This window comes from the organism of the source record quoted next, unplaced genomic scaffold, assembly GCF_019419815.1.
Source record: "Pyrus x bretschneideri cultivar Hongxiangsu unplaced genomic scaffold, Pyrus_bretschneideri_v1 Contig32, whole genome shotgun sequence".
In the NCBI taxonomy this organism is placed as follows: domain Eukaryota; kingdom Viridiplantae; phylum Streptophyta; class Magnoliopsida; order Rosales; family Rosaceae; genus Pyrus; species Pyrus x bretschneideri.
The window spans coordinates 4,754,959-5,313,075 of record NW_025999635.1 but is presented as its reverse complement, the minus strand read 5'-3'; the positions used below and the strand labels follow the sequence as shown (position 1 = coordinate 5,313,075).

The 558,117-nt window shown below is 37.5% G+C and overlaps 77 protein-coding genes, 1 long non-coding RNA gene and 6 pseudogenes across 108 annotated transcripts; 50 read left to right on the top strand and 34 right to left on the bottom strand.

Annotated features, from left to right (window-relative positions):
• Window positions 1-8,485: 8,485 nt before the first annotated feature.
• On the top strand, window positions 8,486-10,833 carry LOC103932659 (F-box protein At5g51380-like). The gene is made up of 2 exons (XM_009342291.3): window positions 8,486-9,845; window positions 10,246-10,833. The coding sequence occupies exons 1-2, from the start codon at window positions 8,623-8,625 to the stop codon at window positions 10,526-10,528; spliced, it is 1,506 nt and encodes a 501-aa protein (XP_009340566.2). The 5' UTR covers window positions 8,486-8,622; the 3' UTR covers window positions 10,529-10,833.
• A 1,915-nt stretch (window positions 10,834-12,748) lies between these two features.
• On the top strand, window positions 12,749-17,799 carry LOC103932660. 5 transcript variants are annotated; one of them, XR_007260600.1, is made up of 17 exons: window positions 12,749-13,059; window positions 13,164-13,247; window positions 13,359-13,432; window positions 13,540-13,573; window positions 13,662-13,720; window positions 13,842-13,956; window positions 14,078-14,115; window positions 14,288-14,385; window positions 14,514-14,569; window positions 15,246-15,510; window positions 15,635-15,750; window positions 16,183-16,239; window positions 16,480-16,545; window positions 16,640-16,714; window positions 16,925-17,015; window positions 17,190-17,222; window positions 17,360-17,799. XR_007260600.1 is itself a non-coding variant. In XM_048590748.1 (16 exons), exons 1-15 carry the CDS (start codon window positions 12,868-12,870, stop codon window positions 16,985-16,987), a joined length of 1,392 nt encoding a protein of 463 aa, XP_048446705.1. In that variant the 5' UTR covers window positions 12,749-12,867; the 3' UTR covers window positions 16,988-17,015; window positions 17,360-17,799. The 5 variants fall into 5 exon arrangements, 3 of the variants coding, with proteins under 3 accessions (XP_048446705.1, XP_018499356.1, XP_048446704.1); XR_665038.3 differs by having other exon boundaries at window positions 17,324-17,799; XM_048590748.1 differs by lacking the exon at window positions 17,190-17,222.
• Window positions 17,800-18,261: 462 nt separating this feature from the next.
• Window positions 18,262-20,813, top strand: LOC103932692 (annotated as a pseudogene).
• Window positions 20,814-23,110: 2,297 nt separating this feature from the next.
• LOC103932661 (structural maintenance of chromosomes protein 2-1-like) lies at window positions 23,111-29,930 on the bottom strand. The gene is given in 23 exon segments (XM_009342294.3): window positions 23,111-23,339; window positions 23,418-23,568; window positions 23,796-23,870; window positions 23,998-24,223; window positions 24,340-24,428; window positions 24,501-24,594; window positions 24,746-24,930; window positions 25,005-25,172; window positions 25,244-25,384; window positions 25,479-25,697; window positions 25,806-25,922; window positions 26,105-26,201; window positions 26,455-26,546; window positions 26,727-26,789; window positions 27,017-27,076; window positions 27,173-27,337; window positions 27,417-27,602; window positions 27,683-27,784; window positions 27,786-27,974; window positions 28,110-28,220; window positions 28,222-28,254; window positions 28,382-29,062; window positions 29,466-29,930. Coding segments are annotated over 22 exon segments (3,672 nt in total). The 5' UTR covers window positions 29,928-29,930; the 3' UTR covers window positions 23,111-23,339; window positions 23,418-23,451.
• A 316-nt stretch (window positions 29,931-30,246) lies between these two features.
• On the bottom strand, window positions 30,247-31,884 carry LOC103963452 (probable aquaporin TIP5-1). The gene is made up of 3 exons (XM_009376280.2): window positions 31,752-31,884; window positions 31,244-31,497; window positions 30,247-30,985 (listed from the first exon to the last, which is right to left on the bottom strand). Exons 1-3 carry the CDS (start codon window positions 31,879-31,881, stop codon window positions 30,590-30,592), a joined length of 780 nt encoding a protein of 259 aa, XP_009374555.1. The 5' UTR covers window positions 31,882-31,884; the 3' UTR covers window positions 30,247-30,589.
• Window positions 31,885-37,568: 5,684 nt separating this feature from the next.
• LOC103932662 (cell number regulator 6-like) lies at window positions 37,569-39,969 on the bottom strand. The gene is made up of 4 exons (XM_009342295.2): window positions 39,691-39,969; window positions 38,993-39,107; window positions 38,120-38,385; window positions 37,569-38,021 (listed from the first exon to the last, which is right to left on the bottom strand). The coding sequence occupies exons 1-4, from the start codon at window positions 39,796-39,798 to the stop codon at window positions 37,791-37,793; spliced, it is 720 nt and encodes a 239-aa protein (XP_009340570.1). The 5' UTR covers window positions 39,799-39,969; the 3' UTR covers window positions 37,569-37,790.
• A 620-nt stretch (window positions 39,970-40,589) lies between these two features.
• Window positions 40,590-41,581, bottom strand: LOC103963390 (peroxisomal membrane protein 11B-like). Its single transcript, XM_009376198.3, has one exon. It carries the CDS (start codon window positions 41,574-41,576, stop codon window positions 40,716-40,718), a length of 861 nt encoding a protein of 286 aa, XP_009374473.2. The 5' UTR covers window positions 41,577-41,581; the 3' UTR covers window positions 40,590-40,715.
• A 684-nt stretch (window positions 41,582-42,265) lies between these two features.
• Window positions 42,266-45,534, top strand: LOC103963391 (luc7-like protein 3). The gene is given in 8 exon segments (XM_018651441.2): window positions 42,266-42,580; window positions 42,770-42,898; window positions 43,079-43,118; window positions 44,146-44,175; window positions 44,177-44,219; window positions 44,306-44,506; window positions 44,598-44,810; window positions 44,902-45,534. Coding segments are annotated over 8 exon segments (1,062 nt in total). The 5' UTR covers window positions 42,266-42,537; the 3' UTR covers window positions 45,265-45,534.
• Window positions 45,535-48,185: 2,651 nt separating this feature from the next.
• LOC103932665 (conserved oligomeric Golgi complex subunit 7) lies at window positions 48,186-52,544 on the bottom strand. The gene is given in 10 exon segments (XM_009342300.3): window positions 48,186-48,550; window positions 48,667-48,999; window positions 49,124-49,802; window positions 49,978-50,176; window positions 50,490-50,635; window positions 51,269-51,453; window positions 51,455-51,553; window positions 51,692-51,793; window positions 51,920-52,129; window positions 52,260-52,544. Coding segments are annotated over 10 exon segments (2,514 nt in total). The 3' UTR covers window positions 48,186-48,274.
• Window positions 52,545-53,260: 716 nt separating this feature from the next.
• LOC103963453 (heat shock 22 kDa protein, mitochondrial-like) lies at window positions 53,261-53,692 on the top strand. The gene has a single exon (XM_009376281.2). The coding sequence runs from the start codon at window positions 53,261-53,263 to the stop codon at window positions 53,690-53,692; it is 432 nt and encodes a 143-aa protein (XP_009374556.2).
• A 1,496-nt stretch (window positions 53,693-55,188) lies between these two features.
• On the top strand, window positions 55,189-67,026 carry LOC103963455 (F-box/kelch-repeat protein At1g57790-like). Of its 11 annotated transcripts, XM_048590404.1 has the most exons (18): window positions 55,189-55,350; window positions 55,470-55,532; window positions 55,720-55,920; window positions 56,039-56,124; window positions 56,280-56,527; window positions 56,626-56,719; window positions 56,838-56,922; window positions 57,023-57,051; window positions 57,591-57,661; window positions 57,776-57,942; window positions 58,074-58,139; window positions 58,297-58,344; window positions 59,642-59,693; window positions 60,379-60,470; window positions 60,590-60,658; window positions 61,042-61,231; window positions 61,468-61,673; window positions 66,061-67,026. In XM_048590404.1, the coding sequence occupies exons 16-18, from the start codon at window positions 61,222-61,224 to the stop codon at window positions 66,961-66,963; spliced, it is 1,119 nt and encodes a 372-aa protein (XP_048446361.1). In that variant the 5' UTR covers window positions 55,189-55,350; window positions 55,470-55,532; window positions 55,720-55,920; window positions 56,039-56,124; window positions 56,280-56,527; window positions 56,626-56,719; window positions 56,838-56,922; window positions 57,023-57,051; window positions 57,591-57,661; window positions 57,776-57,942; window positions 58,074-58,139; window positions 58,297-58,344; window positions 59,642-59,693; window positions 60,379-60,470; window positions 60,590-60,658; window positions 61,042-61,221; the 3' UTR covers window positions 66,964-67,026. The 11 variants fall into 11 exon arrangements, 1 of the variants encoding a protein (XP_048446361.1); XR_007260510.1 differs by lacking the exons at window positions 61,042-61,231; window positions 61,468-61,673; window positions 66,061-67,026 and adding an exon at window positions 60,108-60,160 and having other exon boundaries at window positions 60,590-60,967; XR_007260513.1 differs by lacking the exons at window positions 61,042-61,231; window positions 61,468-61,673; window positions 66,061-67,026 and adding an exon at window positions 60,108-60,160 and having other exon boundaries at window positions 60,578-60,967.
• Window positions 67,027-67,472: 446 nt separating this feature from the next.
• LOC103963454 lies at window positions 67,473-69,988 on the top strand (annotated as a pseudogene).
• Window positions 69,989-80,138: 10,150 nt separating this feature from the next.
• LOC103963394 (putative glycerol-3-phosphate transporter 1) lies at window positions 80,139-83,132 on the top strand. Its single transcript, XM_009376203.3, has 3 exons — window positions 80,139-80,276; window positions 81,149-82,193; window positions 82,323-83,132. Exons 2-3 carry the CDS (start codon window positions 81,200-81,202, stop codon window positions 82,883-82,885), a joined length of 1,557 nt encoding a protein of 518 aa, XP_009374478.2. The 5' UTR covers window positions 80,139-80,276; window positions 81,149-81,199; the 3' UTR covers window positions 82,886-83,132.
• Window positions 83,133-86,242: 3,110 nt separating this feature from the next.
• LOC103932668 (short transmembrane mitochondrial protein 1-like) lies at window positions 86,243-86,854 on the bottom strand. The gene has a single exon (XM_009342302.3). The coding sequence runs from the start codon at window positions 86,644-86,646 to the stop codon at window positions 86,476-86,478; it is 171 nt and encodes a 56-aa protein (XP_009340577.1). The 5' UTR covers window positions 86,647-86,854; the 3' UTR covers window positions 86,243-86,475.
• Window positions 86,855-87,168: 314 nt separating this feature from the next.
• Window positions 87,169-92,089, top strand: LOC103932670 (E3 ubiquitin protein ligase RIN2). The gene is made up of 13 exons (XM_018643837.2): window positions 87,169-87,322; window positions 87,796-88,236; window positions 88,604-88,681; window positions 88,853-88,939; window positions 89,035-89,156; window positions 89,569-89,665; window positions 89,768-89,873; window positions 90,049-90,206; window positions 90,308-90,445; window positions 90,524-90,591; window positions 90,696-90,926; window positions 91,292-91,673; window positions 91,805-92,089. The coding sequence occupies exons 2-13, from the start codon at window positions 87,997-87,999 to the stop codon at window positions 91,859-91,861; spliced, it is 1,764 nt and encodes a 587-aa protein (XP_018499353.2). The 5' UTR covers window positions 87,169-87,322; window positions 87,796-87,996; the 3' UTR covers window positions 91,862-92,089.
• Window positions 92,090-94,105: 2,016 nt separating this feature from the next.
• Window positions 94,106-96,093, top strand: LOC103932669. The gene is made up of 4 exons (XM_009342303.3): window positions 94,106-94,253; window positions 94,585-94,789; window positions 95,226-95,311; window positions 95,757-96,093. The coding sequence occupies exons 1-4, from the start codon at window positions 94,128-94,130 to the stop codon at window positions 95,889-95,891; spliced, it is 552 nt and encodes a 183-aa protein (XP_009340578.3). The 5' UTR covers window positions 94,106-94,127; the 3' UTR covers window positions 95,892-96,093.
• A 2,806-nt stretch (window positions 96,094-98,899) lies between these two features.
• On the top strand, window positions 98,900-101,595 carry LOC103932671 (BAG family molecular chaperone regulator 7). Its single transcript, XM_009342310.3, has 3 exons — window positions 98,900-99,695; window positions 100,137-100,427; window positions 101,070-101,595. The coding sequence occupies exons 1-3, from the start codon at window positions 99,000-99,002 to the stop codon at window positions 101,304-101,306; spliced, it is 1,224 nt and encodes a 407-aa protein (XP_009340585.2). The 5' UTR covers window positions 98,900-98,999; the 3' UTR covers window positions 101,307-101,595.
• Window positions 101,596-110,894: 9,299 nt separating this feature from the next.
• Window positions 110,895-115,568, top strand: LOC103963400 (trehalose-phosphate phosphatase A-like). Of its 4 annotated transcripts, none has more exons than XM_048590857.1 (13): window positions 110,895-111,124; window positions 111,364-111,429; window positions 112,203-112,280; window positions 112,992-113,374; window positions 113,469-113,609; window positions 113,694-113,765; window positions 113,885-114,010; window positions 114,121-114,177; window positions 114,296-114,397; window positions 114,559-114,636; window positions 114,742-114,811; window positions 114,918-114,988; window positions 115,078-115,568. In XM_048590857.1, the coding sequence occupies exons 4-13, from the start codon at window positions 113,078-113,080 to the stop codon at window positions 115,222-115,224; spliced, it is 1,161 nt and encodes a 386-aa protein (XP_048446814.1). In that variant the 5' UTR covers window positions 110,895-111,124; window positions 111,364-111,429; window positions 112,203-112,280; window positions 112,992-113,077; the 3' UTR covers window positions 115,225-115,568. The 4 variants fall into 4 exon arrangements, with proteins under 4 accessions (XP_048446814.1, XP_048446815.1, XP_009374487.1 ...); XM_048590858.1 differs by having other exon boundaries at window positions 111,351-111,429; XM_009376212.3 differs by lacking the exon at window positions 112,203-112,280 and having other exon boundaries at window positions 110,896-111,124; window positions 111,351-111,429.
• A 7,603-nt stretch (window positions 115,569-123,171) lies between these two features.
• LOC103932673 (acid beta-fructofuranosidase 1, vacuolar) lies at window positions 123,172-127,694 on the top strand. The gene is given in 10 exon segments (XM_009342313.3): window positions 123,172-123,761; window positions 123,950-123,958; window positions 125,409-125,741; window positions 125,744-126,061; window positions 126,064-126,263; window positions 126,354-126,515; window positions 126,681-126,890; window positions 126,892-126,902; window positions 127,002-127,089; window positions 127,240-127,694. Coding segments are annotated over 10 exon segments (1,932 nt in total). The 5' UTR covers window positions 123,172-123,361; the 3' UTR covers window positions 127,441-127,694.
• A 4,401-nt stretch (window positions 127,695-132,095) lies between these two features.
• Window positions 132,096-136,386, top strand: LOC103963402 (monocopper oxidase-like protein SKS1). Its single transcript, XM_009376215.3, is given in 10 exon segments — window positions 132,096-132,329; window positions 132,332-132,375; window positions 133,006-133,115; window positions 133,192-133,462; window positions 133,557-133,695; window positions 134,113-134,479; window positions 134,825-135,190; window positions 135,276-135,354; window positions 135,689-135,888; window positions 135,971-136,386. Coding segments are annotated over 10 exon segments (1,785 nt in total). The 5' UTR covers window positions 132,096-132,223; the 3' UTR covers window positions 136,074-136,386.
• Window positions 136,387-139,164: 2,778 nt separating this feature from the next.
• On the bottom strand, window positions 139,165-142,583 carry LOC103963404 (NAC domain-containing protein 7). Of its 2 annotated transcripts, none has more exons than XM_009376217.3 (4): window positions 141,966-142,583; window positions 140,825-141,065; window positions 140,454-140,725; window positions 139,165-140,258 (listed from the first exon to the last, which is right to left on the bottom strand). In XM_009376217.3, the coding sequence occupies exons 2-4, from the start codon at window positions 140,982-140,984 to the stop codon at window positions 139,725-139,727; spliced, it is 966 nt and encodes a 321-aa protein (XP_009374492.2). In that variant the 5' UTR covers window positions 140,985-141,065; window positions 141,966-142,583; the 3' UTR covers window positions 139,165-139,724. The 2 variants fall into 2 exon arrangements, with proteins under 2 accessions (XP_009374492.2, XP_009374491.2); XM_009376216.3 differs by having other exon boundaries at window positions 139,171-140,258; window positions 140,825-141,009.
• Window positions 142,584-147,257: 4,674 nt separating this feature from the next.
• Window positions 147,258-149,619, bottom strand: LOC103963405 (pectinesterase 2-like). The gene is made up of 2 exons (XM_009376218.2): window positions 148,700-149,619; window positions 147,258-148,094 (listed from the first exon to the last, which is right to left on the bottom strand). Exons 1-2 carry the CDS (start codon window positions 149,562-149,564, stop codon window positions 147,403-147,405), a joined length of 1,557 nt encoding a protein of 518 aa, XP_009374493.2. The 5' UTR covers window positions 149,565-149,619; the 3' UTR covers window positions 147,258-147,402.
• A 2,793-nt stretch (window positions 149,620-152,412) lies between these two features.
• On the bottom strand, window positions 152,413-154,570 carry LOC103963406 (probable pectinesterase/pectinesterase inhibitor 33). The gene is given in 4 exon segments (XM_009376220.3): window positions 152,413-152,501; window positions 152,503-153,119; window positions 153,660-154,251; window positions 154,253-154,570. Coding segments are annotated over 4 exon segments (1,605 nt in total). The 3' UTR covers window positions 152,413-152,423.
• A 1,616-nt stretch (window positions 154,571-156,186) lies between these two features.
• LOC103963407 (probable pectinesterase/pectinesterase inhibitor 59) lies at window positions 156,187-158,208 on the bottom strand. Its single transcript, XM_009376221.3, is given in 4 exon segments — window positions 156,187-156,350; window positions 156,352-156,998; window positions 157,289-157,614; window positions 157,616-158,208. Coding segments are annotated over 4 exon segments (1,596 nt in total). The 5' UTR covers window positions 158,191-158,208; the 3' UTR covers window positions 156,187-156,302.
• A 5,331-nt stretch (window positions 158,209-163,539) lies between these two features.
• Window positions 163,540-166,555, top strand: LOC103932681 (endoglucanase 4-like). 3 transcript variants are annotated; one of them, XM_009342324.3, is made up of 8 exons: window positions 163,564-163,734; window positions 164,229-164,636; window positions 164,724-164,816; window positions 164,947-165,055; window positions 165,086-165,143; window positions 165,234-165,340; window positions 165,423-165,586; window positions 166,229-166,555. In XM_009342324.3, exons 1-8 carry the CDS (start codon window positions 163,564-163,566, stop codon window positions 166,553-166,555), a joined length of 1,437 nt encoding a protein of 478 aa, XP_009340599.3. The 3 variants fall into 3 exon arrangements, with proteins under 3 accessions (XP_009340597.2, XP_009340599.3, XP_048446784.1); XM_009342322.2 differs by having other exon boundaries at window positions 163,540-163,734; window positions 164,947-165,135; window positions 165,229-165,340; XM_048590827.1 differs by having other exon boundaries at window positions 164,947-165,183; window positions 165,256-165,340.
• A 983-nt stretch (window positions 166,556-167,538) lies between these two features.
• Window positions 167,539-169,960, top strand: LOC103963456 (annotated as a pseudogene).
• Window positions 169,961-170,660: 700 nt separating this feature from the next.
• LOC103963409 (protein jagunal homolog 1-like) lies at window positions 170,661-172,558 on the top strand. Its single transcript, XM_048590434.1, has 6 exons — window positions 170,661-170,782; window positions 170,933-170,988; window positions 171,727-171,850; window positions 171,925-172,031; window positions 172,157-172,226; window positions 172,308-172,558. Exons 1-6 carry the CDS (start codon window positions 170,701-170,703, stop codon window positions 172,385-172,387), a joined length of 519 nt encoding a protein of 172 aa, XP_048446391.1. The 5' UTR covers window positions 170,661-170,700; the 3' UTR covers window positions 172,388-172,558.
• Window positions 172,559-181,526: 8,968 nt separating this feature from the next.
• On the top strand, window positions 181,527-185,075 carry LOC103932685 (probable LRR receptor-like serine/threonine-protein kinase At3g47570). The gene is made up of 2 exons (XM_009342325.3): window positions 181,527-184,314; window positions 184,420-185,075. The coding sequence occupies exons 1-2, from the start codon at window positions 181,632-181,634 to the stop codon at window positions 184,803-184,805; spliced, it is 3,069 nt and encodes a 1,022-aa protein (XP_009340600.3). The 5' UTR covers window positions 181,527-181,631; the 3' UTR covers window positions 184,806-185,075.
• Window positions 185,076-186,457: 1,382 nt separating this feature from the next.
• On the top strand, window positions 186,458-188,653 carry LOC125480214 (putative receptor-like protein kinase At3g47110). The gene is made up of 5 exons (XM_048590797.1): window positions 186,458-186,749; window positions 187,153-187,586; window positions 187,707-187,896; window positions 188,003-188,380; window positions 188,595-188,653. The coding sequence occupies exons 1-5, from the start codon at window positions 186,458-186,460 to the stop codon at window positions 188,651-188,653; spliced, it is 1,353 nt and encodes a 450-aa protein (XP_048446754.1).
• LOC103932686 (probable LRR receptor-like serine/threonine-protein kinase At3g47570) lies at window positions 188,574-189,840 on the top strand. Its single transcript, XM_009342326.3, has 2 exons — window positions 188,574-189,143; window positions 189,235-189,840. Exons 1-2 carry the CDS (start codon window positions 188,816-188,818, stop codon window positions 189,603-189,605), a joined length of 699 nt encoding a protein of 232 aa, XP_009340601.2. The 5' UTR covers window positions 188,574-188,815; the 3' UTR covers window positions 189,606-189,840.
• Window positions 189,841-191,415: 1,575 nt separating this feature from the next.
• LOC103963413 lies at window positions 191,416-192,024 on the bottom strand (annotated as a pseudogene).
• Window positions 192,025-199,505: 7,481 nt separating this feature from the next.
• Window positions 199,506-200,364, bottom strand: LOC103963414 (21 kDa protein-like). Its single transcript, XM_009376228.3, has one exon. It carries the CDS (start codon window positions 200,307-200,309, stop codon window positions 199,701-199,703), a length of 609 nt encoding a protein of 202 aa, XP_009374503.2. The 5' UTR covers window positions 200,310-200,364; the 3' UTR covers window positions 199,506-199,700.
• Window positions 200,365-203,140: 2,776 nt separating this feature from the next.
• LOC125480110 lies at window positions 203,141-206,700 on the bottom strand. Its single transcript, XR_007260497.1, has 2 exons — window positions 203,919-206,700; window positions 203,141-203,743 (listed from the first exon to the last, which is right to left on the bottom strand). It is a non-coding gene; the product is annotated as an uncharacterized LOC125480110 (long non-coding RNA).
• Window positions 206,701-207,671: 971 nt separating this feature from the next.
• On the top strand, window positions 207,672-208,538 carry LOC103959872 (pectinesterase inhibitor 4). Its single transcript, XM_009372243.3, has one exon. The coding sequence runs from the start codon at window positions 207,692-207,694 to the stop codon at window positions 208,316-208,318; it is 627 nt and encodes a 208-aa protein (XP_009370518.2). The 5' UTR covers window positions 207,672-207,691; the 3' UTR covers window positions 208,319-208,538.
• A 4,630-nt stretch (window positions 208,539-213,168) lies between these two features.
• Window positions 213,169-216,840, top strand: LOC125480212. Its single transcript, XM_048590796.1, has 5 exons — window positions 213,169-213,883; window positions 213,966-214,174; window positions 214,234-215,631; window positions 215,740-216,210; window positions 216,622-216,840. Exons 1-5 carry the CDS (start codon window positions 213,169-213,171, stop codon window positions 216,838-216,840), a joined length of 3,012 nt encoding a protein of 1,003 aa, XP_048446753.1.
• Window positions 216,841-224,860: 8,020 nt separating this feature from the next.
• LOC103963415 (21 kDa protein) lies at window positions 224,861-225,675 on the bottom strand. Its single transcript, XM_048590453.1, has one exon. It carries the CDS (start codon window positions 225,633-225,635, stop codon window positions 225,048-225,050), a length of 588 nt encoding a protein of 195 aa, XP_048446410.1. The 5' UTR covers window positions 225,636-225,675; the 3' UTR covers window positions 224,861-225,047.
• Window positions 225,676-230,084: 4,409 nt separating this feature from the next.
• On the bottom strand, window positions 230,085-231,808 carry LOC125480165 (pentatricopeptide repeat-containing protein At4g25270, chloroplastic-like). The gene has a single exon (XM_048590644.1). It carries the CDS (start codon window positions 231,158-231,160, stop codon window positions 230,291-230,293), a length of 870 nt encoding a protein of 289 aa, XP_048446601.1. The 5' UTR covers window positions 231,161-231,808; the 3' UTR covers window positions 230,085-230,290.
• Window positions 230,085-231,823, bottom strand: LOC103963458 (pentatricopeptide repeat-containing protein At4g25270, chloroplastic-like). Its single transcript, XM_048590645.1, has one exon. It carries the CDS (start codon window positions 231,821-231,823, stop codon window positions 231,275-231,277), a length of 549 nt encoding a protein of 182 aa, XP_048446602.1. The 3' UTR covers window positions 230,085-231,274.
• A 1,514-nt stretch (window positions 231,824-233,337) lies between these two features.
• Window positions 233,338-236,442, top strand: LOC103963417 (pentatricopeptide repeat-containing protein At4g25270, chloroplastic). The gene is made up of 2 exons (XM_009376233.3): window positions 233,338-233,596; window positions 234,572-236,442. Exon 2 carries the CDS (start codon window positions 234,573-234,575, stop codon window positions 236,097-236,099), a length of 1,527 nt encoding a protein of 508 aa, XP_009374508.2. The 5' UTR covers window positions 233,338-233,596; window position 234,572; the 3' UTR covers window positions 236,100-236,442.
• A 3,151-nt stretch (window positions 236,443-239,593) lies between these two features.
• Window positions 239,594-242,011, bottom strand: LOC103963416 (UMP-CMP kinase). The gene is made up of 9 exons (XM_009376231.3): window positions 241,818-242,011; window positions 241,652-241,711; window positions 241,500-241,533; window positions 241,293-241,410; window positions 241,044-241,200; window positions 240,747-240,827; window positions 240,564-240,671; window positions 240,232-240,296; window positions 239,594-240,011 (listed from the first exon to the last, which is right to left on the bottom strand). The coding sequence occupies exons 1-9, from the start codon at window positions 241,881-241,883 to the stop codon at window positions 240,005-240,007; spliced, it is 696 nt and encodes a 231-aa protein (XP_009374506.2). The 5' UTR covers window positions 241,884-242,011; the 3' UTR covers window positions 239,594-240,004.
• Window positions 242,012-247,088: 5,077 nt separating this feature from the next.
• On the top strand, window positions 247,089-248,482 carry LOC103963418 (MYB-like transcription factor ODO1). The gene is made up of 2 exons (XM_009376234.3): window positions 247,089-247,527; window positions 247,754-248,482. The coding sequence occupies exons 1-2, from the start codon at window positions 247,265-247,267 to the stop codon at window positions 248,244-248,246; spliced, it is 756 nt and encodes a 251-aa protein (XP_009374509.2). The 5' UTR covers window positions 247,089-247,264; the 3' UTR covers window positions 248,247-248,482.
• A 4,119-nt stretch (window positions 248,483-252,601) lies between these two features.
• On the bottom strand, window positions 252,602-259,527 carry LOC103963419 (probable serine/threonine protein kinase IRE). The gene is made up of 16 exons (XM_018651455.2): window positions 258,935-259,527; window positions 258,740-258,807; window positions 258,401-258,577; window positions 256,997-258,319; window positions 256,621-256,793; window positions 256,163-256,412; window positions 255,913-256,005; window positions 255,688-255,828; window positions 255,462-255,554; window positions 254,977-255,264; window positions 254,159-254,247; window positions 253,973-254,024; window positions 253,836-253,892; window positions 253,589-253,747; window positions 253,257-253,337; window positions 252,602-253,159 (listed from the first exon to the last, which is right to left on the bottom strand). Exons 1-16 carry the CDS (start codon window positions 259,347-259,349, stop codon window positions 253,070-253,072), a joined length of 3,549 nt encoding a protein of 1,182 aa, XP_018506971.2. The 5' UTR covers window positions 259,350-259,527; the 3' UTR covers window positions 252,602-253,069.
• A 3,358-nt stretch (window positions 259,528-262,885) lies between these two features.
• LOC103963420 lies at window positions 262,886-267,362 on the bottom strand. Its single transcript, XM_048590883.1, has 14 exons — window positions 266,866-267,362; window positions 266,639-266,772; window positions 266,277-266,420; window positions 266,059-266,170; window positions 265,624-265,936; window positions 265,306-265,519; window positions 265,073-265,162; window positions 264,682-264,937; window positions 264,404-264,516; window positions 264,226-264,324; window positions 264,093-264,140; window positions 263,860-263,970; window positions 263,666-263,756; window positions 262,886-263,578 (listed from the first exon to the last, which is right to left on the bottom strand). Exons 1-14 carry the CDS (start codon window positions 267,116-267,118, stop codon window positions 263,478-263,480), a joined length of 2,079 nt encoding a protein of 692 aa, XP_048446840.1. The 5' UTR covers window positions 267,119-267,362; the 3' UTR covers window positions 262,886-263,477.
• Window positions 267,363-267,924: 562 nt separating this feature from the next.
• Window positions 267,925-269,617, top strand: LOC103963421 (protein LPA2). The gene is made up of 2 exons (XM_009376237.3): window positions 267,925-268,363; window positions 269,325-269,617. Exons 1-2 carry the CDS (start codon window positions 267,940-267,942, stop codon window positions 269,468-269,470), a joined length of 570 nt encoding a protein of 189 aa, XP_009374512.2. The 5' UTR covers window positions 267,925-267,939; the 3' UTR covers window positions 269,471-269,617.
• A 5,997-nt stretch (window positions 269,618-275,614) lies between these two features.
• LOC103963459 (protein EXORDIUM-like 3) lies at window positions 275,615-276,958 on the bottom strand. Its single transcript, XM_009376285.3, has one exon. It carries the CDS (start codon window positions 276,883-276,885, stop codon window positions 275,836-275,838), a length of 1,050 nt encoding a protein of 349 aa, XP_009374560.3. The 5' UTR covers window positions 276,886-276,958; the 3' UTR covers window positions 275,615-275,835.
• Window positions 276,959-289,398: 12,440 nt separating this feature from the next.
• Window positions 289,399-290,899, bottom strand: LOC103963423 (40S ribosomal protein S20-2). Its single transcript, XM_048590753.1, has 4 exons — window positions 290,741-290,899; window positions 290,413-290,551; window positions 289,865-289,978; window positions 289,399-289,718 (listed from the first exon to the last, which is right to left on the bottom strand). The coding sequence occupies exons 2-4, from the start codon at window positions 290,522-290,524 to the stop codon at window positions 289,576-289,578; spliced, it is 369 nt and encodes a 122-aa protein (XP_048446710.1). The 5' UTR covers window positions 290,525-290,551; window positions 290,741-290,899; the 3' UTR covers window positions 289,399-289,575.
• Window positions 290,900-291,385: 486 nt separating this feature from the next.
• LOC103963424 (chloride conductance regulatory protein ICln) lies at window positions 291,386-293,908 on the bottom strand. Of its 2 annotated transcripts, none has more exons than XM_009376239.2 (8): window positions 293,759-293,908; window positions 293,092-293,286; window positions 292,837-292,960; window positions 292,286-292,400; window positions 292,147-292,206; window positions 291,972-292,031; window positions 291,771-291,862; window positions 291,386-291,692 (listed from the first exon to the last, which is right to left on the bottom strand). In XM_009376239.2, the coding sequence occupies exons 2-8, from the start codon at window positions 293,259-293,261 to the stop codon at window positions 291,621-291,623; spliced, it is 693 nt and encodes a 230-aa protein (XP_009374514.2). In that variant the 5' UTR covers window positions 293,262-293,286; window positions 293,759-293,908; the 3' UTR covers window positions 291,386-291,620. The 2 variants fall into 2 exon arrangements, with proteins under 2 accessions (XP_009374514.2, XP_009374515.2); XM_009376240.2 differs by having other exon boundaries at window positions 293,092-293,291; window positions 293,759-293,904.
• Window positions 293,909-300,439: 6,531 nt separating this feature from the next.
• On the top strand, window positions 300,440-303,690 carry LOC103963425 (leucine-rich repeat receptor-like serine/threonine-protein kinase At1g17230). The gene is made up of 4 exons (XM_009376242.3): window positions 300,440-301,035; window positions 301,660-301,920; window positions 302,029-302,904; window positions 302,987-303,690. The coding sequence occupies exons 1-4, from the start codon at window positions 300,612-300,614 to the stop codon at window positions 303,466-303,468; spliced, it is 2,043 nt and encodes a 680-aa protein (XP_009374517.2). The 5' UTR covers window positions 300,440-300,611; the 3' UTR covers window positions 303,469-303,690.
• Window positions 303,691-305,709: 2,019 nt separating this feature from the next.
• Window positions 305,710-306,721, bottom strand: LOC103963426. The gene is made up of 2 exons (XM_009376243.3): window positions 306,563-306,721; window positions 305,710-306,439 (listed from the first exon to the last, which is right to left on the bottom strand). The coding sequence occupies exons 1-2, from the start codon at window positions 306,617-306,619 to the stop codon at window positions 305,840-305,842; spliced, it is 657 nt and encodes a 218-aa protein (XP_009374518.2). The 5' UTR covers window positions 306,620-306,721; the 3' UTR covers window positions 305,710-305,839.
• A 2,863-nt stretch (window positions 306,722-309,584) lies between these two features.
• LOC103963427 (hypersensitive-induced response protein 4) lies at window positions 309,585-311,812 on the top strand. The gene is given in 6 exon segments (XM_009376244.3): window positions 309,585-309,879; window positions 309,991-310,111; window positions 310,199-310,290; window positions 310,557-310,653; window positions 311,207-311,236; window positions 311,239-311,812. Coding segments are annotated over 6 exon segments (873 nt in total). The 5' UTR covers window positions 309,585-309,684; the 3' UTR covers window positions 311,577-311,812.
• Window positions 311,813-314,774: 2,962 nt separating this feature from the next.
• Window positions 314,775-326,727, bottom strand: LOC103963428. 5 transcript variants are annotated; one of them, XM_048590565.1, is made up of 5 exons: window positions 323,647-326,727; window positions 321,671-321,895; window positions 321,259-321,440; window positions 320,787-321,088; window positions 314,775-315,233 (listed from the first exon to the last, which is right to left on the bottom strand). In XM_048590565.1, exons 1-2 carry the CDS (start codon window positions 325,968-325,970, stop codon window positions 321,865-321,867), a joined length of 2,355 nt encoding a protein of 784 aa, XP_048446522.1. In that variant the 5' UTR covers window positions 325,971-326,727; the 3' UTR covers window positions 314,775-315,233; window positions 320,787-321,088; window positions 321,259-321,440; window positions 321,671-321,864. The 5 variants fall into 5 exon arrangements, with proteins under 5 accessions (XP_048446522.1, XP_048446523.1, XP_048446524.1 ...); XM_048590566.1 differs by having other exon boundaries at window positions 314,775-315,227; XM_048590567.1 differs by lacking the exon at window positions 314,775-315,233 and having other exon boundaries at window positions 320,630-321,088; window positions 321,623-321,895.
• On the top strand, window positions 319,136-320,422 carry LOC125480156 (uncharacterized mitochondrial protein AtMg00810-like). Its single transcript, XM_048590568.1, has one exon. The coding sequence runs from the start codon at window positions 319,228-319,230 to the stop codon at window positions 320,242-320,244; it is 1,017 nt and encodes a 338-aa protein (XP_048446525.1). The 5' UTR covers window positions 319,136-319,227; the 3' UTR covers window positions 320,245-320,422.
• Window positions 326,728-331,851: 5,124 nt separating the features above from the next.
• Window positions 331,852-335,489, top strand: LOC103963429 (peptidyl-prolyl cis-trans isomerase FKBP53). Its single transcript, XM_009376251.3, has 11 exons — window positions 331,852-331,979; window positions 332,255-332,328; window positions 332,487-332,722; window positions 332,817-332,950; window positions 333,365-333,710; window positions 333,904-334,029; window positions 334,346-334,610; window positions 334,687-334,771; window positions 334,855-334,896; window positions 334,992-335,040; window positions 335,126-335,489. The coding sequence occupies exons 1-11, from the start codon at window positions 331,967-331,969 to the stop codon at window positions 335,202-335,204; spliced, it is 1,449 nt and encodes a 482-aa protein (XP_009374526.2). The 5' UTR covers window positions 331,852-331,966; the 3' UTR covers window positions 335,205-335,489.
• A 663-nt stretch (window positions 335,490-336,152) lies between these two features.
• On the bottom strand, window positions 336,153-341,136 carry LOC103963431 (enolase). Its single transcript, XM_009376252.3, has 14 exons — window positions 340,979-341,136; window positions 340,713-340,776; window positions 338,797-338,861; window positions 338,448-338,663; window positions 338,250-338,351; window positions 338,088-338,168; window positions 337,927-338,001; window positions 337,659-337,802; window positions 337,365-337,559; window positions 337,216-337,266; window positions 336,996-337,084; window positions 336,858-336,909; window positions 336,615-336,671; window positions 336,153-336,528 (listed from the first exon to the last, which is right to left on the bottom strand). Exons 1-14 carry the CDS (start codon window positions 341,042-341,044, stop codon window positions 336,448-336,450), a joined length of 1,338 nt encoding a protein of 445 aa, XP_009374527.2. The 5' UTR covers window positions 341,045-341,136; the 3' UTR covers window positions 336,153-336,447.
• Window positions 341,137-342,593: 1,457 nt separating this feature from the next.
• LOC103963432 (probable rRNA-processing protein EBP2 homolog) lies at window positions 342,594-343,678 on the top strand. Its single transcript, XM_009376253.3, is given in 2 exon segments — window positions 342,594-342,704; window positions 342,706-343,678. Coding segments are annotated over 2 exon segments (894 nt in total). The 3' UTR covers window positions 343,489-343,678.
• Window positions 343,679-347,352: 3,674 nt separating this feature from the next.
• LOC125480106 lies at window positions 347,353-348,215 on the top strand. Its single transcript, XM_048590373.1, has one exon. The coding sequence runs from the start codon at window positions 347,690-347,692 to the stop codon at window positions 348,128-348,130; it is 441 nt and encodes a 146-aa protein (XP_048446330.1). The 5' UTR covers window positions 347,353-347,689; the 3' UTR covers window positions 348,131-348,215.
• A 2,090-nt stretch (window positions 348,216-350,305) lies between these two features.
• Window positions 350,306-354,203, bottom strand: LOC103963433 (AT-hook motif nuclear-localized protein 6). Its single transcript, XM_009376256.3, has 5 exons — window positions 353,233-354,203; window positions 352,037-352,104; window positions 351,607-351,738; window positions 351,122-351,283; window positions 350,306-350,956 (listed from the first exon to the last, which is right to left on the bottom strand). The coding sequence occupies exons 1-5, from the start codon at window positions 353,600-353,602 to the stop codon at window positions 350,660-350,662; spliced, it is 1,029 nt and encodes a 342-aa protein (XP_009374531.2). The 5' UTR covers window positions 353,603-354,203; the 3' UTR covers window positions 350,306-350,659.
• A 540-nt stretch (window positions 354,204-354,743) lies between these two features.
• Window positions 354,744-359,299, bottom strand: LOC103963434 (65-kDa microtubule-associated protein 3). Its single transcript, XM_009376257.3, has 13 exons — window positions 359,034-359,299; window positions 358,477-358,564; window positions 358,151-358,357; window positions 357,769-358,020; window positions 357,448-357,657; window positions 357,200-357,355; window positions 356,946-357,105; window positions 356,702-356,853; window positions 356,532-356,619; window positions 356,267-356,340; window positions 356,072-356,146; window positions 355,720-355,987; window positions 354,744-355,368 (listed from the first exon to the last, which is right to left on the bottom strand). Exons 2-13 carry the CDS (start codon window positions 358,546-358,548, stop codon window positions 354,953-354,955), a joined length of 2,130 nt encoding a protein of 709 aa, XP_009374532.2. The 5' UTR covers window positions 358,549-358,564; window positions 359,034-359,299; the 3' UTR covers window positions 354,744-354,952.
• Window positions 359,300-362,466: 3,167 nt separating this feature from the next.
• On the bottom strand, window positions 362,467-365,878 carry LOC103963435 (protein YLS7). Its single transcript, XM_009376260.3, is given in 6 exon segments — window positions 362,467-363,491; window positions 363,760-364,034; window positions 364,257-364,409; window positions 364,412-364,643; window positions 364,646-365,363; window positions 365,551-365,878. Coding segments are annotated over 5 exon segments (2,022 nt in total). The 5' UTR covers window positions 365,195-365,363; window positions 365,551-365,878; the 3' UTR covers window positions 362,467-362,678.
• Window positions 365,879-368,513: 2,635 nt separating this feature from the next.
• LOC103963436 (cleavage and polyadenylation specificity factor subunit 1) lies at window positions 368,514-380,582 on the top strand. 2 transcript variants are annotated; one of them, XM_009376262.3, is made up of 27 exons: window positions 368,514-369,011; window positions 369,161-369,307; window positions 369,702-369,855; window positions 370,407-370,542; window positions 370,945-371,090; window positions 371,422-371,517; window positions 371,593-371,645; window positions 371,798-371,929; window positions 372,348-372,399; window positions 372,525-372,644; window positions 372,870-373,004; window positions 373,533-373,661; window positions 373,965-374,042; window positions 374,249-374,386; window positions 375,028-375,122; window positions 375,344-375,537; window positions 375,681-376,468; window positions 376,834-376,914; window positions 377,013-377,078; window positions 377,203-377,280; window positions 377,546-377,776; window positions 377,966-378,088; window positions 378,248-378,424; window positions 378,662-378,847; window positions 379,334-379,707; window positions 379,991-380,101; window positions 380,229-380,582. In XM_009376262.3, exons 1-27 carry the CDS (start codon window positions 368,683-368,685, stop codon window positions 380,230-380,232), a joined length of 4,353 nt encoding a protein of 1,450 aa, XP_009374537.2. In that variant the 5' UTR covers window positions 368,514-368,682; the 3' UTR covers window positions 380,233-380,582. The 2 variants fall into 2 exon arrangements, with proteins under 2 accessions (XP_009374537.2, XP_048446464.1); XM_048590507.1 differs by lacking the exons at window positions 368,514-369,011; window positions 369,161-369,307; window positions 380,229-380,582 and having other exon boundaries at window positions 369,702-369,800; window positions 379,991-380,133.
• Window positions 380,583-389,479: 8,897 nt separating this feature from the next.
• LOC103963437 lies at window positions 389,480-391,451 on the top strand. Its single transcript, XM_009376263.3, has one exon. It carries the CDS (start codon window positions 389,689-389,691, stop codon window positions 391,246-391,248), a length of 1,560 nt encoding a protein of 519 aa, XP_009374538.2. The 5' UTR covers window positions 389,480-389,688; the 3' UTR covers window positions 391,249-391,451.
• Window positions 391,452-393,504: 2,053 nt separating this feature from the next.
• LOC103963460 (zinc finger A20 and AN1 domain-containing stress-associated protein 5-like) lies at window positions 393,505-393,936 on the bottom strand. Its single transcript, XM_009376287.3, has one exon. The coding sequence runs from the start codon at window positions 393,934-393,936 to the stop codon at window positions 393,505-393,507; it is 432 nt and encodes a 143-aa protein (XP_009374562.2).
• An 850-nt stretch (window positions 393,937-394,786) lies between these two features.
• LOC103963442 lies at window positions 394,787-396,474 on the top strand. The gene is given in 2 exon segments (XM_048590424.1): window positions 394,787-395,685; window positions 395,687-396,474. Coding segments are annotated over 2 exon segments (888 nt in total). The 5' UTR covers window positions 394,787-395,148; the 3' UTR covers window positions 396,038-396,474.
• LOC103963441 (probable aminotransferase ACS12) lies at window positions 396,399-398,987 on the bottom strand. Its single transcript, XM_009376269.3, has 4 exons — window positions 398,389-398,987; window positions 398,164-398,298; window positions 397,550-397,710; window positions 396,399-397,427 (listed from the first exon to the last, which is right to left on the bottom strand). Exons 1-4 carry the CDS (start codon window positions 398,755-398,757, stop codon window positions 396,572-396,574), a joined length of 1,521 nt encoding a protein of 506 aa, XP_009374544.2. The 5' UTR covers window positions 398,758-398,987; the 3' UTR covers window positions 396,399-396,571.
• A 6,401-nt stretch (window positions 398,988-405,388) lies between these two features.
• Window positions 405,389-408,558, top strand: LOC125480116 (disease resistance protein RPM1-like). Its single transcript, XM_048590420.1, has one exon. The coding sequence runs from the start codon at window positions 405,517-405,519 to the stop codon at window positions 408,361-408,363; it is 2,847 nt and encodes a 948-aa protein (XP_048446377.1). The 5' UTR covers window positions 405,389-405,516; the 3' UTR covers window positions 408,364-408,558.
• Window positions 408,559-409,080: 522 nt separating this feature from the next.
• Window positions 409,081-410,291, bottom strand: LOC125480121. The gene is made up of 2 exons (XM_048590425.1): window positions 409,534-410,291; window positions 409,081-409,442 (listed from the first exon to the last, which is right to left on the bottom strand). The coding sequence occupies exons 1-2, from the start codon at window positions 410,130-410,132 to the stop codon at window positions 409,427-409,429; spliced, it is 615 nt and encodes a 204-aa protein (XP_048446382.1). The 5' UTR covers window positions 410,133-410,291; the 3' UTR covers window positions 409,081-409,426.
• Window positions 410,292-423,385: 13,094 nt separating this feature from the next.
• On the top strand, window positions 423,386-426,585 carry LOC103935480 (annotated as a pseudogene).
• Window positions 426,586-432,317: 5,732 nt separating this feature from the next.
• Window positions 432,318-437,400, top strand: LOC103963440 (disease resistance protein RPM1). The gene is made up of 2 exons (XM_048590428.1): window positions 432,318-432,693; window positions 434,804-437,400. Exons 1-2 carry the CDS (start codon window positions 432,395-432,397, stop codon window positions 437,334-437,336), a joined length of 2,832 nt encoding a protein of 943 aa, XP_048446385.1. The 5' UTR covers window positions 432,318-432,394; the 3' UTR covers window positions 437,337-437,400.
• A 9,172-nt stretch (window positions 437,401-446,572) lies between these two features.
• Window positions 446,573-449,998, top strand: LOC125480118 (disease resistance protein RPM1-like). The gene is made up of 2 exons (XM_048590422.1): window positions 446,573-446,702; window positions 446,804-449,998. The coding sequence occupies exon 2, from the start codon at window positions 446,914-446,916 to the stop codon at window positions 449,746-449,748; it is 2,835 nt and encodes a 944-aa protein (XP_048446379.1). The 5' UTR covers window positions 446,573-446,702; window positions 446,804-446,913; the 3' UTR covers window positions 449,749-449,998.
• A 5,835-nt stretch (window positions 449,999-455,833) lies between these two features.
• LOC125480120 (disease resistance protein RPM1-like) lies at window positions 455,834-458,949 on the top strand. Its single transcript, XM_048590423.1, has one exon. The coding sequence runs from the start codon at window positions 455,939-455,941 to the stop codon at window positions 458,768-458,770; it is 2,832 nt and encodes a 943-aa protein (XP_048446380.1). The 5' UTR covers window positions 455,834-455,938; the 3' UTR covers window positions 458,771-458,949.
• Window positions 458,950-463,676: 4,727 nt separating this feature from the next.
• Window positions 463,677-466,867, top strand: LOC125480117 (disease resistance protein RPM1-like). Its single transcript, XM_048590421.1, has one exon. It carries the CDS (start codon window positions 463,816-463,818, stop codon window positions 466,657-466,659), a length of 2,844 nt encoding a protein of 947 aa, XP_048446378.1. The 5' UTR covers window positions 463,677-463,815; the 3' UTR covers window positions 466,660-466,867.
• A 2,614-nt stretch (window positions 466,868-469,481) lies between these two features.
• On the top strand, window positions 469,482-469,762 carry LOC125480210 (protein phosphatase 1 regulatory subunit INH3-like; the record flags this gene model as incomplete). The annotated part of the gene is made up of 1 exon (XM_048590795.1): window positions 469,482-469,762. A coding segment is annotated over one exon (237 nt), but the record flags the coding sequence as incomplete, so codon positions are not given.
• A 112-nt stretch (window positions 469,763-469,874) lies between these two features.
• Window positions 469,875-471,914, bottom strand: LOC103963439 (probable aminotransferase ACS12). 2 transcript variants are annotated; one of them, XM_048590426.1, is made up of 3 exons: window positions 471,396-471,914; window positions 471,171-471,305; window positions 469,875-470,346 (listed from the first exon to the last, which is right to left on the bottom strand). In XM_048590426.1, the coding sequence occupies exons 1-3, from the start codon at window positions 471,546-471,548 to the stop codon at window positions 470,224-470,226; spliced, it is 411 nt and encodes a 136-aa protein (XP_048446383.1). In that variant the 5' UTR covers window positions 471,549-471,914; the 3' UTR covers window positions 469,875-470,223. The 2 variants fall into 2 exon arrangements, with proteins under 2 accessions (XP_048446383.1, XP_048446384.1); XM_048590427.1 differs by lacking the exon at window positions 469,875-470,346 and adding an exon at window positions 470,950-471,063 and having other exon boundaries at window positions 471,396-471,913.
• Window positions 471,915-476,693: 4,779 nt separating this feature from the next.
• On the top strand, window positions 476,694-479,895 carry LOC103941254 (disease resistance protein RPM1-like). The gene has a single exon (XM_009351448.3). The coding sequence runs from the start codon at window positions 476,833-476,835 to the stop codon at window positions 479,686-479,688; it is 2,856 nt and encodes a 951-aa protein (XP_009349723.1). The 5' UTR covers window positions 476,694-476,832; the 3' UTR covers window positions 479,689-479,895.
• A 3,418-nt stretch (window positions 479,896-483,313) lies between these two features.
• On the top strand, window positions 483,314-486,626 carry LOC103935479. The gene is made up of 13 exons (XM_048590794.1): window positions 483,314-483,473; window positions 483,751-483,903; window positions 484,082-484,232; window positions 484,354-484,447; window positions 484,648-484,701; window positions 484,799-484,881; window positions 484,971-485,007; window positions 485,121-485,183; window positions 485,412-485,465; window positions 485,553-485,611; window positions 485,866-485,944; window positions 486,031-486,093; window positions 486,561-486,626. Exons 1-13 carry the CDS (start codon window positions 483,314-483,316, stop codon window positions 486,624-486,626), a joined length of 1,116 nt encoding a protein of 371 aa, XP_048446751.1.
• A 1,066-nt stretch (window positions 486,627-487,692) lies between these two features.
• LOC103935464 (cysteine and histidine-rich domain-containing protein RAR1) lies at window positions 487,693-490,344 on the bottom strand. The gene is made up of 6 exons (XM_009345232.3): window positions 490,075-490,344; window positions 489,726-489,728; window positions 489,544-489,626; window positions 489,184-489,338; window positions 488,111-488,346; window positions 487,693-488,027 (listed from the first exon to the last, which is right to left on the bottom strand). The coding sequence occupies exons 1-6, from the start codon at window positions 490,177-490,179 to the stop codon at window positions 487,932-487,934; spliced, it is 678 nt and encodes a 225-aa protein (XP_009343507.2). The 5' UTR covers window positions 490,180-490,344; the 3' UTR covers window positions 487,693-487,931.
• A 643-nt stretch (window positions 490,345-490,987) lies between these two features.
• LOC103941247 (K(+) efflux antiporter 5) lies at window positions 490,988-496,363 on the bottom strand. 2 transcript variants are annotated; one of them, XM_009351440.3, is made up of 20 exons: window positions 496,141-496,363; window positions 495,984-496,027; window positions 495,734-495,801; window positions 495,523-495,607; window positions 495,334-495,395; window positions 495,141-495,216; window positions 494,897-494,971; window positions 494,261-494,332; window positions 494,035-494,118; window positions 493,869-493,937; window positions 493,684-493,761; window positions 493,480-493,568; window positions 493,175-493,271; window positions 493,025-493,078; window positions 492,601-492,696; window positions 492,196-492,384; window positions 492,022-492,099; window positions 491,721-491,765; window positions 491,524-491,619; window positions 490,988-491,355 (listed from the first exon to the last, which is right to left on the bottom strand). In XM_009351440.3, the coding sequence occupies exons 1-20, from the start codon at window positions 496,361-496,363 to the stop codon at window positions 491,311-491,313; spliced, it is 1,725 nt and encodes a 574-aa protein (XP_009349715.1). In that variant the 3' UTR covers window positions 490,988-491,310. The 2 variants fall into 2 exon arrangements, with proteins under 2 accessions (XP_009349715.1, XP_048446563.1); XM_048590606.1 differs by having other exon boundaries at window positions 490,988-491,365; window positions 491,525-491,619.
• A 6,727-nt stretch (window positions 496,364-503,090) lies between these two features.
• On the top strand, window positions 503,091-505,127 carry LOC103941248 (CDGSH iron-sulfur domain-containing protein NEET). Its single transcript, XM_009351442.3, has 2 exons — window positions 503,091-503,374; window positions 504,837-505,127. The coding sequence occupies exons 1-2, from the start codon at window positions 503,106-503,108 to the stop codon at window positions 504,937-504,939; spliced, it is 372 nt and encodes a 123-aa protein (XP_009349717.1). The 5' UTR covers window positions 503,091-503,105; the 3' UTR covers window positions 504,940-505,127.
• A 3,966-nt stretch (window positions 505,128-509,093) lies between these two features.
• LOC103935458 (xyloglucan galactosyltransferase XLT2) lies at window positions 509,094-511,141 on the top strand. The gene has a single exon (XM_009345226.3). It carries the CDS (start codon window positions 509,430-509,432, stop codon window positions 510,894-510,896), a length of 1,467 nt encoding a protein of 488 aa, XP_009343501.2. The 5' UTR covers window positions 509,094-509,429; the 3' UTR covers window positions 510,897-511,141.
• Window positions 511,142-514,079: 2,938 nt separating this feature from the next.
• Window positions 514,080-515,995, top strand: LOC103941250 (embryo-specific protein ATS3B-like). The gene is made up of 3 exons (XM_009351444.3): window positions 514,080-514,298; window positions 514,390-514,497; window positions 515,532-515,995. The coding sequence occupies exons 1-3, from the start codon at window positions 514,095-514,097 to the stop codon at window positions 515,853-515,855; spliced, it is 636 nt and encodes a 211-aa protein (XP_009349719.1). The 5' UTR covers window positions 514,080-514,094; the 3' UTR covers window positions 515,856-515,995.
• Window positions 515,996-517,310: 1,315 nt separating this feature from the next.
• On the top strand, window positions 517,311-522,012 carry LOC103935461 (DEAD-box ATP-dependent RNA helicase 7). The gene is made up of 14 exons (XM_009345228.3): window positions 517,311-517,938; window positions 518,118-518,252; window positions 518,335-518,475; window positions 518,572-518,683; window positions 519,149-519,219; window positions 519,355-519,509; window positions 519,620-519,731; window positions 519,895-519,996; window positions 520,073-520,133; window positions 520,237-520,405; window positions 520,504-520,600; window positions 520,689-520,783; window positions 521,063-521,196; window positions 521,337-522,012. The coding sequence occupies exons 1-14, from the start codon at window positions 517,468-517,470 to the stop codon at window positions 521,531-521,533; spliced, it is 2,052 nt and encodes a 683-aa protein (XP_009343503.2). The 5' UTR covers window positions 517,311-517,467; the 3' UTR covers window positions 521,534-522,012.
• Window positions 522,013-522,440: 428 nt separating this feature from the next.
• On the top strand, window positions 522,441-525,504 carry LOC103935457. Of its 2 annotated transcripts, XM_009345225.2 has the most exons (4): window positions 522,441-523,477; window positions 523,558-523,706; window positions 524,840-525,100; window positions 525,189-525,504. In XM_009345225.2, exons 1-3 carry the CDS (start codon window positions 522,536-522,538, stop codon window positions 525,090-525,092), a joined length of 1,344 nt encoding a protein of 447 aa, XP_009343500.2. In that variant the 5' UTR covers window positions 522,441-522,535; the 3' UTR covers window positions 525,093-525,100; window positions 525,189-525,504. The 2 variants fall into 2 exon arrangements, with proteins under 2 accessions (XP_009343500.2, XP_009343499.2); XM_009345224.2 differs by having other exon boundaries at window positions 524,840-525,504.
• Window positions 525,505-532,215: 6,711 nt separating this feature from the next.
• Window positions 532,216-534,670, top strand: LOC103935478 (annotated as a pseudogene).
• Window positions 534,671-542,320: 7,650 nt separating this feature from the next.
• LOC103941257 (cytochrome P450 704C1-like) lies at window positions 542,321-544,973 on the top strand. 2 transcript variants are annotated; one of them, XM_048590754.1, is made up of 6 exons: window positions 542,324-542,912; window positions 543,048-543,263; window positions 543,361-543,660; window positions 543,737-544,057; window positions 544,299-544,502; window positions 544,611-544,973. In XM_048590754.1, exons 1-6 carry the CDS (start codon window positions 542,631-542,633, stop codon window positions 544,800-544,802), a joined length of 1,515 nt encoding a protein of 504 aa, XP_048446711.1. In that variant the 5' UTR covers window positions 542,324-542,630; the 3' UTR covers window positions 544,803-544,973. The 2 variants fall into 2 exon arrangements, with proteins under 2 accessions (XP_048446712.1, XP_048446711.1); XM_048590755.1 differs by lacking the exon at window positions 543,361-543,660 and having other exon boundaries at window positions 542,321-542,912.
• The last annotated feature ends 13,144 nt before the right edge of the window (window positions 544,974-558,117 follow it).

Below are 558,117 nucleotides of genomic sequence, written 5' to 3'. Positions count from 1 at the left end.
GTTTGCACGTGCTTGCAAATAACTATTCGTCGGGCATGAAGAGGAAGCTTGATGAGATGCAAGAATCTCAAGGTCGCATTCAAAGTGACCGTCAAAGGCTTGCGTCTTTCTTCCAGAGGCACATTTTTCCGGCGTCATCAAGCGTTCCGCCAAGTATTGAGGCCTCGAATGCTCTATCTCCGATGCCTCTTGCTCCGATGCCTTCTGCTCCGATGCCTCCTACTCTGAGAGTGTTGCCACGTAGTGGGGCTTCACGTACACATCCTTTGTGAAAGCTTCATCTCTTTTTTTTTCTTTTTTTTTTTTTTTTTTTTTTTTTTTTTTTTTTGTACAAACTTGTAATTTCTGGAAAATCAATGAACATGTTTTATTTTATTTAGTGTATTGTGCTAAATACAGAGAAAACATGTACATCACCGTCCATCATCATTTTTTTATTCTTTCCTTTGCTTTCGGTGGCGCTGATCCACCGTTCATTTATATATATATATTTCAGATGGTGCCAGAAGCACCACCATTGTTTTTTCTTTCTTTTTATTATATATATATATATATTTTTTTCTTTTTGCACATGGCTCCAGAAGCACCATCATTTTTTTCTTTTTAATTTTTTTATTATTCTTTTAAAAGATGCTTCCCAGCATCATAATTACTACTTTTTTTTTTATTTTTTTTTTTTTGAAATATGCTTCCCGGCATAATCATTGCTACTTTTTTTTTTTTTTTTTTTTTTTCTTTATAAGGCCATCTGCAAGGCTGAGTTCGTGGGTGAAAACCCAGGCCGAGTCCGAGAGAAGACGGAGGAGATCTTTGGGTGTGAGTTGACAAACTTTGATTTTGTCAATCACATTCAAAGGCAGCAGCAGAGGCAAGCAGACGGACGAGATCTTTGGGTGTGAGTTGACAAACTTTGATTTTGTTGAGCACATTCAAAGGCAGCAGCCATGGCGGAGGTGCAGAAGCAAGGCGTCGAGCTTCACGATCGGCTAGTTGTTTGACAGCAGTCACTGAAGTTTCTTCGCCGATTTTGATCATGGTGGCCAGGGTGACGAGCTCAAAGTAGTGCACGGCGTCAAGCCTGAAGTGGAGGAATTGCAGCAAATGGTGGCGATCCTCGTCGGTCTCGCGGGGAGGTTCAAGTCCACGCCTAGTTGCTACCAGCCTTCTGGGATCTGCTGCATGCACAGAAGAGGGAGTTCCTAGAGTGACATGTGGTTGAAGACGCGGGAGTTGTGAAGTTTGGACGGAGAGCACGAAGGCTTTGGGCGAGCCGGAGCTGCTGTTTGGAGGTAGTACAAAGCGTCGATCCTCTCGACCAGATATGTTTTCAAACTTCTGCTTTTTCTTTGCAGCAGGCTGAGATTGTGAAGCATCTTCCACTGCTATATTGGAGACCACAAGACTGCCATGCTTAGATGTAGTCTCCCTGCTCCCGATGTGTTTTCCAAGAACTTCAGTGCCCTTGTACGCATCATTTGTCATATGAATTCCAGAATGTGACCTGTTATCCATATTAGAAGCCGAACTCATGAAAGGCTCTTCTGTAATGTTTTTGTTTCCAGCTGCCATATCATGTGAAACATCTTTACCGGTAGTAGTTTTCTTTCCAATAGTCACATCACATAGAACATCTCTACTCTGATTGCCTAATGAATTTTCAGGTGGAATAATATCTGGCTGCGACTGTTCTTTACCAAATCCAAGAACTGAAGCACCGTCTTCTTTTAACTGCACTAGTTTTTCATTTCTCTGCTTAGTCTTGCGTTGTCTTTTCTTTTCAGCAGGCGGAGCTTTTTCTGAAGAGACGTCGCATTGGACATCAATTTCTTTCCTCGAGCCATCTTCCCTGCAATCTTGTGTTTTGGGAACTCTGTACCCCTTGCTATGTAGGCTGTAGTCCTCCTGTATTTCAGGGTCCAGCCGATTCCCCTCAAGTAACAATGGCATTGAATCATTAAAATTGGACAATCTTTTCCCCCGAACATCTTTAGCATCGGCAGAAACAAACCAGTTATTGTTGACCCTTTAGAGCTTCAACTTCGATTTTTTTTTTCCGCCCTCGTAAAGCACAATAGATGTTCATGTTCTATTTTCCTTTTGAGTGCAGAAACGGTGTCGTTGGGGTCGATGGTGACGGCGATGTGGGTGCCGAGGCTGGTGTCGATGGGTTGCAGAGGAATTTGATGATGGTGACCTTGGTGAGGTCAGGCGAGGGAGATTGCAGCGGAGGAGAAGGCTCAGAGAGGTTTTGATCCGTTGAAACAGCGGAGCAGCAGCACCGGCACTGGTGGAGCCGGGGAAGAGGATCTCAACAATCAGACGGTGGAAGATGCCGTAGAGAGTCTCCTCTCGGTTGGTGTGGATCTTGCCGTCGTTGTCGGTAACGTCCACGTGGACTCCGCCATTGGGGGACTTAACGGACGGTTGAGTGAGCAAGGACTGAGCAAATCTGATTTTCAGATTAGCGGAAGAGGCTGCTCTGTCGTATTCCTCAATGAGATTAACGAGATCCTCATCGGACTTGATGGATACGAGGGCGTCGAGATCCTCGGTGGACAGTTGACAGCGCAGACTGACGACGACGACAATGAAAGTGTTTGCCTCCGAGCAGTGAAGACGGTAGCCGCATCCAATCTGGTGGTTGCAGCTCCAGCCCAGAACGCCCGCTTCAGCTGCTGAGGAGGAAGAATCGCACAACTGGCGGCTGGAAGTTTGAGCATGGTCGCCATTGTAGCGGAGGCTTCAGAGGACGTCGCCATCGGGTGATGGCTTGTGATCTCTGCTGCTGCCGTTTCCCATTTTTGGGAACTTTTTGCTGGCTTGTATCTCCTCCATTTTAGAGAGAGAAAGAGGGGGAGGACTGGAGCACACGCAGATTGGGCTTTGAGAGCCGGGCCCGGGCCTGGCGGGAGAAGAAGCAGAGCTCCTTGCACAGCAAGCTCAAAACAATTGTGGGTTTGAGAAAAGATGGGCCTGGCATTTGGGTATATGGGCCTTCGTCCTCAACACAACAATCCAGCTCACCATTTTGGGCTTGTCGACATTTTGCTTTCTTTTTTTTTTTCTTTTTTTTTTTTTTTTTTTTTTTTCTTTTTTTTTTTTTTTTTTTTTCTTTTTTTTTGTTTTTTTTTTTTTTTTTTTTTTTTTTTTTCTTTTCTTTTGTAATAAAATTGACTTTCTTTAATGAAACATTTATTTATTTGTTTTGATGTGACTGTACTTGAAGTTTTGAAGTTTCAAGTTGCCTACGTACTCTTCCAAAGAAGAGATCAAGTCATAACGTAGTTCAAACGAGTGATGATTTTGATGATGATTTTGCCGTACACAGTTTATGCTCTTGCGGGCCAGGAGCGTCTTGGTGCCGTTTGCATTTTCAGCTCATGCAGGCAAGGAGCGTTTGTTGTCGCCTTTTATGCTCGTGCGGACAAGGAGCTTTGGTTGTCGCCTTTTAGGCTCGTGCGAACGAGGAGCTTTGGTTGTCACCTTTTAGGCTCGTGCGAACGAGGAGCTTTGGTTGTCACCTTTTAGGCTCGTGCGAACGAGGAGCTTTGTTGTCACCTTTTAGGCTCGTGCGAACGAGGAGCTTTGGCTGTCGCCTTTTAGGCTCGTGCGAACGAGGAGCTTTTTTTTTTTTTGAATTTGTCAAACGATCTTAGAGGGGCATTCCTTGCAATCTTCATAGCAAGAAGTCTTGACTGAGTGATTGAAGAAGTCTTTGGGGAAGAAATCGCGCATTGTGATGGCAACGGACGATCTTTGTGTCATAACTTCATCATCCTCAACACTTTCATGTAGCTTTGAAGGTTGACGGTAGCTGCTTTGCCCCATTTCCGATTGGTGAACTTGTGGAAGAGACCTATGTTTCTTGTGCATTTTCTTTGGAGTGACATAAGTCCATCCTTCAACTTCACTTGACTTGACTGACATGGTTTTGGAGCATGCCCCCAGCGGTTGAGGTGAAGATTTTGAGTTCAAAGAGCCAGAAGTGACAGTGGTATAGTTTGACTTCACCACATCATTAAGATCTAGCTCGATGATCCCTTTCTGAGCCAACTTCATGATGAGATCTTTTAGCACAAAGCACTTTTCCGTCGGATGACTAATGAAGCGGTGGAATTTGCAGTACCTTGGACTGTCAGTACGGTTCATCTCTTCTGGCCGTTTGCACTCAGGTAGGTTGATCACCTTTTTGTCAAGCAAGTCTTTCAACATGGCAACCACGTCAGAGTCGGGGAATGGATAAGTCTTCTCTTCAAGCTCCTTCAAAGTGCGTCTACGTATCTCTTGATCACGAAAAGCTTCGGTTTGAATCGCCTTGCTTCGTGTAGGGATTTTGACTGGAGTTGTGTTGACCGTCATTGCTTCCTTGGTGGGTTTCCACGTAGCCTTATCCACCTTTGGCCCCAAAACTTTGTCATTCTTGTAGTCGGCGGTCTGTTCTTTCTTCCCATGACGGTTGATGCTTAACTCCATATCATGGGCGCGGGTGGCTAACTCCTCAAATGTTCGTGGTTTGATGCCTTGAAGGATGTAATGTAGTCCCCACTGCATGCCTTGAACGCACATCTCAATGGAAGAGGTTTCAGAAAGCCGATCTTTGCAATCCAGACTTAAAGAACGCCATCTATTTATGTAGTCGACGACAGGTTCATCTTTCCACTGTTTCGTGCTGGTCAGCTCTAGCATGCTTACAGTACGACGAGTGCTGTAGAAGCGGTTGAGGAATTCCCTTTCTAGCTGGTCCCAACTGTTGATAGACTCAGGTTCGAGGTCAGTGTACCAGTCAAAAGCGTTACTTTTCAGCGAACGCACGAACTGTTTGACGAGGTAGTCTCCCTCTGTCCCAGCATTGTTGCAAGTTTCAATGAAATGGGCGACATGTTGCTTCGGGTTGCCTTTTCCATCGAACTGCATGAATTTTGGGGGCTGATAACCCCTTGGCATCTTCAAAGCATCAATCTTCTTGGAGTAAGGCTTTGAGTACAGTACGGAGTCATGCGAGCTTCCTTCGTACTGTGTCTTGATAGTGCTTGCAATCATCTCCTGTAGTTGCTGGATAGAGAGAGATCCCATGGACGCCGTTGCTTGGCCTAGTTTCAGCTTCTCTTCGACTTTCTCTGCTGGAGGCTCCTCTTCTTCGTCGCCTTCTTTCTTTAATAGGCCAACAATTGGGTCGACTTTCACGTCGAGCTGCGCATCTAGTTGGTTGACGAGTGCGGCAATCTGCAAGTCCTTCTCTTCCACAGTCCGTGTGAGCTTTGCAATTGCTTCATTCATCTGAGCTAGCTGCTCCTCGATTGAAGTTGCTCCAGTGGTCATGACTTGCATGGTTGTACTGCCGCTTGAATCAGCGTCGGAGAGTAGGGACTCTGAGTATTTCCTTGGGCTCTCCCCTTTTGATGCCCTTAGCGAGGCTAGGGTGATCACAGGCTCGTACCTCAGGTGCTCTTGTTCCTTTGACAGAGTTAATGCAGGGGCGGAAGCCGCGGCAAAAAGATCTCTTGCCTTACTTCGGGTTATGATGCCCGAAATATCACCACTTGCGGCGATGATGTTCTTGTTCTTTGCTTTGATTGCAGGAACAGCTTGATCCTTTCTTGATGCCATTTGCGTTTTTGATGATTTGAGGATAGAGATGAGAGGTAGAGATAATCCCACCGGGCGTGCCAAATTTGTAAACACGAGAAATTCCTGAAACAAGCGACAAGAATACGTGTACAAAATATATATTTTGTATTAATGATTTTGGGGTTACAATCTCTTTGTAATTTGGTCCTCTGATTCTATCTTCGAAGGGTGTACGTTTGTGGATGAATTGTTGATCCAAAGGGCCGTCGGGGCTTGATCTAAGGATGAACAGTTGATGAATGATGAACACTTTCTTCAAGGGGCCGTCGGGGCTTGATCTTGAGTTGGTGGAAGTTCTTCAAAGGCCGTTGGGCTTGATCTTGAAGGTTGGTGGATGAGCGGATCTTCAAGGGCTTTTGGGCTTGATCTTGAAGGTTGGTTGGATGTGTGGATTTGTTGAGGTTGTTGATCCAAAGTGGCCGTTGGGGCTTGACCTTAGGATGAACGGATGATGATCGATGAACACTTTCTTCAAGGGCCGTCGGGGCTTGATCTTGAGTTGGTGGAAGTTCTTCAAGGGCCGTCGGGGCTTGATCTTGAAGGTGGATTTGACGAAGAACGAAGATTGCTTTCTTGATCCTTCGGGATTTGCTTGAGAGCTTTAGAGTTTCAAGGCTTCTTTCTTTCTTCCTTCCTTCTTTTCTTCTTTTCCTTTCTCCTTCTCCTTCCTTCTTTTCCAAAATGAATGCCTTGGCCTCCTATTTATAGAATTCCAAAACTTGATTTTTGGATTTAAATAATCAGATGAAATAAATCATTTCTGCCAGGTATTGACACGTGTCATATTTGATGACTTTTCCAATTTATTTCGATTTTTCGTTGAATCACACGCTTCATGTAAAATTTATGTGACACGTGAACGTTGAAATTTTAATTATTGGCCAACATTCATTTCACCGAAATTTTGATGTCTACATTATTCATACCATATTTTTGTACCACATTTTCATACTACTTTAGGTGACATTTGATGTGGATAGCCACATCATTTGAATTAATCAAAATTTTAAATTTAGTTCATTATTTAATAAATTAATAATTAAGAAAAATTAGTTAATTAAATAATGATTGTGATATATAAGGAGTCTTTCTCCTTCATTTATTTGGGGTTTTCAAAAATTTCAAATGATATGATATAAAAACATGATATGAATAACTTTCTCTTGTTTACGAAGAGAGTCGACCGACACAAGGAAAGGGTATAAACTAATTCATTTTCGTTTCCTTGCCCACTGTTTTTCTTTTCTTTTGGATCCTACCTAAAAGAGAAATTTGAATTAAACGGCTATTTAACAGTATTATTTGATGAGTGGACAACTGAGGCTAACTCCTTTTGCCCACTTTTGGCTGGAAAATTATTCCACATTATTATTTTTAATTGGCTGGTGAATTTTAAACATACCTAAACCATTTTGCTGATATAAAATTATAACTAGATGTAAGGTTCTAAAAAATGTTAGGTGCTGGATGGTTAGGCGGGTGTCTAGGCTGATTTAGGTAAATTTCTTGTATATCTTGTAAATAAGTGCATATTGACACTTACAAAAAATTATACTTGTATGAAATTTATAGATAAGATAATAAAAGAATGATAAAATGCAAAAAATTATCCAACAAGTCCGAAATTTAAAAATGCATTGAGCATATATATGTCATATAATCATAGTGAGGAGTATTGTAATGTACGATGACACATGTATAATAAGTTCACAATTTAAAACAATATAAAATGTAAAATAGGAGGAAAATAAGGAAATATAGTAAAGTATGAAACTTAGAACTTAAGTTTTTTATTTTTTATTTTTAAAATTAAAAAAAAAATTCCGCCCAACGGCCTAGCCCGCCTAGAACCACCCCGATTTTTCTAGCTATTTTGCACGAAATCGTCTCTGTTCTAACCCGTTTAGCACCTAGGCGCCGCCTTGGTCCTTTTTAAGAACATTGACTAGATGTGATCGTGTGCCATTCCTTGCATTAAAAGTTGAATCTTCACCCCAAATATCACCTTAAAAATATTAGATCCACACTTGACACTTAATGGAAAAGAAAAGAGGAGAAGATTTACATTTGGCCAAGAAAAAGCAGAAAGTTCACTTTGGCCACAAATGGAAAAGAATTTGGGTGGAAAAATATCAAAACATTTTGCTAACTTACAATTTCAATTAGATGTGACAATGTGCCTCTCCTTACGTTAAAATTCGAATAACTTCCTCAGATATCACCTTAAAATTTCCTAGATACACGCTTCATCGAAAAAGAAGAAAAGGAAAGAAATTTACATTTGGCCAAGAAAAAGAAAGAAATTTACATTTGGCCACAAATAGAAAATAAAATTTAGGTAGACCGAAAGGGTAAAAGGAAATCAATTTTTACACAAAGACTAAATAAAAGTCCAAAAGATAATACTAAGAAGACTAAAATTTTTAAACTTAAGAGAGTAATATTATTCATACCATATTTTTATACCACATTTCTATACCACCTTAGGTGGCATCTGATGTCGACAGCTATATCGTTTGAAAAATTTGCAAAACCCAAGGAAATGAATAAGAAATACTCCTCGTATACCACAATCATCATTTAATTAACTAGTTTTTCTTAATTATTAATTTATTAAATAATGAACTAAATTTAAAAATCTGATTAATTCAAATGATGTGACTGTCTACGTCAAATGTCATATAAAGTGATATAAAAATATGGTACAAAAATATAGTATGAATAACATTATTCTAAACTTAATTTGCTAATCAAATAATATGATTGTTAATGATTGAATTATTAATTAACCATTAATTAAAAATTTGATATTCTAAAAAACCTGCGAGTAAAAACAAAAAGCGAAGCGCCACACGCCCTTTCATTCAAAACTCGCAAAAAGTTTAGAGAGAGAAGATCTAGCGGTTCATAGATACTGAGAAAATCTAGAGAGAGAAATTTGATGCGGACATTGTAGAGAAGAAGAACTGAAACAAGCTGAAAGAGGAGACAAAAATGGGATACAGAGTGACAGCGGAAGACGACCCCGAAACCATGTCGTTACAGGCAGTGAAAGCGAACCCAAAGACCAGCCCTTTACCGTCGTCGAAGCGGCGGACAGCCAGCTGGTCAGACATCGGGCTCAAGAGGAACAGCACCCCTCTCAAGAACCTGATGTTCGCTATGCAGCTGGCTTCCCCCAAATCGAACCCCTCCCACGAGACCCTTATCCCCCCTTGCGAAAACATTGATCGGACTTCCGTGTTATCCGATGAAATTTTCCTCAAGATCCTCGCCAAGCTGCCGGAGTCGCAGCGGAAGCCTAGCTCCGTCGTCTGCAAGCGGTGGCTCAACCTTCACGGCCGCCTTGTACGGTCAATCAAGGTCTTGGACTGGAACTTTCTCCAATCTGGTCGGTTAATTTCTCGGTTTCCCGATCTGAATCAGGTGGACCTGCTAGCTGGGTCGTTGATTTCGGACCAAAATTCTGGAATTTTGTTGAGTTGTGGGATGTTTCCGGTGCGTACCGGTTCCGGGTTTTCACCGAATCAGCGAGTTCTGGAATCGAGTTTGCTTCCAGCTGAAGTTGTTGATAGAGGGCTTGACGGGTTGGCGACTGGGTGCCCCAACTTGCGGAAGCTTGTGGTGATTGGCGCTAGTGAATTGGGGCTGCTGAGTGTAGCAGAGGAGTGCCCCACATTGCAAGAACTGGAATTGCACAAGTGCAGCGACAATGTGCTGCGTGGGATTGCGGCGTGTGAGAATTTGCAGGTGTTGAAGCTGGTTGCAAATGTAGAGGAACTTTACAGTTCAGTGGTTTCAGATATCGGATTGACGATTTTAGCTCAAGGGTGTACTAGATTGGTAAAGCTGGAGCTTTGGGGATGTGAGGGAAGCTTTGATGGGATTAAGGCAATTGGGCAGTGTTGCCAAATGCTGGAGGAGCTGACTTTCTGCGATCATAGGATGGATGGTGGGTGGGTGGCCGCCCTTTCGTACTGCGAAAATTTGAAGACTTTGAGGTTTCAGTCGTGTAAGAGGATTGAAACTGTTCCGGGGCCGGACGAGTATTTGGATGCTTGTCCGGCTCTGGAAAGGTTGCATTTGGAGAAATGTCAGCTGAGGGACAAGAAGGGTGTGGGAGCTTTGTTTATGGTGTGTGGAGCCGCCAGGGAGATTGTTTTACAGGACTGTTGGGGATTGGAGAATGATATGTTCAGGCTAGCGAGCACTTGCAGGTATATTGGTTCTTTTCTCTCTGTTGTTGCCTGAGATTTATATTGCATTGGCATGTATAAACTTCATCCTTATACTAATGATTAGTTATCTCATATCGATCCACGAATGTTCATAACGTTATGAATAGGCTTGGTAGAACAAAAGTTAAAATCTTTTCTGAGATTGGGTGAACTGTAGTATGATTGTAATGAACTGTAGATGCTTTGATTTGCTCGAATTGTCGAAAGTTCATGTATATCATTCAGTAGCTCTTATTGTTTGAGTTGCTAAGATTTTTGATCGTCGAATTCTACTTGAGAAAGCGGATACCCAGGGAAATACAATTAGTAATTACTAGTCCTCTAGACTGGATTGATATTCTTGAATTGGGATTTTCATGAGTGTTTGGTGTTGTCACAGGAGAGTGAGGTTCCTATCACTAGAAGGCTGCTCGGTGCTAACAACAGAGGGTCTGGAGTCTGTAATTCTTCCCTGGAAGGAGCTCGAATGTCTTCGAGTAGTGTCGTGCAAGAACTTAAAGGACAACGAGATATCTCCTGCACTAGTAACCTTATTTTCTACTCTCAAAGAGCTGCAATGGAGACCGGAAACCAAATCTCTTCTCCCGTCAAGCATTATCGGAACCATCATAGGAAAGAAAGGCAGTAGATTTTTCAGGAAGAGTCGAAGACACGAGATTTGAAGATGCTGTTCATCGATCAGAATCCGCCCCTCGAATTTATACACAGCTGAGATGGTCTCTTGTATGAAGAATGTATGAGGATAGTATAGTTAGCTGTACTCGTTTGTTGTCCATTCGGATGGTTAAGAACACAGATGTTGACACAGAGGAGGATTGTTGTTAGTTTTAATCTTCCACAATGAGGAAACAGCCCAGATTGTACAATTATATTACAGTTTGCCCGACCCACTTCTCCCCTGGTGAATGTTGGGCAAACCCTTTTCTCCATAACGTTGATTTTATGGTACAAATATTTTAGTTCTTTATTCTTGAAAGGTAAGGGTAAGACAGCGTATAATAGATATTTTTCCCGACTCTTGCAAAGCGGGGAGCTTTGTTGGCTTGGAGTCATCCTTTTTATTCTTATTTGCTCCTTCGTCACATTATAGGAAGTATCTAAAACGCTAGATCTTCTTTAATGTTTAGAAAGTTGTTACCCTCTAAACTTAGGACTTCTTTCAAATTAGTTTTGAGCCCTGTGTCCATTTTAATGCGTAAAATCTCCCTACCTTTAACTTTGTCAATTGTTCTGTCAAGTTGAGGGTAACTGTCATTTGAGGACATTGCTTACAAAAAAGAACTACTTTGGTCTGATTATTTTATCCATAAAATACCTCTAAAAAAAACACAAGACTCAGCGTATTTTAATCTCATCTCGTTAGAGCAACTCCACCCCTACAAAATGTTCTGGCACCTAGTCTAAAAATGCGCTGGCACAAACGATCTCCACCCCTACAAAATGCGCTGGCACCCAGTCCATTTAAAATATTAAATAATTTTTTATAAAATAATAAAAAAAATAGTTTTAATTTCGGATAGGATTTTTAACCAATCTCGTCACGCCACGTGTCATTATCCGAACGTACTATTTTTTTAATAGATTTCCGCTAAGATTTTCAACCAATCCCGACAACCCACGTGTCACTTCCTGTTTACAATAATTTAGGCAAGATTTCGATAAGATTTTTAACCAATCTCGTCACGCCACGTGTCATTATCCGAACGTACTATTTTTTGAATAGATTTCAGCTAAGATTCTTTTTTTTTTAAATTTTTGGTGAAATAAACGTGGACCGTTGATCTGTGATCGGACGGTCCAATTTAAAAGTGAAATTTAAATTTTTTTTACCGTTGGAAATCCAACGGCCTACAAAAACTAGCCGTTGGAAATCCAACGGCTCTGAGGAGGGCCACGTAGCCCTTTGACAGACTCAGTCCACTTGCCCTGCACTGCGGGCCCCACTGCCTGCAGACGCTGTCGGCTACTCGCCATCTCCACCGCGTGTTGTGCACGCGCCAAGAAACGGACCGGCCTCTGGGTCTGTCCATTTTGGGCTGGCCTCTTGATTGGCACGAGCTGGGTGCCAGCCTGTTTTCCGGGCTGGAGCTTCTTCACTCAGTGCCGGGCCATTTTTTTCACTTGGTGCCGGGCCCTTTACCACGGGCTGGAGTTGCTCTTATACAATGGACAAATAATCTCACCGTGAATTGCCCAAATCGGAGTCTAACCCAAGCTTGTGATCATTGCATTCAAAGGCAACATTGGAGAATCCCTTTGATGGGTGCTGTGATCAAATCCTAGATTCCTACGTGTGTGTAGAAATTCCAAAAAAAAGAAACAAAAACAAAAAAACCTCAATGTATAAGGAACAACTTCACAATTTACATAACTCGGAATATAACTATATGGAACTGTGTAAACGGAATAAAGACATGTAACGAAAACGCACTAATGTTTTTATTTTATTAGATGCAAGCGTCATCAACAGTGTATAGGGTACGCATCATATGAGTTCTTTTTCCTAGATAATACTTAAGTATTATAAAATACAACTTTTTAATTTTTTTTTAATACATTAATATTTTTACACTAAGAGAGTGAGAGTTCAGGTAAGCTACCCAATGGGTAACCTAATTTGGTATCGAATTTATCATCCACGAGATTCAAACCTAAGACCTTTTAGTATTGAATTCGTCATCCACGAGATTCGAACCTAAGACCTCTCACTTCCAAGTGATAATGAATATCACAAAACCAAAGTACTCAATAACTGACTTTTTTAATTTAATCCAATAAAAAAATTCCACAAATTTCTTATTTTTATAATCAAGAAAAACTAAATAATGTCTATTATTTAATAAAATACGTGTCAAAATAAAAAGTGAGTGGTGACGTTATTGACATAGCCTTGGAAAAATTTTCATTCATTCTCTCCCCCTCCCATCCACGCAACTCTCTTTCTCTGCAACTCCACTCTCCAACTGCAACAACGGTGGGATTCCACCCAGACACCCAGAAGATGAACAACAACAAAGGCAAAGCAGTCGCCGTCCCAAGCCCCAACGTCAACGACATCGACGACGACGACGACGGCAACGGTAACATCAGCGAAGACGAATTGGACGACGACAGCAACAGAAGCAGTGGCGTCTCTTCGACTTCCATCAGATTCTCGTCCCGCAACACCTCCTCCAAATACGACTTCGTCAAGGTTCTTCATTTTATTCTGACCCAAATAACAAAGATTCTTCATTTCTGTTTGGTTCCCGAGAAAATGATTCAGAAATCGAATTTCTTTTCTGTTTTGGTCATCAGGTGAAGGTCTGGCTGGGTGATAATGCAGACCACTACTACGTTCTGTCCAGATTTTTGCTCAGTCGAATGTTGACTGTCACTAAGGTATCGGTTTCAGTCGACCCAATTCAGTATTTTGATTCAACCGTTTGTTTTTGTAAATTTTAATGGTTGATCATGTTATTTAGTGTGAATTTTTGGTGTGGTGATTTGCAGATCCCGAATTATGTAGCGATTAAAATAGCGCTGGAGCTCAAGAAGTTGCTGATTGACAACAGTCTGCTAGATGTGTATGCTGTCTCCACATTGATTATGTTTTGTTATTATGATGTTTCTTGTTGTTTTGATTGGATTTTTATAAATGGGTTCGCTTTTGGGTTCGCCTGATGTGTTGCAGTTCGCAGTCCGATTTGGAAGTGAATTTGTTTAAGGTAATGTCATATGCTTGTGTATTTGTCGGAAAAGTAGTGCACTTTGCAAACTTTCTACATGCTGAATGAGTTCATGCTGAATGTGTAGCTTATGGAACGAAGGGGTTATGGGGAAGAGTACATAAATCGGTACAAGATGATGACCAGGTCAGTCTAAAATCTATGTACTCTTAGGAAGTGCCTAGAAACCAAATAAACAAAAGATCGTAAATTTTACTAAATTAATACTGATACCAGTTTTTTTCTTTGGTGGGACAAATTCTTACAGATTTCACCATCAACGAGTGCCATTAGTTATTCTTGTATGTGGAACTGCCTGTGTTGGAAAGTCAACCATTGCTACCCAACTCGCACAAAGATTAAATTTGCCTAATGTCTTGCAGGTTCTAATATTTATCATCTCTCTCTCTCTCTCTCTCTCTCTCTCCCAACCTTTTTTCAAGGTGCGCAGAGATGTCTTTGATATTTTCAATTGATCCTCTGTTTCCTGTGTAACTCTTACAGACGGATATGGTATATGAATTGTTGCGCACGGCAACAGAGTATGTCCCAATTTCACACATTTCCTTTGTTTTTCATTTGAATGTACACAAAAAAATAGTATGCAAAAGAATAGCGTGTCCTATGTTAATCTGATTAGTTATGATTGTGTGTAAGTCTTTTGTTTTGATGAACGATATTAGAATGCTTATTCTCTCCTTTTATCCAATTCAGTGCACCGTTGACATCTACTCCTGTATGGGCACGAGATTTCAGCTCCTCTGAGGAATTAATTACTGAATTTTGTAGGGAATGCAGGATTGTCCGTAAAGGTAATGTCTTTATGAATCCATCTGCTGAGATGTGCCAGATGACTATTTTTGAAGTTATAACCTTGACAAATCAGAAATATCTCTTTGGCTAGTGTATTGATCAAAGTTCTGAAACATGTGTTTACCAGGATTGGGTGGTGATATGAAGAAAGCCATGAAAGATGGAAAGCCAATAATAATAGAGGTGTGTTTATTATTAATATTCATGGATGACAATAGCATTGTAACTTACTTTTGTCCTCTCAAAGTTTTTCCTCTCTCTCTCTCTCTTCCTTTTCATTTCTTTTTTTTTTATCATCGAAAGGATCTGTTTCAAATATTAAGCATGAAAAAGCTCGTACAGATTTGACGCTCCAATACTTTTGTTCTCTCCTTGCTTAGTTTTTTTGGAGATTCTGCACAAGTCACGATTATCTTGTTATGTACCTGAATCTTGTCTTGAAGTGAGAATCAATCATATGAACTTTTATTACTCTATTTGCTTAGGTTGGTAATTTTCAGTAAGAAGTGTCAGAACAAATTTTATTGTTTCTACTTTTAACAAAGGGTTGGGTGTGTATGTATATCATATGGCTTAAGAATCTTTCCTCATTGAATTCCAGTTTGGGTGCTACATTCATGCTTATGTTAAAAAATCCATGATATTTGCTGCAATCCATGTTGCAGACGGGACTTTCTAGTTTACTAGAGGGATAGAGAGAGAATGCTTATCATGGCACTGCATGGACTATTGAGTTTTGTAATGCTGAACAATAAAGAGGGACTCCAAATTATCGATGACAATGTCATAAGCTTTAGCAAGCCTCTGTCCACTTAGTTTGTCTCGTTGGATGATTTCATTTGTATGATGATAATGGCAGGGAATACATTTGGACCCAAGCATTTATTTAATGGAAGATGATAATAAAACACATGAACAAGAGAAAACTCAGGAGGCAGACCCCGTTGCAGTAGATGGTTCCAACACACAGATGGAAAACAATTCTCCAAGTGGAAGTTCATCTGAAGTTTGCAACAGTACTGCACATGTCAGCTGCAAAGAAGGGACACCAACTAACAAGGTGGACAAAGTCTCGAATCACCTGGAAGCTATTGGTCTAGCCAGAAGTGTTTCTGAGGAAAAAGGTTGATCCCGGCTGTGGATAATTCTCAGATTGTTTATATTCTGTTCAAACACTCTTAATTTTGGTCTGAAACATATTAGGCACAGTGCAGACGTCAGTTCTCTAACTACTTTTGTGCGATGCAGGTGAAAGTGTTACTGATCCAGAGTTGAGTAAAAGTACTTCTGTTAAGAAAGAGAAGTCTGGTACTAAACCAATTATTATACCTATAGTTTTGAATATGGCTGAATTTGATCATAAGGTGCGGTCACATTCTCTTTCACTTATGTAGTTTATTGTGGTACAAACTCTTTTTCCCAGTGTCCTCATTTTCTTTGTGAGTGCATTTGGCCTTGATTGGTTTTGGTTTCGTTTCACAAGTAACTTGGCATTTATGCCAAGAAGTAGTAGTGACTGCTATGCTTGTGGATGCACATTTATTAGTGCTGTCTTCGCTCTCCTCTCTTAATCATAGTCCTCTAAATCCTGAATTGGTATCATTTGGAAATTAGAATACACATAGTTTTCGTAGAAAAGTGAATATAGATTCTTGTGCTTTTATTCTTGGCTCTTGGTAAAGAATTTCTTGAGTTTTTTATGTTGGTGATGTAACTGCAAATTTTTCATTGTTTGTGTTATATTCTGAATCGTTGCGTTATTTTGTAATTTGTGTACCTATACTTCGCATTTGCAGGCATTACTAGAAGAGGAGATCTCGACTTGTACATTTAGTGATAAATCTATAGCCCAGGTACAAAATAATTTTTTGCTATCCATGAAGAATGCTTAAATGGACTGTTTTGCCAATTTATTAATCTCAAATTACAATAGAGTTCATGTGATGCTTGGTAGTTTTGGCCTTTTGGTATTCTGAACCTTTTTGTCTTTTCTCTTCTCATTCCCTTTTGTTCTTAAATGTTAGTTAAATGAGGAGTTTCCCGTCGGATAAGTTAGAAAAATTCCCTCAAACATTCGTAATTATCATTTCCAGGATAAAGATAAGCTAATACGCAACTTAAAGACCATCCAGGACTATCTTTGTTCATTCAATTCGCAGGTAAGTTCTTTCATGTGTTGTAACTCCTTTTATCTGTGGGCTAGCTGATTGTTTATTATTGGTTGTCTTATTCGATCATCTTTGATTCAAATAGGGATTGAGAGTCGTCAATATATCAGCAACCACATTTCCGCAAACACTGGATTGGCTGCATGGTTATCTTCTTGAGGTACTTCTGATGCACTCTTTTGAATTTGTTCTGTCCTGGCCTCTATAGTGCTGCTAAAACCTGAAAATTTTGGATGTTTAATGCCCAACTGATGGCCCCAAATGATACCATCATGTTATACCTTCACCAATACAAGATTACATAAATAACTGCCACGGTGGCCGAAATATGAGAAAAATACATTAACCGGTTCCTTGTTTCTTTATACAGTGTATAGAGCACGGTATTTCATCAGTGTCCAATGAAAATAGTAGGCAGCCTGCGGAAAGTTAGACTGCATTGCAATGTTAGCTGACGGCTGGTATGAGTTGGACTTCCATTGTTTTGATCTTATTTTTTTGAATCTATATGATACATAGATTCGTATTCATTGTTTTTTCTTTAAACGTAATCATTACATGGTAAATTCAATGAAATTTATCTTTAAGAAAGAGTTGCATCTTATCAGTCTGATTCTGAACTGTTTTGCTTATAGATATTGTAAAAGGGGGAAATGATGATGGTAGAGGTAAAACAAACACGAAAAATACTATGCTCGTCACCAACTTTACATTCATTTGTTTGTTCTTAAATTCATTCCTTGATGATATCTGCTTGTGGTTCACATAGAGCTGGAGAAAAGAACCAGTAACAGTTTTGAAACAGTGATCGGCTGGATGATATAGATCAAATGTCGGGAAACAAAACAGAGAACAAATACTTATACGCACCCTTGCAGCAGCAGCCGCAGCAGCTTGCAAAACAAATTTCTACTTGCATTATTTGTTCTTCGGTACGAGATGCCAGACTTCAACTAAATGCAGCCTCTTTAACGCATCCAAGACTACTCCAAAATTCAATTTTTCGATACTAAATTTCGGGCTTGGGAGAAACTTGCTGGCAGGCAAAATCAGTCAATAAGTTGTCTTTGTAGTGTTCGTATGTATAACTTAAGAGATCCTGTATTTAAGACAATGATGTTCTTAACCACTTGTTCGACGGTCGACACATTATTTGGACTGCTTCAGTTGTATGTGCATCTTCTTTGCCTTTTCTCTGTATATGTGAACAAAGAAACGCAATAAATTGTCTATCGATTAATGCTAGGGATACCACACATTTGTAGCACATTTTGATACCGCATGACGTGGCATGATGTATTCAAAGGAATGCCAATGGTTACCTCGTATTAATACCGTATGATATGGTGTGTGATGTATTCATATCCCGTGATTTTATCGACGTGACTGTTACACTGCATATCGACGTTAAAGTACGGTATAAAAATGTAATAAGCCTATCATTATTGTTTACTATAACTTCGATATCACCTGCTACTACTTTTTCCGTCTTGCAAATTTTTCAGTGCTCTCTTATTATAACACATAAAATGATCTACTATACGATTTATTATCTCAAAATCAACAAAAACCAGTGAGTTATAAATAAAATAAAAAATCAACGAGCTGCATGGATCATTAAAATCTTAGGTCATTTTGACTAGAGATTAAATCCAAGAATCGAAGATACATGCAATCTGCATTTTGTAATATACAAATTTGCAGGAGATGGGTCCTAGAACCATAACTGCTTCCTCCAAGTACGACTTTGTCAAGGTTAGTTTTCTTTTTCTTGATCATTCTTTCTGTTTGGTTCCTGAGAAAATTGAAGTGGTAAAGTTTGTTGTTTTGTAACCAGGTGAAGGTGTGGTTGGGTGAGCATGCCGAGCACTACTACGTGTTTTCGAGGCTTTTGCTGTTAGCTGTCACCAAGGTGGTTTCAATTCAATCTGCATTTCCTTAACAATGCTTCGTTTGGCTGATCACAATTCGATCATCTAATTCTTAGCGCGAAATCTGATGACGAAATTATAATTCTGTTTATTAGATCCCAAATCACACAGCTATTAAAATCGCTCTTGAGCTCAAGAAGCTGCTTGTAGACAACAGCCTTCTAGATGTCTATGTCGTGTCGTTGCTTTTTCAATTTCTTGTTTAGATTTTCACCAATGGATTAACTTTGCAGTGTGTTACTGCATCGCAGGTCGCAGTCCGATTTGGAAGCTAATATGTTCAAGGTAATGGCACGCATTTGTCGTTGTACCATACAAGTTGAAGCTGTGAACTTATGCGAAATTTCACCATCTCGAATTTGATCAGCTTCACATTTCTGTATAATGTGCAGCTAATGGAGCAAAGAGGCTATGGGGAAGAGTACCTAAATCGTTGCAAGATGATGACGAGGTCAGTCCATGGTAAATTTTTCGCTGCATTATATGGCGATTCATTATTTTTTAAGAAACAATTTGGTGGGGGTTACATTTCTTTCAGATTCCACCATCAAAGAGTACCATTGATCATTCTTTTATGTGGAACTGCCTGCGTTGGAAAGTCGACGATTGCAAAATTGCACAGAGGTTGAATTTGCCTAATGTCATGCAGACAGATGTGGTATACGAATTGCTGCGCACATCAACTGAGTAGGTCTTGATTTTATTTAGTTTCTTACATTTGAAGAGAGGAATGAATGGTTCCTATGTTAAAACTTTGATTCTTGTTGCTCAAGTTAAGTTTTTCTGTTCTATATCGAAGTTTTTATTCTGTCGTTTAATCCAATTCAGTGCACCATTGGCATCCACTCCTGTATGGGCGCGAGACTTCAGCTCCGCAGAGGAGTTAATTACCGAGTTTTGTAGGGAATGCAGGATTGTTCGTAAAGGTAGTCGCTTTATAAGATAATCAGAACAGTTTCAAGTCTGTAAGAGAATGTTTTGCAGATTATGTCTCTCTTTATTCATATGCTTCGTCTGCTTTGTTCGCTAGGATTGGCGGGTGATTTGAAGAAAGCCGTGAAAGATGGGAAGCCAATAATAATCGAAGTATGATAATTGTAAACATCTCACTGTAATTAGTTTGGTTTCCTGTATTTCTCAGCATGGATGATCTCGACAGGGAATGCATATCGATCCAAATATTTATCTAATGGCGGAGGAAAATAAAACACCGTACGAATCCAGAACACACATGGAAAATGTACATGTCAGCTCAGAAGAAGGGACACCAACAGCTAACAACGCAAACAATGTAGGTTACCTGGAAGCTATTGGCCTATCAGGAGGTTTCACTGTGATCAGTAACAAAGGTTAACCCTAATGTGGATGTGATTGCAAAGTTTATGGTGAAGAGAATTGAAGGGTTGAACCATTTAACATGTTAGTTCTCTAACAGCTTTCACGGCGGTGGTGCAGGTGAAAGTGAGAAAGGTTCGGAGGAGGTTAAAAGTATTTCTGTTTCGAAAGAGAAGTGTGGTCCTGGACCGATTATCATACCTCTAGTAATGAAGATGGCTGAATTCGATCACAATGTGTGGTCAAGTCCTGTGTCACATTATTTAGTTTTAAGATTACAGCATTTCTCTAGTTTTAATTCTTCAAATTTCACCTCATTGCTCCTGTTCTTTTCGCAATCTGCAGGCGTTACTAGAGGAATGGTTCTCAACTTGCACGTTCAATGATAAACTAGTCAAGGTATTCACTATCAACCATCTTATATTTTCTGTTAATTACGATGAAATTATAGGCTTATCGTTCGTTGATTAATCGAAAACTAAACAGTCTAATTGTTTGTTAGAACAGTCTCCTGATCTTCTTTTTACCTTTCTAGGACAAAGATAAGCTAGCAAGAAACTTAAAGACCATTCAGGGCTATCTTTGTTCATTCAATTCCAAGGTAAGCGCGTTTCTTTTGAATTTCGGTTACTAACTTTAAATTGGCAGATTGTTTATCTTTGGCTAATCTGATTCAAACAGGGATTGAAAGTACTCAACCTATCAGCAAACACATTCAACCCGACGTTGGACTGGCTGCACGGATATCTTCTCGAGGTACTTCTTCCGAGTTATGATCAAACATTTTCAAATTTGCGCATTCCTGCGTGCTTCTTTAATCTGCAAAACTTGGATGTCTATGTCCAACTCAATATTATGTGTTACTTATCTTACTCAACCAGCTCATCGTTATATGGCGTATCGACCAAGGAATTTCGCCCGCATCCAATGGAAACAGTAGGCAGCTTCAGGAAAATTAGACTGCATTCATATGTTAGCTCAAGGCAGGTGTGATTTGGGCTATCATATGCAATTTTTTTTTTTTTTTCCTTTCAGCAATGTATGTAAATCTGTTACCTATTCAACCGAATTTAGTTCATTTTCGTGTTTTGGGTTCAGAATCGGAGAAAAGAACCAGCAATCTAAGGGTTCTAAAGCAGCAAACCGGTTTGGATGGCGAAGATCAAGTGACAAGTTCGAGTTTTGTGTGTATATTTTAATGATGTTTATGCATTTTTGTGGCGAAATTTATGATTAACTGAAGATTAAAGGTTAAATTACATACTAAATACAACAATGTGAGATGAATTTAAATCTCATCATCCCATAAATCTTGAATTGTTTTGTATGGCCTTGTGGTTTCATTGACTAGAAACTCTCCCCTCATGATCTTCCTTTCCTCCAACTTGTCTATCTCCATGAAATCTTGACCGTCCAATTTCACATCCCATTAATCCTTTCTGATTTAAAGCCTTACACAATCATGCTTGATCCCTTTGATAATCCCCATCTTAGAGCAACCTACATCAAGTAAATGAATTTAATTAGTATCTAACGTTTGCAGATATCAGTCACATTGGTTATAACGGATGTGATTTCCTTATCCATATTGCGTTCAAATTTCCAACCTACAACTTATTGTCGTTTAAAATAGAATATTGCTTATATTAGAAAAAAAATAAGCATATATTATGTTTCAATTTTTTCAAAAAATGTAAATAAGTTTGCTATTGGGTTTGTTATTTGATGGGTTTACCTGGGCTGGAGTTGCTTTGCGATTGTGGGCAATGGACCGGATCATTGGGCTGTCCACCACAAGGGTTGATTCCCACGAATTCTCAGGCCCACCAAGTGGTGAGTAAGCACTTACATGGATATTGTGGTCCCCACAGAAACCTTGAAGTTCTCTTTGCCTCCACCTCGGATGCATTTCCACCTGTTCGCATATATAATTTCTCGGTATCTAACATTATAAAATATTTTGTGCCAAAAATATAAGATGGTAGAGAAGTGGGTATAGAGTCTTACTTTTGAAAAACTTCTCTAAACATTTCTTATGATGACAATATCTATATTAGAGGAAAATCTTGAACGAACTAATTACGTGTAATGTTCAAGTAAATAAAATTTCATTACTTCGTAATCTAATTTTCCACGAGTACTTTAAACGAACACATTGACACAATATATCAACAACTATATAATTGATTACGTGTATTGGTCTAGCAGGAAGTTTCATTATATTATTTTTGAAAAATATTTTTTGCAAAAGTCAATTAATATATGTTTGTGTGTCACCATTAAAGCAACAGTTGCTTCTATGAACAACAGGTGTTACCTCCTCCAACCTTCTCTCAATCTCTCATCCTTTCCCGCAAGGCAACGAGGGTTAGTTAAGTGGTAAAGACGTGTTTTTAGTGAACCCTTAATTCAAGTTCAATTTCAATTGTCAACCGTTCTTCTAAGTACGCGATTTGTAAATTCCTATAAATTCATATCAGTGGTAGCTAGTAGTTAAGTGGCACACGTAATTTTTTCTAACCTAAAGTTGTAAGTCTATATTGACGCTAGTGGTGAGAGTTACTAATCACATCCTAAACTTTTCGTTACCCGAAAAAAAAAAAAAAAAAAAAAAAAGGGGAAAATGCTTGAGCAGTGCAAAAAGTTAAATCATTTTTTTTTGTTGGGTTTGTTGACGCTAAACCATAATTAAATAAATTAATCAAGTAATTTGGTATTTGACATGTAACTTTGTCAAGGAATCAAGTCAATCGACATTTTTGAAAATCAACTAATTTATATTAGCATTATTCTTCCTTAGTCTTGCACAATGCACGCTCATAGTCGACATTGCTCTAAAGTCAAATACAAGTACATTTGGACGGTTCTACTTTTAGTTTTTAACTTTTTAAGAAGATTGGAAGATCGTAAGTATGAAATTGTTGCTTAATCTTATGGCTTAAGCTACAACCCTAAACATATAACTTGTTGGAAATTATAATACAGTTATTTAATTAATCGTCAATCAAACTCAACACCTGCTAATCTTTAAATATTATCCCAAAAATCAATTTTTTTTTAGAGAACAATAGCATTAATAAGAAGCTTCGGGAACATCCTAGGCCTGGAGGATCATGCAAAAGCACATTTCCGGCTTGATGCAGAATACAACCGTTCCAAATCTAAAGATTGTTAAATTATGACCTAGTAAAGTTATAGCATCCGTCGTGAAATTTGTCTCCCAATAAACATGGTTCCATTTTACCCCATTAAAAAAAAAAACAAAAAACAAAAAAACCAGCCACTTGATATCTTCCCAAAATCAATTGATTTTATTTATCTTTAGTCAAACTCAAGACCGGCTAATCTTTAATTATATCACTAAACCAACAAGTTACAAAGTAAATATAAATGCGTTAGTTTCATGTTTAAATTTACAGTTTGACAGTTTTACACGTGCGGTCAAACAAGAAGTTTCCGTACACATGTTGCAGGGTAAATAACCTTCACCGGCAGAGCTCCCGATCTGAAACACACCATCTGAACCAAAACAAAAGGATTAACCACCGAAGAAAATTCAGTAGAAAAGACTGGTAAGGAAGGCGGGTGGAGAGGTACCTTGGTTTGCAAGAGTCTCCAAAAGCAACCAAAATCACTTGTGCTTGGCTGCAACAGTCCTTTGAACAGTCGAAACTCCATCCACGAATTTCGTTCGGAAAAGAACGTTGGCATTGTTGAACATGCCTTCTTTCAGCGAAACCACGATAAACTGCAAAATGTGAAAACCGAGAGAAAGATCAAGTTTCAACGGATGTTTTATCAATCAGAAAGCGATGCATGCCGTGCAAGGCTGTTGGTATGAAGTTTCGAAGATCTGAGAACCCTAGATACTTATTAGCCTGCATTTGACGCATACCTTTGGAATTTTGAATCATGTCGAATATGTATAAGTTGCGAAAATATGCTCTACTAAAGACACAAGCGAAACCACCAAACCTGGGAGTGGGGGAAATGAGTTTTGATCATTCTTCCAATGTTCTGCGTGTGGCTTAGATCAAGAGCCGCATCAACCTGTAAGTTAAATGACATCCCAACAACCACTTCATGTAAGCAGAATAGCAAATCGAGAACAACGAACATTGGAGGAGTTAGGTAAAGTGGAGAAGCTGGTTTTTGATACAGGAAAAGTTAGGCGTACCTCATCCAGTATATAAAGTGGGGCGGGTTTGAAGAGAAGCAATGCCAAGATCAGAGATAGTGCAAGCAGAGATCGCTGACCTCCACTCAGTTCTGACAAGGACTGTTTCCAAACACCCCCAAATGCAACACGAACCTCAAGTCCATCTAAGAAGCTGCACCCATCAGGAGGTTCAAGCTTTCCCATTGTGCCGGGCAAAAGGGTCGAAAAGATAGATCCAAAGTCACTGAAGAAAGAAAATATGAAATTGTAATTGTGGGATAAAGAACCAAGAACATTACAAACGTAGAGAACTTATTAGCTAATTGTAAAGCCGCCTATCGATTTGAGAAGAAGACTCACCTGTTAACTTTTACCCAAGTAACTTTCAGTGTTTCCTTCTTTTTCTCATCCAGCTCTTCAATCACCTTCTTGATCTTAGACTTATCATTCTACGAAAGCCAAAATTAGAGTAAGTAAAAGAAAGCAATAACACGTATGTGGACAGAAGAATAGTAAACAACCTCAATGATGTTCTTCTTAGACATTAGGTCATTGTACTCATCTTCTGCTTTCTCGAACATGGCCATAACTTTCTTATTCACCCTTTTCTCAAGGCTGCAAAAGAAGGAGAAAGTCACCTTCTTGGCACCATGCAAGATAATGGCATAACTTCAGAAGTTTAGAGCATCAAATTGAAAATTCTTCTGTCTAAGAAGCAGGCGATAAAAACCAAAAATGAAGAGAAAGAGAATTCCAAGTCACGAACCCAGACTGTTGGGCCTGTAGTCTCTCAAGTTCTTCCCTTGCATTACGAGGATCCCGCATCGAAAAATCATAATCAGTCCCACTTTTCCCAAATAACTGCTTCTCGGATGCAATCCAGGCATGTTTCTCTACCAATCTATCAACTTTGGTAGAGCAATCTTTCTGCTCCATTTCCATTCGTTTTACCTAGAAAAAATTGAAAAGGGGGTAAGTTAGCATGTAATGGTATGGAGAATGTTATAAATATAGAGGGTAATTACCTCATTTTCCATTTTCTTCCTTTCAAGATTTGTCTCACTAAGTTTATGCTGAAGTGTTTGTTGCTCCTTAAGAATGCCACTAATTTGCGAATCACAATCCTTCATCTTCATACGACATGAGTTAAGCTCAGATAGGGCACTATCATGAATATTTCTTGTAGAACCCACCTGCAAAGGAGATGCATGCACCATGAAACTTGTATTCAAAAGGTCTAGCCAAATCAAATATCAGTGTTTACCTTTGCTCTCTGTTCTTCCACTTCTGAAATTAGGTTGTTAATTTGTGTTCTCAAAGAAGCTAATTGAGTCTCTGAAGATGCAAGTTCCTTTATAACAGCTTCCTTTTCCATAATCAGCTTCTCTTTTTCATTCTCATGCCCCTAGCAGTGAATAAAATCATGTCACACAAAACTTAACTGGGCTACTTCAAAATCCAACAACTCACATAAAACCACAAAGCTAATCATAACGTACCTTGAGATTCTTTGAAGCTGATTGCATTTGAGCTTTTGTTTCTTTAATCTTCTTTTCAAAATCTTTGAGCCTTCCCTCCCGACTATTGTCATTCTCTTTGATTGATTTCTCAAGTAATGAAACTTTATTCACACAATCTTCATACAAAAGCTGTTTTTCTTTTGCTGCAAATTGTGCTTCTAGAAGTTCCTGCTCGATCCTTTTTATTAATTCGCCAAGCTAGTAACACCAAGAAATCATACCATGTCATCATATCAACCAGTAAAGGAAGTTGCAAAATAAAGCGTGTGGTTGGTATGCCAAGAGAAAGAGAGGACTGGACAAAACCTTATGATGCTCATTTTGCTCAGCCCTGCCCTGGAATAATGAAAGGTCATAGGATTTAAGTTCTAACTGTGCTTTAAGTTCCATGAACTTCTTCTGAAGGGGCAGAAGCTCTGTAATCTGCAATTTAAGAAGTTGACAAAATATATAACCCGTGTAAATGCTTCCAATTCGCAAAGAAATGCAAAACATCCCCAAAAATTCTGTATTTAAGATATGCAAACAAGAGGGGTCCTAACTATCACAAAATTCATCTCATTCGTTCTTATTTAAAGAAAGACAACAAGATTCTTATGGTCAACCTTAGCTTCAAGTTCGGTCAATCTTATCTGATGCACGGAAAGTTTTTGTTCAGTCTCTGCCAGCTCGTGAAGTTGCCTTAACAAATCACCCCCACCCCTGTGACAGAGTGAATGGTTTCTTTAATAGGCTGACAGGCTAGATGTAGACAAAAGCAATTAAAACAACTTTTAGAGAAATGTAAGATTTTAGTTACTCAGTGCAGCATGCATATTACGAAGAAGACAATAACTAGTTTGGAGCATTCACTAGGAAAATGTTAACAACAAGAAGAATTTGAAAGGCAGGGACAAAAGCAACAGATATATGGCTATTCCAATTTGAACTGAGGAGAAAAACAACAATGACTTACTTGCGGCTTCCACCAGTCAAAAGGCCACTAGGCTGAAAGATATCACCTTCAAGAGTGACACTTGGGGTGCGAATTTCCTTGTTAAAAGCAACCTAGAAAACATTCAAGGAGATGCAATTTGTGTCATGCAGCCTTCTAAATATAGAATTCATTTTCATAGAAGTACAATATTACAGAATCATTCTACACCAAATCAAACATAATCAAGATGAGAAGGATATGCACTGTTAAAGAAATTTTATACATGAACAAATTAGCAAAGTTTGGCCTACCTCCTTTGCAGCATCTACAGTTTTGCAAACAAAGGTTGAACCAAAAACGAATTCCATAGCACTCTGCAATAAAAATTGAAATTCAAAAAGAGCAGAATATAAAATTCCAAAATCCATTGTTCGCGTCTGCATAATATCCCAAAGAAGAAAGAAAGAAGCCTACAACAAACTTAAAGTATTAATAATTGTCTCAAGTATAGAAAACACACATCAAAGAACTCTACACTCTATAGTATATGTACAAAAAATAATATCAGGTTTAGTTTTATATGGGGCTGCTTGATGCATACCTTCAATTCATTATCATACCTAACCAAAGAAAGTGCAAGCTCTGCATTCTCCTTGCCAACCTGAAATTGAAGCCAAGTTTCAGCAAATAAGCTACACAACTGAGAGAACAAGGGTGGCGCGAAAGGGGGGTGGGTTCTATTGGTAGAGAAACTAACCAATTTAGAAGCAGCTTGTTGAACCCTATGATGAACAGTATACGGTTGTATTTTGTTCAAAGGTATAATTGTTACTCTTCTTCGAAGGTTGCCATTCTGAAGAAGTTGTTTTCCTGTACTTTCTGTGTCTACAACAACATTAAACAACTTTCCACCAGCAGTAACCTGCGAAATGAATCAATCTAAGAATTAATACATTATCTAACTCATGAAATAAAATTCTTAGTTACAAATTCATTCTGACCTCTAAGGCAGTCATGGTGGAGTTATCCTTCACTTTGATAAGTTTTGCGACTACACCCTTGACCTTGGACCTATCGAAGTTATTCACAGGATCCCGATAGGTGAACTCAACATTCAATAATTGAGCTGAAAGATTTCGCATTTTATCCCTCAACTTCTGCACCTCCCCTAACTCAGACACACGATCCTGAAGAAATATTCATAGAGCTAAACTGAGATTGAACTATTTAAGTGCAGAGAAAATGATCAAATATAAATCATGTTTACCTTTTGTAATGCTTCCATCTGGCCCTCTTTATATGGAACAAACTTCAGTGCATTTTCAAGATTTTCCAGATCTCTTTTTCTAGCAGTAAGTTCACCCTTTACCTGCATCAGCTTCTTCACGTTTTGACATTAGTTGATTATTTTTCTCTTTTAACTCCCTTTGACAATGACTTATTTTTGTGTTCAGCTGTTTTAGTTCTGTTTCAGCATTGCCAACAGCTACTTTGGCATCACCCAGTTGATCTTCGAGGCATTTCTCCTCATTTCCACTGCTCTTGCCGGCTAGTACACCCTAAACATAGTTTATTTTTAAAACATTAGTCGCCTCAATCATAGTGATTATAATTTATAATAAATAATATGGCTTGCATGCACATTGATCATTGACAATATAAAGTAGAAAACCAACATATGGATACACATTTACCTGGTAATCCTTTTCATACTCATTCAGTGTCTGAGAAAGTTCCTCTGCTCTCTTTTTCAAATCAGCTGCTCCTTCTTCAGCCTTTCTTATAGCGAAGTCCGTCTCTTTTACATGACTGCTTCATGTCTTCAATATTGTTAACAATCTGCCAACATCAAGGATGTCATAATCTAATTGTTAAACTGAGGAATATAAGGAATAACAATAGAACAAACTTGAAAGCGCCTGACAGCATTAGAAGAATCTAGCGAGTCATAGACTACAACATTTACCTTTTCAGCATTTTTATTTTCAATACCAAGAGTGTCCTCTTTATTACTCAACACAGACACTTCCTTCACAAGATCTTGAGAAAGCGCATCTACCTTGTCAGACAAAGTTTTTACTTCTCCACCCATTCTAGCCTCCTTTTCAGCAGTCAACTTCGACACTTGTGTCTCCATTTCCTGTATTTCTCCCTTCATCTTTCTCATATCATCATCAACCTCGGAAATCCTGGCCTTCACTTGTTCCAGCTCAGACGCTGCACTGTCTCTAATTCTCTCTGCTTGAACATATTCATGCGCAATGCAAAACCTTTTCAGGCGATCCAAGTCAGCGTTTCCATTAGCCCATTGCATGTATTGGGCCCTTTCTCTCCTCAACTTGTCCAAGGCAGGCAGTATCTCCTGGTCAAGAAGCTTATTGATCTCATCAACTTTACTCTGCTTCTTCTCAAGTGTCTTCAAAGCGGCCTCTTTCTTGGTCTCATACATTCTCGTCCCAGCAGCCTCCTCAAGCATAGAGAGAATCTCGGGTGGTTTCATATTCAAAACCTTGGTGATGCGCCCTTGCATTATCAGAAAATGCGGGTTGTTAACATTGAGCTGCACTGAATGAAAAAGGTTCTGGACCTGACTAGGCTGTGCAAGTTTCCCATTGATCAAATACTTGTTCCTTCCACCAACCACAATCTGTAAAGCAAACAAATAGCTTCTCATCAACCACTTAGCACTCGCTTTGTTTGAGCCCAACAACAAAAAATTTAGCATGCAATTCAATACCATGGAAGTTATTAGCCCTCACCAGATTTTCACCAAAATCAAGATACTCTAAGAAATACAAAAAAATCCGAAGTTGAACTAATAAAGGATCAGCAAATCTCATCACACACTTAACAACAGTTAGTTCATTTCTACTCAAAATTCTAAAATATGGAAAGAATTAGACAATCCAATTAAAGGGGACTTACAAGCAAAACAAAATTGAACACCAAAACCGGACCCCATTGACAAAACCCAGCAAAATTCAAGATTATGTAAGCGAAATTGAACAGTAAAACGAGACCCAATGGTGAAAACCCGGGAAACGAAATACCTGACGGGTGACGGTGATTTCGGAAAGTGCCTCGTATCCGAGAGGACTACGGGCGCGGTCTGAATTGTCGAAGACGATGGAGACGGTGGCCTTGGTGATTCCGGCCTGGCCCTGCTTGTAGACGAGTTCCTGGAGGTTGGCGGCGCGGACCTGCTGCAAATTTGTTATGCCCAAGACGAAGCAGATGGAGTCGAGGATGTTGGACTTGCCCGACCCGTTCAGACCCGTTATGGCGTTGAAATAGGGGTCGAACCCCGGCACCACCGTCCTGGTCGCGTAGGACTTGAAGCCCTCCAGGCATACCTCCTTGATGTACATTCTCTGCCGAGAACCGAGAGTTTTCGATTTCAATGGAGGGTGTACGGACAGTGAGAGATTTGAAAACCGTAGAACGAAGAGCTTTCTCTGCTTGTGCTTCTCTTTCCTCTCTGAAGTCGAAAGTTTTCGAATTTTCAATCTCATCACGCGGGACGTGCAAGGCGGGAACTTGGCTCTGTCGATTCAACAATGAGGAACCGGACGACGTCGTTTGGAGTTCTATTGGACCGGTTTGTTAAAAGGTCAGGTTTGGGCCTTAAAACACACTAACAAATGTCAGAATGGACTCTAAATAAACCACTATGGAGTGGCTCGGTAATTGAAAATGAATTCTAAATCCGTATTTTATGCGGTACGTTCTGAGTTTAATTCTTGTCATTAGTGAATCACATGATGGTTCTAGGCCCGTATTTCAATCTATTCTAATTATTCAGTGTTTTAATATAAAAAATTGTTATTTAGTACTACAGTGTAGTGATATTCCTCTTCATTTGTAAGTGAAAGGTCTTAGGCTCAGTTCTTGTCAAAGGTAATTTGAACCACATTATTATGGCTGGCTCGTTGTGAGACTTAACCCACTTCCCCCAACCTTTAACGTGGATTTGTTAAAAAAAAAAAAATTTTTTAAATTAGGATAAATATTACTCCCCCACAAATAACAAAGGGTAAAACAAAGTACATGAATTGATTAGTACTAATTAAAAATTAAAGCAAAAAGAGTAGTCTTGGGTTAACTACAAATGCTACACCAATAACAACTGAAAAATGTTATAAAACAAACAAAGATTAATGCCTAATACAAATATCTAAGAAACATTAATTGAAGAAAATCCCGTAGAAATCCCCGTAAGAGAATCCGGACATTGGGTAGGGTACACCACATTATCATACAGTACTCCAGCAACCGCCGCGCCAATCAGAGGCCCCACCCAATAAACCGCCTGGTTCCTGAAACTGCCGGCAACGACTGCCGACCCGAATGCACAAGCCGGGTTCATGGACCCACCAGAGAACGGCCCGGTTGCTAAAACGCTTGCTCCGGCCATGAACCCAACTGCCAGGGGTCCAATGCCCCCAAATGCACCATGCCTTCGGTCACCGGCAATATAAACAGTGTACACCAGCCCAAATGTCAGCACGCCCTCCAAAACCGACGCCCCGAAACCCGTCATCTCTTCGGTGATTCCGTAGGTCGGAACATGCTGCGCAGTCCCCTAAAAAAGTTTGTCGCTAGGGTGTGAGATTAGGGTTAATATTAGTTCAGTTTGAAATCCTTTTGAAAAGGCGACTCCAAACCAGGCAAGATTCTCCGCTTTGCGAGAATCGAAGAAAGGTCTATTGTACGCAAGTTGAAATCGGTTTAATATAAAACGTATGAGATTCATTGAAAAAATACTAGCTTGCATTGAGGTCCAAAAACTTACAATGAAAAATAGTTATAGAGAAAAGGTTTTTTTTACCTGTCCAACGGTAGTGACTTTCAAGAGAAGGCATGCCATGATAGAAGCCACCATCTGAGAAATCCAGTAGCAGATGGCATTGAGGACACTAATGTGTCCTCCGACCGCCATGCCGAAGGTGACTGCCGGGTTGATGTGGCCGCCGGAGACGTTGGCTGCAATGTACATAGCCGAGGACAATGCGAAGGCGTTGGCAACGGCAACCATCACCAAACCTGCTGGATCTGATGATGCAGCATCCGGCATCAACTTCCCTGCCACATTATAACACAACCAAGTACTTAAAGTGACGATATTTTTGTCTCAGTGTAACGGACACAACATACACAATAAATTAAATTTTATTTTCAAAACTTACATTACACTAAAACTGGAACAAAAACTTTAAGTTTAAATTATGATTTGCTCCTTTTTCACACGTCGCGTGAGAAAGAAACGTATACATTTTGGGATAGGAAGGTATTTCTGCTAACACGAAAAGTGAAAACTAATGGAAAGAAAGACTCACTTGACGACATCATGGAGCCAACAACAGTGAACACGAAGAAGAAGGTTGATATGAACTCTGCAAGATAAGATCGGAGGGCGTTGGGAGTGATTGCTTTCTGAAGTCGAGCGGTCAATGCAATCCTAGCCATTGATCCAAATCAAAACACGATGTTGAAGAATGAATTGAGTCCTCAAGGTAATTTTAGAGGAGAGTTTTGGTGTAAATGAGAGTGAAAAAACAGCGGTGAAATCGAACAGTTAACGCTACATTTGTTCTGTAAAGGAGTTACTTAAATATTTGAGCAAGTAAAAAATGGCAACGTTTTGGTGAAGAGTTGTGAAGGAGAGATTTTTTAATATGATTAGAACACGGGGTGTTACACCACGTGTTATTATACAAATGATAGATATATGTATGAAAAAAGTTAATAACTTAAAAAGTAAAATTTCTCACAACTTATATAAAAACAAATGATGTATTACTCATATTTCGGTTACAATGAAAATTTTCTCATGAAGGTTGATGGACTTTCGAAAAATGGTTAAACGCCAAGCCACGTGGCAAAGTACACGTTCGCGTGATTGGGAGAACATGGGTGATTGGTGGATTCTCTTTCCTCAATATTTCCTCCCCTCTTCTTTAAATAGTTTTCGATTAAGCTATGTTAATATTGATTTTTTATAGAGAGACAAAAATAAAATGTGAGAAGAATGAAAAGAAATGGAATGAATTAAGAAGAAAGAGAATCATACTCCTGTAATTATACCGTTACACAACTTTCTTCAAAACACAAACATGTTTCCTTTGTTTGATATGAAATTATCGTGAGAGTAACAAAATTGTGAAATATTTATAAAATTCAAATTGTGCTTCTCTCGTTAGGGGTTTCAAAAAATAAATAAATAAATTTTGCAATCGTGATTGCTAGGGGACGTAATTAATAACAACTCCCATTTTATTTGCTTTTTTTATTTGCTACATTTCAGGGCCTTATTAACATATTTTTGACGTAATTAGTATGATTTTGGATCGAAATTTCGTTAAAGTGAACAATACCATAAGCTTTTTGTTAAAGTTTACAATAACAACACCCTCATTCAATCTTATTTGGCATTCAAATTATTTTTCGTACAAAACTACGGAGAGGGATCCTCTCCGGATCCCTTCCACCTAATCATCTTCATCAAACAATCCGAACACTTGAAATTTAATCCAATAGCTACAAATAGGAGTCCACTCTAAAAGTTATAATAACTTTAGCCGTTGGATCAAATTTCAAGGGCCCGGATTGTTTGATGAGGAAGATTAGGTGGAAGAGATCCGGAGAATATCCCTTCCCAAAACTAGTACTACTACCAATACTGTTAACATGTGATCGAGCATAGACCTCAGGTGCAAGACAGGAGAAGTGATCGCTTAAGCTACAAGTCATTCATTCAACATATTTCTTTTACCATATACCAACAAATAAAACATCATCTCATAACGAAAGTTTGTTGTATCGTCGAATTATAAAATATGACAAAAATCTTAAAACATATTGCAAATTAAATACATTACAATACATGAAACAAAAAAGGAACCAATTGATTAACCCTATGATCTAAACTCAATATATTAATTAAAATTTGAGGCAGAAAATAGTCTTCAAGAACTCCAAACAACCAGCAAGCGAGGCATGTCTCTTTATTTTAGCCCTGTATATTACCGCACTCTTCATGTACTTCTCCAGGTCATCTTCTCCCTGCATAAACTTCCTCCTCGTGTGCTTCTCCAGGTCATCTTCTCTGTACAGAAAATCGCCCACGTCGTTTGTACCATAAAGGACATCTCCCACCCCCGTCTCCGCCGCTGCACTGCCGGATTTAATAGAACAATCCAGGGACAACATCGAAAGTCCATAACAAGGTGGTGGGTTTTCCGTCGCGTGCTTTTGCTCAGCGTACCCACCACCACGACCGAGAGAAAATTCACGGTGCATGATGGAAGAAGCGAAAAACATATATTCTTTCTTGTGGGAATTTAATTTAGTGAAGAGTCCCATATATATATATATATATATATATATATGTAGTTTTTTTCTGCAAGGCAAATATGTATTGTAATCAGCGTAGGAGAGGAATGATTACTCTGTTTTTATATCCCTAAACCTATTAGAACTTGGCAACTTAGTCCTTTTAGTATAAGAAGTCCTTTTATATTAATGTGTTAATTGGACTTTAATTAGAATTAATTAAGGGAAGTGTTATTAGCACTCCAAAAATCTCATTCTAAACTCCTCACAAATGTATTTTTCTTTCCTAATACAGAAAGCTTAGAGTGTAAAATAAAATTTTTAAAGTGCTATAATAACAATTCCCTTTATTAATATGTGACTAATCTACGAGAACTTAATTAAAACTAATTTATATGCATGTGATTATCCACTTTTGTTATGAATCATATGGCAGCTTTTTTTCTTTTTCGATCGAAAACGTTGGCTTTCATTCCCAAACAGAAATATTACATACTATATTAACCAACAAAAGGAGAGTTATATTGGTTTTCAAGGGGTTATTGCTGATCTCTTCATCGAACTTGCTACCGCTCAAGACAAACTTACGTACAATTAGGACCACTAGGGTGATATATCAAACTAATAATGTATAAATACCTGTCTTATGTGTAATGCATGTTTGATTTTAGATGCCACCACTACAATTCAAGAAAACATGAAATAAAATCAGCTAAGGTGGTTTAGATATATATGTGAACCGAAGACTTATATTAGAAGACTCAGGGCAAAAAGATAGAGAAAGATCTAGAAATTTTTGGAAAAAGACTTTTAAGTAAATATATGGAGTACTTGAGTTAACAAAATACTTAACGCAAAACTGAGGCCAGTGCCGTTCTAGGATTCATACACCGACCCCACTTAGTAAGATAAGATTTGATTGTTGTTGTTGTATGACCTTGCAAAACTGAGAGCAGTTAGGGCAACATTTGTTCTATGAAGGAGTTACTTATATATTTGAGCAATTAAAAATTGGCATAGTTTTGGTGATGGGTTGTGAAGGTTGATGAAGTTTTTTATCCGAAATGGTTCATGAGATTTGTATAACTTTTCATTTTGATCTCTGAAATTTAAAATCAATAGAATTGGTCCCTGAGTTGTCCACCATCAATCATTTTAGTCATTCGGTGAAAAATCTTCATTAAATAAGGATGAAATGACAAAAATACCCTTAATTTTTTGTCAAATCATTTTGGCCCATTGTTTATTAAATTGAAGGTAGTTTTGTCATTTTAATCTTTATTTAACATAACTATTCACAGAATGACTAAAATAATTGATGGTGAATAATCTCAAATACCACTTGTATTGATTTTAAATCTTAGGGACCAAGGTGAGAAGTTATGTAAATCTCAATCACCATTTTAGTTTAAAAAAAAACTTCAAAAAATGGTTAAACGTCAAGCCACGTGGCAATGTACATGTTCGCATGATTGGGAGGACATGGTTGATTGGCAGATTATCTCCCCTTTTAATCTCCTTCATCTTTCCTCTCCTTATCTTTAAACGGTTACGATTAAGTTACGTCAGTATCTTGTGTTGATTTTTTTTATATAAAAAGAGACAAAAAAAAAAGTATGCAAGGGGAGAAGAGAGAACCCTACTCATATTATTACCGTTATGCAACTTTCTTCGAAATACAAATGAGTTTCCTTTGTTTGGCATGGAATTATCGTGAGACTAACAAAATGGGACAACATTTATAATATTTTCAAATTGGGATTTTCTCGCTAGGGATTTAAAAAATTAAATAAATAAATAATTCACAAAAAACCTCACGTAGTGAGACAGTGGTTTGTTAGTAAATTTATTATTTTTCACAACATATTTTAGTAAAAAACATAAAATAAAATAAAAAAGAGTATATTGTCTTTTACAAACTCCTAGCCTTTCAACAACTGGTAATTAATAACAAAAAAAAAACAACTCCTATTTTATTTGCTTTTCTGATTTGCTATATTTCTAGCCCATATTAAGATCGACGATTTTTGTAATTAGTATTATTTTGGATCGGTATAACAACACTATAATTCTGTCTTATCTGCCACTCAACTTCTTTTTCCTACAAAACTACACCGTTACATGTGTTCGAGCATAGACCTCGGGTGCAAGGCTGAAGAACTGATCACTTAAGTTACAAGTCATTTATTGAACATATTTCTTTTATTATATACCAACAAATAAAACATTATCTCATAACGCAAGTACATTGTTCATCGAATTATAAAAAATGACAAAGATCTTAAAACATATTGAGCAAATTAAAAACATTACAATACATGAAACAAAAAAAGAACCAAATTGACTAACCCTATGACCTAAACTCGAGCTATTAAAATTTGAGGCAGAAAATAGTCGTCAAGAACTCCAAACAACCAGCAAGCGAGGCACGTCTCTTTCTTTTAGCCCTATATATTACCGCACTCTTCATGTACTTCTCCAGGTTATCTTCTCTCTGCATAAACTTCTTCGTCCTGTGCTTCTCCACATCTTGTCTGTAAATAAAATCCCTCACGTCCTTTTTACTATAAAGGACATCTCCCACCCCCGTGTACGTATAATCCCTCACGTCCTTTTTACTATAAGGGACATCTTCCACCCCCGTCTCCACCGCAGCACTGCCGGATTTAGTAGAACAAGCTAGGGACAACATCGAAAGTCCATAACAAGGTGGTGGGTTTTCTGTCGCATGCTTTTGCTCAGCGTACCCACCACCACGACCGGGAGAAAATTCACTGTGCATGATGGAAGAAGCGAAAAACATATGTTCAATTTTTTCTTGTGGGAATTTAATTTAGTGAAGAGTCCCATACATTTTATATATATACAGTTTTTTTCTGTGAGGCGTATATGTATTTTAATTAGCGTAGGAGGAGGAATGATTATTCTGTTTTTATATCCTAAACCTGTTAGAACTTGGCTACTAAAATGTAATTAGCCCTTTTAGGATAAGAAGTCCTTGTATGTTTATGTTTTTTACTTGGCAATTGCCAGCTAAAAGAGAGATTAATCCACGTGGACTTAATTAAAATTAATTAATATGTATTCACTTTGTTATGAATCATATGGCAGGTTCATTTTGAAAACGTTGGATTTCATCCCCAAACCCCAAACAGAAAGATTACAAACTCGTTTGGAAGTTATTCTAAAGTGGCAGGAAAACGTTTTTGGTGAAAATATTTATGGAACCAGTCCTTAATAATAAAAATGCAAATGAATCCTGAAATAACATTAAAGGAACCACTTTAAGTGATTTTAGAATTTAAAAATATTTTCTTTAAAGATGATTTCACTTATTCTAAAAGAACTTCCAAACGAACCTCACATACTATGTCAACCAACAAAAGAGAGAGAGCCGGAAGGCAAGCTTGGACCTCTAAAAAACCCTCCGCCTTGAAAACCCTCGAATTGAGAGTTATGTTAGTTCACTTATGTACAACAGGGACCATTACAGTCATATCTCAAACTAATAATGTACAAACAAGTGTTTTAAGTGCAGTGCATGATTGATATGAGAATCCACCATGGTGACATTCCTATTGCATAAAAGTCCTTCACGTGATCCTCGCATCAATTGAAAAAATCGAATAGAAAGAGAGAAAAATACACTAAAAACCTTTCTAGTCCATCTGTCAGCAATTCCTCTTAATGGGCGATTTGTAAAAACCAAAAAAATAGACTAAGACACCTTAGTATGTCCTCTAAGGCTTGTGGTATGCCCTGCCCTCAGGGGGGAGGCTCCCCTTCCCCCTCAACTTTAAAAAAACAAGCACACAACAATGTATCCAATTAGAAGTGAAATCTTTCAAAATTAAAATGTCTCCAATCCTCACTGCAATGGAAAAGGATAAGACTCTATATAGATTGAGGTTTATACAGAATCACAGATTAATATTAAGCAACTGTATAGACGATTTCCCTTGTATGTGACATCAAACCATTTTACAACAATGGCGGCAGCTCACACACATTAAACCCTAGTGAAATGACGCTTAGCTTAAATCCTACAACGCCTGCATCTCCATATTGGTGTGGCCATTATTGCTGGTAGAGGATGGTGCAGCAGAGTCCTGGTTGTCGTCAGCAGACTTCATCTGTTGAACTTGGGGTGGGTTGACGACAGTCATTGGCATCACAGCATTGTCCGAGAGGCGTCCCTTCATCTCCCGGTGCTCTTGGCACAAGGCGCACCAGTGCAAGCAGCAGTGTGTCAAGCATGGGTCACACGGCGAGTTCTGCAGTCAACAACGCAATTAAGCATCCAGCAAGCTTCAGTTAGGAAAAATATATTCCACATGACATAAACTTGAGATACGGACAAACAAAAGGTTACCTTTAGATGATACTTCTTCTGCAAGGATTGCCGGACAAGACCTGTATATATCCCACACATCCACCAAGAAAATAACAGACCCTCGCAAATAAGAAATGAAGTCCTTGGGTCAATGCCATGGAAGATTGCAGTTAATGCTGCCAGAGCCATACCACCTTCAATGCAAACGGCATGACAAATGCAAGGTCTGTTCCAAGGGGTGTCGTCTCTTAGGCTCTCAACATTGCGCCCAAACAGAACACATGGACAAAATAACCCTGTCAAGCCTGAAGAGGTAACAAAAGGCAGTGTTATCAGTAGACCATCTTTTTATATTACAGAAATGAATTACTGGAACTAGAGTCTAGATGCACAGCACAGTAGTACGAGCAAAGACGTTCATGCTTATCAATCACAGGACTATGGTCAACCAATTGAATGGGCAGAAACATCCTACTTGATAAAGTTAGAGGCAGCATTCAGAGCATAAGACGAATAAACTGTAATAAAAGAATATGAAACAGGGCAATGCTAGAGTTATAAATTTCAAACTTTGAACGGCAAGCATGATAGCTTGTTCCGAGCATTCAATATTCCAGAGACAAACTCCAATAGACGAAATATACCCCAGAAAAATCGAAAGGAAGAAGGCATCTTATCAAATGTAGCCATAAGCATCATAGAATTTAACGCATGCACTGCTATAGTTGCACATTTGTGAAAAAAAAAACCCTATTGCAAGGGCTTTGCGCTTTGTTTATGAGGCAAGCTCAGTGGGACACCAAATCCCCCGCAAAAGCAAAAGATCAAAATAAAAGGAAATCAAAGGTAAGCGTAAACTTCATACTGCGTCGCTGTACAAGAAATGAAAAGCTAGTTCCCATATCAACTTACAACTTTCTCTATCTTCAGCACAGCCAAAAATTCCGGTTGTCCAAGGCTCATCTGCAGGGGCCTGATAGCTGTCGGGTAAAGGCTGTCCACATTCGTTACACCTGTGAACATTCAACTGGCCCGTAACACACAAGATCAGTTGCCGAATCACATTCTCATCCGATCCAACGACTTAAAATTATAACCCTCCAATGCAAACGAACTCACATGTGAAATTCACAAATTCATCAACATCTACCCCATAAACCTACAACATAAATGTAGTTGATCAACCATATTCAAGTTGTAGCCAAAACCAACTAGTCGTCCTCTTTCGAAAACTACGAAAATTCTAGATCTGAACAATTCCTTGATGTACCAATACGACTTCAAAAATCTGATTTAAATCTTATCCCAGAAATGGCATTATACAAATTACAAAGCACCAATTTTTTTACTATAAATTTCTTCAATCCCCCCAAAAACCTTCTAATCAGAAAATACATACAAAAAGTAGAAAAATTTAACAATCCAAACCAAATCCCACCAACACAAGTTTTAACGAAATGCAATTCATACAAAATCATACAGGAAAACAAATGGGATATTAGCAATGGAGTTTCCAGAGCAAACCCATGTCAAATTAACAAAAAATACGACGAATTGGTCTAGAGAGAGAGAGAGAGAGAGAGAGAGAGAGAGAGCGTGGGGTGAGAAACCTGAGGAACTTCGATGGGCTGATTGAGCTCGCCGGGATTAATGTCCTCTGCCGGCGCTTGTTCTTTCGTCAGCTTCACATACCGCGAGTGCGCAGTCCCATCCGCCATCCGATCTGCTCTGCTCTCTCCGGCACCGCTTTGGGAAAACCCGGGACTAATTAGTGAGGGAGGATCCGGACTGGGACTAGATTTACGTGGGTCAACTTTTGTCTTCTTAACGCTTATTTAAAAACTCGTCTTTGCGAGTCTCGCTCTTCCGCTTCGGCCTTCGGATTTGTTTGGATTGTAGTCTTCTTTCCCGTCGTTCGGTGTAATACGACTTGTCGATGTCCCCGACAAATGTTGTTGTATACGATGTCGTTTCAAGAGGACTGGATCATTTTTTTTTTTTTTTTTTTTTTTTTTTTTAGGAAACTAGGAACTTCATTCCAGGCTAAGAAGCCAAAAGGTACACGAAAGCCTACCGAGAGGCGAAAACAACGTGTCGTTTTTTTGGTGAATATTTAGATTTCTAATCAATCAATTGTATTTCAATATCTCTTTCATCATATGATTAATCTGCATACTTATGAGATCATCCCAAATCTTTTAGTAAGGGTCGTCTCTAACACAAAACCTTCTAAATCTTTTGGTTGAAGTACATCCCTTGTGTATATGATAATTTAGAATTTTGAGTTTACAATGCTCCTTAAAGACGACTAGACTCAAAACCCAAAATTTAATTTAACACTCCACTTCATTTCCTCTTTGTTGTAGGACACAAATATGTAATATTTGAGTTTCCAGTTAAAAAGAAACGTAAACTTTAGTACATTATTTAAAAATATGTAATATTGGAATACGATCATGTTATATAATTACTTCACGTGTTAAGATAAAGCAAATTGCAACAAAGCAAGTTTAGGTGGCATTGGTTTAATAACTTCAAATTAAACATATATATATATATATATGTATAACGATGCAGTAGATATACTGAATTTACAAACTTCAGCTCTAAACACAATTAACAAGAGCTCAATCACTTATGAAGGCCAGTTTCTGTACCAACCGGACCATGCAGATACCAAACCACTAATCCCAAGAGTGACGGCATGATTACAGAACGGATTAGGCTCGATATCCGCGATTCCGATGATCAAATCCGCAACATTAGCCGCCACTGCCATTAATCTCATCACTCTATCAGCCCTAATCTTTCTCAAACTCTCGCTCTTCGTCTCCGCAGACTTGTCCTCCAAGGCAGCAACCTTTTTCTCCGCCTCCGCGCCCTCTTTCAACGCAATGAAATCCAAAACGATGAAGAAAACATACCCAAACGACTCACCAAACGCCGATATAAAGCTCATCTTTCGCGCCAGGTTCGGGTTCAGAGTCCCGATTCTGGACAGCCAGAGAAAATGGTCGAAAAAGAAGTAGACCATCTCCCCTGCATTAGCAAGAACGGCTAGGAACCGAAGCGTAGGGTTGGAGCCGGGGCTTCTTCTCAGCGCATTGAATCCCGTGAGAAACCGCCCCGTTCGAAAGGCCTTCCGGCTAAGCCCGGATGCAACTTCCCACTGCTTGGCTCGCTGCGCAACTTCGGGGTTCTTGGCCTCGGCATGCCAGTGCGCAATCTTGGAGACGTATTGGAAGGTTTTGACAAGCTTGTCAATGCCGTCCCTCTTTGCCAGGAAGATAACAAGTTTGTCTACTGTGTCGTTCATGATTGAAAATGTACGCAGCAGATGTTTTGGTTGTGATTGGCGATGAAGTATGAATCGCGCTAGCTCGATGGGAGGATTTGGGGTTGGATTAGTAGAAGAAACGAGAGATAAAGAGCACCACAGAAGTTGCAGGATTTTGGATAATAGCATACTAGCTTCTGTGGTTGGACTGCATGCCATGCAACTCGCTAACGGTAGCAGGCTTTCTTGTCTTTAGTCGACAACAGTCCAAGCTTGTTATCTCCACAAAACTAGACTTCAAATTTAACCTCTGCCAAAAATTCATTTAGGTCACGATACGTCACATGTTCGAATATCCTTCGCCAATATCACTTGTATTTTCTACTTGTTTTTAGACTTGGTTTCAACATATTGGATGCGTAATTCGTTGTATCTTATGGAAAATTTGTATAAGTTATCTATTATCTCCAAGCCAGGGTGGATGTACTATTGAGACCAAAGTAGTTCCAGGACTATTAAGAAGTTGAAAAACAAGCATGGAAAGGTCTTCGAATTTGTCAAGTGTCAAGTGTTATTGATAGTATTTGTTAAGCGTGTCAACGCAATATGCTGATGTCAAGATATGCCTAATAGGTTTACATCAAATACTTTGTGGGCATAAAAAGGACCTGATTAAACATTCGAAGAATCTAACCTTTACATGTATATTTTCCCGCCTTTGATTGGTTTTGAGACCACCTTGATCCCAATGTACATCCATCACTGATCACGGATTGTTGCTAATTCACATATTACAAGATCGATGAGCTATAGAGTTGGTATTTCACATTTATGCGGTAAACAATACGAAATTGGGATTTTCCGCAATTTAGATGAACTTAATATAATTAACCTATAATTTTGTTAAAAAAAAAGTTCAATTCCGGTGACCAAGAGCGGCTCGCACGGAAACGGACAAGACCAGGCCCGGTTCGCCTCTTTTCTCTTCTTCTCATATTGTCTCTCTGAGATTCTAGTCCTTGGAGAGCAAAACCCTAGAAGCCATTGATACCTATTCCACTGCTCAATCCTCACTGGTTCCTCCGCTACAAACCCTTCTGGATTTCTTCTCTCCAAAAGCACAAATCGGTTTCTTTTTGTTGTTCCCCTTCCCAATCCCAAATCATCACTTGACACAGCCATGGATGCTCAGAGAGCTCTGCTGGACGAACTTATGGGCTCAGGTTCAAACCCTAATTGATCGCCCCTCTGTTTAGAAACGATAGTTGCTGATTATGAGTTGGGGACTTTGGATTTGTTTAGAAAAGATAATGGCTTTAATGGGTTCTAATTTGTTTGATGTTTTTCTTGGTTGATTTTGGTTTGAATTGGTTTGAATTTGGTTTTGAATACTGGTTTGTGGTGAATTCCAGCTCGTAATTTGACAGAGGAGGAGAGAAAGGGGTACAAGGAAATTACTTGGGATGATAAGGAGGTTTGTGGAGCCTATATGGTTCGATTTTGTCCCCACGATCTCTTCGTTAACACTCGAAGCGATCTAGGTGAGTTGCGGTTGGAAATTGTATTGATGTTCAATTGTTTAACACCAAGTTTCTTGCTGAGGAATAAGATCAAATGCTTGAATCATGGTTAGGGATATCAGTTTTTCGTATCAGATGCTTAAATTTGCTTTTGTGGAGTGCACGCTTTCATTGACTGTAAATTTTTTGTTTTTGTATCAGGACCTTGCTCTAAAATACATGACCCAAAGTTGAAAGAAAGGTGATAGACTGAACATTTATAGAGTTGAGAGTTTTTATTTTTTGGCAATGTGAACCTATCACAATGTTATCTAATGTTTTCTCGTTCTGCTATGTACGGAGTTTATATTTGCAATCAAAAGAGGGTCCTTTGTGCTTGTTTGGAATTGTTTTGTCACGAATTCTATAAAAAAAACGATATGATTTTTGAAAAAGTTTAGCTTGCTAACCCGTAAGACTTTTTGATCATTTATATGCTTCTGTTGTAAGAATGTTGTTTCTCTTGTCTTCGTACAAACAAGTTTTCTGCTTCTTATGTGTGGTGTAGGGTGTAGGATGAAACTTTGACATGCCTTACATGGTATTCTAAGCAGTAGCTGGGTTTTTCTTTTTGTGGTAACTTATTTACGCATTTGAACAGATCTTTCCACGTAGGGGAGAATCGTTTATCAATTCCAAGTCAGCAGTAGCTAAACAGTTGCTCATAGTGATGCACTGCTGCATGAGACATCCAATAAAATGTCCGCTGCATGAATCGTCTATCAATTATTTATTTTGGCAGTTAATTATGCATGGTCTACTCTCTTTTGTATTCAGTAGGGGTTCGGTTCTAGGTTATTTGCCCCTTTTCAGATTAATTATTTAATTTTTCTTATCTATGCATTGTTGATGTACAGATGTTTTGCACAGATTACCAGGGAAGTGATATATAATTGCTATATTTATGTTTATAAGATGAGTATCTAGAAGGTTTTGCAAAAATTAAACTTTTATTTTTGACCTTGGGTGATGACCAGAGGTCATTTCATACACTCTCCCTTTTCATAAGTACTCCAGGTATATTTTAGTTTTGATATCACAATTCAATGCACGAGACCAAACCAAAGATTATCCATATCAATCTTTTTTGTTTTCGCTTTTCTGGTTTTGTTCTCTAGCTCAAAACTCGCTGCTTTTTGCTTTGTTTTAATATTTCTGTTGTTTTCTGTTCCAAAGTTGTCATTATATTATGTAGTTCCAATTTTGATTCTTTATGTTATTGATTTTAGTTTTGAAGAGTCCCCACGGCATGATGCTTATACCCAAGTTTGAAGCTGAACTTGCTCACTTTTGTGAGAAATTGGTATGTTTTGCATGTCTCCTCATTTCTCTTCGTGATGTATGATTTTTCACCTATATTTCTTTGTCTTATTATAATTTGCTTTTCAGGTGATGGATTTAGATAGAAGAGTAAAGCGTGGGCGAGAACGCCTTGCTCAGGAGGTGGAACCTGCCCCAGCTCCTCCACTGTCAGCTGAAAAGTCTGAACAGCTATCTGTTCTGGAGGAAAAGATAAAGAACTTACTGGAACAAGTGGAGGCCCTAGGTGAAGCTGGAAAGGTCGATGAAGCTGAAGCACTCATGAGAAAGGTGCTGATGTTTGGGATTTTTAATTATTACTGTGGAGTATACTGCTACATGAAATTTGACCACTTGATTTCTTTATCCTTTCATTTGGTAGGTGGATATGCTTAATTCTAAAAAGACAGCCTTGGCTCAGCCGCCCCAGAATGATAAAGTGTTGATGCTGGCACAGGAGAAAAAAATGGCACTCTGTGAGATCTGTGGTTCATTTCTTGTGGCCAATGATGCTGTAGAGAGAACTCAGTCTCATGTTACAGGGAAGCAGCATATTGGTTATGGCATGGTTCGGGATTTTATCGCTGAGTTCAAGGTGAGTCTCTCTGTTGATTAATGAAGTATTGAAGTCAAGGAAAAACATGATTTCTTGCTCAGGGACTACAAACGTGGACCTTATTTTTCAGGAATCTAAGGAGAAGGCAAGGGAAGAAGAAAGGTTAGCGAGGGAGAAAGAAGAAGAAGAACGGAGGAAACAAAGGGAGAAGGAACAGGAGGATAGAAGGAGAAGTAATTCAAGTGATAGGGACAGGTATCGTGATAGAGATCGTGACAGGGAGCGGGACAGATATCGGGAACGAGACTCAGATTATGAAAGGTCAAGGGAGTGGAATGGCAGAGGTAGTCGGGATGGAGGGAGAGGGGTGGACTATAGGTCCAGAAATGGAAGAGATGGAGGAAGGGATAGGTACCGTGATCAAAGCAGGTCACGTTCCCCTGTTAGGCACAGTCACAGGAGGTCACCTAGAAGTCCAGTTCGCCCGTATTGATGAATCGTGTAGAATGATGTCTGAGCTTTGAAATTTAATGAGGTAGTTTCCATATCTCATATCTTTGTTGAGACTACCATCTACCCATTCATCAGTATTATTAGCGGAGAAAATGGTTGAGGTAGGTATAATTTTATTATTGTAACTCATTTTTACATTTCATTTTAGACTTGGGATGAGGCAAATTTCCTTTTGCTGTATGAAACTTGTGTGTTTACACATATTAAGATATGAAAACACCGCAGCCGGCGACATGATGATTGTTAATCATTTTTGAGGTAACACATTTATCGCATATTTACCAGTCACCAACCCATGGAATATTTCCTTCTTTCCATAGGTACACTTTTCCCTTTCTTTTCCATCCTCCTGTATCTGGTTTTTAGTTTTAACCACTCTGTTGCTGGTGCTGCTTGTTTAACCGGGATGGGGATCCGAAGAAACCAGTCGTCAAATGCGTGGATTGTGTGCTACATGTTCATTCCTCTTGAGGTATTTAGGTTACTTTCCATGCATCTAGAAATAATTGGTCTGGTTTTTACACTTGTAATGGTTAGATCGGTGCAAGCATTCTTTTCGGTGAGAGAATAAAGACCAGTCATGACTGGGGATAATCTGAAAGACTACCCTGTCATGTGAAATAGGTAGTTTTGGAGTTCAAATTTCTGTCTCGGTCACCATTCGGTCTCTGAGGAGCTGCTTTTGAGCATAACTGTTGTATCCATGGGCATGGACATCTACTTGACCAGACTGGGATGCGATATAAGATTTGCCGTCAACGGTGAATGGAGGTAACTGCCAATCATAACTCTGCAGATTAGTGCATTTCTTTTGAAGTTTTGCAGGAAGGGCAAGATAAAATCCGGCAAACCTCGACGATTAGACTCGCTACGGGTCAAATATCTCTCATGGCTAGCAATGGTTTGCGGAGGGCGTCCCTGTTCATCTTGCAGTACTAATTTAAGAGTAGGGATTATTGAGTTACCAAATGGAACTGAAATGATTGAATATGATCGGTATCACTTTTGACATTGTCGCATAATCGATGTCTTGTAAAGTTGTATGATCTTCAAACTTGTAGACACCATAGTCACCGATGGGAAAATGAAATACGATCATAATCCAGTAATCCACTCAGCACTTGCTGAAGCTAACTTCGAATGCGCTAAACCAAACCAATATTTCCATGGTTAGTTTTAAGTATAAAATATTCACGAAATTATTGATAATCTAGTCAAAACATCCAAAACATTAAGGATTGATATGAAAGTGGAGTGAAATGCAAACTTCACACTATATCGACAAGATATAGGAAAACAATGGATATTGATGATATTTACTGTGGGTGAGCTTTGATGCAACAGAAATGTTGCTCCTTTGTGATCTAAAGGTCATGCGTTCGAGTGATGGAAATAGCTTCTTTTCAAAGTAAGGGTAAGGTTGCGTACGATAGATATTTCCCCTCCCCAAAAACCCTAGCGTGTCAAAGTTGTTAGAAAATGCATGTCAAGATTTGTCTTGACACGTTAACTCTCGCATCGTGGCACGTCAGAACATCACTATTGGCTACGACATGACAAGCGTTGTGAATTGTTGGCAGAATGCATGTCATGACACACCATGCATTCTGTCGACAATTCATGAGGCTTGTTATGGCATGCCACGATGCGAGGGTTAGAGTGTTAAGACAAGTCATTACACGCCATGTACTTTTCTAACACTTTGCCTAATATTTCAGAATAATTTTTTAAAAAAGAATCTAATAAATATATGAAGCGTTCTTACCGGTAAATGTAAGAACCTTCGAAAATATTCAGTTCAAATAATGAATGTATTCTTACAGGTAAGAATATGTGTAAATATTCAACTCAGATATTGAACGTGTTCTTACCGGTAAGAAGCTGTGCAAATAAAAGATGTATGTCATGACTTGTCTTGATACGCAAACCCAAAGCATCCGGAACATGAGCTGGTACTTGGAAATATTTATCGCTAATTGGAAACATTTCTCGCTAAAGGCTTTTCCGTTAGAAGATGTAAAATGTCTTGAAATCCGCCTTATACAATTCGAGGAGAGAATATTGATCACAATCTCAAATAAATGCCTCAGCCGGTTGGTCTTTCTTTGTGACGATGGAGTCGATCGACTTGTTCTCTCTTGCTCGAGTAAACCTTGTATCAACGAAGGAAGGGCTTGAAAAACTCCGGTCTGCGATGTTGTACACACCATAATCTTCAGGTCCACGAGGTTCCAGGTAGCCTTGAACACAATCATCCCGGCGGAAGTATATGCAATTTGGTTGACATCCCAACTCTGAAAAACAAACAGACATTGAAGAGAGACATCACCCAGGAAAAGAGCAACATCATCAGTCCTCTCGTGGTTCATCCATCTGCCGTAGCGACCACTTGAAATCTGAAGATACTTTGTTACCATCAATAGTTTTCTCTTATCAGAAACCACAAGATGTATCCTCAAGTTGCGGACCTTGTCTCGATCAATGCCGAACAATCATTCAAGCCGGTTGCAACCGCATTTACATCCGAGCACTCTCTCAGAATTCGGACGTCATATGCACAAATTTTAAGTAATTTCACTGTTTTCGTTCAAAGCTTTACAACCAGGTAACCATATCTCTTGAGCAAAATAAACTTTTACTGACAAAATAGTTATCAAGAAACAGTTGCTAAAGATAAAAACAGCCCCTTTAGCGACGAAAAATGGTTTGAAGGTCGTGATAAAAAAGCTTTAGCACCAATTTATGTTCTCTCTTTGTAAATTTTATTTTAAAAATCTTAATAAGCACATGCAAAGCATGTATACGATTGCTAGTATTTCAAAATTTTACATACTCGTATTTGCTAAAGCACATGATAACTCCATTAACTGCAAAATGTTGAAACATCGGACCGATGGCTAATTCAAACACAAAAACAACCCGACCTTTTGTATAAATTAAAGAATGTTTTGCACATCTTTCAAATAATTTCGTCCACGATGAAATTATGACTAGTCTAGACTCAAACGCCGGATCTTACATACAAGGTTTGCAGTTGGAAGGTCCAGATTTCCTGCGTCCGACTTCACAAGGTCCTTGAGCTGGTCTCTTGGGGTAGAAAGACAGGTGTGGAATGTGGCAAGGACAGGAGGAATTGGCATTGATAAGGCAGAAAGCACATTGCTTAGATACTCTATGTCGACAGATAGCTGTTGCGCTCCACGATCTGTGATGTACTGAATTCCTCGCAGTTGCTCCATGTAAAGAGCTGTGGCACCCTCTGCAACCTTCAGTACAGAAACACAGCATTGTCAAAATGGAAGAGTGTCGTTGAATCATCTATCACGCAATTATGATAAGATTCACAAAGTTACTACAAAATATTGCAGATGTAAGTTGGTACCTTGAACATCCATTCTGTTGCAAAAATCTGGGCTTCATCATTGTTGGCATCACTGTTCGAAATGCCCTCCGCAAGTGGCTCTAACTGCTGAGGTAAAGTAAGAAGATATTCACCGATACTAGTCACATAGGCCTGCGGGTAAGCACTGAAGGTTGGGAGATGATATGCACTTTGTTCTTCAACTGAGGACCATATTGGTAATCGAGAAACATCACTGAGGCGTTGCCGTACTTTGGAGATGAGAACATCGTATACAAGTTCATTAACTGTGTCAGCAAATGCTGCAACTCTCTGAGATGCGAGGGGAAGTGCATGAAACCGAGGATCTTTAGACTGCATTGCACCAAAAGGTGATGTCAATTTATATTTCGACCCACAAAATAATGCTATCATTTAAACTGAAGGGAGAGGAAGTGGAAGAGAGAACAGCAAGGGTGAAACATTAATCTAGTCATACCTGACTTAAAAGGTTAAAGAGTTTTCGAGCCTTCTCAGGAACATCAATGAGCTGCACAGCCGCCACATCCAGGGCAGCCCTTCCGCCCATAGATGAACCCTTTCCATCATCACTAGCAAGATGAGATAGGTTTTGGTCCACACTTGAACCAAACACAGAAACTGAGAGTGTGGTGCTCAATCTCGCAAGAGTAGCTCTCAAGGAAGCTTCAAATACAGAGGACCTGCTAGTTAGACAATCGGCAACCGTGAGGATTTGTAAAGCACCTTGCACGATGGACCACTCCTCCTCATTCGAAATCGAATCAACCTTGCGTGCGCTTTGGATGTCCTTCTTATCCAACCCCATCTCCTTCTTTGAACCAACACCGTCACCACCATGATCCACTCCACAGACAACTCTTAACGATTTCAGGGTTTCTTGCAAGGTAGAAATATACTGTAACATTATGTCATCAATTGCAAGAATTAACTCATCTGCCTCAGAACCTCCAGTCAAGCTGATGCATCTTTCAACAGCTGCTTCAAGAAGTACAATAACTTGGGGAATTGATTCCTCCATTCTGCGAACTGTTTCACTAAGTTCGATTCCTTGAGCTCCCACACCACGGGTAACAGCTCCTCTTAGATCCACTCCAGCAATCTCAGCAGAAAGTATAGCACGCTCCATCTGTCCATACCTACCACATGTTTCGCCATAATATATCAACCAATAAAAAAACAAACAAATAAAAGACAGCACCATATCGAGTATATCAAAAAGAAGGAAATCAAGCGCCAATCCAAACTGAACCAAATGCAAGTAAGAAAAGAAAACCAGGCCTGAATGAAAATTCAAACCCTGATCTTTCGTACCTTTGCTTAAATGATTCATATGGAAGATAGACTGCCTTTAGCGTATCCATTAAAACACGTAGATCAGATTCCGAAAACAAATGCTGAATATTCCTTGCAAAGGTCTGGGTCATATTGTGTAATTCAATCAAAGCCTCCAGATGCTTCGTCTGGATCTTGATACCCTTTGGCATGTCACCAGAAAGAATATCTAATATACCTAAAGTTTAAAAATAAGAAATTTGAGATATGATGATAATAAAGAATTAATCATCAGAAAAATATCGAAATGGTGAAAGGTGTGAGAGGTGGGAAAAAGACTTTGTATATCCATCCAGCACACAGAATCAGAATATCAACCCTCTAATGGGTAGCAATGTATCATTTCACACCACCTAATACCAATGCAATACCTAAGTCATTCGGATCAGTACAAGTTTTAAGAGAAGAAAGATGGTAAAATAGAACAAGTCTCAGATCATAATCATTTAAAACATCATCTAATAATAACAGAACATAAATTCACATCCAACCTTTTGCCAATGATTTTGTTTCAGGAACAACATCTCCGGTTGCAAGGTTGATACGGGAAACAAAACTTGCCCCAACAGCTACCATCGTCTCAACCAGCAGTTTTGGGACAAGAGACTTATAATCCTCAGGAAAGGCAACCATGCACCTATACACAACAGTTGAAGCTAATTTTGATAGTCCATGACTTTAGAATAAAATTCTGTAACTTCCTAAACCTTTCCCGAATATTTATTTTTTCTTCTTTAAAGGGATATAAATTCAAATTTTTCTTAACATTATGGAAGATAATAATAGTGAACATGAATATGCAAAAGCCTCAAAAATATGTCTTGTCCCCATTTTCTGTTGTAAAACCAGATAAAGAACATAAGCAAAGGACAGTTTACATTGCAAGTTATAAACAAATGCAATATCTCATGGTAAAACACTAAGGGCTCATTTGGAGAGTAGGATTGGAATGGAATGGATAACTTTCTAATCTCAAGGCATGTTTTGAGGGGAGACATGAAAAAATAAATAACAGGGTAGAAGATTTACTCACGAAGGAAACATATCTATTCCAATCCTCTCCAAAATGGTAGGATTAGAAGAAATGAGTTTTCTTCATGTCTACTCCGCTTCTCCGTAATCCGCTCTAAATGAAACATCATTCACTTCTACCATCAATTGGCCTTGAAACTGAGAGTTATTCATTCCAATCCAATTCTACTTACCAAACGAGGCCTAAGAATAAGAATAAAATAGAAAAATGTCTGGGAATCAAAGAGTAAGAATGTACCACTTCCATTCTTGTTCAAGATAGAGTAGCAATTCATCATAGAAATTTGGAAGCCAAGTGGAGAATAGAATTGTGGGAGCAGCTGACTGAGATTCATTAGTAGCGGATGGTCTGTCAAATTGAGACTTCTCAGTTGCAAGCTTATTAGGCGGTGGTTGTTTTGCGTCAAAATCTTCCCATAGCATGCTTTATGGGCTTTAGGTGAACTTTTGTATAATGCAACTCCATGGACTTGAACCTCCCAATTCGAATAAGAATCCCACGCAAATCTTGAGCAATTTCAACCTGTTAAGACGTATAAATCGTCATCTAGAGTCTAGCCACAAAAAAAGGCTGTTGGTCTATAATAGAAAGGAAGCAATTTGCTGTTGGACTATAATAGAAAGGAAGCAATTCAATAAGAAAAATGTTAGGAATTGTGACCTTGCGATTGGATATTGCGTCGGTAAGACGTGGTTGCACCATTGAATCAAGTCTATCCTCTAAGACCTCAAGTTGCTTCCTCACATTAGCAAATTCCGCAACCTAAAATCACGGGGTTGATCATCGATATGCCTTCATTATGACCAAATACATACCAAAAATGCACTATGGTACTGAATCAACTCAAAAATATATATCTTTAAAAACATAATATGCAGCTTCCATTACCTCCCCAACAGCAGACAAGCAATGCCTCATGTTGGCTAAAGTTTCGGCCACGCGAGGAAGATCACCGCTTGCAAAAACATCCTCGACTGTCGCACTCAGTTGAGTTAACCCAGCAGCATCTTGCAATGTCTCGTATGCAGCTTCCATTCTCTGCTTCACAATATCGACTTTTGCAAGCGCGGCTATAGATTCAGCTGAAGATCCCTCTGCCTGCACAATGCATATTATTGATTGATTGTTCAATTCCCAAATATCCCAAATCCCAATTCAATTATCCCACATTTTCTCAGCAACCAAACAAGAGTATAACAGACAGAAGAAGCTGGTAACGGTAACCTACCTTCTTGAGCTTGTCGAGAATGGAGGACACGGCGGAGCGGAGCGATACGGCATCATCGCGGAGGCGGACGACGTCACGTGTGGCACGAGGAACGCGGAGGAGGGCGGAGGCGCTCTGCTCCTCGAGCGAAGCTGCGATCTCCTCAGAGACCATCTGGATCTTCATCTCGAGATCCACCATGTGCTTGTCTACCGAGTCCTGCGGGTGCCGGGCCTGGCACGCCGAGTTCACCCACTTCTTCGGGTCGAAGTTCGGGTCCGAGAACGGACCCAGATCCAGCATCATTGCTTCCCGCGCTCACTGACTCGGTTCCGAATCGGACGGGTCGACTCGCTTTTTCGATTCGGTACCAAACTGCCAACTGCCAAGTTTCAAGCTTTTTCTTTTTTTGGGCAAAAAGTTTCTGGCTTTGGGAGTTACTTCTCTACTGATCTCGCCGAGGAGATGATGAAGAAAGGAGAAGAAGGACCAATTGGCAATACTTTCCAATACGACACCAGATTTTTGGGTCAGATTGTGAATAAGGATAAATATGTAATGACGGTTTTGCCCTTGTTGGACATCTATCTTACATTGTTGTTTTATTTTTGTGTTTTAGTCGTTTTATAATTAGTTTGAGAAATGTTTTTAAATACTGTTAACGTTTTTAGAAAAAAATATATTTTTAAAATTCTAGAAAAATACTTAAAATATTTTCTATAAAAAGCGTGTAACTAGTATTTTCTTTTGAAATTCAAAAATATTTTCTTTAAAAACAATTTCAACGACCCTATCGAATCTTTATTCATACAAATTTTTAATCACGTTAACATATGGCTAACCCTTGTGAAGTAATGGTAAAAGTAGAGGTAAAATCCAAATTGGCTTGTTTGCTTGCTCTCCACACTTTTGCCCCCTTATTTAAATACGTCCCTACAATTTGGGTGCGAGATTTGCTCTCGAAATTAAATCAGGTTTTGTTTTCGTGCTCTTCAAGCTATTTTTATATCTTTGGAGTTCCGATGGCATCCTCGCTTGCCCTCAGGCGACTTTTCCCCAACTTCAAGTTCCTCGCCGCGGATATCTCCCTCATTCGCCCAAATCCAATCGCTGCAGCCACCCGCTCGGGCTTTGCTGCCTCCCGGAGGTACTTCTCTAACCCCGGAGGAGTTGATGGAGACGAGGATTGGTACGTGCGCGAGACGGATGAGGGTTATTACGTGCGAATGGAGATGGAGGGGCTTGATAAAGAGGACGTAAAGGTGTGGGTGAATGTGGAGGAGAACACTCTCAGCATCAAAGGCGAGGGCGGGTTCTGCAGCTTCCATCACCTGCCGGAGTTATGCAAGACTGACGGCGTGAAGGCGGAGCTGAAGAACGGCGTGCTCAAGGTGGTTGTTCCGAAGGTCCACGAACAGGACAGGGCTGAGTTGATTCATGTCAAGGTTGAGTAGTTTTGTAGAAACATATATACTTATTGGCAAATTGATTGCTTGCTCTTTTTTAATACGTACACGTACTTATTGGTTTCTTTGACGTTTGAGATTGGATGAATGCTCATGGTTTGAGATTAAGGTCAGGAATTAATTACGATTTGGGTTGGCTTATAATCGCGTAGCCGAAACTAAACAAGATCAAGCTGCTGCCTTGTACAACATTTAGGTGAATCATGAGGCGCCGGTGGAGAAAAGAATCATAGGCCAAAGCATTTGAGTGAATCATGAGGCGCCGGTGGAGAAAAGAATCATAGGCCAAAGCAACCTCAAGCTTCTGGTCGGATGTTATTTCTTTCACATGACCCAAACCAGCAGCTGCTGCATGAACAAGGACCGTGTGCCCGGGTTCAACCTGTATATCAACACTAAAGTTAAGAGAAAATGTTTGAAATTCTTAACAATTTATAACATTAAAAATAGGAAATAGGAAATTGGAGAGAACTTTGTTATATTCGTGTCGTTTTCATGACATATATCGATATCTTAATGGATCGTTATGTGTCAAATCCGTTAAATTAAACGGGTAATATGACTCGACCCGAACTCGACATTGGCCAACGTTAGGGATGCAATTGTAACTGTAGAACGATGACATGTATATCACTCCTAATATACATGGGTTACATTAAAATGTTAAAATTAAACAGAAAAAGCAACGAAAAGGCCGGCTGGCAACCGACGGATTACATGAAGCAGATGGGCCAAAATCAGAAAAACAAAACGAGAACAACCGAGGTCCAATTTAAGCCTTGGAAATTACTTTAGTCTAAAGAAGCTGGCAAAATTGCACTGTAGAAATGAACAGTGTTTTGCACCACATTTCAGTTTATTTACCGGATTGCCACCCGGTTGCTTTTAACACACTTTCGTTTTATTTACACAATTACCACTACGGCTTAAGAATTGATTTTCAACCATTCGCTGCATTTTAGCTTTTGACTCGGGGAGAGAGGGGAGGGGGATATCACGGCTGACAGATTGGAGAGAGACGATGACTCCCATTTTTGACTCGGAGACAGCTCGGTGTCGCTGTGTCGAGCGGAGAGAGGGGGATAGAGCGACTACAGAGCAGGGAGACACAGGGCCTGCATTTCAGCTTTGACTCGGGGAGAGAGAAGGGAAGGGGACATCACGGTTGACGAATTTGAGAGAGACAATGGCTCCCATTTTTACTCGGAGACAGTTGGGTGTCGTTGTGGTGAGCAGAGAGAGGGGGACAGAGCAGCTACAGAGGAGGGAGACACAGGGCCTGACAGATTGGAGACGGATGGGAGCTACTGATTTGGACTGAGTGAGAGAAAGATTTTGCTAGCTCCTCTGCCAGGATCTATGGGATTTTCTCCCATTTTAGAGAGAGAGATGGACAGGGAGAGAGATACAGAGTGGAAAGCATGAGTGTGTGTATTCTTTAGGGTTGACAGGTTACGCACATAGTCGGTGAGGAGGGGATGCCTCAGGGACGAATGGCAGGGTCTGGCCTTCATTTCTGTAGCTCGAGAACTTCGGTGAGATGAAGGAGAGGAGCAGGGAGATGAGCTCGAGTCGGCAAACGGCCGAAGAGATCTTCAGGGATTACAGTGGTCGGAGAACTGACGCTGTCCACGATTTAACTAACGGTACTCCGATCTCTCTCTCTCTCTCTCTCTCACTCTCCTCCGTTTCTCTCTCTTAATTTCCTTTTGGTTTTGGAAATCTCTGACCTTTTGGGTGATGTTGTTTTCTCATGTGGACAAAGAGAGAGGTCGAGCAAGGTTTCGTCCATTTTGGTCAACTTGGGCTACCCCCAACGTTCGGTAAGGTATCAATCTCTTCCTGGTTTTCGCTTTGATTTTTTTTATGGAAGGTATGAGATTTCTTTAATCATACAATCAGCTTGCCCTTAATTATTCTTTCACTATATTTGACTGTTGTAGTCCTCTTTCAGCTACTCAAATGACACAATAAAAATCCCAAGAAAAATTTTCTCACTCTGTAATTTCCCTCAGATCCCTCGCCGATCTCTTCTCTCGCCTATGTTGTCTTACTCCATCGTTCACGTCAGGAAGGCCCGTGCGTGGTTTTTTGGGTGGGGATTTCAGATTTCAAGGGGGAAAGAGGCTGTGCTTCTTTTCAATCGGGCCAAGCCTCTATCTGCAAATCGAGGCCCCGGTGAAGCATAAGCGTTACAGGCCTGCAGTAAATTCTAGGTCACCTCCTCCGTCTCCGATAAGCTCTCTTATATACATAAGTATTAAAAGAACAATTTCCAATATTTAATTTCACCATTTTCTCACACTTCCAGTTGATTGTCCCTCGAATTTGCAGGGAAAGAAAAATGAAGGAAATGCCGCGAGGTACGTCACCAGGTCACAAGCTGTCAAGCAGCTTCAAGTCAGTCTTCCCCTCTTCAGGTCTGTCTCTGGTATTCAAGTTGTAATTTCTGTATTTTCACATGATTTATGTAATTTATGTTAATCTAGGGTTTAGGGTTTGTGCATTATTCGGATTTATCGGTTGAATTATTGCATGATTGCTTAATATATGTGCATGCTGTTGGAAATTATAGGAAATTGTGTATTCTAAAGGGCGTGTTCCCTTGGGAGCTGAAGGAAAAGGTGAAAGAAATCACCATACCTATTATCACTTGAAGGATGTTTCTTTCATTCAGCATGAACCACTACTTGAGCAGTTGAGAGAGATAAGAGCATACGAAAGAAAAGTAAAGAGAGCCGATGCGAAGAAGAACAAGGAACGAGCTTCTCTCCTGACAGAAAGAAGACCCACTTACAAATTAGATAGAATTATTTTGCAGAGGTTTGTTGGGTTTTTCTTACTGTTAAAAAATTAGTTGTGTGTCTGTTATTGTATGTAGGGCCTCTGACAGTTGTTGTTTCGTATGTTTGGAACTGCAGATATCCAAAATTCGTTGACGCACTTAGAGATATAGACGACTGCCTCAGCTATTGAGGACAGAATTGATGTCAAACGCATTCATAACTGTTGAAGGTATATTTGAATTTTTCTAAAAAAAGGAGTTCTGAAGTATGAAATCATGCTTAGTTACTTCTAGGAGTTAATCGTTTCGTGGAATCTTCCCTTAATATTGGTGTTGCTTTCGTACCAGGTTGAGTCATGAATGGCAAGCTTACATATCTTGGACTCATAAATTGCGTAAAGTCTTTGTATCTGTCAAAGGCATATATTATCAGGTTTGGTTATGTACTGTACATTGCTTATCAAATCTTCAACTGTGCATTTTATGTTATTGTGTTATTTGGGTATGAATTCTTCCGTTGTTTGTCCATGCAGGCAGAGGCTAAGGGGAAAAAAGTCAGATGGTTGACCCCTCACCCTTTGCACCAAGTTTTGACTGATGATATTGATTATATTTCGTACTTTGTATTTCTTTTTGTCCGTTATCAACCTCTGTTCGATTCCGGAGTGGGAGTTTGATAAAGAATGTGACTTTGAGATGACAGAGTTTTTGAAATTGTGTTGTGGCCATGTGTGAAGCTAAATGATGCAACCTTTGATCTCTCCCATCTGAATAAAGCTAAATTTTTGTATTAAAATGTTATAATATTCAAATGTATACTAAGTTTCTCAGTAGCCAAAACAAACCCTTTACATGATTTTGTCTAGAATTCGTTTAAAGATTTAAAATTTCTCTTCACTCTGTTAATGGGTTTGATTTTTCCCCATCTGTTTTCCAGTTTGAGTCTACTGAGTTCTGCGGATTCACTCAATTGCAATCATCTCTTCTGCAACTAATCTCTACCTTCATTATTATTCGCATATGAATGTTAGGTTTTATTTAGATGTATTAATACTTGGAATGTGCTTCATCATATTGCCAGTGTTTGCTTATTTTTTACAGCACTTGCACCGTGAAGTCAATGAAGTCGGGTTCCATTTGTCCAGTTTATAAAATTCCATATCGACGCAAAGGTATGAATCATGACAATTTTATGTGTGCAATGATCAATTGGCGATGATATATCAATCTTTTGTGTTTCAGTTTCTTTTGTGTTTGTGTAACTGATCCTGGGATGTTTGTTGCAGGCACTGGGAAGACGACTCTGTCTACGGATCATAATCGGTATCTAATTGGATTTGATGAGCACTGCTGGAGCAACAATAGTGTCAAACATTGAAGGTGGTTGCTATGCCAAATGCATTGATTTGTCAAAGAACTGGGAACCAAATATTTGGAATGCAATTTGGGACTGGTACTTAACATCATGATTTAATTGAACATTCTACTTTAAAAATGACAGGTAGTGCGAAATGTTTATGTTCTGTGTCATGATTGGAGTGATATTTCAACTTCTTATCAAATATGGTTGCATGTGTTTGGCAGTTTTGGAGAATGTTGTGTTCGATGACCATAATCGAGAAGTTGATTACTCAGAGAAATCTGTTACTGGTAAGTAATTTAAATTCTGGGGTATTCAGTTGAAAGTTTTAATTTATAGTTTAGTTTAGTTTTTTATTTATTTATAATTTTGGTATTTTGTTTGTGTTTGATTATATTGAATTCGGATTTTAGTGAACTTATGTTTGGGCTTGATATTTTCCAACAGGTTGTGATTGAGGGAGCTTGAAATGGTAGTTGGATTTCATCGTCGTTGGTAAGGAAGACCTTCTCCCTCTCTCATTTCCATGCTAATCATTCCAATTTTCATTTTTGTGTCGAATTCTAAATTTTAGAATCAGGGTTTAGATAAGAACCATGTGTTACGCATTTGGGATTTTGAGTACAGTTGGTATTTCATATTTTCCCTCTTTTTTTTTTTTTCAGAGATAATCAACTGTTATTAAGCTGTTTTGGTAGTGATTAGAACTTCCTTTAGAAATAATGAATCAAGTGATAGAGAGATAAGCTAATCGAAACAGTTCAAATATGAAGGAAAAATGGTTTTGCTTTTTTAAGGTTTCAATTTTTTTGAAGTTTGGAGGCTTATGTCAGTCTATAACAATTGTTTGAATGGTTGTATCTAAGTATGCATTATACATTCAATTGAGCCGATGATGTATGTGTGCCAACGAATTTTGAAGAGTTCAGCTTGGTTTTCTCTATTTGGTCTTTAACATGAAAGGTGAGGCACTGTTCATTGACTAATTTAGTCCCTTCTCCAAGTTTTTAGTTTAGATTGGGTCGTTGTAATTTGCTTTTATGAGCACATCTGTGACTAAAGAAAATTTAAGCTGTCAAGTTCCCAAAATGTCTTAAGGATATATCAAGTTTAACAAGTCACGAACTCTGATCAATCAAAATGCAGTGTAAAAGGATATATCAAGTTTAACAAGTCACGAACTGTGATCAATCGAAATGTAGTGAAATTAGGGATTTTACACTAAAAAACGCAGTTAACTTTAGACCATAGGATTAGCATTTTGCACATGTGAGTATCATTAACCTGCTCATTTTATTTTTCTGGATAAGAAACAAACTGTCATTGAAGGGAGAAGACACTGTACAAAAACAAAGTTTATGTAAGATTTATATACGTGAGATCTTTGCTGCCATAGTTTTTACTTGCTATATATATTGGGTCATAGTGGATAGCTGGGATAACCTGACAATAAGTATGTATTCTTCTTCTGTATAATCAATTCTATAGCTGTTGTTTTTTCCTGATCCATATTTGCATTCTACATGTTATCTTTGTGACTGGCTTATCAAGTCACTAAGCAGCAAGCGGATGTGCTGTTTTTAATTTTAGTCAAATGGAACAAACTAATGGTCTAAGAGATTGCCTAAATGGATCCTAGAATAGTAAAAAATGCATAAAAGTTTGAAATAAATTGAGATCCAATATTATGAGTTGATTATCAGTACCATACATAAAACAAGGGAGTTCTTGATTCAAAGGTGAACCATTCCATGAAATTATGATATTCTGAACAATGAATTTGTGTTTTCAGTTAAACAAGAAGCTAAAGCGTAATCAAAGGATTTGTTGACCTATTGTGGAAGGTGAGATGCCAACTTTGTTTCCCAATGCCTATCTTTTATGGAAATTTTAATATTTTATATTTTGAAACTCTAAACTGATTGTCCTTCACGTGTTTTATGTACATAGTGACACATCTATGCACAAATGATTACAACCAGTTCATCGAAATCTTGGTTATTTAAATTGCCTATGTTGATTTGTGATTTTGTTGCCCTATGTTTTACTTTGTTGGTTGGCAAGAAGCATGTTCAATTGATTCAATTTATTCTTTTACTTTCTATGACAAATCAATCCTTTGCAGTCCTTTGGTATCAAGGGATTTTTTTTTTTTTTTTAATCTGGTGCGCTACATGCAATTACATGTGTGAGAGACTTTTTAAATTAGATGCACTACACGCTTCTTACGGATTTTATAACGTCAAATTCTCATTCAGTTGCTGTTTTAAATTTGGGCTTCCGTTTGGTTAAGCATCCTTTTCTCCAAAAGGTAACATTGTTTCTAATGCCTAATCAAATTTTGATTTCTTGGGTCATTACAATTTATGTAGTTTTGTAAAGAGAAATTTTTTACAAGTGCAAACAACTGCCAGATTTTATTTTGAATTCTGAATATGCCAATAGAACCATATAATTATAATAGTTGGGCAGTTACCGTAAATCTTTTTGTGACGTTTTTTAATGGATATATTATTCCATTGTTTTCAGGGGATGGACAGAAGTCCCCGGCAGCAATCTCTTTGTGATCATTGCTGGGATAATATCGTGGTCATTTTGAGTTCAGATTCAGCTAGCATGTGGTAAGCGTTTCTTTTCCGATTACTTTCATTTGTTTATTTGTGAATCAATAACTTTTTTAGGAATAATGAATGTCAAAATTGCTGATAAATTGATACTTTGTTCGGAGCTTGAATTGTAGATCTGTGCAAGCTATCCATATATGGATCAATGCTATGAACTCTTCTCAACCTATGGACCTCAAATTTCAGTGCGTCTTCCATTGTTTATCCTACCTGACTATGTATAGAGCTATTACATTTGCAATCATATTAATTCCTTGAAAACAATATTTATATTTATCTGTAAACTGCTAATTTTTCCTTGCTGGTACATTAAAATGAAAATATGAAAAGTAGTCTCAATCTTTCGAGGGAGAGAGGTGTTGGGTGTCTGAGACAAGGGGTTTCAGGTTAGGGAACCAAAATGTTCAGTTTCGTCCCATTCATTGTACAATGTCTTTTCATGTCAGCTCAGTTGAATGCATATAAAAACGAAGCTGCATATCTTACCAACTTCATTCACTCATCTATCCCTGTCTGCATTTATGATTGTATTGAATTTATTCAGGTAAAATGTATCTTATTCATGCAGTTCAAGGTGATGCATTCAAGTCCCGCAGCAACGCGCGGGCACATTTTCTAGTTGGAATCCTATTCCCTTTGGAAGTATAATATTTTGTGTATGAATAGGGGATGGAGGAGGCAGATCTCTCTTCCTGTCAAATAAAACCCTAACAGCAACTCCTGCCCTACCCAAGTGCCAAGGGAATCTATGGATCCAGGTCCGTTTTCTTATTGAAACTATTGATTTGATTGCATAAATTTTTTGTTTAGTTTGTGTTCAATTACCGTTTTTTAATTCTATATATTCTGTGATTAGGAGATAAAATACTTTGTATTTGCATATTTGTTTAGTTAGTGAAGTGGTATACGCTGATCAAAGAATATAGGAACGTCGGTCTAATTCTTCATCATCAGCTGAGCTGACTAGTGTTTTTTATCTTTTGGTTCATGTCAGATTGGGCTGCGTTGTCTAGAGAGCTTTTAAATTTAGTTGTAGAGAGACTGGAGACGCCAAAAGAATTTAGCTTGGTTTGCAAGTCGTGGCGTTCGGCTGCAAAGGATATACAGACCCATTGTGCTGTCACAACAACCCCAATGATCTTGATTTCTTCTCCTACAGACAAAGATAAGTGGAATTTATACAATCCCTTGGATGACAAGGTTCTTAAAACCGATATCAATTTGGGAAGACATGAACGAATTTGTGGGTCTTCAAAAGGATGGTTATTTGCTGTCAATGGACATCGAACTGTATCATGCACTAATAAATCCTTTCCTTACCACTGAAAAGTGGATAGTTCGCCTTCCTCCATTGAACCCTCCAAAGTTGGGTCAGTTTCAACATGAAATTTATTACGTCCACCAGGCTAGAATTTCAGCGGATCCAATATTAGATGCCGACAACTGCATTATTATGGTCAGGTGTGAGATGTACAGTGCTTTTATTCGACTGAACAAAGACAGTGGCTTTTTGTTTCTCTTGGTTTTCTTGGATATATTTGATATATGGATTTGGAACAATATGGTTTTAATGTCATTTGCAAAAATTATTATTTATCAACTAAACTTTCATTTCATGGTTCAGATTACAATCATCTCATAAATAAAATCAGGTAAAATGTTGCATCACGTGTTACTTAACGACCAACAACAGTAATTATATAATAAAAAATTTCATTTGCTGTTATGGATGCGGAGCTCCATTGCAGACTTCAGAGCCGGCTGCTCCGGGTTGTTTGATTTTTTAAACAAGAAAAGCGCCTTAATTTTGAGTCCGAAAGTGATGAAGTGATTTTGTTGACGCTCCATAGATGAAAGAATTTTTGCTTTTCCTTACAAAATTTGAATGTGCAGAAGAAGAAATACCGCCAACTCGAATTTAGTTTCTTACGACTATATGATTTCATAACTTTATTAAACTTATTTTTGAGATCACCTTTTTCATATTGAAATAGGATCCTCTCTTGATCTATTCCATTCGGATTCTCCAAGTCCTCAATTCTGGAGCTTTAGAATATTCTTGGATCACAAATTTTGTAGAGAGAAATAGATAGATGGAGATGGAGAACAAAAGACTAAGGAGGTCGAGAGGAAAGAGAGAGAAGAGGAAAGAAGATGAACATGAGAAGGTGAAGGTAAAATTTTTATTATTGATCTTAGGCCGATTTTCATGTGAACAAACAAGATTGAATGATTATGAGGATTCGGATGGAATGAATTTGGAAAGTGACACGCCCAGACCCCGATATTCCCCGAATACCAGGATAGGCACGTGCTGGCCGACACCCGAGGGTGACGAAAGCCATTTATTAAGTGCAAATGCTGAAAATAAAGGATAAATAAGGTTTATAAAAATAAAAGAATAATGAATATGCAAATAAGGACCGTGTTCAGAGCACACCTCTAATCTAAAACACTAAAAGAAAATAATATAAAATTGAATGAAACGAAGGAGTGGGTCCTACACCGAGAGGACTCGAAGATGCCGATGCTGAAGTGCCTGGACGTCGGGATTGTATGCCTCGATTCTAAGTCCTGAAAGGGGCGCAAAACAAACATGAGTGGACCAAGTTGATATACATATATATAATAAAATAGTTATCAACATACTAACCCCCAGGTTTTATGAAAACACTTATATATAATGATAAACATAGGTTTTCCGAAACCTAGCATGTCGTGCAATGTCTCAAATCATAAATCGCATAAATAATAAACACTAGTGAATGTCCGATATAACTCTCCAGGCCCCATGCCGGCTCCCCGTCTCTGAGCACACAGTCAGAGGAAAATGCACTTCAGGCCCCTTGCCGGCTCCCCGTCTCTGAGCAGACAGTCAGAGGAAAACACACTCCAGGCCCTATGCCAACACCAAACCGTCGCCCGGGACGGACCGGATCTATCCCTACGTCCCGTAGCGGAAAGGACCACTAGGTAAGTACAAAACCAGTGAACATACATATATTGAAAATCAACTTCATAGTATAAAGTCATCCATCATCTATACTATAAAGAGGTGTTCTAAACATGTTCTAAATATCATATCGTCATCCATCAGATATTCTACAAGAACATTGGTTATAGGAAAAATAGTAATAATTCAAATTAGCCTCAGTAAGCATATTATCTCGTAAAACGTTCATAAAACATAATCATCAAATCATGCTTTTCATGTATGCATTTCTACTATCAAAACATGCATTTTTAGAAGGGGTCCACTCACAGTACTTCGCCGTCGAAAAGCCACGTCACTAGCGAAGATGGAAACGCCACAATTAAACGCCCCTAAACACATAAACGGTACATTTAGTCAAACTCTACTCAAACGATTGAATTTGGGAAAACGGACATCGGAAACGGGTTCAGGACGTCGAAATTAGCCTAGGAGGGGTCCCGCACGAAACCGAAAAAGTCAACCCGAGGTCAAAGTCAACGTTGACCGTTGACCGGTCAAAGTCAACGTTGACCGTTGACCGGTCAAAGTCAACGCTGACCGTTGACCGGGTCAACGGTCAACGGGTCAGGGTCAACGGGTCAGGTCCGGGTCAGGGTCAACCCGGGTCACCCCGGTTTAGGGTTTGGGTAATGGATCCGGGTTTGGGCCTAAGGGTTTGGGTTAGGGTAATTGGGTTTAGGTTTTAGGGTTTTGGGTTAGGGTTTTGGGTTAGGTTTTTAAGTGGGTTGGGTTTGGGTAAAAAGGAAAATGGGTTTGGGTTTTGGGCTAACAGAAAATGGGTTTGGGCTGCAACCAAGGCCCTAAGGCCTTTGGGTTTGGTGGTCGCCGGAGTCCAAGGAAGGAGAAGGCCGGTTCTCGGCCGGAGAATTCCCAAGCTCCGTTGGAGCTCAAAACTCAACCAAAACATGTCATTCAATATACCAAATTGAAGCCCCGAAGGTAAGGAATCGAAATATATCCTTGGTTCCCATCATCGTGGTCGGAGTTGGCCGGAAAACAGCCTGGAAGCCACGGGTGTCCGCCGGAAACTGGGTAAGATTCAAATGAGAATAACTTCTTCAATACTCAATGAAATTAGGTGAAACAAAAAGGAAAGTTGTAGTACTCAGCGAGACGAAGAGATTGATACCTCGCACGCCGGCCAACTCGCCGTTGTTTGGCCGGAAATCGCCTCGAAAGGGGCGGTGCTCGCCGGAAAACTGAGAAATGTCTCCCGATGTGGTTTCTTCGTGGTTTGACGTCCAAAACACAACCACGGGTTAGAAAAGAGCTATAGGTGTGGGCATGGGTGTGTGTGTGTGTGTGTGTGTGTGGGTGTGTTTTGCTCGGAGAAAAGAGCACCGAGAGGAGGGGGGAAAGAGAGAACACGGAGGAAGAAAGAGAGAAGAGACTTTTCAGAAAAAAGGAAAAGGGAAAGGGATAGGGAACCGGGAACAAAACAGGGGGTGGGCCCCTTGGGCTCATCAATTAAGGCTCAAAAACAATTTTAAAAAGGAAGGTATCCCCCAACTTAGTGAAAATACAAAAATACTCATTTTCTTACGTAAATTCCGGGACGGGTTGTTACAGAAAGAATCCTAGATTAAATATTTTCCGAATAACTGAGATTTTCACCAAATCTTTTCTATGCAGACTCTCAGTATTAATTAAGACTGGCTGTTAATACAAGATCGTGCGGCTAGAATTGAATTTTAATTTTTTAACAATTTTTCCCGTGAAGCGAGCTAAGTATCACTCTAAATATACATGCCATTACACAGACGGAATATTTAAAGCAGATGGGCCAAAATCACAAGAAACAAAACGAGAACAACCGAGGCCCAATGTTATCCACGGAATCCTATTCCTTTGCGGGGTACAAATATTTTGTATATATTTTTTTATCAGGAAATATTTTGTATATAACTAGCGGATATATTTTTCTTCCTGTCAAATAAGAGCCAGACTTTGTGAGAGAAGATTTTGTTGTTGTTGTCGTCGTTAAAAATTAAAATAATAAAATTATTCTGTGGGCTAGAATCTATGGATCGAGGTATGTTTTCTTATTGAAACTGTTGATTTGATTACATAATTTTTTTTTTTTAATGTGTTTCGTTAAGTGTTTAAAATATTGGTATCAATGAAAATATCGATATAAAAATTTGTGAAAATATTGATAGATATATCGATATCGATTGCCTTAGATGAAAATTATGAAAATTTAAAATGAAACTTTAGAATGTCAAACACTGATTTAGACGAAACATAAAGGTTTTTCTTCCATTGTTAGCCGAGATGTCCGAAATTTCAAACACTGGTTTCATTAGGGTTTTTCAATTTTTCTTTTTTGTATTGGTCAAATTCTTCATCATCAGCTGACTTGTGTTTTTTATCTTTTGGTTCGAGTCAGATTGGGCTGCGTTGCCTAGAGAGCTTTTAAATTTAGTTGTAGAGAGAACGGAGTCGCCAAAAGAATTTAGCTTTGTTTGCAAGTCCTGGCGTTCGGCTGCGAAGGATACACAGAGCTATTGCGCCATGACGACAAACCCTTTGCTCATGATATCTTCTCAATCATATTACAAGTGGAGTTTATACAATCCGGTGGATGACAAGGTTCTTAAAACCCAATTAAATTTGGCAAGACAGCGATTTTGCGGGTCTTCAAAAGGATGGTTAATCGTTGTGGATAAGAATCGTCTTGTATCGCTAATAAATCCGTTCTTTAGTAACGATGAAAAGAAAATAATTCACCTTCCTCCACTGAGCCCGCCAAGTTTGATTCGGCTTCGACGTGAAAACTATTTTGTCTACAAGGCTACGATTTCAGCAGATCCAATACTAAATGCCGATAACTGCATTGTTACGGTGGTATATGAGGGCATCTGCCACTTGGCTTTTCTTCGACTCAACAAAGATAGTCAGTGGACTTATATCCTTGAAAAGGTTGACAGAGGATGGTGGCGCACGGTTGAAGAAGTTGTTCAATTTGAAGAAAGATTCTATGCTGTGGATTTGTATGGTAAAGTCTTTTCTTTTGACGTTACTACTCCGTCTGTCGCACCGGTGAAAGTGGTCGGACGTGAATGTGACGGGGAGAACTGTTATGTCACGAGATATTTTGTGGTTTGTAATGAGAAAACAGTACTGATGGTTCAAAGGTGCATGGTTGGTCTTGACGGTCACGAGACAAAAAGAATCACAGTCTTTGAACTAAATATCAGCAAGGGTGAGTGGACGGAGAAGAACACTTTAGGTGACGTTGCTTTGTTTGTGGGTGATAATTCTTCAATATCTGTTTGTGCTTCAAAGTCGGGATGTCGAGCAAATTGCATATACTTCATTCATGATAATGTTGGCGTTGAAGAAGGGTTTGGACCGCGCGGAGCTTATGATTATGGTGTCTACAACGTCGAGGAAAAGAGGTTTTTAGAAAATCCTTTCCATAGAGATGCTGGGATTCTGATGAGCAAGACCGTTGTATCTCCGATATGGATTGCACCAACTTATAATTTGTAGAACAATATTTTTTGTTCTTCTTGGTTTTCTTGGATATATTTGATGTACGGATTTGGAACATTATGGTTTTAACTTGTAACTGCACTATTGAATTGCTGTTTTTGTGTTTTGCAACTCTGTTGATGGGTTCTTTTGCATGGTCCTGCAAGCCTATGAATAGTACTATTATTTAGATATGAACCACCACCAATGTCGTAAAATTAAGGAGGGAACAGAATGCCATTCATCGATGGGTGTGTCCTCCGTCTGGCAGATTCAAGCTTAATGTGGACGGAGCTTGGGATCAAACAAACAGTGTTGGTGGAGTTGGCATTGCAGTGAGGAACTCTGAAGGAAGTTTTGTTGGTGAAGATTCATGGACGTGTTCTCTCCTATCCAGATAAGAGGCACTGGCCATGAGAGCTGGTCTTGAGCAGGTGGTAGGTTGGGATTTGAATATGATTAATGTTGAAAGTGATTCGCTTCTAATTGTCTTAGCAATGCATGAATTTTAGACGAAATTGTCTTCTATGGGGCCTATCATTGAGGATGCGGAATTCTTACGAACTTTGATCGCTAAAATTGTTGTAGCCCACATCCGCCGCCAAGCTAACTCGGTGGCCCATAGACTAGCTCGATTTTCCCTCCTTTGTGGAGATGATGGTACATGGTGCAATGAAACTCCTACTATAATTAGTGATTTGCTTGTGGAGGATATTGCTTCACCCTGTACAAATTAGCCTGTTCTCGGCTTTAATGAAATCTGTGTCGTCCCTTTTCAAATAAAAAATGGAGGAGGGAAATTCCAAATAAAAAATAAGACTGATCAACCTTCATGCTTAACATAATCTAAACGAAAATTTATTATTTATTTAATATAATTTGATGGTTTACATTGATCTCATAAATAACATAGGAGTAGATGTTACATCACGTGTAACTTACCAACAACGGTAATTTGAAAATGAATGGTGTCAATTTCTCTCACCCGCAATCTAAATGGTTCACGATCTATTCATTCCCACCTACACCAAGCGCAATATCATCACCCACAATCTCATGTATAACTTAACGACCAACAATGGTAGTTATTATTTATTTAGGGAATTGTTATTGGCACTCTAAAATTCTCATTTTGAAATTCATACTTTCTATAATTAAAACGAAAAAAATACTGAGTGCAAAATAAAGATTTTGGAGTGTCAAGAACAGTTCTTTTATATGGTAAAATTTCATTTGCTGTTATGGATACGGAGCTCCATTGCAGACATTGGAGCCGGCTGCCGGGTTATTCGGACCCTGAGATGTATGTGTGAACCTTGATTTTATCTTGAATTTTGTTCCTTTTTGATACTTGGGTATTTGGGTTGTCATTTGATTGTGTATTTGTTTGGAATATTTGATTTTTGAAGCAATAAAAAGCACTTTTGAATCTGAAGTGATTTTGTTGATGCTCCACAGATGTAAAATTTGTGTGCTTTGCTTAAAATTTTTGAATGTGCATGCAGAAGAAGCACCACCAGCTTAGAACGTTAAAACTTAAAAGCTTAATTGGATCATGCATCTAAGACGGTGCTTTTCTTTCCAGTGTTTTAAGTGTCCATCCGACAGAGTGCGAAGTCTTTGGTTGGAGTAGCTGGAGCTGCATCAGAGATCGAAAAGGAGAAGAAGGTTTTGTACTTGTCTATTTATGCTTGTGTTTGTGTGCATGTGTGAACCTTTGCTTGCCTGACAGAAGCTAGATATCAGTTAAATAAAATTTGGAGATTCTTTGTGCAGAAAGCTTTCCAACTTAGAATTGCAGAATTCGACCACTCAATTTAGTTTCACGAGCAAAGAATATAGGAACGTTGGTCTAATTCTTCATCATCATCTCAGCTGACTAGTGTTTTTTTTATCTTTTGGTTCAATCAGATTGGGCTGCGTTGTCTAGAGAGCTTTTAAATTTAGTTGTAGAGAGACTGGAGACGCCAAAAGAATTTAGCTTGGTTTGCAAGTCATGGCGTTCGGCTGCAAAGGATATACAGACCCTTTGTGCCGTCACGACAACCCCAATGATCTTGATTTCTCTCATACAGACAAAGATACGTGGCATTTATACAATCCCTTGGATGACAAGGTTCTTAAAACCGATATCAATTTGGGAAGACATGAACGAATTTGTGGTTCTTCAAAAGGATGGTTAATCGCTGTCAACGGACATCGAACTGTATCACTAATAAATCCTTTCCTTACCACTGAAAAGTCAATAGTTCGCCTTCCTCCATTGAACCCTCCAAAGTTGGGTCAGTTTCAACATGAAATTTATTATGTCTACCAGGCTACAATTTCAGCGGATCCCATATCGGATGCCGACAACTGCATTATTATGGTCATGTGTGAGATGTGCAGTGCTTTTCTTCGACTGAACAAAGACAGTAAGTGGAGTTATGCCCATGAAACGGTACGTTGACATAAAATGGTGGTGGTTGCTTCAAGATGTTGTTCAATTTGAAGACAGATTCTATGCTGTTGATGATTATGGTAAACCCTATTGCTTTGATGTTATTACTACTGATCAGTCCAACTCAAATATGAAAGTGGTTTTACGCGAATGTGGAAAGCAGCAGGATGGCTATCATGTCAAGATGTATCTTGTGGTTTGCAATGAGAAAACAATACTGATGGTTCAAATGTGCAGGGATGGTTTTGACGGCCATCGGAAACTAAAATTCAGAGTATTTGAACTAGATATCATCAAGGGTGAGTGGACGGAGAAGAACACTTTATGTGACGTTGCTTTGTTTGTGTTGCTTTGTTTGTGTGTTATAGCTCTTCAATATCTGTTTGTGCTTCAAAGTCGGGATATCGAGCAAATTGCGTATACTTCTTTAACGACGATGTTCGCGATGAAAGAGGCCTTAAACTGCCCGGAGCTTATGATTGTGGTGTTTACAACGTCGAAGAAACGAGGCTTTCGGAAAATCCTTTCCACGGAGATGCTGCGACTCTAATGAGGGAGACCGTTGTACCTCCGATATGGAGTGTACAAACTTATAACTTGTAAAACAGTAGCTTTTTGTTTCTCTTGGTTGTCTTGGATGTATTTGCTGTCATTTGGTTGAGTATTTGTTTGGAATGTTTTTTTTTTTTTTTAAGCAAGAAAAGCACTTTAATTTAAGTCCGAAGTGGTTTTGTTGACGCTCCAAAGATGTAAAGAATTTGTGCTTTTGCTTACAAAATTTGAATGTGCAGAAGAAGAAACACCACCAGCTTAAAAGCGTTAAACTCGGAAGCTTGAATATTAAGAAAAAATTCTGGAGCTTTTTTATTAGTTGACGAAACTTGAATTTAAGTTTCCTACGACTAAATGACTTCGTAACTTTATTAAATTTATTTTTTAGATCACCTTTTTCATATTGGAATAGGATCCTTTCTTGATCCGTTCCATTCGGATTCTCTAAGTCCTCAATTTTGGAGCTTTAGAATCTTCAAAAAATAAAAAAATAAAAATCATGGATCACGAATTTTGTAGAGAGAAATAGATTAATAGAGATGGAGAACAGAAGACTGAGGAGGTAATTTGAGGATGAACGGATATAATTTGAGAATCTTCAGGATCCTTATAAAAAGAATTCCCAGAAAGCTCACAAAGAGGATCTGAAGAAGATTCTCATTCCTCAAAATATACATGTCATTACACGGACGGACTATTTAAAGCAGATGGGCCAAAATCACAAAAACAAAACGAGAACAACAGAGGCCCAATGTAATCCTCGGAATCCTATTCCTTTAGGGAGTATAAATATTTTGTATAATTTTTATTATCAGAAAATATTTTGTATATAACTAGCGGATATAGGGGCAGATTTTTCTTTCTGTCAAATAAAACCCTAACTTGGTGAAAAAAAGTTTTGTTATTGTCGTTGTTAAAATATAAAATTTGTCTGTGGGTTAGAAACTACGGATCGAGATATGTTGTCTTATTGAAACTATTGATTTGATTATATATATTTTTTTTGTTTTTTATGCGTTCTATTAAGTGTTTAAAATATCAGTATCGATAAAAATATATGAAAATTTAAAATGAAGCTTGGAATGTCAAAACACTGGTTTAGACGAAACATAAGAATTTTTCTTCAATGTATAACCGATATGTCGGAAATAACGACAAATCTGTGGATTTTAGTTAAAATTTAAGAGTTCTCTCAATTTTGGATTTTTTTTTCACGAAAATATTGATAATATTGAAGAAAAGGTTCTTAGCATTTTTTAAATTTTGTGAATAGGAGTAAAACACGGTTTATTTTAATAATCGTCTAATTCTTTATCATCAGTTTTGTGTTTTTTAACTCTTGGTTGGAGTCAGATTGGGCTGCGTTGCCTAATATGATTAACGTTGAACATGATCGCTTTTGATCGTCTCAGCAATGCACAAATTTTCGACGAATTTGCCTCCTATGGGCCTATCATTGTGGATGCGGAATTCTTGTTGACTCTAATCGCTGAAGTTGTTGCCCACATTCGCCAAGCTAACTCGGTGGCCCATCTAGCTCGATTTGCCCTCCATTGTGGAGATGATGGTACTTCGGTGTAATGAACCTCCTACTGTAATTAGTGATGTGCTTGTGAAGGATGTTACTTCACACTGTACAAACTAGTCTGTTCTTGGCTTTAATGAAATCTATGTCATCCCTTTTCCAAAAAAAAAAAAAAAAAGAGGAGTGAAATTCCAAATAAATGAGAGGACTTATGAACCCTCATGCTTAACATAATTTTAAAAAAAAAAAAAAAAAAAAAAAAAGGAGGGAAATTCCAAATAAATGAGAGGACTGATGAACCCTCATGCTTAACATAATTTAACAAAAAGTTATTATTTAGTTAATAAAAAGTAATTTGATGGTTTACATTTATCTCATAAATAACATTATGAGTAAATGTTATATCTCGTGTAACTTACCAACAACGGTAATTAAAAAACGAATGGTGTCGATTTCCCTTACCTGCAATTTAAATGGTCAACGATTTATTCATTCCCAGGTACACCAAGCGCAATATCATCACCCACAATCTCATGTATAACTTAACGACCAACAACGGTAGTTATTATTTATTTATGGAATTGGTATTAACACTTTAAAATTCTTATTTTAAAATCCGTATTCTTTATATTTAGAAAGAAAAATACCGAGAGTGCAAAAATGAGACTTTTAGAGTGTCAATAATAGTTCCCTTTATTGATTAAAATTTTATTTGTTGTTATGGATGCGGAGCTCCAGTGCAAAATTCGGAGTGGGCTGCCGAGTTATTATGAACCTGAGACGTGTGTGTGAACCTTGTTTACTTGATAGAAGCTATCAATATCAGTTAATTAAAATGGGAACTTTAACGAAAAGCTACCAGTACTATTCACTTTAATGAAAAGTCAGATCTTGTTGGTAAAACGTCACCCGTTAACCATCAACTTTGCCACATCATTTAAATGTGCGTTGGCGATGTGCATTAACTTTTAAATAATAATTGCATCCACTAAGTGATACTTGCTTCCTTGAATGGGAGAATGAACATATTTACATGGTATTCTTCGTCATCTTATGTTTTGACACAAGAATTTGGTTATTTTTTCAATTAACAGAGGGTTTTAAGAGAAGAATCAAAATGATTGACTATAGACAATCTCAAAAACCACTTATTTCTACTTTAAATCTCATGCCAAAATGAGGAGTTATTCTAAGCTCAAAGACTATTTTAGCTAAACGTCTATGAATTTTTTTTGTTACAATAATATTTGTACGACCATTTTCAAAAGGATAATGCTAGGGAGTAATAAAGAAATTAGAAAGTTTGATTAGTTATTTCTTGGTTATATTACAATATCATTTGTTCTTGTTTAAATATATACTACCCGATGAGCACACACTGTGTGTGTGAACAATTTCATTTTGTTTTTTCTTTTTTTTTATTTATTAAGGAGTGTGATTAGTATTTAAATTTTTTTAAAAAAAAGTATGAAAAAATGATGGTAGGATAATTTCTCTTAATAAGCGCATATCTTATCTTAATATTACATAATTATTGTTTTTTGTCATCCTTATGTAAATATTGTGTATCAAAAATGAGGCTAAAATATGAAAAATAGGGATATGATTGTCATTTTGTCAAAATGTACAAATTTACTATTTTGCCCTCCTCGTGTAAATATTGTGTATTCAAAAGTGAGGGCAAAATTGGAAAAAGGGAAAAAAAGTTGACAAGGGCTATTCTCTTAATAGAATACACACACACACACACACACACACACACACACACACAAATCACTAGTTGGTCTCGATGGCAAAGAAGGGGCATCTTCGTCAAATCTTTCAGCTACATGGAATGCCCATAGTATGTTTATATTTTGTGATATATGCATCAAGGAGGTTAAGGTCGGACATCGTCTGGGCACTCACTTTAACAAAGAAGGATATGCAAATATTATAGCTAACTTCAAGGCAGAGACAGGGCATGATTATGAAAGAGTGCAACTGAAATAAGGAGAGATAAGGTAACTGAAGATTGTCATTGCTACAATAGCTCCTCATAATTACATACGGAGGTATTATGAACGTGATCGTCATTTTGATGATCCCAGGGACTTTTGTGAAGAGAGCGATAATAGTGATGATGATGATGATGAAGAATACCAATATTATCAAGTTGAAGGATCACATAAGATAGAAGCATTAAGAAATAGAATAGCAGCAAGTTTGATGAATGCATCTAATTAGACTACTTTCAAGTACATTAACAATATTGTACCAATGAATTCTAGCTATTCAATCTAAAATATTTCAATTGAAGTAATTTGTCATACTAATTAATATTTAAGATAAAGTGTATAAATATTTTTCTTTTAAAAATAAGTATATTTGGTAATTGACCTTTATTTGTTAAGAAAATTAAAATAATGACACATCTAGTATTATACCATTTTTGGTCATTTTATATAGTCACAGCTGTTTTACATAAAAGTTTACCAAACATTATCATACTACTTTTTTTTTTTTTTTTTCAAAATCATTTTTACAAAAAAAGTTTACCAAACACTCTGCTGCTTCATTTCACAGCTGCTTATTGTCACAGCACAACATAAGTAATTTTTTTTTCAAAGCACAGCAATACCAAACCAACATTCTCTAAAATTTGAAATCTCTTTATCTAATTTAAGTCGTAAGATTTAAAATTTTTAAATCGTAAACTAATCACCTTTTTGAGTCTTAAAAAAAATTGTTTTAAAAAATGTTCTTAATAAATGTTTTGATAAATGATAAAAAAATTTAAATATGATACCAAACAGGTCCTAATTTTTTCAAAATTTTGTTCATAACAATGTACGAAAGAGATTCACAATGTGAATAACATGTATAACTTATTTTTAATACATTGCTCATTCATTTGATACATTTCAATGTCAACGAGATATATTCGATAATAAAATTTATAGAATAAAATGAAGGTGCAATTATCAGTCATAAGTTGCGTGTTATAGTCTTTATGGGGCCGGAATTTCGGGGAGAGTATAAACGCAACACGTTAGGTATAATTCCATCTGGATATGCGAATATCCTTTTCATGATCCACATTCCGCATGCTGCAGCTCTATTTGTGTTGTCGTAGGACAGTGGGCTGACGATTGCAGCCCTTACTGAGTTGTTGGAATTACGTTTTTACCACCGTGTTTGGGGTGGTGACTTTTAATCAATTTAACGAAATTGCCCTTAGTTGATGAATGTCCGCCTTGGCTATGTTCATATTTTCTTTGTTTTGGGCAATGATTGGTTGCGTTCTCGACGACATTGATTTTTTAAGGTTAGAAAAAAAAAGTAAAACTAACGAAAAGTTCTCAAATTTGTTTAGTTTTAATAAACATGATATAATATTATTGTAAGTGAATAATATCATAAATGACTTTTCTTAGTAAAAATGTCATTAACGTTAAAAATGAATAGTACTATGAGGGCGTGTTTGTTTGCCCTCGTTAAAATTCACTGGATTGGACTACTTTGCTAAGACTATTGATCCCGTGTTTGGTGCAAGCTGGACTAAACTTAAATGGGATTAAGTCGAACTCGTTTCGACTAAGAGCTTCACTAAGTCGTCCTAGTGAGACCCCCCAAAAACCACGGGATTGCTAATCCCGTCTCCAACTTCGTTTGCACATCTTTGTCGTTTGCAACTCCTACTCCCTTACTCCTGTCCAGATCTAAAACCCACCCCCCACCCACTGCCTAAATCTCAAATTCCAACATCTAAAATTCCCCCAAAAGCACATGCAGACGAATCTCCTGAACAAATTCAAAACAAAAACCTCAAAATCCAACATCTAAAATTCCCCCAAAAGCACATGCAGACAAATCTCCCGAACAAATTCAAAACAAAAACGCAAAATCACTAGAAAATCCCGAGATTTTCCGAGAAAATCAGAGGAGGGATTGGGTGGTGAGCTCTGATGAATCCTCTGCATAAGGAAAAAAGGAAGAGGTTAGGAAGAGAGTGGACAGTGGAAAAGAGGGGATGGGAGGGAGATGGACAAATGAAAATATAGAGCTGTGTACGGAGAGTGGAAGAGAATTCTAGAAAATGGTGAACTAGATGAAAAGAGGGAGATGGGAGGGAGAGGGTAGCAGAGGAAAAAGGAATGGGTTAGAGTGATATGCTTGGAAAAAAAATACTAGCCATTAGATAGGTGTTTTTAGAAACATGTAAAATGATAGATTAATAAAAAAAATATTAATAAATAGAGATTAAATAATATAGTATCTAAATTTAATAGTTATTCTGCTTCTTAGTTCGACATTGCGCCAAACGCTTCATTAAGTCAGTCCAACTTAGGGGTGTATTTAATTGGGATTTTGAGGGATTTTAATTTTTTTTAATGAATCTAAGGGTATTCAATTGGGATTTTAAGTGATTATTTGAAAGTCAAGGTGTATTCAATTAGAATTTTAAGATAGTTTATTAAAATCCTTAGAAATCTGGGTGTATTCAATTAGGATTTTAAAGAAATTTATAACATTCCAGATGTATTCAATTAGAAATTGATTTTAAAGAATTTGAGAAAGTTGAGGAATTAGTGGGAATTGAAGAGATTTCATAGTGTATTTTAAGCATCCACAAATCTCACATCTCCCCATAAGATTTCGAGGGAATTGAATCAAAAATTTATATGAAATCTCTACAAATCAATTAAACTCCATAAAAATCCATGGATTTATAAATCCATTAAAGTCTCTCAATTTCTCAATTGAATACAACCCTCTTAGTCTAATCTAACCCAGTTCAGCTTAGTTCCTGAAGCTAGTCCAGTCCGAAATAGTCCGGTGCAACAAACGCATCCTAAGTGTTTCATTAAGACTCCCTTAAAAAAAAAGGCTGAGTAACTTTCTAAAAGTTGATTTGGAGTTGCTTAAATTTTTTTCAAAGCTTGGACGTTAATTTTGTTTGGCAGATAAAACAATTCTTTTTTTCCTTTTCAAAAGTATGGGTTCAAAATAGTAGAAAGTAGTTTTACGAATATTTCTCAAGAAACGTTTTTTTTTTATTATACGTAGGTGAATAATATCAATTAATGAAACTCTATATTAACAATCCTACCCATATCTTATTTTTTTTTGCTAAAAAGCACTTGTAGTACTATAGTTTACTAAACACTTGTTTTTTTTTTTTTTCACAGTTGTTTATTCTCATAACACAATGCAGAATCAATTTTGAAAAAAAAAAAAACATAGTAACTCCAAACTAGCCCTAAGTGTTTCAAAGGGTGGACACGGTTGCAATATGTGACTATCAATTGTAAAAAGTAATTTACTTACTATAAAACTTCGATTCGTTTGAAAAAATTGCAATGTGAAAATGAACGTGACGAGGATGAAAATGAAATCCAACATTCACTTTGTTTTATTTATGTTCTCATATTGTTTGTGTAAGACACAATCTAATTAAGAATTCTCAAGTGCGAATAATGTTTTTTAAAAAGTTACATTGCAAATTCACTTTATACTGTTAGAAAAGAAAAGGCTACTAATATTTTAAAGAATTAATGTCACACTATGATTTGAAATCTCGGATTGATGTGTGTATGTCATTATTGCTTTTATAGGTGAGCATGCAGAGAAGATATATTTTGAATTACGGTGTGTTATGTGTGATTTACATGTTTTAAATGTATTTATATGCGTAAATTGACAAAAGAAAAGTCAAATATTTGAAGTAAATGAATAATTTTAGATCATGCTAGAAGAAACCCCTCATAAACCAATTAAAGTAGTTGAATTTACATAATAAAATCAGTTTTTATAGAATTTACATTAAGAATAGAGAAAATAATATTTAATAAACAATTGATTGAATCACATTATTGTTAACCCATTATGAGACTAAGCTCACCTACTTCCGTAGATAATATCGTTTGTTAAAAAAAGAAAAAATCATTTGACAATTAATTTAATCATATTAATATTCGGATGCAAAATACCTTTTTTTATAAAGAAAATAATATTTAATAAACAACTGATTGAATCACATTATTGCTAGCTCATTGTAAGGCTAAATCCACCTTATTTCCTTTAGTGTAGATAATATCGTTTATTAAAAAAAAAACAATAATTTGATAACTTATTTAATCATATTATTATCTGTGTACAAAGATATTTTTTATAAATGGTATTACATGCTTTTTAAAATGTTTTAAACACAACATTCATGATTTTTCTTATTTTTTATTATATTTTTCTTTCCCCTTCACATGGGCACCATCAACTTTCACTCATCCTTCCATTTTTTTTATATTATTTTCTCTCTTCCCACTTATATTTATATTATATTTTATAATGATCAAATTACCAAATCACCCATGCATTATTTGATATATTATATTAGGCCCCTTTTGAATTTTTTTAGCTAAAGGGCAATTTTTCCCTATTGTTTTTTGTCGAAGCCGTGACCCCAAAGTGCGGCTCTGGCTTTATATATTATAGATTATTATTATTATTTAGTGGTTATGTGGTATATCTTAGATTCAATATTTAGTTTTTTATTTATAAATGATGTCTGTAGTTAAATTATAAAGAAAACTAATAAAAAGGGTTTAAAAATTTTGAGTTTTAACGATAAAGATAAAATAAAAGGTGAGGTGAATAGTACAAAGTTTGACTTTTTAGTGTAAAAATATAATTTTTCGTTAAAGTGAACAGTATCGCGAGTTTTTCATTAAAACTCCCTAAATTATATACTACTGACGCACAGAATCGACAATTGCAATTTCTTTCTGTATTATAAAATGATGACCGTAGCTAAATTATATACTACTCCTGCGCAGAATCAGTATTGAAATATCTTTCCTTAAGGGCCTTTGCTTTAAGAATAAGGCATAAAGAAAAGGAAGGGAATATAAAAGATGTTGCTCGATGATGTCTAGATGAATTTTGTCAAATTTTCACCGTAAAAAAATTTACCATATTATATTTCGGTGTATGACATAAATCATTACTTAAATCAGACAATGAAAGCTCAAAATATTTTCTTTGTTTATTTGATAAAATAGTTCAACGAATAAATATTAGAACAACGGTGTCGTTTGATGTGCTAGCCGTTGGACCAGTCTGGGGCTTGGAACCAGCGACTTTTATATTCCATCATGTGTTGCTTCTGCATGCATATTTGCATGTGTCATTTTAATAATTAAAAAAATCCAAAAACCGGAGGGATTTCTGGACCATGGAATTATAATCACGTGTCATTATACAAAGTAATGGGATATTTGTGTTAAAAAATTAACAACTTAAAAAGTAAAACTTTCTACCACTTATATAATAACACGTGGTATGCCACCCATGTTTCGAGACAATGAAAAATTTCTCCAAAAATTGTGTCTGTGTGTTAGCGTTTTTTCCAAAAGAGTAATGATATACTTATCACATATTTGTACCATCTCTATACTAGAAGTATGGCCAATAACACATGTAGATCTCATCTGTATAAATTAGAGAGATGGTACGACCGGACAAATATATGATAAGACTAACATTTTTGTTCACGAAACCAATGAATAACACTATACTTACCACATATTTGTACTATCTTTCTAATAGAAATAGAACATAATAACATATGTGGATTTTATTTCTAAAAATACAATACAATAATCGTATAAATATGTAATAAAAGTAGTATTTTTTTAAACGAATTTAGAGCCTCCTAAAGTCAAACGCATCCCATTTTGTGGCGTAGATTTCAACAGGCAAGACTCATACGTCCACCAGTTTTGACTTCACGAAACATTTTGTAAAAACGACAAGTTATTTACCTTACATGGCTGCAGAACCAATAAAGTAGTTGAAATAATCGAGATTAAATCTGAACAAGTGTACAAATGTATGGACCATCAGCATTTTTGATATAACTAGAGACAATAAATACAAAAAAATTAGATTATTTTTGGAAGTTTAAAACTATAAAAATATGTTACGTTTTCTAAAGAAAGCGAAATTGTACAAGGACTTTAACGTGCACGAATCAACTCTTTAAAACTTAAATTTATCTAATTATAACCTAGTCGTTCAAGAGTAATGCTAATTAGATTAAATTTACAAACTAAATGATGTGTTATTAATAAAAAATAAGAATGTTAATCAACATTTAAGCAATAATCTAATTATCAATTTTCTTCTCATTTAGTTTATAAAATTTAGTCTCCTTAGCATTTCTTATTTTTCAAACTATTCCCAATGTTAGTATTTTGCTTCACAAAACTAAAAAACATATGTTTTTTTTTTGTTAGAAAATCGATATTTTAATCTAATATGTGTAATAAAACAAAATTTACAAACTTAATGCAGAGATGAAGCTGATCGACTTAACAAAATTTACAAACTTAATGCAGAGATGAAGCTCATCGACTTAACAAAATTTACAAAACTTAATGCAGAGATGAAGCTCATCGACTTAACCAACTTTGCTACGCTCAAATTTGCAAAAGAATTTGCAATTAGTGGAGCCAAGAGATAGAGTTGTCTAGAGCGCCAAAACAAAAGGAGCCAACTTATCAACCCACACAGGGGTATTTTCGTCATCACAAACTCCAATCCGAAAATCCGAATACAGTGAAACAGTAACAAGAAGGGAAACCGAGGGCAAATTCGGGATTCAACAACATAATATAGTATTACCACCAAGCTCACGTTGCTTGCTTTCTTTGCGCGTTTTCTTTAAAAGAGCTCAAACTTCCACGGGATACAAAACAGAGCATTTGAAGGAGGAGAGACACTGCGAATTCAAATACACAGAACAGTTCCGGCGAAGCTCGGATCTACTGACTGGTATGCTCCTCAGCTGTGTATTTTCATCTGGGTGTTTGTTTTTTTTTTTTTTTTTTTTGAAATTTTATGACCGTTTTCTTCCTCTCAGTTATCTATTTATCCGCTTATCATTCTGAATTGTTTTTTAAATTTTGGGTTTCAGAATATTGACTTTAATTATATATAAGGAAGAAATTTGAGGAATGGGTTGTTGTTCAAATATCCATTTTTGTTGGGCAAAGGATAAAATTTTTGACCGTTTCGTTTCTCTTCTGTTCTTGTTGGTCAGAAGGTGGAAGGTTTTCAATTTTCCAGGAAACGTCTTTGAAAGGAGAAATTAATTAATGGGGTTTGATCTGATTGTTGAAAAGATTATTACTTTTTTTTTTTGTTTAAATTTTAATTTATAAACTTTTGTTTCCCCTGTAATTCCGTGTAGTTTAGGTGCAGATTGTTTTAGTACATCTGCCTCTTCAAGTTGGATTTAATTGGATTTTTTAAAGTTTTCTCAGGATTATTTATAAATCTGTTTTTTTACTGTTCCAATTATTTAAATTTCTACTGGAATTGTGGCTACTACTGAAGGTGTTTGACAAAAGTCTAGGGTTTGGGGATTTCCTGCTGAATGAAACTTTGTCAAGAATGTTTGGAAGTTGGGAATCATGGAATTGATAGATTTAAGCATGTTCCTCCCACTCAACATATGATGAAACTTTGAGCTATTTTATATGAATCTGTAGTTTATTAAATCATAGCAATTGGTAATTTCATTGGTTAAATTTCCTAATCTGAATATATTACTGGATTTTAGCATACTAATAGTTTGTAGTTGTTTTTTGGACTTACAAGTTTGTATGCTGCTTGACTCACTCTTTCTTGTTTTTTCTCTCTAGCTTGAAGGTTTTAGTGGATAAGAGGAGGTAGAAATCAATTACTTGGGTTCAATGTCAGAGCCGGAGCCTGAGAAAAGTTACAGCAAGCCCCCGGGAATTCGGTTAGTAGAGCACATAAAGAGATCACCCCTTTCCTACAAAACCCACCAAGCCATTGTTCTGGTTGTTACATTTGTAGCGTATGCTAGCTACCACGCTGCTCGAAAAACCACGAGCGTGGTCAAGAGTACTCTTGATCCCGAATCTTCGGTTACGAGCTTAAGGTCTTGGCCATGGAGGATGAGTTACTTAAGTAAGCCAGATGAAAGCAGAAGGTTTTCTTGGGTTCTTGGAGATGGATGGGCCCCATTTGATGGATCAGATGGCACAGCCTTGCTTGGTGAAGTAGACCTTGCTTTCCTGGCTGTGTATGCCATAGGAATGTACTTCTCCGGACACTTGGGTGATAGAACGAATTTACGAATCTTCCTAACAATCGGAATGGTGGGAGCAGGGGTGTTTACTGCAGCATTTGGAGTTGGATATTGGGCAAATATTCACACCTTCTATTACTTCCTCGGCGTTCAAATGCTTGCTGGTTTGTTCCAATCGACCGGATGGCCTTCAGTAGTTGCAGTTGTTGGTAATTGGTTTGGGAAGAAGAAGAGAGGGCTGATTATGGGTATATGGAATGCTCACACTTCTGTTGGGAACATTACAGGGTCTTTGGTTGCTTCAGCCCTACTGGGATACGGGTGGGGCTGGTCCTTTGTAGTTCCGGGTCTTATAATCGCTACTGTTGGTGTGGTGGTTTTTCTGTTCTTGCCTGTTAGTCCGGAGGATGTTGGAGCCAGTGAAGAAGATGAATTGCACTCTCCCAAGAAAATCGGGGAAGGAGTAACGGAACCATTGTTGGAACCAGAGGCAAAAGTGCAGGAGAGCGCTGTCGGGTTCATAGAAGCTTGGAAAATTCCCGGAGTTGCTCCTTTCGCTCTATGCCTCTTCTTTTCAAAATTGGTTGCTTATACATTTCTATACTGGCTTCCTTTCTACATTACTAACACAGGTACTTTACCTTGCTGTTTTGAATTTGTTGTTGTGTTAATTGCATTTCTCGATTTGCTTTTGTATATGTCATAGTTCTTCATATCGAGTCTTGTTATTGACTTGCATTACTTGTTTATACATGTTGCAGCTATCGACGGAAAGTATTTATCCAGTGAAGCAGCTGGTAACTTATCCACATTGTTCGATGTTGGAGGTGTTCTTGGGGGAATCCTTGCCGGCCATGTATCCGACCGCTTAGGTGCCAGAGCCATAACAGCTGCAAGTTTCATGTACTGTGCTATCCCTGCTCTCTTTTTCTACCGAAGCTATGGACACATATCCATAACTCTGAACATTGCACTCATGTTCATCACTGGCATGTTTGTGAACGGGCCATATGCTCTAATAACAACAGCCGTCTCAGCTGATCTTGGAACACACAGCTCATTGCGTGGGAACTCGAGGGCATTGGCGACCGTGACAGCAATCATAGATGGAACAGGGTCCGTTGGGGCTGCCATCGGACCGTTGCTGACTGGCTACATTTCAGCCATAAGCTGGAGTGCAGTTTTCACAATGCTGATGGGAGCAGCTCTGATTGCAGGGCTGCTTCTGACTAGGCTTGTTGTGGCCGAAGTTGCTGCAAAGATTGAAGAATCAAGATCGCGAGGGTCTGCATCACGGCCTCAACCTGCAGCAATCGTTGTGTGATAATAATAGAGGAGAAGAACCTGGTTTTTTAATGAAGAGGCGACGGTCCTCCATAGTCATAGGAAGTAGAGGTTTTATCCTAAACCTTCTCCCCAGTTGTACCTCAAATTGAAGGGGAAGGGGAAGAAGGAAGGGGTGTTGTGTCTTTGTATTACATGTTTGTACATTATTTGTACGTTTTGTGAATATAATTACTTCATGATTGGGGAGGATGACAAATTAAGTCATTCCGGAACCGAAAATTCCATTTGTTGGCTGCTTCGTTTTTGTGCTTGAAAAACTGGTTCAGGAAACGTCTTTGAAGTATCTGGTTGCTCAAACACTGAAACATCCACATGCAGGGCGACAATGGTAGGGAAATGTTCTTCTCTTAGAACCTAGAAGATAACCGGAAAATATCACTATGACGGAGTTTTCAAGCTAATCAAGGCAGTATGTCCAACTTTTTCATGTGCTATTGCATAATTAACTTAAGATATCATCACAGTAGTAGCGTCTGATTGCGGCCGCAGAAATTGACTGTACGGGAAGGAGCTTTAGATCCTGAGGAGTAATAAGGGCCACTGGAAGCTTGTGCTCCTTGCTGTGTGTGGGGGGACCAAAGACGCTTTTAGCATAGCTAAATGCTCACCACAACCACAAGAACCTGAAATCCTTTGGGTTTTGGGAAAGGGAATGGTAGGCAGGTAATCCATTTGCCATGCAACTACAAGAACGGTTGGAGGGAGATTATTGGTGCTAGTAAGTCTATATATTATAGGCCCTCCTTAAAATTCAGTCTTGACAACGACTTTGAAGAAAAAGATGATGCATTTTTCATCTAATTTGAGTGTTGCTATTTTCGGATTCAAATACGCTCCCTTATTTGTTTGATGACAGACTTTTATATATGGAGAAATCTTTGTGGATATCAAAGATCATGTTCTATAGTGTTCTTATTTCACATATTATAATATGTGTAAACGATATAGTTATTATGTCTCATTTCTAAAATTTAATAATAAAGAATATGTTTATACGTGTAGTGGAATACGCGGTAGTGTTTTGGGTATACGAATAAAGTATAATGTTGCACAACCCCAATTTCCCTTATGCTCCCCTAGCTAGTAATATACTAAATGATGGGGGTAGTTCGGAAGTTCTTCTGCGAAAAGCACATATGCTCACAAATGTTTTGTTTGAAGCGCTTTCATTAGAATCACATCAAAACTTCTATGCAAAGTTCAATTGTTCATGTGGAAATCATATATGCTTATAGGCATTTGAATACAAACTCAGCAAACCCTTATACAGAAAGCACTTCTCAAGTGAAAAGCGCTTTAGCCATTTGAAAAAAATACTGCCTGAAGGGATGGCTGACTTTAAAAGGAAAGAAAATTTATAAAAGTTTGGTGCGGAGTCCATCCGTGACAATTGCATCTCAATAATAGTGGTTTAGTGATGGCGACGGACAATTTGCCTTGGTATAGTGTTGTGTTTTGCTACGTTTTCTCTAACATGTTTGTTGCATCCCGAGGGATTTTTAAGTTTGTCGAGAACACTGTTCGTTACATCAAGTATTATAATACAAATAATTGGTACTTAAAAAATAATTCCAACTACTTATACTGTGATACGTAGTGTACCGAACTATATTCGTGACATACTGAAAAATCTGCCCTTGCCTCACCTAATAAACCACAAAAATCACATAATTAATTCCTCGATTAAACTTAATCAAATCCGATTCCACTTTCTTATCCACCACAAATAAGATAGTGTCATACTGATTTATCCGCAAATCGATTAAATATTCAAGCACTAAGATTAAATTAATAACCTTTTTAACCATTTACTAATCCGATTTATATGAAGTTCATGAACCACAAACTTAGTTGCACGATCATGTCACAATTCCAGCACTAAGATTAAATTAATAACCCTCTTTAAGTATTTACTAATGAGATTCAAAATGAATTAAACCACAAACGATATAGAAGCCGATCATTTCATAAGTATTTTCTGGCCTAACTTTATCCATCGCAATGGATAGTGATTTTCACACTTTCATTTTGTCAGTCTGCAAGAGTCGAGTAAACAAAAGCAACACGCGATCGGGGCCAATCAGATAAATCCATCAGCGGGCTGGGCCAACAAGGGTCATGTTGGTTTGGATGTTATACAGCCCGTTTAGGATGAAATACTACGGAAGGCCCAAGATTGCGGGAGCAACAAAAGAAATCTGCACCAGCAGGAAGAAAAACCACTAGCAGGAAGGATAAGAACAAGCAGAGAAACACAGCCAAACGAGGCAGAAAAAACATCACGGCTAGAAGGAGGAATTAACATGAGGAATTCAACACCGCCTAAGGCGGGAAACCTTCCTGAGAGTAGTCGACAGCCACGAGAGTAGTCGACAGCCACGAGAGTGACGAACGCTTGCAGTCCCTAATTGTTCCTACCCTACCAAAAAATTTCCAGCTCTGACATGCAGAAACGCTACTAATCCTACTGGCGTTTAAGCATCATTAAGACATTATATCATTAAGACATTATAACATAATCAATAGACCACAAAAGACACAGACAGTTTCCATCAGCCAACGTGATTCTAGGCAAAGCTAGACACGCAAAATGAATAATTGCAGCCAGCAACGAAACTATGCTGCACTGAAGGAAACATCGTACCAAATACAACTGTGAAAAGGAAGAACCTTCTCAACAGAATGCCAGACCAAGAGAAGAAATGTCAGAGGCTGATAATAAATCCTACGGACTGTTTGGGCGATCCAAAGGAAAAAACTACAATGAAATCAGAAAGACGTCTCAAGGAAGCATGTTACAAATTGACTTCAAAAAGTGAAAGCACTATGTTACGAAGATAAAAGAAGCCTACTCTACGATGGCACTTCGTATGACCTCGAATCATTATATATTCACTTCAAGATTTTCTAGATCACAACCCGGAATTGTGACTCAAACAACATAAAATTAACTTAATGATGGATCATGCCAAAGTGTACTAATTCTGCTCCCTAATGTTTCTAAAAATTGGACATCCACCTCACACGCAATAATTTTTGCTCAACGATAATCACCATTGAGCATCCATTATTATACGCATGTCTAAGCCATTAAATTGAGCTGCTAAAAGGGGCTGAATTCTAACAGCTGACTATTTTCAATAAGTGAACCTGCACACTCCCACTTGATACTCTGCACTAAATGCGTACTATCAACTATCGAGCGAAATCTCTAATTCTTCGATAAAATCATAATTACCCAACAATAACTTTTGCTCAAAAGCGATTCGACTGAAAAATCTTCGCATACAGCAATGTTTACACAAATGCAGGCACAGCAGTAAAGTGCATAAAATTGTAAAACTCCTTCAAGGCTTTTCATTTACTATAACAAAAAGAGTATACATTTTGCATTGAATCGAAACCCGAAGCCCGAAAGCAACGAGTTCATCACAAATTACCTGTAACATTTTCTCCAGCAAAAATTTCATAACCGTGCACTGATCACGTCAGTTAATATTAAAGCAGAAAATTTTCCCAAAACGAGAACCTGGGTCGGAAACCGCGTCGTTGAGGAAGCAAGCAATCCTAGTCGTCGTCTCGCTTTTTGGGCTTGCGGTACTTCTCCTCGTATTGCTTGGCGATGAAGACGGCCTTGTCGCCGAGCTTCTTGATGTTCGGAACGTCGTAGTTTTGGGCTATGTAGATCCCGGCGACCGTGCCCACTAGGAAGGAGAAGCTGCTCTTTATTATCCCCATCCGAATTTGCAGAACAACAATCGATTCAAATCGATTTCTAGGGCTTCCGATTTGAATTCGAGGGTATTTATGGGGAAGAAGACATTGGGGCCTCTCAGAAAATTCTCTGTTAAGACGGTGTCGTTTTGGGTGAGTTGACTTGAACCGGTCATCAACGTACAGGCGCCCAAGGAGCCAATTTATTTAATTTTTTTCAGGTCTTATTCTTTTATTTTTAAGAATTTTAACGAAAAATTTTCAGTACTATTTATTTTAAATGAAAATTATATTTTTACATTAAAAAAATAATTTTTATACTATTAATTTTATCTTTTATTTTATTTTTATTGTTAAAATTTAAAATTTTTAAATCTTTTTTATTAATCATTTTTTTTATTTTTCGATATATTTTTGTTTTAATCTTTTTTTAATTTATCGTTAGAATTTGGGATCTTGCTTTTTAACCTTTTGCTTTCCACTTCCCGCAAAAATTGACCCAGCCAATAAACTGTCTTTTAGTAAATAAATAAAAAAATAAATAATAAATAAACAGGCTTTTAATCAAAATATAAAAACCAAAAATCAAAATTAATAAAATTAAAATCCACCCCTCTCTCTCTCTCCTCTCTCCGACGCGGGTGAATTTGCAGAAACTCCCCACCGACGCAGCGGTCAGCGTCGTCGCAGCTCTAATCAGGTCCTTAATTTCTCAACCTCTGCTGATTTTTCATTTAATTACTCCCAAAGATCGAACCTTTCTGCTTTGATTTCGCTTAATCACCTTTGGTTTCGAGCTTTTTACTGTTTTACCCGCGTTTTCATGGCTTCGAATTATAGGGCTTCTCGATTTTATGCTTTGGCGGTTTCTGATAGCAATTACAGGAGAAAGCCGATTCCTTTTGATTGAATTTATATTTTTTCAGGCATCTATGCAACTTGATCATTCGGTGGCGTCCAATTTGTCACATTTTGTTGGCAATTATAGTTTCGATTGCGAAATTATTTCTATAATGATTGTAATTATCACTGATCTGGGTTTAAAGAGTTAATTTTTTATTAATTAGGAATTGTATAGCATTCTAACAGCTCGTTCTAGTCATTGTTGTTGATTGTAGTGTTATTCATTGTTGTTTTGAGAAACTGTTCATCAATGTTGCTTTTTCATGGCAGGTCGTACAGTTTCAATCTGAGAATTTACCATCGTATGTTGACGATTAATTCCCCGTCATTTTTGAAGCTAACTTGAGGTCTATGCCCCGATTTTTTACTCCAATGACAAGATATGGTCAAAATGAGGAAGGGATCTTGCTAGTTCAGTGGTGATGAGAATTTCGGAGTTGGGATTTAGTAAAGAGGTTGAATTTGTTACCAATGGGTTTGAGATATATAGCCATCTCTGCGGCATGTACAGCAATAAGCTTTGCGGGTCTCCAGTTGTGGACGGAAACTTCTTTAGTTAAACTAAAATCAGATGGACTGATTGCGGAGAATTTGATTAATGCGGCCAATTTTGGCCATGTATTTGATCTGCTTTTGGGTTCTTATACTACCGTCGGACTGCTGGCAAATTTTGTACTCAATGCATTTATTTTACTCGTTCTATGTCTCAAGGTAATATTCTACCTCATCTGGAAACTTCTGTTGTTGCACAACTGTAAGTTTGATGGATGCATGAACTAGTGCAGTGGGTTTATAAACTTTATATTACAGTGAATAGGAGATTTATTAGTTTGTGGGTCACAGTTGTTGCTATCGGTTCTAGTATTACTTTCATATGTCGTGCCAGTTTGATGAATTTTGGCAAGAAACAATTTTTCTACATTTCCTGCTAGAGATGGTCATACCAGATGCCATTATTGAAACATGCAATAAAAATCTTGGAGCTACTAAACTACTCATTGTCTGTTTTCCTTTATGTATGTGAAATTTGTTTGAGGAAGGTTGATTTGATCATCTGATGTCTGTTTCTAATCTGCAGACTATATTCTTTGTGGAGTTGTATCCTTCTGAAACTCGCAAATTAATTGAACGCCTTGTCAATTATGTTATTTACAAGGTGAATACTTTAACTTGCTGTCAGTTAATTCGCTTGCTACCAGTAGAATCACTACTTTAATGTGATAAACTTTCCTTTTTAATTGTTTTATAATACTTAGTGTTTAATAACTCCATCATGTATTAATACGTATTGTTCAATGATTTATGCTTATCAATGAATGTCAAACAGGGCACTTTTCTACCCCTGGTCATCCCTCCTACAATATATCATGCGGGCATGTGGTCAGTCTGGTTGATTGTTCTTTGTTCTTTAAAGGTATATAACATGATATTTATCAAGAACATGATGTTTATGGAAGTATAGAAGTAAGTGCATACCTTTTTACCTATCTTTTCTATGTACTTATATAGATGTTTCAAGCTTTGGCTCGAGATCGACTTGAACGGTTGAATGCATCCCCTTCTGCCACACCATGGACATATTTTCGTGTGTATTCAGTGTTATTGCTGGTGCTCACCGTTGACATTTTCTGGTATTGCTTTATCACTTTTCTTGGAGTACGAACTAGCTCTCTTGCATGTCACTTATCATGTCCATTTTGGGTGCATAACAGGATAACACCACAGGTTACAGGGTGAAATACTCTTTTATTTTACCTTTAAAAAAATTTCTGTGTATGTCTAGCAGTATTAAACCACTCCAATGCCACCTTTCTAGGCCAAGTTTTTCTTTTGCCTGGACTAGATCATCAATCAGCTTGGATTTTTTATTCCCAAAACCTGCCGAGAAAATACTTGTAGTGGATCAGTTGTTTAGTATTCCGAAATTATTTAATTGATTCATGAAGTCTTTGTTCACATAACTGTGTGTTGCTCCTCTCTCGTTGCATGAGTTTGTATTACTGAGAATTGGTTCATTCTGTATATTTTGCTCGGTGCTTGCAGGATAAGGCTGTGTGTGGTGATATATAAAACACTGGGTTTATCCATGTTTCTCCTGTTATTATTTGAGCCTTTCAGTATTGCATTTGAGACACTGCAGGTAATCTCCTGGGAATTTTGTCATGAAACGTTATCATGTTATCTGTCCAATTTTAAAAAGATAGTTGACAGTGTTGGTTGGCTTGTCACAATGCTTTTGTAGGCTATTTTGGTGCATGGATTTCAGTTACTTGATATATGGATCCATCATTCAGCATGGGACAGTTCAAATTGCGAGGGGTCTAAATTATTTGATACATCAGCAGCTGGTAGTTCTCCAAATTTATTTTTATTTTCTCACATCGTAAATGGGGTTGTTGGGGATGTTCCTATTCTCTATAGTACGTTGTATTGGTAACGGCTTACTTGAGTTTTCAGATCTAAATTGGGGGTTATATGTAGTCAGGTTATAGTAGTTACTATTTTCATTTTGTCTCACTGCAGGTTTATTGTTGGAATGGAAAGGCAGTCTTACTCGGAATTTGGGATTTGTTCTTGATATGGCAACATTGTTAATGGCCCTTGGTCACTACGTGCATATTTGGTGGCTTCATGGCATGGCATTCCATCTGGTGGATGCAATCCTTTTTCTAAACATACGTGTAAATATTTTCATTCTACTTTCTATTGGAACATCTGTTTTCTTTCTTACTTGATTCCCCAATATCATCTTATTCCTAATTAAGGATTCATTATTGAGCAGGCCTTGCTAAGTGCAATTTTAAAACGTATAAAGGGGTTCATCAAACTGAGGAAAGCCTTAGGTGCTCTTCATGCAGCACTTCCAGATGCAACATCTGAAGAACTACAAGCATATGATGATGAATGTGCAATTTGTAGGGTATGATTAGTTTTTCCCCGAAATTGGTTACTATTTCAGTTTTTTGTTGGCTCCCCAAACTTACTTGGAAAATGGCAGGAACCTATGGCTAAGGCCAAAAGACTACACTGCAGTCACCTTTTTCATCTTGCATGCTTGAGATCTTGGTATGGTTCATATTATTTGTTAAGTATACCCTTACATTTTCATATTTTTTAATTTTAAAGCATGTGGTGCCTAGGAAAATAATGAAAGTTATTAATAATTCCAGGTTGGATCAAGGTTTGAACGAGATATATTCATGTCCGACTTGTCGCAAGCCACTTTTTGTGGGCAGACCTGAAAATGAAATACATCCCCGCAGTGAAGAAACTTCGAATGATGAGCAGCTTGCTCGTCAAATAAGTTCAGGACTTGATCGACAAAATACTCCTGGACATGCAATACCTGCTGGTGTGTTTCCCAATCAGGCTCAGAACCCTGCAGAAGGCGATCCATGGAGGTACGAAACCTTATTAGGAAGTATTGTAGTTTCTCTTTGTAATAAATTCCATAGGGTGATTAGATTCCAGTTCATAAACAAGAAGACAAATACTCTGTATGGTTGCATAATCCTTAAAGAAGCATGCAAAACAGGCACTCCTCGTTGCTTTTTTTCTTAAACTGTTTGATTGCGAAGTAATAGAAAGCAAACAATTTCTTTCCCGTTGCTGTTTATTCCTTATACGCTCAGATGCTGTAAAAGAAATTAAATCTGTTAGAATAAAACCGCATCAGGTAAAGACTTCCATTAAAAAGAAAAAATAATTGTTTATTAGTTTATATAATACACAATATATATATCATGCTTCTCCTTATGGCCCATAGGGGTGCAGGACTGGATCCAGATTGGTTGCATACTTGGCCAAGTCAGGGAGTTGACGGGGCAGGTCCTTCTACAGCCATAGGATCTGTTGGACTGGGGAGAGTTCAGATGATGATGAGGCATCTTGCATCTGTAGGGGAGACGTATGCCCAAACGGCACTCGAAGATAGTGCGTGGAGCCTCTGGCCTATGAATGCCCCTCAGGTTGCTGCTACTGGTCCATCTATTCCTCCTGCTGATGATGGAAGAAACCATGGAGGAGCACGAAATTTACATACGAGGACCCCCTCACGTAATGTGAATGACAACCTAGCAAACATACTTGCCATGGCTGAGACGGTGAGGGAAGTTCTGCCTCATATGCCAGATGACCTAATTTTCCAGGTACAGTTTGTTTTTACGACACAATTATGCTTTTCGTACGAATATATTGTCAATTATCATTTTATAACAATTATATCGAAGCTTGTTTTTAAACTTTCATTTTACATTCCATAATGTATTACGTTTCACAGGATTTGCAGCGAACGAATTCAGTTACGGTTACTGTGAATAATCTTCTCCAAATGTGACGAGGCATTGTATCTTCTTTTGTTGTAATGTGTTCCCAAATACCCGAAACTAGTTCAAGGTTGTCCAAACACCACGATCGTCCTCTGTGAGACTGTTTTCCCACCCACTGTACATAAAGGCAGCTCACCGGATCACTTTTACCAATGGAAAGACGGAAAAGAGGCACAAGTATAGTTTCTTTATTTTGCAATTCCCCCATGAAAAATAAATTTTCGATGTGTATCGTTGATTGTTGTTTACTGTGGTTTGGAATTTGCCATTCGGCTGGCTCGGCCAGAAGAGTTGGTGCATACACGAAAATCTCCCCTGTGGTTCATAGCTTTGCAAGAAATATGAAATATGCAATACCCAATTGTGCGTGTATATCGAGTTTAGATGAAAGTAGTCAAAGGGCAAAACGCCGGCTGAACGACATGGGCGCTTAGATGACCAAGAAGTGCTGGGTTTGAGACGACATGAGTCGAGCTATTTCGTCAAAGCACAAACACCAATGGCTATTGTCTAACTAAAGCCGTTAACAAAACGAGAGGGGAGAGGGGGGGGGGGTGTGTTCTTCAAAATGTCAAAGTCAACAAGCCATTGTCTCTGCACGTGTCAAATTCTGGTTAAACTGACCCAAATTTCTGATTTTCTTCTGCTTTGACTTTCCTACTATGAAGAAAAGATGTCTACCATACGATTCTAATTATTAAGAAAAGAATAGGCAGCGATCTCTAGCTCAAGTGATAAGGAACACCCGACATCAAATATTATGTTCAATTTTGTTTTTTAAAATATTGTATGACATATAAAAGAGCGATCTTAAGCCAACAATGCTTCTCGCTTTGAGAGGGTTGAAGGAACGTCTTTCGTATGTTGTTTTACTCTTGCTGCAAAGAAGCTGTTTCTACAACCCATGAGAAACAACATTTCCGTCTTGATTCATTGCTAATCAATCTATATATTAACTTTGTCTTTTAATGGTCTCTTTTTCACCTGAATTTTGTGGGTATGGTTTTTAACTTCACATTGAGGGTCCTTTTCAAAATTCAATGGAGTTGTTAATGTTGTCTATGTTATTAGTGACAATTGCAGCTACTGTTTTACTGAGGTTCAACCATTTTTATGTCCCCTTGCACCCCTTTTTCTACTCCAAACAGTGCCTTCTGTCTCTCACCAGCTCTCGTCCTTCGGCAGCCACGAGAAGCTGGTCGTAGGCTGAGTTTCCTTATGTCATGGTAAATAATAATCCCACCAAATTAACCCACGATTAAGCATGTTAGGTTAATGTTTTAGGGTAAAGTTTTTGTGCAGGTACGGAAGTTCGAGCAAAAAAGCATGCATGCAACAGACACGGATCGACAACCATGAAAATCTGACGGAAAGAATTGAGGAGGTTTTCGATAGAAACAAATCAACGTGTATTTTCTATTGTGCCTTTCCACTTTTTGCCTCAACTTATTTACTTTTGGCCTCAGCACATTCCCCTTGGTTCTATATTTTTATATGAACGCCATCGACAACGATGCTTCGAAGTTCGAATTTACAAACTATATAGTCCAAAGGTTTAATTGTATTTTACTGATCTAATTGGGACCATTGGGACCATGAAACTATTTCTTGATGGGAAAGCAAGGTCTTAGTTCGATGTGAATGCAGGTGAACACTATCACGTGCTCGGGATTTTGAGGCGTGACTGAAAAACTAGCAATACATTGCGACTAATTTTTAAGTGCAGAACATATGAATTGACTAATCCCAGCTGCAACAAACCTACTTTTCTCTTTTTTGCACAAAGTACTAAATGTTGTAGTGTAAATTCATGAGAAGTGGAAAATTATGGTCTGTCCAAATCATCCTCCGCAACTGAAGGAAGCATGCATGCGTCCTTGTCTAATTATTTTTTTAATTCTTTACATTTGGTCATAATCCCGATTAAACTAGTTAACTTTAAACCGATTAAGTTGTGGCTTAATTCTCTCATGCATGTCCGGAGTCCATGAACATATATATATGTTTCTCTCAAAGCCTCAAAGTATAGCATATCTAATATATCTAGGAGTTACGGTTTCACTTTCCTTGGTGAGGGTTTAGGGTTAGGTCTTTATCTTGGGGCCCTTGTTTTAATTTCTAGTAAAATAGACAAGTCATGCAACCCACCACAACCTTCTTCTTTCTTCTTGCATAAGTCTCATCACTCACTCACTGTCTCTCCATCTTGTCACAACAAATCGAAATATCCTTATATAGTTGCTGCTGCTTCTTCTCCATCTCAAGATCGTCGTCATGTCGAGTATCATATATTCTGTTTTCTCGATCTTTCTTCTGTTTCTTTCCATGCATGAATGCCAGGCTCGCGATATCGTGCTTGTCCCTAAGGGTGTTGGAGCAACATTCCAACCTTCCAGCAAGGTTTGTTATTCTTGTGTTTCAATTAATAGGGGTCGTTTGAAAATAATTTCATTTTTAATTAGTTTTCACTTTGTTTGAAAACTGAAAACTTGTTTGGTAATGAAAACCAGAAATTGCAAATTACTTTTGTGAGTTCTCAAAAATTTGGCTTGAAATTGGTTCTGTTTTCAAATATTTGAAAAACTGAAACAGTTGTTTGCTGCAGTGAGTGCAATCACTAAACTAAAAACTAAAAATTGAAACTAAAATGGTTATCAAACGAGCTCTTAATATTTCCGCTAAGTTTATCTATGAAAGTTCATAAACTAATGCATGCACTGTTAAATTTCAGGGTTTGTTACTTGTGGAAAAGTTTAAAACACTTGGAATGGATTCCAGTAAAGGATTCGTTACGAAGGAAGATGATGAAGTTGAAAAGGTTCATGGTGGAGCAATCACTAGTACGACTACTCAAGACACAAATGAAACAAAGGACTCAAAGACTCCTCCTCCTCCTGTAAATGAAGTGAAGTACAATAGCAGAGGACAAAAATCAGGTGTTGTACCAGCTACTAAGCCTCTTGTTTCAGTTTCTTGGCCTGCACCGCGCAAGATTAATCGTGCCAAGAACCATGGAAAAACTAATCCCGGGATTTACTCAGATTATTCGAGACCAAGAACACGTCCTCCATCCCATAACTGAGCTTAAATTCTTTATGTAGTAACATTTTTTTTCCTTCTTCATCTATAAATATGAATATATCTTTATCTTTCATAAGAATATACATAAAGAAGGCGCTTAAAGTATCCTTGGAGTATACGATCTCTATATCTCCAAGGACTACTTTGTATCTAAATAGTACTCAGATCCAATTGAACATATTAATTATTCCTTGCTGAGATCTCCAGTTTTAATTGTAAACCTAGATATTAAGTATTAACTAATCAATGTATTATATATGATCGGTCGTCTTCTTGTCATTTCATTGATAGGGATGGAACATGCCGGAAGTGAGATTCTAGAGTCTCTTGGTCACATGGTGGGCTTGCTTAGAGCAACAAGTCCTACTACTAAAAAGGTAATCAAATTCACATAGGGGTCTAATCACTCCTTGAGTTGATCTTCATTTTCTAGCTAGATGGGACCTCATTAGGACCAATCTTTTTCAATATGTCGAAACCTTGAGTTGATCTTGTTTGTATGCCTGAATTGTTGAATATGCGAGTTGGAACAAATAAATTGGATGTCGATACTGGTAGTTGCAATGTTGAGGTTTTACTGTAAAATAAATTGGTTATATGAGGAGTAATTCAAATCCTTATAAGCACATGCAAAGTCTCTTAGTTATCCAATGTGAGATTCACACTCTCAACAACTATCTTATGGATGAAACCCACAGGAAAAATGATAGGAATAATTAAACCGTCGGCGAGATTTAAAAAATCAAAGTTCTATATAAGAGGATTAGTTGAGAATGTTAATAATTGATCAACGTGTTTCGTATGCATATGTTGTATGTGTAGGAAGCAAGGAGGAGAGCTCTATCTGGTAAAGAAGCAGTAAATTACAACACTGATGACAAAGTAGACGATAATGTGGTGCATACAGATTACAACCCACCACATTCGACACCACCCATTCACAACAGAAAAACTTGATTACGACCGATGTGATCTAGGGTTTATACAAGTAGAGCTATGGGCCTATGGCTACAAGTATATCTAGTGCAAACATATATCATACATAGAGACAACCATTTGGTTGCTAATCTGCTGTTATGTTTTCTCATATCAAAGGGTTCATCAGAGACTTCATCGGTTGTATTAATACAAAAGTAAGGACACTACCATATATCAATCAGGATAAATAAATATCAGAAGAATCAAGTAATTATCATCCACAACGCAAATTAAAGGAAGAAACGATTGGTTAATACGGCATAATTTCAATTGATATCCAGAAGGTAGGATGCACCACCAAAGCAGAAATAAAGAAACAAATGAAAAGGCTAATTAAGTAGGAGTAAGAAAATTCCCATATTGCTGTGATCCACATTGAAACAGAAAACCTCCAGGAGACAACCCCGCCACGACGGCAGAAACCATCCCAAGCAACCACCCTATCACCACCGCCCCACACATCATCCTCACCCCAACACCTCCGTTACTCCCACCACTCTTCCTCTCTCCTTCTGACGCCGATGATGAAGATCTCTTCACATCAACTAACTTAGCAACTACTCCTCCATCAGTCTCTTCCTTCTCCTCCACGATCACTTGACTACGATTCTCACGACCAAACAAAACCACCGGCAGTTCCTTGTACTCTTCTTCTTGTACGTCTTCCTTTTCTTCATAACATCCTTCTAGGTCTTGGTACCGATGCGGGGATGACAACCCATCGACTCCATCGTCTGCAGTGGCATCGCCGTCGTCATTCAAGCACGACTCGGTACAAGAACACGTCGAACCGACATCTTCATGATCATCACGCACGTGTTCACAATCCATGCCGGAAGAGGTTAATCCCAAACTGTCTACCCACTCGGAAAGTATCTTCCCGAGTTCCTTGAGCCTCCGGGACATGTGTTCCAAGTGCTTGGGCTTCGACGGGCTAGACGCTTTCTCCGCCGACAGCATTTTCTCGAGAAAACTCAGCCTTTGCGCCATATCTAGGAAGTGATGAAGTTGGCATTCTGCCGCCAACTCTTCCGGTGGAAGAGCTAACACGCTTTCGAGATACGACTCCAGTTCTTTCAGTTTCTTCCGCAAAATTCTGTATGTCTTCGTCATCGTTGGTCTTCTGTGTGATCTGGGAGGGTTGTGGTTGTAATGGGAGAGGGTGGCGGTTTCCTTGAAAGCGATTTGGGTTTTGGTTGGGATTATATCGTGGGATGTGGCGGTTGAGGTTTTGGAGAAATTTTTAATTGTGATTCGAACATAAGTGGTACATCACGTATTTTAATAGAAGTAGTGGGAAATTTTATTTTTTAAGTTATTAATTTTTTAACATATATATTTCACGATTTGTATAATGACACGTAGTATACTACTTCATACACCAGTCACATTAAAAAATCTCTTGAGGTTTTGGGTAATGACCCACGTAGTGTTTACCTATTTGCACTAGCCCCCAACCCCACGTCCTTATTTGACTACTTCTCCTTTTGCATTGACAGTTATACCTTTTTAAGTTTTTCCCCAAGCATTACAATTCAGCGATACTCTTCATTTACAAAAAGAAATTTATGTTTGTGAAATTTTGACACTAATTTATTATATTGACTTATAGTGTGGGTTAGGGCTAGTTTATTGATGTAAAAATTGTTTTTAATGTGCTTTAAGAATAATCAGTTATAAAATAAAACAGATAAACGTTTAATAACTTGTATTTTCAAAAATGTTGTAAGTATGAAAAAAGGTTGAAGTGTTTACTAAATTAATGTAAAAAGTGATATAATGTATTAATGACAAAAATGAACATGGTAATGAGAGTAATGATGACAACTGCGGTGGAGGTAGCGATAGGCGGTGGGGTGATGGTAGCGGCAATGGTAAGGGTGTGTTGGTAGCGTCAATAGTGGTTTGTGGTGGTTGAGGATGTAGAGGTAACAATTGTGGTAGGGCAACAATAGCCGTGGCAGTAAAAGTGGTGGTGGCAATAGTGGTGGTGTAAGGTTAATGTTTGTAGTAATAGATGGTGGCGATTACTTTGTTTAACAAGGAATAAAATGTATGTAAAAGGATAATAATGTCATTTTCTAAAAATTAGTTCCACCCGCTGTTCTCCCTTCTCTTTGGGCTTTTGCACTTAAAGGATAATAATGGCAAGGTACTGTTTCGATCTAAATAAAACTGTCTTAAAGCCCGGCCCAACTCTAAACCGGATCCAGTGCAAAAGTGTCACGTACGGCGCCGAAAGCCTCATCACGTGGGGTCAGAAACCGCACATGCCCACCTACAGTATTCGCCCACTCAAAGTCTGAAACCGACCCACGGAGCCAACAGTTCCCAGATTCTCATGTCCCCGTAAATTCGACATCTTACCATGCCCATTTACGTCCATTCATCACACTCCATTACGCGGCGAGTCCTCCTTTATAAATGAGGATCTTGATAGGATTCTTTTTGTGAGAATCTTAAAAATTTTTCAATTATATTCATTCATTGTAAATTATGCAGTTAGAAATATAAATAATATCTTATGAAAATTGATTGTAGGATAATAAACAGAAATGATTGAAGGATCCTGAGATCCTCACAAAACAAAATCCGAAAAAGATCTCATCTTCCTTTCTTTCAATCCAAGGGAGATTTTTCAATGTGACCGGCATACAAGATAGTACATCATGTCTCACTATACAAGATAGTACATCATGTCTCACTTTCAATCCAAGGGAGATTTTTCAATGTGACCGGCATACTTAATAATTTAAAAAATAAAAATTTCCACCGTTTACATAAAAATATGTGATCTACCATCCGTATTCTCGTCACATTAAAAATTTCACTATTCCAAGTCACCATATCCTCACACCAGCTGTTCTCGAACACGCGAAATTCCAGTTATACCCTTCCCATTATCCTCTTCCCTTTTCAGTTTTTACCCATACCTCGGACTCCTCATGAATTTGTCGCCTTCCTCTTTTCCTCATCTTTTAATCTGCGTCCCTCAACATCCACAGATCACAATCACATAGCAGATTGCGTCCAACTCGTTCGCTCCGACTCAGTGATTTTAGTACCGAGTTTACTCAATCGAACACTATGAGCTGGCTCAGGAGGATCGAGCTCATTGAGCCCTACTACCGCCCGCCGCCGCCGTCGGCGGTTATTCTCCGGGAGACCTCCATTTTCGCCGCTCCCAAAACCCTGCATTGCCCTTTCCCTTCGTTTTTCGAGGAGGTTGAGGAGGATTACGAGCTCGGATACGCGCTGGAGCTGTTGAGTCCGACCCCGATCAAAACGCCGTCGCTTCTTTCCTACGGGATGATTCGGCGAGTCGAGAGGCTCGGGGGTGAGCTGTTCCTGCAGAGCCTGAGCGACCGAGTCAGTGAGCTCGAGTCGCGGTTCGATCGGCTGGCGATGGTGAAATTGGGCGGGGATCGGAAGTACACTTGGACGGCGGAGATCAAGGGGCCGGAGAAGCACGGGCTCGAGCGGAAGTACAAGTTGACGACGGATATTAAGGAGGGGAAGCATAAGAACAAGGCGGCAGAGGAGGCGACTGCGAAGAAGTACAAATGGACGGCTGAGATTGAAGGGAAGGGAGAGATCTCGCGGAAGTACTCGTTCACAGCGTCGAATGGCGGTGATAGTGACAGTAGCGACACCAAGGAGAAGGAGAAGAAGAAGAAGACGAAGGGCAAGAATGGAAGCAAGAAGGAAAAGAAGGAAGAGAGTGACACGCGTCTGGTGGAGATTGAAGAGCTTGTTGATCATGGGGCTGTCGTTCTACGACAGGTAATTTGAAATTACACTTTAATCCATGCTTGAGCTGAATTTCTTACAGAAAAGTTTGATTTTTAATTTATTTTGTTCCATAAATTTCATCCTTTGAGCTTAAACATAGTTTAGCCGGTGGATTACTAGTAGTAATGTGAGATTACATTTTAAACCAGGGATTAGTTCTTGAGGTGATTCAGTTGAATTTACATCGATATCGATATTCAATTGTTTATCTTGGTTCAGTGGAATACCATGTTTAGTTTGGTTTAGTTGATTGGCAATGCTAATGTGAACTCACATTGCGAAACCCCGGATTTGTTCATGAGTTGATTCAGTTAAAATTACATTGATTTGATTTGATTAGCTTGTTTAAGAGAAACTTCAAAGTTTTAATTACAAATGGTTTAATGTTGTATTCCCGAATTGCTCTAGTATAATGAGGTGTTGTATTTGTAGGCTTTTGCAAAGAGAGCTGGAGGCAGCAGAAATGTGAAGGGCAAGAGGAAGGAGTTGTCTCCTCAAGATGCAGCAATGATGATACAGATGACTTTCAGAGCTTATCTGATCCGCAGATCACAGGCTCTTAGGGCCCTTCGGGATCTCGCTGTTGCCAAGTCCAAGTTGAAGGAGCTCAGGGCACTGTTTAATAACTTCTCTTACCGCCGCCGTGTTGCCCATGATGCAGCAGAGCGTCAGAGGTTCACTGAAAGAATCATCGTCCTCCTCCTCACTGTTGATGCCATTGAGGTAACTTTGGTGACATTTGTTTTGAATTTATATTTGTGACGCTCATGTTCGTGTATGATTCTCATAACTTGAATGTAAAATCGCTAGGCATTGTTGATACGTGTTGTGGGCATACAAACTCGTAATTTTAAACTAAATTTCGTTCTTGCTTGAATTTTGAAAGTAATGAAAATTTATCATATCAGGTTGATCCCTATTGCCACCACTTCTTTGAGAACTTCATTCAGTAATTGAACTTTTATTTGGTCCAAAGGAGTGTATCAATGTCGGTCGGTTCCTTAATACTAAATGCTGCCCTACAATAATCAAGGAAGGCATTACCTGACATGAAACTGATCTACAATATGTTCTCTTAAACGACGTCAATTGATTTTTACTCTAAATACGAGAACAAAGTGTTACGAAACATCCTTTGATCTTCAGATGAAAATAGATCATCAATTTCCGGAAGAGAGTACTATAGTTGACAGATCATGTTTCATGTTTTGCACAAATATGCACATTTGCACAGAAAGCTAAGAAAATTCTAATTTCGCTGACTGGCACACTAGGTTCCTTGTTTTCCCTTATTTTACTACCATGTCAAAGCAATCATAAAGTTAATGAATTAGCGGGTTTTTTGACAATTTGCATTGTATTTAGGGTGCTGATGTGATGGTGCGTTCAGCAAAGAGGTCAATGGTGGATGAACTTGAAGCGATGCTTGATGTGGTTGACCCTCAGCCTGCTGGTGCTGGAAAATCACTTTCCATGAAGAGGAGGACCTTCGATATGCCAGATGGTGTCATTCAGAGGGAAATCGCTGAAGGTGTGGCACAGGTTGTCCAAATGCTTGAACGCGAAGAGAACAGTTCTAATACCTTTGAGGCATGCTTGTGAGCGTATGGTAATACCACCGATCACCGCCATTTAGTGGTTTTTTCTTGTTGTAGCTCTTGCTAGAGATATGTAGCCTAGCTGGGGAGTTTGAAGGGCTTGCTTCTTCTCATGAGTATCAAGTTAAAACCTGCATGATATTCTCCCAGTAGCAAGATGGTAGTCTGGTTTGTCTGCATTGTGCTTAGACTTGTATCGTCAAATCGCTGCGTTATATATTCAGTTTTCTAAGTCTAGATAATCCTTGTTTTGTGAACTACCTTTAATAACATGTTTGACAGAGCTTTGAACATATTCTTGCATGAAGTCTTTCCTTTTGCTCAACTTATTTTTATCATTGATATGTGGAAATCAGTCCGTAGGTTGAGAGAAATTTTTTATTGTAACGGGAACACGAGTGGTACACCACAGATTTTTGTGCAAGTGATGAGAAATTTTATTTTTTAAGTTACTAATTTTTTAACACTCATATCCCACCATTTCTACAGTGACATGTGTGTGCCATTTTGTGTGCCTGTCACACTGAAAAATCTGTCGTATGTTGGAGCTTTCCTCACCCGCACATTTTTTAACACGTGTGAACGGTTGTGATTAACTAAATCTCGACCTAGTAGCATTTCAGAATAGTCGAATCTAAAGGCCTCCCAGTACGACTGGAGAGAAACGATTTTGAAGAAATATACTACGTGTGCTCCAAAGAATTACGTAGGGTGGCCAATGGCCATGGGGTTAAGATAAGCGCCGTCGGCAGAGAAATCGGGCTGTGATTCCGAATTCCTTCTGCTCCATGTAAAGCATAAGACCTCACACAATAAAGCATAACAACAAAGTGTCAGGAAGTATCTGTTGATCGATCTTCGGAGGAAAAAGGATCGTCACTTTCCGGAATGGAGTACTAAACGTCTTGACAACCATGTTTTACACAAGTATGCACATTCGCATAAACGGTAAGAAATTTAGGGTTTCACTGATTGACAAGTTAGAGCATATCTAATTTGTTGGGTAAGGGCTGGAGGCTAGAGGTGCAGTCTGGCTTCTCAAAACGATGATAATATTGCCTGCAGCCAGTATTGTTTCGGCTCTAGTGGTGAAGGGCTAGAGGCTAAGATTCTAAATGGTGAGTGAGACCCACGATGTACATCACTTGGGCTGGCGCTAGTTTGGCCTCACAAGGTGCCTAGGCTTCAATTTGACTAGGCAAATTTGTTGGGTTATAAGTTGTTTGTCAAAATTGGGGCAAGACTATCAGTTTGCTTAGGCCACAAGGCTCACATTAGGTTCCTTGTTTCTAATTTTATTTTACTAGCATGAAAAAACAACCATAAAGTTATTTGACAATTTGCATTGTATTAGGGTGCTCATGTAACGGTGCTCTCGGCAAAGAGGTCGACGTTTTTGATCCCCAGCCCGCTGGAAAATTAATCGCTATCCATGACGAAGAGAACCTTCGACATGCGGTCTCATTCAGAGGGAAATTGCTGAAGGTGTACGTAACACAGCTGCACAGGTTGTCCAAGCTTGACCGCGAAGAGAACAGTTCTAATACTTTTGACGCATGCTTGCCCAAATGTAAGTACTATCCTTTAATTTACGTCTCTTCACATGATAAGAGAGCGAGTATCGCGGGCACCAGTATCACCCTATCACGCAAGAAAAGAGGAAGAGTTTCATAAACTCATTGCACGTGAGTTTCTCGCCTTAGTTTGGGACCTTTGAGGGTACAGACAGGCATGCATGACCAAGCTAAAAGCATGTAGCGTAGAACACCACATTTGGATTGTTCCAATGGAATTCGGTGGTTTTGGTTTGGAATAAGATGGAAGTTTGAATTTTGTAGAGGAAATTAAATACGTGTGCTCCACATTGTGCACGGTAGGCAAGGTATGGAGCTAAGCCCCCAGTTTAGGCCTATAACTTTGACCCAACTTTGTCTCCAAATTCAAAAACGCTACCAATCTCATGAAGAAAACGGTGTCATAAACTCGTAGGCATTGACAGATGAGTCCGTGTTTTTTATACAATGATATATTGGTCGTGAACTCGTCATTTTCGACGTTTTAACATAAAATTCTTAACTTATAAGTAAAGAAAAATACATTCAGACAAAAAAATTTGGAGTTAGCATGGAAAATAAAACAACTTCACAAGGATAAAGTCGAGAATTGAAATTAACGTGAAGTCAAACTTTTGAGCACTTTACAAACTAGCTATTCGTATAATGATATTTCTCTTCTCAATATTGAAAGAGAATGGTCCTTACGTCGAATCCACCGCCCTTTTTGACCCAGAAACATTCGAGTATTTTGTAGTGTTGTACCTGTCCAAAGATGTTCCATTAATACTCATAAAAGGAAGCTTTAGATTGCAAATGACCTCGCCACATATTATACCAACCTTTTCTTGGAAAGCAATCGCCATGCCAATGTTGTAAACCAAACCCATTCATCAAAGTAACAAGACCAACCCTATTATTTTGATAGGGTGCAATTACTTGGATGTCACTCAACTGAAAGTAGATTATATTGTTAGGGTTTGTGAGGGTTATGTTGAGGGTTAGGTTGTAGGAGAGAGTATGGTTGACTTTGGTGTAATTGAATTGGCTAACGTCAGCACCAACGACGGTGAATTCAGAGAATTTGTTCAACTTCGAATGACTTCTATTCATTGCAAGAACAAACATACAAGTAAACAACACAAACAGAAACAACAGCACGCCACCGCCAAATTCGGGGACTTTGTACAACTCCGTATGCCTTCTACTCATCACAAGAACAAACATACCAGCAAACAACACGAACAGAAATAGCTGCACGCCACCACCGGTATTCTCGATGTCTGGGCTTTCAGTTTTAGACATGGCTAAGAAATTGTTAGTGAATGGAAGAAAGGTCACAAAAAGTTCTTGGGTTTAGGGTTTGTATGTACAATCTTAGGGTTTATATGGAAGAAAACCTACTTAAAAGAGAAATGAAATATATATTAACATGTCTGTTATTCTTCTAAATGATATGACCCAGTTTATCGACACACTCTAGCTCAAAAAGTGATGTTTCAAGCTTTTTTTTAATACTATCACATATTCTTAGAAAAACGTAACAGTGTTCATAAAAGTCTTTTTCCTAATTTAACCGTAACAGTGTTCATAAAAGTCTTTTTCCTAATTTAACCGTAGTGTCGATAGGAAGACTTTTCCCATGATCGTTCATGAAGAACATGGGCTCAGCAGAACATTTTAATATTTTTTTTAATATTTTTAGTTTGAATTTCTGAAAACCTAGCCTCTTGCGTGTTCACATTTCACAGTATCTCGTTCCTGCGGCAACATATACCAAAATTATACTGTTGTCTCGATTTTTGACCTCGATCTTGCAGTCGGTAACCAATCCACGCTTCGATATTGTTTTAGGTCAAATTTAAACGCGCGCACATACGAATGTACGTTCAAAATTATTCCATTCAACAAATCTGGTAAAAAAGATGAAATGAATGTTAACAGAGTACATTAATAGCATAAAATCTTTATATTCTATAACAAGCACTTTATATTTTGGGATAAATTGCGGTTTGATCCCCTAAACTATCATTCCAATTGAAATTGACCCTCTAATTTTTTTTGTTTTGGTAAATTAACCCATTGAACTATTTAAAATAAATTAACCCATTGAACTATTTAAAATCAGTTAATTAACCCTTTGCCGTTAGATTGCGGAATCAATTCTGTCAAATTCAAGGGTAAATTAGTCATTTCATCATTAATTGTTACTTGTCAGCTATAATCATCAATAAAATTTTGACATATGGACACAAAATAATTCAAAAATATATAGCATAATGAGAAAACATAAAAAATCAAACGTTTACATAATGGACCATCTCACATTGTCATTACACATTATAGTTGACAAGTAAGAATTGATGAAGGAAAGACTAATTTTCCTTTGAATTTGACGAAATAGTGGATGGAATCTACTAATAAGGGGTCAATTGGCTTATTTCAAATAGTTCAGGGGGTTAATTTACCAAAAAAATAGTTTAAGGATTCAATTTCAACTGGAGTAATAATTCAAGGAGTCAAATGACAGTTTACGCTTATATTTTGTCAGCATACTTTGTAAATTAAAATAAAATAGCTCCTCATCAAAAGTTGTGTAACTCATTGCCTGAGAAACCTTTAATTGTAACGGGAATAAAAGTGGTACACCACGTGTTTAATAGAAGTGGTGAGAAATTTTATTTTTTAAGTTATTAACTTTTTAGTACACATATCCTACCATTTGTATAGTGACATATGGTGTACCACTCCGTGTATTGGTAACATTGAAAAATCTCTCTATTGCCCAACTGATGTAATCATTGCATAAATGATTCTCATGATAATAGGGTATTTGGAAATTAAATTCCGTAGTAAAATAAAAAAATAAACGTTTGAGGTGAAATTTGTTAGACATTAAATTGAAATTGAAATTTTTGTTAAGTCTCCGTCAATATGCAAGACTAAACTGGTCATTTAACCTCTGTTAACCCATTTAAGATAATGAGGTCGCAGTTGCATCAGTACTCGCCCGACCTCCTGTCACGGAGCTTCATTGGAGTGCCGAGCATGTGGCGGTGGACTTGCAGTGGAATTAACTAGAAAAGTAATTGTAGGTAGACTAAATTCATAATCTAAATAATATGTCATCAATAATAAACTAGCATTTGCCTACATACTTTGTGTGTGTGAACTTATTTTTTTAGAGAAGAGAGAGAGAGAGAGAGAGAACGTGGGGAATGAGAGGTTTTTGTTTTTGGTTATTTTATTTTAATATTAGAGGTATTTTAACATTAATTATAAGTGAGACTTCAATAAAAAACAGTAAAATTTAGACTTGTGAAATGACATTTTTACCTATCAAAATTTTTTTTTTTGTGTGATAGAAGACTAATTTATTTTTTCATCCTCTTTTGGTTGACAAAGAAGATTTCATTAATTAGTAGAGATAAGTACGTTAACTAATACTTAAGTAATAATTCAATCATCAACTTCCATATTAATTAGTTTACAAATTTAGTTTCCACATTACTCTAACCGGAATGAGGCCGTCGTTGAGCAAAGATGAGCAGAAGAGGCGGAGGGCGATTATTCGACTCGTTTGTTGCATTTTGCCGGGAGTTGTGGACGAAAGCGCCATTTGGGGACATGTTTTGCACTTGTTTGGTGTACTTTACATGTAACCTTTCGTGCCATAAAAGGGCACCATATAGTTTCGAAAGATATTGTATATTTCTATCAAGTCACGCAATATGTTTTTAGTTAGTGTGACTTTCTAATGGACTTTATTGGTTTTAATTATTGGTTACAATTAGGGTTTCCCTTTTGTCAAACGCCATGCAATTTCAAACACCTTTTCATTGATTCTGGGTCACTGTTTGATCACCTTTCAACTTTCAACCAATTTCCAGGCAATATCACCATAATCATTACCAAATTACCAAATTTCAAGATTTAACGTCATACTAAACAACGTAAGCTAACACCATATGTATCTAAATACTTCATTTTCTCATATTGTGTTATAATATAATACTAACATTTGCCTACACATTTTGTGTGTATGAACATATTTTTTCAGTAAATGAGAAGGAGAGAGAGAGAACATTGGGAGAGTGGGCGGTTTTTGTTTTTGTTTTTAATTTTTTAATTTTTATATTGGATGTATTTTAACATCATCTATAGGTGAGACTTCAATAAAAAACAGTAAAATTTGGATCTGTGAAATTTTATTATTGCCCGTTATTTTTATTTTTTTTGTATGATAAAGATTAATTTATCTTTTCACCCTCTTTTGATTGATAAATAATGTTTTATCAATTAGTAGAGATAGAGAATCAAATCAAGCGTTTTCATAACTCAATTTAACATCTCATGATCTTATTTAGAACAAGAAAACAAAAAAAGAGACTACTAGTTTTGACTATGCCATATTTTTTTGTTTTTTTTATTAAATTGTAAATATTTCACCAAATGGAACAATTTTAATTTTTTTACCTGTGAAAAAATGGAACTTTAACGAAAATCTTTCGGTACCGTTCATTTAACAAAAAATCATATTTTTAGACTAAGTCAATCATAATACTATTCAATTTACCATTTATTTTGTTCTTATTATTAAAACTCAAAGTTTTCAAACCTTTTTTATTAGTTTTTCTGTAAAAAAAAAAAATAATAAAGGTCCATGCTGACAAAACAGAGAAAAATAAAACTACGTAGAAAACCTGGAGTCAAGAGTCTTTAAACCGCAACCGCAGCTCACGGCGTTGAAAATAAGATTCCGTCGTCGCTTGTCCGAGACCGCAAGTTCCCAACTGCCACTTGGGCCCCCACCATGCCCTAATCGAAGCATAAAATTACCTAATCTAATCAGAGTCCAGTCAAACCCTCTGGCTTTTTCCCACGAAATTGTTTTCCATTTTCCGGCAACCTTCCTCGTAACTTCTATTTTCCCCTTTCGGTTTCAGCTGTCCCTGTCTTTGACTGGTTAAACCAAGCAGGAGATGTGTCGCCAGCTCGGACGGGGCCCCGCCGGATCATCCCACACGTGTGCCAATAGTTAGTTCTTCATAGGATCATTGTACGGGTCTTGTTCCTTCTCTGTGCGGGGGGATTGGTGACGTGAGGAAATGAGGCTACTATTACTATATAGTCTATATGGTTGGGAAATAGATTGTTAAGGATATTTCAACCATGTTGTTCGCAGGCACTTGTTTATTAATCTCATTCGTTTGGAGGTGATTTTAAAATGATTGAAAACGTTTTTTGTGAGAATATTTTGTAAAACCAATACTTACAAAACATCAAAGTGAATCATGAAAACGCAATTTAAGTGCTTCCTGTAATAAGGTACTTCTTCCAAAAACACTTAAAGTACTTTTAGAAACCAAAATCAATTTCACCAAAAAAGTTTTCAGTTATTTTAAAGTACTTCCGAATGCGACTTATATTTGGTACCATTTGTTGCGAGAATTGTCTTAGTTAGACGATTATACTGAATATCTTATAGTGCATTATTATTTTGTGCGTTATAAGTATGAGTTACATAATTTTATTGGTTTAGCTGTGATTAAACAGTATAAATTTACTTTTCTTAGGCACCAATCCATACCGCTTTCTTGAGCAAATGTACAAAATTGTATCAATTTTGTCTTTTCTAGTAATTAATATGGAATAAAAACTACAAAAATAACATCTCTATAGGGCCAAGCTGACTATTGTTTGATTATAGTGAGAGTCATCTCATGCTGAAAAGAAAGCATCGTCTTAGTTGTTTAAATAATTTCGAAGTCTTCTCTGCCAATTAATTTTAAGTTGAATGTTCACATTTTAGTAGAGTTTTAAAACGAAATTTGCTATTTTGTACTGGTTTTTCCATTTTGCCAATGAACAACTATCAGTTGCGAACAAGACGATAAATGTCATTAAGCGAGATTAATAGTTGACGCTCTAATGTTCGTTCATCAGATCTTAGTTTATACTCTTAACTAAGCTAATGATGTGACTCATAAACTTGCTCATACTTACTTCTTTAAGTGTATATTCTATTTATGTTTAAATTAGAGAATTTTTTTTTTCCATATTTTCTTGCCCACAGATCAATCAAGTGGTAGTGAAGTAGATGGAAAGAGGCAAAACCAATTGCCAAATAGGTTTTTGTTTCATAGCACAAAAAGGGCACCTAAATAGGGAGTCAGATTGTCTACCTCCTGTTGCCCTTCTCATCCCTTTTTATTTTATACGATCACGGTTAAGGTTCGTCAACATTTTATATTAATTTTTTTATAGAGATAATAAGACAAAAAATAATAAGAATATAAAATATTAACATGACTTAACCGTAATTACATAAATAAAAAAGAATGAAAAAAGCATCAAAACAGGAGCGCAGACAACCGGTCTCCCTTGGATGGTTATATTTACTTTCCCTCTCAAACGCACATGCAGAAACGCATTAACGCAGTGTTGTTTTGCCATACACCATCGTCCACGTCTTTCTCACGTGTCGGGTCCATCGGCTGCCACGCAGTTCCATCGTGTGTCCAGAAACACGCGTGGGCCCCCACCATCCCTCTCATCGCCACGTGGGGCGAACGTCTTTTGGGTATTATTGTCAACACAGACCCACCCCCACTGATGACCACCAACTTGCCAATGAAAGCAACGACACGTCCAACATTTTGTGGTGGGCCCCATCCACAACGTGGCCATGTCAGCTCCCACTCGGACACAAGTGTCCTCACGCGCTTTTGCCCGCGAAACTCCCGCCGTACGCGTCCCGCCTTGGATCCTCTGGCCCCCACTACTTTCCCACTCTTTTTTATTATAATATTAATTTAACGTTTTAATTTTAAAATTAAACTGATTATGCAGTTACAAATGGAGATTGTTATTTTATTAAACCTGCCACCAAAGTCCACCATCCGAAGAGAAATTCTTAATTGTGACCAGAACACGGAAGGTATACCACGTGTTTTTATATAAGTGGTGAGAATTTTATTTTTTAAGTTATTAACTTTTTAGCACACATATCTCACAATTTGTATAATGACACGTAGTGTACCACATCATGTACCGATCTCACTAAAAAATTTCTCATCTTCGAACACCTCACGCGATTCTCCACAGCTTATTGTTAGGACTCGATGGGCTGAAATTAAGAAAAATAATACATTTTAAAGTGGTTTAAGATCTCTAAAGCTCTATTTACTTCAAACGTCAACTTTCGTAATAATGTTACTTGACGTTATGTGTAGATGATATAATACAATCTTGTATTAGTGACATGTACGAGACGCTATAATGATGGTTTAGTCATTTTGTGAAAGTCTTTCATGATTTGTACTATCAAATTTTACTCACATACTCCTAACAATTCGATCAAAATCTAATTACATTACTCAATTGTCACTTAAAGCCGTAAAAAGGCAATTTGTAAACCAAATTGATTAATATTATATAACAAACTTATTATTCACTCAATGAATAATGGTAGATGAGAGAAACTGCCTTTAGGGTAGAAAATGACTAGCAAACTGATTTCTACACTTTGATTTTTTTCCGCCTTACATGCCCATATACATTTTAACCCTTCGAATTAAGGATAAAAAAAGATAATAAAAGACAAAACAACTAAAGTGGGGTGTAAAAAGAAAAGACAAAAACTAAATTTCAAGCAAAGTGAACTTAGGGTTTATGATTGATTGAGTTAGTAACGATCGTTTTCTTCGTTATATCAAGATCGATGTTTGAGTTCCGCTGCAATCCTTCTTAATTTGTAAATTTTTTTTTTTTTTGAGTAAACTAGCTAAGACCCCTTCTGGAAGTCTTCAAATAGACTTGTGAATGCAGCCAACGGGGTAGCTTCTCCTTCTTCTAAACTTTTGGTTAAAAAAAAAAAAAAATTGTTAGGTATAGAACGATGATAAAATAATTAGAACCAACTAATCTAGAACACTACAAAGCTGCGCGTACACGCGCGAAACCGCGGTGCCGTTTGTGTCTTTTTCTTCGGAGGAAGGGCGTTGCCGGGTTGGATTGTGGAGCACGTTTCTCGTGGAATCCGAAACTTTCTATAAATGTAGAAGCTCTAAAATTGAGGCGTCTCTCTCTCTCTCTCTCTCCCTCTCTCTCTCGTTCGCTCATTTGCCGTTTCGTCGATTCCGATTTTATACGTTTCTTTCTTTTTTCCCCTCTTTTTTCTAATTGGCCGTTTCCTTGGCGATTCTCCGCCATAACTTTTCCCCTATTATTTTCGATTTCCTGCGCAGCTTGTTGCTTGCGGATTAAGGTGAGTGTTTAAAGCCTCTCCCTTATCTAAGTCTTGTGTTTGGCCGCCGAGAAAATAAGTCGTTTGTTTGAAGCGGCTGCTGCCGAATAATGTTCCTTTCCTTTTCGTTTTGCCCCTTTTGTTTTCCTCTGTTTTCTTGGCTGCCAAACAGAGCATTTCGGATTTTTCCATCCGCCTCACTGTTTTTATTTATTTTATTTTTTATCCGCTGCTGATTTTTCGATAGTTTGGTTTTGAAGGTTTCCTGAGTCCGCCCCTGCATTTCGTAGACTCCTGGCGTTTCGGATCAAAGTTTCCTCAACCTGGTACGTCGTCGTTTCATCTTCTTCTTTCAGTTTTGCACGTAATGCTACGCGAAATTCGAATTTCTGAGTGTATTTTTTGTTCCCTGGTAAGCAAAATGTGTAAACTTTTTAGCACTAGGTGATTAATTAAGAAAGTTTTGACCTTTGCCACCAATGAGAATTGGGTTCTGTTATTAATTAAGATTTATGAATATTAAATTGATTTAATTATGGTTGTTTACTTTCCTAATTAATTTTTTTTCCAACTGCAAAAACTGATCGTGTCAACATCGTCTCCCATTGGGCTGTTTTCGGCTGAGCTGATGTGATACTGTTATTTTGTTTCCATCCTTTGATTTTTCACCCCAATTTGTTAAATTTATTTTCTTTGCTTCGATGCAAATGCTTGGTCAAATGTCGAACCATGTCTCAGTCGCGTAGACTATTCAAAACCCCCCCGGGGGGGGGGGAATTAAAAAGAGAAGAAAAGTCTTAATCATTGAAGTCATTTACGCAAAATCTTGACCATAGACTTCGATTCTACTCTTGGGTTTGTCTCGGTCGTACTTTCGAGAATGGCCCAAGTGGCGTGTAGCTCACGTGGTTAAAAGTATTTACCCGAGTTGGGCTTTCAAATCCCCCTCCTCTCAAAAGTAAGATTGAGAAGTATATAGCCATATAGGCCTTTCCAACTTGTTTTCTTTTTTTAGGTGGTGTTGTTGGTTGTCACGCATTTTCTCACATCCAAATCTGTCCATTTCATGTGTTTTTAAGATCCGTATTTGTGTGTGTAGGGCCTCTTTTTGTGGTTGTGTGTGATTCATTTGATGTGTTTTCGTCGCCCGGTGTGTGGGACATAGGAGTTGTTAATGGTATGCAACTACCAGTCACATGTTTTCGGTTGAGCTGTATGTCCAAACGTTTTCATATCTTCTCTTGCAACATTCGTAGCCTGAGAATCTGTAATGTTTTTGTATTCCTCTGTGTTTCGTGTAGAATAATGTACGTTTTAGCACAGTCGATCGTGTACTGATTTAATTCTCAAAGTTCACACACACCATATGGTTATTCTGCAGAGTTTAGAGGAATGTTGTATTTGTGTAAATTTGTATAAGTAGTTTGGCAAACCTTGAGGTTCTACTTTTCCCCTTTAGCTATGGGCTGTGTATTCTCTCCTGTGTGCTTCGACTTTGGAAGCTGAGAAATTGGACTGAACATGTTGCTAGTACTTTTGAATGAAATGGCATAATCAGGAGCTAACGGATACTTGTTCTATGCATATATATAATTTGGCATGTCCTTGTGTTTCATGAAATTCGCGTAAAATATTGCATGATATTGTGCTTCCTATATTCACAGAACCCTCCTCTTAGGAATAGTCAGTAATCTCCGAAAAATAGAAGGCTTATGGAATTTTCTTTGTCTAACTCGTGCGTTTAACAGTTATTTAAGATGCAAATATTTTTGTTCAATTCTAATGATTGTTCACTTGTTCATTAGATATAAGGAGCCATGTACTTGAGGGATTGATTGTTAACCATCCGTTACAAGACACTGAAATGGTTGTTTTTCATTGATTACAGGGTCATCTGAAGAAGTTATAATAGATTTATACACTTGTTTATTGTGATAACGTTACTTCATACGACGTGCTACAAATCTGGATCCAATGGACCTGAAATCAAATCATGCTTCTCCTGTTCTTGCTGACCCTCCACCCTTGAGCAAGTCAAGACTTGGGGGCGTCCATAACAGCCTGTTACCATATGCAACTCCAGGAGCAGCTTTCCCGGCAAGTCTATTCCTAACAATCCCTAGGAGGAAGACTGGATTACTTGATGATGTTCGCTCTAGCTCTTGGCTCGATGCCATGAAATCTTCATCGCCTCCTCACAGAAAGATAACGAAGGGTGTTAACAATGAGTCCGGGGCAACAGATACTGATATTGCTTACCACTCATGGATGGTAATAATAAATCCTTTATGTTTTTTTACCTCCAACAGGCTTTGAATCTAAGTTATTTATGCAGTACTTAACATCTTTCTGTCTAATCTTGCAGGTCAAGTATCCATCAGCGCTTACATCTTTTGAGCAAATCTCTAATCATGCCAAAGGCAAGAGAATAGCACTGTTTCTTGATTATGACGGGACTCTTTCACCGATTGTAGATAACCCTGACTGTGCCTTTATGTCTGATGCCGTAAGAATATCTTATACTTGTATATTTTACATGCCAAACTTAAAACGCTCTGCTTGCTCATCAAAAATGTTTTAATCCTTTTAGATGCGTGCAGCCGTAAAAAGGGTAGCAAAACATTTCCCAACAGCAATTATTAGTGGAAGAAGCCATGACAAGGTAATTGCTAGTCGGGGCCTTAAATATTAGCATGACATACTCTTCAGAAATCATCTGTTTGTTTAACCATATTTTCTCGTGCTTGCTGATTTTGATTGTTCCATATCCTAATCTATCAGGTATACGAATTTGTAAAACTAAATGAACTCTATTATGCCGGTAGTCATGGAATGGACATAATGGCCCCTGTCATACAATCTATAAACGATGACCAGAGAAACTGTTTTAAATCAACTGACAAAAAGGTAATTGGCTACAAGCTCTCTCCTTGTGCAAAAAAAATACGTGTATGTATTGGGGTTTTGTTCCTGTTCGTTCTGTTCTTTTAACATCTTTTGGTTTCTGGTGAATTCAGGGTAAGGGGGTTAACTTGTTCCAGCCTGCAGCTGAATTTTTACCTATGATTAGAGAGGTTTGTAAATTTCTTCTCTGCAATCGTGTTCATCAACAATAAATAAGATGTTCCTATCTTTTCTGTTACGAATGACAATATAGCATTGTAGTGTTCTGATTTTTTATGCTCAAACCAGGTATTTAAATTGCTTGTTGAAAGTACGAAAGACATCCAAGGAGCTAAAGTTGAGGACAATAAGTTCTGTGTCTCTGTACATTACCGCAATGTAGATGAGAAGGTAGTCTCTTCTTAGAGTAATAAATTTTGATTAGCTACGAGTTTAAGATATTTTCTTTCCGGCAGAGGAAAAAAGAAACTAGGAGAGGCTGGAGGGAGCCTCTTTTTTGTTATGGATTTAATTTTTCTTTTGCATTTACTAATTATACACTTCGTCTTCAGAGTTGGCCTGCAGTTGCGCAATGTGTCCACGAAATTCTTAAGGACTACCCACGCTTGCGCTTGACTCATGGGCGAAAGGTATATTTAAAAGCCTAAATGCAAGCAGATCTACCTTAATGTGCTATCTTTGTGCTATGGTAGTTTTTATTCAAAATATTTTCGTTCTGTTTTCTTTATTTGTAGGTTTTGGAGGTTCGACCTACAATAAACTGGGATAAAGGGAAGGCCGTCACGTTTTTACTTGAATCTCTCGGTGAGTATTTCTTCTTCTACTCATCTCTCTTGCTGCTTTTAAGTAATCTTAAAGAATTCATTAAATTCCATCTTATACTCTCCCTACAACGAAATTTTTATATCAGGGCTAAGTAATTCCGAAGATGTGCTCCCGATATATATTGGTGACGATCGGACAGATGAAGATGCATTCAAGGTATAATTCGAAATATTCATCACCAAAGTTGTTTTGACTGTCTTCTATAAAACCGAGAGAATCGCTAACTTGATGGGTGACTGTAACAGGTCTTGAGGGAAGGAAACCGAGGCTATGGCATTCTAGTCTCGGCTGTGCCCAAGGACAGCAATGCATTTTACTCTCTAAGGGAACCCTTGGAGGTAATGGAGTTTCTCAAGTCACTGGTTTTATGGAGGAAGTCAAGTGCTCTATAAAAATTACTGCATAGATAATTATGTAGAAGATATAATCTTCACATGCTTATACAACGAAAACCAGCTGGACGACGTATTTTTTGGTTTCTCTAGATAAGTATACTTCAAGAGGTTTTTGGGGAGCGGGCTGGCATGGAAGAATGCTTGCCGGTCTGTGCTCTTCCCTTCTTGCCGTTTTTTTGGTCGTAAAAAGCTTTGTGCCTTAATTGTAAATGCTTTTGGTTAATTTATCTTCTGGTTTTACTAATTAAGGTGCCTTCATTCTTTCTTTCTCAATGTATTAATTATTTCATTCCATTTTGTTCTTGGATTTTGGTTGATCAAGTATAATATCTTACTCCTAAGGTCTCTATAGATAATCGAATGATGTTTATGCGTTGATTCTTTTAATTACGCGAAATATAAATGTGGTGTTGTATTCTTCTTCCCTTCTGATAATGCGATATACGAATCAACGCGGTCGGGAGATTTGAACTCGAAATTTAACGGGACGGGTGCATAGCTTTAAGGAAACAGAAAGGGTAAATTACATAAAACTACCTCTACTATTGGACCAATGATAGTTTCATACCCCATCTTTAAAAAAAATCAATGTCATACCTCGTTTTACGATTTTGTTACAATTTCATATATTCTATCAGTTTGTCTGTCAATCTTCCGTTAAATAGTGACGTGCCACTTTATATTAAAAAGTTAATAAAATATTAAAAAGTAAAAAAGTAAATCTTTTATTTTTTTTGCATGGGGGACCCACCCTTTATCCCCCCTCACACCTTTCTTCCCATCCACCCGTGTCCCTTCCCCCCAAATCTCTGCAACCTTCAACCCCCCACCCCTTAGCAATCTCTGCAACCGTCAACCCAAAATCACAGCAAGCTTTGAACTTGCTGAGTCTTGGAAATTAAAGCAGTCATTCCCTTCAACCTCCAACTCGCAACCCCTCCATCAAAACCCATAACTTCAAATTCTTTCGACGACTTCCCGACACCCAAATGCCTGCAGATCTGCAACGTTCTCAGCTCCCTCCACCACCAAAGTTCCTACCTGCAGCCACCCCTGCACAAACCTGTCTCTGCAACCCAGCTACAGCCACCCACCAACGACCTGCACAATCCCTGCTAAGCTGCAATCTCATAGAAAAATTTGCACTCCCTTCGAAAAGATTGCAGACCTGCGCTCTTAACCTGCTCGCGCTCCTCTGTGTCACAGCCCATTTGCGTGGGGGAGATGCAGAAGCTTTTTTTTTTTTTTTTTTCCTTTTCTCTCTCTCTTTGAAATAGGTGAATTCAAAATTTAGGGTTAGGGTTTGGGTGGAATTGGGGTATTTACAGGGATTAATTTGGTGAGGTGATGGGTATTGATGTATATTTAAACTAACATAAATAATAGATTAATTTAAACTAAATTAAACTCGCAAGCGCACGAATCAATTTTAGTAATATATGCAAATACGAGGTCGATCCCACAGGGATTGCTTTAACACCAATTTAACCAATTAATCACACTAGACTTAATTAAACAAACAAAGGATAGATTGAATTGAATAATTGAATAATTGATTAAAACTAAAATTAACAAGAAAAAGAAAAGACAATTAACTAAAATAAACACACGACACAAGAAGAAATTGAGAAACGGAAGTCTAAGTTTATGAATCCACCAATAACAATCCTATTTACTTTTCCTAGAGCCAATTACTATCCAATTACCATGCCAATGTTAAAGGTTGTTCTATCTAAGGTCTGAATTAATCCGTGGTCAAGCATCAACTCTTGTATCTCTACATGATAATTATATCCTATTGGTTAGGCATACAATTAAACACATAAAAACCCATTAAGTTTAGAAGAATCATGTCAACCAAGGAGGACTAGCTTGATATTGGTCATCCTCACTAGTTTGTCTACTCTTCTTAACCTTAGTTCCAATAAACCTAATTGATATTGGTCATCCTCATAGATTTATCTAAATCTCTAGATGCAAAATTCCTAAAGGTGATCAGTCATTAGAAACCCGAATTTAGAATAAAATACCCACAAAGATTAAAAATATAACATGGCATATAATCGGATAATAATTAACAAAGTACTTCGCAAATATTCATGTCATGGCTTCATCATAAACCTTACAAAATAACTTAGTTACACATAGAAATAAAAATAAAAGAAGGATAGAACCCGGGATCCATGGCAAAGCACGTCCCTAAGCTCTTATTCACAAATTATGGAGATGGTGAATGGTAGTATGGTGCAGTGGTGGATGGATGGATGATGGATGGATGGATGGATGAATGGATGGATTAAAGAGAGCTTAGGGCACCTTATTTATACTAAAAAAACCCTAAAAGGTCTGGGATAAACTCTCCTAAAATAAAACAAGCTCCTAAGCAATTAATGACACAAACTAGGAAAGAATCCTTCTTGGCTTGGGAAACACGTCATCTGTCTTGCACGCCATTTTTGGGGTCGATTTATCTTCTGAAAAATTCTGTAAAAATATGGAAAACGTAGCTTATCTCTTATCTTTTTAAGAATATATCGCATGCCACTAAGAAAAATCGGGAAAGCCTTCAAATCTTCATTCTCCCACAGCTGTGCAATTATGACGGGAAAGTTACTTCAGCGGAATTGACTTGTAAAACTGGAATGTTCGGCTTCATGGAGAATTATGAAATTTGAACACAACGATCTTCAGCCTCTTAGCTTCCTTCTCCAATTGGTATTACATCAAAACTCCTCTAGTAAGTCGAATTATCACCAGAAACGTCATAAGTGCAGATAATGGCTGAAATTGAGAAAAGGAAAGTAATAAGACTCTTTTATAATCAATTCCTTAACAAAACTAAGGGATAATTAATATGAAAATATGATAAATAATGCACCTCTCAAGTATGTAGGAGGAGGGGGAGGGGGAGGAGCGCCATGGGAGGGAGGTGGAGATGGAGGAAGAGAGGGCGGCAGGGAAGGGGTATTTGGTTTTGGCATTGAAGGTAGGTTGGGGGGAACACAGGTGGATGGGGAAGAAAGGGTAAGTGAGATAAGGGGAGGGTCCCCCATGAAAAAAAAAATGAAGATTTTATTTTTTTTAGTTTTTAATATTTTATTAATTTTTTAATAAAAAGTGGGCTACGTGTTAAGTCATATCACTATTTAACAAAAGATTGACAGACAAACTGACGGAATAAATGAAATTGTAACAAATTCGTAAGATGGGGTACGACATTGATATTTTTTAAAGATGAGGTACGAAACTGTCATTAGTCCAATAATTGAGGTAGTTTTATGTAATTTATCTAAACAAAAAAGAAAGTCATTAGAACTATCACATGCTGGAAACTGTTCGGTTCATCTAAAGTTTCTAGCATGCTCCACAGTCCACCAAATTCAAATTAAAAGAATTGTACTCACAAAAAATGTGACACAATTAATCATGAAGATTGCCAAACACAGGAATGAAAGCAAGTCCAGCACTTGGAAGTTGACGGAAGATTTGGACTTGAAACATTTTTTATGTTCTTTATTTTGCACCTAATTGAGTGGTTAGAGGAAGAAATCAAGTTTTGGTGACGGGAGAAGACCCCATCATCAGTCTTTATTCTGCTCATTTGACGACCATAAATCAGTAATGACCGTCCATCTTGATTTGTTTATTGGGTTTTCACGATATTTCTACAAACACACATGGACATAGCTAGAAATATTTTTTAGTGGAAGCAACTTCAAATGATAAAATACATGGCTCGTAAGGGTGAGAGAGTAAGTATAAAACATGAGAGAGTATCTTGAGTTGAGTGTTTGAACTGAGACTTCATTTCTAACTAAATATGTAATTCATAGTTTAATTGAAGCATATTTCATGACAAAAAAAAATTGAGTAGGGGCAGCTGCCCCCTGATGAACATATGAATTACACACTGGAATGAAAGCAAGTCCAGCACTCGGAAGTTGATGGAAAATTTGGACTTGAAACATTTTTTATGTTCTTTATTTTGCACCTAATTGAGTGGTTAGAGGAAGAAATCAAGTTTTGGTGACAGGAGGAGACCCCATCATCACCGTCTTTATGCTGTTCATTTGACGTCCGTAAATTAGTAATGACCGTCCATCTTGAATTGTTTATTGGGTTTTTCACGATATATCTACGAACACACATGGACGAAATCAGAAACATTTTTTAATGGGAGCAACTTCAAATGATTAAATACATGGCTGAAAAGGGTGAGAGAATAGAAAAAGTATAAAATATAAAAGGATATCTTGTGTTGAGTGTTGGAGCTAAGACTTTATCTCTAAATATATATGTATGAAAGAGTTAAGTGGGGGCAGCTGTTCCCCGATGAACATATGTTGGCTCCGTCCATGGGGACACAATACACTGGTGTATTATGTAAATTCGATCGTTCAATACACCCGTGTATAGGATGCAACGGGTAAATTTTTTTTATTTAGATTATTTACCATGATGCAATTGGTAAGAAATAATAAAAGGCAGCTTTAATAAAACGGCACTGACTATCTTTAAGGTAACAATAATTGGCAAAGCATGTTTAACATGTTTGTAGACCATATACTAGTTTCTGCATGGGAACTAATAATTAGGTTTATCATAACTTTTGGAAATACAAGGTGGAATGTGGGTCGGTTTCATCTTTAATTTGTTTCATATGGGCTGCTAGGTTTTCTTATACCAACCAAAATTAGATGAAAGCCGAGGGTCGGTTTCATCTTGACTCCAGTTTTTGGATTAATCTGACAAAAGTACAAAACTAATTTTTGGGTTAAGACTTAGATCCATTCATGATCGTTCAACTAAAGATACTTCAGACATGGTCGATTCAATAGGATATCTCTCACTCTCATATGAAGTGAGATCAACATGAGTTGAGGCATAACCAAAATACATAGAATTTCATTTTTTTTTTGTTGTCAAAAGTCCCAACAAATAATATGGTCAAAGATATCTAACTGAATTTTCCTCCTTTCCTAACAACTTATATAGGATTCGGCGTAGTTTAATACAATTTAGAAAGTGATTAAGTACTATATAATTGACAAATCTTGACTCCACTTTTTAATGATAGGTGAAGAATCTTAATAGCAAGTCGTAGGTTCATTTGAACCTACCATTCCTTCATTCCTCTTGCTGCTAATTTCAACAATTCCAGAAATCAAACCAACTAAGACTCTGAATGTTAGGTAATGCTAATCTTAATCATGTGAGATTTTAAAGCCAAAAGTGGGTTGGTATATGTTAACACATGAAGATCTATCCAATGTTAATTATATACTCGAGTGATGTGAGATTTGGAGCAAATTATTAGACATATCCACATGTTCGCTCGTATTTGATGGTGTTTCATGTTCCCTGTCGATCGATGTCGTTGTTTTCCATGCATATGCATGCACGTACCCAACGTTAATTACAATCCTATTAAATCACAAACATTAATATTGTTTATTTAATTTTGTATCGATTTTCTTCACAGGTCTCGTATGTAAATTCAAAATTTTGAGCTCACGTCATTTCATAATCGTCATCAACATGTATAGCTGCCCGGTTAATTACTTACTTCTTCTGAAAAAACATGTGAGAAAAAAAATTAGGCTTTTTATATTAGCACCTCACAAAATGTTGAATGCATCTCATATTAAAATTTAATATTAAATTATTTATTTACCCTACTAAACAATGGCAATTTTGACCTTATTAGGTTTTTTAAAAAAATAAAATCTAAATACACCCCAAATCACTTTTAACGTATTATTTATCTTCTTTAACTATCAAAATCCCTCTGACCCTTCATTGTTGAACAAACCTAACCAATCAAACTACAAACATGTCAATTGAGAGAAATTATTTTTGACAAATGAAACATGAAATCGATGTTTCGGAAGTTCCACATGAGGTAAGACTTCATATTCTTTATTGTTTTAGTGATTTTGATGACATTGATCATTATTTAATCTTGCTTTTGCTGTGTTATTCAAGCTTCTATGTTCGTAATCATCTTTTAGGGATCACATGGATTACATGAAGAATTAAACACCTAAAATTACCATCAAATATTAAAAACAGACGACACGGGTTTTAATGGGGAATTGAAAACAACTCACATATGCTTTAAATCTCAGACGACATCTTTAGTCAAAATTCCAATCGGCATTTTTTGTCCAAATTAAAAGCTTTATAAATTTGAGAAATGTGGGGTGTATAGAAAATATGGGGTGCATGTAGAAAATGTAAGTGTATATTGAGAATGTGAGGTGTGAGAGTATTATGAGGAAGTAAGTGGGGTGTATTAAGATAATTTTTTATTGAAAAAGCAAATGTGGGGTGTATTAAATATGTAAGGTTTATTCAACAATTTGTGAGATGCTAATATAATAAACCAAAAATTATATGAATATTGTTGTTAAAATTATAAACTATGTCTTTTCAATACGGTTAACTGCACTTTTCAAATACGATTACTTTTGTATTAGGTTTGCATCGTTGACATTCAACACCACCTAGTTCTTAGTAATGACGAAGAAAAAACCTTTACCTATATGCTATTAAAAATTTTCACGCATAAAAAACCTTCACTTACAAGGTGAAAGAGGAGCAAACTTAAAATTTATTTCCAACAAATCGTACCATGAAAAAGAATATTTTTATTTCTCTTTAAAACACTGCAATAATTACGTCGCTTATATTAAATTTCATGGCTAAATAGGAAGATAAATTCGGATTGTTTGTGGGACATACGCATATATACAGACAACCAAAATTGAATACCTCACGAGAAATTTATGGCTAATAAGATGATAAATTATGATGGTTTGTGGGACATACAGGTACACCAAGTTCTCACCACATTACACATGAATCACACGAGATCACTTCTGGTCTGGCAATTACCGTGTGATACTCTATGGTAGCCACGTCTTGACGTGGACCCTTCGACAACGTTTCTTTTAACTGTGGCAACCAAAGGTCTTTCTTATCATTCACCTTCTTTTTCCATTTACATTTCATCACTCGTTTTTTTAAAGTCCGTTTGATATCAATTTTATAACAATAAATTATTTTGGTCATTCACCATGCACAAGGATCCCCGCTAAGCATCCATGGCTGAATGGTTAAAGCGCCAAACTTATAATAGGCGAATTCGTAGGTTCAGTTCTTACTGGCATCTTAAATTCTGTTAGAGTAAAATATTCAACAAAGACATTCTAGTACGTTGTAGATTCTTGACACACAATATTTTTGTTAAGATGTATTCAAAGACTAATGGAGCAAACAGATCAAGTTTTGCCCACACCATATTGAAAATATACGCATATACACACATCATTTGTAATCGTGTCAAATTGGAAGAGCAATAATGGAGCAAACAGATCAAGTTTTGCCCACACCATGTCATGTGCTTCATCTGCACGTCTCTTGGCAAAAGGATCTTCTCAATCTCATGTCCACTTATTAAAATACACGAAACCAAATTTGAGAGGTTCGAGTTTTAGACACCTCCACAGTTCGAAGACTTAAAATATTAATAAAAGAACGGTTTAATTTACGTACGATTTTCATCTTTGATTTTTCTTGTCCATATGATCATATCACTAAAGATTACGGCATATCCGATTTGTATTAGGATTCTGAAGGAACTATCTATATTATGAGGTAAGTGATTTTTCTATCGTATTCACTTTGTATGGAATCCCAACTAATTAGTGTATTTTCACATGCCCAACTAATTTATCGAGTCCACATCTGAGGGTCATTCAAATTTTAACTTTTTGAAACGCGAGATTTTTCAGCATGTTGGGAAACACGTCTTGATACGTCTAGTATCATAATAAAAGTGATTAGAATTTTTTTTCTTCAAATATCCAATCACTTGTATCATAACACTTGTATATCGAATTGTGTTTCAGACACAATGATAAATTTCAGCATCCAAAGAGGCAAAGGACAATGAGGTCTCTCTCTCCTCTCTCCAATTAAATTGGACAACCACCAATCCACCCTTTACACTCCAATCTCCATGCGGATTCCTCACAATATCTCCCGCTATATAAACCCCATTTAATTTACTTCTCCCCACATTCACTCATCTCTCTCTCAATTTCCACCTGCAAAGAGAGTCTACTGCAACATGGACTCCAACAACACTTCCTACATTCCCTTGCCGGGAGAAGACCCCTCCGCCGCCGTCCCTCCGCCGACTCATCGCAGACCCTTTAAGGTTTTTGCCGTCACGTTCTCCTCGGTCATATTCCTCTTGTCATTGGTCACATTAATAATCCACCAAGGACCGGGAGCGCCACGAAAGACAGTGCCAGAACAACCAGATCACGACCACCGCCACCAGCAGCCGGCAGCTTCAACTAGTCCAGAACCGAGGTCGTTCTCAGTGCCTAGGGGAAAATTAGAAGGCGTATCGGCCAAATCGAATCCATATTTTTCAGAGGAAGCTTCGTATAACTGGACGAATGCTATGTTTTCTTGGCAAAGAACTGCCTTCCATTTCCAACCGGCAGACAATTGGATGAATGGTTGGTGCACTTACAGCTTTTATTTGTTATTTATTTAAATTTATTTTCGAGTAACAGCAATCCATGATTAACTTTCTTAATTGGACTTTCTTCTTTTGAATTTCAGTATTTAATTTTATGATTTTTAATTATATTGGACTAATCATGTTTGTTCTTTTGGTGGTGGATTCTGGTTTCTTCTACTTCAGATCCTAATGGTAAGTTCTCAAATCAAAACTCTTTTTTTTTCTTTTTGTTTTGTTTGTTTTTTTTTTTTTTGACATTTCCTTTTCTGTTCCTAATCATGTGATTAATTTATAATTTTTTTTCGCTTACACCACAATTAACCATGTTGTAGTGTTAGTACTTTTTGTTTCTACTTAATAGTTTATATGAAACAATATATGTTCTTTTGGAGGCCTTCTTTTGTGATTAGGTTAGTTCATCATTGCAGTGTATTTATTTTTTTATACTAAAGTTTAAATCTTTGTTTTTATAATTAGAATGATTTAGAGTGTACATTAACGTCTTGTCAAATACATGCATATATAAGGTTAGAATTGGAAGATGAGAAGTTTTATTGACACATATTTTTTTACTTCTTAAATATCCTTATTAATTTTGTTCATTGATTTTTCAATTCGTTCGATCAAATGATCGAAAATTGAGAACAATGTATTGATGATAAAAATAAAGGAAAACTAATGAAAATGATTTGAAAATTTTGAGTTTTAACGACAAAGACAAAATAAAGGGTAAAATAAATAGTATCAAGTTTGACTTTTTAGTGTAAAAATATAATTTTTTATTAAAATAAACAGTATCATTAACTTTCCGTTAAAACTTTCAAAAAAATAAATACGTGGATAATACTCTCTTCAAAAATTTGGTCCCAACTTTATCCAGGAGCCAACACTATATTATTTTTTAAGACTGTCCCAGCAAAGCGCTGATGCTTTGTGAGTTGTGGACCAGTCAATCAAGCTGGAAATTGGACTTGTCAGATAGGGCCTACCTCTACCAAGCTAATACCTAATCCAATTCAGCCATGCGACTCACATGTAATGTAACCACAAGTGGTTCCTTTTAGGAAACGAGATCCTCTTTGGATCATTTTCAGATTCTTTTTGTGATGATTTTAAGAATTTTTTAATTGTATTAGTTCATTGTATATTATGTGATTAATTTTCGTTAGTTATTATTTATATTCAATTTTAAAGAAAAAAATTTTAAATAATTTCTAATCGTACAATATACAATGAACGAACACGATTAAAAGATCTCTGAAATCCTTTCCTTTTTTGGGTATTTGTTGACGTAATTAGCCATGTGCCCATCTGCCGCCGCGGACCGTGGCAGATACGATCTACCCGCCATTCAAACTTCTTATTTTTTGGAAACTCCATTCAAACTTATGGATGATCAAATTTAGTGTTTGTGGTGGGACCCCGTGTTTCCCATGTCACATGATGTTCGTGATTTTTTTTTTCCCCTTAAAAAAGGGTCAAATCCATCATTTTCGAAGACATAAAAGATTTACAGATGCATTTCAGTTTTTCATAATCATAAGTTTGGCTTCCACACCAGCAGCTGGTGTTCGGGATTGATCTTATTCTAAATTGCTAATTTATTAATAATTTAATGAGTTAACATTCAAATGTTTTGTAGGTCCATTGTTTTACAAGGGATGGTATCACCTGTTCTACCAGTACAATCCGGACTCAGCCGTGTGGGGAAACATCACATGGGGCCATGCAGTATCAACGGACATGATTCACTGGCTCTACCTCCCGCTCGCCATGGTCCCCGATCGATGGTTCGATGCGAACGGGGTGTGGACCGGGTCCGCCACCATACTCCCTAACGGCGATATCATGATTCTGTACACCGGAAGCACCAACGATTCCGTGCAAGTACAAAACCTCGCCTACCCCGCCAACCTATCGGATCCCCTCCTCCTTGATTGGATCAAGTACGAGGGTAACCCGGTTTTGACTCCGCCATCGGAATCGGATCCACGGATTTTCGTGACCCCACAACCGCGTGGATCGGTCCCGATGGCAAATGGCGAATTACCATTGGATCAAAAATCAACACAACCGGCATTTCAATGGTGTACACCACAACTGATTTTGTAAACTATGAGCTCTATGATGGGGTCTTGCATGAGGTCCCGGGTACGGGCATGTGGGAGTGCGTGGACTTTTACCCGGTTTCTATAAACGGGACCAAGGGTTTGGAAACGTCCGTAAATAACGACGGAGTTAAGCACGTGCTAAAGGCTAGTTTGGATGACACAAAATTGGACCACTACGCAATTGGACTTACTTTATAGAGAATGAGACATGGGTACCCGATGACCCGACTATCGACGTCGGTATCGGGTTGAGGTACGACTATGGAAGGTACTATGCATCAAAGACATTTTACGATCAAAATAAGGAGAGAAGGATCTTGTGGGGTTGGATTAATGAAACTGATACTGAAACTGATGATTTGGAGAAAGGGTGGTCCTCGCTTCAGGTACGTGATCATATGACTTTTTTCGAGTGACAATAACTGTTTGGTTATGACATACGAGCAGTATTTAATTTATGTGCTCGCATTTTGCAGACCATTCCAAGGACTGTGTTGTTCGATAGCAAAACTGGAACCAATTTGCTTCAATGGCCAGTGGAGGAGATTGAAGACTTGAGATTAAACAGTACCGAATTTACTGATGTTTTGGTTGAAGCAGGAACAACCGTGCCACTTGATATTGGAACCGCTACACAAGTATGTCAAGCATTCGAAAATAGTCGCTTGAGGCTCCTTCGAGCGATCCTCGAGTGATTAAAATTCTAAATGTCGAAAAATTGGCTAAACGTCTTTAACATGCTCATATTATTTGTTTAAATTTTCCTACTTGCTAACGTTTTTCTTGCTTGAAAATGTGTACAGTTGGACATATTCGTCGACTTTGAAATTGAATTATTGGATACAGAGAGTGTGAATGGGAGTTCAGGGTGTGGTGATGGTGCTGCAGATAGGAGCACATTCGGACCCTTTGGCATTTTGACTCTTGCAGATGAAACTCTTTCCGAGTTAACCCCGGTTTATTTCCGAGTTACCAACTCGACCGATGGGGACGTCACAACTTACTTCTGCGCCTGACGAATCGAGGTTAACCTTGATCTTAATGAATGTTAATTAGTGCTGAGATGTCTCTAACTTTCAATATGTTAATGTAGCGGTTATCTTACACGGTTCTTGGTAATGCAGGTCCTCCGAGGCTCCTGAAGTCTTCAAACACGTTTATGGAGGCGAAGTTCCTGTGTTGGATGGTGAAACATATTCTGCTAGAGTATTGGTGAGACTTTCCTTCCTTGCCAAGTTGTATTATCTTTTGTAGCATAAAACTTCAAAGCACACGCTACTTATGTGCACGTGTCAAACTGTGAATAACAGAAGGACCTTGAGAATGGTGTTGAATCTAAATTGTTGGGTGTTGAATGTGCAGGTTGATCATTCGATTGTGGAAAGCTACGCGCAAGGGGGCAGGACGGTAATTTCATCGCGGGTTTACCCAACGGAAGCAATCTATGGAGCAGCAAGGCTATTTTTGTTCAATAATGCAACAGGAGTGAATGTCAAGGCTACCCTCAAGATCTGGCAGCTCAACTCAGCCTTCATTCATCCATTCCCATTAGACCAGGTTTAATCAGTGACATTACTTCAATTCTTGCAACACAAGCAAAAGCATCTCCTGCATCAGCAGCTGCCAGTCATCACTTGGCTACCAAGGAATCACAAACTTTCTGGCGAGCAAAATGTCAAAAATGTGTATCGATGGCGGTGTTATTACTCTTTTCTCAATGGGCTGCCATTCAGTTTGTATCTAAGGCTTGTCCTCGAGCGATATCTATCCATTTAGATTCCAAGAAAAATAAATTAATAAAGTAAAAATTTTGCCCATTGCTCCCTGATAGACGTTCTTCCCTGACACTTACAAAACGGAAAGTCTTGTTAGCTTGAGGTTGCCCTTTTTTATTCTCTACACTTTCTTTGCGCTATTAGCTCACTTAGCTAAAATTCATCTTTCTTCGATGTCCTACATGTTGTTATCCACTTTGTATTGTTGTTATTTAAAAATTAAAAGTGCTAACTGCTAAACGAAGAGTTAGTAATCCGAGTACTTAATCGTGTTTGTTTTTTGGCATGAAGTATTTGTGTTGGTTTATCGATCTTAATATTGTTTGTATAACAAAAATAAAAATAGTGCTAGATGTCCACTACCATATGATGTTCGTCATTTCGAGCTACATACTACTCAATATTTTTAACGAACGAGCTGTAGAGATATAACTAAATTTCTTTATTGCTGTATCAGAGCAAAGCTCGTAATCACTTTCCTCAAGCAATTGAATCTAATGATTTGGGCCCTAAAAGCCCAATTGTCTGATGCATGTTGGATTGGGCAAGAAAATTTGGGGCTGCAAGTAAAAGTGAGAGCCCACATGGAATTGAGCCATTAGGGTTTTTTAATAGAAAATTAATGAAAAGGGTTTGAAAATTTTAAATTTTAATAGTAAGGACAAAATAAATAGTAAATTGAATAGTACCAGGATTGACTTTTTAGTGTAAAAATGTGATTTTTCATTAAAATAAATAATACCGTGGTCATTTCGTTATAACTCCCTTTTTTTTCTTCTTGAACAACATGTGCTTTGCTCCTTACTTTAATTCTTTAATTCAATTTCCCCGTGTAACGTGACTGACTTGGTATTCGACCGTTAGGTCTTATTTTTTTTAAATTATAGTTTTTAAAATTGTGAAGCGCCATTTGACCTTTTATTTTCAGTTCTGAATCTTTTTGGCAGCATCAATGCATCCAATACCCATCCCAACAAAAGAAGATTTGAGCTTAATGGATCATGGCTAATCCTAATCATTTATTTATTTATTTTTCTAGGGTTTTGAATGGGTCATAAGCCAGCACACTGGCAATTAAGAGATATTAAAATATGATTAGCAAGTTAATTAAAAAATAACTAACTGATTAAATTTCCCCACCAACCATGTGCAAGTTAGTTGCTTCCATTTCCTGCCAATGCTCTCAGGATATATATTTATATATACACACCCTATGTAGGACAAACTTTTAGATCATCTTTTGCAAATTACATGATGTGACAGTTGAATATTTTAGAATGCAAGAAGAAATATTTAATTCCACACTTTTTGTGGAAGGATAATGTGAAAATTCAATGTTTATCATAGTTGCAAAGATAAACCACTAAAGCATTATTTATAAAATTATATATTACAAAAGTTTCCTTTTAGTTTGCAATTCTTCTTCAATGTATCTAGCACTAATAATTTTTCTGAAATAATATGAAAAACGAACGAATGAGATTGAAAATAGTAGATTAATAATTGCCGAAATCAAATCCAACCGCTAAATCATTTGTTATGTTGAAGCCACGTCCCTTATTTTGTATCATTCTTCTTGTGCCGCATACGTTGGGTGCACGTCTTCCATTGACGTTAGTAAGATTCTCATTAATCGTGACTAAGATACTATAAACTTCGACCAATAAGTAAAATATGGAAACGCAACCACCTCACGGTCGCCAATTTCCCTCAATTCCCACAATTTGTTCACTTGAAAGTTGTGACTTGCCACTACCACTTTTATCCACTCAATGCTAATATTTCACTTGAGATATTAAACTTCAACAATTGCTAAAATTTTACAATGTACTTACAGTGTCACAACAAAATCACATCATCATAATAAGGTTAACCACAATTATATATTATAATTATCATCTATATGAGTCGACCTTCAACTACTCTTCAACTAATTCATACAATTACCACTTCTAAATGCTAGCCAGGTGGTCACAATTATCGATTTTGTACACTATTCCTTATGCGGTTGGATACGACTCATTTCACTCGATAAATGAAGATTTAGATATCATTATTGTATCCTCACACGAATCTAGATGATAAACTCATAAATATATACAACTGATGATACAACAATTCATTTCGGACATTTGTTTTAAACAAAAACAAATAAACAAATGTCATATATATAAACTTAAAGCACAAGGTTTGTTGGATGGTACAAGCCGGCCATATAAATTTTGGATTCTATTGCACATGCTGCCACACAGACCTCAGCTCTCACGAAAACTCCCCAAAGCTGTACTTCACCAAATCCATACATATAATGGTAAATATTTGGCCAATAAAAATAACTATATTATTTAAATTTTACCAACAAAATAATATTATCTAGGTGAGACAATAGTAAAGTGAAAAACAAGTTTAGGGTACGCAAATTAATGCTCCTTACTTAACGTAATCATATTTTTAATCAGCTCCCTGATTGACAAGTCAACTAACCTTTTTTTTTTTATGACAATGGAAAATCCGACATTTTTAAACAGTTTAGCCGAAAAATTTACGGTATTTTGCCGTGTCTATATGTACACATTTTAACGGTTAAAAACTTTAAAATATTAATCCTTAATTTAGTAAGAAAATATATATTACCACCCACTAATTTTGTTAGAAAATCCATCAAAGGCACGCAACAGACAACGTGACGTGGCAACAGATTATGCCACCTCAGCAAAGAATCCCAAAAATTTAGTTGCCCAATGCATATGTTTTTTCTTTTCCATAAAACAAACTGTGGAATTAGTAAACCGTGTAACGTGCGTGTTCCAGAAAGAAAATAATCACCCAGAAAAATAAAAAAAAGGGGAAAATATTTATAAAAAATAAAAAACACAGTCAGCATGTTTGGGGTGGGGCCTGAAGCTGTGCATGTGGTTGCTTTTGCAGAGGATGAGAACGTTAGAAAATTTGAGCGAGCGCGAGGCGCCGAGACTTGTGCCTTTTGCGTTAGTGGGGGGCCTGGGGCAGTTGTGCGAGAAAATACCGGCAGCACCCGGTAAATCAGTCACGTATTATTTTTTTTGGTTTTTTTTAGTCAAAATGATTATTGAGATTGGTATACTCATCATCTTAATCTCTAAAATTGAAATCAATAAAAATGGTCATGAGTTTTTCCACCATTAATCATTTTAGTCATTTCATGAAAAATTATATTAAATAAAAATCAAAATAACAAAAATACCCCCGATTCATTAAACAATGGGTCAAGGATTTGATAAAAATTGAAGGTGTTTTTGTCATTTTAAAATTTGATGAGAAAAGTACTATTATAGCGTTTACAATATTGATACAAGTGAAAATATGGATATGCGAATTTATAAAAATGTAGATATATAATTTTTGATGATATATCGATGTTAATATCGTTATTGGTATCAGTTGACTTCGATGGAAACTACAGAAAATTCCAATAAGGTAAGGATCAACTTATTTCTAATTAGTCGAAATTAGAGAAAACTTTCTCAAAAAAATTGAAAGTTAGACATTTGCAATGAGTCTTGGCAAAAACCGTTGTAGTGAATCATATTCATTGATTTTTCTTTATCTCGCCGATATAGAGAAAAAGCTTGTGTGAGGTTTAACGTGCCACCACCCACTCAAAACTTACCATTTGTTAAACATTAATCTCCATCTACACACCTACTACCCACCCACTCTCAATTCATGGGTTTCTAGGTAAGGACTTTGATTAAATTTACAGAGAGCGGTGACATTTAAACCCTGACCCCAAAAAAACTCTCCTCTTTCTTTCTTTCTTTCTTTTATTTTTTATTTTTATCGAAAACTCTCCCCTTTATTTCTTAACAATTCTCAATTTGTAAAATAGAGTTTGATGATTAGAGGAAAACAAGAAATGTTTGTTGAATTGACAAATATGTATTTTTGGGCATGCATTGAACATTGACTAAATGAAGGGGTTGGGTTGGTGGGGACGGAAAGAAAGGAGAGAGGGAGGAGGTGGACTCGAGACTAATAAATCTTACATGTTTTTCGATTTTAGTTTATGCAGTAATTATTTTTTCAACTTTTAGATTAAATTTAATAAGAAGAATCTTATATTAATTTGGCTTAATACGTGGTAAGTTTGAGTGGCAGTGGAGTGCCGTTCAGTAAAGTTCAATAGCAAGTTTGCTTTCATCACTTATTTTTATATCGATCATTAATTTTTCAGATACTTATTATATGCGAAGAGAATAAAACTAGAAATCCAATCGGTTGAGGCAGTCACCTGCCGCACTCCTTAATATACGCGCGTTTAGCTAAAAATTTCGAGAAGCGGAAGTGGTTGTAGGGCAATACTGTCGTGACACGGAGCCTTCTTCATTCTCTCTTACACACTCTGAGAGCAGCTGAAGAAGAAGAACGAAACTTCCTCTCCTCTCTTCGTATTCACACTCTCGTAACCTCCGTTTCCGCTCTCTCCTCTCTTTCTCTCTACTTTCTCTCTCCTCCTCTGATATGTAAGGGAAACTCGCCGAATCCCAGAAACTTCGACTTTGATTTCGTAGACTTCGTAGTTAAGGATCCCCATGGCGGCTCTGTCGAGGTTCTCTCTGTTTACTCTGTTTTCTCTTACCTGCATTGCTCTGCTCTCAACTCTCTGTTCTGCTGGAGACCCCTACGTCTTCTACGACTTCGCGTCTCTTACATCACCGCCTCCCCTCTCGGCGTTTCTCAGCAGGTACGGTTTTCTCGTCTCCCTTTCATTTGGGTTTTACTCTGTTTATTTACTGCTGTATGATAGTGCGAGCGCTTGTTAACTTTTCTGTTTGGCTCTGGATCCATTGGAACTGCTATTGAATACATTTTTAATTCATGGGTTTTGTGTTTTGTGACTTATGTATTAAATCTGTGGTTTTTGCTGTTTGTGGGTTTATATCAGTGATAGTGAGGTAGATTGGGGTTTAAGAAGAGTATATATAGATCATTTCGATGTGGGTTTTTGTTTTTCCAGACATACTTGCTTGATTGTGCGTGCATTCATGGATTATTTCTGGTACTGTTAACGAGGGTTTTAGTGACTGTGAGATGGATTGAGGGGTTAAAAAGAGTATTTAGTGAGTCTTCGGTTTTTCAGCGATATTTGCTTGATTTTGCAGTACATATTATTTTTAGATTATTTGTGTCCTGGTTCTAAAACCCTTGTGCGGGAGGGGTTTTACCCCCTTTTCGTATAATTTACGAGTATATTTTCGTTTATGTTTGGGTGATTAATGTAGATCTTAGGCCATGTGTGCATCTTACATTGTTTGGAGTTTGAGCAATTTTCAAAGTGTATCATTACATGTTTTTATTGGAATTTTGATTGCAGGTTATAGCAGTTAATGGGAAGTTTCCAGGTCCTCCTATCAATGCTACTACAAATAACAATGTTGTTGTTAATGTACACAATGAATTGGACGAAAATCTCCTGATGACATGGTAAGGTTTTCGTACAAATTTCGTTGTATTTCTTGGATGGGATGTTTTTGAGATGTTTGTGAAATTTCTATGACAGGTCTGGGATTCAAATGCGGCGGAATTCATGGCAGGATGGTGTTCTTGGCACAAATTGTCCGATCCCTCCTTCATGGAATTGGACTTATCAGTTTCAAGTTAAGGACCAGATCGGGAGCTTCTTCTATTTCCCATCTCTTAATTTGCAGAGAGCATCTGGAGGTTTTGGCTCCTTTCATATTAATAACAGGGCAGAAATTAATGTTCCTTTTAATCTGCCTGCTGGTGATATCTTCATTACTATCGGTGACTGGTACACACAAAACCATACGGTCAGTATTTGTTGGTGTGTTAAGTCTTTACATGTGAACAATGAAGACTGAAGTTCAGGAATGACCTCCTCCCTTTCCTTTCCTTTGATTTTAGGCACTGAGAACTGCTCTTGATGCTGGAAAAGACCTTGGGATGCCAGATGGAGTTCTTATCAATGGAAAGGGACCTTATCAATACAATAATACTCTAGTACCTGATGGAATTCAGTATGAAACCATCAATGTTGATCCAGGTATATATTTTAAAGGCTTTTGCAACCATGATCCATCCTCCTTCCCAACACTCCATCCCTTTCAATCTTCACTTTGTTATCACAGGTTATCTCTGCTGAGACGACCATGAATATATAAATGTTGCATTTGTTCTTTTTCTGTTTTGCTTTGTCTTGTTTCATATTATTGTTGTTGTTATGAACATTTGTTGACAATTCCATTCTACTATCATCCTTTTATGCACTACCTGTCTAATTTTGATACATTGAAGCATATTTCTCCCTGGTAAAGATCACTAATGTCGATTAAGGAATTTGGATTTCCTAGTCTTCAGAATTGGAGACATAAAATGGTGAAACGTGTGGTGCGATATTATTATTTCTGTGATATATTTTATATTCTCTCGGATAATTGTTTCAAATTAATGTGTTTTGCAGGAAAGACATACAGAATACGAGTGCACAACGTTGGTATTTCAACAAGTTTGAACTTTAGAATTCAGAATCACAATCTGGTTTTAGCTGAAACAGAGGGATATTATACAATGCAACAAAACTATACGAACTTAGACATTCATGTTGGACAGTCATATTCATTTCTTATTACCATGGATCAGAATGCCAGTAGTGATTACTACATCGTTGCAAGTGCGAGGTTTGTAAATGAATCACTTTGGCAAAGAGTTACTGGTGTTGCTGTCTTGCACTATTCCAACTCTAAAGGACCAGCAAGTGGTCCTCTCCCTGACCCTCCCAACGATTTTTATGACAAGACATGGTCGATGAACCAGGCATTGTCTATCAGGTTTGTTTTTGAAGATTTATATTCCTTCAAGATGTTGATTTCTTGTAACATGTCTTGTGGTAGAAAGATGTTAAAAGTTTGCTATTGAGGAGCCATTATTTCTCTTATCTTAAATCAACTTGAACAGATGATCAGTTCTTGACTTAAATTTACAGAAATATTTAGATCATTGCCATAACAGATGATTCAGTTAGATGCTGTAAACTATGCCTTGTTTTTGTTCGTGCATATATTGGATTTGCGATTTCCTCATTTCTTCCCCTTAATTGTTCGGTTTTAGGTAAATTCTCAGAGTAGTTCATTACTAGTTCATTCGTCTGAAGTCTTTGGCTATCTTATTGCTAGGCAAAATGGATCTGCAAGTGGAGCTCGCCCTAATCCTCAGGGATCATTTCACTATGGTCAAATTAATGTCACTGATTTATACGTGATAAAGACTGTGCCACCACAGATAATTGGTGGGAAACTGCGAGCTACGCTGAATGGCATCTCATTTGCCAACCTTACTACACCAATTAGGCTTGCAGATAAGAACAATGTTAGAGGAGCCTATAAGCTTGATTTCCCCAATAAGCCACTTAATAGAACCCCCCGAACAGACATATCTGTCATCAATGCCACATATAAGGGTTTTATTGAAATCGTTTTCCAGAACAATAACACCGCAGTGCAGAGTTTTCATTTGGATGGATATTCCTTTTTTTTGGTTGGGTAAGTTTTATTTTCGTTTGTATCATTTTATATCAGCTACTTTGAAATTAGTTGGTGTTTAGAGAAAATGATTTGATGTGTGCAGGATGGGTTTTGGTGATTGGACTGAAAACAGCAGAAGTGCATATAATAAGTGGGATGCAATTACTCGAAGCACTACACAGGTTTGTCTTTGAACATCTGTTTTTCTTATTCTTTATGATACCTTTTGCTTTTCAGCCGGTTATTATGCCCTTTCTTAAAAATCTAGAGAAGAAACTAAATGGAAACTCTAGAAAAAAAGTCCTGATGGCCGTGTAGCAAATATTTCGTACATACATTCAAGTCAAATGCAAATGTGTAGATGTTGGATGATATATGCCTTAGCATGTGAATTCTGAAATGATTGCTTACATACTTATTGTCCAGTCTGTTCATGCATGGTATGAGGATGACTCTGGAATATGCTTGTTTTATGTCTTGCATGAAGTGTTTGTGTTTCTGTCTGTGATTGTCTAGGTTTTCCCAGGCGCATGGACAGCAGTGCTTGTCTCGCTTGACAATCCCGGAGTGTGGAATCTTAGAACTCAAAACCTTGATAGATGGTACCTTGGCCAAGAGACATATCTGAGAATCGTTAATCCAGAGGAGAGCGGTGAAACAGAGTTTGGTGTGCCCAATAATGTTCTGTATTGTGGTGCCTTAGCCAGCAGGCAGCAGTATGCTTAACAATTCTCACTCACTCACTCTCCCCTCTAGATGAAAATTATCGTTTTAATTTTCTTTCTTTGGCATCTTCAGGGAACAGAAGCATTCTTCTGCAACATCAATTTCCAGGGGAAGTTCGAGGCTGCTCATCTCTCTGCTGGTGGCATTCTTCACTTTGGTTTGTACTTTTAGATGATGAGTTAGTTAATGGTGACGGTTGATTCCGAGCAGTGGCGGCTTTTCGTGCTGAATTGCTGGGTTGGTTGAAATACAGATGGTAGTTTTAGGTGTGCAAATCAAAGTGTGATGGTGGTACATTTCGGGTTTTGGGTGGTTTTAGTGACAGAAGATAAATGCTTGTTTCTTCCTTTTTCTGTGGCGATACTTCCCATACCATAGCGTTGTAATAGGTCATTCTGTATCCAACATTCTTTTGTGCGTTCTTGAAATTATGTGTACTCATGAATTGAAGTCTCATGATGTATACCATTTGACTTCATTTTTCTCAAGTTTCCCATTTGTGTGTGTGTGTTTTTTTTTTAATTTTTTATTTGTCCTTCGAGAACGTGGGCCTTGACCGTCCCTCAAATTGTCAATGTGTTTTTTTTTATGATGATTTATGTCGGTCATTTTATGATTCATTCGGAAGCTATTGTCTTTGTCTCACCAACTATCTAATCAAATATGAGCCTCTCTTCGGGGGGATTCTTTATCTTGCTCCTCAGCCTAGGGGGTATTATCACCTGCTTCCAGCTGTTGTTCACTTGTTTTTTATTTTTTATTTTTTTTTTACAAATTCGTTTTTGACGAGAATCGAACCTAAAACTTTTTATTTATATGTGAAGAGAAATACTACTAGAGTTATAGTATTCAGTGATAGCTGTTGTTCACTTGTTTGAACCAAGTTTTAAACCAAACTTGTACTCAGAGGATAGATGGGGCAATTTAGTTGAGATTCAATGGGGCGATCAACTCTTCTATTCTTGTCATCTTACAAGAAAATCTTATTAGCATGTGAAAATTTTAATTAAAAATCACGTGCTTTTTGAAAAGCACTTGAAAAGTGCTTCCTAATCAACTAAATTAGTTTACGCTATAGCATTCGTTCGATCCTAACGAAATGGCGACTTCCTGAAACTGACGATAGGATCAAGGACTATGTGACCTAGAAAAGCAATGTTTAAGGGTAGGTCTAGGATGGGGACCCGATTCAGAAAGAGGTTAATTTGTGGGTTAATTGAAGAACATGATAGCAGTCACATGGACTAAGTATGATTACACTGGATATCATCCTTCTTTCACAAGCAAGAATTTCAGAAATATATAAAACTCTAATTACATATTTGCAATTAATTACCACCTTCTAAAGTCTTCTTCTGTTCATGTCGTGCGTGTGGGTAACATTTTCTTCTTACACTCATTAGTTCATTCTTTTTTCCTTTTTAAATTTTAAAACAAATGATATGATTAATATTTACGAAGATACTGTCATTAATTTATCCACAATAAGCTAGATTGGGTTAGAACGTAATATCTAAGTGATTATAAGATATATAATATTCTCGCATTCATCTAAATCGAACATAAAACCTTCTATAATAATCAAATCAAGTGGAAATTAGGTGCCGTTAAACCAACTGATCACTTGTTCACTCGACTTTTCTATCCTAGGATACCTCATTGACTTAATTAATTTCTTCTCTTGGTCTCTCTCGAACATGCCTAATGAGTAATGAGTATGTCGCAGTCGCACCAAAACTTTCATTGCTTGAAAGGGACTGTCGAGTTTGACTTGGCAACAAGTAAATAATGAAAAGATCTATCCAAATAAATAGGTAACCAATGTCCTCAAATTTCCTTGCAACCGTTTGTTCGTTTCTCTTGCATGAAAATGCTACAAAATTCAGAGGGCATCCTGCTGGAGCTCTCCAATCCCTACCATATATAACTGATATCTATATTTAGCAACTGGGTGTATTTTATGCTTTGGTGCAAATTGCCTCCAGCTTATCTTTCTCACACATCCACGAGCCCCATATATAGGTTAGTAGTTCATGTTCTTTTTTATGTTTTTTTTTTTCGAAAAAGTTCCAAGTTTAGTTGTAAGTTCAGCTTAAAATTTTCATCCGGGTCGGTTGCATGTTTCGTTTTCAAGTTAGAGATAGTTTTTCCTTTTCAGCTCCTCATGGTAGTGCCAAATACATAAGAGAAGAGTGGCATATAGAAAAAGTTGATGAAGTAATGCATTAATAGGCATTCTTCTCTCCCTTGATTTGCTAATAGCTAGCTTAGAATTTGAGCATTACAATAAAACTGTTTCGACGCACAAAACTGACACACTTATTGATTTGCTATTAGATGTGAATCTCACTAGTATTAAAAGTGTGTCGGCAAGTGTGTTATAATTTTGTGTGTCCAACTAGCATCACCCTTTAATTATGGTGAGAATAAAATGAAACTTCGCTATTGTCCACGTATGATAATATTACATTTACGTCACAAGTTGGGGAGACCACATTTTGTAAACTACATCTAAACCATCTCTCAAATAGAAGTAGGGTTCACAATACAAGTAGGTTCCATTTCTATTAGAAAGATGATTTTTATGTGATTTACAATAGGTGATCTCCGTAGCGCTTTCAATATTTTAATACATTGACATGATATATATCACATAACCTTATTCGAGTACCTAATAAAAAATATACCTTTCAGTAAAACACATTAACTTTTCAAAGTCATATACAATAACATTTCAAAGTCTATGACAACAAGCACCCAAAAATTAGCAATAGACCACTTCCAAACATCTGCCCTATCTAGTACTTACTAGAACATGGTAATTGATAAGAAATTTAATCTAAGCATACTCTGTCAGCGCTTAAAACCTACCTCTTGTGGTGCCGACTATATGGATACGTAGTTCTTGCTGGTTGATTGAATTACATACTTGCCTTCTACGATTTAAAAAGAAGAAAATGTACTATAACTGCATTTGCCAAGCTTTACATCAAAGCAAGTATTCATCATTCGTGTAATATATAACTTTATTATTCCGGCTCTCATATCAGATATCATGATATAGACAGTAACCAGAGCACTCGATCCTCTTTCCACTAATGTTTTGGGTGCTAAATTTGAGAACGGTCAAAGGAAGAAACAACCATTCTGGTGAGGCAGATACATTATTTAAAGGAACATTTTCTCTTTTTTAGAGGAGCAATAGAGGAATTTGAACTCAAAGTCTCAAGTGAAAGGGTGAATATTCTTAACCAACTGAGCTACACACTTCTTGCCTTATTGAAAAAAAATAAATACAAAGATATAGAACTCCAACTGTATATAGTAATATTAATATCATTCAGTTGACATACAAATTAAGTAACATTTCTAAAATCAATCGACCACCTGGTCGAGTTCGTTAACAGCTTACATGGCTGTTAGCTATAGGTAGCACATAATAAAGTCCCATGACATGCAAATACAATGCTTCATCAGCTTCATTTCTTCAAGCAAACTCAGCTCCATGAACAGTCCGCTTGCTAACTAGATGTAGAAATTTCAAAGTGATGACTAATTTGATGGGGTTAAATTACCACTCAAACAAACAGAAGTTTAGAGTTTAATTAAGTTACAATGTTGATGCAGTAGTTTTATTATGTACAAGGAAATGGTGAGATCAATATCCTCTCGATTTTCCCTAATGTACTTAAATCCTATGATCGGTATATATATATACTACTAAATGATTAATTTCATATGGTGTCACTTCCTTCCAAATGTTTGAGTATTAATCCATATTTGTCTAATACATACTATAGACATTTTATTAACAGGGCATGTAATATCATGAGTAGCTATTTCCCTTTGAGGCGTCATCCTGGCTGAGCTGTGAAGCTACAAACTTGTCCAGCGCTCGCCAATCAGTCATTTGATCTACTGTTCGCTGATGATCGTCATTACTACTGTTACCATAGACTACACCATGAAAATTTTGGTCTTGATCTGACGGCTGAAAAGTGCAAGCATGGTTAATGTCGATGCCATATGCATGAGGTGCCATGGAGTTGGAGCTGCTTACAGCTGTGGCTGATGATGATTGAAGAAGTTTTGGGCTTCCGAGAAGAGGAAGCTGGAAGAAGTGCTCGTGGGGAACCTGGAAGGGCAAGTGATCAAGCTCTTTCTTGCATGGATAACTAGGAAGGTGGTGGTATGGCACCATGTTCATGTTCATAGAGCTAGAGTTGTGCCCTGGTGAGTCTAAGTCTGGCATGAAGGAGACTTGGTCATCGTACCAACATGGTGACTCATGTTCACTCATCTTATTTCTCATGCTTGCAATTTTCTTCTTGAATACCCTACATACAACCCATCCTTCTTCCTGCTTTAATTGCACAAGAATCAAGTTTGAACACAATGTAATAAGGAAATACAAAATTTATTTTATCATCTTAATCGACCTTTAAGAGTGTACTATCTCTTGGTTAAAGTAGTATAATACATGATCAGTTAAGATGATACAAATACGGCGGCACGTACATAAAAAATTTAGAATATGTACAATTTAAATTCTTGCCTGTGGAGCTCCATTTTCATCAGTTTCAAGGCGGTATTCATGCATAATCCAATCGGACTTCTGACCATTTGGGGCTCGACCTTTATAAAACACTAAGGTCTTCCTCATGCCAATTAAGTCATGCTTTGAATAAATGGCTTTGTCTCTTCCTGTGGCTTTCCAAAACCCTGCAGCTGTGGCTCTGTTTGTTCGAGTTCCAGTAGGATACTTCTTATCTTTATGGCTGAAAAAGTACCAATCGTTTTGCTCTTCTGTCCCTATTCTGCATAGTTCTGTACTTACAGGTTTATGTAACTGATATTAGTTGTTGTCCAATTGATTAAATAAATTGAAGTGACTCCAATATCTTGATTGTGATAATGTTTATATACCTTGAAGATCCCATGGCTCAATTTTATAGAGGTCGACATCTTTAATAACATCAAGGTCAATCCTTCTTGAAGTAACCTTTTTCCTGAGGTAGTAATCAACAAGTTCTTCATCCGTCGGATGGAACCGGAAACCAGGGGGAACGTGTGAAAAAGTTTCCATATTGTCCAGCTTTTGGTCTTCGGTCCTGAAATTTATTTGTCATACTGATCATATAGGCATGCATGCATGCAAAGTTTTATCCTGAAACAATATTCAACCAACTGTAAATTGCCTTACACAACCCTAAGGAATCATCTCAATGGAATTTAATTTTCGTTAATTTTTGTGTACTTTAGCCCTAATCAAAGACATGTGTGCATGCCAAAAAAAGAGATGATTATCAGAATGAGCTCGATGTAACATATGCAACATTTTCTTTGTAAGTAATCAATGGTGACTGATTTTGTCTGATTTTTTAAACAAAATGAGCTCGGATGAGTGATGATTGAGGTTGTTTAACGCTTCCGCGCGAAATTATTGAACTACTTGCCTACTTAACTAAAAGTTCATTTGACCTAATGTGGGAAATTTATCCATTGTGAAGTTGATAATGAAAAGTGTCATGTAATCATGAATATTCAATTAGATGAATGAACTCGTGAAAAAAAAAGGGTTCTTTTTGGGGAGTTCATTGTCAATGCTATGTAATTCACACAGAATATTTAATCTGATACAGGAAATGATGCTTCAGATGAGAAATAACTTTTTCTGTATGGTAATCATAAATACTTCTGATAATCGATCTTGGTGCAGGCAAGAAAACATGAAAGAAATCAAAATAACAAAACTAATCATTCCAAATAAATTGTACTTTACTGTTATTGTTAATTGGATCAGAAGGTCGATGAGAACCCAGATCATGTAAAAAGGAAAGCCATATTTTTTTTTCTTGAGATACGGTTGATGAAGAACAAGTTTCTACCCTAGCAAACCCTCAAACTTCTTGTTCGAGCGGAAAATAACCGAAATTATAATATTGAAAAGCTAACCCACAAAGAATTCAACTCAAGAATACTTGGAGAACAAAGAAGTAGAATTTCATGGAGAGAGAGAGAGAGAGAGAGAGAGAGAGGAGGAGAGAGAGAGAGAGAGAAAGCTTACAGAAAAGAAAAATCTTTCGCTTTGCAGTCCACGGATCATGATCGGTTGTGTGTCAATCTTCCTTACGACTTCAAACTATAGAGGGAGCTGAACGGAGGTTACAGATATCAGGGAAGATACAAGGACAGCCGAGCAGAACATGTCAGTGATTGTAAGATTTAGATCAGTACTGCCCTCGGGAATTGAACACGAACTTATTTTCTGGTCCCCAAAAACTTTATTGTCGACTTTTCTGGATATTTGGATCCCTAGAAATTAAGAAAGACAAGCCAAGAAAATGGAAAAGTTGAGGAATGGAAGAATAGAGACCAAGTAGTGTTTAAATAAGAAGAAAAACCCTAAAAACAAAGTTATAGCTTCTGGTTAATGTCTTAGGTTTTCAATGTCTTGTCTCTCACTATTGATAAAAGCTAGATTGCGGGGAAAGATTAGGCGGGAAGAAAGGGTGGCGCAAAACTGGCTGATCAAACAGGAAGCAAAGCTCTTTCTCTACTGCCACCTCTACCCGCCACTGATAGTGATAGAGACCGAAACCTTAATCAACCCCATATATATATATATATATATTTCAATATTGTTTGTCTATCTGAGCTAGCTTGGTCTCTATGCCAGTGGCAAAGATTGTCAGAGAGAGAGAAATGTGGACTTAAAGTTCAAGAACAAGTAAGATATATGAGAGCTAGGGATATAATGATGACGTATTGGAACGGCCACCAGCCAAAAAGTTACAAACAAATGCGGCATCATCCTTCTAGTCCCTACCATTAATTACTTACATCCCTCGATCCCCCTTCTTTTTTAACTCTCAACTCCAATAAATTTACGATCATGATCATGGTGTTGTTGCTGTGTCCATATGAGTCGTGATCCATGGTTCTTGCATGTTCCACCACATTTTTCTGGGGTTTACCACACGTGGAATTGCTATAACTAGTAATTGGCTCTAGGGTTTTACTGATCTTTCTTAGTATTAAGTTTGTTTTCAGCTGTGTTAATTATATCTTCCATAATTAAAGTAGAAAATAAATGGGGCAAAGTAACAATCATGGATGATTAATTCAAAGTGTTGTTGAAGAAAGTATTAATTTGGTTCGGTAGATATGGTTCTAGCTCAAAACCAATTAAAACTAATTAACCATTATGTTTTCACAATAATTCTCCAGCATTGTTCTTAATTATTATGGTGTTGTTGATCACATATAAATTACAATAACGAATTCAGGTGTCTGATTACTTATTTCTAGGACATGATAAATTTTATAATTGTTGGCTGCTGATTTGTCAAAAAATTTTACAATGTGACGGTTAGAATTACATATATGAATTTTGGTAATCTTAATTTAACTGTTCAAATATTGGTGTTTCTCTCTACACCGATATATTATATATTATAGACAAACTCCAACTTAAAAAGTGAGACCTAAAAGTTGATGAAACCAATGGTGAAATTATAGCACTCCAATACGCTCTCTCTACAAACCCTAGTCCTATTACATATTCTATTGAGATCAACTCGTGACCTATACGCTTCCATTGTCATCATTATACGCGGTCTTAAAATATCTACCAACATGTTCTTTGTCAGCTGAGTCGACCGTAACGGAGCTCAAGCCCCGTTCTAACACCGTCCTCTCCTTCCCCGTTCCATCGAAAAAGGAAGGGCAGCACAGGTGGCAACTTTCTACTTAACTAACGTTGTCCTATATTCTTTAGTATTGACGGTGTTGTTAGTTAGGGTTTTTGCACGAGTGCTTTTCCAGAAGAAAAGTGGGACCCATTAACCGACGTTTAATATCAAGAAAGTGACAGTTCTCCAAATGGCTTTATCCTGAGGTGCTGGGCGGAGTTGGGCGGGCTGAGCTGAGCGGAGCCGAACGGACAGAGAGTGTTGAGGAAGGTTTTGGAGGGACAGTGATGAGTAAAGTAAAGGGCGGCAAGTGTGGTGGGATGTGGGACCCATAGAGGAGGAGAATGATGGCCTGGACGGCTTGGCAATCCGGCGTGGGCTAGCCACTATCATTGAGCTCGCAAGTTGAGGGAGGGACGACGGAGGGGTCGTGTATTTTTCTGAGTTGTGCCTGTGGGATCCGACTCGGTGGAGAGATATTTCAGTGTGATCGAAATACAGGATGGTACATAACGTATTACCATATAAACGATGTGATATGTTTGTTTGAAAGTTAATAATTTAAGATATAAAATTTTTCACTACTTATATAAAAATATGTGATATATCATTTGTGTTCTGAATACAATAAAAAAATATCTCCACTCGGTGGCCCCTTCCGTTGTGTACCAAAACAAAACAGGCTTTAGTGGGTCCTACCGTTGGGTTTTAGGAATGAGCACACCTTCTTCCCGCTAAGACTCAGGAGAGGCAGCCTGCTTCCCTCGCATTACAACCCAGAAGCATGGAAAAGATCAACCGCGTGCGCGCGTACATTAGCTAAGTTCAGTTAGGGTTAGTTAGTGTGGGAGAGGACAAACTTATCCATATAGTTATTTCAAGCTAATTGCCTAACTTACTTGAGAATGTTATTGTAACATTATTTAATATGAATAACATATTGATATATATATGGATATATATATATATCTATACTTTGTCATATGTATAACATAGTGTTCGGGCAAAATGTTTCAAATATTAATCCAAACACATAGATAAATAATTTAGCATACTGCTACAATAACATTTTGGTTCTTGAAAGATTTCCGGATGTAGCCTCATATACCTCTTTGATTTTTATGAATATATAAAAGTATATATTTATATTTTTCATAATGGATTCATATAATATGAATAACATATTGATATATATCTATACTTCTTCATATATATAACATAGTGTTCGGGCAAAGGTTTCAAATATTAACCCAAACACATAGATAAATAATTTAGCATACTGCTACAATAACATTTTGGTTCTTGAAAGATTTTCCGGTGTAGCCTCATATACCTCTTTGATTTTTATGAATATATAAAGTATATATTTATATTTTTCATAATAGATTCATATGCAAATGAAGATCACAAAGCGATCTGATACACGAGCTTTACAAATCGAACACTTGCTTAATCAAACAATCTCTCAAATTAATATAGAGCCTACCAATTCAAATAGATTCTAATTGTAATAAAAAGTGGTACAAATACAGTATGAAAAATATAATATGAATAAATTTTTTGTAATTAAAATGGAAATAGCTTGTATGAATTAGTGGTGAGATTTTGAGTATTCATGTAGGTCCCGTATTTTTCATGATGACGGATGAGAAACATCATTGTTTCCGTCCGAACGTTTTGGTGGACGGTAAGACTCCGTTGTTACATCGACGTGTCGTCATTTGGGTGGCTAAACTTCTCCGCAACCAATAAGGATGCGGCTTCCCTAATACTCTTAGGGCCCCACATCTAATCAAATGCCTACGTCTCAGGGTCCCACCCGTATAATCCCTGGATTCGGAAGGATGTTCTTAAGAAGAGATTTTTCAGTGTAACTGGTACACGGAGTGGTACATCACGTGCCAATATACAAATAGTGAGATATGTGTACTAAAAAGTTAATAACTTAAAAAATAAAATTTCTCACCGCTTTTATTAAAACACGTGATGTATCATTTGTATTTACTGTCACAACTAAAAATTTCTCGAAATAATCAATTTCTATCAAAGCTGGTCGGGTCTCGTTGTTGTTCTTGTTCTTAATTTAATTGGTCAAAGATAATATTGCCAAAATATCCATAAAGCTTCGATTTTTCAACTAAAGTTTTTCATTTTAATTTTATGACTTGTTGGTTATTACTAAGAATACGTTTAATGTTTTTTGACTACATGAAAATATTTTTCTTTACATTTTTAAGTGTCTTTTTACCATTATTATAGTTGCTTATTTAGCGTCGCGTTTATTACCGCAAATTTACAAACTTCTTTGTAAATGCTCTATCTCACATCGAAGCGTCAATGCCTTCGTATTTCAGTCCATTCAATAGCTTACAATATTCTCTTCTTTGACTAGCTGAATTGGAGTTGGTTTAGAGGTGATTTTTCTTTTTATCCGGTAAATAAAATATATATGTTTAATCCATGTTGTTTTGCCTCTTCCATACAAGCAAAGGTCATTCCCTATAAAATAATTCTATAAAATATTGTTGCAGGCAAGTTTCATCTAATTGTGAGGTTACTTCCTCTTGAAAAATGCGGATCACTTTCGTACTTGGTTGCAACGTGTGGACTGTGTGGTCCATATTTGGTTCCGTGTTCTGTATTCTCATATTTTGTCAAAATTTGTTTAAAAATAGTGATTTTATTCACACGTTTTTTTTTTAATTTTTGACCACCAAATCGAATAAAATGATTAAAATCGAATGAAATAATTAACAATAGATATGTAGAAAAAGTAAATTTGGTGTTTGTATAGCCCCACTCGTCTAAAAATTAGTAAGAAAAGCAAAGTTAAGCGGGCAAATTTGTGAATGTGACGCATGGTTGACAAGTTTTGGGCATACGCACGCACGAAGACACAAATTAGTGACGATTAAGTGGTTTATGATTATAATAATCCTGTTTTTAGTGTTTAGTTGTCACTTCATTGAAAAAGAAAATGCATAAGTCTTACCTAAAACAATTGGATAAGTACAAAACATGTGAATATATGATTGCATTTTGGTTTATATGTCACCTCGAAATTTGTACTGACTATTATTACCATGATTATGTGAATATGAAACCTGATCAACTAAAGCTAGAATAGTTAAAGCTCAAATGATTAAGACTATAGTCATGGTCGCTTACTACATATCCAAAATGACATTTTCATCACGTCACAAAGCAAATGCAAGAAGAAACACAAGTCGTGTGTGTATTATTTCACATGTTATAGTAAGCGTAGATGATATAATTAATATGTTTTATTTATAAAGTTTACTAATAAAAACAATTCCGTATCTTAATTTAAATAGAATAATATATTACGTGATTGTGTTCTAATTATTATAGATTTTAAGACATCTTACACTCTCCCTTAAATATCCAAATGATTGAGTATCTCACCAACTCATACCCAAATTGGTGTTACTTTTAGGTTTTTGCTGCATTTAGGTCTTTTCTCATTGTGAAGGGTGTTGATTTGATCACTCTTATTTTCTCCTTCTCGACTCAGTGTCATTTGATTGTTGCTTCGTTGCGGTGGGCTTTTGCTGCTTATGTAACCAAGAAAAAATAAAAGAAACTCAGAATCACATTTTAACTTTGCAAGAATGAATTTTATTTTTATTTTTTTTATATTTCCATTAAGCAAGAATGATTTTTTTTATATATTTCCATTATGTAATTTTTGATACAATAATTAAAAAACAAATTACTGTCAAATAAGTAACTTAAGGACATAATTATACAATGGCACAGTTCATGCAATGGTATGATCAGAGGTTATGATCAAAGGCCCGCAGCGAATGCTACATTTGTAGCAGGTAACCATGAGCTTCCAGCAATGAAATTATCCACAGTAAACTTCGATGCTTCCGATGAACTAGTTATAATTCGATAACCACCCCACTTGACCCTGCCAGTAGTAGGCGCACCCGGTCCAATGTTCTTGTATTCTCCATAATACAATGTCTTCAAAGCAAAATCACCGCTCCACTTGAGCCACCCAGCTGGGTCAACCAGGGTGTCTAGAAAAGATTGCATAAAAACTGTGCGTGAATACTCCTTCCATGGTCTACCCAAGAATGTCTTGACTGAGCCGACGGACGATTCGAAGTCCAGTGCGGCCATGACACGTGAGTCGTGGATAGAAATACCCGTGTTCTGGTTTGGGTCCGTTCGGCCTTGGGCTGTGATTGTGTTCTGTTGACCACTCAAGGGTTTTCTTGCGTAGATCATGCAGTTTTGGAAAACAACAGCAGCGTTGCCAAAGATAAAATCAACGGTGCCGTAGACATAGCATTCTCTGTAGAACTGTCGTTGGGAGTGGGTGTAGAGGGTATCTTGGTAGCCTTCGAATCCGCAGCGGTAGAAAACTGAGAGGTCGGCGCCTGATCTGAGGGCTACTGCTTGATGGTTCTCTGGGCCAGCTGTGTTGCGGAATGTTATGCCACGAGCAATGAAGCCTTCACCAGTTACTGCTGTAATTACACCCCCCAAAAAAATCAAGAATTAGAAAATATGAATTTTTAGTATTACTTTTTGGGTTCAAATCTTTTAAGATAAATTATGTATGTGCTTGTTTGGATGTGCTTTTAGAATGACTGAAAGTGCTTTTAGAAAAAATTGTTTTAGGTTTCAAAAGTACTTGAAGTGTTTTCTGCAAGAAGTGCCAGTTATGTGATTCTTCCAATAAGTATTTTAAATGGTTTTTTAGGATTCACTTGCATTTCTACTAAAGAATGGTTCTAAAAACATTTTTATCAAAAACATTTTCAGTCATTTTAAAAGCACATCCAAACAAACTCTATGTCGATCAAGGGGAACATGTATCTTGTAGTAGTTAAGTTCTAATTTTATATGTCTACTCGTAGAAGATTTTGTTTTTGACTTTGTTATTTTTTTTGTTCATATCATTGAATTATGCATAAATTAACCGTTATAAATTTAAAAAGTAAAAATTTATACTAATTAAAAATCAACAATTTACCGCACCTTTTGTGCTCTATTGTGACAATTTCAATGGCACATACATTTTGACATTTGAGAAGACTAGTGATTTGAGAGAGAGAGAGTCATGACTTACCAACAGTTGCAGACTTGAAAGTTGTAGAACCTCCAACAACACTACGGCTGCCGGTGATGATAGTATACCTTAGTCCATCACCCAGCAGATAAATGTTCTTCAACTTAATCTCAAGGTTTTCCTTATAAACCCCTCTCTTCACATGTATCACAAACCTCTTACTCCCACTCCTTGCGGCCGCAGCATCCAAAGCAGCTTTGATCGTCTTATAGTTCCCCGACCCGTCTTGAGCGACCACTACGTCCGCTGTAGGCGTCGACTGCAACAGTTTCCTATTCCCAGGGGAAACCCAACTAGGATAACCCTCTGTGTACATATTTGTCAAAGGTGAAACATTTGAGGAATTCCAAAGTGACAAAGTGTTACTAATCAGCTTGGACACATTGTTGGACATGAGTGGAAACACGAAGTCCGAAACCGCAAGCTCCACGAACCCAGCCCGACACGTGTCGAGGTTCGTGAGGGCAGTGCTGAGCCAAGTTTGCGTATCATAGTCGGTGCATTTTGTGGCAGGGTCTATGGTTTGGTTGAGGAGTTTGATGGTTTCCTCATAGAGGCTCATGCAGTCAGCCCATGCAGCTCTTTCTTTCTTGTTTCTACACTTTTCCCTTAGCCACTTGTTGTGACTTTGCGCCTTGAGTGCTCTTTCTAGAGTTACTTGGACTGCAAGTTTCTTGAAGTTGGATAGTTGTTTGGGGATAGAGAGAGATTTTTCGTCTTGGGTCATGGTGTATTTGCAAGTTTCAGGGTAGGGGGTTTTTTCGCACCATGAATCTATGCTGGTGTGAAGAATGTTTGAAAGGGCATGTGAGAAGAATAAAACAAAGGAGACACATAGGACGAATGAACTTAGATTTGTCGCCATTGATGAGCTCTTAGCTGGTTTGGTTGCTAGGGTTTGTGAGGGTTTTGTGTTTCGTGATAAGAAGTTGCTTATATATAGGGGCGATTGGAGAAATGAAAAATGGGGTGTAGTGGCGACAGCTGGTTTGGCTAGGGTACAGTTTGAACATGGAGGGATGATGGAGACAGTCAGATAATTTAAACCCAAAATAGTACGACGAATTGAAAGATTCTCAAACCTTGTCTTATTAAACTATGATACACTTGCGTAGCCAATGTTGAAATAATGTGATTAGAACAGGTATCATACATATAGTTCATTATTCAACATATCCGAGAAGAAGCTAGAACTCCTCAACACGACTGTATGTCACATATATAGTTCATTATTTAATTAGAAGCACCCGGCCGCGGCCTGCAATTTAATTTATGTACGTAACATTCTCTTCAACCAAACACACAGATTATGGATGATGGTGGTCATGGATCGTTTTAAGACGTGTCTTAGTACTTTTTAGTTAATTCACATAACTCATATTCTTCTGACCCGTTGACATAATTCACATTTGTAACATGCTTAATTAGTAACCAATCAATTGAGCGAATAATATATAATGAACGAACCTTATTATTAATTTTATAATATAAAACTTAATAATACATTGCTATTAAACTTGTCCTCTGGAGTATGGTGGAATACAATATGTATATCTGAAAATATTTTGTAATGAAACTAGTAGAAGCGTCCTAATGATTTCCTCTACTTCTCCTTTAAAATATGGTGGAATTCAACAATCAACCGCCACATAAAGTTGTTTACATAAAAATATAATCTTCCTAAGTTATTTCTTAGAAAATTATTAGGCTTCTAAAATTGACTTATTTCTAACTAATAATGATAGTACCCTGCCATTTGTTAATACATGGGCCATTGACAATTTGGCATGCAAATCTAGCTACAAATCTGACTATATTTTAGGTAGTTGACTTTAAGGTTTGAACAGTTTAAGCAGCACCAATTCAGAACGCGTTGCGCATATAAATAATGACCACTGTTTTTGTCCTTTGATTAGTTTTAATAAGTTTGATGGTTTCAACATTCACGATAACTCGTAGAGGATGTGTCCCTTCGATTAGTCTTAATAAGTTTGCGCCAAGACATTGTGTAATGAAATTTAATACTTGATGAATTGTGCGAGTGATTAATTTAAGACAGTGTTAATATAATTAGCAGAGGATGTGTCATTATCCGTTGCGTTGGTTTTATGTAGCAAAGGTTGACAGATGTCATCATCTGGTGTGATGAGCTATTCTAAATTTGTTAAGAGTTGTTAGTTTGTTATGTTGTTAAGTTTGATATATATAGCTGAAGGAAGAACTTTAGAATCATTTAATCATCAATCATATATTACAAAGAGCTTTCAAGTTTCTCTCTCTAGTTCTTCGTATTTTTTATCCTTTATTGTTCTTTAATTTTTAGCTAATAAAAGGTAACGAATTCAGGCAAATGAGTAATGCCTGCCGCTTTATGTTAGCTGGACAACAATGTTGGAAATTATATGTTTATTATTTTAATTTATAATATTATAATATATAATTTTTGTGTGAATGAAAATTTTAAATTCAATTACATGAGTTGCATCAATTCGTTGAAATTTTAGGCAACAATTACACTATTTCAAAAAGGGATGGCTTGAGTTCCATACAAACTCAAGCATCACACCCATCCAAATGAATTAAGAGAGGACTTTTCTCCAGTATCTTTTATTTTTTGCTAGTCAAATTCTGAGTCGTGTCTCAAGAGTACGAATATATAAAGTTTGTCAAAGTCCGAAGATTGCGGTGCTTTGACTTCAGATTGTAGATTGTTCACTTCTGGGAGACGGATTCTTACCTAACTACAAGCACAAGAGTAGGGCAAAATTTTATCTTTAGGCCATTGCACCGTTTTTTACTTTCTCTTTAATTGTTTAATTATATCAAGGTCCATTGTGCACACTATCTTCGGTTTGTACATATTCTTCGTTGCTTAATGAATATCGTACTTTCCTTCAAATTTTTTTTTATTTAATTATATAAATCTGGTACACAATTAATGTTGTGAGTTTTTATAATTATTGTTATTGTTAGAATACTTTTATTATTTTTATATTTTCTATTATCGCTCCAACAAGTAATTGTGTATATTGCTTTGTAATATTTTCTTAAGACTTTATAATGACTTTTCCAACTAATACCATTCTGTCTAATTAATTTATTCAACCGCCAGATGCATTCTCTCACATATTAATCTTACCATTTGAACAAACAGTTCGTTCCCAGGCAAATCTTGATTCATGGATAACGATATATATTATTTAAAATCTACACAGCTGGTGCTAAATGAATGAGGAACATCCATATATCGAATAATCAAATTGATTAAAATAAAATATTCACAACTAATGAAAATTATCCCAACTAAGCCATCATCTAGTACGGGGACAATCTTATGTTTTCTTGATGTGGCCGTATGGTTGGTACAACATACAGCACATACTAAAATCAGTATAGATAGTAGTAATGCAGGATTCTTCTAACATCTACCAATCGATAAATACCAGCTAAGGAATAGAAGCATGAATATGAAAGCTTCCATAAACATAAAGAAAATCAGTTGGTATTTATTAAAACAAGTCTTTGTTCATGAGCTTGGACAAAATAGATAACTCATATTTTATAAAGATCACACAAACTTTAACGTCATATTCTATATTTCGAACAATAATGTCACCTAGGCACACAGAAAGAATATTCAACTATAATCGAGGCCAAGTAATTCTATTCATTTTTATAATTTACGTGTTGACGTGATTATTTGGGTGATTAGAAAGGACATTGATCATAGACCCATTGTGAACGGCACACCGGTGGTGGGCAACCACGACCAACCAGCAATAAGGCTACCGGCGGTGAACATAGGACGCCACATTTGGACTAGTGATGGCATGAAAACCAGGCCACTTCACTCTATACCTAGTACAAGAGCCAGGTCCAAAGTTCTGATACTCCCCATAATACAAAGTACTAAGGGCAAAATTACTTCTTTGCCATCGCAGCCAGCCCGCTGGATTTACCAAATTGTCCAGATAACATTTCATAAAGACAACCCTAGAGTACTGCATCCACGGCCGCCCCAAATATGTTTTGTAAGAACTGGCCACGGGCTTTAGGTCAGCGGCTGCCCGTACCTGAGAATTGTGGATCGAAATTGCTGTGTTTTGAAACGGGTCGTTTCGACCTTGTGCCGTGATGACGTTGACTTGACCCCACAATGGCTTTCTCACATATATCATGCAATTTTGGAAAACTGCAGCTGCGTTACCAAATATGAAGTCTATGGTGCCAAAGATGTAGCATTCTCTGTAGAACTGGCGCTGGGAGTGGACCATGAGGGTGTCTTGGTAGCCCTGGAAGGCGCATCGGTAGAAGACTGAGAGGTCGGATGCCGATCGGAGCGCCACAGCTTGGCCTTTTAGTGGTCCGGCAGTGTTGATAAAGCTGATGCCACGAGCAACGAATCCTTGACCGTTTATGCCTAAAGAACATATTTTGTAATCACAAAACGATTAAAATAGTAAAACTTACACTTTTGGTCTTACAAATTTGGTGAAATTTCATTTTGATTCATGTAACTTTAATTGTGGCCACTTTGTAACTCTAAGATTACTTATTGTTCAATTCAAGGATAATGGTTTATATTAATGTTTTTACAACTTCAAAAAACGTAATGTGCGCGGACGCGGGCACACACTCATATATATTATCATTTATTTTAAATTTATTATTATTAAATGACAAGAGAGAGTTCGACAGCCAACACCTTTCTATTAAAACATGAGACCACATGCAAAAAAGATGATAAAATAACAGAATCAAGCTTGTTGATTTCAACAATTAATTATAAACGAGAGTTTAGATCGTGACAACGGAAATTAGACTGACCAAATTGGAACCTCGCAAAAGTACAATAACTACAATTTTATGAATTGGACAAAAATTAAGTGCTCAAACTTAAGAAACAATTAGATCAGATTAAGCAAATAATTAGAGATGGAGAGAAATTATATGTACATACCAGCAGTTGCAGAATTATAGGTTGTGTAACCTTCACTGACACTTCGGCTAGATGTGATTATTGTATATCTAATGCCAGCACCAACCAACATGATTTTACTGTTAATGTTGCTAACTTGAATGTTCTCCGTGTAGACACCTTTCTTCACATAGATTATAAACTTGCTCTTAACTCTTCTCCTCGCGGCTTCGTCTAAGGCGGCTTGGACGGTCGAAAAATGCCCCGATCCATCTTTAGCCACCAAAAGATTTGCCCTAATGTTTGAAGCTTGCAATAACCTCCGGTCATGCTTCGAAACCCAATTTGGAAACTTTTCACTCTCATTGTAACTTTCTTCCGTGCCTAAAAGTTGGGAACCAATTGCCAAACTGTTGCTAATGAGTTCCGACACATTGTTACTGGACCTGTAAATCGGCGTTATGAAGTCCGTAACGTTCAGTTCCAAAGACCCGACTCGGCACGTGTGAATGTTGGTGAGGGCAGCGCTGAGCCAAGTTTGCGCATCAAAATTGGAACACTTGCGTTTGTTGCCTAAGCCTTCAAGTGTAACGTTGAGCTGGTTGACGGTATTATCGAAAAGTTTCAAGCAATCAGGCCCACGCGGCTTTTTCGTTATCGTTTTGGCAGTTTTGGCCATACTGGGAGGTGTATGTTATGACATCGAGAGCTCTTTCTAAGGCCACTTCAACCAGCATTTTTCGAAACTCAGAGATGTGTTTCGGGCGGAAGCGGTGGATGCTATTCGCCATGCAATAGTTGCAAGACTCGGGGTGAGGGGTTTTTCTGCACCACATACGTATACGGCTAGAGTGGCGGTGGTGACTTCTGGCCAGGGTTGTGTGGAAGAACAAAGAGATGAATATGAGTAAGAAAAATAAAGAGAAGTGGGCAAATTTGTGAATGTGAAGCATGGTTGACAAGTTTTGGGCAAATACACGCACGAAGACACAAATTAGTGACAATTAAGTGGCTTATGATTCAAATAATTGTGTTTTTAGTGTTTAGTTATGATTTTATTTTAAAGAAAATGCGTAAGTCTTACCTAAAAAAATTTCGATAATTACAAAACAGGTGAATATATGATTGCATTTTGGTTTATAAGTCACCTCGAAAATTGTAATGACTATTATTACCATGATCACGTGAACATGAAGCCTGATCAAATAAAGCTGGAATGATTAAGAACATAGTCATAGTTACTTGCTACATATCCAAAATGGCATTTTCATCGCGTCACAAAGCTAACGTATCTAGAAACACAAGTTGTGTGTGTATTATTTCAAATAGAAAACTTCATTTTAATATTTAAAAAATATGAGTTTTAGATTATAATTTTGTGTAAGATTAAAATCCAATTTTAGTTCTTAGTACATTTAATTATATAATTTATTAGTTATATTTATCTTTTTATTTTTATTTTAATGTATTGGTTACATTTAAATTTAATTTTTATTTCATTCATCATAATTAAAGAACTAAACATGTGCATAGTAATAAAATTAAAATTTAATGTGGAGAGATTAAATAAAAATACACATTAAATAACAAAAATTGAATATAAATTTTGATAAAAGTACACTTCGAGAAATTTTTCAAGATGATGGGAACTCCTACTCATCAGTCATCACTGCCAGTTGGTCTTCCAAGCCAATGGTAATTTGACAACTGAATTTATTTATTTTTTCTTATTCAATTCATTCTCTTAAATGCTGAAACGTCACTCCGAAAACGTAAAAATCGACAGAGCTAACACGTCTATGAATAACCTTTCCGTTTCGTTTGGGTAATTATTGACAATGTTCGCTATCGGTTTGGGGTGGAGAGAATTGAAATAATTAAGAGGCCTTAGCCACAACCTCACCCTTCTTATATAAAATTGATTGAATTTGTATGACTTTTTTTTTTTTAACAAACGATATTATCTACAATAAAGGGGAGAGGGTGGGCTTAGTCTCACAATGGGTTACCAATAATTTGGTTCAAATTCGATCTTGGCGAGAATCGTGATGAAATTGATGTTCCATAAAACCAACTGGCCATATGGGAGTAGCCCAAGATCATATAAGCACATAACAAACCTTGTCCCTCACCAATGTGGGACAACTCTCAACACGCCCCCACACGTGTGGCGGATTTTCAAGCCTACATGTGGACAACAATTGGGTGACGTGGAGCGCGTATGGCCGTTGGGCTTCACACATGGATAACCTTGCTTTGATACCATGATGAAAGTGAGGTTCTACCATAAAACCAATTGGCCATATGGGGAGTAGCCAAAGATCATATAAGCACATAACAAACCTTGTCCCTCACCAATGTGGGACAACTCTCAACAAATCGAACCTAAGACCTCTCATTTACAAATGAAGAGAAATATCACTAGACTATAGTACTAAATGACAATTGATATTTTTCTGCCAGAGACACTAGACCATAGTATTAAATGACAATTGATATTTTTCTGCCAGAGACCTTTGTTAGCTTAGTTATATGAATTAAACTGATTAATCAGTAATATTCATTCCTTGTGAAAATGTATCATATGTACAAAAGTCCAAAACCAAATTACATTCAGTAAATGCAAATAATTTTCTTTTCCAAACAAACACAATAAGTTGACAAGTACAACATTATGGGCATTGATCATAGACCCGTCGTGAATGGCACACCGGTGGCGGGCAACCACGACCTGACCGGCAATAAGGTTACCGGCGGTGAACATAGACGCCACATTTGGACTGGTGATGGCATGAAAACCAGGCCATTTCACTCTATACCTAGTAGAAGAGGCAGGTCCAAAGTTCTTATACTCCCCATAATACAAAGTACTAAGGGCAAAATTACTTCTTTGCCACTGCAACCAGCCCGCCGGATTTATCAAACTGTCGAGATAACATTTCATAAAGACAACCCTAGAGTACTGCATCCACGGCCGGCCCAAATATGTTTTGTAAGAACTGGCCACGGGCTTTAGGTCAGCGGCTGCCCGTACCTGAGAATTGTGGATCGAAATTGCTGTGTTTTGAAACGGGTCGTTTCGACCTTGGGCTGTGATGACGTTCACTTGGCCCCACAATGGTTTTCTCACATAAATAATACAATTTTGGAAAACTGCAGCTGCGTTCCCAAATATGAAGTCTATGGTGCCAAAGATGTAGCATTCTCTGTAGAACTGGCGCTGGGAGTGGACCATGAGGGTGTCTTGGTAGCCCTGGAAGGCGCATCGGTAGAAGACTGAGAGGTCGGATGCCGACATGAGAGCCACGGCTTGGCCCTTTAGCGGTCCGGCGGTGTTTCTAAATGTGATGCCACGAGCAATGAATCCTGGACCATTTATACCTAAAGAAAATATTTTGTAATGAAAAACCAATTAAAAATATAAAAGTTTACCTTGGGTCCGTATAGTTTGAGAGAAATTTCATTTTAATTCATGTAATTTCAATTGTGGCCACTGTTTATCTCTTAAATTACTTAATGGACAGTGGAAATTAGACTGACCAAATTAGAACCTCGCAGAAGTACAAGAACCACAATTATAAATAGGCCAAAAGTTAAGTACTCAAACTTAAGAAAAAATTAGATCGAATTTAGCAGATAATTAGAGATGGAGAGAAATTATGTGTACACACCAGCGGTTGCAGAATTATAGGTTGTGTAACCTCCACTGACACTTCGGCTAGATGTGATTACTGTATATCTAATGCCAGCACCAACCAACATGATTTTACTGTTAGTGTTGCTAACTTGAATGTTCTCTGTGTAGACACCTTTCTTCACATAGATTATAAACTTGCTCTGAACTCTTCTCCTCGCGGCTGCATCTAAGGCGGCTTGGACGGTCCGAAAATTCCCCGATCCATCTTTGGCCACCACAAGATTTGCCCTAATGTTTGCACTTTGCAATAACCTCCGGTCATGCTTCGACACCCAATTTGGAAATTTTTCGCTCTCATTGTGAACTTTCTTCCGTGCCTAAAAGTTGGGAACCAATTGCCAAACTGTTGCTAATGAGCTCCGACACATTGTTATTCGACGTGTAAATCGGCGTTATGAAGTTCGTAACGTTCAGTTCCAAAGACCCGACTCGGCACGTTTCAATGTTGGTGAGAGCAGCGCTAAGCCAAGTTTGCGCATCAAAATTGGAACAATTGAGTTTGGTGCCTAAGCCTTCAAGTGTAACGTTGAGCTGGCTGACGGTGTTATGGAAAAGTTTCAAGCAATCGGCCCACGCGGCTTTTTCTTTATCGTTTTGGCAGTTTTGGCCATACTGGGAAGTGTATGTTATGGCACTGAGAGCTCTCTCCAAGGCTACTTGAACCAGCATTTTTCGGAACTCGGAGGTGTGTTTCGGACGGAAGTGGTGGCGGCTATTCGACATGCAGTAGTTGCATGGCTTGGGGTGAGGGGTTTTTTTACACCACGTACGTATACGGCTAGAGTGGCGGTGGTGACTTCTGGCTACGGTTGTGTGGAAGAACAAAGAGAAGAATATGAGTATTGAGAGAAGTGGTAGACTTACCTTCATGACCATGTTTGATGAGCAATGAGATTAACAAGGTGGGGTTGTTGAGGGTTGTGAGGGTCATATCTTTTAAGGTGTTCTCTTTTATGTAGGTAGGAGAAGAAAGAGACGGGGTAGAGACAGGCTGGCTTGTTTGACACATAAAAAAGATTGCAAGATGTGTGTAAATGCATCATGAGTAAGATCGCATCGCAAGGTATACCATGTTGACTTTACTTAGAATTGTGTGCAATTCACAATATAATACTCTTAATTTCTTTTAAATACTTCACGGATGATGTAACATGCATGTTAAGTACATATATAAAGTCATCAAAAAATAAATAAAATACATATATTGGATCTTAGCATTAATGAGAAGTATAGATATGTAAATATGTTTTGTTTATATGTACTTCTCATTAATGCTAAGATTTAATATATGTTATATATACACACACATATATACCTAAAAAACTAAAACCATAGCCGTCTAGGGAGAACCAAATAAAACCCTCATTTGTTGTTGGCTCCTGCCTTTGGTTTTGGGATCGGCGACAACCCTTGTACAAATCCTTCTTGGTCTCTTCTTTCGCTCTCCTTCCTCTTGTTTTTGTTTTTGGTGTTGAATTGTAAACATTATAGTTGTCAAGAAAATTGTCGTGATTTGCCTAACCACACAACGAACACGCGATTTTTGTTCCACATGGCACGTTAGATATGGATTTAGAGTTGCAAGATGCTAAAGCTGTCATATTGTGTCTGGTTAGCGTTTAGCCAGTACATAACTATGGATTTAGACAGTACGACACTGTGGCTCTCTTTGAGATGTCATGAGGATGTCGAGTGGCAACATTGTTTTGTCATTTTTAGTTTTGAATGTGTTTAATAATTTCCAAAAACTCACAAGGAGTTTGCTGCTTCCCTCTCCCCCAACCCCCACCCCCCCCCCCCCCCCGGCGCAAATAATAGGATAATCTACACTAAATTCATCTAAACTAGAGGGAGGGAAAATCAAACACAGGACCTCAGGTGCAAAGACGAATGCTTTAGCCAACTGAGCTACAAACCTATTTGTAGAGTTTTCTGGTTTTGATTTGTCTTTTCATGAAAGTTTCTTTATTTTCAATTTTCCTCTTGGTGTGTTGGCTCTCTTTCCAATCTGATCTATGTGTGAAGGGGTGGAGCAATTCGATTTGATAAATCTACCTCATCTGGTGTTAGAGGTTCATGATGGTGATTAGGTCGTACTCTCTATCCCACTACAATTTTAAGAGTTTTCTTGTTCTCACATGCTCTCGTGTAACATGATATTTAAAGATTCTATTATTTTTTTGTAATCTTGCGATTTTCGGTAAGCACAACTTTTGACTAAGTTCTTGAAGTCTATTTATGGCTTTACAACTGGTCATGCTATTGTAATATTTTTTAGATATAATTTGTCAGGACCTTTTGAGGCTAAATTCTTCATATATTTTGTATTTTGTTGAAATTTGGAGGATATATAATGCTTTTTTCTTTCTTATTTTTTAGAAAGTAATTATATTTGTATGAATGTTTTTCAAAACATTTCACATGGATTTTTCATTACGCTGAGTTTTATGAAAACTCATGCTTAATCAATAATTAAATTAAATTTTTTTTCAAAAAATAAAAAATAAAAAAACACATTACAACTTAATAGTGGAATGATATAATTAACATGTCAAATTATGAGGTAATATTTCTTGTATTTATAAGGAAAAGTTAGGCATGAAACAGAAAACGTGATTGGTCATGATTTGCTTAAATTCCTCAACTAATTATCAACGGTTTAGGAACTAGACCCAAGATGACTAAGAATATCAAATGTAGGTGTAGACTGTGTAAAAAATTATATGAAAATATGCCTAATTGGCGACATACTAGTGATCGATTGGTGTGACTTTTGCAAGTTCCCATTTGAGTCACCGATTGACAAGAATATATATAACATGCTTCGTACGGATTCCATGCAGCACAATATTAGATTAGATTAGATTATGATAGGTAATATATAATTATAGTTATACATGCATACATACCTACATACATATATATATATATATGGTTGAGTAAATTGATGCTTTCAGATAATGTACATCGAAAGTAACAGTTTCTTAAACGAAACGAGTCATGTTCTTGTTATACTCAATGTCCAAAGTCCTGCCCTTAAGTTTAGGGTAACCCCATGTGACATTTTAATTAGTTTCTGAATTAAGCATGCAAAACCATCTTCTTCTTTATTTTTCAATTAATTGTGTTTTCCCTTTTCTTAATCCATAACCCATTTTAAGACTTCTAAGCTTACATTTTACAGGGAAATATAACATCTGTTGAGTTATGTCTAATCTGTTTAACAATTTAACCATTAACGTTACTGTTTGTCAAAAAAAAAAAAAATTATGTCCAATCATAAGTCTCGAAGAGATATTGCATACTAAAGTTTGCATGATTGACTTGCATAATTTTATATTTCAAATTAAACTTAATAGTCCCCTTAGTTTATCTAGGGTTCACTTTCGTCCCCCTAGTTTGTCCTCGTAGTTTCATTTCGTTATCATCAATCATCATTAGTCCAATTTATCAAATGAGGCAAAATTCCTTCCAAGTTGAATTATTTTCAAATCATAAGATGTGCACAAAAATGTATAGGAAATCAACTTAACTAAGATATTGGACTTAAGTGAAAACTGAGTGAAACTATAAGGACGAAACACAAGTGAAAAAAAACCTACATGGACAAAAGTGACAATCTAAATAAATTGCAAGAACTATCACTACAATTTAACTATAAATGTTTGATCTTTGACATGAAAGCTCTTAGTGAAAAACACGTGAAGTGCAATATTTTAAGAACACTAGACTGACTTTATAATTAATGTGAGGAGGGCACTAAAAGAATTTTCACAACTAAGAATAAACTAGAGCATGCCAAATGATAAGATCTCTCTCTCTCTCTCTCTCTCTCTCTCTCCATACAAGCACTCAAAGTGTTTTTGTATAAAATTTACATGTTTTTTCAAATTCACGATAAGTTTTTAAGTTTGAATGTTCTTATCTAGTTGGGCTCTCTTTCAACTTGAGCAATTCATAAATGCTATAACAAAGTCGGCCCATTAGAACAAAGAGAAATTGGGCCAGACCCACCCCTTAGTGAAAGGGCTTGCCATTTGTTTGTTCAATTCATACGATGGTTTTCCCGTCAACACATCAATCAGTTTCATGCAAGATTGATAGAAATACAACATTGGCTTCAAACTTTAAGAAACAAACATTAATAGGAAACATACAGATCTAATAAAAATGGGTTAATTGGCATTGCAGTTTACACCATAAGGTTGGGGTTATATACAAAATAAGTCATGATGTTTCAACTTTCATTTTTTTACACCATATGGTTTTCGAATGTATTAACTTAACATCTTCGTCAATTTCGCTATCTAATTAGATGTTAAGTGCTCATATAACATAGACTTGACTCTCATTTTGAGAACTCGTTGACCGTCAATTTCAATGTCTAGTGTTTTATGAAATTGACAGACAATGGGTGCTTAAAATGTAGGCCTAGTATATGCCACATTAGCACCTAACGTCTAATTAGGCAGCAAAATTGACAAAAACGTTAAATTTGTGCAATTTAAAATTTATAATGCAAAAACTGAAATCTCTTGCCTCATATGGCAAATTGCCAAACTTTTTGGTATAAAATGCAGTTAACCTAAAAAAAAAAAAAAAAAAAAGAATAGAAGAACAAATTGTTCAAATAAGCACCAAGCAAATCATCTAATTAGGTACCCGAAACTAAAGTTTTATCGTATCCAAAGTAGAGTTCTATTAATATTTGTAAACAATACAAATACTGTACCTCAAACGGAGCCTAAATTAATTTAGCCAAATTGTAAGCACAAAGACTAAATTGACCAAACGAGTAAAACACATAGACTAGTGGTTGATTGTAGTTTAAGGTTTAATTTGTTTAAACCAAATGGGCGTATATTTACTACTCACTGAAGCAATCGTGCAGTCTCTAGTAGTGTTGCTGCCACCTTAAGTAAAGTGTGTTTACATATACGGTGGCTCAAAAATCATTTCCTGCAGGTTCATGCTTTTGGTTTTTGGGAAAGAAAAATTCTTTAATTCTTTCTTAAAAACCTTCATCTTCCCTTAAAATACGATTCCACAAAAGAAAATCTTAATTAGATTGTTAATTAATTAACTTCTTGGTTGGAACGTCATTAGATTACATGGATACAATGCTGCCTTAAATTACATGCCTACATGGAACGTTATTAATCAATATTAAGATAAGAACATAAATTTACTCCTATATAATAATAATTGGATTTCCTTAAAAACAATTTATGTCTCACATTGACATTGTCATCAATGAGGTTGCCATTCAAACTCTCTGGCATTTGAGTGTCCTTTTTCTTTTTTATTATTATTTATTATTATTATTATTATAGAAAAACTAATGAAAAGGACTTGAAAACTTTTAGTTTTAACGATAAGGACAAAATAAAGGGTAAAATGAATAGTACTAGGTTTGATTTTTTAGTGTAAAAATGTTCGTTAAAGTGAACAGTACCGTGGGCTTTTCGTTAAAACTTCTTTTTTTTTCCTTTTTTATTTATACAACATATATTGGGGAGGGGAAAATCGGACTTGAGGCTTCGGATGTAAATATAAATGTTCTTAACCATACAGTACAGGCACTTTGGTTGTGTACATATCCTTTTCATCTTCTTTTTTAACACAAACAATATTAAAGAAAAAAAATTCAAACATAGAAGTTGGAGTGACCGCTATGGACTTCATAGCAACAATCCCCTTTTGAGTGTGTGTGAAATGAAGTAAAAATGTATAAGAAACATTCCATATGGTCAAAGAAGTTAGAAGTATATATAATCCAAAGTGTAGGGATACAATACACAAATACACTGAAACTAACAAATATAATGCTACACAATCTACATGATTCATTCACCGCCTCAATCGGAGGCTGCGGAAGTGCCTCCCTTCGTTACATAGTTAAATTGTGTGATTTGTCAACTACCTCTCTCTCTCTCTCTCTCTCTCTGTGTGCAGTCATTCAAACTATTTTCTCCTTTTCCCCTTTAATTTCTTGGTAAGGGATAGAAAGTCACGCTTCCATCCCAAGTGATCGGCAGACATCGTACACTCTTGCTGTTTCTTCATTTATCTCTATCAATATTTTTATGCCCTAGATATTTTTCTCAACATATAAATATAGAGCGTGTCACAACTCACAAGTTACAAACTTGCGAGTACAAGGAAATAGTAGTGGGGTTTCGAAGAGACGGATATTGAAGAAAAAAAATGTCTGCGCTTCATAAGATGGTGGGCTTAGTGGGGGCGATTATGGTGGCGATGGTGATGACCGTGGCTTCTTCTTCTTCAGCTCATGACTATGGAGATGCTTTGACCAAGAGCATTTTGTTCTTTGAAGGTCAGCGGTCGGGCAAGTTACCTTCTTCTCAGAGAATGACTTGGAGGAAGGATTCCGCTCTTCGCGATGGCTTCGAGATTGGCGTAAGTCTCTCCACTCGATCTCTTTGAATTTGGATAGAACATGATATTGCTAATTAGACTTTACAGATTCTTAATTATTACCCAAATCATGATTAGGAAAAAAAAATTTGAAGTTGCTTTCATCAAAATTTTCTCTTTGCCTTTTCATGTGCGAGAATGGTTAAAGAACGAAAATTTGGCAAGATTCATGGTATTTATTTCAGCAATCACACGCTAATGGGAAAGAAGTTGAAACGGTACACTATTACGTACTTATGGGAGAAAAAGTATTTGACAAATGTGACTAACACTTCTGGAGAAAAAGAACTTGCATTGCTTCACATTTTCCCTTTATAAAACATGTGAATTATGAACTTAATTATGACCTCACAATTAGTAATTTTGGTTATTTAATCCATTTCTGTAGCAATTGGTGGAATGGCTTTCCTGACGTTTTTAGCTATCAAGGGCTTTTTTGTGTGTATGGACTAACCATTTGTTTTTTGTGTGATCAGGTAGATTTAGTAGGAGGTTACTACGACGCCGGAGACAACGTGAAGTTCAACTTTCCGATGGCATTCTCCACAACAATGCTGGCATGGAGTGTTTTAGAGTTCGGGAAGGACATGAGCTCGGACTTGCCGCATGCCCTCGACGCGATTCGATGGGCAACCGACTACTTCCTAAAAGCGACTAGCATTCCTGGCTTTGTCTTTGTCCAAGTTGGCGACCCTTATGGTGATCACAACTGCTGGGAGAGGCCGGAGGACATGGACACCCCGAGGACCCCCTTTGCCGTGAGCAAACAGTTCCCGGGGTCCGAAGTTTCCGCTGAGATTGCGGCAGCTCTTGCAGCTTCTTCCATGGTGTTTAGGCAGATTGATAGAGGGTACTCCGCCAGGCTTCTCAAAAGGGCTAAAATGGTACTAAATTTCACGAGATTAATAATTGTGATTAATTAATAATTATGTGAAACTTGATTGATACGTTATACTCTGTGCATGGGCTAGGTTTTTGATTTTGCAGATAAATATCAGGGCTCCTATAATGACAGCCTTGGACAGTGGGTCTGCCCGTTTTATTGCGATTTTAGTGGCTACGAGGTATGAAGAGAACAATAATTTGCTCCTTACATTCTAACTTAGTGGTATATTACAAACTGACACGTACTAAAATGAGGTTAAAAAAATATGCAGTTAAACTATGATTTGTTTGACAATCTCTAATGTTTAGGATGAATTGATATGGGGAGCAGCATGGTTGTTCAAGGCAACTAAGCAAAGCAACTACTGGAACTATGTGTTGCAAAACATGCCCAAGTTGGACAGCGGTAACACAAATGGTGTCTCATGGGTTGGTGGAAGGTTTGCAGAATTCGGATGGGATTCGAAGCATGCAGGCATCAACGTACTCGTTTCCCAGGTAATTAAGTACTTAAATTTCCCTCCTTCTCTTCTAATTAAACATATTGTCTAATACAAGAACGATTTGGTCCAATGCATGTTTTCGCGACAGTTAAGCATGTCTACCATCAGTGCGGAGTCTCTTCCTTTCATTTCAAATGCAGATAGGTTCATATGCACCTTGCTGCCTGAATCACCAACCCTGTCTGTCTCATATTCTCCAGGTAGCTACTTCTTTAATCAGTGAATATATAATCACCATTCATATTACTGTTGGTCATTAATGTGGATTAATTAATTAATTAGGTGGGCTTTTGTTTAAACCTGGAGGAAGCAATCTGCAGCATGCAACAACTCTGTCATTTCTTCTAGTTGTCTATGCTCGTTATTTGAATCAAGCCAAGAGAGCAGTCCGTTGTGGCGATGTTGTTGCCAGTCCTGCTAGACTTGTACAACTTGCTAAAGGCCAGGTACATATTTACTACATTGTCATCTTGGTATATATTTACTTTTTGATTAAGTTGTAGTTAAAGACTCTTGAATTATATATTTGCCCGAATCTCACTTTGGTTCTAAATTCAATATTTTTATTTTATATTTTTCACATTTTTTTACATCGTGTCACTTTAGTCGTTCCATCAAAATATGTTTAGTTTTTCTATCATTTGTAGGGGCAAAAATGTCTAAGCATATTATATATACTTACCAAGTCTCTCACCCTCCATTTTTCTTCCCTCATTGATTCAAAATTTAAGTCTTAACTTCAAATTGGGATGTAAATGTGCCATTGCAAATTTGCAATGGAATAGAAGAGAATAGGGAGTTGGAGGTTAGGGAAGCATTCATCATTTTATATACAATGTGGTTGGCCATATTTACACCTAAGTTTTGACAGATTAGCAAATGAACTTTTAATGACTAAAGTGACGCATGAATAAATCTTTAAAATCTATATAGAATCCAAAAAATAATAATTCGTAGACCAAAGCGAGAATCAATTAATAATTAAGGGACTATGATTTCAATTTAAGCTTTACTATATATTCAAAAGATTGTACAATTGGGATACTTGTTAATTTATATAAATTTGGACCGACGGATATTGGATGCAGGCTGATTACATATTGGGAAGTAATCCATTGAGCATGTCATATATGGTGGGATATGGTGAAAAATTCCCTCAAAACATTCACCATCGCGGGTCGTCTTTACCGTCACTTGATCAGCACCCAGAACAGATTGACTGCAAAGGTGGAAACCATTACCTTTACAGCGAGAACCCTAATCCGAATTTGCTAATTGGAGCTATTGTTGGAGGACCAGATATCAAAGACGCATATGCTGATTCTCGAGAGGATTTTGTACACTCCGAGCCAACCACATACATCAATGCACCTTTTGTCGGGGTCTTGGCTTACTTCAAATCTCAATCATCCTAGCTTAGTTAGCTTAATTATAGCTCGTAATTAATTTCTTCATCCTCTCTCTTACAAATTATTGATCTTATGTTTACATCTTGCAACTGCAAGGAAAAAGAAGAAGAGTTGATTAGAAATGTAAGACTTGTGCAAAAATGTGAAATATGTCACTAACCTTTTGGCCGGCGTCATTAACCCTAATTATATAACGAAAATTAACTTGAACTTTTCGATCGTTTGATCTGCATTTCATACAAAACTTCACGACATGTCACAAACTAGAAAATACTAATTGTTAGTACCATAATTTGGGCTCATTTTGCCCACATAAATACTAATTATACATGACTTGTGACGTTCTTGTATTTGTCTGGTTTTACAATCCTGTCCAACTTTGTGTATCAACATTAATTAAAGATAAAAACTCAATGATTGAGTTGCCAGACATTTACATGTTTACGTGGCCGGGAAAAAACAATCCCCGAAAAAAGGAACTCAGTTTTTTCCGTTGCAGAAAAAGAATTTATTCAGTATAATCAAAATTACGTGCATACCGGCAAAGGAAATAAAACAAATCCCTACTTGTTCTTGGCATAAACTTCCAGCCATATAGTGATATCCACCTCGGATTTTGGTAATTGTGGAATGCACTAAACGTGACTTAATTTAAACATTGGAATATGGACAAGGAATTCCTAATCAAGATTTACGTACGTTTTGTTTTTCGCTAAGCACTGCAGATTCCTTAATCACTTATTTGGACCTTGCTTGATTGTATGAATTTACCATTACCAACCCCTCTGTGCCTTTGATTAATTGACAGAATTTTAATTACACCAACTTAATCAGTTACCTATTGTGGAGAAGGGACAACGATTGACCACTATATATTTGTAGCGATATATTGAACCCTATTTAAACAGATAATTATAACCAAAAGAGATATGAGGAACATATTCGTGTCTAGTAATTCGCTTTTAATATTAGCATTAGGGAGTTTGGCAATGGTAACAGCTGCACATTTTGACTATGCTGATGCCTTGTCGAATATCATTTTATTCTTTGAAGGGCAGAGGTCCGGAAAGTTACCGTCTTCCCAACGAATGACTTGGAGGAAGGATTCTGGCCTACACGGTGGCTCTGATGTTCATGTGAGTCACCCAACCATGAAACTTCGTCCAGATTGGACAAGTTGCTGAATCGCAGCAATTTTATTTATAAACACCGTACCACCATCACATGTGTTACTAATTCATGTGTATAAAATAAGGCAATTATTTTGTTGTTGTCTTAGTTGTAACATTTTCCTCAACTCTTGCTTACCGCTTGTGCTAAACCCTATTTTCTTTGCGCATCACTTTTCAAAATTGTATCGTTAACAAAAATGTCCATAATTATTAATTAGTTGACTGGATATTCTAACACCGAGTTTCCCACAGATTGATCTGGTGGGGGGATACTATGATGCAGGCGACAACGTGAAGTTCAACTTTCCTATGGCCTTCACAACAACAATGTTGTCATGGAGTGTTCTAGAGTTCGGACAACTTATGGGGCCGGAGCTTCAACATACTTTGGAAGCCATAAGATGGGGGACTGATTATATGCTCAAGGTCACAAGTGTTCCTGATTCTGTAGCCGGCGTAGTTGGTGACCCCAATAGCGATCATAATTGTTGGGAAAGGCCTAAAGACATGGACACCCCTCGAACCTCTAACGTTGTGCATAAAGGAAAGCCTGGCTCAGAAGTTTCGGGCAAAATTGCACCTGCACTTGCAGCTTCTTCCATGGTGTTTAAAGATTTGGACAAAGCATACTCCGATTCACTTCTGGATAGAGCTACCCATGTATGCAACTGATGACCAGAAACATTTGGGTTAACAAATCTTTCTTTGTCGGATTAGGTTTTTGAATTTGCAGATAAGTACAAAGGATCTTACAATGATAGTATTGGAGAAGGAGCATGCCCTTTTTACTGCGATTACAGTGGCTACACCGTATATTACGTGTTACATCAATTGATATAAAAGTACAATTGGTACTCTTAGGATTGATGGCCTTAATTTCGTTTCTCTAGGATATGATTTATAATCCACGTACCCTTTTGTTTATTTTGTTTGACTATTTATATGTAAATGTGTGTGTGCGTTGCAGGATGAATTGATTTGGGGAGCTTCATGGTTATATAAGGCAACCAAGGATCCTAATTATTGGAACCATGTCAAAAACAACATAAACTCTTTGGAGTCCAATGTTGTAATTAGAAATGTGAATGGGAATCCTGTTGCATCTGTAGGTGGAAGTTTCTCAGGTAATTAACTTTTAATTTTTAGTTTTAACACATCTTCTCTGTAATTTGATTGCTAATTAGAAGTTTTCTTCTTTAATTATTTACTGTAGTGGGTAATGACTGATACCTCCAGTTCTAATCCCTTTATCCCCAAAGCTGATCAGTTTGTATGCTCCATTTTGCCCAAATCAACGGCTCCCAAATCAGTCTCATATATATTTACCAGGTAGTTTTCTTTTGAACAAGTTGAAACAATATAATAACGGTAAACGCTAGTCAATCAATATCTGACATGTTATTTTGACAAATGATGAGTCAAGATCACACATACAGAAAAATCATGAAGAATATGCGTATTGTTACTTTCGTGCACACACACACGCATATATCGTTATCTAACAACGAAAGTTCTTTTTTCTGTTTTTGGCATGGGGGGGGGGGGGGGGCGCTGATGTTTAAATCCTAAGGAAGTAGCCTACAACATGCAACGTCCATATCATTTCTTCTCATTGTTTATGCTCGCTATATGAAAGCTGCAAGCAAGGTTGTTGATTGTGGCAACAATATATGTTCATGTCACTCCAACTAGTCTAGTCAATTTTGCCAGAACACAGGTACGTAGAGAGTAAACTGCGGTTTTGATTCCTGATTATCTTGTGATTTTCAGTTTACATATTTAAATTTTGCAATGCAGGTTGATTATATACGAGGAAGCAACCCATCGGGGATGTCATACATGTTGGGATTTGGGCAAAACTATCCTAAGAAAATACACCACCGTGGTTCGGTGTTGCCAAGCATGGATCAGCACCCACAGCACATTGAATGCAACGCAGGATACTTATATTTCCATGGCAATGATCCCAATCAAAACGACCTAACTGGTGCTGTTGTGGGAGATCCTGGTGAGGATGACAAGTACGAAGACTCAAGATTTGATGCTACATCAACGCACCTTTTGCTGGTATATTGGCTTACTTCAAAGCTTTATACCGCTGAAAAAAAAAAGTAGAAATTGTAATCTTGTATTTCAACAAAGTCTTTGATTTCATAGCCCTCTTTTGGATCAAAGATTTCAGTTGCAACTCTTTATCATATGTTAAATAAAGTGGTACTAATGTTATATTCACTCAAACTCATCCAAATATAAAAAAGAAATGGATTTATATTTACTAGTAGGTGGCTTTTTTCTTTTCTCTCAAACAAAACATGTTATTTTAAAGGCGAGGGAAGGTTATTGCCTTGATTCGGCCATAATTTTTATAAGACATTTCTTGTGAGTATAGCTGGTATACAGACAAGCAGTTAATTTGACAATAATTCTCTAAATTAACGTGCATTTTGAATACACTTTAATGACTAATCTTTTCTAGTAAAATAAGATATATTAATGGAAGCATATGAATTTTAACCAATTTCTTAATCCAACCAAGATTTCTTTATATAAATAAATTAACACAAGGGATGTTATGAAAATTGCTCTCAGTCAACAAAAGTCAAACGATCCTAAGACTAATAAAAGATGATTTTAAAATGAATTTGGATCCTCCTGATCAAGGAGTGTGGGCTGTTGAATGAAAATTCAACTGCTATAATTATTATAACTATAAAGGGATCTCCTATTTATAACCATTGAAGTTTCATCCAACGGCCCACACTCCTTGATCAGGAGGATTCTCACCTTGGATTCAGAAAATGATCCAAATCCTTTAAAAATTTCTATTTCTTCCAAAATGGGCAAATTATTTCACCTCTGAAAATTAAAATGAAAAAATCAAGGAAATTACAGAGTGGGCCCCTTTATATTTCCAAAGGTTTTTAACGTCGGAAGTTCAAAACCTCTTCGAGTTCCAGATCGACGACGAAGAAGACAAAGATGCAGCAGAGAAGACCAGCATCAGGGAGGCCTACTGGAACGGACGGCTCAGATTTCAACTATCGCATGGTTGTTGACTCTCGTAAGCTCCAGAGAATCCGCTCCTCCTTTTCCTTCCTGTTACCTTTTATTTCTATCACTTTCTCGGCAACCAAACACATCTCCAGGTCCCTGAACTCTTTATAATAATGAAATTTTTTCTAATATTTGATGTGGGGTTATCGAATTTCAGGGTATCAGAAGGTAGCTAAAGGGAAATCTAGTCTCTACGCTCTTATTTTTACCCAGGTACTGAATTTCTCTCCCTCTCTCTCTGTTCCTCTTCAATGTTGTCTCTGTGATTTCTTGAAGCATTGGTTTTTTAAATAATAAATTATTGAAATTTCATTGCTCTAATTAAACGGGTTTGTGTTAGTTTCTGAAGTAGAAATCGTATTTAACTGGGTTAATGTGCATGAACTTTTCAAGTAATTTATTAGTGAATTTTGTTGTGTAAGAAAACCTAATTGTTGTTGGTAATAGAGTTAAATAGTTTGAGAATTTCAAGCAGAAATGAACAATCAATAGACAACACGAGGCAATTTATACGGTTCCGCTATTGTTCTATGTTCATATGCCAAAAAATGGCATAAGCTGATTGTTGTTGAACTGGATAGGTTGGTTTAGTGGATTTTTCTGTTCCTCAAAATGTAGCCGATGGTGCACAAAACCTTGCTATAGTTCGACTGGTAGTTACGCAGCAGAAACAAATCGGGTCACGTATCCTCTTATTTCGATTGTGTTAGACAGGTATCATCTGTATTTGGGGTCTCACAACAGATGCCTTGCAAAAGCAGGTTGAGTTCATACCGCCAACGCAAAACATTTTGGGTAGATTCTTTTGTGATGTACCTGACATGGTGAAGGTTATGTCATGACTAAACCGGTTTTGGTGACTAGGTTAACATTTAGTTATCCGGCAAATTGGATATGCGATGTATACTTGGATAAACTGATTCTCTTATGATAGCATTTGCTCTGCCGCAGGCCGTCATTCAATTGGTAGGAGTCCTACACACTTTTCTATTGACATCAGATGAGGACGGTCCAGATGTGATTGCTATCTCATCTGTTGCTATTGGTTCTGTTTCTTTGATAATTGGGGAGTTGGGTAGGTTCTTTTTCTTTCACGTTACATAAGTTTTTGCATCTGTTCATATACTACAACTTTCTGTTGTGCCAAAGGTCGAAAGCGCAGCCGAGTGTCTTTGTTGAAAGTGTACATGGTTGCATCATCTGTTGGAATACTTCTCTCCATTGCTTGTGTTGCTGAGGGAAGTTTAACACTAGCGGTAAGTCAGTTCTTCATTTTCAATTGTTGATTATCACTTAGGAATTTGAAACCTTCATGATTGTTCGCCCTTTCTTGTTATCGTCGGAATTTCCTGACTGTTGTACTGTACGGAATCACTGGTAGGTTTTGCAAAATTCAAGTAACTGGAAAACAAAGAAATTTGAACTTGTTGAGGCCACTCGCACTGTCATTGGTTAGTGTCTGTACTTTCTTCATGCGATGCAAGTAGAATTAAAATGGCGAAAGTCTAATATGTATGTTTCAAATTTGACAGCATTCCTGGTTCAAATATTTGCAATCAGCACAACGACTTCTCTCATCGGTAACATGTCTCCTCCAAAAAGAGCCTCGTAGCTGCTTCCTATAGCCACAATCATTCCAGTGATCTACAAGAATTTTTATTGTTCAGTTTCTTTCGGGGTTCAAATTTTGTAATTCGAGGAAATTATGTAGAAACAAAAACAGTGATCGTAGGGAATGTTATTTGATCCATCAATAGAAATTGGGTGACATTTAATCTCGGCAGGAATGATGATACATGTTTTTTGTATTTATGCCAAGTTCGGAATAATTTTTAAGCGTCGGCGTTGGAGGGAACCATGATACATATTTTAATCTCTCTCTGCTAAAATTTTTGCATGATCTTGCTGAACCAAGATGCCGGCCGGAACTTTGAAGGACATTAACAATGTTTGCTGAATTAACTGAGTCATTGACTCGCCATTGCCCGTGACTCGGACAAGGTCGTCGATCATATTCAAATTTTTGAAGAAACACAATTCAAATGGGGGTTTTGGTTGTGACATTGATTTTGATACTCTCACTTTTCAATGTGAATGTGTGCTGCTATAGCTCATTTTCTTTTTAAATTATCATTATTAAGGGGAGGGGAAGTGTTCGAAATTATCACAATAATTTAAGAAAAGAAAGAGTTTCGAATCCTGCTCAACACCATCTGATGGAATATTAGACCACATACGATTTGGAGTTGCGATCTGAATCTTCCACTTGTGTTTGGACTTATGATTCACACATAAGCCACTTTATATTATAGTTATATGCACTGTTCTAAAAATCTCCGCCTAGCACCGCCTAGGCACTAGGCGGTTGGTCACCGTCCCGATTAATACCTAGGTGTTTGAAAATTAAGAAATGGCGTCTGGAGCTGCTGAGGCCCCCGCCTAGCCCGTCTTGACCCGCCTAGGCTGCGACTCACTTAGACAGAAAATAGATAACTTTCATTTTGCATTTTATTTTTTTCAATAAATTGAAAGAGACTTGTTGAATGTTTAAATGAATACACATTATATGCATGTTCCCTAGGTTTTAATTATGTTATAATATTTCATAATATATATGTCATTCTACTTTGTAGTTTAGAATGAAATTATATATATATATATATATATATATATATTAAGTATAAACACACTTATTTACACAAAATATAATATATTTACTTAAATCCGTTTAGTTCACCTAGGTATCTGCCTAGTCCGCCTAGGTGCCCAGGCGCTAGGCCCCAGCTCGTCGTCCGACTACAGCCTAATGTCTTTTAGAACCTTGGTTATATGTAGAAAATATGTTCAACTATAAATAACTAATCCAGTATCAAATTATTACAGCGTATTTGTTAGTAGCTTCTCTAGCCTATAATCGACGGTAGCCGACCACCGACTTATACTTGGTGCCGACCTAACTTACTATATAATCCGCAAGTTTGTGATTTGTTCTACATTTAGCTGTAACCATCTACATTAATTGATAACTTTGAAGATATTTTTTTCAACTAGACTGGATCATAAATTGAAATGGCTGCCAAATGTCAACTCTGACGTTCCACACAGGTTCTTGGAGTTTTAAGTAGTCATCCATCCATCTCCATTGACTTTTAAGGTCCAAAATTGGCATATAATAATGCATGAATAGAGTCCAGGATCCCCGTCCAACAACAGTATCGCAAATAGTAATCCACATTGATCGTGTTATGAGTTATGATCCACATTGGCTGTCCAGCAGCGTTTCACATTACACTGGAGACCATGTTACACATACAAGACGTTTAAAAAAAAAACAAAACAAATAGTTAGTGGTTTCGTCACGGCAGTTCACCTTGTGGGAGCCAGAAAGACTCATAGAAGCATTTCAACCTCTTCTTGTCACCATTATACGATTCATCAGTGTCAGGGATCGAACACAGGACATGCCGTGAAGAATACAAGCTTGAATATGATGCTTGATTTTGTTTAACAGCTTGTATAAAATGAATGCACGTTCATTGTGATATTTCGTTTCCATAATGCATTTGATGTTTAAAGAATATTAAACAACCATTCAAAATGAAGGGGGCCAAAAATAATAAAGCTTAAGTAAGTGTATAGAAAACCAAATCTATATTTAGGTTTTTTTTTTTTTTTTTTTTACTCAATGCCCACTGCTGAGTCACAGACTCCATCTCAGTGGAGCTAGCTATTCTTATTGTGTCACTGATAAAGGTATTTATGGATATAAACACTGGATCCCGCACCATGTTCATAATCTGAAGCTAATTATCTCTTTTTATCCCACGCAATGTTCTCATACCACTGCATTTTGTTAAATTATTTTTGTCGCAATATGCTCTCTCCATCATTTCCTCAATGGAAGGGGATCGTTAATTGAGAAATCAAACTCTGCGACAACTTTTTCATGTAACATTTCTGGGGTTCAGTGCTAATAATTCCAACAACAAAAGAGTTACATGGGACAAATGGAAAGTGATAATTAAGTTCATAGTGGGAATAGGGGCTATACGCTTCTCTCCCTTCTTCTATCATGCCCATTGGCCTGGTTACCACTGGCAAGCCATGTGCAACTTAAAATAACAGCAATACAGAATTCAAAGTACAGTATTCCATTGGGTACGTACTAGGTTTACTTGATTCAAGTTTTAGTAAAAACTGTTAGCAGTAGTGCAGAGTGTTGGAAAATCAAATCAAAACAGGTTGTTAATGGTTAAAGCAAGCTGTTAGTTTCTTTCCAGGTTGTTTCCAGCAACTACAAAGATCATTGCTCCCTCCATCTGTTAGCCGAAAGCTGATTACAAGACAGCAGTGTGCTGCCATGTGATGTATTAGCCGAAAGAGTGTTGATTGCAAGCTGGAAAGATAGCTGCTTATGAGTGCTAGACTGTCCAAAGTTCCTGCATGTGTTTTAAAGGGTGTAAAGATGTTAAACACCCCATTCATTGCATGTGTTGTTGCATTGTTTATTAATTTCTGTTTTGTATAAATAGGCCATCTTGCTAAGCTTTAGATCATCCCATCCGAATCCCATTTCTCATTCATTTAATTTCAGCTTGTAAGCTATTGAGTTTGTAAACTCTCTTTTCATATATCTAAGTGCAAGTGTTTTACCAAAACTTGTTGCTTCCTTCCTTTCTCTATTTCTCTATTTCTTTCCTTGTCCAATTTTATTGAGAGTGAAAGTGAGAGGTGTGATAGAGTTTGTAAACTTATCACCCACATCTATTTTGGTATTGAGTTAGCAAACTCTTGTGAATACCAACAATTGGTATCAGAGCCAGAATACCATTCTGGCAGGTGCAACAGTTATGGCATCCAACTTAGTGCAGCTCCAAGTTCCCACATTGAAGAAAGAAAATTATGAAAGATGGTGCATCCAATTCAAAGCATTGTTTGGATCACAAGAGCTATGGGAAGTTGTCAGTAATGGGTATGTTGTACCCACTACCGAGCAAGAAGCCACATATACTGCAGATCAAAGGAACACTCTTAAGGATTTACGAAAGAAGGACCAGAAGGCGTTGTATCTTCTTTATCAAGGATTAGAAGATTCAACGTTCGAGAAGGTTGCAGAAGCAACAACGAGCAAGCAAGTATGGGACACACTCAGTACAATCTACAAAGGAGTAGATCGGGTCAAGAAAGTGAGATTACAGTCACTTCGAGCAGATTTTGAAACTGCTCACATGAATGAAGGAGAGAGCATCTCCGACTATCACTCAAGGCTCATTGTGATAGTAAATCAGATGAGGAGAAATGGCGAGAGACTCGATGAAGTACGAGTTGTGGAGAAGATACTCCGGTCACTCACATCTAAGTTTGAGCATGTGGTGACTGCCATTAAGGAATCCAAGGATTTGGAGGCGATGAGCACAGAGGAGCTACTAGGATCCCTCATAGTTCACGAGCAACGCATTCAGAAGAATGCAAGCCCCACAACGCTAGAGCAAGCTTTGGAGTCAAAGTTGAATATTGACAAACCAAATAAAGGTCGTGGGCAGTGGAACTCACGTCGTGGGAGTTCATCCAACCGTAGCCGAGGACGAGCCCAAGGAAGAGGTCGAGGCTATGCACAAAATCTAGGTCAGTCTCAAGAGTGGAGATCTACTCGAGGAAAGGCGCATATCCAGTGTCACAGTTGCAAGCAGTATGGACATTATGCAAATGAATGTTCATATAAAAATGGTGAGCATGTCAACATGGCAGAATCAAGTGGAAATGCTGGTGAAGAACTTACAGTCTTACTAGCACACCATGATATCAGTAGCCAACAAGATGTCTGGTATTTAGACTCTGGTGCAAGCAACCACATGTGTGGAAAGAAAGAGTTTTTTGCCGAACTCAAAGATGGGCCTTATGGATCTGTGAGTCTTGGTGACTCCTCAAAGTTGCCAGTTGAAGGCAAAGGAAAGATCAAAATCATCCAGAAGGATGGTAAAGAAGAATACATCTCCGATACCTACTACATACCAGGTATGAAGAGCAACATTTTGAGCATTGGTCAACTGCTCCAGAAAGGGTATGTTATACATATGGAGGATATGTTTCTCACTCTCAGGAATGCAAGAAGAAAGCTTATTGCACGTGTTCAAATGTCAAAAAACCGAATGTTCCCGTTGAAGTTGAACACAAAGATTGGGAGTTGCAACATCGGTGTAATGGAAGATGGGTCATGGAAATGGCATCTTCGGTATAGCCATCTTCATTTCAATGGCCTAAAGTTGCTGTCAAATGAAGGAATGGTTCGTGGTCTACCCCAGATTGAAGCCACACGCCAAGTATGTGAAGGTTGTGTGCTTGGCAAGCAAGCACGACTATCATTCCCTGTTGGTGATACATGGAGAGCAAGGGCACCACTGCAGTTGGTGCACACAGATATATGTGGTCCATTGGATCCCATGTCTTATGGAGGTAATAGGTATTTTATTACTTTCATTGATGATTTTAGTAGGAAGACTTGGGTTTACTTTCTCAAGGAGAAGTCGGCTGCCCTAAGAATCTTCAAGGAGTTCAAGGCACTCACAGAGGCTGAAAGCAACCACAAGCTTGTGGCTGTGAGATCAGATAGAGGTGGAGAGTACACCTCTATCTGTTAGTTTCTTTCCAGGTTGTTTCCAGCAACTACAAAGATCATTGCTCCCTCCATCTGTTAGCCGAAAGCTGATTACAAGACAGCAGTGTGCTGCCATGTGATGTATTAGCCGAAAGAGTGTTGATTGCAAGCTGGAAAGATAGCTGCATATAAGTGCTAGACTGTCCAAAGTTCCTGCATGTGTTTTAAAGGGTGTAAAGATGTTAAACACCCCATTCATTGCATGTGTTGTTGCATTGTTTATTAATTTCTGTTTTGTATAAATAAGCCATCTTGCTAAGCTTTAGATCATCCCATCCGAATCCCATTTCTCATTCATTTAATTTCAGCTTGTAAGCTATTGAGTTTGTAAACTCTCTTTTCATATATCTAAGTGCAAGTGTTTTACCAAAGCTTGTTGCTTCCCTCCTTTCTCTATTTCTCTATTTCTCTATTTCTTTCCTTGTCCAATTTTATTGAGAGTGAAAGTGAAAGGTGTGATAGAGTTTGTAAACTTATCACACACATCTATTTTGGTATTGAGTTAGCAAACTCTTGTGAATACCAACACAGAGAAGCACAAAAAAGTAGAAAGAGCATGTATTGAAGAAGAAAAGAGAAAAGAGAGAGAGGGAGAGAGAGAGAGTAATTGATTACATTGATATTGAATTGATGTATACAACTATGAGAATACAGTTTATATAGCCATCATGACTAGCTTGCAGCCTAAGCTATTTAACTAACTAATTTGATAACAACTCTAACAACCTTTCGGCATGTGGATATTGTCAACATCCCCCCTCAATCTCAACTGGGATTTCCCAGTTTAAGATTGAAGTAGACCATTCATCAATCAACTTCCTAAAGAATGTCAGCCCCTCAAATTGATTTCTACACCGATGTAGCTACTGTTTTCTTTGCGATAAGGTTTCCAATATTTCACAATCAACATTCCTAGAAGACCTTCAATTTTCACAGATTCCAACAACAAGCTTTACAATCACAGAAATCAAGAAACAAAACCTTCTTCGGTAATCGGCCTTAATGGAGTTACACACAATAACAACAAACAAAACTTGTCAAGAACGTTACTCCGGCTATCGGCCTTTAAGGAGTAACACACAATTTCTGAGACAGAACTTTTCACTCCGGCTATCGGCCTTATGGAGGAAACAAATTGCATTCAACACACTCTTGGCAATCGGCCTTATGGAGTGCACAAATCTCAAACAACCAAGAACTAATCACGCAACAAAAAAGAATGGCTATCGGCCTTTGTATTCCTTCAACACTATTGCAGAAAATGGCTATCGGCCTTAACAGATAAACTTGCATACAAGAAACCCTATCGAAGAAAACAAATATTCGCTACGGCATTTAAGCAAACAGATAGAGTGTAGAATTTAGTAGCAGAACACATACCAAACTCAAATCCAGAACCTCCGTAGAAATAGAGCACACTTTGGATTGCAATTCTTGGGCATCGAAGATGATGGTGGTAATGTTTCATTGAATCCCTTTTGAAATTTAATTGAATTGGGGGAGAGAAATGTCGAAGCTTTTTTAGAAGGTTGCTGGGTTCTTCACCAATCGGACTATGGTGGGAATGGACAAAGCTGGCAACCGTTACTTCGCCAGAAAATAGGAGGTCGATGGCAACGTAAATATATACCAAGGAACGAATCGAAGCTTCCCAACAAGATTACCAGGTTGTAACCTTCAATGGAAGACGATGGCACCAAGGACCGTCTGAGACGACCCATCAAACAGCTGGAGTGCACAGACCTTTTTCCTGTTGAAATACCCAGATTCGAGCACCAAGAACCTTCACCAAGAGCAGCAAATTGTCCCACACAAATAGAGCAACAACACACTACGCGGCGGAAGAACGAAGACGGAAAAATCACCAAGGATCGACCTAGGGCGATGATACCATGTTAACAGTAGTGCAGAAAAGCACAAAAAAGCAGAAATAGCATGTATTGAAGACGAAAAGAGAGAAAAAGAATAAGAGAGAGAGAGAGAGAGAGAGAGAGAGAGAGTAATTGATTACATTGATACTGAATTGATGTATACAACTATGAGAATATAGTTTATATAGCCATCATGACTAGCTTGCAGCCTAAACTATTTAACTAACTAATTTGATAACAACTCTAACAACCTTTCGGCATGTGGATATTGTCAACAAAAACTAGTCTTCTCTTCAACAAAAAATAAAATAATTCAAACCAAGGTAATCTGGCATTAAATCGTTAATTATGGATAATACTTGCATTCTATTCTTTCACTTGCAAATAATGTATTTTCATAATTGCAATCGTTCAATCTTTTAATCTTCATTTGAAGATCATTCTTGAAAAAATAATTTGAATCATCTAAACGTATCAAATAAATCAACGGTTCATTATGAATATGCTACTTAGTGCCTATAATGTTGATTTATTTAAAACATTTGGATGACTAAACAATGTTCATTTTGAATAATTTTTGGTAGACCAAACGGTTCCAATTATGATATTTTTTAATGATAAATATACATACACATAATTATGGAAATGAACTCATCCACGAGAGGGGATGCAAGCATTATCTGTTAATTAATCTCCTAATTCTTACTTGTCGAGTAATTTGTCTAACAATATTTGGTTCTTGTCCAATAAATGCTCTTAACTAACTAAGAAGTCCATTAAATTGGTGCATATATTATACATAGGATATTTATGCAAATATGATCTCTTAATTTCTTCATTTTCTTTCAAAAAATAAAATCCATTTTTCTTAATAAGCATTTTGGATTCTGTGAATGGATTAGGAAGTTTTTGGAATAGGAACCGTCATTGGATTACACAAATAAGAGAATGGTACAAAAGATGATAAAGTTTCAGGTCGAACATGATTTACCACCATCATCATTGAAGTTGTCTCTATTTAACCATTATCATTAGGTGTGGGGGTTTCTAACAAAAGACTTTGGTAATATTAGAAATGGAATATTCTATATATACGTCGTATAATATTTTGTCATATATATAATGTGTACTCTATTATCCAACATGCTCTCTCACGAGTGACTCTACATGAGATCACACAGAAAACAAATTCCCACACCGGAAACTATTATGGTCAAGTCATTATACTAGAGCTAACGTCAAATTTTTAAATGGCCAGTAGGTATTTAGTTACTGGAGTCAACAACAATCTTTTTGAACGGCCAAACATTAATAGTTTCAAATGTCTAACTTAAGAACGCAAATTTTCGAAAATCCTAAACTTTAAAACCTAAACTAAGCTAATAATTAACTTTAGAAATGATGGACTTTACAATAAGTCCGACTAGTTGTTGGCTTGTAGCTTGCTCTATAAAATAGTGGAAATTACAAACATTGAGAACACTTCCCATTATGGTTGATGGTACCCAACTTGCGCCACTGACTTACACTTGGTGCCGACCCAGTTGACTTACTACATAGCCACAAGTTTGTGGCATGTTCTAGATTTATATCCAACACATTGATATTTTTGAATATATTGGTCTAAATTTGTCCCACACTTGCTCACAAATCCGCATTAGTTGTCAACAGAATAAGATCATGAATTGAATAATGGCTGCCAAATCAAGGTCAACTTCTGAGCTCCATTCAGCTTCTTGGGTTTTTAAGAATACATATCCCCATTGTCATCTAATACTGGAGTTTAGTATTTATTTTCTTTCACGTGTAAATGAGGTCTTAGTTTTAAATCTTGTGAATGATAAGTTCGATTTCAATTTATTTTTCAACACTTTGTGTAACTAAATCTTTTATGAAGAAAAAAAAGTAATCATCCATATGAACCAATACAAAATATATATAAAAAAATAAAAATATTGCAAATAATAATGCATTAAGAAAGTCAAGGATGACTACCCCACAAACACAACAGTATCGCAAATAATATCACAAACAATAATCTCAACATTGATTGTTTTTTGACGCCATTCATTCATTTTCCAGCAACGTTTCACGCTACATTACTGTAGTCCATGCAGACTTTCATGCATGTGCCATGCTTACATGCGTGATGAACTTGGTCTTGTTTCAGCCTTAATAATACATAGCATTGATGGAAGAATAAAAAGAGCCGGGGGACACGGCCACCTCTGGCAGCGCCGTCACTTTAGACCTTGTCGACCACCAATACTATAAATTTACGTATTCCAACTTAACAGTTTCACCCTCGATCATTGCATACACAACTCAAGATGAAGGTTTTGGTTGTGAGTTTGATTTTCATACACTCAGTTTTCAATATGTTTGTCTGCTGCTTTAGCTCTTCGATCAATCTGATACCCCGTGGGAACGAAACTGATAGGATGGCGTTGCTCGCCATCAGAGCTCAAATAACGGAGGACCCCAATCAGTTCCTGAGTACATGGAGCGAATCGTCTCATGACTTCTGCCTATGGCGCGGCGTCACATGCAGTCGAAGGCATCGACAAAGGGTTACTAGGTTGGACCTAGGCGAACAAAACTTGGCGGGCTCCATATCCCCACACATAGGAAATATAAGCTTCCTAATGGAGCTGTATTTCCAGAACAACAGTTTGAGCGGCCAAATCCCACCAGAAATTGGGCGTTTGCGTAGATTGCAGGTACTACGTTTGAACGTCAATTCACTAAGTGGTTTTATTCCTGTCAATATATCCAATTGTCTCAACCTCGTTCTTCTTAGTTTCGGTTACAATCGGTTAGAGGGTATTATTCCTAGAGAGTTTGGATCCTTCCCAAAACTCGAAAGACTGGTTCTTCAGTATAATACCTTAGCAGGAGAGATCCCTGACTCATTGGGGAACCTTTCTTCTCTTGATATGCTTGCTTTCTCTGGAAATAACCTGTCGGGTAAAATCCCTAATTCCCTTGGTCAGTTGACAAAAATAACAATTTTCACATTAGGCTTAAATAATTTGTCTGGTATAATCCCTCCCTCCATTTCTAATCTGTCCAATCTAGTTATTTTTGACATACAACAAAATCAAATTCGAGGTTCTAATCCATTAGCCTTGACCAAAAGTTCTCCAAATCTCGAAAGCTTTTGCATTTCTTGGAATCACTTTACTGGATCCATTCCTGTGTCAATGTCCAACGCCACAAATTTAGTGGAGTTTCAAGTTCATGGAAACAAACTAACCGGAAAAGTGCCAAATTTACAGAAGCTTGTTAACCTTGAATTATTGACACTTTACGACAATCAACTCGGAACTGGTACTGATGGCGACATGAGTTTTGTCTCGGACTTGACCAATGCCACAGAGTTAAAGTGGTTAATTTTGTACCTGAACAACTTTGGAGGGACGTTGCCCGCATCCATATCCAATCTCTCAACCAAGCTTGAAATCTTTGGGGTTCAAGGAAACCATCTATATGGGAACATCCCAGCTGGGATAAGCAACCTTGTCAACTTGCAGTTATTAAGTTTTGGGTTGAACAACTTCACAGGTAACATCCCTACAGGCATTGGAAAGCTTACAAGGATTGACCAATTAATTTTTGAAAGCAACCAATTATCAGGGAGCATTCCAATCTCTCTTGAAAATTTAACAATGTTAAGCAAACTTGAGTTGCAAGGAAATAACCTTCGAGGAAATATCCCTTCAAGCCTAGGGAAATGCCGCATGTTATTGCACCTGGATCTTTCTCAAAATAACTTGAACGGCACAATACCTCAAGAAGTTGTAGGCCTCACCTCCTTATCAATTTCTTTGAACTTGTCTGGAAACCAGTTAACAGGCTCTCTTCCAATGGAGATGGGAAAGTTGATCAATTTAGGCAAATTAGATTTTTCTGATAACATGTTATCAGGAGAACTTCCAAGTAGTCTTGGTTCTTGTGTGAATTTAGAAGTCATGCAATTGCAAGGCAACTTGTTCAATGGGTCAATTCCTTCCGCGATGGTTTCATTGAGAGGGATTCAATATTTGGACCTTTCTCGCAACAATTTGTCTGGTGAAATTCCACAATTTTTAGAGGGATTTGCTATGAACGGTTTGAACCTATCTTTCAATGAGTTTTGGGGAGAGGTACCAATTGAAGGTGTTTTTAAAAATGCAAGTTCGATTTCGGTTGCCGGAAACGCCAGGTTATGCGGTGGTATTTCTAATCTCCAACTTCCGAAGTGCAATTCCAAGGTGTCCAAGAATGGCAGATTGTCCCCTAGATTGATATTAATAATCTCTTTAGTATCCGGGTTTGCATTTCTTGGAATAGTGATGGTTATTTCCTTTTTATTTGTTCGTTCATCAAGAAAGAAACACAAAGGAACTGCACCTAGCACTTTGGGAAACTCTTGTTTGCAAGTGTCTTATAATACTCTGCTCAAAGCAACTGATGGGTTCTCTCCAGCTAATTTGATTGGCGTGGGTGGTTTTGGATCTGTGTACAAAGGACTTCTTGACGACTATGAAGCTCAGCCTGTTGCTGTCAAGGTATTCAACATGTTACGCCAAGGAGCCTCTAAGAGTTTCATAGCTGAGTGTGAAGCAATGAGAAATATCAGGCACCGAAATCTTGTCAAGGTTATTACTGCATGTTCAAGTGTTGATTTTCGTGGTAATGATTTCAAGGCTTTGGTGTATGAGTTCATGGACAACGGGAGCTTAGAGGAGTGGTTGTACCCAACTACGGGAGCACCCAAGAATTTGAGTCTTGTTCAGAGGCTCGACATCGCCATTGATGTTGCCTTTGCATTGGATTATCTTCATAATCAATGTGAGACACCAATTGTTCATTGTGATCTCAAGCCCAGCAATGTTCTTTTGGGAAAAGAATTGACGGGACATGTTTCTGACTTTGGCCTGGTAAGATTTCTCACAAACCAAACCAGTAATGTTCTGGGAAATCAAACAAGTTCCCTTGGAATAAGAGGATCTATTGGCTACGCCGCTCCAGGTAAAATCTCCGTATGATTCTTTGCTTTGTCTTTTATTCTTTTTTTCACTTGGCCTGGAAATAATGAGTTCAATATGTCGCTCACTTGTGATTTTTGAATTGTAGAGTATGGTATGGGAAGTAAGGTTGCAACAAACGGGGACATCTACAGCTTTGGCATTCTCTTGTTAGAGATGTTCACGGCGAAGAGGCCCACTGACCACATGTTTAGTGATAGTTTCAACCTCCATAATTTTGTCAAGGTGGCTTTACCTCAGCAGATTACTGAGGTTGCAGATTCACTGCTTCTTCACGAAGGAGGAAACTCAGGCGCAAGCACTAGTACTGCCACTCCCAGTCAATTCAGAATGACTACTGAAAAAATCCAAGTGTGTTTGAGTTTAATATTTGGAATTGGAATCGCATGTTCTGTGGAGTCCCCAGGAGACCGAAAGGATATCAACGAAGCTATATCTGAATTGCTATCTGCAAGGGTTGTTCTTCTTGGATAGAAGATTTTGCCACTATCTTATGGTGCGAGTGTGGCGGTCAACTGTGCTTCTTCAGATAATGAAAATAAAGGGGCGCCTCCTGTTTAAGGCTGCCTCAATCCTTACTTTATTAATAATTTTGTCTTCTTCTTTTTCAATTTTCGTTTCCTGCCTCTTGCAGCAGTGAAGTTTTATCGCTGAAGCTGATCAAAAAATCGAAGTGTACACCAATGATGTACATTATTGTATATATTGTGTAAACCTTTATCTTTAGTCTCAAATTTCAAACACTTGATCCGAGTCGTATGACTAAGATATAAACTTGACAAACAAGACGGTAATTGAAGAACCAAACTGGATTCTGAGCCTCTACATTTACCATCCATGCATGCACTTAGAAATTTTGACACTTTGATCAGTCCAATAATATTACTTAGTGCACAATTTGAATTGTAGAGTACGGTATGGGAAGTGAGGCGTCAACAAATGGGAATGTGTACAGCTTTTGGCATTTTCTCTTGTTAGTGATGTTGTAATTCAACTGCAATCCATCAGGAACCTTCTTCTTGGCTAGAAGCTTTTTCTTATGTGCTTCCTCTTTTGATTGTTGCTATAAATTAAGGCTGACAAATTGCAAATAAGGATCACCAATGAGATACGTTGTGTGTAAACTGTAATGCAAGGTCATGTAAAATATATGGCACCTGAATTTAGTCTGATCACAGTTAACTATCGCATAACCATTGTTGTTTTCAACATATTCCAACTATCTTCGCTGAATTTTCAACAGCGTTTACTTGGGAGCGGCTGGGAAGCGACTCCGATGACCCCGTGACCTACTGGTTCGTGACCCTCCGGTGACCACAACCGGTTCGACAAAATGCTTGAACGGGCTGTCCAAACTAGGTGCGGCTTGCAGCGTTTTTAACTCTAAAATGCCTAAAAAGGTATATAAAAAATAAAACCCCCAAACCCAGACAACCAGGAGGCCAAGATATCCCCTAAACATTCAAATCCGATCCCTATTAATCTTTTGTCACCTAAGTTGTATAGTCACAACTACATACCATTCTAACCCACCAAATTCATGATAATCTTGATATGATAATTACTTGGCACACATAGCATCACTGAAAATCGTAATTAAGTTGGCATAAACTATGTACTACTAACTAGATAGGGGCATAGGGACGAGGAAGAAAACTATGAACTCGACTGAGTATGTATAGGTTGGTATAACGATAATGATAATAAACATTAACGTAATAAGGCTACACGTTTTTTTGGTCGAAATAAAATAATATATACTTATTTAAATGTTAAAATAAAATACTTTCACCTTCCTCTCCTACTTCTCTCCTTTCCCATTTTCACTCGCATGCATAGCATAGGATTGCATACGTAAGAATGACAAGTTGCTAGGGTATGAAGACTGACAAGTTGCTAAAGTGGGGTGTGATAAGCAAAACAACAGCAGCCGTTACTGTTGGAAGCCAGCAAATCGTGTTGGAAAAACTACTCAACTTGGTGCTGATCATATTTCAATTTTGTTTAAAAGTATAATATTTTATATGCAGTTAACATCTTCCCTCTTTCTATGATCCTATCCTTTCAGGCTATAAATTACTTCGTCATGCGGAAACTGAAACTTGCCAATTCAAAACTCATACGAAATGGGAATTTTGGTTATGAAATCCATCTTATCATACTCACTTTTCATTGCAATTTTCAGCTTTTCTTTAGGGTTGGGGTTGCAGCAGGAATGGAATGAGACTAATAGGTTTGCACTGCTACCCTTCAAAGCTCAGATAAACCAGGATCCTCATCAAGTCATGAGCTCCTGGAATGAATCCACTCACTTCTGCCAATGGCATGGTGTCACCTGTGGTCGGCGACATCGTCAGAGGGTCACTGCACTGGACCTACAATCCCAAAATTTGGGGGGTTCCATATCTCCACACATAGGTAATTTAACCTTCCATAGAAAGCTATTTCTCCAAAATAATAGCTTTGTTCATGAAATCCCTCCAGAAATCGGTCGTTTGCGTAGATTTCAGTTTTTTCTTCTTTTCGATAACTCGCTCAGTGGCTCTATCCCTGCCAACATTTCCACTTGCTTTAACCTCATCTTTCTCTATTTGGGTGGCACCAATCTAGTGGGTAAAATTCCTCGACAACTTGGCTTCTTATCGCAACTTTACGCATTTGCTTTAGACCAAAATAATTTTATAGGAGAGATCCCTTCTTCCCTGGGAAACCTTACAGCTCTCGATAGAATTTCTTTTCTCTATAATTACGTGGTAGGAAACATCCCTACTTCTCTAGGCCAATTGAAGCAATTAACATTCCTCTCAGCTGCTGCAAATAGGTTTTCTGGTCTCTTTACTCCTTCCATCTATCATCTCTGGTCTCCAAACTTTTGATGTAACGCAAAACCAACTTCAAGGAAGCGTTCCCTCAAACTTTGACAAAACACTTCCGAATCTCTTATACTTTAGCATCGGCGCCAACCAGTTCACTGGATCCATTCATCTCTCGATATCCAATGCTACAAGTCTAGTGGATTTCGTAGTTGCAGATAACAAACTGACCGGAGGGGTGCCAAATCTTCAAAAGCTTCACAACCTCCAAAAATTCAGCATTTTCCCGAACCAACTTGAAAGCAATGAACCGGGTGACTTGAGGTTTGTGTCAGACTTAACTAATGCCACGGAACTGATATGGTGCATTTTCAGTGATAACAATTTCGAAGGGACGTTGCCCGCTTCAATATCCAATCTGTCAAAACTTGAAATACTTCAGGTCGGTGGAAACAAACTACATGGAAGCATCCCTGCTGGGATAGGGAATCTGGTTAACTAGCAAGCACTAACTTTGGGAGCAAACTCCTTCACAGGTAGCATCCCCATTCAACTTGGGAAGCTTACAAAGCTTGGGGTATTGTATGGTCAAGACAATGAACTAACAGGGAGCATTCCTTTGTCTTTAGGAAATTTAACCAAGTTAACTGAACTCACATTGCAACGAAATAATCTTCAGGGAGGCATCCCTTTGAGCTTAGGGGAGTGCCACGGGCTTCTAGAATTAGATCTTTCTCAAAATAACCTTGATGGTGCAATACCTCTACAACTCCTAAATGGCCTCAAGATCTTTGAACTTGTCAAGAAACCAATTAACTGGTTCTCTTCCGATGGATCTTGGAAAGTTGAGCAGTTTAGGTAAACTAGACTTTTCTGATAACAGGTTATCAGGAAACCTTCCAAGTAGCCTTGGTAGTTGTGTGAGTTTAGAAGTCCTGCACTTGCAAGGTAACTTCTTCAATGGGACCATTCCATCATCTATGAGTTCACTAGGAGGGATTCAAGATTTAGACCTTTCTCGCAATAATTTGTCAGGTGAAATTCCACAGTTTTTAGAGGGCTTTCGCGGCTTGAAGAAATTGAATCTATCTTTCAATGAGTTTTGGGGAGCAGTACCAGTCGATGGAGTTTTCAAAAATGCAACTGCAACTTCGGTTGTTGGAAACAGTAGGCTTTGTGGCGGTATTGAGGATCTCCGGCTTTCCATATGCAACTCCAACGAGACTAAGGGAAGAGGTTTGTCTCCTCGATTCAAATTAACCATCTGTATGGTATGTGGGTTTCTTGGAATAGCTATGGTCCTGTCATTATTATTTCTTTGTTCGCTGATAAAGAAAAGAAAATCAATTGCACAAAGTACTTTGGCTAACTCTATTTTGCAAGTGTCATACAATACTTTCTTAAAGGCTACCAATGGGTTCTCTTCAACTAATTTGATTGGTGTGGGAAGCTTTGGGTCTGTGTACAAATGAGTTCTTGACAATGATAGAGCTCAACTTGTTGCTGTGAAGGTTTTTAACCTGTTACTCCGAGGAGCTTCAAAGAGTTTCTTAGCCGAATGTGAGGCAATGAGAAACATCAGGCATCGAAATCTTAACAAAACTTAATTTAACTGCATGTTCAAGAGTTAACTTTCGTGGAAATGATTTCAAGGCTCTAGTTTATAAATTCATGGGCAATGGGAGCTTGGAGGAGTGGATTCATCCAACCGATGGACCAGAAGAGGTAACTGATGCATCCAAGAAATTGAATCTTCTTCAGAGGCTAGGCATCGCCATTGATGTTTCTTGTGCACTAGACTATCTTCATAATCATTGTGAACCACCAATAGTTCATTGTGATCTCAAGCCAAGCAATGTTCTTTTGGACAACGAGTTGGTTGGGCATGTTACTGACTTTGGACTTGCAAGATTCCTCTCAAAACGAGCCATCAACGTCTCTACAAATGATCAAACAAGTTCCATTGGATTGAGAGGATCAATCGGTTATGTTGCTCCGGGTATTTTACTATATGCTCCATTTATTGTATTTTTTCTTCTTTTATTTTGCAATATTGTGACAATATGTTTTGATGTTTGAAACGTATGTAGAGTATGGTATGGGAAGTGAGGTTTCAACAAATGGGGATGTCCACAGCTTTGGCATTCTCTTGTTAGAGATGTTTACAGGGAAGAGACCCACTGACCGCATGTTTAGTGACGGCTTGAACCTTCGTAATTTTGTGAAGGCGAATTTTGGTGGACAAGTTACAGAAGTTGCAGATTCCATACTTGTTCAAGTAGGTATCCCTACCAACACCACCCCCAACCAATGCAGCGCAAGATCTGAAAAAGTGGAGGAGTGCTTGAGTTCGATGCTTCGAATTGGAGTCTCTTGGTCTGTTGAATCCCCAAGAGACCGAAAAGAGATAAGTGATTTTGTTAATGAATTGCAATCCATCAGGGTTATTCTTCTTGCGTAGAAAGTTATTAGCTTTTTTCGTTTACTTCAAAGCCCTTCGTTTCTTTTAAACTTTTTTTTTTTTTTTTAATTATGTACCTCCCTTTAATGACTGAGGATGTATGATAACTTAGCATACACCTTCATGCCATATCAGCTATAGTTAGTTACAAATCAGTTAGTTGGTTAAGTGAGCTAAAAGGAGAGAGAGTGAGTGCTGAGTCCTCATTTGTAAGCTGCTATATATAGCAACCTATATGTAATAGCTCATTACCGTTACAAGCAATAAAGATCATTCCTCTCTCTATCTTCTCTCTCTCTCTCTCTCTCTCTCTCTCTCTCTCTCTCTCTCTCTCTCTCTCTCTCTCTCTCTCTCTCTTCATCTTCTTCTTCATTGTTCTTCTATATTTTCTGATTTCTTTCTACTAAATTCATATGAAGTTTATGATTGTTAAGACCCTTGAAGTGTTATCACTGCTATAAATAAAAGGTTATGAATGGCAAGTAAATATTCACTAGTGAGATTGCATATATTCTCTAATCTCAAATCGTTTAAAATTTTATTTGATCAACTAAATCATATGAGAGAGGATGAGCCTTAACGCAACAGAAATGTTGCTTCTTTGTGACCAAAAGATCATAGGTTTAAGTCGTGAAAACAACATCTTTTGCAAAACAAAGGATAAGACTGCATACTATATATGTTCTCCCCGACCTTCGCAAAACAAGAAGCTTTATTGACTTGGGAACTGGATCATATGAGAGCCGCCAGAAACCAAGTTGATGAACCCGGCTTCACCTTGTGCTAGTTTGGACCACGTTTCAATTGCATGAAAACGACGTTATGAATGGCTGCCAAAGATGCTGTTTCCTTGTCGGTCCTAACCTTTGTAAATTATTGGAATTTTATCCAAATGCAATTAAAAGCTTTTTTGTATGATATATCTCACCTTGGCACAATTGGGTGTTCTTCTCACTATCTTTATACCATGGCAGAAAATGTGCTATGTCTAGCAAAAAAGTAGAACCATGAGCTGGGGACCTTGACCTACCAGACATACTCAATTTGACAAACTGATAAGCTTCCTGTCACCAACTCCCAAATCACAAATAAGTCCATAAGTATTCTGGTCTTTCTTTCCCTTCCATTCCTTAATTTCTCATTATCGAAAAGTTTCATATATCGAAATTTCTATCATATGAACATTATTTGAAGCCTTCGATAAACATAAGGGTTTGTATGACAAGCAATTCTCTTAATATATACCTCTACTTACTTAAAGAAACCCAAAAACAAACTGCGGGTCTAGTACATTAAAGACTTTTTGGTTCTTTGTATGTATAAAAAGAAAAAGGCTCCTAAGCTTTTTTGTTTAAGATTTTTATTTATTTATAAATATGAGCATCAATTGTGATTTGCTATGCACCTATCAGAAGTAGGTGTACCCTACTAACTCAAGTGTTCGGAGGGTGCTTTAATATAACCTTAATATTGAGATGATAATAAATCTCTTGCCCCCTTTACTTAATTTAGTGTTGGAACTCTCCCAAAATATTTTACTAAAAGTCTTTAATACATGTCAAAATTTGTCTACATTTCAAAACTTCCTTGTATTTTAGCATACGAAAATTTGCACCATCTAATAAAAATTGATTTATAAATAGATTTATACAACAAGACCAATTTCTCAACATTTGTAGAGATACGGATATTCACCCAAAAAAAATAAGAGACATGGTACAATTCAAATGTAGCAACTTATCATACAATATATACTGCTAGCATCTAATTCTTTAAAAATTTATCTAAGTATAGTAAACTAGTTGATAGTTTAACCATGAACTAAGGCGTATCTGTTGATCAGAGCCAATGCATTGTTAGTCAATTGTGCAATATTCACAACTCTACCCCTCACAACAGTCTTCAAATTACTGTTCATCCCATTTCCACCAAACCCATCGGAGCATGTTGTCTCATCCATCAAAGCAGCACTAACCTAAGTTTGCACATCACTTATCATGACCTGAAAATCCTAGCTCCTAAAGTTGCCCATCTCAGCTATGGACCTTTGAATGGCATCAACCAAATCACTTAACTCTTTGATGCAATCGCTCATGGCTCTGACTTCTCTCGGCTTCATGCCATGACTTTGGGAGAGCTTCAACATCATGGTAGAGGTTGATTTGGCGGAGGCAAGGGTCATGCTAAGGGTTGTGTTGGCCATAAGTTTAGGGATTGTTTGAATTGCACTTGAATGTCTTGAAAGAGAAGTAAGGCAAAGCTTTGGGTAGGTTGTTGCACTGCAAGATGCTTTCATGAATTCATTGTTGGTTTTTTGTGCAAGGTCTCTTGCTGCTGAGGTTGAAGAGAATATGTAGCAACTAATAAGAAGTTCTATGAGAAAAGATGTGACAAAATGGCTAGAAGATGAGAATGCCATCTCTTTTGTGTCTTTGATTTTGGAGGAAGTGGAGTAGCAGTGTAGAGAGTGTGAAGAGAGTGTAAAGCTATAGATAAGGAAGATCAATCCAATGGCTAAGAAGATGTCATCTATCAAGAGATTAAGTGATATGGTTGTGAGTTTGTTAAGGATTTGTTACTTGCTGTGCAAGTAGTGTAAAATGTATAAATAGGAACTTTTGTATTCATTCAGTAATAAAGTAAAAAGAAGCAATAACAGAAGTACAATTCTCTCTCTCTACATTCTGTGTTTACAATCTTTCTCTCTCTCTAAAACACCATTGATAATCTTCAAGCTCAAGGTAGTGAAATCAACATGGTATCATCGCTGGTGGTGACGTCTCTTCGATCCTGATCTTCTTTTCTGCTTCCGCATTCATCTCTGCGATTTCTGACTTTGCATTCCTCTTTGTGACTTTCTGGTATGCAATTCTTCTTCTGGAGTGCTATAGTGTATTTGCCTTCTCCTCTTGATTTCAAAGCTTGATTATTGCACATCAGGTGTTTGATGAAATGTGTATGTGAATTTTTCTCTATGATAATCTTCTCTGTGTAATTGAAATTGCTATTTGTCTTAAGCTTGATCAAGAACGGTCTTAAAACTCTAAATTCTTGCAGGAAATTTTGTTTGCTTATACGATTTGCGAAACGATGGTGACTGCTGCACAGCTCCAAATTGTGCAATCTCCAATTACGAATTTAATTCCTACTGTGTCCACATATGTGACTGTGAAACTAGATGATACAAATTACCTAGTTTGGCATTATCAAATGCAATTGCTTCTTGAAAGTCATGGAATTCCTAGCTTTGTGGATGGTTCTTGACAGTGTCCTACTAGGTTCATTGATAATCCTGATCTTTAAGGTGTTAAAACTGAAGCATATCAGATATGGAAGATGCATGATCATGCTTTAATGCAACTGATCATTGCAACTTTGTCTCCTACTGCCATGTCTTGTATAATTGGTTGTACCAATGCAAGTGAAATGTGGATGAGTCTTCGCAATAGGTTTTCCACTGTCACCAAAGCTAGTATATTTTAATTGAAAACTGAGCTTCAAAATATTAAGAAGGGAACTGAGTCAATTTCTCAGTACCTCCAAAGGGTAAAGGATGCCCATGATCATTTGGCTGCTGTTGGAGTATCATTTAATGATGATGATATTGTCATCATTGCTCTCAAAGGGTTACCTTCCGAGTACAATACCTTTAGAACAGTGATTTGAGGAAGAGACAATGTTATCTCACTAAAAGACTTTCGAGCTCAGTTGATTGCTGAGGAAGCTGTTCTTGAAAACTCTTCACTATCCAATTCTTTTGTTCCTACTATGCTAGCTCAAGGACATAGCTCTAAAAGGAAAGGATTACTACTTGCAGAGGATTCTTCTACAAATGGCAATCAGTCATCACAATATCAAACTGGATGTTCTTCTTCTTCCAATACTGGTGGACACAACTATAGTTCTAGAGGTTTTAACAATGGATGACAACAATATAGTTCTGGAAGCTATACTAGTGGTGGCAATAACTACAATTCTGGCGGTTTTAGAGGTTCTAATTTCAGAGGTCGATCTTGAGGTCGAAATCATTTTGGGAATCCAAGATTTTCTAGTAACAATTACAATAATGGTCTTGGTATTCTTGGTCCTGCAAGACCTCATGTTTCACTTGCTCTGAGCATGGCAATGATGTGCCCATTTGTCAGATTTGTACCAAAAGAGGTCACATTGCCTCTAATTGTTTTCAAATGCACTCTCTTCCATCAGTTTCGTCTTCACCCATCTAGTGCCAAATTTGCTGGAAATTTGGGCACTCTGCACTTCAATGCTATCACAGGGCAAACTTTTCTTATCAAGGAAGATCCCCACCATCCAATCTCACTGCCATGAATGCCACTTATCAACCTTCTGCACCACAAAAACGGTTTTGGGTGGCTGACACTGGAGCTACATCCCATATGACCTCTGAATTGGCAAACCTCAATCTTGCAACTCCTTTCACAGGCACTAATACTATCACCACAGCTAGTGGTTCAGGTTTGGAAATATCCCATATTGGTTCTTTAACTTTAAAAGCTCCTAAATATGCTTTTCATTTGAAAGAAATTTTACATGTTCCAAAACTATCACATCATCTGTTATCAGTATATTAGCTCTGTAAAGATAATCATTGCCGGTTTATATGTGATGAGTTTTGTTTCTAGATACAGGACAAGATCATAGGGATAATCCTTCTTCAGGGGCTGTGTAGAGCTAGATTGTACCTGATTCCTTTTCACATACCTCCATTCCTACTCAAGCAAGCATATCAAGCATCTCACCTACCTAAACACCAACATTGTCTCATTGGTCATCAAGTCAACACATCTCTTTGGCACAACAGATTAGGCCACCCTTAAAATCTTATTGCTGCAACAATGTTGAACCAATCTCAGGTTCCATTTGCATTAGACCAATCTAGGCATGTGTGTATCTCTTTTTTAGAGGGCAAAATAACTAAATTGCCTTTCACTTTTCCTGTCAATAAAATTGTACAACCCTTAGAAGTTATCCATATTGATGTCTGGGGGCCATCTCCTACATTGTCAATAGAAGGTTTCAGGTTTTATGTTACTTTTATTGATGAATGTACCAGATTTACCTGGATCTTTTCATTAATGAATAAAAGTGAGGTGTTTCAAACATTTGTGCAGTTTCATGCTTTCGTAGTCTACTCAGTTTTCCAGTGCAATAAAAATCTTTCAAAGTGATGGTGGTGGTGAATTTTCCAGTAACAAGTTCAAACAATTTTTACTCGACAAAGGCATAATACATCAAAAATCTTGCCCCTATACACCTCAACAGAATGGCCTTGCTGAGAGAAAGCATGGGCACATTGTTGAAACTGTCCTCACTCTTATGCATACCTCCAAATTACCTTCCCAGTTTTGGTTTCATGCTGTGCTACTGCAATTTATTTGATAAACAAAATGCCATGTACTACTTTGTTTATGAGATCTCCCTATTTTTGTCTATTTGGTAAATTTCCCATCTTAACCCATTTAAAAACATTTGGATGTAGTTGTTTTCCTTTATTGAGACCTTACAATACTACTAAACTTTAACCCAAAATTGCCCAATGTGTGTTTCTAGGTTATGCAGGATAATACAAGGGATACATTTGTTTTCAACCAAATACAGGTAAATTGTATGTGTCCAGGCATGTCATGTTTGATGAATACACTTTTCCTTACACAACTTTGGTGTCTAAAACTCCTCCTTTGGAGTGTGTTTCTAAATGTACTTCTTCTCAGTTTATTCCACTTCTCATAGACAATAACACAGTGGTTTCCTGTCCACCATCATCTTCATCATTAGCACTATCACAATTCATTCATTCATCATCATCTACATCATCTACATCCTTAACCCCTCGAGCTTCAGAGTCATTTGTTGAACCAACTCGTGCTTCAGAGCCTTTGAATGTACCTTTTTCAGCTCCATACTTGTTCACTACTATACCTGCATTTCCTACCTCTATCACAGCTACACAGTCCCAAATCCCTGATGATCTTGATTTTTAATCTAAAAATCTTACTGTTGTGCTTCCAGTTTCTTCAGTCAATCTTCATCCTATGCAAACTCGGTCAAAAAGTGGGATTGTTAAACGAAAAGCATACTCAGCTACTGTAACTTCATCTGAGCATTCTATGGTTGAGCCTACCACTTATAAATCTGTTAGTAAAATACCAGAATGGCAATCAGCTATGCAAGATGAGATCACTGCTCTACATTTGCAACAGACCTGGGATCTTGTTCTCCTTCCAAGTGGAAAAAATCTTGTTGGTTGCAAGTAGGTTTATCAACTCAAAAAGAATCCTAATGGGTCCATTTCCAGGTATAAGGCATGGTTAGTTGCCAAGGGTTATAGCCAATAGAAGGGAATAGACTATAGTGAGACCTTTAGTCCAGTGGTCAAACTAACTACAGTTCGATTAATTCTGGCTCTTGCTGCTCAGTTTCGTTGGGATTTGAGACAATTAGATTGTAAAAAATGCATTTTTGCATGGTGACTTAAATGAAGAGGTGTATATGGCTCAACCTCCGGGGTTTTTCAGTAATGATCATCCATCTCACTATGTTTGCAAGCTAAAAAAATCGTTATAGGGTTTAAAACAGGCTCCTCAAGCTTGGAATGAGAAGTTTACAAGTTTTCTTCTAGGTTTGGGTTTTCAACCTTCCCTTGCAGATCCCTCTCTCTTTGTCAAACAAACTGAGTGTGGTATTGTCGTGTTATTACTATATGTTGATGATATCATTATAACTGGTAGTAGTTCAAGTGACATTTCCACAGTGATCTTGGCTCTTACTCAACAGTTTGATATGAAGGACTTGGGCCAACTCAGTTATTTTCTTGGATTACAAATACAGTATCAGTCTGATGGTTTATTTATTTCCTAATCCAAATATATAAAGGATCTCTTGCAAAAGTTTGATATGCAAAATGCCAAAGCCTATGCTACTCCTTGTCTTCCTTCTCACAGGCTTCTTAAGGACGAAGGGCAGTCCTACCACAATCCCGAACAGTATTGTAGTGTAGTTGGTGCATTGCAATATCTGACATTTACTAGGCCCGACATTGCATTTGCAGTAAATCAATGTTGTCAATTTATGCATCATCTCATGGATTCTCATGTAGTTGCAGTCAAACGAATTCTTTGTTATCTCAGTGGTACGATGACTTATGGCATACATTTTAAACATAGTCAATTGTCTTTGCAAGCATATAGTGATGCTGATTGGGCTGGCGATCCAAACGACCGTCGTTCAACTTCAGGTTATATTGTCTATCTCGGTACCAGTCCAATTTCTTAGGCATCCAGGAAACAACACACTGTTTCTCGGTCGTCTACTAAGGTAGAATAAAGAGCTTTAGCTATAACTGCTGCTGAAATGGCTTGGATACGACAACTTCTATGTTATTTGCAGGTTCCTTTATATGCTCCTCCAACGCTATATTGTGACAATATCTCTACTATAGCACTGTCTTCTAATCCAGTTTTTCACTCTAGGGTGAAACATATTGAGATTGATTATCATTTCGTTCGTGAAAGAGTAGTTCGAGGAGATTTGGCTGTTCATCATGTGTCTTCAAAGGAGCAATTTGTCGATATCCTTACAAAGGGTCTGTCTATATCTTTGTTTCAACATCATTGTGCCAATCTCATGCTTGGTTGCACCACCCATGTGATTGAGGGGGATGTAAAGCTATAGATAAGGAAGATCAATCCAATGGCCAAGAAGATGCCATCTGTCAAGAGATTAAGTGATATGGTTGTGAGTTTGTTAAGGATTTGTTACTTGCTGTGCAAGTAGTGTAAAGTGTATAAATAGGAACTTTTGTATTCATTCAGTAAGAAAGTGAAAAGAAGCAATAACAAGAAGTACAATTCTCTCTCTCTCTACATTTTGTGTTTACAATCTTTCTCTCTCTCTAAAACACCATTGATAATCTTCAAGCTCAAGGTAGTGAAATCAACAGAGAGTAGGAAGGGAATGACACTAATTTATAGAACCAATTCTAAAAAGCACATGGAAAAGTCTTTTTTTGGTCCCAAAAGCTGGAGGCAGGTACATCTGTTTCCTAAACATAATTTCGAGTTGCAAGTTGGTTTTGTTGGTTTCTCACAACTTGCTGCAATTGGTTCAATTGGGGTCTAAACTCTAAAGCAATGTGAAACCAAAGAGCCTTACTCGAACTTGTCTAAATCATTGTAATCAATCGATCCCAACTTGATCGGTGAGTGAAGGCATTCAACTTGTGCGTAATTTGCATCCGTCTTCCTGCAGCTTGAGATTTTCAGTCGACATCTATACAAATAACTCTCTCTCCTTAAACGTAGCACTTGCGAAAGAGATTTAATGCATGGAAGGGTCCAGACTCCACAGGGATTTTTCGTAGATATATGGGTAATGTTAGGGAGACTACAATTAAGTTATTACTTAAATGTTGATTAACGTATTTATTTTTTATTAGTGACACATCACATAATTTATAAATATAGTCTAAAAAAATGATATACCTAACATTACTCTAGATATATATATCAAAATATCACAACTATCAATCGATAGATATCAAAATTAATCATGTGGGATGGTTGAGGGCAAAATACATATCAAAGTATAGGAGTGCAACCAAAACAAAAAGGTGGAGGTAGGAGTAAATGGGAACAAAAAAAGGAACTGGTGCATTTGATTCTTTTTTTTCCTTTTTTTGAGAAATGTTAAGGGGACTCTCTCTAAAGTGGAATTCTTCGTGGACTATCTGTTACCTCACAGTTTAACGTCAATTCTTGTGTCAACATAATAAAATGTTGTACCAAAAAAATGAGATGACTAAGAGTCTATGGCGAGTCACCCTATCCAAAAATTTATCGATGAGTAGACTCTTGTTCCCTATATCTAACTAAATAGGTGCAGCCACTTATTCCAATACAAATTTAGATTATGCAAAGTCCATCAAAAATTAATCATGCAATAAATAAAAGTTTATGAATTGCAAGTAAATACTCACCAATAAGATTGCATATAATTCTCTGATCTCAAATCATTAAAATTGATCAACTGAATCATATGAGAGCCTCCAGAAACCAAGTTGATGAACCCGACTTCACCTTGTGTTAGTTTGTACCACATTTCAATTTCATGAATAACGTTATAATTAAATGGCTCCAAAGCTGCATTTTCCTTGTTGGTCCTAACCTTTGTACATTATTGGAATTTTCTGTCCACTGTAGTTGACTGACAGCTCATCAATGGCGGCTCATCATAATTGTTAAGAAGGATTGGAATGCAATCATTGTAATAAGTTGAAGAGTTAGTTCAAGTTGGTTGAAAAAGCTTGTGAGCTAAGTAATGTGCTCAACTATATAAAACATTGCAAAACAGATTGTACAATTCATTCAGAAAGAGCAATACAAAAGTTATAATCATTATCCCTCTCCATTCTTCTCCTCTCTGTAAAGCTTCATTCCTTCTGCTTGTACGTGTTCGATCTTTCTCATTTTCTCATCACAATTGGGTGTTCTTGTTGCCTATCTTTTTACCATGACAGAAAATGGTCTTTCTTTCCTTTCCACTCCTTGGTTTCTCATTATCGGAAAGTTTTTTATTTATCCGAAATTCTATCATATGAACATTTTTTGAAACGTTAGATCAACATAAGGGTTTGTAGGCAAGCAATTCCCTTAATCTGTACAAGTACTTAATTAAAGAAACTGAAAAACTACCTGTTGGTTTATTACATTAAAGAATTTGTCAAATCCTACATGGAAATGCCATTGTGCAATGCATATTTGACATAAAAAATTACTGTACGAGCTCTCCCAAAACATTTTACTAAAAGTCTTTAATACATGTCCAAATTTGTCTACTTTTCAAAACTTCCTTGTATTTTAGCATATGCAAATTTGCACCATCTAATAAAAATTGAATCCATAAATTTATTTATACAATACAAGACAAATTTCTCTGCACTTGTAGAGATACGTATATTCACTCAAATAAAAAAATAAGTAACAAACACACGTACAAACCGAATGTAGCAACTTATCTTATCATACAGTATATACTTCTTTAAAAAATAATCCAAGTACAATAGACTAGTTGACTGGTTTAACCATGAACTGAGGCGTATCTGTTGATCAAAGCCAAGGCATTGCTAGTCAATTGTGCAATATTCACAACTCTGCCCCTCACAACAGTCTTCAAATTACTGTTCATACCATTTCCACCAAACCCATCGGAGCATGTTGTCTCATCCGTCAAAGCAGCACTAACCCAAGTTTGCACATCACTTATCATGAGCTGAAATTCCGAGCTCCTAAAGTTGCCCATCTCAGCTATGGACCTCTGAATCACATCGACTGAATCACTTAACTCTTCGATGCAGTCCCTCATGGCTCCAACTTCTCTAGGCTTCATGCCATGACGTTGGGAGAGCTTTGACATCACGGTAGAGGTTGATTTGGCGGAGGCAAGCGTCACGGTGAGGGCTGTGCTGGCCATAAGTTTAGGGCTTGTTTGGATTGCACTTGCATGGCTTGAAAGAGATGTAAGGCAAAGCTTTGGGTAGGTTGTTGCACTGCAAGATGTTTTCACGAATTCATTGTTGGTTTTTTGTGCAAGGTCTCTAACCGCTGAGGTTGAAGAGAATATGTAGCAACTAATAAAAAGTGCTACGAGAAAAGATGTGACAAAATGGCTAGAAGATGAGGATGACATCTCTTTTGTGTCTTTGAATTTTGGAGGCAGTGGAGTAGTAGTGAAGAGAGTAGGAATGGGAATGACACTAATTTATAGAACCAATTCTAAGAGGCACATGGAAAAGCTCTTCTTTTTTTTTTTTTGGGGGGGGGGGGGGGTGGTGGGGTGGGGTTGGTGTTGTGTCGGGTGGTGGCCCTGGTGGGGGTGTCCCAAAAGCTGGAGCTACATCTGTTTTTTATAATATCGAGTTGCAAGTTGGTTTTGTTGGTTTCTCATCAATAAGAGGCACATGGAAAAGCTCTTTTTTTTTTTTTTTTTGGGAGGGGGGGGGGGGTGGGGTGGTGGGGTGGTGGGGTTGGTGTTGTGTCGGGTGGTGGGGGTGTCCCAAAAGCTGGAGCTACATCTGTTTTTTATAATATCGAGTTGCAAGTTGGTTTTGTTGGTTTCTCATCAACTTGCTGCACCTTGGTCAATTGGGGTCTAAACTCCAAAGGAACGCGAAACCAAAAGAGCCTTACTCGAGCTTATCAAAATTATTGTAATCAGTTGATCCCAACCAACTTGATCAGTGAGTGAAGACATTCAACTTGTCCATAATTTGCATGTCTTCCCGCAACTTGAGACTTTCAGTCGACATGTATACAAATAAATCTCGCTCCTTAAACGTAGCACTTGCGATCAGGATTTAATGCATGGAAGGGTCCGGACTCCACAGGGATATCGAAAGGAAGATATTTCTTAGATATATAGGTAATGTTAGGGAGACTATCAATTTAAACCATATTATATAAGTCATATGGCATGGTTGTTGATAATTAAATTATTATTTAAATGTTGATTAACATATTTATTTTTCGTTAGTAACGCATCACATAATTTACAAATATAGTCTAATAAAATTGATATACTAAACATTACTCAAAATATCACAACTATCAATCGATAGATATCAAAATTAATCATGTGGGATGGTTGAGGGCAATACACATATCAAAGTGGAGATAGGAGTGCAACGAAAACAAAAAGGTGGAGGTAGGAGTAAATGGGGACAAAAGGAACTGGTACATATGATTCTTTTTTACAGAAATGCTAAGAGAATTCTTTCAAACATGAGACTCTTTATAAACTCTTTATCACTTTACAATTTAACATCAATTCCCGTACTAAGATTATAAAATGTTATATCAAAAACATGAGATGAAAGAGAATCTACGAAGAGTCGCCCTACCCAAAAAATTTATCTTTGAATAGACTCGCGTACCCAATATCTAACTTAATAAAAGGTGCAGTCTGTTATTCCAATACAAGTTTAGATTATGCAAAGTCCAGAAAAAATTAATCATGCAATAAATAAAAGGTTATGAATGGCAAGTAAAATATTCACTAATAAGGTTGCATATAATTCTCCAATCTCAAATCATTTAAAATTTTAATTGATCAACTGAATCATACGAGAGCCGCCAGAAACCAAGTTGATGAACCCGACTTCACGTGCTAGTTTGCGCCCAATTTGGCTTCCAGAGCTACCCTTTCCTTGTCAGTTGTCAGTCCTAATCTTTGTAAATTATTAGAACTTTATGATGACTATAGTTAGACTGACAGCTCATCAATGCCAGCTCATCAAAATCGTTAACAAGGATTGGATGATGTAATAAGTTGAATAGTTAGTTCGAAGAAATTTTTAGTTATGACGGGAACACGAGTGGTACATCTTGTGTTTTTATGTAAGTAGTGAGAAATTTTATTTTTTAAGTTATTAACTTTTTAACACACATATCTCACCATTTATATAGCGATATGTGGTGTACCATCCACTGTGATGGTCACACTGAAAAATCTCTTATTAGCTAGAGTTGGTTGAGAAAGCTTATGAGCCAAGGAATGTGCTCAACTACATAGACCACTGTAAAACTATGGTGAAGAGAGTAGGAAGGGAATGACACTAATTTATAGAACCAATTCTAAGAGGCACATGGAAAAGTCTTTTTTGGGCCCGAAAGCTAGAGATACATCTATTATTTAACATAATATCGAGTTACAAGTTGGTTTTGTTGGTTTCTAATAGGGATTTTACCACACGCTCAAAAGGGTTAAAAATTCTTATAATACTTGTAAGAATGACAAGGTTATTGTACTATAAACAGATCCCGCAAGATCGTTCTCCACAAGAATTATTAAATAATTTGAAGCAAACGAAATTCCAATTAATTATTGTAAAGTAGAAAGTTGAGATGATTGATTTTATGACCTAGTTAAATTAAAACGAATTTATTAATAAAAGTAAACTAATCTGCAATATTAAAGGTGAAGAAGGAGGAAACAGTTTTGTAGAAATCAAATTAAGAAAGCACTAGGATTCCGCCGTCACCTTAACAATCCTATATAGTTCTCTCAATTACTTATGACTTATACATGCATATTTCAAATGTTAGGTTTTCCTAATATATGCCTACTTGGACCCCCAACATAGAGCGTATATCAAACATGCAATCCGTCTGTGGTATTCAGATCAAATCTAAAAATGCATGACTTATTAAGTTATGTGAAATCTTTTGACAAACCATGCAACCCTCAAGATGTGGTATTCATCTGAAGTGAACTTGTACATATTAATCACAAGAAGCCTTCATCAATTTTAGGGACCGACCTCCGACCAAAATTACATCAAATTACTTGTCTAAACATCCTAATGGTGATCAAGCATCAAGACAATTAGATAGTTTAACCCAATGATTAATAATTCAAAAACTTGCATGCATATAATCATAAGCAAATTGAAGAGAAACTACATATTCTTGCCAATGCTCGTGCCCTCACCCTAGCAAAAGAGAATTAGTTACGCATAATCATAATAAAAATCATAGAGTTCTTTATTGAAATAATAAAAGATTGAAAACACCTAGAATGGAAGAAGTCTGAAAATCTCTACGCTTGGCCAAATTCCTCTCTTCAAGAACGCACAGAGAAGAAGTTTTTTAAAGAATGAAGCCGGCCAACCTTATTTAACCTAGCAGAAATTAAATCCTCCTAATAAAATGTCTTCCAATCCAACTAGGAAACTAAAAACTAAAATAAAATATGAAACATAACCCTAAATTAAATGGGAAAATTCGCCTAAAATCTGAATAGCCACGTTTTGGACCCCTAAACTAATCCAAAATCGGCCCAATACAAATGGATTTAAGGTTTGGAATATTTTGAACACTTTTCCAGAAAGCCACAAACCCATCAGAGGTCCTCTCAGGCTCCAAAAACGCAATTTAAGCCTAGAAACATTATTTTCCAGTACTACGCACTACTCCTTTATTCCGTCGCCAGAAAATAACTGCTTAGTAGAAAAATCCCAAATTTTGATACGAACACGCCAAGAGACACATGAACGTCCTCCAATTTGAATCACTCCAAAAATTCGTCCATTTGATCATGTTTTGCTCTAGAGGAAGTTCGATGTCCTATATTAAAAATATAAATCAAAGTATCAAAATTCTACCAAAATAATTACTAAAACATACTAAAAATAGGGTAAAATATATAATATGAAATTGACTCATCAGTTTCTCATCAACTTGCTGCAATTTGGTCAATTGGGGTCTAAACTCTAACGCAATGTGATCCGAAGAGACTTACTCGAACTTATCTAAATCATTGTAATCAATCGATCCCAACGTGCTTGGTGGGTGAAGGCATTCAACATGTGCGCTGTCTTCCCGCAACTTGAGATTTTGAGTCGACGTGTATACAGATAAATCTCTCTCCTTAAACGTAGCGCTTCTGAAAGAGATTTAATGCATGGAAGAGTCCAAACTCCACATGGATATAATAAGCAGCTGATATATGGATAATGTTGACGAGACCATGAATTTAAGCAATGTAAACTATGTTGTTGATGATTTGATTATTACTTAAGTATTGATTAATGTGCTTATTTTTTATTTGTGACATATCACATGGTTTACAAATGTGTCTAAGAAATGGTTTACCTAACATTACTCTGAATACATATTGGATAATGCTAGGGATAACAAATTTACAAACTAAATAATGTGTCACCAATAAGAAATGAGCATGTTAATCAACACTTGAGTAATAATCCAATCACCCACATCATCCAAATCTAGCATTACCCATATTGAAAGAGTAATGTTAGGGAGAATAATTTGTAGAAAAAATTTGCAAACTAAATTTTGTCTACAAATTTAGTTTCCCTCACATTACTCATAACAAAATATCACAACTTTCAATCGATACATATCAAAATTAATCATGCGGGAGGGGCACTGGATAAACAAACAATAAAGCTAAAATAAGGACATCTTTGAAACTAGCCATGGTTCGTACAAACTAATTAAAAAAAGATTTCAGATTGGATTCAAGTAAATATATAACAAAGAAAATATATATTCATAATGAATGAGTTTATACTTAGATGTGGCTCGCTTTGATTGAATTCTGTAGCTTTGTTGTGATTTTGTAAATGCATAGTAAAAAATGGACTGGTTAGTGGTTTCACTACAACAATCTACTTTTTAGAGACAGAAAATACTCATAGATGTTTTTCAGCTTATCCTGGTAACCATCGTGTGATTTAGAAATCAAACTTAAAAAATGTCCTCTAGAATACGGGTATGTAATAACTAACTAATAAAAGGTGCAGCCGCTTATTTCAATACAAATTTAGATTATGCAAAGTCCAAACACATGCAACGAACGAAATAAAGAAAATAATTTGTGGCCCAAATAAAGAAAATAGAGGTAATTAATTTAGGGATCTTCTTAATTGTGGCCCAAGTTCACTCAAAAACTATAGAAGTGACTCCAACTTCAAATCACCTGCATATAAAAAACAGCCTGATACCAAAGAAGGAGATTCGATCAGGATTTAACAAAACTCAAATAATAGAAAAGCAAAAAGAAGGTATAGCATTATAAATATATAAAAAAGACTTAAAATATAAATTATCTGAATAAGAAACCCGGACTTTATAAGTACAGTTGTTACTTGGAACAGAGGCTAAATAATTGGAATGGAAACACAAACACATGAATTGTGGAACTGGAATCTTAATTGTATGTTAATACTAATTCACTCGAAAATAATGGTGCTGCAAAGTGGGAATATTAATTTAATTATTTTTTGCCATCTTTGAAAAATGTCCAAGAAGCAACAATCACGGGAAATTTTCTGAAGACCATATTTTTCCAAGGCAGAAAGGTAAAATCATGAAAAATAAGAGGTAACCATGATATGTACAAAGTTGTCAGGGACCTGACCTCTATGTCAAGAACTCTCTGTTTGATTATTTTCTTGCACAGGATGCGGTAGGGGTTTTATGCTTTAATTTATTTTCCTTTATGTTTATTTTTGGCTGCATAAACTTCTTATCTTTTGTTTTTGTAACGATTAAAGGAATTGAACCATTACCCTAATCCTAATTAAAAAATTTATAATTAATGATGGTCATTACATTAATGGAAAAAAAAAACACATTGCTTAATTTCTTTCATAAATCATGTGAGGATAATACTTGCATCCTCTTTGGGGATAAGCGCATTCCTCCACTTGTAATAACATATCTTCAATATGAAATTTCATAATAAGAATTGATCAATCTCTCAATCTTCATTTAAAGATCATCCTTAAAAAATATCATTCAAATCGATGATCGTTTAGTCATTATCAAATTAATAAATCAATGTGTAGATACCAAGTACTACATTTATGATGAAATGTTGATTTTGTAGAGAATCCTTAAATGAAGATTAAAAGACTAAACAATTACTGATTTGAATAATTTTTTGTAAAAATAATTTTCAAATAAAGATTAAGAGACTAACTGATTTTGTTATGAAATTTTTACGTGGAAATACGCTATTTATAAGTAAGAGAATGAGAAATTAACATTAACTATCGATTGAGAAGTTAACATTACAAGAGGGATGCGCGCATTATCCTCATGTGATTGAGAAGTTAACATCAACAGGTAGACTTGATCGGTTGCTTTGCACGTTGATCGAGGTGAATGCTCCATATCCAGTTTTAATTGATCAGTTGCTTACGTAAATGACCACATCCACAGGTCCTCCACATCAACCGCCCAGGAAAATCGCCGGTCGTCCAGCTGAGGTTCGCGCTAGTTTACTATGCATTGCTTGCAGTCTGCAGACTCCATGTGTCATGCACGCACGTTCGTCTTTTTGTAGGGTTTTGACTCTGCATGCAGTATGCAGACCTCATACGATCCGTGTCCACATGCGATTGGGTAGGGTAGGCATCACATATCAGGATCCACATGTGGTTGGGCAGGGTTGGCATCACATATCGTAGCTCCACATAGCAACCTTCAACCTCACGCAAGCAGCGGCAAGTCCACCCTCATTTGGTTTAGAAGATTGATGAAGAGTCGGCGAAAATTTTCTGGTACTGTTTATTTTAACAAAAAATCACATTGTTACACTAAAAAATGAATCTTGATACTATTCATTTTACCCTTTATTTTGTCTTTATCGTTAAAACTCAAAGTTTTCAAGCTATTTTTATTAGTTTTCCTTAGAATTAAAGTTAAAAACAGAGTCGTTCTTTCGGATGATAGACTTTTCAGTGTGATCGGAATACGAAATGGTACACCGTATGTCATTATAAAAGTGAGACATGTGTGTTAAAAAGTTAGTAACTTAAAAAATAAAATTTCCCACAAATTACATAAAAACACATAGTATATTATTCGTTTTCGATCACAATAAAACATTTCTCCTCCCAGAGAAAAGGCTGATTAATTATATACCTTTTAATAAAAATTCATTTTCCCCCTCAACTCTTCTAAATAAAAAATTCCCGCTCAACATTTTCTCACATTTTTTTTGTCAGCTAAAGTGTCAAGTTCGTGGTCTTTCCGTTGGGTTGTTGATTGGTCATGGTTTGAACTTTGACATAATTCACGTGTTACCAATTCTCGCAGAACACTAACATAAGGCTTTTATTACGTGTATTAATTTGAGTTTTTAAAAAGACTAAACATGCTTTTAAATTACAAAAATGTCTCTAATCATGATTGAAATAAAATGTTTCTAAATTCGAAAAACATACTTGAACTAAATTGTGGAAGAATGATATGACATGGTATGAGCTTATATTTCCATTGTTTTCAGTCGTGTGTTTTTCATTATATTAGCTCTTTCATATTTCTATTATTTTAATGGGTCTACTGCAAGATCTAAAATGTACCCTCAAGCCAGCGAATGAAAATGTACCCTAATTTGGATTTATAAAATGGCTAGCGTGGACTTTATTTATTTTATTTAATTTTAAAAAACGCTTGGAGTTTCAAAGTCACCTGAGAGGTGCCTATAAATTTGTATTGGCATCCCATCACACATAAACCCATCAATCCAAGACAACAAAAATGGGTGCTCAAACTTTCACAACCCCAACTTCAAACTCACACCATGTTCTCACATTTCTTCTCCCAATTCTTCTACTCATCATCATGACAAACATGCAAACAACCGTCGCAACCTCCTCTTCCTCTCAAACCTACAAAACCTACGTCAAAACCGCCTGCAATTCAACCACATACCCACTCATTTGCTACCAATCCCTTTCCTCGTACGCTTCCAAAATCAAATCTAACCCTCGAAAGCTTTGCATCTATGCCCTCTCCGTGACCCTACAAGCATCGAAAAACGCCTCTTCTGCCGTGTCAAAACTGTCTAAGAGGGGAGGACTAACCCCAACGGAGAAAGGGGTCATTAACGATTGCTTAGAAAATATTAAGGAATCCATCGACGAGCTAAAAGATTCGGTCAGTTCAATGAACAATTTGGGGGTCAAGGGTGCTGATGTGCAAACTCAGTTAGATGATATTAAGACTTGGGCCAGTGCCGTCATCACAGACGACGTTACTTGCACTGATGGATTCGATGGTCTGAAGGTAAGCACGGCGGTTAAGACCCCCATCAACAATAGCATTGTGTATGTTGCTAGGTTAGCTAGCAATGCTCTGTCGCTCATCGACAGCCTCAGCTACTAGTGCAATTAATTAAAGCACCCCTGTAATTCCTTGACTCTATCTATTTTCTTTTTGGTATTTAACTTTTATATTGATGATAGTTTATAGATTGTTACAATTTCTGTTGTGGTTGTTTATGTAATTAAAAGCTGTTTGAAATGGTTTTGCTGTAATTTGCTGGAAGAGTGGTGTGTATAATACTATTATTATATGTAATATGTTAAGGGCGAGCGTTGAGAAATATAATTTTTTGAGCAACCAATAAGCTAAGCCGCACGTTGAAGATCCAATCTCATGACCCATAAGGCCATCATATCTCGATCGATAGAACTTGGATTTCCCCAGCTGTCTTGTACAATTTATTTCCGGTATACATACTTTCCATGCATGTGTATCACCAGAACAAAAAAAAAATGAACAGATTTAATTCCCATTCCAGTTCCCATGAGAGTTACAATGATGGTGACTAAGGAGAGACTAAAATGCCTCTGTGAGTCTTTCCGATCTTCGAAAAAGTAGACTAATGTAACAACACCACCAGATAGTCCATTTTTAAAATGATTTTCACAATGAAGAATGGATGAAGATTCCAAGCATGCCTTAATGCTTTGTTATAGTTTAAGGAAAAGATTTTCATACATATTTTTTTTAGCCTTTAATCAAATAAAACAAAGAAAAAATATAAATAAACAAAAATGTATGCAAGAAGAATAAGAGGGCAAAAATCATTTCTCTATTTCAATTATGGATCGCTCGTCGTGCCAATTGTTACAATGAACGGATAGTTATTACCCAATTTTAATTTCCTAATTTACCAATATTATATTAAAAGTCAAACATAACAAAGGAACACATGTTCGTTTTGTTTGGAGGTAGATATGGTTATGGAAGATGGAGAACATACACTAAGACGGGTTTGAAAGCAAGACTTCTTCATTTTTACGTATATTTTGTTCTATATTGGTTTGTATTCGGCAGTTTTGGGTTTTTTCTTCTGGTTATGTCCGCGAAATTTTAAATAAGCAATTTTTAATCTCTCTTGGAATTTTGACTAAGTAATATATTGCTTCTTTTATTGTTTTTATTCTTTGGCATCCTCCTTTGGATAACTGGATTAAAGTGATACAGATGGGCTTGCTAAGGGTAGCCCAGTAACTGCGACCTGTGAGGTGGTCTTTTATGGTTCTGCGGCATTTTTTTTTTTTTTTTTTGTGGTTCCTCTAAGACTGAGAGTTGGGGTTTCAAACTTTTTTCTATGCAGAGTTTTATGCTTCATCTTTGTTGTGGAGTTGGCCGCGGGGTTATGTAATTTGTGGTTCAAAAGTGACTCTTGCAGTGTGATCTCCTACTTTTCTTCGGTACTTTTTTCTCCTCCTTTGGCAGCTTTAGATTTGTTGAAAAAATTCTTCCCCTTTGCAAAACAAGGTTTTCCTTGTCTCATATTTTTGAAGAAGAAAATGAAGTTGTTGATAAATTAGCTAATTTAGGGTTGGATGCAAGTATGCATGTAATAATCTTGAAGGTTGGGGTGGAGCAAATCCCAACTAAAGTAGTTTATTACGTTTAGTCTATAGCTCGGTTGGAAGAACAATTAAACAGAAGGCGCACATGAATTATAATTATACACACAAACATAAGGTGTTGGGTTTCAAACCATGCGTTCCGCAGTCAAAACTTTTTTCTCTTCTAAATTATTGTAATAGTTTTGAATCATTCCTCCTCCCCTTAATAATAATAAAATTTAAAAATATATGAATAAAGTAGCTAGCTATATATACACATTTGATGACAAATGAATGTGATATTGATATCACATTTTTCTTTTAGTATTAATAGTCTAAATTTTCACCAAAGTTTAGGTTTAATCATAAATCAATTAATAATATATATGAAGGATAATTTAATTATTTAATTACAAGCACATGTATGATTTTTTTTCTTTTACATATGTGGCTCACACTCAATAAATTATCTCTTTTAGAGAAACTTTAGATTGATCACGCACTTCTCATTTTCCTTATATTTGATTCACTTGTAATTTATTCGATCTAGAAATTTATAAAAAAAATTAATGTAAAAAGTTACACATGTAGAAATAATAATGAGTGCGGAAATCGTCACTAATGTGGACATATACCTTATTGTTCAGATGGATTTGAAAATTGATACAATCTACAATAATACAGGTATGGGAGTGATCACATGGAGAGAATGTATGAGTAAGGTCATAATCTTAATTATTTCAAGTCCTTTCAACCTTGTGAAATTATTACTAATGGAGTTTAGAATCTGTTAAATGACTTTCGTGAAATTAATCAAAATCGTTTGATTTCATCAGCGCTACTGCCCACCCATGCATGCATCCTGCTGCCTGGTGCCTGCAGAACATCATTTTGGAAGTTTGGAAGCATGAAGAGCCAAACATCATTAATACAATATTCATGAATTTTTTTCACTCATTAATTTTGATAAAATTGGTATGTTAACTGTTACACCCGCCCCTGCTCATAAGGATAATTTTATAATTTTTCCGAAAAAATTTATAGAATTATCACTTAGTCCTCAATTTCTCATCCAATCAAGATCTAGAAAAATTAAGTGTTTACCCTATCCCTAGGCTGCAACATGGCAGCACACCAACCCACTTCCCTTTTTCTCTTTTGTCCCCCCCCCACCTGCCGTGACCCCCCTTTCTTTCTTTTCTTTCTTTTCTTTTGTTTTGTCTGCACCCTTTTCCTCTCTCTTTCGAAGACTCTCCCATTTCTCTCCCTCTTCTACACCGTGGCAATGCACACACACACCCACAGTTGCATCAGCTCAAGGAGAGTCACCAACGTCGCCATTAAGCTGCATCTCTCTCTCTATTTCTCTCTCTCTCTCTCCCCTGCTCGCATCGCCGGGAAGACGCCAAGCACCTCCGGCGAGTTTCGTTGTTTTCCGGTTGGGTAAGCCTTGTTTTTTTCCTTTTATTCATGTTAGACGTTGGTTATATGTGTTTACTGAGTTTGGGTTCAATAATTCCAAGGTTTTGGAGTGTTTTTGGCACGGGTGAAGGCACACCCAAATTTCCGGCGAGATTGTGGTTTCCGAGGGAATTTCCGGCCACCACAGGGCGTTTAACGGTGAACCAAAGGTATAAAACTACTCCTCTCGTCTAGTGCTTCATTTTGGAACCTAGATCGGGGTCTCGTTTGCGTGTTTGAAGTTGGTCGGAGCTATGGAAGCTCCGGTGTTCTTCTCCGATGTACCCAGGCCTTCAGGCCGTCTCCCATTCCCACAGACCTTAGGCCTGTTTTGGTCTTTGGCCCAAAACCCTAACCCTTTCCATTTTTATTTTAATTTTGTTTCTTTAAAAACCCAAAGGCCTTAGGGCCATGTTAGCAAAACCCAAAACCCTTTCCAATTGGGCCATTGGGCCGTGACGTTTCAAACCTAAACCCATTTTCTTTCAAACCCAAACCCAACCCACCTAAAACCTAAACCCATTTACCCTAACCCAAACCCTTAAACCCTGACCCGTTGACCGTTGACTGGGTCAACAGTTAGCGTTGACTTTTGACTTTGACTAGTTAACGTTGACTTTGACCGTTGACTTTTTGGGATTTCGTGCGGAACCCCTCCTAGGCTAATGTCGACGTTCTAAACCCGTTTCCGATGTCCGTTTTCCCAAATTAAATCGTTTGAGTAGAGTTTGACTGGAAATGCCAATTGTGTGTTTAGGTGCGATTCTTAGCAGTGTTTCCGTGATTCCTGTTTGGTACAGCTTGCACCATCGGTGTACGGTGAATGGACCCCTTCTAAAAATGCATGTTTTGATAGTAGAAATGCATACATGAAAAGCATGATTTGATGATTATGTTTTATGAAACGCTTTGAGATAACATACTTACTGAGGCTAGTTTGAATGATTACTATTTTTCCTATAACCCATGTTCTTATATAATATCTAATGGATGACGATATGATATTTAGAACATGTTTAGAACACCTCTTTATAGTATAGATGATGGATGATTTTATACTATGAAGTTGATTTTCAATATATGTATGTTCATTGATTTTGTACTTACCTAGTGGTCCTTTCCGCTACGGGACGTAGGGATAGATCCGGTCCGTCCCGGGCGACGGTTTGGTGTTGGCATAGGGCCTGGAGTGTGTTTTCCTCTGACTGTCTGCTCAGAAATGGGGAGCTAGCATGGGGCCTGAAGAGTTATATCGGACATTCACTAGCGTTTATTATTTATGCGATTTGTGATTTTGAAACCTTGCACGACATGCTAGGGTTCGGAAAACCTATATTTATCATTATATTTGTGTTTTCATAAAATCTGGGGTTAGTACGTTGATAACTGTTTTATTATATGTATATATCAACTTGGCCCACTCATGTTTGTTTTGCGTCCCCTTCAGGACCTATGAACGAGGAATACGACCTGAGCTAGGAGGCATTATCCTATCAGTGATATTGTGTTATATTCGCTCTGTTTCGCCATCTATTGTAGTAGCACTTCTCTATCTTAGTTCTCCTTGTACTCTGTGATAAACTTATGCTCTGGACGTGTTGTGTATTTACCTAATTTCAATACTTAGAAGTTGAACTTTTATTTGTGTATTTAGCCTTTATTGCGTACTTTAGTTTATTTCTCAGTTTTTGTTTAAATTAAATGGCTTTCGTCACTCCTCGGGTGTCGACCAGCACGTGACCATCTCGATGTCCCTAGGACCTCGGGGTCGGGCCGTGTCAGATTGGTATCAGAGCATGGTTAGTTTGGAGCATACTTTGGGATTTCATTCCACCATTTGGTAGTCATAATTTCCACTGCATTCTTAATCTCTAGTTGTTCTAAATCTTTCATGTCTTTTTCAGAATTATGGACCCCAGTGGTGGGAATGTGCCTCGTCGAACCCGTTCTGGTTTAGGGGGAGGAATCCAACAGCTGACTAATGCCATACGGAATGCTTTTACTAATAGATCGAATCGCACTTACATTGAGATTGCTCGTAGTCATGGTATTCCGGACCTTTATGCAGTTGGGGCTTGTCCGGAGGTTGAGGAATGGTTAGAACAGATGGAGGACACTTTGGAGAGTATGAGATGCCCGCCAAGTGAATGGGTGGATACTGTAACTTATTTTCTGAAAGAGGATGCTAGGCGTTGGTGGAAATCAGTGAAGCATGCTCGTCCACCTAATGATCCAATGAATTGGGTTGATTTCCGGAAGACTTTCAGCGATTATTTCTTGAGTCCCAGTTATCAGTTGAGGATGAGACAACAATTCCTAGAGTTTCGTCAAGGTGATCTGAGTATCACGGAGGTAGACAGTATTTTTCGGCGCCTGTCAAGACATCATGCAGGGACTTATGGAAACCCGGGTGAAAAGATGGTCCAGTTACTAATTTGCTTGAATCCTGAATATTGTGAACCAATGGCAGCAATAAAGCACAGGAGTTACGAGGAGATGATTGAGACTTGCTTGAGAATTGAACAGTCTAGGTGGGAGACTCAGCATCAGGCGCAAGCGCAGTTACAGTTTCAGGGACCGCCAAGATATCAAGACCGACCTCGGAACCAGAACCAGAGGGGTCGTGGGTTTCGATCTTGGAGCGTGAGAGAAGCTAATAGTTCATTTAATTATTCTGACCCTCGACATTCTCCTTCCTTCAAAAGTCAAGGCCAGAGTTCAGGTTCTTCTAGTGAAGGCTCAGGCAATGAATCTGGGAGACGATCCTTCAGTCACTTCAGATCACCGATCACGTGTCACAGGTGTGGAGGCACGGAACATATTGCCAGGTATTGCCCATCTGAATGACCTGCCAAAAGTTATGCATCTGCGCCGAGTTATAGTGGAGGGAGTAATCCGAGCTCCAGTTATGGCGGTAATTATACTCGAAGTGACAGTGGGAGTGGAAGCCAAAATACTCAATTTTCCACTCAGAGGCAGCCACAACAGTTTAGTACAGCATCAGGTAGCCACCCTCAAGGAAATCGAGCAGGCCGTAACAACCAAGGTTTTAGGGCTCGAGGTGGCCATAACGGTGTAGCAGGACATCAGTTGCATGGACGTATCAACGCCATGACTCAGCAGGAGGCTGATCAGGACCCTCAAGTTATTACCGGTACGTTACTTATTTGTGGTAATTGGGCGAGAATCCTAATCGATCCAGGCGCTACTTTTTCATTTGTGTCTTCCTCATTTGCACCGAATCTAAATTCGCAACCTACACCACTTGGCTATGATATGCTTGTACAAATGCCGCATGGAGATCTGTTTTGTGCACAGTGGGAGTATAGAGGTTGCCCGGTAATGGTGGAAGGGGAAACAATGGAGGCTAACCTGGTTCCCTTCAATCTGGTGGAGTTTGATGTTATCTTGAGAATGGATTGGCTCTCCAGGCACCGTGCGTATGACGCGTGTTGGGAGAAATCTGTGACGCTCAATCGGCCTGGACGACCGTCGATCACATTTCAGGGTGAGCGACGAATCCTTCCTAATAGTATTATTTCTACTATCCGCGCCTCTAAGTTGTTGTCTAATGGATGTATAGGGTTTCTAGCCCACGTAGTAACAAGGGGAAAACCTTCGTTGAGTCCTAAAGATGTACTAGTGGTGAAGAAATTCATCGATGTTTTTTCGGAAGATCTACCAGGGCTGCCACCTGCGAGGGAAATTGAATTCACCATCGATTTACTTCCAGGTACAGACCCTATTTCGTTACCACCTTATCGAATGGCACTAGCAGAGTTGAGGGAATTGAAGCTTCAACTTCAGGAGTTAGTGGATAAAGGTTATATCCAACCCAGCATGTCTCTTTGGGGTGTTTCTGTTCTTTTTGTTAAAAAGAAGGATGGTTCGATGAGACTTTGCATCGACTACCGGCAGCTGAACCGGGTGACAGTAAAGAATCGTTATCCTTTGCCTCGGATAGGTGGTATGTTTAACCAGCTGAAAGGCGCTCAGGTATTTTCTAAGATCGATCTTCGTTCAGGTTATCATCAGCTGCTAATTCAAGAGGAAGATGTACAGAAGACTGCTTTCCGTACTAGGTATGGACACTTTGAATTTCATGTCATGCCTTTCGGATTGACGAATGCTCCTGCAGCCTTCATGGATTTGATGAATAAAGTCTTCAGACCATATCTGGATCGGTTTGTGATTGTGTTCATCGATGACATTCTGATTTATTCCAAAAGTGTTGACGAGCACAGGAAACATTTAAGTTTGGTGTTGGAAAGGTTGAGAAGTCAACAGCTGTATGCTAAGTTCACCAAGTATCAGTTTTGGCTTAACCAGATCAGCTTTCTTGGACATGTGGTATCTGCTGAAGGAATTAGTGTAGATCCTTAGAAGGTGTCGGCAATAACTACATGGGAACAACCGAGGAATGTTACCGAGGTGAGGAGCTTCCTAGGTCTGGCTGGCTATTACCGACGTTTTGTGCAGGGTTTCTCAGCAATTGCCTTGCCATTGAATAAGTTGACTCGGAAGGAGGTTGAGTTTAAGTGGGATGAAGATTGTAAGCGGAGTTTTCAGAAGCTGAAACGACGTCTCACTCAAGCTCCCGTTCTTGTTCTTCTAGACGATAGCGGTGAGTTTGAAATCTACACGGATGCATCTAGTTCAGGTTTGGGTTGTGTACTCATGCAGCATGAGAGAGTCATTGCTTATGCTTCCAGACAGCTCAAGACCCACGAAAGAAACTACCCTACTCATGATTTGGAACTCGGTGCAGTTGTGTTCGCTCTGAAGATCTGGAGACATTATTTGTACTGTGAGAAGTGCTGCATCTTCACCGATCATAAGAGCCTCAAGTATATCATCACGCAGAAAGACTTGAATTTGAGGCAGAGAAGGTGGATGGAGCTCATCAGTGACTATAACTGCACGATCGAATATCATCCCGGACATGTCAATGTAGTAGCGGACGCACTCAGTCAGAAATATAATGGACAACTTACATCCCTTAGAACTATCCATGTTCCGCTACTATTTTCTCTTTAAGAAACGGGCGTTGCAGTGAACGTGGGTGATCAGAGAGCTTGGTTGGCATACTTCCAAGTTAGACCTGTTTTGGTGGACATGGTTATAAACGCTTAGAAACTTGATCCGGAGTGTGCTGTCATAAAGGGTTTGATTTCAGAGGGAAAAATGAAAGAATTCAGCATTCGAAAGGATGGAGCCTTGATGCTAGGAAACAGGCTGTACGTGCCTCAGGATAACGAAGCGGTGAAAAAAGAGATTCTTGATGAAGCGCACCTTTCAGCATATGCCATGCATCTAGGAAGTACCAAATTATATCGCATTATTTGTTCGTTCTATAACTAGGTTGGAATGAAGCGGGATGTGGCGGATTATGTGAGTAGATGCATCATTTGCCAGCAGGTAAAAGCTGCGACGCAAAGGCCTGGAAGACTAATGCAAAATCTTCCGATACCAGCTTGGAAGTGGGAAGACATCACCATGGATTTTGTGTATGGGTTGCCGAGGACACAAGCGAGATTGGACAGCATTTGGGTGATTGTGGATCGACTCACTGAGCGGTAGGCAAGAAATGAGCGATCTTAGTGAGTTGACTCACAATCACCCAAATGCCGTCCAATCTCGCATGTGTCCTCGGCAACCCATACACAAAATCCATGGTGATGTCTTCCCACTTCTAAGCTGGTATCAGAAGATTTTGCATTAGTCTTCCAGGCCTTTGCCTCTCAGTCTTTACATGCTGGCAAATGATGCATCTACTCACATAATCCCCACATCCCGCTTCATTCCTACCCAGTTATAGAACGGACGGATAGTGCGATATAATTTGGTACTTCCTGGATGCATGGCATATGCTGAAAGGTGCGCTTCATCAAGAATCTCTTTTTTCACCGCTTCGTTATCCTGAGGCACGTACAGCCTGTTTCCTAGCATCAAGGCTTCATCCTTCCGAATGCGGAATTCTTTCCTTTTTCCCTCTGAAATCAAACCCTTTATGACAGCACACTCCGGATCAAGTTTCTAAGCCTCTACAACCATGTTCACCAAAACAAGTCTAACTTGGAAGTGTGCCAACCAAGCTCTCTGATCACCCGCGTTCACTGCAAAGCCCGTTTCTCAAAAAGAAATTAGTAGCGGAACATGGATAGTTCTAAGGGATGTAAGTTGTCCATTATATTTCTGACTAAGTGCGTCCGCTACCACATTGGCATGTCCCGGATGATATTCGATCGTGCAGTTATAGTCACTGATGAGCTCCATGCACCTTCTTTGCCTTAAATTCAAGTCTTTTTGCATGAAGATATACTTGAGGCTCTTATGATCGGTGAAGATGCGGCACTTCTCACCGTACAAATAATGTATCCAAATCTTCAGAGCGAACACAACTGCACCGAGTTCCAAATCATGAGTAGGGTAGTTTCTTTCGTCGGTCTTGAGCTGTCTGGAAACATAAGCAATGACTCTCTCATGCTGCATCAGTACACAACCCAAACCTGAACTAAATGCATCCGTGTAGATTTCAAACTCACCGCTATCGTCTGGAAGAACAAGAACGGGAGCTTGAGTGAGACGTCGTTTCAGCTCCTGAAAACTCCGCTCATAATCTTCATCCCACTTAAAATCAACCTCCTTCCGAGTCAACTTACTCAATGGCAAAGCAATTGCTGAGAAACCCTGCACAACACGTTGGTGATAGCCAGCCAGACCTAGGAAGCTCCTCACCTCGGTAACATTCCTCGGTTGTTCCCATATAGTTATTGCCGACACCTTCTGAGGATCTACACTAATTCCTTCAGCAGATACCACATGTCCGAGAAAGCTGATCTGGTTAAGCCAAAACTGACACTTGGTGAACTTAGCATACAACTGCTGACTTCTCAACCTTTCCAGCACCAACCTTAAATGTTTCCTGTGCTCGTCAACACTTTTGGAATAAATTAGAATGTCATCGATGAACACAATCACAAACCGGTCCAGATATGGTCTGAAGACTTTGTTCATCAAATCCATGAATGCTGCAGGAGCATTCGTCAATCCGAAAGGCATGACATGAAATTCAAAATGTCCATACCTAGTACGGAAAGCAGTCTTCGGTACATCTTCCTCTCGAATTAGCAGCTGATGATAACCTGAACGAAGATCGATTTTAGAAAACACCTGAGCGTCTTTCAGCTGGTCAAACAGATCATCTATCCGAGGCAAAGGATAACGATTCTTTACCGTCACCCGGTTCAGCTGCCGGCAGTCGATGCAAAGTCTCATCGAACCATCCTTCTTTTTAACAAAAAGAACAGAAGCACCCCAAGGAGACATGCTGGGTTGGATATAACCTTTATCCACTAACTCCTGAAGTTGAAGCTTCAATTCCCTCAACTTTGCTAGTGTCATTCGATAAGGTGGTAACGAAATAGGGTCTGTACCTAGAAGTAAATCGATGGTGAATTCAATTTCCCTCGCAGGTGGCAACCCTGGTAGATCTTCCGAAAAAACATCGATGAATTTTTTCACCACTGGTATACCTTTAGGACTCAACGAAGGTTTACCCCTCGTCACTATGTGGGCTAGAAACCCTACACATCCCTTAGACAACAACTTAGAGGCGTGGATAGCAGAAATAATACTATTAGGAAGGATTCGTCGCTCACCCTGAAATGTGATCGACGGTCATCCAGGCCGATTAAACATCACAGATTTCTCCCAACATGCAACATACGCACGGTGCTTGGAGAGCCAATCCATTCCCAAGATAACATCGAACTCCACCAGATTGAAGGGAACCAGGTTAGCCTCCATTGTTTCCCCTTCCACCACTACCGGGCAACCTCTATACTCCCACTGTGCACAAAACAGATCTCCATGCGGCATTTGTACAAGCATATCATAGCCAAGCGGTGTAGGTTGCGAATTTAGATTCGGTGCAAATGAGGAAGACACAAATGAAAAAGTAGCTCCTGGATCGATTAGGATTCTCGCCCAATTACCACAAATAAGTAACGTACCGGTAATAACTTGAGGGTCCTGATCAGCCTCCTGCTGAGTCATGGCGTTGATACATCCATGCAACTGATGTCCTGCTACACCGTTACGGCCACCTCGAGTCCTAAAACATTGGTTGTTACGGCCTGCTCGATTTCCTTGAGGGCGGCTACCTGATGCTGTACTAAACTATTGTGGTTGCCTCTGAGTGGAAAATTGAGTATTTTGGCTTCCACTCCCACTGTCACTTCGAGTATAATTGCCGCCATAACTAGAGCTCGGGTTACTCCCTCCATTATAACTCGGCGCAAATGCATAACTTTCGGCAGGTCGTTCAGATGGGCAATACCTGGCAATATGTCCCGTGCCTCCACACCTGTGACACGTGATTGGGGATCTGAAGTGACTGAAGAATCGTCTCCCAGATTCATTACCTGAGCCTTCACTGGAAGAACATGAACCCTGGCCTTGACGTTTGAAGGAATGAGAATGTCGAGGGCCAGCATAATTAGATGAACTAGCAGCTTCTCTCACGCTCCGAGATCGAAACCCACGACCCCTCTAGTTCTGGTTCCGAGGTCGGTCTTGATATCTTGGGGGTCCCTGAAACTATAACTGCGCATACGCCTGATGCTGAGTCTCCCACCTAAACTGTTCAATTCTCAAGCAAGTCTCAATCATCTCCTCGTAACTCTTGTGCCTTATTGCTGCCACTGGTTCACGATATTCAGGATTCAAACAAATCAGTAACTAGACCATCTTTTCACCCGTGTTTCCATAAGTCCCTGCATAATGTCTTGACAGGCGCCGAAAAATACTGTCTACCTCCGTGATACTCAGATCGCCTTGGCGAAACTCTAGGAATCGTTGTCTTATCCTCAATTGATAACTGGGACTCAAGAAATAATCGCTGAAAGTCCTCCGGAAATCAACCCAATTCATTGGATCATTAGGTGGACGAGCATGTTTCACTGCTTCACTGATTTCCACCTACGCCTAGCATCCTCTTTCAGAAAATAAGTTGCAATATCCACCCATTCACCTGGCGGGCATCTCATACTCTCCAAAGTGTCCTCCACCTGTTCTAACCATTTCTCAGCCTCCGAACAAGCCCCAACTGCATAAAGGTCCGGAATACCATGACTACGAGCAATCTCAATGTAAGTGCGATTCGATCTATTAGTAAAAGCATTCCGTATGACATTAGTCAGCTATTGGATTCCTCCCCCTAAATCAGAACGGGTTCGACGAGGCACATTCCCACCAGTGGGGTCCATAATTCTGAAAAAGGCATGAAAGATTTAGAACAACTAGAGATTAAGAATGCAGTGGAAATTATGACTACCAAATGGTGGAATGAAATCCTAAGTATGCTCTGAACTAACCATGCTCTGATACCAATCTGACACGCCCCGACCCCGAGGCCCTAGGGACGTCGAGATGGTCACGTGCTGGCCGACACCCGAGGGGTGACGAAAGCCATTTAATTTAAACAAAAACTGAGAAATAAACTAAAGTGCGCAATAAAGGCTAAATACACAAATTAAAGTTCAACTTCTAAGTATTGAAATTAGGTAACTACACAACACGTCCAGAGCATAAGTCTATCACAGAGTACAAGCAGAACTAAGATAGAGAAGTGCTATTACAATAGATGGTGAAACGAAGCGAATATAACATAATATCACTGATAGGGGAATGCCTCGTAACTCAGGTCGTATTCCTCATTCATAGGCCCTGAAGGGGGCGCAAAACAAACATGAATGGACCAAGTTGATATATACATATAATAAAACAGTTATCAACGTATTAATCCTCATATTTTATGAAAACACAAATATAATGATAAATATAGGTTTTCCGAACCCTAGCATGTCGTGCAAGGTTTCAAAATCACAAATCGCATAAATAATAAACGCTAGTGAATGTCCGATATAACTCTTCAGGCCCCATGCCGACTCCCTGTCTTTGAGCAGACAGTCAGAGGAAAGTACACTTCAGGCCCCATGCCGGCTCCCCGTCTTTGAGCAGACAGTCAGAGGAAAACACACTCCCGACCCTATGCCAACACCAAACCATCGCCCGGGACGGACCGGATTTATCCCTACGTCCCGTAGCGGAAAGGACCACTAGGTAAGTACAAAACCAGTGAACATACATATATTGAAAATCAACTTCATAGTATAAAGTCATCCATCATCTATACTATAAAGAGGTGTTCTAAACATGTTCTAAATATCATATCGTCATCCATCAGATATTATATAAGAACATGGGTTTTAGGAAAAATAGTAATCATTCAAACTAGCCTCCGTAAGCATATTATCTCAAAGCGTTTCATAAAACATAATCATCAAATCATGCTTTTCATGTATGCATTTCTACTATCAAAACATGCATTTTCAGAAGGGGTCCACTCACCGTACACCGATGGTGCAAGCCGTACCAAACAGGAATCACGAAAACACTGCTAAGAATCGCACCTAAACACACAGTTGGCATTTCCAGTCAAACTCTACTCAAACGATTTAATTTGGAAAAACGGACATCGGAAATGGGTTTAGAACGTCGACATTAGCCTAGGAGGGGTCCCGCACGAAATCCCAAAAAGTCAACGGTCAAAGTCAACGTTGACCGTTGACTAGTCAAAAGTCAACGCTGACCGTTGACCCAGTCAACGGTCAACGGGTCAGGGTTTTAGGGTTTGGGTTAGGGTAAATGGGTTTAGGTTTTAGGTCGGTCGGGTTTGGGTTTGAAAGAAAATGGGTTTGGGTTTGAAAGAAAATGGGTTTAGGTTTGAAACCTCATAGCCCAATGGCCCAATTGGAAAGGGTTTTGGGTTTTGCTAACATGGGCCTAAGGCCTTTGGGTTTTTAAAGAAACAAAATAAAATAAAAATGGAAAGGGTTAGGGTTTTGGGCCAAAGACCAAAACAGGCCTAAGGCCCGTGGGAATGGGAGATGGCCTGAAGGCCTGGGTACACCGAAGAAGAACACCTGAGCTTCCATAGCTCCAGCCAACTTCAAACACGTAAACGAGACCCCGATCTAGGTACCAAAATGAAGCACTAGACGAGAGGAGTAGTTTTATACCTTTGGTTCGCCGTGAAACGGCCTGTGGTGGCCGAAAATTCCCTCGGAAACCACAATCTCCCCGGAAATTTGGGTGTGCCTTCACCTATGCCAAAAACACTCCAAAACGTTAGAATTATTGAACCCAAACTTAGTAAACACATCTAACCAACGTCTAACATGAATAAAAGGAAAGAAACAAGGCTTACCCAACCAGAAAACGACGAAACTCGCCGGAGGTGCTCGATGTCCTCCCGGCGACGCGAGCAGGAGAGAGAGAGAGAGAGAGAGAGAGAGAGAGAGATGCAGCTTAATGGCGACGTTAGTGACTCTCCCTGAGCTGGTGCAACTAGTGGGTGTGTGTGTGCACTGTCACGGTGTAGGAGAGGGAGAGAAATGAGAGAGTTTTCGAAAGAGAAAGGAAAAAGGTGCAGACAAAAAGAAAGAAAAGAAAGCAAGGGGGTCACGGCAGGTTGGGGGGGAGGGACCAAAAGAGAAAAAGGGAAGTGGGTTGGAGTGCTGCCACGTGGCAGCTTAAGGATAGGGTAAACACTTAATTTTTCCGGATAGAAATTGAGGACTAAGTGATAATTCTCTAAATTTTTAGGAAGAATTACAGAATTATCATTATAAGCAAGGACGGGTGTAACATTTCGTCACCTCTTGGGTGTTGGCCAGCACGTGACCATCTTGATGTCCCTAGGATCTCGAGGACGGGGCGTATCATTGACACTAAATGGTAGAAAAATAAATTAATATCAAAATTTCTATTTACAATATTCAATTTTAAAACCTTATCATACTTATAAACAAAAGAGTATCACAACTTCACAAGGCCATGGTTTAAGTAAATTTTTTTTTTTTCATTTGATTCCATCCAAACAGAAATATCTTACATGCCTGCAGTATCGCGTGGCGGTGTGGCCTGACTGAAGAGTGCCATGATAATTAACTGATAAGTTATGGGTGCCCATGCCATCGCGACTTGCGTAGGGTACCTGGACGAATAGATTACGGCTTCGAGAAGCAAACTGTTTTTTAGGAAAAGACTAAAGTCCAGAGATGCTGTTAGGGTAGCATCACACATAGATCCAATCCAAGAGTTAGTTTACCTGAATTTGTTTATTATTGTGTAGTAAAAGACTTGAACTAAATAATCCCTTCACTCATGGGAAGACGCTACAATAAAATTACACTGACAAATAATTTAAGAAAGGAAAAAAATGGTCCCCGAATCTTCATTGGTGGCTTCCCAACGCAATCGATATTATACAGTACGGAGTCAATTCGTGGGACAAATATCTGTGCTTAAACCATCCGATCGAATCGGCCAAAAAATTATAAGATTAAAAATAATTAAAAATAACACGAAAATAGTTTTCAACCAAAGTTTGGATCAAAGAGCTTGTGGGCCCCATCGGATTAAAACCATCAAATCAGACCAATGGGCTGGTCATTTCCACCAGCCAACCAGCCAGCCTGATGAGTCCAGCCTTTTTTTTTTTTTTTTTGGACGAATTTTTTTCATACGTTATTTCTCACATACTTTTCGTCATTACATACTATTTTATCTAGTTTTATTTTAATTATTTACATTCTGTTCTCTTCCAATAATCTTTTCCTTTAATTTTTTCAATAATTTTCAAATGATCACCTCTTTCAATAATTTTCTAATATATTCGAAAATTTTATTTTAATATGATAGTTTAATTTAATTAACTATATTACTTCAATTAAAATAATAAATTATGTTTGATTTATAATCTTTTAACCTATTCTGTTGAAATGGTATAAAATATGATATGACATTGTTTATTAAAATATAATTTCTTACATAAGTATAAGGCTAAACATGAGCTTTTACCTTCTTTAGAGATGGCCTCGTAGGCTTATAGTCCATGGTCAGGTAATCATCTTCTCGTTCACGTGGTCTTCAGTCATCAAAGGCCAACAAGAAACCTCGGCAGGCGCCGGTCGCCGCTCTCACCTGCCTGCGGTCTTACGCCCACTCACGTGCTCACCGCCACTGGCGAGTCCCGACAAACAACCCCACCGCCTCTCTCCCCCCACCACCGTCTGCTCCCTTTAACATTTTCACACTTATCCTATTTCATTTATTTTCCTACCCACTCTACTCAGTCCTCATCCAAACATATATATTGTTAATTATGGCCTTGCATCGCCGCCATGACTCACGACGAGTACAGGTATACAGGTACAAAATAAAAAGTAAAAATTAGTTGATATTTAGTAATAATAAATCCGTTATCTCCTTTAATCAAGGATCCCATTTGTCACTTAAAAATGAAATATTAAGCCGCTTCCGTTTTTTGACTTCTTTCCACCGTCAATCACGCAAAAAAGTTGATTTTAGTGTCTATCGGTCAATAAAAAGAACCCAACTTTTCCTGATACCTGCTTTTATTTTAAATTTCGGCTATGCCAAACTAAACTAGTACTAAGTTCAATTTATCCCTTCAATCAAGGATCTTATGGCTAGCTTGTCCAGAACAGGTTTAATTAAGTTATAAAAGATAGACACCAAAAGCAGCAGCCTGCATAGCTTCACATATGGAAGATCCAAAGCACTTGATCATATCTTACATATCTTTATATATATATATATATATATATTATAACATACTGAATATACCAAACTATACATTAAAACTAAACAACATCAACAGTTCTCAAAAAAAGAAAAAACAAAAACGCAGTAGCTCATCAGTGCTTGCCAGCAAGCCGGTTGCACAAGGCGAGTGCATTACTAGTGCACTGAGCAACGTTAAGCACCTGAGCTCTAACGGAGGATTTGATCTTGCCGTTCAAGGCCTTCCCGGAGAACCCATCAAGACACGTATTATCATCAGTCAAAGCAGCACTGACCCAAGTCTCCACATTGCTCATGTGCCACAAGAAATCCTGACCCTTGGATTTCCCCATGTCCTTCAGCTCCGTCACCGACTTGCTCAGCCTGTCCACGCTGTCCCCCATCTCCTCCAAGCAGTCCTTGATGGCTCCGTACTCTCTGGATTTTAGTCCCTTAAACTTGGCCAACTTGGTCACGAATGTTTTCGCGCTCTTTGCTCTTGTAAGGCTGACGGACAAGGAGGCCTGGGCCAGCTGGCGGGGGCTTTGCTGGATAGATGTGGCGTAGGAAGAGAGAGATTGGATGCAGACTTGTGGGTAGGTGGTTGCCCTGCATGAGGTTTCGATGAAGTTTGTAGTAGTTGTGGTGGATGCAGATTTGGCTGTGCCAACAAGGTAGAAGATGGGAAGAAGAAGAAGCAAGATAACTGAGGCTCTAGCCATTGAAGGAAAGTTGGGAATTTGGAGTGGGATTGGACTCGGAAAAGGTTGAGACTTGGAGAATGCGAAATGAGAGTGAAAGGATTGCGTATTTATAGAGGTGTGACACTATTTTTTTTAACACTACATTTCATCTTATACACGCTGCTCTTTATTTTAGTTTATTTATTTATTTTTATTTGTTTAGTCTAAAGATCATAAACAATAAAGTGTGACATGAAAGATCATAAATGTACGGAAATTAGTCGTTTACATATAAAATGTATAATTAGTTGGAAAAATCATTACTTTATGTTAGGTTGTACTAATTAGTTGACACCGTGTAACAATCTGTGTACTAGATTCATTCTTTGTAGTTTTATTTCTTTGGTGTTTCGAGATGTCAAAATTTCATTGGTAAAAAATTATTATAATTTTTAAAAAATCAAAACAAATAGGTTGTTAAATGAAATTTAAAAAACCCGAATTACTAGATCCGATGATCTCTTTTTATAAATAAAGGGCTTCTGATTTTATATACATCTTTGTCAACTTCATGGAAACTTAGGCACATGACCATTCGTACTTTTCAAACTCGTATGCATAAATTACCTAATGTTTTGTCGACCAACGTGACATAGTTTCTATTTTTTATGGGTACAAATCCAGTAAGCTTTGGAAGTTAAGTGGGATCCACATATTATCTAGAGGATGCGAGTTGATTCGGGCCAAAACTTGAAAGAAAATTAATGTCCCACATGCGATACGCAAAATCTAGACAAGAAAACGTGATTGGGGCATTGATTATGGAAAGGGATCCTCTCCGCGGATTCTTTCCATCAAATTCACACAATCAATTAATTAGGATTTTAGAAATTTAATTTAATGATTATAAATAGTGGATTCTTTTAAAAATTATAATAACTTTAACGATTGAATTAAATTTCAAAATACGTAAATTAAATAATTTGATGGATTTGATGGAAGGAATTCAGAAATGATCGCTTTCCATAGATTATTTGCACTTCCTTGAATTATGCAGCATGACTTAGGGAATTGTTTAAACATAAGCTGCCTAAGTGTGACACTAATGTCTAGTGAACTGCTGACTTTTCTATAATTTCTGCGCGTACTTCCTCTTCTTAGCCGATGCATGTTAAGCGGCAACTATTTGGGTTCCCTTTTTACCTAATTCAAAGTCATCAATGGAAATATAACAAACTAACAAACTAACTTCAAAGAAAAATTAAAAACAAACACATAAACAAAAAGAAAAAACCGATGAAAACTAAAGTGATAATTTTCTCCATTAGACGGTATTAGGTAATTCGACTCTGCACAATTGTGATTAAGGATACAACATATATCTTCTATACAATTGATATATTTAGTTGTGATGTAACTTTATTATGAATGTGTTAACGTGTTGTAATATTTTAATATCTTTTTGACGGCCCTATCGTTCATACGAGCAAAGAAGTTATAAACGGGAAAGCAAGCTATGTGAAATGAGAGGCCAATAGAACAAAGGCAGAAGAAGGGCAAAAAGTGACCAAAACACTAACAAATTAGCGAAAGAAACAAGAAAACAATGTAAAACGAGATGTGAAACTCACGATTATAATTGAAGGCAGTCCAAAGTAATGTGAAGGGAACATATGTACCTACCTAACTGCATGCATGGTATGATTTTTTCTTGTGTTTTTACCCATGAATTAATTTCATCGACGACCAAGAGAAAGAGAGAGGTTGCTACCCCCTTTTGCTCCAGTTCCTTGCCGACCTATTAATTTTTTAAGTCGCATAATATCAGAAGGCCAGAAACTAAGATTTAATCGATCTTAAGTGGCTTGTGATATTTGTTAACTTTCAAAATTTTGATTCAATTATGTATAAAATATTAGTTCTTCTGTTAGCGTTTTTATGTTAGATTATAAAATTAATTAATCTGAAAATTTTTCCCTAATTATTGCATGCGTTAGTTCATTCTTGCATGAAGCAATGCAGAGATTAATGGAATATGCTGCTGAATAGGTTAACTGTGCTTGTTCCTTTCACTGCAAAATGTCCCTACCAAACTGCATTATTGGCAAAACAATATGAGTCATGTGATTGTGACCAACAAATGAGCTATGAAGTAAATAATTCAAGCACAAGATTATGTCAATTTGCAGTCGACATACCCCTATCAAGGTTCTGGCTGGCTGAAAATGGGCATTGGTATTAATTTCCGTTTTTTAAGCTGAAAAAATGGGCAACTGTAACTCTCAGTGAAATCGAAAAACGAAGTTACACTTAGTAAAGGGTATTCAGCATGTAATGCAGATTTATTCGCAATAATGATTAAGCCCGAATAAGAAGAGATTACGAGCTATTTCTATTTGTATATTCTCGTGTGTATCTCTCTAAAATTACATAATGAGAAAATTAAACACAGAAAGATATATAATTAGTTGCGAGATATATATTATTTCCAAAATAAGATTGACGCTTTCGCTTTGTTTTGTTTTGTTTTTTTTTTTTTTGTTAATTGGAAATGCATTATCCGGACAAAGATGCCAAAAGGTTACATGAAGGCCTACAATAAGGCAAACAAATAGAAGAAAATACTAAAGAAGAGTAGTGCAAGAAGGTACAAGGAAACCATGATGCCGCATCTAATGCTAAAGTCTCACACTACACTAAAGAAGAGTAGTGCAAGAAGGTACAAGGAAACCATGATGCCGCATCTAATGCTAAAGTCTCACACTACCAAAAATATTTAAGGAGGGCATGGAAGTCCATTGTTGTACAAAACATGAACCAGGGAAGATGGGGGGTCCATCAACCCAAATATAATCACACTTACATTGCAGCGAAGCCAAATGGTCCGCAGCCGATTTGGCCAGTCTTGGGACCCAAGACCAGCGGCATGTTCTTGCCATGTTTAATGAGCAATTATTGGATTAAAAAGGTAACTACAGCCGTAATGATTATACCAATGAAAAGAGAATGTCTTAAACTAATCATGATTAACGAGGATCAATTATCAGTTGGGACGTAGGGATATTTCCGAATCATACTACTATTAGTCTATTACCTAAAGTTAAGAACTTTATGGATGATAGAGGCCGAAAGCAAAGAACAGTAAAAGGCTATCTAGAAGTACCTGTCGAAAAATAATGGAGTAGTACTAGCCAACTAGGCCAGGCTTCACAAGGGGCGGATTGATTTTAAATTCCTTTTAAAAAAGGAATTGTTACAGGCATTTTAAAAATTTTAATTTGTATTTCTTATAAGTGTATTTTTTTTTAAATATAAAAAATTTGAAATGTTAAATAGAAATTTTGAAGTGCTAATAGCAATTTTCTTAAAAAAAAAAAAAGAATTAATCATCACATGTGCAATTTGATTTACGAGAAAAAGTTTGATCCCTAAGATTGAGGAGGACCTCCTCTTTAAGGTGTTTTGTTCATGATTTACGAAACTCTGTGTTTAAGATTGGAATCGTCCATATAATAAATTACTTTGCAAATATCATCTCTGCAAAATATAAAAAATAAATAAAGTTTAAAATAAGGTCGTTTAATCAATCAATTGTAACAAATAAATAAATAGTTCGAAATGCTTTTAATCGTATCCGACCCTTTGTTTTTAAAGAGTTCGATGGCTAAACAATCTCAATTTTATTGGTTTTTTTGGCAGATATAATCTTTATGGTATATTTTATAATATAAACGATTCTGATCATAAGTATGATATTCTATAAATTTGTAACAAAGCAATCCCTTGTCTTTTCAGGAGCCAAGTTAATTAATTCCTTGACATATTGCATGGTAGAAGGGATTTAGGTTTGGGAGCTTAAGAACTGAATAATAATAGGGTTTTAAAGTATTGATCATCTATCCATAAATAGCAGTTTTGATCAATCTATGTTTAACACTACAAACTTTGAAAGCGGTATAAATTTTTTTTATTCATACACGCTTTTACTGAAAGCTCTTTTATTAAAAACACGTCAAACCCAATATGAAAGCACTACGAGCTTCTTCAATGTGCTTACAACTCATAAAGAGCTTTAGTTTTTTTAGTCAAATCTTGTCAAAAATACTTTTAATTATCCAAAAAATTTAGTCATTCGAAAAACATCTTCAAACAGGCATGCATCATATCGTTTTAACATAAAAAATAACAATAGCTCAAACATTAAAGAATTTTTAAGTGAACTGAGAAAGAATTGCATGCTTTTCATTTTTTGGAAAACTAATAAAAATGATTTGAAAATTTTGAGTTTTAACGATAAAGACAAAATAAAAGGTAAAGCGAATAGTACCAGGATTGACTTTTTATTATAAAAATATGGTTTTTTTGTTAAAATGAACAGTACTAAGAATTTTTCATTAAGGTTCCTTTATTTTTCTCTTATGTTCGACATGTACAAGTATTAGATATGAGTTGGATTAGGAACATGCCAGCTACCAGCTATGGCTGAACTGAACAGAACCATATTCTTAATCAGATTTCTTAGAAGCTTTTTGCAATTGCATGTGTCTTCTCTATCACAACGAAGACACGCAAAAAATGAACAGCTAGGGTTTCATGGCCCGAGCAAACCCACATTCACTTGTCTGAAATCCTTCAGTTTTGTATCAATGTTGAACCAGAATGACCAAAAGTCACAAGATCTTAATTTTGTGGGTCTATGAGTCCAATCCTCTATCCACCATCATCAATCTCACTCTCTCCACATCCTCCAACATACCCACATTGCCATAAATCTTCATCAAAAGCTTGAAATTATACTCGTTATCTGGCTTCAGATCAAAAAGCTTCTCTGCAGCAACCTCCCCGATATCAACATTGCCATAAAGGTAGCAAGCATACAGCAATGCACCCCATACCGTTGGACCAGCCTCGAACTCCATTCCATCTGTTATGATCCCATAAGCTTCTTTGATCCGACCTGACCTTCCGTAAAGATTCACCATGCAAGCATAATGCTCCATAATTGGACTAATTCTGTATCTATTTTTCATGACAGAATATAGCCTCTGGCCGTCCTTCACCAAACGTAAATTAGCGCAAGCCGATAAGATTGACACAAATGTGATACTGTCTGGCAAAGCACCATCTTTCTCCATCTGATCAAAATACAGCAAGGCTTCCCGGCTTTTAGAATGAGCTGAAATGATTGTATTCCATGTTACGACATCCCTCTCCGGCATATGACTAAATAACCATCGCGCTCGATTCAGCTCGTGATGTTTAGAATATGCAGAAATCAAGGCATTGGCGATGGACAAGTTCCACCCAACTCCTCTCCTAATTACCCATCCGTGTATTTGAACTACAAGCTGTAATGATTGAACGGCAGTGAGGATTGTGGATATAGATACAGAATCGGGCTGGTACCCTTCATCAAACATTTGGCGAAAGATGTCAAGCGCCTGCAGCAAAACCCCGTGGCGCATATAACTGGTGAGCATTGTGTTCCAAGAAACCTTGTCCCGACTAGAAATCTTATCAAACACTTTCCGAGCCTTCACAATGTCGCCACATTTGGCAAACATGTCCACCAGTGCATTAAGCACAAACCTATCATTCAACAAACCTGAACGCACAACATGCCGATGCACAGCCTCACCAATCTGAACGAACCCAATTCCCCCACAAGCTTTCAAAACTCAAGGGAACGCGAACCAGTCAGGTTCAACTTCCTCTTCCTCCATTTGAAAGTACAACGCCATAGCATCCTCGAACAAACCCAATTCTGCATACCCCGAGATAAGCGCATTCCAAGTGACAGCCGACACGTCCCTGTTAGGCATTTCATCAAACACCTTATGCGCCTCGTCCATAAGCCCACTTGCAGCATAAAGTCTAAGCAGCTTCGCCGAGAGGCCTACATTTCGACGCAAAAGGCTTCTGGGAATGAGCTTATGAACCCGGTGGCCATACTCCAATGCTTCTATCTGGTAGCATATTTCCAAAAGGGAAGCAAAGGTTTGCGTGTCGACGGATTCTTCGAGGTCCTTGACGACGGCGCCGAGGGCTTGGAGCTTGGTCTGGGCAGAGGGTTTATGGTAAATAATGAAGGGGGTTGGGGTTGATTTGGGGAAGGACAGGGAATTGGTGTTTTGGTTTTGGTGAAGTTGCTTTTGCTTCTTGTTCTTGCTTTTGAAGATGCTGAGTTTTGCTGTCTGGAAACTTAGCGGTTGAAATGTGGTCACCATTTTTTGAAATAACAAATTGTTTGAAAAACTTCTAGTTAAAGGGCCTATAATCTACTCGGCGATATAACCAACAGGACGGATGACATCAAATATTTACATAAAAAAATTCTTGACAATACTACGTATATAATTTATTGAACGTATGCATTGTTCTGACCAAGTGGCTTAACTCATGTTTGCACCGTAATTTAAAGTATTAATTTACATCGAAATACACAGTCAAGGATTAGCTTTTTCCAGCACAACAAAATTATAATCTGCACCAGTACAACAGTACATGCATCTTAAATATCAGATTAGATTATGGATTAACAGTAATGAGATCGGATTGACCTCTGTTACACATTTTTCACTTGCTTTTCCTTCCAGCTTAAGCGGGGTACATGCAACCATCAAAGTGACATATTCGGGGTAGATAAAAGTTAACGCGGTTGATAAGTAATCGATTTAGATATCCCCATGCTTCTTTTAGTACAAACTCCCACTCCTAGAGACGCTTGCGGACGGCAGGCTAATCTCTGGTATCTGGTGATCTTTGCCAGAGAGAAGAAAGCACGAAAATCTTACACGCTCTGCTATCTTTTACTCGAACGTTCATTTGCTGCAGAAATAAAAACAAGTTATTGAATCATTGGCCCTTCAGATCGAAAGAAAAAAAAAATAGATCGGTGGCCTTGAAAATGGGGACACACTGACTTCTGGTACAAAATTAAAATTCCTTTAGGCTGTTTCTTTACGTTTTCATGTCGTATAAAAACAGAACAGCACCTGGATTACCAATGACGGAATGTACCTCTGCGGAGCAAAAATTGGCCGACCTTTTTCAAATATGTCATCCACCGTGGATTTTTCAATTTATACTTCATGCAGTGTGTAAATTAGACCCGAATCAACATGGCACGCAACGGATGAAAGGGAAATTATCAGAAATCAATTTTGCATCCTAGAAAACTTCATACACACACAGGAACCTCGAAGTATCAAATGCCGCTTACAGTGTTCAAAAAATCTCCGTCTGGCCACCAATTCAATTAATCATTAGGCATTTGAAAATTAAGAAATGACGCTTAAACCTGCCTAGGCGCCCACCTAACCCACCTAGATCCGCCTAGGTTTTTGTGGATGCAAACATCCGCTGTCTCTTCCTTTGACGAAAAATACACTTATAATAACATATTTGATTAAGATCAAAAGTCTCACACCCCCACGATGAATGAGGGGCTTTCGCCAAAGAATCTCCAACGCCAAAGTTAGAATTATGAAAAGAATGTATTTTTAGGAATTTGTAGGTAGCAAATGACTTAGCATTTTAGTGAGATAAGTGAGATATTTATAGGAGGGTAGCCGACCCTTTAGGTGGAGAGTGGCCGGCCATATATGATGAAATTGTGTGAAATAACTCAAGATATTATGTGAAATAATATCTTGGAATTATTATGGCACTTATTCCAAATTAAATAGGAAATTTAATTTAAAGGGAAGATTACAAGTGAATATAAAAGGGAGAGGAGAGAGCACAACGAGTGCACCTCCTTAATCTAAAGCTTAGAAAGCATATAAATGGAGAACTCGGGATGCTCCTATATCCAGTAGAGACGACGTCGTTTTATAACCCTATACAAACCGTAAATTGTGGCTTCTGCAGTCCACTCTCCCCCCCCTCCCCTCCTCATCGGCGCTGTCTCACCGGCGCCGTTCTCTGCCTCACTCGACGTGGGTCTCCTCTTGGCTCTCCCGGTCTTAACACTCGACAGCCCACCTCGATTCGCCAAAGTAAGTCGTTTATGCTACTCTAAAATTGGTTAGGACTTTATTACTAAAATAAGTACGGGATCAATGGCTCGTGAAATTCATTTCTGGGTTCCTGGGTTTCTGCAGCAATGTATATTCTAATTTTAGATTTTTCTGGGTTTCTGCATCAATGGCTCGTGATATATGTGTTTGTGGTCATGAGAATTTGAGATTTTTCACTTTCAAATTTATGATTTTATCTTTTGGTGTTTTACGAAAAATTCAAATTTTAATCAAATTTGTATGTTAATGCTTTGGGTTCCATGTGTTTGGTGCACCGAATATTGATCTCTCTCATATAGATAAACGGTGAGGTTCCATGTGTTTGTGTGAGAGTAGAGTCCTAACCAACCTTACCGCTTGTTTATATTATGAGATTGTATTGGAAGAATTATAATCCCAGTAGGAGTCGTGTATGGCTGAACTACCTGTATCTATTCATACAACAACTCAAGGAATGAAAGATTATCACTTCCACAAATAGTTCAGACTTTTGTTATCTGTTTTCCTTCTTCACCGTGCCTCTGCAGCTGCACTTCTACAGTTTGGCTTCATGCTTTGGGTTGTCTGTGACTCTCTATAAAATATAAATCTCTGACCTGTTTATGTTTCTCTTGTTAGTTTGTCTCAGACGCAACTAGCTTATCAGAATTTTCTATTCCAATAATATTGAGATCAAGTGTTTGTCTTGGAATGATCAAGTTTTCGTAATTTGAATCTGTTGAACTTGAATGAATATGTTCCTAATTTCGTTTCGTCTCTTGACCAAAATGATCGGTCACGTGCAGTACTTGCTCAGTTTCAAACGGGCGAGGTTAGGTCCGGTTAAAACACCTGACCCGCCTGTTCCTGTTTTATTTACAAACGGACTGGATATGGTCGCTGCAATTTTGGTGCGGCCCGGGCTGTTTTATTTATAAATGTGTTGTAATTTGTTTCTAATTTTTGTTGTTACAGGATGATGCACGTTTGTGAGATTGGCACGGCCTCTTTTCCTTTGGTTAAGACTTTTGAGCGCCACCAAAACCAAAACACCAATTCCCTCTCCTTCCCCAAGTCAACCCCAACCCCCCTCATTATTTACCATAAACCCTCTGCCCGGACCAAGCTCCAAGCCCTCGATGCCGTCGTCAAGGACCTCGAAGCATCCATCGACAAAGGCGTAAATGTCGACACACAAACCTTTGCTTCCCTTTTGGAAATATGCTACCAGCTAGAAGCAATGGAGTATGGCCACCGGGTTCATAAGCTTATTCCCAGAAGCATTTTGCGTCGAAATGTAGGCCTCTCGTCGAAGCTGCTTAGACTTTATGCTGCAAGTGGGCGTATGGAGGAGGCGCACAAGGTGTTTGATGAAATGCCTAAGAGGGATGTGTCGGCTTTCGCATGGAATGCGCTTATTTCGGGTTATGCTGAATTGGGTTTGTACGAGGATGCTATGGCGTTGTACTTTCAAATGGAGGAAGAGGGAGTTGAACCCGACCGGTTCACGTTCCCTCGAGTTTTGAAAGCTTGTGGGGGAATTGGGTTCATTCAGATTGGTGAGGCTGTGCATCGGCATGTTGTGCGTTTGGGTTTGTTGAATGATAGGTTTGTGCTTAATGCACTGGTGGACATGTATGCCAAATGTGGCGACATTGTGAAGGCTCGGAAAGTGTTCGATAAGATTTCTGGTCGGGACAAGGTTTCTTGGAACACAATGCTCACCAGTTATATGCGTCATGGGCTTTTGCTGCAGGCGCTGGACATCTTTCGCCAAATGTTTGATGAAGGGTACCGACCGGATTCTGTTTCTGTATCCTCAATCCTTGCTGCGGTTCAATCATTACAGCTTGTAGTTCAAATACACGGATGGGTAATTAGGAGAGGAGTTGAGTGGAACTTGTCCATTGCCAATGCCTTGATTTCTGCATATTCTAAACATCACGAGTTGAATCGAGCGCGATGGTTATTTAGTCATATGCCAGAGAGGGATGTCGTAACATGGAATACAATCATTTCAGCTCATTCTAAAAGCCGGGAAGCCTTGCTGTATTTTGATCAGATGGAGAAGGATGGTGCTTTGCCAGACAGTATTACATTTGTGTCAATCTTATCAGCTTGCGCTAATTTATGTTTGGTGAAGGACGGCCAGAGGCTATATTATGTCATGAAAAATAGATACAGAATTACTCCAATTATGGAGCATTATGCTTGCATGGTGAATCTTTACGGAAGGTCAGGTCGGATCAAAGAAGCTTATGGGATCATAACAGATGGAATGGAGTTCGAGGCTGGTCCAACGGTATGGGGTGCATTGCTGTATGCTTGCTACCTTCACAACAATGCTGATGTCGGGGAGGTTGCTGCGGAGAAGCTCTTCGATTTGGAGCCGGATAATGAGTATAATTTCGAGCTTTTGATGAAGATTTATGGCAATGTGGGTAGGTTGGAGGATGTGGAGAGAGTGAGATTGATGATGGTGGATAGAGGATTGGACTCATAGACCCACATAATTGAAATCTTGTGGTTGTCTGGCCTCTAATTCTAGCTGGCCTTTTGGTCCATCTGGTTCAACATTGATACAAAGCTGAAGGATTGCAAACAAGTGGACGTGGGTTGCTCGTGGCTATGAAACCTAGTTGTTCATTTTTACTGTGTCTTCGTTGTGACAGAGAAGACACATGCAGTTGCAAAAAGCTTCTGAAGAAATCTTATTAAGAATGTTGTTCAGTTCAGTTCAGCCATAGCTGGGAGCTGGCATGTTCATAATCCACCTAATATCTAATATTTACTTGTACATGTCCAACTAAGAGAAAAATAAAAGCATTCAATTCTTTTTCACTTCACTTAAAAGTTTCTCAAAATGTTCAAGCAACTATTATTTGTTCCGTAAATGGATAAGATACATGCATGTTTAGAAATGCTTTTAGAATAACTAAATTTTTTTTTTTTATAATTAAAAGTACTTTCGACAAGATTTGACTAAATTTTTTTTTTTATATATATAATTAAAGATTTCGACGCAAAAGGCTTCTGGGAATGAGCTTATGAACCCGGTGGCCATACTCTATTGCTTCTAGCTGGTAGCATATTTCCAAAAGGGAAGCAAAGGTTTGCGTGTCGACATTTACGCCTTTGTCGACGGATGCTTCGAGGTCCTTGACGACGGCGTCGAGAGCTTGGTCTGGGCAGAGGGTTTATGGTAAATAATGAGGGAGGAGGGGGGTGGGTGGTGGGTTGGGTGGGGTTGGGGTTGATTTGGGTAAGGAGAGGGAATTGGTGTTTTGGTTTTGGTGAAGTTGTTTTTGCTTCTTGGTCTTCTTGCTTTTGGAAGAAGTGCAGATGCTCAGTTTTGCTGTGAGGAAACTTAGCGGTTGAAATGTGGTCACCATTTTTTGAAACTAACAAATTGTTTGAAAGATTTCTAGTTAAAGGGCCTATAATCTACCTGTCGTTTACACTGCTCTGACCAACTGGATGGACGACACCAAATATTTACATAAGAGCAATTCCACCTCTAAGGACTTTGTGCCCGCATCCAGCCCATTTATCCACTTCAGTGAACAGTAATATACTCCAATGAACAGTAATAGATCAAATCATCTCCACCTCTAAAAAAATGCAATGGCACCTAGCCAATTTAAAATATTATTAATTTTTTTTATAAAATAATGAATAAATAAAATTGTTTTAATTTCGGATAGGATTTTTAACCAATCTCGTCACGCTACGTGTCATTATCCGAACGTACTATTTTAAGTTTATGTAATTTTATTTAGTGTGTTTTTTTTAAAAGTTTATTTGGTGAGGTTATGTAAATTTAATTGGTGTTTTTTATTTTTAAGTTTATTTGGTGAGTTTATGTAATCTTATTTAGTGTGTTTTTTGGTGAGTTTATGTAATCTTATTTGATGTGCTTAAATAAAGTACAAAAAATAAATTTGAAATTGCATAAAGTTCTAAAAATAAAGACGAAATTACATAAAGTACTAATAATAAATAAGAAATTACATCTATTAATAAAAATAAAGTACTAAAAATAAAGATGAAATTACATAAAAATTACATAAGAAATTAAATAAAGTACTAAAAATAAATACGAAATTATAAAAAATCTCTGGAGCTAGGATATGTGGTGCTAGGATCTTCGTTGTAGGAAGGATTTGTGTAGCTAGAACCCCCTGACTTGTTTCCGCATCTCTTGCACGCCTCCTTTGCACGACCTCATTTTTTTCCCAATGTCCAAAAATATTTTGAATTGGGAGATAGTCCTACTAGAGGCTTGTTCATAGTGTCACGATCAGCTTGAGCCATCCTTTCTTCTCTAAGCATCTCATTTTCTCGATTAAGTGCTTCTCTAATCATCTCATTCTCTCGATTAACTTTTTCTCTTTGTCTCTCAGCCGTTGCATCACTTCTCTCAGTAGCTGCTAATATTGTTGCCATAACGGCAACTTTTTCCTCATCTCTTGCCTTTTCCTGCACCATCCTCAATTCACCCTGGTGAGCAAGTTCCTCCATATATTTAGTGTAGTCATTTTTGGAAGAATTACCTTTTTTCTTTGATGCCTTTTTACCTTGAGGCATGAGGGACTGACAAGTCAGTTAGGTCTCTGGCACTTCTTCAGGCATCCCTTCCGTCTCGCAAAATGTGTTGGTTTCATATTCGGTCGTGTCTGCTTCTGGTGAACTATGTAAACTCATACCGTGCATGACAACTTCTGGACCAATTGCCACAATTTTGTATCTGGAGCAATCTTTGACAATTTGCCAACATTCTCATTTGTTGAATGATTTGTTATGGTTCTTTGCATTGTAGAATGCTTGTGCTTGTAGTGTCTATATATGTGGGATAAGATAGTATTAAAAAATGTGAGTGTAACACACATAAATAAATTAAAATATTGATGCGGGTGGAATGCATATAAATAAATAAAATATTGTCACCTGATCCGCTAAACTTGTCCCATTACGCAGATTACCAAAAGCATGAGAGATGACGTTTTTCCAACAAGTAGATGATGCGTTGAGTTTTTTCGAACGACCTTGAAGACCTAAACTACTTATGGCATCTTTTCCATGTACATCGCAAAACGCTTTCGTAATTTTACTCCACATTTCTCGCTTATCCATTTCATTACCCGTAATCGGGTCATAAGTAGTGTGCACCCAACATTCACACAACGTAACATCTTCAATAAGCTTCCACAAAGTCTTTTTTTTTTTTTTCTCTCAAAGTGTAGAAAATATTGAAATGTTAAAAGTGTAAAAAAATATTGAAATATGGTGTAAGGTGGAAGATGAGGGTTAGGTATTTATAAATAAAAAAAAATATTTTAAAATTTTTTGTATTTTTTTATAATTTTTAATAAATTTTAATGTATTAATTTATCTAGACCGTTGGATTTGAAAAATATTCAAATCCAAGAGCCAAGGAGCTGTCACGTGGCCAACAGTCATAATTATGACCGTTGAGCTTTTTTATTTTTATTTTTATTTTTTAGGGGAAAAAATTGCGGACCATTGATTTGTGATCGAACGGTCCAGTTTAAAAGTAAAATTCAAATTTTTTTTACCATTGGAAATCCAACAGTCTAGAAAAACTAGCCGTTGAAAATCCAACGGCATAGAAAGGGCCACATCGCCTACTTTCGGGTGAAGAGCAAGTGGGCTGACAGCGGGTCCCGCTGCCTACACCCTTGTCCCCTACTCGCGCCCGCGCACGAGTGAGCTGCACGCGCCAGCCAAATAGGCCAATCCCTTGGTCAATCAAAAATGGGCTACTCTCTTGCTTGGCTTGGGCTAGGTGCTAGGCAGTTTTGTGGGCTGGAGTGGATTGACAAACCCCCAGTTTGTTTTTTTGACTGGGTGCTGGGCTATTCCACCTCCAGTGGAACTGCTTTAATTTAAAAAATATATATCTTGACAAGATGATATATATAAATTACTGGTTGGGTACACTGATCTGATTAACTAAGTTAACTCACATATGCAGCATAATTTAAAGTATTATTTTCTATTGAAATAACCCATTCAAGGGATTAGCTTTCTCTAGTACAACAAAATTATAGTCCGTTCCTGTACAACAGTACATGCATCTTAAATATCAGATTAGATTTTGGATTAACAGTAATGAGATCAGATTGACCTCAGTTATACATTTTTCACTTGCTGCATAGTTTTCCTTCCGGCTTAAACGGGGTAAACGCAACTATCAAAGTGACATATTCGGGGTAGATAAAATTAACCCGGTTGATAAGTAATCGATTTAGATTTCGCCATGCTTCTTTTAGTAGAAACTTTTACTCCTCGAGACGCTTCTGGACAGCAGACTAATCTCCGGTGATCTTTGCCAGAGAGACAAAAGCATGAAAATCTTCCAAGCACTGCTATCTTTTACTTGAGCGTTCATTTGCTGCAGAAAGACGAACAAGTTATTGCCTCATTGGCCCTTCAGACCAAAAGAAAAAAAGACAAGGTGGCCTTACAAATGGGCACAGACCAGCTTCTGGTACAAAATTAAAATTCTTTTAGGCTGTTTTTTCACATTTTCATGTCGTATAAAACAGAACAGCACCTGGATTATTAATGACAATGAACATTGAAAACCAGATATGGGGAATAACAGAATGTACCTCAGCGCAGCAAAAATTGGTCGAACTTTTTCAAATATGTCATCCACCGTTCCCACAGCATTGATCTGCACACATGGATTTATCAATTTATACTTCAGGAAATATACAAGTTAGACCCAAATCAAGATGGTACGCAACAAATTAACAAGAAAGACCCAAAGAAGAAGCAATTAACGATTAAGTTTATGTGTGTTAACACCAGATGAAAGGGAAATTATCAGAGATCAGTTTTGCATCCTAGAAAACTTCATACAGACACACAAGAAGCTCGAAGTATCAAATGCCACTAACTTAAAAAGGATGTTTGCACAAGCCCTGAACGTGCCATTTACCTTGTGAAGTTTTCTTGTCTTTGAATAGTGATTGATAACAGGCCAATTTAATTCATCAAATATTTCAAGACGTTTTTTTATTGTGTCAATGTTATCATCAACTCGGCCCTGCAATAAACATCATACATTAGATAAATACATGCACATAATCCAACCATATAGAAAAACACAACACATAAGCACCTGATTACGATTTAGCACTCGCTTCACCATCTCCTGTTCAGGGCAGTCAAAGAAAAGCACAACATTTGGTTCTCTGCCAATCTGCAAGTTTGATGAAGCTACGAATGAGGAATAATTTGGTCAAAAAGTTAAATGCTGCAGTAGATGTCACAGTTATATTCATGATATGATCTATTGACTTTTCTCAACATGAAGTTAATTCTTGCAGCAAGGTCAAACAAGATTTGAATTTTCTGAAGCATTAAACAGAGGCAACATTCCATATTGGCTCACAAGAATAGAAGGAAGGAAACTCACAATTTGTTCAAATGCCTCGCGGTTCTCCTCACTTCGAGGGAAGCCATCAATGAGAAACTTATCATTGTCACTTGATTCCATCTCCTTTCGAATGAGCTGCACTGTCACTTGAGAGGGAACAATTTTTCCTTCCCTAATTGTGCTAAGAATCACCGAGCTGAAATTGCAGTTGCAAACTCAATTGAACTATACCGCCAAATGCATCAAGTAGCTAACCCTGAACAAACAACGAGAATAAAGAATTATTACCCGTATGCACTATTGGAAGCTATTTCCCTCCTCAACAGATCCCCTGCACTGATATGAGTGAACCCAAATTCCTCGACTATCTTCGCACACTGAGTACCTTTTCCACTACCAGGACCACCTGAGATTCAGATTACCACATAATTACAATCACTACAGCTTTCCGAAAAATGCATCAAAATTCATAACATAAGCATCCCAAAATCTCACCTAGCACAAAAGTTATAAACGGAGTAACCTTTGGCTGCATCAAACAACATAATCAAATCAAATCAAACATGAAAAAGAAAATTGCATCTTTCTTACATTATAACATCTCATTCAACAATTCACAACTTGGGTTAAATCTACAATTTCCTTACCGGCGTTGGAATGTGGGATTCCGAGGAAAACGATTCCCAAACCTTGAATTTACATGCTTCCTGCGGTCAGCAATCAATTACATTTCATCAGGAAACGAATAAAAATATCGTAAATTGGTGAGTGCGATTGAATGCGAGCTGAGGGAGAGTGTAGAGTTGCATGTACCTGGCTAAGTTTTGAGGGTTTCGAGCGAGAAACCAGAGGAGAAAGTGAAGCCACGCGCCTCCACATGTCTCTGTAGCGTTGAGCTGCTCCGATTGGTTTAGCTTTTTGGTTGACGGTTTTCACTGAGGCATTACGTCGAACGGGTAGATTGCATGATTGCCTCCTTGGTGGGGTCCTCCGCACGAAAGATTTTTTAAAGTAATTAGTACACGGAGTGATATACCACGTGTCACTATACAAATGATAGGATATATGTGTTAAAAAGTTAATAATTTAAAAAATAAAATTTTTCAACACTTTTATAAAAACACGTGTACCGTCACAAAGAAAAATTTCTTCCACCGCACGTTGGTACGTCAATCCACCAATCCTGGTGGGGGTGCAGTGCACCGCATGTTTATGGGCTGTTAGAACTTCAATCCACCAAGTTCGTTTCAGATGTCAATTGGGCTCGAAGATAAATGGTTAAGCCCAAAATCTCAACTGAAAAGGACATGTCTTAAAATGTGGTTAGCCCACTAACTAAACAAGTTTTAAAGTAGCCCAACCCAACAGAAACAGAAGCCCACAATTCTTCTTTTTCTTCGTTATCATGGTTGTCATCATCATCACTAGGCACTCTTTTTAGGGGACTATAACAGCGTCCGCACTTGGACATTTGTTTGATGACCATGACTGTCTGCTTTCTACATCACTTTTTACTGACTGACTATTGCAAAAAAAACTCAATCATGTCAGAAATCGTTTAACTATTTGATTAATATTATGAAATTTTCAGTGTTTAAGTGAGAATCATGGTTCGTCTATTTATTGGATAACTGTTAAGTGACTAACTGATTTTAGATTTAGTTAATTTTTGCTACAAGTTCGAAGGCTAATGTGGAAATAGAGGATACAAAAATGTACTCCCATTTCAAGATGAGAAAAGGTAAAACAAGAAGATTATTATCATTGTTCCTCTTTCTATGAGCTAAGTTCACACACGTCAACTGATTCTGACTATTAATCGTGTGAGATTCACAATATATTAATGGTTAAAATCAATTAATCGCTCGTACGTGCAAATTAAGTCTCATCGTTCATTATATTATAAATAACCAGATAATCGCACATGCACAAAATTCACATATCAATTGCCTTGTTCTAATACCGTCCTTCAAAACCGACCCCGTGTCAGAAACAAATCAAGCGTTAACAAAGTCAAAAACACTCGACAACGATTTGGTAATTGGGAACTTATGATTTGATTTGAGACTTGAGATAAAGATGGCTTTGGTTAATGGTGGGTTTAACGTTTTGCACGCGAGGATGTGATTGTCTGTGCCCTTTTAGGCTTTTTTGAAAGAAAATCGTGGACCGCCCGGCCGAAGACAAACGGGATGCTTGCTGCCAAAACACTCAAAGTTTATGTAAATTGTGAGAGCAAACAACTCCAACCCCCCCACCACCACAACTCACCAACATTTTTGAAAAACTTAACACCACACCTACACCGGTTGAATTGATTGGACAAATGTCGAACTACTTGGAGAAAGTTGTGAAAGTTTAATTGTATTTAATTTGTGGCTTGATGACCAGGGATTACCTCACGCATTACATCACTAATTGGATAATGATATCATGGGTTTATGATAAAACAAGAACTCATTTTCCCTTTTTATATAGTTTTACTGTTTGTTGATCTTAACAATAACAAGGTGTTTTGATGCAAAAGTTGTGTGTTCAAATGCTCGTTGTTTGTAAAGAGTTTATAGTTAAGTTGTTTAAAAGCATTTATTCATTTTCTCTAATATTGCATGTAGTGTAAAAATTGTACTACTCATTGTTAGGTTCCAAGTAATCAAAATATAGTATCAAATTTTCTACTTTCACACGTCATGAATCGACAAGAACATTTATTTCCTAGTTTTTAATTCATTTGTTGTACAATAGTTTATCAAAGTTATAATAGTATGCATGTGATTCAATATCTTAGTAAATAAGGTGAAGGGTTTCCACTCATTGACAGTAGCAGAGCTAAGTCAAACACGAACACGCTAACTTGTCTTTGTCAAACACGAACACGCACAGGGTCTTCTAGTTCTCATGTGGGATGCCTCCGGCCCTCAGCACAAACGCCATATCCTCAATCCAAATTCCAAGTTTCTTCATTGTTCAAGTTCAATCAGGCACCTCCACGGCAATTGATTGTACTATTCTAGGAATCTCAAATTTCCAATCATCAATCATTGTTCTTATCTTAAATTATTGTGGTTTTTAGGCTTTCACTCAATTCCGATTTGAACGGAGGAAAGGAAGAAATCATACGGAGGCAACAGAACTCAGAATTTGATGGTCTGAGTGCCATCATCTCCATTTACAATATTGGGCATGAAAAAAGGTTCTTGAATGTATTATAATTTAGTCAAACTTAGATATTTTTTGGTGCATATGGTCATTTCAAGATTCTTTATTGCAATTTCACTTGTTAATTCCATAATTCATAATTATATATTAGTTAATTCGAAATTCCATTGGATTTATATAATTATATGTAGTAATTGGAAAATGGCTTTGTATGGTTTCTGATCATTCGGTTAGATAGTTTAAATATTTGTCTCTATGAGAATCTATATGATAACGAACTGAAGACTGAAAGTGCGGAATTAGGTTTTTTTTTTTTTTTTTTTTTTTTTTTTTTTTTTTTGCAACTGCGTCAATTGAAAGAGTTTTTTCGTTGATGAATATTTGAAGATCCACATCGTAATAGGATGAGAGTTCACTAGTTGAATAATAGTTTGGTTATATACATTGAGAAATATGTATTTGATTCTAGTGATAATGATGTTGTAATACAACGTTTTCAAAATATGAGAACACATAATGGACAATTATAAATAAAGTATGATCGATTTTTTAAAGCTATTTTTTTACTTGGTCCATCATTGTAATTTCTGGCTCTGCCACTACTCATGCGTCTTGAAACTCTCTCTTTCCCTGAATTATTGTAATAGTTTTGAACCTTCCTTCTCCCCCTCCCCTCCCCTTAACAATAATAATTAAAAATTAAAAATTATAGAAGGATTACTTTCTACTTAAAAAAATGACTTCTCTTTAATTTATCCGCAAGAAAGACACGATCATATCACAAAGATTGTGAAGCATGCATTACACATTTTTTTAAGGTTAGATCAAATAGTAGTGGGGCTGACGCTAAAGGTGATGGAGTGCTTAAGTAAGAGTGAGATCAGGGAGAGTGCTAAGGTGGAGCTTATTGTTTGGTTTCTGCATTTGGAATGGAAGAGCCCAGAACCGATATGGACAGTGGAATAAAATCAAAAGGAAATACATAGATCAATTACAGGTCCCATGCACTTTCTGCTTGCCCTGTGCTCACTCTTATTATTCCCTTTCACCAAGCAAGTGCGATCAAGCGTCACAAGAATTAACTAATCCTAGTAAGTGTTCATATGTACTTTAGGGTTAAGTAAGAATAATTACCCAATTTTTTAGAGTGATTCTAAAATTAGTTTCAATCTTTTAAAACGTTTTAAAAGTTAGACATTCGTTATGTTGCGGACACTAAATGATGATTTTACCAGTATTAAGTGATGATGTTTCTAGCATTAAATGATTTGGTAAACAAATTCTAAAGTTGGTCTCTACTAGTTGTTGTTTTTGGAGCTATAATTCCTCAAATTGATTCCTTTTAGGTAAGTTATCCATAAATTTGCTTAGCTAAACTGCGTCGATCTGAAAGATTCGAAGCTCTATCGATGACTTAAGAGTAAAATCCTGCTTTAATGATTGTCCTCTTCATAACTTAACATTAGTGAACCTTATAAATGTTCACTTTTCAAAATGTAGTTATTTAGAATGTTTTAAAAGGTTAGGACTAATTTGGAATCACCCCCTAAAAATTGGGTAGTTATCCAGACTTAATACTATTTTTAATTCAAACGATAGAAAGAGTAATTCGAACTTGAGTGCATCTGGAAGAGTAAACGGTTTTAGCCAGCATGACTAAGCCTAAATATGCTGAGTGATTATATATTTTATACAATTACAACATAATCTTTGGACTAATTAGGGTAAATTAGGCATGCAATTACAAAGTCATTTTCTTGTCATGAACTTATCCTCACAACGCAACTAGAATGATACCTTGGTAAGGACCTTTTTGGTGGGCTATGCATGCGCCACTGGGGCCTAAGTTTCACAAATTAAATATGTTTATCTATTTATTCATAAAGAGATAGATTCGTGTCATCATTTTTTTTACACAAGTTTTGTGGAGCCCACTTCACAATGTATTTCAACTATCCGAACTGTTTATCTTTTAGAACATTATTCATAGATCATCCTTGCAAAAAATTAAACAAATCCAAAACCATTAAGACATTATTTATAGTGAGAAAATAGACGAATACAGTTCTACAAAGAAATCCTAAACCTTAATCCAACATCATTTGGTTTCAAATTTGAGTGATTTTTAGTAGACATGATCTTTGAGGGAAGATCTAAAGTATAGATTGTTTGAATCGTTGAAATACATTATAAAGTAGGCCCTACAAAATTTTATGTCAAAAATTGTGTAAAAAAAATAAAAAATAAAAAGTACCTCTAATCCGCCTCATTCATAAATTTATATGACCGATACAGTAAATATATATTTTTTTTTCCAGTTATATAAGAGAATCACAGAAGGACTTTCTTTCTATGCTCTTATTACAGTCTTATGTGACGGTGCATGCTCACGAAAAGTGTGGATAACACTCCCTTTATGCAATATTTTTACATATCGAAAATGCTTCTTTTTTGGTTGAAGATGGCAAGAGGTAAAAAAGTAGGTTGGTAGTACATGCATTTCTTCAAAACCAAAAGTAGGGAAATATGTCAAACATGAAAGTACGGACATGACCACCGACAGTGCTTGAAAATTAAAAACTACGAATTTTTCTATGGGTTGGTTAAAGTTTTATTTTCCAATGTCTTTATGTGAGGATGGAAATGTATCAGTTTTATTTTCCAATGTCTTTATGTGAGGGTGGAGTCTGTCCACCGCAGTTTCATCTTCGTTATGCAAAAGAATCTTGTATATAACTAAGAATATACTTCTAAATATTTTACTTGTCATGAGTACATTCTCAGTTATGAAGTACATTTTTTCTTCGAACTCGATTGGTGTTACAAGAATTAGGGTTTTCCAATTGGTACCTCGATAAATATCAAAATATTTGCCAAAAAAATTGCTAAATTCGTGGTAACTATCAATTTTAATTTGTAGGCCAATAATTAGTTTTGGCGTACACGCATGTAAGTCAAGCTTGAGGCAAGTACATTTTTTGTTTTCTTTTTTGTTTTCTAATTTTTCCTAAAAGCATGGCAGTCACTACTCACTAGTATATAAAGGTGGGTGGAGCGGGGCTTTGGCTTAGGAATTGCCAAGTGACTAAAAGCACAAAGTGATGGGCAGGCAACCTTGTTGCGACAAGCTTGGAGTGAAGAAAGGGCCATGGACTGCCGAGGAGGACAAGAAATTGATGACTTTTCTCCTCACACATGGCCAATGTTGTTGGCGGGCCGTCCCCAAGCTCGCCGGCCTCCGCCGCTGTGGCAAGAGCTGCCGCCTCCGGTGGATTAATTACCTCCGCCCCGACTTGAAAAGAGGCCTCCTTAATGATGCTGAAGAACAAATTGTTATTGACCTCCACGCCCGCCTTGGCAATAGGTTTTGCTCTCTTTCTAAGTTTGTACTTTAATGAGCATGCACATTCAACTGTTCATGGGTGAATTTCTTTCTAAACTTTTTTCAAACGCGACGATATACTAAACTACTTTAATCTCCGGGAAGTATTAGAACTTGACTTTCAGAGACCATGCATAATGTTATGGCTAACTAGTCTGATCTACATCTTCTTTCTTAACTTACCAGGAAGAACTGTGATTTTGTGTAGGTGGTCGAAAATTGCAGCAAGTTTGCCGGGAAGAACTGACAATGAGATCAAGAATCACTGGAATACGCACATCAAGAAGAAGCTTGTCAAGATGGGGATTGATCCAATTACTCATGAGCCTCTCCACAAACAAGTCACCACCCCACAAGAAATGCCTCGTGAAGCAAGTAATCAACCTGCAAACTCAGACATGAATATTCAGCAGATCAATACAAACATCCCAGAACATGGAATCTGCACCAACAGAGACGGTAACTCTGCAAGTGAAAATTCCCCAAGCGATGACTCTGAGCCAGCTGAGCCAAACACTAATTGCAGTGAGGAAGATGACCCGTTGGTGAGTTTCATATTATCCGATACATTTCTTGAGGATTTAACATGGGATTTTTCGACCTCGTCAGAATACAGCTCAGCTGATAATCCAACGGAGGAGAATAGCTTAGCATGGTTCATGGACTGTAATGATTTTGGAGTTGAAGATTTCGAGCTTTGATTGTAGGGAAGAGAAGTGATTTTCACACATCCTTTTTCTTCTTTTGCACACTATGTTGATTTTTAGCCTTCTGATTGAATAGATCGAGGGTGAAAGAAAGAACAAATTAAACATATGTGCAAAAAAAGAAAATAGACGTACAAAAATCATTTCAATTTGTATGAATTAATAACACGTGGACATATATATATTCTCAGGACATAGCCAAAGTAACAAAAAAGTGACTCCTTGTGATGGAGACCGATCTGTTTATTATTCTATATGATAAATGATGGGGCAATGGAAACGAAGAAAATCAACAATTTGTTTAAGAAATTAGGTTATCATTGATCGTAATCATTATTTTATTCCCACCAACACTAATTCAAAAGTTTCACTAAAAAAAAAAAAACACTAATTCGAAAGTGTGGAGGACCTTGAACACGTTACCCAATTCCATCCAAAATATGGGTAGTTTGGTAGGGTGTCCTTTTGCTGCCAAGCCATTAACTTTTTAAGGTTTGTACTTTGTAGTATGATAAATTTACAAATTGACATGACCACAAAAGCTACCAAAAATTAAATCAAAATGACATGATTGGCCAAGGGACATACGGTCTCCGTTTGGTAGATAGTCACAAATTCAACTTACGCAATGCTAAGATGATATGTATTTGTATTTTGTTAAGTTGTGACATATTGTTGATCAAAGAAACACAAAACTGAAATGATTTATATATCACTTTTTAGTACAATTAGGATTGTTTTTCAAATAAAAATATAAGGAGAGAAGGTTAAGTGTGACACATCCCGACATATGCTGATACACGAGTTCATGCAGAGGTAATTTGACATGAATAGGAGTGGGTGTAATAATGATTTACGCTCTAGTACTACAATCACGTGAAGACTGACGATATGCGCATCACATACGAGTCCTAATTGCCTATAGCAAAATAGGACTGGACTGGCACCTACAATAGATCCAAAGTGAGCGTATGGTGCAATGTGAACATACACGTGAAAGATTGGCCCTGACCTGGGCGAGTACTAACACCGGTGCAGCAACGATGAGCAGATAACGTAAATAAAATCATACAGTGGTAAATTGATAATTCACGTCACCATGATACTATTCATGGCCATAAATATAATTAAGGCATCAATAATAATACACATACATGTGCATCCCGTAGGACATAGTATAACTTCATAATTTCTATCAATGCCCTAAATCTTATAAACATCACGCTAATCTAGGCGTATTGTAGAAAAACTATTTAAGAAACATATAAATGGAAACTAACAATTATATATATACTATATAAAAGAAAAGACGCACTCACAAATACTTGCAAGGTCATTGCCATTCGAACTAGGAAAGCCAGAGTCTCTGATAGTAATCAGACCTAAGCATAATATTGGAACCCATTAGTAAAACTCCACTAAGACAATTAAATTTGAAAAAAACGGAGTGCGAATTTGAAATCAAGGCATCGAAATACACTAAGGAGGGTCGCCGGAAAATTTTTGTAATCAACGAAAAAGTCAACCAAGACGCCCTAGTGTTCAACTACATTAAAACTTTAGAATTTCACTAAATAGATGCCAAAAATGGACTCAGGACGTCGAAATTAGCCTAAAAGAATTTTCGAGAAAATTTTGAAAAAATAACTAACAGTTAACTGTTAACTTTAACAAAATATTCCTTCGACAGGAGAAATATTCTGTTAAAGTTTACAGAATATTCTAAAAGAATATTCCCCTTCAATCTCTAAGTGGATCCGGCTCTGATCTCGCGGATCCCCTTCAATCTCTAAGGAATAATCTGTGACTATCATTTTTTTATGGGAGTTTTAACGAAAAGTTCGCAGTATTGTTCACTTTAATGAAAAATCACATTTTTACACTAAAAAGTCAATCCTGGTACTATTCACTTTACTCTTTATTTTGTCCTTCTTATTAAAACTCAAAATTTTCAAACATTTTCATTAGTTTTCTTTTTTTTTTTTTTTTACTCCCACTAACACTAATTCAAAAGTTTCATTCACCGAAAAAAAAAAAAAAAAAAAAAAAAAACTAATTCAAAAGTGTGGAGGACTTTTGAACACATTACCCAATTCCATCCAAAATATGAGTAGTTTGGTAGGGTGTCCTTTTACTGCAAAGCGTCTGTATCTGTATTTTGTTGAGCTGTGACGTATTGATGACCGAAAGAAAAACAAAACAGAAATAATTTATCACTTTTTAGTACAATTAGTATTGCTTTTCATGTAAAAATGTAAGGAGAGAAAGTGAAGTGAATCATGGTTATCCAAAGAATATATCGTACCCTACCCATTTTATATTAGCACCAAGTTGCATAAATAACAATTACATAACACTAGAATCAAGCATTTGATGTCAAAATCTTAGAAATTCTAAGGTGTCAAATGGGTGGAAAAATTTTAAGGACTCGTTTGAAGGTATTTTTTAAAATGCTGAAAACACTTTTGTTGTACACTTGAAGTATTTGAAGCAAACTTAAAAATATTTTCTGTAAAAGTGTTTTAATTTAAAAATTATTTCCAAACGAGCCATAATTTGCAACCGAATCTATATTCTCACATTAATATTTATCTCATCATGTAACAAATAAATGTGAGAAGATATGCCCTAATTACACCGAGAAATCCCTCGATGGGTGGGGAATTTCAAAATAAAGCTCTAATTTTTTTATAATAAAAGTAAAGGTTTGTTTTTTTATGGTAAATTATAGAGAACTTTAACGAAAAGTTTATAGTACTATTCACTTTAAGGAAAAACTATATTTTTACTCTAAAAAGTCAATCCTGATACTATTTACTTATAACACATTTTTGTTAAAACTCAAAGTTTTCAAACCATTTTCATTAATTTTCTTTAAATTATATGGTGAGTAATATTCCACTCTCAACATTTTAGTTTTCTTTTTCTTTTTTTTTTTTGGGGCCAATTGATAGGCTTTTTTTTTTTTTTTTTTTTTTTTTGTTCAAAGCCAACTGATAGGCATGGAACACAAAATATTCTTCGTTTTTAACTCTTCTGTCGACTAATTATATGTTAATTTAGAACTACATAACGTTATTTTTAAGAATAAAACAAACAAAAATAGCACTACATAAAAGAAGAGGATCGACCCCTCAAATGGTAGGTATTATTCATAAAAGTATGATTGAATAAGAGTAATAACGAAACTAAGGGATCATTTGGAAAATGCATTTAAAATAATTGAAAGCATTTTTGGTGTTAAGTGTTTTTAGATTTCAAAAGCACTTGAAGTGCTTCTTTCATGAAGCACCAACCGGAATTCACTTGTAATTTTATGCAAAATTGGTTCCAAAAATGCCACATCCCGGCCCGAAGCGGATCACTTCCCGAGCCCGCTCCACCACCGTAGCACGATATTATCCGCTTTGGGCTTACCATTTCCTCATGGTTTTGTTTTTGAGAACTCACGAGCAACTTCCCAGTGGGTCACCCATCATAAGATTGCTCTCGCGCACTACTCGCTTAACTTCGGAATTCCGATGGAACCCGAAGCCAGTGAGCTCCCAAAAGGCCTCGTGCTAGGTAAGGATGAGAATATACATTTAAGGATCACTCCCCTGGGTGATATGGGATGTCACAATCCACCCCCCTTAGGGGCCCGACATCCTCGTTGGCACACACGCGACCAGGGTTAGGCTCTGATACCAAATTGTCACATCCCGACCCGGGGCGGATCACTTCTCGAGCCCAATCCACCACCGTAGCACGATATTATCCACTTTGGGCTTACCATTCCCTCACGGTTTTGTTTTTGGGAACTCACAAGCAACTTCCCAGTGGATCACCCATCATAGGATTGCTCTCGCACGCTACTCACTTAACTTCGGAGTTCCGATGAAACCCGAAGCCAGTGAGCTCCCAAAAGACCTCGTGCTAGGTAAGGATGAGAATATACATTTAAGGATCACTCCCCTGAGCGATGTGGGATGTCACAAAAAACACCCTCATCAAAAGCGCTGTTAAGTATTTCAAAAACACTTCTAAACAAGCCTGAAACAAAAAAACATCAACGCATTACGCGTGTTTTACTTTTGGGTTTTATAAACACCAAATTATTGCATATCCCCACCAAAGCCAAAATAATGAGGGAGCTATTAACAATAATCCAAATGGGGATTCATAAATTGAAACCCTAATTTAAAACACATTCCAATAAACCACCGTTAGATGCATCCCTGCCGTTGTACTTCTCAGATGCAGAGGCTGATGATATCTATCGTATTCGGATTTACCTTTTTACATCTGCGTCGTGTTTGTTTTAACTCACAGATTGATCAACACGTACAATAACGTAAAAATAACAATACTACAATAAAATAGCTCATACTATTCATCATGATGTTAACTTCTTCCGTAATTCAAAGTGAAAAGAACCACATGATATGTTTTAATCTAAATCATCCAACTATCCAAGAGAACCATGAATCTAAGTCTGATTTTTTTACCCCGCCGATTTTGACAGCTCACTGATATTAGAGAAGGGTACAAAATTTTCTACTGAGAAAGATATGTACAAGAAACGCCATCACGCGATCAAGACCGAAACATCTAAAAAAAGTACCGAAACAGTTAAGTGAGAATAACTAAGCCTGATTCAATAGCAGCCTACCTCTGCATTCAGGAAGAACAACCGCTATTCGCTGAGTGGATGCCGCGCTTCCTGGACCATTCACGTTGAAGACTTCTATCCGAAAACCCACATATGAAGGGACAGTAAGCTTGGAGCAGTAGGCCAGTGCATAGATTTGTTGAGGGGTTAAAGAAAAACGGTCTTGTCACGGTACAGATGACTTGGAGGCATCCGGTGACTCCTTGGTGTTCTTCACGAGAAGATCATAATTGATTGAAGCAAGCTGCGATAAGTTCTGAGAACACAAATAACACATTAATAATGCTAATGATAACAGACTGCAGAATAACACAGTGAATCCAGAAAGAGCTGTGTAGGTTTTTAGGCCTTACCTTGAATGAAAAATTACTAAAAGAGTACTGCACGTCAAGGTTTGGCGCACTGAAGTCCGCCAAACTACCACATTCATCCCCCTGAATCACACACGTATACTAGTCAGGTAGCTAAGATAATAATCCCACTGGAATGAACCAGGGTCAAATTTGGATGAGATGGGTGATTGTGCCACTAAACATTTATGAATCAAAGTCAAATTGTTAGCGGCTTTCGGGTAGACTTCAGATCTTTGGTACATCCATATAATTCTATATCAACTTAGATGCAGTAAGAGTTATGGATGATCCTAACAGCTCTATGTGCATAAAGAAAAAAGGAGCATACATACATCTTCGTCTTGTATGTTGCTACATGAACCGCTGCTGCATGTTTCAGTCATGTCATCAAAGTCACTGGCACCATTAACATGATCATCTTCTGGATTCCATATGTATCGGCTCATGAAATAACTTGTATCGTGTGCATCGGTTGATGGTATGAACATAGCCTGCAGCCAATGATGGTACCCTCTTGTCTATCACATATACATGGCAAAAATCATTGAAAAACTTAAAACAAGTTTAACTTGAATTGACCTTCTGCCTCGCAAGAGTATCCCAGTTAATATCCTTGAAAAAAGGATGTTGCTTCACCTGCCAGAGGTCCCAACACTTAATTTTATCAGCATTGTAACTTGCAAATGAACTGTAGTCAAAGGTAGTCAGCAAATTACCTCCCTAGTACCTGTTGCTCCAAGTCTTTGAACTGGGTTGTCGGTCAGCAGTCTGACAAGGAGTGCGGAAGAAATATAAGATAAAGACTTCTCTTGAAATATAAAGGCACATTAACAAGTCCGGCATAAGAAAGAATTCAAAACAGCATTGTAACTAATACATCCAGAAAATGCAAACATTCTTACTTGTCAATCAAATCGTACGCTTCAGGGCTCATCTCCTCAGGTACCTTAGGCCAGGGGATATCTCTGTTTATTATATTGTTGAAAATTTGCTGCAATAAGTAGGATCTATAAGTTACAACATCAAACTGCTCACTCGTGACTATCATATGATATTTGAAATGATACCATTCACGGAAAAGGATCAAATAATCCATTCAGATGTTAAGGAAACTAAATCGCATAGAAGAAAAATTGCACCTTATCTCAGTTCCATGAAACAGTTGGACCGATGCTAAACATAATTACCCTATTGCAGAGAATATTCAAAGAAACGTACAACCAGAATAGAGACAAATTCAATACAATGTCAAGCAGAGTTGAACTTAATCCTTTCTGAACAATGAATAAATTCATGATCAACCCAAAAAGAACGACCCGAAAAACTTCAGGAACAAACTCTTATTAGAAAAAACTTTATATATGGATGATTGAGATGCACCGAAATATTCCCCACCATTGTACATCTTAGTTGTCCATATAAGTTTTAACTAATAAGAAACAGAACCTTGTTTAAGAACCCTAGGAGAGAAGACGTGTACACATATCGCATACACATGTATGCACGTCTGTATGTATATATTCTTGTTCTAGACATGAACACCTCATTTTCACAACAACAAGTGCTTCAGATGGAGTACATAAAATATTGGGGACAATTGAGATATGATGACAGAAAATGACTGCATTCAGTAAAGACGGAAGAAAAAAATCAGTCTTCTATTCTATGCAATTGTCCAAAACCTAGATAACTTTATGCCCGCCATAATTAGACTGCATACCTGTGGATGTTCTGCATTGAATGGTGGAATACCGACAAGCACCTCAAAAAGAATAACCCCCACAGACCACCAATCAGCAGTTGCACTATGCCCCATGCCAAGAAGTATTTCAGGTGCCAAATAATCAGGGGTCCCAACGATTGAATGTTTTTGGCGCTGCGCCCTTTCTGATGAAGACTCAGATTTTGGTTCATCATCTGGAACAAAACCAGTACCACTAACTGATGGACCTGATAAGTCATCAGTGCTGCTGATTAGACCAACCTTGGAGAGCCCAAAATCTGTCAACTGTAACATAAGGGATTAGACATTTGTGAGAAGTGACAAGTAAACTCCATATGGCAGAACCTACACAAATGATGCATAGAAAAATTAACAGCAGGTGCATGATATAATGCCAGAAGGCTTATACTATGCCCAAACTTATCTCCAACAGTATAAACAAAAAAACAAACATTAAAGAACCGAGACCGCAAAATATTGACCTTGATATGACCATCTTGACCAATCAACAGGTTGTCTGGTTTCAAGTCTCTATGGATAACATTTAATGAGTGCAAATACTCCAAAGCAAGAACCTTTAAGAAGAAAAAGAAAGAAAAAAAAAGATTACTTATGCTGTCATACCATCAATGAGAAACTTTTAGAGAGAGAAATGAGAAAGTGAATCCGGAGATTGGAAAAGAAAAGAAGAATTAGTAAATCCCTTACAACTTCTGCAATATATACGCGGGCCATATCTTCGTCCAAGCAGCCTAGATTTCTCAATAAAGAGTAAAGATCTCCACCATTTAAGTACTCCATGACCAGATAAAGATTTTCCCTGCATGTGAAAGAATAGAAAAATCGGACCTGTTCATCATCCGAAGTACATGTTAGAAAGTCTTTCGACATGCAATGCATTCTCAAAGTGAAAAAACATGGGGACCCACTCACCACAAAGGGATTGCGAACCAATATAAGGATGTTACGCTCTGCCAAAATACTCTCAACGGCATTTTTACGGATCATATCAGCCTTCTTTAATACCTGCAGAAAGTTACCACCATATCAGAATGTCTTGAAACATTAACTTGCAATCAAAAGATGGATTTCATGGCCATCATTTTGATCCATTTTTTTTCCACTTGAAGGTCCAAAAGGAACAATGTGCACTAATTCTCTTAAAACATGGAATCAAACAGACCTTTATAGCAAATAAGTCACCGGTCGCTCTTTTTCTGGCAAGAAAAACTCGTCCAAATGCACCCCTGCTTATTGGTTTTATTATCTCAAAATCTTCAATAGAAGTTCGATCCTTAGAACATGGATTGATGGGGCTGACACGCAGACTACGAACTGCTTCATCTTCCACTGAACTTTCTTCATCAGCCATACCATTTGATGAATCCAATTTTTCATCTTCTATCTGCCCACAAAGGTGTACATATTTTTCCCTGTAAATTTCAGAATTATAATTAATCAGAGATGCTTTGATTAGACTTTAAATAATTAACCAACCATTTGAAGAAATACGAAAAAAAAGACTTCCAGAGAAGCTAAAAATTATACAATTTTGTTGATGCTCAAATCAAGAAAATCTTTTGAGGGAATTCACGTGTACAAAGCACAAGATATCTGTAATAAAAATAGGCTTCCACTCACTGCAATAATTTTTCAATACGCCTTCCAAAAGTCTCTACAACGAGTGCATCCACCTTCCTGTCCTGGATAGCATATTTTAGGTCTTCCAGTCGTTCAAGCATATACTCCAATGCAGTGTAGTCACAATTGCTAACATTTGCGACAGAACGAGCGATGTCCAGTAGCTTGTGTATCTGTCCATCCATGGTCTAATTAAAATAAGAACATCAAAGGAGCAGGCATCTACAAATACCCAGTTCCCCCAGAAATGCATTCAACAGACTTTAAGTTGCAGAGCAACAATAGAAACTTACAACAAAGTATACGAACTTCACATTTAAGAGAAAAAGAAGTAAAAGCACAATTTCCGGTCAGAAGAAAAGTAGAAGTGGGACACCTGCTGAGAACTCTCAAGTTCCGGTATTGCTCTCCCTCCACTCAGCAGCATTTCAAGATGACTGGTTCTTGGTGTTTGTAATGGTGATCTTGGTGTCGAACTACCTGCTGACGAGGTTCTGGTGCCTTGTTCACGTATCAAAGCAGAATGTGCATCACATGAGATGTCAGGCAAAACATTCAGATCTTCCATAACAAAAGAGTTGTCAACATCAGGAATGCAATCAAGAATGCTTTCGGAGAACCGAGACAAGTCAATTCTCTTTGGTGACAACTCATCTGAATCCTCATGCATCTGTGATGGATACACTCTTGCAACATCAAAATGTCCTCGAGTTTCAATGCCTTTTGGTGTCCCAGATTCCATTATCCTTTCAAGAGCTTCAGCAACTCTTTCAAGTCGTTCATTCACAGTTAAACCCTTCAAGTCACACCTATCAGCAATTGTACATATTTGAGAGTGTTCCTCTACATGTACAGTTGGAATTTCGACCTCACATATGCGACAGATCATCAAATTTTCGTATGCAACATTCTGCTGGTCCATCCATATTCCCCAAGAAACGGTTTGTGCACTTGCAGGCACCTCTGAGTGTTCAAGATGGCATGATGAAGTATCCAGATGTTCAGTACTGTAGTCACCACAAGTTTTTGTGTCATCTTTGGCATGCAAACGATCTGACTTTTCCTTTGATGGTGTGTCAGCAACATCATTGCCTTTCTGATTTTTCTCAGCAGCAGAGGGAAGTTTTTTCCAAGATGACATCCTATAGCTGCCAGTAGATTCAACGCTTTTGGCAGTACCAACCTCCACCTCCTCAACTCCACAAATTTTTTCCTGCTCACGAGACTTCCTCACTTGCTTCTCATTCGCTTCCTTCCCACCCATTGAACCACTATAGCTCTGCTGTGTAGCCTCCACAACTTGTTCTGGATAAACTCCAAGATCACTGAGCTGATGAAGACTGAGAATGTGCTCTTCCTCATAGCCACTCTCTTTCTGGAACTGCACAAGCCGTGTGCACCGAGTGAGAATAAAAAGAAGACGGGTGTGGGCTTGTTTGAGGGCCCCCATTGGTATCTCTTGACGCCGGTCATCCAAATTCTGAACAATGCCTTCACACTTGACCCAAAATTCACCAGGAGACATCTTTGCACACCTCCGAGCAATAACCAACAAATCCTCAAAGTTCTCTTTCCATTCAGGATGAGACTGTGTCGACTTTTCAAGCATTCCAACCAAATCACCAGCAAATGCACCTAAATCAAAGTCAACCTCTTCCTTTAACTTCTCAAATCTTGCCTTGACCGCCACCATAATCTCCTAAAAGAATTTATAGTAGCCGGATAATTTATGAGACTGGCCAAACAAAAAATATAAGCCAGGGCAAGGCAATAGTATTACCTCCATATGCCCAAATGCACGAGACTTCCACACAGGAAATGGTCGAACTCCTTTGGAGTTGAGCTCATGAGAGAAACTCTTAATTTCAGGTACTCTCTTCTTTCTTCCACTCGTGACACGCAGTATTGCCTGAAAACGCGGTGACTGCATTTCCTTTGAAAAGGCTGCATGACTACCCTACAATGTATACATTACACACAAACAACAGCATTGTCAAGCTTGTGAGCTACCTACATTTCTCCAACGAACTAAGTGCGCATGTATATATACGTAATTTTATAATATATATATGTATATATATATACACACACACACATAATTCACTTAAAATTTCCTTACCTCCAACACTGGATTGAGCAGTGATGCATTTCTGAGCGATTTTGATTGATTCCACTGCACAGATTTAGCTATAAAGAAATCGCAAATTAAAACTTTAAACAATACACTTAAATGTATCTGATGAAACTCAATCAAGATTTCCCAAAAAATTAATATAAATTAAAAATATATACATATATATATATATATATGTACCTGGTTGTAAGGGCACGTGTTTAGGTTTTGGTTTGACGGTGTACTTCACCCTACTCGATTCATCGCCGAAATTCAACGGCGCGCAGACGGAGGAAGAGAATCGAAGAGGCGAGGGAGCCGATCGAGTCCGAATGTGATTGAGGCCGAGCGACGACGCCAATACGATCGGCGCGGCGTCTGCTCTGCCCTCCGCACGATAATCGTCCTCATCTTCCTCGTCGTCTTCGTATCCCTCTTCGAATTCTTTGTCTTCGTGGATCGTCTGACTAGGGCTTCGCCGAATCGGGATGGGAGGGATCTTAAGGAGATTGGCTCTGGAGGGAGAGGAGACAGACGACGTCGTTCCGAGGTGTGCTTTTTCGTCGGAGTTGGAAATCGGCGGCGGGTTTGAGGAAGGCGGAGGAGGGCTCGACATAGATACGACGGTTCGGGTTTGGATTCGGGTCCGGATTCGTCATGGGATTGTGAGAGACAGAGAGAGAGAGAGGGAGAGGTTGCTGTGTGGAGATTATCTCGCGGGAAGGAGAGAGAGGGCGTTAGAGATCGACACGAATCGGTTGCGGGGTTTGAAACGTGCTTCCCGCTAAACATGTATCTCGTGCGGGTTCGCCTGCGGTGAGGACTAGCGTAAGTAAGGATGTATATTCGCACGTATGGACGAAACGTCATATTCGCAGGTGGTATCAAGCGGATCGGGCCTGTTTAACAAAACATTATCCCAGCCCGTGGCCCTGCACATTAAAAACGTTATATTTGTTATAAATAAATAGGTCAAAGTTAGAGAAATAATCTTTTTAATGGTAGGTGCAAGGTAGATGTAAAATGTCACACTAAAAATATAGTACAAGAGGATAACAAATAAAGACAGAGGAATAGATGATGTTACTGATATTTTTCTCTTGTTCTCTTCTTCTTATATTTTTCTGTATCTTTGATTGCAGTCGAGTGCTCTATTTATAGAGCAACTCGTATTACTACATTTGAAATTTACAACACACTTTTTGACAAAATGATATCCTGAATTCCCAAAGTCAGTTTTCAAACTGTTATGGGAATTGACAATGTATATGTTTAGTCATAAACAATGCAAATGTTAAAAGCCAATCTGTGAGGGCATTGAAAAGCTCCACCAAAACACTGTGGGCATTCACTACCCATCAGCATTTTCAACAATATTTGGTGTATATATGTATTTATGGTTAAATTTTGTATAATATATTTATGATGTTATTGAGCCTAATATCTATTATTTTAATTTTTTTTGTGGTTTTAAAGAAGAGAATGTATCCATGTTTTGAGCTTGAAGAATCTACCAACCGTTTTATGGTACAATAAGTTATTGGTTAATTTGATGAAATGTCCTATATTTGTGTGTGTATGCGTGTGTGTAGACTAGGATCCGTCCAGACTCAAATATGTGTCATCGTTTTTGAAGACAAAAAAAACCACAACGTTGATTTTGATAAAACTAAAAAAATAAAAAAAATAAAAAAAGAGTAACAGCATCATTTGACCGAAATATAAAGGCAATGTCGTTTGACCAAAAAGTTGATGTCGTTTCCACCCTCCGCCATTGGGCCATTGCATATAATCGTCATTCCAACCACTTGATATTGAGTCTCATGAACTTTATCAAGCTTTCACGAAATGAACTTCATTCCGACCAACCAACTTGTTGAGGTAAATTTTGGAATTTGTACATTGAATGGTGGAATACCGACAAGTAACTATAGCGATTTTTCCATCTCATAGTCTTAAGATTCTTAAAACGAAAACTATGTCAAACCAAGGTATCAAGTGGGTCAGGCTGACCTAACCATTTAATAAAACATTAACCCAGCTTGTGGCCCTGCCAAGTTACAATCTTGTCCATCATCATCCTCAAAATATTTTATCTTCTTCCTCTTCATAGTCATCAAACACTTGGGTTTTTGATGATTTTCTTATGACTCACTCTGTGTCCGCCAAGCACTTGATAAGATTGAAATACTTTGTCACAAGTCTCGCACTTGTACTTCCCTTGAGTCCAGAACAGAGCTTGGGCCCGAAAACCATAACTGATGTTGTTGTCGGACTCATCCTCCTCCTCTTCCAAGGACTTAACCACCCCATGTTTTACTTTTATCTTTTTCTATTTATCCATCGAGAGCATGATAAGACACCTAACAACATCTTCAGTTGAAAAAGCATCAGAAATAGAACTCACCTACCAATGTACAATGTACCAATACACCTAGATGGTAAAAATGCAAGTAATGATGTAATAACGTAAGTTTTGATGATTTTCTTGTGACTCGCTTTGTGTCCGCCAAGCTCGTGATAAGATCAAAACACTTTGTCACAAGTTTTGCACTTGTACTCGCCCTAAGTCTGGACCAAGCTCGGACCCGAAAACCCTAACCGATGCTGTCGTTGGACTCATTCTCCTCCTCCTCCAAGCACTAATCCACCCCATTTTTACTTTTATCTTTTTCCATTTATCCATCGAGAGCATGATAAGACACCTGACAACATCTTCAATTGAAAAAGCATCAGAAACAGAACTCACCTGCCAATGTACAATGTACGATGTACGATGTACCAATCTACCTAGATGGTAAAAATGCAAGTAATAACGATAATAACGTAAGTTTTTTTTTTTTTTTCTTCTTATGACTTGCTTTGTGTCAGCCAAGCGCTTGATAAGATCAAAACACTTTGTCACAAGTCTCGCACTTGTACTTCCTTTGAGTCTGGACCAAGCTCGGGCCTGAAAACCCGAATCGACGTTGTCATCGAACTCACCTTCCTCCTCCTCCGCAGAATCATCCACCTCATTTTTACTTTTATTTTTTTCCATTTATCCATCGGAAGTATGATGAGACACCTAACAACATCTTTAGTTGAAAAAGCATCAGAAACAGAACTCACCTACCAATGTACAATTTACAATGTACCAATCTACCTAGATGGTAAAAATGCAAGTAATGATGGTAATAACATAAGTTTTGATGATGCTAATAAGCTATATCAATTTTCCATCTCATAATCTTAGGATTCTTACAACGAAAACTACATCAAACCTAGAGATGAAATGGGTCAAGCCTGCCTGACCCACTTAATAAAACATTATTGCAATCCAAACACATTAGAAAATGGCTATTATCATTTTGAATATTATCATGTCCAAAAAAAACCAAAACATATAACTTACTGGAAAATAAGGCGGGGTTTGCTTAAGGAATTTGAATTTTGATCACCTAATTTGTGCCCTTGATGTTGCAAAAGTGGTAATTGGAAGGCCAATTTAACATCCAACTAAATTGTACATTTGACCCTCACTATCCAAGTTTTGTTAGTTAACTTGTTACAACACATTAGAAGCTTTGAGGTCTAATACTCCCACCAACTTATAAGCATGATTCCTTCAACCTTCTCCTGTGAATTGTTTGTAGTACCTACACATTTGAAAACATTGTCACCCACAAAGACAGAGGTCATAAACCGCGGGAGCTCCGGCTAAAATGTGAACTTTGTGGGATCGATTATTTCATGAATATTCATCAACTGCGATTTAACTCTAGTTTGGTGCACAGGTTGTTGTTCTTGTCTGTTGTTTTTCTCCTTCGCACGATCCATCAACTGCAAGGCTAAGGTTTCATAAGTTTGGACACGCTCTCCATTCTTTGCTTTCAAGAACGGTACTCTAAGAATACCTTATGACATACAAGCTATATCACTTCCTCTTCCTTATCATAAATTCAAAATGCAACTTTTTTTTCTAATTTTCGGCAGGATTACCAACACTTTTGAGGGACGAGGGTATTTTTGATTTAGCTGAAAGACCTTCAAACCTTTTTGAGTATGTTATTTTCCTATCATCCGTTTTATACGATGACGTGGTTGAACTTGAATATATTTGACATGATGCTTTTAATGTAACCCCATTTGAACGTCGTTGAGCTTCAGAAGTACCTCAAATCAAGAATTTGAACATTATTAGTAATAGTACCCTTCGTATGGTGTACAAGTTTGTTTTCACAGCTTATAAGTGTACATTATTGCAGGTTATTATAGCTACTTGTACACCAGATGTTTTGCCGCAACGATATGGCAGAAGCTGTGTCATGAGGATCCAATGTCGTTAACGACAGGATCCGCTGTTGTTGAACAGTCTTGTGGGTGCTGGGATTTTGAGGGATTGTAATGGAAGAATAGTTCCTGATATCACCTGTCTTTGCGACAAAATGAAGTTGGGAGAGGAGGTATAGTGAACAGCTGCTGTCGTGAACATTGAGTTCTGAAGCAGCAACACAAGGAATGAAATTGAGGGAGCTGAAGTGCTTATGTTGTAGGAAACAATGTCAAGCGTAGCCGCCCTTACAGCCGTAGGGATTTTGCACTGGCGTTGCTCGGGCAATGTTGGAGCACCATGTTTTCTTATACATCAACATGGATTTTGTAGCATATAGAATAATCAACAAAGCCATTTGATTTCAAGAAACTTGCATTTGAATTTTGACATGGATGAAAAAGAACAAACGGTACAGATAATTTACGTAATCTACTTGAAGCTAACAGCCGGAAGTTTACTGCTCCGGTTCACTATCCATTCACAAATAATTGAATTCACTTCATCGGGCAGTTCGTCGTGCGGGCAATGACCTAATTTCAAGAACAATGAAAGGAATAAACTTGTATGAAACTTTTGAGCATAAACAGAGCATACAACAATGGAAATATTTTACACACCGGCATCCAACTCCTTGATGATGAACCCAGCACAATGCTCTTTAAGCATAGTCACTGTTGACTTGGAGTCCGATATTGGATCTCTCATCCCCTAACCGAGACAGACAGACAAAACAATAGGATTAAGGGGTTTTAAACAAAATCAAAAGAGAAGAGAGAGATTTCTCTCTGCTTGTTAAGACTTAATAATTTACCTGTATAATCATAACTTTGTCCTTGAATTCATCCAAGAGATAATTAAGAGGGATTGAGAGATTGAAGCTAAAAACGCTTTCAAGGACCACTACTACCCCGGGATCATATGACTTTCAAGTTATGTTAAGGAGACTTTTGACTAGTTACATGTTTTTTAATTTGTATAAGAAAAATCAACTGCGATTGCTAGTTCCTAGAGAAAAATAAATATACTTCACATGGAAGAGGATACTGCTCTTAGCATTTCATCAATAAGCCAATTGTCGACTCGCTCTGTTTTCTGCAGAGAAAGGGTAGTAAAACACACAAACGAAAACTAAGAAAGTGAACCATATTAAAAAAAAAAAGACAGTACAGATACTTACAGATGGGTAGCAATTCTTCACTATGTCCTTGAGTGTCAACCTTAAGTAGAACAAAAGGAATTTAGCACCTAGCCATGAAGCACCCGAAGTTCTTCTCTCCTGAAACAGAAAACTATATTATGAGACTGTCAAAATCGTTCGAAAGAAAGGGATCTTGCACATTTTTAATCAAGCTTACTTTGGCGAACAACACAGAGGAATATCCTGGAATAACATTCCCACCACTGTTGATAAGAACCACAGATTTGACCAAAGCAGGCCAAAGACGAGCGACAATTGCAATAATATAACCTGGAGACAGAAAATCGTAACAAATAACAATAAGATACACAACAGATATGCACACTGGAGAATAAAAGCTAAAAATTAAAGCAGATAAGCCACCAGAACTTTTTAGGTAAGTTGTAAGACATTGTTTAGGTAAGTTGATCATCTCGTTTCTAGTTTAAAACGTACCACCAATTGAGTTCCCAACCAGATGTGCTGATTCACCCACAACTTCAATAATGAAATCTCTAAGCATTTCAGCCCACATGAGTTCAGTGTATTCAATATTTGGCTTTTCCGATTTGCCAAATCCTAATAGTGTGATGGCCCATACTCGGTTTCCACCTTCAGCAATGGCGCGTATGTTGTCACGGTAATGCTCCAAGAAGGCTCCAAAACCATGAACCAGAAGAGTAGCAGGACCTTCTTCACCCACAACTGTATACTGACAAAAGGATAGTAGTATCGTAGTGAAAGAGTAGGTACCCCAATCTACAACATAAAGCTAGCCAAGTATTTATCCAGATTACAAGGCACAGAATATCTTTGAAATAGAAAATATCAGTTTCGAACAAAATACCTGAATTAGATAGCCTTTCCATCTCCAGATACGAATACAAAATCTTCTGTCATCACTTAACTGACTTTTTAGAGCAACAAGCAAATACCACTGTCACAAAACATAACTCAGTTGCTTACAAATATGTTATGCAATAAATAATGTTTTTTTGCAAAGAAAGCAACTTAGGTAAGTCTCCGAAAAGCCACTTCAATCAAAACATAAATACAATTTTCGCATAACTGGTACAGCACCTCCATTGAGCACACCGAATCAACAGTTGCGGCAATTGTTGCGGATGAATATCCAAAAGGAGACAGAAATCCAGAATCTTGTTCTTTCTTATACTTGAGAGCTTCAAAATATACTCTTCTTCTGGATAGGATGCCAAGAAAAAGGGCAGGACCAAAGAGTGTAGTAAATGAAGCTCCATCCCGACTTTCAGCACAGGGCATCTGTTCATGTATTCTGCAACAAGATTATCCCAAAAGAACCTTTTAGTTAATGCAGGAATGAAGTGGAAAGGAATATCTGATCATTAAGTTTTTGTACGGTAAAATATGACCGCATACTTCCACCAGTAGTGATCACGTTCTGTTCCCTCCAAATATCTCAAGTATGCAACCAAAGCTTTCAATGCGTTAATCGTCCCCCCTCCCAGAGAATTTCCCTTTGTAGTGACAAACATAGAATTCTTGCGCTTCTTTGATGGGAACTGGACATGTCTAGAACTCGAGTTGTTTAGATTTCTTTGCCCAGGCGTCAAAAACTCCTTCATCAAAATCGTTTCAGCGCACATCTCCTTCATTGAATTCCAACTCTCTTCCATTTTGCATGGATTTTCTTTGATAAATTGTTTCAAATCATTAAATGTGGGGATAGGACCTGAATCATAGTAAAGCGATTATGGCCACTACTACTTGCAAGATATATCTTTGACAAATTTAGTAGCGAAACTAATCAAGTAGAAGTATAAGCAGAAGAATTAACAATATGGGAACTCGTACCCCAATCCACTTCCATGTTTCCATCAGTTAATGTTGCGGCCGATAGTGGCAAAGTTACTGGCAATCTAAGTTTGGTAAATTCATCGTATGAATCTGGAATACCCTTCAAGCTCTACAAAATCACACTCATCCAACCAATCACTCAATAGTAACTAAGTGAATCACCAACCAGCACCTCAAAAACAAATAAAAAAACCAATCAAGACAACGACAACTACCTTCACATCATAAAATGGAGTCCGCCACAGCACAAAGTTGGGGGAAGACCGCATTGCCACCAAGGTGTCCCTGACACTATCAGTCATGTTCCTCAAGCCATACTCCACCTCCTCCTCGGCATATACAGTACTAACAAACTGAACCTGTTGCAATCCTCTCCAATGATGAGTGGTTCAACTAGTCTCTCATACAATAGAGAAACCTACCCACAGCTCGGATACTGATGTGGCGGAATTCCAATCCAATCCCGCATTTTGATGCATTTCTGCGTGATTATCTTCGAATTCCGCCACAATGGCATCCCCGTGGCAGGAAGTTGTTTCTCCTCATACACAATAAGCAAAGCTATTGATATAACAACCTCTTTTACAAGCTCTTGAATCACATTTTCGGCATTCCCCAACCGAATCATCAAGTTCGCACCTTTATCCTTCAACGAGCTTCTCAAATCTTGCAAAGCAATCAAAACCGTTTCTTGCATTTTCTCGGGAAAACCTGCCCAGTTTCCCTCCAATAAATCCACCTATAGATATAATCGTACATCACTATACACGTGTGTGTGTGTCAGAGTGTCAGTGTGTGACTTACGGGAGATGATGCGATGATCGAAGACATAGATTGGAACCACGGCGGAGTGGTTGGAGGCGGCGAGGAGGGCGGGGTGGTCGTCGATCCGGAGGTCGTGCTTTAGCCAAACGACGGCTACGCCGGCGGGCTTCTGAGTGACGTTGACTGAAATTTGATCTTTGAAATTGAGAGGGCACCGTTTTGGCGAGATGCAGAAGGTGTTTGGGGAGGAGGAAAGCGAAGGGAATTGCAGGAAAGTGACGAGCGAGGCCATGCGGAGTAGAGTGTGCAGTGTGAGAGTTTCATGTCCGTTTAAGGAAACCAGAAAGGGGAAAAGGCATTCGTTGAGGATAAAGCAGGAGACTTCGAGGATTTGGCATCTTTGGAATGCAGAGAAAGAATTCAAACTGTTTTTGTGGAGCAGAAAATTGAATCAAACACCTGAAATTTGAAAATTTGTTATTGTGGAGGAGAAGAACCCAATGCTAACAGAACTCAAATTTTTCACATTTTGCTCCACTTTGGGAGGTCAGCGTTTCGAATTAATAATATAATATTATGTTACATAAGGTGAGGTAGAAATAGAATCAGAATTTTAGTCCAAGAGAGGTTCAAAAGTTTTAATCTAAAACGTTCTTCTAATCTTATAAAAGTTATTATACTGTGTGATGAGCAATCAATTATCATCGTTTGGATCTGGTATGGTGTTGTTCTTTTCTTTAAACCTAAATCTTAAACCTTTTTGACTTCCTTCCTCTCTTCCTCCACTGACCTCCAGACTAGGGTCCTTCTCAAAGCTCACAAACAACGAATTGCCTGAACTTCATAAAAGTCATCAATCTCAAATCAAACCCGATAAAAAAATTTAAGTAAAAAGTAAAAATATTGAATTAGAACCCTAAATCTACTGAAAAACCTCGAAAATCGTAATGTGTAAAAATATTTCAATGGGGCTGAGACCATTGCTGTCCCTTCGTGCACTAAAACCTAATTGTTTGTTCGTCAAGAGTGAACGACGCGTCGTTTGCTTTGATAGCCAACACACACAAAAGGAGCAAAAATAAGCAAATTTTCTTCTAACGAACTAAACTGAAAATGGCGCTAATTCAGTGTCCCTCATCATCTCTCACCACCAAGCCCTATCATCATCACCTTCCTCACACTCCTCCGCTGCTTCACTTTTCAACCAGAACCCACTTCACAGTGAAGTCCCAGACCCCATCGGAGCCGTCAAAACCCGCCGCCGAGGCCACCCAGGTCCCACCCAAGAAACCCACCTCAGCCGGGACAGGCTTCGGCCCGCCTCCTCCTTCTTCGGCCAAGCCGAATTCCGCCGCTGATAAGAAGAAAGGGAGGGCGGCGGTGATTCGGAGGTCGCCGGTGGAAAAGCCCCTGCTTTATTCTGAAGAAGATCAGGCTAAGGCCAAAGAGATGGGAACAAATGAGAGCGCTTTTGTTCTCGCTTGGTTGGGGCTCGGCGGCGTCATCCTAGCCCAAGGCCTTCTTCTCGCCGCTTCGGGTAACCTTTCCGTTCATTGTGATTGAATTGATGTGAATCATGTGAAAATTTTGTAGGTATTTTGCAAAGATTGGATTTTTTTGTTAGCATTTGGTTGAAATTGTAGGAGTCAGAAAGTTTGAATCGTTTAAATTGTGGAATTGTTTGGTTTGATAGATTTCGAATTGTGATTTCCGTTAACTAGGATTGACTTGCTAGATTTATAAGCTTTGGCTTTGAGGATCTTATTAAATGTGACTCTGAATTCGGCCTTGCGGTTTTTGAGTCCTCCAACATGCTGGCAAGTTAGAACCCAATATTCATTGTTTAGAATCCAATTTAGTATCTTGAGTCATTTTCGGCTGTTCTCTTAGTATAATCTGTATAGCCACCCCTTGTTCATGTCCACTGTTAAGTGGTAAGACATATCAGCAGTGGATGCTGCATAAATTGTTTAGGTTTAAGAAAGTTTGTCCAAACGAGCGGCTGAAGTTTAAAATCGGAGTTGAATAATATTTCACTCTTACTGATCATCCTATGACTTAATTGGAAAAGCCAACAAGTTATTGAGAATATCATGTATTGGAAAGAGTTTGCATAGAAGGCCATTTTGATCCTCTTTGTCGAAGCTCAGCGCCAACTATAAACTATCAGTCACATAAGATATGGACCAGAACGGGCATAGCATGACAAATGACAAAACTTCTGGCTTCCAAACTTCCCAATTTGAGAATTCAACAACCTCATAAACACATTCCTTTTGGAGCATAACGTAACCAACTGAACCCCCTGATTAAAGGAGTATTATCGCATCCGTTCTTCACGTATCTGGAAACGCAGTTCATTGTCCATTATGATTGATTACTTGAACTTTAACAAAAGACTAGATAATAAAATCTTGGAAGTTATTTCTGTGATTGATTCGATAAGGTATGCTTTATGTTTTCTTCACATTGTGATAATTTGTTAACTTTCATTTCAGGGTTCCTGCCAGAAGAGTGGGACAAGTTCTTTGTGAAGTATTTATATCCATCTTTTACACCAACAGTCGGCTTGTTTGTTGCTGGAAGTGTTGTATATGGAGTGGTGAAGTATCTGCAGAATGAGGAACTTAAAGGTCAGAAATGATATTTACTTTGTATACATAGAAACTTTCAGGTAAATGAGGAAACATTTCAGTAGCTTTTAAGGCTGCACTTGTAGTGCTGTCATGGTTTATAGGACGATGAATCAGCTGAAAAAAAAAATGCAAACAGCTTCCATTTGTTCCTTGAATCACTTCTGTGCACCATCCCTTGATTCATTTTCTACAAGCTATACTTAAGACCATGCTTTTTTTAAAAGTCGTGTGGCATAAGATCGGTATCAGGCAGATCGTTGGATCACATGGGTTCTAGACCCTACTGAGGAGAACCCTCATGAGCAAACGGCCTCTTCTGTAACTGGACTGTCAGCTCAAGAGAGAAGCTGCCACAATCTTATGTCACAACCCAGTTTGACCCTGTGCTCTGGCCTTCCTATCATCCTCACGGTGCCTTTTACTTATATATCCAATACCATAGTAGTGTACTCATCGGTCATTGTTAGAATCAGAAAGGAGCAGATGATCTCATGCAACATTTAGTCTTGCGTCCTGCTATCCTTTGTTGTTAATGGTACTATAGCACGTTTATGATGGCTAGATTACTCGTTTGTGTTATGCTTCAAACTTTTTCTTTCTATACTCCCTCCTCTTCTTCCGTATTGCAGTGTTCCAGCCATTCTCCTGTCTCTTTCCCTCATCGAGGAGAACCCTCATGAGATAATCTGCACACAATCACATCTTACACACCAGTTTGGCCCTGTGCTCCTGGCCTTCCTATCATCTTGCCGTGCCTTTTACTTACATCGCTTATACCATACTTGTGCACCCTTCAGTCATTTTTAGAATTAGTAAAAGGTCGACTATCTTGGGAAAATTTCAGCCTTTCATCTTGTCATCCTCATGAAAGGATTACTTGTTTGTGTCGTGCTTTTAATTTTTAGTTTCTACGCTTCCTCCCCTGCTTCCATATTGCAGTGTTGTAGCCATTCCACTTATCTTTTACGCTCATCTTAGACATTCATTAAGTTGTTTGTAATACCTGGAAAGCACTTTTCCCACCAGTCAATTGTACTTCAGTGGAGAAAAAACTTCTTTATTCTCTTGTTGCATCCCCGTCTTTTGGTTCGATAGCGATAACATAGCGAACTGGACAGCGTATGTTTATGTAAACGATTTGGAAAGCGACGTACTCTGTACATCGCAGCCTTGCGCAAAAGCCATTGAGAATGAAATACGTCTTTTGAACTGTCTGAATTTATTTCACGTTTGCTTATATGATTGCTTGGTATAATCACTTGAGAAGGACCTCCGATCGTTGTTAACTGTTAAGTACCTTTTTTCTTCATTATTTGACTCTTGTGTGTAATCCACTTTAACTTTTCATGTTAAGGTTAAAAACCTTGCTATTAGGGTTCACATGTGGTCTCTCGAGCTCTCACGTCAAATAACTTAGTGATGATGACGTGATAAGAGAGATAAAGAGAGTGGATAATGAACCCAGGATAGCAAAATTTTCCTTGTTTCAGGGCGTGATTGCCCCAAGGAGCCTACAAGTTAGTTCCAAAATCACTTCTAGCCTTAATTAATCGAATATTTAGGGTCTGAGTGAATTTTTTTTGGGGGTGTCATCGTCTAGCCTTCTTGAGCCGTTTATACTACAGTAAACCTTATTCTCCTGCAAGTATTCTATGTATTTAGCCCTGGTTTTGCAGACGGAAAAAATCCTACCACTTAGTCCTCACACTTAATCCAATTTGTGTGAGAATTAGACGACATTGAGCTTTGAGGTCCCCCTCTTCAAATTATTCTTAATTAAATTCTAATCAATTTGGACAACTCAATCCTCTCCTCCTCTAGATGCATTCCCTCGTAATAACTAAAGAGAACCCAATTTGCAAAATCCGACTTGTTCATGAATCGATATTCTAAACTACTACTACCGATTGGAATAGAGATTCTAACCAGATGTAAGCAGAAAAGTACAATGATACGTCTAACTAACCATGTATATGAAACCATAAGATGAGAATACTGATGAAGGATAACAAAACAAAACAAAAGCATACAAAATACAAAAGGGGGACATATTTTATACCCAAAAACACTTCAACCAAAGTCAAAGATCATGTTTCAGGCGCCGCTGCCTCTTTAAAATCAATCATGTTTCAAATCTTGATTAAACTAATTAAAGTGAAAATCATCATATAATATTCTTCTATTTGCAGGTCAAATTTTTTAATTTGCAAGTCGATGTAAATAAGAGTGAGAGCCAGCTGGTTCTTCCCTTTACATCTAAATGCATGATTTTGACTGCTAAAACTTGGAAATGGTCTTTTCCACTTTTGATGGGGTAACCCTAATTGGCCAAACCATTTGAACTCTACAACCAAATGCTTGCACATGAAAGTCATTTGTATATACGTGTAGTATACTATTATGTGTTTGTTTTTGCCTACAGTAAAATCTCGAATACGTGTAATTATTTACAAGCTTCGCATTATGTTGTAAATTCGAGTAATTTTACTTTCATAAAGTTCAAACCTAGAACATCTGAATACATTGCATGCTTCATGGTAACGTTTTACTATTACATTACTTATATGGTTTATCATCGTTAGAATGTTAGATTGTTTGTGCATGAGCGAATGACTGATTTTTATTATGGGGGGCGCACATGCATCTGTAATTAAAAATCAACAACCCACACCTTAGAAATTAAACGTAGTAGCCTTTTTATAATATGAATACATCTCAAAATGCATCCAACACCAAGAATCAAGATAGTTATATCCTAAACTAATCATGTAACACAATATAAAAAATATATATATATTATCACGACATATATAATGATACATGATAAATTTGAAATATAACATTACCTTATCGATCTCGTTACATGTAATTTTCTCTGAACGTTAATTGCACAACAGCTGGTCCCCAATTCTTAGAAGTTTAAACAATAAACACAAATCGATTGGAGTTCCCTCCCCTGTCAAATTGGAGATCTTGGTGGACAAGTTAAGATTGTGGAAACACAAGACAGTACGTGGCCACTGATATCGTGCTTTTCGGCAGCAGCAGCTTTGGCCGATGGATCATGGATTGGTTCGTTCCAGTACGCAACAAGATGTGCCCCTTTTTATAAAGTAAAAACTTTCAAAAAGCATGCAATATTAAATGTTTCAAAAAACAAAAAAAACAAAAAGCAGTCATGCATCATAAGCCCAGGGGCTCAAATCCCTATAAAGTAAACCTAATAAAACTGAGGGGAGTAAAATAAAAAAGAGTGGTAAAAGGTAGGACCCGAAGGGGCATACGCGAAATTTCCGAAATACAGGGTCGAACATTAAATATTATCATATAATTTAAAAAAACAAAAATTTTTAAGTATTTTTTTAATTATATAATGATATATGATATTCCGAACATATTAAAAAATCTCTCAAGACAAAGATATAATGAGGCAAAAGTTTGTTGAAATTGAATAGTTGTGTGAGAATGACATGCATGCTTTAAACATGATCGCAAAAACATTATGAGTGCAACCGAATTTTCATTTCGTTCCCAAAATTATGAACCCGAGTCTCGTGGTGGATGGCAATGAAATCGATCTATACCAAATCAAGTGATACATTCGAGTTGGAGATTTTATTGTATGTTTTGTAGGGAATCCTTTAAATTTAATATCTAACATGTGCGTCGCGCGAGCGTTTTGATTATTTGTTTGTTAGTATGAGATTAGGTAGAGATTCTTTTAAGGTTATACGTTAATTGATTTAACAATTAGATATTTGGAGTTACCTATAGAATTCTTTCCACTATTCCCCACCTAGTGCCACCTAAGCCTAGCTTAGGCGCTAGACGGTTATTCATCGTCCCGATTAGTCCCTAGATGTTTGAAAATTAGAAAAGTGCACATAGACCCGCTTAGGCGTCTGCCTTGCTACATAAGTCGCTGCTTTCACTTAGACAAAAAATCTATAATTTTCATTTTACATTTCATTTTTTCAATAAAAATGTTAGAGACTTGAACACTTGGATGAAAACTCATTATATGCTTATTTCTCATATTTTCAATATATATTCATACTTTATAATCTATATGTTATTTTATTTTGCAATTTATGTGTACAATTATGTGTTTTTAACTATAAATAGGCACTTGCTTATACAATAATAAATTTACTTAAATCCGACTAATCCACCTAGCATCTAAATGGGACCCTACCTAGCCGTTTAAGTGCTAAATCCCAACACCGTTGCCCGATTAGCGCCTAGCATCTTTAAGAACGTTAATTCTTTCACAGTGCGGAATTTCATATGTTTCCTTTTATTGGTTTATTTGAGTAACTGTAAATATAAATAAATCAAACCGGTTTATTTGAGTAACTAAATATAAATAAATCAAGATGTAGGGTCTATTATCTTGTCTTTCCTAAGGTGACATCACCAAAGCTAGGGTAACAGAGGGAAAAAGTTCGATGTGTAGATTAAAAATGTGCACTTAACCTAGTTGTAATGATGAAAGTCGAAATAAAGAAAATGCAGATCGAAACAATAATTCGACATTAAAAAGTGGACCACAACCAAAGCAATACACACTCAATCGAGTACAAAAAAATATTTACTATTGTTGAAGTGCTTGCTTTACGTGATGTTCTGAAATTTGCAAAAATAAAAGATTATGTTTGTGTTGAACGTGACTTCAAGATTATTATTGATTTTATTTTGGATAAGTGCATGACGTATTGGCAGTAGAAGGTTATTACTAAGGACATCAGATTACTTGTACAATCTTATTCTTCAATATTTTGAGCTCATTTTTCTCCGAAGACGAATTTTCGTACTGGTCATTGCTAGCATTGGACACTTCATTCGTGATACTTTTATTTGGGATAGATCTTTACCCACTATTGCTATTTGCTAGAAATGTTTTTCTCTTCGATTCTACTAGAGCGGTTGTACTCGAAGTTTCTCTCTAAATAAAATTTTTTACCATAAAAAAAAACATATTAACTAGATGGTTTTCAATCGAAAATATTTTTGTCCACCGCTCTAAAGCAATGGTAATGTTCATCACCCCCATTAAATACCATTAGATAATAAGATTTAATCTATTTATTACACAAATTTCAAAATTTAAACTAATCAAATGGTAAGCATTACAACCACTTTTTCTTTTTTTTTTAAAAAAGACAAACTGGTGGCAATCCACGGTTAACCAACCATTTCATGGGCCAGAAAGACTCACCAGAGGTATTTCAACATTCCTCTAACCACATGTCTGACTTCCACACCACCTTAGAATGGTAAACAAAAATTAAAATACACTCGGTTTTCAGTCTCCCAATCAAATTTTCACACATAAAATCAATTTAAGAAGACCGGATTACGAAAACGAGTGGAAATAATTAATACGATTAAATTTTGGTAATGCAAGAAATTAATACTCCCCTTGTTGCTAGGGCAGCAGGCAGAAGTCGGACCAAAGTCTACCAAACGTAATAATCGCGAGTAATGAGCACTAAATACGTCGAGCGAGTACACAAATGCCATACTACTCCTCCTTTATTCCTCACCATACAATACATTTTGGTCTTTCACAATGCACCCATAATCATCAATGACTTACAATTTAGTATCGAATTTACGCTTTTGTATTATGTGTGACACAAATATAAGATTTTCTCCGATTCAATATTCGAATGCCGCTAAACTAGTTGGTCATTGTGATACTAGATAATACTTGGCCAATGAAACCTCTAGCTCGAACCAACCAATACCTTATACCTTTATCCAATTGAGAAGTAATATTACAACACATGTTATCTTCTTTGGAAGACATTCAAAGAGAAGAGTACATGTGTCGGGTTTTGGGTTTGTATTTGAAGGGTTTTATAGTCCGCTTCGAGATATTTTATACGTTAGAGTGTCGTAGAGTTTTGAACTCAAATATTGTCCCAAATTGTGAAGTCTACTTTTATAATGATTGAAAACGTTTTTAGTGAAAATATTTTTAGAATTAATTCTGAGAAGCACTTGAAATGTTTTTGGAATCTAAAAACATTTTCTCTAAAAACGATTTCGGTTATTTTAATAGCAGTTCTAAACAAACTCTATCTAATCGGTCTTTTTGACTTTTGCTATAATATCTAATTACTCACACACACGAATAAGACGGGAAGTACAGCTATTTGTATACACAACCAGTGTACCAAAAATATATAATATATCATTATTACAATAATTAACAAACTTAACTACCTTAACTAATCATGCACCAACAGCCCAGACCCAAAGACCCAAACCCGCCAAAACACCCAATAAAAACAACCCATGCAAACAACAAAAGGTAAAAAAGGAAATATAACAGTAAAAACCCGAAAGTTTTACTGACCCGAAAATTTTACTGATCGAGTGCATTAGGTCCGGTACAGTAATTTAAAATGTGACTCCAAACCCACTGAACCAAGAACTTCCGTCGGATCCCATTCATATTATACGTGGCACCATTGTGATCGTCCATCAGCTGGCCCGTGTACGACCCGCCCCCTCCCGTACCGTAGATTCCCTCGCAGAGATCAGCAATCTCGACCGGAAAACTCGGGTCCTGACCCGCGTACCAGGCGTTCACAAACGGGTTACTCGCCAGCTCAGCAATCTCGTGCGCGATAACGCTTATCATCCCTTCAACTCCCACGTCACCGTTAGGTGACTTTAACGGCTTTAACCCTGGGATATAATCGGGTACGGCGAACGGGTACGCGCACGTACCTGGACACAATTTGGCCGAGTTTCCAATCCACGCGTACGGCAGCGTGTATCCGACGAGGGAGGGGAAAGTAAAGTAGTGGAACCCACAGACCTGTTTGCAGAAATCCTGGACGTACACGTCATCAGATGTGAGCAGGAGGTAGAGCCCACTCTGTGGATTGACCGGTAACGGCCTCGTTTTGGCCGTTACGGCGCTTTTGATCACGGACTGTATCGAGAGGCGCGTCAGGGTTTTACCATGGGAGTAAAACCGGTCGTTTTTCTCGGCGCCACGCTGGACCGTGCGCGAGATGTTCGCGCCGGTCTGGTCGGTGTAAAGCTGTACGGTCCTCCACCAACCGGCGACGGAGGGGCGCTTGGAGCCGGCGGCGGAGATGGAGTTGATGAACTCGCGGATGATCTTCTTCTGGCGCGGCTGCCACGTGCCGTACCATATTGTGTGGACGGTTATGTTGGCGGTTAGTACAGGGCCCATGTGGTAGCGCAACTTGACGAAATCGGAGGAGCCTTCGAATTTTTTGTTGTCTCCGAAGCGGAGGTCGGAGGTGTTGTGTTTGAGGTGGGGCCAGGGCCGCCATGCAATGGCTGGGTTGGCGGAGAGGAAGAGGGTGAGTACCGTGAGGAGAAGGAGCACCGGAGCCGGTGGCTGAGGAAGCCAGCCGGTACAGCGGTGCTGGGGCATTTTTTGAATTTTACTGCAAGTGGGTGGAGTGAGTGTGAAATGAGAAGAAGTCACAAGTAGCTGGTTTTGTAGCTGTGAGGGCTTGAGGGATATATATAAGAATAATTAAATTATATTAATAATATTAATTAATTTGTTTTTTTTATTTTTCGAAAGGGAAGAAAAGTAAAATGTTGGGAGAGAAGGAGGAGAGGGGCATTGTTTGCGGGTAATGGAGGGAATTAGATCCGGTCCGGACTTTAGTGTTCGGAATCTAAAAATCAAATTATTTGGGCTGCTGATTAGTGTGTAAAAGAAATCAGAATCGTTAGTTTTATGTGATAAGTCAAGAAAATAAATTAATGAGGATCGTTGGATTGAATTTGTACAGTCCAGATGAATTAAACTCTAAATTCCAGACACTAAAGTTTGGAGCGGATCCAATTCCGAAACGGAGGACAGATGGATTCTTAAAGCCAAGACTTGGAGGGACGGTGGTGGGGCCCGGGTAAGTCAGACGTGGCACAGGGGCATCATCATGATCATCTTGGTTTATGTCGTTGTCTGATTAGATTTGATCTCCGCCCTTCATGCGTTCGTTCGTCGGTTTTATTTGCAAAGCGCGGGAAAATAACTCTAAACAGCTAAACTAAAATCGAGTTTCCTTCATCTTCATAATATTTGAAGGTCCTCGACTGATAAAATATTTCGAGTACGACTGGTATTATCAGAAAATTCATATTTTATATTGCACAAGACAGTTGAAAATTTACATGCATGTAAAATAAGCATCTAAATTAACGTGTAATTCTACAAATCGACAAACATGCTATACGTTTTAGCGTTGCAATTCACAAACGTCCAGTTTCAAGATTCCAAAAAGCGATCCAACGACCCACTAGGATTTTAACATTCTTTGACCCTATAACTTAGAGTTTTTAATCTATTTTGAACATAGTTTATTACATGTAAGATTAGGGTTTTTAATCTAGTAGATTAGTAGCAGCGGAGTAAAAATCTTGGAGGTAGTTGCGTACGTGGTACCAAATGGATGCCAACACAGTCGATATCACAAGTTATCCGAGCTGGTTCGTTGTCCTTTGCTCAGGCACTCACAGCCTTATCTGATTCCCTTCCCCACTCTTCTGTCCTACATCTTCCCACAATTTAAAACTTTCAACAGATTAATTATGCATGCAGTTCACGTAATCAACAAGTTTTAGACACCATGCAAATTGCTCATTTTTAATTAGTTTGAATGCTGGCCGGATTGTCTTGGTAGATGGAGTTTTCTCTTTAAACACAACGTCTTGAATTCAAACTCTCTCATCTCCTCTCCTCTTAGTCTAACTTCGAATAGTAACTGTAATTAAAAAGGATATTCATCTTGAAACTTTGACAAAAAGACCTTGAAATTTGTAGGAAAATTAGAATTATATATATATATATATATATGGTGACAGTGAGGTGAGCCATGAAATATCAAAGCTGGGTGGTCCTCCCTCTCTCTCTCTCTCTCTCTCTCTCTCTCTCTCTCTCTCTCTCTTTCTCTCTCTCTGCTTTCTATCTCTATCTGTGTCGTCGTCGTATGTAATGATGGATGTTGGTAATGTGAGATTAATTTGTACGAGATAGATAACGCAACAGAGTCTGAATTAGTTTGTTCTGAGCAAATAGTGGTAGTGTTAGCTAGTTGCTGCTGCTCTCTTTCAAGTGTCAGAAGGCTCTCAACACGCGGGCTAAGGCCCATACTGTTTGAACCAGCCGAAGGTGCGTACTCCGGTAAATTTTGATCGATACCCCTGTAATTATCTTCCATGTAATGTTCCTTTCAACACAGCAACCTGGCTATATATGTATGGAAACTCAGAGTTTGACTGTTATAAATTTTATGAACGTGGTTTAATAATAGGGTGCTGAGTTTGCATTCATATGTTATGAGTTCGGAACTTCCCAAATTTTTGTAACAGTTTGAACCCTCTCCCTGCTTTATAATAATATAGAACTTGAAAAAAAATGGATAGTTTAACTACGATTTCTGATCCCTAACTGTTGTAGACTCAAATTTTATGCATTTTAGGTTTTAGATTGAAGTCCCTCTCCACATAAATGACATAATATTAAAAGAGATGTAATAGTATCAATAAATACTCAAAAGTTATTTTTCTTTCATTTACACCACCAATTTAATTATTGAAATTTGCTTATGGGTTTCCACAACAAAAAATTGCTTATAGGTGCATTTTAGATTTATGTATTTATTTATTTTTATAATGTGAGTACACTTATGTAATAAAATTTTGGGTACATTTTACGTATAAAAAATTGGTACATTTATATAAAAATGTGGATACATTGCACATACAAAAAATTGGAACATTTTATACAAAACAAAATGGGCACATTTTATATATATATATAAAAAACAATGGGTATATCTTAGAAAAAAAATAAATAGATTTTACATTAAAAATGGATACATTTTACATAAAAGGAATGGTACTTACAAAACAAAAAAATTGGTACATTTTGCATGTAACAAAGTGATACATTTTTAAATAAAAATAGGTACGTTATAAATAAATTACGGGTAAAAATAAAAGGTTAAAAAAATCATGATTACAAATAAAAAGTTTTTAAAATATGAGCACAAAAAGAAATTAATATATGGATACAAATTGAAACTGAAAAGAAAATTGGTATAATTTAAAAAAAGGGTTGTAAATTAAAAATGGGTACAAACTAAAAATAGAAAAGGAATAAAATCTTAATCAATGGAGTAGAAAAAATAAGGATGATAACCTAATTTCTCCAACAAACAAATTGTTAGAAATTTTATGACTACTCAAATATATATTCTACGAGTCAAGACTTCACAAAGGTAGATGTCAAAGTTAGAACAAAAAGGCCTTCGAGATAAACGGTTTAGCGGATCAACCTTGATACCATCTCTAACTTATAATCACATGCACAGTTTAGCATGTGTAGAGTTTAATCATCAAAATCCTTGATTTTATTAGTACAAGTAATAATTTATTTAGTTAATTAGGTAACTCTATCATATGAAGTTGGAACTTATTTATTTGGAGCTACACTCTCATGACCGGTTAGGACCACGAGGGAGAAAGAGCCATCAAGGATCAAACAATGACCATGATCCTTTACAATATATGTATCAAACCACTAGGGCTTTTACCAAAGGCCAATCCTTTCGATTGGACTTTTCCTTCAAATTACGATAATACCCTTTCTCAGCCGACTAAACACACCACTAAATTCGGTAGACTTTGGACCCCTTTGATTCCATTCTTTTAGTAGTATGATATTTGAAAGGTGAAAACAATTCAACTTGTGGTTTTATCCTAAAATTCATTAGTAATGGAAACTTTATTTATGATTATGGGAAATTTCAAAATTTCTCAACATTCTGATATGAGACTTTTCTTTACGTCCTCGTAATTTATTTACATATGGTAAAATTTAAAATCTAACAGATAGACAATTTAACTAGCTAACATGACGAACGTGTGAACCAAAATGCTTCATACATAGATGAACTTACTCTAGTACTATAAAAAGAAGGTTGAGATTCTGTCTCAAACCAATTAGTAATAAAGGCAAAGAGCAACTCAACTTCTTCCAAGTCTGCGAAATTTCTTGCTTTCCGATGTGGGATACTTTTTCATGTCATTACATTAGGTACAATAATACACTCTGTATCACATTAGGTACAATAATACACACTCCTTTCCTTACAACTTTGAAAATTTCTAATATGTACTTTGTTGACAGTTAGATCCATAGATGCACATTCAATCCTCGCCTTTCATATTCGGTGCATAACATATGTATACATGGGAATATAATCGAATTTTTGTTCCAATTGACTTACAAAACCTCTTATTGTAGCGTAAGTTTAACAAACTAGTCAAAAAATTATAAGATCAACAAACCTCCGATTGTTGCAGAGGAAATATTGTGCAGCTCTCCTAGGTGGGCACAAGACGTGGTTGAAGAAAGTTGGGCTTCTACCATAAAATTAATTGGCTATATGAGGAATATCCAATTACTTACAAGCACATACAAATTCCATTCTTTCCCTGATGTGGGATTTATATACTCTCAACGGTGGTTTCTCCGTTGCGAGCGAAGTTGATCGCTGCAAGAATGGATGCCATGTGTGTAGAGGAGTTGTGAGCTGCTGAAGTAGAAGTTGAAGGAGATTCTATCCTTGCAATAGCAAGGCTATGATACATCTAATTTAGTGCCAATAACTAATGATATTCCCTCTTTCTTTCAAGCTTTCTCTTAATTCAAATTCAGTCAGTCACGTTAGACAAGCAGCAAATCAAGCAACACATAAGGTTGCAATTGAGGATAGTTTTATTAAGTGATTATATCTTTTTCTCTCTAACAGTGGTTTCTTCTTACTTGATTCCAATTTGAAAGTCCCAGCAGGTATTTTTAGAAGTTCAATTTTTTTTTTTTTTTTTAAATGTTCTATCATCATGTAAGTTGTATATATCAATCAACATTTTCATTAAAAAAAAAAAAAAAAAAAAAAAAAAAAAAAAAAAAAACCAACACAACTTGGAAGAGAGAGAAGGGAAAATAGGAACGAAATCACGGAGCAAATTGCGCGGCTCCTAATGATGAGTCAGACTCAATCGTACAGCTGAGACTGAGGGTCGGGAGGGCTGGGGCCCAGGAGATGCATGGGGGCCCAACCGTTGATTGTGATGGGACGCTCAGCTCAAAGAGGGCTTTGTTTAGCCAAAGCCAAACCAAACACACAGAAAGCGCGCATGCGCCGGGACCTTGTGTCTCTCACTCTGTCTATGCTCCCGCCACGCGCGTTTGCGGGGTTTTATTTACGCCGGAAGATGGGTTACTAGTGCGAGTTGTACTTTCGTCCAGGCACGTGGAACCAACGCGCTTTCCGATTTGGGCTTTAAGGTAAGTCTTTGGACTTTCTTCGAGGTGCATGCTGGCCCAATACCATGCGGTCGCACTCCATCCTTTTCTTTCCATCTTTTTCACCAACCTAACCTATCGTGTTGCCACTCGTGGGTGAAATGACCAGTTCCTTGTTGTATTTACCTCGTTTTCCTTTCAAGCAAAGTATCTCACGGTAAATTGGTAAATGACAAAATGTAAATTTACCTCATTCACGATGGATCGATAAGTTACGTGTCAACGACTGTGAATCGGTAATTTGATAAACCTTATGATATGAGATATTATGAAAGATCGTCAGTCCATATGCTTATCGACAAAATTTAAGATTTTCTCAATCCATAAATATTCATTTCCTTGCAGTTATTTTACACGCATGCATGCATGGAAGAAGTTGTGAAAGCGTGAAATCAAACACATTTGACGCTTAAGACAACTAGTAGTTTGTCACGTCAAAGCATGCATCATTTCACGTACGAAGCCATGGACCGCTAGCTAGATATAGATGTAGATATGCATGGCATTCTGACAGTATGTGTGTGTGTGTAGCATATTTAAAATCCAACAACAAGGCTAAGCCAGAGACAGAGAGAGAGAGGAGGATGTCTATGATTCTATGGGGTGGGTTAGGTGGGAGAACGTTACGAGTTTTCCTACAGTACAGTACTAGTGGATGGAATACATTGGTGCTTGAACGGTTAGATTTAATTCATCGGATAGATTGGTGCATTCCATACACTTTGCATTGTATAATTCAAAAAGTTACTTTGAAAGGGAACCTTTTATGCTGTCACAAAAAACGATGGGCTTGGCCTTAATACGATGAGAAGGACCTGAGACTGGTAAACTGGTAAGAGGATGGTTTTTATGCCAACCTTGGTGGTGGCACTGCATGGTTTGATGAGATATCAAACTGCTGTAAGAGGTTTGGAAGCATACGGGATTCGCATATATTTGTTGGTTGCACAGCTTTGTACTTTTCACGCCTCTTCCCGACAGCTTCTGGCTTTAGACATTGATCGCTGCCTTTGTAACTTTCTTGGTAAAAGGAAATGATAGGTTACATGTAAAAATACAGTCGACCCAGTTCCAAAGGTGGTTGCATTTCGTGTATGGAGACCAACAACCTTATTTTAATTGGTTTTGTATAATTATTTTTGTTTAGAAATTAAATATGCAGATGGTTAATATTATTAGGTGACACGAGAGTATGTGTATAAACATGAATTCGTTATGATATTATATGTAGAATATGAAATTTAGAAAATCGAATTCAAAATCAATTGATAATTTTTCGAGCGTGTTCATGGCGAAATATAAATATGAAGAGGAAAGGCAACAACTCAATTTGAAAGTGAGATATGCATGCTTTGTGTATGCCTAGCTTAGATTGGTGGTGGGTGAAATAAGTGAGAGGAAACAAATGCGAAAAGAAAGAGGGAAGCGAAATGTAAAGAGGTATTTATATATGTAACTTACTATGGTGGTTGAATTTCTTATTTGGTTTGAGAATTTCTCTGTTTCTTAACCTAACCAGGATCAACTGTATCGTGTCCAACCATGTCTGGAAATTCAATTGCTCTAGCACTTGAAAGTTATGGCCATGCTTCATGGTGGCTACCTCATTCAAGATATATAATTATAAGGGTTTTTATCACAAATGATCCTTGAAATTGACCAACACCATCAAATTGGTCACTGATATTGAAAATTAATCAATTTAGCTCCTGAAAATTGATGCCGCAAATTAATTGGTCATTTCGTTACAATTCTGTTAAATTTATGTTATGTGTTTATGTGTCACATAAATGGATCCCACAAGTCTAATTAAATATTACTATGAAATTAAATAATAAAAAAATAACTTGTTATGTAAAAATAAAAATAATTTTAAAAAAAAAAAAATTTCTCCTGTCGTCTTCGTCGAGCAGGCCTGGCTACCATGGCAGCCCTGCCCACCATGGCTCCATTTTTGGCACTCGATCCATTCATATATAATATACCACGATAGAAACCCAGTCGAACCAAACCATCTTCTTCGTTTTCGACTCCAGCGTTGCTGACACCCACCTTCTCCCCACCATGTCCTCTGATCTCCCGCCGCTCCCGAGGCCTAGGTTGACGGCCCCACACCAATCTTTCCGATGAGTAGCAGAAGATTTGGGCAAAAACCCTCCACACCTATGGAATTTTTTGCTTCGGTTGGTAGTGGGCAGGGCTGCCATGGCAGCCAAGCCTGCTCGAGGAAGACAACGGAAGAAAAAAAAAATATTTTTTTTAAATTTTTTATTTTGACATAAAAAAATATTATTTATTGTTATTTAAATATTTTTAATATAGATGGTAATATTTAATTAGATTTATGGGACTCACTTATGTGATACATAAGCGTACATAACAAAAATTTTAACGGAATGATCACATTGATTTACAACATCTATTTTCAGGGACTACATTAATTGATTTTTAATTTCAGGATCATTTATGATAAAATGCAAACTCATTACGAATCCGTTTGATAACTAAATAAAACTAAGAACCAAAAACTGAAAACCAGTTTTTGTTTTTATATTTACCTCTCAGCATTTGTTTTTAGAGTAATGTTAGGGAAATTTATTTTTGTAGACAAAATTTACAAACAAAATGATGTGTCACTAATAGGGATGAGCATAAACGTGTATCCACACTTAAGTCATAATTGAATAATCAACTTCCATGTCATTTAATTTACAAATTTAATCTTGCTAACATTACCCTTGTTTTTATCTTTACCATCATTTTCCATTCGTTATTTCTGTTAAAATTGCAAAGAGACGAGTCATGGTCCAATAACATCGATATTTCGTGAGCGTGAGAGAGGGATTGCGAGCGTGTTGGAGTGTTGTTTTAGGGCTGGCGTTGTGAGCCGCGTTGTAGCTTTTTTTTTTTACATTTGTGAGAGGCTCCTCCTAATCCGAAATGTTGGCTCCGGCACTGTTACTTTATGAAAAGATTAAATTCATCTTATGATGATTTAACAAAGCTCGTCGTGCAGAATGATGCTGTGGGCATGAATGACTAAAGTGACTACATTTTTTTCCATTGATCATGGAAAGATTAAAGAACCGAAAGAAGACACAGATGAAATGATGATCATGATGCATGGTTTCGATAAAACAAAAACACTTAATTCAGGATTCATAAATTGACAAATGTTGTTGGGCATGAATCATTAAGCGGTGAAGATCATGAGCACTAGATTTATAGGAAATTTATGTGATTGCAGATTATGTTAATTACTAGAATCACTGCTGTTTTAGTAGCTTTACGAGACACCTTAATTTCCTCAAATCATGTTTTTTCCTGCTTATTAATTAGGAAACTTTAACAAAAAGCTTTCGGTACTGTTTACTTTAACGAAAAACTATATTTTTACACTAAAAAGTTAATCATGGTACTATTCACTTTACTCTTTATTTTCTCTTTATCGTTAAAACTCAAAGTTTTCAAACCATTTTCATTAGTTTTTCTTATTAATTTTATATGATACATGATTAAGCATTGAAAGAAATCATGTGACGAGCTAGAAACACTAAGTATATGGATAATATATGCAGCTGAAAATAACTAAATAACCTCCGTGCAACTGGAAAATGACTTTTATGGTATAGTATACCGCTATAGTATCGTTATGTGTAAGTCTCTCTTTACATAAAACGTCACGATGACAATATATTCGTGTCATAGAAGTTACTCTCGTGCGTCATACTCATTATAATTGGAAAATCCAAAACAAATTTAGATTAACTGGTTCATGTTTTCGAAACATCAGTTGATGAGGTAAAAGAACCGAAAGCTAGGTTAACTAACACCAATATATTCGTTCTTAAAGGGAAGAACAGAAGTGATTGAAAGAGATCATATGAGATGAAAGAACCAAAATCAAAGAGCTGAAAGAACACCAGTAACCATGGTTTTATAGATTTGACATTATCTTGTTGCTTGTCGACCGATAAATTGGATGCTAATTAATCAGATTAAGACATATTAATGTTCTTGTTCATTGTTCGGCGGGGGAGTAAGACTAAAATTCTCTCCCCTCTTCCTTCCATCCCCTCCTCTTACATTTTCTTATTTTGTTTTTCTCTTGCTATAAAAAATTAATATAAGATATTGACGTAACTTAACCCGTTCAAATAAGAGAGGAGGGAAGGGGAAAGAATCCTACTCCGGAGAGTATGTAACCGTGTTTAACCTTACTGTCAAATGATGTGACATTGTCTGTACACATTTTCCTATAGGGATGTGATATCCACACACTCCATTTTACTTCTCACACATCTTTTTAATATTCGGCCGTCGGAAGAGATGAATTGAAGAAGATCAACGGACAGAAATTATCAAAGAGTGTGTGAGAAGTAAAATGAAATATGTGGATAGTACACCCATTTCCCATGATATCTTACCAAAAATATCTTCAACGGTTGGGAAGTTGTCGAGGGTGTGAACGTCGAAGTTCTGAACCACATTATGAATGTATAAATCCAGCAAAAGGTGTTTTAGGGTTTAGGGTTTACGTTCATCAGAACTGGGCTGGTTTCTTGATCGATTGCTGAAGCCCTTCTTGTGTCTGGTCTTAGCCCAACTAACACTAGTATTAGGGCCTTAGGTTATTAGGTAGAATCACTCAAGTAGAGCAATATAGGCCAATATTTGGAGAGATCAAATTATATCGTCCATCTAGCGGATCACCTCATTCTTACGACCGATATACAAACCAACTGATCCATCACGTGGTGCGAGCGTGCGTGACCAAGACTTACTCCAACGTTTAACCATTTGATAGCACAATTGGATACCAAGAACAAGAAGAGCAAACCAAATAGTTAATAACTTTAACCACATCAAGTGGTCCAGTGATAAGGACGCGGACTGCGGCTCCCTAATCAACTGATCCATCACGTGGTGAATAACCGTGGCTTGCCATCAGTTGTCCCCATTTTTCAGTGAAAAAAAAATGTTTATAACTTTATGTATGTGAAAGAAAAATGGGAGAGTAGTGTGGTTTGATTAACTTTCTTTTAGTAATTCTTGATTTTTCTTTCAGATTATATTCAAATTTTAAATGTTCAAAATCAATTATAAAAGGATCAAACATCCAACTTTGGCCAATTGATTTAATTCATATGTCATATCTGTCTTGTAAATCTCTAATGGTTGTTTAGACCAATCACGGAGGGCTTGTTCCTTACCTTATTTCCTAGCAAGCATTCCCATTCCTTCTAAAATTCTGTTTCTCTTTACTCCTCCACAGTTCCACTCTTTGTTTAATTAATTAATTAATTGGCGATTAACTATAATTAAACTCCTTTACCAGCCGTGTTCCCTCCAAAAACTTATGTTTCCCTCCCTCCACCCCTCTATCCCTGGCACACAGAAAACTTGACCTTTTCCATCACCATTTTCTCCATTCTCTTTTTTCCTGAAATTCTGTTGGATTCCCAGCACTTCACCCAAATAGCAACCAACACTTTTTATCTGGCTCCAACTCACCAACTCACTTCCAATCTCTCACAATTTTAAGCCCCAAAACCCGAAAATTAAAACCCATTAAAAAGTCCCAAACTTTCCCGGGAAAATTTCCCGCACAAACCCAGATTCCGCCTCCGGTGCTCCATCACCAAGCTCATCTTCTCCTGGATCGCAATCCTCCTCACCATCCTCTTCTTCTTCTTCTTCCTCAGAACCCCATCTTCCAACTCCACCGCCGTGTCCTCCCCAGCCTCCCCGCCTGGGAAAATGTTGTCGTCCAGTCTGCAAAACCCCTCGCCAACTCTACCACTGGCGCCACCGTGCTGATCTCCTCCGCTACAATGGGATCTTTGTGTTGGACGCAAATATAAACGACTCTGAGAAACTAGCGAAACTTTTCCGGTTGGTGAAATTCACCACCGTCGTCCACCTGGCTGCGCAGGTTGGCGTTCAGAAACGCAGCCTCGTACGTCCACAGCAACATCACCGGATTCTTGAAGGGTTTTTCGGTAGCGGCGGTCACGGCAGAGGAGCGCCAGTACCGGGGGAAGGTGGCGAGGCTGGCGCAGCTTAGGGTTTTCAACCTCAGGAACACGTTGTCTGTGCCGGTTAATGAGGTTGTGGGGATTTTGGAGAGGTTGCTTGGGGTGAAGGCAACGAAGATTGTGGTGCCGATGTCGAGAACTGGGGACGCTTTATTTACTCATATGCTAATGTAAGCTTGGCAAGGAGGAGCTAGACAAGAGTGCTTGATTAACCAGATGTTCGAAGATTAGATGTCTAATACAAAACCAAATCATCCAAAACTCCGAATGAGTACATTTATAAGTTCATGTGGAATATGTAATCAGGTAAATTATGCAGAGCTTATGTTTCCCTCCAAAAACTTATGTTTCCCTCCCTCCACCCCTCTATCCCTGGCACACAGAAAACTTGAGCTTTTCCATCACCATTTTCTCCAACCTCATAAGCAAACCCGAATTAAACCATGAAGTCAGGAGCCAAAAAGTCCCAAACTTTCCCGGTAAAATTTCCCGCACAAACCCAGATTCCGCCTCCGGTGCTCCATCACCAAGCTCATCTTCTCCTGGATCGCAATCCTCCTCACCATCCCCTTCTTCTTCCTCCTCAGAACCCCATCTTCCAACTCCAACCCCCGCGTCCTCCCCAGGCTCCCCGCCTGGGAAAACATCGTCGTCCAGTCCGCAAAACCCCTCGCCAACTCTACCACCGGCGCCGCCGTGCTGATCTCCTCCGCTACAATGGGATCTTTGTGTTGGACGCGAACATAAACGACTCCGAGAAACTCGCGAAACTTTTCCGGTTGGTGAAATTCACCACCGTCGTCCACCTGGCTGCGCAGGTTGGTGTTCAGAAACGCAGCCTCGTACGTCCACAGCAACATCACCGGATTCATGAAGGGTTTTTCAGCAGCAGCGGTCACGGCAGAGGAGCGCCGGTACCGGGGGAAGGTGGCGAGGCTGGCGCAGCTTAGGGTTTTCAACCTCAGGAACACGTTGTCTGTGCCGGTTAATGAGGTTGTGGGGATTTTGGAGAGGTTGCTTGGGGTGAAGGCAACGAAGATTGTGGTGCCGATGTCGAGAACTGGGGACGCTTTATTTACTCATATGCTAATGTAAGCTTGGCAAGGAGGAGCTAGACAAGAGTGCTTGATTAACCAGATGTTCGAAGATTAGATGTCTAATACAAAACCAAATCATCCAAAACTCCGAATGAGTACATTTATAAGTTCATGTGGAATATGTAATCAGGTAAATTATGCAGAGCTTATGATAATCTTGCTTCTTGGTAACGAGAACGAAGCGTGTCTTGATAATCTTGCTTCGTTCTCGCGACCAGAAAACGAGACTTGGATTATACAAATGGATAGACAAAGGAGGAACACAATGACACCCATTTGAAACACATTCGAACAGAATTGAGGCAAAATTTAGAAACAATTAGCATAAACACCAACCAAATTCAATTGAAGATTTCAATCTCTTAATTCTTTACCACCGCGTAATTGACATAAACATATAAATCGAAGGAAACAAAGCTCAAGCGTCTTGCAAAAAGTACTTCTATTAAATGATGAAATAGGCTCCGGTGTGCATATCCATACCAAAATCTCAGCTCAAGAAATTGCAAACGCTACAAAGTCTTTAAAACAAAAATTAAAATAGAACAGACAAGCTCATTATCCAAATAACTAGGAAAGCTACTCTGAAACGGGTAGACAGTTTAAGAGTCGGCGATAGTAACCTCCACTTCGACGCCAGGTTCAATTGTGATGGAAGTAATTTGCTTGACAACATCGGGTGAGCTGAACAGGTCGATAACCCTCTTGTGGACACGCAACTCAAATCTATCCCATGTGTTGGTACCTGAACATCACAAACCATAATTTGAAGTTAAACAAGCTGGAAAATGCAAATGAGAAAAACCATACTTCAAAAATGCAACATCCATAACGACATTATTCAACGATCCGTGAGTTAACTACAAATACAAATTTCAGACTGAAACATACCTTCACCGCAAGGGGACTTCCTGGTGGTAATGTTCAGAACCTTGGTTGGCATCCTAACGGGTCCCTTCACCCTCAGGCGCTTGTCCTTGGCACCACGAACCAGATCAGTGCAAACTGTAAATAAACTAGATGTCAAACCAACAGTCTAACAGGATACTCGGTATGCAAATCAAAACTCTTAATAGTCTAAACAAGCTTCAAACAGAAACAATGGATAAACCCATTTCTACGGCGTCGCACAACTAATCGATTCTAAATTGAAATTGAATAACCACTATGTTATGCTCAGAAAACCCAAAACATTCCGAGAAATTAAGCCGCCAATTCAGGCTGATCAACAAAGTATCGCACTGGTCACTCACGACACATACAAAATAAAATACCAAGCAACAAGCCAAAACTTTTCTATGAACTTCAATTTGCACTAATAAATTGGTTTTAGCTAGCAGAAATAAGGACAATTTCAAACGAACAATTACTCAAAAATTAATACGAAATACGACGAACTGGCAGAAATTAAATGCAAAACAATGAGCAAAAGGAGAGACCTTTCTCGAGATTCTTGACGTTCTTGGAGGAAAGAGTGATCCTGATCTTGTGGATCTGCTCCTGTGACTCCTCCAGTCCCGGCTTCGTTGGTTTCATCGCTGCGTACGCCATTTTTCTTCAATCTAACTCTTCGCTTTCCTACATAATCAAAACAATAACCAACAGATTAATAAAAAAATTTACAGCTAAATTATAAAAAAAATGGGGACTAAAAATTACTCGATTTCACTCACTCCTGCTGGAATGATTGAAACAAATAAACAGTGATAGTTAGAGAGAGAAATCAAGAGAGATAAAGCAAGATAGAGAGAGGAGAAGGGGGCGGACCTTGGTGGCTTCGGGGGTGAGGATGGCGCTGCGGGGCTGCGGGACGTCTCTCTGAGCGATGGGAGGAAGGAGGCAGTGTTTGTGAGAGATTATAAAGGGGGCATTAGGGTTTTTGCCATGTCTGACAGGAGGACGGGTCGGGTTGAAGACTTTTAAGGCGAGTGTCAAATCATATGAGATCGGCCCAAACTATATTTCTTGGTTGGCCCAAAGACATTTATAAAGGTTACCTAAAATAAAATGAGATATCATTTCATCGGTATATCAAGTTTGAAGAGTTTTCGTACTTCAATTATTATCTCGCCACTTGGTTTTAAAAGAAACTTACCTACAAGCAACACTCAAAGTCAATCTCGGACTTATGTGTTTTTTACTTTTTCACAACGTGACTGATTTAAGATATACCGCACTACATCCCTGGCGCATTAAGTTCTCGAGTTGAGCTCAAAGTGGCTTTAGTTTTGTTATGTTATTTTTAAATAAAAAACTTAGGGCTCTAAAAGTATGAGAAACAAGACATTTTAAATTGACAAAATCTACTTCAACAATGTCACTAGTTTAATCCCATGATTTATTAGATTTTTCTCAACTTGGCGTTTTATTTGACTTGGGTTTCTTAGAAAACCTGTAAATCAAGCGCAAAAATGTACCAAAGGAATCCATGGGTAATTTTCCATAAAGTTACCCCAAACACACACCAAAGAATACATAGAAGGGGATCAAGGTACTTTGTCACAAAATCCCTAGTCCTGTGATGTCACAGACTAACAGAGTTAGGACAATTTGTTTGCACATACAGCAAGATTCGAGCGCATAACAAGAAAGTGACACGGGTTAAGGCAGCACTTGAATGAGATGAAACTTGAAAGGAGAATGAATTTTAATGGCGGCCATTGTCGGTCTCATGCTCCATTTCTTCTGCATCCTCAAAGCGTTGATCGTTGATCTGAAGCTGCAACGGAGATGAAAATGCGATCAGTATAAAGGGACCAATTCTGTAGCAGTATTAACTGGATACTCAAAGGCTTACCTCAAGCACGGTACGAGCTAGGTCATGATCCCCGTTAGATTGACCAATTGAGTTTGAAGGATTTTGAAGAACAGGCCACTCAGAATCGTCCCCTGAAAATACCGCCACATTCAAAACAAAGACATCATACATAATAGAAGATTTTATATTAGATATATTGCCACATGACTTGAGATAAATGTTCCATGGTCCATTACATACCAACTGCCTCATCTTCCAACTGATCGGCACTAAAAATCCAATTATGCTCTTCTTCCCCTTCTGAAGATCAAAAGCATAACATTAGGGTGCAATGAAGCAAACATAACGAATATCATCCAAAAAAACAAAATAAGTAAAAGAAAAATAACCGGGGAATTGAAAAACCTGTACTAACCTTGAATTGGTTCTGGATTAAGCTCAGCACACTCGCAAAATACCTCAAACAGAGAATCCACTGCCACACAAAAAACAAGAAGCTAGTACCCTTCACCAGAGAAATTCTAACAAAATCAAGACAATAGAGAGAGAGATACACTGGTTAGGATCTGAAGGAACGAGCCTCATCTCTGTGACCTTGGATAAATCTAAGTCACCATTGCATTCTGAATCCGAACCATCAGACTCATCCTCGTCATCCTCAGTTTCAATCTATAATGTTCAAAACCTTAATCAGAAAACCAATGCACAAAAGAAACTGTGAAATTACATATTGAAGTTAATGACCGGTCAGGAGACATAGGGCCGATGTATGGTTAAAGACACAACCATGAATACAAAACTAAGCAAGCAAGTGATTCTTGTGTAATATATATCTCATTCGCACAATATGTAAAGAATGTTCTTAATGATTGCAGAATTGATCTCAGAACATCATTCTAAACTTATTCAGAGTTCATATAGCACAAGCAAAAAGAATTGATAAAGAAATCGAAAGAACAAATAAAGAGGTTAGTGTTCAGAGAACAAGATAAATTTCCCTTACAAACTGAGTTTCACACCACGCAAATAGGACGAAGTACACTTCCAACAAGATAAAAAGTCCATATTGCTGCTGGAGTGCATTGATAAATATGAAAACATGTACCTGAGTGTATAAACAAGGAGAGGTGTAGGCCTCTGGGTCTCTGGATACAGCGTGCAGTGATATAGACAAGAAGTCCACCGCATAACCTTTCGCCTTGTCAGTGTCACTCAACCAAATCACTTGCCTGCAGAATCCCAACTGTTCAAATGGATTCTAATTTATCTGTGGGAGCGGGGTGGGGGAATTTGACCAACCCTTTCAAATGGATTCAATCCCAGCAAACAGTTTAAATTAATGAAAGAGAAAATGACGTACTTGGTGGAGATATATAGAGTGCCAGGGAACTCAGAGGGCTGATTACCGAGGACAATAGAGACACCAGGCTGAACGTGCATCAGCTCCTCACCATTCACCGCATCCAGAACTGGTTCATCAACACCGTTTCTTTCAACTCGAGCAGTGAATTCTTTAATCCCTGCTACCATTTTGCTTGCTCACTCGGGTTTCTTCCTTTGCTTTTTCAAAACAAAAAATGATGTTCATAGACAGCACATGATCACTAAATTACTCCAATAAATTGTAATACACACACACACACACACACGCACGCACACATTGCATATATATTAACATCAATACTTACGAGCCACTAATTCATCACAAAGAAGCAATTAATCAACTTAAACAAACTAATCTGCAACCCATATGAGTCGTTCAAGTTAACCAATAAAATGGGAGCGCTCAAGCAAAGTAAAAAGGGGCAATTTGATTCTTATATTTTCCCACCAATTTTCTCAGAAACCAAACAGTAAAACTAACGGGAAAACCATCGAACCCCCAAGGATTGAATTTTATTCAAAATTATCGGAACAATGAACAATGAATGAACAGCAATACAAACCGATTTACAGAAATATAAAGCAAGATGAATTCAAAAAAAAAAAAAAAAAAACAAATCAGATGGGTGAGGATGATTTGGTACCTGGGAAGAGACACTGACTTCGGTTTCTTTGATTTTCTAGGGTTTTACTAATTTTTTTTCTTTCAGGGTTTAAAGCGCCAATTTTTTTTTCTCAACCCAAAAACCGCCACTTTTTCCACCGGTGCGGGCTTCTGGGTTCAAGCTGGTGTGTTGGACCGTTGAAAGCTGGCTCGGGCTAGTACTTATCGCGGCCCAACCCTTTTTTTGCTTCTGTTTTGTTTGATAATTCGGTCCTTTAATTTTTTTTTTTAATACATCGATATTTTTACACTTATGGAATGAGGAGTTCGGCTAAGCCATATAATGGTCAACCTAATTTGGTATCGAATTCTCCATCCACGAGATTCGAACCTAAAACGTCTCACTTCCAAGTAAAGAGGAATATCACCAGACCATAGTACTGAGTGACAATTCGGTCCTTTTATTAACTATATTTTATTTTCAACTAATATAAATTAGCACAAGTGAATTTGTAAAAAAAAAAAAACATGACTATCATACAATGTGTTAGATGTTGTCCAATATAATAGGTACAATTTCAACCTTTATAAGTTAACTACAAATCGATAAAAGACACTAACTCAAATTAATTGAAATAGTCAAGTTCAGGTTGAACTACGACGGGCTTCATTGCTTGGGTCATGTTTGTGTGGCAACAGGAAAGCTCATCATCTTCCTGGCATCTAACATGGAGGCTGGAGAGAACCGCTGGGGAAGGCGCACCAAATCAACAAAGCCGAAGGTATTGATACCTTGTTGGATAAAAAGAAGTCCAAAAAGTAAATTTAAGGGCCAGTTACGGCGATTAAAAAGCCACCCACGAATCGAAGCCATAAATTTTTTGTTGCAGAATTGTATGAAATTGTCATTCGGGTGTCTTAATTTTCACGTTTTCATGATTTGGGAAAATTGAATCATCTATCGTCAATTGAAACATATTTACAAAGAAGAATTATGTGGTAGATCAATTGACAAACTAGAGTTTTAATATGAATATTGACGTTCATGTGTTTGATAAGCCTCCTGCTTAGATTGGATCATCACTCATGGATGATATTGATAAAGTCTCTCAAACTCGTTTTGTTTCTTATTTTAAGTTAGCTTTGGATTGTATTCCCCGTTTATTTTCAAAAAAAAAAAAAAAAAAAAAATTATTATTATTATTATATCATCTGCCATCATTTAGCTTGTCTTACATAATTACAGAGAGACAAGAAATTGTGCTCAAAACTCATCATTTTTGTCTCCTTTTAAACAAAAGAATCATAACTCATTGAATCTGTATGCAGGTATCTAAAAGGCGACGACGCCATTTCAATTGAAAAATAATTGCAAGACAGAAATGGAATGAAAACTTCTTAGTTTAGTACCTTAACATAACTTTTTCTAAATAAATTTGAAAACTTTCCAATCTAATTTACCATCATCTCTATGACGGCATGAATTTGAAGCATATTATATTAGATTTAGAATAATAAAAGAAATTTTTTTGTGTTAATCTCTCGGTCGAGAATATGATGAATGTGAAACCTTTTTAAGATAAATTATGTATACACCGTCTTTATTCAAATGAATTCTTATTTTTTTGTAAAAATGAGAACTAGTTGTGGGGCTTATTATATATCAAACTTCAACGATCATAACTTTTTTTTTTATTCTTCATTCATAGATTGTCCTTGCTAAAAACTCAATTCAACATGAAACCATTTACTTATTTAATTGTCGTGATGAAATTTCAATATTTGTTAAAATATAGTGTTCGTCAATTTTTTGCACTTAATTAAATGCCTCAAATATTCTCAATTTGATTAATATATTGCAAATATAATCTATAAAGAACAACTTAAAAAATATAAAATAGACCGGAAAACTAATCTCTACTAATTAATAAAACACTCATTGTCAACCAAAATTATATGAAATTGCCAGTTTAACCCTCTAATTAAAACAAAACATGAATAAGAAATATGTAGTAGAAATGTAATTTCACACAACCAAATTTTATTGTTTTTTTTTTTCAAAGCCTCACCTGCATGTAATCGTAACATATCTCTAATTAAAAAAAAAAATTCTACTCACACATTTTATTTGTGCCCATATACTAGTTATTTTTTATATTTGCCTTGTTTATGGCCCTCTGGACGAAGAGTTGTGATTTAAATTTTTGAAAGTCGGGATACTATCATATAATATGTATATATATATATATATATATATATAGCTGGCTGGGCCATTGGCATATAAATGCCGTAAGAAAAACAGAAGCTCATCATTTCGACGTTGACCCATACATCTTCAAACATCCCGATTTCTTTGAAGTAACGTCCACACAAAGAAATGATTGACTTGATGAACAAACCCTAATCACCATTAAATAACCCTTTGCTGAATCCTTATGAATTTGATTAGGTATATAAGCTAAAGAAGATGGAGAAGTTGCATGCATGAATCAATATCGATACACGTCAAGACGCAAAACAAGTGCATCACTTAACCAAGTTTATATGACCGGAAGTCATAGGGACATTCTGTTGTATGGGTAAGTTTTTTTTTTGTGATTATATTGATTTAGCGTGAATTGTAGTGATTATATTGATTTAGCGTGAATTTGTATAAATACGAAAAGTAAAACTCTACACGGCTTCTACAGTCACAAGCATCATGTTATCTGTACACAAATTTGTTGTAAATATCACAAATGCAACAAGTCTACATGCGAGCATACACAGAAAGTACAACGCTATACGGCTATTATAATCACAAGCATCATGCTATCAGTACAAATTTGTTGTAAAGACTACAAACACAACAAGTTTACATGAAAACAAATAAAATTATCGCTAACAAGCTAACCACGTCAAAGCCATCACTTAACCAAGTAATGGTATGGGAATAGTCACTCCACAAATAGAAAAGAGATGAAAACTTGGCTTCTTGCATGCATGCTTAGTGCTTCCATGTATGAACTATTAAGAGATGCCTTGTCCCTCTGCAAAGGAACTTGGAAAAGTTTCATGATAAGGAGGATGATAAAAGTATAGTATATAGAGAAAGAGAATCAATCTTCCAAAGCACATTAAAAATAGCGCATTACTAAATAAATAAAAACAAATACTTCCCCCCCTTTACCATATGCATACATTGTCCACAAATTAATTTTTTTCGACAGCTCCAGCACCCCACTACTGCATCTGCATGCACCACACCAAGATTAATACCTAAAAAGCAGCACTGTAGAGATATTTTTTTGGTCGAAATCAGCACTGTGGGATGTATATAATAAGGAGAATGCATGCCGTGACAAACCTTCTTTTTTGGGTGAGTGTGTGCCGTGGCAGACCTTAATATATAGGGTTAAGATCCGGAAACACAGATAATTAATTTAATACATATTTTGACGTTTATTTTGTAAAACTAATTTCGTAATGTATTTAAAGAATCCGAACCGTCTCTTTTTCAATTTATCATTCATAGATCAATGACTATTATTTAATCCAACAATCTTTTAGATTCGGATTTATTTGATTTCTAGTATATATGATCTTAATTGAAGACCTAAAAAAAAAATCAAAATTAAATCAAGCCCGCAAAAAACAACTAAAATTACAGCAAACAAGATTAATTTTCTAACATGTGCCCCCCGATTCTGACCTATATATATATTATGTTGGGGTTTTCAAAATATTGGTTACTTATGCTAACTAAGGTAGCTAGTGTGGTCCTGTTTTCACAAACACCAATTGATCGGTTGCTTTCACCAAATTACAAGCAATGTGGTTTCTATTACAATCTCAAATATACATTGCCTTATTATCCAAGATATATCGTCCTCTCGTTTATTATGTGATTAGATTAAACGATAATTAGATATAATCACTTTAAAATATATTTTGTCCGCAAACAATTGAGGCTGGATTTTGTCATTAAACAAGTCTTTCCTTGCTGTTTGGTGTAGCTTTTCCACCGTTTAAAAAATCCATTTTTCATAGCAAAAGCAGTTCATGCGTACGTTTTTCCAAAAGAGCATTGTAGGGATTTTTCCAAGCCAATTTTGACTGTGCTAGTCTTAACAAAAGTGCTTTCGACTACTTTGGCAGAAGTTGAAATACAACTTTTAACCAAAGGGAACTAAAATTCCACCGATCTATGCTCGTTTAAATACCAAATATAATGCTAATTAACCAACTTAAGCATCTTAATTAGTTCTATAAGAACAAGTCCACCCGTTTTAAAAGGACAGAGACAAGGCAAGTGGAAAGGCATGTGAACTTTTCCAATGAGAAATGAGAAATGGTCCTTCCCTTCCACAGTACTGCATGGGGTGGCTTCTCCCTCTAGAATAAGGAGAGGAAACACACTATTATCACTCGATGAAGAGCAAACGAGAACCTTTCCTTTGGGGACCAATATATTATAGGGTACCCTATATCACATATTGGAGTTGGACCATCCTATTCCTATATATAATTTCCCTATGCCTCTCTTTTTTGGTACTATCATTCTCATATTATAACACTTTTAAGGGAAAAAAGGAGTTGGCGGTGAAGGCGTGAAAAGGAGCTTCAATGATAATGAAGCTCCGATCGCAAAAGCCATGGATTGCTGGTAGAGAAATGACAACGAGGATGATCGAAATAAAGGGCGGAGGAAAAGAACAAATTAGAGAGTTGAGTTAAAATGAGTGTCACTAAACTACAATACTAAGTGATAAATTTTTTATAGCATTAATCTTATAGTTAAACAAACTCTAATTTAGTTTATTTTTAAGAAAGTAGGTCTTTAAAGTGTGATGTATAAATTAGATGATTCTGATGGTCAAGCAAGCAACATCCACAATGAAAATGAGAGTTGTAAAAATAAAATGCAAAAAAATTCAAGTGAGAACTTCGCTATCCGAAAAACGTAAATGCGTTCGAAAATTCAAATGAAAAGGAAACAAATAAGAAAATAACAAAGGGCATACAAATTATTTTAGCTAAGACAAGAACTAATGGTCTTTGGACAGAAGACATGGCAGCAGTGTGGTGTCAGAATTTCTGGTACGGCAGGCACAGCCAAAGAGAGAAAGACAACCCTACCAAAAAAAAGAAGCAACCAATTATTCACTCTCCCAACCAACCCAGTCCCAGACATTAAATATGGCATTTTATTTGAATTTTGGGTATTCGTACACGGCTAGATCTATGAGCACCGGACACGTGGAGTTTCCAGGGTAGTTTGATAAGTTTGGACCAACTAGATTGGGGAAATTGCTGGGGGTTTACTATGCGGTTGCATGCAGTGGATTTTTACTATTTGAATTCGAACTGCGTACTTGGGCGAGGGAATCTCCGTTTCGAGTACGCCAGTCTCTTAACTGGTAAATCATGCCGTGGCTCACCACATATGGTCGACCGATTTCAGATCTCTTCCATCAAGACCATCCGATCAAGTGATCTAGATTTTTTAAATTTCATCAAATAGCAAAAAATTATTATAGTTTTCAAGAAGTTAAAACAGATGAGCCGTTGAAAGAAATTTGAAAGATCCGGATCACTTGATTTGGTAATTTTGATGAAAGAGATTCGAAAATGATCTCTTCTCGACTACGAACATACAACCCTAGTTATTTTACCCTTTTTTTCTTATATTTTTCACCCTTGATTAGGGTAAAATATATAAGAAAAAAGAGGTAAATGTTCAAGTGCAAGTTAGCGTCCAACAACAAAAAATAGCAATGTTGGTGTTCAATCTATAAATTTTAAGATCTATCAACATGTTATAACCCTATCATTTTCTGGGTTATTCGACATAATATTTAGAATTATGGTGTTAAATACAAATTTTGGAAGTGTTTTAGTTTTTTTAATAGTTGTAGTCCAACGTGTTTGGAAGTGTATTAGAGCAAGTTGACTCACGCATGAAGCTCACAACCATACGTGCTCCACATTATTCAGTTTGTATTGTCTATGTGTTAGACTTGAATGTTCTCACACGTGAGGGGCGTGTGAGAATACGAAGACAAATTCCTGCATTAGTGAAAGACCAAACTATGCAAAGGCTTATAGTCAATTGTTTTATGTAAAACCGCAACTTTCTTCAGACTAATGACCATGCCTTATGTGTAGTTCGATTCGCCTAATCCCTTATCATCCTTTTATTATTAAAAAAAGGTGATTTGCTATCCATCTATATTAGTGGTGGGATCTCTCGTACAATTTTGAGAGCATAAATGTGCTTAATTTGATCTCAACATAAAGAAATAATGAATTTTCACTCACTTAACACATTCATCATACAACTAATTATGTTAATGACTCACTTAGTTATAAATCCCCATTACTAAGCTCGATAAAGCATAAGTAATTTTGTCACTTTATTTTCTTCCCATGCACTTTTATTGTTTATTTATTTTTCTTTCTCTTAGTTTTGTGGTTCCTTGGTTCTCTAAAATCCATTTGCATAAGTTAAAACTTTGGGTTTTATGTCCCCAGATAAAAAATAAAGGGCAGGGTAGCTTTGTTAACTCTTCCCATGTCCTCTAAACCCAAAATGGTAATACTCCCATACAGCAACACCACACCGGCTCCTGTACTCCCTCAATCAACAAGTCAACCAATCCAACGGTCCAAACTAAGCCATTCTCTCTTCTATTTTCCTTTGTTTCTTATTCCTCTCACTCCTCACACAACTTTTAGCAGACTCCCGCTGAAGAAAGTTAACCACACCCTCTGTTACTTTTGACTCTTCTCACAGACAGTGATCACGTTCTCTTTGATATAGAGAGAGAAACTGAGGACAGAGAGAGAGAGGGAGAACTAGCTTGGTTCTTATAACAGAGAAGAAAACCACCATTTTCAACCCAAACCAAAACATGGGTTTTGCTGTTCTTCTCATCTCCTTCCTGATTTTCTTCACAAACCCCTTATGGGTTTGTGGAAACGCAGAGTTAAAAGCACTTTTGGACATGAAAGCGCTTTTGGACCCGCAAAGCTTGTATCTTTCTTCGTGGACCGTCAATGGCGACCCCTGCGGCGGGTCCTTTGAAGGAATAGGGTGCAATGAGGCGGGTCAAGTTGCTAACATTTCGCTGCAGGGAAAGGGGTTCACTGGGAAGCTATCTCCCTCCATTGCAGGGCTCAAGCATTTGACTGGCATTTACTTGCATTACAACTCTCTGCATGGAGAGATTCCCAGAGAGATTGCCAACTTGACGGAGCTGAGTGACTTATATTTGAATGTGAATAATCTCTCTGGAGTGATCCCTCCCGAGATCGGAAATATGAGCAACTTGCAAGGTTAGCTGAATTTTTTTCTGAAAAAGCTTTGATTTTTTTTGTGGGTTTTTGTTGTTTCATTTCAGTTAATCTGACTGATTTAGGGCTAGTTTTTGGACTGCCTCTGTAAGAATCACTTTTAGCAGAAGTACTTTTATTTTAAATATGGTGAAAATTTTATTGAAAATAAACACTAGGAAGTGCTTCCATGAAAAGCACTTGGATTGGAAGTGCTTCCTGGAAAAGAACTTGGAAGTGCTTCTTGAAGCTTGTCCAAAAAGTACTTTTACTACAACCCAGTTTCCATCAAATGTCATTGTAGGTGCTTTTTAGTTGTCAGAAAACAATTTTAGGTTTTCCAAGCAATCAATCCCAACAGACCTTTTAAGTACATAAATAGTGGGTCTGTTGAAAGATTTGAACTTTATTTTTGTATGTTTTGACTCTATTTTTGGTTATTCAAGTAGCTTTGATTTCATGTGATTCCTTATTTGCATAGATGAAAAAGCACTTATTGTGTTGGCTGATTTAAGTGCTTTCTGTTTCCCAAATGACTTGTTATTAAAGTTTCAAACTGTTAAATTTCCCCATTTGTATTGTATCAGTTGATGCTCTGCTTATTTAGGGTTTGTGTTTACTTTTCAGTTTTGCAACTTTGCTATAATCAGCTCACCGGAAGCATTCCCACGCAGCTGGGATCTTTGAAAAACCTGAGCGTTCTTGCTCTGCAATCTAACCACTTAACCGGCGCAATACCGGCAAGTTTGGGGGACTTAGAAATGTTGATGAGACTGGATTTGAGTGTCAATCATCTTTTCGGTTCTATTCCCACAAAACTTGCTGATGCCCCGGTGCTTGAAGTTCTAGACGTTCGGAATAATACTCTATCCGGCAATGTACCTCTTGGTAAGAACAGTCTAACATCTCAAATTCGACCTTTAGAAGAAGAAATTGCAGTAGCCATTACTCATGTTAAAATGTTGAAAAAGTAATAAAACCCTTGATCAATTTCAGCTTTGAAGAGACTTAATGAAGGATTCTCTTATGAAAACAATCTGGGATTATGTGGAGCTGGATTCATGTCCTTAACCGCCTGCACTACTTCCAGTCATCCCAACGCGAGTAGACCCGAACCCTTTGGAGCTGGCGTGCCAACAAGAGACTTCCCGGAAACTGCAAATGTGCCTTTGCCATGCAACCAAACTCATTGCTCCAATTTGTCAAAATCCCATCAAGCCTCTGTTGCTGTTGTTGTTGGTGTCATTGTAGTAACTATTGCATTATCAGGTGTGGTGTTTGTATTCTTTACCCAACACCGACGCAGGAAACAGAAGCTTGGTAACTCATTTGATATCGCTGATGGCCGTTTTAGTACTGACGAGGCCAAAGCCAATGGAGTTTACAGGAAGAATGGATCTCCTCTCATCAGCCTTGAGTATGCCAACGGCTGGGATCCTTTAGCTAATGGGAGGAATTTAAGTGCGTTTGCACAAGAAGTCTTCGGTGGCTTTAGATTCAATTTGGAAGAGGTGGAGACGGCTACTCAGTATTTCTCAGAGGTGAATTTATTGGGTAGGAGTAACTTCTCTGCAACATATAAAGGAATACTACGAGACGGGTCTGCTGTTGCCATTAAGAGCATTGGCAAATCATGCTGCAAGACCGAGGAATCTGAATTCTTGAAGGGATTGAACATGTTAACCTTGTTGAGGCACGAAAATTTGGTGAAGTTGAGAGGGTTTTGTTGCTCAAAGGGCCGGGGAGAATGCTTCCTCATTTATGACTTTGTTCCTAATGGAAATTTGCTGCAGTATCTTGATGTCAAGGACGGCGACAGCCATGTTCTTGAATGGACTACTAGGGTTTGTATTGTGAAGGGCATTGCTAAAGGTCAGTATATGTTCCCTTTTTAGCTGTTTTACATGGTGTCAATTTCTGATTTATCTGTACTGAGCTTTGTTCTGTTGGTCAGGTCTATCTTATTTACATGGATACAAGCCAAACAAACCTCCCCTTGTTCACCAAAACATCTCAGCTGAGAAGGTGCTGATCGACCAGCGATACAACCCCTTGCTTTCCGACTCTGGCCTGCACAAGCTTCTAACCAATGATGTTGTCTTCTCAGCACTCAAGGCCAGCGCTGCAATGGGATACCTAGCTCCCGAGTACACCACCACAGGACGGTTCACAGAGAAAAGTGACGTTTATGCATTTGGGGTGCTCATTCTCCAAATCCTATCAGGGAAGCGGAAAGTCACCAGTGCAATGCGCATTGGGGCTGAGTCAGGCAGGTTCCAAGATTTCATCGACCAAAACCTCAATGGAAGGTTCTTCGAATACGAAGCATCCAAGCTTGCAAAGACTGCTTTGCTTTGCACCCATGAGTCTGCGATTGAGAGACCTTCTATGGAAGAAGTTGTTCAGGAGTTGAGTAATTGTAGCAGTTGTGTCTGACTCCTGGGTGCTGTCTTTTTTGTTCAACCATTGCGTCAGGACTATTCAGATTGGTAATGGACGACTCATGGTTAGCTGAAAACTAACTGCTAACTTCGGATGTAATTCTAAGGATTTTTATGTTGTAATGTTGTGTCCTCTTTCTTGAGGACCAAGCTTCGTTGTGAATGTTGTTAGACCATTGTTTAATGTAGCCTACTACTGGCCTTTAGATGGTTTTTTATATTTCGACAACGTAAAATTCTAATCTAATCTTATTTTCGGGGAAGGGTATTTGAACTTGGGCGTAGCGGAGGGGGAGGCATACTACCCTTGCCAACTAGTTAAACCGGCATTTGTTGAGGTTGGATATTATGAGGGATTTTCTTATTAATCACATGTTTTTTAGTGCATATTTGTTTTTTGATTACTTTCATCGGCGGTGATCTATTGGCCTGCAAACCAAGACATCAGTTTGAAGGATCTCCTTGTCTCCAAATCATAGAGAAGTATGATTAGGCTTTTGTACTGATTAATTACCAGTTGTTCATAATTTAAGCTTTTGGTTCTCACCCTACACCCTGGTGTCTACAGAACTATATGGGCATCGGACAGAAGGTTGCTGTAGTTTTTGGGCTTGAAGAAGCTACCTAACCCATACAGTAATTCCACAGTTCAGCTCTCTTTTACTTGTAGGGGGAAGCCACCGAACCTTGTAGCATACGTGAGCATGTAACTAAGCAATCCATTAAATGATTGGTCGTAAAGAAGATAATTTAAATGGGTGAGAGATACATTATTGAATCTTGTGTTGAGGTCAAATTAAACACTCTCTAAGTTCTCATGTTATAAAAGAACATGAGTTGGCTAGCTGGGGGTGAAGTGAACGGCGAAACACGCCCTAAGTTCAATATTATGATTTCACCGTTCACTTCATGATCAAAAACCCTTTGACTACATAGTTAACATATATAAGTTAAAAACACTTGTAAAAATTTTAACGCGTTAATAATAAAATGCATTTCCAAAAAACTTTCACTTTCTAGAAAAGTAATCTGATCACTCTAAACATGTTTTCTCCGTAGTCTGTGAATGGTGAAAATTGACTTTTATGAAGTCTACTTGAGTTGGTTGTACTAGGCTAAGTCTATAAGCTTCTAAGTAACTAATTCGATAGATCACAATGTAAACAACAGAGCTTTCTCTCTCTAAATTTTCTTTTATACAGTGTCGTCCTTCATATGATTTCGTACCATCCTTGAGATTTTGAGAGTTCTATACGAAATTTATAAAAAGGCTTCTTCTTAAGATAGTTTAAAAAAAAGGTAAAACAATCTATTGACACTAGAAAACAGTCACTTAAATCAAAATAAAGTTTAGCACTCATTGATTGCAAGTTTTAAAATGTCATTATTAATAAGTAAAAAGAGCTACAAACATAACGTTCACTAAATAATCAAAAGCAGTTCAATCTTAAACAACCAAACATAAAAAAAAGAACTTCAAAACTTTAACTTTAATGTTTCACTTGAATAAATAACATTATTATAAATAAAATTGAAAAAAAAATTCCCTTTTTAAGGTGTTCACCTTATTATTGGCATCAAAATATCTCATTGTACTCCAAATTTTTATATTTAGAAAGGAAAAAGATTACGCTTATAAAGAGTGCATGATGATATTTTAAAGTGCTAATAAAAGCAATTTTTAAATATAGAACATCAATATACATAAATACTAGATGACAAAAATTTTGGGACCCCCTTCAAATTTAAGGCCTTGTGCGACTACAGGTTTTGCTCCTCCTCAACGCCCTCTCTGTGTGAATAGTTCAGAACTTCAAGAAATCAAATCGCAAAAATTGTTTATAAAATCAAAGTACTTGGTAGGCTGAATTACCGAATACAAACCTTATATTACGATAAACTTGTCACTTGCCAGGAGCTTTTTCTTTCAATTCTTCATAAACGTGACTCGATTCCGAGAAAACCATAAGATAATAAGGAGAACGTGCGACTAAGATTCGTAAGAATGTGATGAGAAATATGGATACACATGGAGGAAACAAAGTCTGCACGGGCTAACTGATAATTTCAAACTATTAATTCACGTGTTCAGAGAATGTGCTTTCTGCAGGTTCTGCACAACCTGCCTTAATTTTTCAAGATTTACAGCTTTAAATTTAATTAATCATCTTATATTTATAATCGTAATATATATAACTATTACATGTAACATCACTTGCTATACACATTTCAGATATTACATACATATAAGAACCTTCAAAACTCCAAAAATAACTAATAATATCTAATCTAATTTGCTTCATTTGGTTTTTAGAGAAGCAATATTAATAGAAGGAAACCTTAATTATCCTCTTAATTAATTAACCCTAAGCTGAAATCCCTTTCCCATGTGGAATCGATGATCTAACCCTAAACACATGCTCTTCACCGGTGCATTTATCAACCCTCACAACCCAATGACTCTTTTTTCCAATCATTTTTGCAGTATCATTTTCTGCTGCTATTCTTGTAACTAGCAACCCTCCTCCGATAGGCAAAAACTGAGTCCTCGATCCACCGGACCGCCACGATCCTTTTCCGAAAGCGTTATGCCCCACAACAGTAGCTCCGTTGTGCTTCCTCCCCACCTGTACCGCTCTAAGAACTGCCTCGTGGTTCTTGAGGTTGCAATCGATGAGCACGAAATCCGCCTCCTTGTAGTAATTTAAAAGAAGATTTTGAGCTTCTCCAATAACAAACTCAATGTGACAAACGTTGACGCCAAGGACTTTTTCAGACAAGTGTAATTCTTCGTCACTGCGAAGAATGCATACAACTCTGCCGCCAGTTTGCTGAGCAGCGGCAGCTAGGGCTAGGGTTTTGGAGTCGGCAGCTCCAGCGCATGCAACAACCATTAGCTGTGCGTTATTGCCTGCTGCTAGGGCTGAAATGAACTCGATCACATCTGGCTCGTTTGCCTTCTGACCCTGAATTAAAAACACAAGAAAAAACCAGTTAGAAGTGATGGTATTAAACAGAAAAATCTGACATAAAAGTTTTAAAAACTGTAGAAAAAAAGCGTTTGGAAAATAATGTAAAAGAAGACTCACCATTTTGAGGGTATTGAGGTAGGCTTTTGTGGCATTCTCAGCAGACCAGCAAGCCATGTTGCTCTTTGTATGTGTAGTTGTGAGTAAAGCTCTAGATCTTCTTTTCTCTCAAATCCCAACGTTTTAGCTTCAAGTTTGCTGGGGATAAAATATGGAAGGCTGACATATATATAGGGGGCACTGTGGCAATCCAACTGGCCATGTTCGAAAATGTTTATATAAAAAATTAACAAGTACCAACTAGGAAAGTAGGATTATATAATTATTGTCCTTTTAGTATTAGTTTGTCTGGAAAAACGATGGGCTAAACCGTGTTAGTTAAACCGTGTGTGTGTGTGTGTGTGTGTGTATGAGAGTGCTTATAACTTCACTGTAAGAGCTTGACTCTCATCGTTTTGTATAAACTTGATAAAAATTGTAGAATTTTCGAAATAAACTGTCAAATTTTCCTCTTGGTTAATAAATTGAAAGAGAGAAGAAAACTACTATTGCCTAAAGAAAGGGTGCTATTATTGACGGGAAAAAAGGAAATTATGAACAAGATATGAATAAGATTTTCCCCTTGGCTAATCTTCCCGTTGAAATATATAGAGCTAGCTTGCTTAGTTAATTAATGACTAATTCGATGAGTTTCCGGGAGGCAACTCATTAACGTGCAAACATCGTATATTTATTTTTTATAGCAAGTATCTTAATATTTGATGGCAAATATAAAATTAAACTGCACGATGCCAAATATTTTTCGCTCCAAATAATCATTGATTAGCTGTAATGCCTTATATTGTAGAGACAACATAAGTTGAATATTACATAATATAAATACTAGGAGAGCCCAATGTTACACGAGGCAAAAAACCAACAAACTTGGCAGTCCTCTATTTGTAAATTAAACTTTATATATTTTAGGGTTAAGCTCATATATATGAACTTCCCAATCTTTAGAAGTAAGTTCAAGTTGGTCACAATTTTTTTTAACATATTATATAACTACCTTGCGTTTTAAAAATTAGACATTCAGTTAGGTTATTCGCGTTTAACTTGCCTAAAATGGGTCTATTTGAGGATTCATAGCTCTAAAATGAAGTGTTAGTGAAAATTAATTAGCTTCAATACATACCATTCCCTAACATTACTGACATCACTAATTAACGACAGTGACATAATTAACTTGACTCCGGGGACCTAACAAGTGTTTATTTTTGTAAATGTTAAGTAGTTATTTGGAATGTTTTAAAATGTTGACACAATTTCGAATCACCTCTAAAAGTTTGATAGTTATTTGTACTTAACTCTATAATTTAATTAACATGTTTTAGCAACATACACACTACACAAAACACATGCAGTCTTCTTGCGTACAAGCTACTTAATTTATGCATATCACTTGATTTTCTTTGGTATTAGAAGCTGTTTGAAAATAAATTTTATAAACTTGATATTAACACATAGAATCCCTATAAACAACTATGTGGTTAATTAATCATAATTAAATATAGTGCAAGAGGTCTCGTCCTTGCCTCCAGAAATGACAACACATATCTGGATCCGATCAAGTTGTTTCCCTAACAAGCACATCATAACAAAGCAACACATTACATAAAGTCTCGTTGTCCATCTCTTGCAGTGTAAGTCAGTAAGATGCTCCATCCTCTGTCCAGTCCTGCTAGAGTGATCAGACGACAGAGAGACGATGAATGTATGAATGCGTTTGTGTGGTCGAACCAATTTGACCTAATATTTTAACTGCTCTCATCATTAATTATAATATGAGTGGATGATATCATGAATGATTGAATGGACGATATGATTAATATGTCTCAATCCTAGAAATATTAATACAAAACAAATATATATATAGTTATAACTTGATAAGTAGAATAATAATATCATGTAACGGTGTATCTGAAACACCGACAAATCTCTCTTGAGCTCGTGAAGAACACATTATGGAGCATAGGATGGGAGTACTGATCAGACAGTGATGGAAAATGGGGGAAGCATGATGGAAACAACGTGTGGGCCGAAGATTTTTTGGTTGGAGGTTGAGCAAGCTTGGAAGGGGACATTTATGTGCAACGCTACCCTTCAAAGTTGTACCATGTCTTCTTCCTTGTCTTTGATTCTTTGCTTTGCAATCTTAAAAGTTCGAAACAAGAGAAGAAAAAAAAAGAAAAAAAAATTCCAAGAACATGCTACCCACATAATGTTTTTTTCCGTTAATCTAGGCGTTGAACACTTTAAAAACATAAACTATCAGAAAAGTATAGACTAGGCTGTTCATAACAATGCTCAAAATATCATCCTACTAAAGATTGCCAATCCAAACAGGAAGTTCTTAAAGAATACAAAAATCCATATCAAGGTTGTAGCTCCAATACGCGTATAATGTTCAGTGTGCGTGCCATACATGTATCCAACACGTCTAAGGGACTGTGGAGTATGGATGGATCTTCTATGCCCATACAATGTTTTTCTCTTGTATGTTCATGTACAAGGAGTATGCATGCATATGGATTTCGGGTGCATGTCTGTGCGCTTTTTACTTTGGATAGAAGGGTCGATGCACGACGCAACAGAACAAGTGCCGGTTTTGCACTCAGGATTTCGCAGAATTATAATTATGATACCATGTTAAACAACTACCAGACTCCAAATGCTTAAAACTGTTAACAAATGAGCCATCAGTGCGTATCAAACTAACATGTATAATGTATGATGTGTGATTTTATAGTGTTATTTTACTAGTAAATAGCGAGTTAGTAACCATGAATTTTTTGTAGAGAATCATTTCCATCGACAATTATTTGTAGTCTCCATAAAAACACCTCTTCTTTATTTCTTAGAAGGCATCCCTAAAATCTCTTAAGATTTGAAGCCCACCAGAACTTCTGTTTAGATGCTTAAATCCAGCCCAAGGTACTATTTCCGGGCCTATTCCCAGTGGACTGTATACGGATAAGATTGCTATCCAAAAGCCCAATCGTCCAAATGTCGGTTTTTTCTCCCCGTAGCGTATAAATAGTTCTCGGCGGTCGGCGTCCATCGTCAGCCCCCGCTCGTATTTCCACAGTCCCCAAATTTCGCACCACAAACCTGAGAGAGTCCGGTCCAATCCAATCCAGATGGGCAATTCGTGCTGCTGCTGCTGCACCTGGGTAGACCAAGCGACGATAGGCGTCTTGGAGAGGTGGGGCCGGTTCGAGAGGCTCGCCGAACCCGGTTTCCACCTCCTGAACCCGTTGGCCGGTCAATGGGTCGCCGGTATCCTCTCCACCAGGATCGCCTCCCTCGACGTCCGCATCGAGACCAAAACCAAGGTAATTTGATCATCCCTACTCGAAATTCATACTGCAAAAGCAAGAATTTGGAGTAAATTGTGAATTTTTGTTGGTGTTTAGATTGAAATTTTTTTGTGTAATTTTGGACAGGATAATGTCTTCGTGCAATTGGTGTGCTCGATACAATACAGGGTAGTGAGAGAGAACGCCGATGATGCGTTTTATGAGCTGCAAAACCCCAAAGAGCAGATTCAAGCTTATGTCTTTGATGGTAATTTTACTATATTGGTTAATTGGGGTTTCAATTTTTACGCGGCGCGAATAATTGAATTGAATTAAATTGAATTGGTATGCGTAGTGGTTAGGGCTCTGGTGCCGAGAATGACGTTGGACGAGCTCTTTGAGCAGAAGGGTGAGGTTGCGAAAGCGGTGTTGGAGGAACTTGAGAAGGTAAAATTTAAAATGATGAGATGAAATGTTTACCGTATTCGTGATCGTTTTGCGGTGGAATGCATGATTGTTACTATTTTATCGTATCAATGCTTTGAATTGAATGAGTTTGAGTTCAATTGGATTGTTGTGATTGCTTCTCACCCGTTTGTTTTGAGCAAAATTTTGTTCATTATTGTTATGTTTCGTTCTCTCAGAAACTTGTTATGCAAGAAATGTTTTGTTTTACATGATTTCTTACATTGTATGCTGAAATTTCTGATCAGGTTATGAGAGAATATGGTTACAGCATAGAGCACATACTGATGGTTGACATTATACCTGATGCCTCTGTCCGCAAGGCAATGAACGAAATCAATGCAGGTCATTGTCCTTGATTTTTCTTTCCCTGATTTTACTCATGGACATAGTTTCTGCTTGTATGTGTGGTAGGAAGACACATGTTTTGGGAGTTAGTATATTGTAGGACTGGAAGTTTTGGTTAGCCCCAGGTTTTGAGAACAAACATTTTGGAATGGTTATGTGCTATGGTTTACTCAGTTGCGTCTCTTCGATTTTTGCACAGAAGTGTATGATACTCGTGACATTCTGACGAGATATTCTTATGACATATCTGGCCTCAAAATGTTTAGATTCTGCTGTTTATGTTAAGCTGTAATTAAATTTGAGTTTGCTTGATGAAATTACTTTATATGTTGGAGCAAACAAACGTTGCTTTTGTTAACTTTTGGAACATTATTTGCCTAGACACAAGGTCTTCTTAGAAGCTCAACTTATTTGTTTTATGTTCTTGGTTAGCTCGAAATGTTGAATTGTGCGCACTGGTCAGTATTTGCAGTTTTGATATATGGTAATGGCTTGTAATTAAACGCTTATTCTTGTTTATATACTGAAAAATGGAGCATCTGTACTGCAGCTCAAAGGCTCCAGCTTGCCAATGTATACAAGGAGAAGCAGAGAAGGTGCTTCAAGTGAAAAGAGCAGAAGCTGAAGCAGAGGCCAAGTACCTTGGCGGAGTTGGTGTTGCCAGGCAGAGGCAGGCAATCACCGATGGATTAAGAGAGAACATCTTGAATTTCTCAGGCAAGGTGGAAGGCACCTCGTCAAAGGAGGTGATGGATATGATCATGATCACACAGTACTTTGACACGATGAAAGACCTTGGGAACTCATCGAAAAACACTACAGTTTTTCTACCCCATGGTCCGGGTCACATTAGGGACATCGGTGATCAAATACGCAACGGCCTAATGGAGGCATCTAGTGCTCAGCTAAATGCCGAGTAAATATGACCTTTTGGGCACGAACGGGTTAAGGTTGTTACATAAGACATAGTTTATAACTTTATGTAATCCGATCGGCTTCGTTTAATTTTGTTTGCATTTCTTTTGGAGTGAAGATCATGGTATTCTTACACCATGACGATGATGTGTATATATAAAGAAGTCGTAATGCAGCCCGATATATGTATAGCTCTAAATGAAGTATTTATTTTGAATAAATTGTATTTTTTTGTTCTAAATTGTTGAGTTCCGGCATGTTTTATTCTGTGTCACGAGTTGACAAAGTGGGCTTCACCTGTTTAAAATAAGGCCCATGGAACAAGAGTCCATTGTATTCTGGACTAGTTCATTTGATTGGGTTGGGCCTCAAGTAGCACCGAAAGGCCCAAATCGAATATTTGTCATGAATTATTATTATTATTTTTTTTTGGAGATGTATATGATAAATTATTTAGTGTGATTCTCAAATTTTCACGTGGCGTTGCGGCGTTATGAATCCATGTGTTATAATATGTTGGACAATATTGATATATTATAGGTCATTATCGTACTTATAATGCGTGTAATAGCATAAATCAATTGGTATCATTACTTAACAGCGTGACGATTTTGCTGAAGCTCTCGTGACGTAGGAGCACAGAGGTGGCATAATTATCTTTTGTTCATCTTCAGGACTATGCTTATACCATGTCGATGATATACACAAAATTCAAAGAGGGAATTGTGTAGGACAAATGGGTGGCATACTAGCATTCCAATACGACCGCCCTAGTCTAGCTTGTAGACCTAACTCGACCTAAAACGTTTATTCGGCTCCACACAAATGTTGTGTCGTAGGCAGGCCATAAGCAAAGAAAAAGTAAACCTAAAGTTTATTACTTAATCAACCTACTAATTATAAAAGCGAATATTTTTGCTCATCACTATCATTTCATGCTGATATTCACAATCTAATTTATCACTTTTAAATACGTTTAAATTTCAATATTTGTGTAGCAAATAAACCAAAATCTCAAAAGTTAAATTCATCAAACATTGAAACATAGAGTAATGAACAATACTATTCTTTAAAGACGGTGAACAAAAATACACTTATTATAAAAAGCGTTAGGGTTAAACGTGGAGCAATTAGTAAAACCCTTTTGCCCAAAAAATAAAGTAGAATAATACGTTTAGGTGGCCAACTTTGAGTGGTACAGAGATGTAATCATAAAATTATAGGGAATATTTAGAGGAGGATTTTTTGTAATGATAATGTATGATGACTATCAGGGTGAGATTAGATAATTGGAGATATTGATTTGACGGGAGTGCACTTAATTAATTCGTTTTCTTCCTTTTTTTGGTATTTACTTAATGGCAAGAAATTATAATGACTAAGAGGTGAGATGGATTTTTCAGCCTTCTAGGGCTAAACGGGTGGAGTCATTATTTAGTATGCTCGGAATATAATTACGTGGCTTTATTATTTTATTTCTCTCAAGTTATAACACATGAATTATCACTTAGTAATGCGATTCAGTTATATTTTTTTTTACTTGTAAGTAAGATGTTTTAAGTTTGATTCTCGTCAAATGCGAATTTGAACCACATTCTTGTTAGTTTATTATGAGACTAAGCTCACCTCCCTCTCTCTTAGTGTAGATGATTTTTTTTTTATATTAATACACTCTAAAGTGAGACAAATTAACAGTATCGTTTACGTTTACCTTACCAAATCAACTTGTGTTTTCAGTACCCATAAAAATCTCTCAAAAGAAGCGAGAATCTTGGTTGTATGAATTGGGAAGTAAAAAGTGACCAATGTCAAAGAGATACAGAACTAGTTCTTGGTATGATTTATAATTTATCTGATGTTGGTTTGAACACCAACTTGTGTTTAGATTTTGGTTTTTCAAACAAGAAGAAAGAAAAAAAAAAAAGTTTTAATTAAAATTCTTTTTCCAATTTAGCCACTTGGTAGGAAAAACCTACTTACTAGAGAGATGCCATTTGTAACAAAGTCAAATGAAAAATTGCACAAATTAGCAATTTTCATTTTTGAGTGCTAGTATCAGTTGTTCACAGGCACGTCAGTGATTGTGAGTTGTTAATACATGAAATTTGATTTGCACACATCAACGATTCACAATCACATGATACTCGTTCATGCTACGCTCCAACAACTCATTGGCTCAAAGTCACCCGAAGGTAAGGTACGGTTTGGTGTTTTTCGCTACAATTGGCTACTCTAATAAAGTGTATAGGTAAGTCATTACAATCAAAACTCGAGGACCACAACTTTTAGGTGTGGGGTTAGTGGTTAGAGATACTAAAACTTTGTGAAAGAAATTGATTTGAGTACTATCTTTATCATTATAACACATCATACATATGGTTGAAGTTCATGTGAATGAAATCATAGAAAGACAGACACTTTAGAATACAAAAAAGAAAAAATAGCCTTATTAATTGAATTGCCCCTTGAAATTAGCATTTAATCTCAATTTGTCTTTGAAATTAGTTTTGTCTCATGAAACTGCCATTTTCAACTCTTTTGGTCTCATTTCACCTTATTTCGTTAAAGAAACGCTAAATTCTAACCTAGTAAATCATTAAATTCCTTTCTCTTTTGTCGTGAATTCTAATTTGTTTCACCAAGAAGATCAGTCAATTGAACTAAAGAGCATGATGGATGCAACACAAAGAGGTGTGTAAAAATGAAATATTCAAAATACCCTTGCATTTAACGTTTCTTCAACAAAATGAGGTGAATTGAGACCAAAAGAGTTGAAAATGACAGTTTCAAAATGCAAAGTGAAACAAAGTCAATTTCAAAAAATAAATTGAAACTAAATGATAGTTATATGGACAATTCAATTAAAAAAAAAAAAAACACACCAAAGCTGGTGGTACAGATATGTAATTCAATTCCCTGCCCCACCATCAGATACCCAATTTAACCTTTATTTTTACCAAGCATGTGCAAAAGAGTAGTTGGATTAAAAAATGATGTATTTCTGCATAAATCCATATCTAATCATTAATTATATATTATCATGACCAGTTTTTCACTTTTCTGTGTGGAACTTACTCAATTATTGGTGGAACAACAGTATGGAGTACAAAGAAATAATGTTTCCATTTTCCCTCATAAAACTAAAGTCACCAAAAAAAAGAGGCCACAGGCAATAAATACATACCAAAATTCATTTCATATCATATCATATCAATTTTACATAATTTTTTCAAGTACTTACATTCATTCGGTGTTGACATATTTAATCATCTAACAACTTAAATTGAGTGATCAAGGAATGATCAAATACATATCGACTCTAAATGTCTGTACGTACTCATGAAAAATGGTGGACATGGGGTTTCAAAATTCAAACACAATCAAGAAGAAAAAGAGGGAGGGGGAGAGATGATATAAAGGGAAGAAAGCTAATTATGGAGGAGCATTTGAAAGTGTGAAGATTCTTGTAGAAAAGAGTGTTGTCCTATACTAATCATCATATCTACTTTCCCTTTAACAAGGACTTGAGTGGAGAGTGAACAAATGAATTCATTCCTCCTATCCATACAAGGGTTAAAAAAAAGGCTTAGGCTTTCCCCTTTCCCTCCTGGTTGGTGAGCAGTCAGTACTTTGCCTCCCTTTGCCGACAGGAACCTCTGTGCCTTCACCAAATTCAGTAGCAAATGAAATCAAAGGTAGAAAGAGAGTAACAACATTTTACTCCGCCACTCACTACACTTAATTAAAAAGAGTTTTCTAGCCGAAATGATCTTTTGAGATTAACATAAAACTTTTCAATTTGGTCTTGAATTTAAAATTGGTAGAACTTGTTCTTGAGTTTGTACACTGTCAATTATTTTGGTTATTTCGTAAAAATCTTCATTAAATAAAGAGAAAATGACAAAAATACCTTCAAATTTTGTCAAATCATTTGGCCTATTTTATTAAATTGAGGGTATTTTTATCATTTTCTTCTTGTTTAAAGGGGATTTTTTATGAAATGACCAAAATGATTGACGGTGGACAAACTGAAGGATTAGTTCTACCGATTTTAAATCTCGAGGAGCAAAGTGAGAAGTTATGTTAATCCCCGAGACCATTTTAGCTAAAAATACCATTAAAAAGTGAGAACTTTCATTGATCGCAAGAGAAGTTTGATACAACTGTTTGACTAGGCAATTCTCTCACCTAACAGAAATTCACGCTTTTGTGAGAGGTGACCTGCAGATGACATAATCAGGCACCTCTACCCAAGTTTTTTACTTCGTTCACGTACCCACTTGTATTGGACGACAATATCGTCCCCTTGATATTAGGAGTAGATTTGATCCGTATGAATCAATGTAAATCATCTTTGTTTCCTTCCTAGAATAGACTTCCTTGTATTATATAAGTCTTGTATTATATAAGTCTTGTACTCAATTGTAAGTGAATAAGTATTATTCAAAGTTGATTCCCAGACTTCATATTTCTAAACCCTAGCCGAGTTACCTTTCAACATGGTATCAGAGCACCGTTTCTGGTGACTCTGAATACCCACACAGCTTCCGCAAATCCTAACAGACACAACATCACCTAAACCACCATGGGCGATCCAATACCTAAGGCGTCCATTGACACCCAAAAACCTATGGAGACATTCACAGATGTCTCGAATCCTTTTATTATACATCCCTCGGATCAACCTGGGAATATCTTGGTCTCCAAAACACTTCAAGGAGACAACTACAATACCTGGAGTCGTGCTATGCGAATTAGCTTGAGCGCGAAAAATAAACTTGGCATGGTTGATGGCACCATTAACCCTCCATCAGAGACTGACAAACAATTTGCATCATGGCAAAGATGCAATGATATGGTCCTTGCCTGGATTCTCAACTCAGTCCACGACGACATTGCGAGCAGCGTTTCTTATTACACAACAGCAGCCGATGTTTGGGCTGACCTGCGAGATCGTTTCTCACAAGGAAACGACTCACGTATTTATCAAATCAGGAGAGAGATCGTTGAACACAGACAGGAACAACAATCGATCCAGGTTTACTACACGAAACTGAAAGCGTTGTGGGATGAACTGGCATCCTACAATGAAACTCCGACTTGCACCTGTGGGGGATTGAAGAAGATGAATGATCGAGATGAGAAAGAAAGGGTGATGCAGTTCCTGATGGGTTTGAACGACTCTTATGCAGCAGTACGTGGACAGATACTATTGATGCAGCCACTACCAGACACTCGGAGGGCATATTCCCTTGTTCTCCAACAAGAGAAGCAAGTAGAGGTATCTCTAAATCGTAACAATATAAATATGCATGCTATGAATATAACCCGTAACAGGGAGACTGCTGCATCAAAAGGAAACACCATTCAATGCTCATATTGTGATCAAAAATACCATACCGTGGATCGATGCTTTTACCTGTATGGTTTCCCGCCTGGCCATAAGTATCATGGCAAATCAGTCAAGCCACCAAATAAAAGAAAACCTGCGGCAAACCAAGTCACGGTGGAGACCGAGACCACCAAGGGTGTAGACTCACGACACAAGGCGACGTCCAGTGACGGTCCAAAGTTCACCACAGAAGAATATAATCAACTTATGGCAATGCTCAAGAAGAGCAACATTGATGGTAATCCGCAGCATTTTGCAAATGCAACAGGTACAATCACACCTTCTTCTGACTTGTCAGAGAAAACTTTATATTGGATCATTGATAGTGGGGCAACAGACCATGTATCTCCTTCTCCTCATTTGCTTGACAAGAAGTCATTATCCATGCTGGATTCTGTACAATTGCCGAATGGAGGACATGCCTTAATAGACTCGATTGGTTCTATACAAGTTACCCCACACATTAAACTTGATGGCGTGCTCCATGTGCCTAACTTCCGAGTTCACTTATTATCTGTTAGCAAACTTACTGAAGCATTACGATGCATAGTGATTTTCTTCCCTGATTTCTGTGTGATACAGGACATGGATACGAGGAGGACGATTGGCCTGGGCAAGCGATATAATGGGCTTTACTACTTGGCGCCAGAACACAACCTTCGCCTTGCTCATCACATTAGCCGCAACTCCACCCTCTGGCACCAACGATTAGGGCACCCTTCTACCGGTCCTCTGCAAACTTTAACCAAACAAGTTCCATCAATAGTATTTGATTCCAGTCATACATGTGACGTTTGTCCTCTTGCTAAACAAACTCGGTTATCTTTTCCGTCCAGTTTTATTTCTTCTAAAGCACCTTTTGATTTGATACATTGTGATATTTGGGGACCTCACCGAGTCAATTCCCATTCAGGGGCTCGGTATTTTTTAACGATTGTTGATGATTATTCTCGCTATACTTGGATACATCTCATGCGTTTTAAATCCGAAACACAAGGATTGTTACGTTCCTTTATTGCTTGGGTCCAAACACAATTTCATTGCATGCTTAAAACACTTAGGGCTGATAATGGTGGTGAATTTACCTCTTTACGTTCCTTTTTTGATGACAAGGGTATCATATTCCAAACTTCTTGTCCGTCCACGCCTCAACAAAATGGGGTTGTTGAACGGAAACACCGTCATCTCCTCAATGTTGGTCGAGCTCTACGGTTTCAAGCCAATTTACCACAACATTTTTGGGGGGAAAGCATACAAACAGCGTGTTATTTAATTAATCGTTTACCTACACCTCTTCTTGGTCATAAAACTCCTTATGAGCTTTTGCATTGTCAAACTCCCGATTTTTCGCATCTTCGGGTTTTCGGTTGTTTGTGTTATGCTACCAACCTCCATCCTCACCATAAGTTTGACCAACGTGCTCAAAGATGTATTTTTGTTGGGTATCCATTAGGTCAGAAGGGCTATCGTGTTTATGACCTTACCACACACAAAATTTTTTCCACTCGTGACGTGATCTTCCATGAAACTATGTTCCCTTTTTCCTCTCAACCACTTGACCATCACCCTGCTCCACCTATCCTACCTATTCCCACCGACTCTCCATCTCATCCTCTTCCCACCGATTCTCCATCTCATCCTAATCCCACACCGCCACCGCCTGACACCCTTTTATCCACACCGACCGACACCCTTTTATTCACACCGACAGAAACTGCTCCTCTTACTCCCATCGAACCCTCTCTCTCCACCACACCTGCCCCACCTGCCCCTCGCCAATCTGGCCGCGCCCTCAAGCCCTCTGTCAGGCTTCAGGGATACCATTTATATCATGTGCAATCTCTTGCTCCCAGCGCCACGTCCTCCTCCATGTCAGGTACTCGCTATCCTTTATCTCACTATGTATCTTATGCTCATCTTTCACCATCGCATCGCTCTTTTGCTTGTGCTATTTCGACTCTTGTCGAACCCACCACTTTTGCACAGGCTAACGGTGATCCTCAATGGCGTGCTGCCATGGACTCTGAGCTTCTGGCCCTTGAACAAAACAACACATGGACTCTCACTACCTTACCTCCTGGTCATCGCGCCATCGGTTGCAAATGGGTCTACAAAATCAAGTACAACTCCGATGGTACCGTCGAGCGTTACAAAGCTCGTCTTGTGGCCGACTCAACAAGTCCCTTTATGGCCTTAAGCAAGCCTCTCGCAGCTGGTTCCATAAATTTTCCACTGCCATAAGTCAAGCCGGCTACCAGCAGTCAATGGCCGACTACTCCCTATTCACTAAGGTGCGTGGAAATTCGTTTACAGCCGTCTTGCTTTATGTTGACGACATGATTATCACAGGCAACGATGAGGTTGCCATCCATGACCTCAAGCAATTTCTTCAATCCCATTTTCGCATTAAGGACCTTGGACACTTAAAGTACTTCCTTGGTGTGGAGGTGGCTCGGTCTTCTCAAGGAATTGCCATCTCACAACGTAAATATACACTTGACATTATTGATGAGGCCGGCTTACTTGGTGCAAAGCCTGCAAAGTTCCCAATGGAAGAAAACTTGAGATTATCTCCAACGGAAGGGCAACTTCTCCATAATGCCTCGCAATACAGGAGGCTTGTTGGGAAACTTATTTATCTCACAATCACGAGGCCGGAGATTTCATACTCGGTCCATATACTCAGCCAATTTATGCAACAACCAAGAAAGCCTCATCTAGACGCGGTGCATCGTCTTCTACGATACTTAAAGGGGTCACCTGGACAAGGACTTCTTTTTCCTTCAAATGGGAGTTTGACGTTGAAGGGATATTGCGACGCCGATTGGGCTCGCTGTCCACTTACAAGAAGATCTGTCACAGGCTATTGTATTTTTCTTGGAGGTGCACTAGTTTCTTGGAAAACCAAGAAACAATCTACCGTTTCGAGATCCTCAGCTGAAGCGGAGTATCGTGCCATGGCTTCAGCTACATGTGAGCTTACGTGGATGAAGTACCTATTGGCTGATCTGCAAATTGATCACAAGGGTCCGGCAAAGTTACACTGTGACAACCAAGCTGCACTCCACATAGCTGCCAATCCCGTTTTTCACGAACGCACCAAACACATAGAGATCGACTGCCATGTTGTTCGTGAACGACTGCGCTCTGGGGTTATTTCGACAACCTATGTACCTACTGGACAGCAGCTTGCCGATATATTCACCAAGCCACTTGGACAGTCAGCATTCCGTTCTCTACTTGGCAAGATGGGTGTTCTTGACATTCACACTCCACCTTGAGGGGGAGTATTGGACGACAATATCGTCCCCTTGATATTAGGAGTAGATTTGATCCGTATGAATCAATGTAAATCATCTTTGTTTCCTTCCTAGAATAGACTTCCTTGTATTATATAAGTCTTGTATTATATAAGTCTTGTACTCAATTGTAAGTGAATAAGTATTATTCAAAGTTGATTCCCAGACTTCATATTTCTAAACCCTAGCCGAGTTACCTTTCAACAACTTGGTATTTTCACAGTGTACTGCTCAGTCGAGTTAGTACATTGGGTTTCTAATTTCTAGGGCAAGAGGATGTTACGATTGGTATCGTTTATTCCAAACTCAAACAAAGTACGATTTGAAGGTGCACCAGAAAGCGTAATAATTCTCCAAAACATGGAAGTTGGAACACTAGACACTAAAACCATGTCCAACTCAACTAATGACTTCATATGCCACTTTTGCCAGTGTTTTTCTGTTTCTTGGTCCCATTTTTCGTACTGTATCATTCTTGCAACAATACTTAACGGAAAAACGAGGATTAAATTTGAATGTATCACCTGCTCAAGCCACGAACGGAGTTTCCTGAAGAATCATATATACAGTGAATACCACGTACATGTTCTCCCATCTTAAAGCGATCGCCACAAGGCTATGGTCCTTCTAGCCAGTTAAACCACTAATGAAATCCATTGATGCGTGACGCACAACCCGTTTTAGTTCTCAACCTGCACAAAGAAAGGACCACATACATGTTCTCCCATCTTAAAGCGATCGCCACAAGGCTAAGGTCTTTCTAGCCAGTTAAACCACTAATGAAATCTATTGACGCGCGACACATAAACCCGTTTTAGTTCTCAGCCTGCACAAAGAAAGGTGTTGCACATAGGTTAGCTAGTGTAAATCCTCAAGTGTACTCAAGAATTTTTTAAAAGGTTGGGAATTTATGGTAAAACGTTGGCCCGGGTGGAGCCAATGTTGAAAGGGGGCTGGAGATTAAGTACGTGAATAACAAGTAAAAGAAACACCAACCTATTACTTATAGTCAACATTACTAGCCGAAATTACATGCAGATTTGGTTCAAGTTCGTTGCAATATCCCTTTCAGTCATATTATGCACATCCTCTTGGAGACAACCCTCCTTGCTTCCATTTTGCTCAACACTTTTTAGTAATCATGGCAGGCCTATCAGATAACTGTGCAGACCGTAAATCTTCATCGTTGAAAAACGAAGTTAGTAAGGGCCCAGTTGGAGACTAAAAATGTCACAAGATATAGAATGTTTAAAGCACAAGTTATCAAAGATGATGAGAAGTAATCTTAAGTTAAAAATTTAAAACATATCAATAAACACAAAAATAGAGAGAAAGAAAGATAAGAGACACACAGACATACAGCGGGAGATCGAGAGAGAGGAATGATGGGAAACAAGACCCCTTGTACCTTCCTTTTCGTTGACCATGACAACTAAAGCACTGAAATGGACTTCCACTTCGCATGGTGGGGGCTCTTCAATTTCAGAAACTGATATACCAGCAGATATGCCTAGTTCAATCAGTGAGAAGTGCGTCTTCGGTTACAAAGATTCGCTCTCGTGTTCTCACGAGGTTTGACCCATGCGACGACTCAAGCCTGGTTTACCATCCACCCAACCAGTTCAAGAAAACCCTGTCCTGCAGCAGAAAGAAAGTGTCAAACATTTCAAACAAATGCCATTTTAGTCTCCTTCGGTGATTTCGTTTCTCAAGAAAATATTACGAGTTCTATGCTTAAATTAGGGTGTACCACCACTCGTTCCAAACATTAAGCTTTGCCACATTTCATCAAAGGTCCGAACAGGTGTTCCATAAATTGCAAAAAACAAAAAAACCGGAGTCCTTCGTATGGTAGTTATACATTTCAGGTTATAGGAAAAACACAAACAGAATTAAGTTAAATGGGCAAAAGAGAAAAAACTAGATATGAGCTGTACTCAGATTGTGAATTGAAAACAACTAGAAAAGTCCTGTACAAGAAATCAAATCATGACAAGATACTGAGGCCATGCAGTGCTAATTTGAACAGGTTGTATAACAACATAGTCAATCTTGGTCATTAGCATCGATCCTATGTGTTCAATGTATGCGTACATGACTACATGTGAAAGTTATCTGATTCCGAGATCTTAGGACACCAGAAGTGGAACTGCCTGCATATCAACTTATCTAAACAGTATGGTGTTCAGCATGGCACAACACACTTAGCATAGAAGCCAATACTAACTGAGAGTGTGACTGCATATTCAACAGATATACAATGCCCTACGGATATCTTGTCCAATAAGAAGCGGCACATTGTCTTCTTATTTGCTTAGAATTACAGAAAATTAGCAGTGGTATGCATGTAAGTTTCATGACAGGTACTTCAACCAGAGCAGTTAGACTTTGGGTCCACCCGATTGTTAAGTTGAACTCGGGTGATGAAAAATAACGTATACAGAAATATAAGTTTTGAGGGACAGAAGAGGCTAGATGTAATGAGCCATCATGTGGCCAAAATTGGTTTGGTATTCATCTTTAATTGATTCAGAACGTTATTCCTCACGGTAGCTCTAGTCCACGTTAACACTGCAGCATCCAGGCACCACTTTAACAATGGAGATCCTATTTTGGTGTTCTACTAAAGACTCATATTCTTCTACCTCTTCTTTCCTCTTCTGAGACAATCTAACATGTCACTTTTCAATTTGTTTTCATGTCATTATGTTGGGCATTGAGCATGCTTAAACGCTAATACCACTATAAGCATCATTACTGCAGAAAAATAGCCCAAAATAATGGAAATGTAAATTTTTCACCAGTCATATGGCCACCAATTCATTATATTTTAGTTAAGAGCTGAACTTAGTGCAATGAAATGGAAGAAGATGTTACATAGGAGGACTTATCCAAATCAAATATCTCATACACAAGAAGAAAACAACAATCAATAACTGATATCAACAACGGAAACATGATAAACGCAATTTTGTTAATATAATGAAGAGAAATTGGATTTTGGAGGACACCATATTAAACGTAAAGAAACATATATCTCAAATTACTCTTGAAAGATGTTACAATTTATATTCAATCATCTTCCTGGACCACTTTTATGATTATAAAGATCAAAGGGCTTCTTCTTTACAACGTACAAACAGAAGAAACTCACAATCATTTTTTGGCAAGAGATTGACTATTTCATTAGAATCATGAAGATATGCCAGTTTCAGTAATACAATGTTCAAAATTCCTTCACATTAACCTTCCCTTCCAGCAATAACACTGAAATCTTTTAACTAGATGTGAAGTATAACTAGAAGAGAAAACAAAAAGAGAGGAAAGAATTCAATAAATCCTAGAGTTACAGAATCCTAGAGGAGTCAAAAAGAAAAACATTACACTGTGGGTGCACCGGAAAAGACCTCAGTCAGCATGTCATCCTCAATGTCTGCAGTCCCAAACAGCTCTGCTTCCTTTTCTTCCTCACTAGAAAGATCCCTTCTCTCAAGTTTGGCATGAGCTGCAATAAATATCATCTTCTGCACCTTTTCCAGGCCTACCCTTGAGTGCCTATGTACACGAATCCATTTCATGAAAGACCAATTGCACTTAAATCCACATGAGGTTGCATGGAGGAAGATAAGTCGCACTGCAACCCTCCCCAATGTCTTTAACTCACTTAGACAAGTTTCCCACACAAGTCTGCTGCTCTGCGGGTTTGCCATTTTCATCTTTCCAGTTACAGGATCTCGCTGTTTAACCTGAACTGCCTGAGCATACAGCGGGTCCATTCCTTCTGTTCTCCATTTCATGAGCTCCATCAACGCAACATGAGCTTCTTCCCTGGAAACCAACCTCGTAATGAGCTTATCTACATCCTTCTCCTGCTCGTGCGTCAAGCACTTGAATGGTGGAAGATACTTTCCACTAGTGTCCCTCATCAAGTATATCGGGTCAAGTATAAATGCAGCCGACCATGCTGGGTGGTAGTTCTTTCTGAATCGTTTGTCAACTATTTTCTCAACAGGACCTTCAACAATGTTGAATTTGGCACACCAATCCTTTACTTTTGTTCTCAATTCTTCCCAAAGGGGCAGGCATTGCCCAAGTAATGGCCTCTCAGCCTCAATCTCCTGAGTCGTCCCCCTGATCATCTTAACAAGTGAATAAACCGCCTCTAATTCATTCCAAAAACCTTCAGTTTGAATCATCCCTGCAACTTCCCTTGCAATTGGATCCTCCAGACATATCGCCTTATAGAAATCATCCAAGACAACCATTTGGAGTATGCGGGCACAGCTCAATATATCCTCCAGCATTGCATAGACAGGTGCAAAGTTCTTTGAGGTATCACATTTGGGCGAAGGAATTTGGATCAACCCAGCATATTCAAGCTCTTGCATCTTGTACTTCTCGAAAGCCTGCCTAACCTCAGAGGTGCTATCTACAAAATTCGCAACCTTTAAGCAATTTTCAATGACAACCCTGAACAATGGAAGCTCTTTGTTAAAATCCTTAATCAAAGACATGAACCCCTGAAGCTGACAGGAGACGTTCACCATCCAGTGGTTCTGAGTCTCCAAATTCCTCAGTGCCTTGGCCTTATACTTGTCCGCAACTATCCCCACGCAACGCTGCACAGCATTCCCACATATACCGGTAACTGAGTCCCACAACACCTCTTCTGCATATTTCGTTGGAACTGACCCGCCAGTAAACACTGCCTTCTGGAAAACACTAATCCCATTCGGAAGATTAACCGTGAACTTAACAACATTCTCCTCCCCACAAGAATCCCTGCTTTTCCACCCATCAGAAGCAACTTGAAAAAACATTGCATCTCTAATCCTAGCTTCAGACTCAGCTTTCACCTCATCAAACTTAGCATCAAGTCGAGCACCCGAAAGCTCGCGCTGCAACAATGCAGGCAAGCCCACCTGGCTAAGGAAAGCCCTGAACTTGGGATGCTCGAGGCTCGAAAACGAGACCGACCCACATGACTCATAGAACCACTCAGACAGTAATTCAAGTGCAGAATCAATCTGCTCCTTACTAAGAGTGGCACCAGGAGAAGCTTTGGGACTCTTAAGTTTCTTCACACTTTTTTCTAACATTGCCAAAGCACCCAAATCCTCCTTCCCACCGGATAACACCAAATGGTGCTGATCTAGCCCCGTACTTCTCGCAATCCCAACTGGGTTTGGAGACTGTGAGAAATTATGATCACCGCAGAAGCCGGAAGACTCGATCATAGCTAAAGAATGAACCTGAATCGAAGTAGGACTAGTAAGAGGAGGAGCTTGAGAAATAGGAGAAGGACTAATACCCATTTGCGAGCTCCGCTTTCTGTGATTGTGTGACGAGGGAGACGGCAAGGAAGATATGGGAACCGGCGAAGCCGCCACAGTTGAATTGGGTCTCAAAACAGAGGTAAAATTCGGGCAGGTACCCCGTTTGAGATGCTCCGAGGCGGTTCTGGAGGGGTTGGACGCGGAGAAGACGGCGTCGCAGAGGGAGCACTTGAGCTTGACGGCCTTGGGAAGGTTGGAGTTGGGGGCGCGAACGAGAATGGGCTCCAAGTGAGCCCAGTACCAAGCTCCTTTCCCCTTTATGGCCTTTGTTCGAACAGTCACCAGGCTTTCGAATCGCCGGTTGAGGGCCCTAGCGGCTATGTCGTCCGGCGAGAGAGATGGGTCGGTGGGGGTTGAGTTTGTAGAAGCCATTGAAGCAAACGAGTTGAAATTGGGGAGTGTGAGTGACACAGTGAGTGAGTGAAGTGGTCGGCTTTCAGTGAAAGAACCAAGCTTTTTGGTGAGGTTGGTCTCTCACGGAGGTAGGTTCCGGGCATTTAGCCGGAAAGTGAAGGCCGCGGCGAAATGGGATTTGGGTTCGGGTTCGGGTTCGGATTGAAGCGGAGGTCCATTTCCATGGCGATCTTGGGGAGTGAAAAGAGTGAAAAGAGTGAAAAGAGATGGAAGCTTGATGCTTTTCAATTGAGCTTTAATGGTGGGAGGTTTGTGAAATACTCAAGACTCAGCTGCAAAACTGCTCAACTGCACCTTCATCACACAACAGAAATGAGGGAGTACGGAGACATTCATATAGCGCAGACTCTGCAGACTCTAGAGAGAGAAAGTGAGAGAGTGACGAAACAGGGGAGAGAATTTTATTCGACATGATCAAAAAATATAAAGATCTTTTTCTATTTATTCTTCTGACCAACACATTTTTTTTCTATTTTTTTGTTTTTTATTTCCATTTTTTCTGCTCTGTGAGAATTTTTGTCAATGTCTAAAAGTGCTTGGAATTTCTTGGTGTTTGACAGAAATGGAAGAAATTGTGTTTCCTTTTTTCGGAATTTCAAAATTACCTTCTATGCTTCTTGATTGGAGATTTTCTTTAGCTTATAATGAAATTTTGTTGTGGTAAGTGCGAGACATTAATTGATTGAAACTTCATAATTTATATTGTACAGTTTTTACATTAACATTTGTAGTTCGGTAATCAATTTTTTTAAGGCTCATAATTCAATTATAGTATTCATCATTCACGTATAAAAAATAAACAAATAAATAAACATGAGTTTTGCACAAATATTTCTTAAATACGCAAGGCCGTAGATAATGGATTTTCATTATTTTTACTTGGGATTCTATATAAATACTTTCATTTCTCTCTTTTACTTTAGGATATTTTTGCTCATCACTATTAAGTGATGGTGATACTCACTGTCCTATTTATCACTATTAGATGAGTTTAAATTTTGAGAATGGTATGATCAATAGATATAAATCTTAAAATTTAAACTTATCCAACAGTAATAAATAAGATGTCATTTCCTTTCTATGTTATTGCTCCTTTCCGTTTTTGTGGAGATTGTAGTACTATATATTATATCCTTTTATACCATTATGCATTGTATATATATCCTATGGACGGATGCATAGTATTGTTTTTCTTTCCTCTTATTGTGTTTGTTACCATTCAAGTTCAGATTCCATTGTTAGAGGAATAAAATACATCGACATTGTTTACATATGTACATTGTCATGTGTATTGTTTTTATTTTAATTTTTGATAGATAGTTGGGAACTCTAATATGTATCATATGTTGGATTCTTGCATATTATACATGTTGATAGTGAATTCCATGTCGAGGAAATGAGAGACCTTATACATGCTTATAAGCTATTGATGCATAAAACCGATTTAACTTTAAAACAATGTAAAGTGTCAAGATGTGACCCTCTCTAGGTTGCTTCTATTACCTAGTGATGATAGTATGTAAAGAGATAAGAAACAAATGAAACAAACACAAGATATACATGGTTCACCTTAAGTTGGGCTACGTCCACCATGATGGAGGAACTTTCATTAATAATGTAGAGTTACATGATACAAGGGTTTAGACATAGTCATTATTTAGTGGGTACTAATAATAGATTCACTAAGTAGAATAAGATCATTAGGGATCAACTGGGGGGAGAATAATCTTCTTTCATAGTTGAGGAGAGTCCTTTTTTTTCGTCTGCGGTCAATCTGGGACTAGAAGATTTATTCTAAGTGTTAACATGTGTCGCGTTGTGATTGGTCTCCTGGTTGGAGAGAAATTCATGTGCTTTGGCATGGATGCTTTAGCATGACCTCTTTAGTAGGTCTTCGAATTTATAACGTTGACAAGTGCTCGGTAATTTCGAGATTAGTGAAGTATGGTGTGTGCAAACATAAGTAATTGGGCTACTCCCAATATTCTCAATTACTTTTATAGGTGGAACCTCAACTTTCTTCATGGTGTTAAAGCAAATTATTCCATGTGTAAAGCCCAACAGTAACACATGCTCCGCGTCATCTCGTTTGTGTTGTTCACGTGTAAGGCTTGAAAATTTGCCACAGGTGAGGGAACATGTTGATAGTGAATCTCACATCGAGAAACAGAGGAACCTTGCATATACTTATATGTAATTGAGTTACTCTCTATATAGTCAATTAGTTTGACGGTGAAACCCCAATTTTCTTAATATATTTACTTTAACCGTATAAAATTAAAAATTTAGCTAATCCAGTATGATTATATAGGGATCTATATATATGATGATCAAGACTTGAAATATTAAGCATCAAAGTGGAACCAGTTAACTATTTGATTGTGATAATGTGATATCGTTTGTCAAACAAGAAAAATTATTTGATTGTGGTAATGTGATCATCATACTTGAAAGTTTGGTGAAGTGGTTACAAGGGTGACCCATAAATATATCACTACTTTTTGTTTAATTATTTTTATTGGATGATTTCAAAATAATAAAAATAAAAAAGGGAAGAACAAATTGCAAGAAAATTTCCAAAAAAAAGAAAAGGAGAAGTTCATGAAGGCAGTGACATTTTTTATTGTACTTATAAAAGTGGTATTGATTTTATAAAAATAAAGAATATATATATATATATATAAGGGTCGTGCTATTTATACATTTTTATTTTTTATTTTTTATACACCCTCTTAAGTTTCGAGCCTCAGATTGAGTGAGTTGAAAATGATAAATGATAGAAATTAACAGTAATATGTGAGATAAAAACAAATGTATAAATAGCACCGTCTTTGTACGATTATGTTTAACTGCAGTAGGTATATGTGGTGTGGATGTGAAAAGTCAAAAAAGTATGCTTAATTATTTGAGTAAGAGGAGATGGCATCTTCACCTAAAGCATATGAGTGCTATGATCTATCCAACCTAAAGCTTTTTACATATGACATAATTTTAGATCCAAGGTCTATTTCAGGGTTGGAGAATGTTGAAAAAAGATGATATGGATCACAAATTGCATTTGAATTACAGATCCCAAGTTTCTGCATTTATTCATTTTGTCTTTGCATCATAAAAAAAAAGAAAAAGAAAAGAGGTTTCATTTTCAAAGGGTTTTGAGATAGAATCATGCTTTGATGTCGAAAGCAGAGCAGAAAATGCTGTTGAAACTTAATCACAAATGGACAGATATCAAATCATTGTTTTTAAGGAAAATTAATTAAAATGGTTTGAAAACTTTGAGTTTTAACGGTAAGGACAAAATAAAGGGTAAAATGAATAGTACCAGGATTGACTTTTTAGTGTAAAAATGTGGTTTTTCGTTAAAATGAACAGTACCATGAGCTTTTCGTTAAAACTCCTTTGTTTTTAATTTTAATCAATGAGACACGCATGCATTTGTTATTTGTTTTTCAGCAATACTTGCTATTCCTTTTTTAGCAGCGAAACATGATTCTGTAAGATATACTACTATATTAGTTTTGGATTTTTCTAGACTAGTAGAACGTATCACTGCATTCTGGTTCAAACACTTCCCTATCTTTTTAGGTTAGCGTTGAGTAAAAATATTGTTTGTAATCAAATCCCACCAATAATGTAGAGTTAACAATTTATTAATATTATAACACGTTGATTGATGGATCCATCCTAGAGGATGATCAAGTAGTTCATGCATATTATATGACGCAACACCAGCATAGTAAATGGGATACAAACATAAGTCCAAGAATCAGCAAGCTGGAATCCATCAGGTTATAGAGAAAACAGAGATGTTTATTTTTTTATTAGTTCATGAATGTTGATTACAATAGCAGCCATAAGGCTTAAATAGACTTAAGTCGACTCTTGAGAAAGTCAAGGGAGTCTCAGGATATGTTAAAAAGGTAAATCGAACATAAAACAAAAAGTTTGATTTTTATTACAAACTTTCAAGGGCGGTTTTGAAAGTCTAAACGACCTCAGACGACTTTAATTCATCATACATCTGGGCAAAATCGTGTGTTGAATTGGAACTCCGTACTCATTTCAGAAAGGTATTATATTATGTGTCCAAAACGGAGCTCGAATGCCAAATCTATAAATTCCCGCCACGCTCTTTTGTCTTTCTTCGGTTCATTTCGTCTTAATCCACTCAATCATCTGTTCTACATCACTAAAACACGTGAACTGATAATATTGTGTGACGATATTCCTATATTAACAACTTTTTCCAAACACTAGATAAGGAATATATATCGAGTTTATGAACTATAAAAGAAGTATATTCGTTGGTGGTAGGTTATTTTTCCCACAAAACAATATTAAAGTGTAGAGAATAAGAGTTCAAACTTGGAATCATAGGTCTTTACCAACATTTACATAAAAAATATAGAGAAAGTATTTTCAAGATTCCAATACACCACCCTTATAATTACTTCCCATTAAACTAATAATTAGGTTTCAGTTCATTATTTTCTTTCAAGCATTAATTTGTACACGAGTTTCATATGTCTTGGGTGGAACCCAACCCTAATCGTATGGAATAAGCTTTTTGATGAATTTAATAATTGGAATACCTTTTACTGTACGTTATTCGGCTCCTCTAAATTGTTTTCTTAATATCTTCAAAACATTGAATTACTCTCTATTTTTAACATTAATGATGTAGGACTAGGTCCCATTTGATATTGTTATTATTATTATTATTTTATCAAAACGGTTTCGTTTTAAAGTTAAGCAATAAAAAAATGTTTAATCAGTTTAAAATATCTAACTTTAATGACCTCCAGACGTTAGTTTTTAAAAACATCATGTAAGTTGCTTTTATAAGCTGTTTTATTAAAAAACGGAGTTGAAGTTTTGATGAATATTTTCAACTCTTGTAATACCTTCATTAATTTAAAAAATGACATTATTTATCATTCTAGCAACATTTTCAATTCTTGTATCACCACTTACAACTACAAAATCTAACCACTCATGCCATCTTTAAAATTTATCACGCTTTTACATTTTTTTTTTATATATACTTACAACACTTTTAAAAATGCAGTTTATTAAAAGCTCAATTGCTTTGTTTTACAGCAAATTATTCTTAAAGCACAACATAAGCAGTTTAAAAAAACAAGCACAACAATCCCAAACTGACCCTAAGTCAATTTTACTCACTGAATACTGGGATTTCAAACTAAGTCCCAAAATGAGTCATTCATAATAACTGGTTTTTGAACTTGCCATATAAATGAGTTAAATTTGATACTTCCCACTTATACGGATAGATAAATGTCGTTAGGCTGTAGTTTCCATTTTTTCCAAACTTAGGAGGCCGTAGTTCAAATAGTCAATTTCTTTCGAACTTACTACTTTTGTAATCTGAGTATGTGAATTAAGTTAATTGGTTAGGAGAATGTGCCTATCTCCTTACACAAGAGCTTAAATTCTCTCCTGTCATGTCAAAATAATTAAAAACATTGAATTATCAAGAAAAAAATCGAGTATACTTTCTAACTATATTATAACGCTTGAATTAATAACACTACGTAATCGTGTAATTGCGAGACAAAAAACAACATTAAGCTAACTCCACCAAATTGTACTGGATCACCAGCCCAAAAAGTCTGCAAATGGGTTGAGATGGAGCCCATTGAAGACCCCGCATATTTCGTCGGTTTTTGGAAAACTGGCCCACTTCTCAATTGATTACACCAACCTTTTTTTTTTTTTTTTTTTGGCGTGTTGGGGCTTAAATGTTAATTTCGCGCGTCAAGTCTCCTGACGCCACCTGTGCTTCCGTGAACCCTGTTGCATGTAATAACCGTGCTACCGCGGGTGACTCGAACACGAGGGTAGGATTAGGGTTTTAAGACCTGCGAGAGGGTTTTGCCAGGGTTTTAGAAAAAGTTCGTAGCGTCGCTGTGCGAGACAACAATTCAGGCACGATGGGATTTTGGGGTCAGTCCTCTTTCGGGTTTTTAATTATTTAATTTATTTATGTTTAGTGCTGTAATTTTTCGCAATATTTCTTGAAATCGGAAGAAAATAGAGCGAAAATTCTGTGATTTCTTAAAATCTCTGTTTTGCCGCTGAAAAATCGCAGGTGGAAAATTGAAAGTTGGAATCCAGTTTTAGGAACTTAGGATGGAATTGGGATTGTTTGATTTCTAAGTTTTAGTAGTTGAAAAAATAATTATTTATTTATTTATTTATGGTTGAATTTGAAATTCTAGGAATTGAAGTAAAACCAGGAAAATCGTACGAGCATCAATCGGATCAATTCGAAGGAAGGCTTCACATTTCTCAGGTAATTTTATTTAACTTCAGTTGCTCAAATTCATTGTGTAGTTTATTTCTTAAATATTTTTTATTGTTTAGAGCCCTCTCAATAATTTTTGGAAACCGCCGCGATTTGGGTGTGGTATGATGTTGAATTTTCTTGTTAACTTTGTGTTGATAAGTTAGGCGACTTTAGGCCTCGGTGAATCGAAGGGGAGGAGTATAGTTCAGTGTTCCATTGGAGATAAAAGTCCAATCTTTCTATGTTCTTTGTTACCAAATAAGAATGAATCTGTCCCCTTGGATCTTGATTTTGAGCCAATTGATGGTTTGGTGACCTTCTCGGTGATTGGAAAACGAAGTATCCACCTCTCTGGTTACCTTGTGGAGGAAGGCGAGGATGAAGGAGATGACTATGGATCGTAAGTGCTAATTCATTTTACTTTTTGTGAGTTTGTTTTGGTAAGATTTTTATCATTTTTAACGGTAATTTTTATTTCTCTGCAACATTTTAAGGGATTCTTCCGGGGAGGATATTGCGGACACCGAGTCAGAGTCTTCAGAGTATGATACCGATTATGATAATGTTGGATTTATTGACGATGAAGATTTTGACATGTACCCGCCTTCACCTGTTCCAAATAGTGGAGGTAAATTGGCCTATTGGATACCTATTGCTCACGTTTTTTTATTTATTTATGATGATTTGGCATAGATCTTTCATGAATTTCGTGACTGGTTTTGCGTATTAGATCTGATATTAGAGGAAGCATAAATATAGTTAATTTCCATGCAAAAGTTTGATTAACTTCAAGATGTTAAGTTTCAGCTAGATTTTAGTCTTCCTTAGTATTTTGGCGTACTCCAAAGTACCAAACCATAAATATGCTATTATTCGGCACTATGTTATACTTAATTATGGTCTTTTTGTATACATTGGGTTGTATTCTGCTGGTGAATGCCGCTTTGATTTATTGATGATTGTCACCATTTCAGCTGTGATTTGTTCATTATATGCTGTAATATAGTGCCTGACTCAATATTTTCTTTGGTTTAAATCTTAGTTGTAATTGAGGAGATAGAGGACGATGAGAAACCTACTAATGGAAACAGTCGGTCCAAACGACAAGTGAAAAAGAATCAATCAAATGACTCTGAAAAGATCACAAATTCTCAGCAACAAATTGTTGTCAAGGAAAATGCTGGTGACCCTGTTTTGGAGAGTGAAGATGAAGATGGTTTTCCAATATCCACTAAACAGAAAACCAACATTGAGAAGCATGAAGCAGCAACTGAACAGAAGGATAGCAAAATTACTGAGAAAACCAAGAAGAAGAAAGTGAATGATGGTGAAGCTGCTGGGTCCAAAAGGAAAGTCGAAGATGTTCAGCAAGACAGTCAGCCAGAAGGGTGAGTAATTAACCCATTTCACTGGTTAGATGTTTTCGGTTTTTAGGTGTGGTTTTTTTTTTTTTTTTTTTTTGAAGCCTTTAGTCGATAATCAACAATCGTTTAACAACTTTGTTTATATTGTCTTGTTCAGTGATGCACGCTAAATATTCAGTTTTCTAATTTATTGAAGTGTTATATGAAATGATGTCAGGGAAAAGAATAATAAGAAGAAGAAGAAATTGAAAGAGCAAGCTAAGGAGGGTAATGCTGATGACAATGAAAAGCAACCTGAGATTTTGAAGAGCCAAGAGCATGAGCAAAAGCTATCTAATAAGAAGTGAGTGAGATCTGCTGCATCATCTTTCCGTTATTTTACAGAGTACATTTATTGGCTTTATGAAAATTTTCTGTTCAAAACCCAAGCTTTTATTTATTTATTGATAAATTATAATTATATCTTATATGGCCAACTTAATATATATTTTACTAAGAATTTATGTCAGATTAGTAATTTGGAGCCAAGATGTTGAATAGTTGGCATGATAACACCCTCACTAATGGCTTGGATTTGCTATTCACTCTTATTTCTCATGTTTGTGCACAAATTTGCTTTGTTGTTTTTGCATTGAGTAAAATAGCATGTTCATGCACAGGAGATCTGACATCGAAAAGAATTCTATTCCTGGTGAAAATCTCACGGAGGGGAAAAAGAAGAAGAAAAAGAACAAGAAAGCCCAGGAGACTGAAACAAAAATTGACATGGATGAAATCGTTGACAACATGGAAGATCAGAACAAACCTGGTTTGGAGCAAACCATTGGCAAGCGATCCAAAGCGAAAACCTATCCAAATGGATTGGTTATCGAGGAGCTAGCTATGGGAAAACCTGATGGCAAGAAAGCTTCTTCGGGAAAAAAGGTTAAGGTTTAGCCTTTCGGCATGTTTACATTTACCTTTTAAAGGATTCATATTGCTAATATTTGTTGTTTTGCAGGTCAGTGTTCGCTACATTGGCAAGCTAAAGAATGGCAACATATTTGACTCCAACGTGGGAGGGCCACCTTTCAAATTCCGCCTAGGTACCATTAATGTCATTTAACAGCAATCAAGAAACAACTTAACTTCACCATGAGTGTGACCTCATTTTCCTTTGGTTGTGCAGGTCTAGGACAAGTTATACCAGGATGGGATGTCGGGGTTAACGGTAATTTTCTGAGCTGTTCAAATATTTCTTAAATCGGATCTTCAACTTTCCTAAGCAGTTGTTGCATCTTTTAATGCATATCTACCTTCCTCCAGGTATGCGTGTCGGGGATAAAAGAAGACTCACTATTCCACCAGAAATGGGGTATGTCACGATAGTAAGTTTGCCCATGATAGTAACTCTTTCTCCATTTCTGCAAAGCTTATTAATGTGTTTCCTTTGGATGCAGTTATGGACATAAACGTGCCGGTAAAATACCACCAAACTCATGGCTTGTGTTTGATGTTGAGCTGCTCGGTGTTAATTGATTCAGCTGCGGAGATGCTCCGTCTGCTTCCAATTTTGAAGTTCTTGTTCTGCTTGGAAAACCAGTTTTGAAAAATGCAAATGTACTCTGTTTCTGTCTCGCCCCTAACCGTCGGTTTCCAACTTGGTCCTAACAGCATATACTCGATTTATGTCGATGTTGAAATTGTTTATATGAGCATGTGTTGCGGCTGAGAACGTTTCTAGATTGTCTACCTACTTTTTCGGTATCCATTTTGGTGTTAATCATGTACTTTTTTGGTATCCAATTTGGTTATTTTTCCCTTATAAGAACCGAGTTTTGATTAAAACTTGAAATTAATTCGTTTGGTCACATGGAATATTGTGTCAATGACCCCTTAACATTAACCCAATTGGAGTGTTGATCCTTGAACTAAAAATTCATGATCATTCATCTTTTAACTCATCAAAACATGTAGCTATGTTATTTTCATCAACTTTGTGAGAATTTTCGTCAAAACGAGTCATAGTGGAATAACTATTGCTACAATTGGTTTAAAGTTGAAAAATTATTGCTCTAATTGGGTTAAAGTTAAGGTACTAGTGCTACAATTTTCTCATTTGGTTTTTCACATTTGCCTCATGATTCAGCTTCATGACTCATTTTGCCAAAAATCTTGACAGAGTTGATGAAAAGGAATATAGCTGCACATTTTAATAAGTTAAGAGACCAATGATTACAAACTTTTAGCCGAGGGACCAGGGACCATTCTCCAGTTTAGTTTAAGTTGAGAATCATTGCTGCAATTCCCTCAAAAATCTGATCGTGCATACCAAACTTTTTATTAAAAAAAAAAAAAAAAAAAAAAAACCCCTTCCAGAGAGTGCACAATTCGATTCAGATTTTAAAGTGCCAATAATAGTTATTAGATAAAAAAAAGAACTAATGAAATTTTGAAGGGATTGAACAAGAGATATGCAAACTAAGATTACGAAAAGGATTAAACTCTAATCTTAACAAGATATCGAGATTTTGTCTTAACCCACAAGCTTAAGTAATATTAGAGACATAACATGAACAAGCCCTCTGTGCATTACATCACCAGAAAAACAAGCTGAAACAGAAACAACTCTACAACTCTCTCATCAAATGGTTCCTGATCTCCTCACCAAGACCTTATTAGTAACTAGAACACATGTTTACTTATGCCGAATTACACGCTTCGTAATATCGAAAACTAAGAGGGCTTGTTTAACAACGGTTTTAAGATTCCAGCACTCGGATCAGTATGGTTCCACTGGGACTCTGAATTTTGCACCGGCATAGACTGCTGCGGATCCAAGCTCCTCCTCTATCCTAAGAAGCTGCAGAACACAAAGGAAGGCGCAAACACGCGGTTAGAGAGAACTTAGATGCGACTAAATAAGCAGACGTGCGTATGAAGTTTTACCTGGTTGTATTTAGCAAGTCGCTCTGATCTGCACGGAGCTCCGGTCTTAATCTGTCCCTGTTTAACCAAACAAGGATGCATAGATCAAATCAGTTTATGCAACAGCCTTAATCCGAAACTTGGACAATACACTTTCAGCATAATTCGAAGTCCCGAATTATAAAGTAACGAGGTGGAAAAGTTATCAATATGCATCAACAAGTAATGAAAGTAACAGCATCAAGGTAAGACCCCAACACTTACCGTTGACAGCCCAACAGAAAGGTCGGCAATGAAAGTATCCTCAGTTTCACCACTGGAAAATTAAACAAACAAAATTAGCAAAATATGATGCGTGGTGTGTGCGTGAAATGGGAAACGAAAACAGTGAAGATGGGATACCTTCGGTGACTTGCCATGACACCCCAGCCAGCACGCTTTGACATTTTCACAGCTTCAATACTTTCAGTAACTGAACCAATTTGATTCACCTACACAAACATAAAAATACAGAGTGCCATTACTACTCACTAATTATCCACAGGAATCTGTAAACTGTAACAATTCGGAAGTATACAGAGTAGCAGCATTAGCGCTACACGAAAGGAGCAGGGAGTACTACCTTCAAAAGAAGGGCATTGCAGGTCTTCTCATTGATTGCTTTCTCCACTCGCTGCAGCGGCATAATGAATAAAGAAACGTCAAGACATATTTTCTAACATTCATCACATAATTTGATACATAACAGTAATAATAGTAACATCTGCTTGCCTTTGGATTTGTGACGAGAAGATCATCGCCGACAATTTGGACTTGCTCACCAATTTCAGCAGTCATCTTTGCATAGTGTTCCCAATCATCCTGGTCAAACGGATCTTCAATTGACACAATTGGATACTCAGTAACAAATGACTTGTAAACATTCTTCAGACTGTCTCCAGATATCTTTTGTGATCCATCATTTTTCTGCAGTAGATAAAACTACGCAGTTCAGCCATCTAGCCATAAACCCATTAACTTCGTATATATATCCATATGTAGCCAGACGTATTCTAATTTAATTACCTCTTCCTTGAAGTTCAAGTCATAGGTCTTATCCTTGTCATCGTAGAATTCCGAGGCAGCAACATCCATCCCAATGACAACCTTTCCAGTATATCCAGCTTTAGCTATGGCTGTCTTTAGCAGTTCAAGACCCTCTTTGTTTTCCTATTAACGAAACATCAAAAGAATACAAGCATTCGAACAATAAAAAACGCTGCTTCCAAACCAAACATAACACAAAGCCACTTAAATTAATCTCGTCTTGTGAATATTTTATGTGTATACAGACCTGAATATTGGGGGCAAAGCCACCTTCGTCCCCAACATTTGTGGCATCTTGTCCATACTTCTTCTTAATTACAGCCTGCAGGCAAAACCAAGTGGAAACTTTAAAAAGCCTGAACAGAAGGTCATCTATTATCCAAAAGCCGCAAAAGATAATGGCAATACCTTCAGGTGATGATATACTTCAACACCCATCTTCATAGCTTCCTTGAAAGAAGATGCTCCGACAGGGAGGATCATAAATTCCTGTCATAGAAGAAACGGTAAGAATAACAATTGCAAGAGGTCCTAATTTCTCGAGAAAAATACTAACAGATAAATATTAACCTGCATTGCTAGTTTATTGCCTGCATGAGAACCTCCGTTAATGACATTAAATGCAGGTACGGGCAGCACCAAGGTCTTGTTTCCAGCAAGATTGGCTATATGCTGCAAAGTGTAAAGCAAATGCAATCTTAAGAGTAAACCTCAGACGCGCCTTTAGCGAAATAAAATGGTGGGGCACTACTCTCCCGAGAAACAAACCTTGTAAAGAGGGATCTTGTTCACAAGGGCACCGGCTTTGCAAACAGCTAGAGACACCGCCAATATAGCATTTGCTCCGAGCTTCTGTTTGCACCAACCCCATTCGTTGACAGTTCCATCGAGTTGCTGTACCATATAATTGTCGATTTTGGTCTGCTCTGTTGGGTCCTTTCCAATCAAAGCTGGTCCAATGATCGAATTCACATTCTCCACAGCCTAACCAACACAGAGATCAATATCGCCAACCAACTTTTTCTCCATTTTAAAAACCGAAATCAAAGCGATAGAGAGGTAACATTTTAAAGAAATCGCATAATCAAAATCCGTTAGCCAATAACAACCAACATACCTTGAGGACACCTTTTCCAAGATAATCCGATCCGCCATCTCTGAGTTCAAGGGCTTCATAGATACCTTTAAAATAACCAAACAATCGAACATCATCGAAAAGAACTATAATGCAAACCACGCTAATCGCAATGCACGAAAATAAGTTCAAATTCAACGTACTTCACAGCTTAATAGCAAAATGCAAAATTAATGTAGGGCAAACATATCACTAATGCTGCTTACACTATAGCAGCAAGGACGGCCATGAAGCCCGAAAATAAGGTCGTTACTGTGCGCCCAAGGGCCGACGCACTATCTTGGCGCCACTATTAAATCCTCTCCCGTGGAACACCACGCTTCCTCTTCCTCAGAGCACTTCCAGTGTGCTCTTTTGCCCTGTGGACAGGCTCCATTTGCAATCCAATCCTCTCCCAAACTAGCTCCAGCCCATTCGGGCAATTGGGCTAAGAGGGAGCTTGTGGGAGAGGGCAGGCAGGAGCCCACGGCCCGAGTGAGGAGTGATGCAAGGCTGACATCAGCATGATGCCAGCCACGCACGTGGAGGCGTGTCTCAAGCATATTTTCAGACGATGGAGCCCGCGTGTCCACCCCACTCAGTTACTGTGAATCTGGACCGTTTGATTTCCAGATCAACGGTTCAGTTTTATCGGCTTTAGAATTTTTTTTTGAAAAAGAAAAAAATTAGATATGTTTGGGTGGGCCACGTGTCTCATTCTGGACGGTTGAATTTCATTTTTTTTTGTAACCCAATGGTCCAGATTAATTAAGTTAATAATTTTTTTTAAACAACTTAAAAATCCAATTTTTTATTTTATTTTTATAAATACACACCATTTTCTCCCACCTTACACCACATTTCAATATTTCCAACAATTCTAAATAGGTAAGAACATGTTGCACGACGTAATTGGTTAAAAATCTGATAGAAATCTATTCACAAAAATTATATTTTCGGATAATGACACGTAACATTACGAAATCGGTTAAAAATCTTATTCGAAATTTAAATTTAAATTATTTTTTATTATTTTATAAAATAAAAAATATTAATATTTTATTACATATTGTCATGACAATTCAATTTAGAAGTGGAGAGACAAAAATAATTACGGTCCATTAAAGGTAATTACTATTCCCTAGAGATTCAATTGCCATGGGAGCCCTTACACATTGGAATTGCTCTCAAGAGGAAAGCGCTTAGCCTTGGGCGCTTCTTATTTTTTAGGGTAAAGTACAAAAAACTACCTCAATTATTAGGACCACGACAGTTTCATCCCTTATCTTTTAAAATAGACAATGTCATAACGCATCTTACGAATTTATGACAATGTCATACCTCGTCAATTTTTCTGTTGCTGACGTGGTAAGAGACTCGGACCATTTCTATTAAAAATTATTAAAAACTAAAAAAAAATTTATAATTTTTTAATATTAAAATAATAAATAAAAGTAAAATTAAAAATTAAAAATTAAAAAAAAACCCAGAAAAAGGAAGGAGAGAAGAGGGGGAAGGATCCCCGCACCCCCCAGGAAATTTTTTGTTCTTAATTTTTTTAATATTTAAATTTTTTTAATCTAACTGGATTAGTGAGTGGTCCTGTTTTTTGCCACGTCAGCACTTAATAACAAATTCGTATGGTACGGTATGACATTGTCAATTTTAGAAGATAAAGTATGAACTGTCGTGATCCTAATACATGAGACCCTAATAGTTGGAGTAATTTTTTGTATTTTATCCTATTTTTTAATTATTTTAAATATTTATTTGTACTTTCAGGTTAAATAAAATCTACAGACGTACATAAACACATAAGTTCAGTAACAATCCGAAAATAAATAGAGACAAATACATATATTCGTATGTATGCTTGATCGAAATCACAGAGATTAAAACAAACAACTATGTTTTTTTACCTGTGGAAGCCCCACTTGGAACAGCAGCTCTTGCGTAGGTTCCATCCGATAGCGTGACATCAACCTAAAAAAACACAAACATGTTCGGTCACTCAGAAATCCAACATTTCTGATTGGAGTTTCTTTATTTTCCCGGAGTTTCTCGCATTTTCTCAGAAACTAAACAGACAGTAAGGCCGGGAAAACCGTACAAAAACAAAAACGGAGATAGTAAAATAAAATGAAAATTTCGAAATATGGGACGGCGGGGATTGAACGGAACTTACTTCGACGGTGGGATTCCCACGGCTGTCGAAGATTTGACGGGCTTTAACAAGCTTGATCGTTGCCATTTTTCTCTCAGTCTGCTTTTTCACTCTCTGTATTTACCGAAGGCTTTTGTGGGAAACTGACGGAGGAGTTGCGGAAAATATATATAGAGGCGGGACAAGCGGGCGAGAAGCACGGGCAACGAAATCTCTGCCGTTGAGCTTCTAGAAAGTGCGATGATGTCAACGGTCGTGATTGCTTTTCTTGCCGATCACGGGGTGTCCGCTTGGCCTCCGTGGGCCCGGAGTGGCACATTGAAGTGGAATATGCGGTTCCTCGCTGCCCCTTGCCCAAGGAATTGAATTGGGCATTGGTTCTGTTGAAAAGGAAGGGTAAGTTTGGTATTTCGAGGTTCTTATTGTCGGGGGCGCACCCAGATTTGTTAAACAGTGGCCAGTTTTTCTAGTGCTTGTTTTATGGTTGCAGAAAAGTCGTGCAGGTAAAAGTAAAACTACTGTTTTAAAAATTCCTTTTTATCGTTTAGATCTTATTTAGGCGTTAGACGGTTGGTTATCATCTCGATTAATGTTTAAATGTTTAAAAATTAAGAAAGGAAGCTTAGACCTACTGAGGTGTCCGCCTAGCCCGTTCAGATCCTTCTAGGTTGCGACTCACTTAGACAGAAAATAAATAACTTTCATTTTGCATCTTATTTTTTTTTACAATAAATTATTAGGGACTTGTTGTATACTTAAATGAACACATATTATATATTTGTTCTTCATGTTTTCATTATGTTCTAATACTTCATAATATATATCACTCTAGTTTGTAGTTTATGATGAAATTATATATATTTTAAGTATAAACAGACACTTATATATACAAAATATAATAGATTTACTTAAATCCGTCTAATCTGCCTAACCGCCTAGGCACTAGACTCCAGTATATTACCCGACTAGCGTCTAAAGTATTTTAGAACCTTGGATAAAAGTGAAATTCACAGGCCCAAGCCCACCAATTATGAGCCCAAATTGTTAGTTGGGCCCAAAGCTTAAGCCCTATAAGGCAGGTCCTAAAACCTCCTTCTCTGCGTCGACCAACCTATTGGAAGAAGTAGGGTTTTATCGAGGTTTCAGAGGCCACAGAGGAAAGGTTAATTTTAGTACTCAGCCTCCCAATTTTCAATCTTAAAGTAAACTGATTTGAGCTCTACACTATCATACTTCCGATTTAGCTGTATTATTATCTGGGTTCTGAGTTTTGAGTTCTTCTTTTTCCCGTTTTCTGTTTGGTTGCCGAGAAAATTTGGGTAAGAAAAAGATATCCCATTTTTTGTTTTTGTTTTAGTTTTTTTAATTTTCCTGAAATCCCAACAGTATGTTTCTAGGGTTTGAATATGTTGGTCGTAGATTGCAGCGCGATATTTTGATATTTAGAATTTGACAAGAGTTTAGCTGTAAATAATTGAAGTATATTGGTATTTGGAATGCTTCTGTGTTTATTCAGATTAAGATATATGATGTTTTGAGGAAATTTTATGTGTTTTTTGGAATCCGTTGATTGCTTTTTTGTGCATTTTGCTCATTAGTATGTGGGATTTGTATTTCCTTTTAATAGGTTTACGAAATGGGTGTGTCCAATAAAGAGTCCCGGTTGATTAACGAGGATTCGATGGAAGAGGATGATTTCGAAGAGGTTGGGTCCGGGTCAGAATCGGAGGAAGACTCTGAAGAGGAGGGGAGATGTGAAGCTGGATGAGCCGTCGAAGAAGGCTGTATACAACAGAGACGGTATCATGGATAAACTTGGAGATATAAGCTGGCCGGAGAATGCAGGATGGGTGCACAAACTCGCTGTTGACATTGATCAAGAGCAAAAGGTGGACGTGAATGATGACCTGACTCGTGAGCTTGCCTTCTACACACAGGCTTTAGAGGGAACGAGGAAGGCATTTGAGAAGCTTCAGTCAATGGGGCTTCCGTTTCTGAGGCCTGAGGACTACTATGCAGAGATGGTGAAGTCAGATTCCCATATGGAGAGAGTGAAGAGCCGGCTTTTGGTAGAGAAGAAGAAGATCGAGGAGGCGGATGAGAGAAGGAAAGCTAGGGAGTCCAAGAAACTATCTAAGGAGATTCAGGCTCAGAAGTTGAAAGAGAGAGCTAAGCAGAAAAAGGAGGACATAGAATCTGTGAAGAAGTGGAGGAAGCAGAGGCAGCAAAGTGGGTTTGCCGGGGGTGACAAAGGCAGCGAGTTGGATTTGGCCTTCGAGGATGGGAAACCATTCGAGAGGTCAAGTAAGAAGAGGCCATTTGTGGCTCCAGGAGATCGGTCCGGAGGGAAAGCAAGACAAGGTGGGAAGCCGGCTGGGAAGAAACCGAAGAAGAGAGAAATCAAGGATTCCAAGTTTGGATATGGAGGAAGGAAAGGTTCCAAGAAGCAAAATGTGGCTGAAACGACTAATGATTTGAGGGGATTCAACAAAGATAGTCTCACATCAGGAAATAGGAAAAGGAAGAGGTGATAGCATCTTATGATTTTGGCTTTCGTTCTACTCTTTTGTTCGGTAAGGGCTTGCCTGTGTAGCCTATTTGTTGTGCTTTGCCTTGGTATCTTACGAAGTAATATTTGGCCCTCATGAAACCAAAACTCTTACGAATTTGTAGGCGTTTTTCATATGAAAAATTATGGTTTGCTAACAAGTTTTATAGTTATCGGATAGTTGTGTTCATCCAATTTGTAGTATTCATGCTACTTTCTATTCTACAAGATTAGCCATGTTTATATCAGCAGGTTGTCATTTAAATATATATATATATATATATACACACACATATAGTTTTTTAATTAAAATTGTTATTGAGATTGTTATAACTCATCACTCATTGAAATTGTTTACCGTTCATCATTTAGTTAAAAACTTCCGTTAAATTGAAGAAATCACCAATTCAGGAAATGAGTTGATTGACAAAAATACTCTTAATTTAACATATATTTCTCACAGAAGAACCTAAATTATTGACGATCACTTCTAGTGATTTTAAATTTTTGGGACTAAAGTAAAAAAATATGTCAATGTTGGGATCATTTTGGATAAAAAGCCTATACATTTTACATGCTAAAATGTCTAAAAGAGGTTAGGGTTCCTTGAAGTCACTTTTCGATGACATAGAGTAAACGAGAAAACTAAGGAAGTTCCATGTGAGGTTCTTGGGAGGTACGTGTGGACTTGGCCGAAGACATACAAAACTGGAAGTTGGGAAGTTTCATCCCAATTTACAATTGATTTTTTTTTTTTTAATGATTTTCTCAGTTAGCTTTCACACCACACCTCACCATCTGCTCCTCCAACATGTTCTCCTACAAAAAGCTTCTCTCACAGACACTTCTTTCAATCCCCACACCACTACACCAGTACTTATAAATACCCTCATTTCCTTCTTCTAACACCACCATAAACCCGTCTTCGCCTTGCTCGTGGTCAAAGGTTATCCAGTCCAATCCAATCCTACGAGTTGTTTGTTCAACCATGTTGGATTCTACATTGGACTTGCTCACTCAGGCCGCTTCCAACTCTCTTTACGTTTTCTGCTTCTGCAACTTGATCATAGTCATGATCCTCGTGGGATCGAAACCCGGCTCTTACTTTGATCAAGAAAGTGAAATTCCCGTCTCGGTTGTCACCAGCAGCTACAAAAACAGAAACACAAATGATCATAAGCAAGTTGAAGATGGTAAATGTGAGCAGGAGGAAGGTTCCATGATCAAATCACCAATTGTTTTCGGCCAAGTGGTGAATCCCGAGGTAGAACTTGCCGCTGCCGGAGATGACAAGGGCAGCAGTGATGATCACAATGAAAGCAAGGAGTGTGACAGTGAAGATGAGCTGAGGAGAAGAGCGGAGGAGTTCATTGAAAAAGTTAACAGAGGATGGAGGGCAGAGTTGCTGATAACCTCCCATTTAATCTAGCAGGCTTTATCAAGCTTGAAATTTTGTACATTTGTAAAAATGAGTTTATCTACTGAGGAAACTACAAAATATTTCGCTTCTTTTTTCATTCGACTCTCTAGTCTTAAGAATGTCGATTTTAAGAATGAGCGATTGTCCTTTTCCGACCCTAATTTTATTCATTCGGAATGACACATTCTTAGAATTGGTGGTCCTTACAGAAATGCCTATGATTCTCAAGTCACATGGATAAAGGGCATATTCTTTCGTAAGCTACATGATATAAGAAGGAATTAAGATCCTCTTTGAATCTTGTGGTCTGAAACTGACGGTTCGAGAAATTCAGACCACTCATTTTAAATCTTAGGGTCTTCGTTAACCTTTCTCAGTGGGTCATCTCACACAAACCAAACATTCGGATCCCTGTCCCTCTCTTGAATGGTCCAGATTTTTTGTTTTGTAGGCTCAGACTGCAAGATTCAAAGTCTGGACCAACTCTAAATTGTATAAGATGTTCAACTTTTCTTATCTTCGCTTTTGTATTTGGGGCCATCATACAACTTTTTATCACTTCCCAACTCAACAATAAACATTCTTATAAAGCGTTTATTGAGCTCTCTCTCAAAATCAATTGACAATAAGCGGAAATGTTCAAGGTGGGAGTACTTACGCTAGATTTCCATCTTTCGACGTGAGACAACTTCAACATTTTAAGATTTCAAATAATGTTGCCAGTTATAAGAAAGCTGTCGATTTGATAGCCAAGTCAATGCTATTGCCTGTCTTTGTATCTATGGCCCTTATTATATATGATTTAATTTAGACTATTCTTATTAGTCTCTTTCACATAATTACCTAATGTTGTAGTTTGTCAACATCTAGCTAGTTTAGTCAATTTTAGGTTGGGTAGGGCGGCAATTAAAAATCGATATAACACAACAACAAAGCATTATCCTATTAGTTGAGGGCTGTTTTATAAATTCTAGAATGTCATTGCACACAATTTTGTGTTAAGATTTTTGTTAGTTCCAAATACTCTGTGCTTTTTCTTCTTCTTCTCAAAATCTCTTTTCATTGGCTCTAATTAAACATTGATATAAATGTCTTATAATTTAATCAAGATCATGTACATGGGTGTAAAGGGCTAAAACAATTCGGGTTTTCCTTTTTCTTTTACAAAAGTAAATATTCCAAATTATGGGAATAGTTAGAGAGCGGGAATGCAAACTGGGGTACAAAGGGCAACATAATGTCCTGTGCAACTACCCTAACACACATATGCCAATTCATTCTTAGTTAAGTAATACTTTAACATTGAAAGAGATTCAAAATCCAAATTTTCCGTCTTCCGTTGATATAAGGAAAGAAAACAAGAAAGAAGAAGACAATTAAGTGCCATAAAACCAGGAATAGTGATGTGGATGTGCTGAGGCCTTTTCATTAAATTAATTAATGGAAAAATAGGCCCCATAATGATAATATGCTACATAAAGCTTCCCACCGCCACTCTTACCTCCATCCAAACCCACCCCTCTCTCTCTCTCACTCATCCTTCACAATGCTTGATTCTACACTACAATTAATCACTCAGGCAGCTTCCAACTCTGTGTTCATCTTCTGCTTCTGCAACTTGATCATAGTCATCATCCTCGTGGGATCGAGACCCGTCTCCAACAACGACGAACGGAGCATAATTCGCGTCACAACGGCCCCCAGCAAGAGTGCGGATGATGAACAAGGCACGAGGGCGAAACAAGCGTGGAAGGAGAAGAATGCCTTGATGCAGGTCAGTGAATTAGTGTCAAATGAACAGAATGCAGCAGCTGATGATGGTGAATTCAGCAGCACCGATGGAGATAGCGACGATGATGAAACTGACACTGACGATGAGCTGAGGACAAGAGTAGAAGAGTTTATAGAAAAGGTTAATAAGGCATGGAAAGCAGAAGTGCTGACAACTTCATGTGTATTCTAGGCAGCAATTTTGTGTTGCAGTAATGGAACTCAAGTTACTCAACTGTAGCAATGTAAAGAAAAATCATTCACAAAAATGCACAATAAGAAAGAAGCACTTATGTTCATAAGCGATTTTGAACGTTTAAAGCACTTAAAGTTCGTAAGCAAAGAGTCACAACATCCATTCATATTCCAACTTTCAGATAATAAGAACTTGAAGGGACAAATGACCAGTCATGTTTAAATCACCAATTTAGGAGATGGGTTGATTTGACAAAAATACTCTTAATTTAACATATATTTCTCACAGAAGAACCTAAATTATTGACGATCACTTCTAGTGATTTTAAATCTTTGGACTAAAGTAAAAAAATATGTCAATGTCGGGATTATTTTGGATAAAAAGCCTATACATTTTACATGCTAAAATGTCTAAAAGAGGTTAGGGTTCCTTGAAGTCACTTTTCGATGAGATAGAGTAAATGAGAAAACTAAGGAAGTTCCATGTGAGGTTGTTGGAAGGTACGTGTGGACTTGGCCGAAGACCTACAAAACTGCAAGTTGGGAAGTTTCATCCCAATTTACAATTGAATTTTTTTTAATGATTTTCTCAGTTAGCTTTCACACCACACCTCACCATCTTGTCTTCCAACATGTTCTCCTACAAAAAGCTTCTCACAGACACTTCTTTCAATCCCCACACCAGTACTTGTAAATACCCTCATTTCCTTCTTCTAACACCACCATAAACCCGTCTTCTCCTCGCTCGTGCTTGAAAGTTATCCAATCCAATCCAATCGTACGAGTTGTTTGTTCAACCATGTTGGATTCTACATTGGACTTGCTCACTCAGGCCGCTTCCAACTCTCTTTACGTTTTCTGCTTCTGCAACTTGATCATAGTCATGATCCTCGTGGGATCGAAACCCGGCTTTTACTTTGATCAAGAAAGTGAAATTCCCGTCTCGGTTGTCACCAGCAGCTACAAAAACAGAAACACAAATGATCATAAGCAAGTTGAAGATGGTAAATGTGAGCAGGAGGAAGGTTCCATGATCAAATCACCAGTTGTTTTCGGCCAAGTGGCGAATCCCGAGGTAGAACTTGCCGCTGCCGGAGATGACAACGGCAGCAGTGATGATCACAATGAAAGCAAGGAGTGTGACAGTGAAGATGAGCTGAGGAGAAGAGCGGAGGAGTTCATTGAAAAAGTTAACAGAGGATGGAGGGCAGAGTTGTTGATAACCTCCCATTTAATCTAGCAGGCTTTATCAAGCTTAAAATTTTGCACATTTGTAACAATGAGTTGATCTATTAAGGAAACTACAAAATTTCGCCTTTTTTTCATCCGACTCTCTGGTCTTAAGAATGCCGATTTTAAGAATGAACGATTGCCCTTTTCCGACCCTAATTTTAATCATTCGGAATGACACATTCTTAGAATTGGCAGTCCTTACAGAAATGCCTTTGATTCTCAAGTCACATGGATAAAGGAGTATAAAGTGTTTGAAAAGTTACAAAAGGGCATATTCTTTCGTAAGCTGCATGATATAAGAAGGAATCGAGATCCTCTCCAAATTTTGCAGCCTGAAATTAATGATCCGAGAAATTTAGACCACTCATTTTAAATCTTAGGATCCCATTTAACGTTTATCAGTGAGTCACCTCACACAAACCAAACATTCAAATCTCTGTCCCTTTCTTGAAAAGTCCAAATTTTTTGGTTTGTAGGCTCAGACTGCAAGATACGGAGTCTAGACCGAATCTGAATTGTATAAGATGTTCAACTTTTCTTATCTTCACTTTTGTATTTGGGGCCATCATACAACTTTTTATCACTTCCCAACTCAACAATAAACGTCCTTATAAAGCGTTTATCGATCACTTTCTCAAAATCAATTGACAATAAATGAAAAAGTTCAAGGTCGTGTACTTACGCTAGATTTCCAATCTTTCGACGTGAGACACCTTCAACGTTTTAAGATTCCAAATAATGTTGCCATTTATTAGAAAGCTGTCGATTGATAGCCAGGTCAATGCTATTGCCTGTCTTTGTACGTGTTGGTCTCCGCATCAATTTCCAAGCAAGTTTGTAATCAAAGGACCTTATTATATATGATTTAATTTAGACTATTCTTATTAGTCTGTCACATAATTACCTAATGTTGTAGTTTGTCAACATCTTGCTAATTTAGTCAATTTTAGGTGGGGGTGGGGCGGCAATTAAAAATCGATATAACATAACAACAACAAAGTATTACTTTATTAATTGAGGTCGGTTTTATGAATTCTAGAACATCATTGCACATAATTTTGTGTCAAGATTTCCGTTAGCTCCAAATACCCAGTGCTTTTTCTTCTTCTTCTTAAAATCTCTTTTCATTAGCTCTAATTAAAAATTGATATAAATGTCTTATAATTTAATCAATATCATGTACATGGGTGCAAAGGGCAAAAACAATTCGGGTTTTCCTTTTTCTTTTACAAAAGTAAATATTGCAAATTATGGGAATAGTTAGAGAGCGGGAATGCAAACTGGGATACAAGGGGCAACATAATGTCCTGTGCAACTGCCCTAACACGTATATGCCAACTCACTCTTAGTTAAGTAATACTTCAACGTTGAAAGATATTCAAAATTCAAATTTTCTGTTTCCCGTTAATATAAAAAAGGAAAATATGAAAGAAGAAGACAATTAAGTGCCATAAAACCAGAAATAGTGATATGGATGTGATGAGGCCTTTTCATTAAAGTAATTAATGTAAAAATAGGCCCCATAATGATAATATGGTTGATAATATGCTACATAAAGCTTCCCATCTCCACTCTTTCCTCCATCCAAACCCACCCCTCTCTCGCTCTCACTCATCCTTCACAATGCTTGATTCGACACTACAATTAATCACTCAGGCAGCTTCCAACTCTGTGTTCATCTTCTGCTTCTGCAACTTGATCGTAGTCATTATTCTCGTGGGATCGAAACCCGTCTCCAACAACGATGAACGGAGCATAACTCGCACCACAACGGCCCCCAGCAAGCATGCGGATGATGAACAAGGCACGAGGGTGAAACACGCGTGGAAGGAGAAGAATGCCTTGATGCAGGTCAGTGAATTAGTGTCAAATGAACAGAATGCGGCAGCTGATGATGGTGAATTCAGCAGCACCGATGGAGATGGTGACGATGATGAAACTGACACTGACGATGAGCTGAGGACAAGAGCAGAAGAGTTTATAGAAAAGGTTAATAAGGCATGGAAAGCAGAAGTGCTGACAACTTCATGTGTATTCTAGGCAGCAATTTTGTGTTGCAGTAATGGAACTCAAGTTACTCAACTGTAGCAATGTAAAGAAAAATCATTCACAAGAATGCACAATAAGAAAGAAGCACTTATGTTCATAAGCGCTTTTGAATGTTTAAAGCACTTTAGGTTCGTAAGCAAAGAGTCACAACATCCATTCATATTCCAACTTTCAGATAATAAGAACTTGAAGGGACAAATGACCAGTCATGTTTTTCATACATCTAAAAATGCTATATCATACAACACTAGAAAGTAGAAATACACGGATACAACAGCCACGTCCGTGGCGAGCCTGATCACGATCAAGAGACCAACCTAAAACCTAATACAAAAGACTACCGACTCGGGGTTAAAACCAACACGAGGTACGTTAAACCTAGTTTGTCCTTCAGAAAATAGTCAGACAGGTTTGATAGAGCCTAGATGTCACTCAGTCTGAACAAAACAATTAAGATACAACCGTCACACGAAAGGAGCAAGCATGATCAATAAGAAACTTCACAGTTTGCTTGACCAGAGCCTTTAGAATCCTCTTCCGACAACAATGATTTACTCTCAGAAGCTGAGTTCTTGAAGCTGTGCATGGGATTCGGAGAATTTGATTGGTCTCCGTGGAAGGAAGGAGCTGTCAGAATGGGCTTTACTCCGCCATAGACCTTCATTTCTTCACCAGACACAGCATTGACAATGATAGGGACAATTGACGATGATACAGGCTCGACTCTCTGCTTCTTTGGCTTCTGTTCCAGCTGGTGACCTTGCAGAAAACTGCCCACCACAACCTGATGCAGTCAAAACAGTTTGGAGGATAACATGAATTACAGAACTTGTTTTTAGAGAGTAAACTACATTACCACAACTAATTTCTGACATAATAGCAAAGTACTAGATTACTTGATCATAAAAATAACTTTTTAAACGCGTTTATAATCGTATAATGATGTTACCTGCACGGGGCCAGCAGCGATCAGCATACCAGCAAGTCCACCCCCAACCACTCTACCGTCTGGACCTGCCAAAGCAACACTCATGCCACCGGATCTGCTCTTTGTTCCTGCATTCTCAGTTGGTATATAAGATCCTGACAAGGAAAGTATCTCAAAGCGGCCCTGTAAAATCAACAAAAAGAACTTCAGATGTTCTCTCAAGTAAATAAATTCAATATGATGCAGGAACAATTTACTATTTTTTTTTGTTGCCCTGCAGAATCAATTAGCTATATAGCAAAATACATGTGCATCTGTATGCATATATAAAGAAAATATTAACTTAAGGTTATGTTCTTAAATATACAGCGATTAGAGACAAAACACAACACAATATTACACGAGAGTCACGAGACCTAGTATGTAAATAGCTTGCAGCTAGGAACTTACATTGATACAGTAATAACTAATAACAGACAATTTCAAAGACGGGCACACCACCATACCTCATATGTTAAAGTACCCCCCGAAGAGCTGGCCTGCCTAAGCGTAACATTTGAAATGGTACCATTTGCAGAAAGTATGCAAATAGCTCGAGCTCCTTGTTGAGAGAATGACATGATCTTCATTGTAACATCCTGCAAGAACCAGAAGTACTATCAGTAATATAGTAAAGTGCAACCTTAATCAAAGCAATAATACTGGAACAAGAAAACTCCTCTTTAACAAATCTCTAGATAAGGAATCTGAATCAACTTTCCAGTATGTAATTTTTGTTTGATGTTGTTTTTTGCTCGTAATTTAAACGTCTACAAGAATAATGACTGGTTTCAAAAATTATAAGATGAAAAACTTTCATTATAGATTAGAACAGTTGACACGACAGTTTTGTACTGACGCGAAAGTTTGTTTCACATATAACTTTCTGATGCATACCTCGCCCGAATGGACAGTGAGGATGTGAGGTGTAAAGTTCGCACCAACCGAGTATGCAATTTTGTCACCTACACAAAAAGATTAAAAACTGTCAGTGAAATCCCAAATCAAACCATTTTAAAATTGGAATTTGCATAATAAACACCCAGAAAGTATCCTAACTACAATTCAAAATGCTAGGTTTAATGATGTAATCACCACCAAAATGTAGAGCAATCAAAGAGACGAAACACTAACAAACAAGTGAAGTCTCATCTAAAGAACATAATACTCGTAAACCTGAAAACAGCAATGCAAGGAGATAATTAGGTGAACTAAAACATAGGGATCAAGATGAACAAAGCCCGGAAATTGTTGCCTAGTTCACAAGCAGACAGAAAAGAATCACCACAAAACAAAATGATTAACTAATCATACAAATTTTAAAACCCCATTTGTTTTATAACAAAGGTCATAGTTTACCCCTAAGGGCCACTCGAAAAACTGCTTGTAATCCTCAGGAGACGGGAGCTCTTTAACATAAGATGAGGTTCCAAGAGTGGAATGGTCATATTGAGGAGAGTGGTTAAGGTCAAAACTGACCCAAAACCAGGTGTTTAAACCCAAACTCTCTGCTTATGCTTTCTTCATTTTTATTCTCTTTTCTTTCTCATCTTGTGCAATTAGTCCAGAGTCAGCAGGTGATTAAGAGATAATCACCTAATTAGGCAAGTCTAATCCAGGCACGTCAGCCTAATTAGTGGACTCTACCTATTACCTATTGAACAAGCTGGCACTTCAATCATTCTCTCAATCTGTTTTCCTCACAGACAAGGCAAAGAGAGTACAATATAAATTTGTAGGCAGCAGAAAAACTCCGCATAACTGATAACATCAGCAAATCCAATAAATCACCATTTACTTCCAGATCTGACAAGGGAATCTGATCACAAAGGGTCCACTTGCAAACCAAATCCAAACATTCCCTTCAGATCTCACACAGCAGTAAACATGACACAATCTGTTGACGGGGATTTTTGGATCGGCATCATTAGGCTCAATAACATAACGCTGATCCAAAAATCCCCGTCAACAGCGTCAGAGCTACAACAAACCATGATCATTTCATCCCAAATGTAACAGTAAAAATGGTAACCAACATTAACTGAAAGTCAAAATTTTCAAAGCTTTTATTTAAAAGGGTCACGTTTCATTACCTGAGTTCTCAAACACGTCATGCTTGTGAGACTTCTTGATCGAGTCAACGGGCTTGCCTCTGCCCCTCTTCCAGGCGGAGAACTCGCCAGGGAGCAGAATCGACGACGAAATCGGCATCGGGGACAATGCCGACGACCGGACAGGCTTGTCGTCGGGTCCGTACTTCCTAGGCCTGCCCCTCTTCTTCTTCCCATCCGTACCGGTCCCAGTCAAGCTCATCGGCGACGCTGTCGGAGCTACCACCGTTGTGGGGCCCCCAGATGGGCTAGGGTTTTCGGTTCTGGGGGCAATTCTGTAATTCTCTGGAGCTTGTTCACCGCTCACTGCTACACCAGAAACCACCTTGTTGTCTTTCTCCTCCATTTGCATATCCAAATTTGCAGACACAAAAACCCTAAAAATCTTAAAACCCTACAAACTTTTCAAACCCTAGAATCTACCCATTAAAGTCTGCAACTTTAGGAAGCAAAAAAAAAAAAAAAACCCAGATAATAATTTAACTGCAAAGCAAGAACTTGAGCAGATTTCCGTAAAAGAAGGCTAGAAAGTTCCAAACTTTCAAAAAATTTGGAACCCAGAAACGACAAGTCGTCTCTAAATGCAGAAAGGTGAAGAACTCAGTGCTGCAACTCCTCCAGTTCTGATGTTTGCCTCCACCATTGCAGAGAAAGCACAGAGCTTCAATGGCAGAGACTGGAATTTCAGTAAAAAAATTTGTAAACCACTTCAAAGAAATTACAAGGAAACTAGACACGCTGATTTCAGAAACACTTCTGAGAAACGTGAATTTAGGGTTTTTACAGGAAAAGGAGGAGAAATAAATAAAGTATAAAAATTTGGTAAATTATAAATAAAAATGTAATTGTAATAATTAAATACTGATGAATTTAATTAAAAATTAATATTCTAATTGCAAATGCAAAGTATAAATTTTAGTTAAGAAAATGGTTCACGTCCGTCTTGGAAATTCAATAAAACTGAATTTAATAAATGGACAATGATACTAAACTTGAATATTAAAAAAAACAATCAAGTTTTGTTTGAGAAAAGAAAAGGGCTTTTCTATTTTTTATTACCATTTTATTAATTTAGATAAAGTTGTATAAATAAATAAATATTATATCAAAGCTGTAAAGCTAACGTTAGGGAGCTACACCAATTTTCCAACTACTGACAACTCCTTTGTCTTTTCAGAAAATTAAAGTTTGACTCGAAGATTTTAATTTGCTAAACGCCCTTTTAGTTTGGGGTATCTACTGTTAATGCCACTGTACACAAAATGCCCTTACAAAAAAAAAAAAAAAAGAAATTGATGAAGTTTGATCAACCAAAATTAAAATCTCGAGAAAAATTTGTATCAGGCAGTTATATTTCGTGTTCTCACATAATATAATTTTGGTATTTTTCTTGTCTTTTTCATTTGAAAACATTTTACTACAAATGAGAATAACTAATCAGACAACTCTATCGAAATTTCTCTCGAACAAACTACTGAATTGAAACAAAGAAATTAGAAACTTAATGATCACATTAATCAGGAGGGGAACAGGTTCAGACATTCTTAGTCCACGTTCACTGGTTGTAGACTATGTACATAAAAACCAGGAAAGCCAATTACAATTGACTTGAAATTCGAAAAAATCCAATACAAAAGGAAAAATAAATGCTAAAGCAACAATTTTAACTCAAGTTCTCACCAAAATGCAACTAATTAGCCTATCAAACTTGTATCATCGACTTGACATGTGTTTTTGGGAGCACAAAACCAGCTCTTCGTTCCTCAAATGAGTACTCAATCTCCTCAGGAATCTCTTGAACTAAGTTGGTAGCGAAAGGAACCGGTGGAGGAGGAGCTGGGGTCATAGCTGTCTGCATGGGAACTGACACTGTTGATGGTGTCGCTGGCATGAAGATTGGCATTACCTTGGGAGTCTTGTTCTCTTCGTCTGCAACAGTTCTAGGCTTCAGAGGAGTAGTGCCGAAAGCAACATTTTCGGATGGAATGGAAATGGGAACAGAAATGGGGGAGAAGGGTTTACGAATTGTTGGTGTCTCCACTTCAGAAGGATTTGGGGCACCAAAAGAGTGTTTTTTAACAGAAAGTCCAGCAACATCTAAGCCTAAGCCTCTTCTACCTGCATAAAAAAGACAGGATGAAAATATGTTAAAATTTGATTGTCAACATGTTTTCGTATAGTGTCTGTATAGGCATTTTTTTTTTTTCGAGACACTAGACAGCAACAGAGATATGGTGTTCCAGCGTCATGCCTCATGTTTTGTTTAAAATGAAATCAACAGAAGCTTCTGAAACACCGATGCAACGAAGAATAAAACAAACATGTTTTTAGGTACTACTACCAGAGTCAGAGTCCCCCCCTGCAAGGAAACAGATGGTGAATAACCTTCAAAGCAACTAAAATATATTTTTTTCAATATTCTCATTTGTCAACCATACACAAATGAGAACCGTTGGAGAAGAGATTAACCTGTGGACAAAGATGAAAAGCCATCATCCAGATGATTGTTTAATTGCTCATTTGGATTCACTCGGTCACTCTTTCTTGAACGCGGAGTACCTTTGATAGAGTGAAGTGGATCGGGTTTAGGAGCTTGCATTGAAAGTCTTCTATTGCTTGCACCTCCAGTTGACATTCTCGGAGCCTTCTTTACACTCTGAGGTTTTGAAGGACTTGGTTTTGACCCATAAAGTACCTCTTGCTCAGCTATCAACTGACCCTGAATCTTTTTCTGGTCCTGAAAATGGAAGATGAAGATTTGTCACACAGTTCACAGTAAGATCGTCAAAGAAATATGTCCAAGTGAAACTGCTGGCCATACCCGCTGTCTTCGACGTTCCTGCTCCTTCTCCTCCCGTAATATAGTATACTCTTCGAGCATGGAAAGAAGACGAATCTGAACAGAAGTGGTTAACAATAAAAATTGTTTCAGAAGTTGCATGTATGAAAACAAAAAATAAACTTCAACTGGAATAAATCTCCTAGAGACTGCACAAATACAAGGGAAGCAACTTACACCATCATATGTGAACTCAATGCCCCTCTCCTTCTCCCATGATATGGTTTTTGAAGCCAATGCATCCACCATTGCTGTATTAAAACCAGGATCCACGTAAAAACGCTTATTTAAACGCAAAAAAAAAAAAAGGAAAAAACTGAAACCAGCATAAACATAATCAAAATGATACTCTTGACCAAAGCACAGTTCTGTAACAGTTTTGTATATAGGATAGTCTACCATTATTAACCAAAGGTGCCATTTTTCAAAATTCGGACGATACCTGGAAGTTTATTAACCAAAGCACGTGCTTTCTCAGCACGCTTGAGAGTAAGATGAGCTCCTCTTCCAGCATTGTATCGGTTTTCATCCTACATGAACGCAAAAAGGAACAAGTAAGAAAAGGAGTTTCAATGTGGTGAAGTAATCGACATGGTGATGGAAACAACTAACCCTGTTATACTCTTCGAGCCAGCACTCCTCATCACAAGCAAACAACCACTTCTCAACTCTTTCAAGTATGTCTTTCCTGCTAAAAGCTTCCTCTTTAACCTTTGCAACCTGAAGCTCAATTTGATCGAGGACACAAGCAGGGTCCACATCTCCTGCACAAGTAAGAATGATGCACATGTTCAAGGACATTTATGTAGGAATTTTCTGTTACCCCATGATATGCTTTTAAGAATATAATATGGACCTGACTCTATAGCTGCAATTACGTAGTCAATTGCACTATCTGCTTCAAGGACCATATGTGTCTTTCTACAGATTTCCTCTAGCTCTGACCTCTTCTTAAGAACAAGCTCTTTCATTTTACTTGATTTCAACTCTTCCAACCGAGACACTTCTGCCTCAACCTGCACAATAGATTTAATCCCAGATGAAATCCTTGAAAAATATACTGATTCAAAAATCTGAAATAATACAGAATTACAATATAAAAAAACTCACACAATTGATGAAGTCCACAGAGAGTGTATTTGGTTCAGTTATCTCATGTTCTGAAGCAGCAATATTGCAGGTTATATTCTGAAACATCTGTTGCTCCTCAATTGGCGTATCCATCAAGTTCCACAGCTCTAACATGGTAGTTGCCAGATCTTGAAGCTGTCAGAGATTAGAAGGTTAATATGATTCAATTAAATGCGCAACTTTGACTAGAAACTAAGAAATGATAAAGAAGTAAGAACATTCTTTACCCTCTGCATTCTCTGTAATTTAACCTCCCGCAATTTTTGTATTGCAGCAGCCAACCGCTGAATTGTATCATTACTTATATTCTTGCTTCCTTCTGAATCAACTAAACTGGGATGAACCTCACTAATTGTCTGTTTGTAGTCCATACCAAGAACCGAGCAAAGTGAGTTCAATGTACACAGGTGGTCCTGTATGTGCTTAAGCCTATCACTCTGCAAAACAAGAATGAACAGATGAATAAGGAAATGAAGAGCACATAAGAATACAAAAGTTGATTACGATGATATGCAGACAGAGAGGAAATGTAAAAAAGAACTCCCAACCTTCTCAGTTTGGAGTCCATGTAGATGTCTGTGCAATTCTTCAAGCCTTCTCAATGATAAATCAGTTTCATCCACAGCCGGTATAGATGAACTGTAATCTGTGCTTCCATTAATCTCACTTGAAATTTTCTGTATCTCCTCTAGAACTTCCAGAAAGTTATTTTTCCTGTCGTATTTTCTTTTCTTCATCTCCTCCAACTGTGGAATTATTTTGCTGAGCTCTTCTTTCAAACTTCCGGCATTTTGATCAGACTGAAATGACACAGCAATTTGTAAACAGTTCTGATTTTAAACAATAGTAAGAACTTCAATGGAAACAGAATATTTAACCTATTTATCTATGAAAACAATCACAGTTATCTTCATTACAGTCGATCCTGACCTGCCTAATATGTACCGGTCGCTCCCCCATTGCAGAGCAGATTGCTGCAAGTTCTGCTTCGGAATCAGCAATTGCCTGCCGTAGCTGTGCCCTACACCGATTTGCCTTGTCAACTTTTCTTCTGTATACTTCTAGACACTCCTGCTCAAGCTCGAGCAACATCTTATCCCTATCTTTGTCAGACTCTCCGACTTCATTCCAAATTATCTGCATTTGTTGAATTAGACAAGAAAAAGAGTGAGTTTAGTACTTTTGTACAATCCAATTTCCGTAATTACCGAAAAGCTAGACAGGTTTTCTTTTCACATATCTAATTCATGTGATACCTGAAGTTCATACAGAAGTGATCCACATGTTGTTTCCATTTGCAGAAGCTGCTCACTTTGAAGATTAGACATATTGAAGCAATGCTACCTGCCACAAACAAACTCCACCATGAAACCCTAACTATATGCATTGCATAAATTGACCATAAAATTCTTAAAAATCTCTAAATAGCAACACAGTATATGGAAAAAGCTCTAAATAGCAACAAAACCCTAGATTCCTCGAAACCCAATTTCAGGTTTCTCCCAAAACTTTGGAGCAAAAAATATTACATCCCCAATTCTAGTCCAGATTAGGTCAAATTTCTATATGAACACCAAATTCTAAAATTCCATGCAATTTAGCTCAAAGAAATTAAAATTCAAAGCACCGTCCAGATCCCAGGCGACAAAATCAACTAGAAGAAGCCGAGGAACTGTTTCCAACAATTCACAAAATCAAATACCAAAAATTCAAAATTTTCAAATTTCAAATCTTGCTCGAGAACAAAACGGAGAATTGGGGAAAATTGAAGAAAAAGAAGGAAGACGGGAAGAGGAAGGATTCGTTGACAAACCTGAGAGATCAAATCAACGAACGTCAATTTTCTATCTGCTGTATGGATTTTCTTGCTACAGCTGCGGTCGTTGGCGACTGGAGGATTTTCCCGAGAAAATGTGGGTTTCGTTTCGTTTTTCTTTTCTTGGAAACTTTGGGGGAAAAAGGTAGAAATTGGGGTTTGAATTTTAATGGAGATGTGAGATGCGTAACTGAAATGTGAAATGTTTAGAGAGAGAGAGAGAGAGAGAGAGAGAGAGAAAGTAGCCGTTTGAAGGAGGAGAAAAGAGGACCGTTGAAGAAGGCAGAGAGCGCTTGTCAAGGATTTTGTACTTTAATGATTCTCCAGGACGACATTTGAATTTCAAATTTTCAGGAAATGACTCCGATTTGCTGTAGTAGATATATCGCCGCTCTCGTGCATGTGGCGAATGGAAATTTGCCACGTCAGCATAAAAAGTCAATGTGTTGATCCCTTTTGTTTTCTATTTTGGTAAATGACGAAAACGAACGCTCGACGGTGTATTAATTACGGCCGCATATCTCGTTTTCAAAAATAATCATATTTATACATTTTAATTCAACTTTGAACTTTGATCTTCATAATTTGTAATTTGGAGCAGAAGACTCTATTTTCCTAAGGTTGGATAAAACTCCAACAAAGTTTTAATCTTTTTATGAGAGCAGCTCCACCGGAGCTCTTTTTGCCCAGCACCCAGTCCAAATAACAGCCCGGCATGCTCCATATGTGCTCCAGCCCGCCAACTTGCCTGGCACCCAGCCCGTGCCAGTCAAGAGCCCAGCCCAAAATGGACAGACCCATTCCCCGGTCTGTTTCTGGTGCGTGCACAACACGCGGGGGGCGCGGTGCGTAGCCGACAGCTTTGCAGGCGCTGGGGCCCGCGTGCAGACCCACTTGCAGGCGTCCGGGTGAAGGAAACGTGGCCTCCTCAGAGCCGTTGGATTTCCAACGGTAAAAAAAATTTAAATTTAAATTTTAAATTGGACCGTCCGATCACAGATCAATGGTCCACGTTTATTTCACCAAAATTTTTTTTTAAAAAAAAAAAAAAAAGGCCCAACGGTCAGAAATTTGACCGTTGGCCACGTGGCGTAATGAGTGCTGTTGGATTTGATTATTTTTCAAATCCAACGGTCCCGATTAATTACAACATTAAAATTTATTAAAAATTAATTAAAAAATGTCAAAATTTTTTTAAAAAATACAGAAAAATTTTAAAAAATTAATTTTTTTTTCTATAAATACCTAACACTCATCTTCCACCTTACACCACATTTCAATATTTTCTACACTTTCTACATTTGAATATTTTGTACACTTTGAGAGAAAAAAATGACTTCGTGGAAGCTCAGTGAAGATGTTACGTTGTGTGAATGTTGGGTTCGCACTACTCATGACCCGATTACGGGTAATGAGATGGATAAGCGAGAAATGTGGAGTAAAATTACGAAATCGTTCAACGATGTACATGGAAAAGATGTACATGGAAAAGATGCCAGATCTAGTCAAGGTCTTCAAGGTCGTTGGAAAAAACTCAACGCATCCTTTACTTGTTGGAAAAACGCCCTCTCTCATGCTTCTGGTAATTTGCGTAGTGGGACAAGTTTAGCGGATGAGGTAACAATATTTTTATTTATTTATATGCATTCCACCCACATCAATATTTTAATTTTTTTAATTTCTTATATGTAATTTTTATGTAATATGCATTCCAAATACTTATGTAATTTTTATGTAATTTTTATATAATTTTTATGCATTCCACAATTCTTATTTAATTTCTTATGTAATTTTTATGTAATATGCATTCCAAATACTTATGTAATTTTTATGTAATTTTTATATAATTTTTATGCATTCCACAATTCTTATGTAATTTTTATAGACACTACAAGCACAAGCATTCTACAATGCAAAGAACCATAACAAATCATTCAACAAATGGGAATGTTGGCAAATTGTCAAAGATTGCCCTAGATACAAAATTGTGGCAACCGGTCCAGAAGTTGTCATGCACGGTATGGGTCTACACAGTTCGCCAGAAGCAGACACAGCCGAACAAGAAGCCAACACATTTGAAGACACGGAAGGGATGCCTGAACAAGTGCCAGAGACCCAACCGACTCGTCAGTCCCTCAGGCCTCAAGGTAAAAAGGCATCAAAGAAAAAAGGTAGTTCTTCAAAAAATGACTACACTAAATATATGGAGGAACTTACTCGTCAAGGTGAAATGAACATGGCATGGGAAAAGGCTAGAGATGAGGAAAAAGCTGCTGCTGTGGCAGCAATTATTGCAGCTACTGAGGCTCGTGATGCGGCGTCTGAGAGACAAAGAGAAATAGTTAATCGAGAGAACGAGATGATTAGAGAAGCACTTCATCGAGAGAATGAGATGCTTAGAGAAGAAAGGATGACTCAAACAGATCGTGACACTATGAACAAGTCTCTAGTAGGACTGTCTCCGAATTCAAAATATTTTTGGACATCAGAAAAAAGAGATGTCGTGCGAAGGAGGCGTGCAAGAGATGCCGAAACAAGTCAAGGGGGTTCCAGCTACAGAAATCCTAGCAACCAAGATCCTAGCACCACATATCCTAACTCCACAGACTTTATTTAATTTCTTATGTAATTTCTTATTTATTTTTAGAACTTTATTTAATTTCTTATGTAATTTCTTATGGCACTACGTGATTGGTTGAAAATCTTAGCGGAAATCTATTCAAAAAATAGTACGTTCGGATAATGACACGTGGCGTGACGAGATTGGTTAAAAATCTTATCGAAATCTTGCCTAAATTATTGTAAACAGGAAGTGACACGTGGGTTGTCGGGATTGGTTGAAAATCTTAGCGGAAATCTATTAAAAAAATATTACGTTCGGATAATGACACGTGGCGTGACGAGATTGGTTAAAAATCCTATCCGAAATTAAAACTATTTTTTTTATTATTTTATAAAAAAATTATTTAATATTTTAAATGGACTGGGTGCCAGCGCATTTTGTAGGGGTGGAGATCGTTTGTGCCAGCGCAATTTTAGACTAGGTGCCAGCACATTTTTTTTTGGGGTGGAGATGCTTTGGCCTATTACTGTTCATTGAGTCTGTTACTGTTCAATTAAGTGGATAAATGAGCTGGGTGCTGGCACAAAGTGGATAGGGGTGGAGTTGCTCTGATAAAAATGATGTAATTTAAAGAGAAACCTCGAAAACACCCGAGACTTCTAGAGTCATACAAAAGAGCGTTCCTAGCTTGCTGAGGAAACACCTGAGATCTTAACACAATTTTAATTAAAACCCACATATATGCACCTTATCCTCATTGTTCTTATTCATTTTATCTTATCAACGAATATTGTACTTATTAAAATATAAAAATTAGAATTTCGTCTGAGAAAGATGCAAAAAAGAATTTCTAAATTGGAATGAAAATTATAAAAAGAAAGTTTTTTATGTAATCTTAAATTGAGATGTATGACACAAGTACATAGCTAAACAAGCAAATCACTTATTTACTCTAATTGCTCTCAAAATACAGAATTAGCGGCTAATTCTCCCATCTAATCCAACAAATAATTACTCTACAAGCTAATATTTAAATAATTTTAAACAAAAAATGGTTACTCTATAAGCCTTTCACCAACTCATGAAGAAGAGTCGTTGCTGCCCTCATATTCTCTCCTTATAATTTCAAGCACAAATTCGTTCCATGTATCAACCGGACCCGGCATGCACCAGTGCAAGCAATCCTGCGGCGGAGGCCTTCCGTCTGGTCCCCGCTGTGTTTTCTTATTAGGATCCGGGCTTCTGTACGGGCCTGGATGTCCGTCATGGCGGTACTCAAAAGGTTTCGTGATATCCATCAACTTCAACTTCGATTTGTTTGTCACACCTTTCTGAATCGCACGGTTGAATCCCATAACCTGTTTTTCATGCATTATGTTTGTAAAGCCATTTTCCACTACTTCGCCAAGCGCAAGAGGCTTGACCTTCCCCGTGCATGATCCTCCTGTGTTCCAAGCTCCACCCTCGTAATGGTCAGGTGAATAGGACCGCACAATCGCAATCCCTGTATAATTCGGATGTCTAGCAACAGCAGTGAGAATTGTCTCGACAGATATTCCAAATGCTTCAATGTTGTTAACCTTCATAGGCCTTGAATTGTCCGGCCACCACAACTGCCCTCCCACTATCTCGTTGTTTAAGATATAGACCGACTGCTTGGCGAACCAATGGCCGGAAGAGAAAATAATCACATCGAACTTTGGGATGAGATCTATGAATTTGTCATCAGGGGCATCAAGGTGGAGCTTGGCCACACCCTCTTGAGCAAAATCAAATGCCTGGTTTGTTTGTTTCACAAGCCATGAGGACCAAATCCGGACAACAAATGTAGATGTCGACTTGAAATAATAGCGTTGCATTCTCTTGTTCCCCCGATTTTTTGGAACTTCTACCTGCATACACCACACAAAGATGTAAGCACCACTAGAGTCAGTTCTAACAGCATTATCCGCAAAAAAGGACTGCAATCTTATAGAGTTGCTTTGAAATGCAAAGTTGCAAACACTAAACAAACTCCACAAATCTAATTCTAATCACAAACGCTAGCAGGGTTGATGAATCCAGAGTTGTGAAAATTCCGTATAAGAAAAAACTGTTTTGTCCGAGAAGGAGAAGCATCTAATTTGAGATAAAATTCATAAAAAAGTTTAAGATAATTGCCTGCCAGAGCATGCACAACAATGATTCCATATGGTTTCGAGCAACGGAATCACCAATGAAAGCTATTGTTTTTCCCCTCATCAACTCTAGAAATTTCCTGGGATCAAAATGTGGCAGGTCACACTGAAAGGGCTTCCATCGCCAATTCTCATACTGCTTGTCAGGCCTCCCATTTCCCTGGCAATTTTGCATCTGTGTCAGGACAGGACATGTATTGTTTGTATATAGCGGTCCTTCTGAATCATAAATCCAACTTCCACTGTATAGATCACAGCCTGCATAATACAAACAAGATGTAAGTCAAAAACATAAAAACAAGTACCGAGAACAAAAAATCCACTTGAAAATGAAATATTATAGCAACAACTCAAATTTCATAGGTACAAAAGGTAAAGATTATACAAAAGTTCAATCAGAAGTATAAAAGGCTCAGATTATAGCACAACTTGTCAAATTTCAGCAAACATGAAAGCATAACAAAACAACACAAAAGCTACCTGAATCAACGGAACCACCACTGGTTGCATTGTTGCGCAGCTGAGTAGAAGCTGGGATGCCTTCAGGTTTGGAATCAGATGGAGCTGAAATAGTATCATTTGGCTCAATGTGTGCGATGTCTGAATTGTTGGAAAGACTCACAGAAACAGGTTATCATTTTCTTCAATTTCTGTAACATTGGACAAACCAGAAGCAACCTTAGCCCCTTCTTCTTGCATTGTGTTATTAGATGGCCCAAGAGCAGGTGCTTCTCTATCCTTTGTCTCCTTTATTTCTGAAACTATTGATGGATCACTTGAATGTGAGGACAGTTGTGGATTGGACTCATCTGACAAATTCTTATCAGTTTTTATCATACCGTCAACAATTGATGAAGCAGGTTGAAACTAGCAGGCACTGATCCAACATTTTCATTGTCTGATGAACCGGATGAGTTTCCTGTCACATCTGGTACATCTTTGATCTCTCTAGTTTCTGAAACTACCACTGAACCATCTGATGTCGTAGGTACTTGTGAATTCAATTCAGTAGGAATATTCTGATCAATAACTTTTGTTTGCGGACCATCTGAACTTTTTGGAACTTCTAAATTAGACTCAGTTTGATGATCAACAACTTTTGGTTGTGGATCATCTGAACTTCTCCGAACATCTAAATTAGAATCGGATAACACATTCTTATCAACACTATCTACATTGTTAGGAAGAGGAGAATCGTGGGACATGGGATTCCCTATAGAGCTAGAATAATCCAATTTCTGCATACTATCAACACCATAGAAATACCAGCTAACCGTGGAACCAATTGGATAAGTAACTAAAACCCAGGAAGCAAAAAGTAAGAACAAAGCCAATGCCACCCCCGAAACTACAATCCAAGAAAGACCTTTCGGGTAGGAAGTCATTGAAATCGAACCTTTGGGCGAAGCCCAAGTCATTGTTTTCCAAATCAAGCAATTTGTGCGAAATAATTACCTAAACTATATCAACAACCAAATAAAACCCCAAAAGCATGCGTACAAATGGCTAAAGAAGAAACCCCAACTCTTCGTTATCTTTCCAAACTAGGAAAATCCCAACTTTAAGCTCAGCCTCCTCCAGCAAATCCTGAAAACATACAAGCAAGAACTCCAGATTTTACATGTAATTCAGGCAACACAATGATAAAAACGGAAACTTTATAATCATGCTTAATCATAATTAATCATAATTACTATTTTAAGTAAATTTCCTTACTAAAATTAGACAAAAAACAATGGCTCCAAAAGGGTATGTAGATCTAAAGAAAATGTACCTTGATCGACACTACAGGCAATAGAAGATCTTGAAGCACTGAAAAGCGCTAAAATTTCGATGATTCCGAAAACGGAAAACAACAATGGAAGCATGAAGATTTGTCTCCAGGGGAATTGGATTCCTGGGTAAGCGAAAAGAATGGGAAACTCGGATTCCCAACCTGGAAAGTTGAATGCTTTATGTACGGGACGCGGAATCAGATCAACGGCTGAGAGCTTTTGTTAATGGAAGTAGCGGATGATGATCTGGAAACAGGGGACTTGGTATTAAAGAATTAAGATCAAAGATGAAAGATTTAAATGGGAAAACGACTTTCAGAGAGGAGAGAGAGAGTCTGGAGTTACTATATAATGCCCTTTGGTTCGTCGTGATTCCATCAAAGTAAGTGCTGTGAGACCGACCTCATTGTTTGGGTGCGGCATGGGTGGGTAGTTGAGGAGGTGACAGCTTTTAATAGCATCAACCATGATTTTCAATTAGGATGACTTAATAGTTAGAGGTGAATTTTAGACACGTATTTTATTTGACAAGTTTTATGTTTCATTCTTATTGTTAGTAAATCACACATGATTAAGAAAGTTTGAAATGCTTATGTGAGTTTTTTCAGTATCAAAAAATGTAGACTACCGTGACGAAACTATTAACTTTTTCCTTTTAAAAAAAATGAAACTATGAATTTTCAATTTTCTGATGTATTATGGATGTTAATAAAGAAATGTTAATAATTTTCTCCTAAAATTTGTTTTTATAAATTTTTTATCATCTTACAATATAACATTAATTTTCGTTCTAATAAGTCAATTAAATTCAACAATTAATTAGAAAATGTGACAAATGTCAACTCATTTTCGCATTACATTTTGGTGGAAGGTCACATTGTACGAGTTAATTATATTAAATTGAATACTAATTAATTCGTAACAAGACGACATTTTTTCTTATGAAGTTGACGGATAAATCCCTTTTTTTTTTTTATTGGTTTTGATTATTGCATTTGATTAAGAATGCACTCATATCGCCCACAACTATTTTTATAGTATTATTTCAAACGTAGTTCTTTTTGGTTCATCTCTTAAGCCCAAGATGAGGATCCTTCTAACCAAGGAGTATAGGTCGTTGGATGAAAATTCAACGGTTATAATTATTATAATTTTAAAAGGATCATCCTGTTTGTAACCGTTGAATAATGGCCCACACTCTTTGGTTAGGAGAATCTTTACCCTTGAGCTCAGGAGAGGATCCAAATCCGTTCTTTTTTGGTCAAAAATAATAAGAAATGCCTGCATATGTCATAAAATACTTTTAACAATTTCATAAACAATTTTAACACGACCTTAATTGTCACATCCTAGTTTCAGCTCCGCCGTAACACGATATTGTCCGTTTTAGGTCCTGGCCATGCCTTCACGGTTTTGTTTATGGGAACTCACACAAGAACTTCTACAATGGATCACCTATCCTGGGATTGCTCTCGTCCGAACTCGCTTAACTTAGGAGTTCTAATGAACCCAAAGCTAGTGAGCTCCTAAAAGGCCTCGTGCTAAATAGAGGTGGGCATGTACATATAAGATACATCACTCCCTTTCCGTTGGTCGATGTGGGATGTTACAATTCACCCACCTTGGGGCCCGATGTCCTCGTTGGCACACTTGCACCACACAACATAATGGCTCTGATACCATTCTGTCACATCCCATTTTTGACTCCGCCATAGCATGATATTGTTCGCTTTAAGCCCCGGTCACGCCCTCAAGGTTTTGTTTATAGGAACTCATACGAGAACTTCCTAGTGGATCACCCATCTGAGAATGCTCTTACTCGAAACTCGCTTAACTTCAGAGTTCCGATGGAACTCTAAACCACTGAACTCCCCAAAGGCCTCATGCTAAACGGAGGTAGGGCATGCACATATAAGACACATCACCTCCTCTCCGTTGGTTGATGTGGGATGTTACATTAATTGGTTTATTTGAGGTTATTGGGCAATTTTCTTTTGATATGAAGAAAAAGAAGAAAACGTATTTTATGCTATGCGACATTAAATGATACGAGTATTGGAATACCTAAATTTATTGGTTGGAATTGGGATTGTTACACTCTGTTGTCCTTTTGCTATATTCGTTAGACCAACAATAAGCTCATTATAGCCCTACAAAATATTATTTTTAAATGAATAGCGTTAGGCTATACTTATATACCATCTTTAACTGAAGGAGTTAAACATATCCCCTAAATAATTTATTAGTTTTTAAGTTTATACTTTAAATTTATTGGTTAATTTAATTAAATTACCTTTGAATGTCTTCAATTCTAATCCTTAAATTTGAATCAACTATTGCATTTAAGGAGCTAGGCCCCAAAAAAAAAAGGTTAAGATGGGGGCTACATTTGGATAGTTTAATGCCCTTTTTGCCAAATAGAGCCCTAGGGGCTTCACAAAATTATAGCTTAGTACGTCGGTTGAAGATGAATTTTTGGGCAAATAAGTCATTTTTTAGCTTTGGGACCTTTGGCCCTATGCTTCTAGCATGTAGCATCCGAGTCTTGCCTGTTTAAGGAATATGGAGGAGATATTGTCCTCTCGGTCATCTTGACCAATCATAGATCCGCTTGAAGATTCAGTAGCTAATAGAGATACCACATTTACTTCTTCAAGAGTTGCAAAGGCAAAGAGTGGATCTAATTCTAAGCCTAGTAGCTCGGGCCGGGCATGCCCTTTAGGAGGAAAAATTCAAATTGTTATTGAAGAGTAGTATGTGTAAAGAAGATGTTCGGTGTTAAAGGAGATTAGTACAAGCTCAAATTAAATTTCTCAAATAAAAATTCAAAGGTTGAACCGGAGTCACACGCAAGAGTAACTCTTACAAAACCGCAGACTCTCTCTCTCTCCTCCATTTCTCTTCCTCAACGGTCCTAAACGTTCATGTTAATTAGGGATCCAACATCCTCCCGCCAAACACCGAATTATCCCCCAAAAGGTTAAGACTTCACTCTCGCTCTCACTCCGCACCCACTCTTAAACCCTAACCCCCTTCACACCCCAATTCGTCGTCATTTCTCAGGAATCTCAGACTCCATAGTCTTCTGCTGTCGAATTCTAAAACCCTAGCTTTCCCGCACCTCGGCGGAGATGAGCTTCGCGGCCTACAAGATGATGCACTGGCCGACCGGCATCGAGAGCTGCGCCTCGGGATTCATCTCCCACTCACGAGCTGACTTCGTGCCTCGAATGCCTCAGGTCCAGACCGATGACCTGGAGTCCGACTGGCCACCTACCCGCCGAGAAATCGGCCCCATTCCGGACCTCGTCGTCACCGCCGGAAACGTCCTCGAAGTGTACGTCGTGAGAGTTCAGGAGGAAGAGGGTGCCAGAGGATCTAGGGCTTCCGGAGAACCCAAGCGTGGTGGTCTCATGGACGGCGTCTCGGGGGCTTCGCTCGAACTCGTTTGCCATTACAGGTCCGTTGCCCCATTTGAACCCCTCTTTCGATTTTATTGGCGTTTTGTCAGGAGATGAATTCGCCAAATTAGTCTCTCGTAATGCTGTATTTAAATTAATTACTGATGGTTTCAATTCAAATTTTTGTTTGCGTGTAATTGGATTGCAGAATGCACGGTAATGTGGTAACAATGACGGTTTTATCTGGTGGAGGCGGTGATGGTTCCAGAAGAAGAGATTCTATTGTCTTAACCTTTGAAGATGCAAAAATTTCAGTTCTTGAGTTTGATGATTCAATTCATGGACTCCGTACTAGGTGCATTATTAGTTTTGCTATTTTGTTGATGTTATATCGATTGAAGCTCCGTTTAAGTCCAAATTGCAACACACTTGAGTGTTTTTTCTTTTGAAAGTATTGTAAGTGTTGAAGTTGCTGATTTTAAATCCTGAGTAAGAATTTAATCGTGAATTTATCAAGGGGATACTTGATCTCCTCTAGCAGGCTTGAATACATAAACTGACTTTTACTTGAAGTTGGTTGTGTAATTTAGTGATTGAAGAGATTTAAAGTCTATAATCTGTAGTCTGTACCGTTATTAACTAGTTATCCCCCTTATTAGTTAGTTTTACAGAGTTTCGTTTTGTTATATTTTCCATAGTTTGTTTAACCATGTTGCAAGGTGATATTAATTCATTGATCCTTTTTCCAGCTCTATGCACTGTTTTGAGGGCCCAGAGTGGCTTCATTTGAGAAGAGGCAGAGAGTCATTTGCAAGAGGCCCATTGGTTAAGGTTGATCCTCAAGGCAGGTGCGGAGGCGTTCTTGTTTATGGCTTTCAAATGATAATACTTAAAGCTGCACAGGTCTCTTCTGCTGCCTAAACTTTGTATTTTGATGATTGTGGTGGTACTAGCATTAACATGGCGTCTTGTGTTGAAAAATTATGGAACAATAAGTTAGTTTCGATTCCTGATATGTTTACCATAGGAAAACTCTTGGAGGGGAAAAAAAGAAAAACTCTTGGCTTAGCAACAGTTGTAAGCTTTGGCTCATATGCCCTTATTAGGAGCATACTCAAATTGATCTAGGTTATTATGCCAACGAGTTACTGGCTCTCTCTCATATTCAACAATGTGTTGCTTAGTGCTGGTCATGACATCTTTGGCTAAAAAAGTATAATTTAAGAAGTTTATTCTCTATTCGTGCTTTATAAATTGTAGGATTTGGAGGGCAAAAAAGTGAAACCTTGTTGCCTAAGTAACAGTTCTAAGTGTTACCTATGCAGTATACCTTTGCTAGTAGTGCTTTCAATTATTGGTCTTGGTCATTGTGCCTCAACTCTCAAAGTCCTCTAGTAGATTGTGATCTATAAAAGAGGATCCTCTTCTATACCAATTTGTATATCTTGTGTCAGGGTGGCTCTGGTTTGGTTGGGGAAGATGATGGCTTTGGTTCTGGAGGTGCAATATCTGCTCGTGTTGACTCGTCTTACATTGTTAACCTGGGAGATATGGACATGAAGCATGTAAAGGATTTTACATTTGTACATGGTGAGTTTGGTTGTCGAATGATCTTTGAAAGGAGTAATGTTTGTAAGACATTTAATAGACAAACATTGTATTTGTATTTGTGGACTAAAAAGAAGATATTTGGATATGAATTCTTAGTGTGTATTATTTAATGGGACTTTATATATTCTATGATAATTAAATTCATATGTGGATTTGAGTATTTGAAATTGGCAGAATTCATATAGGTTGCGTAATTCACTCCATAATATAGATTTGTGTTGATAAAAGTGTTCTGTTTCTTACGAAAAAAATGTTGTGGTTATCAGTATCCATATTTGCTTGTATTGCATTCCCAAGTAGGATTGAAACAAAATATGTTAGTTCTAATAACTTCTCGTGGCTTTATATCTTTTAAAGTTTGACATAACTTATGTTGTATAGGTTACATTGAGCCTGTGATGGTTATCCTTCACGAGCGGGAGCTTACTTGGGCTGGGCGTGTCTCATGGAAGCACCATACTTGTATGATTTCTGCACTTAGTATCAGCACAACTTTGAAGCAGCATCCGCTCATATGGTCAGCTGTTGTAAGTTCCACAAAAGATATATTTTATCTTCAAATTTTGAAACTATCAATTGGAGATTTCTTTTCTTTATGTCCCCAACTACTTTTTGTTTTTATGTTTGATAAATTTAGTTCAGAATCTTTGTGATCCATAATATTAATGGTTAAGCATTCAGCTGAATATGAAAAAATATGAACAAATTTTTCTTGAAAGTCTTGCTTGCTTTTTCTGCACTGGAGAATGTGTATGTCTGATGCAAGTCAGATGACCTGAAAGATTATTGTTCTTTAAGTGTTGGATATTTGGGAAGAAATCCTTACTTTCGCTCTATTTTTGCTTATATTTGTGTCAGAATCTCCCCCATGATTCCTACAAGCTGCTTGCTGTACCATCTCCAATTGGTGGTGTTCTGGTGATTAGTGCAAATTCTATCCATTATCATAGCCAGGTAAGTTAATTTCTTGTAGTGGATTTTATTAGCTGAAACACATTTTTATGAGATTTTTTTACCTACTTTATGCAGTCAGCCTCATGCGCGTTGGCATTAAACGGTTATGCTGTTTCTGTTGATAGCAGGTCTCTCTCTCTCTCTCTCTCTCACACACACACACACACACACACTCACAACTCACACACCCTTGTATTCCCTCCCTCCTCATCTCTTTGGCTAATTTCTTTTCTCCACACTTTGTTTTTATATAATTTAATGTATTTTCTGCTTTATTCAGTCAAGAGATGCCAAGATCTAGTTTTACTGTGGAGCTTGATGCTGCCAATGCAACTTGGTTGCTGAACGATGTAGCCCTGTTGTCTACAAAAACTGGGGAGCTACTATTGCTCACCCTTGTTTATGATGGACGGTTAGTAATTACAATTTTAAATTTTAATTTCATTTGAGTTGTACTTGGAGGGTATTATCATTGACATTTTGCATGATTAGGGAGTTGGTGATGTATTTTTTATGATGTTAGAAATACAAGAGGGCTTAAGTTTTCATTTATTTCAGTCCTCTGCTGTACTTTAGAAATTTGAAATATATACCACCATTTCCACGTACATGCTACTTTGGCCCATTTATTGATTTGATATGATTTGGAGTAATACTACAAGAAGTTGGAATGTGGACACAGCCTTGTATATTTCTCAAAAAGTGTATTTTTTTTCTCTTGCCACTTGTAGAGGACGTGTGTATGTATATGTATGTGTGTATATGTACATGCATATGTATGCGTCTGCTCAATATTTAGGTAAGCAGTAATCTTGTTTTACAATCTGCAGGGTTGTACAGAGACTTGACCTTTCAAAGTCTAAAGCTTCAGTACTTACGTCGGTTAGTCACATTTTTGTTTTCTTTTGCTCTACTCTTATTTCAGCTATGTATGTTTCTGATTTTTGGTTCCATTTATATAATTATTTTTATAGTTTTGGTGAATAATCTGCTAATTTTTTTTTTAGGGGATTACAACACTTGGAAATTCATTATTTTTTCTGGGCAGTCGGTTAGGGGACAGTTTGCTTGTGCAGTTCACTTGTGGAGGAGGGGGCTCCATGTTGTCATCTGGTTTGAAGGATGAGGTTTGTGTTGAAATCCTTAATTTGCTACTTAATCGTAATTTGTGGAGTTGATAATCGTAATTTGTGAAAGAGTTGATACCAATGTTAATATGATTAAACTCTTTTTGTTGTTATTAGTTTTTGAATTCAGCTCTCAGTATTTGATGTTACTCATTCTTGGAGACTTTGGCATGTGCAATACTTTTCAACCTTATCTTCATATTCCTGATGCTTGAAGTTTCACAGGTAGGGGATATTGAGGGTGATATCCCATCGGCCAAGCGACTGCGATTGTCGTCTTCGGATGCATTGCAAGATATGGTTAGCGGTGAGGAGCTCTCTCTATTTGGGTCAGCTCCAAATAGTGCAGATTCAGCTCAGGTTGTTTATCTTTCTGGGAATGCATTTCTTGTTTCCGTTTTTTTCCTGCTTAATTTGTTCCATATGTGGTGTTACTGGTGTAACCGTCCAAGAGGATCCCTTTCCATGGTAGGAAGAGAAATTAAACATTGGATAGACTGAACTTCTAACAATAATAGCATTGGTAAATCCAATTAAGGTCGAAATCTCCACTCTTTCGCACTCCAAAATCATGCTGCACTTCCCAGTCACTTAAATCTGAATTGAAGGCCACATGTTCGCTTATTTCCTTTTTAATTCTAATTGTTGTAATTAAATATGTTGTTTTAGGCATTATAATCATCATAATTACAATCACCATTAGCTTCATTTCTTTAACATAGTGCTCTTCTGATATTTGCTTGTGTACTTGGTGTGAAATTGAATGTTCAATGTCAATATTGCAAAATTTTCTGATTCGGTTATTAGACATGGCAGCTCAAGTTCATAACGTTAAATATCATGACTTTCGATTTTTGAATTTGACTTCTTTTTTTTGGGTGCATGCAGAAGTCTTTTTCATTTGCTGTAAGGGACTCTTTGATTAATGTTGGTCCTTTGAAGGACTTCTCCTATGGTTTAAGGATTAATGCAGATGCAAATGCTACTGGAATTGCTAAACAGAGTAATTACGAACTGGTTAGTCTGATGAACATATTTTATTTTTGTTATATTATTGCTCATCGATTAGAATAATGGGCTGCAGGCTTAGCTTGAACTTGTTTCCTAGGCTCCTTATGCAAATGAGTACAATCACCTCTTCCTAATCTGTGCTTGATCAGACTTTAGTCACCTCTTCCTAATCTGTGCTTGATCAGACTTTAATTTAGGATATTGTGGCATTCATTTTTTTATTTATTAGTTGAAAATCCGGGAATTTCACGTTACTACTGTTTTCATTGTTTTATGAAACTGATCTATATGTTTACTTTCATATTTTAGGTCTGCTGTTCCGGTCATGGAAAGAATGGTGCCCTTTCTGTTCTTCGTCAGTCAATAAATCCAGAAATGATTACTGAGGTAGGTGGTAGTGTTCCCGTTGATTGCATCAGGGGTCAGGGCGGATAATTTTGTATTTCCTGGCGCTGGTTTAATATCTATCACATGAAAATGTTCCCTACCTACACTCTTTGGGATTTTAGATTGATTTTGCTTGCTAACAGGAGTGGGCAGTAACCAAGATAATAATATGACCCAACTCTTCCCTTCCCATTTTGACTTTGCAGGTTGAACTACCAGGTTGTAAGGGAATTTGGACTGTTTACCACAAGAATGCACGTGCTCATAATGCCGATTCTAAAATCACTGCTTCTGATGATGAATATCATGCATATTTAATTATAAGTCTGGAGGCTCGAACGATGGTAAGTCATCTACTTTCTTGTGTTAGATAAAAGTTAAAAGTGTTTTTGAGGACTCTCTGGTTTGTAAATATTTGTCTTGTTCATAGAGCTACACGCTTTTCTTAATGAAACTGTTCCTTGTAAGTTTGTAAGATGCAAAGCTAGAAATGTGTGACATTTTTTCAAATCATAACATATGAGCTACTTGCAAGTTGAATGCACATGTGGAAAACTAGCCTTTGAAGGGTGGTGGAGAGGGAGTATGGTTAGGGCCTTATAGCACATGATTTGCGAATAACATAGATGCTTGTGTGGGTAATTAACTTGTGGATTAGTAACTATTTGTTCTTTTATGTCTTTAATTATTCTCTCCCTCTCTGTTTGCCTCTGCTTTAGATCCTCCTCCTTTGCCCCTCTACTGGATACCCATCTAGACTTTCTTTGTAAACATTTCAATATCTTTTGCATAATTGCTATACATATGATTGCAAATGTTCCTGTAGCTGGTTTTTGGCATGCATGCTGGTTCAGTCTGATCACTGTCAAGTATTTCAACGATAAAAAGAGTGACTTTTTATTTTAATGTGATAATCCATACAAGAATGTTATTTATTTGATATTTCAGTTTCCAACATATTTTGTTGCTTTGATACTCCCCCCAGGTACTTGAAACAGCAGATCTTCTGAGTGAAGTGACAGAAAGTGTTGACTATTTTGTGCAAGGGAGAACAATTGCTGCAGGGAATTTGTTTGGAAGGTAAGTGTGTTTCTTTATAGGATATTTTTCTCCTTGCCTGGCCTGTGCTCCAATGATGGTTTCCCTTTAAGAAGATTCTTTCCAACTGTGTTTTCTACAGTTAACTTCTTTTGTTAGTCAATTTAAATCTAACTTCATGAAGTATATAATTTGTTAAGAGGAATAGTGGTTTTGTGTATCCTGCACCTTCTTTTTGTTACTGATCCTTTTTTATTTTCAAGGCGTCGAGTTGTGCAGGTCCATGAACGCGGTGCTCGAATTCTCGATGGTTCTTTTATGACTAAGGATATAAGCTTTGGAACTTTGAATGCTGAATCGGCCACCGGTTCAGAGAGCACAGTGTTATCAGTTTCTATTGTTGATCCGTATGTATTGCTGAGAATGTCTGATGGTGGTATTCGACTCCTTATTGGAGGTATGTTTTTGTCAACAAGATGCTCTACATATAAATAAGTGCACTATCATCTTCTTGACATGTCGCTCTCATAGTTCTTTGTCTAGTTGGACTTTTCTATTCCATATGGTTAAATGAAAACTCATGCTGGTTTTGATGTGCAGATCCTTCTTCATGCACTGTTTCTGTAAGCATTCCAGCTGCCTTTGAGAACTCAAAGAAACAAATATCCGCTTGTACACTTTATCATGATAAAGGACCTGAGCCTTGGCTTCGGAAGGCAAGTACTGATGCTTGGCTTTCCACAGGAGTTGACGAAGCCATTGATGGTTCTGATGGTTTATTACATGATCAGGGTGATATATATTGTGTTGTTTGTTATGAAAGTGGTTCCCTTGAAATATTTGATGTGCCCAATTTTAATTGTGTTTTCTCTGTGGATAAATTTGTATCGGGAAAGACGCACCTAGTTGATACTTTAATGCAAGACTCTTCAAAAGATTCCCAAAAACTGATCAATAAAAGTTCTGAAGAAGTGAGTGCCCAGGGCAGGAAAGAAAATATAGAGGATATGAAAGTTGTAGAGCTGGCTATGCAGAGATGGTCAGGACAGCATAGCCGTCCTTTTCTTTTTGGGATTTTGAATGACGGGATGATTCTTTGTTACCATGCTTACCTGTTTGAAGGTCCAGAGACTACCTCAAAAACTGAAGATTCCGCTTCGGCACAGGGTACTTCTGGCTTAACTAATGTTAGTGCTTCAAGGCTTAGAAACTTGAGATTTGCTCGTGTCCCCTTGGACACATATGCTAGGAAGGACATGTCAACTGAAACTTCGTGCCAAAGAATGACAATTTTCAAGAACATTGCGGGTTATCAGGGGTTGTTCCTTTCCGGGTCAAGACCAGCTTGGTTAATGGTTTTCAGAGAACGTCTACGTGTCCATCCACAGGTGAGAAATCCAGTTCTCTTATTAAAATGAGGAAAATAATTGAGACAGCCTATATATTATGTGTTTGCTAGTTTGCTTTTGTTTGGTCTTTTTAAATGCCTAATGAACTCTATATCAGGTATTCCTTTAATGTACTTGTATTTACATATGTTTATCCTCCTAACTTCATTCATGTTGTTATAATAATTTGGCTTTACAGAATGGAGGTAATTTTCTTTGTGGTCAAATTTGGATGAAGTTAGTTTCTGAGATTTGACCTCATTGCCCTTGGGGCCACTGCTTGTATGTGCAAATTAAAAACTATAACTGATGTTTTCTAAGAAGGTGGGCAATTTGTTAAGTTCGTTTGTTAATTTCTTTGGCAGCTTTGTGATGGTTCGGTTGTTGCCTTCACTGTCCTTCACAATGTGAATTGTAATCATGGGCTCATATATGTTACATCACAGGTTTGACGACAGTATGCTCCCCTTCCCTGTGTTATTATCTCCGATACTAGGCTTACAAATTTAACCTAATCCTTTCTACTTCTGTGTCTACATTCTAGGGTATATTGAAGATTTGCCAACTACCACCCATCTCAAGCTATGACAATTATTGGCCAGTACAAAAGGTGGGTACTTCAGTTTAAGTCAATATAATACTTGATCCCAATCTGCCATCTATGTCTGACGTTAAGTTTATGGTTTATGCATAACTAAAAGTTTTGGCATTAATATTTTTCATGCTTTGATTAGATTCCATTAAAGGGAACTCCTCATCAGGTCACTTACTTTGCAGAGAAGAATTTATACCCACTTATAGTTTCAGTACCTGTGAGTATATATCTACCCTTAATATTTTTCTTGCTTGCACAAAAGTAGCTGTTTTATTTTAAGCTTCTTACTTTTACAAGTAGACCTTGTATGCATCCAGATAAGTTCACTATACACACACATACAAATATATGCTTGGTTCCTTCCTTTATGTGCAAATCTTTTTTAATCTTAGTTTTGTATAATTTTTGTTAATTTGTTTTCTTGCTTGACCATACGCATTATGAACTCACTTTGACTAATGTGAATCAATTATATTCTTCAGGTTCATAAGCCACTGAATCAAATTCTTTCGTCTTTGGTTGATCAAGAAGCTGGCCATCAGGTTGAGAATCATAATTTGAGTTCTGATGAACTACACAGAACTTATACTGTTGATGAATTTGAGGTTCGGATTATGGAGCCAGAAAAATCTGGTGGCCCTTGGCAAACTAAGGCCACCATTCCCATGCAAACTTCTGAAAATGCTCTAACTGTTCGAGTGGTTACGCTGTTTGTAAGTTTTCTGCCTTGTCATCTGCCTGTTTGTGTTTGTTGGACTATGCTTTCTGTACGTGTTTGTTCCACCTCTTCTCTCTTTCCGAGAGAACTTTTGGATTGAATAAAACATATACAACCACAAGTACACTGGTTTATGCCTAAGGCCCTAATCTCAATAAATAAGTCACATGGTACTTCATTTCAGAATACAACCACCAACGAGAATGAAACACTTATAGCAATTGGGACAGCGTATGTGCAAGGGGAGGATGTTGCTGCTAGAGGACGGGTTCTTTTATTTTCAGCTGGAAACAATACTCAGAATTTGGTATTTTCTGGATCATTTAAACGTCTTTCTTAAAATCACTATTACTTTCAATCCCCCACAATATCTATTGCTATACAAACCTTATAGGTACCTTCACCTGGTTTCGTTATTTCTGAATTCCACATTCTATGAGATAAAGTCAGTTATTTCTGTATTCAGGTTTCAGAGGTTTACGCCAAAGAATTCAAGGGTGCCATATCTGCATTAGCCTCACTTCAAGGTCATCTGTTGATAGCACAAGGTCCTAAAATTACTTTAAACAAGTGGAATGGCACTGAACTGAATGGTGTGGCATTTTTTGATGTTCCACCATTGTACGTTGTGAGCTTGAATATTGTATGTATACTTCCTTTACTCTACCGTCTCTTTTAATTGATTCTTTGTATCATACACCTGGATATTACGATTTAATTTTGTGATGTGAAATCTGAGGGTGCACGTTGAAATTTTTTTCAGAACTTCTCAAGTTGTGTCTTTAAATTGATTCGTTGTGTACAATGTTATGCTTAATTTATTACGATATGATTCTGAGCAATATATGATCCTTGCCAATGACCGAATTTGTTCTTGCAGGTTAAGAATTTTATCCTCCTTGGTGACATTCACAAAAGCATTTACTTTCTCAGTTGGAAGGAGCAGGGATCTCAGCTCAATTTGTTGGCCAAGGATTTTGGTAACCTAGATTGTTTTGCAACGGAATTTCTGATTGATGGAAGTACGCTGAGCCTTGTAGTTGCAGATGAACAAAAGAACATTCAGGTTGGTGAATTGTAGTTGAGATCTATGTTAGCCCTCTTTTAGGTCTTCCTCCTCTACCTTCCGGCTCACACCCCCAAAAAAAAATACTAGGGGTTCCTTTTTCTTTTCAATAAACTTTTCTGCTCTGCTGAAAATTATTCAGCAGAATTGGTATAGTTACTGTAGTTGTCATGTTGCTAAACATGTTTGGATAGGGTTAATATTTTACAGGTGCTTGTGTTTAAAAAATTTACGACTGTAAATATTACTAGATAAGGTAACTAAAAGGCGAAATTTTATTTTTTATGAAAACTCAGTAAAGAGGGCAAATGAGAGCAAAAATAAGGAACATATTTGAATAGAGTAGGTATGCATGTCATTTTTACCACAATTCCCTTTTTTTTCTTTTGCGACTGTAATAATGCTTTAAGTTAGTTGTTCATCCGTGATTGTTGGAGGGATAACGTTAGTTTACTTATATTTAACGCAATTTATATGCCAACACAGATCTTTTTCTATGCACCAAAGATGTCTGAGAGTTGGAAAGGCCAGAAGCTTCTCTCAAGGGCTGAATTTCATGTTGGAACCCATGTTACCAAGTTCTTGCGGTTGCAGATGCTCTCTACTTCAGGGACCAATCCAGGCTCTGACAAAACTAATCGCTATGCTTTGTTATTTGGTACCCTGGATGGCAGCATTGGTTGCGTTGCGCCTCTTGATGAACTGACATTTCGTAGGTTGCAGTCACTACAGAAAAAGCTCGTTGATGCAGTTGCCCATGTTGCTGGTTTGAATCCAAGAGCTTTCCGCCAGTTTCGGTCAAATGGAAAGGCTCATCGGCCTGGTCCTGACACCATAGTTGACTGCGAGCTTCTAACCCAGTAAGTTCGTTGTTCCTTCTATTTAGATTACAGTTAACGATACATGCTGGTGTTGGATGTCACGTGCTTTACATCGTTAGATGTATTAGTTGCTCAAATTCTCTTATAGGAGCCTTGCTCTTTGGAGAGGAATATTTCGTCTTCTTTGCAACTCCAATAATGATAAAAAGGTTCCAGATGAAGCGATGCATGCTTTGAATTGTTGATCAACACCGTTAAACAGTATTTGATGGCATGATAAAAACTGGGCCTAACAAGTGTACTTCAATTTCCATCCTTGCAGTTACGAGATGCTTCCATTGGAGGAACAGCTTGAAATTGCAAGCCAGATAGGGACGACTCGATCACAAATTTTCACAAACTTAAATGACCTTGCTATAGGAACGAGCTTCTTGTAAGTGCTGTGTTTACCTCGTTCGTAACTGTTGGGTTCCACTGAATTGAGAAGAAAGAGGAGGGACCAGTGCTGTAGTTATCGATTTGTGCTAAACAAATGGTGACCGACCGCTCATTACTGTCAGGTGACAAGAGTTGAGAGTTTCCGGCTAACCAGTATCGCTAGGCTCAGTAAATCGTTCAGTTTTGTCACGACGAGTATAACAGTCATTCGTGTGTCCGCTGATGGGTTGCAAGTTATCATGGTCGTTAACCTTAGTCCGAGACCGCATCATTTGTTCACATGTAATAGCCATATTAATGAAACTACCATGAGATTTATCTCCTCCATCTCTCGCAAACTCCATTTTCATCGACATTTCTTTTCGCACTTTGAGGCCGAATGCAATTTTTGTGATATTACCGCAAATGCCTTGTGACTCAGACTCCTCTTTCGCTTTTGAGAAAGATGTTAAAATTCAAGAATTTTTGGAATGGAAGTCAAATTGTTGCACATCAAAATTCTGAATTATTGTACTCTGAAAATTCGTAGTTATTTATTTATTTATTTATTTTTTTAAATTTTTTATAATGGGAATAGAGGTGCACCATGGATTAATTTGGGAGTGTTTCTAAAAATACTGAAAGTGTTTTTGGTGAATTGATTTTGGGTTCTAAAAACATTTGTAAGTGTTTTTTTTTAGAAGAAACACTATATACGTGCTTCTTGCAGAAACACTATATACGTGCTTCTGGCAGAAACACGGTGCGTTTTTAGGATCTATTTTGAATTTTTACTAAAGAATGACTTTCAAAAGTATTTTACTAAAACACTTTTAATCATTTTAAATACACTTTTAAAAGAGGTGTATATCTAATAGAATTTAGAAAACAACTGCACGGGGTAAACACTTAAAAAAAGGAGCAGATAAGGCAAAGAATGAGTAGGGTCCTTCGAGTTAAATGATTTTTCACTTTTTACTTGACAATGGCAGACGGAGACAGCAGGAGTGGGTTTCCACAGTTGCACAAACCTCGTGGGCCTATCATGGCGATGCGCGTGTTCCCTAATTCACTAATTAATCAAGTGGCTGTCCATCTCTCTTTCCATGTAGAGTAGCAATTTTACGTTGAAACACTGTGATGTGACGTTACAACCCGTGATATTACAATTCCAAAATTATATTATGTATATTTATTTATTTTTATTAATATATATAAGAAGTGAGACTCATAAATTATTTTTTTATTGAAAAATGTTAAGGAGGCTCTCAAAAGCAATTCTCTTCATGGATCCCTATCACCTTATGATTTTGGTACAAAGTTTTACAATGGTGGAACGAAAGTTGATGTTCAACTGTGAGGTGACAGAGAATCTATAGAAAGTCTCATTTTTGAAAAAATCCTCTTAATATATCTCTTTCTTACATAACACAAGAAAAATATACTATGTGACAAGTGTTCTAGATATACAGAAAAACTTCTCAGCGTAGTTATGCACATAGGAAGAAAGATAATGATAACTCACGTGCACATAATTCGATCCATCTGTTTGGGCAAAGGGAATGATTGACTGAAAACATAGAAGAGAAATAGAAAGAGCATCTTATAATTAGGGTTTAGGGTTTTGTAAAAGAAAAGAGGATGCATGTGGGAAGGTGGTGTTGTGTACTTGTGTTACGGGACCAATGGATTCAAAGAATGTCAAGTTAAAGTGCAACACAATGTCCTTCGATTCAATTGTGGTGAATGGGAGAGAGGCCATGGAGTGTGAGAGTGTTCCCCTCTCATGCCCCAATCCATCACTACTTATCTCTTTATCTCTTTCCATATATATATATATATTTCTTGATAAATGCTAATGAGACACCCTTAAGAGTGAGACTCTCTACCATATATTTTTTGCATAATGTGTCCTAATGTTGACATAAGAATTGAAGATAAATTGTGAAGCGACAGATAGTCCATGAAAAATCCTATTTCTGAGAGAGTTTTAGCATTTCTCATATTTCTTTGCAATATATTGTGTTTTTTTTTTTTAGGAAAACTAATGAAAATGGTTCAAAAACTTAAAATTTTAATGATAAGAACAAAATAAAGGGTAAAGTGAATAGTACAAAGATTGACATTTTAGTGTAAAAATGTAGTTTTTCGTTAAAGTGAACAGTACCAGAAACTTTTTGTTAAAGTTCTTTTTTTTTTTTTTTGGGTTTAGGGTTTTTAATTTTCCATAAAGGCATTAGTACACTCCTAGAAAATCTAGAACGAGAAGTGGGTTCTTAGCAATGCATGCACGCTTATGTTAAGAGAGAGGACAGAGAGAGAGAGAGAGAGAGAGGCACACAAGTGATTTGACAATGACCAAAGTTGAGGTAGTGTTTGAATTTCTGTTTTCTAAATGGGTCCAATTCCAAGTCGAAATCAAAACTTTGGCCACCTTGATTATTCACTGCTTCTTGACAAAACCAAAATTACCTTTAAATTTTTTATTTTTTTTTTGCCTTTTTATCTTTACCTTTTTAATAAACTTGGCAATGGCAATTGGCATGGTCTCTGTTACATCTTTCAGTAAAAAAAGACACCCCCATCCCGGGCATTTGATGACAGTAAAACAGCAGCAGCACTGGAAAGCGTCGTTTCTGGAACCATGGGGAACATTCGAGCACCATGGCAGACTAGCAGTAGGCATGAAACAATGTCGTTTTCATTAGCATGTCACGTTTCCTTCCCTTAGTTTAGGGAATGTACTTCCATGCTAAAATCCCTATTTCCCTCCTATAACGTGACAACGCAAATGTTTTTATCTTTTTTCTCAAGTGATCAATCAAGTTAATTAAGAGAGAAATAGAGAGGTAATGATACTCCATGATACGTAAACAATACCAAAACTAAAATCCTTTTCTTTTGGGGCTTAAGAAATTAAAGACTCAATTCTCAAGTTTGTCGGTAGGTCATATGTGATCATTTTGATTTCTCCCTTTTCTTTTGGTGCAACCTCACAAACTTTATGCTAGAAAACCCTAAATCTATACGAGAATACCTAATTAACTAAATGGTTTTCATTTACCGTATTCAGTTTTATAAATGAGAGAAAGAGACGTGCACTAATAATTTGAGTCCAATATATTCATATCAAACAGATACACACAAACATATGTAAACAAGCGTGTTAGATAGTCAGTCCAATCATTCTAGTTTAGAAATCATATCAGATTTTGATTCTTTGACTCATAAAGTTTGGCTTAAATTAGAAGCTTGCAATATGTCCTTGGAAAGGAATAGTTAGTGTCTGTGTTATGGCAGTTCACTCTTGTGAAGATCGAGAAAATTGATAGACGAAGCATTTCAGTCTTTCCCTGACCACCATCGTGTAATTCATTAACGTCAGAAATCGAACCCAAAACATATCTAGAAGTCCCTAATCAACGAGCCACCTCGTAGTGGTTTTATGTCCTTGGACTCTAAGGAGTTAACATTATCCATCCATATGCCTATAATTAAAAGCCTACTACGTCATTCATCAATTAAATTCCATTATTTCCAATCTTCATTGATCCATTTGACTTGATCGAGAAAGTGGGAGAGACTATACATATGTATATCATCACCCACTTAGTTATATGGATGATGGCATCAGCCCCATCATAACATATATATATATATATATGGTTTAAAATGCAGCCACTTAGCATGGTCTGACCATCCCCCCGAGTCTACGTTAATGATGATTTCCTTGTTGAATGATGTTAAATGGGGTGGTTTGCGTGGCAGCGTGAAAGCAAAGCCAGCAGCATGCACGATCCAGCCACCCTTTGGCCATGGAAATCAGATTAAGATATATAGTCCGCATGGTGCAACACACTTGATTATTATCAGTTTTTGTATTCTCTTTTTCGATCATTTGCTAATTAAATTATTTTAACTTGTTTTACCTTAGCTCATAGTGTACTTGGTTACCATCATGAAGCTAATTGGACCCTCTTGATCTTGTTGTTTCATCATCTTAATCCTTAACCTAGTACTCCCATAAAAGGGTCATGTATCCAGATTCATGTATAAGATTTGCAGTTCAGTTAGTCAAAAGTAATTATTTTACCGCTCAGGTCCTGTTTTAATTAGACTATCTCTTTGCATTATCAAATGCATAAATAAATCAAATAAGATAGGAAATTTACTTATATGATCAAACTACAAATCTTTGCTGAAATGACCTGGGATCTTGTTAATACATTGCCACTATTTGATTTTGATCAATTCAACAATTAGAAATTGTTAGCACCATATCCAAATTGGCTATGTGAATTACAAATATATACATCTATTTCACCTTGGTAGTAATGTGATATTGGAAGGTTCAATAATATTTAACACCATTTGAATTATAAAATCCAAATTATTTAGTCATCGCTCAAGTAATGGAATTCATGATTATCATGTTGTCTTCCATGCAGATGCAACGCTGTCTGTTTCAGGTTATACATTTCAAGTTAAAATTTACATATATGAAGTTATTTAAATAAAAGTAAGTGATGGATTGTCCTGCTAGATAGAATTTTTTTTAATTTATTTTTAGTTGTATTTTAAATTCGAACCTTATTTCTTTTAGTGTAAAATAGAATAGTGATATTGCTTGTAATTAAAAAAATAAACCAAACCTTAATTTATAACAAACTTAGAGATCCTGCTTCATTTGACTAGTTTTAATATTTGCCCAAATGGAGCATTTTAAAACAGAAACAAAGACCCATCTTTTTCAGTTTAGTTGGAAATCTTCTTTGAGTTTTGCAGATTCAATAACATCTGGTACATTGCATTCGCAACAAAAGGAGACCTCTGCGTGTCCAAAAAAAAAAAATCTGATCAAATCACAATCTTGGATTTGCATTAATGCTCACAACTTGGATAATATTTTACTGTTTGACTAATGCTAGTCATATTAGATGCACTTAACTATAAGAACACTACCTCAAATCTAGAATCCCGATGAGTTAGAGATGTAAGCTGTCTAATCTGCTTGTGCAACGGATCTAGTTTTCACCAATCCAACGGGATCCTTTCCGGATCTTTTTGGTGAGGATTTTGAGAATTTGTAAATTATGTTCGTTCATTGTATATCGTGCGATCAGTTTTTGTTAGGTGTTTAATTTTAAATATAAATATTTAAAATAATTTATGATCGCACGATGTACGATGAACAGACACGATTCATAGATCTCAGGATCCTTACAAAGAGGATCCGGTGAGAATCCCGATTCTTCACCAATTAGCCATTCAGTTTCTGCCAAGTGTCATGGTCGTGCAGATGCAGACCAAGAATATACTGGGAGCTTGGTTGGCTTCCTTTTCCAACAATTGTTGAAAAGCTAGCCTTTTTCCATCGAAACAAGCAAGTGGTACGTAGTACATTGCTATCTAGCAGATCTTCATCAATGCAAATCCCGTTGCCTCTGGAGATTAGAAATGCAACAGACAAAAGACAACAAAAGATGTTAAAAAATGGTGCATACTTAAACCCTAATATATAATATAAAAAAACCCCTAATATATAATATATGTACGCATATATAATACCATGTTCACCAAGAGGGCGAGCCTTAGCATAGTAAAAATATTGTTTTTTTGTGATTGAAAGGTTATAAATTTAAGTCGTACATGGAACAGCCTCTTTGCAACAAGGGTAAAGTTGCATGCAAAAGATGTCTCCCCCTTCCTCAATTCTTGCAAGATGGGAGCCTTATTGTCTTGGAGTTGCATTTTTTCTTTATCTTCACTCAAGAGTCAAGCGATTGAATTGAGGTTTTTAAAGATAATTTTTAAATGATGATGATAAGAAAAAAAATGAACCATACAATAAAATGTTATTAAGTATTAAGAATGAAGAGTTTCCTCTTTACTGGAAGTACTAAAATATCGATCCACTTGATATATATCATCTTAAAACCCTCCGATTCTTTATAAATTATATACACATGCATGTCAAATCCCTTTTATGCAGTATCTTATGTGAAAAAAAGGATGCATTAGAACATAACTTGGCAGTTGGCATTGGCCTTTTGATCTTGGACAAGATGAAAATTATAATAATTAATTAAACAAGTTGTATGTGTTGAGAGAAAGAGAGAAGCACTTCCATCAAGACATGGAGATAGATAGATGTAGGAAGGGGGTGATGGTTTGCCTATTCGTTTTCCGACAAGTAAACAAAGGAAATCGTCTCTGCCGTTCCATTGGTAGGCAAAAGCTACGGCAAAGTAAAAAAGAAACAAATCTTTGAACATCATCTCTCTCCGTCTCTCTCTCCCCCCCTCTCTCTCTGCCCAATTCTTTGAATTGTTTTATCAGAGACACCCAGTCAGTTCCACCAACCCAATAAGGCAACAAGACCACACTTCCCGCTCACCATGTGGTGTGGAATGAGTAATCTAGTGCCTTTTTTTTTTAATCTCATATGTATCCCCATTTTCTCTACATAAAAAAACTGCAATATCTTTTTTTATATAATATATAATGTTATTTAGACACAAAATAGTGGAGTTAAGGGATCAATGGATTCTAATGACTCTAATGGTTATGCTTAGGTTTTCACTAATCTCATTCGGTGTTCAGTCTTGACCTTATTATTTAATATTTTACCTGAAATCTTTGATGAATTGTCGTTAAGAAATATCAAAGGTAAAGGAAGAGAGATTAAGGGTTGTGTGGTTGGGAGCTTCTTTAATTATGTTCCGGTTGTATTAAGCTTCACTATCGAACACACTTAACCAACTACATTATTGATCTTTTGAAGCTTAAAAACAAATTTAGGATGTTCATTATCCTCGTAAACCATGAGGCTGCCTCATTTAGACTACTTCATTTCATCTTCTATGGTTTTTAACATCTAACTGTTTAAGCTTCCAACTATTTGTAGCATCCAAAAACCAAGATACGCCTCGCAGTTGTATGCCTGATAACTGGTCTTTACTACTCCTTACCTCAATCCCCGTATCACTTAAAGGGTGACATCACTGAAGCGAGTCTAAAGGCCGAAGAGTGATCCTTGAATGCTTTTATGCATCCTTACTAATAGGAAGTCCATAGCAGTGAGGATTAACAGATAAAGAAAACGGTGGATACTTCCACTAGTTGGGTAGAAGGTGATGACCCTAATGAATCGAATATGAGGGTGGTTGTTAGCTACATCTGTACTCAAATTCTTTCATCGTCCCTGGCATCGATGATCAACCCCGGGCACATTCTGTCTGTCTCACTCGAGGAAGAAGGTTCAACACCTGGATATCCACGGACAAGGAAAGGTAGAGAAGAAAGCATTATCTTATAGAGGCGTAGGTGAGATCACATGTATTATAGCATGTATGCTAACTAGTTAAGCATCTCTACACCACATGTGGCTCTTCCAAGTCAACCCTAAGGCCCCGCACCAGCCGCTACCCTTCGACGAATTCAAACAACATATATACCTGAGAGTGGTATTTGCACTATAGAAATATCACTACCATATCTAACGGCGCCTTAAAAAATGTGGTTAATGGCCAACTCATGGGTCAAAATCCTATTTTATGTTGGCATATCAACTTGCAGGCATATCAACTTGCACTTAGTGCAAATTTAATCATTTTAGCTTTTTTTTTATTTTTTATATATAGAATACATGTTCCTACAGAAATTTAAAATACATCATGATCAAGTGAGAATTATTAAGCAATATATACTATATAAACTTTCTTATTTCATATAGGATTTAATAAGTGTTGAGAGTATCGATTCTATATTGGAAAAATGAGGAATCTTGCATGTGCTTATAAGATGTTGGGCTACTCCTTATATTACTAATTGAATTTATAGTGAAACTTCAATTTCATTCATGGTCTCAAAGCAGGTTGTCTCACGTGTGAAAGTCAACAATCACGTGCTCCACATCATCCGATTTGTATCGTCCACATGCTAGGCTTGAAAATTTGGCATAAGTGAGAGGGCGTGTTGAGAGTATTAATCCCACATTGAAGAAATGAGGGACTTTGCATATGCTTATAAGACGTTAGACTAGTCCCCATATTACCAATTAATTTTATGGTAAAACCTCAACTTCATTTAATAAGTCCTTCAGGTTAATCCAAATGGTACGTGAATGATAGGTCACGAAACATGATAGGGTTCAAGTTCCTCAAACTTAAAGAAACTAAATACATCTTATTTGGTAGTATTCTTCTCTTCCCATACTTTTCTTCTTAAATTGGAGCTTTTCCATTTGGTATCCTTCCTCCTCGAGCTAAAGGTATTGGATTGAATAAATAATACACGACAAATAAATCAATTGACGAGAAAGGTAGTTTATTTCTTCACAACAATCAAAAGGAAAAACCAATGATGGCATGGCCCTCCCCCTCCATTTTAGTAGAACAAACAGCATCTAAGAAAAAGCTTTTTCAGCACTGAACAGCCTCCACAACAGTTCCTCCTTACCGACTAATGCCTTAACTACAAAATTAACCACACGACTTGTCCATGTGGGCGTGGCAGTTTTACTCAAATTCACTCCCTCAAAATTCAAGGAATTGTTCACATGTTATGATATAAATGGACGACATAGTTATCTCTTCTTAAAGTTTTCTACAATTACTACAAAATTAACCACACGCTGACAGTTTTTCTCAAATTCACCTCCTCAAAACTCAAGGAGTCATTCACATGTTATGCTATAAATCGACGACATGGTTGTCTCTTCTTAAAGTCTTCCACAATTTTTTTTTTTTTTTTTTTTGAAATTTTGAGTTTGCCTATTGTAAACTGGAATCAAACTCACACATATAGGAGAAATTTTTAATTTTGACGGGAACATAAGTGGTACGCCACGTGTTTTAATAAAAGTGGTGGAAAATTTTACTTTTTAAGTTATTAACTTTTAGCACACATATCACATCATTTGTATAGTAACACATGATGTACCACTCCGTGTATTGATTACATTGAAAAATATCTCCACATAAAGTGGGGAAAAACTTGATACTTCTGAGTGAATTTAGTTTTTGAGTAACATACATGCCATGAGTTTGAGTCCCATAAAATCGTATGCCACTATACTAAAGTCACATCACTTACGTGTTATAAAAATCGCACTCAAGTAGCCTGATTGATATATATGAGAATCAAACTGACATAAACTATCGTGAAAAGCTAGAGTAATTGGTGAGAAGTTTTTTTAATGTACTTATCACTTTGCATGGTATTACCATACTGTATCATCTACCCATATCATAAAACATAGTCAAATCAAGTAATAATACATGTGACCATCGCACAAAAAATTACTTGCCATCTTTTGATTTTATTTAAATTTATTATTTATTTATTAGACTATATGTAACGCCCAGAACACCTCACGAGCTTAATTTACATTTACAAAAGCTTTAGCCAGAGCTTTCTTCTTCCATTATTTCCATTATCTTCCTCTGTCCTCTCTCTCTCTCTCTCTCTCTCTCTCTGCAACTCCCACACTTCAGTTATATCTCTTCTTCTTCTTCTCCTCCTCCTCCTCCTCAAATTTAAACATTTTTTTTTTTGGTCTGACTAAACATTTTTGTTTAATTTCGCATAAAATATATATTCATGGCACTTGAGACTCTCCTTCTCAAGGTGAAGACGGCAATCTCCCACCGTTTTGATGCCGTACGGACCTCCCACCACCTGCACCACCCACTCAAACCGGTAAGAAAATCAAACGTCGGCGTCTTGGCCTTCGAGATCGCCGGCCTCATGTCGAAGCTCATCCACCTCTGGCAGGCACTGTCAGACAAGAACATGATCCGCCTCCACAACGAGTCCATCTCCCTCGAAGGTGTCCGAAAGATCGTCTCAAACGACGACGCTTTCCTCCTCGCTCTCGCCTGCGCTGAGCTCGTTGAGAATCTCCGCCTCCTCGCCAACTCAATCTCCCGACTCAGCACCCAATGTGAGGACTCCCACCTCCGCTCATTCGACCGCCTTTTCCTCGAGTTCGCCAACTCCGGCCACGATCCGTACAATTGGGTGCTCGGATTTAAAGAGATGGACACCAAAAACGTCAAGAAGTTGGAGAGGTATGTGACGATCACGTCCAGTCTCCACAGAGAGATGGACGAGCTCACCGCTCTTGAAAGCGCGCTGGGCAAAGCGTGGAAGTACAACGAGTACGGGACTAATCATTCCGCGCCGATGATGAGTAGTACTAAAGAGCAAAAGATCGTCGATCTTCAGCAGAAGATCGGCGATCTTCAGCAGAAGATCGTGTGGCAGAGAAATGAGGTGAAGTATTTGAAGGGCAGATCATTGTGGAGCCGAAGCTTCGACACGGTCACTTGGGCTATGGTGAGGTCGATTTTCACCGTTCTTGCTAGGACAAAGCTCGTTTTCGGCATCGGACAATGCCCGCCATCAACGTTGCCTCGGAGCCTCTCGGCTTCGGCGACTGTCCATCCGTCCAACCAAACTGCGTGCCATTTTGTATCTGGCCCATTGAGATCCCCAAAGCTTGATAAGGAAGATAACATAAATTCTCTATACAAGACGTCTGTTGTAAGTACTACACATCAAGACAATAAAAGTTCTCTATGCAGGACGTCTGTTGATATGAAAGACAGTGCGGAAGACGCTGGGTTTTTCGAGTCCAACTCAAAGCTCCTGAAGCCACCATCAAGCACGTTAGGCGCAGCGGCGCTGTCACTACACTACGCCAACTTGATCATAGTGATGGAGAAGATGATCAAATTCCCACAAATGGTTGGCGTCGACGCGAGGGACGATCTATACTCAATGCTGCCGAGCAGCGTAAGGTCTTCGCTACGCGCCCGGTTGAGAGGTGTCGGGTTTTGCGCAAGTGATCCGGTGCTAGCTGGCGAGTGGAGGGAGGCCTTGGGGAGGATCCTAGGGTGGTTGGCGCCGTTGGCGCATAATATGATAAAGTGGCAAAGCGAGAGGAGCTTCGAGCAACAAAACATGGTGCCGAAAACAAATGTGATGCTTTTGCAAACTTTGTTTTTTGCAAACAAGGACAAGACCGAGGCTGCCATAACTGAGCTGCTTGTGGGGTTGAATTATATTTGCAGGTTTGAGAGGGAGATGACGGCTAAGGCATTGTTTGAATGCAATAACTCCATTAATGGCTTGCTCAATTTGCAGAGTTCTAGCTAGTTAGTGAAGGAGAGAGAAGAAGAATCACACTTTTGTGTTTATTTTAGTTTATATTTTGGATTTCAATTTTGATTTCTGAAATTTTACCGTTGTTGGTTTTGATTGAGCTGCGTTTTAGATCCTCGAGGGTTCCTTTTGGTATCGAATTCTCGTTTGTATATGATGAAATAAATAGATATAAAATGTAAATGATTTGTTCTTGAGATATTTGTCGAAATCAGAACCAGGAGATTATGAATTTTGAGAGTATTGTTCATGCATGATCATGTGAAAATATTTGTTGATACTCTGAACCAATAAATATCACAAAATATAATTTCAAAATAAGATGAATATTTTCCAGTGGACTTGTAATACATGCGTTTGGTTACGAACGATTAATTAAACAATTAAACTCGACTACCATATAAATTCTATTTAAACAAAATTTTAGATGCAAGAATAAATGCTTTTATTAACATTTTAGGTACGATCCATAGCTTGGGTACCATACAAACAAAAAGGGGTCATATAATGAGATTGGTAGTAGGTGGTATTTTTATTTTCTTTTAATCAGCACAGGGAATCTTCTAACACTACTTCATCATCATTATTGGCCAAGACTATGCGTTTCTTTGATTTATTTCAAATCTAATTTATTATAACATAAAGATTTTTTAGGGTGCCGAAAATACGGTTGGAACTAGCTGTATCTCTTGCACGAGCTGTATCTCTAGCATAGGGAATGCGTTTCTTTGATTTATTATTCTTATAAAGTAATACAATTGATTAAAATTTAAAAAAATTCGATTAATGTATCATGATATTTGCTGTAACGAACTATATTTCTAACATACTTAAAATATTTCTCATTCCAATGGTAGATACTCGGTAGTTGGTACTGAATACTTTATTAAAAAGGACTCCCACTTAAACTCTGATTTTAAGTAGCCTTTTAATTTTCGGTTAGAGAATAATCTAGCCTTTTTATTGTGACCACTTTCTTTTATTTTCCTCAGTATTCTATTAGGAACAGTAGATACAAGTAAAAAATTATGTCAAAGTGGAATTTTTTTTTCAATATGATCTCTCATTATTCAAGCACATTTTCTGCTTATAAAAAATAATTTTTTGGTATGGAATTTGTAGCTTAATAAGAGTTTGCAATTTCGAGTTTGAATTTTTCTTCTCCAATATCAATTGAATAAAAAAAAAACTTACTCTAATTTACGAAACGGTCGAAATTAATTCACCTAACTTACATTCGCAACCGCAAGACGATAAAAAAATGAATTTATGCAATTGAATCATATAAATCCAGGAAGGACTTCATGTGAACATGTGAGCTGAATCTCTAACTCTCGGCCAGATCCAAACACTAGAGGACTAAAAACCAAACACACAAATTCAAACAAATAGAATAAAAAAGTGTTTGATCCTCCAGCTAATGGCATTTTGCTTATAATACATAGTGAAATTCATATAATTGCAACGATGCATTGCCCCACTTGTGTGTGTGTGTGTGTGTGTGTGTGTCTGTAAGATTCTTCATTGACATTCATGTGATCAACATATTTGATATGTGTTAAAGCACTTCAAATTGAACCAATTGGCATTTAAAGACAACATATAGCCTATAGGGCATTGAGTGTGTTTGTTTTGAATTAAAAAATCGAATCTTCAGATTTTTTTTTCATTTGTACCGATACGAATCATACTGTAGGAGGGGCGGATTAAACACATAACCTCAAGGGAAAGAAGTGTTTGATTGATATGTTCTGAGCGTTTGGAGAGTACTGAGTGTTTGATGTTCTTTTACCGGCTAAGAGACGGATTGTTTCTATGTCATCGATTCCATTATTGTGTATTGACATGTTTTGACACACCCCGACTGAAATCAAGGCGTGACGGCCAACACGCCTTGATTTCGGTGTGTGTTGGGGGCTCAAAACGAACAATATCGTGCTACGGTGAAGTCAGGCCCGAGAAGTGGTTCCGCTCGGGCCGGGATATGACATGTTTTGATACACCATTGACAATATCGATATTATATTGATGGTTTGTCCATTGCTTTATATAAATCAGGCATCATGCATAAAAAAATTGTAATAACTAAATTTCTGGTTTGATTGTAAGCCAATTAACTAAAACAATTATGATGTGTGTCAATGTATAACTAATGACCAAAAATCAAAAGGAAAAGAATTATAAACTTGAAATTGAGCAACTAAACTAGACAATGATATGCCTCCTAGATTAAGTTGATCACCTAAAATTCTAAACCCTCCAAGCCAACTTATCACCATTGCAAAGAGGGTTTTGCTTGGTCAAAAGATCTTGTCCAGTCTTCTTGTAATCCACACAGCATGAGTGTTCTTCAGGGTACCTATGCTTCCCACAAAACACACCGCCGCAGCGGCACTCAAACCCCTTCGGTCCAACCCTTTTCTTGCAGCTCAAGCACCTCTTTTTCTCCGACGAATCCGAAGAACCTTGTGATGATTGTGAAGGCAAAGAAGAAATAACAGCTGCGGTAGCAGTGGAGTTTGAGACAATGAGGGGTTTGTCCATTGAAGCTAAACCTACTATGGCTGCAGGCTTAGCAAACTGCTCTTCTTTTAGACACTCTCTGTAGCACTTTGAGCACATGTTCATGTTTGTCACAGAGCCAAAGAAGCCGCAGCGTTTTGCGCAGCGTGGAGGCTCCATGTTGATGTCGTTTCGTGACTTCATATTTGGGTTCTGGAATATCTTTTTGTTTCTTTGGCAATCACACTAGGGAAGTGGAAAAGAGAACTTGAGACTTCGGACGAAGAAGTGAATGCTCTTGATCAACTAAACTATAAGCCCTCGCAGCGTAGTTCTACTTCGAAGAAGTGAATGCTCTTGATCAACTAAACTATAAGCCCTCGCAGCGTAGTTCTACTTCTTACTGGGGATTCAGGATTAAGCTTCTTAATTAATTAGGTTTTGAGTATTAGTGAAGAGGTTTGGCAAGTATGTGAGTGGTTTTATATTGCGAAGGGGGCGGTCGTACTTAGTAGCGTAGGATTATGACTGGTATGAATTTCCTTTTCTTCTTAGGATTGGTTTCTAATTTCCCTACTCTGTAAAGATTTCTAAATGTTTTTTATTTCCTTCTTTTTCTTGTAAGTTGGCGGAGTGCAACTTTGTTCACTCCCGTTAATTATCGTCAGATTAGTTAAGTTTAATTGATTTAAAACACGAAATTCAAAATTTAAACTAATCTAACGACAAACAATGAAAAAGTTAAAGTCACTCTCACTGTAAGAGGGTGAGCCAAAATGCACTCAAGTTGGTGGGTATTTTGGGGATTTTATCATAACCATTTGATGTTTTAAATTTTAAGGGCTTCTTTTGCACACATCATCCATGTAGTGTATGTCAACGATACTATGGTGAAAATTCTTTGGACCATTATGTGCGTCATTTTCAAGGGCAAGAGCATCTTTTCAAGTCAAACTTATAGATCGAAAAAATAAAAAAGAATGACCCTAAGACAACAAGGCATTCCACTTTGCGACGGTCAGAAAGAAATGTAATACAGTATTACTCTTACTTTACAAAGAGGCTGATCATTCCACTTGTCATTTTGGTCAGAAAAGAGCAAAATGAAATCAAGTGAACTAATCCATCAATTACTAATAAGCTCTGAATGAATACAGTAAACACAAGTGGTCGATGATGTGTACCCATTTTCCCAGGTTTAAACGAGTTGAAATCAAGTAGAAAAATATAATACAAGCACAGAGCAGGTATGCCTAATCTACTCGAAGATGGTTCAGTTAGCTTGAAAAATGTTAGTTGCAAATTTCTAACCCACCAGCGTCAGTCCTTAAACCCCCTTAGTATAAAACACGCACTGCAACACCCTAATCAGTAGACAAGCAACTGAGTCTGATGGCAAACTCTTACAAGAAGCAGGTAAGAGAGCCACCTTCAGTTCCTTTTCTATGGGAAGAAAGGCCGGGAATCGCCAAAAAAGACTGGAAACCGGAGTTTTCTTCGAGTTGTTCATTTCCGCCCCCTCCGGTCAAGTTTATAGCCTGTGTCCCGTTTGAATGGGAAGAAAAGCCAGGAACACCGCTACCATCTTTCTCAGAACCAACAACGGAATCAGTATCTCCTCTGCAGCCGCTGATGCTTCTCACTTACCCGTCACCTCCAACAAGCGCTGCCTCTCACCAACATTATCATGATGGTAAGCATGAAGATTACAATGGCGATGGAGAAGAAAGTATGCTTCAGTTGGAGTTTGAAGCATTTGATTTTGAAACAGATGATTCATTTCGCTCAGCTCCTTCTCTACTCGCAAACTGTCTTGTTCCATCCGCGGCACTTTCTACTGCTATTCCAGCACATGAAACCAGAGTCACCACACCAACAGAAGATAAGCGTGATTGGCCCGAGACACCTTCCTCACCGGCATCAGATTCAGGGCAGCAGTACTAGCAGCTATGCAACTGGAGCTTCAAGCCTGGTGGGGGCTTCGTTTTTGGAATGCCTCTTTCCACTGATTCCTGCCAATGCTGGATTTCTTGAAAAAACGGGGCAATCAGACAAAACCTCTCTTGCTCCAACAGAAGCAAATAGTACATATTTTGATCGCGAAAGTAATGGCAGTGCTATTTTTAGGAGGCCGAGAACACTTGGAGAGCTGATAATGATGAGTCGACGGAGTAGTTGCAGGAGGAAAGCTGTTCAAATGAGAAAACACAATTTCTCAATGGTAAATTTCTGTTCTTACTCTTACGTTCACTGTTGTTTTCTAAGTTTATTTGGTTTCTAAGCTACTCCGGAACAAACATGGCTGTACCAAATACTAGTTTCATATAGATTCAGAAAACGAAAGAGAATTACATATATCAACTGTAGGTCATTCCTTCTGACAGCACCAAGATTTCATAAACTGTTACTCTTTCCTGAATGCATCAATGACAGGAACTCATGAAGAATAAAGGTTTTGGATGCGGTATCTTTGGAACTGGAATCAAGGTGATAGAAGGGCTCTACAGCAAGAGGAAGAACTTGCCGACGCTAAAACTGATGTGAAGAAAAACACTGCTTAGAGTTTAAGCGAGCTACGCAGCTTCCAGTCAGCCCTCCAGATGATGAAAAGTATATAGCTGTCCAATATGTACCAAATTTCGTACTATGCAAATACCTCAAGCGAGCTACGCTTGAATGTGTGTGTAACTTCAATATCAAATCTGTGATTATCCACAACATACCCCTCTACTAGAGTTATATCAGCTTTGACTTATAGAACAACGCCAAAAGCACCCAAAGAGCTTTAAAGCAACAAATTTGAAAAAAACTTCAACTAACTAGAAGATTTAATTGTTTCAGTAACTTTCCGGATCCGGTCTATAACTACAGGAACATCCTCTGGAGTCAAAGTAGTAAAACAACATCTGAACCATCCTGGTTCTATGCAATGGCAGGCTGAACCAGGAGTCACATTGATCTTGGCAGTGTTCAACAGCTTATCCCATAACTCGAGTTCCCCCTTCTCACCATAAGAGCGAATTAATCCACTCATATCAGCCCAACAGTATAAACCAGCACTGCTCTTTGCACACTTGATTCCTAATTGTTGCAAACCAGCCACAAATAAATCGTACAAATCTTTTACCCGCTTTTTGTTGATCTGTAGGTATTCCTGAATGAATCTTATATCTGAAAGCATCGAAATAATAAGCCGCTGGGTCAGAGAAGAAATGGGAGAAAATCTTGTTAACTTTTTAGCAGCAGCCAACACACTCTCATTATATGAATATAAAACCCCAACCCTGAATCCCGGAATAGATAGGTCTTTTGATAGACCATATATTATGTGAACCCTGCTCTTCTCAAAATCTTCTGAGTCAACAATTTCCGCCATGCTCACAAACTCCTCACTTCCATACATAGACCCGGCAAATATTTCATCAGAGATGACATGGATGTTCTTCTCTTGGGCAAAATCTAGAAGACTGCAGAGCATTTCCCTTGAAAGTAAATTACCCACAGGATTCGAAGGGTTAGAAATGAGAACTCCCTGCACCTTCACTCCTCGTTTTCTAGCTTGACCGTATGCTTGATCTAGAACAGTTATATTCAAAGTGAAGTTGTCAGTGCTGCGACAGTGGACAGGAATCAGCTCGACTCCTGTTCGCCATCTCATATCCCTGTCAAAACTGCAAGTGTGTTTTTCTAATTAACTGCTGCAGAAGATTTGTGCAAACAATTATGATATCTGCATTGACTAGGAAAATGGGTTCTAGCAATACTGAGTTTCAAAGAGACTGACAATTATTACCCAGGATAATAAGGTGTAGGAACGAGAAATGCATTTCCATGGTCTGCTAAACAGAAGCTTAATATCTCGACTGCGGGGGTTGCACCAGATGTTAACACTATTTGGGATGGGTCAAATGACACTGATCTTCCCATGATCTGAGACATAAAACTCGCCATAGCCTGCAAATCCAGAAAGAGGATTTTTATTTTTTATCATTTACATGAAATTTAACAACACTAGCAATCCAACACAGTTGCACTTCTTTTCAAAAGTCATAGAATTGAATCATATTTCCTAAAATATTCTTCAAAATCAGAACCTAGAATGACTACAGCCACAAATATTTGCAGGCCACATGCTTCAATCTCATGAATCAATATGATGAAAGAACGAAAGGCTACGAAAATTCAAAGCAATGTAGCATAGCACTTTGCAAATTGGGTAGTGCTATCCGCACACCAATTTTTATACTTCTCCCTCTCAATTTTCGGCCATTGGAAAAATGGGCGTGTAAATAACACTATCCTACAAATTACGCAACCGAAACTATATCAGAAGAGCGATTATACCGTATTAAAGTACCATCTCACTAAATTATCCAACAATGTTTCAGAGATTAGAAACAATCATACCACTTTCAGCTCAGTCATTCCATCAAACGGCTGGTACGCTGCAATCCCACTTATGCTGAAATGACCACCCTCCGTTCCCACAATCGATTCCATCAAATTCTCCGAAACCCATTTCTCAATCAAATCCAAACACAGCTGCAACCACACCCAGAAAATTAAAAAGTCGAACTTTACATAAAGTCCCCTGCGAAAACATAAATTACATAAAACCCAACAAAATCTCACCCTGTTCTCGGACAATCCGAGTTGAATAACCCCATCCGGATTATCCACCCTATCGTACGGGTCCTCCGAAGCCCTGTCCAACCCGATATAGTACGGCGAGTCGTTGGGCTTCGCAACCCAGCTCGCCCGGGAGGATATCCGGACCCGGCCCATGGACCCGCGGGTGGACAAGCTGGACCGCGACAGCGTTCTGGGGAGCTCCGCCAGGTTGGAGGAGGACTGGGAGGGGGAAGGTGGATCGGGTTTGGAGGGTCGGCGTCGTTTTAGGTAGAGCTGGAGGCAGTAATAGAGAGCACATGGGATTAGAGAGCCGAGGATGAGGCCGCCTCTGCCTTGGACGACGCCTTGGAGTGGCACAATCAGTCTCATCGCGGTGACTCCGGTGGGCTTGTTTCGCGTTGGGTCGGAGTCGGGTTCGCGGGTCCGGGTCTCGAGCTGTAGTGGGAGGGTTTTGCGTTGGCCGTTGGTTGGCGTGGAGGGGTAGAGCGAGATTCGAGAGCCCTGCGAGGGAAGTGTGTGTTTTGCAGTTTTGCTTTTAGAAACTTTTGGTCTGTTTATGATTGGCACCTGCCAGTTTCGATCTTTGCATCTTTTGTTGGCGTACAAACTTCATTCTTCTATCTCTACTAATTAATAAAACACTTGTTATCAACTAAAATTCTATAAAATTATCAGTTTAATCATCTAATTAAAACAGAATATGAATAAGAAATATGAGACAAAGATGTAATTTTGCACAACCAAATTTTACTTTTTTTTCAAAACTTCACCTACATGTAATCTTAACATATCTCTAATTAAAAAAAAAATAAAAATTAAAAAAAAAACTTCTCACTGCCCCATTTTCTATCACTCTCTTCCTCTCTTCTTCTATTTAAAAAAACAAAAATAAAAATTTTTCTCACACACTTTGTGTGTGCCCATATGCTAGTAATAACAAAAAGAACGAAATTTCATTCATTTTGGGGGTAAAGATGTATTTTTGAATCAAATGCTTTTCTTATCATATTTTTCATACTGTATTTGTAACCGTAGAAACTTTTAAGGGAAGTGATTCCTTTTTTTTTTTTTTACTTTATACAAATGAGGATTAGTTGTAGAGTACACACCATATCGAACTTCAACGATCTAAACCTTCTATTTTTCAAGTTGCACTTCATAAATCATCCTTACAAAATATTAACCAAATCGGAAATGTTGAAGACATTTAATTGAGTTCGAAGAAATTAACGAATATTTTTTTGGATGAATCCAGGGTATCCCCACACGTAGGCGAGGACTAATCCCTCGAGCTGGGTCGGACCGCATTCGGGGGCAAGCTCTCCCAATACTGGCTTCTCCATTCACAAGACTCGAACTCGAAACCTTGCTTCACAATACTTTGTTTTATAAAAAACAATGAAATTTTATCTTGATAATTAAATATGTAAATGGTTTCGGATTGAATCGAATTTTTGTATGGATTATCTATGAATCGAGACTTATAAAATAAACGCTTTGGATCAGTGAAATTCGATATGGAGTAGGCTCCACACTTAATCCCCATTTTTTGAAAAAAATAGAGATCTTTTTGCATAAAGGGCCGTTATTTAATAAAGATGAGATACACATGTATATGGATCCTAATTCTATTAGAGAGATTGAAAAAAAATTTAATATGCTCAAAACAGTAGTTGTACCATATGTCATGATACAAATACTATATACTTTTTGATAATTTGAGCACACTGAAAAATATCTGTGAAAGATGATAAAATGTAAACGACTTCATGAATGATGGCAGGCCTACCAAATATCAAATAGCGGTTGTTTATTTATTTGTCAAACCCACCTGGTGCAATGGTTGGTGTGGTCTCACTTGTTGACCTCAACGACTGCTATTGCTACAACATAGTAATTTTCCAGCTCAGCTGCCTACATTACAAAGATATAAACTTTGTTTTTATTCATCTCCGACTCTCATCTCCGATCGCATTGTTAATCACCTCTCTAATTCGAGTAAATGGTTGAGTCAACTCATCACATCACTTTCATAGATTCGGTCTCCTTGCAATGTAGAAAGTCATCTGCAACCTAAGCAGAAATATTCCACCACAATTTATTCGTGCTCTCTGTTGATAGGGCGTTTAGAGCAGTTGCCAAGTTGGATTTCAAATCTTCAACACCTCGTCAGGGTAACGATTATTTGGTTAAGGTTGTGAGATTCCCCATTAAAAGCCCTTCAAAATCTACCTAATCTGTTGGAGCTAGTTTTGAAAATCAATGCATATGACGGTGTGCAGCTGCATTTTGAGGAAGGAGGATTTCAGAAGCTGAGGCATCTGGAACTCAGGGACATGGAGGGACTAAATTCATTGATCATAGACAATGGGGTTATGCCTCTTCTCCAAGAGTTTCACATTGGACCTTCCCCACAACTGAAGGAGGTGCCCTCTGGCATCCACCGTCTCCGAAAGCTGAGATATCTTGCTTTCTTTGACATGCCAAAGGAGTTTGAACGACATATGGATCCAAATAATGGACTGCAACATTCGATTGTTGAACATATACAAGATGTCCGCTTTAGTTACAAGTTCGGACCAAGATGGGGTTGTATATGAAACTCATGCCCTACGTGATTCCAACTTTTCTTTTTGGTAGAAGATTCCGACTTGTGAAACCAAGCGTGGGAATGGGATGCTCTCTTTTTGTACAATTTTTGGTTAGAGGTTTAGGAGTCATTAAGAGTTGGTTGTTAGCTCTGGTATCCTAGTTTCTCTTGCAGGTTGACTGGGAGTGGCTCTTTCTCTTTGGTTTTCTTTGTGTCGTCCTGTCGAGTAACCTTCCTAGCATTTTCCTTATAATTTTATTAGTGGTTGCAATAAAACTGTTTGTTTATAAAAATTAAAAAAAAAAAAATGTATCGTCGCCTCAAACTCAAACTCAGAATGCTCAAATGTCATAATAAAATTTCATTGAACTTTACGTAAATGAATCAAGTTTTTACAAAGATAAATGTCAACTATTTACCTCAAATCTTTGTTGTCCAACTATGCAAGGTCTCTCCTTCCATTAATGGAATTCATTCTCAACATGTTCTCTCACGTATGGTGAATTTTCAATCCGAACATGCAGACAACATAAACCGGGTAACGTAGAGCATGTGTGGCCGTTGGATTTCACACGTGGGACAATTTGCTCTAATACCATGAAGAAGTTGGAGTTTCACCATAAAATCAATTGGCATTATGGAGAGTAGTCCAACTACTTATATTTACATGCAAGGTCCCTCATTCCATCAATATAGAATTCATTCTCAACAGTAATAAAACTGAAGAACGTGATTTAGTAAACTAAGGGCTGGTTTGGTATTGCTGTGCTTTGAAAAAAAGCTGCTTCTGCTGTGCTGTGAGAATAAGCAGCTGTGAAATAAAGTAACATAGTGTTTGGTAAACTTTTTTGTAAAAGTGCTTTTTGAAAAAAAAAAAAAAAAGCAGTATTATAGTGTTTGGTAACCTTTTATGTAAAACAGATGTGAAAAAAAGCCGGTTTTTCAAAGCTGGGTTTTGCAGCTTCTTTTTTTTCATTCAAAACTGTGAAAAAAATTTGAAACTGAATGTTTACCAAACACAAAAATAGCTCCCAGCTTTTTTTGATACTAGCTTTTTTCAGAATCACCTCAGTACCAAATTAGGCCTAAATCTTACCATTTTTCATCATAGATGAGGCAAGCATTGACCATTAAGGTGGTGCTAGCTGAGCTACTGAATAATAACAAAAGGAAAAAAATTTCATTCCTTTTGGGGGTAAAGATGTAATTTTCATCAAAATGTTACTCTTGTCACATTTCATATCACCTTTGTACCACATCTACAATAGAGAGAATTTTTTTAGTGTCTGAAACACGAGCACCTACATCATATGTCATTATACATGTGAAGAAACACTTGAAAAAAAAAAAAAACTTCTCAACACTTAGTACAATAACATATGGGATGCCGTCCGTATTTTGAACACATTGAAAATTCTCTCTTAATAGAAATATGACCACATTTGTTGAAGGCCTTCTTCTATTAAAAAATATGATAATTTTGAATTGAAAATTTGAAAGGCTTGACGAATGACGGCAGGCCCACCAAGTATAAAGTGGTGGTTGTTTATTTATGGGAGAGTGCTTGATTTTAATTTTCATTTGGTTGTGCTACCTCTTATGAATCTATGTATGAAGGGTGGAGATTTTTGATTTGCAGGATCTACTTCATTAATTTGTTGCTCTAGAATCATGGTGGTGATTAAGTGATGCGACAGACCTATGAGCATAGTACTCCCTATCACAATTCATAGTTTGAGATTTTGTTCTCACATGATCACCATGTAACATGAAGTTTCACATTTTATTTGTTTAATCATGCGGTTCCCAATGAGCTCAGATGAGTGGTTGAAGTCTACTTATTGCTTTGCAATTAGTGATGCTTATTGTACTATTTTTAGATCTAGTTTATAAAGACCCTTTTAAAGCCAATTTCTTCATGATATATATTTATAATGTTCTTCTATAAATGAATGAAAATATCATACTCTTCTTGATTAAAATAAAATAAAATAAGAGAGTTTGGGTAGGTATTACTATTGATGCAAAGCCACAGGCAACCTTTTTGGCTTTGGTAAGGCAAACCATTAGAGCATCCCCAGCGTGGGGTTTTGCTCGAGGGAAGGGGTCCAAAACAATGGCCCGAGGGCCAGTGGCGTCGCTCCAGCGTGGGGGAGCCGGATAGAAGGGGGAGGCCCGAGTCACGGGCCCGTGAGGGATTGCCAGGCCTTGAGCCCGAGGTGGGGGTGACGCAAGGCTGAGGCCAGGGTGGCGTCAGGGCATTATTTAAATTTTTTTGTGTCAGGCGCGTGCACCCCACCCGCGCGTGGGGGCGCGTCGCTGACACAAAAATCAGAAAAAAAAAAGTGTCAGTTACCGTTGGGAAGCCACGTGGCTTCCCACGGTGCGTTAGATCTTAACGGTCACTTAATGTGGACCATTAGATCTCAACGGTAAAAAAAAAAAAAAAAGGTCAGATTTAATATCCACCGTTCGATCTGAGATCAACGGTGGATATTAAAATGCTTTATAAATTAAAAAATAAATGAAAAAATAGTTTTAAAAATCTGAAAAGTTACCGTTTTGACACGTGGCACAATCTGAAGTGTTGGAATTCAAATTTTTTTATATCCAACGGCAGAGATTAATTAATTGAATAAAAATTTAAAAAAATTGTAAAAAATTCAAAAAAATATCTGAAAAAAATTGTAAAAAAATTCTTCCTCTTCCTGATTGAATTCCCACATCGTTCTTGAGAAAGAAGAAGAAGACATTGAAAGAAAGAAACAAAAACTATGAATAATGATACAGATTTTTGTGAATAAGGAAGCAGAAACTATGAATAATGATAGAGATCTTGAGAATTTTGGTGTGAGATTTGTGAGGATGGATGGTGGATTATATAGAGGATTCAGAAAGGATTAGGTTGTGCATAATGCCACGTGGCATGCCGTCATTCGTTACAAATCTGATGTAAATCTATCCTCAAAGATTGTGAACAGATTATGACACGTGGCATGCCGTCATTCGTTAAAAATCTGATGGAAATCTATCCTCAAAGATTGTGAACCGATTATGACACGTGGCGCGACGTGATTGGTTAATAATCTTATTAGAAATCCATCACCAATAATTGTATTATTTTGTATTATTTAATAATACTTCGGATAATGACACATGACGCAACGAGAACGATTAAAAATCTTATCCGATATTACAATTAAAATTATTTTGTATTATTTTATAAATAAACAAAATACTAATATTTTATTGCCTATTGCCAGGGTTATTGAAGTGTAACGGTGGAGATGCAAATTCTATTGCCAGAGCTACTTACTGTTCACTAAGGGCAGTTACTGTTCATTAGGTGGATTGAATAGTGTATTGCCAGGGGGAGGGCTCCAACGCTGGAGTTGCTCTTAACCATGCAATTACCAGCTGCCAGCTGGTGCATTGGTTGGTTTGGTCTCACTTTTTTGGTGTGCCTTGTATAATGACATGTGATGCTTTGTCCTGTATTTTAGTTATATTAAAAAATTTCTCCTCATATTCATATATCATTCTAAGTTCAGGGCATAATATACAGAAAGGGATCCTCTCTGAATCCTTTCCACCTAATTTTTCTCATCAAACAATCGTGACTCTTGAAATTTGATTCAACAGCTAAAGTTATTATAATTTTTAAAGTGAACCTCTGTTTGTGATCGTTGGCTCAACTTTTAAGAATCCAGATTATTTAATGAAGAGGATTAGATGGAAGATATCCTCTCTAGATCCCCTTCCATAATATACTAGCAGTTCTTGAATTATTGAAAATTGAATCAGAACAAGTTTGCAATATGATATGATGGATTGGAAAACGATTTTCTCTTGATCTTTTCCTTCTAATTCATCAAAGCAGGAAATCTGTGTTGTTGAAATTTGATCAAATGATTAAAGTTATTATAACTTCTAAAGTGGATCCCTATTTGTAACCGTTTAATCAAATTTTAACGACACAAATTTCTTAATTTGATGGATTATGAGAAAGAGATTCGGAGAGGATTCTTTTCCTTATGAATTACCTAATTCAATATGAGCCAATCGTTGCCATATCACATCATAATTCAATTCAATCGTTGCCATATCACATTATAATTCAATATGAGCCAATCGCTGCCTTGTCACATCACTTTCATGTTTTAATTCACCTTGCAATTCAGAAAGTCGTCTGCAACGGATTCGGATTCCACTCGGATTCAAAATGTAGGAATGTTAGAGATTCTCATATCTTAATCATTTATCGTGCATCGTGTGGTCAGAAATTATTTGATTTTTTTTATTTAAAATTAAACATAAATAGTATGTAACAAAAACTAATCGCACGATGTATGATGAACAATTAGAACGTGAGGATCTCTATAATTCCCGCACAGAAAATCCGGAGAGGATCCTCTTCCGTCTACAGCCTAACCAGAAATACTGCACACAGAATTCTAAAATGTTCAAAATTTCATATAATTGAGCAAATATTCATCAATTATAGATGCTTCGTCTGCCAGAAAACGGCAGGATACAAAATGGCGGAACAGATAGTATGCTTTGTGATCGACAAGTTAATTCAACTACTCATCACCATAGAAGCAAACCGTTCGAGAAATGCACATACTGAAGTTCGTTTCATCAAAGATGAACTCGAGAGCATCCGATCATTCCTCAAAGAAGCAGATGCTAAGGCTGCAGCAGCAGATGGAGAGACTTCGAATGACGTTTTCAAAACTTGGGTCAATCATGTAAGAAAAGCAGCTTTTGACATCGAAGATGTCATTGATGAATATTTGCTCCGCATCTTACGGCATCATCAACACCATGGATTCCTTCGTTTTTTCCACAAAATTATCCGGTTGGCTAAAAAAATGAGATCACAGGATGGGATAGTTTTGAAAGTTGACGGTATAAAAGAATTGGTTCGTGAAATCAAGGAGAGAAGTGAAAGATATGGATTCAAATCCCTTGATCAGCAAGGCCAGATCAGTGGAGAAACGACTCTACCATGGAACGACCCTCGAGTGGCTTCTCTTTTCATTGAGGAAGCTGAAATCGTGGGGATTGAATCTGCCAGAGATGAGCTAACTCGTTTGTTGGTAGAAGGAGCACGGAGACGTGAAGTGATATCAGTGGTTGGCATGGGAGGACTTGGGAAAACCACTCTTGCCAAGAAAGTATATGACCAGCCGAAGGTGATGGGGCACTTTGATTGCTATGCTTGGATTACGGTGTCCCAGTCGTACAGGGTTGAGGATCTTCTGAGGACGGTAATCAAAAAGTTCTACAGTTCCAGGAAGGAGCGTTTCCCAGAGGAAATTGACACAATGGATAAGGAGTCCCTGATTAGCACATCAAGAGAGTATTTGCAGCAAAAGAGGTACGTTGTTGTGTTTGATGATGTGTGGAAAGTAGATTTTTGGGGGTCTATAGAATATGCTTTACTCGATAATAAAGGCGGACGAATAATTATCACTACACGGATTCAAGATGTTGCCAACTTTTGCAAAAGATATTGTTTTGTTCATGTTCATCACTTGCAGCATCTGCCTCAAGACAAGGCATGGGAATTGTTTCGTAGAAAGGCATTTCAGTTCGAATTGGAGGGAAAGTGTCCTGAAGAGTTGGACGAGTTGTCGCTTAACTTCGTCAAAAGATGCGAAGGACTACCTTTGGCAATTGTTTCCATAGGTGGTCTGCTGTCAACCAAAGCTAAAGTTGTGTCTGAATGGCAGAAGTTATACAATAGCTTGAGTTCAGAGTTAGAAAGCAATCCCCACCTTACAAGCCTCACAAGAATCCTATCCCTCAGCTATCACCATCTACCGTATTACCTCAAATTGTGTGTATTATACTTTGGCATCTTTCCCGAGGATTACTCAGTTAATTGCATAAGATTAGTTCGGTTGTGGATCGCTGAAGGCTTTGTGAAACCGAAGAGGGGCAAGACACTAGAAGAGGTTGGAGAGGAATACTTGATAGAGCTAATTCACAGAAGCCTGGTCCAAGTTTCAGAAGTTTACATTGATGGAAAAGCTCGAGGTTGTAGAGTTCATGATCTAGTGCACGGTGTCCTCCTTGAGAAGGGGTTGGATTCGAGCTTCTGTCATGTGTTATCAAAAGACGAGTCGAGTTTTAAACCAACAACTCGACGTCTCTCAATGGACATCAGTCCCTCTGAGGCCCTGGGAAGCATTACACAATCTCATATTCGTTCTGTATTTACTTTCAACCTAGAAGAATGGCCCGAGTCTTTTCTCGATACATTGAGTGGAAACTTTAAACTTCTGAAAGTATTGGATTTCATGGATGCTCCAATCAATCAGCTTCCGAAATATGTGGGGGATTTGTATCTCTTGACGTACTTAAGCCTGAGGAATACAAAGGTGAAGTTGCTTCCAGACTCCATAGGCAATCTACAAAACTTGGAAACCCTGGATCTAAAACAATCTCTGGTGTATGAAATACCAGCCAAGATCAATAAGCTTGTTAAGCTACGGCATCTTTTGGCCCACCATCGTGACTACAACTATGACGTGGGCTTGTTCTTGAATATGGAAAAAGGAGTGAAGATACATGAAGGTATTGGATGCTTACAAGCTTTGCAAAAACTGTCCTATGTGGAGGCGAATCATGGAGGGATGAGGCTAATCAAAGAACTGGGAAAGTTACGACAGCTGCGGAAGTTAGGCCTAAAAAACTTGAAAAGTGAAGATGGAAGGGCCGTGTGTGCTTCTGTTGAAAAGATGAAACACCTTGAATCTCTAATTTTAACTGCAGTAAATGAAGATGAAGTCCTTGATCTAGAATCCATTTCAACTCCACCACAATTTATCCGTGCTCTCCGCTTAATAGGGCGTTTAGAGCAGTTGCCAGGTTGGATTTCAAATCTTCAACACCTAGTCAAGATAACCATGTTTTGGTCAAGATTGAGAGATTCCCCACTAAAAGCCCTTCAAAATCTACCTAATCTGTTGGAGCTAGTTTTGGCTATCAATGCCTATGATGGTGTGCAGCTGCATTTTGAGGAAGGAGGATTTCAGAAACTTAGAGTGCTAGGACTCAGGGAAATGGAGGGACTAAATTCGTTGATCATAGCCAATGGGGTCATGCCTCTTCTGCAAGAGTTTCACGTTGGACCTTCCCCAGAACTGAAGGAGGTGCCCTCTGGCATCCACCATCTCCGGAATCTGACATATCTTAATTTCTGTGACATGCCAAAGGAGTTTACGCGGCAGATGGATCCAAAAAATGGCCAACATTATTGGATTGTTGAACATATAAAAAATGTTAGTTTTAGTTACAAGGTCAGACCAAGATGGGGTGCATTTGAAAGTCATGCCCTGCGTGATTCCAGCTTTTCTCTTTGGTCGAATGCTTGATTCCAACTTGTGAAACCAAGCATGGGAATGGGACATGTTTTGGTTTAAGAGTTGGTTGTTGGCTGTGGTATCCTAGTTTCTGTTGCAGGTTGACTGGGAGGGGCTCTTTCTCTTCTGTTTTCTTTGCGTCGTTCAGTCGTACATTTTCCTTGTAATTTTATTGGTGGTTGCAATAAAATTATCCTATCCAATTAATTTTCTCTAGAAAAATGATAAACCGTCTGCTCTTTTCAACCTCATTTTAATAATTGAAGTTAAAATATTAAATTTTTACTGTTTTTGATCTTTACCAATTCTTTACTATTTTATATTCTTTATATTAATTTGTAATCTCCAAGATATTTTGTTAATCAAAGAGTAGATTTTGTGGATTATAGAAATTTCATGAATCATGTTTTGACACAATTAGAGTTTTCTAATCACATGGCTCAAGGCACTTCAAAAACCAAACTGAAGTTCCCAGGTAAGTCACCACATCTATCAAGGAGTTCAGCGTTAATGAAACCCATGGCGAGTCAGTTGGCCAAGCAAACTGAATTTGATGTTTCTGTTGTCATCAATGTATCTTTTGTTCTAATTGTTTGGTGGTCTAGTTTTCTAACCTGTCCCATTTTCCGACTCTTGATTTCAGAGTTACGAAAAAGCTCGGGAAACTTTACGAGAAATCACAGAATTCTCCGCCACCTACGAAAAGGTAGAGGCTGGCTATGAGCTTGTTACACTCAATTTTCTTCAAAATCAGAAAGTAGAATGACTACAGTCACAAATATTTACAGGCCACATGCTTCACTCTCATGAATCAATATGATGAAAGAACAAACGGCTACAAAAATTCAAAGAAAACCTAATAAAAATGATTTAAAAATTTTAAGTTTTAATTGACTTTTTAATTTTAAAATATGATTTTTTGTTAAAATGAACAGTACTAGCACTTTACAATCATACCACTTTCAGTTCAGTCATTCCATCAAACGGCTGGTACTCTGCAATCCCACTTATCTCAAATCACCACCGTCCGTTCCCACCATCGATTCCATCAAATTCTCCGAAACCCATTTCTCAATCAAATCCAAACACAGCTGCAACCACACCCAGAAAAATTAAAAAGTCGAACTTTACATAAACTCCCCTGCGAAAACGTAAATTACACAAAACCCAACAAAATCTCATCCTGTTCTCGGACAATCCGAATTGAATAACTCCATCCGGATTATCCACCCTGTAGTACGGGTCCTCCGAAGCCCTATCCAACCCGATATAGTACGGCGAGTCATTGGGCTTCGCAACCCAGCTCGCCCGGGAGGACATCCGGACCCGGCCCATGGACCCGCGGGTGGACAAGCTGGACCGCGACAGCGTTCTGGGGAGCTCCGCCAGGTTGGAGGAGGACTGGGAGGGGGAAGGTGGATTGGCATCGTTTGAGGTAGAGCTGGATGCAGTAATAGAGAGCACATGGGATTAGAGAGCCGAGGATGAGGCCGCCTCTGCCTTGGACGACGCCTTGGAGTGGCACAATCGGTCTCATCGCGGTGACTCCGGTGGGCTTGTTTCGGGTTGGTTGGAGTCGAGTTCGCGGCTCCGGGTCTCGAGCTGTAGTGGGAGGGTTTCGGGTTGGCCGTTGGTTGGCCGTGGAGGGATTGAGTGAGATTCGAGAGCCTTGCGAGGGAAGTGTGTGTTTTGCAGTTTTGCTTCCAGAAACTTTTGGTCTGTTTATGATTGGCACCTGCCAGTTTCGATCTTTGCATCTTTTGTTGGCGTACAAACAACATTAGAAAGAACGAAATTTCATTCTTTTTTGGGGTAAAGATGTAATTTTGAATCAAATGTTTTTCTTATCATATTTTTCATACCATATTTTGTAACCGTGAAAATCTTTAGGATGTGTTTGTTTTACCTTCTTAAGTGAGAGTGGACTATACAGGATTATTATCTCATGTTTGTTATGATTAGGGACTAAGTTAAATGAGACTAGCCTTCACTCGGTTGGACTCGGGGCTTTGTTAGGTTGTCAAATTAGTCACCTGCTGAACCTTGGAATTGCTAAGGACCTCACTAAGCACCTCCTTCTTCATTTCCTTGAATGAGCTTCGTTTCCTTCCTTCTCTTAAGAATCCCAGTCAATATGTAAATCTCACCACAAATTCAGACCCCAAAACCTTGATTTCACCGATTTCCCCCAAAAATCCTCTTCTTATTTTCCACCTCCCCGTCAAACCCGCCCAAATTCACATCAATCCATAAGCTTCAATTTCCCTCTAGGGTTTTCAGAGCTCTGTAATTGCAGAGATAAAAAGTGGGTAGTTGTCAAAATGCTAGGTGGGTCGTACGGAGACCTTTATCTACCCCCTTTGACGAAGAAATAGAAGCCCTGCAATAGCACAGTGTGGTTGAGCAGCATGAAAATGGCGCCACAAACCCTTTGGAAGCCGTCATCGATTTTGTCCTACCGCAGACGATTTAATTGCAGAGCACTATTTCGCATAGAAAAGGGCTATGCCCTTGGGTAAATCTCAGTTTACTACCCTTAAGTTTCTTGGTTTTCAACATTTAGTACATGAAATTCTTTTCGTCCCAGAGTCATACGTTAAGTGTTAATTTTGGGACAGTCTCATACATCCGTTAGTCTAGCTGTTAAATTTTCTGTTAACTAATGATGTGGCGCCTATGTGGACAATGACTTGGCACCACGTGTCATTAAAGGATCCACGTGGAAATTCAAAATTCAAAAAAATTAAAACCCCAAATTTTCAACATTCAAAACCGCCTTCCCATTCCTCATTTCCAACACCAAATCTTCTTCCAATCCGCCAACGCCACCACCACCGTGTCCCAAAAATCCAAAACACGACACAAAATCCCAAAACTCGAACAAAGCCCAGCACCTCCAATCCAAAACCCGACCCTACCAGAGTTCCAATTCACCATAGCTAGTCTCAAATGACCCAATTAGTTGGATTTAAATCCACGAAACCCTAACCCACATTGCCGTCAAGTACATCGGTGCCATAACCTCTGCCTCGGCTTAGCCATGGCCAAGCACACCAACACGAACATCTTCGACTTCACCAACACCCACCACGACTTGCAGTCGATGCAGGGATTCATAGGCACCTCCGCCCACCACGAAAACGGCGTATTGGGTTCGAGTGTTTTGAGAGATCTTGCAAGGTTCGTGAGGTGGAATCAGGAACCCCTTTCGCAAGGTCAATTCCACAGGTGGAGAAATTGGGCGCGGAGAAAAGGGGAAATGGTGTTCCCATTCCACAGGAACTGGATTCCCAAAAGGGCTTGCACGTGCCGAGATAGTTGCTGGCGTTTCCAAACATAAGGAAGGCGGTTGGGAAAAGGAGGAATGGGGAGACAGCTGCGGGAGGAATGGGAAGGCGGTTTTGAATTTTGAAATTTTGGTTTTTTTTTTTTTGTTTAATTTTTAATTTTCACGTGGACCCCTTAATGACACTTGGTGTCCAGTCATTGTCCACATGGACACCACGTCATTAGTTAACGAAATACTTAACAACTAGATTAACGGATGTATTTTACTGTCCCAAAATTAATACTTTAGGTATGACTCTGGACGAAAAAAAACTTCATGTACTAAATGTTGAAAACCACAAAACTTGAGGGTAATAAACTGAGATTTACCCTTACTTTTGTTTTTGATATTTCCAAGATGGAGAAGGATCTGGATATTTTCAAGATAGATATTAAAGACTATTTATTTTCTTTTAGTTTGATATTAAAAGACTTCGAATCAACAAGATTAATTTTCATAAAAATATGGAACCGATAATATTAATCTTCATAACAGTTTTAATCAGAAAGAAATTAAAATAAACATTAATTTAATCATTCTCCGAGCAAACACCAAATTGAGAATAATATTTTTTTCATTATCATGCCTCTTAGTTAGACACTGCACTAAACGATTCACTAATTTAGTCCAGCTTAGTCTAGTCTAAGCCAATTCAGCTTAGTCCCTAAAGTTAGTCCAGTTCAAGATAGTCCGGTACAACAAACGCTCCCTTAAGACCATCTCCAATGGTTAGACTAAAAGCCAAATATTTTAGCCCGAAAAATTTAGCTTTTAGCCCAGAAACAGCTTTTCTGCGCCAACCGTTCTAACCTAAAATTTTAGCCCGGGATTATTAAAGAATGAACTTAGGCTATTTTTTTTTGTTAAATTAATTTTTTTTTAAAATAAATATGTAGATTATCGTAAATTAATTTTATGAACATTTTAATCTAAAAAAATTTAAATTCCGTTAAATATTGGGTGGAGTCCACTCCGATTTTTGGACTAAATTTTGGGGGGAATTTGGCTATGGTTTAACATTTAGCATTTATCCCAAATTTTCCCCTTGGGTTGGATTGAGTTTGGGGGGAAATTTTGAGGGGTAATTTGGCTTTTAGCCCACTATTGGAGTTGGTCTAAGGGAAGGGATTTCCATTTTTTTTTTTTTTTATAAAAATGAGGATTAGTTGTAGAATCTACACCATATCAAACTTTAACTATCCGAACTGTCTATTTTTCAAGTTGCACCTCATAGATTATCATTGCAAAATATTAATCAAATCAGAAATGTTTAAGACATCTAATTGAGTTCAAAGAAATTAACGAATACTTTGTTATATAAAACACAATGAAATTTTATTTTGATAATTAAATAGGCAAATGATTTCGGATTGAACTGAATTTTTGCAATAATGATCTATAAATCGAGACTTCCAAAATAAACGATTTGAATCGTTGAAGTTCGATGTGGAGTTGGCCCCACACCTAATTCCCATTTTTTGGAAAAAATGGGGATCCATTTGCATAAATGATCGTTATATAATAAAGATGAGATACATATGTATAGATCCTACTTCTATTAGAGAGATTAAGAAATTTTTTAATGTGCTCAAAACAATAGTTGTATCATATGTCATGGTGCAAATACTAGATATTATTTCGTGTTTTGAGCACACTGAAATATTTATGAAAAAGGCAATAAAATGTAAACGAGTTCATACCAAATATAAAAGGAACTTTTAACGAAAAGTTCATGTTACTGTTCACGGTATTGTTCATTTTAACAAAAAATCACATTTTTACACTAAAAAGTCAATCCTGATAGTATTCACTTTACCCTTTATTTTGTTTTTACCGTTAAAACTCAAAATTTTCAAACCCTTTTCATTAGTTTTCCTAATATAAAATTGGTTGTTTGTTTATTTGTCAAACCCAGCTGGTGCAATGGTTGGTATGGTCTCACTTGTTGGCCTCAACGACTGCTATTGCTACAACATAGCAATTTTCCAACTCAGCTGCCTATATTGCAAAGATGTAAACTTTCTTTTTATTCATCTCCGATCGCATTGTTAATCACCTCTCCAATTCGAGTTTTCCTTTCTCACGGTGTCGATAATATACCAGCATATAATGAATCCACTCGTACATACATACATACATACATACATATCTTCCCAAGTAGAGGGCATATAGTATACCTGCACTCCTTAAATTTTGATCAGAGCAAGTCTGCAATATGATGGATTACATAAGTCAATGGTTAAGACAAACGCTGACTCATCACATCACTTTCATGGATTCGGCCTCCTTGAAATCTAGAAAATCATCTGCAACCTAAGCAGAAATACTCCACCACAATTTATGTTGGAACTTGTGTTTTATGTGGGACTTGGAGTCCCACATCGCCCAAACATCTATTATATTAAGTCTTTATAAGTGAGTTCACTCACTTATAGTTTGAAAAGAATTGGGCTAAAGCCATGGACCTTGTGCCTTAGAATTGGAGAGTTTGGGTGTATATATTAAATGTCAAAGATGGGCCTTGGACTGATAAGCATGAATGGTTGGATAAGTTCACATCATGCCATTATATATAGGGCAATAAAATCAGAAACAAGGATCACGTTTTTCCAAATTCATTCCACCATATTTCGCTGAGAACCACACAACCAATTCGCCAAGAATCCAAGTTCGAGTGCAAGAACTTGGATTAGATAGTTGTATCCTGCAAGATAGACGTCCATCGAACTGCTGCACTAGTGTAGGGACGAATTTCTGTCTTAGGAGATTGCTCTGCAAGCCTCTATCGTCAAAGAATAAGTCAGTGATTTGTGATTTTATATATAATTACACTAAGTGTTTATGTTTTAATATATTGTATTTGTTGTTGAGTTTTACCATTTGAAATAAAACTGTGCAAATTGTTGTATAATATATACTTAACGTTTGATTGGTTCTAACAATCTAAGACAGAAATTATGGATCAATCAAATGTTGGTGTCGTCAAGCAACATGTTGAGAAACCTGAGAAGTTCAAGGGAGTTGATTTCAAACGTTGGCAACAGAAGATGTTGTTCTACTTAACAACTCTGAACTTGAGTCATGTGATTACTTCTGAGTCCCCCAAAGCACCAGAAGAGGGAGACATTCCTGCCGAAATTCTGCAGGCTATAGAAGCCTGGACTCACAATGAATTTCTATGCAAGAACTACATTCTGAATGCGCTAGATGACTCTCTGTATGATGTTTATTCATGATATAAGACAACGAAAGAACTGTGGGAGTCTCTGGATAAGAAGTACAAGTCTGAAGTGGCAAGTTCCAAGAAGTTTGTAATTGGAAAATTTCTGAATTACAAGATGAGTGACACCAAGTCTGTTGTCAAGCAAGTTGAAGAACTCCAAGTGATTGTTCATGAGTTAGATGAAGAAAATCTTGGTTTGAAAGAAGGTTTTGTGGTTGGCTCTATCATAGAGAAACTGCCTTCGAATTGGAAGGACTTCAAGATTTATCTGAAGCATCTAACTGAAGACATGAGCATGGATCAGTTGATTCTCAAACTGCGTGTGGAGGAGGATCATCGTAAAAATGAGAAGTATGATGTCTCATCGCTGGAGGCAAAGGCCAATGTTGTGGAAGGAGGTGACTCACACAAGGCAAGGCACCATCAGAAAAACAAAGGCAAGGATGCTGCAAAGAAAGCAATGACTGCTGTGAAAGGGAAAACCTTCAAGAAAATCAAAGGAGGTTGCTGGGTTTGTGGAAAGACAGGTCATAGGGCAAAGGACTGCCGCCATAAGAAGGATCAGAATTCTGGAAGTTCCAATCAAGCAAATGTTGCAGAAGACACATTTGTTGCTGTTGTCTCTGAAGTCAATTTATTGACTAATTCAAATGACTGGTTTGTTGATACAGGAGCAACAAGGCATGTGTGTGCTGATCGAAATTTATTTGTTACTTACCAATCTGTTGATGGTGGAGAAAATCTGTACATGGGAAATGCAACTGCGTCTGCCGTTGCAGGGAAGGGAAAAGTGACGCTCAAACTCACTTCCGGAAAAGAGCTTTCACTTACCAATGTTCTGCATGTTCCAGATATTCGTAAGAACCTGATTTCTGGATCACTTCTGAGTAACAAAGGTTTCAAAATTGTGTTTGAATCTGACAAGTTTGTAATCACCAAAGGTGGGATGTATGTGGGAAAGGGCTACCTGGCTGAGGGGCTCTTCAAAATGAATGTACTTTTTGTTAATGCTATGAATAATAATAACAAGCCAAGTGCTTCTTCTGCTTACTTGATTGAGTCCTCTACATTGTGGCATGCAAGATTAGGTCATGTTAATTTTCGTTCTCTTCAAAGAATGGTTAACTTAGGCCTATTGCCAAAATGTTCCATGAACAAAGTATCTAAATTTGAGATATGCACAGAATCTAAATATGCAAGACACTCATATAAATCAGTGGAAAAATCCAACGAAATACTTGGTTTAATCCATAGTGATCTTTGTGATTTCAAATCCACACCAACTCGTGGAGGAAAGAACTATTATATTTCCTTCATTGATGATTGCAGCAAGTATTGTTATGTCTATTTGATTCATAGTAAAGATGAAGCTTTAAACATGTTTAAGACATTTAAAGCCGAAGTTGAAAATCAACTAGACAAAAGAATAAAGGTCTTAAGATCGGATAGAGGTGGTGAATACGAATCTAATGACTTTGCAGAATTTTGTTCAACACATGGAATAATACATCAAACAACAGCACCATATACTCCTCAACAAAATGGAGTGGCTGAACGGAAAAATCGTACATTGAAGGATATGATTAATTCCATGTTGAACAGTTCTGGTGCACCACATAATTTATAGGGTGAGGCACTCCTTGCTGCAAATACGATTTTGAACCGAATTCCACATAAGAAGACTAATCAATCTCTTTATGAAATCTGGAAAGGTAGGTTACCTACATATAAAACCTTGAAAGTGTGGGGTTGTCTTGCAAAAGTTCAAGTGCCTATTCCGAAGAGACAAAAACTTGGACCAAAAACAGTGGATTGTATATTTATTGGTCATGCCAATAATAGTTCGGCATATAGATTTTTGGTTCATAAATCTGAAATTGCAGACATTCATATAAACACTATACTTGAATCTGTAGAAGTTGAGTTCTTTGAGGAAATTTTTCCTTATAAAGATAGGTCATATGTTTTGAACAAAAGAGTACATGAGGTTACTACAAGAAACGATGACGATAATCATGCCTCAACTTCGAGAGTTCAAATCCAAGATTTGGAACCACGAAAGAGTAAAAGAGCAAAAATTGCAAAGGATTTTGGTCCTGATTTCCTCACTTTTGTGACCGAAGAAGAGCCTCAAACTTATAAGGCTGCATTAGAATCGTCTGAAGCACCTTATTGGAAAGAAGCTATTCAAAGTGAAATAGAATCCATCATGCAAAATAATACATGGGAATTGGTTAATTTGCCTCCTGGAAATAAACCAATAGGACACAAATGGATTTTCAAGAGGAAATTGAGACCGGATGGTACCATAGACAAGTATAAGGCTCGTTTAGTTGCCAAAGGGTATCGTAAAAAAGAAGGACTTGACTATTTTGACACTTATTCACCAGTAGCTAGAATAACATCTATAAGGTTATTAATAGCTATAGCGTCTGTGTACAATCTTGAGATACATCAAATGGATGTCAAGACTGCATTTCTAAATGGTGAATTAGACGAAGAAATATATATGGATCAACCTGAAGGTTTCATTGTCAAAGGTCAAGAAAAGAAAGTTTGCAAGTTGATTAAGTCATTATATGGACTCAAACAAGCGCCTAAGCAATGGCATGAAAAATTCGATCATAATATGATTACAAATGGATTTGTAATCAATGAAAGTGATAAATGCATTTATGTTAAGAAAACGAAAAATGCTTGTGTTATTGTATGTTTATATGTTGATGACATGCTTATAATGGGAACACACAAAGATGTGATTAACTCCACAAAGAAAATGCTAAATTCTAGTTTTGACATGAAAGATATGGGATTAGCTGATGTGATTCTTGGAGTTCGAATTCTAAGGAATTAAGATGGATATGTCCTAACTCAATCACATTATGTGGAAAAGGTTCTAAAAAGGTTTGGACATTATGATTGTAAACCTGCAGTAACTCCTTTTGATCCCATTCATAAACTTACTAAAAACGAAGAAGAAAGCGTATCTCAATTGGAGTATACCCAAGTTATAGGTTGCTTGATGTACATTATGAATTGTACAAGACCTGATCTTGCTTATTCAATAAGCCGACTAAGTAGGTATTCAAGTAATCCTGGAAGAGATCATTGGAATGCTTTAATAAGGGTATTAAGATACTTAAAGCATACAATGCACTATGGTTTGCATTACACTAAATATCCCCCAGTATTAGAAGGATATAGTGATGCAAATTGGATTTCAGGGAGCACAGACAGTAAATCCACAAGTGGATATGTATTTACACTTGGTGGAGCAGCTGTGTCATGGAAATCATCCAAGCAAACATGTATAGCACGTTCGACAATGGAATCAGAGTTTATAGCCTTAGATACAGTTGCTAATGAAGCTGAATGGCTTAAACATTTTCTGGAAGATATTCCATTCTGGCCCAAGCCTGTGACTGCAATATGTATACATTGTGACAGCATGGTTGCACAAGGTCGAGCCAAAAACGCTGAATATAATGGGAAGTCGAGACATATAAGGCGACGACATAAAACCATTAGACAACTACTCAAGAATGGAACTATTTCCATTGATAATATTAAATCTAAGGAGAATATTGCCGATCCTTTGACAAAAGGCCTATCCAAGGATCAAGTGGCATTTACATCGAGGGGAATGGGTTTAAAGCCAACTCAATGAGTTATAACTTGACGGAAACCTAACCTAGCTAATTGGAGATCCCATGGTCTAGGTTCAATAGGCAAACTAGTTGAGGAAAACTCAAAGTAAACAACACAATATCTTTGCTCATTCTTATGATGGAAAACTATGTGTTGCCTGTAAGACGAAAAGGGTGAATATCTATTCTTAATAATGCTAATATCTTATGATTAAGATGAATAGAACAGGATATTCCTTATTAGCATTACCTATATGAGATTGATGTGGGGTCGCATCTTTGAGAATTGGTATGGCTACAATTCTCTAAAGGTCTCATGAAACCAGGATATGTTCAGGACCAAAATGAACACAACCGTATGAATTGACGTGTGTCAAGATGTGATATGTGTGATACTTATTGTTTCGATTTTACTACGAAAAATGATCAGTTCAAGATAGTAAATTCACTGCGTCATTAGGTAAAACCGATAAGTACTCACTAGAGAAGGTTCAAGTCCAAAAGACACCTATCCCGATGCGTATCATATCTAAGTTCTCTGGAAGTACATTACTAATGTAGCTAGTATCTTATTTTCAATTCAAATGTGGGGTATTGCTAAAGTTTGAATAGAAAATGTGGGGTATTGTTGGAACTTGTGTTTTATGTGGGACTTGGAGTCCCACATCGCCCAAACATCTATTATATTAAGTCTTTATAAGTGAGATCACTCACTTATAGTTTGAAAAGAATTGGGCCAAAGCCATGGACCTTGTGCCTTAGAATTGGAGAGTTTGGGTGTATATATTAAATGTCAAAGATGGGCCTTGGGCCTTGGGGCTCTTGGGCTCGGATGGACGAAAAACACAAGTAACGTTTTTGATTTTTTGGATTCAGTTTTTTCCGAAAGGATAAAACTGTCTGAATAGTTACGTTCAGTTTTCTAACAGTTGCATTCGGTTTTCTTTTTAAAAAACTGATAAGCATGAATGGTTGGATAAGTTCACATCATGCCATTATATATAGGGCAATAAAATCAGAAACAAGGATCACGTTTTTCCAAATTCATTCCACCATATTTCGCTGAGAACCACACAACCAATTCGCCAAGAATCCAAGTTCGAGTGCAAGAACTTGGATTAGATAGTTGTATCCTGCAAGATAGACGTCCATCGAACTGCTGCACTAGTGTAGGGACGAATTTCTGTCTTAGGAGATTGCTCTGCAAGCCTCTATCGTCAAAGAACAAGTTAGTGATTTGTGATTTTATATATAATTACACTAAGTGTTTATGTTTTAATATATTGTATTTGTTGTTGAGTTTTACCATTTGAAATAAAACTGTGCAAATTGTTGTATAATATATACTTAACGTTTGATTGGTTCTAACAATTTATTCGTGCTCTCTGTTGATAGGGCGTTTAGAGCAGTTGTCAAGTTGGATTTCAAATCTTCAACACCTCGTCAAGGTAACGATTTTTTGGTCAAGGTTGAGAGATTCCCCATTAAAAGCCCTTCAAAATCTACCTAATCTGTTGGAGCTAGTTTTGAAAATCAATGCATATGATAGAGTGCAGATGCATTTTGAGGAAGGAGGATTTCAGAAGCTGAGGCATCTGGAACTCAGGGACATGGAGGAACTAAATTCATTGATCATAGACAATGGGGTTATGCCTCTTCTCCAAGAGTTTCACATTGGACCTTCCCCACGACTGAAGGAGGTGCCCCCTGGCATCCACCGTCTCCGAAAACTGAGATAACTTGCTTTCTTTGACATGCCAAAGGAGTTTGAACGACATATGGATTCAAATAATGGACTGAAACATTGGTGTTGCACATATACAAGATGTCCGCTTTAGTTACAAGTTCGGACCAAGATGGGGTGTATATGAAACTCACGCCCTACGTGATTCCAACTTTTCTTTTTGGAAGAATGCTTGATTCCAGCTTGTGAAACCAAGCATGGGAATGGGATGGTCTCTTTTCGTACAGGTTTTGGTTAGAGGATTAGGAGTCGTTAAGAGTTGGTTGTTAGCTCTGGTATCGTAGTTTTGGCTCTTTCTCTTCTGTTTTCTTTGTGTCGTCCAGTTGAGTGGCCTTCGTAGCATTTTCCTTATAATTTTATTGGTGGTTGCAATAAAACTGTTTGTTTAATAAAATTAAAAATAAATAGGTTTCATCATCTTAAACTCAGAACGCTCAAATGTCATAATAAAATTTCATTGAACTTTAGGTGAATGAATCAAGTTTTTACAGAGATAAATGGCAACTATTTACCTCAAATCTTTGTTGTAAAAATGAAAAATCCCTTCAACTTTTTTTTTTTGTGAGTTTTGTCCCAAAATCAACAATTAAACTAATTGAGAAAAGTAATTGAGGAAAGTCGAGATTTCATCATAAAACCAATTGGCAACATGGGAAGTAGTCCAACTATGCAAGGTCCCTCCTTCCATCAATGAGATTCATTTTCAACACGCTCTCTCATGTGTGACAAATTTTCAATCCGAACACGTAGACAACACAAACGAGGTGACGTAGAGCACGTGTGACCATTGGGTTTCACACGTAATACCATGAAGAAGTTGGGGTTCCACCATAAAAGCAATTGGCATTGTAGAGAGTAGCCCAACTACTTATACGAAAATGCAATGTCTCTCTCCTTTCATCAATGTAGGATTCATTCTCAACAATACTAAGACTGAAGAACATGATTTAGTAAACTAAATCTTTACCATTTTTCATCACAGAGGAGGCAGGCATTCACCATTGAGGTTGTCCTAGCTGAGCTACTGAATAATAACAAAAGGAAAGAAATTTCATTCTTTTTGGGGGTAAAGATGTAATTTTAATCAAAATGCTACTTTTGTGACATTTCATGTCGCATTTGTACCACATCTACAATAGAGATAAATTTTTTAGTGTCCGAAACACGGGCACCTATATCATATGTCATTATACAAGTGAAGAAACACTTGAAAAAAAAAAACTTCCCAACACTTAGTACAATAACATATAGGGTGCCGTCTGTATTTAGAACACATTGAAAATTATCTCTTAATAGAGATGTGATCACATGTGTTGAAGGCCCTCTTCTATTAAAAAATATGATAATTTTGAATTGAAAATTTGAAAGGCTTGACAATTGACAAGAAGCCTACCAAGTATAAAATGGTGGTTTTTTGTTTATAGGAGTGCTTGATTTTAATTTTCGTTTGTTGTGCTACCTCTTTTGAATCTATGTTTCAAGGGTGGAGATTTTTGATTTGCAGGATCTACATTAATTTGTTGCGCTCTAGAATCATGGTGGTGATTAAGTGATGTGATAGACCTATGAGCATCGTACTTCTTATAACAATTTATGGTTTGAGATTTTGTTCTCACGTGATCACCCTGTAATATGAAGTTTCACATTTTATCCATGTAATCATGCAGTTCTCAATGAGCATAGATGAGTGGTTGAAGTCTACTCATTGCTTTGCAATTAGTGATGCTTATTGTAATTTTTTTAGATCTAGTTTATAAAGACCCTTTTGAAGCCAAATTCTTCATTATATATAATTTATAATGCTCTTCTATAAATGAATGAAACTATCATACTCTTCTTGTTTAAAAAAAAAAAAAAAAATAAGAGAGTTTGGGTAAGTATTACTATTAATGCAAAGCCACAGGCAATCTTGTTGGCTTTGGAAAGGCAAACCATTAAGCAAGCAATTACCAATCAATCCGGTCTCATTTTTTTGGTGTGCCTTATATAATCACATGTGGTGCTTTATCCCATATTTCAGTCATATCGAAATTTTTTTTCTCATATATCATTCTAAGTTTAGAGCATAATATACGGAAAGGGATCCTCTCAGGATCCCTTCCACCTGATCCTCCTCATCAAACAATCCGGATTCTTGAAATTTGATATAATGACTAAAGTTATTAGAACTTTTAAAGTGGATCCCTGTTTGTAGCCGTTATATCAAATTTCAAGGATTCAAATTGTTTGATGACGAGAATTAGGTGGAAGGAATCCTCTCCAAATCCCTTTCCATAACATACTAGCAGTTCTTGAATTATTGAAAATTGAATCAGAACAAGTCTGCAATATGATATGATGGAATGGAAAGGGATCATCACATGACTCCTTCCTCCTAATCCATCAAATCAGGGAATCTGTGCTGTTGAAATTTGATTAAACAATTGAAGTTATTATAACTTTTAAAGTGGGTTCCTGTTTATAACCGTTTGATCAAATTTTAACAGCACGAATTTTCTAATTTGGTGGATTAGGAGGAAAGGATCCAGAGAGGATCGCTTTCCTTATGGATTACCTAATTCAATATGAGCCAATCGTTGCCTTATCACATCATAATTCAATATGAGCCAATCGCTGACTTATCATATCGGAGTAGGATCCTCTTCTCTCTTTTTTTTCCCTTTCCTTCCCTCTCCTCCAATTTGAACGGTCATAATTAAGTCACGACAACATCTTATATTATTTTTTTTATTGAAAGAGAAAGACAAAATAGAGAATGTGAGAGGATGGGATGGAAGGAGATGGAAAGAGGAAGAGAGATAATTCTAGCCCTATCACATCACTTTCATAGTTTAATTCACCTTGCAATCTAGAAAGTCGTCTGCAATGGATTCGGATTCCATTCGGATTCAAAATATGGAGATGTTAGACATCTTCACATCTTAGTAATTCATCATGTATCATGCGATCAAAAATTATTTAACTATTTTATTTAAAATTAAACATAAATAATATTTGATGAAAATTAACCGCATGATGTACGATATATGATTAGGATGTGAGTATCTCTATGATTCCCATCAGGTGGATCCGGAGAGGATACTCTTCCGTCTGCAACCTAACCAGAAATACTGCACACAGAATTCTAAAATGTTCAAAATTTCATATAATTGAGCAAATATTAATCAATTATAGACGCTTTGTCTGCCAGAAAAGGGCAGGATACAAAATGGCAGAACAGATTGTAAGCTTTGTGATCGACAAGTTAATTCAACTACTCATCACCACAGAAGCAAACCTTTCGAGAAACGCACGTACTGAAGTTGGTTTCATCAAAGATGAACTCGAGAGCATCCGATCATTCCTCAAGGAAGCAGATGCTAAGGCTGCAGCAGCAGATGGAGAGACGGGGAATGACGGTGTCAAAACTTGGGTCAATCAAGTAAGAGAAGCAGCTTTTTACATTGAAGATGTCATTGATGAATATTTGCTCCACATCATACAGCATCATCAACACTATGGATTCATTCGTTTTTTCCACAAAATAATCCGGTTGGTTAAAAAAAAGAGATCACAGGATGGGATAGTTTTGAAAGTTGACGGTATAAAAAAAATTGGTTCGTGAAATCAAGGATAGAAGTGATAGATATGGATTCAAATCCATTGATCAGCGTGGCCAGAGCAGTGGAGAAAAGACTCTACCGTGGAATGACCCTCGAGTGGCTTCCCTTTTCATTGAGGAAGCTGAAATTGTAGGGATTGAATGTGCCAGAGATGAGCTAACTCGTTTGTTGGTAGAAGGAGCACCGAGACGTGAAGTGATATCAGTGGTTGGCATGGGAGGACTTGGGAAAACCACTCTTGCCAAGAAAGTTTATGATCCGCCGAAGGTGATGGCACACTTTGATTGCTATGCTTGGATTACGGTGTCCCAGTCGTACAGGGTTGAGGATCTTCTGAGGACGGTAATCAAAAAGTTCTACAGTTCAAGGAAGGAGCGTTTCCCAGAGGAAATTGACACAATGGATAAGGAGTCCCTGATTAGCACATCAAGAGAGTATTTGCAGCAAAAGAGGTACGTTGTTGTGTTTGATGATGTGTGGAAAGTAGATTTTTGGGGGTCTATAGAATATGCTTTACTCGATAATAAAGGCGGACGAATAATTATCACTACACGGATTCAAGATGTTGCCAACTTTTGCAAAAGATATTGTTTTGTTCATGTTCATCACTTGCAGCATCTGCCTCAAGACAAGGCATGGGAATTGTTTCGTAGAAAGGCATTTCAGTTCGAATTGGAGGGAAAGTGTCCTGAAGAGTTGGAAGAGTTGTCGCTTAACTTCGTCAAAAGATGCGAAGGACTACCTTTGGCAATTGTTTCCATAGGTGGTCTGCTGTCAACCAAAGCTAAAGTTGTGTCTGAATGGCAGAAGTTATACAATAGCTTGAGTTCAGAGTTAGAAAGCAATCCCCACCTTACAAGCCTCACAAGAATCCTATCCCTCAGCTATCACCATCTACCGTATTACCTCAAATTGTGTGTATTATACGTTGGCATCTTTCCCGAGGATTACTCAGTTAATTGCATAAGATTAGTTCGGTTGTGGATCGCTGAAGGCTTTGTGAAACCGAAGAGGGGCAAGACACTAGAAGAGGTTGGAGAGGAATACTTGATAGAGCTAATTCACAGAACCCTGGTTCAAGTTTCAGAAGTTTACATTGATGGAAAAGCTCGAGGTTGTAGAGTTCATGATCTAGTGCACGATGTCCTCCTTAAGAAGGGGTTGGATTCGAGCTTCTGTCATGTGTTATCAAAAGACGAATCGAGTTTTAAACCAACAACTCGACGTCTCTCAATGGACATCAGTCCCTCTGAGGCCCTGGGAAGCATTACACAATCTCATATTCGTTCTGTATTTACTTTCAACCTAGAAGAATGGCCCGAGTCTTTTCTCGATACATTGAGTGGAAACTTTAAACTTCTGAAAGTATTGGATTTCATGGATGCTCCAATCAATCAGCTTCCGAAATATGTGGGGGATTTGTATCTCTTGACGTACTTAAGCCTGAGGAATACAAAGGTGAAGTTGCTTCCAGACTCCATAGGCAATCTACAAAACTTGGAAACCCTGGATCTAAAACAATCTCTGGTGTATGAAATACCAGCCAAGATCAATAAGCTTGTTAAGCTGCGGCATCTTTTGGGCTACCATCGTGACTACAACTGCGACGTGGGTTTGTTCTTAATTATGGAAAAAGGAGTGAAGATACATGAAGGTATTGGATGCTTACAAGCTTTGCAAAAACTGTCCTATGTGGAGGTGAATCATGGAGGGATGAGGCTAATCAAAGAACTGGGAAAGTTAAGACAGCTGCGGAAGTTAGGCCTAAAAAACTTGAAAAGTGAAGATGGAAGGGCTGTGTGTGCTTCTATTGAAAAGATGAACCACCTTGAATCTCTACTTTTAACTGCAATAAATGAAGATGAAGTCCTTGATCTAGAATCCATTTCAACTCCACCACAATTGATTCGTTCTCTCTGCTTGATAGGGCGCTTAGAGCAGTTGCCAGGTTGGATTTCAAATCTTCAACACCTGGTCAGGATAACCATTTATTGGTCAAGGTTGAGAGATTCCCCACTAAAAGCCCTTCAAAATCTACCTAATCTGTTGGAGCTAAGTTTGGATTACAATGCATATGATGGTGTGCAGCTGCATTTTGAGGAAGGAGGATCTCAGAAACTTAGGGAGCTAAATCTCATGGCAATGATGGGACTAAATTCGTTGATCATAGACGATGGTGTCATGCCTCTTCTCCAAGTGTTTTACATTGGACCTTCCCCACAATTGAAGGAGGTGCCCTCTGGCATCCACCATCTCCGGAATCTGACATATCTTTATTTCTATGACATGCCAAATGAGTTTGCGCAACAGATGAATCCAAAAAATGGCCAACAGTATTGGATTGTTGAACATATACAAAATGTTCGTTTTTGGTACAAGCTTGGACCAAAATGGGGTGTATATGAATCCAAAAAATGGCCAACATTATTGGATTGTTGAACATATGCTTGTGATTCTCTTTGTTCGAAAGCTTGATTCCAACTTGTGAAACCAAGCATGGGAATGGGACATGTTTTGGTTAGAAGTTGGTTGTCAGCTCTGGTATCCTAGTTTCTCTTGCAGGTTGTATTCCTAGCATTTCCTTGTAATGTTATTGGTGGTTGCAATAAAAATTATAAATCGTATGCTCTTTTTAACCTCACTTTGATAATTGAAGTTAAAATATTAAATTTTCACTATTTTTGATCTTACCAATTCTTTACTATTTTATATTCTTTATATTAATTTGTAATCTCTAACATATTTTGTTAATCAAAGGGTTGATTTTGTGGATTATAGAAATTTCATGAATCATGAATATTTTTTTCGCCAAAAATTTCGTGAATCATGATTGAGCTTTTTCCTTTTGTATGCACATATTGATTCAGCCATGCATATTTTGTACGCACCGTGGTAAAAAGGTGTTTAGTGCTTACATGATTGTATAAGTTCAAACTCCATCGATGATTAATATAACATCTAATCACTGGCGGAGCCAGGTTAAGGGCTGCCCTGGGCTGTACCCCAGGTAGCTTCCGGTGAAAAATAAAATTTTACATGTAATTTTGATTGATTTTCACCCACCATATATTGAGTCATTAATCCGAATTCTTTAGATTTAACAATATAAAATTATATAATACAGTTTACATATCATCTTTTTTTCTTACATCATTTTTTTCATCGCTTCTGGTACATTTACAAGTTTGGATTTGTTTGAATTTTAACACATATTTATTTAATTACAAAAATTTTTAGCTCACCTTGTGAATTTTTTTAAGCTAGCTGATACAACGAAAAACACGGTATCAAGTTTCTTTATTTATAAAAATTTAAATTTTTAAGTTAGCCCACCCGATAAAAAATTTCTAACTCCGCCATTGCATCTAATGTAACAAATTTATCAAGATGTAAGGGTGAGGGCCCACAAATGCAACCGTTGGGGAGCATTTTTGCTCACCACCATAAATTATGGTGTATGCTCACCATACATCTAATCAATTGACATGTGTCATTTTACTTAATCTTGGTTAATTTCTTTCAAAATTGAAAAACTAAGATAGTTAACTAAAGTGAAGTGAAATGACACATGTCAATTGATTAGGTGTATGATGAACATACATCATAGTTTTTATAATGAGCAAAAATGCTCCCCAACCGTTGGGGGTAGCGGAGTGAGTGGATCCCACGATTTCAAAAAACTTGGGCGCTAAAAAAAGTCGTCGTCGTCTTTCCTTTTCTGGCTGAGTTTGCCTTCTTAAACCAACCCGGAATTCTCGCCCCAAACAAATATTCAAACCTTTCCGTTTCTTCCCTTCACAAATTTCCAATTAGGGTTGCACATTAACCTTGATCAAAACTTCTACGTACATATATATACATATATATACATATATATAATCTCTCTCTCTCCCCCTCTGTTTCTGAATTTTGATTTCCCGGGAAAGTTTCGAACCCGATCGTTTCTTCGAAAGTCTCCGAAAGCTTTTCGACAAAACAAAAATCCAAAATATTTGTGATATCAAAAAGGAAATAAATTTCAAAACTTGCATGGAATTGGCAGGTTCATTTGCCTGAAAGTTGGTTCAGATAGAGAGAGATGGAGGGAGGGGAGAGAGAGATTGAGGAAGGAGAGAGAGAGAGATGAACGAAGAAATGGTGTAGTTCGCAAGGGAGGCTTTCGAGGGGGATGAAATTGACATGGACTATGAATTCGATGCGCCAAAGGCTCTACGATTTCACTAGGCCGGAATCCGATTGGGAGGCCGAGGAGGCGGAGGAATGGTTCCGGTCAGCGGGAGGCTATGAGCCCTCGCGTAAGCGATTTCCGGAACATTTGTTTGTTGTTTTCTTAGCATGTCCCAAAAACAATGAATTTTGGATCATCTTCTATGATTACCACATAATTAATGATCGTTTTCTGCTAATTAATTTCAACATCTACATGTTTAGTTCATGCCTTTTAATTATGTTACGTTGTTTTATATGAACAGATTAGAGATTAATTGGATTATAAATATTGTAATTTGATTGGATTAATATGTTACCACTAACTTTGTTTTTTATTTGTTTAATTGGTTTCAAATCCTTTAGCTTTCCTTGAAAATTTGTTGAATTGGCAAAAAGAGAATCATCCGGTACTTGTAAAAACCTCAGTGGAATCGAAAGATGTTGAAGTTAGTAGATGTAGTAACTCGAATAATTGCATGTAAGCGGAGGTCTCTGCATCCGTAGATGATAATGACAAAGGTACATTCTGCCTCATCGACTCATTTCTTATTAGATTTTCGATACAATGTGATAATTTGTTGTAAAATTAATACACTTGGAAAATTTTATTTCTGTTTTCTAAATCGGCTTTGCCTGAATTAGTACATGAAATTGTATCTTACTGTTATGTTTTATGTTCCTGTTTCAACACGATTAGAGTTTTCTAATCACATGGCTCAAGACACTCCGAAAACCAAAGGTCCCCGGGTAAGTCACCACATCTATCAAGGAGTTCAACGTTAATGACACCCACGGCGAGTCAATTGGCCAAGCAAAATCACCACCGAGAGGTTCACTCCAATCGGTTATTAAGGAGGTGCTATTATTTTTCTCTGATGTTTCTGTTTTCATCAATGTATCTTTGGTTCTAATTGTTTGGTGGTCTAGTTTTCTAACTTGTCCCATTTTCCGACTCTTGATTGAAGAGGTGCGAAAAAGCTCGGGAAACTTGATGACAAATCACAATTCTCCGCCACCTACGATCGGCTACGAAAATTCGAAGCAAAGTAGCATAGCACTTTGCAAATTAAGTACTGCTATCTATACACGTATTTTTACTTCTCATACATCCCTTTTAATTTTGCGGCCATTGGAAAAATTGGTGATAAATAGCACTATTCTGCAAATTACGCAACCGAAACTATATCAGAAGAGCGATTATAAAGAATTAAAGTACCATCTCACTAAATTATCCAACAATGTTTCAGAGATTAGAAACAATCATACCACTTTCAGCTCAGTCATTCCATCAAACGGCTGCCACGCTGCAACTCCACTTATGCTCAAATCACCACCGTCCGTTCCCACCATCGATTCCATCAAATTCTCCGAAACGCATTTCTCAATCAAATCCAAACACAGATGCAACCACACCCTGACACCCAGAAAATTAAAAAGTCGAACTTTACATAAACTCCACTCCGAAAACATAAATTACACAAAACCCAACAAAATCTCACCCTGTTCTACGACAATCCGAGTTGAATCCACCCTATCGTACGTGTCCTCCGAAGCCCTATCCAACCCGATATAGTACGGCGAGTCATTGGGCTTCGCAACCCAGCTCGCCCGGGAGGACATCCGGACCCGCGGGTGGACAAGCTGGACCGCGGCAGCGTTCTGGGGAGCTCCGCCAGGTTGGAGGAGGACTGGGAGGGGGAAGGTGGATCGGCATCATTTTAGGTAGAGCTGGATGCAGTAATAGAGAGCACATGGGATTAGAGAGCCGAGGATGAGGCCGCCTCTGCCTTGGACGACGCCTTGGAGTGGCACAATCGGTCTCATCGCGGTGACTCCGGTGGGCTTGTTTCGGGTGGGGTGGGAGTCGAGTTCGCCGGTCCGGGTCTTGAGCTGTAGTGGGAGGGTTTCGGGTTGACCGTTGGTTGGCGTGGAGGGATTGAGTGAGATTCGAGAGCCCTGCGAGGGAAGTGTGTGTTTTGCAGTTTTGCTTCCAGAAACTTTTGGTCTGTTTATGATTGGCACCTTCCAGTTTCCATCTTCGCATCTTCTGTTGGCGTACAAACACCATCGTCATAGTTTCCCGAAAAAAAAAAAAAAAAAAAAAAAAAGAAAGAACGAAGTTTTATCCTCTTTCGGGTAAATATGTAATTTTGAACCGAATGTTTTTCTTATCATTTTTTTCATACCATAACCATGATCTAATAAAAATGAGATACACATTATGTGGACTCTACTTTTATCAGAGAGATTGAGAAATTTTTTAATGTGCTCAAAACAATAACTATACCATATGTCATGGTACAAATACTAGATACTATTTCATGTTTCAAGCACACCTTAAAAATCTCTCGGAAAAAGGTGGTAAAATGTAAGAGCAACTCCAGCGTGTTAAGACCCCCAAGGCAACTTCTTATTGAATAGCCTTTAGTGAACAGTAATTGCATTTTGCATCTCCACATCTAAACTGAATAGTCATTGCAATATGCAATAAAATATTAATAGTTTTTATTTTATAAAATAATAAAAAAATAATTTTATTTCAAATTTCGGATACGATTTTTAATCGGTCTCATTGTACCATGTTTCATTAAATAAGAAATTACAATCCAAAGGATTTTTTTTTATTAATTGTTTATATTTTTTTAAATTTTTTAAAATTTTTTATTAATTTTATAATGTAACTGACGCTATCCTGGCATCATTCGGCCTTACGCTCTCGGGCCTCTCACTCAGGCCCTCCCTCAGTTCACACGCCCGTATGGGCTGAAGCAAGCAGCTCGGGCTATTGGGTGGGAAAAATCAAAGGTCCATCGGGCTACTCCTCCCTGAAGATGCTCTATAAGACTTTATGAATGATGGCAGGCCTACCAAATATAAAATGGCGACTGTTTGTTTATTTCTCAAACCCAGCTGGTGCAATGGTTGGTGTGGTCTAAATTGTTGACCTCAACAACTGCTATCGCTACAGCATAGCAATTTTCCGGCTCGGCTGACTATATTGCAAATATGTAAACTTTCTTTTTATTCATCTCCGATTACATTGTTAATCACCTCTTTAATTCGAGTTTTCCTTTCTCATGGTATCGATAATATACCAGCGTATAATGAATCCGCTCATATATATATATATATATGTATGTATAGGCTCTTTCTCAAAAGAGATCCCTATTTTTCAAAAAAAATAGAGATACCTTATTGACCGTTAGATTTAGCTTTAATGAAACTATGTGGTTGAGATTAAATCACAGACCACAGAAGCTCAACCACAGAATTTCATTAAATCCAGATTTAACGTTCAAGAGGGAATCCCTATTTTTCAAAAAAAAATGGAGATCCCTCTTGAGAATCCCTATTTTTCAAAAAAAAATAGAGATCCCTCTTGAGAAGGGGATTCCTCTATATATATTCCCAAGTAGAGTGCATAGAAAAAGAATCTTCGTTGGATTTTTTTTTCTGGAGATCCTGGGATCGTGATCTTTTATCGTACATCATGCATTTTAAATTTAAAATAATTTCTGACTGCACGATGTACAATAAACGGTCACGATCACGAAATCTTTACGATTCCCCAAAAAAAAGTTCTGGGGCATATAGTATACCAGTACTCATTAAATTACTGAACATTGAATCAGAACAAGTGTGCAATATGATGGATTACACAAGTCAATGGGAGGGGCTCTTTCTCTTCTGTTTTCTTAGGGTTGTCAATTCGAGTGACCTTCCTAACATTTTCCTTATAAACTGCTTTTTTTTTATAAAATTTAAAAATAAAAAAGTATCGTCTCCTCAACTCAGAATGTTCAAATGACTTGATAAAATTTCATTAAGTGAATGACTTAAGTTTTAACTAGAGATAACTGTTAATCTACGATGACTATCTTATTCAAAAAGTTTTTCGTAGTTTAAAATCATCAAACTAACTTTTTTTTTAATGTGTTAAAACTGGTTACCTGCGGGTAACGGGTTCTTAATATGTAACTTGATACCAACTCAATTAGTTAACGTGTTGACTTGAAACCTATAATTTTCGTATCATTTCGAGTCGGGATAATAGATTGTATAAGAAATTGTCAAATCTAACATTTGATAGGAAAATTTGAAAGGCTTGATGAACGATGGCAGGCCTACCAAATATTCCACACAAACGTAGTCATATAGAGATTTTTCTCCATCAATTATAGATACTTCGTCTGCAACCTAACCAGAAATATTCCACACAAACGTATTCATATAGAGATTTTTCTCCGTCAATTATAGATACTTCGTCTGCCAGAAAAGGTAGGATACAAAATGGCAGAATCAGTTGTATGCTTTGTGATCGATAAGTTAATTTCACTACTCATCACCACAGAAGCGAAACTTTCAAGAGACGTGCGTGCTGAAGTTGGTTTTCTCAGAGATGAGCTTGAAAGCATCCGATCGTTCCTCAAGGATGCAGATGCTAAAGCAGCAGCAGCAGAAGGAGACATGGTGACTGACAGTGCCAAAACTTGGGTCAAACAAGTAAGGGAAGCAGCTTTTTACATTGAAGATGTCATCGATGAGTATTTGCTTCGTGTCACAAGGCACCATCAAGACCGCGGATTCGTTCGCTTTGTGATAGGAGCATATTTATGCGCCTTAGTTAGCTAGTTCTTATGCATTTTTGTTATGTTTTATTCGTTAAAGTAGTCTTTTAAGCTACTTTCATGTATTTTCAGGTTTAAAGGACATATTACATGAAATGATGCAATTTGGAGCTTTAGGAGCAAAACTGAGCTGGAATGTGGTGTATGCAAATAGAGCACGAGGAATGGACGTCCAAAACAATGCATCACATAATCTTCCTCCTAAGCCGTGCATCCCACCATTCCTATCCATCATCCATAAACCCTTTTTCCCCATATAAAACCCTTCAAACCGTGCATCCATTCCTCTCCACTTTCCATTTTTAATTATCCACTATATCCCATTTTTAATTGTCCATTGCCATTATCCATTATATCCCATCACTTCCCATTAATCATCCAATCTCCCATATCCTATTCCATCCGTAGCACCATATTCCTATTATTCTAATCCCACCATAGCATCCAATCTCCCATATCCTATTCCATCCGTGGCACCCCCCCCCCCATTTCCCATTTATTCCATGTTTGTTAATTAGCCACCATCCCATCATTCATCCCTTTAGTGCATTACCTCCACCATTCCAAAATTCTCCCATTATTCTTTCCCATATTCTAATCCTAAAACCGTGCATTTGATTCACCCATTATCACATCCACCACACCTTTTTCCATTCACTTCCCATTATTTATCCTCTAAACCGTGCATTGCCATTAGGGCTAATAAACTAATAAACCATTAAGCCACCTTTTTATATTTTTCTCCCATTTTTCTCCACTATCCATCCTTAAGCCGTAGCCACCATGATCCCATTGCCATTTATATATTCTCCCACCATCCACACTATCCCATTTTTTTATTACAATCTAATCATCCCATTCTTTATTCAGCCATTTTTTTTCCCATATTTTCCCATCAACCCGTGAAGACACTAATTGAGCCACCTTAAACATCCCATTTCCTTGCCATTAGCCGTGCTATTCCCCTGCCATTCTAACCATTTTAAACAAATTAATCCAACTTTGCCGCACCACTAATCCTCCCTAAATCCACCACACCAACACCATTCCACACCATCCTACATCATTCCACAACCAATTTGCTGCATAAGGAGAAGAGGAAAGAGGAGCTTCGACGCGCACCAATTCACGTGGATTCGTCGGGCGTTCCAGGTGTAATCGTTCCTTTGTGCTTTATGTTTAAATTCAATTGTAATTCTCTTTCTGTGACCATGAGAGGCTAAATCCCCCTAGTTAGCTAGGGGGTGATTCAAAACCATGTTTATGCTTGCAATATGAATTGATTATATTTGGTTGGAATTTCATGAATGTTGGATTCAATTTGTTTAACCGTTTGATCGATAACTTATTTATGTATGTTGATTGAGAGTGCACGCTTAATTTTCATGCATGAATATGACGCTAGAATATAAGTGAATTTCACCTAATAGTTATGAACTTATATTCACAAGTAGTGGAGGTTGCTTATAAACAATCGCGTTAAATGAATTCTTGGCAAGAGTATCATGCTTTTCATAGTTACAAATGCCTTGTCGATGCTTATAATTTCCAAAGAACGTAATGATTCTAACTTGTATCTTTATCATGCTGTTCATATAGAGAACTTGTTAGGAATAATTTGTTTGCGATGCATATTCATCCAATTCAATGATTCTAGGGAAATTTGAAGGTTAATTTAAGCGGACCTAATTAACTTGGAGTGTCGAGTTTCATAATTTATCGAAAGACCAACTGAGAATCAATTTTGTATGCAAGTATAACATGTGTGGAGATGAACCCCTTGGCTATTCCATCATCCATATTTTCATCTCATTCATATTTACGTTTTGCCTTTAATTACAATTTGTCCATTTAATTTAATCTCGTCCAAACACAATCCCCCCTTTACTTTATTGTCAAATTAGTTAGAAATCAATTTAGTTTAGTGTTTTATATTGTTTTTACGTTTTTGAGTAAAAAATCCAAGTGATTAACAATCCCTCCTAATCCCCGGTCCAGAACGATCCCTACTTATACACTTCACTACAATTGACAAAAAGAGGGTTTAATTTGTGTGCGCATAAAACTCGCATCACTTTGTCCACAAAGTTGTTTGGTTTCTGAAGAAAATGAAACCACAGGATGAGATCGCCTCAAAAATAGAGGGCATGAGAGCATTGGTTAGTGAAATCAAGGCTAGACATGAAAGATATGGACTTAGTTCAATTGATCAGCAAGGTCAAAGCAGTGGAGAAATTGTTGATTCGTGGCATGACCCTCGAGTGGCTTCCCTTTTCATCGAGGAAGCTGAAGTTGTTGGTGTGGAATCTGCCAGAGATGAGCTGATTAGTTGGTTGGTAGGAAAAGCATCAAGAGGCGAATACCGTGAAGTAATATCAGTGGTTGGCATGGGAGGACTTGGTAAGACCACTCTCGCCAAGAAAGTCTATGACAACCAAAAGGTGATCGAACACTTCGATTGCCATGCTTGGATTACAGTGTCTCAGACGTACAAGGTGGAGGATCTTCTGAGGCAGATGGTAATGCAATTCTACAAGGCCAGGAAGGAATATACCCCGGAGGGCATTGACACAAAGGAAAAAGAATCTTTAATTAGAAAATCAAGAGAATTACTGCAGCAAAAGAGGTACGTGATTGTGTTTGATGATGTATGGAAAGTAGATTTTTGGGAGGCGATAGAACATGCTTTACCGGATAATGAAGGCGGAAGAATAGTGATCACCACAAGGATTAAAGATGTTGCTGATTTTTGCAAAAAGTCTTCTTATGTTCATGTTTACCGTTTGCAACCTCTGCCTCCAAACAAGGCATGGGAATTGTTTTGTAGAAGGGCATTTCAATATGAATTGGAGGTGAACTGCCCTGCAGATTTGAAAGATTTGTCTCTTGAATTCGTTAGAAAGTGCGAAGGATTGCCTTTGGCAATTGTTTCCATAGGTGGTCTGTTGTCAACAAAAGTTAAAGTTGTGTCTGAATGGCAGAAGTTATACAATAGCTTAAGTTCAGAGTTAGAAAGCAATCCCCACCTTACAAGCCTCACAAGAATTCTATCCTTCAGCTATCATCATCTACCGTATCACCTCAAATCATGTGTCTTGTACTTTGGCATCTTTCCCGAGGACTACTCAATTAGTTGCATAAGATTAGTTCGGTTGTGGATTGCTGAAGGCTTTGTGAAACCGAAGAGGGGCAAGACACTAGAAGAGGTTGCAGAGGAATACTTGACTGAACTGATACATAGAAGCCTGGTGCAAGTGTCACAGGTTTGGATCGATGGGAAAGCTAGAAGCTGTCGAGTCCATGATCTGATGCGCGAAGTGCTCCTTCGAAAAGCGGTGGATTCAAATTTCTGTCATGTGTTATCAGAAAATGAGTCAACATTAAAGCCAATAACTCGATGCCTCTTGATAGACAGCACGCCCTATGATGCCTTGGGAATCATTGAACAGTCTCGCATTCGTTCTTTATTTACTTTCAACCGAGAACAATGGCCCGAGTCTTTTCTCAGTACACTGAGAGGAAACTTTAAACTTATGAAAATATTGGATTTTGCAGATGCTCCCCTGAATCATCTTCCGAAGTATGTGATGGATTTGCATCTCTTGAAGTACTTAAGCCTAAGGAATACAAAGGTGAAGTTGCTTCCAGAGTCCATATGTAATCTGCAAAACTTAGAAACCCTGGATTTAAAACAGTCTCTGGTGTATGAAATACCAGCCAAGATCAATAAGCTTCGAAGGTTGCGACATCTTTTGGCCTATTATACTGACTCCAGCATAGATTTCAGCATGATCAGTTACGAACGAGGAGTGAAAGTACATGATGGTATTGGATGCTTACAAGCTTTGCAAGAGTTATACCATGTGGAAACAAATCACGGCGGAATCAACCTAATTAAAGCATTGGAAAAGTTGAGGCAGCTGCGCAAGTTGGGCCTGAAAAACTTGAAACATGAATATGGACAAGCTCTATGTGCTTCCGTTGAAAAGATGAACCACCTTGAATCTCTAGAAGTAAGCACAATAAGTGACGATGAAGTCCTCAACCTACAATCCATTTCAACTCCACCCAAATCTATTCGGTTTCTCTACTTGAAGGGGCCTCTAGAGAAGTTGCCAAGTTGGATTCCAAAGCTTCAACAACTCGTCAAGTTACGAATTTTTTGGTCAAGGTTGACAAATGCCCCACTGAACGCCCTTCAAAACCTTCCTAATTTGGTAGAGCTTGGGTTCTCATACAATGCATATGATGGTGTGCAACTGCATTTTGAGGGAGGCTTTAAGGAACTCAGGGTGTTGAAACTCAAGCACTTGCCCAGACTAAACTCGTTGATCATAGACAATGGGGCTATGCCTCTTCTCCGAGAGCTACAAATTGGGCCTTCCCCACAACTGAAGGAGGTGCCCTCTGGCATCCGGCACCTCAGAAATCTAAGCTTTCTTAGATTTGTTGACATGCCAAAAGAGTTCCGACGACATATGGATCCAAATAATGGCCCACATTATTGGATTGTCGAACATATACAAGATGTTCTTTTTAGTTACAAGTTGGGACCAAGATGCGATGTATATGAAACTCACGCCCTGCGTGATTCCAACCTGTGAAAGCATATCTGCAGGTGAGTTTTAATCCCAGAACACCCCATATAACTCACAAGGCTCAAATGAAATCGCCAAATGTCATTGTTGACATGATCTCTGTTATTCTTTATTATTATCAACTGTTATAGATGTTTGCTTTGTATGAAAACAAAAAATAAAAATTTCATTCATGTTTGTGAGGAGTTGATTGTGTTTGAGCAGGCAACATTGATTATTTCTCACAACCCAGACAAGTGTTTGGCTAATTATTTCTCACACTATCTAATCAAATGAAGGGCTAAGAGTTTCAGTTTGAATGACGGTCCTAAATCATTTCATTCGTTCCAGACATGTTTCTGAATTTGAAGCATTAAACTTTTACTCATCACCCAAGCATTGTGCGTAAGATTTCTGTCGGTTGAAAGCTTCATCGCAAGCCTACGACAGGTCTCCAAGTATAGTCACAGGCAACTTGCGAGGTTGAATACCATTTGCCACCCAGCTAGCAGAAACAAAAGAGTCCCTTCTCCAGTACCAAGCTTCATGGCAAGCCTATGACAGGTCTCCAAGGTTAATTACGTAAAATGAAACAAATTAAATCTGCATTCAGCATGGTTCGCGATGGATGGCAGACTCAAATCAAAGAGAAGCAGCTATATATGTTAATGGAAGACCAGAGCAAAACGCATGGCTTAAATTTCATTGCCTTACATCTGCAACCTTATCAGAAAGAATACAAAAGTCTCCAAGCATACAGATAGTGTGTTAAAACCTTATTGCACAATGTAAGAATATGAGTATGAGATAGAGAAGTTTTGAGAACAGTTGAAGGTATTCAATTAGGGATGGAAAGTCCTATTGATGAAAGGAATGCTGATCCTTTATAGTAAAGGATTCTGGATAGCATGCGGAACACAAGAGGTTGTTTCCAATTAGGATTTTGATAGAGAATCCTGATCTGTCTTGGTAAAGTCTATATGTATATATATAGTGGCCTCTCTTCTCACAGGGATATGCTCATACTGGACCATAACCTATCTGTGAGTCGAGCTCTTAACATTCTGCAAGAGAAGAGAAGGTTCACTGTGGGATTGCTGCGATGGCTTCAAGTGCTGGTGTTGCTGCAGGTATGATTCACTTTCTGGTTTATAGTATGCATATATCTGTCATTAGTCCTTTGTGTTTGTGGTTCATGTTTTAGTCCTGGTGATTGGCTGATGTATAACTCTTACATGTGGTATCAGAGCCACAGGACATACAAACTTGAGTTCAAATCTGTAAAGGAGAAAAGATGTATATGTTCAATAAAAAAAAAAAAAAAACATCAAAATTTTGCCCTGATAGAAAATCGAGGTTGGGTTCTCGAGACCAACAGAACGGCTGTGGAAGAAACAACGGCTCTTTTTGAAATTAAAAAATTTGACCGTTGGAGCCATTTAACCACAACCGAATGGGATTTTCTTAGATTGGGGTTAGGTTTTGATCTGGGTTTTTCATAAAACACGAAACCTTATGTTTTCAAACTCTAAATTCGCTTCCGCTATCTTCATCAAGAATTTGAAATCAGTAGTTAAAAGGTATGGTTGTGTTTTGAAGGTTCCAAAATTCCAGTATATGGTTGAATATGTATAAATCTATGTTGCTGCATTCTGTGTTCATAAATTAATCGTGATATATGTTGCTACATTCTGTGTTCATAAGTTGATTGTGATAATCGATATCAAACATAATATAATTGTTGGTTTTGGAAGCAGATTAAAGATTCTAGATTTAACCTTGTTTATTTTGCATCTATGGCATGATTGTGAGGACTGCTACGACATGTTGATTGGATCCTAAGTATATCATTTGTTCTATATATGCTTGTCAACAATTTGTTGATTAAGACTATGTATATGAATCTATGATTATAGTCATGATGTGCAAAGGGATGTTGGAATGAAATCTGGAACTAATGAGTTCTTATTCGTGATTTCATTGTTGCTGCAGCATCTGCAATATCATTGAGGACTATGAACTTAGCCAATATACATATTCTCACTGGAGGAAGCAATTACAAGAAGTGGAGACGAGAGATCGGCCTCTTGTTGACACTTAATGAATTTGACATTGCTCTTGACACTCCCAAGCCGGTTTTAACTTATCAAAGCACTCGGGCTGAGAAAACTGATGCAGAGAGATGGATTAGAGCCAACAAGGTGGCACTTTCTATACTTGAAAGTGCCATGACAGATACTGTTCGTGGAGGGATCAAGAAGCATGAATTGGCTGTGGATTATTTGGGTGCCATTGAGAGGAAGTTCAAGGAATCTCAAAAGGCAGAAATCAGTCAATATATGGCAATGCTTACCACGAACAAGATTGAAGGCACAGGTTCCATTCGGGATCATATCATGAAGATGACCGATGCAGCTGAAAAGTTAAATTCCCTAGATGTTAACATTGGAGAAAAACAACTGGTTTTTATGATTCTCCAAGCTCTTCCAAGCAAATTCAGTCAATTGAAGGTGTCTTATAACACTCAAGACAAGAATTGGGATGTTGATGAGCTTATTGCACAGTGCGTGCAAGAAGAGACTAGACAGAAACAAGAAAGATCAAAGGATACTGAAGCAGTCAATTTTGTGCATTCGGACAAAGGGAAAAGGGCGTTCAATTCTTTCCCAGGAAACTATGGTAAGAATTCCAATACTAAGACTACTTCTTTTAAGCCAATTGCATCTGCTAAAGTAAAAGACTCTGTTAGGGGATCTAACAATCTTAAAATCAAACCTAAAAATATTGCCAAACTTAGATGTTTCTTCTGCAAAACTAAGGGACACTTAAGGAAAGATTGTCAAGTCTTCAGTGACTATCTTAAAAGCAAAGGTGTGGAACATGTCAATGTGTGTGTTGAGTCAAATTTGATTGAGATACCTGTGAATTCTTGGTGGTTTGACACTGGATGCTCAGTCCACATTACAAATTCTTTAGAGGGCTTCACAATGTCGAAACAAACTGGGTTCAAAAATTATAATGTTTTTGTGGGTGAAGGAACTAAGGTTGCAGTAGAAGCCATAGGAACAGTATACTTAAAACTGTCTTATGGTTTTATAATGAGTTTAAATGATGTGCTTTATGTGCCTAAAATGAGAAGAAATTTGGTCTCGGCTTCAAGAATTGTCAAGGAAGGCTTTGCTTTTCTAGGAGATGATGAAAGTTAAAAAATCTTTGAAAAGGGCAAGTTAGATCATGTGTTGGGAGATGCTTATCTGAGTGACAACCTGTGGTGTTTGAACTGTACTTTAGAGTCTCATAATCAATATGTCTTAAACACAAGTACTAAAAGGATGCATTGTGATGATGATTCATTTATTCTTTGGCACAAAAGGTTAGGACATATATCTAAAGAAAGAGTCCTAAAGTTATCCAAGGAAAACTTGATTCCAGATTTGAATTTTGATACTGCAATCGAATGTGTTGATTGTGTCAAGGGAAAGATGACTAATTTTAGAAAACTAGATGCTAAGAGAAGTCATGACTTGCTGGAAATCATACACACTGATATTTGTGGACCTTTTCCTACCAAGACCATATGTGGAAACTCTTATTTTGTTAACTTTATTGATGATTTCTCAAGATTCAGTTATACTTATCTGATATGTGAAAAGTCATCAGTTCTTGATTGTTTTAAAGTCTACAAAACTGAAGTTGAGAAACAACTAGGAAAGGTAATTAAAATTGTTAGATCCGATAGAGGAGGAGAATACTTTGGCAGGTACACTGAGGCTGGACAGAAGAATGGTCCTTTTGCTCATTATCTTGAGCAACAAGGTATCATTGCTCAATACACCACACCTGGGACACCACAACAGAATGGAGTTTCTGAGAGAAGGAATCGAACTTTGATTGGAATGGTGAGAAGCATGATGACAAGGTCAAAGTTGCCTGGTTTCCTTTGGGGAGAGGCATTAAAGACAGCAACTTACATCTTGAATAGAGTACCTTCCAAAGCAGTTTCATCCACACCTTTCGAAATCTGGTGCAAGAGGAAGCCTAGCTTTGATCATTTTCATGTTTGGGGATGTAAAGCTGAGGCTCGAATATATAATCCAAATGAGAAGAAACTTGATGCAAGGACTATCACATGCTACTTTATCGAATATTCAGAGAAATCCAAAGGCTATAAGTTCTATTGTCCTCAAAGTCACACTCGGATTCAAGAAACTCATAATGCCAGGTTCTTTGAAGATCAAGATGTTGCTGAATTGTCACAAGGAACTTTCATATTTGAAGAACAGAATCTCACTGAGGAAGCTTCTTCCGAAACTAACTATAAAGAAATCTTGATACCTTTCTCATCTGCAATTCCGTTGGAGGAGAATTAGTCTACTCAAGACAGAATGGAATCAAATCCCAGTTCTGAACTTCAACTAGAATCAACCACTGAAGCTAGAAATGATCCAACTGCTTCATTAAGGCAATCAACAAGAATCAGGAAGACTACAATGTCAAATGACTATGTTTATTTGCAAGAAAGTGAGTTTGATTTTGGCGATATAGATGATCCTTTTACATACACTCAAGCTATGAACAGCCCTCAACATGCATTATGGAACACAGCAATGAAGGAGGAATTAGAATCGATGTCACAAAACAAAGTATGGACATTGGTGGATTCTAATCCCCAAATCAAGGCTATAGGATGCAAATGGGTCTTCAAGACCAAGAGAGATGTTCAGGGCAAGGTTGAAAGGTACAAGGCAAGATTGGTTGCCAAGGGTTTCACTCAGAGAGAAGGAATCGACTACAATGACACATTCTCACCTGTCTCTTCCAAAGACTCTATGAGGATGATCATGGCATTAGTTGCACATTTCGATCTTGAATTACATCAAATGGATGTAAAAACCGCTTTTCTCAATGGTGAACTCCAAGAAAGCATATACATGCTACAACCTCCTGGATTTATTGAAAGGGGGAAAGAAAACAAGGTCTGCAAACTCAACAAGTCCATTTATGGACTGAAGCAAGCATCAAGGCAGTGGTTTTTGAAATTTGATCAGGTTGTCACAGGTTTTGGTTTCGTGGAAAATAAACTGGATGATTGTATTTACATCAAATGGTCAGGATCAAACTTCATCATTTTAATCCTGTATGTCGATGACATTCTCCTTGCAAGCTCTAATATTAAGCTTCTTAATGATACCAAGGCCATATTGAGCAAAATTTCGAGATGAAGGATCTTGGTCAGGCACACTATGTACTTGGAATTGAAATCATTCGGGACAGATCCAAAAGGTTACTTGGACTATCACAGAAGGGTTATATAGACAGAGTATTGCTAAGATTCAATATGGAAAAATGCAATAATGGTGAAGTACCTGTGAATAAGGGAGACAAGTTCTCTAAAGATCAGTGTCCCAAGACGTCAGTTGAGGCGGACAGAATGAGAAACAAACCTTATGCCTCCTTAGTAGGTAGTTTGATGTACACTACAATCTGCACAAGACCAGATATAGCATTCATAGTGGGGATGTTAGGTAGGTTTCAAGCAAATCCAAGAGAGTCCCATTGGATAGCTGCAAAGAAGGTTCTGAGGTACTTGCAAAGAACCAAGGGATACATGTTGGTTTATGGCAACGAAGAGAATCTGGAGTTAATTGGTTATACTGATTCAGACTTAGCTGGTGATGTAGATGACAGAAAATCCACAGGTAGCTATGTGTTTATGTTTGGTGGTGGTGCAGTTTCTTGGAAGAGTGCAAAACAAACCATAATAGCAACATCTACTATGGAGGCAGAGTTTATAGCTTGTTTTGCGGGAATGAAACAGGCTGTGTGGTTAAGGAATTTTTTGACAGATTTAAAGGTTGTAGATTCTGTTCAACGGCCGATCAAAATGCACTGTGATAATAATTCTGCAGTATTTTTTGCCAAGAATAATAGAAGAACTTCAGCCTCTAGATTGATGGATGTGAAGTTCCTTAAGGTTCGAGAAAAGGTGAGAGAGGGGGCTATACAAGTGGAGCATCTAAGCACTAATTTGATGATAGCAGATCCCTTGACCAAGGCGTTACCCATAGGGGTATTTAAAACTCATGTTTCGCGTATGGGGGTACATGAATCATTTGATCAGTGGGAGTGATCTCTTATTGCGTACTTGACTATCGAGTTGCTGCTGTGAAGTTCAAGGAGCTGGTGCAGTAATGAGAACAGGTTTTATGTATCTTAATAAAGCTTAAGGCTAGTGTTTGGTTAGGTAGCTTTATTTTAGAGTTTTTATTTCCTAGTGAGACTTGTTACAATGGTCTGTTGTTTTTCTGAAATAAAAAATTTGATAGTTCATTTGATGCTTGAATAACAGCTTGTCTGTATAAGCAATTGTTGTTGAACTATGGTTGCATATGTTGTCTGGAGCAATTCTTTATTTTGCTATCAACAATGTGAAATAGTGGGAGCAAATTATTTTGCTTATCTGATGGAACTGATTGAAGTTCACAACAGTACAAATACAAATTGGATGTATGTGACTCGTGAAAAACTTTGTTGCATTATGGTTGTAATGAAGATTTTCAGAGTTCTACATTTTGAAATGTATGTATGATTGGTTGTGATTGAAAACTTTTATTAACAGGACTTAGTGTACACTTCTGTCTGAGTATGATTGAATAAACTGAGTGCTTGAAACTTTTCTCATACTCAAGTGGGAGAATGTAAGAATATGAGTATGAGATAGAGAAGTTTTGAGAACAATTGAAGGTATTCAATTAGGGATGGAAAGTCCTATTGATGAAAGGAATGCTGATCCTTTATAGTAAAGGATTCTGGATAGCATGCGGAACACAAGAGGTTGTTTCCAATTAGGATTTTGATAGGGAATCCTGATCTGTCTTGGTAAAGTCTATATGTATATATATAGTGGCCTCTCTTCTCATAGGGATATGCTCATACTGGACCATAACCTATCTGTGAGTCGAGCTCTTAACATTCTGCAAGAGAAGAGAAGGTTCACTGTGGGATTGCTGCGATGGCTTCAAGTGCTGGTGTTGCTGCAGGTATGATTCACTTTCTGGTTTATAGTATGCATATATCTGTCATTAGTCCTTTGTGTTTGTGGTTCATGTTTTAGTCCTGGTGATTGGCTGATGTATAACTCTTACACACAAGTCAATGAAAAGTGGCAGAAGCAATTGTATTCTTTGTGATTGATAAGTCTTTAATCATCTACTGTACAGAAGCAAAACTTCCAAGAGATGAACGCACTGAAGTTGCTGTTGAGAGTTGTCCCACATTGGTGAGGAACAAGTTTGCTATGTGCTTATATGATCTTAGGCTACTTTCTATATTGCTAACTTATTTTATAGTGGAACCCCAAATTCATCATGGTATCAGAGCAAGGTTGTCCACGTGTGAAGTCCAATGGCCACACGCTCTCCATATCACCCAGTTGTTGTCCACATGTAGGCTTGAAAATCCGCCACACGTGCGGGGGTGTGTTGAGAGTTGTCACACATCGATGAAGGACAAGATTTGCTATGTACTTATATGATCTTGGGCTACTCCTTCTCTAAAATCTAAGAGCTCTTAGATTTATTAACATGCTGAAACAAGTCAACGAGATGTGGATCCGAAAAATGGCCAGCGTTATTGGATTGTTGAGCTTATACGAACACGATGTTATTTGTATTTACAAGCGTGGGACGAGATGCTGCACACACGAGATTCACAACCAGCTTGTGAAGGCGCACATGCGAGTCTTACTTAACACCAGAATACCCTGCACCTCAGGATGCTGCAATGAAATTATCAAATTTCATTTTTTTTCCTTGCTGCCAGCATCATTTTTTTCTCCTAGGAGATGCGAGGATTGGTGAGAAGAATTTATGTGGAACAGGTTCATCGTAAACGTGGAATTTCAATTTAATAATAAAATGCCACATGACATCGTCTTATTGGATTGAGGCACAACAATAACAATGAACTCATTTCATGTAAGTTGTTCTTATTGTTGGGTGTCCTTACGCAAATTTTTCAAGACAAGGTGGATTTTTAACCAAAGATAGTTGTGATCCACATCACTGTTGTACGGAAACGTCAAATATGAAATCAATAAGCTAATACAGTAAAATATGAGAAGACAAATAATCCAACAAGAATTTGTATTGGTTCGGCGTAAACCTACATCCAGTTCAGAGACGAAGAAATTCAACTAATAGTCAAAATGGAGAATACAAATTTAATTCAACTCTCAAATCCCAAAACCCACGTACATTCAATAGCTCTCACTCATACAAAGAACAAATGGAAAAGATTGAAACACATACCAAATCCCTTCTTCCAAAAGCCACAAAACATAGTACCAATATCTGATTGAGTGATTACAAACAAAGGGAGTTACAAACGAAGGGGGGAGAGCAGCAGCTCTTCTTCAAATGAGAGAGCCTCCTCTGCTCACCTTCTTTTCCGCTGCTTCCACCCTCACACTGCTGCTCTCCTCTACTCATCTCTCCGCAAGATCCAGCAAGGAAGATAAAGAGCACAATGATGAAAGCAACTTTTTCTTCTCTGCCAACAACAATAGATTAGGATTCTCTTTCCTCATTTTTTCCATTTTCTTCCATCTCATTCTCTCATATTTATTATTTTGTCTTTCTTTTTTTATAAAAAAATTAATATAAAATTTTAATGTGATTTAACTGTCATTATTTAAATAGAAGAAAAAGAAAAAAAAAAAAAGAATCAACCTTTTCTCTTTTTTTTTCTACAAACATCATCATTATGCCTCCTCATCATGTTTCCCCCTATTGTGAATAATAAGTAGATGGCCCACATGAATGTTTTGTTACTATTTATGCACAGTATTTTTACTATTTATTTGTAGAAAATTTGTAAAGTGAATAATATTCTCTTTGCTTATAAAATAAATGAGAGATGAAGAAGGAGGGGAGATACAAATGAGGATATAAGCAACACGGAAGAGGAAGAGAGACAAGAGAGGAAGAGGAGAGGAGATAATAGAGAAAGTTACTTTTGTACTCTTATTATTCTAATTTATAATGAAAGCACCACCGCTGACCCGATAACGTACTCCAGTCACACTGATTGTAGAGGAGCCTTGTAAATTTTGTGTCTTGTTTCTTTTATTTTACTGCACACACCATCAATTTTACAACGCCCACATCATTACGTCCTCTTTTTCTTGCTTTCCGCTTCTTTAAGAAATGCAGCAGTTGCTGCCAATTAAAACAATAGGAAAATCACCCCGTGGCTTTCACATGGACGAAATAAATAAAACAACTTAATGGGCAATTGGGTCAATAAGTGGCCCACCACAATTTGGCACTAGATTCTCACCTTCAACAAAGTGAAAACAAAGCCAGTGGTCCATGTCTCAAGTTAATAAGAAAGGTATCAATTTGCTTCAATGTTTCTGATTCTCTTGATAACAAGGCCATCTGCTTCCCAACGTTCATATTTGTTCCTGATTCTTGCATCCTCTTCTTTTTCAGATATCGTTTCTCTACCTTTGCATCGCAATTTTCTGTGATTTTCCAAACAACCGTTTGCTCACCCAAACCGAAAAGCACATCGCTTGGGGTTGTTGGGTTGCACATACTATATGGCAGAACAGACTGTATGCTTTGTGATCGACAAGTTAATTCAACTACTCATCACCACAGAAGCAAACCTTTCGAGAAATGCAAGTACTGAGGTTGGTTTCATCAAAGATGAACTCGAGAGCATCCGATCATTCCTCAAGGAAGCAGATGCCAAGGCTGCAGCAGCAGATGGAGAGACGGGGAACGACGGTGTCAAAACTTGGGTCAATCAAGTAAGAGAAGCAGCTTTTTACATTGAAGATGTCATTGATGAATATTTGCTCCGCATCTTACGGCATCATCAACACCATGGATTCCTTCGTTTTTTCCACAAAATTATCCGGTTGGCTAAAAAAATGAGATCACAGGATGGGATAGTTTTGAAAGTTGACGGTATAAAAGAATTGGTTCGTGAAATCAAGGAGAGAAGTGAAAGATATGGATTCAAATCCCTTGATCAGCAAGGCCAGAGCAGTGGAGAAACGACTCTACCATGGAACGACCCTCGAGTGGCTTCTCTTTTCATTGAGGAAGCTGAAATCGTGGGGATTGAATCTGCCAGAGATGAGCTAACTCGTTTGTTGGTAGAAGGAGCACCGAGACGTGAAGTGATATCAGTGGTTGGCATGGGAGGACTTGGGAAAACCACTCTTGCCAAGAAAGTATATGACCAGCCGAAGGTGATGGGGCACTTTGATTGCTATGCTTGGATTACGGTGTCCCAGTCGTACAGGGTTGAGGATCTTCTGAGGACGGTAATCAAAAAGTTCTACAGTTCCAGGGAGGAGCGTTTCCCAGAGGAAATTGACACAATGGATAAGGAGTCCCTGATTAGCACATCAAGAGAGTATTTGCAGCAAAAGAGGTACGTTGTTGTGTTTGATGATGTGTGGAAAGTAGATTTTTGGGGGTCTATAGAATATGCTTTACTCGATAATAAAGGTGGACGAATAATTATCACTACACGGATTCAAGATGTTGCCAACTTTTGCAAAAGATATTGTTTTGTTCATGTTCATCACTTGAAGCATCTGCCTCAAGACAAGGCATGGGAATTGTTTCGTAGAAAGGCATTTCAGTTCGAATTGGAGGGAAAGTGTCCTGAAGAGTTGGAAGAGTTGTCGCTTAACTTCGTCAAAAGATGCGAAGGACTACCTTTGGCAATTGTTTCCATAGGTGGTCTGCTGTCAACCAAAGCTAAAGTTGTGTCTGAATGGCAGAAGTTATACAATAGCTTGAGTTCAGAGTTAGAAAGCAATCCCCACCTTACAAGCCTCACAAGAATCCTATCCCTCAGCTATCACCATCTACCGTATTACCTCAAATTGTGTATATTATACTTTGGCATCTTTCCCGAGGATTACTCAGTTAATTGCATAAGATTAGTTCGGTTGTGGATCGCTGAAGGCTTTGTGAAACCGAAGAGGGGCAAGACACTAGAAGAGGTTGGAGAGGAATACTTGATAGAGCTAATTCACAGAACCCTGGTTCAAGTTTCAGAAGTTTACATTGATGGAAAAGCTCGAGGTTGTAGAGTTCATGATCTAGTGCACGATGTCCTCCTTAAGAAGGGGTTGGATTCGAGCTTCTGTCATGTGTTATCAAAAGACGAGTCGAGTTTTAAACCAACAACTCGACGTCTCTCAATGGACATCAGTCCCTCTGAGGCCCTGGGAAGCATTATACAATCTCATATTCGTTCTGTATTTACTTTCAACCTAGAAGAATGGCCCGAGTCTTTTCTCGATACATTGAGTGGAAACCTTAAACTTCTGAAAGTATTGGATTTCATGGATGCTCCAATCAATCAGCTTCCGAAATATGTGGGGGATTTGTATCTCTTGACGTACTTAAGCCTGAGGAATACAAAGGTGAAGTTGCTTCCAGACTCCATAGGCAATCTACAAAACTTGGAAACCCTGGATCTAAAACAATCTCTGGTGTATGAAATACCAGCCAAGATCAATAAGCTTGTTAAGCTGCGGCATCTTTTGGGCTACCATCGTGACTACAACTGCGACATGGGTTTGTTCTTAATTATGGAAAAAGGAGTGAAGATACATGAAGGTATTGGATGCTTACAAGCTTTGCAAAAACTGTCCTATGTGGAGGTGAATCATGGAGGGATGAGGCTAATCAAAGAACTGGGAAAGTTAAGACAGCTGCGGAAGTTAGGCCTAAAAAACTTGAAAAGTGAAGATGGAAGGGCTGTGTGTGCTTCTATTGAAAAGATGAACCACCTTGAATCTCTACTTTTAACTGCAATAAATGAAGATGAAGTCCTTGATCTAGAATCCATTTCAACTCCACCACAATTGATTCGTTCTCTCTGCTTGATAGGGCGCTTAGAGCAGTTGCCAGGTTGGATTTCAAATCTTCAACACCTGGTCAGGATAACCATTTATTGGTCAAGGTTGAGAGATTCCCCACTAAAAGCCCTTCAAAATCTACCTAATCTGTTGGAGCTAAGTTTGGATTACAATGCATATGATGGTGTGCAGCTGCATTTTGAGGAAGGAGGATTTCAGAAACTTAGGAAGCTACATCTCGAGGAAATGATGGGACTAAATTCGTTGATCATAGACAATGGTGTCATGCCTCTTCTCCAAGAGTTTCATATTGGACCTTCCCCACAATTGAAGGAGGTGCCCTCTGGCATCCACCATCTCCGGAATCTGACATATCTTTATTTCCATGACATGCCAAAGGAGTTTGCGCAACAGATGAATCCAAAAAATGGCCAACATTATTGGATTGTTGAACATATAAAAAATGTTTGTTTTAGTTACAAGGTCGGACCAAGATGGGGTGTATATGAAAGTCATGCCCTGCGTGATGCCAGCTCTTCTCTTTGATCGAATGCTTGATTCCAACTTGTGAAACCAAGCATGGGAATGGGACATGTTTTGGTTAAAAGTTGGTTGTCAGCTCTGGTATCCTAGTTTCTCTTGCAGGTTGACGGGGAGGGGCTCTCTCTCTCTTGTGTTTTCCTTGTGTCCTCCAGTTGTATTCCTAGCATTTCCTTGTAATTTTATTGGTGGTTGCAATAAAAATGATAAACCGTATGATCTAAAAATGATAAACCGTATGATCTTTTTAACCTCACTTTGATAATTGAAGTTAAAATATTAAATTTTTACTATTTTTGATCTTACCAATTCTTTACTATTTTATATTCTTTAAATTAATTTGTAATCTCTAACATATTTTGTTAATCAAAGGGTTGATTTTGTGGATTATAGAAATTTCATGAATCATGAATTTTTTTTTTTTCGCCAAAAATTTCGTGAATCATGATTGAGCTTTTTCCTTTTGTATGCACATATTGATTCAGCCATGCATATTTTGTACGCACCGTGGTAAAAAGGTGTTTAGTGCTTACATGATTGTATAAGTTCAAACTCCATCGATGATTAATATAACATCTAATCACTGGCGGAGCCAGATTAAGGGCTGCCCTGGGCTGTACCCCAGGTAGCTTCCGGTGAAAAATAAAATTTTACATGTAATTTTGATTGATTTTCACCCACCATATATTGAGTCATTAATCCGAATTCTTTAGATTTAACTATATAAAATTATATAATACAGTTTACATATCATCTTTTTTTCTTACATCATTTTTTTCATCGCTTCTGGTACATTTACAAGTTTGGATTTGTTTGAATTTTAACACATATTTATTTAATTACAAAAATTTTTAGCTCACCTTATGAATTTTTTTAAGCTAGCTGATACAACGAAAAACACGGTATCAAGTTTCTTTATTTATAAAAATTTAAATTTTTAAGTTAGCCCACCCGATAAAAAATTTCTAACTCCGCCATTGCATCTAATGTAACAAATTTATCAAAGATGTAAGGGTGAGGGCCCACAAATGCAACCGTTGGGGAGCATTTTTGCTCACCACCATAAACTATGGTGTATGCTCACCATACATCTAATCAATTGACATGTGTCATTTTACTTAATCTTGGTTAATTTCTTTCAAAATTGAAAAACTAAGATAATTAACTAAAGTGAAGTGAAATGACACATGTCAATTGATTAGGTGTATGACGAACATACATCATAGTTTTTATAATGAGCAAAAATGCTCCCCAACCGTTGGGGGTAGCGGAGTGAGTGGATCCCACGATTTCAAAAAACTTGGGCGCTAAATAAAGTCGTCGTCGTCTTTCCTTTTCTGGCTGAGTTTGCCTTCTTAGGGCTGGTTTGGTATTGCTGTGCTTTGAAAAAAAGCTGCTTCTGCTGTGTTGTGAGAATAAGCAGCTGTGAAATAAAGCAGCAGAGTGTTTGGTAAACTTTTTTGTAAAAGTGCTTTTGAAAAAAAAAAAAAGCAGTATTAGAGTGTTTGGTAAACTTTTATGTAAAACAGATGTGAAAAAAAGCCAGTTTTTCAAAGCTAGGTTTTGCAGCTTCTTGTTTTTGGCTTTTTTTCATCCAAAACTGTGAAAAAAAGCTGAAGCTGAGTGTTTACCAAACACAAAAACAGCTCCCAGCTTTTTTTGATAGCAGATTTTTTCAGAATCACCTCAATACCAAACCAGGTCTTAAACCAACCCGGAATTCTCGCCCCAAACAAATATTCAAACCTTTCCGTTTCTTCCCTTCACAAATTTCCAATTAGGGTTGCACATTAACCTTGATCAAAACTTCTACGTACATATATATACATATATATACATATATATAATCTCTCTCTCTCCCCCTCTGTTTCTGAATTTTGATTTCCCGGGAAAGTTTCGAACCCGATCGTTTCTTCGAAAGTCTCCGAAAGCTTTTCGACAAAACAAAAATCCAAAATATTTGTGATATCAAAAAGGAAATAAATTTCAAAACTTGCATGGAATTGGCTGGTTCATTTGCCTGCAAGTTGGTTCAGATAGAGAGAGATGGAGGGAGGGGAGAGAGAGATTGAGGGAGGAGAGAGAGAGAGATGAACGAAGAAATGGTGTAGTTCGCAAGGGAGGCTTTCGAGGGGGATGAAATTGACATGGACTATGAATTCGATGCGCCAAAGGCTCTACGATTTCACTAGGCCGGAATCCGATTGGGAGGCCGAGGAGGCGGAGGAATGGTTCCGGTCAGCCGGAGGCTATGTGCCCTCGCGTAAGCGATTTCCGGAACATTTGTTTGTTGTTTTCTTAGCATGTCCCAAAAACAATGAATAATTTTGGATCATCTTCTATGATTACCACATTAATTAATGATCGTTTTCTGCTAATTAATTTCAACATCTACATGTTTAGTTCATGCCTTTTAATTATGTTACGTTGTTTTATATGAACAGATTAGAGATTAATTGGATTATAAATATTGTAATTTGATTGGATTAATTTGTTACCACTAACTTTGTTTTTTATTTGTTTAATTGGTTTCAAATCCTTTAGCTTTCCTTGAAAATTTGTTGAATTGGCAAAAAGAGAATCATCCGGTACTTGTAAAAACCTCAGTGGAATCGAAAGATGTTGAAGTTAGTAGATGTAGTAACTCGAATAATTGCATGTAAGCGGAGGTCTCTGCATCCGTAGATGATAATGACAAAGGTACATTCTGCCTCATCGACTCATTTCTTATTAGATTTTCGATACAATGTGATAATTTGTTGTAAAATTAATACACTTGGAAAATTTTATTTCTGTTTTCTAAATCGGCTTTGCCTGAATTAGTACATGAAATTGTATCTTACTGTTATGTTTTATGTTCCTGTTTCAACACGATTAGAGTTTTCTAATCACATGGCTCAAGACACTCCGAAAACCAAAGGTCCCCGGGTAAGTCACCACATCTATCAAGGAGTTCAACGTTAATGACACCCACGGCGAGTCAATTGGCCAAGCAAAATCACCACCGAGAGGTTCACTCCAATCGGTTATTAAGGAGGTGCTATTATTTTTCTCTGATGTTTCTGTTTTCATCAATGTATCTTTGGTTCTAATTGTTTGGTGGTCTAGTTTTCTAACTTGTCCCATTTTCCGACTCTTGATTGAAGAGGTGCGAAAAAGCTCGGGAAACTTGATGACAAATCACAATTCTCCGCCACCTACGATCGGCTACGAAAATTCGAAGCAAAGTAGCATAGCACTTTGCAAATTAAGTACTGCTATCTATACACGTATTTTTACTTCTCATACATCCCTTTTAATTTTGCGGCCATTGGAAAAATTGGTGATAAATAGCACTATTCTGCAAATTACGCAACCGAAACTATATCAGAAGAGCGATTATAAAGAATTAAAGTACCATCTCACTAAATTATCCAACAATGTTTCAGAGATTAGAAACAATCATACCACTTTCAGCTCAGTCATTCCATCAAACGGCTGCCACGCTGCAACTCCACTTATGCTCAAATCACCACCGTCCGTTCCCACCATCGATTCCATCAAATTCTCCGAAACGCATTTCTCAATCAAATCCAAACACAGATGCAACCACACCCTGACACCCAGAAAATTAAAAAGTCGAACTTTACATAAACTCCACTCCGAAAACATAAATTACACAAAACCCAACAAAATCTCACCCTGTTCTACGACAATCCGAGTTGAATCCACCCTATCGTACGTGTCCTCCGAAGCCCTATCCAACCCGATATAGTACGGCGAGTCATTGGGCTTCGCAACCCAGCTCGCCCGGGAGGACATCCGGACCCGCGGGTGGACAAGCTGGACCGCGGCAGCGTTCTGGGGAGCTCCGCCAGGTTGGAGGAGGACTGGGAGGGGGAAGGTGGATCGGCATCATTTTAGGTAGAGCTGGATGCAGTAATAGAGAGCACATGGGATTAGAGAGCCGAGGATGAGGCCGCCTCTGCCTTGGACGACGCCTTGGAGTGGCACAATCGGTCTCATCGCGGTGACTCCGGTGGGCTTGTTTCGGGTGGGGTCGGAGTCGAGTTCGCGGGTCCGGGTCTCGAGCTGTAGTGGGAGGGTTTCGGGTTGACCGTTGGTTGGCGTACAAACACCATCGTCGTAGTTTCCCGAAAAAACAAAGAAAAAAAAAATAGAACGAAGTTTTATCCTCTTTCGGGTACATATGTAATTTTGAATCGAATGTTTTTCTTATCATATTTTTCATACCGTATTTGTAACCATGATCTAATAAAAATGAGATACATATTATGTGGAATCTTTTTATTAGAGAGATTGAGAAATTTTTTAATGTGATCAAAACAATAACTATACCATATGTCATGGTACAAATACTAGATACTATTTCATGTTTCAAGCACACCTTAAAAATCTCTCAGAAAGGTGGTAAAATGTAAGAGCAACTCCAGCGTGTTAAGGCCCCCAAGGCAACTTCCTATTGAATAGCCTTCAGTGAACATTAATTGCATTTTGCATCTCCACATCGAAACTGAATAGTCATTGCAATATGCAATAAAATATTAGTATTTTTTATTTTATAAAATAATAAAAAAATAATTTTATTTCAAATTTCGGATATAATTTTTAATCAGTCTCGTTGTACCATGTTTCATTAAATAAGAAATTACAACCCAAAGAATTTTTTTATTAATTGTTTACATTTTTTTACATTTTTTATTAATTTTATAATGTAGCTGATGCCATCCTAGCATCATTCGGCCTTAGGCTCTCGGGCCTCTCACTCAGACCCTCCCTCAGTTCACACGCCCGTATGGGCTGAAGCAAGCAGCTCGGGCTATTGGGTGGGAAAAATCAAAGGTCCATCGGGCTACTCCTCCCTGGAGATGCTCTATAAGACTTTATGAATGATGGCAGGCCTACCAAATATAAAATGGCGACTGTTTGTTTATTTCTCAAACCCAGCTGGTGCAATGGTTGGTGTGGTCTAAATTGTTGACCTCAACAACTGCTATCGCTACAGCATAGCAATTTTCCGGCTCGGCTGACTATATTGCAAATATGTAAACTTTCTTTTTATTCATCTCCGATTACATTGTTAATCACCTATTTAATTCGAGTTTTCCTTTCTCACGGTATCGAAAATATACCAGCGTATAATGAATCCGCTCATATATATATATATATATATATATAGAGGCAGAAGAGGAATTCCTATTTTTCAAAAAAAAATGAAGATACCCTATTGATCGTTAGATTTGCCTTCAATGAAATTATGTAGTTGAGATTAAATCATAAGCCATAGAATCTCAACCACAGAATTTCATTAAAGCCAGATTTAACGGTCAAGAGGGTTTTCAAAAAAAAGGGGGATCCCTCTTGAGAAGGGATTCCTCTATATATATTCCCAAGTAGAGGGCATAGAAAAAGAATCTTCGCCGGATTCTTTTTCTAGAGATCCCGTAATCGTGAACGTTTATCGTACATCATGCATTTTAAATTTAAAATAATTTCTGACTGCACGATGTACGATAAACGATCACAGAATCTTTAGGATTCCCAAAAAAAAAAGATCTGGGGCATATAGTATACCAGTACTCATTAAATTACTGAACATTGAATCAGAATAAGTGTGCAATATGATGGATTACACAAGTCAATGGGAGGGGCTCTTTCTCTTCTGTTTTCTTAGTGTTGTCAATTCGAGTGGCCTTCCTAACATTTTCCTTATAAACTGCTTTTTTTAATAAAATTTAAAAATAAAAACGTATCATCTTCCCAACTCAGAATGTTCAAATGACTTGATAAAATTTCATTGAACTTTAGGTGAATGAATCAAGTTTTTACCAGAGATAACTGTTAATCTACGATGACTATTTTATTCAAAAAGTTTTTAGTAGTTTAAAATCATCAAACTAACTTTTTTTTTTAATGTGTTAAAACTGGTTACCTGCAGATAACGGGTTCTTAATATGTAACTTGATACTAACTCAATTAGTTAACGTGTTGACTTGAAACCTATAATTTTTGTATCATTTCGAGTGGGGTTAATAGATCGTATAAGATATTGTCAAATCTAACATTTGATAGGAAAATTTGAAAGGCTTGATGAACGATGGCAGGCCTACCAAATATTCCACACAAACGTATTCATATAGAGATTTTTCTCCATCAATTATAGATACTTCGTCTGCCAGAAAAGGTAGGATACAAAATGGCAGAATCAGTTGTATGCTTTGTGATCGATAAGTTAATTTCACTACTCATCACCACAGAAGCGAAACTTTCAAGAGACGTGCGTGCTGAAGTTGGTTTTCTCAGAGATGAGCTTGAAAGCATCCGATCGTTCCTCAAGGATGCAGATGCTAAAGCAGCAGCAGCAGAAGGAGACATGGTGACTGACAGTGCCAAAACTTGGGTCAAACAAGTAAGGGAAGCAGGTTTTTACATTGAAGATGTCATCGATGAGTATTTGCTTCGTGTCACAAGGCACCATCAAGACCGCGGATTCGTTCGCTTTGTCCACAAAGTTGTTTGGTTTCTGAAGAAAATGAAACCACAGGATGAGATAGCCTCAAAAATAGAGGGCATGAGAGCATTGGTTAGTGAAATCAAGGCTAGACATGAAAGATATGGACCTAGTTCAATTGATCAGCAAGGTCAAAGCAGTGGAGAAATTGTTGATTCGTGGCATGACCCTCGAGTGGCTTCCCTTTTCATCGAGGAAGCTGAAGTTGTTGGTGTGGATTCTGCCAGAGATGAGCTGATTAGTTGGTTGGTAGGAAAAGCATCAGGAGGCGAATACCGTGAAGTAATATCAGTGGTTGGCATGGGAGGACTTGGTAAGACCACTCTCGCCAAGAAAGTCTATGACAACCAAAAGGTGATCGAACACTTCGATTGCCATGCTTGGATTACAGTGTCTCAGACGTACAAGGTGGAGGATCTTCTGAGGCAGATGGTAATGCAATTCTACAAGGCCAGGAAGGAATATACCCCGGAGGGCATTGACACAATGGAAAAAGAATCTTTAATTAGAAAATCAAGAGAATTACTGCAGCAAAAGAGGTACGTGATTGTGTTCGATGATGTATGGAAAGTAAATTTTTGGGAGGCGATAGAACATGTTTTACCGGATAATAAAGGCGGAAGAATAGTGATCACCACGAGGATTAAAGATGTTGCTGATTTTTGCAAAAAGTCTTCTTATGTTCATGTTTACCGTTTGCAACCTCTGCCTCCAAACAAGGCATGGGAATTGTTTTGTAGAAGGGCATTTCAATATGAATTGGAGGGGAACTGCCCTGCAGATTTGAAAGATTTGTCTCTTGAATTCGTTAGAAAGTGCGAAGGATTGCCTTTGGCAATTGTTTCCATAGGTGGTCTGCTGTCAACAAAAGTTAAAGTTGTGTCTGAATGGCAGAAGTTATACAATAGCTTAAGTTCAGAGTTAGAAAGCAATCCCCACCTTACAAGCCTCACAAGAATTCTATCCTTCAGCTATCATCATCTACCGTATCACCTTAAATCATGTGTCTTGTACTTTGGCATCTTTCCCGAGGACTACTCAATTAGTTGCATAAGACTAGTTCGGTTGTGGATCGCTGAAGGCTTTGTGAAACCGAAGAGGGGCAAGACATTAGAAGAGGTTGCAGAGGAATACTTGACTGAACTGATACATAGAAGCCTGGTGCAAGTGTCACAGGTTTGGATCGATGGGAAAGCTAGAAGCTGTCGAGTCCATGATCTGATGCGCGAAGTGCTCCTTAGAAAAGCGGTGGATTCAAATTTCTGTCATGTGTTATCAGAAAATGAGTCAACATTAAAGCCAGTAACTCGACGCCTCTTGATAGACAGCACGCCCTATGATGCCTTGGGAATCATTGAACAGTCTCGCATTCGTTCTTTATTTACTTTCAACCGAGAACAATGGCCCGAGTCTTTTCTCAGTACACTGAGTGGAAACTTTAAACTTATGAAAATATTGGATTTTGCAGATGCTCCCCTGAATCATCTTCCGAAGTATGTGGGGGATTTGCATCTCTTGAAGTACTTAAGCCTAAGGAATACAAAGGTGAAGTTGCTTCCAGAGTCCATATGTAATCTGCAAAACTTAGAAACCCTGGATTTAAAACAGTCTCTGGTGTATGAAATACCAGCCAAGATCAATAAGCTTCTAAGGTTGCGACATCTTTTGGCCCATTATACTGACCCCAGCATAGATTTCAGCATGATCAGTTACGAACGAGGAGTGAAAGTACATGATGGTATTGGATGCTTACAAGCTTTGCAAAAGTTATACCATGTGGAAACAAATCACGGCGGAATCAACCTAATTAAAGCATTGGAAAAGTTGAGGCAGCTGCGAAAGTTGGGCCTGAAAAACTTGAAACGTGAATATGGACAAGCTCTATGTGCTTCGATTGAAAAGATGAACCACCTTGAAACTCTAGAAGTAAGCACAATAAGTGAAGATGAAGTCCTTGACCTGCAATCCATTTCAACTCCACCCGAATCTATTCGGTTTCTCTACTTGAAGGGGCCTCTAGAGAAGTTGCCAAGTTGGATTCCAAAGCTTCAACAACTTGTCAGGCTACGAATTTTTTGGTCAAGGTTGACAGATGCCCCACTGAAAGCCCTTCAAAACCTTCCTAATTTGGTAGAGCTTGGGTTCTCATACAATGCATATGATGGTGTGCAACTGCATTTTGAGGGAGGCTTTAAGGAACTCAGGGTGTTGAAACTCAAGCACTTGCCCAGACTAAACTCATTGATCATAGACAATGGGGCTATGCCTCTTCTCCGAGAGCTACAAATTGGGCCTTCCCCACAACTGAAGGAGGTGCCCTCTGGCATCCAGCACCTCAGAAATCTAAGCTCTCTTAGATTTGTTGACACGCCAAAAGAGTTCCCACAACATATGGATCCAAATAATGGCCAACATTATTGGATTGTTGAACATATACAAGATGTTCTTTTTAGTTACAAGTTGGGACCAAGATGCGGTGTATTTGAAACTCACGCCCTGCATGATTCCAATTGGTGAAAGCCTATCGACAGGTGAGTTTTAATCCCAGAACACCCCATATAACTCACAAGGCTCAAATGAAATCGCCAAATGTCATTGTTGACATGATCTCTGTTATTCTTTATTATTATCAACTGTTTTAGATGTTTGCTTTGTATGAAAACAAAAAATAAAAACTTCATTCATGTTTGTGAGGAGTTGATTGTGTTTGAGCAGGCAACATTGATTATTTCTCACAACCCAGACAAGTGTTTGGCTAATTATTTCTCACACTATCTATTCAAATGAAGGGCTAAGAGTTTCAGTTTGAATGACGGCCTAAATCATTTCATTCGTTCCAGACATGTTTCTGAATTTGAAGCATTAAACCTTTACTCAGCACACAAGCATTGTACGTAAGATTTTTTTTCGGTTGAAAGGCTTCATGGCAAGCCTAACACTGGTCTCCAAGGATAATCACAGGCAACTTGCGAGGTTGAATATCATTTGCAACCCAGCTAGCAGAAACAAAAGAGTCCCTTCTCTAGTACCAAGCTTAGCTAGAGGTCGAGGTTTTCACCACATGAATTAATTACGTAAAATGAAACAAATTAAATCTGCATTATGCATGGTTCGTGATGGATGGCAGATTCAAATCAAAGAGAAGCAGCTATATATGTTAATGGAAGATCAGTGCAAAACGCATAAAGCACATTGTCTGGGGTTTTTGATTCCTGATTCTTGCTTCTTTTTCTTTTTCAGAGTTCGTTTGTTTCACAACTTTCTCTGTTTTTTTTCAAACAACTATGTGCTCACCCCAACCATAAAGCACATTGTCTGGGGTTTTTGGGTATTATATGGCAGAACAGATTGTATGCTCTGTGATCCACAAGTTAATTCACCTACTCATCACCATAGAGGCAAACCTTTCGAGGAATTCACGTATTGAAGTTGGTTGAACTCGAGAGCATCCGATCATTCCTCATGGAAGCAGATGCTAAGGCCGCAGCAGCAGATGGAGAGGCGGCGAATGACAGTGTCAAAGCTTGGGTCAATCAAGTAAGGGAAGCAGCCTTTTACATTGAAGATGTCATTGATGAATATTTGCTTTGCGGCATCATCAACACCATGGATTCCTTCGTTTTTTCCACAAAATTATCCGGTTGGCTAAAAAAATGAGATCATAGGATGGGATAGTTTTGAAAGTTGACGGTATAAAAGAATTGGTTCGTGAAATCAAGGAGAGAAGTGAAAGATATGGATTCAAATCCCTTGATCAGCAAGGCCAGAGCAGTGGAGAAACGACTCTACCATGGAACGACCCTCGAGTGGCTTCTCTTTTCATTGAGGAAGCTGAAATTTTGGGGATTGAATCTGCCAGGGATTGAATTTTTGCAAGGATGATCTATGAATCGAGATTTACAAAATAAACGAATTGGATCGTTGAAATTCAATGTGAAATGAGCCCCACACCTAATCCCTATTTCTTTCAAAAAATAAGAATCCATTTGCATCAAGAGCCTCTCTCTCTCTCTCTCTCTCTCTCTATATATATATATCTTCCCAAGTAGAGGGCATATAGTATACCAGCACTCTCTCTCTCTCTCTCTCTCTATATATATATATATCTTCCCAAGTAGAGGGCATATAGTATACCAGCACTCTCTCTCTCTCTATATATATATATATATCTTTCCAAGTAGAGGGCATATAGTATACCAGCACTCTCTCTCTCTCTTTATATATATATATATATATATCTTCCCAAGTAGAGGGCATCTCTCTCTCTATATATATATATATATCTTCCCAAGTAGAGGGCATATATTATACCAGCACACTCTCTCTCTCTCTCTCTCTCTCTCTCTATATATATATATATATATCTTCCCAAGTAGAGGGCATATAGTATACCAGCACTCAAATTATTGAACATTCAATATGATGGATTACAAGTCAATGGTTGAGACAAACGCTGACTCATCACATCACTTTCATTGATTCGGTCTCCTTGAAATCTAGAAAGTCATCTGCACCTAAGCAGAACACAATTTATTCGTGCTCTCTGTTGATAAGGCGTTTGGGGCAGTTGCAAAGTCGGATTTCAAATCTTCAACACCTCATCAGGATAACGATTATTTGGTCAAGGTTAAGAGATTCCCCATTAAAAGCCCTTCAAAATCTACCTAATCTGTTGGAGCTAGTTTTGAAAATCAATGCATATGATGGTGTGCAGCTGCATTTTGAGGAAGGAGGATTTCAGAAACTGAGGCATCTGGAACTCAGGGACATGGGGGGACTAAATTCATTGATCATAGACAATGGGGTTATGCCTCTTCTCCAAGAGTTTCACATTGGATCTTCCCCACAACTGAAGGAGGTGCCCTCTGGCATCCACCGCCTCCGAAAGCTGAGATATCTTGTTTTTTTTTTTTTTTTTTTTTGACATGCCAAAGGAGTTTGAACGACATATGGACTACAATATTGTATTGTTGCACATATACAAGACGTCCGCTTTAGTTACAAGTTCGGACCAAAATGGGGTTGTATATGAAACTCACGCCCTACGTAATTCCAACTTTTCTTTTTGGTAGAAGATTCCAACTTGTGAAACCAAGCATGGGAATGGGATGGTCTCTTTTTGTACAGTTTTTTGTTTTAGAGGTTTAGGGGTCGTTAATAGTTGGTTGTTAGCTCTGGTATCCTAGTTTCTCTTGCAGGTTGACTGGGAGTGGCTCTTTCTCTTCTGTTTTCTTTGTGTCGTCAAGTCGAGTGGCTTTCCTAGCATTTTCCTTATAATTTTATTGGTGGTTGCAATAAAGCTGTTTGTTTATAAAAATTAAAAATAAATAGGTATCGTCGTCTCAAATGCTCAAATTTCATTGAACTTTTGGTGAATGAATCAAGTTTTTACTAAGATAAATGAATCAAGTTTTTATGAAGATAAATGACAACTATTTACCTCAAATTTTTGTTGTAAAAATGAAAAATCCCTTTCTTTTTTCTTTTTCCTTTTTTTTTTTATTTATTTTTTATTTGTCCCTAAATCAACAATTCAACTATTTGAGAAAAGTAATTGAAGAAAGTTGAGGTATCATCATAAACTCAATTGGCAACATGAGGAATAGTCCAACTATGCAAGATCCCTCATTTCATCAATGAGATTCATTTTCAACACCGCCCCCTCACATGTGGCAAAATTTCAATCCGAACACGTAAACAACACAAATGGGGTGATGTAGAGCACATGTGGCCGTTGGGTTTCAGGCATGGGACAACTTGCTCTAATACCATGAAGAAGTTGGGGTTTCACCATAAAAACAATTGACACTATAGGGAGTAGTTCAACTACTTATAAGTACAAACAAGGTCTCTCCTTCCATCAATATAATATTCATTCTTTAACCGTAATAAAACTGAAGAACATGATTTAGTAAACTAAATCTTATCATTTTTCATCACAGAAGAGGCAGGCATTGATTACCAAATAATAAAAAATAAAAAATAAAGAGGCAGGCATTGACTGTTGGGGTGGTGCTGACCTACTGAATAATAACAAAAAGAAAGACATTTAATTCTTTTTGGGGGTAAAGATGTAATTTTAATCAAAATGCTACTATTGTCACATTTTATAGTATATTTGTACCACATCTACAATAGAGATAAATTTTTTTAATGTCCAAAACACAGATACATACGTTATATGTCATTATACAAGTTTATAGCACATTTGTACCACATCTACAATAGAGATAAATTTTTATATGTCATTATACAAGTGGAGAAACACTTAAAAAAAAAAACTTCCCCAACACTTAGTACAATAACATATGGGGTGCCACCCGTATTTTTAACACATTGAAAATTCTCTCTTAATAGAGATGTAACAGCCACATGTGTTGGAGGGCCTTCTTCTATTAAAAAATATGATAATTTTGAATTGAAATTTTGAAAGGCTTGACTAATGACAACAGGCCTACCAAGTATAAAATGGTGGTTGTTTGTTTATAGGAGAGTGCTTGATTTTAATTTTCGTTTGGTTGTGCTACCTCTTCTGGATCTATGAATGAAGGGAGGAGATTTTTAATTTCCAGGATCTAGTTCATTAATTTGTTGGTCTAATTAAGTGATGCGATAGACCCATGAGTATCGTACTCTCTATCACAATTTATGGTTTGAGATTTTGTTCTCACATGATCTTCCTGTAACATGAAGTTTAACATTTTAATTGTGTAATCATGAGGTTTCCAATGAGCTCAGATGAGTGGTTGAAGTCTACTCATTGTTTTGCAATTAGTGATACTTATTATAATATTTTTATATCTAATTTGTAAGATCTTTTGAAACATAATTCTTCGTGATATATATTTATAATGCTTTTTTATAAATGAATGAAAATATCACAATCTTCTTGTTAAAAAAAATTAAATAAATAAGAGAGGTGGGTAGGTGTTACTGTTGATGCGTAGCCACAGGCAGCCTTGTTGGCTTTGGTATGGCAATTACTAGTCAACTCACATTTTTGTTGTGCCTTGTTCAATGACAAGTGATACTCTGTTTAGTATTTCAGTCACATCAAAAAATTTATCCTTGTATATCATCCCAAATCCAGGGCATAATTGACCAGCAGTTCTTGAATTATTGAAAATTGAATCAGAACACTCTGCAATATGATATGATGGGTTACCGAATCCAATGGATGAGCCAATCGCTGCCTTATCACATCACTTTCATATTTTAATTTACCTTGCAATCTAGAAAGTCGTCTGCAAAGGATTGGGATTACATCCGGATCCGAATTGTGAAAATCTTAAGGATTCTCATATCTTAATCATTCATCGTGTATCATGCGATCAAAAATCATTTAACTTTTTTATATAAAATCAAACACAAATAATACCGGACGAAAACTAACCACATGATGTACGCTAAACGGATAAGATGTAATGATCCCGAGATCCGGAGAGGATCCTCTTCCGTCTGCAACCAAACGAGAAATACTGCACACAGAATTCTAAAATGTTCATAATTTCATATAATTGAGCAAATATTCATCAATTATAGATGCTTTGTCTGCCAGAAAAATGGCAGAAGAGATTGTATGCTTTGTGATCCAGAAGTTAATTCAACTACTCATCACCACAGAAGCAAACCTGTCGAGAAATGCACGTACTGAAGTTGGTTTCATCAAAGATGAACTCGAGAGCATCCGATCATTCCTCAAGGAAGCAGATGCTAAGGCTGCGGCAGCTGATGGAGAGACGGGGAATGACGGTGTCAAAACTTGGGTCAATCAAGTAAGAGAAGCAGCTTTTTACATTGAAGATGTCATTGATGAATATTTGCTCCGCATCTTACGGCATCATCAACACCATGGATTCCTTCGTATTTTCCATAAAATTATCCGGTTGGCTAAAAAAATGAGATCACAGGATGGGATAGTTTTGAAAGTTGACCGTATAAAAGAATTGGTTCGTGAAATCAAGGAGAGAAGTGAAAGATATGGATTCAAATCCCTTGATCAGCAAGGCCAGTCTGGCCAGAGCAGTGGAGAAACGACTCTATCATGGAACGACCCTCGAGTGGCTTCCCTTTTCATTGAGGAAGCTGAAATCGTGGGGATTGAATCTGCCAGAGATGAGCTAATTCGTTTGTTGGTAGAAGGAGCTCCGAGACGTGAAGTGATATCAGTGGTTGGTATGGGAGGACTTGGGAAAACCACTCTTGCCAAGAAAGTATATGACCAGAAGGAGGTGATGGCACACTTTGATTGCTATGCTTGGATTACGGTGTCCCAGCCGTACAGGGTTGAGGATCTTCTGAGGACGGTAATCAAAAAGCTCTACAGTTCAAGGAAGGAGCGTTTCCCAGAAGAAATTGACACAATGGATGAGGAGTCCCTGATTAGCACATCAAGAGAGTATTTGCAGCAAAAGGAGTACGTTGTTGTGTTTGATGATGTGTGGAAAGTAGATTTTTGGGGGGCTATAGAACGTGCTTTACCCGATAATAAAGGCGGACGAATAATTATCACTACACGGATTCAAGATGTTGCCAATTTTTGTAAAAGGTCCTGTTTTGTTCATGTTCATCACTTGCAGCATCTGCCTCGAGACAAGGCATGGGAATTGTTTTGTAGAAAGGCATTTCAGTTTGAATTGGAGGGAAATTGTCCTGAAGAGTTGGAAGAGTTGTCTCTTAACATCGTCAAAAGATGCGAAGGTCTACCCTTGGCAATTGTTTCCATAGGTGGTTTGCTGTCAACTAAAGCTAAAGTTGTGTCTGAATGGCAGAAGTTATACAATAGCTTAAGTTCAGAGTTAGAAAGAAATCCCCACCTTACAAGCGTCACAAGAATCCTATCCCTCAGCTATCACCATCTACCGTATTACCTCAAATCGTGTGTGTTATACTTTGGCATTTTTCCCGAGGATTACTCGGTTAGTTGCATAAGATTAGTTCGGTTGTGGATCGCTGAAGGCTTTGTGAAACCGAAGAGGGGCAAGACACTAGAAGAGGTTGGAGAGGAATATTTGATGGAGCTAATTCACAGAAGCCTGGTTCAAGTTTCAGAAGTTTTCACTGATGGAAAAGCTCGAGCTTGTAGAGTTCATGATCTTTTGCACGAAGTCCTACGTAAAACGGGTGTGGATTCGAGCTTCTGTCATGTGTTATCAAAAGATGAGTCGACTTTTAAACCAACAAATCGACGTCTCTCAATGGACATCAGTCCCTCTGAGGCCCTGGGAAGCATTACACAATCTCATATTCGTTCTGTATTTACTTTCAACCTAGAAGAATGGCCCGAGTCTTTTCTCGATACATTGAGTGGAAACATTAAACTTCTGAAAGTATTGGATTTCATGGATGCTCCAATCAATCGACTTCCGAAATATGTGGGGGATTTGTATCTCTTGACGTATTTAAGCCTGAGGAATACAAAGGTGAAGTTGCTTCCAGACTCCATAGGCAATCTACTAAACTTGGAAACCCTGGATCTAAAACAGTCTCTGGTATATGAAATACCAGCCAAGATCAGTAAGCTTGTTAAGCTGAGGCATCTTTTGGCCTACCATGGTGACTACAACTACGATGTGGGTTTGTTCTTGAATATGGAAAAAGGAGTGAAGATACATGAAGGTATTGGATGCTTACAAGCTTTGCAAAAACTGTGCTACGTGGAGGCGAATCATGGAGGGATCAGGCTAATCAAAGAACTGGGAAAGTTAAGACAGCTGCGGAAGTTAGGCCTAAAAAACTTGAAAAGTGAAGATGGAAGGGCTGTGTGTGCTTCTGTTGAAAAGATGAACCACCTTGAATCTCTAATTTTATCTGCAGTAAATGAAGATGAAGTCCTTGATCTAGAATCCATTTCAACTCCACCACAATTTATCCGTGCTCTCCGCTTGATAGGGTGTTTAGAGCAGTTGCCAGGTTGGATTTCAAATCTTCGACACCTAGTCAGGATAACCATCCTTTGGTCAAGGTTGAGAGATTCCCCACTGAAAGCCCTTCAAAATCTACCTAATCTGTTGGAGCTAGTTTTGGCTATCAATGCCTATGATGGTGTGCAGCTGCATTTTGAGGAAGGAGGATTTCAGAAACTTAGAGTGCTAGGACTCAGGGAAATGGAGGGACTAAATTCTTTGATCATAGACGATGGGGTCATGCCTCTTCTGCAAGAGTTTCACGTTGGACCTTCCCCACAACTGAAGGAGGTGCCCTCTGGCATCCACCATCTCCGGAATCTGACATATCTTAATTTCTGTGACATGCCAAAGGAGTTTACGCGGCAGATGGATCCAAAAAATGGCCAACATTATTGGATTGTTGAACATATAAAAAATGTTTGTTTTAGTTACAAGGTCGGACCAAGATGGGGTGCATATGAAAGTCATGCCCTGCGTGATGCCAGCTCTTCTCTTTGATCGAATGCTTGATTCCAACTTGTGAAACCAAGCATGGGAATGGAACATGTTTTGGTTAAGAGTTGGTTGTTAGCTGTGGTATCCTAGTTTCTGTTGCAGGTTGACTGGGAGGGGCTCTTTCTCTTCTGTTTTCTTTGTGTCGTCCAGTCGTCCGCATTTTCCTTGTAAATTTATTGGTGGTTGCAATAAAAATGTCCTATCTAATTAATTTTCTTACGAAAATGATAAACCATATGCTCTTTTTAACTCACTTTGATCATTGAAGTTAAAATATTAAATTTTTACTATTTTTTGTCTTACCTATTCTTTACTAATTTATATTCTTTATATTAATTTGTAATCTCTAAGATATTTTGTCAATCAAAGGGTAGATTTTATGGATTATAGAAATTTCATGAATTATGATTGAGCTTTCTCCTTTTGTATGCACAGATTGATCCAGCCACACATATTTTGTATGCACAATAGTGGAAAAATTTTGAGTTCTTGCATGACAATGTATGTTCAAATTCCATGAATAGCTAATTTAACATCTAAAGGTGAGGACCCACAAATGCAAGCGTTGGGGGTAGGGGAGTGGATCCCACGATTTCAAAATTCTAGACCGGAGGAACATTTCTCTCAAACTTGGGCGCTAAAAAATGTCGTCGTCTTTCCTTTTCTGGCTGAGTTTGCCTTCTTAAACTGTAACGACATATCCGCAAAAATTATAATATTTATAAATTTTAAATGTGAATTTACGGAAAATGCCCTTTGAGGCAAATCCATTGACTTTTGTAGACCGTCTTGTCGTGTCATGTAAGATCCATTTGGTTGGCGTATTCTTGTAGTACTTGTCACTACGGAAGCGTGGGTGCAAACGTAACGCAATTTGGAGTTCTAAAGATTGCCAGAAAATCTGCAAAATTTGGCGACTGGAGAGGTTGAAGAGGAGGAATATTCCCTGCATTGACTGTTGATTTTTGTTGATTCTTTTCAGGTTTTGACACATGATGTAAGATAGGGTAATTCCACATTCTAAATCCATTTTTGATATCCATTTAGTGAAATTTTAATATTTTAATGTAATTTCATAGTTGATTGGCTAATTGACAGCCACATGAATTTGTGAGTGGCGGAGATCCAACTGTCGGATCATGGTAAGATTTTAGTATGTTATTCTAGAAGCATAATGTGGATCTTTGGAAGTTACGGATAAAAAATCCAAGGTGCGGATCTTCTAGATTGAGTTATGTAGGGTTATGAACCCTACTATCGACCTTTGACTGACGATTGATTTTTGGTCAATGTGTCTCAGATCATTATATAACGTCTTTATGGATGTGTTTTATGTAAGTTACGTGCTCTATTGATAAGGATTCTAAGATGTGGTTTGATAATTGTTCTAGGCGTTGATCATTCGTGACGCCTCGATATTCGTGTTAGGGAGTTGTAGCGTGGACTTGAGGTGAGTGGGCTTTTGGTTTTCTATATACGTATATATGTTTTCCATTTTCCCAAAAATGGTTTTAAATGGATTTACGTTTTTAAATGTCATGTCAATTGCATTACATTTTAGTATATGCATTAGTATAGATATATGCATACTATTGCATGACGCTGCGGACGCCCAGGTAAGCTTCAGGTGAGTGCATATTGATGATAGTAATTGCAGTGTGTATGGTTATGTTTGGATGCATTTAGTGCTCATTATCTTGCACTGCGATGTTAGTGTTCTGCCCGAGGCCAGAGCCTAGCCTTCACATGATTGTTCACCTCCCGCACCACACACTCACCTTGGATCCAAGGCAGGTGTCAGCCTATCGTACAGACCACATTAGGTGGTTCCGACTCGTAGGTGACTTGCGATACTTTGCACAGCCTTCACATGATCGTAGCACTTGAGCGTACTTTTTACACCCAGCCTGTCGTACATACCACATTAGGTGGTTCCGACTCGTGTGCAGGAATAGGTTGATGAGTTATAGGTTCAGTCGTACAAGTCACATTAGGTGACTATGACTGGCATATTATTTTATATTGATTTCACACATGTCTTACATCTTTTAGTGCTAAAACGTTATGACATGGCATACTTCAGCTTTTACTGGCCCTGTGCATTGGTTTTCGTATGTATATACGTAGTATTATTTTCTAGAAACTATATGGGTTTTACAGCAAGGGGTTATAACGTTTTCAAAAGGTTTTTATTAAAACTTTATTCTCAGGCCCACTTACCCTTATTTTTTTCGCCCCTTCAGGTTTTAGCTGCTAAAAGTTCGTATCGACGAGAATTCTTGGCGAATCTCAATATAGCCACCTTCGAGGGCATGATCCTTACCACACTACTGTACTTTACTTATGCTTTGACGTCGCGTGTAATATGGGTTCATTCCCCTCACAGCACATTCTTGTCTTTAGCCACTTTTAGGTTTAAATTTATTCACATTTTCCACATCACTATACTCTATGGCTTCGTCACCTTCCAGGTGTCGGCCAGCACAACTTGATTTAAAGTCCTAGTGAACATTCTGGGTCGGGGTGTGTCATAAACCAACTCAGAATTCTCACCCCCAAACAAATATTCAAACCTTTCCGTTTCTTACCTTCACAAATTTCCAATTAGGGTTTCACATTAACTTTGATCAGAACTTCTACGAGTTAATTACACAAACACCCCCTGAGGTTTTTTATGTTTTCACAAAACCCCCATAGGCTCTCAACATATCACAAACACCCATTGACATTTTAAAATCATTTCATCAACCTCCCTCCATGACAAAAAAAACCCCTAGCAGTCATGACTTAGTTATGAAAATACAAAAATACCCTTACGAAGTTAAAAAAAAATTGACAAGTCCGAAGCTGTGTTGCTGAAGCCGAATCGGAAGAAGAAGAAGCAGGTGTCGTGGAAGGAAGGAACGGTGGACAACGAGTTTATGCAGAAGAAGAGCTCCAAAAAGTGCTGCATCTTCCACAAGCAGAAGCCCTTCGACGAGGACGACAGCGACGATGATGAACACCATCACGACCACGATCACCCCTCACCTGCTTCTTCAGGCATTAACAGCGACCATTAAAAGACTGTCGATCGGAGCACGGAGGCAGAGACATGGGCTGGAAACTGGAGTGGTAGGCAAAGTTGCTTCTTATTGAGTGTGTTTAACATTAAGCCATTGAGCACAACCAACCAGTAAAAGATGATAAAAGCAACAAACAGAGCAAGTGGAAGAGAGTTTTGCGCTAACAAATTCAATTTGCATTGCCATTAAGCAACAAACAATTCTGCTGTAATGCACAGCCTCACATACATTATCATTATACAACAGTAACATATAACATGACCCCGTTCAAGAACCCGGATTCCTATTTTTCGATACAAACTACAAACTAACACATGACAGCAACCAAGAACAAAATAATAAATAATTTGGTCGTGTACCAATACCACATTAATTAGTGATCGTTTTCTGCTAATTAATTTCATCATCTACATGTTTAGTTCATGCATTTTAATTATGTTACGTTGTTTTATATGAACAGATTAGAGATTAATTGAATTATAAATATTGTAATTTGATCGGATTAATTTGTTAACTTACCACTAACTTTGTTTTTAATTTGTTTAATTTGTTTCAAATCCTTTAGCTTTCCTTGAAAAATTGTTGAATTGGCAAAAGGAGAATCATCCGGTACCTGTAAAAACCTCTGCAGAATCGAAAGATGTTAAAGTTACTAGATGCAGTAACTCGAATAATTGCATGGAAGCAGAGGTCTCTGCATTCGTAGACAATAATGACAAAGGCACATTTTGTTTCATCGACTCATTTCTTATTAGATTTTCGACGCAATGTGATAGTTCGTTGTAAATTTACTACACTTGGAAAAATTTATTTCTGTTTTCTGAATCGGCTTTGCCCGAATTAGTACATGAAATTTTATCTTACTGTTATGTTTTATGTTCATGTTTCAACACGATTAGAGTTTTCTAATCACGTGGCTCAAGACACTCCGAAAACCAAACTGAAGTCCTCGGGCAAGTCACCACATCTCTCAAGTAGTTCAACGTTAATGAAACCCACGGCGAGTCAGTTGGCCAAGCAAAATGACCACCGAGAGGTGCACTCCAATCCGTTATTAAGGAGGTGCTGTCATCAAGGTATCTTTTGTTCTAATTGTTTGGTGGTCTAGTTTTCTAACTTGTCCCATTTTCCGACTCTTGATTGCAGAGTTGCGAAAAAGCTCGGGAAACTTGATGAGAAATCACAGAATTCTCCGCCACCTACGATAGGCTACGAAAATTCGAAGCAATGTAGCATAGCACTTTGCAAATTGGGTAGTACTATCCACACACCTATTTTTACTTCTCATACACCCCTTTCAATTTTTCGGTCATTGGAAAAATTGGTGATAAATAGCACTATCCTACAAATTACGCACCCGAAACTATATCAGAAGAGCGAATATAACGTATTAAAGTACCATCTCACTAAATTATCCAACAATGTTTCAGAGATTAGAAACAATCATACCACTTTCAGCTCAGTCATTCCATCAAACGGCTGGTACGCTGCAATCCCACTTATGCTCAAATCACCGCCGTCCGTTCCCACCATCGATTCCATCAAATTCTCCGAAACCCATTTCTCAATCAAATCCAAACACATCTGCAACCACACCCAGAAAATTAAAAAGTAGAACTTTGCATAAACTCCACTCCGGAAACATAATTTACACAAAACCCAACAAAATCTCACCCTGTTCTCGGACAATCCGAGTTGAATAACCCCATCCGGATTATCCACCCTATCGCACGGGTCCTCCGAAGCCCTGTCCAACCCGATAGAGTACGGCGAGTCGTTGGGCTTCGCAACCCAGCTCACCCGGGAGGAGATCCGGACCCGGCCCATGGACCCGCGGGTGGACAAGCTGGACCGCGACAGCGTTCTGGGGAGCTCCGCCAGGTTGGAGGAGGACTGGGAGGGGGAAGGTGGATCGGGTTTGGAGGGTCAGCGTCGTTTTAGGTAGAGCTGGAGGCAGTAATAGAGAGCACATGGGATTAGAGAGCCGAGGATGAGGCCACCTCTGCCTTGGACGACGCCTTGGAGTGGCACAATCAGTCTCATCGCGGTGAATCCGGTGGGTTTGTTTCGGGTTGGGTCGGAGTCGGGTTCGCGGGTCCGGGTCTCGAGCTGTGGTGGGAGGGGGTCGGGTTGGCCGTTGGATGGCGTCGAGGGATTGAGTGAGATTCGAGAGCCCTGCGAGGGAAGTGTGTGTTTTGCAGATTTGCTTCCAGAAACTGTTGGTCTGTTTATGATTGGCACCTGCCAGTTTCGATCTTTGCATCTTTTGTTGGTGGCGTGCTAACACCATCGTCGTATAATAACAAAAAGAACGAAATTTCATTCTTATTGGGGTAAATAAGTAATTTTGAACCAAATGCTTTTTTTTTTTTTTGAAAACTAACAAAATGCTATTCTTATCGTATTTTTCATATCGTATTTGTAACCGTTATAAATATGAGATATACGTGTGTGTGAACCATACTTTTATTAGATAGATTGAGAAATTTTTTAATGTGCTCAAAACAATAGCCGTACCATATGTCATGGTGCAAATACTAGATACTGTTCCATGTATTAAGCACATTGAAAAATCTATGAGAAAAGTGGTAAAATGTAAACGACTTCATGAATGATGGTAGGCCTACCAAATATAAAAGGGGTTTTTTAACTTTAATCCTTCAAGAATATTGAAATTTAAAATAAATGTGGTGTTAGATTACGTATTGATTATGATCTCTTGATGTGTCCTTAATTCAAAATAATTAATGTGAATTTTATTTAATGTCTCCCATTAAATATTTGAATTTATTAATATACAAATTTTAATTTATTTTTTGACCAAAAAAAAAGTTTTTTTATTTATTAATTTTATTTAACATTCTTCAAACTTGAAAGACTCAATTAATGTACCTAAATGTTAGTACCAAAATGTATTATATTAAACTAGCGTATTTAAATGTTAGAACCGAAATGTATGTATTGAAATATATGTACCAAAATGTATTATATTAAATTAATGTACCTAAATATGTGTAGCGAAATGTTAGTATCGAAATATATTATATTGAATTAATGTACTTAAGTGTTTGTATCGAAATGTATGTACCGAAATGTGTGTACCTAAATGTATGCATCAAAATGTATTATAATGAATTTAATGTACCTAAATGAAGAAAACAAAGTACATCAAAATATATTGTATAACCAAAATTAGTTTATCTAAATGTTTACAACAAAATATATTACGACAAATGAAATGAATTATAATTATAATGAAATAAAGTTAATGCATTAAAATTAGGAAGAAAAAGAGAAGTAATTAAAAAAATCAAAATGTAATTAATAAATGAGGTTATTAATGTATCAAGGAACTAAAATTATATTTTGATCTTACTCATGGTTTTAGTCTAAAAATCATCCTTGTCACGAATTAATATGAAGTTCTCTAATTATAAAATGGCGGTTGTTTGTTTATTTGTCAAACCCAGCTGATGCAATGGTTGGTGTGGTCTCACTTGTTGGCCTCAACGACTGCTATTGCTACAACATAGCAATTTTCCAGCTCAGCTGACTATATTGCAAAGATGTAAACTTTCTTTTTATTCATCTCCGATCGCATTGTTAATCACCTCTCTAATTCGAGTAAATGGTTGAGACAAACGCTGACTCATCACATCACTTTCATAGATTCGCGCTCCTTGCAATCGAGAAAGTCATCTGCAACCTAAGCAGAAATATTCCACCACAATTTATTCGTGCTCTCTGTTGATAGGGCGTTTAGAGCAGTTGCTGGATTTCAAATCTTCAACACCTCGTCAGGGTAACGATTATTTGGTCAAGGTTGAGAGATTCACCATTAAAAGCCCTTCAAAATCTACCTAATCTGTTGGAGCTAGTTTTGAAAATCAATGCATATGATGGTGTGGAGCTGCATTTTGAGGAAGGAGGATTTCACAAACTGAGGCATCTGGAACTCAGGGACATGGAGGGACTGAATTCATTGATCATAGACAATGGGGTTATGCCTCTTCTGCAAGACTTTCACATTGGACCTTCCCCACAACTGAAGGAGGTGCCCTCTGGCATCCACCGTCTCCGAAAGCTGAGATATCTTGCTTTCTTTGACATGCCAAAGGAGTTTGAACGACATATGGATCCAAATAATGGACTGCAACATTCGATTGTTGAACATATACAAGATGTCCGCTTTAGTTACAAGTTCGGACCAAGATGGTGTTGTATATGAAACTCACGCCCTACGTGATTCCAACTTTTCTTTTTGGTAGAAGATTCCGACTTGTGAAACCAAGCACGGGAATGGGATGGTCTCTTTTTGTACAATTTTTGGTTAGAGGTTTAGGAGTCGTTAAGAGTTGGTTGTTAGCTCTGGTATCCTAGTTTCTCTTGCAGGTTGACTGGGAGTGGCTCTCTCTTTGGTTTTCTTTGTGTCGTCCAGTCAAGTGACCTTCCTCGCATTTTCCTTATAATTTTATTGGTGGTTGCAATAAAACTATCTGTTTATAAAAATAAAAAATAAATAGGTATCGTCACCTTAAACTTAGAATGCTCAAATGTCATTATAAAATTTCATTGAACTTTATGTGAATGAATCAAGTTTTTACAAACATAAATGGCAACTATTTACCTCCAATCTTTGTTGTAAAAATGAAAAATCCATTCAATTTTTTTTTTGGTGAGTTTTGTCCCTAAATTAACAATTAAACTAATTGAGAAAAGCAATTGAAGAAAGCCGAGATTTCATCATAAAACCAATTGGCAACATGAGGAGTAGTCTAACTATGCAAGGTCCCTCTTTCCATCAATGAGATTCATTCTCAACATGCCCCTTACATGTGATGAATTTTCAATCTGAACACGTAGACAACACAAATGGGGTGACGTAGAGCACGTGTGGCCGTTGGGTTTCACGCGTGGGACAACTTGTTTTGATACCATGAAGAAGTTGGGGTTCCACCATAAAATCAATTGGCATTATGGGGAGTAGCCCAACTACTTATAAGTACATGCAAGGTCCCTCCTTCCATCAATGTATGATTCATTCTTAACAATAATAAGACTGAAGAACATGATTTAGTAAACTAAATCTTACCATTTTTCATCATAGAAGAGGCAGGCATTGACCATTGAGGTGGTGCTTATCTTACCATTTTAACGATAAGCACAAAATAAAGAGTAAAGTGAATAGTACCAAAATTGACTTTTTAGTGTAAAAATGTGGTTTTTCGTTAAAGTGAATAGTACCAGAAGTTTTTCGTTAAAGTTCCCCTTTTTTCAGGGTCCGAAGCACGGGCACCTACATCATATGTCATTATACAAGTGGAGAAACACTTAAAAAAAAAAAAAAAAAAACAAAAAAAAAAAAAACGTTCCCAACACTTCGTACAATAACATATGGGATGCCATCTGTACTTTGAACACATTAAAAATTCTCTTTTACTAGAGATGTGATCACATGTGTTCATGTGTTGAAGGCCTTCTTCTATTAAAAAATATGATAATTTTGAATTGAAAGTTTGGAAGGCTTGACGAATGACGGCAGGCCTACCAAGTATAAAGTGGTGGTTGTTTGTTTATAGGAGAGTGTTTGAATTTAATTTTCGTTTGGTTGTGCTACCTTTTCTGAATCTACTTCATTAATTTGGTGCTCTGGAATCATGGTGCTGATTAAGTGATGCGATAGACCTATGAGCATCGTACTCCCTATCACAATTTATGGTTTGAGATTTTGTTCTCACATGATCACCTTGTAACATGAAGTTTTACATTTTATCTGTGTAATCATGCGGTTCCTAATGAGCTCAGATGAGTGGTTGAAGTCTACTCATTACTTTGCAATTAGTGATGCTTATTGTAATATTTTTAGATCTAGTTTATAAAGACCCTTTTGAAGCCAAATTCTTCATGATATATATTTATAATGCTCTTCTATAAATGAATGAAAATATCATACTCATCTTATTTTAAAAAAAAAATAAATAAAAGAGTTTGGGTAGGTATTACTATTGATGCAAAGCCACAGGCAACCTTGTTGGCTTTGGTAAGGCAAACCATTAACCATGCAATTACTAGTCAATCCCAGCTGCCAGCTGGTGCAATGGTTGGTTTGATCTCATTTTTTTGGTGTGCCTTGTATAATGACATGTGGTGCTCTATTATGTATTTCAATCATATTAAAAAAATTCTCCTCATATATCATTCTATGTCCAGGGCATAATATATGAAAAGGGATCATCTCCGGATCCCTTCCACCTAATTCTCCTCATCAAAAAATCGTGACTTTTGAAATTTAATCCAACAACTAAAGTTATTATAACTTTTAAAGTGAGCCTCTATATATTAACTGTTTGATCAAATTTCAAGGATTCAGATTATTTGATAAGGAGGATTAGGTGAAAGGGATCCTTTCCGGAGCCCTTTTCATAATATACCAGCAGTTCTTGAATTATTGAAAATTGAATCACAACAAGACTACAATATGATATGATGGATTGAAAAGGGATATTCTTTGGATCTCTTTCTCCTAATCAACAAAATCAAAAAATCAGTGCCGTTAAAATTTGATCAAACGACTAAATTTATTATAATTTTTAAAATGAATCTCTATTTAGTACCGTTTGATCAAATTTTAATGGCACGAACTTCCCTATTGATTATCTAACTCAATATGAGCTAATCGCTGCCTTATCACATCATAATTCAATATGAGCCAATCGCTGTCTTATCACATCACTTCCACAGTTTAATTCACCTTGCATTTCGTCTGCAATGGATTCGGATTTCATCGGGATTCAAAATATGGGGATATTAGAGATCCTTATATCTTAATCATTCATTGTGTATTGTGCGATCAGAAATTATTTGATGTTTTCATTTAAAATTAAACATAAATAGTATCTGACGAAAACTAATCGTACGATGTACAATGAATGGTTAGGATGTGAGTATCTCTATAATTCCCACCAGGTGAATTCAAAGAGGATCCTCTTCCGTCTGCAACCTAACCAGAAATACTGCACACAGAATTCTAAAATGTTCAAAATTTCATATAATTGAGCAAATATTAATCAATTATAGATGTTTTGTCTACCAGAAAGGGGAAGAATACAAAATGGCAGAACACATTGTATGCTTTGTGATCGACAAGTTAGTTCAACTACTCATCACCGCAGAAGCAAACCTTTCGAGAAATGCACGTACTGAAGTTGGTTTCATCAAAGATGAACTCGAGAGCATCCGATCATTCCTCAAGGAAGCAGATGCTAAGGCTGCAGCAGCAGATGGAGAGACGGGGAATGACGGTGTCAAAACTTGGGTCAATCAAGTAAGAGAAGCAGCTTTTTACATTGAAGATGTAATTGATGAATATTTGCTCCGCATCTTACGGCATCATCAACACCATGGATTCCTTCGTTTTTTCCACAAAATTATCCGGTTGGCTAAAAATATGAGATCACAGAATGGGATAGTTTTGAAAGCTCACGGTATAAAAGAATTGGTTCGTGAAATCAAGGAGAGAAGTGAAAGATATGGATTCAAATCCCTTGATCAGCAAGGCCAGAGCAGTGGAGAAAAGACTCCACCGTTGAACGACCCTCGAGTGGCTTCCCTTTTCATTGGGGAAGCTGAAATCGTGGGGATTGAATGTGCCAGAGATGAGCTAACTCGTTTGTTGGTAGAAGGAGCACCGAGACGTGAAGTGATATCAGTGGTTGGTATGGGAGGACTTGGGAAAACCACTCTTGCCAAGAAAGTATATGACCAGAAGAAGGTGATGGCACACTTTGATTGCTATGCTTGGATTACGGTGTCCCAGTCGTACAGGGTTCAGGATCTTCTGAGGACGGTAATCAAAAAGTTCTACACTTCAAGGAAGGAGCGTTTCCCAGAGGAAATTGACACAATGGACGAGGAGTCCCTGATTAGCACATCAAGAGAGTATTTGCAGCAAAAGAGGTACGTTGTTGTGTTTGATGATGTATGGAAAGTAGATTTTTGGGGGTCTATAGAACATGCCTTACCCGATAATAAGGGCGGACGAATAATTATCACTACACGGATTCAAGATGTTGCCAACTTTTGCAAAAGATCATGTTTTGTTCATGTTCATCACTTGCAGCCTCTGCCTCCAAACAAGGCATGGGAATTGTTTTGTAGAAAGGCATTTCAGTTTGAACTGGAGGGAAATTGTCCTGGAGAGTTGGAAGAGTTGTCTCTTAACATCGTCAAAAGATGCGAAGGACTACCTTTGGCAATTGTTTCCATAGGTGGTCTGCTGTCAACGAAAGTTAAAGTTGTGTCTGAATGGCAGAAGTTATACAATAGCTTAAGTTCAGAGTTAGAAAGCAATCCCCACCTTACAAGCCTCACAAGAATCCTATCCCTCAGCTATCACCATCTACCGTATTACCTAAAATCGTGTGTATTATACTTTGGCATCTTTCCCAAGGATTACTCAATTAGTTGCATAAGATTAGTTCGGTTGTGGATCGCCGAAGGTTTTGTGAAACCGAAGAGGGGCAAGACACTAGAAGAGGTTGGAAAGGAATACTTGATGGAGCTAATTCACAGAAGCCTGGTTCAAGTTACAGAAGTTTACATTGATGGAAAAGCTCGAGGTTGTAGAGTTCATGATCTATTGCACGACGTCCTCCTTAAGAAGGGGTTGGATTCGAGCTTTTGTCATGTGTTATCAAAAGACGAGTCGACTTTTAAACCAACAACTCGACGTCTCTCAATGGACATCAGTCCCTCTGAGGCCCTGGGAGGCATTACACAATCTCATATTCGTTCCGTATTTACTTTCAACCTAGAAGAATGGCCCGAGTCTTTTCTTCATACATTGAGTGGAAGCATTAAACTTCTGAAAGTATTGGATTTCCTGGATGCTCCAATCAATCAACTTCCGAAATATGTGGGGGATTTGTATCTCTTGACGTATTTAAGCCTGAGGAATACAAAGGTGAAGTTGCTTCCAGACTCCATAGGCAATCTACAAAACTTGGAAACCCTGGATCTAAAACAGTCTCTGGTGTATGAAATACCAGCCAAGATCAATAAGCTTGTTAAGCTGCGGTATCTTTTGGCCCACCATTGTGACCACAACTACGACGTGGGTTTGTTGTTGAATATGGAAAATGGAGTGAAGATACATGAAGGTATTGGATGCTTACAAGCTTTGCAAAAACTGTCCTATGTGGAGGTGAATCATGGAGGGATCAGGCTAATCAAAGAACTGGGAAAGTTAAGACAGCTGCGGAAGTTAGGCCTAAAAAACTTGAAAAGTGAAGATGGAAGGGCTGTGTGTGCTTCTATTGAAAAGATGAACCACCTTGAATCTCTACGTTTAACTGCAATAAATGAAGATGAAGTCCTTGATCTAGAATCCATTTCAACTCCACCACAATTTATTCGTTCTCTTGGCTTGACAGGGCGTTTAGGGCAGTTGCCAGGTTGGATTTCAAATCTTCAACACCTCGTCAGGATAGGCATTGTTTGGTCAAGGTTAAGAGATTCAAGAGATTCCCCACTAAAAGCCCTTCAAAATCTTCCTAATCTGTTGGAGCTATTGTTGTATATCAATGCATATGATGGTGTGCAGCTGCATTTTGAGGAAGGAGGATTTCAGAAACTTAGGAAGCTACATCTCAGGGAAATGATGGGACTAAATTCGTTGATCATAGACGATGGTGTCATGCCTCTTCTCCAAGAGTTTCACATTGGACCTTCCCCACAATTGAAGGAGGTGCCCTCTGGCATCCACCATCTCCGAAATCTGACAAATCTTTATTTCTATGACATGCCAAAGGAGTTCGCGCGACAAATGGATCCAAAAAATGGCCAACATTATTGGATTGTTGAACATATACAAAATGTTCGTTTTTGTAACAATGACGGACAAAGATGGGTTGCATATGAAACTCAAGCCCTGCGTGATTCCAACTTTTCTCTTTGGTTGAATGCTTGATTCCAACTTGTGAAACCAAGCATGGGAATGGGACATGTTTTGGTTAAGAGTTTGGTTGTTAGCTCTGTATCCTAGTTTCTCTTGCAGGTTGACTGGGAGGGGGCTCTTTCTCTTCTGTTTTCTTTTTGTCGTCCAATCGTATTCCTAGCATTTTCCTTGTAATTTTATTGGTGGCTGCAATAAAAATATCCTATCTAATTAATTTTCTCTAGGAAAATGATAAACTGTATGCTCTTTTTAACCTTACTTTGATAATTGAAGTTAAAATATTAAATTTTTACTATTTTTTATCTTACCAATTCTTTACTATTTTATATTCTTTATGTTAATTTGTAATCTCTAAGATATTTTGTTAATCAAAGGGTAGATTTTGTGGATTATAGAAATTTCATGAATCATGATTGAGCCTTCTCTTTTTGTATGCACAGAATCTGTGGTTTGATTAAAAAATAAAAAAATTAAGTACAAGATGTAAAGGTCAGGACATACGGCCTGATCATTCTTGACACGACCCGATAACCTGACACGACACGACAAGAAATTAACAGGTGTTCGGGTCGACACGATAACGAATCGGGTCGTTATTGTGCAACCCGATAAGCACCTGTTAAGATAAACGGGTTGGTTTAGGTATATACGTGGGTAACACAATACACGATAAGCAAAATATTATTTTTATATTTTTATAACACTAAAAAAATATTATATATATTATATATATTAATTTAACAATTTTATACCCCTAAAAACCACAATAATTATATATATATATATATATATATTAAATATTAAAAATTGGTGACCACTAGATTGGTTTAAATATACATATCATTCAATTTCTTAAGTGTTATATATACAAAATAAATAAATTTAAATCTACTTAATAAATATATATATATATATATATAGACACCATTGAACTTGATGGGATACAAATTCTACGAAACTAATTTGAATGATCCAACCGTCAAACTTGTTTGTATATGCATCGAGATCGCATCAGCAAAAAATCGCAAAAAAGAAACATTCAGAGATTAAGTAACGAGACAAACTTTTCGACGATTATCAACGAAAAATTACGATTTAACGGTTATTTTAACTCCGATTTTGATGATTTTTTATAGCTACACTCCTTGACCCTATATGAATATAATGAATGAACTCGATCTTCAATTTAAAATATTTACAGTAGTTGATACCACAAAATCTTATGTTATACTTAATGAAAGTATGAATAAACTCTTAAGTGTTAGTGAATCTATTATTTTAATGGGATACGCATTCTACGAAACTAGTTTCAACGATCCAACCGTCAAACTTGTTTGAATATACTTCAAGATCGTATACGCCAAAAATTGCAAAAAATAAACATTTAGATATCAAGTAACGGGACAAAAATTTTCGACGGTTATCAATGCAAAATCACGATTTAACGGTTATTTTAACTCCGGTTTTGATGATTTTTTATAGTTACACTCCTTGATCCTATATGAATACAATGAATGAACTTGATCTTCAATTTAAAATATTTACACTAGTGGATACCACAAAATCTTATGCTATACTTAATGAAAGTATGAATAAACTTTTAAGTGTTAGTGAATCTATTGTTTTGATGGGATAGACATTCTACGAAACTAGTTTCAACAATCCAATCGTCAAACATGTTTGTATATGCTTCGAGATCACATATGCCAAAAATTGCAGAAAACAAACATTCAAAGATCAAGTAACGGGACAAAACTTTTTGACGGTTATCAACAAAAAATCACGATTTAATGGTTATTTTAACTCTGATTTTGATGATTTTTTATATCTACACTTCTTGACCCTATATGAATACAATGAATGAACTCGATCTTCAATTTAAAATATTTACAGTAGTTGATACCACAAAATCTTATACTATACTTAATGAAAGTATGAATAAACTCTTAAGTGTTAGTGAATCTATTGTTTTGATGGGATACACATTCTACGAAACTAGTTTCAACGATCCAACTGTCAAACATATTTGTATATACTTCAAGATCGCATACGCCAAAAATTGCAAAAAACAAACATTCAAAGATCAAGTAATGGGACAAAACTTTTCGACGGTTATCAACGAAAAATCACGATTTAACAGTTATTTTAACTCCGATTTGGATGATTTTTTACAGCTACACTCCTTAACCTTATTTGAATACAATGAATGAATTAGATCTTCAATTTAAAATATTTACCCTAATGGATACTACAAAATCTTATTTTATACTTGATGAAAGTATAAATAAACTCTAGGCGTTAGTGAATTTATCGTTTTGATGGGATACGCATGATTTCAATGATCCAACCGTCAAACGTGTTTGTATATGTTTCAAGATCGCATACGCCAAAAATCCCAAAAAACAAACATTCAGAGATCAAGTAACGGGACAAAACTTTTCAATGGTTATCAACGAAAAATCACGATTTAACGGTTATTTTAACTCTGATTTTGTTGATTTTTTACAGCTACACTCATTGACCCCATATGAATACAATGAATGAATTCGATATTCAATTTAAAATATTTACACTAGTGGATACCACAAAATCTTATGTCATGATAATCGATGAAAATTGAGGATTTTGTAAAAGGAATTACGTGCAAGCTTTGAGTTCCATTGGTAAGGTTTAAAATTTTGAGAAAAGTTTCACAACCTTGAAAACAAAAACTCTTTCATTTTACATATCCTTGCACATTTAATATTTTGTAATAGACTAGTAGTGTATGGATATTTATTTATTAGGCTCTTGTTTTCAAGTGTAGATGTAGTACTTAAGCGACAAATGTGCTTTAATGTGTTGAAGTAATATTTATGTGGTAATGTGTGGTATGTGCAAATTTAAGGAAAAAAATACATTTTTTTTAACGGGTCATAACGGGTCGGGTCACTTTATCCATTGGGTAAAGTGACCTGACCTGTTAAGGACCCGTTAAGATAACAGGTGTGACACGACACGATCCGTTAAGATAAAAGGTGTGACATGACACGACCCGTTAAGATAAAAGGTGTGACATGACACGACCCGTTAAGATAACATGTGTTACACGAAAACAACATGAACACGACAGAAACGATCCGTTTGCCAGGCCGCGGAGTGGATCCCACGATTTCAAAATTCTGGAGCGGAGGAACGTTTCCCCCAAACTTGGGCGCTAAAAAAAGTCGTCGTCCTCTGTCTTCGTCGTGTTTCCCTTTCTGGCTGAGTTTGCCTTCTTAAACCAACCCGAAATTCTCGCCCCCATACAAATATTCAAATCTTCCATTTCTTCCCTTCACAAATTGCCAATTAGGGTTTCACATTGACCTTGATCAAAACTTCCACGTACATATATATTTATATATAATCTCTCTCTCCCTGTGTTTCTGAATTTTGATTTCCCGGGAAAGTTTCGAACCCGCTTCTTCGAAAGTCTCCGAAAGCTTTTCGACAAAAGAAAAATCCAAAATATTTGTGATGTAAAAAAGGAAATAAATTTTAAAACACGCATGGAATTGGCTGGTTCATTTGCCTGAAAGTTGGTTCAGGTAGGGAGAGATGGAGGGAGGGAGGGGAGAGAGAGATTGAGGGAGGAGAGAGAGAGATGGACGAAGAAATGGTGGAGTTCGCGAGGGAGGCTTTCGAGGGGGATGAAATTGACATGGACTACGAATTCGATGCGCCCAAGTTCTACGACTTCACTAGGCCGGAATCCGATTGGGAGGCCGAGGAGGCGGAGGAATGGTTCCGGTCAGCCGGAGGCTATCAGCCCTCGCGTAAGCGATTTCCAGAACATTTGTTTGTTGGTTTCTTATCATGTCCCAAAAACAATGAATTTTGGATCATCTCCTATGATTACCACATTAATAATGATCGTTTTCTGCTAATTAATTTCAACATCTACATGTTTAGTTCATGCATTTTAATTATGTTACGTTGTTTTATATGAAAAGATTAGAGATTAATTGAATTATAAATATTGTAATTTGATTGGATTAATTTGTTACCACTAACTTTGTTTTTTCTTTGTTTAATTTGTTTCAAATCCTTTAGCTTTCCTTGAAAAATTGTTGAATTGGCAAAACGAGAATCATCCGGTACCTATAAAAACATCCGTGGAATCGAAAGATGTTGAAATTACTAGATGCAGTAACTCGAATAAAACATCCGCGGAAGTCTCTGCGTCTGTAGATGATAATGACAAAGGTACATTCTGCCTCATAGACTCATTTCTTATTAGATTTTCAACGCAATGTGATAGTTCGTTGTAAAATTACTACACTTGGAAAATTTTATTTCTGTTTTTTGAATCGGATTTGCCTGAATTAGTACATGAAATTGTATCTTACTGTTATGCTTTATGTTCATGTTACAACACGATTAGAGTTTTCTAATCACATGGCTCAAGACACTCCGAAAACCAAACTGAAGTCCCCGGGTAAGTCACCACATCTATCAAGGAGTTCAACGTTAATGAAACCCACGGCGAGTCAGTTGGCAAAGCAAAACCACCAACGAGAGGTTCACTCCAATCGGTTATTAAGGAGGTGCCATTATTTTTCTCTGATGTTTCTGTTGTCATCAATGTATCTTTTGTTCTAATTGTTTGGTGGTCTAGTTTTCTAACTTTTCCCATTTTCCTACTCTTGATTACAGAGTTGCGAAAAAGCTCGGGAAACTTTATGAGAAATCACAGAATTCTCCGCCACCTACGAAAAGGCAGAAGTTGGAGGCTGGCTATGTACGCAAGGTGCACTTAGACAATTTTTCATTTGATAGTTTGGCATCTGTGATTTATTTTATCTTCGTTTAATCGCGTATGTGAATATGATCTTTATGACTATGAGCTTGTTACACTTAAGTCAAATGGCGTACTTAATCATGAAGTTCAATAGTTTATGAATCCTTTGCAAGAATTTCCGAGGGGCTCACGATATACTTGTGACGCAGGTTGCTGAACAACTCAAGCATCAACCTCTCTGGTTACATAAGGCGGCAAAAAAGGTAACACCAAAGAAGGATGATGTGCTTTCGATTGTGGAAAGGACATTTTATCTTCATTCGAAATGAGAAAAAAGTAGTTTTTCGTGGTGTCCTGCAGGTCGGAGCTGATGCTGCTAGACCTAAAGTTACAGTGCCGAAAGAACCAAACCTGGAAACAGCAAATCGAGCACAAAGACGTAGGTACATTCACTTCTTGCGTGGTTTTAGTAAAATATTTTGTTTGATCTATGAAGGTCTACCTACTGAGCTTATAACACTGTGATCGTCAGGTACAAGTTTAATGCCAAACCAGGAGAACAATCTAAAGTAAGTTGGTAGTCCTTTCAACGCTCAAATTGAAATTGTTCGTTAAGTTTGAAGATGTTGGAATATTATACGGTTTGATGATTTTTCGTTTTTTTTTATATTTTGATATGCAGATTCACAGGGATCCTCCATGGCCTAGCCCGAAAAAGAGCACAATACCAGCAGCAGAGTTTCAGGTAATCATAAAACGTTGTAATGTATTTCTTTGGTGTGTCTTTGCAAGGGAGAGAAACTTCGACAAAGCTGCCCTTGTTAGGCAGCGTGGGTCAGACGAGACCAAAATACATAAATGTTTCATGACATGGCTACACAATCCTACCAAACTTTTCTCTTACCAAAAGCAAAATGACTTGACTTGTGGTAACAAATGCACTGCATAACGTTCTTAATTTGATTACTATCAGATGTTTCGCCTTCGAACATCAACGCGAGCTACGCAACAGACATTTAATCACCATGTAACCTTCTGAAACTTGTCCGATTATGCGAATTTGAACTTACTAATTTTTCTCAACTCTTACGACGAAATAATATTGTCACTGCAGGTAACAAATGGACCTGATTCTAGTAATTTATCAGAAAATGAAACAACAGAAATCAAAGGGTAACTAAATCTGCCTCGTAGCTTGTCAATTCAATCCCATCTTGTTTCATTTAAATGTAGTGTAACCTTGATTCGTAGAATTTTTCGATCTTCAAAACGCTTGATATTTACTTTTACGGTTATCAATTCCAACAGTAAACGCTTGAAAATTAAGAATCGAAATAAATACAATTTTCCGTTCTATATAAGTAAACATGTCAGCAAATGAGAATCATTGTTGCTATTATATGTTTTGATATTACTGTTTTGCACAGGCCAAACTCCGTGCATGCCTTAAAGCAAGAGAAAAGTGAAATGATATATAAGTGCGTAGCATGCTCTCTTAAAAATAAGGTAAATCCAACTATGCCTTCTTCTTTATTTTTTTTTCATCTTTTGTATGTGAATAATTTTAATCCCATGCTTTAAATTGTATGCAGGAATTGAAGTTTGCAATCGAAAAGAGATGCCTAAAGGAGCCACCAACAGATTTATTTAGTAAGGTATGAACAATATCTAAGTGCAACAATTTTACGTAAGAACTTACATGCAACTGGAACGTCAAGATGACGGTAACAAATCAGTTTAAAATATCGCCACCAAAACATCTAAGAACATCTCCAATGGAGAAATGCAAACATCAGATTTACATTTCTAGGAGATGTAACTACCCCAATTGGAGAGATGTAAGTTTCAAATTCTATTTATTGCTCTCCCTTTGATGGGAGGGTCAACCTCCAAAAGATGTAAATTTATATTTTAATTTACATCTCATGGCAAAAATGAATAATTTACATTGCGTTATTAGAATGTCTTCCGGCCAACTGAAAATGTAAAATGTCACTTTCAAGGTATTTTGCCTTGTCCATTGGAAAGGCTCTAATTGCATGTAAGTTTTTCCTGTCGTATTTAATTTATTCAACTTTTCAACTGTTCAACTCCTCATTATCTTATCTTTAACATTTTTCAGCTCTCCCTTTCATCCGACGCACAGCATAATACAAAACCTCAGTCAAAAAGTGCCTTTGCCTGCTAAGATTAACCACTAATCTCTCTTCGTAAACGTGATTAGTGAAACTCAGAGTAGACCAAGCTCCGAATTTGTAATACTAATACACGATTGATTGCTTCCACTAATTGAATTAAGGCCACAAAAGTGAACAGGCCAAAGCTCCTTGCACCAAGATAATGAGGTAAATTATACGTTTATATCATCTACTATTTTCTCTGGCTCATTAATTTTGCTCCAGGAGCAGAGCATGAGATATATTTGACTAAACTGAATTTATCTTTCTGCGTAGAGCTCGTAGTTTCGTGATACGTAAATGGTTATTAAGCGGGTCCTAAGTTGTTGAAGACGGCAAAATGTTGTGAAGGAAAAATCGGTGGTTTGGCGCGGGAGCATTATATCATTGTGTGAGTAACAGGAGAGGAGACGATTGCTCGATTAGAAAACAAATTTTAGCATGATTTGGGAAGTTGGTTATCTTATATTGTGATCCTACAACACGAATTCTGCCTATGAAGTATAAGTTAACTTTGTTTTGGAATTATGAACAGAGAAAAAAGATAAAAAAAAAATTTGAATGCTTACAATCTGAATGGATGCTTCTTTTAATTTCTGAATTTTTTTTTATTTACTTTGCATGGGCCATATTGCTACAAGAGAATCGCACGATTTATTACGAACGGCTAGGATTAAGTGGTCTGCAGGACCCGCTCACAAGGTTCTAGAGAGGATCCGAGTCCAGCCTCGAGGGCACGAACTTGAGCAAATGGTCCTATCTAAACTAATCCTCTCTAACAAGCCAGAGATCTTCCAGTATGCTCAAAACACGAGATGGTAGATCATGTGTCACTATACATGAGCAAATTCACATAGGAGGCAAAGGCAATATTTGTCAACAGCAGTTTTTCACTTATTTACCATCCATCTGCCTTCTATCACACACTAATTTACTGAATAACGGCGTACAAACGCATGATATCAGACGGTTAAACCTGCTACTCATATAGATCCCTAGCAATAGCAATGAGTGAAGAAACAGTTTTGACTTGTACGAGAGAAGACAGTGAAACAAGCAAATCCGAGATGATCAGAGTGAACGACAATCAAATGATCACATGTATAGCGGTAAAAAGTTCGATTTCCACACAATAAATTCGTTTCAATTTAACAAGAACACAGGACAAGACAATTCATATATTCTAAAGGTGATACAGAGAGAAGCTAAATATTCCTGGAAGACAGTTGCACGACATGATTTTCAGTTCAACAACAAAAAGAAAATTTCGCACAAAACAGACGGTAAAAACAAACCATCCTTCCCTGCATCTGATGTTAAGATACCGGGTCAGCATTGTGCCAACCTTTGGTGCATGGAGGAATGCTCATAAATTCATCAAATTCCTTTACGTGAACGTCACAGCACTTCCACTGCAATACCAAAAGAAAAAACTGTTATTCAAATTATACATATTTATATAGGACTGAATTGACAATTATAGTAGTACACTCACCCCTCTCACTCTGTCGTGGAAAATAGCAGGCCCGGGATGGTAACTGCATGCATTCTCGTGGTTATCTTTCTCTTTGAAAGTTTGACCACATCCCTTATTCGTACACGTCTGGGGCTGGTTTATGTCAACAATCTTTTTCGGTGGAGCAGAAGTGCCTTGATCATCAGTAATGCTTTCTGGAATTGGAGTTGTTTCCACATTTACAGGCTTTGATTTTAGTTCTTTGGCTTGTGCACCTGGAAAAGGAACATCACTCAGCTGCTCGAAATGCAATACAAATTGCTAGAAATCAGGGATAAACTATTCAATCATTGAGAAGATTGTGTATTTTATGAAGAATAAAATACACAGCTAGTTTGATTCAAGAAGATTAAAACCACAACAAATCCAAATACACTAGGCCTTTGTTGTGTTTTGCATCTCCTCGGGGCCAACGACTGGTACTGACCAAAAAAACGATCCCAAAACCAGACGAATGGAATATTCATTATTTCCCCCAAATTGTATTTCAATCACCTTGTATCAAATCCTATTACAGTTACCTTTCTTAAATGGGATGTCATTAGTTCGCCAAAAAAGTCATTGTGCAACATTTTATGTTTTGAAACAAAAATACACTTACGAGAAGTGCCAATGACTTTTCTGGAGCGCCAAGAACATCCCCCTTTTAAATTTCCTATTACTGATATCTATAAATGTTAAGGATCATTACCACGGCCTCGGAGATTGAATTCACCAATCACAATGAGAAGGCAAATTACAATCTCTAATAGTTGTATCATACTTAGCATTCATGAACAATTAGATAACATGTTCAGAACTCTTGGGGGCTGTTTGGTATCCTTCTTGGATCCAATTTTTTGTTTTTGAAACTAATGAGTACTAAGTAATTTAGCTACATTCTTCATTTTTGAAACCGATAAATTGTGTTTTCAAATTGAATACAAAACAACCCCTTAGTTTTTTATACAATTTCCATGCAAAAATGAACCAACTTCCTGACACATTACACCAAGTATGAAGAATAGACAGTAATCAAATGCTGAAAGCAACAAGCGTCAAATGAAACAAACCATGTTCCGAACAGAAAAAACCCTGGCGACACCTAGAGCAGGACTGTTTTGACAATGCATCAGTAGCAGGAGCTGCAGTAGGAGCAGGAACAGGAGCCTTAGGCTTCGGCTTCGCCAACACTGGTTTCTCTGTTGTGTGTTTACCTGTCTTACATCTGCATTCACCAAATAGAGAAAAGAAAGAAAAGGAGACTTAAGTAACGAACTGAAACTAACAAAAATCTAAAATCCGCAATTAATTCAGGACTCAAGAATTCGAAAAACAATCAAAATTTGCTTCAAATGTCAGCGTTACAACAATTCAACTCCGTTGCGGAGTGCTGGGGCAAGCTTAATAATACTAGCGACATCGGTGCTTACCCTGGTAATTCTAAAAATAAGGTGAAATCATGACTTCTTTTCTTGCAACAACTCCACTCTTTAATCCCATCATGAAATATAGGCTGGGAAAAACAAACACATTGTGCTTAATTTATGGCATCGAACTAAACGCAAATGTAAAGAAACGCGATGTAACAACTAAATCAACAGGCAATACTTACTCCCTGAAAAGTTCGACGATGCCGATGCAGTCAGCCAACCCCAAACATGCAAGAAAACAAAACTGAATTAAAAGGCATAATAATTAAAAGCCTTCATAGTTTACAAAACAAGCAAGGGAACACCTTAATTAGATACACAATGTGCAGAATTTGGATCAATTAAACCCAAATTTAGTTTGAAATTAGTGTAAACTAATTACAAGGTGATTACTTTTAAGATTCAAGTCAGCTGTTGGGATATTGTAATTATTCAAATTGAACCGAAAGAAAAAGGGAAAACGATAATCTTCTTCGCTTCTCTCACATCCAAACCAGAGCACAGTAAGAGAGAGAGAGAGAGAGAGAGTACCGAATCGTGGTATTGACAGGAACCTTCAGGATTGTCGTCGTCGGAAAACATGGCGTTGCAGCCAATTCGCTGGCATTTCAACAGCGCTGTCCGCTGACCCTCCATCCTCTCAACTCCTCGATCTCTCTGTCTGTCTCAGAAAAATACCAGGAAAACGAGAAGGGAAAACAAGAAGAAGATGAAGGAAAAAGACGACGGAGGAGGAGGAGGAAGACCAAAAAAGAATGACTTGGAACTGGGTAAGTCCAACAAAGCTCAAAAAACAGATTCGTACTTGATATTCCCGGAAAGAGTCCGGATCCTTCCATCTAACCTTTCCGTCAGATAATTCGGACTTTTGAAATTTGATCAAATGACTAAAAACACATACTTAGTTTAAAAATTATAATAACTTTAGCCGTTAAATCAAATTTCAAACATCTAAATTATTTAATAAGAAATATTACGTAGAAATGATCCGGAAATAATCCTTGTGCCCACTCTCTTTTTCCTAGAAAGTACGCCCGCCTTGTGCCCTTTTACTTTGTCATCGGACTCGGGAGCCCATTGCCCCGTGACGGCCCGGCCCGCGAGAGAAAGTTCCGTGAAAATTGTACTTGTATGTTTCTCGTATCCATAGTCCTGTATATGGTGCAATGCGGCATAATCACGTTGGCTAGAGCAGCTGAAGCAGAACTGCTTCTGTATCCTAGTTCGAATCCTTCTTACCTAATTTAGATTCGTTGAGAATATTACCTATGTCTCGATATGATTCACCGACCTATTACATTTTATGTTGCCTTTTCCTACTAGAATTTACAAAAGAATCTTCAATTTAATAGATTTGGCTGTATAGGAAAATTTATGCGTTTTTAGAGATTAGAGGGTTCATAACTAAATTGAAAGTTGAAGGAAATATCAGAACACTGCTTCATAACATAAGGAAAATCATAGTATTTCTTCAAAAAAAAAAATGATTCTGAAGTCCATTTTTTGGGTACGATACAGTTTCCTAATAATCTCTAGTATTTGCAGCAACTTTTTTCTCCAAATAGACTACCATGCACACTTGAAGAGGAGCCCTACATAAAGAGTCCTATTTACAAAAATCCTCAAAAAAATTACAAAAATTATATGTTCTGTACACGATAATTCTCGAAGCAGGAACTGAACATCTTGAAGATATTCACAAATCATACACAACTGAATTCGTAACCTGGTATGAGTCATGACCGGATAGTTGATAGACAGGGAAGATCACAATATTCGGTTGTGCTGTACGTCAATCATCGCAGCTTTCTCCTGTAAAAGCGGAGAAAGAAGGAAATAAGCCAAGACTCGAACTGTGGATAGCTTTCAGATGCAAATTACAGTTTTAACTACTGAATGTATATCCATCCCGCTGCGCGGATATGCATTTTCAAAGAGAGATGGGAGGCATGTGCTTCAAAGAGGGGGAAAGAGAGAGACCTCGTTATATGGAGTTCCCTCAGAAGGAAACCAGCGCATAAGAACTCCTAGATTCATTATGGCAGGAGTCAGCTTAAACATGAGAGGAGTTGTAACCTGTAATATCATTTACTCGAGTAAGTTGTGTAAAGAGACTGCACGAGAGAGAAAATTATTGGAGTCGTTCTCCACAAAAGGAAACATCAAAATAAAATTACCAGGCTAAGCGCTGTTGTTCCGAGAAGAAGCAGGTACATTTTCCCCTGTGAAAAATAGTTTGAAAAGACAATGATTAGAAAATTAAGATGAAATCGAGGAAAATATGTAGATGCTATTTTGTGAATGCAAATTGACTGCAAGATGTGATTTCTTTCATTCAAGAATCAGGACCATAACAGTTGGGCTTCAAAACAAAATCCAGGTAAAGAAATTCAATAAGTTATCCGATTCAACTTAAAATGCTAATGCATGCCCTCCATCCCCAGATTACCATGATGAACCATAAGAGAGATAAGTTACCTCAACAAGATTAAGATTCGAGGCTCGACTTAAGAGAACAAAAGCAAATTCTCCAATTTGAGCAAGTGAGACTCCAACCTATAAAAAGGAAGCGAGTTTTAAAAATTAGGAAACTACAAAATCAGCTTATCTGCCAGAAATAAGATATGACTTGAATCTTATAAATCAGCTTACCACAAATGATGTCCTAAAGCTATATCCAAAGGCCTTGGTAACAATTGTAGCAACGGCAGTCTTTACAACTATAACTAGAATAACAGATGCTAGCAGTATGTCGACATGGCTCCACAAGAAATGAACATGTATGAGCATTCCAATACTCGAAAGGAAGAGAGCAGCAAATAGGTTACGAATTGGTTCCACCTGCAATGTTCAAGAACATCAAATACAAGCATTAAACATGAATCATACAGTGAAATCCACACTTTTTTTTTCAAGCTACTAGGTTTATCAAACACGTACACAAAGAAGCCCCAAAGGAGTCCACCACCGTCATTTCTTAAGTAAAGCAAGGGGGAAAACGAAAGTAACAAATAAACATGACTGCAATACGTAAGTATTAGAAATCCAGAAGAGTACCTGGTCTAAAGTATGCTGTGCAAGGTCAGTGGTTGATATCATAACCCCAGCCAGAAATGAACCCAACTCAAGGCTAAGGCCCAACTTATCACTACACTGAAAAGGTTACAAGAGACTCATTAGAATTAAAATAGCGTTGAGAATTACAAATATGTAGAAAGATCCCCGCATAAAACCATATTACTGTTATTGTGTAACCAGAAATTCGGGAAATTCAAGTTGAGCAACAACTCAGCAACCAATCCTCGGCCAACATTGGACCAACAATCAACTATGCTGATTACGATGTGTAAAAAAACAGAACAGCACTTAAAAGTAAGCAGATGGAGCAGGAAGACTAAATCCGGAGGCCATTAGCATTTTGAATAGTATTTACCCTTGAATAAGAAACTTGAAAAAAATAATAATAATAATTTCCACTTACCCAAGCGGATAATAAGCAGAAAGCCACAACAGCAAGCTGATAAAGCTCATTTGTCTGATCCACCATAAGAATTATAAATGAGCCAATGAAATTATTAAAAGTCAAGACAAAAAGCTAAATATCTTACTCTACTAGACCATCAAAACTTACTTGAGAGGACAAATGCATCATCAGTTTCAGAAAGCGAGGAACAAATGACCAACACAATACCGAGGCAGCACCGAGATATAGTGACAACACCAGCAAGCTGAAGTAACAACAAATTACAATAATCGTTTGCAACAAGCTCTTAATTAGGATGTTGGACTTGGACTGGAAAAATAATTACTTTTAAAAACCAGATAAAAATGACCCTCATTTTCATTATGGCAGCAAAGCGAAAAAAAAAAATTTGGAACAGAAAAGAATAAAAGGAAAAATGAAATATGTCATAGAAGCTGCAGAAGAAGACATACAGCTTCCCCACTGATACCATTCCTTGGAAAAGACCGCTATGACCACCCAAAACTGGGAGCAAAGCAAACAGTAAACCAACAGCACAATCCTGAAATAAGCCACGGTGAAGGAACATATGGATATGCATCAGAAACAAGGGTTATTACCAAAAATTCCCTTCATCAATAAACCCACCACCTAAGTTTTCAGACTTCAAAACCTACCTGGAAAATGAGTGTTCCAATTGTTACTTGACCATGAAGAGCACTACTACTATTCTTTTCTGCAAGAAATTTCACCACCTGGTAAAAGGAAATGAGAAAGGAATGAAGTGCAGTTGAAATTAAGAAACAAGCAACCAATGAAGTAAGTAAAGTGGCATCATATTATTGAAGGATAGAAAACCTACCACTGCTGTTGATGACATTGACAGGAAGGAACCAACAAAAATTCCCTCAGACAACTTTGCTCCACATAACTGAAAAATAAGAAAAAGGGCAAGCCTATTGTTCACTTTGACAGGATTTAACTAGTTACTTGTATGAAAATTTAGTTATCAAGATTGAACACCATACAATAGCAGTTATGGCACACAGGAACATAAATGTCATGATTTGAAGAAGGCCTCCAATAACAGCTACAGGGCCCACGGCTTTTAACTGCACCAATGACAGGTTAAATGGCTATTGTAAACAAAGGCGAATTTCATCCTCGCCCTCCCCCAGGATATCAAAAAGAAACTTTTTCATAAATTATACAGCATAACAGACAGTAAACTTAAATTTCCCAAGTCTAACATACCTTAGCCAAAGAAAACTCCAAACCTAGAGCAAAAAGAAGAAATACAACACCAAACTGTGCAACAGTTTCAACCTGTAATGAAATCAAAAAGGAATCAAACAAGATTATATATAGAAGAAAACGGAGACCAGTGCTCGGATTTCAGGTAAATGGTTGACCAAAACCAAATAATTAAACATGGATTTCAAGAAAACAACTATTATTCTTTTATTTCTAAATTGTCAAAGAGGAATTGACATTCTGATATGGATAAACGGCATTAAATTTTGCAGAAATCTAGAAAAGGAGCAATCTTTTTACACTTCTGACTTTCTAAACTTTACTAAATTTGACGTTCAAAACCTTTGGTTAATAGATACTCCAATGCATATTGAAAGAATTTACAGGACAATAGGAGTTTTCTTTTAAGAAAAAAATATCCACACTCCTAAACTGAAGGAAGAGGGCAACTTTAATATAGTGTTGCTGAATAATAGATGCTGCTAATAAGTAATATTTCATAAAGGTCATTTTATATTGAAATGAGCATGAATGAGAGTTTGAACAAAGTACATAGAAGAGAAAAAACTATACTGAAACCTTGAACTCCGAATCAGAAAACAAAGAACTTTTAACTGATCATAATTAACAACAAACCTGCACCATTTCACTGACGAACGTCAGACCCCCTGGTCCAATGAGAGAACCGGCAAGCAGGTATCCTACAATAACCTATTATATGCATATAAATTAGAACAGATAACCTAGAAGTCACATCATGTGAATCACTATGCTGAAAAGTTTATAAAGTTGGATCATATAGATCATGAACTATAAAGGAACATTAAGCTGGAGCTGAAGAAAAAAAATATGAAAAAGTGGTTAAGAGTTAAAGACGTACCGGTTGTCCCAAACAAGAAAAGAGAATTCCACCAACGGCAGCAGACACTATGATAACCACCAGATCAGAAATTAATCTGCCAAAATACCAAGTGTTACCCATCAGTCATAGATGCATCAAGAAGACAAATAAAAACTCGGAACTGCAATTAACTGTTATTGGGGAGAGTCAGGAAAGGGATACGTAGAGATACCTCAAATCTACTTGAAGTACCGGATATTTGGATTTCTTGTTTGACATCACAAACACATTATCCTACCATTAAATAAGTGAAATAAGTTAATAGGGTTAATGTAAAGCTAAAAACTATAATAATTATGCCCACGAACCCTGCCAGAGCTATTAACATAAAAAATTCACTACTAACGGCTTTTCAAAGTACCTTTTTGTCAATCAAGGTTGTTGTTTCTTCAGAATCTTCATTCTCCAGGGAAAAAACACCTTCAAAATCAAATGGTTTCGTGCCACTGACAAGTAGAAAAAGCAGTAGATATTACAACAACATAGCAAGATCTTATTCCGCTACGAATTCAATATCTTGTCAAGGAACAACCATCTTAGGATCAAAAGATTTAATTTTTACATTCACATACTTTCCAACTTGTGTATCATTTTTCTTGCCCTTCTCGTGAGTGATTTTCGCCACAGTCTCTAATACAGCCTGCAAAGCATAATCACAATGCAGAATTGTTTCGGCGTAAAACTAATCGAAAGTTTCTAAATTGAATTGTTTCGGCATAATCACAATCCATAATCACACTGCAGAATTGTTTCGGACTAAAAATAACCGTAAAGTATCGCAATTTGGTACAAGAAAAATCAGAAGAGTAACAAAAACCCTACTTGTTGATCGGCCACACTGCTGTTAAAGCTGGCCCCGTCAGATCCTACACAAAGTTGAAGCCAAAAAAATGTTAATTAACTACAATTACGATAATAAACGAAAAATTAACTACAAAATGCAAAATGCAAGTTAACAAAAAATGCAAAGGAGCTAAACCTTCGGGCTGATCGTTCTCGGAGAACTCCTTCTCGAGGACGCGATCGAACATTTTGGCAATGGTGCCGTCGCCGGAATCCGGCGCGGAGGAGTTGGTCATGTTGCCGTAGAACCTCTCCCGGATTTCCTTATCAGATCTCGCGGAAACCGAAACCCTAGCGCAAATCAAAATCGTCAGAAGACAATAGCAGAATCCAAACACGCATCGTTTTCTCTTGGCCATCAAATGTGGAAGAAAAGCTACCCCAATCCAATCTATCTCTCTCTCTCTCTCTCTTCTTTCTCTCTCTAGATGTTTGGAACCGGGATTTGGAAATTTTCAGAGGGGGAGAAAGAGAGGAATTGAATTAAATTGAATTGGAAGCGTGCGAGAAAAGGAAGACGAAAGCTTTTATGTGAGATTGCAAAGGAGGAAGAAACGAGTTGGTTTAAAAGTCCAGTGTGTTCGTTTTCCAACTTCTTGGTTGTTAATTGGGATTTTTTTAGTCGTTGAGGGCGGGACGGCGCACCCGAAAATATATAATTCGGTTTTTTTTTTTCCTTTCTATTTATTTTTCTTTTGTTCTGAATAATGGGCTTTTAAAGATAAAAATAGAAGGCGTGAGCAACATAATGATTTGAAATTTCTTCAATACTTTTAATATTTTTGTAAAAATTGTGAAAACATATGAAATCTATATATATAAAGTGAGCACCTTAAAATGGTGAAACATTTTAAATACCATAATTGCCCTTTGAGAATTTCATAAATTACAATTGAACCAAAAGAAGCTAAAGTATTTAACCATATTTTTATTTTGAATGAGTTTAATATTTAAAATTATGTCTAATAAGACGACAACACCTAAAATGACTTAAACTATGACAACGATATTCGTGTAGTATAAATTATACACAACTCATTCATCCATCAGGTAATTAAAATGCAAGACTTGGTGACAAGAGATTTACAACTAACGATAACTTGACGTAATCTACTTATTGCCATGTCACCACCTTCGTTTAGGACATAGGATTTATGCATCTATGCTAAAAATCGGATAAAACTACCAAATTGAGTCCATTGGTTCGGTTTGGCGGATTTTGTTTTATTTCACTAAACTTACTCAATCGACGTAATTAGATTTAACATCAAGAAAATTGATGGTTTATGATTTAAATTGTTTTGCATGTCTATATCAAATAAAGATTTTTATTTTATTTTAACATTGTGTTAATCTGAGCACTCTTTTGATTTATATCAATTCATGAAACATGTCTTACCTTTAAAACTCTAACCCGTCTTTTTTTTATCTCTTTAGTTATACTTAAACCGCTAGCTATCCTTCTATAGAAGTTGTAGTAGTTTGAAAAGGAGTTTCGTTGCTCCCATGAACGGCACTGCATCCATTCTTAAATATCTACTAATTAATAAAACACTTATTATCAATTAAAATTCTAAGAAATTATCAGTTTAACCCTCTAATTAAAATAGAATATGAATAAAAAATATGGGATAAAAATATAATTTCACACAATCAAATTTTGCAGTTTTTTTTTTCAATTTTACCTACATGTAATCCTAACATATCTCTAATTAAAAAAAAAAAATTCTCACTCTCACATTCTCTATCACTCTCTTCCTCTCTCCTTCTATTTCAAAAACAAAAATTAAAAATTTTCTTACACACTTTGTTTGTGTCCATATGCTAATTTTGATTAAAATTGACTGCTTTCGCATATATTTTTTATATATTAATTAAATATCCACAAATTGCCATATGGCAATCCCTAATGTTTCATTTTCATCATTTCTATTGACGGCAACTAATATCCATATCGCTTTTATCCATTAATATTTCCACAAATTTGTGAAACTTTATAGACTAAGGGCTGATTTGATATTGTTGTGTTTTGAAAAAAAGTTATATCTGCTATGTTATGAGAATAAGCAACTGTGAAATAAAGCATGTCTAAAAGACCAAACTATTAGAGCATCCCCAGCGTGGGGTTTAGCTCGGGGGACGGGCTCCAAAACGGAGGCCTGAGTGAAGGTGGATCGGCTCCAGCGTGGGGAAGCCGGGGGGAAGGGGCAGGCCCGAGGGCCAGGCCCGTGAGAAATTGACAGGCCTTGAGCCCGGGGTGGGAGTGACGCCATGCTGACGCCAGGGTGGCGTCAGCGTATTATTTAATTTTTTTTGTGTCAGGCGCGTGCACCCCACCCGCGCGTGGGGGCGTGTCCTGACACGTTAATCAGAAAAAAAAAAGTTTTGTCTGTTACCGTTGGGAAGCCACGTGGCTTCCCACGGTACGTTAGATCCTAACGGTCACTTAATGTGGACCGTTAGATCTCAACGGTAAAAAAAAATAAAACTGTCAGATTTAATATCCACCGTTCGATCTGAGATCAACGGTGGATATTAAAATGCTTTATAAATTAAAAAATAAATGAAAAAATAGTTTAAAAAATCTGAAAAGTTACCGTTCTGACACGTGGCACAATCTGGAGCGTTGGAATTCAAATTTTTTTATATCCAACGGTAGAGATTAATTAATTGAATAAAAATTAAAAAAAAAGTGTTAAAAATTCAAAAAATTTCAAAAAAATATCTGAAAAATCTGAAAAAAAAATTGTAAAAAAAATTGTTTTTACTTTTCTATAAATACCTTCTCATTATCATCTACCTTCACAACAATTTCATATTTTCTCAACTACTTTCAATCACATTCCTTTCTTTGTCTCAAAGTTTGAATCCATTTTTTTTCAACAAAATGACCACTGGTGCAGGTACGAATTGGTCGCTTATTGAAGATGTTGCGTTGTGTACTAGCTGGGTTGAAGTTACTCATAGTTCGCTTACGGGTAATGAGATGCAGTTGCGAGAAATGTGGAGTCTTATTCATACCAATTTTCTTGAGAAAATTGGTGGGAAAAGAACCAAAGAATCGATGTCCAGTCGTTGGAAATTACTTAGCCAATCGTTTAGTACGTGGAGAGACGCTTTGGCACAAGCTAGTAATAATATTCGAAGTGGGGAAAATTACTCGGATATGGTAACAAGATATTATTATTTATTGTTTGTATTCTTTATTTGTTACGTACAAAATTTATTATTTATTGTTACTTATTTGTTACATTATAATTATGTTGTTTGTTACATTATAATTATGTTGTTTGTATTATTAATTTGTTTGTTACATTATAATTATGTTATTGTTACTTATTTGTTACATTTATTTGTTACATTATAATTATGTTATTGTTACTTATTTGTTACATTTACTTGTTATGATTAACATGACATATATATATATATATATATATATTTATTTGTTAATTATTTTCATTATTTACTAAACTTGAAGCCTTCTTACTTATTTTCATTATCTTTGTTACTTATATATATATATATATATGTATATATTTGCTAGTTACTTATTTTCATTATAATTATTTATTTGTATTATTTATTTTTATTGTGTAGGAACTTCAAGCACAAGCTTGGTACGCTGCCAAAACCAAAAGCAAAAATAAATCATTCAACCGGTGGGAATGTTGGAATATTGTCAAAGATTGTCCTAAATTTAGAGTTGTGCCAGTTGGTCCAGAAGTGCACATGAACAGCACCCCTCTACACTCTACACCTGATCATGAGAGAGCAGATGATGCAGAAGAAGTGCCCGAAACGCCCCTCCCTGAACAAGCGTCGGGTTCGACCCGTTTTCCAATTAGGCCTTAAGGTAAGAAGGCTACAAAGAGAAAAGGGAGTGCTTCCAAGAACGATTATGCAAAGTTCATGGAAGAACTTACTCGCCAAGGTGAATTGACTTTGGCGAGGGAACTGGCGAAAGATGAGGCTGATAAGGCTGATAAGGCATCAAAAGCAGCAGCTGTTGAGAGAGATTTTTATGCTAATGAGAGAGAAAGATAGCTACTTAGGCAAGAAAGGGAACATGTTAGAGAAGAAAGACGAGCTCAACAAGATCGTGAGATTATGAACATGTCTTTAGAAGGGAAGTCTCCAAATTCTAAATTTTTTTGGAAGTCAGAGAAAGCGGACGTGATGCGAAGGAGGCGTGCAAGAGAAACAATAGCAAGCCAAGGTGGTTCTAGCACCGCAAGAGAAGATCATCCTAGCACCACAAATTGGTTAAGTGATGATGAATAGAGTACTTTTTGTAATCGGAGCCCATAATTTTCCAATCACTTTGGGTTGTAATTTATTATTTATTGTTTGTATTATTTATGTTGTTTCCATGTTCATGAATATTTATTCAAATTAATTTGGTAAGTTATTTATATTAAGAATTAATTTGGTAAGTTATTTAATTTGGTAAGTTATTTATGTTGTTAAAAGTCCATTAAAAGTCCATCGTTCTAATTAAAAGTCCTTTACATAGATTACATATACTAAGAATTACATAAACATAAACATAAAAAAATTACATAAACATACTAAGAATTACATATACTAAGAATTACATAAACATAAACATAAACATACTAGGAATTACATATACTAAGAATTACATAAACATAAACATAAAAAAATTACATAAACATACTAAGAATTACATATACTAAGAATTACATAAACATAAACATAAAAAAATTACATAAACATACCAAATAATAAAACACACCAAATAAAATAACATAAACATACCAAATTCAAAATAACACACTAAAATGAACTTAATTATCTTCAGCTTGTTTCAATGCCCACTGGTGCTCTATCAAGTCAATTTGTCGGGCATTGTGCATGTCTGGCATTTGAAATGCAGTATATCGTTGAATGAACCTTTCATTGTAACGTCCATCCCTTTGTAATGGCTCATGTTGCACGGGGTCATCGGTGGCGTCATGAGCACAATATATACGTGTTCTTGAATTGTTCATCGGGTCTGGCTCATATTCATCAACAGCTTCATAATCGTACTCATCTTCCACAATCATGTTGTGAAGAATGATGCACGTCATCATGATGGATCGAAGCGACTCTACATCAAACAATCTAGCAGCACCCCTGACGATCGCCCAGCGAGCTTGGAGGATACCAAAACAACGCTCCACATCCTTCCTGCACCCCTTTTGATAGCTTGCAAAGTGTTTTTCCTTCGCACTCCTCGGACATGGAACTGTTTTGACAAATGTTGACCAGCGCGGATAGATGCCGTCAGCTAGGTAGTATGGCCCGTCGTACATACGTCCGTTGACCTCATATGTAACTTTTGGTGCCTTTCCTTGCAGGACATCGTTGAACACTGGGGATTGGGCAAGGACGTTGATGTCATTTTGAGCTCCCGGGACCCCGAAAAATGCGTGCCAAATCCATGTATCAAAAGATGCCACCGCCTTCAGAATGATACTTTTTGCCCCTTTTCTGTCCCCGTAAGCGCCTTGCCATGCACTTGGACAGTTTTTCCACGTCCAGTGCATACAATCAATGCTTCCAATCATCCCAGGAAAGTCGCGCATCTCCGCCTTCTTCAACAGCCGCTCCAAGTCCATGTGTGTGGGTTTGCGGAGGTACTCAGCGGTGTAGATAGATTCGATTGCTCCGCAAAACCTCATCAGGGACTCAAGAATGGTTGATTGCCCCATCCTCGTTATCTCATCCACTTGGTCTGCAGATGCTCCATATGCAAGCATCCGCAAGGCAGCAGTAATTTTTTGCTCCGGCAGTAGACCCATAGCACCAAAAGCATCTTTTTTTTGCACAAAATAAGAATCATGGTTGCAAACAGCAATCATGATTTTGTTGAACAAATGTCGTTCCATTCTAAAACGACGTCTAAAGTACGTATCAGGGAATGCACTATTAGGAACAAAATAATCATCCAAGAGTTCCATACCTCGTCGTTGCCTGCTTCTATCAAGGTTTCCGGAACGCCTGGGCCTGCAGATCTGAGCCGCAGCTTGGATGACTTGACGGGAATGTGAGGCTCTGCCCCTTCTTACGTCGTCATCTCTCATTTGACGCTCCTCATCTTCTTCCCTCTCATTTCTTACCCCCTGGTGATTGAACATTGATTCTGATTGGTTAAACAAGTCTTCCTCTTCCTGATTCAATTCCCACATCATCCTTGAGGAAAAAGAAGAAGACATTGAAAGAAAGAAACAGAAACTATGAATATTGAAACTGATTTTTGTGAATAAGGAAGCAGAAATTATGAATAATGATAGAGATCTTGAGAATTTTGGTGTGAGATTTGTGAAAATGGATGGTGGATTATATAGAGGATTCAGAAAGGATTAGGTTCTGCATAATGCCACGTGGCATGCCGTCATTCGTTAAAAATCTGATGGAAATCTATCATCCAAGATTGTTAACAGATTATGACACGTGGCATGCCCTCATTCGTTTAAAATCTGATGGAAATCTATCCTCAAAGATTGTGAACCGATTATGACACGTGGCGCGACGTGATTGGTTAATAATCTTATCAGAAATCCATATTATAATTATTTATTTTGTATTATTTAATAATACTTAGGATAATGACACGTGGCGCATCGACAACGATTAAAAATCTTATCCGATATTACATTTAAAATTATTTTGTATTAATTTTATAATTAAAAAAAATACTAATATTTTATTGCCTATTGCCAGGGCTATAGAAGTGTAACGGTGGAGATGCAAAATCTACTGCCAGGACTACTTACTATTCATTAAGGACAATTATTGTTCATTAGGTGGATTGAATAGTGTATTGCCAGGAGGGAGGGCTCCAACGCTGGAGTTGCTCTTATCAACACTGGACCGTTGCCATTGCGAAAGATTCAGAGCCCAAAAGGCCCAAGCTACCAGACGACCGATAAGACTCGAGTGACGTGGCTCTCCCATTGACCACCCACCCAACCCTATAAATATAGACAATGGAGTGTGCCATCCACACCACCAACCAGAAAATCCAACCTTTAACCAAACCCATCACTTGTTCGAGAGCGAAAGGGCTAGAAATCTCTGAAACCCATTTCAATGGCGTCGATTGTGAGCACTGCGGGGTTTATTTCGTGCGGTGGTTTGAACCGGAGCAGCGGGAGATCGACCACCACGTTCGGGACCCAGTTGGCCTACCCTTTATCCTCTTCTTTCGGCGGTGGTTGTAGCAGGAGGCTGAAGCCGGCGGTGGTGGTTGTGAGAGCGGAGGCTCAGCCTATAAACCCCGAAATTAGGAAGGCCGAGGAGAAGGTTGTGGACACTGTTTTGGTCCCTGAGCTCTCTAAGCCCCTCACTGCTTATTGCAGGTAAGTTCTAATTTTGTTTTGCTATATTTTTCATTATTTTATCGTGTTAATTGTGGAACAACAATAATAAAGTTTTAGGGGTTTTTGAACTTTAATTTGAAGAAGATTAAAATTCAATAAAAACCTGGTATGAGATTGGATATTAATTTCAGTCCTCTTATGTGCACTTAATTCGAATTTATATTATATTTTTGTTTTAATATTTAATAGATATCTTATTTAATGTCATTACATTAAAATTAAAATGATTTATTATTATACACATTTTAATTCATTATTTTTATTTTATTTTATCTAATTAATATACCTAAACGTTCATATCATAATATATTTTACTAAATTAGTATACCAAAACGTCTGTACCAAAATATATGATATTAAACTGGTGAACCAAAATGTTGGTACCTAAATATATTATAATAAATTAGTGTACCGAAATATCTGTATCTAAACATATTATACTAATTTAGTATATCTAAATGTTCGTATCTAAGTATATTATAATGAATTAGTAGTAGATAAGAAAATATGTAAAAACATGTGTATCGAAAAAAATTTATAAAATTTTTTTTTATATAAGATAATTACCACAATGAGAATTTTAATTTATAATATTTTCATAAAATTTAATTTATGAACACCATAAAATTATAAATAATAAAGGAAGACATTTAATATGTTGTCATTAAATAGAGTCTGAGGACTAAAATCAATTTTTAATCTTGTATAAGACAGTTTTCTAATCTTCAGCTTATTTAAGGATTAAAATTTAGTTTTCTAAAAGTTTTATCCCATTAAGTGAATGGACTGTATGAATTTTAGAATTGTCACTGCACTCAATTTAGCGTCAACTCTTCCGCTAACTTCAAGTACTTTATGTCTTTTACTAGAATCTATTTCAACGTAATCGCATTTTTAACTGGAGCATTTAAAGTTTTTGGTTCGTATGTCCAAACCGTTTTAACCGATTTTCTCTCATCTTATCTTATTTGATCATGTTAGTTGTGGAAAATTTTGTAGTTTTGGTGACTGATTCTTTAGATGTGAAGTGTATAATCATGAAGTTTTGTTGTAGGATTAGTGCTAATTAGACTGTAACAATGAGCATTGTTTGAATTTTCGTGGTTTGGAGAAGAACTTATCGAAATTTTAGTTTCGTAATTATCGATTGCTGCAATTAGTGCTTCTTTAACTAGAAGAGCTACTCTCGAAATTGGTTTTTGAACATTTCTAGTCTTAGTTGTCATGACTGACATTGCTGATTGCTGAATGCGAAATGTAGAATAAGGCGGTGTGTGGTATATTTCAATGTCGTTTTTCGTTCACTGCCGTATTCTATTTACATTTTGCATACTCTGTCATTTGTTTTTATGCGCGCCCGGCTAAAATGTGTCTTGATTGCTTGTATGGTAGTGTAAGGCTCAGTAGAGTAATTAGGGTTTTCGGTTTTGTGGTTGGATAGGTGTTGGAGGTCAGGGACTTTCCCGCTGTGCGATGGAAGTCATGTAAAGCACAATAAAGCTACCGGTGATAATGTTGGACCGTTGCTCGTCAAGAAGCAGTGAGTTGCAGTTCGATGCTAGACGAGGTATGTCAGTATTTCAAATGGGTTTTGAAATGTGAGATTATATCATGTGGAAGTTGAATGAATATGTTTAGTGTATCATTTGAAATCTGAATAATATGTGATGTGAACATGTTAGTTGAGCCGTTTAATCGTTTCACGTTTCAAATAGTAAGAGCAGTTTCACTCTTTCTTTTACTAGCCACTTTAAAGCGATGCCCCGAGATTTGTGTGACGGGTCATCGTTGTCTTGCTTTCGGTCGCTATTGCCAGAAGCATCTGTGAATTAAAGCTCACTGCTTTCGGATTGTGGATGTTGAACCTTATCGATTTTCCACTGTGTTCGGTTTCTCAGTTCAAGAAAGTACTTGTACCGTGGCAAAATACCCTTTTATTGTTTTGGTAACTGTTCAAATTCTAAAGCTCCGCCATTCAAAAACGTAAGGAGGTTGTAGCTAAATTACCGAAGGTATAAGTACTTTCCTGAACATAGAACCCAAAAAAAGATTATGTTAGAACGATGTTAGAAATTCTGTGAGAATGTGCACATTCATGGTTGTTAAAGAGTATTTTGCCAATTGGCTGAGTATTTTGCCAATTGGCTGGAAAAGTGAGTGCGATACCAATACACTGAACTCATATAGGAATCAAACTACGTGGGTTGGAAAGTGTGATACAAAATATATTGAACTCATGAGTGTGATAACGATATATTCAACTCACACTAGTGTAGCAGTAGTGTTGTAGGGATCAAACATAGGCTGACATTCTTATATATTGGTGTCACACTCGCTCAAACTATTATGGAAGAACTTATTTTGCCCAACCCCCTAAACCCATGTTTAGCCACATTTCGTCCAAAATGTGACATGTCGGTCTTAAATTTTAGGGAAAATTTGAATAGGTCCAATTTTATAGGTCAACTTTTGAAATAGGTTTAATTTTTAGTAACTTTTGACTTTGGAAATAGGTTCAATTTTTAGTTACTTTGGACCCATATCAAAAGACCTCTAAATTTTATTTTGGTTTGCCATCTTTACTTTCTTTAATGTTATTTGGTACTGTTCTTTTCTTGAAATGTGACATTTTTCACTAAAAAGTTGGAAAATGCGAGAAAAATATGATCATGGGGGAAAATTGGTCACAATAAAAGTTGAAGGGCGAAATCAGCTATAGGGTAAAAGTTGAGAAGGAAAATTGGTGAAATACTTGAAATTATACATTCGGACTAGAAAGTTTGTTGATGACTTCACATTCTTGCCAGCTTGAGTTCATCATGGAGGAGAAATGTTACAGTGTGTTAGGTGTAATAATACAATTAGTTAGAATTTTTTTAAAAAGTTTTCAATTAATTGTATTATTATACCCGATATACTGGACTGTATTTCATGCATACTGAAAAACCTCTCATTGTGGAGGGAGGCATTAAATAATAATGACATTAAGAGCAATGATTAAAGTAAATGACCATGTTAAAGAAGCGGAACAGATGTTGTTGGGTTGTGGATGTTCCGTTCAAAAGCGAAAGGAAAAAGAGAGCACCGTGATCATTTCTAATCATCCCTCTAATACGAAGATTTAAATTTTGATTTAATCAGAACCGTCCACGATTCAAAACCAGGAGTGGACTTGGAATTTTTCAACGTTATTGTCGCACATAAAGCCAAGTCGATCCGTTGAAGGCAAGTCGGAACCGAGTCGTGTTGAATTGTAAAGCAATTTTTTCAGAACGTTGGGAAATTGAAGAAAAATTAAAGAAATCATCAGATTTTTCTGTGCATCAATTTAGAAAGAGCTTAAATGTAAATTGAAATTCACTCTCGATTTATATGTTTAGAGTTTGCAAAACAAGAGATTTGGATCTCTCAATTTTGATCACAAGACTCCTATTAGTCTATCACACTGATTCCTTTTACAAAATTTGAAAAATTGATGTTTCAAATTTCTTTTTTTTTTTTTTCTTGAACGGCTCAGATCTTATAGTTTGTAGGTTGTTTTAGACACCGAGATCCAAAGTGGATCTGAGTCCCTTACACACAATTGTAATGTAACAATGACGATAATTCAATCATGCTATGTTACGCATAAAAGTTAAAAAGACGAGGCAAAACCGCCCACACAGCAAAAGGCTCAACCATAAGCTAGGGGGAATGTTGCAGGATATATTTGTGACTGCTTCCCTAACATTCCAGTTGTATGTAAGTTTCTCTTAGGATCTCAATTTCATTAGAATATTATATTTCAACATTGGTTAAATCTCAAAAAAAAAGTCGCATGGATTAGTTGTTAGTTTCTGTTCCATTTGATAGATCTTGAAAAACGACTAGCAAGCACCAATTATGGGAAGACATGAAAGTTGTTCCACATGCAACCTTATTTTTAGGTTTCAATAACTATGGTGTCTCCGTGTCCAACGCTCCAATCTTATACAATATAAAAATATTGGCACATCTTATACCATATAAATTTTTAATTTAATTAGGTTTTTCAACCAAAATGGATCATGTGATTGGTATAATTCTTCTTCATTTTGGTTCATTAGGTTTGAAAACAATAGAAGTGGTCATGTATTTGTCCACCATTAATCATTTTGATCGTTCCGTAAAAAAAATCTCTATTAAATAACAATAAAATGACAAAAATGCTTTCAATTTTTGTCAAATCATTTTGGTCAATTGTTTATTAAATTGATGGTATTTGTTATTTTATAGGTCCTTATTTAACATAATTTTTTTCACGGTAGGAACAAAATAACTGATGGTAGACAAACTCAGGGACCACTGCTATTGATTTCAAATTTTATGGACCAAAGTGAGGAGTTATGTTAATCTTAGGGATCATTTTGACTAAAATTTTTTTTTAATTATTAATCAAATTCCAACTTAAGTTATAGTACAAATTTGATTTACACCACAATATTTGGTCTTGTCTTAAACTAAGACAAAACCTTCGATGAATGATCCAATCTTAGTATTTACAGATTTTACATTTGAAAGCAACCAACGATGACATATAAACATAGTAGTCTTGTGTTTAGTGGTTGACTAAAACAATGTTATATGTTCCCTAGTCTACGTATTTAAGTTCAATCGCACACTCCTGTAATTTAAATAATATTTCTTTGCGTTCAAAAAGACAAGACATAAATATTTATAGCATCACTTCTCTCTAAAATTTCCCTCTCATTAGTGCAAGAAATAAAAAAAATAATTCTCAGAAGCATCCAGGATTCCCACCCATATGCTGTTCAGTGGAGTATTAAAAAGGCCATTTAATTAACGTTTTCCAATGACTAATTAACTAGTATTTTGATTAGCAATGGAACATAAAAAAAGTTGGAATTTGCTTATGGTGAACAATCACACTCTTCCAGCAATAAAAAAAGGGCCAAGATGCAAACAAATTTTCCATTCAGCCCTCAAAACAATAGCACACTTCCTTTTAATTTTTCAACGGGAGAATCATTCGTGTGTTTGTCAATATTGTGCCTTAAATCTAGAACCAGACAATAAATTTGATTATGAAATTCTACCGTATTTACACTGGACTACTTGTGATTATTAATTAAATACAAATATTAAACAGACCATTAAATTAGACCATAAGATGTAATTTTCAAACTTGTTAATTAAGTTTTTAAGTAATTTGCAAAATTCAATTAGAACCCACTTGGGAAATGCTTACACCTTCTCCACCGTTAATAATCTGCCACTTGTATTACTGGATGTGGAAAATCACCGCCAGAGACGACTGTTTTGTCGGCGGTCCACCCCGAAGGGGCCACAGTCTCCATCGTTACAGCTGCCACCCCCACCACCGACGCCACTCAATCTCTACGCGCCAACGAACCAGCAGTACTTCTTCCGCCCCCGTATTCCGTATTCTACGCTTCTGCATACGCTGAACGTACTCCAAAACGACGGCGTATCTTACATAATCTAACAGGCGGTAAAATCTCCGTCTTAGGCGCTCATGTCACGCACCACGTGCCACAGCTACGTCAAACCCTTCACGTGTATTTCACTCCTTCCCCGTCGGACATGGATCCTCTCCGGATCCATGCATCCTAATCCTAAGGATTCTTCAATATGGATCATTAAAATTTGATCTAACGATTATAAATAGAGACCTACTTTAAAATTATAATAAATTTAACCGTTGGATCAAATTTTAAACATCCGGATTGGATTAGGATGCATATCTGGAGATGATCCATGTCGTTCCCCGTCTTTCACCGTCTTCCAAAACAAGTACTTCCAAATTACAAGCTGCCACGTGCCGGTTCACACTGTGTCGGTTCCAGTAGCAGCCTGTCGTCACACCGCACACGTGTCCCCTTCCTCGATCTCCTTCTTCAATCTTCACGGCCACGCACTCCTCCCACTCGAAACAAACAAAAGAGCTCCACTTTCCTTTCTCTCTCCCAACCTCCACCACAAAACACCACTTTTTCCGGTTAAGCTCGCCGGAGAATCCTACCAGCTCCACCACATGTTTTCGGTATCGGACCACAAGTTTCCGGAGCCCCAAGCCAAGCGGCCCCAAAGCCTCGACAAGGTAAACTCGTTCAACTCGATCCTCCAACTCATCCACCAGCCGCGGACATGCCTGCTCTTCGCTATACTTGCCCTCCAGGTCCTACTCCTCTTCACTCTCCGCTCCCTCCCCTTCGCCCGCCAACATTTATCGCCTACCTACTCCCCTCAACCTGTCCGGTTACCATTAACTGTACCCGAACCGGAAGATGAATGCGGGTCGGGTCGGGTCTTTGTCTACGACCTCCCCAAAACCCTCAACCAAGAGATTTTACAGAACTGCGACGACCTCAATCCGTGGAGCTCGCGCTGCAAAGCTTTAGCGAACGACGGCCTCGGGCAGAAAGCGACGGGAATCAAGGGAATCGTGCCGGATAATCTTGTGCCGGCGTGGTATTGGACGGACCAGTTCGTTTCGGAGGTGATTTTTCACAATCGGATCCTCAATCATAAGTGTCGAGTCATGGAGCCCGAATCTGCTACGGCGTTCTACATCCCTTTTTACGCTGGACTAGCGGTGGGCAAGTACTTGTGGTCGAACTCCAGTACGGCGCAGGACCGCGACCGCCACTGCGAGATGATGCTGCGGTGGGTCCAGGACCAGCCGTCATATAAAAAATCAGATGGCTGGGATCACTTTATCACGATGGGCCGGATTACGTGGGACTTTCGACGGTCCAAAAACGACGATTGGGGCTCTAGCTGCATTTACCTCCCAGGGATGCGAAACATCACGCGCCTCCTGATTGAGCGAAACCCGTGGGACTATTTCGATGTCGGTATTCCCTACCCTATCGGATTCCACCCGAGGTCGGACTCCGACGTTGCCGATTGGCAGAACTTCGTCCGAAACCGCAGCCGCTCGAAGCTCTTCTGCTTCGCCGGAGCGAAGCGCGGCGCGATAAAGAATGACTTCAGGGGGCTGCTGCTGAGTCACTGCCAAAAGGAGTCGGACACGTGCCGAGTGGTGGACTGTGCGGGGACCAAATGCTCCAACGGCACCTCTGCGATTCTCGAGACCTTTCTCGACTCGGATTTCTGTTTGCAGCCGCGGGGCGACAGCTTCACCCGCCGGTCCATCTTCGACTGCATGGTGGCCGGTTCGATCCCGGTCTTTTTCTGGAGGCGGACCGCGTACATACAGTACGAGTGGTTTTTACCAGGCGAACCGGATAGTTACTCTGTTTTTATAGACCGTAAAGCGGTTATAAACGGTACGGCCTCGATAAAAAATGTTCTACAAGGAATTAGCAGAGAGAAGGTGAAAGAAATGAGAGAGAAAGTAATCGATTATATACCGAATTTTCTGTATGCGAAACCGCAGGAGGGGTTGGAGACGGTAAAAGACGCTTTTGACATTGCCCTGGAAGGGGTCATCAGGAGGTTCAAGCAGCAGGGAGAGTTGGGGTTCAGGTGGAAATAGAAGAAAATGGCCGGGGTAGAGTCGGGCGGGTAGATTATTATTATTTTTTTTTTCACTTTTTGTTTATTTTATTTATCTGTGTCAGATAAACTGGGGGGATAAACAAATTCCCAGATTTGTGGGATAAGGGCCATGGGAACGGAGAAGCAGTCATTTAATTATTTTAGTTTTTACAGTTTGTGTATCTAAATTTTTGCTACATTGTACCAGTTATTTTAGTGATATTTTTGGTTACTAGATACAAATACGACCAGTTGTCACGGGTATAAATTTACGTACAAATTTACCGATCGTGTACCAACGAAGACGCTCGAATTTTAGTAGCGATAGTTTGGTGGTGTGGCATGGTGAAGTTGTAAGTGATCCATTATTTTTGGTTGGAAGTGGATGGACATGGATGGAGAAGAATAAATTATCACACTGGAGTTTGTTTGAATTCTTGTGTTACATGTAGCATTTGTGATGGACAGATAGGTATCGATATATCGTGAATTGTTTCGAGTTTTGGTGTTTGAAGAGGCAGTGTGTGATTCAATTCGTAATGTGCTAGCAAGGAGAAGAGATATATGTTTGCCACTGTCAAGCGAAAAACCGCCTCACGTATAGCAAGTTGACTATCGATTTAAATTTTTGTCACTCATTGAACTTAAAAGAGGTCTAATAACTATTTTGTATTAGTGTTTAGTAATGCTCGCGTATGTATCTTGATTTGTTGACGTAGATTTTAATTGCCTAGTTGTTATTTTAATTTTGATGTGACTGAGAGAGTATAAATTAAATTTTTGCAATACAAAAGTGCCAGTTGGGGAGATTTGTGTATTTTACATCTTCCTTTAAATTTTCTTGTTGCAAATGTCATATTCACGCATCCTATTTTACTTCTCATATCTCTTTTTAATTTTCGACTGTCGGATCAGATGAATTTAATAAGATCAAATGACATAAATTAATAAGAGGTGTGTGAGAAGTAAAAAGGACCGTGTGGATAGCACACCCCTTCCATAAATTGAATTAGGTGGCCACTTTAAACTTTGGAGATGATGCAAAGTGTGTGATAAAGTATATAAGTGTGGACCAACAAGCAAGAATGGGACATAAAGTGGTCAAGTAGGTTTTATATGCGTCCAAATAAATGGTTCATGCACCACTATAGAAGATAGTGAATTGCTAAATGAGCATATGGATGGTACTTGATAGTTTCATAAGGTGCATTATTGGAGGGATTTTTCAGTGTCAGGGCACATGATCAAGTATATAAAGTGTCATCATATAAATGGTTGGATGCTGAAAAAACTTTCAATCACTAATATTATGATAATTTATGTATATGGTCGTGTTACTGGCACACTGACAAATTCTTGCATTATTGGTGGGAAGGAGTTTGGTAGTGATGCCTTTATGTTGATAAAGGAACCCAATATCCACTTTGAGTCTTTCAAGGAGAATAATCCCATTTAAGGGAGATAATTGTTTTTCAAAAATGGAGACGAATTGAAATAACTGTATTCAAGTTAATTGTGCAGCATCATGTGAAAAAACGAGTAAAAGTTATGCTTTGGTTTGAGAGGGGGATAGTATTTTTCTTCTGCATATTTGTAATATCCAACATTGTTTATGGGAGTGGATCTTGTAAACCTTATATATATATATATATTTCCATTTCTATTTAGCACGAGGTCTTTTGGGAGCTCACTGGCTTTGGGTTCTGTACGAACTCCGAAGTTAAGCGAATTCGCACGAAAGCAATCACAGGATGGGTGATCAACTAAGAAGTTCTTATATGAGTTACCAGAAACAAAGCCGTGAGGGTGTGATCGGGGCTTAAAGCGAATAATATTGTGTTACGGTGGAGTCGAACTCGGAATGTGGTGGAACCCAAGCATGGATGTGACAATATCCGTGGAGTTTTAAAAAATCCAAACATTTTAGAGATAGAAATGTAGGAATTTATCGAACTAACCATACTCTTTCGTTTACGTCTAGAGTCTATCGACGAGAAGAGGAACCTGAACCCAATTTCTACGATAATGAATATAAGCATCTAAACGTATGTCAATACATGATTAATTTGACTTACCATCATAACTAGATATTCGTAAAGTAGGCACTCTCACAATTCACAAACTATGGGAGTCAATGCATGTCGAAGTCGGATAGGCTGGTTCTCTTCTGTAGTGTGCCTATGCAAACCTTTTGTCCATTTCTTCTCGATCGTAAATGAATTTGGATCCTCTCCAAATCCCTCATTGGGGATCCTGAGGATTAATGCACAAGGATCGTTCATCAAAGATTGCGTGGTCATAATTAAATATTTTTCATGCAAAACGAAGCTGTTTTACTTTTAAAAATATAAAAAATATTTAATTGTGACCGTACGATATTTAATGAACTGTTATTGTGCATTGATTCCCGAATTGCACTGAGGGAATCCAAATCCAACGGAAATGCGGTTAATCACACAGCGGACTCAAATTTTTTCAGTATGACATGGACGCGAGGACCAATATTTCTGATCTTAGAAAACAAAAAAACTAGGCTGATAACTGGCCCAAACAATATTTGGGCTGGTAGCTTGGTTGGGTTAGTTTCTTGGCCCATTTGCAATTAACATGCAACAACATAGTTGTTTTTAATATTGTTGAGTCGGCTCACATGGAACTCGTAGAAAGGGAAAGGAGAGTTGCTTGTACACGAAACAACAAATAGATCGAAGTTGCCTCGAACTTTCTTCTTTTCCGTTTACTTGGATGGTGGAAATTGGGAAGTCATGAAATGGAGTGGTCTATGTGATTGATGATGAACTCTAGACACGTATCTTACAGAATATGTTTTAATTTTAATTATGATGTGAATCACAAAATAATAATAAATAAAGAATGACTAAAATACCTTAATGAGCCTTTTCAATTTCAAAAGATTAAACTGCCACGGCAAAACCACCTCAGATCCCTTTGTTAAAAGAATTTGTATTCCACCCGCCACACCTTACAATTATATCCACGTATTTGTTGGTGTATGTATGTCTCTAGCACAAAAAGGATTTTCCGATTTATAAAAACTCAAAAAATATAGCCAATATTTTCGAAAGACGGATTTGCCCTTACTTGTCTTGACGGACATAAATGATTTACTCTATTAAGTATTAAACCGCCGGAACACTCGGTGCCCACAAAAATATCATCTTCCACTCCCTGACGCATGCTTTTCTTTGACTCCTCCGCATCCCGCAAGTCGTCGCCGTCGCCGTCGCATTCTCTCTGCAGCAAATCATCAAACATGTTCAGAGCGTTCTCTTTTCTTCTTCTCCTCCAAGCTTCCGTCGTCTTCACGCTCTCAGAGGCCAAGCTAAGCATCATACGTCCCGAAGCTGCCGCCAAGGGCTTCAACGTCAGCAACGTCCAGGTACAGCACTTTGCAAAGCTTAAATTTCCTTTAATTTAATTTGATTTTTGTGATTTTTTTGTTGATAATTTTGATTGTTTTGGTGCTAAAGAATGCGGGGACTTGTTCGTACACGGCGGTGATAACCACGAGCTGCTCCTCGACGAGGTACACGAGGGATCAGATCAGTCTCTCCTTTGGGGATGCTTATGGCAACCAGGTTTGTTCTTCTACCTACTCAGTTTTTCATGTTAATTTATCAGAAAACAGTGTTGAAATCTTAATCATGTAATATGATCGTGTTTAGAATTGATCGTCCAACTTGGGTTGTCAAAGAAATAAGAAGAAAATTGAAATTGAAAAAGAAAATTTGGGTTTATCTTCGAATTTAAGACCGATCCGTTTGTCGAAATTCAAAGCCTAGTTATTGGTAATTCTATTTTTCTAGAAGATGGAAGGAATTGGGGTTTCAATTTTTATTGTTTTAACCTCAGTGAAGGGATTAAGCTTAATCTTTTTTGTGTTAAGTGGAGCAAGAAACAACGACGACAACAACAACAACAAAGCCTTTTCTCACTAAATAGGGTCAGCTATATGAATCTGAAAATGCATGTTACGCTCGGTTATGATTAAGTGGAGCAAGAAACAAGCAAAAAAAAAGTGTTTTCAAAATCCTACTCAACAGGAATTGTATTTTGTTGTCTTAGGGCCTGTTTTCTTTGTAGAAGTGCTTCGTGTAAACACATGTAGGTATATATTTAGGAGTTTTGGCATGTTTGGAATAATAACACTTCTAGCAATAGCGCAGAGCAATGTTTTTACTTTTCAGAGGCGAAGGCATTTAGGGCTTTGCAAGGCGTAACTCTAGGCGTACGCCTTTCTGAATTTTCGCCTTCGATGGCTGCGCCTAGGGAGTTTCAGTGACACCTTGCGCAAGGCACGCAATTGCATGCCTTTCAAGACATTTGCGCATAACAGTCTCAAATTGGCCATTAGCAGAAGTGCACCTTTTTGAAGTTTGGGTTGAGTATGTTGAGCAAAACCAATGTATTAGGAATTTATACATGGTTGCATGCGCATCTAAACTGATTAGAATGAATTTGATGTGTTAAATGTGAAGCCAGTGCATTGGCGTTTTGATTTGGTTGCATATACATCTGAACTTATAGAACCAACTTAATGCGGACAAATGTGAATGCTAATATTAGATTTTGGTTGCATATACAAATTATCAGGATCATTTTTCTTGTTCAGATTTATGCGCCGCGATTGGATGATCCATCTTCAAGAACATTTGAACGGTGTTCTACAGACACATTTGAGATTTACGGCCCCTGTGCATACCAAATCTGCTATTTGTATGTCTACAGATCCGGACCGGATGGTTGGAAGCCTGAGAATGTGAAAATCTATGGCCACAATTCCAGGGCTGTTACATTTAGCTACAACACCTTCATTCCCAATGATCTTTGGTACGGCTTTAACTGGTGCAACACCGCCTCCTCTTCCGCCCGGAAATCTGCTCACAGACGGCCTCTGTATGCCGTAGCTGCGCTCTTTGTTTTTCTTATGTTGTAATCGTGCATTTGCCCTTATGTCTATAGCCTCTTACATTTTGCTTAGTTTTATTTGTATGTCAGTATTTTAGAAGAAAAAGTACACACTTTGTATTATGGACCCACCAAACTGTTATATTTCAAACATTTCTTTGTATTTTACTCGCAATCTAACGGCTGTGATCAAATGAGATCAAATCTAAAAGTAGAAAAAAGATTTGACAAACCAAAATTAAACGTCTAAAATAATTTAAGAAAATTATTTAAATCAAATTTGACTTAAAACTTTATAAATACCTATGTATTTGTATGATTTTTAAGTACTTGTCAGAATTTAAATATTTTTAAATTAAAATGTTCATAAAACTAAATTAGAATAATCTACATAAATTTTATTTTTAAAAAAGTTATTAAAAAAAAAGGCTAAAATCATTATTTAATAAGCTTAGCCTAAAATTTTAAGCTATAAGGCCTTCTCCAACTCTAGGCTAAAACTCAAATTTTCACTTCTATTCCCCCTCAAAACTCAACCCAACCTAATGTTAAAATGTGGCTTAAAACCTAAAACTCAAATGGAAGCCAAATTTAGCCTAGGATTTAACCAAGGATTAGTGAAACTGGTCCACCATAAATGTATATTTTATTTAGTTTTATATTTATAAATTCATTGAATCCAACGGTTAAGATCTAATTTGATGAAATTCAACGGTTAAAAAAAAAAAATTTAACGGCCCAAATTTAAATCTAACGACTAAAGTAATTAAAAAAAATCTTTCATTTGTTTCATATTTTTTCATGGTGTTTAACGAGTTTCATGGTGTCGGTTGGTGAATTTTCAGTATTTGTCAGAATCTAAATATTTTTAGGTTAAAATGTTCATAAAATTAACTTAGGATAGTCTACATAATATTTTTTATTTTAAAAATGTTACTTTTAAGAAAAAGAAATTAGTTTAAATTCATTTTTTAATAATCTAGGGCTAAAAGTTCAGGTCGGAAGGGTTAGAGCAGAAAAACTATTTATGGGTGAAAACTCAAATTTTCTGGGCTAAAAATTTTAGGTTTTAGGCCAAGGGTTGGAAGAGAAAAATAGATTTTGGATTATAGCTTAAAATTTTCGACCTTATATTTTTAAGCTTTATCCCCAAGGATTGAAGATGATCTTACTACATTGGTAAAAATATGTTGAGTCCTTGCATGGCATGACATGTAACAAAATCTATCGTTAATACAATATTAGTGAATAAGAAAATTAAAAAGGAAATAGGTCGTATCGGCCATCGACGACGTCCTTCTCTGTTTTCTAAAAGCCCAAAAAATGTCGGTGCCACGTTTTATTTGCGGGCGTGGAGTCGTTCACCAGGTCCAGTGGATATTTCTTTTCAACGGCTCAAAAACAAACTTCGTCGCGGTACTCAATCCAACGGCCAAAGAATCCTCCACCGCTAAAACCATAAAAGGCGCAAAACCCTAATTCTGTTTCCCCTCTCTCTTTCTCCTGCTAACGGCAATTCACTGCCATAACTTTCTGTAGCAGGAGAAAACCAGGAACCCCCTCTATCTCTCTCCGCTGCGCCGCCGCCTCTTTCTCTTTCTAAACTCGCAGACAGAAGCGTTTTCTCTCTCTAGAAAACCATGCCTTCTATAGAAGTATCCGATTATCTACTTGCGGGAACCACTCCGAAGGAGAAGAAGATGAAGAAATTGAAAAGTGACACCCTAGACGCCGTGGCCGACTCGCCAACTACTGAGAAGAAGTCGAAGAAGGAGTCTAAGCACAAAAAGCGGAAGGCTTCGGATGACGAGGACAGGAGCGAGACGAGCTCCGAGATGGGCGAGCCCGTGAATGTGAAGCCTCCGAAGAGCGAGGAGAAGAGCAAGAAGAAGTCAAAGAAGGCGAAGGTGGAGCCGGAGGAGGTGGACGAGGAGAAGACCGAGGAGATGGTTAAAGAGGATCCTAACGCGGTGTCCAAGTTTCGGATTTCGGCGCCCTTGAGGGCCAAATTGAAGGAGAATGGGATCGAATCCTTGTTCCCTATTCAGGCCATGACATTCGATACCATTTTGGATGGTTTGGATTTGGTCGGCCGGGCTCGAACAGGGCAGGTAAATTTAATTTACTCAAGAAGCACAAATTCTTACGCAGAAATCACGAATTTTTACCATCAAGCACAAATTTTTACTCACTGTTTTGTGGTTTGTTGATTTGAATTGGAATATTTAGCTTATTAATGTGGATTTGTTCAGTTTTGGAATCGTATGATTATTGTTTTGCAACATTTCAGGGTAAAACTCTGGCTTTCGTGTTGCCTGTTTTGGAGTCTTTGACAAATGGGCCTGCAAGAGAATTTAGAAAGACTGGTTATGGTAGACCTCCAACTGTTATCGTGCTTTTACCCACCAGGGAACTTGCCAAACAGGTAATTTTTATTTACCCTGGACCTTATGCTTGCAATGGTTTGGATTTTAGAGTATCCACTTGACAATTTTTGGTTCAATTAGGTTTTTGCCGATTTTGAAGCTTATGGTGGTGCTGTGGGGCTAGCAGCGTGTTGTGTATATGGTGGATCTCCCTACGGGGCTCAAGAAAGTAAGCTAAGGAGAGGGGTGGATGTTGTTATTGGAACACCTGGCCGCATAAAGGTATTGACTATTGCCCATGATAGCTGAGTTCTTGTGTCAGTTCCGTCCTATGCAATATACTTATGAAGCTAAATTGATTTTTTTGGAAATATGTAGGATCATATAGAGAGGGGCAATATCGACTTGAGTACCTTGAAGGTTAGGATCCTTGATGAAGCTGATGAAATGCTGAGGATGGGCTTTGTTGATGATGTTGAACTCATTCTAGGTATGTCTTTTTGGTAATGCCAACATCTGCTTTTTATACCATGTTTGCTAATTTGTGTTACTGGTGCGTAACATCTATAAAGTATTTTGTATCCATGTTTGTGGTTAGTGCAAACAACGAGGTTTTTTTTTTTTTTTTTTGTTAATTGTATCATCTCCATCTGAAGCTTGGAATCATCTTATCTCTGTGTATGGCAAAGAATTCTGTTGCTATTTGACTCCTGTCATATCAATAACCTGTTAAATCAATGTTATTCTTATAGTACGCTGTCAAGGCATCTTTGTTTGACAGGGGTAACTAGAGTTTTAAATTTTTTACAAGGTTACTTTAATTGTGCAAAATTTCTGTGTCTATGATGCTGGTTACATTTTTGAAGTGTTATGTTGTGTGTGCTGTTTCTTTTTTTTTTTTTTTTGGCGGTAAGAACTTTATATGGCAATGATTGTCTCTTCTTTGGATTTTCAGGCAAGGTGAAGGATGTAAGTAAAGTTCAAACGCTTCTCTTCAGTGCAACCTTGCCGAGTTGGGTGAAAGGCGTAAGTATCTTAACTGAGATTTTGAATTTGGATGTTCTTCTGAATTCAGTTAAACATAGATGGATAATGTTGCAATGTTAAATCTTTCCTTCCATTGTCGACACATATAATGAAATTTTCCTTTTCTTTTCCCAGATTTCTTCTAGGTTTCTCAAACCAGATAAGAAAACTGTAGATCTTGTTGGTAATGAAAAAATGAAGGCCAGCACCAATGTTAGGCATATTGTTCTTCCTTGCTCCAGTTCAGCAAGATCAGAACTTATTCCTGATATCATACGTTGCTACAGCAGGTTGGTCGTTTTCTAGTCAACAAGTACTGTATGCTTTCTAATTTTATTTTTGGGTGTAGTTTGTTTGGAAATCATTTTTCATGTACTTGATATGTTTGTTTCCGGTTCAGTGGAGGCCGCACAATCATTTTCACTGAGACAAAGGAAGCTGCTTCTGGACTTGCTGAGGCGCTGCCTGGAGCCCGGGCTTTGCATGGGGACATACAGCAGGGCCAACGTGAGGTGAGTTGTTTGATTATGCATTGTTTTCTGTTTTGTACAATGATACTGAACTATGTTATTTCTTGCTCCTTTCCTTTCATATTGATATTTCATTTTTTAAAAAGCTAGATTTTTTTCCCAGATGGCAGAACTTATTTTTCCTTTTTTGTGGTTGTATTTTCAGGTCACGCTTGCTGGTTTCAGGTCTGGCAAGTTTATGACATTAGTAGCCACGAATGTGGCAGCGCGTGGACTGGATATCAATGATGTTCAATTAATTATTCAGGTTTGTCAGTGTGCATATTGGTGAGCTTTCTAATGTTTGTCAATGTGTATACTTACTTTTATTGTTTATGGTTCAGTGTGAACCCCCACGTGATGTAGAAGACTATATTCATCGATCTGGACGCACAGGGAGAGCAGGTAAATCTTGAAAAAATGTGGCATTTTTTGTTCATTTGTATTTTATTACTTAATGTCTTTAGGGTTATGTGGTAGGTACTTAGAGGTGTGTCCATATTTTCAGGCAATTCTGGAGTTGCAGTCATGCTTTATGATCCCAGAAGGTCAAATTTTTCAAAAATCGAGAGAGAGTCGGGGGTGAAATTTGAACACATTTCTGCTCCTCAGCCACTTGATATTGCCAAAGCAGTTGGTCAAGATGCAGCAGAAATGATAACCAAAATCTCTGACAGGTAGTGTAATGCTTGTTACATTTTGATGCAATCATGTTCAAATTTTAACACGTTTACCCAAAAAAAAAGTTCAAATATTAATACATTTTTCATTTCAGTGTAATTCCTGCTTTCAAGTCTGTTGCCGAGGAGCTACTTAACACCTCTGGCCTATCTGCAGTAGATCTACTGGCAAAAGCACTTGCTAAAGCTGCTGTAAGATTTGCTATTTCTTCCCTACTTGATGTGCTTCACGTAAATGTTTGTTTATCAGTTTATGAGTTGTTTATGGTATGGTGTGCAGGGCTACACTGAGATAAAGAAGAGGTCACTTCTTAGCTCTATGGAAAACCATGTCACAGTACTTCTCGAGGCTGGAAAGCCCATTTATTCACCATCGTAAGCAATTATCACTAGTTGCCTTGTGTTCGAAACCATTATGTCTTAAGTTCTTTTGTTTTATTTCCACATATGGATACAAACACTAGCTAATGATGGGAACTATATCGATTGTGTCTTAAGGTTGTCACAATGTGCTTTTGTCATCCCAAGATACCATTAGCTGTTTAGATATATCCATAATTATAACTTTTATAGGTTTACTTTGTGTTCTTGTCTTAGAGTTAGCGTTTTGATTTGATTGTTTTTGACTCTTAATTTCTACCAACCTTTTCTCAGTTTTGCTTTTGGGGTCTTGAGGAGATTCTTGCCAGAGGAGAAGGTTGAGTCAGTGAAGGGTATGGCGCTAACAGCTGATGGAAATGGTGCAGTGTTTGATGTAGCAGCTGAAGATTTGGATTTGTTTCTTGCTGGTATTATTCTTATCATGTTTCAATATGATCACGTATTACATTCTCATCAAGCTTGATAGTATATTAAAGATTCAACCAGAAAATATTTTTCAGTTCTTAGCCGATTCTTGTGGTTGTGTTAACTTGTATGTTGGGTGCAGGTCAGGAAAATGCAGCTAATGTGAGCATAGAGGTGTTGAAATCACTGCCTGATTTACAAGAAAAAGAATCAAGGAATTCAAGATTTGGCGGTGGTGGAAGGTTTGGCCGTGGTGGTGGAGGTGGAGGTTTTCGAAATGATAGGTATTCCAACAATCGATCCAGTGGTGGTGGGAGGGGTCGCGGCAACAGATGGTGAAGCGCACATAAAACGGCTCCTTTCAAGTAAGCTGTTGCGAGCAAGTAACAATATCAAATGGTTGCATTCGCAACGGTTTCAAGTGGTGGAGGGACTAAAAGCCAGTTGATCTGAGCGGAGGCAGGAGTATATTTTTGACAATGAAGAAAATATTCGGTAGATCGACGGCCTTGATTGGCTCGTTATAGGATCATTTTTTCTGCGTATAGCATATTCCGTCAACTCTTCTCTCTATTTTATCGTTCAATTTTGTTCTAGTTTCTTCGGCCTATAAGTTTTGTCCTTCTGTTTTCTTTTGCCCTTGGTAGTGGATGGGATCTTCCTTTTTCCCATCTGCTTCTCAAGTTCGTGGTGCGTAAGAACTTTCTAACTTGTAACTTTTCTATCTACTAGAGAGAAAAACAAGTTTGTTTTTTTTCTTCTGATGTTATTTGTGTTAACTTACTTTTAGTCTTCAGTAGTAATTGTTCTTTTATTTATCTGAGTTGAGAGTAGCAAACTAAGTTGAACCAAGATTCGATCCGTTTGTGATTATCACTTCACATACGTAAGGAAAATATTGAAGTCTTTTGCATAACAATTAACAAAGCATATAAAAGAACCTCACAATCAACTCGTTTAGAAGTGTTTTTAGTGAAAATATTTTTAAAATCAAATCTTTGTAAAAATTTATTTGGATTTCAACAAGCATTTAAAATACTTTAAAAATCCAAGTTAGTTTTACTAGAAGCTTTTTGACCTGGATTTTAAAAGTATTTTCAAATAAGTTTATAAATTTTTATTTTTAAGGAACGATATTTTTTACCGTTAAATCCCGAATGAGCTCAAATAACTCGAAGACTTGACGCCTATTAAGGCTTCGCCTATTAAAGGCTTCAAACACATTTTAAAGGTGACGGATTGCAACAAAAGAATTTTGACCAAACAATTTAAAACCCACCGCTCCAAAACCTTCTGAAAAATCATTCATCTTTCTAGTTTCTTCGAGACACCCAATTCGTCATGGGATCGTACAGGAGAGCAAAGCTCGCAGTCGACGCCTTCCGCGGCTTCACGGCGAGGATTACCCCCAAAGCCGCCGCCAGAGAGCCCATCTCTCGCGTTTTCTCAACTGGGTCTTCCGCTTCCGTCTCCAACTCAGCTAAGTTTTCGGGGTTTTCTTCCAATTCTTCAATTTTACACAAATCAATTCCGCAACTTGGTAGAATCACAAGAACAATACAGTACAAAAGCCCCTTTCTTGATTGCACTAAGAGATATTACTATGTCGACCGGAAGCGGGTTCACCACTTCAAGCCGAGAGGCCCCCGTAGGTGGTTTGAGAGTCCCAGGAACGTTTTGATTGTGGGTCTGGTGGGTTCTGGGATTTTTATCACCGTGTATTTTGGGAATTTGGAGACGATTCCGTACACGAAGCGAACCCATTTTATAATTTTGTCGAAAGCCTTGGAGAAGAGGTTGGGGGAGACCCAATTCCAGCAAATGAAAGAGAGTTTCAAAGGGGACATTTTGCCCGCCATACATCCGGATAGCGTGCGCGTTCGGTTGATTGCCAAGGATATAATAGAGGCTTTGCAGAGAGGGTTGAGCCATGACGTGACCTGGACTGACGTGGACTATGCGTCCGGTAAAGTGGAGCTGGCACATGAGAGTGGTGGCAAGGACACTTTGATGGCACTGCAGGATCCTCCGGAGGAGGGGAAGTGGTCCCGTGAGGATGAGATTCTTGATGATCGATGGATTGAGAAGAGTAGGAAGACAAGTAGGGAGAGAGGTTTGAAAGCTGCCACTTCGCATTTGGATCATTTGAATTGGGAGGTTTTGGTGGTGGATAAGCCCATTGTCAATGCATTTTGCTTGCCGGGTGGGAAGATTGTCGTCTTCACGGGGTTGCTCAAGCATTTTACAAGTGATGCCGAGATAGCGACGATCATTGGTCATGAGGTAGGAAGATTTCATTGCTTGGCATTGTGTGAAAATAAGATTAGAAAGTTGATATTTTTCTCATTGTACATAAAAACTAGGTTGGCCATGCTGTGGCTCGACATTCTGCAGAGACTATTACAAAGAACCTGTGGTTCGCAATTCTGCAACTGGTGCTTTATCAATTTGTTACGCCTGATGTTGTCAACACAATGTCCAATCTTTTCTTGAGGCTTCCTTTCTCCCGAAGGTACTTTACAGTTCTTTATAATTTAGTTTCTAGTCCTTTTTAGTTATAACGTTATGATTTTTCTGAACATTTCTTGTTACTGCTCTCTTTTCTGATGCTTAAGGAGGATGCATGCGTGTTCTGGTTGCAAATAAGGAATAGGGTCTTGTTATTTATTTCTCACCAAAGGTTTTTAATTACTGTACTAGGAAGTTGATAAAATGGTATGGGTTAGCGGCAGAGCTACTATGGCCCAGGGGGGCATGTTTCCCCTTTCAAGCTTTCGACGGGCAATTGTTTTTCTGCTTTTGTGTATTGCCTGTATGATTGTCCTTCTACAAGTTTCTGTTGTTGCCAATTCATAATTTCTCTACTCCAAGGTATTATGTGAACTAGTCAAGGCATCCTATATCAAAATTCTCTTTCTAGTAAAATGCAAATTTTTTTGCAATTTATGTTTGTTGGAACAAAATTGTTGTTTTACTAGGACAAGCATTAAATTTTATATTTCTGAAATACATGTAATACAAGCTTGAGGCTTTGTAATAATTTGAGGGACGGCCCCAACTAAAACCTGGCTCTTCCCCTGGTATAGGTCATATTTGTTCAGTGAAATATTTGGTCTGGTCCTTTTAAGATGTTTAAACTTGCGGAATCTCCCTGAAATGTTTTAGAGCCTTGGGAAATATTTTAACAGTTTATCTTAATGTGAAAAGAAGCTTCTATGATGTTTTGTTTGTTGGGGGCTGTTTCACACCCCCCACTCCCCCAGTTCACCGAAAAGATAAAAGGTTTTATGATTTAAAGTTTCCTGTTAGTGCTTTTGATCACTGATGCTTCCTTGGAAAAGATAATAGTGACCTCCATTGCTACCTTACTGAAAGATCCGTGAAATGCTCTGTGATACCATTGGATTGGTCTTGTTAGATTACTATATCAGTTTTAGCGAATCTATTGAGAATTCTTTGGATTAAAGCTTGGATGTGCAGTTTTGCGGTGTACAGTTTTATTTTCTAATGATTATTACATCATAGTGCTTGTGAACCAGCTGAGAGCTTGACAAAATGCTGAAAACAATCCTTTCACACAAAATGCTGAACACAATCCTTACATTTTCCATGTTTGTGTGCTTATGCTCTCTTTCACTTAATCAGGATGGAAATTGAAGCGGATCACATTGGGCTTCTGTTGATTGCTTCTGCTGGATATGATCCCAGAGTGGCTCCAACTGTGTACGAGAAGTTGAGCAAGGTTACTGGTGGTGAATCTGCACTCAGAGATTATCTTTCAACCCATCCATCCGGGAAAAAGAGAGCTGAATTGCTGGCTCAAGCTAAGATCATGGAAGAAGCACTCGCTATATACAGGGATGCAGGAGCAGGACGTGGGGTTGAAGGCTTTCTTTAGTATAGTCGGTAATCACCAGTGCAACTACAGTTCCATTTTTTTCCATTTATTTTTTTCGTTGTTTTCAAAGATGTTCCTGTATCTGCATGTTTGCAGTTGGAGAACTCTTTCCGTTAAGTTTAGGTGATCCGAATACTTTGGTAGCCCTGAAAATATGCCCAGAACTTATACGGAAGATGCCCGAAGAAATGTGAATAATGGGGTTCTCGTTGAGATTACAGTTTTTACTTTCTGTTCATGCTGCCTTGGATGGTGGTTAAGATTTAACATTCAGGGCTTCCTGTAAAAGTTGTATAAATTTCACGCCCAAATTCTGATCTGTGTATTTCTTTATTGTGATAGAAACCTAGAAGCAAGATTCGAATGTAGGTGCGATTGCGCCACGTTTGGTATCTAAGATTGGATTGAATCATTTGAATTTGATAAGCTCACTAGATTTTGTTGACAAACAAACAATCATTTTCGAGGAATCAGTCTCCTATTCTTCTCGCAACTGATATTTTTCGAGTCGCCAGTCACAAAAAATCTGAATCACTATGTTTGTAACGTTGTCATCAGAGCGTAAAGTGTTTTGAGTTTACCGTTGGACAGGGTTGTATTTTTGCGGAAAGAGATCCTCTCTAGATCTCTTCCGTCAAAACCTTCTAATCAATTAACTCGGACTTCTTGAAATTTGATTCAACGGTTAAAATTATTATAACTTTTAAATGGGCCCTTGTTTGTAGCCAGTTAGATCAAATTTCAAGGGTCCGGATTAATTGATTGGTAGGCTTTGGTGGAAGAGATTCGGAGATGATCTCTTTCCGTATTTTTGCCACTTCTCCTGTTAAGTTAAATTGTAGAGTCGCAGTTGCTGGAGAAATTAGAATCAAAGGTGGTTGTGGAGAAGCGAGGGATTGGAGGTGGTCGCCGGAAAAGAAAGGGAGTTACGGTTGTGGCCGTTGGAGAGAAGACGGCCGGATTGGACGGAGAAGAGGGGTTGACAATGAGGAAGAAAAGGGGTGCTTGTATATGAACATCTCGTGTTTGAGAGAGTTTGGACATGACAGGAAAGTTTAACTAGGTCACTTCAAAGAGTTAGTATTTTGGTACTCTTTGTGAGTGCTCAAGTATTATCTTATTTTTGACATAAGTAGTTATTTCATGTGCTAGAACGAGTCATTTGAATCAATTCTTTTGTTCAACCAAGTCAACAAAAATAGGACATTATTATTCACAAACTCATTTTTATTTCTTATATTCTTGTTATATTTTAGCCTTTGATATTTTTAAATTTATTTAACCTAATGATAAAATTAAAAAATAAAAATAAATGTGCAGATAACTACACCTAAAAAGTAATTTTCTTCTCCAACTAAAGTCAATACTCCATCGTCCGTCCTAATATTTCTCTTTATTGACATTTCCTTAAAACACAAAATATTAATTGCTTCAGTTCTAATTTATGGTAGAGAAATTTCTTTCTTCCTAATCTTTTTTCCTTGCTCTCATTTTTTATTTGAAATCACATCAACGTCTTATATAGATTTTTTTATAAAAATAATAAGATAAAAAATAATATCTAAAAAAAAAAAGGACGAAATGTGATGAAAATAAAAGAGGTGAGAGTCGTATTAACCCCGGGAATTGTCGGGCAGCTTTCAAATCTATCAAACATCTGAAGAAAGTTGGACAGCTTTTATGAACAATCCACCTTGCATTAATTATTTGAGAGCTTGATTGTCATCTAGTGACCTAATCACGTATTTATATATAGAGGTTTTTGATGTAAAATGATCTTAAATATTGACATAACTCATTATTTTGATTTATTAGATTTAAAATTGATTGAGGTGACTTCTAAGTTTGTTTATCGTCAATTATTTTGATTATTTCGTAAAAAAAAATCTCAGTTAAATAAAATTAAGATGACAAAAATAATCTCAAATTTTGTCAAATCATAGTTGACCCATTGTTTATTAGATTAAGGATATTTTTGTCATATTGATCATTGTTTAACAAAGATTTTTGTACGAATGATCAAAATGATTGATAGTGGACAATATCAAAGGCCGAACTAAGAAATTATGCCAATCTCAAAAGTTATTTTAACTAAAATGCCTATATCTTCATCAAGCAGGCGCCAACATCTACTGTCGACCGTTTCAAGGACATAAGTCCACTCACTGTCTTTGTTGAGTCGAAAAAAAAGCCAATTGGTACATCTCCAGAAACATGACCATAACAATGCAATTGTCGGCATTTAGTATTGGATCTTCTGAAATTGTACCCTTGTACACAAAATTATATCCATGTTTAAGCCGACTCAAATTTGGAGGGCTTAGTGGAGGAAGCTGAATTATTGACTTTTCACGATCTCCTCTCTCTGACACTAAGAAAGAAAGGATTTATTAGTGATACAACATGATTCGCATCCACAACCATAAAATCGTTGTCTTGGCAAATTCAATTGGGTTTTACGAACCTTGTCATCCACCGGATTGTATAAACACCACTTATCCTTCTCTGTATCAGAAGAAATCAAGATCATTGGGGTCGCCGTCGCAAGGCTTTGTTTATCCTTTGCAGCCGAACGCCATGGCTTGCAAACAAAGCTGAATTCTTTTAGTGACTCAAGTTTCTCTGCAACTAATTTTAAGTGCTCTCTAGGCAACGCAGCCCAATCTGACAAAACATGGAAGTAAAAAAAGAAAAGAAAAAAACAAGTCAGCTGATGATGACGACGAAGAATTAGATGGTCACCCAAATCCCGAACCAATCCTTTTCGGAATTTTTTCGGTTTAGTTTAGGATTTTCGGGAATATATTCCAGCCCTGTATTCAGCAAACCATATATAGAAACAGATACAAAACAATCAAATTTGTAATTTGATTTTTACCTATTCTAACGAGAAATAATAGAATTTCACAAAAACCGAAAAAGCAGACAGTCCGGTAAAAGTTGTATCAATGAAACGGGATTCAAAACAACAGCTCAAGGTCATGAAGAAAAAGGCCTGCATATGACTCTACGGATATGACGGAAACAACAACAACAATAAAAATACCGCATAGCAAACAGAAAATTTAACCAAATCAATACTTTCAATAAGAAAACATACTTCGATTCATAGATTCTAAACAAGATTTTGGAGAATATCAGAAAAAATTGAAGGCGGCTACGGCTCCTGTGGTTTTTTGACAGAAGATAGAACTAACTTTGATTTTCTTATATTATTCTCTCCAATACGGAGGCAATATACATATACATCACAACCTTGCGGTGCAAGGAATATTAAACAAAGAGTCTATCCTAAACTAGGAAGGAATCCCTTTAAACTAGGAAGGAATCCCATGACTTTCCATTAAATATGCCAATCTTGCTCCGTACTACCACGGAGACATCCACACACTTCAGAGACTTTTACAGCAGGACCCTTATATATATATATATATATATAGGTACTACAAAGTGTTTCTGTAGGTACGTTCTTCACCATCCTCCCGACTGCCATGGATGTTCTTTCCTTCGCCTTACCTCCTCCCATAGCAATAAATTTAGCGGTAGTAATTTTTACCGCGCTTGTGATAAGATCCCGTGCTAGAAGGTTGGGTGCTGAGAAGAAAAAGAGATACCAGCCTATAGTCTCAAATTTCTTAAACACCCTCATCAACTTCCCCAGGCTGCACCATTACATGAACCGATGACCGAGTTTGCACACAAACACAAAACTTACAGGGCGTATAATGTGCTCATACATAATGTCGTCACCACGGATCCTGCAAATTTTGAATACATCCTCAAAACAGACTTTGCAAACTATGGCAAGGTATGCTGTCTGACTCGTTAAATGACAAGTACATTATATTATTTTACCACATGTATATTTGAAGGGTGAACATCTTAATGATTTTATAAGGACAATATTTATGTTAAGTAATTACCTTAGTTATCTAATTAATAACAGAAGTCCCGATTCCTGATCTGCTGCAGGGTTGGTACCACTACGGCGTTTAGTCAGATGTTTTAGGAGACGGGATCTTTGCTGTGGACGTAGAAAAATGGCTGAATCAAAAAAAGGTATCGATCAATGAATTAAAAACCAAAATTGTGAAAGACTTCAGCAGTAGAGTCTTCAAAACCCAAGCAGCAAAACTTGCCCGGATAATTTCCGAAGCTGCAACCTGCAACAAAGCAATTGAGATCCAAGTAAGTTTGTCGTGTTTAAAGACTCAAATATAGCATGAATAGAATTAACTCTTTATATGAGGAGTTTCATAAGGAGATCCCACGGCACTGTAGCAAACACAGGATAAACTAGTCTAGCTAGCATTATTCTAACGTAAAAACTACAAAAATTTACTTTCAATAGACCAGGGGCGAAGCTACAAAGGCGCAAAGAGGTGCAGTCGCACCTCACTTCGCCAGAAAACATGCCTAGAAGCGATGGTCCACCCCTCTGATTCCCTTGGAAAACCTGCAACTTTGTGAGGAGTTCTTGCTACTATGCAACGTAGGTTGCGCAGGGGTCTCACTTTTTTATTTATTTATTTTTATTTTTTATCGAAATACCTAGGCCAAAGAAAGGAAGAATGGAGAGCTCCATTTTGCAGCTTCTAGAAATAGACTTTTGGTCAGGTTCTAACGAAGAAAAAGAGAGAGGAAGAAAAGAGACTCTCTCTCCCATCCCACCCCACGCACCCTTTCAAAATTCACCCAATTTGTTTTTTGTTTTTTTTCCAACTTATTTATAGGATATATAATAAATTTATTTAAGCAGAAATTAGGTTCTCATCCTTCCTTTTACTACTCCATTAATTATAACCTTATTTCTTTTCAATTTTTGATCAAGGTCCTTGGTATTAATAACATCATTAATTATTTCAATAATAAAATATTTTTTATTTCTAAATAGATTCATTTAATGTTAAAACTGTTACAATTAGTATATTTATATTTATGGCTAAATTTTTATCATATATTTTTATTTTTCGTTTGTACCCATTTTTACTTTGCAACCCTTTTTTAATTTGTACCAATTTTCTTTTTAGTTTTAATTTGTACCCATATTCTTTTTGGTTTTACTTTTTGTGCCCATATTTTATAAAGTTTATTTGTATTTGTACCCATATTTTTTATTTATTTATATGTACCCATTTTTAATTTTGCTAAATGTACCCATGCTAATTATATGTACCATTCATGTAATTTTTTTTAAAATTTTTAATCTTAAAATGTACTCATTCTTAAATATACCAATTTGTTATATGTAAAATGTACCTTTTTTTTTATATAAAATTTATTCAATTTTTTTCCTAATCCATTTTTAAACTTATATGGGTACATTCTTTTTTCTTTGATTTGAGAATGTATCCATGTTATGTTTAATTGAAGAAATTTACTAATTTTGTTAAGCCTAATATCTTATTTTATTTTATTTTGAAGAATGTACCCATGTTTTGATACAATAATTTTTTGGTTAATTTTGATTAATGTACCCATGTTTATATACACACACACACACAAAATAATATATTTATATTTTTAATCCCACAAATTATGGGTTTTTATTTAAAATCTCATTAATATAAACAATTATAAATTTCAATTTTTAATTTAAAAAATATAGTAACGTACATAGAAATAAATTATCACATTAATTTCAGGGACTTGGATTAAAAATTGAAAACCAACAAGGTTTCAGTCAAATAATATTCATAGCTAGGGACCGCATCCAAAGTCTACCTTTATTTAAATCCGTCTAGTCCAGCCTAAGCGTTAAGTCATGTTCGTTGTCTGATTAGCAGTTAGTGTCTTTTAGATCTTTGCTCATTATACATTTATGTAATACAGCGATATAACAAGAAACGATGCTTAAATCCTCCTTCAAATAAGACTGTTTGTTCAAATCCTCCTTCAAATATTTTGGTTAGTCCAAATCCTCATTTGTATATTTCGAGTAGTTCACATAATCTTCTTGCAAACCCTGAACTTAGATCTTGAATGGATGTCTACATTTTTTCTTTGACTTTTTACCCTTTTAAATTCTATTCCTCCTCCCACCAACAAGGGACTAGCTATCCTCTGGTTTAAACTAGCAAAATGGACTGTTCCTGGTTAAATTTGAAGAAGTTGAGGATGGGGAGTAGTTGAGGTTCCACTATAAAACCAATTGACAATATTGAGAGTAGCCCAACCTTTTATAAGCCCATGCAAGGTCCCTCCTTCCATCAATGTGAGACCCATTCTCAACACACCCGCTAACGTGTGGTAAATTTTCAAGCCTAACATGTGGACAACAAAACGGGGTGACATGGACCGCATGTGGCCGTTTGGCTTCACACATGGGACAACTTGCTCTAATACATGAAGAAATTGAGGTTCCACCATAAGACCAATTGACAATAAGAGAAGTAGCTCAACATTTTATAAGTCCATACAAAGTCCCTCCTCTTATCAATGTGAGACTTATTCTCAACAAAATCTAACACCAAATGGAGAGAGAATTTAACACAAGTTAAACTTACAATAATATTAAACCCTTCTCTCTCCTTCCTCCATCGCTTCCCTCTCTCAGCTCTCTCTCTGAACTCGATCGACAAGCACTCTCCTCTATTCCGTTCGTATCGATTCCCACCTCAGCAAAATTAGAGTTGCGATGAAACAACTCGTTTAAGATAGGATGAAGAGAGAGATGGCTCTTCGATTTTTGATTGATTTCAGATGGGAGAAAGGAAAGGAAGAGAGACGGGATTTCTGGTGGTGGCAATTGGGAGTCCACGATTTTTGGATTGATTCCAACCCGGCGAAAGGAAAGGAGGAGAGGTGAGCGAGATAGAGACCCAAAAATAGGTAAACGGAAAGAGTGTGAAAAGTCGAAATAATAAAATACTGTAGGGGATGGATAATTAATAAAAAAAATAGCTAGCATTGTTGGAGATGCTCATGCTAAACGATAGAAAAGATGTGTTGCAAACAAAAACTCACCGGCCTTGCTTTCCACTAACTGCGCCAATCTTGTTCCGCACTACCGCGGAGGCATCCACACACTTCACAGGATTTTACAGCAGTACTCTTCTATATATTAATATAGGTACTACAAAGTGTTTCTGCAGGTACGTTTTTCACCATCCTCCCGACTGCCATGGATGTTCTTTCCTTTCCCTTACCTCCTCTCATAGCAATGAGTTTAGCGGTTGTAATTTTAACTGTGCTTGTGATAAGATCCCGTGCTAGAAGGTTGGGTGCTGAGAAGAAAAAGAGATACCATCCTGTCGTCACAAATTTCTTAAACACCCTCGTCAACTTCCCTAGGCTGCACCATTACATGACTGAGTTTGAACACAAACACAAAACTTACAGGGCGTACAATGTGCTCATAGATTACGTTGTCACCACGGATCCTGCAAATGTTGAATACATCCTCAAAACAAACTTTGCAAACTACGGCAAGGTACATTTGAAGGGTGAACATCTTAATGATTTTATATATAAGGAAAATATTTATGTTAGTTAATTACCTTAGTTATCTAATAACAGAAGTCCCAATTCCTGACCTGCTGCAGGGTTGGTACCACTACGGCATTTTGTCAGATCTTTTAGGAGACGGGATCTTTGCTGTGGACGGAGAAAAATGGTTGCATCAAAAAAAGGTATCGAGCAATGAATTAACTACCAAAATTGTGAAAGACTTCAGCAGTACAGTCTTCAAAACCAATGCATTAAAACTTGCACGGATAATTTCTGAAGCTGCAACCTGCAACAAAGCAATGGAGATCCAAGTAAGTATGCCATGTTTCAATAATAACATTTATAGCATGATTAGAATTAATTCCTTGTACATATGAGGAGTTTCATAAGGAGATCCCACGACACTGTAGCAAAACCTGGAGCACTCTGCAGTGAGGGTTAAGTAACTGAAACCATTTAGTTTTTAGATCTCCATCCAAGAATCAACCTTGTAAAAAAAAATCATTAAAATCCAAAATCGTTTGACCATTTGATTATCATTACGAACATTCGTCTTTTAAAACCTTGTGTACGTCTATTTATTGACTAATGATTTAGAGATTCAGTTAAGTTTTGTAAAAATGATCCTTGAATAAGGTTCCTAATTCTTGTATATAAATACAACACATATATATAATTCTTGGCGTTTTCTTTTTGGGACGAAGGAATTGTTTATGAAAGCAACCTTAGACTCAATCGTCAAGATTCTGCTTGGAATTGAACTAGACACCATGGATGGAACAAATGAAGAAGGTACTCGGTTTGCCCATGCTTTTGATGTAGCAAATGAAATGACCATCTATCGTTATGTTGATTTCTCGTGGAAGATCAAAAGGTTCTTAAACATTGGATCAGAAGCACTGCTAAGGAAGAATATCAAAGTGATAGATCAATTTGTTTATAACTTAATCAAAATAAAGAATGAAACAGATAATTCATCAGAAGATGAGCTACTGCAGTAAGTAATTAACCTTCCACTCCATGATTTGTTATATTAATTCCAGAACGAGTAATTAATTTAGTATAAGTAGTATTATTGTAAATGAATAATAAAGTTAGTAGTGTGGATGATTGGCAATATTGGCAGTTAAAGAAAGAAGACATCATTTCAAGGCTTTTGGAATCTCAAGAGACCGATCCAAAGTACTTGAGAGACTTGATCCTTTGTCTCATTTCTGCCGGAAAAGACACAACGGCTAGCACTCTTACGTGGTTTATTTATATGCTATGCAAGCATCCTCATATACAAGAAAAGGTTGCACAAGAAGTTAGAGAGGCAACAAATCTGGAAGATAGTTCATGCATTGATGAGGTTGCTGCCAGCCTTACTGAAGAAGCTCTAGAAAAAATGCAGTATCTACATGCAGCTTTGTCTGAGACACTCAGGCTCTACCCTGCAGTTCCATTGGTAATTTAGTATTTATCATCTAAATTAAAATGCATGTACGAATACTTCAAATACTTCCTCACTTTTCTGTATTTGAATCGTTATGTGTTACTTTTCAAGTATATAATAAGTTAATATACGCAATGCGTGCTGTCATACGTAGAACGCGAAAGTTTGTTTAGCTGATGATACTTGGCCAGATGGATTTAGCGTCAAAAAAGGCAATTTTGTGGGATACCATGTTTACGGAATGGGCAGGATGAAATATCTGTGGGGTGATGATGCAAAAGAATTTCGGCCAGAGAGATGGCTCAACGAAAATGGTCTTTTCCAGCAAGAAAGCCCTTTCAAATTCACAGCTTTTAATGTACGTAAGAAACAAACATGTTGATATGATTTTGATCACCATTTAGACATGTTACATTTTATTAAAACGCATGCACAAAGGATGATCTTATTTCTGAAGAATTTTGACATATATATATATATATATATTTACACTTGTCGTTCTCGTACACAGGCGGGGCCAAGAATTTGTATAGGAAAGGACTTTGCCTATAGGCAGACAAAGCTCATCTGTGCCGTGCTTTTAGGGTGCTACAAATTCAAGCTGAGTGAAGAGAAGAAGGTGGCCCATTACTTGACCAAAATCAGCCTCCATATAGACGGGGGACTTTATGTGCATGCTTCTCCAAGACCTTAATTAGATGCCTTAAACATATTTTCCTTCCCCATGCAATTTGTCTTTTTAAAATTATTATTATTATTAGAATAGTTTATGAGGAGAGTGGTTTCGAACCAGAAACACATGACTGAAAACTCAATAATCTATCAATTAAAATATTGAATCACATGCATCTGCCTAATATATGAGAGAATACTGTTGTATTTGATAAATAAAAAAGAGTTATTACAATGAATCCTTCTTTACGTGTTTGATGATCACAATTGTAAGTCCTATGATTATATACTCAATCATTATATCACAATAAATTATTTAAAAAAAAAAAAAAAACTACAGTGCTGGTTACATTCACAAAGTCATTTTGGTTATAAAAAAAATTAATTTTGCAATATATGATATTTTTGTTTTCATTTAAATTTTGAATTATTGGGTATTTGTAAACAAAAAGAAAAAAATAATGATCATCTGACTGGGAGAAAATTTCCTTCCTATTAGTTGTGGAGTGAGGAAATTTAGTTTTGTCGTAGAGTTGGATCTTGTTGGAGTCATCTTTAATATCATTAACAGAGAATTAAGATGCCACAATAAATCTATAGATGTCAAACATTGGTAATATTTTGAAATACCCAATTAAAACTCCAACAGAATACATTTTGTCCTAGCTCATAACAGAAATTTAGTTTTTTTTTTTTTTTTTTTTTTTTTTTTTTTTAATAACTCATCAAGAATTTTAATTCTTACTTTCTTGTAAAATTAGTATTCAAAGTCATGATTTTAAGAAACCAACTTTTTATCTTAGCTTTTATTTTTTAGTTATTTGAACCCATATAACATCTTTTTATACTCAACTTAAATTTTAAATGTGAATTGTCTTTCTTATCTATTGCATAATTACCATCAAATACACGGTAGGATTAACAATAAAACTAAAATTTATCAATAAACTCATACCCAATTGTTAAACCCTAGCTTCATGCAATATTTATCCTACGTTCATTCCAGCTAAAATCCTAAGAGCTCTTCTAGAGAAAACATGCTTTTTTTTTTTAATTTTTTTTATCGGCGGATGGTGATTTTGAAGTTTTAAATCCTCCAACTAATGTATGAATTGATTTGTGCAATTTTTTTTTTTCGGTTGATTTCAATTTTTTTTTAGAGTTGAGAAGATGGGTTTTTAAATTTCAATTTACAACCATCAACGCTGAAAGTTGAAAAATGAGTTATTGTGTTTCATTGTGTAAATGGTGGCGAAGCCTCCCCTACCAATTTGGTTTCCTCGAATGCACTCCATCAACATGGTTGAAAATCTAGGGCTAACCTAAAGAAAAAAGGGTTTGCTACCAGTTACGAAAGTAAATCAGCATGTGGTTTGCTGTCACTTACCTTAGATCATGGAATAATTGAAAATTGGTTCATTAGGAGGCAGCAAGTAACACACAAACACCAAAGTACAAACAAATCAACAGCAGCAGACATTGGAGCCATAGTGATGTACGCAACTCTAGTAATGGGGCACATCATCTCAAGAAATTCTATTAATTCCTATATGTCATAGTATTGTACTACATCAACTACGACGTAATGTTGTATTGACGTAATGTTGTATTACATTAATGAAAGCATGTCATATATAGAACGCGAAAGTTTGTTTAGCTGATGATACTTGGCCAGATGGATTTAGTGTCAAAAAAGGCAATTTTGTGGGATACCATGTTTACGGAATGGGCAGGATGAAATATTTGTGGGGTGATGATGCAAAAGAATTTCGGCCAGAGAGATGGCTCAACGAAAATGGTCTTTTCCAGCAAGAAAGCCCTTTCAAATTCACAGCTTTTAATGTACGTAAGAAACAAGCATGTTGATATGATTTTGATCACCATTAGACATGTTACATTTTATTAAAACGCATGCACAAGGGATGATCTTATTTCTGAAGAATTTTGACATATATATATATATATATATTTACACTTGTCGTTCTCGTACACAGGCGGGGCCAAGAATTTGTATAGGAAAGGACTTTGCCTATAGGCAGACAAAGCTCATCTGTGCCGTGCTTTTAGGGTGCTACAAATTCAAGCTGAGTGAAGAGAAGAAAGTGGCCCATTACTTGACCAAAATCAGCCTCCATATAGACGGGGGACTTTATGTGCATTCTTCTTCAAGACCTTAATTAGATGCCTTAAACATATTTTCCTTTCCCATGCAATTTGTCGTTTTAAAATTATTATTATTAGAATAGTTTATGAGGAGAGTGATTTCGAACTAGAAATACATGAGTGAAAACTCAACAATCTATCAATTAGAATATTGAACCACATACATCTGCCTAATATATGAGAGAATACTATTGTATTTGATAAATAAAAAAGAATTATTACAATGAAGCCTTCTTTACGTATTTGATGATCACAATTGTGAGTCCTATGATTATATATACTCAATCGTTATATCACAAAAAAAAAAAAAAAAAAAAAAAAAACTACAGTGCTGGTTACATTCACAAAGTCATTTTGGTTATAAAAAAATTAATTTTGCAATATATGATATTTTTGTTTTCATTTAAATTTTGAATTATTGGGTATTTGTAAACAAAAAGAAAAAAATAATGATCATCTGACTAGGAGAAAATTTCCTTCCTATTAGTTGTGGAGTGAGGAAATTTAGTTGTCATAGAATTGGATCTTGATTGGAGCCATCTTTAATATCATTAACAGAGAATTAAGATGCCACAATAAATCTATAGATGTCAAACATCGGTAATATTTTGAAATACCCAATTAAAACCCCAACAGAATACATTTTGTCCTAGCTCATAACAGAAGCAATGGAAACATAGAAATGCAAGGCCATGCCTATCATGATATCATCCTCTACCAAACTCAGACTTCTCATAGGGAGGTTCATCCAAGATGTGAACTCCATCTCTTTCGCATGTTCCAAACGATAATCTGCATCAAAATTAGAGTATATATATTATAAGCATGAACTGAAGTTACACTGCAAGCAATTCCAGAGACTGTTTGAAAGATTTTTCCAATCGATGTAAACATGGGTTAGGTGAAAAAATATACGTAAATATCAATTCGATTTAGAATTCCGGAAAAAGAATTCGGTTAGCATCGGCATCCATTTGGGCTTTTTATCCTGTTATAATATTTTGGTTTTTTCATATATGAAGCTGTATGGGAAGGCTATTGATACAACAAAGTAGTTCTTATCACCATCCCCACTATCCCCACTTAGGGTAGTCATGGATTTTTCTTTCCACTCTCATGGCAATAAGTGTAGCACTAGTAAATTTAGCTATAGTTACAGTCGGTTGGGTACCGAGAAGAAAAGGAGATGCCATCCTGTTGTCACAAACTGCTTACACACCCTCGTCAACTTCTCCAGACAGCACGATTATTTTATCATTGAGCATCCACACAAACACAAGACTTTCAGGTATCTTAGCTTGATTGTAAATTATGTTTACACCGTTGATCCTGCAAATGCTGAATACATTTCAAAACAGACTTTGCAAACCATAGCAGGGCATGTACGTAGCAACTTATTGATGGAGTTTTGAGACTCCATGTCCCACATCGGGGAACATAGGTTTCCCGAGGGCATTTATATATGTTTTGTCTTTTATACAAGTGTTTAGGATTTGGACAACTTGGTAACGGATTGAAGGTTTGGGTTTTTTGTTTGTGTGGATTAGGCTTGTGTAATATAGCTTAATATAATTAATAGGGTTGTTTAGATATAGGCTCATGCAACTCATATATCTCGGATAAAAACTCACATATGAATCAACATCCAATAAAAATCTAAAATTTAAATAAATTGCCACATAAGAAAACAAGTAACCTATTAATATAAGTTATTTACAATTTATGCCACAACTTTCTATAACTGTTCTCATACAACCATTATGGCTAACGTTTTTAACTATTTCTTTTGCCAGTCTAATAATGGATTAATATAATGCATTACAATATCTCTTAACTATATAACTTTAGATAAATTATTTTGTGAACACATAAACATACATATGATAGTAAAACATAAAATAGAAGATACATTTTTTGAAAAGTTAAATTGTAGGTAAATTATATTCATACGAAAACAAAATTGTAGATACACTATTGTTGTTAAAAAAGGTAAATCTTTTATGTAGTATTGTAGATACATTATTGTCACCGTAGGTAAATTAGTTTCATATAAAATCAAAAAGTAGGTAAATTATATTCATACAAAAATAAGATTGTGGATACATTATTGTTAAATAAGAACAGGTAAAATTTTATCCTAAAATTTGAACAATAGGTACATTATTTTATTGATAAATATTTTAAAAGATAGACTATTTCACTAAATATATATATATATATATATATATATATATATATATAGATTGAAAAATGTTGTTAAGATTAAGAAAACTTGCAAATTAATTCCTATATCAAATTAGAAGCAAATTTTATGGAGTGAGAGAAACATGAATCAACCAAATTAATTACAAAACGTGGAAATCTTGAATTCTCATATAACATGCAATGCATTTAGAAGTACCTTTTTATATTTTTTTTATATTTTTTGTAAAATCATTAATCCTCCTTAAAATCTACATATGTTTAATTGTGCACATTAAACATGCAAAAAGGGGTATTTTAGGCATTTGAAAAATTTTAAATGTGTAAAGTCAAACATAATTAATGAATTTGCTAATGTGGAGTCTAGTCATTGGGTTTTATTCAAGTAAAAAATTTATGTCGGGTTTTATATGAAAGAAATTGAGTTTGAGGGGTTAAAGTCATATTTTCAGTAATTAATATTAATTAATCAAGGCAATGGCCTTGGGCTTTGGAAGTTAAAATTAATTTAATTTTAGATTAAATTTTTAATTAACATATTAATTATTTTTTTAATTAACATATTGATTATTTTGATTAAGAGACACAACTTTTTGAAAGAGTTGTGCACTTTCAAATACGTTCAATAGGTATTTGAAAGGGTATAAAACAATCTATATATTCGCAGTCTCAGTTTCCAACAGAATCATTCTTTTCCTCTTTCTCTTTCGTACAAAAATTTCCAGATAGTAAACACACAAAACAATTCGCCAGAATTATATAATCTAGTAAGGATTGTAGAATTAGATAGTTGTATCATGGTCGAGCAGGCGTCATAGAACCACAAACACAAGAGTGTGACAAAAATACTGTTCGAAGGACATAACTTTTGCGCTAGCCTCTGTTGTTGACCATTGCTTAGTAGTTTCGGGATTGGTCAAGTATGGTACAAACAAAATGTAAAAAGAAATTATAAGAGTTCAAATAAATTTTTCACATTTTTATTCTCAAAATTTAATAAACGCCAAAATCATGCCGATCGCTTCTCATTATTAATGTCCTAGTCTTTTGGACCACTTCTGATCCCCGTTCTCACCGCTATGTCACCAAACCATGTACCTATGGCCATCCACCGAAATTAAAGTCCCGCAAAAATCGTTTACCTACCTTTTTTCATTTGCTTTTTTTTTTCCTTTTTTTTTTTTAATAAAAGATATTATGTATATTATGGGATGAGAGACTGAGCTAGCAATAATGTGGTTCAAATTTGTCTTTGGTGAGAATCAAACTTAAGACCTCTTACTTTCATTAGCTTTGAAATGCACGCCATACTGCTTTATGTTTATGCAATTTGGGATTAAAAAGATATCAATTCTTTAATTGGAAATTTTATCTTTTAAATAGATGTAAAGATAAATTTACGTATTGAATTGAGTTTGTAAGGGTATATTAAGTAGTAAATTTGAATTTAAAGATATTATTTTTAATTAAAAATAATTTAAATGTAAAAAGAAGTTACAAGAGTTCAAATAATTTTTTTCACATTTTTATTCTCAAAATTTAATAAACGCCAAAATCATGCCGATCACTTCTGATTATTAATGTCCTCGTCTTTTGGACCACTTCTGATCCCTGTTCTCACTGCTATGTTACCAAACCATGTACCTATGGCCATCCACCAAAACTAAAGTGCCCCAAAAATCGTTTACCTACCTTTTTTCATTTGCTTTTCTTTTTATTTATTTTTTATTTATTTTTTTTTTTTTTAAATAAACGATATTATGTACATTATGGAGTGAGAGAGTGAGCTAGTAATAATGTGGTTCAAATTCGTTTTTGGTGAGAATCGAACTTAAGACCTCTTACTTACAAGTGAAGATGATTACCATTAGACCGTAGTACTAAATAACAAAATTTTTCATTTAATAGATCAAACAAATTAACTCCCTGGTTATAATTGAAACCAAAATCGGTTTTTTCTCTTGTGGTTTAGTTTCATACCGAAATCGTTTCAAAACCGCAAAAATTGAACTCGTTTGGTGCGGTTCAGTTTGGTCGATGTTTTGGTTTTCAATTCTAAGCGTCACCTGTATTGGAGACTGATTTAGGGACTTCAAGAGAATATTCGGTTCCTTAAATGAATATTGTCTTTATGGGACGTCTTTACAATCTAATCCCTAAATGTAGAAACTAAAATATTAAAATATTATTATTTATTTTGTTGGAGTATTGTGACCGTTGATAAAAACCAACGGTTCAAAAAAAGAAAAGAAAAAGGAAAGCGGTAGGAATGGCTACAAGCATTCACATGGATGGGGTTCAAAAAATAAGAAAAAAACCAAAAAGAGAAGTTGTTGTGCGCGTGCAACATTCACACATGAGTGAGATTTGTTTCTCCCACTCACAAGCAACATGGAGTCCACTCTGAGTTTCTAGACAATCCTCACATTTGAAGATTTCTTTGAAGTATTCGGTGAGTCCTTATTTATTGGGATGTTTTGAAAACTTCTATTCCGATTCATTAGAAACCCTTTGTCTATTTATAAACTATACTATTGCAGGGACTTCATTTAGGCTCCCCATTAGAGATGCTCGATCTCATACCCAAATCACAGTCTCCAGTTTTTACCGCACAAGAGTATTCTTTTTTTACTTCGGCTGTCTCCTCCCATTCTTTCCTGCTATTCATTGACTCAAGTTATTTTCGAATCGGAAAAAATCTGAACCTCTGATTCAAATCTGGATAGGGTTGTCTAACAAAATCCTAGATACTGGATACGGTTGTTGCTTGTTCGAACTCAATAATAAAATGAGTTTTTCGGTTACTGTAAATAATTAAAAGATGGGTCATTTTGGTTCCGGTCCCTAATCAATTTAATTGTTAGACTGAAACCTTGTTTGTTTACATATATTAGAATAATATTATTCACAAAATTATAGCAAGAAAATAATGTACCCACATAATTATTAACATATTTTAAAAAATAACTATTGATATATTTTAAAACATAAAATAAATATATATAATCAGCATAGGTACATTTAGAAAAATAAAAAAATGGGTACAAATAAATTAAATAGTATGGGTACAAATACAAGTAAAATTGTAAAAAATATAGGCACAAAAAGAAATTAATATATGGGTACAAATTAAAAAAGTTTGCAAATTAAAAATGGGTACAAACTAAAAATAAAAAATTTATGATAAAAAATTTAGCCATAAATATAAATATACCAAATGTAACATCTCTAACACTAAATGAATATATTTAGAAATAAAAATATTTTATTATCGAAATAATTAATGACGTTTATTAATACATAAGGACATTGATAAAAAATTGAAAAGAAATTAGGTTTTAATCAATGAAGTAACAAAAAGAGGAATGTGAACCTAATTTCTCCTTAAAAGATATCTCACAAGTGGAATGAGGATAAGGTTTGAGGCATTGAAACTGTATGTGGGAAGATAGACTAAATAAATTTAAATTCATTATATCTAGAGCAAATTAAAGTCTTCTTCTATCTTACCAAAAAAATAAAATAAATAAATAAATAAAACGGGAGAAGGAGAAGTTTTCTCTTCTATATATGATACTACGAAGTGGTTCTTTTTTTCTCCACCCACTGGGAGTGTCATGGATTTTCTTTCCACTACCATAGCAATAAGCACAGCACTAGTAATTTTTGCTATAGTTAGGACTAGACTATGTACTGAAAAGAAAAAGAGGTATCATCCTGTGGTCACAACTTGCGTACACACCCTCATCAACTTCAACCGGCTGCATGATTATATCGCTGAGTTCGGACACAAAAACAAAACTTTCAGAGCGCTTAACTTAATTGTAAATTATGTTTTCACTGTAGATCCTGCAAATGTTGAATACATTCTCAAAACAAACTTTGCAAACTATGGCAGGGTATGTACGTTGTATATTATGCGACTAATTAAGAAACTCATGCTAGTACTTTGTCTCGCGCTTTAACCTAACGGATATGCATTTGAAGTTTTCTTTTAAATATGCTTCTTAAGCTAGCTTGATGATCTGCTGCAGGGGTTGTACAGCTACAACATATTGGCAGATGTTGTGGGTGACGGGATCTTCGGTGTTGATGGTGAAAAATGGCTACATCAAAGGAAGTTATCTAGCTATGAACTATCAACAAAAGTCGTGAAAGACTACAGCAATGAAGTTTTCAAAACCGATGGAGTAAAACTTGCTGGGATAGTTTCTGAAGCGGCAAGATGCGGCCAAGCAATAGAGATCCAAGTAAGTTTACTAAAATGAATCAATATTCACATATTGTTAGTTCATCTGTTAGGCAGATATTGAAATCTTCTGCTTGTTCAATATTTTTACTGGGAAGGATTTGTTTATGAAAGCGGGGTTAGATTCAATCGTCAAGATTCTGCTTGGAATCGAACTAGACACCTTGTACGGGACAAATGAAGAAGGCACCCGATTTTCGCATGCTTTCGATGAAGCAAACGAACTTACCCTATATCGTTATGTTGATTTCTCCTGGAAGATCAAACGGTTCTTAAACATTGGATCAGAAGCAGTGCTAAAGAATAATATCAAAGTGATAGATCAATTTCTTTACAAATTAATCAACAGAAAGATTGAGATTGCCCATAATTCATCAGAAGACGAGCTACCAGCTGCAGTGAGCTAATTACCTTGCAATCCGTTACTGATTAGTTTAGTATTATCGTTACTTAATATATATACATGATTGGCAGTCAAGGAGAGGAGACATTATTTCAAGACTTTTGGCAGTGAGAGAGACCGATCCAAAGTACTTGAGAGACTTGATTTTCAGTCTCTTTGTTGCCGGCAAAGACTCAACGGCTAGCAATCTTTCATGGTTTGTTTATTTGCTTTGCAAGCACCCTCATATACAGGAAAAGGTTGCAAGGGAAGTTAGGGAAGCAACAAATCTGAAAGACGATTCAAGCATTGATGGGCTTGCAGACAGTCTTAGTGAAGAAGCCCTTAACAAAATGCAATACCTCTTTGCAGCTTTGACTGAGACACTCAGGCTCTACCCTTCAGTTCCACTGGTAATTTGATTAACATCTTAAATCTAGTGCATGAATATTAAAAGGGAAATGGTTTCCGTCCACCCCCTGTTTATTTTCATCCTTGTAATAATTGGATGAACTGAGTTGTAGACATGAAAGCATAAGAACTCGTCCATTGATTATCTTTTGATTATTCAAGCCAACGCCAAAAGATATTGTGAATCGTTTAAAACCATTTAATTAACAATATTCTGACATGACTCCTGCATTTTCGACATAGAATGCGAAGATTTGTTCATCTGATGATACATGGCAAGATGGATTTAGTGTCAAGAAAGGGGATATGGTGGGGTACCATGCTTATAGCATGGGTAGGATGAAATATCTATGGGGTGATGATGCAGAAGAATTTCGGCCAGAGAGATGGCTCAACGAAGATGGCATTTTCCAGCATGAAAGCCCTTTCAAATTCACAGCCTTCAGCGTAAGAAAATAAAATGGATATGATCACTAGTACATGCCACAATTTATTTCATTTTATTTTATTTTTTTTACAAAAATTACGAAGTAATTTTGTGATTTACATACGCAGGCGGGTCCAAGGATTTGTGTAGGGAAGGACATTGCTCATAGAGAGACGATGATCTTTTCTGCTGTGCTTTTAGGGAGCTTCATATTTAACTTAAGTGATGAGAACAAAGTAGCCCATTACACGACCAAATTTACCCTCCACATTGATGGGGGCCTTTATGTTCATGCTTCTCCTAGATTTGCGCATCCATGACCAACCTTAGAGAAGCGCTACTATATACGCTATATCATTGAATGTGTAACCTATTCATGTATCTCAGTTGTTGCTTAACTGCTGCGGTCTCTAGGGTTCGCTACCTCTGTTGGATGTCAGCCCCAATATTCTTCCACAAAGTACTAGATTATAGAACAAGCGGTTTTACTATGCGATCGAATTATGTATGTATTCTTTATAATTCAATTAAACCACGCTTTAAATCGATAAATAATTACAGTTGGGTTCTTTTTTGTGTTTCAGTTACTTTATCAGTTTGTTATGCCTAGTGTTGTCGACACACAGTTAATTGGGAAAGTTAAAAAAAATTGACAAAAACCAACTGAAAGATAATCATCTTCATTTTCATGCTAGCTAGCTAGATGCCCCAAACTTGAAAAAAAATTGCTAAATGTAAACGAATCAATGCGTGTGGCGTGGGACGGTAAATACATATTGACATGCTCTCCAAGTGGTCTCAGCAATGAGTGTTCACAGCTTCCCAGACCAAGTTATTCGGGACTGGTTCGATAACTTCCTTGACTATTTTTGAACAATAACAAAAACCTAACAACAATTTCACAGTAAAAATAATGAACCACAAATAATTCTGGTTTATCACACACCAATCAAACCAAGAAAATTCGTGTGTTCACGGGGTCAATTTTTTTCTTTGGAAATAAAAAGACGAACCCAGTAGTAGGACATTAGGATAATTTCATTTTGATTTGGGTTTTTGGGATCTGTGTTAGAACTCTCTTCTTATCCCTCAATTTCTGTTTTAAAGGTATAGTAATATTTTCATATCATTTTTTTGTTATAATTATCATAAACTTAAAAGAGTGGCTATAATTCTATATGAAGTTCAAATTTTGGTTATTTTTCCAAATTTTCCCACTTAATTCTCTAGTATGGGCATGCTTGGGGAGGGGAAGGCCCTACTCATTCAAGTCAAGCATTGCGTTGGTTTCTATAAATTAGAATCACACGCATAAAATGACTTGGAAAATTTGAGTTTAATAACGTTTTTGCAATTGTTGAGTGTAGTATGAGTTTGATTCTTATTATGATATAGTCTGCCGCAACCACTAAACTCACACCAATATATTTCAACTCACAATGTCATCAAATTGAATCATTTTATTATAATTGGTTAAACTGCAGTTTTAAGGTAAACCTGAACTAATCTAGATGGTATCCACCCCTAGTTTAGTCCTTTAAAGGAGATCCTACGACACTGTAGCAAACACATGATGGGGGCGTTTGTTTGACCGGATTAAGGGGGATTGGACTAGACTAGATTGTAGTCCCTTGTTTGGTCTGGACAAGGATTAGGTTTAATGGGACTAAAGGGGACTCGCCCCGACTGAACATTTCACTAAACGTTCTTAAGGAGACCCCTCGATTTCAAGCGGACTGCTAGTCCCGTTCTCTCCCCCACCGCTAATCCCTCATCGTCTCCCTTCTCCTTCGTCCTTTCCCTTATGATCTGCACCTTCGCCCACTCCCTTAGGCCTTCACTATCCCACCCAAAAGCCTAAACCCAGACCTTAAACAAAACTGAAAAACAATCCACTGATTCCCTTCCTTTCTTCTTCGTTCAATTCACTCTCTTTCTCAGCAAAATCGTCATGGTTGCAACCACCAGACCACCACCAGACAACTATCACCAGAAGCTCGTCGTCGATCTCCGCATTCGCGCGCAACCCAAACGTAAGTCGGGATCGAAAGCGTACCAAATGCTCAAGCACCTGCGAATCCCCACATAAATTCAAAACAAAAAGGCAAAATCACCAGAGAATCCTGAGATTTTCTGAGAAAATCAGAGGAGGCGCTGCGTGGAAAGCTCCGATGAATCCTCCACGCGAATCTTCTGCATAAGGAAAAAAGGGAGAGGTTAGGGATAAAGTGGACGAAGGAAAAAAAAAGGAGAGGGGAGGGAGAGAGTTGCCGGAAGAAAATAGGGAGAAGTATGCAGAGAGAGGAAGAATATTCTGGAAAAATGGTGAAACAGAATAAAAAGAGGGAGAATGTCGGAGGAAAGGAGAAATAGGCTAGAGAGAGATAATTTTAGGAATAAATAAAAAAAAAAGATTTTGACACTTACAGAAGGATATATGATTCTAGAAACAAATAAAATGATAAATTAATAATAAAATATTAATAAATATAGATAAAATAACATAATATTTGAGTTAGATAATTATCCAACTTCTTAGTCCGACACTGCACCAAACGCTTCACTAAATTAGTCCAGCTTAATCTAGTCTAAGCCAGTCCAGCTTTATCCCTGAAGCTAATCTAGTCCGAGACAGTCCGGTGCAACAAACGCACCCGATAAGTATGACCAAAACCTGGAGCGCTCTGCAGTGAGGGTTAAAAAATGGAAACCGTTTGGTTTTTAGATCTCCATCCAAGAATCAACCTTGTAAATTAAAATCATTGAACTCCAAAATCATTTGACCAACTGATTATCATTATGAACATTCGTCTTTTAAAATATTGTGATCAATGATCATCTATTTATTGACAAAGTGATTTTGAGATTTGGTTAATTTTGTAAAGATGATCTTTGAACGAGGTTCCTAATTCCTGTATATAACAATATATATAATTCTTGGCGTTTTCTTTTTGGGACAAAGGAATTGTTTGGGACGAAGGAATTGTTTATGAAGACTCAACCGTCAAGATTGTACTTAGAATTGAACTAGACACCACGTACGGAACAAATGAAGAAGTTACTCGTTTGCCGATGCTTTTGATGTAGCAAATGAAATGACCATCTATTGTTTTGTTGATTTCTCGTGGAAGATCAGAAGGTTCTTAAACATTGGATCAGAGCGCTGCTAAGGAAGAATATCAAAGTGATATATAGATCAATTTGTTTGTAACTTAATCAAAAGAAAGATTGAAACAGATCACTCATCGGAAGATGAGCTCCCGACTTTGAGTAATTAACTTTCCACACTATTATTCGGGCCAAATGTGGGATGTCACACTGTGTTCCGTACCTCCTCATGTACTTAACGCATTAGTAATTCCAGATCAAGTGATTAATTAATTAAGTAGTGTGGATGATTGGCAATATTGGCAGTTAAGGAAAGGAGACATCATTTCAAGGCTTTTGGAATCTCAAGAGAACGATCCGAAATACTTGAGAGACTTGATCCCTTGTCTCATTGCTGCCGGAAGAGACACAACATCGAGCACTCTTACATGGTTTATTTATAAGCTATGCAAGCATCCTCATATATAAACACATGATCATGTTTGTATGTCGTCATTAGAGCGTAAATTGTTTGAGTTAATAGTTCGATAGGGTTGTATCTTTTGACATAGGTAAGTAGTCATTTCATTTGCTAGCACGACTCAATTGAATAAGTTCTTCCGTTCAACCAAGACAAAAAAATAATTTGCGTCGCCAACTAAGGTCAGTACTCCATCCCAATATTTCTCTTTATTGACATTTTCTTAAAACACAAAATATTGATTGCCTCAATTCTAATTTTGAATAATATATTTTGCGACCTAAAAACAAATTTACCCTTGTGGTCGATGGGCAGCTTTCAAAATCTATCAAATTTGGATAATAGATCTCCACATTTGGAAAAGTTGGTCAGCTTTTATGAGTTCTACCTTACATTGATTATTTGAGAGCTTGGTTGTTACCAGTCACGTTAGACTTGAAAATGGACACTGGCCAAAAAAACACAATAACGCTTTCCGTCTCCCATCTTGTGGTTCAGTGGTAAGGGTGTAAACTAGGGTTCCTCAATAAACAAAAAATATAGGAGGTCTCGAGTTCGATGCTCTGAGCTTGTGAGTCTAGTTGATTGTGATCACGGGTAGGATGTAATTCCCCATAACCTCTTTGGGCCCAAAGAGGATGGATAACAGTAACTTGCCATTAGTTGTCCCTCTCTTTATAAATAAAAAAGAAAAAAAAAACACAATAACGCTCTCTCTCCCATCTCGTGGCCTAATCACCATATACAAAGACAATCATGTTTAAACCCTATGCTAAAAGAGTGGGAGAGAAAAAAAAAAGATACCATCCTTTGTGTCTCAAACATCTTTGGCATCCTAATCTAAATCTAATTAACTCCGTTGAAAAATACAGATGAAAACATATCTAGTATTTTTTATTTTTTAGAAAAAAGCTGTCAGCCCAGGCCGGACTAGAATTATCTCCCCTTTTTTCCATCTCCTCCTCTCATATTCTCTACTTTGTCTTTTTCTTTCTATAAAAAAATTAATATAAGATGTTGACGTGGCTTAACCGTGACCATTCATATAGGAGGGAAGGAATGGGAGGGAAAAAAAGAGAGGAGAGAATCCTACTCTGCCCAGGTCAGTCATATTTCCTTATAATTAATCAATTAAACCATGCTTTAATTGATAATTAATTACAGTTGGGTCCTTTTTCGTGTTTCAGTTATCAGTTGGTTATGCCTGGTGTGGTCCACACATTTGGGAAGGCCCTGCTCACTCAAGTCCAGCATTTGCGTTGATAATTACTCATCCAATGACTTGGGATATTTGAGTTTATTAAACGCTTTTACAATTGTTGAGTATGATCTGTGAGTTGATGAGTTTGATTCTTATAATATGGTCCATCACAAATTGTTGGAGAACAATTAAAAATAAATAAAAATAATAGAAATAACAGAACTTGAAATTTTAATATTTTATTAATAAAAAATACTTGCTATACATAATGAAATACAGAAATAAATACAAGAATTAAAATAGTACTAACTTGATTAACCACATGTAGAGGCTAGCACAAAAGTTATGTCATTTGAACAGTATTTCCGTCCCACTTTTGTGCTTGTGGTTCTACAACGTTTGCTCGACCAGGATACAACTACCTAATTCTACAACCCGCACTGGATTATAGAATTCTAACGAATTGTTTTGTGTGTTTACTCTCTGGAAATGATTCTATTTGGAAACTAAGATTACAAATATATAGGTTGGTTTACACCCTTTCTTCAAATACCTATTGAACGTATTTGAAAATACACAACTCTTTCTAAAAGCTATATCTCTTAATCAAAACGTTTTTTAATTAATATGTTAATTAAAAAACTTAATCTGAAATTAAAATTAATGAATCTGATTAATTTTAACTTCCAAGCCCAAGGACCTTGTCTTGATTAATTAATGTTAATTGTATTAAGCTATATTTCACAAACCTAATCCACACAACCATAAGCCCAAGCCTTCAATCCATTTCCAAATGGTCCAAATCCTAACTACTAGTGTAGAAAACAAAACATATATAAAGGTCCTTGGAAAGCCTATGTTCCCCGATGTGGGACAAGAAGTCTCAAAACTCCAACACAAATACTAAAGTGACTAAACTCACACCACTATATTCCAACTTACAATATCACACAATTGAATCATTTCATGATATATGCATGTAGTTCCTTACTACAGTGGTGGAAAGGTACTGAGCACTTGCATGATAGTGTGAGTTCAAATCCTGTCGGTAGCTAATCTAACATCTAACCTACCAAAATTTATAGTTGGACCAAAAAAAATCATTTTATGTTATATAATTGGTTCAACTGTAGTTTTGAGGTAAGCCTGAAGTTCATATTTTTGCATATTTTTTCTGTGAACAAGTATATATTTTGCATATTTTTGTTACATATTTTGTGTATATTTGTGTTTATCTGTAGGAACATATGAACCTGAAGTTTCTTATAAACATGCCTTATTTGAAAACCTAAAGTTTTCTTTAAAAACATCACCCATGAAAAGTCGAAGTTTTTTTCATGCAAAATTAAACTAATACATGTCTATTAGAACTTGTATATTCTACTCCTATGTGAATGGATTGATTTTTCTCCATTACACTCACCACATCTTGTTCATCTATTTTGTGATAGGAACATGTTGAATTTGAACAAACTCGACTTCACCGCTTTAGAGGTCTCTGGAAGGAATTACCTCAAGTGGGTCCAAGATGTGAAGCTACACCTCATTGCAAAGAACTTGCGTCTCGTCATTGAAGAAGAAACGGACAACTATGTTGGCGAAGCTGAAAAAGCCACTGTTATGATCTTCATCCGAAGACATATTCATGATGCTCTGCAAACTGAATATCTTGCTGAGGAGGATCCACGTGCACTATGGGTCAATTTGGCTGATCGTTTTGATTACCAAAAGGACATATTCTTGCTTGAAGCAAGATATGACTGGTAGTATTTGCGCTTCCAAGACTTTAAGTCTATGAATGAATATAATTCTGAAGTTTGTCGAATCCGATCACTTCTCAAATTTTGTAACGAAACTTTGATAGAATAGGATCTCCTACAAAAGACCTATTTGACTTTCTTTGCTTCTAATATTATCCTGCAGCAACAATGTAGAGCTTAGAAGTTCACTAAGTTCTCAGATTTGATCTCTGTTTTACTTCTCGCTGAAAAGCAGAACTAACTGTTGATGAAGAATCATCAAGCTTGACCTACTGGGGTGACTGTTGTGCCTAAAGCATATTATAGCACAAACCAATGCCCAAAACGCCAAAAGAGGTGTAGTAGGGGCAACCAAAAGCCACCCTGCGAAGGTCAACAAAATCAAGGCCCATCAAAGGGAGGAAACAAAGCCCAGAAACGCTCAAACTTTGCTCCCAAGACCCCAAACTTCAAGAATAAAGGCAAAGCACTTGAAACCATGGATGCAGATATGTGCTATCGCTATGGTTTAACGGACCATTGGTCCTGTGTTTGCTGAGCTCCTAAGAAGGTTGTAGATAAATATCATTCTCGTCGTAAGAAGTTTGAATCAAACCTAGTGCAAGTGGACGAACCGGAGACTACAAAGATGAAGGTTTCTAACTTTCAAGAGGATACCATCCTTATGGAAGATTAGAATCTTAGACATAAACAATTTTAGTTAGTTAAAATTGCACAATGATGCTGAATTCCACCTCGTGGCAGAATCCCCATTTTATTTTTGGTTAATTTTTGAACAATTTTCCTTTATATTTGGATTATTTGTTGGAGATTGTTTTTGGATATTAAGTTTTAATTAATTACCATCCTTGAATAAAGGAAATTATTTTGAAATGATATTTGTTTTTAGAACTTTTATGCATGTGACTGCTTCAAATTAATTGTTCATTCTAGGTATGACTAGTGGGGAAGTTAGTTGTTTGGCAAATAGTGCAACCACACATACAGTTTTGCGTGAACGCATGTATTTCACTAACTTCATACCTAAGAATGCACCTCTAACAACCCTCTCAGGCCCATCCAACTTGATGGAAGGATACGGTAAGACACATATAATGTTGTCCAATGGTACAATCTTGACCATTTATGAGGCACTCTATTCTCCACGTTTAGGAAGAATGTTGTTAATTTTAAAGGATATTAGAGATAACAATTACCACGCCGAAACCCACGTAGAAAATGGAGTTGAATTTATGTGCATAACTTCCTAAGAATATGGCCAAAAGCGTATTCTCGAAGAGATTGAGCATATCCTGAGTGGTCTGTATACTACGACCATACGCCCCATAGAATGCCACTATGTGGCCAGCCTTACTACTGGGGTTGCGCACGAAATTACATTTTGGCTTGATCATTTGGGACATCCTAGACGAATAGCAATGCGCCATATCCTCAAATCATCACACGGGCATCCATTAACCTAAAGTTTAGGTTCGATCCAAGGAATCTCATGTCAAACATATTAAATAGGAAAGCTTATTACTAAGCCTTCTTATGAAAAGATTCATTCAAATCCTTCCTTTTTTGTATAACGGATTCAGGGGACATTTGTGAACCGATTCACCATCCCTGCGGACCATTTGGATACTTTATGTTTATGGTTTTGGTTGATGCTTCCACACGTTGGTCACACGTGTGCTCGTTATCCACAAGGAACGCTACATTCTCTAAACTATTGGCTCAGGTTATCAAGCTCAGGGCTCACCACCCTGATTATCTAATCAAATTTATTCAATTGGATAATGATGGAGAATTTACATCTAAAATTTTTGATAACTATTGCATGTCTGTTAGGGTTGAAGTTGAACATCTTGTACTCCATGTTCACACCCAGAACGGCCTGGCAGAGGTTTTCATTAAACGCTTACAAATGATTGTTCAATTGTTGGTCATACGTACCAAGCTCTCGATCGCTGCTTGGGGCCATGCAATATTGCACACAACAAAGTTGGTCCGCCAAAGGCTTGTTGAGACATAACCATTTAGTGCCCTTCAGTTGGTTACCAGATATAAACCAGATATATCGCATCTGCACGTTTTTAGTTGTGTGGTATATGTGCCGATCTCGCCGCCCTTGCGTACAAAAATAGGGCCTCAGCGAATGATGGGAATTTATATCGGATATGATTTTCCTTTGATTATTCGTCACTTAGAACGTTTGACAGACGATCTGTTTACCACTCGTTTCGCAGATTGTCACTTCTATGAGACAATCTTTTCATCGTTAAAGGGAGATAAGAACGTCAACGTTCTTGAAAAACGACGCAAATTATTATGAATGACCTCTACTTTGTCTCATTTAGATCCTCACACCGCTCAGTCTGAAACTGAAATGCATCGCATATTAGATCTCCAGAGCATAGCTCAAAGCATGCCAGATGCTTTCACCGATCTAGCGTGTGTGATAAGATCACATACTCCAGCTACGAATACACATGCAAAGATGGATGTACCAAATGTACGACAGACTTCCTTCCTGGAAACCCGGGACACCAATCTTAGTGATCCACGTACATTAGCGGCTAGCCAATCATCTGCCCCTATACAAAAGTGTGGTAGACCCCTTGGTTCAAAGGATTCACACCCTCGGAAGAGGAAATCCACGGCATAAGGTCCTGAAGAGCCTACCGTGAATCCGACTATCGCTTACTTATTATATCCAACTCATGAGGAAATTCTAGATTATGGAAAACATCCTTAAAGAGACGAATCATCCTCTCAAGAATCGTGAGATTCTGATATATTATGTTAGCTTAGATGATGTGTGGTGTAGAAATGAGATGATTGTCAACGATGCATTAGCATTTGTAGTAGGTACTAAGATATTGTTGAGCGATGACATTGAACCGCGTTCCATTGATGAATGTCGATGAAGAACTGATTGGTCAAACTGGGAATAAGCAATCTAAGTTGAACTCAATTCACTTGCGAAACGTAAGGTGTTTGGACCTGTAACTCCTACTCCTTCATATGTGAAGCTCGTTGGCTACAAGTGGATTTTTGTTTGGAAGCGTAATGAGAAGAACGATATTGTGCGTTACAAAGCTCGTCTTGTTGCACAAGGCTTCTCACAATGCCGCTGGATTAACCATGACAAAATTTAATTTATTCACCCATTATGGATGTGATTACTTTTCGCTACTTTAGCAGTTTGGTAGTTTCCGAAAAAATGAGTATACAGCTGATGGACGTAGTAACTGCATATCTATATGGGGATCTTAATACGAAAATTTATATGAAGGTTCCTGAAGAACTTGTTGGAAGTATGCCCACAAAGCCACTCATTTGATGTAATAGCTTTTTGGAATACTTATTGTGTTAAACTTTTATATGTTTAATAGAAGGGCAAAGCTTATTGTTAATCACTATTTATAGTATCTTGTGTTTAAGCAATAAGGGAATCCAAGGAATGTATTTGATCTAAGAGACAAGTGATTTAAGTTAGTTAAATTAACGAGACCTTTCTCTTATGTTCATTCCTAAAACGTTCCTAGCCATAGGATTGCCAATTGGGCATTGACAATCCGCTAAGGTTAGTATGTGTTATGTCGACTCAAGCGTGAGTATGAACTAGTCTCAAGTCATTTGGTGTTGGACACTAAGGCAAACACATGGGTGCTCGAAAGAGTAATCGAGTACACTGAACAACGATCAAACAAGAGTTCGAACATACATGTCATGTGAGAACTCAATAGTTGCAATATGCAAAGTAGTCCTTTGACCTGAGGCATCATTGATGTCTAATGGTTAGGTCCTTGATCTTTGATTATGTCAACGGCATTCCATTGGAGTGTCCACGGCATTGTTGGAGTCAAGCTATCTAGTCATGTAGGCATATGAATGTACAACAAGGGATCTCTAACCTTCCATGATGGAAGGAGAATACTCTAAGATATGATTCGAGAGTCTTTGGCCAAAGCATATGAATATGACTAAGGAAGATGTTCCAAATCTTATTCAATTGAATCATATAGAGAAGTATCACATTGGATAGTAGACATGAAACAAACTATCACTTAAACAATGTGATTAAGAGTATTGTATTAGAGAAGGACCGTATTGCATTGTAGTTGTAACTGGATAGGTTCTCCAACCACTTCTACTTAGCTTGGGTAACCATGACATGCTGCTAGGCGTCACCCATGGTTTGTGGAAGCCCTAAAGATTAGCAAACACTAATTTAAGGGAGAATTGAAATGTGGTTTCAATTCACAATCGATCGTTAAGAGTAACATCGCCCACTACCTCGCTAATTGGAACCTAATGGATCGTACACCGAGTAAAGATATAAGTGAAGAAATTATATGAAATGGATAAGCAATTAAATGGTTTAATTGAAGAATGGTCAAGATTAATTAAATAGTTAATTAATTATACGAAACGTTCGTATTGGGCGTTTAAATTAGTTTTGGGCTTCGGGGCACAAAAACGTTTTGGTCCACAAGGCCCATTATGTTGAAGTTGTATGACAACTAAAACAAAATGGGCAATTAAGCCCAAATACAACATATGGCCGGCCATAACCTTCAAGGGTAGTGAACTTGGCTTAATTGCAAGTTTGCCACTCTATTGTGAGGTGGTATAAAGACATCTTTATAGCCATTTCACCCTAAGGGGTTTCTAATTGAATTTGGGTGAAACCTATTCTCTCATTACCTTAGGTGAGGAACATCTAGCAATCTTTCTTACCTAAGTCATCCATTTCATCTTCACACAACATCTTTGGTGTGGAGACTTAGAGACACCAAACTTTTGGTGTTTTGGAGAACAAATCCTCAAATACTCAAAGAAGAAAAGGAGCACTAAAAGGGAGGAAATCACAAGGAAGATTCAAGGAGCAAGGAGGTGACTTGAAGGCCCTCCACTTGGGTGAATCCCTTGTGCAATCAAGGATGAGCTTCAAGGGTAAAGAATCTCTAAATTCTTATTCTCTTTAATTTTGTTAAAGAGTCTTATGGTTCACCATATACTAGGCTTTGAAAGTCATGGGTTTTATGAATTGTTTTTGAATGCATGCCTACTTTAAAGAGTTATTAGTTTGCATATGTATTCAAATGTTCTTACATGTTCTTAGCTAGGACAAAATTTTTCCTTCAGAACTTACATTAACTGGTTCAAATATTTCCAAACCCCAAAACACGTTCTCAATTCGACCGAGGCGTTCACTCTATGGTTTAAAGGAATCTGGAAGAATGTGGTATAATTGTCTGAGTGAGTATTTGACTAGTCAGGGATATGTGAACAACGAACTATGCCCTTGTGTGTTCATTAAGAAGTCACATTTCGGATTTGTCATTGTTGCAGCATATGTCGATGACATGAACCTTATCGGAACTCCTGAAGTCGGAATTTGAGATGAAAGATTTAAGTAAGACTCAATACTGTCTTGATCTCGAGATAAAGCCATTTTCGGATGAAATTCTAGTACATTAATCGAACTACACCCAAAAGGTGTTGTGCCACTTTAATGAGGATAAAGCGAAGCCTTCGAGTACTTCTATGGTTGTTCGATTGCTAGATGCAAGATGAGATCCCTTCCGTCCGAATGAGGATGATGAAGAGATTTTGGAGCCTGAAGTTCCTTATCTAAGTGTGATAGGTGCTTTATTGTACTTAGCTCAATGCACTAAACCCGACATCTCTTTCGCTGTTAATCTTTTGGCAAGATACAATAATGCACCTACACGCAGATACTAGACTGGTGTGAAAGACATCTTTCATTACCTTAAGGGTACTACGGATTTGGGCTTGTTTTATTCCTATGGATCATCAAGTGATGTTGCACCTCCTGCTTCTCAAGTTGATTCTCGCCTTGTTGGTTATATCGACGCAGGATACTTATCTGATCCGCACAAGGCGCGTTCTCAAACGGGTTATGTCTTTACTGTTGGAAGCACCGCAATCTCTTGGAGGTAAACTAAACAGATCTTAGTTGCCACTTTGTTTAACCATGCTAAAATTCTTGCCTTATATGAAGCAACTTAGGAATGTTTTTGGTTGAGAGCAGTAAGTGGGCCATATTCGAAGCTCCTGTGATCTTTATCTCGCTGTTGATGTCCTGACGACAATCTTTGAAGACAACGCAATATGCATCGAACAGCTCAAGAAGGGTTACATCAAATGAGACAACATCAAGCACATTGAGCCGAAGTTTTTCTTTTCACATCAACAACAAGAGTATCAGAAGATTGAAGTCACACAAATCTGTTCACAAGACAATATGGCGGACCTCTTCACCAAATCACTGCTGAAGACGACGTTTCAGAAGCTTGTTCATGGTATTGGTATACGTAAACTTTCTAAGTTGTAACATTGTTATTTCTCTTTGGAACTGTGTCAAACTCAGGGGAAGTATCCTGAAGATACTTGCTTGATCTTAATGTACTCTTTTCCCCTACGATTAGAAGCATTTTTCCCACTGGATTCTTGCTAACTAACTACGTTTTAACGAGGCACCAACCTTAGGCTGGTCATATCCTTGATGACGTCTGGTAGACGTTTCTTTTGACTTTGCATTTCTCACGCATTTTCCTTAAACTAATGGATTTTGTCTCTGCTCGGGTTTTTGTCATAGCCTTAGGATTTTTAAGTGAGACTCATTTACTTATGCAAGTTTCTACCTTATTGAGAATAAGCGTTGTTCCTTAGAATCAGTGTCGACGAGTCAACTTCCTTAACTTCTGCATGATGCTAAATCTACCTTGAGTATTTACACACTCAAGGGGGAGTGTTGTAAACTTTCCTAGTTTAAGTGTGATAGTGTAAATCCTAAATTAGATTGGATTCTAGTTATCCTTTCCTATTACATATTGTATTCCTTGGGGATGAAAGATTATCTTATTTCCTTTTACTACTATAAATGAAGGCTCTATGTGGGAGGGATAACACACACATTCCCCTACAATTCTACAAACACATCTCTCTCACTCTCTCTTCTCCTTGCCGCCGATCCCCTCACCATTGTCAGATAAAATAGGCTACAACACTTCTATGCAGGGTTGGATGGAAATAGGGACCAAGGTGGTCCCAAGACCACTTAAGTCTGAAAATATACATGTGAAGGTCTT

What these genes read in the sequence shown, in the direction of transcription:
- LOC103963431 (XM_009376252.3), bottom strand. Translation starts at nt 341,044, where the DNA reads ATGGCAACGATCAAGCTTGTTAAAGCCCGTCAAATCTTCGACAGCCGT. An exon ending in GTGGGAATCCCACCGTCGAA is followed by an intron (nt 340,777 to 340,978) that starts GTAAGTTCCGTT and finishes GTGTTTTTTTAG; the next exon opens with GTTGATGTCACGCTATCGGA. An exon ending in ACAAGATCCCTCTTTACAAG is followed by an intron (nt 338,352 to 338,447) that starts GTTTGTTTCTCG and finishes TACACTTTGCAG; the next exon opens with CATATAGCCAATCTTGCTGG.
- LOC125480116 (XM_048590420.1), top strand. Translation starts at nt 405,517, where the DNA reads ATGGCGGAACAGATAGTATGCTTTGTGATCGACAAGTTAATTCAACTA.
- LOC125480156 (XM_048590568.1), top strand. Translation starts at nt 319,228, where the DNA reads ATGGCCGACTACTCCCTATTCACTAAGGTGCGTGGAAATTCGTTTACA.
- LOC125480106 (XM_048590373.1), top strand. Translation starts at nt 347,690, where the DNA reads ATGTTGGATTCTACATTGGACTTGCTCACTCAGGCCGCTTCCAACTCT.
- LOC103963394 (XM_009376203.3), top strand. Translation starts at nt 81,200, where the DNA reads ATGTCAGAGCCGGAGCCTGAGAAAAGTTACAGCAAGCCCCCGGGAATT. An exon ending in TTTCTACATTACTAACACAG is followed by an intron (nt 82,194 to 82,322) that starts GTACTTTACCTT and finishes TACATGTTGCAG; the next exon opens with CTATCGACGGAAAGTATTTA.
- LOC103935461 (XM_009345228.3), top strand. Translation starts at nt 517,468, where the DNA reads ATGCCTTCTATAGAAGTATCCGATTATCTACTTGCGGGAACCACTCCG. An exon ending in AAGCACTTGCTAAAGCTGCT is followed by an intron (nt 520,601 to 520,688) that starts GTAAGATTTGCT and finishes TATGGTGTGCAG; the next exon opens with GGCTACACTGAGATAAAGAA. An exon ending in TTTGGATTTGTTTCTTGCTG is followed by an intron (nt 521,197 to 521,336) that starts GTATTATTCTTA and finishes TGTTGGGTGCAG; the next exon opens with GTCAGGAAAATGCAGCTAAT.
- LOC103963404 (XM_009376217.3), bottom strand. Translation starts at nt 140,984, where the DNA reads ATGGAAACTTTTTCACACGTTCCCCCTGGTTTCCGGTTCCATCCGACG. An exon ending in TGAGCCATGGGATCTTCAAG is followed by an intron (nt 140,726 to 140,824) that starts GTATATAAACAT and finishes CTGTAAGTACAG; the next exon opens with AACTATGCAGAATAGGGACA. An exon ending in ATGAAAATGGAGCTCCACAG is followed by an intron (nt 140,259 to 140,453) that starts GCAAGAATTTAA and finishes CAATTAAAGCAG; the next exon opens with GAAGAAGGATGGGTTGTATG.
- LOC103963429 (XM_009376251.3), top strand. An exon ending in GAAGGAGATGACTATGGATC is followed by an intron (nt 332,723 to 332,816) that starts GTAAGTGCTAAT and finishes CAACATTTTAAG; the next exon opens with GGATTCTTCCGGGGAGGATA. An exon ending in CAAAAGCTATCTAATAAGAA is followed by an intron (nt 334,030 to 334,345) that starts GTGAGTGAGATC and finishes GTTCATGCACAG; the next exon opens with GAGATCTGACATCGAAAAGA.
- LOC103963458 (XM_048590645.1), bottom strand. Translation starts at nt 231,823, where the DNA reads ATGGTGACCACATTTCAACCGCTAAGTTTCCAGACAGCAAAACTCAGC.
- LOC125480212 (XM_048590796.1), top strand. Translation starts at nt 213,169, where the DNA reads ATGGACCCCAGTGGTGGGAATGTGCCTCGTCGAACCCGTTCTGGTTTA. An exon ending in GAACCAGAACCAGAGGGGTC is followed by an intron (nt 213,884 to 213,965) that starts GTGGGTTTCGAT and finishes TTCCTTCAAAAG; the next exon opens with TCAAGGCCAGAGTTCAGGTT. An exon ending in TATCTGCTGAAGGAATTAGT is followed by an intron (nt 215,632 to 215,739) that starts GTAGATCCTTAG and finishes CGTTTTGTGCAG; the next exon opens with GGTTTCTCAGCAATTGCCTT.
- LOC103932669 (XM_009342303.3), top strand. Translation starts at nt 94,128, where the DNA reads ATGTCGAGTATCATATATTCTGTTTTCTCGATCTTTCTTCTGTTTCTT. An exon ending in CATTCCAACCTTCCAGCAAG is followed by an intron (nt 94,254 to 94,584) that starts GTTTGTTATTCT and finishes GTTAAATTTCAG; the next exon opens with GGTTTGTTACTTGTGGAAAA. An exon ending in CAAGTCCTACTACTAAAAAG is followed by an intron (nt 95,312 to 95,756) that starts GTAATCAAATTC and finishes TTGTATGTGTAG; the next exon opens with GAAGCAAGGAGGAGAGCTCT.
- LOC103963460 (XM_009376287.3), bottom strand. Translation starts at nt 393,936, where the DNA reads ATGGAGCCTCCACGCTGCGCAAAACGCTGCGGCTTCTTTGGCTCTGTG.
- LOC103941250 (XM_009351444.3), top strand. Translation starts at nt 514,095, where the DNA reads ATGCTTTTCTTTGACTCCTCCGCATCCCGCAAGTCGTCGCCGTCGCCG. An exon ending in TCAACGTCAGCAACGTCCAG is followed by an intron (nt 514,299 to 514,389) that starts GTACAGCACTTT and finishes TTGGTGCTAAAG; the next exon opens with AATGCGGGGACTTGTTCGTA. An exon ending in GGGATGCTTATGGCAACCAG is followed by an intron (nt 514,498 to 515,531) that starts GTTTGTTCTTCT and finishes TTTCTTGTTCAG; the next exon opens with ATTTATGCGCCGCGATTGGA.
- LOC103963405 (XM_009376218.2), bottom strand. Translation starts at nt 149,564, where the DNA reads ATGGCGACAAATCTAAGTTCATTCGTCCTATGTGTCTCCTTTGTTTTA. An exon ending in TTTCAAGTCTGCAACTGTTG is followed by an intron (nt 148,095 to 148,699) that starts GTAAGTCATGAC and finishes GTGTAATTACAG; the next exon opens with CAGTAACTGGTGAAGGCTTC.
- LOC103963455 (XM_048590404.1), top strand. An exon ending in ACAATCCCTTGGATGACAAG is followed by an intron (nt 61,674 to 66,060) that starts GTTCTTAAAACC and finishes GTGGATGACAAG; the next exon opens with GTTCTTAAAACCCAATTAAA.
- LOC103963409 (XM_048590434.1), top strand. Translation starts at nt 170,701, where the DNA reads ATGCAGCAGAGAAGACCAGCATCAGGGAGGCCTACTGGAACGGACGGC. An exon ending in ACGCTCTTATTTTTACCCAG is followed by an intron (nt 170,989 to 171,726) that starts GTACTGAATTTC and finishes GCTCTGCCGCAG; the next exon opens with GCCGTCATTCAATTGGTAGG. An exon ending in AGGGAAGTTTAACACTAGCG is followed by an intron (nt 172,032 to 172,156) that starts GTAAGTCAGTTC and finishes AATCACTGGTAG; the next exon opens with GTTTTGCAAAATTCAAGTAA.
- LOC103963420 (XM_048590883.1), bottom strand. Translation starts at nt 267,118, where the DNA reads ATGGCCTCGCTCGTCACTTTCCTGCAATTCCCTTCGCTTTCCTCCTCC. An exon ending in TTCAAGAGCTTGTAAAAGAG is followed by an intron (nt 266,421 to 266,638) that starts GTTGTTATATCA and finishes GGATTGCAACAG; the next exon opens with GTTCAGTTTGTTAGTACTGT. An exon ending in TTGATGAAATGCTAAGAGCA is followed by an intron (nt 263,971 to 264,092) that starts GTATCCTCTTCC and finishes ATAACTTGAAAG; the next exon opens with TCATATGATCCCGGGGTAGT.
- LOC103963390 (XM_009376198.3), bottom strand. Translation starts at nt 41,576, where the DNA reads ATGGCATGCAGTCCAACCACAGAAGCTAGTATGCTATTATCCAAAATC.
- LOC125480117 (XM_048590421.1), top strand. Translation starts at nt 463,816, where the DNA reads ATGGCAGAAGAGATTGTATGCTTTGTGATCCAGAAGTTAATTCAACTA.
- LOC103963434 (XM_009376257.3), bottom strand. Translation starts at nt 358,548, where the DNA reads ATGTCTAATCTTCAAAGTGAGCAGCTTCTGCAAATGGAAACAACATGT. An exon ending in GGCTCGAAGAGTATAACAGG is followed by an intron (nt 356,620 to 356,701) that starts GTTAGTTGTTTC and finishes GCGTTCATGTAG; the next exon opens with GATGAAAACCGATACAATGC. An exon ending in TTTGGTTAATAAACTTCCAG is followed by an intron (nt 356,341 to 356,531) that starts GTATCGTCCGAA and finishes GTTTTAATACAG; the next exon opens with CAATGGTGGATGCATTGGCT.
- LOC103935458 (XM_009345226.3), top strand. Translation starts at nt 509,430, where the DNA reads ATGTTTTCGGTATCGGACCACAAGTTTCCGGAGCCCCAAGCCAAGCGG.
- LOC103963416 (XM_009376231.3), bottom strand. Translation starts at nt 241,883, where the DNA reads ATGTGGAGGCGCGTGGCTTCACTTTCTCCTCTGGTTTCTCGCTCGAAA. An exon ending in AACCCTCAAAACTTAGCCAG is followed by an intron (nt 241,712 to 241,817) that starts GTACATGCAACT and finishes TGCTGACCGCAG; the next exon opens with GAAGCATGTAAATTCAAGGT. An exon ending in GCGAGGCATTTGAACAAATT is followed by an intron (nt 240,828 to 241,043) that starts GTGAGTTTCCTT and finishes TCAAACTTGCAG; the next exon opens with ATTGGCAGAGAACCAAATGT.
- LOC103932660 (XM_048590748.1), top strand. Translation starts at nt 12,868, where the DNA reads ATGAACAACAACAAAGGCAAAGCAGTCGCCGTCCCAAGCCCCAACGTC. An exon ending in TGGAAGTGAATTTGTTTAAG is followed by an intron (nt 13,574 to 13,661) that starts GTAATGTCATAT and finishes CTGAATGTGTAG; the next exon opens with CTTATGGAACGAAGGGGTTA. An exon ending in TTGTTGCGCACGGCAACAGA is followed by an intron (nt 14,116 to 14,287) that starts GTATGTCCCAAT and finishes TATCCAATTCAG; the next exon opens with TGCACCGTTGACATCTACTC.
- LOC103963400 (XM_048590857.1), top strand. Translation starts at nt 113,078, where the DNA reads ATGGACCTGAAATCAAATCATGCTTCTCCTGTTCTTGCTGACCCTCCA. An exon ending in TTGCTTACCACTCATGGATG is followed by an intron (nt 113,375 to 113,468) that starts GTAATAATAAAT and finishes CTAATCTTGCAG; the next exon opens with GTCAAGTATCCATCAGCGCT. An exon ending in GTGCCTTTATGTCTGATGCC is followed by an intron (nt 113,610 to 113,693) that starts GTAAGAATATCT and finishes TAATCCTTTTAG; the next exon opens with ATGCGTGCAGCCGTAAAAAG.
- LOC103941254 (XM_009351448.3), top strand. Translation starts at nt 476,833, where the DNA reads ATGGCAGAACACATTGTATGCTTTGTGATCGACAAGTTAGTTCAACTA.
- LOC103941247 (XM_048590606.1), bottom strand. Translation starts at nt 496,363, where the DNA reads ATGGCCAAGAGAAAACGATGCGTGTTTGGATTCTGCTATTGTCTTCTG. An exon ending in TGGAGTTTTCTTTGGCTAAG is followed by an intron (nt 494,119 to 494,260) that starts GTATGTTAGACT and finishes TCATTGGTGCAG; the next exon opens with TTAAAAGCCGTGGGCCCTGT. An exon ending in TGATGCATTTGTCCTCTCAA is followed by an intron (nt 493,079 to 493,174) that starts GTAAGTTTTGAT and finishes ATGGTGGATCAG; the next exon opens with ACAAATGAGCTTTATCAGCT.
- LOC103935457 (XM_009345225.2), top strand. Translation starts at nt 522,536, where the DNA reads ATGGGATCGTACAGGAGAGCAAAGCTCGCAGTCGACGCCTTCCGCGGC. An exon ending in CGACGATCATTGGTCATGAG is followed by an intron (nt 523,478 to 523,557) that starts GTAGGAAGATTT and finishes CATAAAAACTAG; the next exon opens with GTTGGCCATGCTGTGGCTCG. An exon ending in AGGCTTCCTTTCTCCCGAAG is followed by an intron (nt 523,707 to 524,839) that starts GTACTTTACAGT and finishes TCACTTAATCAG; the next exon opens with GATGGAAATTGAAGCGGATC.
- LOC103932670 (XM_018643837.2), top strand. Translation starts at nt 87,997, where the DNA reads ATGGGTTTGAGATATATAGCCATCTCTGCGGCATGTACAGCAATAAGC. An exon ending in CTCACCGTTGACATTTTCTG is followed by an intron (nt 89,157 to 89,568) that starts GTATTGCTTTAT and finishes CGGTGCTTGCAG; the next exon opens with GATAAGGCTGTGTGTGGTGA. An exon ending in GCAGAAGGCGATCCATGGAG is followed by an intron (nt 90,927 to 91,291) that starts GTACGAAACCTT and finishes TATGGCCCATAG; the next exon opens with GGGTGCAGGACTGGATCCAG.
- LOC103963418 (XM_009376234.3), top strand. Translation starts at nt 247,265, where the DNA reads ATGGGCAGGCAACCTTGTTGCGACAAGCTTGGAGTGAAGAAAGGGCCA. An exon ending in CACGCCCGCCTTGGCAATAG is followed by an intron (nt 247,528 to 247,753) that starts GTTTTGCTCTCT and finishes GATTTTGTGTAG; the next exon opens with GTGGTCGAAAATTGCAGCAA.
- LOC103963459 (XM_009376285.3), bottom strand. Translation starts at nt 276,885, where the DNA reads ATGCCCCAGCACCGCTGTACCGGCTGGCTTCCTCAGCCACCGGCTCCG.
- LOC125480121 (XM_048590425.1), bottom strand. Translation starts at nt 410,132, where the DNA reads ATGTTGTTTGTACGCCAACAAAAGATGCAAAGATCGAAACTGGCAGGT.
- LOC103963423 (XM_048590753.1), bottom strand. Translation starts at nt 290,524, where the DNA reads ATGGCGTACGCAGCGATGAAACCAACGAAGCCGGGACTGGAGGAGTCA. An exon ending in CGTCAAGAATCTCGAGAAAG is followed by an intron (nt 289,979 to 290,412) that starts GTCTCTCCTTTT and finishes GTTTATTTACAG; the next exon opens with TTTGCACTGATCTGGTTCGT. An exon ending in GAAGTCCCCTTGCGGTGAAG is followed by an intron (nt 289,719 to 289,864) that starts GTATGTTTCAGT and finishes TGTGATGTTCAG; the next exon opens with GTACCAACACATGGGATAGA.
- LOC125480165 (XM_048590644.1), bottom strand. Translation starts at nt 231,160, where the DNA reads ATGTTTGCCAAATGTGGCGACATTGTGAAGGCTCGGAAAGTGTTTGAT.
- LOC103941248 (XM_009351442.3), top strand. Translation starts at nt 503,106, where the DNA reads ATGGCGTCGATTGTGAGCACTGCGGGGTTTATTTCGTGCGGTGGTTTG. An exon ending in CCCCTCACTGCTTATTGCAG is followed by an intron (nt 503,375 to 504,836) that starts GTAAGTTCTAAT and finishes GTGGTTGGATAG; the next exon opens with GTGTTGGAGGTCAGGGACTT.
- LOC103963433 (XM_009376256.3), bottom strand. Translation starts at nt 353,602, where the DNA reads ATGCAAATGGAGGAGAAAGACAACAAGGTGGTTTCTGGTGTAGCAGTG. An exon ending in TGACGTGTTTGAGAACTCAG is followed by an intron (nt 352,105 to 353,232) that starts GTAATGAAACGT and finishes CTTTTTGTGTAG; the next exon opens with GTGACAAAATTGCATACTCG. An exon ending in TCGCTGCTGGCCCCGTGCAG is followed by an intron (nt 350,957 to 351,121) that starts GTAACATCATTA and finishes TGACTGCATCAG; the next exon opens with GTTGTGGTGGGCAGTTTTCT.
- LOC103935479 (XM_048590794.1), top strand. Translation starts at nt 483,314, where the DNA reads ATGGTGGAGTTCGCGAGGGAGGCTTTCGAGGGGGATGAAATTGACATG. An exon ending in TACATAAGGCGGCAAAAAAG is followed by an intron (nt 484,702 to 484,798) that starts GTAACACCAAAG and finishes GGTGTCCTGCAG; the next exon opens with GTCGGAGCTGATGCTGCTAG. An exon ending in AATCGAGCACAAAGACGTAG is followed by an intron (nt 484,882 to 484,970) that starts GTACATTCACTT and finishes TGTGATCGTCAG; the next exon opens with GTACAAGTTTAATGCCAAAC.
- LOC103963453 (XM_009376281.2), top strand. Translation starts at nt 53,261, where the DNA reads ATGGCATCCTCGCTTGCCCTCAGGCGACTTTTCCCCAACTTCAAGTTC.
- LOC103932662 (XM_009342295.2), bottom strand. Translation starts at nt 39,798, where the DNA reads ATGGCGGATGGGACTGCGCACTCGCGGTATGTGAAGCTGACGAAAGAA. An exon ending in AGCCCATCGAAGTTCCTCAG is followed by an intron (nt 39,108 to 39,690) that starts GTTTCTCACCCC and finishes GTTACGGGCCAG; the next exon opens with TTGAATGTTCACAGGTGTAA. An exon ending in TGCTGAAGATAGAGAAAGTT is followed by an intron (nt 38,386 to 38,992) that starts GTAAGTTGATAT and finishes TTACCTCTTCAG; the next exon opens with GCTTGACAGGGTTATTTTGT.
- LOC103963415 (XM_048590453.1), bottom strand. Translation starts at nt 225,635, where the DNA reads ATGGCTAGAGCCTCAGTTATCTTGCTTCTTCTTCTTCCCATCTTCTAC.
- LOC103932668 (XM_009342302.3), bottom strand. Translation starts at nt 86,646, where the DNA reads ATGGGGATAATAAAGAGCAGCTTCTCCTTCCTAGTGGGCACGGTCGCC.
- LOC103963421 (XM_009376237.3), top strand. Translation starts at nt 267,940, where the DNA reads ATGGCGCTAATTCAGTGTCCCTCATCATCTCTCACCACCAAGCCCTAT. An exon ending in CCTTCTTCTCGCCGCTTCGG is followed by an intron (nt 268,364 to 269,324) that starts GTAACCTTTCCG and finishes CTTTCATTTCAG; the next exon opens with GGTTCCTGCCAGAAGAGTGG.
- LOC103963440 (XM_048590428.1), top strand. Translation starts at nt 432,395, where the DNA reads ATGGCAGAATCAGTTGTATGCTTTGTGATCGATAAGTTAATTTCACTA. An exon ending in CATCAAGACCGCGGATTCGT is followed by an intron (nt 432,694 to 434,803) that starts TCGCTTTGTGAT and finishes ATAAAACTCGCA; the next exon opens with TCACTTTGTCCACAAAGTTG.
- LOC103963414 (XM_009376228.3), bottom strand. Translation starts at nt 200,309, where the DNA reads ATGTCATCCTCATCTTCTAGCCATTTTGTCACATCTTTTCTCGTAGCA.
- LOC103959872 (XM_009372243.3), top strand. Translation starts at nt 207,692, where the DNA reads ATGGGTGCTCAAACTTTCACAACCCCAACTTCAAACTCACACCATGTT.
- LOC103963424 (XM_009376239.2), bottom strand. Translation starts at nt 293,261, where the DNA reads ATGGTAGCAGGGATTAAAGAATTCACTGCTCGAGTTGAAAGAAACGGT. An exon ending in CTCCTTGTTTATACACTCAG is followed by an intron (nt 292,401 to 292,836) that starts GTACATGTTTTC and finishes TGAACATTATAG; the next exon opens with ATTGAAACTGAGGATGACGA. An exon ending in TAATCCAGAACCAATTCAAG is followed by an intron (nt 292,032 to 292,146) that starts GTTAGTACAGGT and finishes TTTGATCTTCAG; the next exon opens with AAGGGGAAGAAGAGCATAAT.
- LOC103963417 (XM_009376233.3), top strand. Translation starts at nt 234,573, where the DNA reads ATGATGCACGTTTGTGAGATTGGCACGGCCTCTTTTCCTTTGGTTAAG.
- LOC103932659 (XM_009342291.3), top strand. Translation starts at nt 8,623, where the DNA reads ATGGGATACAGAGTGACAGCGGAAGACGACCCCGAAACCATGTCGTTA. An exon ending in AGGCTAGCGAGCACTTGCAG is followed by an intron (nt 9,846 to 10,245) that starts GTATATTGGTTC and finishes GTGTTGTCACAG; the next exon opens with GAGAGTGAGGTTCCTATCAC.
- LOC125480214 (XM_048590797.1), top strand. Translation starts at nt 186,458, where the DNA reads ATGGGAATTTTGGTTATGAAATCCATCTTATCATACTCACTTTTCATT. An exon ending in CAAAACTTGAAATACTTCAG is followed by an intron (nt 187,587 to 187,706) that starts GTCGGTGGAAAC and finishes CAACTTGGGAAG; the next exon opens with CTTACAAAGCTTGGGGTATT. An exon ending in TTCTCAAAATAACCTTGATG is followed by an intron (nt 187,897 to 188,002) that starts GTGCAATACCTC and finishes TGAGCAGTTTAG; the next exon opens with GTAAACTAGACTTTTCTGAT.
- LOC103963439 (XM_048590426.1), bottom strand. Translation starts at nt 471,548, where the DNA reads ATGGGCCGGGTCCGGATCTCCTCCCGGGTGAGCTGGGTTGCGAAGCCC. An exon ending in TCGGATTGTCCGAGAACAGG is followed by an intron (nt 471,306 to 471,395) that starts GTGAGATTTTGT and finishes GTGTGGTTGCAG; the next exon opens with ATGTGTTTGGATTTGATTGA. An exon ending in GAATGACTGAGCTGAAAGTG is followed by an intron (nt 470,347 to 471,170) that starts GTATGATTGTTT and finishes TCGATTCTGCAG; the next exon opens with AGGTTTTTACAGGTACCGGA.
- LOC103941257 (XM_048590754.1), top strand. Translation starts at nt 542,631, where the DNA reads ATGGATTTTCTTTCCACTACCATAGCAATAAGCACAGCACTAGTAATT. An exon ending in AAGACGAGCTACCAGCTGCA is followed by an intron (nt 543,661 to 543,736) that starts GTGAGCTAATTA and finishes CATGATTGGCAG; the next exon opens with TCAAGGAGAGGAGACATTAT. An exon ending in TCAAATTCACAGCCTTCAGC is followed by an intron (nt 544,503 to 544,610) that starts GTAAGAAAATAA and finishes TTACATACGCAG; the next exon opens with GCGGGTCCAAGGATTTGTGT.
- LOC103932681 (XM_009342322.2), top strand. Translation starts at nt 163,540, where the DNA reads ATGGTGGGCTTAGTGGGGGCGATTATGGTGGCGATGGTGATGACCGTG. An exon ending in GCGATGGCTTCGAGATTGGC is followed by an intron (nt 163,735 to 164,228) that starts GTAAGTCTCTCC and finishes TTGTGTGATCAG; the next exon opens with GTAGATTTAGTAGGAGGTTA. An exon ending in GCGATTTTAGTGGCTACGAG is followed by an intron (nt 164,817 to 164,946) that starts GTATGAAGAGAA and finishes TCTAATGTTTAG; the next exon opens with GATGAATTGATATGGGGAGC.
- LOC103932685 (XM_009342325.3), top strand. Translation starts at nt 181,632, where the DNA reads ATGAAGGTTTTGGTTGTGAGTTTGATTTTCATACACTCAGTTTTCAAT. An exon ending in TATTGGCTACGCCGCTCCAG is followed by an intron (nt 184,315 to 184,419) that starts GTAAAATCTCCG and finishes TTTGAATTGTAG; the next exon opens with AGTATGGTATGGGAAGTAAG.
- LOC103963428 (XM_048590565.1), bottom strand. Translation starts at nt 325,970, where the DNA reads ATGGCTTCTACAAACTCAACCCCCACCGACCCATCTCTCTCGCCGGAC. An exon ending in TTTTCCGGTGCACCCACAGT is followed by an intron (nt 321,896 to 323,646) that starts GTAATGTTTTTC and finishes GCTGCAGGACAG; the next exon opens with GGTTTTCTTGAACTGGTTGG.
- LOC103935464 (XM_009345232.3), bottom strand. Translation starts at nt 490,179, where the DNA reads ATGGAGGGTCAGCGGACAGCGCTGTTGAAATGCCAGCGAATTGGCTGC. An exon ending in TTTTTTCTGTTCGGAACATG is followed by an intron (nt 488,347 to 489,183) that starts GTTTGTTTCATT and finishes TTCCTTTTCCAG; the next exon opens with GTGCACAAGCCAAAGAACTA. An exon ending in TCCACGACAGAGTGAGAGGG is followed by an intron (nt 488,028 to 488,110) that starts GTGAGTGTACTA and finishes TTGGTATTGCAG; the next exon opens with TGGAAGTGCTGTGACGTTCA.
- LOC125480120 (XM_048590423.1), top strand. Translation starts at nt 455,939, where the DNA reads ATGGCAGAATCAGTTGTATGCTTTGTGATCGATAAGTTAATTTCACTA.
- LOC103963437 (XM_009376263.3), top strand. Translation starts at nt 389,689, where the DNA reads ATGGCACTTGAGACTCTCCTTCTCAAGGTGAAGACGGCAATCTCCCAC.
- LOC103963452 (XM_009376280.2), bottom strand. Translation starts at nt 31,881, where the DNA reads ATGGCTAGGATTGCATTGACCGCTCGACTTCAGAAAGCAATCACTCCC. An exon ending in TGGCTCCATGATGTCGTCAA is followed by an intron (nt 31,498 to 31,751) that starts GTGAGTCTTTCT and finishes ATAATGTGGCAG; the next exon opens with GGAAGTTGATGCCGGATGCT. An exon ending in AAGTCACTACCGTTGGACAG is followed by an intron (nt 30,986 to 31,243) that starts GTAAAAAAAACC and finishes GGGACTGCGCAG; the next exon opens with CATGTTCCGACCTACGGAAT.
- LOC103963426 (XM_009376243.3), bottom strand. Translation starts at nt 306,619, where the DNA reads ATGGCTTGCTGGTCTGCTGAGAATGCCACAAAAGCCTACCTCAATACC. An exon ending in ACCTCAATACCCTCAAAATG is followed by an intron (nt 306,440 to 306,562) that starts GTGAGTCTTCTT and finishes TTTTTAATTCAG; the next exon opens with GGTCAGAAGGCAAACGAGCC.
- LOC103963436 (XM_009376262.3), top strand. Translation starts at nt 368,683, where the DNA reads ATGAGCTTCGCGGCCTACAAGATGATGCACTGGCCGACCGGCATCGAG. An exon ending in CGCTCATATGGTCAGCTGTT is followed by an intron (nt 371,091 to 371,421) that starts GTAAGTTCCACA and finishes TATTTGTGTCAG; the next exon opens with AATCTCCCCCATGATTCCTA. An exon ending in ATTATTGGCCAGTACAAAAG is followed by an intron (nt 377,079 to 377,202) that starts GTGGGTACTTCA and finishes TGCTTTGATTAG; the next exon opens with ATTCCATTAAAGGGAACTCC.
- LOC103963425 (XM_009376242.3), top strand. Translation starts at nt 300,612, where the DNA reads ATGGGTTTTGCTGTTCTTCTCATCTCCTTCCTGATTTTCTTCACAAAC. An exon ending in AAATATGAGCAACTTGCAAG is followed by an intron (nt 301,036 to 301,659) that starts GTTAGCTGAATT and finishes TTTACTTTTCAG; the next exon opens with TTTTGCAACTTTGCTATAAT. An exon ending in ATCCGGCAATGTACCTCTTG is followed by an intron (nt 301,921 to 302,028) that starts GTAAGAACAGTC and finishes GATCAATTTCAG; the next exon opens with CTTTGAAGAGACTTAATGAA.
- LOC103932686 (XM_009342326.3), top strand. Translation starts at nt 188,816, where the DNA reads ATGGGCAATGGGAGCTTGGAGGAGTGGATTCATCCAACCGATGGACCA. An exon ending in AATCGGTTATGTTGCTCCGG is followed by an intron (nt 189,144 to 189,234) that starts GTATTTTACTAT and finishes AAACGTATGTAG; the next exon opens with AGTATGGTATGGGAAGTGAG.
- LOC103932671 (XM_009342310.3), top strand. Translation starts at nt 99,000, where the DNA reads ATGAGCTGGCTCAGGAGGATCGAGCTCATTGAGCCCTACTACCGCCCG. An exon ending in GGGCTGTCGTTCTACGACAG is followed by an intron (nt 99,696 to 100,136) that starts GTAATTTGAAAT and finishes TTGTATTTGTAG; the next exon opens with GCTTTTGCAAAGAGAGCTGG. An exon ending in TCACTGTTGATGCCATTGAG is followed by an intron (nt 100,428 to 101,069) that starts GTAACTTTGGTG and finishes CATTGTATTTAG; the next exon opens with GGTGCTGATGTGATGGTGCG.
- LOC125480118 (XM_048590422.1), top strand. Translation starts at nt 446,914, where the DNA reads ATGGCAGAACAGACTGTATGCTTTGTGATCGACAAGTTAATTCAACTA.
- LOC103963419 (XM_018651455.2), bottom strand. Translation starts at nt 259,349, where the DNA reads ATGTCGAGCCCTCCTCCGCCTTCCTCAAACCCGCCGCCGATTTCCAAC. An exon ending in TGCTCAATCCAGTGTTGGAG is followed by an intron (nt 258,578 to 258,739) that starts GTAAGGAAATTT and finishes TATACATTGTAG; the next exon opens with GGTAGTCATGCAGCCTTTTC. An exon ending in GCGTACGATTTGATTGACAA is followed by an intron (nt 254,025 to 254,158) that starts GTAAGAATGTTT and finishes ACTCCTTGTCAG; the next exon opens with ACTGCTGACCGACAACCCAG.
- LOC103963441 (XM_009376269.3), bottom strand. Translation starts at nt 398,757, where the DNA reads ATGAGACTGATTGTGCCACTCCAAGGCGTCGTCCAAGGCAGAGGCGGC. An exon ending in TCGGATTGTCCGAGAACAGG is followed by an intron (nt 398,299 to 398,388) that starts GTGAGATTTTGT and finishes GTGTGGTTGCAG; the next exon opens with CTGTGTTTGGATTTGATTGA. An exon ending in CCTACACCTTATTATCCTGG is followed by an intron (nt 397,428 to 397,549) that starts GTAATAATTGTC and finishes ACACACTTGCAG; the next exon opens with TTTTGACAGGGATATGAGAT.